This window comes from Bos taurus, chromosome 17 (genome assembly GCF_002263795.3).
Source record: "Bos taurus isolate L1 Dominette 01449 registration number 42190680 breed Hereford chromosome 17, ARS-UCD2.0, whole genome shotgun sequence".
Taxonomy (NCBI): domain Eukaryota; kingdom Metazoa; phylum Chordata; class Mammalia; order Artiodactyla; family Bovidae; genus Bos; species Bos taurus.
Genome location: NC_037344.1, coordinates 3,525,695 through 3,994,917, shown reverse-complemented (window position 1 = coordinate 3,994,917; position 469,223 = coordinate 3,525,695). Strand labels below are relative to the sequence as shown.

General features: G+C 42.4%; 3 protein-coding genes and 2 long non-coding RNA genes across 17 annotated transcripts; 2 read left to right on the top strand and 3 right to left on the bottom strand.

The window, feature by feature from the left end:
* Window positions 1-15,434: 15,434 nt before the first annotated feature.
* On the top strand, window positions 15,435-55,140 carry TLR2 (toll like receptor 2). 6 transcript variants are annotated; one of them, XM_059875871.1, is made up of 2 exons: window positions 15,435-15,457; window positions 37,567-55,140. In XM_059875871.1, exon 2 carries the CDS (start codon window positions 37,583-37,585, stop codon window positions 39,935-39,937), a length of 2,355 nt encoding a protein of 784 aa, XP_059731854.1. In that variant the 5' UTR covers window positions 15,435-15,457; window positions 37,567-37,582; the 3' UTR covers window positions 39,938-55,140.
* RNF175 (ring finger protein 175) lies at window positions 42,069-109,714 on the bottom strand. 6 transcript variants are annotated; one of them, XR_009490954.1, is made up of 10 exons: window positions 109,470-109,552; window positions 99,790-99,827; window positions 96,407-96,548; window positions 71,578-71,732; window positions 58,345-58,452; window positions 55,018-55,138; window positions 50,345-50,537; window positions 46,786-46,887; window positions 44,743-46,705; window positions 44,070-44,397 (listed from the first exon to the last, which is right to left on the bottom strand). XR_009490954.1 is itself a non-coding variant. In NM_001193184.2 (9 exons), the coding sequence occupies exons 1-9, from the start codon at window positions 109,518-109,520 to the stop codon at window positions 44,468-44,470; spliced, it is 972 nt and encodes a 323-aa protein (NP_001180113.1). In that variant the 5' UTR covers window positions 109,521-109,714; the 3' UTR covers window positions 44,070-44,467. The 6 variants fall into 6 exon arrangements, 4 of the variants coding, with proteins under 4 accessions (XP_024833252.1, NP_001180113.1, XP_005217527.2 ...); XR_009490955.1 differs by having other exon boundaries at window positions 50,345-50,478; NM_001193184.2 differs by lacking the exon at window positions 44,743-46,705 and having other exon boundaries at window positions 44,070-44,588; window positions 50,345-50,478; window positions 109,470-109,714.
* A 42,160-nt stretch (window positions 109,715-151,874) lies between these two features.
* Window positions 151,875-160,448, bottom strand: SFRP2 (secreted frizzled related protein 2). Its single transcript, NM_001034393.1, is given in 3 exon segments — window positions 151,875-153,055; window positions 157,253-157,333; window positions 159,711-160,448. Coding segments are annotated over 3 exon segments (885 nt in total). The 5' UTR covers window positions 160,210-160,448; the 3' UTR covers window positions 151,875-152,750.
* A 110-nt stretch (window positions 160,449-160,558) lies between these two features.
* On the top strand, window positions 160,559-400,419 carry LOC107133269 (uncharacterized). Of its 3 annotated transcripts, XR_009490982.1 has the most exons (6): window positions 297,174-299,289; window positions 300,023-300,158; window positions 349,717-349,918; window positions 350,179-350,275; window positions 379,272-379,416; window positions 396,308-400,419. It is a non-coding gene; the product is annotated as an uncharacterized lncRNA (long non-coding RNA). The 3 variants fall into 3 exon arrangements; XR_009490983.1 differs by lacking the exons at window positions 297,174-299,289; window positions 300,023-300,158 and adding an exon at window positions 160,559-161,635; XR_001502145.3 differs by lacking the exons at window positions 297,174-299,289; window positions 300,023-300,158 and adding an exon at window positions 267,758-268,486.
* Window positions 400,420-412,311: 11,892 nt separating this feature from the next.
* Window positions 412,312-463,754, bottom strand: LOC132342572 (uncharacterized). The gene is made up of 4 exons (XR_009490981.1): window positions 463,667-463,754; window positions 417,793-417,913; window positions 414,166-414,304; window positions 412,312-413,727 (listed from the first exon to the last, which is right to left on the bottom strand). It is a non-coding gene; the product is annotated as an uncharacterized lncRNA (long non-coding RNA).
* Between the last annotated feature and the right edge of the window lie 5,469 nt (window positions 463,755-469,223).

Here is a 469,223-nt window from a genome sequence, read left to right as displayed (position 1 = left end):
AAGTCGCTCAGTCGTGTCCAACTCTTAGCGACCCCATGGACTGCAGCCCACCAGGCTCCTCCATCCATGGGATTTTCCAGGCAAGAGTACTGGAGGGTAAGTGGGCTGTAATCTGGGACTGCCCTCCTGCAGGGAGCACCAGCTGGCATGCATGGCTGCTGGAACGCTCAGGCTACTGACCCCGTCCTTAGAACTGAATAGTACTGAAAAGTCGTTTGGGTTCTAGGTGTGCACCCAAAGGAACAGAAACAAACCCTGTGCACCGTGTTCACTGAAGCACTGTTCACAGTAGCCGAAAGGCGGAAACAACCCCAGTGTCCACCGACGGGAGACAGTAAGCAGACTGCGGTGAGTGCACAGCGGGCACTGGTCAGCCTCGGGAGGGAAGAGAGTTCTGACGCTTGCTGCAGCGCGGGTGAACTCGGAAAAGAAGCCGAGTGTAGTAGCCAGTTACTAAGGGCCAGGAGTACGTGATTCCACTGTGATGAAGAGTTTAGTGTGGTCGGGGTTAGTCAAGAAATAGAGGTTACCAGGGGCTTGTGGGAGTGGGGAGTGGGGCTGGATGGGGACCAGCCCCCATGTAGGGGACAGGTACATGCTGGCTTGGGGGAGGCTGGCACCTCGTATGCAGACAGCGCGGGGACTGTGGCCTCAAGAAATCTGAAGGTTGTGGGAGTTTAGGGCTGGAGGTAGTGGGGGTGTCCATCCTTGGCCTCTGTGGACGGTTCTAGAGGGGCCTCTTTGGGAGATGGGGCCAGAGCTCTGAGCCAAGGCCCCTGTTTCGAAGAGGAGGCAGTGGCTGAGAAGACGGGAGAAATTGCTGGGGAGGCAGTGGCCACGATGGCGTGAAGGCAGGAAGGTGGTCAGACGAGCCCCGAGGGCTGGTCAGGCTGTGACCTGCCCGGTGCCCTCAGCCAGGCCAGCCACAGCCAGCTGACATGGGAGACGAGGTGGCCATAGAGAAGATGTGGGGGGAGCTGAGCCTATGTGTGTGGGGTGCCAGGGGCAGGGACCACTGGGCAGAAAGGGAGCAGGCAGGCCTGGGGGTCACCTGCAGGCACCTGAGCCTTGGCACACAGGGCAGTGCATCTCCCCGGGCGGGTGGGCAGCGGAGACCTGAGCGGGGTGAGTCTGTTAGAGAAGGGACAGGATGCCCACTGTTGGTGGCATGTCATGGCCTGTGGACTGTTGTGTGGATCAGGTCATCCTGGAACACAGCGACTGCTGACTCCACCCAGCAGTGCACAGCCTGAGATGCTCATCCAGTCCCTCGCAGAGAATGTCTGTGGCCTTTGCTCCGGTAACAGGACAGCAGGGGCCAGGCCTCGCGGCGGCAGCACACGCATCTGCTTGTTCGGCTACTGCTGTGTGGGGTTTGTGTGGCAGCCTCAGAGCTGACACGGTCCTCCCCTCGTGTCCTGTTCATTGTCTGGCGTAGTGTGTGAATCACGGGAGTGTGTGGGAAGGAGTGAGTGGAGGGACATGTGTGAGCACCAGTATCTCGTAGCTGAAGAGGTGAGTCTTCATGATTAGAGAATAATTCCATTATTCTGTGGCTGACCACAAGCAAAGGCAAAAGAATCACCACAGTTCTTTATGTACTAAACATACTTCCTTGCTTTTACAGGCTAAGCTCCATGTACAGAGCTCTTCAGGACAGTCGTCATGATGTTGAATAATACTACCACCTGGGAAACTTGTGGACGCCTAGAGTAAGCGAAGCAGCAGAGGAGGCCAACCCTGCCTTCCAGGAGCTTTGATTTTAGTGGAAGACTTACCAATTAACATCCCCTTTGGGACCAGACTTTGTGGGGTCTTAACTCCAGCTTTATCATATATTTAACTTTCTCATTGTTAAGTTTGAGCAAGCTCCGGGCGTTGGTGATGCACAGGGAGGCCTGGCGTGCTGCAGTCCATGGGGTCACAAAGAGTCCGACATGACTGAGCAGCTGAACTGAACTGAACTAACTTTCCTGTGCCTCGGTTTCCTCTTTCTGTAATATAGGGATAACAATGGTAACATACTTCATAGAGTTGTGAGGATTAAGTGAAAGTCGCTCAGTTGTGTTCCACTCTTTGCAACCTCATGGACTGTACATGGAATTCTCCAGGCCAGAATACTAGAGAAGGTAGCCTTTCCCTTCTCCAGGGGATCTCCCCAACCCAGGGATTGAACTCAGGTCTCCTGCATTGCAGGCGGATTCTTTACCAGCTGAGCCACAAGGGAAGCCCAAGAATACTGGAGTGGGTAGCCTGTCCCTTCAGGGAAGGATCTTCCCGACCCAGGAATCAAACTGGGGTTTCCTGCATTGCAGGTGAATTCTTTACCAACTGAGCTCTCAGGGAAGCCTGAGGATTAAATGAGTGTTCAGATAGTGCTTGGCACATAGTAAACGCTTGGCTACCATTAGTATCCGATGTAATTACTAACATCAGTTTAAATGAACACAAAACAACAGGATACATAGGACGTTAAATCTCAGGTTGAGTAGTGGCCAGGCGAAGCAGGCCGTTATACGTTGCTGATGAGATGGCAGCATGTTTGGCAATGTGTATTAGGTACCTTGAAAACTTCCAGGAATTGACTCTTAAGGAAAACAGTAAAAAAAAAAAAAAAAATTCATGCACAAAAATCAGGTATCAGTTTTCTGTTGTTGCTTTAAAAAGTTCCCACAAACTTAGTGGCTTAAAAGAATACGAATGTATCATCTGACAACTTTGTAGGTCAGAAATCCAACACAAGTTCTGCTGGGCCAAAATCAAGGTGTTGGCAAGGCGGAATTCCTTTAGGAATTACCACCTAGAGCAAGGTGATGCTCTGGGGAAGAATCTGCTCCTTTCTCGACTTCCCCAGCTTTTAAAAGCAGCTTACATTTCTTGGCTCGCGGCCCCCGTCTGCCGTCTTCAAATCCAGCAACGTGGCCTCCCTCTGACTCTGATACCGTTGTCACATCTTTTTTTTTTCTGACCACAGTTGGGAAAGGTTCTCTTCTTTCAAAGACCCGTGTGATTAGATTGGGCCCACCCAGAGAATCTCCCCATCTCAAGGTTCCTAACTGAATCATGCCTTCAGAGTCACACGTTTTCACCATGCAGTCACACGTTCAGAGCCTCCAGAGTTAGGACGCGGGCATCTCTGGGACAGGGGCATTGTTCTGCCTCTGATGTGTTAGTATATTCGTCCCAGTGTTCAGAACAGTGCTGAGCTACAAACGCTCTACAACAGGAATATGTTTAAATTACAGTACATACAGATGTTGGAGTATGAGGAAGCTTCTAAAAATCATTGGAAGAGGATGACACGGGCAGTGAAAGGCAGGATGCAGTTTCTGAGCAGCAGGAGCCCATCTGGACTTGGGGGAGGAGGGGGCGCACCATCTGGTGGGCGGCATTGTGAGTGGTTTTCATTTTCTTTTCTTTTTTTGGTATTTCCTATTATAAGTATGTATAACTATTATTCCCCCTTCTCTAAAAACTTTTAATTAAATCTTAAGGGAATGTATGTTTTATTTAACAATGGTGAAAGTAAGTATGCTAAAAACAAACACTAAAGTCAATAAAATTTACATTATGCTGTAAAAGAACATAATTTAAAGGCAAAGGCAAAGTGAAACTTTCACTAAGCATTCCCTAATAAAAACCCTATAAAATGAGGCATGTAGTAATTACTTGGGCTAGGATTAGAGGCACATAAGAATGTCTTTAAACATTCTATAGCCAACATACAAAATGTAATGCAGTCTAATTATAATTAGTTAAAATACAACTTAAAATATATATGTTTATGCAAACTCAACATTTCAAAATAATTATTTCTGTGTGACCCATACATTTGCATAATTTAATACACTGGAGTGCAGAGAAGATGTCAGTAAAACAATGTATTTATTATTTGTGTATGCATAATATTGGAGAAGGAATGGCAACTCACTGCAGTACTCTTGCTTGGAAAGTCCCATGGACAGAGAAGCCTGGTGGGCTGCAGTCCATGGGGTCTCGAAGAGTCGGACACGACTGAGCGACTTCCCTTTCACTTTTCACTTTCATGCATTGGAGAAGGAAATGGCAACCCACTCCAGTGTTCTTGCCTGGAGAATCCCAGGGACGGGGGAGCCTGGTGGGCTGCCATCTCTGGGGTCGCACAGAGTTGGACACGACTGAAGCGACTTAGCAGCAGCATGCATAATATATGTAGTAATTCAAAGGAAAACTCTTAATTTAGAAGCTGAAAACAAAACTTCACCCAGTGTCATCTCATCTGATGAATGTGTATTTCTGTGACCTCAGGACTGTGTGGACAGCGACACTGACAGGAAACGCGGCCGCTTGGCCTGCTTCACTCTGCAAAGCAAGTCCTGCCTCAGAAGCAGCAAGCAGTCTGGGTGAGGCCGTGTCCCCCAGTCCATCGCGTGTTCCAGAACCGCGGTGCTGCTGAAAAGAAACCAACCACACATTTGCCTGCCTTTAATTAAAAAGGTCATTAAATCAGAATAATGTGTCAGAATCGAGAACTGGTTGTGTATTAGTTGGGATAGGCTAGGTTTCAGTGCAGAACAAACAGATCCCCAAACAGGGCTCGGTGACACTTCAGGGCAAGGGCCCCCTGCGGGACTCGGCGTCCAGACTGTCCAGACCGCTGAGCTCGGGCGCTTGGCGTCTCCGCGCGGTCTCGCTGTTGACACCCACAGGAGCGGCAGCAGGGCGCAGCGGGTTTGCCTGGCTCGGGCTGGGGGAGACTCACTGTGCTCTGTCACTTCTGCCCACAGCTGGTTGGTTGACTGGAACCAGTCACATGGTCCCAGTCGAGAGGAAATAGAGGCTTCCATGCGTCAAAGCTGAGGCAAGTGGATGCTGCTGAGCATTCCTAAAACTGAACGGCACTGCACAGTCTTGGAGAAGTGTCTGTCTTTGCCTGCTAGCTGGAGAGATTCATGGTGTCTAAGCCCCAGGCGGCCAGCACAGCCCAGGCCACCTTGTGGGGAAGAGGTTCCGCAGAGCCAGCAGACACTGCCTTTGAGCCCCGCCATCCCAAGAGCGCCCCAAAGTCACTCACCCAAGGCAGCAGCGCCTGCGCCAACGGGCTCCCACATCCTGGGGGAGCGAGATGCAGCTCATACCCCCGTGGAGATCTGACTCCTCCAACACAGTGAGTGTTCCCTGTGTGGCTGCTGCTTCAGAAAAATAAGGCCTAAGATCACGGTCACATGTGTCAGCTGCTGAATAGCTATTCACAAACAGCCTGCCAGAGTAACAAGTAAGCCTGAAATACTATGAAGGGAGCCATGAAGGGAGTCACTGCTGGAGGAATTCTGAGGCAGAACTTGGAGAAACAGGTAGTGGCTATACTGGAAATAACACGGTTTCCTGTGTTTCACTTCTCGATGGGAAGTGAAAGTCTGGTCAAGTTCATTCGGGGATGAGATGAAGGCTGAAGCAGTTTTAAGCTCATGATTTCATGCCCAGCCTGTATTAAGAAGGATGACCAAAACAATTCTGGGATGTTAGTCTAGCTGTCCAATGCAAGACAGCCTCTGGGGCTGGGCAAATGCTAGATAAGGCAATAGACATGCGAGTGTGCATAAAAGAATGGTTAGGCTGGTGTGGTGGCCAGAAATGAAAAGCGGGCCTGAGACACGTTTCAGAGATGGGGACTGTAGGGCCAGGCAGAGGGAACGTGGCCACAGAGGAGGGGTCATCGCTGCCGATAGTCAACACCAAATGCTTTCTCACTAGCCCAACCAGAAATCTTGCTTTACAAACGCCTAGGGTTTTGCCCACAGCAACCAAATCCTTTCCCCTCCCTCTCATATGGTTACTCTTCCACCTGGGTATTGACTTAAAACCGCTGTGGGCTCTTAAATCACTTTTTAAGAATAAGTGGAAATAGATTTATTGTTTCTTCTGTTTGTTGTAGAAAATATGGATAAGCAAAAAAAAATAAATAAAATGAAAACCAGTGTAATCCTACCACCCACCAAGCAACACTTGACATTTTGGTACATTTCCTTCCAGACGTGTGTATATGTGTGTTTTTACAAAAATAGGATATACACATATTCTGTGAAATACTTTTCTCATTTAATATTCTGTAAAAAGCTAGATTTCTTTCTGAATGCCTATCAGAAGTTTGACTGATATTTCTCATTCAGTGTGTCAACACCAAACACCACTTCTTATCTATCCCTTATTAAATCTATGCCTGAGTTTGTTCAGTTACTAACATATTCCTTGTTGCATCTTCTGAGCCCACAATAGGGGCCCGGACACTGGATAGTTACAGATAAGTCTGCCCAGACACTCTCTCTTCCCAACCGTTTTCATGTTTAATTGGTCACTGAGTCATTCATTCAACACGTATTTATTCCATCTGTCCTGACACACCTTGTGAGCGGTCTGTGTCCTTACGATGTGCTCATTCAATAACTGAGCAACTGTTGTGCACCAGACTTTGTTCTGTGCTCTGGATGAACCAGATAGGCATACTCCCTTCTTCAGGGCGCCAGGAATCTACGGGGGGAAATGAAGAGTGCAACGCTGCACTAGTCCTTGATTACTGCAGAGCAAATGACCCCTGAGCTTAGTGACTTAAAATAACAAGTCTTACGTCACAGTTTCTGCGGGTCAGGAATCGTGGCTCCGCTCGGCGCCTTCTGCCTCAGAGTTTCACCCACAACTGCAGCCGGGGTGTGAGTCAGGGCTGCAGTTGCCTTCGAGTTAAGCAAGCAGCAGGGCGGCGGGGGGAGGTGAAGTTCATTTCCACGCTCATTCACATAGTCGTCGGCAGGATTCAGCATCTTGCAGATTGTTGATGGCAGACGGCTCTCTCCAGTAGGATAGCTGGCTTCAACAGAACAAGCAAGCGGAGGGTGGAGGCGGGAGAGACAGAGGGAAGGGAAGAGAAAGGGGAGGAAGAAGCTGCATCTGTGGGACTCAATTTCAGAAGCATGCCATCACGTTGCCACATGCTCTTTGTGAGAAGTATGTCCCTAGGTCCTGCGCCCACTTACGGGGTGGAGACAAGCAGTAGTGGGGGTCCCGGGGAGCCATGTTCAAAGGTTGCCTGCCCCTATCACAAGTGGACAAGACAGCTCCGGCTCCAGCTCAGCACTAAGAAGGGGACGAAATGGGAGAAGACGAAGCGTGCCTGGGAGACGCCTCAGTGAGCCGGCAGGAGAGACCTCAGGCGAGAACAGCTGCGGGGCCCGACGGCAAGCAGGGGCCTGTGTGCGAACACCCAGGCTCTCCCTGACGGAGGAGCAGGAAGCGTGAGCTCTGCATGCTTGGAAAAGAGCACAGCGGCCAGTGACACGGAAGAACACAAGTGATGGGGACACTGTGCCCGGTTAGGGAAGAACTTAGACCTTCTAACAGATCGCACGAGGCAAACGTTACCCCTGCTTTGAGATAGCAAGTGACTTCCCTAAGATCATAGCTCGGAGGTGACGCAGCACATGCAGGATTTGAACTTGGGTCTACCTGACGTTGGGATGCATGTGTCTGCGGTTCACTGCAGGATGAACTGCCCAGGACGGAGCAATTTCCCGGGAATTGAGACTTCCGTGGCTGAGACCAGGACAGTCCAGAGGCAGCAGGGTAGTGACCCTGGCTGGCCCCCTTGAGTGAGAGCACGGCGCTGGGGCTCTTTGATGTGGTGTTAAGCCCAGGCCAAGCCAGCAGCCGCGAGCCAGCCCGAGAGGTTCAGCTGTGTGTTCTGTTGCCAACAGAATAAACCGGCACAGCCCTGCCTTGCTGTTAAAATATGATGTTTACTCCAGTTTTGTTGCCTTTTGTTTTTCTCAGGTCATTCATGGGAGAAAAGCTGACCCAGCTCTCAGGCATGGCCAGGGGACCTGAGGGCTGGGAGAGACCGAGGCAGGTGCCCTGTCCTCAGCCACCTAGCAGGTCACAGGAGCAGAGCTGGGCCCCCTGGGCCTCGGACAGCTTCCCACTGGGCACCCTGCTCTCAGCACACATGCTGGCATGGGTACCTCACACCCCTGCCTGAATCCTGCCTTCCCCTTCCTCCTCCATGCAGCACTGGGCCTGCTACCTGGCAGTCCAGTGACAGTGACCTGTGCACAGCAAAGTGTGATGGGACCGGACAGGCCACACCAGGGAGAGCTGCAGGCTGAGCTACAGGCATGGCTTGGCTTTGCTCACTTTTCCATATCCTGGTGACTTGAGGCAGGAGGTCAGTGGCTCAAAGACTGTCCCAGTGGGATTGGTCACCCCTCATCTAGGCAACCGATCCTTCATTCCCCTGCAGACCCCCTCTCTTTGGTGAACCTCTCTCGCAAACTTTGTGACCTGGAGGTTCTCCTCTGCTCCCTATATCCTTTCCTCTCCTAATTCCTTTCCTGGCCTCACTCTGCCTTGGAGAGTGAGTGATGCCGAGACTGGGCTCTCAGCCTCCTTGTCCCCCTCCCCAGAGAGCCCCACACTGGGTTGGAACCTGCACTTCTAAGCTGGAGACCTCCTGCAGGGATCTCAGACCAGACTGACTTGATTCAGAGACTATGGTAGATCATGCGTGCTCACTCTGAGTAGCACCCTCTGTGGATGGAACACACTCCATGCACTGTTGTCAGGCTTGGCCTGATGTCTTGCTTTGGCCTGGAATGTGGGTGGAAGTGACACTGTGCTAATTTCCAAGAGAAGCTTGAACACATGCTGCGTGGCCCTTTATCTCGTTCTCTTTCCTTCTGCCACGGAAGGGCACGCTCAGAAAGAGGCTTCTTTTTCAGCCTGGGATTCAGAAGGAGAAAACCAAATGCCTCTGGTTTTCTCTCTGTTTTCTCTAGAATACCCAAAGCTGATGGTAGCATAAAAAGCACATCATTGAAAAGTGACTATTTGCAAATGGGATCAGATCTCTGAGAGTGACTGAATAGGCAGCTTCTTCCCAGTAATTATTCACGGTGAAATGGAGAATTGATACATTCTGAAAGAGCATATAAAATAATGCCAAGAATTGTAAAAAAAAAAAAAAAAAAAAAAGGAGAGACATCACTTTGCTAACAAAGGTCATCTTGTCAAAGCTGTAGTTTTTCCAGTAGCCATATATGGATGTGAGAGTTGGACCATAAAGAAGGCTGAGTGCCGGGGTCCAGCCCTGGTGGATCCAGGGAAATTCGAAGGGGAGACAGCTTTGGCGATCAGGATACGATAGCTTTAATTAAATATTAATTAGAGATATAAAGAGTAATAGAATGAGGATAGCTCAGCAGGAAAATTCAGTGGAGAAAAGAGGCTGAATAACTTGGTTTACGTGGAAAGCCAATAAAATTCCAAGGCAAGGAATTTATGTCACTTACGTAGGCTGCAGGCATCCTCCCGTTCTCCCGAAGGAGAGGAGACACTAAGGCCTCCCCGGTCAGATCTTAGAAGCCCAGGCCTAATTAGTAGGCTTGACGAGCCTCCACGTTCCAGATAGGGATTCAGCCAGAAGGTGAGAGAAAGAACAACATGGGGAGACCAGTCTTTCGAGGAACTGATCCCATTTTTTATTTTTCCAGGGTCTGTTTTTATACACTGAGATGTGATACAAAAGTCACGTGGGGTCAGCAGTCCTGACTTTTATTAAAGTCAGGTGCTTCATACAAATGTATACAGAGGTCTTAGGGGTGTTACATCATCTTCTGGCCAGGGGGCCTGCTGACAATTTATGACCCTCTCCTTGTGACAGTGGTCAGTCAACCAGAACACTTATTTCTCCAGGGATGATGATTATTAAAAGAGACGCCACCTTCTGAAGGTACCAGATAAAGTTACATTAATATAGGGTGAGGGTCTAGTGGGTTTTAATTAAGGAAAGAATTTGCTTAGCCTAAGGTCTAATGTGATTAATATCAAAGGTTAATACTTATTGCTTCTATATATTCATTAATGTGTGTAAGGGCAGGGGATGTGGAGACTTAGCAGTAAACATTGGCTCAACAAATGAAAAACCCTTCACCAATACAATTTCTAATCAGCCCACTATACTATACTAATAGTTTTCTAACTTCTCTAAAGAACCTGTTTTTAGAAGTTTTAAAGCATCTCATGCCTCTCACGGTTGGGAGGCTGTGAGCAATCACATGTGGCCGGACAAGCCTGTCAGGCAGGCTAGAGAACCTTCAGAGGAGTTTCTAAGTTTGGAACACTCCTGTCACGCCCAGGAATTATTATTAACTGGAGCTCTAAGTTAACTCCTTCTCCGAAAGAGGTGGTGGGGCCAGCCACCCGTAAAGTCAGAGGTGTAGGTGAGAGCACAAAGTGGTAAAGTAGGCAGGCTCTGGTTATGGGGGTAGATGCTCGAGAATTTCCAGGGGGACTCCTGAGGCTTGATCCCGCCTTTGCGTATGTCGAGCCTCCTTCCTCATGACCTTTGCCAAAGGCGGAGCTCCTCACGCTGGCTCCCGGCAGCTGAGCACCGAAGAATAGATACTTTTGAACTGTGGTGCTGGAAAAGACTCTTGAGAGTCCCTTGGACAGCAAGGAGATCTAAAGGAAATCAACTCTGAATATTCATTGGAAGGAATGATGCTAAAGCTGAAGCTCCAGTACTTTGGCCACCTGATGCGAAGAGCCAAGTCATTGGAACAGACCCTGATGCTGGGAAAATTTGAGGGCAGGAGGAGAAGGGGACGACAGAGGATGAGATGGTTGGATGGTGTCATCTACTCAATGAACATGAGTTTGAGGAAACTCTGGGAGTTAGTGAAGGCCAAGGAAGCCTGGCAAGCTGCAGTCCATGGGGTCACAAAGAGTTGGACACACTGAGTGACTGAACAACCACCACCAATATTCAGAGACCAATTAAAAGTTACCTATGAGAGAGCCAGGCTTTAGGAGGGCTCTGCCTGCCCCACCCCTCAGCAAAGCTTGGATTATGGAATACAGGGGCTTTTGGTTTGAAAGAGTGGGTACTGAGATGGTCTGTTCTTAGAGAGCAACTGAAAAGGGTCCTTTCAGCATACTGGCCCGAGTCACACTTCCACTCTGTACCCACTTGGGGCTTCCCATGCTGCCCAAGAGCTGTGACACCACAGATCCTGCAGGACCTGTCTGCACCTCCTCATCTCCTACCCTGGCTATTCTCACCACCCAGGGCACTCACTCCCTCGATGGCCCCATGGTACTCCCTCTCTCTGTCGAGGTTTTTATCCAAATATCACCTGATCGCTTTCATGGAGATTGTACTTCCTTGCCCATCATTACTGCTTCTGTTAAAATCAAACACAGATAGAGACCAGACTTGAACATTTCCCAAGGGATCACACAAACAAAGCTTAGTTTAACTTATTTTACACAGCAAATGAGGTTACTAATTTCTATTTAAGTGTTGCATCGGTTTTACTTCCGTATTTTCTGAACTTTGGAAGCGTCAGACAATGACTTTGAGCATGGATCGTGTCACTCCCGGGTTGAAGCACTTCAGAGTCAGTGAATAACGTTGATGTCTGCCCTCTTCTGCAGTCACAGGGCAGAGCACATGTTCCAGATGATTTGACCACAGGGTGGTGCAACCGACATCAGCTCAGTTGCTGAGTCACTACCTGGACCGAGGTTTCCCTGGAGACTTGTCTGGACCCACGGGGGACTCTACACTTGTTACAGCAGCATAACCTAAGCTTTCCTGATTGATGCCCGTTCTCACATGCCCTCAGTCCCTCTCCCCATACACTACTCTATTTTTTCCATAGTATTTATCATCACTCGACACATTGTATATTTACATGTTTGCTTATGTAGGTCATTGTTTGTTGCTATTGTTGTTTACTCGCTCAGTTGTGTCCAGCTCTTTTGTGACCCCAGGGACTGTAGCCCACCAGGCTCCTCTGTCCATGGGATTTCCCAGGCAAAAATACTGGAGCGGGTTGCCATTTCCTTCTTCAAGGGGTCTTCCTGATCCTGTTCAAATTCGAGTCTCCTGCACTGCAGGCAGATTCTTTACTGTTGAGCCACCGGGGAAGCGTAGGTCATTAATGCTGCTCACCAAATATTTCCATCTTTCCGTTTTCTGGGCATGTAGGCTGGTTATGAGGGGCCATGTTCCAGAGTCCCGTTGTCACAGTCCCACGGGTACTGACAGAACACAGGAGACCAGCTTCTCTCTCTCGGCCAGGGTAGCAGCTAGCGCAGCAGCACTGTGGGTAGTTCACTGAGCCCAGCTTTCCACAGGGCAGGGTGAGGAGGCCGCACACACAGTGGGGTGTGTAATGGAGGAGCCTGAACTTGGGGAACGCACCGCTTTCCAACTGGGCAGTCAGTGTGCCTGCTCTTTGCTTCCAAGGCAGTACTATCTCTTGCAAAGCTGAAAAGTAGTAGCGAGAATATTAAGCATGGAAACAGTGGTTTTAACTTACAAACTACTTTTCACCTCTACTATCTAAGTTTATCTTAACAACCCTGCAAAAATGCAACTTTCTCAAGAAACCGAGGTCCAGAAACACTGATGTGCATAAAACCACCAACCCCATAAGAGAGGGGCCACTGTTTCCTGTCACTTTCCATTCTGCTGCCCTTGGCAAATCCATCTACTGTTTGTGCAGCTCTTCACCCGTGTAAACAGGTATTCAAGTGCTCACCCTGGTGACATGCGTGTGGTAGAGACCAAGCCAGCTAACAGAAAGAATTAGGTGTCTGAGAGTCAGATCCTGACTGTGTTTCTAAACTGTGTTACTAGATCCTCTGACTTCTATGAGCCTCCATTGGCCCATCTGCAAAATGGGGTTCACGATTCTCTCACGGGGATGCGGAGAGACTGCCGCCTACTTGTAATGTTTGTGTTGTTCCTCTTGGAATTACTTGCGTGTGTAAGACTGAATTTCTGTTCTCGATTGAAGTATATTTGACTCACAGTATTAAATTAGTTTCAGGTGTTGACCGTAGTGATCTGACACTTTTATAGAGCACACTCCACGTAAAGTTGTTACAGAACATTGCCGTAACGCCTGTGCTGTGCGTTACATCCTCGTACCTTCATGTTACCCCAGGGGTGTGTGCCCCTGAATCCCCCTCTCATTTTGCCCCCCACCTCTCCCCTTTGGCCACCGTGAGACTGGTCTCTGTATCTGTGAGTCTGTTTTCTTGTATTTGTTCTTTTTTTAAACTGTGAACTTCTCAAGGGCAGGGGCCATGACTTTGTGCTGTTCACCCCGGGCCACAAACTCCCTGCCTGATAGAAGGACACGCTGAATAATTACGGCTGACAGGAAGCAAAGGCCTGATGCCTGCAGGGGCCTGATGCCCCGCTGTCTTGCCAGCCTCCCTTTTCAGGTCCCCACTTTCTGGGCTGGCTTCCTGCACGATGACTTGTGCCAGCCTGGGGCGGTTTCAACACCGTAGGAAGTTCAGGTTCTCCGGAGCAGTCCCTTTCATTTCCTAAAACTGAAATTTCTGGAAACATGTGAGGCAAGAGTGGAATTTCAGCACAGTCACTCCCTGGGTGGCCCGCAGCAGGACAGAGCTTCCTGGCAGAGATGGGGCAGGCTCAGTTGCCCAACCTTCTGTGATTTCAGGCATAGTAGCTCTTCCCCTGCGTCTCGATGCCAGGGGAAGTGAGTGTCCTTGGCAGAGCTGGCCACAGCCTTGAGAATAAGAGTCCCTCCCCTCCCAGAGCCCGGGACTTCTCCCCTCCAACAGGAACAACAAGTTATTGTTGGGCCTGCGGGTTTGGCCTGGAACCCTCCTTTGACAAAGATACACACACTTCCTCAAATGAGGTTTTCCTGGCCTGGGTTCCCCCCACACCTTTCTCGGCCCCTTCCCTTTTCCTGGACTCTGTTCTCTGCTGCTGCAGGGGTCCCCCTGCTCCCCAGCACTTGGCCTTCATCGTCCCAACTGAACTGCCTGAGGCCACACCCTCTGCTCACAAATCGCACCTCCACCTGTGTCCCCAACACCCTCATTTCCTGAGAGAAACTGAGCTCATAAAGTTGGCAAGAAGGAAACAGTATTCATCCTAAAGTTGAAAGCCCATAATATTTTTATTCCTTAGTGTATTTACTTTTATCCAAGGGCCTTATTCATCCAAGTGAATACTTTCTATGGCACCACTTTCATGGAGACTTTCTGCCCAGTTAGTCCTTCCCAGGTCCCTCAAGGAATAATTCTTTCTTGACAACCTTCTGCCTTTCAGAGTGAGACAAGAGGAGGGTCAGTGACTTGGTATTTGGTCGACTTTGGATAAGGCTTTTCTTTGCCTATTGGGTCTTCTGCCCTCACTGGACCAGAAAGATAGGTTTGGGATCCGATTATTTGAGTGGCAGCTGTTATGTGGTTATTTTCCTGGCAATCAGCTTAAGAACAGAAACAGATGCTTTTTTGGAATGAGTGGGGGGGAAATCTACCCAGATGTCCACAGCCATTCACATCATCTGAATTTTTATCCAACGCAGTTTGCACTCTGCAATTTCATGTGTCTAACTAAGAGTTCTTTAGTCAATTGACCTACAATCCAATTTCTCTTCTCATTCACCCTATCATTGCATATTTTTGAGGTTATTATTATTACTCACATGCTGAATGTGTGTGTACATATACAGACAGGCAGCTTCATTTCTCCAGTTGATTTTCCACAAAATAAATACATTTATTCATTTGGCTTTACTGACAAACAGCTCCTTGGAAGGAAAGTTATGACCAACCTAGATAGCATATTCAAAAGCAGAGACATTACTTTCCCAACAAAAGTCCGTCTAGTCAAGGCTATGGTTTTTCCAGTGGTCATGTATGGATGTGAGAGTTGGACTGTGAAGAAAGCTGAGCACCAAATAATTGATGCTTTTGAACTGTGGTGTTGGAGAAGACTCTTGAGAGTCCCTTGGACTGCAAGGAGATCCAACCAGTCCATTCTGAAGGAGATCAGCCCTGGGATTCCTTTGGATGGAATGATGCTAAAGCTGAAACTCCAGTACTTTGGCCACCTCATGCAAAGAGTTGACTCATTGGAAAAGACTCTGATGCTGGGAGGGATTGGGGGCAGGAGGAGAAAGGGACGACAGAGGATGAGATGGCTGGATGGCATCACTGACTCGATGGACGTGAGTCTGAGTGAACTCCGGGAGTTGGTGATGGACAGGGAGGCCTGGCGTGCTGCGATTCATGGGGTCGCAAAGAGTCGGACACGACTGAGTGACTGAACTGACTGACTGACAAACAGCTCATAGCAAACAGCTCATAGCACTCTCAAAGGTCAGGCACTGCTTGTGCTTTGCAGAAGGCCCGATGCCTAATCTTCATAACAATCCTATGAAGTTCCTTTTACAGAGATGATAACTGGTGAGGATCACACACCCTCTCTACTGCACTTTCACAGCAGACATGTTTTTAAATCACTTTTAAATATTGTTTCTCATAACAAACAAGAGTCATGGCATCCTAACTTTCTAAAAGTCAATCTGGATTGTCCAACAGGTACACAGTTAAGGGAGGACCAGACCCCACTGGACACAGAGCAGGTTCATGATTGGTGAGTGATATTCCTGCTGTTCCCTAGTGCCCTGTTCTCCCAGATTCGGGGTGGGGTGGGGGGGAGGCGGAGGATTACAGGTAGTGGCCCCTTGAATCGGAAATAGAAAGGTGGCTGTGGGCAGACCAAGTGACTATGTGAGATTCCTTTCCCTCAGGACAAATGTTCTCATTATTTATTTCCGGATCCATCAATAACTTGATTAGACTGACTGACCTACAGCAAACTAGAGCAGGAACTAAATCCCCACAGTTTAAATGCTGCTGGTGGTGATGGTTTAGTCTTGCAAGCCCATGGACTGTATCCCTCCAGGCTCCTCTGTTCATGGGATTTCCCAGGCAAGAATCCTGGAGTGCACTGACATTTCCTTCTTCAGGAGATCTTCTGGACCCAGAGATCAAATCTGGGTTTCCTACGCTGCAGGCAGACCATCAATGGAGCCACCAGGGAAGCCCCTCTAATACTGGGGCCTTTATTGAAAACAGCAGCTAACACTGAGCTCTTAACCAGGTTCGGGGCATTGTAACAGACATAAAACCTGAGTCTCGTGGAAGAGGCAAGATTTTAGCCCACGTCTCTCAGGCAAAGCTGCTGCCCTCACAAGCCGTGCTGCCCTATCCCTGCAAGGCTGCAGAGGAGGCATGTGACCGGTTGTGCTGAGTCCTGGAAACCAGTCCATTGGGCTTTGGATCTGTGTTTGTGCTGTGCGTGGGTCATGGTTGATGTCCGCCCTAAGTCCGTCCAGAAGCTGACTTATGGCAGTGATTCATGTAAGTCCTCTAGAGCCAGAGTAGCATTTTTTATGAACCTGTATTTTAGTATGTATGCAGAAAATAAGTGAAACACTGTTGTAAGCCAGGAATGAATATTGATTCATAAAAATCACTTAAAAAGGTTTGTTTTGCTTAAGAGTCTCATATGAGGCAGTCACACTTGAACTGTGCAGTTCATATGGACAATATTTGTATGAAGAAGTCTTGCAACAAAATAGGGGCATATACACACCCACATGCTATAAAAACTCTAGCCTTTTCTATGATTTGAGTGCTTATTCACATTCTCATTGAATAATATTATCCTTACTAAGACAAGCAAGATTATGAAGCATAGGAAGCTGTCTATGGAGATCTAGTGACAGGCGTGGCATAGGGACTTTGAAATCACACAGACTGAGGTTCCAATCCTAACTGTCACTTGGCAAGTCCTAAACCCTTCTGAGCTGCTTTATATTTAAAATGCAGGTCATGTTTGCCTCATAGACTTGTTAAAGCATTAAACAAATACACATTAAACTACAAGCAGAGATATTAACACAAAATGAGGTCTCAACAGAAGGAACTATCTCCCACTCCTCCATTTTTCTTTTGGAATCTACCTGCCAAGTTTGATAGTGTTTCCTGACTTCTCCTCGGTTCTTCAAGCTTCTTTCTGCACTCCATTTTGTAGTTCTTTATCTCCTGAGTATCTTGATTTATTCAAAAGTTTTGATTGAACACATACCATATACAAGTTACTGGGTAAGCATTAAGAATACAATAGTGAGCTAAATAATTCTTTTTATGGCTTCATGAGAGAGACGGGCATTAATCACACACATGGGAGCATCTAGTTGCAATCTAGCTGCAATCTAAGCTAAATTCTATGAAGGAAGGGAACACATATCTAGGTTGAAGAGTAAGGGAAGTGAAGGTGAGTGGAGACCTGAAGGAGAAGTGGGAGTCTCTATGGCAGGTGGAGATGGTGCTGGTGACGCCGTGACGATGGAGACGGTGGGGATGGTGCTGGGGACGCCGTGATGATGGAGACGGTGGGGATGGTGCTGGGGGCACCGTGACGATGGAGATGGTGGAGATGGTGCTGGGGATGCCGTGACGATGGAGACGGTGGGGATGGTGCTGGCAGAGGTGGTGGTCACAGTGCTTCCAGCTGTTCATATGGAGGGGCAGGGAAAATGTTAGTCACTCAGTTTTGTCCAACTCTTTGTGACCCCATGGACCATAGACTGCCAGGCTCCTCTATGAGATTCTCCAGGCAAGAATACTGGAGTGGGGTGCCATTCCCTTCTCCAGGGGATCTTCCTGACCCAGGGATCGAACCTGGTGGTGGTGATGGTGCTTCCAATTGTTCATATGGAAGGACAGGGAAGATTCTGGTGACTGGGGGGAAGGAAAACCCTCTCCTTCAACCCTGTGTTTGGTGGCACGATTGACAAAAGAGCCTGCCTGTGTGGGAGGTAAGGGTGATTCAGAGATTCTGAAGTCAGAAGAGCTGCATCATCCCAACTTCCCCCAGGCTTCCTGCTGGCTACTCTGGTGCCCCTGTGCAGCACACATGCATATTCAGACCATCTGGAGGCCACACTCAGGCTGGTATTTTCCCCTCAAAAAGGGGGAAAAACCTAGTGAACCAGAAATTTGGGGTCAAGTATGACTCTCCATAGAATGCTTAGAGAATAGGAACCCCAGGGTCTGCTAGCCCTTCCACTGTGAGCTCCAGCTTGTGCCAAGTGCTGGCCTGAATCTAAAGAAGGAAGAAAGAGAAGGTAAGAAATGACCAGTGAGTTGGAGGAAGAGGCAGGACAAGTGGACCCTGAGAAAGATGCAGGAGGCCAAGTGAGTCATTTTGAACTTGGACAACAGTTGGTAATGTCCAGGTTCAGGGGGTGACCGAGGTAGTGCTGGGGAGGAGGTCTGGAGGAGCTGGCGTAGGAACCGAGAGGTGATGAGGAGGTCACCTCTATGACCAGGGAATCTGGGCTCCTGGTAGATCTTAAGAGGTCTAAGTGCCAAAGTCTTTGACAAGTGAAAGCAAAGGCATAGGAGGTGCGCAGGTGGTGAGACGAAAGAGGCTGTGAGGGCAAATGGTGTGTGTGAGCCTGGAACTTCAGAGGAACTGGTTTTCTTACAAGTAGCTGGGGAGGTAAGAGTCAGTGGCTCTCACATCTCAGGAAGTGGAGTTCCTGGGTCTGATGATGCCTTTTGGGGGACACTGCGGATTTAACCCTATAGATTTAATCCCATTGTATAAACCAAGATTTAGTTCAAATCATCTCTTAGAAATCTAAGAGGCCTGGCACTGTTAATAGTGCGTGGTAAATAATGGATACGCAGTTGAATCTGTCCCAGTGACTGACAGTTCAGGGAAGCCACAGCTGAGGGGAGGCTGGAAGGACACCAGCAGGACACGCAGGAGCAGACCAGAAGACGAGGTCTGAGGTCAGGAAGCTGACTCAGCTCCGAGGAAGCCGCGGGGACAGGCGGCAGGAAAGGAAGGAAGACACGACAAACTTTAGTTAGTGACTCAAATTTAATTTTGTCAGCGTTGGCTTTTTTAAAAAAGTCTTCAGAATTTCTTTGTCTGCAGAAGTGAGAATTTGGAAATTTGCTTTGGCTGTATGATTTTAATACCTAAATAACTAACTTTGCCAACTTTAATATCTAAATGACTAACTTTGCTGTATGATTTTAATATCTAAATGACTAACTTTGCCAAGTTAAAAACTTTGTCCTTCCTTAAGTGTTCAGGTTCCACTATTCATAAATCTACCAAATTTAAACATCACTTTAAAAGGGACTTTGGCTTTTGTTTAATCCTGTTTACAAATTTTGCTAATTAAGCCTAAATAATTTTAGCAGCATTTATAAGTGTAATGTATTTGATATTCTCTGTATTAGTTTGACTTAGTAAAACTTTACTGAGTTCTTAAACAATGCTTATATAACTAATACACTTATAAGAATGATAAACTGTAAACTCTGTTAAATGTTTCAATGTATGACAAGTACTTGGATACATGTTTATACAATGAAAAATTTCAGCTTAAAATCACAATAAATGAAGTAAGCATTTTAAGTTGGAATTACAAGCCTGACCTTGACTCTAATAGGCCAAATTAAAAAAAAAAATGTGACAAGTCTTTAAAAAACAAATACGGATTCCTTAACATAAAATATTAATGTAAATACTAATTAAAGTCTTCCAGAGTTTGCATCCAGAAACTTTCTGGGTCAAGCATAACCATCTATACAGTGTCCAAGAAGACAGCAACCTCCAGGCTTTGAAAGGTAACACAAATAAGAAATCATTACATCATCATACATAATTTGTGAATTCCTTCATAGAGAGGTGGCCAATGATATGGATTATGAAGCTGGCAACATTCTTGTCTGTGACCGTGGTTGGTACACACTGAGCCCTGTTTGTGCTTTTTAATAGGACTGAAGCTAGAGAAGGCAGTGGTCACACAGCAATGTCCCTGGGTTTGAGTCATTATCATGAGCTCATTTTTTCCATCCACACGGAAGGCAGCAACTTCTATGCAGGTTGCCACATCACATGGTTGGATTTAGCAGCTATCTGATTCTTAAAATATTTCAACATATTTCCCCAGGCGCTCCAAAGAACTGGGAAATTGATAAAATTCTGCCTTCTTTCCCTATTCTTCCTGATGGATGAGGCCATGCAGAATTAAAATGATACCAGCTGCTCACTAGTGGCTTCGTCTGACTCTGTGGTTGGAAAGAATACACCAACATTTCTTCATTCTTGTTTTTAAACAAGGTCAGCTATCGTGTGGCAAGGATAGGAAGTTGGGGCAAGAAGTCACTGGTCACACTTCTGTCCCTTGAAGTCTCACTGTGTCTGTAATGTCCACACTCCATTCCTCTAGACCCAACTAACCCTCCAAAAAGACTCATCAACCCATTACTCAACAAGTAATAGTTGATTAGCGCCTCCTGCAATCTCAGGGCTGCTGAGGCGTCCCTGTACAGAGGAGCACAAAGGCCACGCCCTCATGAGATATACTCCAGCCACAACCAGCTGCTGTATGCGAATTTGAAATCTCCTTGTCTGTCGTCTAGTACATGTCTTGCAACAGGTGAAGATTATTGCCTTGTCTGGATTCTTGTATATTTGAATCTAACTCATAACAACTGACCTCATATGTCATCTTCGTGGTTTGGCCCTTTGCATCTGGGATAGTGCATCAAAGAACTTGAAGAAAAGTCTCTTTCCCTCTTTTTTCATCTCTCCAAGTTGTAGATTCCTGAAATACTTACAAATTCTTTAAACTAAAAAAGAATCACAAATTTTTATGGGCTTTATGTTCTGAATTAACTTAAGACTGATGCTTCTGATCCTTAGAAATATGTACCAACAAGTTTGAAATCAATGTAGACCAGTCACTTGGACTAACAGATGAAATAGTCAATTTTACTCTGAGAACTTTTGTCTTTTTTTCTTTTCTTTCTCCCCTCCTTTCTTTTTTCTTTCTTTCTTTTTTAAAAGAATGAACATTTAGGCCATCAGGAATGGTCTAGGAATACATTAATTCCTGGAATCATTGTAGCCCAATGAGTCTAGTCCTGGAATGGATTTTGTAAAATTTGGGTGATGAATTGCTCTGACTATGCATGGAGTAGTATTGGCAAGACAGAAAGCTGAAAATGAGCATTCCAGAAGGGATAAAGCCATCTGAATATGATATTAGAAGATTTTATGATTTATACTTCTGTGTAGTTTAGACTTCCTGAGCTACTTAAGAAATAATTTTCTTTCCATCAAGAAATACCCTAGTTAGATCTCTTGCAAGTGAGAAATTAATGTAAACTTATTAAGGTAAAAGTAGATGTTTTATAAGCAAGGCAGAATGACCTGTTGGAGAAATTAGATGTTTTCTCCTTCGTTCTATAAAAAACAGACAAATGGTCCTCTGTTTTGGAGGCCTGATATACCCATTCTTTGCTCTTGGAGAGGATTATTTAAACTCAGTTTTATTGAGATAATTTGTATAGAATAAAATTTATCAATCTAAGAAGTACCGTTTGATGAGCTTGACAAAGACATATAGTCGTGTAACCATTATCACAATCATGATGCAGAACATTTCCATTATGTCCCAAAGCCCCTTTTTGGCCCCGATAGTCAGCCCTCTTCCCAAGCTGGTTTTCTGATATCTCTGCTCTCTGTCATGATTTGTGTAGAATTTCATATAAGTGGATTCTGTACTATGTATTTGCCCGTGTCTGATTTCTTTCACTTAGTATCATTCTTTTCAGATCATCCAGTTCTTGTATATTTCAGTACCTCTGTCTTCTTATTGTTGAGTAGGAGAAGGCAATGGCACCCCACTCCAGTACTCTTGCCTGGAAAATCCCATGGATGGAGGAGCCTGGTGGGCTGCAGTCCATGGGGTCGCTAGGAGTCGGGCACGACTGATCGACTTCACTTTCACTTTTCACTTTCATGCATTGGAGAAGGAAATGGCAACCCACTCCAGTGTTCTTGCCTGGAGAATCTCAGGGACAGGGGAGCCTAGTGGGCTGCCATCTATGGGGTCGCACAGAGTCGGACACGACTGAAGTGACTTAGCAGCAGCAGCAGCAGTAGTCTATGGTATAGATATACAACAATTTATCTATTCATGAGTTGATAGATACTTGGGTTGTTTCTAGCCCTGAATGAAGAATATGCTTTTTTGTGGATTTATTTTTCATTTCTAGTCGGTAAATACCCAGGATTGAGACTACCGAGTCATTGATAAGGTGTTAATATAATTTTACAAGAAACTTTCAAACTTTCTGGGAGTGTCATTTTGCACTGCCAGCAGCAGTGTATGAAAACGTTTGTTCTGTATCCTAATCAGCACTTGGTATTGTCAGTCTTTATTTCTTTAGCCATTCTAGTGAGCACGTGGGCTTCCCTGGTGGCTCAGTGGTAAAGAATCTGCCTGTCAATGCAGGAGATGCAGGTTTGATATCTGGGTGGGGAAGATCTCTTGGAGAAGGAAATGGCACCACACTCTAGTACTCTTGCCTGGAGAATCCCATGGACAGAGGAACCTGGTGGGCTAGGTCCACGGGGTCACAAAGTGTTGGACACAACCGACAACAACACAGTGAACAGGCCATGGTATCTCGATGTGTCCCACCTCCCAGTTTTATTGAGACATGATTGACATGTAATACTGTATTAGTTTAATAATACAACAATAATAATTTTGATATTATTATTATTAATAATTTGATATATGTATGTGTTGTGAAATAATTATTACAACCTTTTTACATAATATCCAGCATGTTAATAACATCCATCACTTCAGTTACCATTTTTTCTTGTGTTGAGAACTTTTAAGACTTATTCTCTTAGCAACTTTCAAAGTTATAATAACAGTATTATTAATTATCGTCACCTTGCTGAAGATTACTTTCCCAGAATTTATGCATCTGATAACTGAGAATTTGTACCTTTTGACCACATATGAAGAGGTCAATTTTATTCTGAAGGTTTTGGTAAATTTTCCAAGTTTCCAAAATGTTTAAAAGTGAAAAATATTGCTCTTCATATGAGATCATAGGCAACAGAAGACAATCTCACATTCGGGCCCATGAAAAAACTAATAGTTAAAGAAGTTGTAGCTATTAAACAAGATGATTTGAAAATCTGTTTAGAGGATGTAGAACTGGAAGACTGTACTTCAGGAAAATGGAAAATGGATAGCAAGATATCTGAAATTCCATGATCAGACCAGGCTGAATAGAAACTGTAATAACGAGAGCTTAGCTATGAGAATTTTCCACCATGACAGAACTTTAAAGACATGCTTTTTTATACTAACTAAAGACATTCACGGTTGAAAGTGCCAAAGTCTGCTCAATGTCATATCTTCCTTCACAATATTTAAAATCCACAGGATACTTGGATCTCAGTGAAAATTTGATGATTGGAGAATAATTGAAAACAGTTCAGAGGATGCCTTGTGCTACCTACATACTTTTCATTTAAGACAAAATAATATATAAACTTTGGAGAATGTTACTTTCTTTAGAAAAACCTAACATTGAATTTGGTCAGTGTCAACTTGGTTCTTCACTTAAATCTTACCAGTGGCCAGAAAATTTATCCAATGCAAATATTAAGTAGAATTGCATATTTGATGTTAGCAATATTGTTGTTTTCCAGTTGCCAAGTTATGTCCGACTCTTTGCGACCCCATGGATTGCAGCATGTCAGGCCTCCGTATCCCTCATCATCTCCTGGAGTTTACCCAAGTTCATGTCCATTGAATCAGTGATGTCGTCCAACCATCTATACTCTGCTGCCCTCTTCTCCTTTTGCCTTCAATCTTTCCCAGCTTCAGGATCTTTTCCAATGAGTTTGCTCTTCATATCAGGTGGCCAAAGTATTGAAGCTTCCACTTCAGCATTGGTCCTTCCAATGGGTATTCAAGGTTGATTTCCTTCAGAATGGACTGGTTGGATCTCCTTGCAGTCCAAGGGACTCTTGAGAGTCTTCTTCAGCACCACAGTTTGAAAGCATCAATTCTTTGGCACTCTGCCTTCTTTATGGTCCAACTCTCACATCCATACATGACTACTAGAAAGACCATAGCTTTGACTATGACCTTTGTCAGCAAAGTGATGTCTTTGCTTTTTAATACACTGTCTAGGTTTGTCATAGCTTTCCTGCCAAGAAGCAATTGTCTTCTAACTTCATGGCTGCACTCACCATCCCCAGTGATTTCAGAGCCCAAGAAGGGAAGTCTGTCACTGCTTCCACATTTTCCCCTCCTATTTGCCATGAAGTGATGGGACTGGATGCCATGATCTTAGTTTTTTGAATGTTGAGTTTTAAGTCAGTTTTTTCACGCTCCTCTTTCACTTTCATCAAGAGGCTCTTAGTTCCTCTTCACTTTCTCCCATAAGGGTGGTGTCATCTGCATATCTGAGGGTATTGTTATTTTTCCCAGGAATCTTCATTCCAGCTTGTGCCTCATCCAGCCCAGCGTTTCTCATGATGTACTCTGCATATAAGTTAAATAAGCAAGGTGACAATATACAGCCTTGACGTACCCTTTCCCTGTTATGAAACCGGTCCGTTGTTCCGTGTCTGGTTCTACCTGCTGCTTCTTGACCTGCATACGGGTTTCTCAAGAGACAGGTAAGGTACTCTGGTATTCCCATCTCTTTCAGAATTTTCCACAGTTTGTTGTGATCCACACAGTCAAGACCTTAGTGTAGTTAATGATGCAGAAGTAGATGTTTTTTCTGGAATTCTCTTGCTTTTTCTATGATACAATGGATGTTGGCAATTAGATCACTGGTTCCTTGGCCTTTTCTAAATCCAGCCTGAACATCTAGAAGTTCTTGGTTCATGTACTGTTGAAGCCTGGCATGGAGAATTTTGAGCATTACTTTACTAACATGTGAGATGAGTGCAAATGTGCGGTACTTTGAGCATTCTTTGGCATTGCCTTTCTTTGGGATTGGAATGAAAACTGACCTTTTCCAGTCCTCAGCCACTGCTGAGTTTTCCAAATTTGCTGGCATATTGAGTGCAGCACTTTCACAGCATCATCTTTCAGGATTTGAAATAGCTCAACTGGAATTCTATCACCTCCACTAGCTTTGTTCATAGTGATGCTTCCTAAGGCCCACTTGACTTCACATTCCAGGATATCTGGCTGTAGTTGAGTGATCACACCACATGGTTATCTGGGTCATTAATATCTTTTTTATATAGATCTTTTGTGTATTCTTGCCACCTCTTCTTAATATCTTCTGCTTCTATTAGGCCCATACTGTTTCTGTCCTTTATTGAGCCCATCTTTGCATGAAATGTTCCCTTGGTATCTCTAATTTTCTTAAAGAGATCTCTTTCCCAGCTTCAGGATCTTTTCCAATGAGTTTGCTCTTCATATCAGGTGGCCAAAGTATTGAAGCTTCCACTTCAGCATCGATCCTTCCAATGAGTATTCAAGGTTGATTTCCTTTAGAATGGATTGGTTGGATCTCCTTGCAGTCCAAGGGACTCTCAAGAGTCTTCTTCAACACCAGTCTTTCCCATTCTATTGTTTTCCTCTATTTCTTTACATTGTTCACTTAGGAAGGCTTTCTTATCTCTCTTTGCTGTTCTTTGGAACTCTGCATTCAGTTGGGTATAACTTTCCTTTTTTCCCCTTGCCTTTCCCTTCTCTTCTTTTCTCAGCTATTTGTAAGGCCTTGTCAGACAATCATTTTGCCTTTTTGCATTTCTTTTTCTTGGGGATGGTTTTAATCACCACCTCCTGTACAATGTCAGGAACCTCAATCCATAGCTCTTCAGGCACTCTGTTTATCAGATCTAATCCCTTGAATGTATTTGTCACTTCCACTGTATACTCATAAGGGATTTTTAAGTCATTCCCTGGTAGCTCAGTGGGTAAAGAATCTGCCTGTAGTCAGGAGAAGCAGGTTCGATCCCTGGGTGAAGACCTCCTGGAGGCGGAATGACTACCCACTCCAGTGTTCTTGCCTGGAGAATCCCATGGACAGAGGAGCCTGCGGGCCGCCGCCTGTCGGGTTGCAAGAGTCGGGCATGACTGAACCACCAGCACACATACCCGAATTGCCTAGTGGTTTTCCCTACCTTCAATTTAAGTCTGAATCCACACTCAGCTCCTGGTCTTGTTTTTGCTGACTGTATAGAGCTTCTCCATCTTTAGCTGCAAAGAATATAATCAATCTGATTATATTCATTTTACATAGGGACTATTAAATTCTATTCTTCAAAAATTACAGATGTTATTGACATTGTTCAAAGTAGAAACATTTTGAAGAACGATTATTTGTGTACAAAGATCTGTATATTAATTAGTGCAAGGATTACAGCAGATTTTCATTAAGTGATTTTTGATGGATGTTATTTTTTATTATTTTCTTTAACTAGTACAAAATATTTTATGTGAATAAGACACAGACTTTTTTTGATAACTTCATTTTAGAATTTCAGTCAGATTCTCAAAAATATGGATACCATTAAAGTTATATTTAAGTGAATACATTTTCATATTGTGTTCATTTTTTTAAAAAAAAATAAGTTTTGTGGTTAAATAAGTTTTGAGTTAGAGAAGGTCTGATATCCTACCAAAAAGAAGCTAAGGTATTTTGGACTCTGACCTGGGTTTTGCCACTTGGCTGTGAGCCATATGGCTTGAGTCAAATTCTTTAATCACTTGAACTGAAAGGTGTTATAATATCAAAACTATTTATTTCACCTGCTATTGGGAGACTCAAGTGAAAAGATTCATATGAAAATGCTTTGAAAATGTGAAGAACTGAACACGTACAAAGATGTGCCAGAGGAGAACATGCGGAGTTTTGAGGAGAGTGTAGGAGAAATCTTCATTGCGAGGAGATGATACTGGTAATACGTTGTGGGTAAATACATGATTTTTACCTTATTTTGTCAGAATATTCTAATCGACTTTGGGATTACAAAGCAATAACATCAGTCTATCTAGGCAGCTCTACTAGAAAAGATTCACAGAGAAAGAACAGAGGTTTTAGTTTCAGGGCAAAAAAATTGGAAAGAAGTTTTCCCAAGGATCCACTTGAGAAATCATGAGGAAGGGTGGGGGGGATTTTGAAGTAATAAGAAGGAAGTCTTTCCGACAACTGGAGAGCCAGGATGGTCAGGAATGAGGAGAAAAGTCCACAGGTAATCAGTAAACTGTACAGAAAACCAGATTCCACCCTCTCAAGTTCACGTTCATGCCTGTAGATTAAGTTTGCCTGAGACTGGGGCCTTTAATGAGACCTGCTGCTGCTGCTGCTAAGTCACTTCAGTCGTGTCTGACTCTGTGCAACCCCAGAGACAGCAGCCCACCAGGCTCCCCTGTCCCTGGGATTCTCCAGGCAAGAACACTGGAGTGGGTTGCCATTTCCTTCTCCAGTGCATGAAAGTGAAAAGTGAAAGTGAAGTCACTCAGTCATGTCTGACTCCTAGCCACCCCAGCCTACCAGGCTCCTCCGTCATGGGATTTGCTAGGCAAGAGTACTGGAGTGGGGTGCCTTTGCAATGAGGACTAGGCATGTAGAATAGAAAGAAAGAAACCTTAGTTTCGGGTAAAATTCTGGTTTCAAGTCTCATTTCTGCCACTTAGAATTTGCATGGCATTTCCTCCTGTGTCAAAGAGGAACAAGAATGCTTCTTCAGTCTCTGATCTCAATTTAGGAAGGGCAAATGTAATTATGAAAATAAAATGTAGTTTATGACTATCAAGGTAGTTCGTTTCCCTTACAGACACGCTTCACTAGTTTCTGTGGCAAAGAAGAAAGCCAAACTAGGCTGTTTGTTTTGGGAATTACCCACTTTGAGAAACAAGGATGGAAATGCTTAGGCTCAAATCGTAGACGCAAGTGGAGTCCACATCTTTTCATCATAAGAGCAGGGATGGCAGGTGGCAGGCAGCTACGGACGGACAGTCAGCGCACCACAAAGGGACCACCACAGGACTGAAATGTTTAAACTCCGTCTCATCCTCATCTGCTCTTCAGGCAAAATTCTGCTGCGTTGGTTTGGATAGTGATTGATGAGTTATTCTAATGCAGGAGACTGTAAACTTGAGAGTGGAGGTGGGCCGTGTAGATATGCTGACGGGGAAATAGTGTTGAAGAGGGCGTAGGGGCAGGGGTGAGCCTGAATTTGGGCATCCACGGGTGCAAGAAGAATGGAGAGGTGGAGTTTAAAGACCGAGTGTTTCAGGGTAATAGGCTTTGGGTGCTCGAGGCTTCAGGAAAATACTGGTTGGGTAATAAGCCTTCTCGTTGGTTTCGAAATCTAACTGTGTGGTGGGGGAATCCCACACGGAGGCGTGAAGCATCTCCCCGCAACCCGGGCCCCAGCGCCCTCCTCCGACCCGGGCAGCACCCGGGTCACGGTCCCCGCCGGAGACCGTGGGGAAGCGCGGCGGCGCGCTGGGCCGCAGGGGTTACGCGCACTCCGCGGAACCGGCGGTCCCGCACCCGCGAGGAGGGGGTGCGCACGTTCCCGCGCTTTTCCCGGGCCGCTCCCGGCCGGAGGCTGTGGAAGGCGCTGCAAGGCCGCGCAAGTCCCAGGTACGTCGGTCAGGAATTAGGATCCGCTGGCATCCCCGCTCCGCAGTCGTCTCCGGACCCGGCGGGTGGCCAAGCAGGCAGGGCCCCAGGGTGGCCGAGCGCGGACGCGGGCGCTGGGCATCCCCGCTTCCCGGTCGGCGGCACCCGGGACCCCCGTCGTACCGCGCGGGTCCCTGGGAGAGTGGGGCACTGGGCCCCGAGGCCGCGACGCTCCCGCCGCCCCGCCCGCGCAGTCCCGGGGAGGAGCGGGGGCCGCCCGGAAAGGGACGGGGGCGCGGCCGGGGTTCGCCCAGCCCTCGGCGTCCGGGTGTCCGCGGGCGGCGGCGGAGCGCAGAGTCCTGGAGCCTCCTAGCGGGGCTCCGCGCTGCGGGCGGCCGCGTTCCCGGAGGCGAGGGGCGGGTGGCCAAGGTTCCCCGAAGGGCCGCCCTCTCGCCGGCCGCTGTGCCTGACCCGGCCGCTCCCGCCTCTTTCACTCGAAGCGGCTGTGACGGGGCCCAGGTGGAAGCTTTCCGGGGTGCACAGGTGCGTCTGCGCTCACTGCTTACCGCAGAGACCCGGCTTCCAGGGCTGGGATTTCCCACCAGGCCTCAGAAGTGGGACAGGGTCAGGACTCGGATCTGCCCAGGACTCTCGCTCCCCGCACCCCGAGCCTGGCCTCTGTCCCCGGGGTGGGCTTCACGCCCTTTGAACCTCTATAAATGAGAACTTGTGTTTAGAACTTCTATCCCAGGCAGGAAAATACTTTTTCCTGTTTGGGGAGAAAAAAAAATCTGGGAGAATAGAAATTGTTCTGGGTGTGAGCAGTTCAGGTGGGTGAGATGCTTGTACTCTTGTAAAAGGTCTCCTCTGCACTGCCTGCAATGTTGCTAACTCAGATCTTGGCAAAAAGCAACTGGGAAGTAGGATGACCTGACTTGAAAGTAGAGACACAAAAAAGGCAGATATCCTTATTCACCAGTATTTTGTTTCTTCCTGTTCTGAGCAGAAAACATTTGTATCTTTAAACTTTTTGTAGTGAACGCATTTTACAAACATTGCCTGAAGTTGACAACTTGTTTTGGAAGTTTCTAAGCCGTCAGTTAATTTTTTTTTCATTGTGTTACTTAAGAATTTGATTTGATTGGTTAAATATCTTGTTTTGATTTTGCTGATTGAGCATAATTAATTATATGTGGCATCTTGGTGTAACCTCTTCATAAATATCTTTAAGTAAATTGCTTGTCAAAAATTTTTTTTATCTCCACAATATCATTTAAAATTTACATCACTGTGCCCTCATACAGAAGAGGCATGTCTGAGTTTCTGAGTGCTGTCTTCTTCCTTATCTATCGTTATGTTTAAAAAAATCCGGTTGTTGCTTCTTGCTATCTATTCTTACTAGGTTTATTTTCCATGTTGCTAAAGAACATATGTATTTGGGTACTTCTTTTAACAACTGTCTATGCATAAAATTCTTCTTTAGGTCTTTAATGTCTGGAAATGTCTTAGCTTTACTCTTGGATGATTATTTAAATGGATGTAAATGTCTAGACTAACAGGTATGTTTTCTCAGCCCTTTGGGGCTATTATTCCATTGTTTTGAGGTTAGATGAGAAATTTCTATTCTTTTTTTTTGCTTGGGATTTAATATACATTTATAATTCATGAACTTACATTTTTCTTAAGTTCTGAAAAATTCTTAGTTATTTGAAAAGACCCTGATGCTGGGAAAGATTGAAGGCAGGAGGAAAAGGGGACGACAGAGGATGAGATGGTTGGATGGCATCACCAACACAATGGACATGAATTTGAGTAAACTCTGGGAGTTGGCGATGGACAGGGAGGCCTAGTGTGCTGCAGTCCATGGGGTCGCAAAGCGTCAGACACGACTGAGTGACTGAACTAAACTGATATCTTTTAATATTTGGATCCATACCAGCATTTGTGGCAGACCTTATGGGAGATTTCTAGGATGCTAGCTTCTAGCCAGGTGGAGACCGAGGGTCAGAAGGCAGAGATTTGTGAGGGCCCTGTTCACAGAAGGTGTAGCCTCTTCTCTGCGCCTGGCTTTATGGAGAGCCCACTTGCACTTCTCTGCCAGGCATCTGGCCACCAGCCTGTCCCTCTCCAGTCCGGCTTCACCTCGGCATCCCAGCCCTTGCCCTGGAGAGAGGTCTGCTCCTGCTTTCACTCTGAGCCACAGGGCTTCAGCTTCCTCTCAGCTAGATCGCCTCTAATGCCAGGCTTACTCCTCAGACTCCTGTCCTATCCTAAGTCTGGGACCAATAATTCCTCACCACTCTGGCAATTTTCTGAATTCTTTAGGCACATGATTTTTATACTTTGTGCAGGTCCACATCCTTCATTAGATGTGACTCCACTCCATCTAACTTGAGCATCCCTTCCCTTTCCTGGTGTCTTACACTGAAGAGTTCTCTGCCCCCTGCTATAATGTCTTGAGGAAATGTGAGGAGAGACAAGTAATTCTAACCTTAAGTATCAAGTTGTTAACCATAGTTTTAGCATTATCAATAATTATTATTTGTTGAAAACTGGTCATGCAATAGGTGTCATATAACATTTATATGAAATAGCCCAAGACCTCTGCTCATATACACTTCACCTTTTAAAGAGAAAAAGAAGCGAGGACAAATTTTAAAATGGGCATCAGTTCAGTTCAGTTGCTCAGTTGTGTCTGACTCTTTGCAACCCCATGAATCACAGCACGCCAGGCCTCCCTGTCCATCACAAACTCCCAGAGTTCACTCAGACTCACATCCATCAAGTCAGTAATGCCATCAAGCCATCTCATCCTCTGTTGTCCCCTTCTCCTCCTGCCCCCAGTCCCTCCCAGCATCAGAGTCTTTTCCAATGACTCAACTCTTCGCATGAGGTGGCCAAAGTACTGGAGTTTCAGCTTTAGCATCATTCCATCCAAAGGAATCCCAGGGCTGATCTCCTTCAGAATGGACTGGTTGGATCTCCTTGCAGTCCAAGGGACTCTCAAGAGTCTTCTCCAACACCACAGTTCAAAAGCATCAATTCTTCGGCACTCAGCTTTCTTCACAGTCCAACTCTCACATCCATACATGACCACTGGAAAAACCATAGCCTTGACTAGACGGACCTTTGTTGGGAAAGTAATGTCTCTGCTTTTGAATATGCTATCTAGGTTGGTCATAACTTTCCTTCCAAGGAGTAAGCGTCTTTTAATTTCATGGCTGCAGTCACCATCTGCAGTGATTTTGGAGCCCCCCAAAATAAAGTGTGACACTGTTTCCACTGTTTCCCCATCTATTTCCCATGAAGTGATGGGATCGGATGCCATGATCTTAGTTTTCTGAATGTTGAGCTTTAAGCCAACTTTTTCACTCTCCACTTTCACTTTCATCAAGAGGCTTTTTAGTTTCTCTTCACTTTCTGCTATAAGGGTGGTGTCATCTGCATATCTGAGGTTATTGATATTTCTCCCGGCAGTCTTGATTCCAGCTTGTGTTTCTTCCAGCCCAGCGTTTCTCATGATGTACTCTGCATATAAGTTAAATAAGCAGGGTGACAATATACAGCCTTGACGTACTCCTTTTCCTATTTGGAACCAGTCTGTTGTTCCATGTCCAGTTCTAACTGTTGCTTCCTGACCTGCATACAGGTTTCTCAAGAGGCAGGTCAGGTGGTCTGGTATTCCCATCTCTTTCAGGATTTCCCACAGTTTATTGTGATCCACACAGTCAAAGGCTTTGGCATAGTCATATTTGACTTTAAATCTTAGTATAATAAAAAAAAATTGGTATAGATTCCTTAAGATTTGTGTACTATCTTACAAAGTGGACAAAAATCAAGTAAATTTTGGTTGTTCAGTAAAATTATACTAAGAGGATTTTTCCTCCAACAATGATTAAGCAGGAAGACAGTGGCATAGACATAGGCGCAAACAGTAATAGTCATTTCATCTTAACTCTGTTACTTTTAGAGGTGGGGACAATGCTGGATCTGTGGCCTCTGTGGGTTCGTGTCTATTGTCTGCTGTTTCTGCTCTTCTTGTGCTTATTACCTTGCTTCCGTTAGTGCCTGGTTGTTTTTGTTTTATACTGGACATTGTATCTGAAAACTTGTTTCAGATTTTCAAATGACATCTGAGGCCTAGGATGATGCTGTCTTCTTCTGAAGCAAATTTTCCTTTGCTGCCTAGTGCTAGGTACCCGTGAGCACTAGCTTTCCAGAAATGATCTTGGTCCTTATTCAGAGATTGAGGCCGCCTGAGCCATCTGGATAAATCAGAGCTGTGATGGAACCTCTGTAAGGACTTATCTTCCTCTAATTTGGCCTTTCCTATCCAATCCATGACTGCCCCAGACCTTAACACTTAACTCCCTGTCTTCTGAGGCTGTCAAAAATGCTCTGCAGCTTGTCAGACTGTGATACTGTGTTCAAAGTGATAAAAATCAAGGCTGAAAATTTTGGCAGAGAATTTGAAACTATTTTGCCTGGAGAATCCCATGGATGGAGGAGCCTGGTAGGCTGCAGTCCATGGGGTTGCTGAGTCGGACACAACTGAGTGACTTCACTTTCACTTTTCACTTTCATGCATTGGAGAAGGAAATGGCAACCCACTCCAGTGTTCTTGCTTGGAGAATCCCAGGGATGGGGAGCCTGGTGGGCTGCCGTCTATGGGGTCGCACAGAGTTGGACACGACTGAAGCGACTTAGCAGCAGCAGCAGCAGCAGCAGCGATGACATGGCAGATGTGTAAAGGAACCAAATAGAAATTACATAGCTTAAAACTGTAATAATAAAAAATTTAAAATCAGTGGGTAGATTTAACAGTAAATTAAACATAGTTGAAGAAAAAAAAACTAGAAAATAGATCAGAAGAAAATGTTTAGACTGAAACTTGAAGAGACCAAAGTATGGAAAGAGCAGAGTGGAGAGAGACATGGAGACATAGCTAAACTAGTGCCCAGAGGAAAATCCATGACCTGAAGCAGGTATGTCAGCAGTGAGGAACGGCTGAAAGTGAATGAGGAAACATCTGTCCAAGGAAGCGCAAATGAGAACGTTAAAATAAATCCAGAGAAAGCAGAAGGAAGAAAATAGTAATATAAGAATACAAATTAATGAAGTAGAGAATCGAGGCTCTGTTGACTGAAAAGTTGGTTTTTTGAAAATGCTAATAAAGATGATAAACCTCTGACAAGACAATCGAAAAAGAAAGCAGGCATGAATAACTCATCTAAGGAGTAGAATAGAGGTCCTGTAGACATTAAAATAATAAGAGGATGTAAGTAACTATGTCAGTAAGTTTGACAAATTAGGAGAAAATTTGATAAATTCCTTGAAAAACATAACTGACAAAAGAATAAAAAGAAAATCTGAATCATTCTGTAACTGTTAATGTATTTAATGTATTTAACAACAACAACAGCATTAGGAGGAAGGAAATTCAAAAGGCAATTTTATTTATGAATATAGATTCAGAAATTCTAAACAAAATACTATAAACAAAATCCAGAAATATATAAAAAGGATAATCAGTTCAGTTCAGTTGCTCAGTCACGTCCGACTCTGCGACCCCATGAATCGCAGCATGCCAGGCCTCCCTGTCCATCACCAACTCCCAGAGTTCACTCAAATTCATGTCCATCGAGTCAGTGATGCCATCCAGCCATCTCATCCTATCGTCCCCTTTACCTCCTGTCCCCAATCCCTCCCAGCATCAGAGTCTTTTCCAATGAGTCAACTCTTCACATGAGGTGGCCAGGGTACTGGAGTTTCAGCCTTAGCATCATTCCTTCCAAAGAAATCCCAGGGCTGATCTCTTTCAGAATGGACTGGTTGGATCTCCTTGCAGTCCAAGGGACTCTCAAGAGTCTTCTCCAACACCACAGTTCAAAAGCATCAATTCTTCGGCGCTCAGCTTTCTTCACAGTCCAACTCTCACATCCATACATGACCACTGGAAAAACCATAGCCTTGACTAGACGAACCTTTGTTGGGAAAGTAATGTCTCTGCTTTTGAATATGCTATCTAGGTTGGTCATAACTTTCCTTCCAAGGAGTAAGCGTCTTTTAATTTCATGGCTGCAGTCACCATCTGCAGTGATTTTGGAGCCCCCAAAAATAAAGTGTGACACTGTTTCCACTGTTTCCCCATCTATTTCCCATGAAGTGATGGGATCAGATGCCATGATCTTAGTTTTCTGAATGTTGAGCTTTAAGCCAACTTTTTCACTCTCCACTTTCACTTTCATCAAGAGGCTTTTGAGTTCCTCTTCACTTTCTGCTATAAGGGTGGTGTCATCTGCATATCTGAGGTTATTGATATTTCTCCCAGCAATCTTGATTCCAGCTTGTGTTTCTTCCAGCCCAGCGTTTCTCATGATGTACTCTGCATATAAGTTAAATAAACAGGGTGACAATATACAGCCTTGACGAACTCCTTTTCCTATTTGGAACCAGTCTGTTGTTCCATGTCCAGTTCTAACTGTTGCTTCCTGACCTGCATACAGGTTTCTCAAGAGGCAGGTCAGGTGGTCTGGTATTCCCATCTCTTTCAGAACTTTCCACAGTTTATTGTGATCCACACAGTCAAAGGCTTTGGCATAGTCAATAAAGCAGAAATAGATGTTTTTCTGGAACTCTCTTACTTTTTCGATGATCCAGTGGATGTTGGCAATTTGATCTCTGGTTCCTCTGCCTTTTCTAAAACCAGCTTGAACATCTGGAAGTTCACGGTTCATGTATTGCTAAAGCCTGGCTTGGAGAATTTTGAGCATTACTTTACTAGCATGTGAGATGAGTGCAATTGTGTGGTAGTTTGAGCATTCTTAAGGATAACACATCCAGACAAATGGGTTTATTTTAAAAATGCGAGGTTGCGTTAACACTAAAGTTTATCTGTGTAGTCACCAATGTTTATTAACAAAGTAAAGAAGGAAATGTTATTATCTCAATAGTTACAGGAAGAAAAAAAGAATTTGATAAAATTCAGCATTTATGAATAAACAGAATAAAGTATAAGGAAAAAGGAAATCAAATGAAAAAAGGAAATAAAACGATCATTATGCCTGGATGATATGATTATGTATGTAGCAAAAAACCAGGAATTTATAAACTGTGAAAATTGCTGAATTAGTTTTGCAAGGTTGCTCAATGTATGGTAAATATGTAAAATTTAATTGAATTTCTCTCTCTGTATATATAGGTACATGCCATATATAAGTAATACTATTTTTAAAACTTCAAAAGTGTCAAATACCTAGGAATAAATATCACAAAAATATGCCAAGACCTCTGTATGGAAAAATCATAAGGTATTATTGCAATAAAGAAGACCAAAATAAATAGAAATATATCATGCTCATGAATTGAGAACTTCAATATTATAATGATGTCAATAATTCCCAAATTATCTATAGATTGATGGTATTGCCAATTAAAAATCAATGGATTTTGTTTTTGAAACTGTTAAGCTAATTCTGTAGTTCATAAGAATATACAGAGGGCCAAGACTAACCAAGGCTCACTTAAAGAAGAACAAGGAGGAAGGCCTTGCTCTTCTGGATATGAAGATGAGTCATATATGTAATGTTGCCAGTACAAAGACAGATGCGTAGACATCGGGTTGGAATAGAGAGCCTTGAGGAGGCACACTCACCCTTAGATGGACGTGTGAGTATTGGCAAAGGTAGTATTGTTGTTTCCCCAAAATGATCTTTTGAAAAAGGTACTGAGTCAAACAGCTTCCTCAGTGATTCAGCAGGTAAAGAATCCTCCTGCAGTGCGGAGACATAGGAGACATGGGTTTGATCCCTGGGTCAGAAAGATTCCCTGGAGGAGGAAATGCCAACCCACTCCAGTGTTCTTGCCTGGAGAATTTCGTGGACAGAGGAGCCTGGTGAACTACAGTCCATGGAGTTGCAAAGAGTCAGACATGACTGAGCCACTGAGCACGGGCGCGAGCACACACACACACACACACACACACACACCGAGTCAAACACTGCTTTCTGCACTTAGTTTCTCAGGAAGAGAAAGTTCTGATGGTCTGATTGTCCCTCAACCCAACAAACCCCCTTGCTCTGCCTGGGATTCTCAGCATCCCTCCTGTATGCTAGTCGTTAAGTGCAAAACAGGTTGAAGAGCATGGAACCTTTTTCTTTTGGTTAAAGAGCACACTCTTCCTGGAGCTGCTTCTAGTGAAAGGTGGTCAGAGAGAGCTGTTGTTTGGCTTTGTGAGACCTCTAACTCTTGGGGGCATCAGGTCAGACAAGAGGTGTGTTCTAGTGGAAGATCTGAAGGGTACAGGTAGGAGGTGGTAAATCCACTTGGTTAAGCCTAGCCCTTTTCTTAAACTGCTTGCTTTTTCATCCTCTATAATTCATTTACTCATTTTTCAATCCATGATTGGTCCTGCTCCATATTCCTACGTGGTACTGTGCTTTTTATGTCATTGTTCAGTGGTGGTCTACCTGTGTTAGTGTTGTTGGAGGTGTTAGGGAGTTCATTTTTTATCCTATTCATATATTCCATTTCCCTCTTGGTTATTTCTTGGTGTATATGTGTGTGTGTGTGAAGAATTGATGCTTTTGAACTGTAGTGTTGGAGAAGACTCTTGAAAGTCCCTTGGACAGCAAGGAGATCCAACCAGTCCATCCTAAAGTAAATCAGTCCTGAATATTCATTGGAGGACTGATGCTGAAGCTGAAACTCCAATACTTTGGCCACCTGATGTGAAGAACTGACTCACTTGAAAAGAACCTGATGCTGGGAAAGATTGACAGCAGGAAGAGAAGGGGACGACAGAGGATGAGATGGTTGGGTGGCATCACTGACTCAGTGGACATGAGTTTGAGTAAACTCTGGGAGTTGGTGATGGACAGGGAGGCCTGGCGTGTTCCAGTCCTTGGGGTCACAAAGAGTCGGACACGACTGAGTGACTGAACTGAGCTGATGTGTGTTATATCTCATTCATTTATGGCTGGCTCGGTCTGTGTTGCTGCGTGTGGGCTTCTCATTGAGGTGGCTTCTCTTGTTGTGGAGCATGGATTCTAGGTGCATGGGCTTCAGTACTTGCAGCACATGGGCTCAGTAGCTGTGGTGCAGCTGAGTCTCCTGCATTGGCAGGTGGCTTCTTAACCACTGGACCCCAGGGAAGTCCCATGTTTTATATCTTACAGAACATTTCTCAAGAACTGGAATTAAGCCATGATGTCAAACACAGTCATTCATTTGAACCTCTTTTCTTTGTAGGTCAAATCACTGGACAATGCCACGTGCTTTGTGGACAGCATGGGTCTGGGCTGTCATCATCCTGTCCACGGAAGGAGCCTCTGACCAGGCTTCTTCTCTGTCTTGTGACCCAACTGGTGTCTGCGATGGCCATTCCAGATCTTTAAACTCCATCCCCTCTGGTCTCACGGCAGGTGTGAAAAGCCTTGACCTGTCCAACAATGAGATCACCTATGTCGGCAACAGAGACCTGCAGAGGTGTGTGAACCTGAAGACTCTGAGGCTGGGGGCCAATGAAATTCACACAGTGGAGGAAGATTCTTTTTTTCACCTGAGGAATCTTGAATATTTGGACTTATCCTATAATCGCTTATCTAACTTATCATCCTCCTGGTTCAGGTCCCTTTATGTCTTGAAATTCTTAAACTTACTGGGAAATTTATACAAAACACTTGGGGAAACATCTCTTTTTTCTCATCTCCCAAATCTGCGGACCCTAAAAGTAGGAAATAGTAACAGCTTCACTGAGATTCATGAAAAGGATTTCACTGGACTGACTTTTCTTGAGGAGCTTGAGATCAGTGCTCAAAATCTGCAGATATATGTGCCAAAGAGTTTAAAGTCAATCCAGAACATTAGCCATCTGATTCTACATCTGAAGCAGCCTATTTTACTCGTGGACATTCTTGTAGATATTGTAAGTTCCTTAGATTGTTTTGAACTGAGAGATACTAATTTGCACACTTTCCATTTTTCAGAAGCATCCATCAGTGAAATGAGTACATCGGTTAAAAAGCTTATATTTAGAAATGTGCAATTCACCGATGAAAGTTTTGTTGAAGTTGTCAAACTGTTTAACTATGTTTCTGGGATCTTAGAAGTAGAGTTTGATGACTGTACCCATGATGGAATTGGCGATTTTAGAGCACTGAGTTTGGACAGAATTAGACACCTAGGTAATGTGGAGACGTTAACAATACGGAAGTTGCATATTCCACAGTTTTTCTTATTTCATGATCTGAGTAGTATATATCCACTCACAGGCAGAGTTAAAAGAGTCACAATAGAAAACAGTAAGGTTTTTCTGGTTCCTTGTTTACTTTCACAACATTTAAAATCATTAGAATATTTGGATCTCAGTGAAAACTTAATGTCTGAAGAAACCTTGAAAAACTCAGCCTGTAAGGATGCCTGGCCCTTCCTTCAAACCTTGGTTTTAAGGCAGAATCGTTTGAAATCACTAGAAAAAACGGGAGAACTTTTGCTTACTCTGGAAAATCTGAATAACCTTGATATCAGTAAGAATAATTTTCTTTCAATGCCTGAAACTTGTCAGTGGCCAGGAAAAATGAAACAGCTGAACTTATCCAGCACAAGGATACACAGTTTAACCCAGTGCCTTCCCCAGACCCTGGAAATTTTAGATGTTAGCAATAACAATCTCGATTCATTTTCTTTGATTTTGCCACAACTCAAAGAACTTTATATTTCCAGAAATAAGTTGAAGACTCTACCAGATGCCTCCTTCTTACCCGTGTTATCAGTTATGAGAATTAGCAGAAATATAATAAATACTTTCTCAAAGGAACAACTTGATTCTTTTCAGCAACTGAAGACGTTGGAGGCCGGTGGCAACAACTTCATTTGCTCCTGTGACTTCCTGTCCTTCACACAGGGACAGCAGGCACTGGGCCGTGTCCTGGTCGACTGGCCCGATGACTACCGCTGTGACTCTCCCTCCCATGTGCGGGGCCAGCGGGTGCAGGACGCCCGGCTCTCCCTTTCTGAATGCCACAGGGCGGCCGTGGTGTCCGCAGCGTGCTGTGCCCTCTTCCTGTTGCTCCTGCTCACGGGGGTGCTGTGTCACCGTTTCCACGGACTGTGGTACATGAAGATGATGTGGGCGTGGCTGCAGGCCAAGAGGAAGCCCAGGAAGGCTCCCCGCAGGGACATCTGCTACGACGCCTTCGTGTCCTACAGCGAGCGGGATTCCTACTGGGTGGAGAACCTCATGGTCCAGGAGCTGGAGCACTTCAACCCTCCCTTTAAGCTGTGTCTTCATAAGCGAGACTTCATTCCTGGCAAGTGGATTATCGACAACATCATTGACTCCATTGAAAAGAGCCACAAAACCATCTTTGTGCTTTCGGAGAACTTTGTGAAGAGCGAGTGGTGCAAGTATGAGCTGGACTTCTCCCATTTCCGTCTCTTTGATGAGAACAATGATGCTGCCATTCTGATTCTGCTGGAGCCCATTGACAAGAAGGCCATTCCCCAGCGCTTCTGTAAGCTGCGGAAGATCATGAACACCAAGACCTACCTGGAGTGGCCCGTGGATGAGACTCAGCAGGAAGGGTTTTGGTTAAATTTGAGAGCTGCAATAAGGTCCTAGGATCCTTCATTAAGGGTCAGTCTTGGTCTGGTGGTGGTCCTTCTATCACTAGTTATAACTGAGTCCATTCTGACTTAATTATATGTAAACCATCCAGTGAATATTCATTGGAAGAACTGATGCTGAAGCTCCAATACTTTGGCCACCTGATGTGAAGAGCTGACTCACTGGAAAAGACCCTGATGCTGGGAAAGATTGAGGGAAGGAGGAGGAGAAGGGGATGACAGAGGATGAGATGGTTGGATGGCATCACTGACTCAGTGGACATGAATTTGAGCAAACTCCAGGAGATAGTGAAGGACAGGAAAGCCTGGTGTGCTGCAGTCCATGAGGTTGCAAAGAGTTGGAATTTAGCGACCGAACAACAACCATATATAAACTATTGAATGAGGACCTGCTTACTAAAATGACTAAAACTGTTCAAATTTTGTCTAGAGTGCTGTTTTATCAAAACTGTGACCAAATTGGAAAAACATGGTTCTAGGCTTTTATTTATCCTATGAGACAGTCATGATCTCAGTCCATTATTGATATGTGAATTATCTGTAGCAATTGGCTTAGTTCATTAGGAAACAGCAGAAATGAATAGAGTTTAAGTGACTTTCCATCAGCTTTCTGCCAGGGGACTCATCCATGTCTGGAGAGGGTGTTCTTTGTCCCCCAGCTGTCCCTTCTGTGTGTGACTGCTCTCAGGAGCAACAAGACAAAATGTTAAAGTCCTTCAGCCAAATGTATTGTTCTCAGGAAAAAAAAGTGCTGTTTTGTGTCCCCATTAAGCTTTACAGGATACTAAAATACCTAGAGGGTATATTTTAAAATGAACTGTGTGCGTCTTCCTCAGAATTTGTTAAGTTTCTCCAGCCACAGTTACTTGAGAGAGTGTATATAACCCAAGGTGCAGTAAATTATGTATTTCTATGGAAATGAAACTGATGAAATAAATACTCAGTTTTGAAGAATTTAAAGCAGTCTTCTATATCCCTGATGCTGATCTTCAGCCTTTAGTTATGTGTGAGGTTCTCATTACTGTCTGGTTACTCTGCTCCCTGAATCATATTGCTTTTTCCTTCTTTTAAAAAGTCTTGTTTCTAATTCTAAAAAGGGCTCTCTTTTTCTCTTTCTGAAATGTTATAGAAGTATGTGTGAGCTAAATAAATTTTTAAGCAAGCATCGACCTAGAGGTTCCTCACAATGACTCAAAAATATTTGATACACAGTGATTTAAAAGAAAGATACTACTTCCATATGTTAATTTTTAGAATCTAGATAATAAGGCATTAAATGAATGCATTAAATTTAAAAGCAAGGAGCTGATCCTGGATTTTGTGCAACTCTCTTGGTAAGCTGGGAACCATGTGTGAAGGAAGTGACCTTGCTTCATCTTCAGCCAGAACTGGGTCTGTGTGGTTTACTGGGGTCTGAAGTCAGAAAGCCCTGGGTTAGGACAGTGCATCTCTGGGTAAGTCGGTCTGACCGAAGATATTTCCCTGTCACAAAGACAGGGCAGTAATGAATTCATCAGAGGGTCCTGTGTTGAGACCGATATGCAGCAGAGTCAGTGAAGCACTGGGCGTGTGACCCGGGGTGCTGTTCAGGCTGAGGAGGCAAGAAGAACGCCCGCAGGAATGGAGACCCGGGTGCCCACACAGGCCGACAGGCGCCTGTGGCGGATGTTAGCGATTATTATTTCCACGGAGTGGTTCATCTCATTAGATATTATGGTTTGTAAATGAACATTTTTGTGTTATGGGTCCTAGTGGGGATCTCGGGTATATTTTCTGCTGTTTGCAGAAAGTTATACCAAAGAAATAAGTCCATTAAATGCATAATAGGTTTTAGTCCTTGGGAAACCCAAGGGTGGGTTCTTCTCTCTTACAAACTCCTGGGAGCATGCAATGGAGGAGACAGTAGCCAGTCTAATAAAAAACAGGCAAGTTCAGGAAGAGGAAACGAGAGATGCCACAGAAACCAAAGACAAAATGGACTTTTTGCTTCACTTCTCTATTTCCTACGTAAGTATAACATTGTCATGAGAACCAGACAAATTTAACATGGACGTGATCTGTAGATTTCATTTCAATAATTTAAACAGCAACAGGAACAGCTTCATAGTTAATTGATAGATCTAAAATAATTTTTTGAAAAGAATCTTTATTTTTTTTCATTACAAATGTTAAACTGTAGAAATTTTGGAGAAGAAACTACAGCATATAAAAGAAAGAGTCAGCTCTTATCCCTTCACCTTGAGCTAACCTCTGGTAACTGGAGATAGGTTAGTGCTCTCCATAATTTTTTCAATGTGTATATATATATTACTTCATAAAACTGAGATTAGATTTTACATGCTTAAACTGTATAAAGAAAATAGCATCTCTTTTTTTGCCCCTGATATTGTTTGGTAATTATCTAACATTTCTAAGTTCTGAAGTTCAGTCACAATTCCATGCAGACATCTATTGGTTTACTTGCTCAGAGTTCTAAAGGGCCATCATGCAGCTCTCCATAAAAAATAAGTGGCAAATACCCCAGAGGTCGAACACATCAGAGGTCACATACAACAGAGGTCATTTAAGGACTCTTGTACAGAAGAGAAACTAAGTGTTAGTTGGTGTTTATCCAACTGCAAGGTGCTTTGTCAATACCCAGTTCAAGAATCTCGTTTTCTCTCTTTAACCTTGCACATGGCTGCTATGTAATATATATGGAATTGTTGAAATGTCTGCTGAGTAGGGAAATAAACTAGAGTTAAATCTTCTAATAATCTGGATGATGAGCCAGTTGTAATACTGAAGCATTGAGTAGTTTCAAGAAGGAAAATTACCAAAAGGTAGAAATCTTAATGTGAGGGACTTCCTTGGTGTTCCTGTGGTTTAGAATCCACCTTCCAACGCAAGGGATGTAGGTTTGATTCCTGGTGGGGGAACTAAAATCCCATATACCTCGGGGCAACTAAGCTTCTGCCCTGCAACTACAGAAAGCCTATGCATTCCAATGAAGACCTGGCACAGCCAAAAAAAATCTTAATGTGAGATCTCATCATAACTATGATGGAATTTTGTATAAAGGACATTGCCAACATTTTTTTCAATTTATTAAGTACAATTGATTTATAGTGTTGAGTTAATTTCTGCTGCACAGCAAAGTGATGCATTTATACATATGTGTCCATTCTTTTTCATATTCTTTTCCATTATGATTTATCACAGAATACTGAATATAGTTCCCTGTGCTACACAGTAGGAGGTTGTTGTTTATCCTTTCTATATATAATAGTCTGCATCTGCTAATCCCAAACTCCCAATCCAACAGTTACCTGGCCCCCCTCCGCACTGGCAACTCCAAGTCTGTTCTGTCTGGGAGTCTTTCTGTTTCATAGATCAGTTCATTTGTGGCATATTTTAGATTCCACGTATAAGTGATATCAGGATATTTGTCTTTCTGATTTACTTCACTCAGTAGGATAATCTAGGTCACCTATGTTGCTGCAACGTGTTGCCCGTGTTTTGGTAATAGACGTGTTTCCTTTTTACTTCATTCAAGTGTAATGTCGTCAAGTGTTGCAGATGTCTGGTGTGATGTATAGTGGTGACTATTTAGTAAATGACCAGTAATTTAAAATGAATTAATTTAAGGGAGTTAAACGTGGTAATACCATTCTTAGGTTAATTTGTTCTGACTTGTCTTCTCAGTTCTGTTCATTTTTTCTCTCTTGTTGGATTGGTTCATTTGTTCAGCAGATATTTATTAGTGCCTCTTATGTGTCAGATGGTGCCCAAGTGCTGCAAAGATAGTAGGGAACAAAACATAAAATCCTCTGTCTTCATGGAGAGGAAGACAGACAGTAGACAAATGAGTCTATGATGTGATTTCAGGTGTTGAAAAGGGCTGGGATGGAAGTGAAAACAGTATGGCCATGGAAAGAGAGTGTGTGTGTTTACGTGTAAACAGGTGGCCCCGAAGAAGAGAGGGGTGCGCTCCCTCAGTCACCCGTGCGTGGGCTGAGTGTGCAGCAGCCCAGCGGACCCCGCGCGGCTCTGGCCATTGTATGGACGGCAGCACCCGGTGCTAACGGAAGGGCTCAGTGGTACCAAAGCTGCCGCGGGGTAACAAGAGCAGAGACCAGAAAAGACCGTGTCCTTAAACCATAGATTTAATGACTCTACTTCTTTGAAGATGTTCAACCGATAAGACGGCATTTGTTATAACTCAATAAAATTGTATGTGAGAAGCACTTTGCAGACCTCTGAAACCCATCCCAGGTGAGATCACTGTAAGCCAAGCTCGGGATGGGATGTCCACGGTGGGTGGTACCAGAAGTGCCACAAGCCCGGATGAGACAGTGGTTGTAACCGGAAAGATGCAAGGCCTCTGTGTTTATTCCACTGCTCAGCTTCTGCTTAAATTCTTTCCACACAGACCCAGTGCCAGCTTTTATTCAGTTCTCTGAATTCTTGGGATCTCTAAAAATTAAAAGAGTGTTAGAAAATATTTCCACATGCAGTACATCGCTTCTGGGGTAAGCGTGCCATGCTATTCCAGCCCTAGTGAATAGTTAATGCCTTGGACGATCCCGATGACCACGGGTTGCCAGGCCACCAGGTAACGAAGCCAGTCCAGGATCTGTCCGTATAGAAAGTGTGTGCGCTCCCAGCTGAATCTCAGTTAAGGAGGTTGCGCTACATCTAGCCACGTAGCAGAAATAGTCACTGTTATTTATACTACATCTGATTTCTAAAAGTAAAACGGTCTACAATAAAATCCCCAAATACAATCCCAAAGAAGAATAAAAGGTAAGGGTCACATACTGAAATAAAGAGGAAGCGGGGGATGATGAACGTGGAAAACGAAGGACGATGAAAACTACCGTTGAGCGAGCAAAAACAGCTCTGGGCTATTCTGCCCTCGTTCATCAGAGGGAACTCACTGCATGTTAAAAAGGAAGGCATTAGTTCACTGATAATACATATCCTATCCTGGTCCCTCGGCTAGACTGTGCTGAGGGAACTTCATACGTAGTATCTCTATTAGCCGTGTTATACACGGAAAGGCAGACTTTTCATATGTATCGTTTATCTTACACTGAATCTCAATGAGGAGTGCATGTGTTTCTTTAGCTGCCTTGGAAGAATGATGCTTGTTGTTAGATGCTCCATTCAGAAACACAGTTCTGTATTTCACAGAAAAAAAAAGTATATGTAATATTCAAAAGTTTATTCTCTCAAGACCGTTTCGTTCTCTCAAAGAAATCAATTGTCTTTTATTATTTAAATGATCGTTAAGGTGACATTTATGACCACATTATCACCCATTTTATGACAAAGACGCATATACTGAGGTTTCACAAGTGAGTTACTAGTCGAAAGCTGTTCTGGCTCAGCCTAGTGAGGAGAGAAGGTGCATGACGGCCTTCTGCCGGGGCTGTTCTTGGCCGGGTTCTGAGACAAAAGCCAGCTGGGAGGGAGCTGAGTGGGTTCTCTGTGCCGGGGTGTGGCTCTGAGACCCAGGGCCCACCTGCGCTGCCGCCCCTGCGGCTCTACTGACAAGTCCTTCCTTACCTGCAGCTCTCAGCCACGGCGGCGCTTCTGCAGATAGCCACTGGTGAACCTGCACAGTGAGGGTTGGTGAAGAGTCAAGGGGGCAGGGATGGGGGATCTCCTTTAGCACTGTGAAAGTCGGGTGACTGGAACTTAGAAGGAATACGGTAAGTCCCCTGCGTATGAGTGAGTTCCTTTCAGAGAGTGCTTTCATAAGTCCAACAAAGTTATCTAGGTACCCAACTAACATCATCATCTACATACTGTACTTTTCACACAAATAACACATAAAAATCAAGCAAACAAAAAATGACACATTTTTAATCTTATGAAAAGTACAGTAGTACAGTACAGTGGCTGAACAGACACACGAGCTAACTTACATGATTGGACATGCAAAGGCACGCTCCCATCCCTGAAAGTTCACGGCTTGGAGGTGCATACGTAGGGGACTGACTGGCGAAGGCTGCTGCTGAGGAGCTAAGAGGGAGTTCCTGGCAGGCTGTGGCCATCCCCTCAGGGCTCTTCCACTTAAGGGGGATGCGTTTTAGATCTATTTACCCCCCTGGAAGAGACACTGCGGTCTTGGGTGGGTGGGGTGGAGGGCCAAGGCTTGCAGTCAGCGCTGGAGGGGGACACTCCCTTCCTGTGACCTTAATGAGATGTGAGTTTATTTGGTCTGGGGTCCCTGCTGTCTATAAAAATCCTGTTGTTGCCATTCACTGACCAAATCTGTAGTAGGTCTTCAGTCCTTTCAATATTATTATTACTTAGGTTAGCCTAAGAAAAGATGAGATATAGCAAGGAATTAAAGAAGCCAAAATTCAGGGGGGAAAACCCTACTAATTCTGGAAATACTACAATTTTGTACACCTTAAAAATACTTTTCTATATTCTAGTTCACAGTTGGGGCTTTTAAATTTTCTGTTCTATTTTCCTCCCCATCTACTCATCTTATCCACCTGTTATTTACCATCTGTCTCTCTGCCTATCTATCATCCATTTATCTGCCTACCTACTTATCTTATCCTTCCATATATTCATATTATCCATATTTGCAATGTCCCATCACATTTTCACTAAAGCCCTTATAGTGGAATAAGTGGAATACAAAGAGTAGAATGTATCTTTTTTGGCATTTAACTTAGCTAGAGTAGTAACGCAGACATGGGCAAGAAAAGGGACAAGTCACTTTGAAATAGGTAGTTAGGGAAAACAGTGTTTTCTGCCGTACCTGTAGTGATGATAAGGAAAGTTTAAATTAGAGGATGTGTTGCCAGAAAATAATATTTCATAACTTCATAAAAAGGATACGGGTTATTGATCATCCTCTTCAAATCGACCTTCTCTTTGCAGTAAGGGCACGTCTGCTTTTTACCAACAATACACCAACCTCGGATGCAGAATTCATGAAAGCTTAGGGATCTTGTTAGGGAAGATACTGAAAGGCAAGGTCTACTTCATGACGATGTGATGGAAGTGATCCCGCCTGTTGGGTGGAGTGGTGGAGGCAGAAATGGCTCTCGGTCATGACTTGGTTGTGTCTATTGCTTTCCTAGAGCCTCTGCAGGACAGTGGAGCCACCAAGGACAGTGAGCTTGAAGTCAAAGCCTATGACCCTGAGGAGTTTACTCATCTTCTTAGCCTTACATGTTCTGACCTCAGATTCTGTGATTAAATTAGACAAAGAATGTGGATGTGCTTTTTTACAGGATGTCTTATGCAAACATATCCTCACTTTTTGTGCATATCTCTGCATTTATCATAGCATCTCCCCATTTAGCTTTTTGGGCACCTACCCACTACCATCTATGTAATGAGATTCAGTTCAGTTCAGTTCAGTTCAGTCGCTCAGTCATGTCTGACTCTTTGTGACCCCATGAATTGCAGCAAGTTCAAATTATTTGTGGTCAAATATTGTACAGATATTTCTATTAGCTTCATAAGTTTTTTCTCAAGTTTTTATTACTGATAAGGAGCCAGTTATTTTGAAATAGAATATATAGAATCTAGGCACTTACAGATTCATTTGTATACAATCCCTTTCGATGCTTTGTCCCCAAAGTTGACAATGAACCATATGTTTTCCCTCAGCACCAGGGACTGAGTCTTACAGAGCCTGAGTCAAGTCACTCTGGGTCATGACTTTTTGTGTACTTATATATCTCTCCTGGGCAATGTGCTACCTGTGGGACAGTGACTCATTCATCTCTGTGCTCAGCACCTTAAGCAGTGCCTTAGTGCCTGTTTGGGGGCTTCCCAGGTGGCACTAGTGGCAAATAATCCACCTGCCAATGCAGGAGATGCAAAACTCAAGTTGGATCCCTGGGACAGGAGGATCCCCTGGACGGGGTAATGTCAGCCCACTCCAGTGTTCTTGCCTGGAGAACTCCATGGACAGAGGAGCCTGGTGTGCTATATTCCATGGGGCCTCAGACAGTTGGACATGGACATGACTGAGCGACTAAGCACACACACACACACACACACACACACGCCTATTTATTGAATGAATATTTGAATGAATCATTCAAAACCAATTACTATTGCAAACTTATTTTCCTCGGGTTCCACAGCTTATAGATTTGAGTAAGATCATTAACTGGGGCTTTTCTGGTGGCTCTGTGGTGAAGAATCTGCCTGCCAATGTAGGAGATGCAGGTTAAATCCCCGGGTTGGGACGATCCTCTGGAGAAGGAAATGGCAACCCACTCCAGTATTCTTGCCTGGGAAATCCCATGGACAGAGGAGCCTGGTGGGCTACAGTCCATGGGGTCACAAAAAGAGTTGGCTATGACTTAATGACTAAACAACAAACACAATGATTAACTATGAGATTCATCGTGTTGATTTCCTTCTATAGTCACTGATCCCAGGGTGGCTTTCCCTGACCTGCTACAGCACCCATGTAGACGTTCCCTCACTAACGGAGGGCGTGGAGGTGGAGACAAGGCCACGCAGATGATTCCTCGGTATTAGATTGGTGTGCGACCAAGAGTCCCCATTCTTTTATGTTCTTGGAACTGGGGTCACTTTTGCATGTTTGGGTTAGCATAAAGTGTATTATAACAAAGATACTAAGTCAAAACCTGTACAGTTCTTCATTCAAAAGAGCTCCAGATAGGTATGGCATTCAGGGCTCATTGAGCAAGCATTGAGATGTTCATCTCCTCTTTAATATCCCCTTTTCTCTTCAAAATCTCATATGCAAAGCCTTCACCCCAGCAGAATTTCTGCAGAGCAAGACTCAGATTCCCACCCCTTGTTAATATGATTCATGTTTGCCCACTCCTTGCTAATATGACTCATGCTAAAATGGGCCATTAATAATACTCCCTGCAAAGCAAATTTAAAGGTGACTACATTTTCGATTACATATGCACACATGTACAACAATCCCTAAGGGCTTTTAAAGATGGAGAGAGAAAATATTTCCACTTGCAAATGGCAGAAGGGGCTCTGTTCCAACATTTGAAAACTAAATCATATTTAAAACTAGGACCAGACTTGGAAAATTTCTACTAAGAATGATAGGTTTTTGGGAAATGTATCACACTGAAAAACCACATAGAATCCCACATGGGATATCTTTGTGTTTCTTACCTTAAAATGTTAAGACTTAAATGTTGGAGTAAAGGCTCCTATTACAGTTCAGATGCATTTGGTCCAGTTTTTTACTCTCAGGATTGAATAAATGGAATCTGTCCAGATTAAACAGAATCAAATCATGAGTGCTGCATGTCTATGGTGTTACTGACTGAGTTCGGTGGGCTTCAGAAGCAAGAGGCAGATGGTTTGATCACCTTATAATGCCAGAGCTTTGAACTGACTGAGTGCACAGCAATATTATAAAATTGATATTGTACTATCAAATAAAGATAAATGATGCCTTCTTTTCCCTGTATGAAGAGAAGAATTAAAATACTGATTGTTGGTCAACGCAAACACCACTGTGGCATCCAGAGTTACGTGCTCAGGCAGTGCAGCCTCGGCCCAGGGCTCTTGATGCCAGCATCTCTCAGCACATGGAGCCCTTCCTCACTGTTGCTGGAGTCCCAGAGGGTGCTGGTTTCCAGGGCCAGGCTGGTCTGGCCCCCAAAGATCCCTTCTCCAGTGGATAGTGATTTGGGGCACAACCCATAGGCCAGGGAATCAAATGGTCCAAGTGTAATTTAAGGTGTCCTCTTTTCAAGACCAAAGCTGATACTTGGCTTTCCCCATCACCACTGTGGACACAAGCAGGTTCCTGAGAATTATTTCCAGGTAAAACACGCCACCATTAATACCGTAGATGTGTGGCACTCATGATTTGATTCTGTTTAATCTGGACAGATTCCATTTATTCAATCCTTAGAGTAAAAAAACTGGACATTGTCATTCTTGTTCTTGTGAGATTCAGACAAGGGCTCCGCCAGGCAAGTCCTGAGCTCTGCCCTGCAGCTGAAACTGCACTCTGTTCTTCACTCCCCAGCCTCTCTCCCCTGGTCCTCACTGGCTACCTGTGTGCTTAAGGCTTCACCGGTTCTCCCAGCCAGCCTCTGCTCAGATGCTGCGGCCCTCCTGTTCGTGTGGCCTGAAGACTCCTTTTAAAAAAGAAATTACTGGGGGAGGAGGAGGGTGGAGAGGAGAAGGGAAAGAGGTTTACCACCTGCTAACTAAGAGCAGTTCATTATTCATCAGGGATCAGAGAGAGTCTCAATAAGAAAATGGACAGGAGCATAAAGGCTTGGGGTTTGGTGAAGGGAGCTAAGCAAGGCAGAAGGAAGTGGGGAGAAGGAGGAGACAAAGGAGGAGGGGGGTGACGGGACAGTCTTCCCTGATATTCCATCTCCCGGCTTGAGGAAGGCCATATGGCCTCCCGTGAAAAGGATACACATGCTTGCATGAAAGCTGGTAGGTGTTTTCAATGAGCCCTTCCTCATCAAGTTCCACAATGATCTTCTGCCCACACACGGCGCAGATGTCGTCCGACAGACTCCTGGTGGGCATCCCACTGCCGCTGTAGAACTGTGGGGGACAGGCCCAGAGCACACATCATTCTGTGAGCACAGGGAAGCCACTGGCAGCTGGAAGACAGAGAGGCTTCACCGTTTCTCTGCTGCTTTAGAACTTGAAACGTGTTTCCCATAGAACAACGCTACTGTGGGGTGAAGGTTTCCCAGGCAAAACCCCACTGAGCCCCAAAGCACATCGCTAATTGTAACCACCTAACTTCTCCACTGAGGAATCCTTTAAGAGGAACACTTTTATCGAGGGCTGTAGTTCAGAATGACATGGGAAGCTTTTTAAATTCACCCAGAACCTGACCCTTCTCCTTATTCTCCTGAGACTCTGATTCCCAGATCTCAAGTAATCCCAGACATCTATGTATCTTTTAATTAACTTTAATATAATTAAAATTTTAATCAATTTAAATAAAATCCCATCTGACTATAGGGAGTATGAAGACTAATCCCATTAGAAAGCAGCGCATTTAGAATTCTAACTTGGGACATTGCATCTCCCCAGGGCTGTGGATGAGGAGCGATTCCTAACATTGGCAGCACATTAGAATGTCTAAGAAGCTTTTTTAAAAATAAAAGATTTATTTTATAATTGTTTTAGATACAAAAGATACAAAGATAGAATAGAGTTTCCACACCAAGTTTCCCCTGTGATTAACATTTTACATTTAGGGTGGTACATTTGTTACAATTAATGAACCAACACTGATGCATTATTATGAAATCAAGTCTATACTTTGTTCAGATTGCTTGGTTTTTCTCAAATGTCCTTATTTTGTTCTAGAATCCCATCCAGGATACCATTAATTGTCTTATCTCTTTAGGCTTCTCTCTTTTTTTAATTTTTTAGGCTTCTCTTGGCTTTGGCAGTTTCTCAGACTTTTTTTCCCTATGATTGACAGTTTGGGGGTGGGGGCGGTGCTTATAGAATGTCCTTCACTTGGAGTTTAGCTAATGTGTTTTTCTCTTGATTATGCTGAGCTTATGAGTTTTAGGGAAAAAGAGAACAGAGGTGAAATGCCACGCTTACCACATTGTGGCAAGGGTGCGTGCAGTCCACATGATCCATCGTTGCTGATGTTGACCTTGATTACTGAGTTTGAGGTAGTGTTTGTCAAGTTTCTCCACTCTACAACTACCTTTTACTTCTTTTACTTCTTTCTACACTGTACTCTTTGGAAGGAAATCACCATCACCACGAGCACTTCACACTTAGGGAGTGGGGAGTTAGGAGTTATGGTCCACATCTGTATCAGTCAGAGTTCTCCAGGGAAATGGAACAGAGGATATGCATGCATGTGGGTCGGGGGAGAGTGGGCAGAGAGGGAGAAAGGGGGAAGGGAGAGAGAGACTCATTTTAAAGACCTGAGGCTGGCAAGTCTGGAACCTGGAGGGCAGGCTAACAGGCCGAACTCTGGAAAGAGTTTTCAGACTTGAGGCAGAACTCCTTCTCTGAGAAACTTCAGTTTTTACCCTTAACGTCTTTGACTTATTAGCTTAAAGACCCATCTATATTTTCAAGGGTATTTGCTTTCCCTTAAAGTTAATTACAGCTACAAAATACATTCAAAGCAACATGTAGACTCATCTTTGGTCAAACAACTGGATACGAGAGCCTAATCAAGTTGACACATAAAAGTTAACCATGCAACCTCTTAAAGGTGGAATATCTCCATAAATTATGTGGAATTTGTCTGAATAGATTTGTCTGTTCTCATTTATTTATATCTATCTATTCAATCATTCACTTATTTCACTGTGGACTCATGGATATTTATTCTAAACTTCGAGTTATAACCCAATACTATTTACTACGAATACTACTGCTGCTGTGTTGCTCAAATTGTTTCAGCCTTGGCTTCTGTGTCTCTTTGACATAGCCTCATCATTGTGGGTTTTTTCTTGTGTGGGCTTTTTTTGAGAGCCTCCTTACTTTCTGGCCCTACAAAATACTCTAGGTTCATATTGTATGTTCCCTGCCAAGACCCAGAATCAGCTGTTCTCCCAAGGAACACTGTTTCCTTTTATTATAGACTGGTATTAGAAAACAAGATCGGAGCACTTTGTGTGCTCACTGCTACTAAGCTGTCATTGCTTCCAGGGCTTCTTAGTTGACAAAGCAAGGAAATATATCTGTATACTCTAACCCATGTGTATACACATATCTATAAAATATTTCTCTATATATCATCTACATTAAGATACATATAATCTATGTTATATGTATCTTCCCTGGTGGCTCAGACGGTAAAGCATCTGCCTGCAATGCGGGAGACCTGGGTACGATTCCTGGGTCGGGAAGATCCCCTGGAGAAGGAAATGGCAATCCACTCCAGCACTCTTGCCTGGAAAATCCCATGGACGGAGGAGCCTGACAGTCCATGGGGTCGCAAAGAGTCGGACATGACCGAGCAACTTCACTTTTAAACTTTCACTTTCAATCTATGTTAAGCTAAACACCAGTTCAGACTGATGTCTCTGATCTATTCACAGATCATTCTAGCCTTCTCTCCTTGCGTGTATATAGCCTTCTGAGAGCAAGAAACATAGCTTCCATGACCAGTCTTCCATTCACTTGGAGTCCAGTTCCAGAATACATGCGCAGTGGTATCAGGGTATCCCCATAGCCCTGAGGGGAACTTACTTAATGGAGTGCAGTGCTTACATACAGTTCCTTTTGCTTTTAATCTTACATCTCCACTCATTTCAAAGAGACTTAGGTCAGCACTTCCCCCGTCCCCCCCACTTCAGAGAGGTTATTTTACACATTTGTAATACAGTTGAATTCTCTTGTCACAGTCCGCATTCTATCCTGGCATTTCCTGACATCCTATATGACTTGTTTTAGATTTGCACACTTAAGGTTTAACCTTTCTGCTATAAAGTACTGTTGATTTTGACAGATGCATAGTGTCATGCATTCACCATTAGAGTATCATACAGAATAATTTCACCACTCTAACAAATTCCCTGTGCTTCACACATTCAACCCTGCTCCCTCCCTAAGCCTCTTGGCAACCACTGGTCTCTTTAGCATCTCCACAGTTGTACCTTTTCCAAATTGTCATATAAGTGGAATCATAGAGTACAGACTGGCTTCTTTCACTTAGCACTATATATTTACGACTCATCCAACTTTCTGCATGGCTTAATAGCTTATTCCTTTTCCTAGGGAGCTTTTAAAACAAAGCAGATGCATTGGCTCCACTCCCAGAGTCTGACTTAATTAGTGTGGGGCTCAGGCACTGGTGTGGTGCTTCCTCTTTACCTCTGTCACAAGCACATGAATAAGTGCATATACACACGTGCACACACACACACCATCAGTTGAAGTCACTGGTGGTTGTGCCAATGGCTTGAGACAGTACTTGGTGGTTGGAACGAGGATGGCAGGAGATGACAAGATGTCATAGACTGGTGGGATGGAATCAGGTGAGGAATCTCTGTAAAGCTGGGGTTTAAAGACTTTGTTCTTTTGCTAGGTTAAATCTTTTCTTCCTGGTCCACTGGAGAACAGAGGAAATTCAACTCTTCCTCTCCTGTCCACAAGCAGGCACAAGAGGCTTTGGAAATTTGTAGAAGGGGGATGGCTCTGGTTTCTGTTGGAGGCACTGGGAGTGAAAATGCTCCCTTCTGTGCTTGCCTTAGACCTCACTAGAAAGGCAGCTGTCTTAGAGATGACACAAGGCTGGCCATTCCAGCATTCCACCACAGAAGTTGGACTCCAGGCTCTAGAGAAAGAGTAAGATGGAGTCTACAGAGATGGGGGAGGTGGGGGATGAAACAAAGGCCTTGTCGACTAGGTCCTGACCGGTAAGTGGAGGGGAGAACACAGTCCAGAAGGCCAGTCTTTCCTCACTGCTCACAGCGGTTTCTCCATTTCATACCTGGATGTGTGCCAAGAGACTGGTAGAGGACAGAGATGTGGAATTTCTGAAACCACTGGTCACACCCGGAACCTTTGGGATGTAAGTTTTTAAGAGATGTGCGTGTGTTAGACCACAGATGGTTACTCCTAATATCTGCATCTGGAATCCATCTTTCCAGAAACTGTGTCCATTCTGAATTTTAATTTTAAGAGCGTTAAAAAAACTATTAGTGATTTTTTTAATTCCAGGGGACAATACACAGTCAGAACACATTTAGCACACATTTTATCTCTTCTATTTCTTCAAATGCTGTATAATAACTGATCTTTATGATGATTATTACCCTGAGGTACTGATTGATTCTAAAGTGCTTTATGTGCATCAAATATGACTTTTATTTGCATCGGCAGATAAAGGGTTTTTGTTATTGCTGAATTTTTACTAATTCTTTATTTTTATTTTTTAGATTAATTTTTACTAAACCTTTAAATGTTGGCAATTGGAGTATGCTAGATATGGTTACTTCCAGATAATTTCACACCCGGAGAATCCAAGGAGCAGTTGGGCTGATAGAACCAAATAACACCTATTTCTGAAAATGGTCACAAATGTGTAAGATGAGACCATTTTTCTACATACCAAAAACGATTTCAAAGAATGAAAGCAACGCTTACCCCTAGAGTAGAAGCCATGTAGTCCGAACAGATCTCTGCGAAGTCTCTCCCCATTACTCCATAGTAGAGGCCATAGAACAAGGACACGATGCCAAAATCCATGGAATCTCTAGCTTTGATTCTATTGAAAACAACAGCCAAGGGAAGTAAGAATGGGCATCTTGTGGTGGTGGGGGGCGGGGGTTGGTCTCGGGAAAGACTGCAGCTTGGAAAGTATTTCTTGCCATGGTATCTAAGAGAACCTTGAGTGTATTTTCCTTCATTTATTTGTTTAGTGTTTCTTTTTTTTAAGTGAATTTAAAATTCTCTCCATTCCTTTACGTTTTACCACTCAAGGCTAAGTGGACGAAATAATTCTTGAAAGAGTGTTTAACGTCTTCTTTGGACTGCAGTGCTGAGACAAGCCAACTCTAACCAGAGGTTCTCAAGCTTGGCTGTCGGTGGGAAAACCTGGGCAGCTTGTAAAAAACCTCCATCTGCAGGCTGCACCCTGGGCCAATTACATTAGCTCTCTGGAGGTGGAGCCCATGCAGCAATATTTTTGGAGGCTCTCCAGAGAAGGATGATTGCAGTGGGGAGCTAACATGAAGAACCTCTTTAATAGTCCAATGGTTCTCAGCCCTAACTGTATGTTAGGATTACCTGGGGGAGATTTTAAGGATATACTAATACACTATCTTCTAGGGCTCTAATTTAAGTGGCTTGGGGTGGGGTCTGGACAGTAGCTAGGGCCGAGAAGTTTGATTCCTGTGATCAAACTTAGATTTTATAGAATGCTTTCAAATACTTAATCTTACCTAAAAATATTGGAGATAGACATCATTAGCCATACTTTGGTTTGAAAAATGGGGACTTAGGAAAAATGATTGCTTAACCTGACAATTGGTACAGGGATTAAGCTCACATTTTGATGTCATTTGTTACTATGCCATAGTGCCATGTATTAATAAAAAAAATTTATTTTGCAAGTTGGATATTTCAAATACGCTAGGATTCTCTACAACAACTATTTCTTTTTTTTTAATTTATTTTTAATTGGAGGATAATTGCTTTACAATGTTGTGTTGGTTTCTGTCATATAACAAACGTGAATCAGCCCCTTCCCCACCCCCGCCCACCGCCTTCTTTTTCTAAAGGTAAAGATTTCTTTAAAAAGTGAATGATTAGCTCCTGATGTAATATCTGGATCTTAATGATCACACTTTCGATTTGCTCCCTCTGCAAGAGTCACTAATACTAGCAATGGAAGTTGGGGATCTGCCTGAGGCAGGAAGGAAGTGGAGAGAGGAGAGGAGGTGGGGGTCTGTCTCTCTCTGGAACCCTCTACTGGTGGTTTCTGTGCTCTGTTAACTTGAGGAGGGAATGGTACAGCTGTGCAGACCTGGAGGGCAGAGGTCTTTTGGTGTTGTGAACTGGGCATTCCAACACAGTGGGCAGCTTCATCCTTCCAAACTGGGGCAGTGACGAAGAATGAAGATGACCTTTCCTCTATGCCCAGGGGAGCATGGATTTATAGTCTAATTGATAAAAAGTGTAGCAACAAACTTGTAGTTCCAGAGAAAAGAATCTCAATACAATTGTGTTCAACGACAATTAGTAGTGAAAAAAATAGTTCCTTCCCATCTGAGGGCTTCTCTGGTGGTTCAGCTGGTAAAGAAATCACCTGCAATGTGGGAGACCTGGGTTCCCTAACCCCTGGGTTGGGAAGGTCCCTTGGAGAAGCTACCCACTCCAGTATTCTGGCTTGGAGAATTCCATGGATAGAGGAGCCTGGCAGCCTACATACAGTCCATGGGTTTGCAAAGTCAGACACAACTGAACGATTCTCACTTCATTTCCCATTTGAAGGGTTAGGTTCTTCATACACCTCATTATAGGAGAATTCCTGGATAAGGATCTTAAAATCATACAGATAATATTTTGGGGATAACTACAGTCCCAAGTGACTTCATAAAAGTAAAAAAATATTTTACACACATTAAAATAATATAGACAGTATGCTGCAAGAATAATTCAATGTCTTTCTATAGCTTAAACAAACAATAATAGATCTGTACAGCTGTATTCTATCCCTTTCTTCCTAGGGAATGGTAGGAGTTCCCTCTCTGAAAATTGCATGAAATATTTGTGAAATCAGATTGTTGTGTTGCCACAGGAAGAGCCCTTCCCCCCAGGGCTGGGTCTCCATCAAGTTTCCTTCCTTGTTTTATGACTTATGGGTAGCTAACTTCTGCCTTTCAAATTTCTAAGGTTCCAGAGATTTAGAGTAATTTTTTTTTGGTCACGTGGCCTGTGGGATCTTAGTTCACTGACCAGAGATCGAACCTGCACCCCCAGTTGGAGTCCCAACCATAGGACCACCAAGGAGGTCCCAGAGTTAGAGGAATTTTGACGTGAGACATATTCCAGGGATTTTCATTTGAGTGGTTTTCCACAGCTGGTATGTCCACCATCCACAGTGGTATGTCTCACACTTCCTTTCCAACACACAGGTTGATTACAGCTCTGCCCCTGAGAACCTCACTCACAGCACATCTCAGCAGCCATCTTCCCAGTGGAAACATGATTCTGAGTCATGGATATTATTATCCCAACTTCCTTTATTTCTCCCTAGACTTTGTTGCCCCATTACCTCTTCACTTCTCTTTCACTGTCTAAGTACTCAGTTTCCTCTTTTACTAAATGCCTCCAGCAGAAGAGATTTAGAGCAGAAACAAAATTCTAGAGCAGTGCTGTCCAATGGAAATACAGATTGGACATAATTAAAAATTTTCTTATAGCCACAAATAAAAGGTAAAAAGAAACAGATCAAATAATTTCACTAAAACATCCAGAGTACTGTCATCTCATGTAATCACAAAATGATTTTCTTATACGATCTTTGAAACTCAATGTGTATTTTAGACTTACAGCACCTCTTATTTCATATTTTACATGCTCAGTATTTACATGGGTTGGCAGCTACTGTGTTGGATAGCATAGCTTTAGGGGTTTAAAGAAGAAAGATATATAGAGGGATATGAGACTTAAGAATTTTGTAGAAGGGAACTTTTTAGCTCAATAAAAACTGCTCTAACAAATATAGGCCAACTTTTAATGACGATGTCTTTAAAGCTTATAATTTTTTAAAAACTTTGAAATCTGAGTGTTATTTTCCTTTTATTAGTGTCCCCCAGTGGCATCTATGATACCAATGATAGCCCTATAAACAGTGCGTCCCTGGAAAACTGCAGGGCCAAATGTGGCTTCCAGACACTGAGAACTTGACCAGGTTAATGCTACAAGTAAGTGCTTAGAGACATCAATATCTTAATTGGAGATACTTACCTGAAAAATAAATGGAATCCACACATTGTAAATATGATAGCCAAATAACCCACAACACCAAATGCATAGCTGAGTTTGTAGATTAGAAGAAACCATTTGTAAACCAATCTGTGGAGTGAAAAATGGGGAGACGCACCAAACATGATATATTAGAAAATATTTTCTCTTTTTCAAACATTGTTATAAGTCAGTTTTTAGTTTCTAAAATTCTGTTCATTTTACAATACACAGAGCATGAATATATCATATCAGCTAAACTCCATGATAATCTAGAGTTTTAATATACTACCAACAAGCAATATATAGACAGTACTATCATGCAGGTGTGTTTCTATGTATATATCCGTATATAAATTCATTGTGACTTACGCCCTCATGTAAAGGTGACCTTCGGGACTGGTTATTCTACATGGGGCCTTGTCGACCTCCCTCTCTTCTTTTCTCATTTGACCCTATATTGGCTTACAGTGGCTTTGGCAGGAGTCTTTGGAGGCAAGCGAGTGATGCGAGATGTCCTCCCCGGAGCCTCTCGCTTCCCGCCCGCGCTGCCCCTGCCCTCGCGCGGCCTCACTCACGCGGCCCCCGCGCAGCCCTGGAGCAGGAGCCCTGCGCATTGTTTTCTGTGCTACGTGGACGGGCCCTGTGTCCGTCCCACACTCACCATGGTGGCTTTCAGAGCTTTCCCCCTTCCCACAGGGTCCTCATGGAGAAGTGAGAGGGTGGGGATGCAGGGCAAGGATGGAGCGGATGTGGAAGGAGCCGTGGACCTGGCTGCTTCCCCTGCTGCCCGCAGTAAAAGCTCTTAGGAAAACCGCCCGAAGGGCCGCATGGCTGCTTCCTGCCTGAGAGAGCCTGGGCTGGGGCTGGGGCGCGGCTCCATTCCTGGTTCGGTACAAGGGCCCTGCCTGTCAGAACACACAGGGGCTGGAAGGAGGGGGGCTGGGGGCCCGGAGCAGCAAAGGGGGTGCTGGCACACTGCACAGGAGCATAAGGCTCCCCGTTTGCCCTCAGCCCTTTCCCGCCTCCTTCTCTGGAACCCCTCTCCTGCATTTCTCCCCAAACTTCATTCAGAATCTCCCTCTGGAGACAGGGCCCCACGCTTTCGCCTCTGACCCCTGGCACCCTGTCCCCAGATCTCACCTTCCCTGGCTTCCTCCCTGTTGGAGCCATTGCCGCAAATGCTTATGTTCTATATTATTACTGATGCAATGTTTCAGCGTTCTTTTATTTACTTATTAAAATTTTTATTGAAGTATAGTTGACTTATGACTTTATATTACTTTCAGGTGTACAGCATAGTGATTTGGTATTTCTATGTATTACGAAATCACCTCCACTAGGAATCTAGTTACCACCTATTACCATACAGTTATTATGATTGTACCAACTATACAGGCAGACCTAGCTTTATTACACTTTGCAAACACTGCATTGTTGTTATTGAACAGAAGGTCTGTGTTAACCCTTTGTTGAGCAGGTCTGTAGGCACCACTTTTCCAACAGCATGTACTCACTTTGTGTCTCTGTGCCCCATTTTGGTAATTCTTACAAGATTTCAAACTTTTACATTATTATCATATTTGTTTTGGTGATCTGTGATCAGTGATCTTTGGTGTTACTGTTATAATTGTTTTGGGGCACCACAAACCACACACATGTAACATGGCAAACTCAACTGATAAAAGTAGTGTGTTTTGACTTGACTGCTTGGTCTTCCCCCCACCTTTCTCCTTCTTCTCAGGCCTCCCTATTCCCTGGGACACAACGAGATTGAAATCAGGCCGATTAATAATCCTACAATGACCCCATTGCTCAAGTGAAAGGAAGAGTTGCATATCTGTCACTTTAAATCAAAAGCTAGAAGTGATTAAGCTTAGTGAGGAAGGCATGTCAAAAGCAGAAATTGGCTGAAAGCTTAGGCCTCTTGCATCAGTGAGCCAAGTTACGGATGCAAAGGAGAAGTGCTTGAAGGAAGTGCAAAGTGCTGCTCCAGGGAATGTACAAATGAAAGTGAGACAGCTTTACTGCTGATATGGAGAAAGTTGTAGTGGTCTGGATAGATCAAACCAGCCACAACATTCATTCTCTTAAGCCAAAGCCTAATCCAGAGCAAGGCCCTGCTGCTGCTGCTGCTGATGCACTGCTTCAGTCGTGTCCGACTCTGTGCGACCCCACAGACGGCAGCCCACCAGGCTCCCCTGTCCCTGGGATTCCTAACTCTCTTCAATTCCCTGAAGGCTGAGAGGTGAGGAAGCTGCAGAAGAAAAGTCTGAAGCTAACAGAGGTTGGGTCATGAGATATGTCAGGAAAGACCCTGTCTCCGTAACAAGAGTGCAAGGTGAAGCAGCCAGTGCCGATGTAGAAGCAGCAGAAAGTTACCCAGAAGATCTAGCTAAGACAATTAACGATGGTGGCAACAGTAAATAGAGGCTTCTCTAGTGGCTCTGTGGCAAAGAATCCACCTGCCAAGCAGGAGACATGGGTTGGGTCCCTGGGTTAGGAACATCCCCTGGAGAAGGAAATGGGAATCCCCTCCAGTATTCTTGTCTGGGAAATCCCATGGACAGAGGAGCCTGGTGGGCTATAGTCCATGGGGTCGCAAAAAGTCAGAAATGACTTAGTGACTAAACAACAGATTTTCAACATAGACAAAACAGCCTTCTATTGGAAGATGCCATCTAGGACTTTCATACTTAGGAGAAGACAATGCCTGGCTTCAAAGCTTCAAATGACAGGCTGACTCTCTTGTTAGGGTCTTATGTAGCTGGTGACTTTCAGTAGAAGCCTAAGATTTGAAAATCTTAGGGTCCTGAAGAATTATGCTCAGTCTACTCTGCTTTTGCTGTATAAATGCAATAGCAAAGCCTCGATAGCAGCACATCTGTTTGCAACATGTTTACTGAATACTTACTAACCCCCAGGGAAAAGATTCATACTATTGCTGCTCACTGACAATGCACCTGGTCATTCAAGAACTCTGGTGGAGATGTACAGTGAGATTAGTGCTTTTATGCCCGTAACACAACATCCATTCTTCAGCCCATGAATCAAGGACTGATTTTGAATTTCAATTCTTATTAGTTAAGAAGTACATTTCATAAGGCTACAGCTGTCATAAATAGTGATTCCTCTGACGGATCTGGTCAAAGTAAATAAAAAGCCTTCGGGGAAGGATTCACCATTCTAGATGCCATTAAGAACACTTGTGGTTCATGGGAAGAGGTCAGAATATCAACATTGACAGGAGTTTGGAAGAAGTTGATTCTATCCCTTGTGAATGACTTGGAGGAATTTAAGCCTTCAGTGGAGGAAGGAGTTGCAGATGTGGTGGTTAGCAAGGCAGCTAGAATTCAAAGTGGAGCCTGAAGAACTGCTGCAGTCTCATGAGGAAACAAACGAGGAGTTGCTTCTTATGGATAAGTAAAGGAAGTAGTTTCTTGGGATGGGATCTACTCCTGGTGAAGATGCTGTGAAGCCTGCTGAAATAACAAAGGGTTTAGAGTATTACATAAACTTAGTTGCTAAATAAACAGCAGGGTGTGAGAAGACCGACTCCAATTTTGAAAGGAGTTCTATGTGGGTAAAATGCTATCAAACAGCACCACACTGTACAGAGAAATCGTCATGAAAGAGTCAATCAATGCAGCAGACTTCACTGTCTTATTAGAAGAAATTGCCACAGCCAACCCGACCTTCAGCGATCACCAATCTGGTCAGCAGCCACCAACTTGGAGGCGAGACCTTCCACCAGGAATAAGATTACAACTCCTTGAAGGCTCAGGTGATGGTAGGCATTTTTTAACAATAGAGATTTAAAAATAAAGAAATGCACATCATTTTTTGGATATAATTCTGTCACACACTTAATAGTGTAGTATAAACATACGTAGTGTAAACTTTTATATGTACTGGGAAGCCAAAAAACTTGTGACTTGCTCTGCTGTGATAGTCACTTTATTGCAGTGCTCTGGAATCTGACCCAAAAGGTATGCCTACATATTACGTCCCTGAAACTTCCTTGTTTTGTAACTTGATGTTTGTGCTTCTTAATCCCTTTCACCTATTTCATTCCCCTACTCCCTTCCCCTGTGGCAACATCTATTTTATTCTCTGTATCTATGACTCTGTTTCTGTTTTGTTATGTTTGTTCATTTGTTTTTATTTTTTTTATATTCCACATGTAAGTGGTATATGATATTTGTCTTTGTCTGCCTTCTAAACTTAGCATAACCTTCTAGGTCCATCCATGTTCTCAAAATATGCAAACTTTGGTCCTTTCAATGGCTAAGTAATATTCCATTTTACATGTTTACTCCCTCTTCTTTATCCATTAATCTGTTAAGGAACATGCTGCCATATTTTGGCTATTGTAAATAATGCTGCAATGAACAGGGGGGTGCATACATGTTTTTAAGTTGGTGTTTTTACCCAAGCCATACCCCAGAGAAGAACTGCTGATGGTAAGGTAATCATATTTAAACATTGTTTTTTGTTGTTGTTGTTATTGCTGTTTTTTAGGAATCTCCACACTGTTTTCCATAGTGACTCCAACAATTTACCGTCCCATCCACAGGGCACAAGGGCTCCCTTTTCTTCACATTCTTGCCAACACTAATTATTTCTTGTCTTTTTGATAATCATGATTCTGACAGATGTGACATAATATTTTTTTGTGGTTTTGATTTCCATGTGATTTGATTTCCCCAGATGACTGATGAGCATCTTTTCATGAGCCTGTTGGCCATTTGTATGCCTTCTTTGGGAAAATGTCTATTCAGGTCCTTGGCCCATTTTTAAAATGAATTGTTTGGTTTTCTAATATAGAGTTGTATGAGTTCTTCATATATTTGGAGATAGACCCCTTATTGAACATATCATTTTCAAATATCTTCTCCCATTCAGTTGGTTACATTTTCATTTTTGTTGATGGTTTCTGCTGCCGTGTAAAAACTCTTTAGCTTGATGTGGTCCCATTTGTTTACTTTTGCTTTGGTTGCCCTTGCCTGAGAAGACAGATCAAAAAATATTGCAAAGACTGATGCCAAAGTGTGTCCTGACTATGTTATCTTCTAGGATTTTTATGGTTTCAGGTCTTACACTTAAGCCTTCAATCCATTTTGAGTTTATTTTTTGTATATAGTATAAGAAAATGGGGTCGTTTCATTCTTCTACACGTAGCTGTCTGGTTTTCCCAACACCATTTACTAAAGAGACTGTCTTTTCTTCATTGTATTTTCTTGCCTCCTTTATTGTAGATTAATTGATCACATTAGTGTGGGTTTATTTCTGCACTCTCTACTCTATTTCATCGATCTAAATGGCTGTTTCTGCCAGTACCATACTGTTTTGATTACTATAGCTTTGTAGTTTGGTTTAAAATCAGACAGTGTGATACCTCCAGCTCTGTTCTTTCTCAAGATTGTTTTAGCTATCTGGAGTCTTTGGTGGTTCCATACAAATTTTAGGATTATTTGTGAAGAATGCCATTGGTATTTTAATAAGGATTGTATTGAACCTGTGGATTGCCTTGGGTAGTATGGATTTTTAACAATATAAATTCTTCCAGTTCATAAGACCGGTATATCTTTCTATTTATTTGTGTCATCTTCAATTTATTTTATCATTGTCTTAGAATTTTCCAAGTACAGGTCTTTTACTTCCTTAGGTAGGTTATTCCTAAATATTTTATTCTTTTTGATGCTGTGATAAATGGGACTGTTTCCTTAATTTCTCTGTTTCATAGTTCATTGTTAGTATATGGAAATGCAACATGTTTCTTTGTATTCATTTTATACCCTGCAACTTCACCAAATTCATTAATGAGTTCTAGTAGTTTTCCAGTGGCATCTTTAGGATTTTCTGTGTACAGTACTATGTCATCTGCACACAGTGGTACTTTTACTTCTTCCTCTCCAACTTAGATTTATTTCTTTTTCTTCTCTGATTGCTGTGGCTAGGACTTCCAAAACCAAATTGAATAAAAGTGATGAGAGTGTATATCCTTGCTTTGTTCCTGATCTTAGAAGATAACGGTTCAGTTTTTCACTGTTTGAATATGAGGTTAACTGTGGGTTTGTCAGTGTTTATTATGTTGACGCATGTTCCCCCTATACCCACTTTGTTGAGAATTTTTATCATAAATGGATGTTAACTTTTCTCAAGTGCTTTTTCTGAACCCATTGAGATGATCATGTGATTTTTATCATTTGTTTAGTTAATGTTCTTTATCATGTTGATTGATTTGTGGATGTTGAACAGTCCTTGCATCCCTGGAGTAAATCCCACTTGATCATGTTGTATGATTTTCTTCAATGTATTGTTGAATTTGAATTCCTAATATTTTTTGAGGATATTTGCATCTATGATCATCAGGGATACTGACCTGTAATTTTTCTTTTTTGGTAGTGTTTTTGTTTGGTTTTGGTATCAGGGTAATACTAGCCTTATAGATTGAGTTTGAGAGTGCTCCCTTCTCTCTCTCTCTTTTTTTTTGAATAATTAGAAAAGTTTAAATGTTTGGTAGAATTCCCCATGAAGCCATCTTGTCCTGGATTTTTGTTTGTTGGAAGTTTTTTGATTATTGGAGAAGGAAATGGCAACCCACTCCAGTATTCTTGCCTGGAGAATCCCAGGGACAGAGGAGCCTAGTGGGCTGCTGTCTATGGGGTCACACAGAGTCGGACCCCATAGACGGGGTTTGTTGAAATTTTTTGATTACTGATTCAATTTAATTACTAGTAATTGGTCTATTCAGATTCTCTATTTTATGTTGATTCAGTCTTGGAAGACCATATATTTCTAACTATTTATCCATTTCTTCCAGGTTGTCTAATTTGTTGGCATATAATTGTAGTAGTCTCTTATGATTGTATGTTTATGGTTGTAATTTCTCCTGTTTCATTTCTGATTTTATCTGGGCCTTCTCTTTTTCTTGATGAGACTGGCTAAAGATTCATTAATTTTGTCTCAAAGAAACAGCTCTTGGTTTTGTTGATCTCTTCTATCTTTAAAAGTCTCTATTGCATTCATTTTCTTTGCTTTTTTATTATTTCCACTCTTCTACTAACTTTGGGCTTTGCCTGTTCTTTTTTCTGGTTCCTTTATATTTAAATTTAAGTTGTTTATTTGAGATTTTCCTTGTTTCTTGAGGTATACCTGTATTGCTATAAACTTTCCTCTTAAAACTGATTGCTGCATCCCATAAGTTTTGGACCTTGTGATTCCACTTCCATTTGTCCTGAGGTGTCTTTTGATCTCCTTTTTTTTATTGCTTTATTTACCCATTGGTTGTTTAGTAGCACATTGTTTAGTATCTATATGTTTTTATTTTTTCCAGATTTCTTCCTGTAGTTGATTTCTATTGTCATACTATTATGATTAGAAAAGATACTTGATATGATGTTGATCTTCTTAATTTATTGACACTTGTTTGACATATGGCCTAGCATGTTATCTATCCTGGAGAATGTTCCATGTGCACTTGAAAAGAATTTGTATTCTGCAGTTTTTGGATGCAATTTGTATACACATCTATTAAGTTCATCTGATCTAATCACTTAAGGCCCATATTTCCTGACTGATTTTCTACCTGGGTGATCTATCTATTGAGATAAATGAAATATTAAAGTCCCCTGCTAATTCAGTATTGCTGTCAATCTCTCCCTTTATGTCTGTTAATATGTGCTATATGTATGTAGGTGCTGCTATCTTAGGTGCATAAATATCCCCAAATGTTATATTCTTTTCTTGGACTGACTCCTTTATCATTTTGTAGTCTTTGTCTTTTGTTTTAGTCTTTGTTTTAAAGTCTATCATTTCTGATGTAAATATTGGTATCCTAGCTTTCTTTCACTTTCCATTTAGAAGGAATGTATTTTCCATCTTTTCACTTTCAGTCCCTGTGTGTTTTTAGATCTGATGTGTATCTCTTGAAACTAGCATATAGATGGGTTTGAGTTTTTAATCTATTCAGTCACCGTATGTCCTCTGATTGAGTATTTAGTCTGTTTACATTTAAAGTTCTCATATATATATTTACTGCCATTTTGTGAATTGTTTTTTGGTCATTTTTATGGTTCCTTTCTCCTTCTTTTATTCTCTTCCCTTACAGTTTAGTGATTTTCTTTAGTGTTTGCTTAGAGTTCTTTTCACTTTATTTTTTTGGTATATCTATTGTGGGTTTTTGGTTTGTGGTTCATGAGCTTCATATATATGTTGCTGCTAAGTTGCTTCAGTCGTGTCCAACTCTGTGCGACCCCACTGATGGCAGCCCACCAGGCTCCCCTGACTCTGGGATTCTCCAGGCAAGAACACTGGAGTGGGCTGCCATTTCCTTCTCCAATGCATGAAAGTGAAAAGTGAAAGTGAAGACGCTCAGTCGTGTCCGACTCTTCGCAACCCCATGGACTGCAGCCCACCAGGCTCCTCCATCCATGGGATTTTCCAGGCAAGAGTACTGGAGTGGGGTGCCATTGCCTTCTCCGTCATATATATGGACCTGTGTATAAATGTATATATATATATATATATATATGGATTTGTTTTGAACTGATGCTCACTTATTTGAATGCATTCTAAAAGTAGTACATTTCTACTCCTCTCCAGCCCATGTTTTATGGGTTTGACATCATATTTTATACCTTTTTGCTTTGTGTATCCCTTAACTATTTATTGTAGTTATAATTTATTTTACAGACTTTGTCCTTTCATATTCATACTAGTGCTTGACCCACTGCCTTCACCAGTGGATTTACCTTTACCAGTGAGTGTTTTCCTTGATATATTTTCTTATTTCTAGTTATGGCTAGTTGTTCTCCACTTAAAGAAAACCCTTCAACATTTCTTGTGAAGCTGGTTTAATGGTGATGAACTCTTAGTTTTAGCTTATCTGGGAACCTCTTTACTTCTCCTTTGATTCTGAAGGAGAAATTACCTTGTTGGGAAGAGTATTCTTGTTTGCAACTAAAAAAAAAAATCCTTGTAGCACTTTAAATATATCCCGACACTCTCTTTTGGCTTGTAAAGTTTCTGCTGAAAAATCAATTTATAGCTTTAGGGGGGCTCCCTGGTATGTCACTCATTTTTCCTTGCTGTCTTCCAAATTTGCTCATTATCTTTAACTTTTGCCATTTTAATCATGGTTTGTGTTGACATGGATCACTTTGGGTTCATCATGCTTTGGATTCTCTGTGCTTCCTGGACCTATATATGTTTCCTTCCCCGGCTTAGGGAGTTTTTCTTCAAAGAAGTTTTCCGTCATTTTCTTTTTTTCTTTTCCTTTTCAGACTCCCATCATGTGAATGTTAGTATACTTGAGGTTGTCCCAGAGGTCCCTTAATGTATCCTCATTGAAAAAAGTTCTTTTTGTTGTTGTTCTGATTCATTGACTTTTACTGTCTTCCAGTTGCTGCAGGAAGGCGGACCCCTTCCAGGGCCCGAAACTGGGCTCTTGTCTAACACTTGGAAATGAATTGTCTGAGGAGACACATGTGCTGACAAAGCAAGAGATTTTACTGGGAAAGGGCACCCAGGGGGAGAGCAGGAGGGTAAGGGAACCCAGGAGAACTGCTCTGCCGCGTGTTGGTGGTGGCTTATTAGTTCCGTATTCCTTACCAGGATCTCCTGTCATAAAACAACTCATGCAAATGGTTACTATGGTACCTGGCCAGGGTGGGTGGTTTCAATCAGTGTGCTTCCCCTAACACAGTCACTGATCCATTCTTCTGTATCATCTAATCTGCTATTGATTCCCTCTAGTGTATTTTTTTGTTTCAGTTATTATATCCTTCAGCTCTGATTGGTTCTTTTATATTTGCTAACTTATTTGTTGAAGTTCTCCCTCTGTTAATCCATTCTTCTGAGATTTCTGAGCATTTGTATGACCATCACTGAACTCTTTATCAGACAAATTGCTTATCTCTGCTTCATTATTTTTTTTTCCTGGAGTTTTATCTTGTTCTGTTCTTTTGAAAAAAAAAATTACTTTGTCTCCTCCTATTTGACTTTCTGTGTTTGTTTCTATGAATTAGGAGGCGTGGCTTTGGCACCAGCGTTGCTTTGTGAACTATGTTTCCGGGCAGCTTGGCAAGCTGGTTTGCACTGGAGTGGGCGTGGGCTGGGGATTTCCCAGGGTGTGCCTGGAGCCAGTGTTCTTTAAAAAAATGCTGTGCTTCACCGAGTCCCAGTTAAAAGGGATCTTATGAAACATGATTTAAACGAGGATTTGTGACCTTGTCTGAGAAATGACTTGTCATTTACATTATTTCTATGGTGAAATGCTTTCTCTGCTTCAAGCAATTGACGTACCACCATTATCTAGACAGCATTTTCCTATAGGTGTAATCCTGTCCCATCAGGGAATTACCTGGAGCAGGAAACTCCCAGGGGCTGCAGAAGGTGTCTCCAAGGACTGTGAGGTTGTGTCACCTGTAACAGGGGCCAGAGAGGACTTGGGGGGTCTTCCTGCCACAGCGACTCCTTGGGCTGCTGGTCCTATGACTTGGTGCTGAGCACTGTGGATCACTGTTCAGTGCACGAGATAAAGGCAGAAGTTAATGCTGCCACAAATGGTGACGTGGGAAAAGTGGCTGCTCTAAGAGGATCTTCCCTCCACCCTCACAGCACCAGTTAGCGCCAGAGTGGGCTTCCTTCAACTCCACACATATTCTCTACCTCAAGGGTCCCTGCTCAAGGCTGTGCCAGCATTAGAGCTGTGTCTGCTTACTAACTGTTTGAACTGCAGGGTTTCTCTATGCAAAGCAGCCGGTTACCATAATTAAGCCGCAACATGCTCTTGGGGCAGGGGCTTTGCACTCCAGTAGTCTGTGGCTTGATTCTGGGCTCCCTGACTTACTGCCTGCGGGACTGTGGCCCCCTGCTTAGCTTTTCTTCCTACAATTTCTTCATTTATGAAGTGGGGGAGGGGGACAGGTAACACCAGCTCCTAAATCTGTCCTAAAGATTATGTGAAAAAATGTAGTCATATTTAAAAGAACTGACATGTTAAATGTTCAATATGTCATATCATTGTAATAGATGTGTTATGTTTTCCAAACCTACCCTTCCCTGTCCCCACTCAAATCTTCCTGTTTATTGGCAGTATGAGTTTGTAGAGCCCAGAACTCCCTTGCTATTCAAATTACACTGAAATAGATATGCCAGATTAGACACTGTGTTCGTGTCAGAGCAGCCTCCACAAAGGGAAGCTTGGCTTTGGGCTGGAATTGATGTGATCGGTCCCAGCTCTTTGTGGCTGACCTGTGGCCTGTGTTTGAGCCTGAATATTGCTTGACAGAAACCTGACTGTATTAGAGAGGAAACCCACTTCCCTTTCTCTGTTCTCTCTCCCACAGCAGGGCCTTGGTGTACTCTGGAGAGGAATAACCAGTTTTTAAACTGCATTGGTACTAGAGATGCCTCTTGGGTTTGCCCTCTGCACCATGCAAATCTGCTCTGACCAGCTTTCCTCACTTGTCATGAAGTCCTCCACTTCCAAATGGGACACAGTGAGACTCACCTATAATGTGATGAGTAAGCAAGCATCCATAAAGACCCTTAGGGCATACTATTTCTCAGGACCTGGAGCTCTTTTATCCAGACTACTTTTCTGGAAGGAATGGAGCCTTAATATGATACTCCCATTGTCTCTTAAAATGTTAGTGGAGCATCTTGGCTCTCAGACTGTGCCAAGGCTAGGAGCTGAGGGGCAGGAAGAAGCTGGAGGAGGAGCAGCGGAGGGCAGGGGGCTCTGGTCATCTGAGATATAGGAGCAATGAAGCGTCAGGAGGTGTTGTAGGTGTTTTAGGCATAGGAGTTCCTCTTCACGGGCAGAGAAATAGCTCAGTGTTTAGCTCAGGGAATTCATTAAACAGTAGAAAAATGACGCTTTCTCACTGAAACAAAATGTGAATTGCATTCAGGAGATGAAAACAAGTACATTTCAATTCATCCAAAACATAGATCTCTTTCACAAGTCTTAAACAATTTATAAAGTATATAGCGTTTTGTAAGAAGGAGAAAGGGTACGGTATGCTCATTTGCTGATGGGTAAGCCAGGCCCGACAAAGGCTGTGTAAAGCCCTAAACTGGCCAGCTTAGAAGGTTTCTTAATATCACCCTAAAGCTGTTCCCTAAGTGGGATTAAACTAAAATACGCATAAACCTGAAATTCATTTACTTGAACGTCAGCTTTCATCATTACATTTATTTATCTGGTTTCTCTCACTGAATATATTTTCCTTCTCCAAAGCAGAAGTAAAAGTTGATATCTGCCTTTCCCACTTCTCTAGAGGATTACAAATAAGCATGCGAATGGCTAAATAATCATAAAAATATTTCATGGATACTTCTGACTTATTCTCCAACACAGATCAAAATCTGACATTGTCTTATTGCCATTGAACACTACACATTTTCTCTTTATCTCAGCAGTTTTATCTGAATTGGATTCAGATCTTGTCTACAGAACACAGAGAGCAAGAACTTGTGGACACATTATGAGACTATAAACCCTTTGGAAAGATTAGTGAATGATCCGATGGAATTATATACATTTCCAGAGGTTGGCAGTGGTAACTAAAGTGAGTGCTGGAATATTAAAGCCTCATTTGTTATGTGAGTAATAGCTTGTCTGTTGCTTATGATTTATCAGATGTGAAATACATACATAGCTGTTGGAAGTACAAACTTCTAACTCTTACTTTATGATAAAATGTCTGTGACCTGACTTAGCATAGAACCCTATAAAACGCTGAACTAAAAATCAACATGCAAATAGTGCTCTAGAAAATTTAAACAACGGTTTCACTTCTCTTCCTCCTGGCTTTTACTAGCTATTGTCTAAAACAATAAAATTTACAGGCATGTCTGAATCCCCATTAAATATGAATGTGAACACACAACAGTAGAGCAAGTCTCCAAACAGTTTTGCAACAAAGGGTCAAAGAGATATAATACCCTACTCCCCATCAGATCAGATCAGTTGCTCACTTGTGTCCGACTCTTTGCGACCCCATGAATCGCAGCACGCCAGGCCTCCCTGTCCATCACCATCTCCCGGAGTTTACTCAGACTCACGTGCATCAAGTCCGTGATGCCATCCAGCCACCTCATCCTCTGTCATCCCCTTTTCCTCCTGCCCCCAATCCCTCCCAGCATCGGAAAAAGGAAATTAAATATACTTTCTAATGGTTGAAATGAAGGGTGTGCTGAGGAAGGAATGAATGAAATACATACCGTGGTGTTCTCCCTGAGAGGGGTTTTCGGGTAGCTCTGAAGAGGATGTAGCTGGTAATAACTGAGAACATCCCCCACATAGACAGAAATCGCCACCAGTAAAGTTTTATCGTGAAATACAAAGGGACAACCCACATCTGCAACAGGGTCACCAGCTGTCAGAAAGATGAACAGAAAGTCTCCTTCAATGACTGAGGGCCAGACAGCATGTCTACTATTGACTCTGGGTTAGGGGTTGGGGGAGCCACCTTCACCACCCTGTCTGGGACATGGCACCTGGTTCACCACCCCACATGCAGAGCTCTGAAGGGCACAGTTATTTGAACATTCAGATGGGAAATAATCCAAAATATCCATCTTCCGTCACCTCCTGCAGATATTTCAGATGGAAGGAACTTTAGGCTGAAACAGCTCTGTGCTGTTGGACAATGCACTTTAGTCGTAAAGTTGGGGACCACAATGCCTGCCTTCCTGTGCTGATTCAAAGTGAAAGTGTTAGTTGCTTCGTTGTGTCTGACTCTGTGACTCCATGGACTGTAGTCCAGCAGGCTCCTGTGTCCATGGGGTTTTCCAAGCAAAAATACCCAAGTGGGCTGCCATTCCCTTCTCCAGGGGATCTTCCTGACCCAGGGATCGAACCTGGGGCTCCTGCACTGCAGGAAGATTCTCTACTTTCTGAGCCACCAGGGTGGGACACAAATGGCATCACAGCTGTAAGGGCTCTGGAAACATCCTGGGCTGCAGGGAGCAGGGGCTACAGTTACTCTCACGGCACATATGCACATGCACAGCGATGGCAAAGGAGGAGGTGGTGTCAGGGCATGTCGCGTCAGGGACCCGCCTGCCTTCCGTCCCAGCGCACTGTGTGGGGAAAACCCTTGCATCCTGACTGCGGGGTGATCTTGTCCCTGATCACTGGATCTGTAGACCACCATTTGCTTCTCGTCTTTTCTCTTCAGTTACTGGTGCCCTTTCCAGGCTGTTCCAGATGGGAATCAAACTCCTTCCTGTCCCTTCTATGTGTCACCGCTTTGTGGCCTGTGCCGCTGACCTGAGTCCCAGTAGCCTTCAGAAGGTCCCTTAAGTTGGCTGGCCTCAGTTCTGCATGGCAGGAAGCAGGACAGACTGAACTGATGGGCTGTGGGTCAATGACGTGATACAGTTACCACAGTGATATTTTTACTCTACAGATCAGGCCTAATGCCAGCTACTCACCTCCTGGTAAAAAGCAGATTGGTTGGAGAAGGGAAAGGCTACCCACTTCAGTATTCTGGCCTGGAGAATTCCATGGATGAAGTCCATGGGATGGCAAAGAGTCAGACGCGACTGAGCGACTTTCATTTTCACTGGAACAGTAGCAATAACCCTTGGTCTTTTATGTTTTAGAACATTCCACTAACTGCCTGTATTTGCTCAGCACTAATATATGAGGTGGACGGCAAAGATGGTTGTCTCACGTGTGGAGTTAAATTGGTAATACTCTGTTCAGGAAGATTCTGAGCCTGAGTCCTGTCTGAGCAGTGAAGATCAATTAATTATAATAATGGTCAATTAATTATGTCTGCCAGGGATGTGGCAAGACTTGTCAGAGCATGCGTGTCACGTGTCTGTCATCTGAGTATAAAAAGACTAATGTTGTTTGCTTAATTTCTTCATCTTTGTGATTAAAAATAGGCGGCTTAGAAAAAAGTTTATGAGTATACTTTTGGGTCCTTTAATAAGAATTTTGTTACAATAGTCTCAAGGTCAATAATCAGAATTATTGATAGAACTTCAAGATGTAAATGAAATGCAGCCTTTCTTCTTTCCATGTCAAATAAGAAGACATTTTCCAGGCCTTTTATTCTTTTTAATTCTTCTTGAATGGGCTGGATCTGAAGTCTTCTTAGAGTTGCTCTAAATTTTCTTTCAAATTACATACAAGATGGTGGAGTAGAAGGACATGTGCTCATCTTCTCCTGTGAGAACTCGAAAACTGCAACTTGCTGCTAAACAACCATTGACAGGAAAATTTTGGATTCTTTTTTTGGATCCCACCAAAAAAAGATACACCATATCCAAGGGTAAAGGAGAAACCCCAGCAGGATGGTAGGATTGGCAAAATCGCATTTAGAATCAAAACTCCAGCCTGCCACACATGCTCAGAGGGCCCAAACAAAACCTTGTGCACGCCAGGACCCAGAGACCCCACAGAGACTGACCTGCTCAGCCTCTGGCTGAGCAGGCCTTACCAATAGCTGAGAAAATAAGAGAAGCAAAAGGCAAAGGAGAAAAGGAAAGATATATCCATCTGAATTCAGAGTTCCAAAGAATAGCAAGAAGAGATAAGAAACCTTTCCTAAGTAATCAATGCTAAGAAAGAGAGGAAAACCATGGGATGGGAAAGACTAGGGATCTCTTCAAGAAAATTAGAGATGCCAAGGGAACATTTCATGCAAAGATGGGCTCAATAAAGGACAGAAATGGTATGGACCTAACAGAAGCAGAAGATATTAATTAAGAAGAGGTGGCAAGAATACACAGATCTTCATGACCCAGATACCCATGATGGTGTGATCACCCACCTAGAGCCAGACATCCTGGAGTGCAAAGTCTGGTGGGCCTTAGGAAGCATCACTACAAACAAAGCTAGTGGAGGTGATGGAATTCCAGCTGAACTATTTCAAATCCTAAAAGATGATGCTGTTAAAGTGCTGCACTCAATATGCCAGCAAATTTGGAAAACTCAGTAGTGGCCACAGGACTGGAAAATGTCAGTTTTCATTCCAATCTCAAAGAAAAGCAATACCGAAGAATGCTCAAACTACCGCACAATTGCACTCACCTCACATGCTAGCAAGCTAATTCTCAAAATTCTCCAAGCTAGGCTTCAACAGTACATGAACCAAAAACTTCCAGATGTTCAAGCTGGATTTAGAAAAGGCAGAGGAAGCAGAGATCAAATTGCCAACATCTGTTGGCAATAGAAAAACCAAGAGAATTTCAGAAAAACATCTACTTCTGCTTTATTGACTATGCCAAAGCCTTTGACTGTGTGGATCACAACAAAATGTGGAAAATTCTTCAAGAGATGGGAATACCAGACTGCCTTACCTGCCTCCTGAGAAATGTGTATGCAGGTCAAGAAGCAACAGTTACAACCAGACACGGAACAACAGACCGGTTCCAAATTGGGAAAGGAGTACAACAGGAATGTATATTGTCACCCTGCTTATTTAACTTATACACAGAGTACATCATGAGAAACGCTGCGCTGGATGAAGCACAAGCTGGAATCAAGATTCCTGGGAGAAATACCAATGACCTCAGATATGCAGATGACACCACCCCTATGGCAGAAAGTGAAGAGGAACTAAAGAGCCTCTTGATGACAGTGTAAGAGGAAAGTGAAAAAGTTGGCTTAAAACTCAACATTCAGAAAACTAAGATCATGGCATCCAGTCCCATCACTTCATGGCAAATAGATGGGGAAACAATGGAGACAGTGACAGACTTTATTTTCTTGGGTTCCAAACTCACTGCAGATGGTGACTGCAGCCATGAAATTAAAAGACACTTGCTCCTTGGAAGACAAGCTATGACAGCGTTTTAAAAAGCAGAGACATTACTTTGCCAACAAAAGTCTGTCTAGTTAAAGCTATGTTTTTTCCAGTAGTCATGTATGGATGTGAGAGTTGGACCATAAAGAAAGCTTCAGTTCTGCTCAGTCGCTCAGTCGTGTCTGATCCTTTGTGACGCCATGAACTGCAGCATGCCAGGCCTCCCTGTCCATCACCAACTCCCGGAGTTCACCCAAACCCATGTCCATTGAGTCAGTGATGCCATCCAACCATGTCATCCTCTGTCATCCCCTTCTCCTCCTGCCCTCAATCTTTCCCAGCATCAGGGTCTTTTCCAGTGAGTCAGCTCTTTGCATCAGGTGGCCAAAGTATTGGAGTTTCAGCTTCAGCATCAGTCCTTCCAATGAACACCCAGGACTGATCTCCTTTAGGATGGACTGGTTAGTGCTGAAGAATTGATGCTTTTGAACTGTGATGTTGGAGAAAACTCTTGAGAGTCCCTTGGACTGCAAGGAGATCCAACCAGTCAATCCTAAAGGAAATCAGTCCTTTAGGAATATTCATTGGAAGCATTGATGCTGAAGCCGAAACTCCAATACTTTGGCCACTTGATGTGAAGACTCACCCTGATGCTGGGAAAGATTGAAGGTAGGAGGAGAAGGGGACAACAGAGGATGAGATGGTTGGATGGCATCACAAACTCGATGAGTTTGAGCAAGCTCTGGGAGTTAGTGATGGACAGGGAAGCCTGGTGTGCTGCAGTCCATGGAGTTGCAAAGAGTCAGACATGACTGAGCGACTGAACTGAACTGAAATCTTCTTTCAAAGAACACTACAATTGTTATTATATATGTGAATTTGAGAGGAAGGAATGGCAACCCACTCCAGTATTCTTGCACGGAGAATCCCCATGGACAGCGGGAGCTCAGTAGGCTACAGTCCATGGGGTTGCAGGGTCAGACGCAACTGAGTGAGTAAGCACAGCATGACATAGCATATGCATTTGAACAAAAATATACACAGTGAAGGGCTTTCCTGGTGGCTCAGATTGTAAAGAATCTGCCTGTAATGCAGAAGACCCGGGTTTGATCCCTGGGTTGGGAAGACCCCCTGGAGAAGGAAGTGGCAACCCACTCCAGAACTCTTGTCTGAAAATCCTATGGATGGAGGAGCCTGGTAGGCTACAATCCATGGGGTCCCAAAAAGTTGGACACGACTGAGTGACTTCACTTTATCTTGCTTTTTTTATACTTGGAGAAAATCTGAAGTAACTGTTTGGAGAGTTCAGAAAAAGATATCTTACAACATACTTTTTTTGTTTATAAATTTCAGGCAGTACTTTCAGGGAAGAGTAAATATTCATTACTTCTGCCTGAATTAATCAGATCATTGCTTTCATTTTCCATCCTATTTTGTAGGTATGGTCAAAGCTAATGGATGAGTTTGCACCTTTATTTGTGAAACTGAGATAAATATGTATATATGTATCCAAACAGGTAAAACAAGTTTTACTGAAGGAAGCAGAATAGTTTTCATGAGGGCCAGAAACCACATGCTAGGTAACCAGGACTTAAGATATGTTTCTTTTAGCACTCAGCAGCAACAACTTTTAAGATTTTTATGTGGACCATTTTAAAAGTCTTTCTTGTATTTGTTACAATATTGCTTCTGTTTTATATTTTGTTTTTTTTTTTACTGAAGCCTGTGGGATCTTAGCTTCCAACCAAGGATTGAACCCACGCCCCCTGCATTGGAAAGGGAACTCTTAGCCACTGGATTGCCAGGGAAGTCTCTGACTCTACTATTGATAATGACAGTGTGCAATCCCTCAAAAAAATCTCCTCAGTATTTAGGTCATTCATTTCTTATAACTGATCACCAAGATTGTTATCTATGGTAAATTATAGCTTTTGGCTTTTTTAAGTTCATTATTCTGGCATTAAAGAAGGAAATGGACATGAACCCCATCTTTCAAAATCTGATCATCTGTCATTTGCATTTTTCATCTTTTTGCTTTAAGTTATGATTCACCTTTACATTTACCCTGTAAAATGATGAATTAAAAAAATGAATAAGATTCAGTTCATTTTAATTTAGAGAAACTATCATGCTTCTATATTTTATACTTTAGATTATAAGTCAAAATTTATAAAATTAATCTATTTCCTCTAATCAGTGGTACTATGCTCTAACTATAGTTTGAAGCAATGACTGGATTATATTTTTATAAAGCTAATTCTTTCCCTGTAGAGCTATAAGTCTGACCCATTTCTAGAAGATGCCAAATTTCTCTTACTTGATGCCTGGATTTAATTAACAATAAATAACAATGTTCAATTTATAGACATGCTACTTTTTAAAAATAGGCCTTGGAGATGAGAAATAAAAGGAAAGTAAAAAATCATTATGATGTATTATGTATGCAAATATTAACTTCTTGACTATCTTTAAAGTGGAATACTCAGAGCCATGTTTTCTCAACATGCAAGGGGAAAGGTCAGAAGTTTGCATTATGAATTCAATAACTGCATGAGAAGTCATTTTGAAATGATGGCCACATTTCAAAGCAATTTAAAAGATTCTTTATCAATTTCCAGAAGAGTTAGACCTGCTCATTTTTAATAGTAACTGCCACATGTGAAATGTAGGAATGTCGTGGCTCATAAGTAAGCACACGAAATATGTGACACTGAGGCGCGTACACGCAGAGGAGGAAGCCTGGCAGCTGGGACACATTAATAATGCCAGAGGGGTCAGCATCCGGGCACGCGTGGATGAAACACATCTGCATTCCTGGCGAAGGGCAGCCCATGCATCTGGATCGCATCACCCTGCCCTCCCCACCCACACATCACGGCAGGAGCAACTTCCCGACTAAGATGCTGCTGAAAGGCACCGTGTTTGTTGTTGTAGCCCTGCACATAATGCAAATGAAAAGAGCTGCTAATTATGTCAAAACAAAGGAATCTTTTCATTTGTCTAGTTGTACAGAATGTTGAATGACTCACACAGTGTGAAAGGAGAGAAAAAAAGGGAAAAGAAAGTCATGTGATGCTGTTTGCACTGCAAATCCCAAACTATCTGCAACCATTTGTGCGTGTGTCTGTATGTGTTTGTATGGGTGGGGCTGGATGCAGAGCAGAGGTGTGCCCAGAGGGGAGCTGAAAAGTATCATGAGAATACCTGATGCCAGGAAATACTGCTGCTACCAGTTCAAACAAGTAAAAGTATGGAATCCTGGCATATGAAGGGCTCTCAGAAATTCACTGGGTCCATATTTCTATCTTCAAGTCAATTGACTTGATTTTGCCATTTAAATTCTTAAAGGCGATTCTGCATATATATATATAGCGCACAATATATATGCTATATGTATATATATATATGTATATCACACACACACACACACACACACACACACACACACATATATAGTGGTAAAGAACATGGCTGCCAATGCAGGAGACAGAAGACACAGGTTCAGTACCTGGGTCGGGAAGATCCCCTGGAGGAGGGCACAGCAACCCACTTCAGTATTCTTGCCCGGAGAATCCTATGGACAGAGGAGCCTGGCGGGCTACAGTCCACAGGGTCTCAAAGAGTCAGACACGCCTGAAGTGAGTTAGCACACCTGCAAATGCAACTATGGATATATTAGTGTCTTGTCTCATTTTTAAAAGATTCGAACAGATAGTACTTTACTGGTACAATAATATGTTCTAGTGTTTCACAGCTAGTATTAATAGGAGTAAGTTTGATTTAAATAGAGCAAATTTTCAGTCTGTGGCAAAGTATTTGCCTGTGTATTGAGGCAAGTTAACAGTAGGATGAGATGGCTGGATGGCATCACCGACTTGATGGACATGAGTTTAGGTAAACTTCAGGAGTCGGTGATGGACAGGGAGGCCTGGCGTGCTGGGATTCATGGGATCGCAAAGAGTCGGACACAACTGAGCAACTGAAGTGAACTGAACTGAACAGTATGTTCGAAGACAAAATTCTGTGTATTTCGTCATCAAGCTTTCTACTGATTTGAAGAGCAGTAGAAAAATTCTATTTTGGTGCCCCACCCCCATTTCTTACAGCTATGAAAAATAGGATACATAAAAGAAGGTGGAGAGGGTGCTGTTGAATGAAACTTTATTTTTAATTAAATGCTGTTAAAAGCATTTGGAAGTAATGTAACTTTGAGGCTTTGCCTCTGTTTCTACCATATCAACACTAGCAGCTGCAGAGAGAAAAATTCAAATATCCAGATGCTCAGTTGATACTGTGCTAAAAATATGTTTGGAAGAAGGAAATGGCAACCTGCTCCAGTATCCTTGCCTGGAAAATCCCATGGACAGAGGAGTCTGGTGGGCTACAGTTCATGGGGTCGTAAAGAATTGGACACAACTGAGTATCTGAGCATGTTAGGCGGGGACCCCTAAACTTCCCTCTCTCATTACTGGGTGGGTGTTCACCTGTTTCTGCACATTTCAGCATGAACCTGGCACAAGAGAGATTGCTTTAGACTGAGAGTGCCCAACTGCTCCCCCGCAGGTGTGTGGGAGCCTGGGGCTTCTTGCGGGGGAAGTGATGCTCTTGGTTATGGGGGTTGGACTCCTTCGGTGCTGCCTTGAACCAAGGATGGTTAGGGAGGGGAAGTGCAGCATCAAATTAAGGCTGCAGTGGCTGGCTAATAGCTTTCTTATAGATAAGTAATCAATTAGAATTAAAAACCGAGAAATGAAAAGAAGAAAAAATAATAATAACATTAAAAACCCAGTACCATTTACATTAGCACCAAGAAAGAAGAAGAAAGGAAACAAAATATTTAGGTATAAATCTAACAAAATATGTACAAGATCTCTGTGAGGGAAAACTACAAAGTTCTAGGTCTATACGTACAATGGAACATTATTTAGCCTTTAAAAAAAATTCTGAAACGTGCCACAATGTAAGTGATTCTTGAAGAAACTAAGCTACATGAAATAATCCAGGGGCAAAGGACAAATTCTGTAGGATTCCATGTATATGAGATACCAAGAGTAGTCAGATTCACAGAGACAGAGGTAGAATGGTTATTGCCAAGGATGGGAAGGAGGGAATGGAAAGTTACTGTCTAATGGGTTGCGAGTTCCAGTTGGAGAAGTTGAAATTCTGGACATGAATGGTGGTGTTGGTACAACAACATGCATGTCTGTAATGCTACTGAACTGTATATTTTAAAACATTAAATTTCATCTTATATATGTTTTCTCACAATTAAAAAAAAGGACCAAAAAATAAATAAATAAAGAAAAATGTGTCTGAAACTTTCAGATATTAAGCAGTATCTCAAACAAAATATCAGACCTTTCCTATTTTCTACTCACATGTTTTGGCATCACCTAGGAGCAGTTAACGGTATATTTTCTTTTTAAAAAATTTATTTGTTTTAGTTGGAGGACAACTACTTTACAGTATTATGGTGGTTTCTGCCACACATCAGTATGGATTGGCTGTAGGCATTCCTGTGTCCCCCCATCCCGAGCATCCCCACCTCCCTCCCCGCCCAGACCCTCCAGGTAGTCACAGAGCACCGGCTCTGGGTGCCCTGAGTCACACACCAAACTCACACTGCTTACTGTTTTATACATGGGAATGCATATGTTTCAATGCTATTCTTTCAAATCAACCGGCTCTCTCCCTCTCCCACTGAGTCCAAAAGAATGTTCTTTACATCTGTGTCTCCTTTGGCTGCCTTGCACGTAGGATCGTTGGTACCATCTTTCTAGATTCTGTACATATGCATTAATATATGGTATTTGTCCTTCTCTTTCTGTGGATAGACATAGCCTATTCACTCTGTGTAATAGGCTCAAGGTTCATCCACCTCATTAGAACTGACCCAAATGTGTTCCTTTTATGGCTGAGTAATATTCCATCGTGTATATGTACCACAACTTCCTTATCCATTCAATCTGTCAAGGTTGCTTCCATGTCCTGGCTATTGTAAATAGTGTTGCAATGAATATTGGGGTACATGTATCTTTTTCAATTCTGGATTCCCCAGGGTATGCCCAGTAGTGGGATTGCTGGGTCATATGGTAGTTTTATTCCTAATTTTTAAAGGAATCTCCACACTGTTCTCCATAGTGGCGGTATCAGTTTGAATTCCCACTAACAGTGTAAGAGGGTTCCACACTCTCACCAGCATTTATTGTTTGTAGACTTTTTGATGACGGTCAACGATGTGTAAAAGAATGAAAGTAGAACACTTTCTAACACCATACACAAAAATAAACTCAAATGGACTAAAGACTTAGATCTCAGACCAGAAACTATAAAACTCTTAGAGGAAAACATCAGCAGGACACTCTCTGACATAAATCACAGCAAGATCCTCTGTGACCTACCTCCTAGAGTATGGAAATAAAAACAAAAATAAACAAATGGGACCTAATTAAACTTAAAAGTTTTTGCACAATGAAGGAAACTATAAGCAAGGTGAAAATACAACCCTCAGAATGGGAGAAAATAATAGCAAACAAACAACTGATGAAGAATTACTCTCTAAAATATACAAGCAGCTCATACAACTCAATACCAGAAAAATGAACAATCCAATCAAAAAGTGGGCAGAAGACCTGAACAGACATTTCTGCAAAGAAGACATACAGATGGCTAATCAACTTTATTTTCTTAATAACCTATTTCCTTTGCTTTAGGTATTTATGATAAGCTGCTCTGATGTACACAGCTCCTACAGAAATACAACTGAACCTGTCTAGAAGAATTAAATGAGCACTTCAGAAGACAGACACATTTGTTAAAAACTGTATCTGAAAAAGTTCTGAGCTTTTGGATTTGTCTCTTGCTGCTGAAGAACACGGTTCAAATTATGCAGGAAATAATGTGAAAGTAATAATACTTTATGCATAATAAATAATACCTTCAGGGCATAAGTTTATGTAAAATAATAATACCTTCTGGGCACAAAGGTGTTCACACATATTATTGTGTGTACTTCCTACTTCTTTCCTAACTTCCTCCGCTTTTAAAAAAAATCTGTAAACTCCCACTCCTGCCATTTTTCACTGATTTACAGAGTTGTCCATCCCAGTACACATAAATAGGACCATCAAAATTTTTTAACCCATAGCCCATGGGAAACAACCTTGTCAACAAGTGATCACGTGCAGCTCCTATTGCCTTCATCTTATGGACTCCTCTAGTTTCCAAAGGTAGGGTGATCTCAATTTGTTTCCAAGACAAACCATTCAACATCACAGTGGTCCAAGTCTATGCCCCAACCACTGATGCCAAAGAAGCTGAAGTAGAACAATTCTGTGAAGACCTACAAGACCTTCTAGAACTAACACACACACACACACACACACACACACACACACAAGATGCCCTTTCATCACAGGTTAGTGGAATACAAAAGTGGGAAGTCAAGAGATACCTGGAGTAACAGGCAAAGGCTAACAAACACCCTCTTCCAACAACACAACACAAGAGAAGCCTCTACACATGGACATCACCAGATGGTCAATACTGAATTCAGATTGATTATATTCTTGTCTTGCAAAGACAAGACCTGGAGCTGACTATGGCTCACATCATCAGATCCTTATTGCAAAATTCAAACATAAATTTTGGTATGACCAAAATCAAATCACTTATGATTACACATTGCAGGTAACAAGTAACAAGTCAATTCAAGGCATTAAATCTGGTAGACAGAATGCCTGAAGAACTATGGATGGAGGTTTGTCACACTGTACAGGAGGTGGTGACCAAACCCATTCCCAAGAAGAAGAAATGCAAGAAGGCAAAGTGATTGTCCAAGGAGGCCTAACAAATAACTGAGAAAAGAAGAGAAGCACGAGGCAAAGGAGAATGGAGAGTTCAAGAGAACAGCAAGAAGATACTAGAAAGCCTTCTTAAGTGAACAATGCAAGAAATAGAGGAAAACAATAGAATGGGAAAGACTAGAGATCTCTTCAAGAAAATTAGAGATACAAGGGAACACTTCATGCAAAGACGGGACAATAAAGGACAGAAATGGTACAGACCTAACAGAAGCAGAAGATATCAAGAAGAGGTAGTAAGAATACACAGAAGAACTATATAAAAAAGATCTCCATGACCCAGATAACCATGATGGTATGGTCAACTCACCTAGGGACAGACATCCTGGAGTGTGAAGTCAAGTGGGCCTTGGGAGGCATTACTAAGAACAAAGCTAGTGGAGGTGATGGAATTTCAGCTGAGCTATTTCAAATCCTAAAAGACGATGCTGTTGAAGTGCAGCACTTAATATGCCAGCAAATTTGGAAAACTCTGCAGTGGCTACAGGAATGGAAAAGGTGTTTTCATTCTAATCTCAAAGAAAGGCAATACCAAAGAATGTTCAAACTACTGAACAATCGCACTCATTTCACATGCTAGCAAACTAATGCTCAAAATTCTCCAAGCCAGGCTTCAACAGTATGTGAACTGAGAACTTCCAGATGTGTACAACATCGTATCTTGTAAGCTGACTTTAGAAAAGGCAGATAAACCAGAGATCAAATTGCCAGCATCTGATGGATCATAGAAAAGGCAAGGGGATTCCAGAAAAATATCTACTTTGGCTTCATTGACTATGCTAAAGCCTTTGATTGTGTGGATCACTATGAACTATGAAAAATTCTTCAAGAGATGGGAATACCAGACCACCTTACTTGCCTCCTGAGAAATCTGTATGCAGGTCAAGAATAAACAGTTAGAACTGGAACAATGGACTGGTTAAAAAGTGGGAAATGAGTACATCAAAGCTGTATACTGTCACCCTGTTCACTTAACTTATATGCAGAGAACATCATGTGAAATGCTGGGCTGGATGCATCACAAGCTGGAATCAAGATTGCCAGGAGAAATATCATCAAACTCTGATATGCAGATGATACAACTCTAATGGCAGAAAGTGAAGAGGAACTAAAAAGCCTCTTGATGAGGGTGTAAGAGGACAGTGAAAAAGCTGGCTTAAAACTTAACATTCAAAAAACTAAGATCATGGCATCCAGTCCCATCACTTCATGGCTAATACATGGGTAAAAAGTAGAAACAGTGACAGATTTTGTCTTTGGTGGCTCCAAAATCTCTGTGGACAGTGATTGCAGGAATGAAATTAAGATGCTTGTTCCTTGGAAGGAAAGCTATGACAAGACTAGACAGTATATTAAAAAGCAGAGACATTACTTTACCGACAAAGTTCAGTATAGTCAAAGCTATGGTTTTTTCAGTAGTCATGTATGGATGTGAGAGCTGGACCAAATGTGAGAGCTGGACCATAAAGAAGGCTGAGCACTGAAGAATTTGATGCTTTTGAAATTTGGTGCTGGAGAAGGCTCTTGAGAGTCTCTTGGACAGCAAGGAGATCAAACCTGTCAATCCTAAAGGAAATCAACCCTGAATATTCATTGGAAGAACTGATGCTAAAGCTGAAGCTCTAATACTTTGGCCACCTGATGGGAAGAGCCGACTCATTGGAAAAGACTCTGATGCAAGAGAAGGGGGTGACAGAGGATGGGATGGTTGGATGGCATCACCGACTCAATGGACATGAGTTTGAGCTAATTCCGGGAGATAGTGAAGGACAGGGAAGCCTGGCATGCTTCCATGGGGTCACAAAGAATCTGACATGACTTAGTGACTGAACAAACAAGCAAAGGTTTCCAAAGGTACCCAGAACAGCACATTTCCCCCTAATTTCCTTCAATGAGGTTGTTTCATAAACTTGTGATGCACTTTCTCTTCACCATCTGCATTTCTCCCTGGGATTCCCCAACCTCCAAAATGATTTTTTAAAATTTGCATACTTTAGGTCTGCTTTTTGTGCTACACAGTTCAGTCAGATCAGATCAGATCAGATCAGATCAGTCGCTCAGTTGTGTCTGACTCTTTGCGACCCCGTGAATCACAGCACGCCAGGCCTCCCTGTCCATCACCAACTCCCGGAGTTCACTCAGACTCACGTCCATCGAGTCAGTGATGCCATCCAGCCATCTCATCCTCTGTCGTCCCCTTCTCCTCCTGCCCCCAATCCCTCCCAGCATCAGTCTTTTCCAATGAGTCAACTCTTCGCATGAGGTGGCCAAAGGACTGGAGTTTCAGCTTTAGCATCATTCCTTCCAAAGGAATCCCAGGGCTGATCTCCTTCAGAATGGACTGGTTGGATCTCCTTGCACTCCAAGGGACTCTCAAGAGTCTTCTCCAACACCACAGTTCAAAAGCATCAATTCTTCGGTGCTCAGCCTTCTTCACAGTCCAAATCTCACATCCATACATGACCACAGGAAAAACCATAGCCTTGACTAGACGGACCTTTGTTGGGAAAGTAATGTCTCTGCTTTTGAATATGCCATCTAGGTTGGTCATAATTTTCCTTCCAAGGAGTAAGCGTCTTTTAATTTCATGGCTGCAGTCACCATCTGCAGTGATTTTGGAGCCCAGAAAAATAAAGTCTGACACTGTTTCCACTGTTTCCCCATCTATTTCCCATGAAGTGATGGGACCAGATGCCATGATCTTCGTTTTCTGAATGTTGAGCTTTAAGCCAACTTTTTCACTCTCCACTTTCACTTTCATAAAGAGGCTTTTGAGTTCCTCTTCACTTTCTGCCATAAGGGTGGTGTCATCTGCATATCTCAGGTTATTGATATTTCTCCCGGGAATCTTGATTCCAGCTTGTGTTTCTTCCAGTCCAGTGTTTCGCATAATATACTCTACATATAAGTTAAATAAGCGGGGTGACAATATACAGCCTTGACGTACTCCTTTTCCTATTTGGAATCAGTCTGTTGTTCCATGTCCAGTTCTAACTGTTGCTTCCTGACCTGCATACAAATTTCTCAAGAGGCAGATCAGGTGGTCTGGTATTCCCATCTCTTTCAGAATTTTCCACAGTTTCTTGTGATCCACACAGTCAAAGGCTTTGGCATAGTCAATAAAGCAGAAATAGATGTTTTTCTGGAACTCTCTTGCTTTTTCCATGATCTAGTGGGTGTTGGCAATTTGATCTCTGGTTCCTCTGCCTTTTCTAAAACCAGCTTGAACATCAGGAAGTTCACGGTTCACATATTGCTGAAGCCTGGCTTGGAGAATTTTGAGCATTACTTTACTAGCGTGTGAGATGAGTGCAATTGTGCGGTAGTTTGAGCATTCTTTGGCATTGCCTTTCTTTGGGATTGGAATGAAAACTGACCTTTTCCAGTCCTGTGGCCACTGCTGAGTTTTCCAAATTTGCTGGCATATTGAGTGCAGCACTTTCACAGCATCATCTTTCAGGATTTGGAATAGCTCAACTGGAATTCCATCACCTCCACTAGCTTTGTTCGTAGTGATGCTTTCTAAGGCCCATTTGACTTCACATTCCAGGATGTCTGGCTCTAGGTCAGTGATCACACCATCGTGATTATCTGGGTTGTGAAGCTCTTTTTTGTACAGTTTTTCTGTGTATTCTTGCCATCTCTTCTTAATATCTTCTGCTTCTGTTAAGTCCATACCATTTCTATCCTTTATCGAGCCCATCTTTGCATGAAATGTTCCTTTGGTATCTCTGATTTTCTTGAAGAGATCTCTAGTCTTTCCCATTCTGTTGTTTTCCTCTATTTCTTTGCATTGATCACTAAAGAAGGCTTTCTTATCTCTTCTTGCTATTCTTTGGAACTCTGCATTCAGATGCTTATATATCTTTCTTTTCTCCTTTGCTTTTCGCTTCTCTTCTTTTCACAGCTATTTGTAAGGCCTCCCCAGACAGCCATTTTGCTTTTTTGCATTTCTTTTCCATGGGGATGGTCTTGATCCCTGTCTCCTGTACCATGTCACGAACGTCATTCCATAGTTCATCAGGCACTCTCTCTATCAGATCTAGGCCCTTAAATCTATTTCTCAGTTCCACTGTATAATCATAAGGGGTTTGACAAATGCATAATGTCTTGAATCCAAAATTACAGTACCACACAGATCAATTCTATGGCCTTAAAATACCCATTTCACTTGCTTAGACTTATCCTTGGGCAGAGGAGTCTGGTAGGCTGCAGTCCATGGGGTCACTTAGAGTCGGACACTACTGAGCGACTTCACTTTCACTCTTCACTTTCATGCATTGGAGAAGGAAATGGCAACCCACTCCAGTGTTCTTGCCTGGAGAATCCCAGGGACAGGGGAGCCTGGTGGGCTGTTGTCTATGGGGTCGCAAAGAGTCGAACACAACTGAAGCGAATTGGCAGCAGCAGCAGCAGACTTATCCTTTTCCTTCCCTGAGCAGCTTCTTTTGTTTGCTTTTGCATTTGGATGTCATGTAACTGGAATCAGTATGTAGCCTTTTCATATTGGCTTGTTCCTCCGTGTCTTTTTGGGACTCGATAGCTTAAATCTTTTTCTGCTGACCAACATTCCATTGTACGGAGGTGCCACAGTTTGCTCATTTAGCCACATTTTAAAGCAGCAGAACCCAGGATTTTTGGTACCAGGGACTGGTTTTATGTAGGACAGTTTTTCCATGGACAGAAGGTGGGAGGGGGTGGGGGTGATCTCAGGACGACTCCAGCGCGTTACATTTATTGTGCGCTTCATTTCTTTATTATTACATCAGTTCCAGCTCAGACACTAGATCGTGGGAGCTGAGGATCCCTGTTTTAAAGGACATCTGGATTGTTTCCAGTTTGGGGTGATTATGAATAAAGGTGCTGTAAATATTTTCATGCAGCTTTTTGTGTGAGGGTAGGTCTTCAATTCAATCGGGTAAATCCCTAGTGAATAATATACTATGACCTTGTGTCCTGCAACCTTGCTATAATAATTATTATTATTATAGTATATAATAATAATATACTATATAAATAATGTTATTTATAAATAATATATTTATAAATATATACATATATTTATATGCATATAAATAATATGCATTTAGCTTTGTGGAAGACTGCCCAACTGCTTTCCACAGTGGTTTTATCATTTTGCATTCCCACTCAGTGGGAGTTGCAAAGAGTTCCTGCTGCTTCACATCCTTGTCAGCATTTGGTATTGTTAGATTTGAGCCATTATAATACCCTTATATTAGTAACTAATTGCAAGTTATTGTTTTAACTTGTAATTCCCTAATGACAAATGATGATGGGCTTCTTTTCATATGCTTATTTGCCATCTGTATATCTTGATGAGCTATCTTTTTAGATATTTTGCCATTTAACTGAGTTGCTTTCTTATGATTGAGCTCTAAGTATATTTTGAATATATATTTGAATTTTTTTTGAATATTTTGAATAGCAGTCCTTTATTAAGCATGTATTTTATAATTACTTTCTCCCAGTTTGTAGCTTGTCTTTTCATTCTCTTAACTGAATCTTTCACAGAGCACTTTTTACTTTAAATAAAATCCAACTTACCAATATTTTCTTTCCTGGATCTTGCTTTTGGTGTTATATCTAAAAACTCATCAATTTTTCCATTTTATCTTCTGAAAGTTCTACAGTTTCACATTTAGGTCCATGATCCACTTTGGGTTTATTTTTGTGAAATATGTAAGTTCTATGTCTGCTGCTAAGTCGCTTCAGTCGTGTCCAACTCTGTGTGACCCCAGAGATGACAGCCCACCAGGCTCCCCCGTCCCTGGGATTCTCCAGGCAAGAACACTGGAGTGGGTTGCCATTTCCTTCTCCAATGCATGAAAGTGAAAAGTGAAAGTGAAGTCGCTCAGTCGTGCCCGACTCTTAGCGACCCCATGGACTGCAGCCTACCAGGCTCCTCCGTCCATGGGATTTTCCAGGCAAGAGTACTGGAGTGGGGTGCCATTGCCTCTCCAAGTTCTATGTCTAGATTATTATTATTTTTTGCATATGAATGATCAATTTTTTCAGTACCATTTAAAGTAAAAGTATCCTTGTACCAAGTAAAAATATCCTTGCTCCACTGAATTGCCTTCACTCCTTTATCGTGGATCAGTTGACTATATCTATGGGGGTCTATTTATGGGCTCTCTCCTTTTTTCCATTGATCTATGTGTTCTTCCTTTCACCAAAACCGCACTGTATTCATTACTACAGTTTTATGGTAAGTCTTGAAGTAGGGTAGTGTCAGTCCTCCAACACCGTTCTTCACTGTTGTGCTGTCTATTCTAGGTCATTTGCCTTTCCACATGAAGTGTAGAATCAGTTGGTCAATGTTCACAAAACAGTTTGCTGGGATTTTGAATGGGATTACAGAACCTATAGATCAAGTTGGAAGGAATCAACAGCTTGAAAGTATTGAACTTTCCGATCCAGGAACACTGATTATATTTACATTGACTTGAGACCTTCTCAGTTTTTGCATATAGCTCTTGTGAATATTTTGCTGGATTTATAAATAAGTATTTCCTTCTTTGGGTGCTATTGTAAATGATATTGTGTTTTAATTTCAAATTCCAATTATTCATTGCTAGCATATAAGAAAGTAATTGACTTTTTCATATTGACCTTGTATCCTGCAACCTTGCTATGATCACTTATTAATTCCAGGAAATGTCTGTTGATTTTTTGGGAGTTTTCCATATAGACAGTCATGTCATCCACAAACAGAGATGGTTTTATTTCTTCCTTCCCAATCTATATACCTTTTATTTCCTCTTTTTTTGTCTTATTGCACTAAAGCTAGGACTTCCAGTACAATGTCGAACTGGAGTGGTGAGAGGAGACATTCTCGCCTTCTTCCGTATCTTAAGAGGAAATTATCCAGTTTCTCACCATTAAGTATGTTAGGTTAGGACAGGATTTTGTAGATATTCTTATCAAGTTGAGAAAGTTTCCCTCTATTCCTAGTTTGCTGAGAGTTTTTATATGAATGAGTGTTGGACCCTGTCAGATTCTTCTTCTACATCTATTGGTATAATCATGTAAATTTTCTTCCTTATCCTCTTGATGTGGTTGCTTACATAAATTAATTTTTAATTGTTGAACCAGCCTTACCTACCTGGGACAAATTCCACTTGGTCATGGTGTATAATTCTTTTCATGCATGGTTTAATTCAATTTGCTAATATTTTGTTTAGGATTTTTATATTTATGTTCATGAGAGATGCTGGTCTAGAGTTTCTTTTTCTCATAATATCTTTATCTGGTTGAAGTATTAGGTTGAAGTGCTGGCCTCAAAGAATGAATTCTGATGTATTACCTCTGCTTCTAATCCCTGGAGAGATTGTAGAGAATTGGTATCATTTCTTCCTTACATAGTTGGTAGAATTCATCAGTGAAATCATCTGGACTTGGTGCTTTTTGTTTTGGAAGGTTATTAATTGCTGATTCACTTTTTAAAAACAGACATTAATCAGATGATTTATTTCTCCTTGTGTGAGTTGTGGTATAGTTTGAGTTTTTCAAGGAATTAGTCTATATGTGGGCATAGGGTTGTTCATAATATTAATTTATTTTCTTTTATGTCCATGAGATCAGTAATAATGATCCTTTCTTCTGTTCTGATATTAGTAATATATATTCTCTCTCTTACTTTTCTTGGTTAACTGGCTAGAGGTTTATTAAATTTATTGATCTCCTCAAAGAACTAGCTTTTGAACCAGTCTTGAACTCCTCCTCTCAGCATGACTTGTAATTTTTCGTTGAGAAGTTCTTATTCAGGCTCTTATTTGGGTATTAAGAACCTTTAGTGTGGGGTTCTGTGTTAATCTGGCTGGACTAGCCCATAGGAGTGGGACTATGTTTGATATTTGCTCTGTGTCAGACTCTTCAATTTCCATTAGTACACTTGTTTGTGTCTCTCTTTTCGTCTTTGGTTTCCCTAAAAACTCATTGTAGTTTGTGTGGCTTGCAGCCCTTTTAGCCATAATGCACTGTTATACTGGACACCAGATGATGGGGTCCACCAGGAGGCAGTGGAAGCATTCTATCATTCTGTGTTTATCTTTCAGTGAGCTCCATCCCTGGAATATGACCTTCACAGGTGTTTCTGAACTTTTTGTTTTCCCATTAGGTGAGACAGGAAGGCTAGAAGGGCCTGGGGTTGGGTCATTTCCCTTTTTCTCCTAAGGCTAAGGCTCTTATCTTATCGGCTTTCTCTTATCGGCTAAGGCTCTGATAAATTCTTAGGCCTTTGTGGTGGCGAACACTTATTCAAAATGATTAATTTTCCCCTGCAAGCCTGTTGGAAACACAAAAATTTTCCTTGGCTTTTTACCATGAGAAGACCTGTTGGGGTTCCAGGAGGTAAAATCTACAAAAATATGAGGGGTCCCTAAGACTGTGGCCCCTGGAGGTTCCCGCTCTCACACTGGCCAGAACTCTGCTCCCAGCAATTCTTCCAAGTTACCCATTGAGCATTTCTTCCAGTCTATGGCTCTGGCAGCTTCTGTTCCCAATAAGCAGATCTTGGTTATGATTCCCTACATGCATCTGTTTTTCCAGATTTAGGGGTGATGGCTTTTCCTGGGAAACAATTCAAACAGGGACAGATTTTATTTTGGGAGGCTCCAAAATCACTGCAGATGGTGACTGCATCCATGAAATTAAAAGATGCTTGCCCCTTGGAAGAAAAGTTATGACAAGCCTAGACAGCATATTAAAAAGAAGAGACATTACTTTGCCAACAAAGGTCTGTATAATCGTAGTCAAAGTTATGATTTTTTTCAGTAGTCATGTATAGATGTGAGTTGATATCAGACTGAGCACCGAAGAACTGATGCTTTTGAACTGTGGTGCTGGAGAAGATCTTGGGAGTTCCTTGGACTGCAAGGAGATCAAACCAGTCAATTCTAAAGGAAATCAACCCTGAATATTCATTGGAAGGACTGATGCTGAAGCTGAAGCTCCAATAATTTGGCCACCTGATGTGAAGAACTGACTCATTGGAAAAGACCCTGATGCTAGGAAGGATTGAGGGCAGGAGGAGAAGGGGACAACAGAAGAAGAAATAGTTGGATGGCATCATGGACTCAATGGACATGAGTCTGAGCATGTTTCGAGAGATGGAGAAGGACAGGGAAGCTTGGCGTGCTGCAGTCCATGGGGTCACAAAGCGTCGTACACAAGTGAGCGACTGAACAACAACAATTTTTCCTATGACCTCAGTTCTCTGATAAGTCCAGGAGAAGTCACTGATACTCAGCTTGTTCAGCTTTTTCCCTTGTAGCAAGTGATGATTTCAAGCTTTTTATGTATCAGAGCTGAAACCAGGAGGCCTTCCTATTTTTAAAAATGCCATCTTTTTAAAGATCAGAAAACTGAGGCTCACTGTGGTAAGCTGAGCAACTAGAGTTGTCTGACTTCTAAGCCAGGGCTCTTCTCTTCACAGCCTGCCCCTCATTCCTGGAAATACATCTCATAGAACCAGTCCAGGGAACACTCCCAGACAAAGCAGATGGCAGAGTAGGGGGGTATGGCAAGGCAGGATACACAGATGTGATATCTGAAAAAAACATTACATTCAAGTCTCCTAATGGAGAATGTAGATTAATGGGGGAGGGGTGGTATTCACTTTAGCTTTACAAAAGCATTCAGAAAAGCATTCTTTTATTAGTACACTGCTTTTACAGTGTATGGTTAAATTTACACAAATGTTATTTACAAGTCATAGCCCTTGAATGCATTCAGAGTCAACTGATGGTACTGAACATTCACTGTGCATCTAGAAATTCTCACAGGGAGATGTTCTCAGTCCCGAGTCTGGAAGGTGGGCTCTTATGTGCATGACGTGCTAAGTTGCTTCCGTCGTGTCTGACTCTTTGAAACCCCAGGGACCGTAGCCTGCCAGGCTTCTCTGTCCATGGGATTTTCGAAACAAGAATACTGGAGTGGGTTGCTGTGCCCTCCTCCAGGGAATCTTCCTGACCCAGGGATCCAATCTGAGTCTCTTATGTCTCCTGCATTGGCAGACGTGTTCTTTACCACTAGCGCCACCTGGGAAGCTCCTCGTATTTGCAGTGTTTACATTTTGCAGATAAGGAAAGTGTGATTCAGAGATATTGAAGGAATATCAATAGCCTTGATGTAAGAGAAAATAACTAATGAGGTTGGATTTTTGTTTCCTCTCTGCAACTAATTAGTTATGTGACCTTGACCAAGTTATTTAATTTCTCTGAACTATATTTCACAAAGGGAGTAAAAATTATCACCTCCCAGGGTAAGTTAGATAATGTACAAAAAGCACTTAATCACAACTGTAATAATATGTAACAGTTACATATAAATTTATATATGGTATTTCATATATATTTTATAGTAATAATTATTATGGAGTAACTATTATAGTATATTATTATATTATACTATATTATAGTAATTATAGTTAATATGTTATATATAATGATATATTATTAATGTATTGGTGAAGGTTACAGCATCAATTCATGAAACTTCATCAAAAACTTCACTATATGGTCCCTTGTAAAAAGAGCCAGGAGCTTCCTGAACCTTATAAACATGTTAAAAGCTCTAGTTCTGGTAGGTCCTACATAATCTTAAATGCCAAAAGAAACAAGTTAAAAATGCTTGCTGTGCTTAGTCACTCAGCTATGTCTGACTCATCATGACCCCATGGACTGCAGACCACCAGGCTCCTCTGTCCATGGGGATTCTCCAGGCAAGAATACTGGAGTGGGTTGCCATGCCCTCCTCCAGGGGATCTTCCCAACTCAGGGATCGAACCCAGGTCTCCTGCATTGCAGGTAGATTCTTTACCATTTGCGCCACCAGGGAAGCCCAAGTTAAAAGTTAGGTTATATGTTAAAAACAAGTTGGGTTATTTTTGGATGACAAGGCTGTTTAGGTCAGCTTTTATGGAAACATGTCCATCAAATTTCATACCAAAGATGTTAACCTGAATAGGCCGTTAGATCCAGGTTTTTGGATACAGTTCATGCAAACCACAGTAAGAGAGCTGGAAACCAGTGCTGGAGTCAGCTACAGGCGCTCTGGGAACTATTACCAGTCCCAGTGTTTGCAGATGTCACCAAGGGCTCCTGAGATGGCCGAGTTCTGATGACGGCTCTGGCAGTGAACCTCCAAGAAGATACACAGAGCAAGGGGTGAAGCCAAAGCATTGGCAGGGGAATGGTCAGCCTCACACGCTGGCTCTTACCTTGAGCCTAGACTGTCATCAGAGACACACAGGGTCTCTCCACCTGTTCCTGTGGGGCCATGCAATAACAGTAGATGGACTATGAGGGGCAAAGAAGTAGAGAACATTCTAGAGGCCAGCTGTATCTTTGTGCTAACCCAGAACGGTTCCTTTGGCACCACCACAAGACCCAAATCTGTGCTTGACCACTGAAGGCATCCTTAGGCTCCTGGCTTTGTCAGAATGGGTCACCCTAAGAGATGCAACAATCACAGTCACCTGGTTACCTCCAAGGTATCCTCAGGACCACAGAGCACATCTGAGGAGACATAAAATAGTGCAGCTGTGTGGCAGGACACAGTAACAGCGCCTCAGGGAGAAGGGGAGTGACTGCGGGAGCCCAGTTCTGGGGGGCGGAGCACAGGCAAAAGCAAGGTCCCTGGAGAGGCGTTCTGGGCAGTACAGCTTGTGCAGTGGGCATCGGGAAGCACCTGGGGAGGCCACTCCCGCCGGCCGACAGCTGTAGCCAGCCACCGAGGCTCAGAACCGCCAGCAGCAGCAAGTCCTCCAAGGGGCCCCTGACTGCTCATGGGCGGCTGCGTCGCTGGTGCAGCCAGCGTGTGAAGCTCCACAGTGGTGGAGGCAGCGGCAGCTTCAGCTTCGATATGAGCAACCTCATCAGACACGAGGACAGATCCTTTCTAGCATGAGGTACCTCAAAAATCACCAAATAAAAATGGCAGAGGAGTGGTGGGATACAGTTCAAGTCAGTTGGCTCATGTGGTGTTTCCTTTCAAAGGGGATTTCTTTCTAAGTAAATCCACATCTGTGTCTTCGTGGAAACTGAACTCAAACCAACTCAGAGGTAATTATCAGTTATAAAGGAAGGATGGAACAGGGCTACAAACCCTTTCCTTAAGAATCCAGGTTTCTTTTTAAGGACTCTGGAAATTCTATGCTAGGTATTTCCATTTTGAAGATAAGGAAACCATATATTTAAGGGGCTTTTTCTTTGATATGAGAGAGAATAACTAATGAGGTTTGATCCTACTCTCCTTCATTGAAGAAAATTCATTCAAGTGGAATATAGAGGGTGTTCATTTTAATCTACAGGACAGTGGTGACATGACAGCACACGGATGCATTTGTTTAAAAAACAAACGGAAATCTCCTGAGATTCCCCTTTCTAAATAAAATGGTCAAAATTAACTTAGATTTACATATTAGAGGAAACTTAGAAGAATTCTTTTCAGTCCCATGCTACGTAGGAAACAATTTTTATGATAGGCGGAAAGAAAATAAAATACTTGTCTAAGCCAGCACTTCATTTGTCACAGGCAAGTTTTCTGACACAGTGACCAGTCTGAGACCCAGGGCCATGGACAGCGTGAACTGCGGGCCCTTCTCCAGCGTCTCCCCACCCAGCCCATTCTCAGGCCTGCATCGCTGGTTCTCAGAGTGCCATCCCTGGACCAGTAACGTCTGTACCACTTGGGAACTCGTTCAACGTGCAAGTTATTTGGCCTACATTGAGTGAAAAAACTCTGGGGGTGGGACCTGGGCATCTCATTTGACGAGTCCCCCAGCTGATTCTGCTGCACCCGGGGCAGTGAGCAGCTCTGCTCTCAGCATGGCAGCGCCTGTCTCAGGTCCAACAAGCCCAGGCCACGACTGAGGCTATGAGATGGGGAGGTTCCAGTGGGCGTGCCGGGTGGGAGGGGTCTGTGACAACAGGGTCCTGCTTTTCCACGCCCCCCTGGGGACAGAAACCATCCACGCCAAGACAGTTTAATGCTGATGAAGCCAAGTTAGACAGCCTCAGCCTTTTGTTTCTGCCATTCCTAATCCTCCTGTCCTGGGCCGTTGGCAGAAACAGTTCAGCCCAAAAGGAAAGTAGGCTTACTTAAGCCTGGGTTTCTCAGCCGTGGCACCACTGGTGTTTCTGTCATGAGGAGCTGTTCTTGCGTGTGGAGCGGCATCCCTGGCCTCTACTGCTACATGCCAGTAGCCGCTCCCTTCCCTGCTTCCCTCCTGCTAAGGCGTGACAATCACAAATGTTTCCAGATGTTGCTCAGAGTCTCCCGGGGGCAAAACTGCATGGGGCTGAGAGCCACTGACTTAAACCAAACCATTTCCTTCAAAGTGGTAACAAAGGAGGGATGTGTTGGGAAGAGGAGCAGGCTTCCAGCGGCCCCGGGGTGACTCACGTTGTAGGAGCGGCCGTGCCTCTGTCTCCACTGCACCAGCACTATCTGGGCAACGACCAGGGCGCAGAGGAAGATCAGGACCATCTCCACGTGCATGGACTCGTGTCCCCGGTGCATCTTGTACATCCTCTCCTGCTGCAGGCTGCAACCAGCAAAGGCGGTCAGCTGAACAAGCCCTCAACTCTCGGACAGTTAGCAAAACAAGAAAAATAGGCAGGACTCATGAGAAGCAATTGGGAATTTCAAACTGGGGGTTTCTGAAGCTTTGATTACAAAGTTCTCCTAAGTTCTCAGTTCCCCCCTTTCCCCCAGGCTTGGGGGAAGGGACAGCAGAGAAGAGGAGCCTGAGTCTGTCAGTGAAACCAATTCCTCTCTGCCTTTAGCTTGCCCATGTGCTTTTGGCCTCAGCCTTGTCCTTTCAAGGTGAGCAGTGGGGACGGAAGCTCACTGGTGGGCTCTGAAGACCTGGGTTCCAACCTCCCATCTGCCACATCATCCCCTTGGGAAAGTCAGTTATTTTCTCTGCACCTCAGTTTCCTCATTTTCAAATCTAAAATAATGATCTCTCTGTACCTCACAAGATAGGTGCTCTATAACTGTAGAGCACATATATATGATATTTTATTTGTATCTGTATGAACAATAGTCTTCCCTGGTGGCTCAGATGGTAAAGAATCTGCCTTCAATGTGGGAGACCCAGGTTTGATACCTGGGTCAGGAAGATCCTCTGGAGAAAGAAACAGTAACCCACTCCAGTATTCTTGTCTGGAAAATCCCATGGACAGAGGAGTCTGGCGGGCTACAGTCCATGCGGTCGCAAAGAGTCAGACACAACTGAGAAACTAACACTTTCACTTTCATATGAAGAATAACACTTACTATTATGTTGTATCATATGAAATTGCCATTTTTGAAAGTAAAAAAGCCCTCCAATCAAATATTGGCAATTTCAAGTAATTTCTAACATTCTTACGTAAAAGGAGATGGTGCCTATGGAGAGAATACTATTTGTGGGGCTACGGAAACCTCGGAGTTGTAGAAATTATTTTCATCATAAGGAGAAAGAAGAGGCCTAAGTATTATCTTAGGCACAAACATTCAGAGGATGACTAAATGCTTCCGTGTTTAGTTGGGCTTTTAATTTTATACAGTGGTAGATAAAACCACTGAAGTAGCAAGTCACCTGGTTTAACCTCCTACAGAGCAGAGCTGCTTGACCGGGACTGTGATCTGGAAATCACTGAGGAGCTTTTAAAAATCACAGTGTCCAGGCTGGAACCCCACAGCAATGGAGTGACCATTGCTTGGTGTTCTAGGCTGAACTGGGTTCCCTCAAAATTCATAAGCTGAAGTGCTAACCCCCAGGACCTCAGAATGTGACTGTGTTTGGAGAAAGGGTCTTTAAAGAGGTAATTAAGGTAAATGGGGTCATTAAGACGGGTCCTAACCAACATGACTGGTGTCCTTATGAGAAGGGGAGGTGAGGACACGGGGAAGACCGTCTGGATACACAGGCAGAAGCCAAGGAGAGAGGCTTCAAAAAGAACCAAAGCCTGCGGCCCCTGGGTCTTGGACTTGAAGCCTCTAGATCTGTGAGAAAATAGGTTTTTGTTGTTTTAGCACCCAGTCTGCATGATCTGCTACGGCAGCCTGAGCAAATGCATAGAGATTTCCAGGATGCGATTGAGGCATCAGTAATTTTCACAGTTCCTCTTATGATTCTAAAGTGCAGCCTAAATTAGGATCTACTAACCCAGAGGAAGAGAGAGTGGTTCAGGAATTAGGTAAAATGGAATAGTATTTAATATGAACCTTGACAATTACTTCATAACTATTGGTTAGCATCATCTTCTACCCCAAGTGAGGCACTATCAGTCACAGAATCTCTTAGTTTGCATTTAGTTAGGGCACTGATCAGACAGCACTTCAGGGTAATATCCTGTGACCTTTTAAAGCCACTTATTGGGTACCTGGTTTGGGTCTCTCTCCACCAGCATTTCTACAGAGCTACCTCAGCAAGGGCTCCATCCAAATCCCAGGGGTGCCCCCTGCTGGAAAACGCACAGAAATGAGCCCACAGAGCCTCCTAAATATTTCTGCTTGCTGCTGCTGCTGCTAAGTCGCTTTAGTCGTGTCCGACTCTGTGCGACCCCACAGACAGCAGCCCACCAGGCTCCTCTGTCCCTGGGATTCTCCAGGCAAGAACACTGGAGTGGGTTGCCATTTCCTTCTCCAATGCATGCATGCACGCTAAGTCGCTTCAGTCATGTCCAACTCTGTGTGACCCTATGGATTGCAGCCCACCAGGCTCCTCTGTCCCTGGGATTCCCCAGGCAAGAGTACTGGAGTGGGTTGCCGTTTCCTTCTCCGTTAACTTACTAACTTGTGCTGTTAAAGCGCTGCACTGTTTGAACCTCCTGTGTTCCCAGCATTTCCATGAATAATTAATAATTTCTCAACTATTCTCAAACTGCTCAGAAATCTATCTTCTCAGATAAAATCTGAGACTGTTAGTGCTGGGAGGTACCATAGATGTGCTGAGACCCCTTCATTGATCAAATGGAGAAGCTGAAGTCCGTATTAGGTAAACAACCTGAATAAGATTATGTGACTATTGGTCTCTGTATTGGAAGCTGAGCTTAGGAGCTGAGAATGATTTCTAGAAGCTCTTTAAAAAATATATTCATTCTTCTGAAGAAATGGGAAGTGAAAAAAATAAACGGGTACAAGCACTTAGTTACAGTTTTTACATTCCAGGTCCAAAATAACTATTTAACACTCTGTGTAATACACAGATAGAAGAGTGGGTTTGTCATCAGTCGAATAGGACTTGCATAGATATCAAACAAAATATACTTTATAACATTAACGATTTTGTGAATATATGGTGAAAATGCATCTTAGATGGTTAACCTACGTGGAAGTACTTTGGAAAGTATAAACTAGTGTAGAATGTAACATATCATCTGTTTTGATTAGGAATACATTCATAATTGGTGACCATAATGCAAAAAAAAGGAAGAACTGTTTTATTTCATTCGGTGCCCACAGGAGTCCAATGGCCCCAGAGTAGGTACCATAACACAGAAGAAATAGCCTAAAAGGAAAACAAGATGTATCTTGTGCCTAAAAGGACAAGGACATATAAGGACATATATTGAAGGACATATACATTTGTGGAACAGCATGTAGCCCATTGCAGAAGGCAGATGAAACCCCTGCAGTTTGGGTCTATACAATCATTGCGCATACATGGCTTTGCTAACCCACCTTCTATCCTGGGGAATTATAGTAAAATGATGGCTGCATTTAATTTCTCAAACTATTACAATGGAAATCTAATTTTTAGTATATCAGCTATTAAAAAAATACAAATCACTTACTTCCACTCATCATCCGCAGAAAGCTTTGTGTGAGAGATCTGAAAAACATAAGAGATCCCTTCTCAAAATTTTCTTGTTTCCTTAGCTTCCATTTTACAGCATTACATGAGAAACGCAAACCATGAAAAATACTGATGTTTCCTAGTACTGTAATAGTTTAGAATGAAAGCTGTAACAAAATATTTAATTACGGAACTAAAAACACACACACATACACCCACACAAAACAGGAATCAGGTCACTATTAATAAATACTTGATTCTGCTCTCCAAGGTCAGGAAACCAAATGAGGCTCCATGCCTGTGGTTTTCTTTGGCAATTCAGTCAAAGTTGTAGGAAGTGGTCTCCCAACAGGCAGTGCCCCCCTGGCTTCTGGTGTAATCTATGAATTGGAGAGCTTGTGAAAAACATTTGTTTTGCTGATGCCTTAAATGATGCCAGTGAGAACTTGGAGATGACATTCTCCAGGTTCAAGGATGTAGAGTCAGAGCTGACCAGCTTCTCGTTTGGAGCACTGTTGTGTCCTCCTGTTCCTTGAAACCCTTAAACCCTGATCACAGGGAAGGGGGCAATCTGGCCCAGCCCGTGGGCTGGGTGGGAGAGCATACAGATCATTCCCAGGAAAGTGCTTGAGACTGACCTACAGGGTGCACCCACGTGCTGCTGATCCACTGTGTGGATCACAATAAACTGTGGAAAGTTCTGAAAGAGATGGGAATACCAGACCACCTGACCTGCCTCTTGAGAAACCTATATGCAGGTCAGGAAACAACAGTTAGAACTGGACATGGAACAAAAGACTGGTTCCAAATAGGAAAAGGAGTACGTCAAGGCTGTATATTGTCACCCTGCTTATTTAACTTCTATGCAGAGTACATCATGAGAAACGCTGGACTGGAAGAAACACAAGCTGGAATCAAGATTGCCGGGAGAAATATCAATAACCTGAGATATGCAGATGACACCACCCTTATGGCAGAAAGTGAAGAGGAACTCAAAAGCCTCTTGATGAAAGTGAAAGTGGAGAGTGAAAAAGTTGGCTTAAAGCTCAACATTCAGAAAATAAAGATCATGGCCTCTGGTCCCATCACTTCATGGGAAATAGATGGGGAAACAGTGTCAGACTTTATTTTTTGGGCTCCAAAATCACTGCAGATGGTGACTGTAGCCATGAAATTAAAAGACGCTTACTCCTTGGAAGGAAAGATATTACTAACCTAGATGGCATATTCAAAAGCAGAGACATTACTTTCTCAACAAAGGTCTGTCTAGTCAAGGCTATGATTTTTCCTGTGGTCATGTATGGATGTGAGAGTTGGACTGTGAAGAAGGCTGAGTGCGGAAGAATTGATGTTTCTGAACTGTGGTGTTGGAGAAGACTCTTGAGAGTCCCTTGGACTGCAAGGAGATCCAACCAGTCCATTCTGAAGGAGATCAGCCCTGGGATTTCTTTGGAAGGAATGATGTTAAAGCTGAAACTCCAGTACTTTGGCCACCTCGTGCGAAGAGTTGACTCATTGGAAAAGACTCTGATGCTGGGAGGGATTGGGGGCAGGAGGAGAAGGGGACGACAAAGGATGAGATGGCTGGATGGCATCACTGACTTGATGGACGTGAGTCTGAGTGAACTCCGGGAGTTTGTGATGGACAGGGAGGCCTGGTGTGCTGTGATTCATGGGGTCGCAAAGAGTCAGACACGACTGAGCGACTGAACTGAACTTAACTGAAGGCTAATCTTTGGAAAGACATCATTGTATAACTTTCATGGAGAATACAGACAGCTTAACCTCTAGTCCAGTAGCATCAAAAGCTAAAATCCCCAATGATGGCAAAGAAGAAAAGGCCTTGTGTAATAAAGCTTTTATTACACAAATCAGACATTAAATAGGTTTTCTTTTTTCCCTTCTTTGTTTTCTTGAAATCAGCTCAGTTCAGTTCAGTTGCTCAGTTCAGTTCAGTTGCTCAGTCATGTCTGACTCTTTGCGACCCCACGAACCACAGCACGCCAGGCCTCCCTGTCCATCACCAACTCCCAGAGTCCACCCAAACTCATGTCCATTGAGTCGGTGATGCCATCCAACCATCTCATCCTCTGTTGTCCCCTTCTCCTCCTGCCCTCGATCTTTCCCAGCATCAGGGTCTTTTCCAATGAGTTAGCTCTTCGTATCAAATGGCCAAAGTATTGGAGTCTCAGCTTCAACATCAGTCCTTCCAATGAATACCCAGGTCTGATCTCCTTCAGAATGGACTGGTTGGATCTCCTTGCAGTCCAAGGGACTCTCAAGAGTCTTCTCCAACACCACAGTTCAAAATCATCAATTCTTCTGTGCTCAGCTTTCTTTATAGTCCAACTCTCACATCCATACATGACTACTGGAAAAACCATAGTTGCTCCATTGTGTGCAACTCTTTGCGACCCCATGGTCTGCAGCACGTCAGGCTTCCCTGTCCATCACCAACTCCCGGAGCTTACTCAAATTCATGTGCATAGTGTCTTGAGATGGCAGAAGCAATTCCTCTGTGTGTGTGTGTGTGTGTGTGTGAAGCAATTCTGACAGATGGAAAGAAACAACACTATCCATAGTTCAGGCTAGGAGTCCTCTGACTCAGTTTCCATAAGACATGTGTGCCTTGGTCAGAGACTGGAGCGGTTCCTTATAAGGGGGATGAAAGCTCCGGGAGACACAGCTTAGCTGAGGTTTAGGCAGGTTTAGGACTTGCTGGGTGATGGTGGAGAGGAGGTGGTTGGGGCAGCAACTGCTGCCTGCAGCTTCCCTGGGGCTCTCTGCCACTGACTGATCCTACCAGGCAGTCCCTGATATCCAAATTAAGGTTGTGGCACTTGGGCTCAAGGCAGCCTTCCAGTGGCAGCCCTCAGGGAAAAGCAGGGCCAAGTCCCCTCCTTAGTGGGATGTGGCCAACTTAACTGGCTTCTGCTTTGGGAATGAGCCTTGTAGCCACACAGACCCATCCAGTACCAAACACTGAGCTGACTGGAGCTCTGGGTAACCCAGGCGCATCACCAACCTGTGCTTGTCTCCATTTCCTTCTCAGAGGCTGGAGACTGACGTAAAAACTGCTCTTATCTACTTCACTGCAATACTGTGAATATAAATAAGACATTAGATGAGAGTTTTCTAAGAAGGTGCTTCATCCAAGGGCCAGTCATCTTAGTAAAAGTTGCAACCAAGACTTCATGGGTCCCCTTTTTGCTGTTCAAGATCTTTGGCTTCACAGTGCTTTTTGTTCAAATTAGCTTAAAACAGGGAATTGGGTTTTTAGTTGAGAAGATACACTTCCTTTGACTTTTACAAGTAATGTAGCTTTGGGTATAAATGTGTAACTACCCACCAGATTCCAAGTCTTGTTTTTTTTTTTTTTTAATTGAAGTATAGTTGATTTACCATATTATATTAGTTTCAGGTATACAGCATAATGATTCAGTATTTTACAGATGATCCTCCATAAAAGTTATTACAAGATAATAGCTGTAATTCCCTGTGCTATTCAACATGTCCTTGATGCTTATCTATTTTATACATGGCAGTTTCTCTCTCTTAATCCACACCCCTAATTTGCCCCTCCCTACAACCACCAGTATGTTTCCTGTATCTGTGAGTCTGTTTCTGAAGTCATTTTAAATGAAGTATGATAAATTGTTCTACTGAAAACGAGGAAAGCTTAGGGAGTGGAAATTGCAGCTGAAACGATTTCTGCTAAATACAATTAAGAACTTCCTTAGATCAAGTGATATTGAAACAATATTCTTTTTCTTAGAGAAAAAGCAAACTACGATGGTGGTACAATTAGAGACATCTCTTTTCTAGTAATGGTTTCCTATAGTACAATTTTTTTTTCCCTAGGTGGAATCTGTTTTTTGAAAGATTTTTTTTTGTGGTATGTTATTATGTAAGCTCATCCAGGGGCTTAACAGGACTTATTTTGGAAACTGAAATGACACTAAAATTCATCTGAAGGATAAGCATAAGGCTATCCAGGAAAATTCAGAAGACTAGGGGTGCGGTCTGTCAGCCACTGAAACCCACAGTACAGCCACAGAAATTACCTGACAGCCTACGGGCCCAGGAACAGGAAGACAGTGAGTGAGCAGAAGAACCCAGGAGCAGACCTAGCTACAGATGATGAGCGAGCTACTTCAGAGCAGTGAGAAAGAAACAGATTGTTCAATAAATGGTGCTGAGACATGGAACTCTACTCAGGGTTATGTGCCAGCCTGGATGGGAGGGGTTTGGGGGGAGAGTGATATACATATGTATGGCTGAACTCCTTTGCTGTTCACCTAAAATTATCACGCCATTGTTAATTGGCTATACCCCAATACAAAATAAATGAAAAAAAAATGGTGCTGAGACCATTAGCTAGTCATTTGAGAAAACTGTAAAGCTAGATCCATACCCGGCTTCGAAATAGATTCCAAAAGGATCAAATATTTAAATGTGAAAAGGAAAACCTGAAAAGTGCTAGAAGAAATACAGTTAAGCATTTTAATAATACCTCAGTGAAGAAGGCATTTCTAAGTATGACAGGGAACTCAGATGCTGTAAAGTAAAAAAATCGATGAATTTTGAGGACGAAAAATAGATTAAAATCACCTGTATTTGAAAGATAAACTAACATATGTGAAGGCAAGAAGTGACTAAACTGAATAGAAAAAGAGCTTTTACAGTTTAATCCAAAAGAGATAAAGCATTTGTAAAGGGCAAAGCACATGAACAAGAAATTCATAAAAGAGGAAATACAAATGGCTCATTTATGCAAAGATGGTGTAACTCACTAGTGATAACTCTGGAAAAGCCCTCCTGAAAGCAGACGTTCTATGCTGAAGACCCTCGGGAGGGCTGACGGGTGGAGGAAGCCTAGCACGTCTAGAAATGTGGCTGCAGCCGTGTTGAAAATAGAAGGCTCAGTCAGTGTGAGACTGTGTCATTCTCCACCCCACCCCAGCCTGGGGGGATTCAATGGGGCTCAGAGACCCAGGCTCTGGCAGGGAAGGGGGAAGCATTTAAAGTCCTCGTCTGGAGGGGAGATTCCAGCCTGGTCTTCCATCAGGCCCCACGGGCACTTCCCTGCTCTAGAAGCCTCCCCCCTACCCCCATGCATCTCAAATTTGGAAACATAGAGGCTTTTTTTTCCCTCTTTTCTAACTCAAGAAAATATTTTGAGGGAATTCCCTGGTGGCCCAGTGGTTAGGACGCTGTGCTTTCAGTTTGGAGGGTGCCGGTTCAATCCCTGGTTGGGGAACTAAGATCCGGAAAAAAAAGAGGGCCAAAAAAAGCAGAAATATTTTGAAAGCTTGAGTAAAAATTGACTGAAGATGGCTGGTATAGGGCTGATGCTCTCAGGTGGACTGGGGAAGAAGGGGAGAAATAAACAATAGCCTGAGCCCTGGAAAATCCAAGATAGAGTTTTTAATTTGCACCCCCAGCTCCACCCCAGGCCATCCAAAGCTGATGTCTCAGTGGACCAGGCCCCCGTCATAACCACACTGCCTCTCTCCCTCCATCCAGTGGGTAGTTTGGAAGCAGCTATGAACTGCCTGGAAATCCTTAGCGTGAGAAGTGAGGAGGTGAGCTGTGCAGTGGGTTGCTTCCTATCAAAAGTCCTTGAGGCATCTGATGGGACCAGTCCTGGCATTGGTTTCTGTTCTGCAGGGGGATGAACCTGTCCCTCCCTACCCAACCCACAAAGATATGGCCTATTTCTGACCTCTGGTTCCTACGACTGTGATCTCATTTGGAAAAAGAAAGAATCTTTACAGATGTGAATAAATTAAGGATTTGGGGATAGGATCATCCAGGATTTAGGATGGGCCCTGAACCCTGGAGTCGATATAAGAGAAAGTCGAAGGGAGATCTGACACCTGGAGAGACACAGGCATGGAGAAGGAAGCCATGTTGAGACAGAGGCAGTGACTGGAGAGAAGCAGCTACAAGCCCAAGACACCTGGATTCCCTTGAAGTTGCGAGAGGCAAGGAAGGTTCACCCTAGAGTCTCTGAAGGAACCATCACCCTGCCTACACACAGGTTTTAGACTTCCGGCCCCCAGAACTGTGGAAGAGTAAGGTTCTATTTTTCTTTTTTTTTGGTAAAGACTGATTGCTTTATTTTTGGCTGTGCTTGGTGTTTACTGCTGAGCGTGCACCTTCCCTGGTCGTGGTGAGCTGGGGCTGCTCTTCGCTGCTGTGCACGGGTGTCTCATCACACTGGCTTCTCGAAGTACGGGCTCTAGGCATCCTGGTTTCAGCAGTTGTGGCGAGAAGGCTGAGTTGTTCCTTGGCATGCAGGATCTTCCCAGACCAGGGATGGAACCTGTGTCCCCTGCAATGGCAGGTAGATTCTTATCCACTAGACTGCCAGGGAAGGCCTATTTTTTTTTCTATTTCTATTTTTTCCCTTTCTATCAATATTTTAAAAATTTTTCTCTATTTAAAAAAATTACTTTTTATTGGACTATAGTTGATTTACAATGTTGTGCTTCAGGTGTACATATTCTTTTTTAGATTCTTTTTTTAAGATTCATTCTTTTTTAGATTCCTTTATCATATAGGTTATCCCAGAATGTGGGCTTTCCTGGTGGCTCAGATGGTAAAGAATCTGCCTGCAATGCAGGAGACCTGGGTTCAATCCCTAGGCTGGGAAGATCTCTTGGAGAAGAGAACAGCAACCCACTCCAGTATTCTTGCCTGGAGAATCTCATGGAAAGAGGAGCCTAGAGGGCTAAAATCCATGGGGTTGCAAAGAGTCAGACACGACTGAGTGACTAACATTTCATTTTCATTGTTTTTTTTTCAGAATGTGGAGTTCCCTATGCTATACAGTAGGTCCTTATTAGTTATTGATTTTGTATATAGCACTGTGTATATGTCAATCCCAATCTCCCAATTTATCCCTTCAGTAAACTCCTCTTGTTACAGCAGCTCCAGGAAATGGATACCTGCACATCCAGCCCCGGCAGGTAGCCACTACACTCAGGTGAGCAAACCGCCAGGCGGGTGGGGATGGCGTGCCTCCTGTAAGCTCTGGGTCAGGGAGGCGGCACAGGTCCTGGTGGGCCTGCAGGCAGGCCTGTGAGAGCAGCTTGGCTTATAATCTTTAGACACATGGCATGTGGGCCTTTATCTGTACTCTTGCTCTAGGCCTGCCACCTGGCTGGGGATGCTGGCTGCCAGGCAGCATGTGGAAGAGGACGTCTCTGCGATACCGTCCAGGCCAAGAGAAAAGACTTACAGATGTGGACTGGCATCATCCTTCCTATGAAAAGGCCTGGCTAGGTCCTCCTCCAGTGCAGCCTACCCTTCCATAAGCTCTCCCTGCTTAAAGAGCTTCCAAACAGTGTTTTGCCATCTCCCCTTTAACACAGGCAGACAGCCAAAGATGATCAAGCCCTGGAGACAGGAGAGGGCTCTGCACCCATGAGGACAAGGAGCCCAGGCTTTAGAAATGGAAACAGACAAAGATCTTAGAAATGAAAAATTTGAGAACTGAAAATAAAAAATCTAATAGAAATGTTGAAGATAAATAATGAAACTCCCTCAGAAAGAATAAAAAAAAAAAAAAAAAAACAAAACCCCAAAGGAGGTGGAAAAGAAGAAAGAAAATATAAGAAAATTAGAGAATCTGTTCAGGAAATCTCATATGCAAAAAGAGGATTTCCAGAATAAGAGAGCAGAGATGGCTAAAGTCAAAAAATGTAAAGTAAATTATACAGGAAAATTTCCATGGCTTGAAAGACACCTGTTTCGAAGGAAAGGACTCACCAGGTGCCCAGTAGAGCTGTGAAAAAAGAGCCACATCAAATTACATCAGTAGGAAGTCTGAACATTGTGGTTCAAAAGGAAGAGCCTATACAGAGAGAAGACATGGGGCGGTGGGGTGGACAGGTGGTGGGAGAGAGTGTAGTTCTTTCTTATCCTCCGTAGCAGGGAATCGATCCAATAGCACTAGTGACTAAAAATCAAGAAGTGTTGTATGACTGCATGGTTGAAAATATGGAGCACAGACCAGAAAAAATGACTGAAAAAGTTGAAAATCATTGCCTCTGGGGAGTGGAAATCAGACGTGGGGAAGGGTGAGTGGAGTGGAGCTGCTGTTTTTGTGTTTTAAGTCTACAGGATGGTACAGAATTATTTGACTCTTTAAATTTTGGATGTTCAAAACATTGATAATAATAATAATAATAAAGCCTACCGACCATATTATCCTCCCCCGGCCACCATTGTTAATGTCCCTCCTGAAGTCCCATGTCCCTTTTCAGCCTCACCTCCCTCCATTGACTCAGCACACTCTCTGCTCCAACCAAGCAGAACTTTCTGTCCCTCAGTGCTTTTCCTGCACCCCCAGCCTCCCTTCTGGGCTGCTGGGGGCCCACCTCCTCCAGGCAGCCCTGCAGGATAGGCCCCTCCATTGGCAGAAGTGGAGACACTGGACATCTTGAGGGACATGCAGTTTCCTTAGAGCCTCTTCATTTTGGAAATGAACTCCCAAATGCATACCTAGCTCTTTCCCCCTTCTTTAAGACAAGCCTTCTGAATTTCTACCAAGGTCACAGTGAGCGTTGCTCCCTCCCCCCTTTCCCATGCTCACCACTCCCCAACAATTTTCTTCACCTCCAACAAGTTGGTACTGCTGTTCCCTCCATCCAGAATTCCTAGCCTCCCCAGTCATCACAAGGTCAGCTCTCACCCACTCTCCAAGGCCAAGCTTAATGCCATGCCCCTCACTAGCCTTGCCCATCCCCGCTGCCAATTGCAATCCCTTGCTTCTTAGAAATCTTACAAAGCTTCACTTGAACCTGTTTTGGGGACAGTAATTTCTCCCTACTCTCAATGAGTTCTTTTTGTCCTCCTTTTTCTGCTCTTCCAGAATGTGAACTCCCAGAGGAAAGGCCCGCCTCTAATTGCATGGTTACTCCCTCCCCTACCCCAGTCCCCAGTACTTGGTCATGGCCTAAGAACTGTCAGATGAATGAAAAATAAATAAATGGATAGGGTTTTAAACCACCACGAGGAGCAGGAAGAACGTGACAGTCCAGTGATTCTCAGAGCTCAAGCAGCAGCACCCCCTGGGAACTGGTTAGATTGCAAATGATCAGGGTCTACCCCAGAAGTGAGTCTTGGAGACCCTGGGGATAGAAATCTACATCTGTGGGTAGAGCCCTCCAGGTGGCTCTGCCCCAGCCTCCTGAGTGAGAACCACGGAGTCAGCTTGATGTACTCCCAGCATCCCTCAGCCGTCTGCCTCAAGGCCCCGGCCTTCACCGGGCCCTGGGGGTTTCTGCCAGGGAGCGGGGAGCGGGTGGGCAGCTAGTGTGCAGGGCGGGGAGAGGACAGGGCCAAGCAGGGTAAGGTTCATCCCGGAAAAGACAGAGTGGGTGGGGGGAGGGAAAGGAAGGAACCGGGGAGGACGAGAGAGGGGGAAAGGAGGGGAAAGAGAAGGGGAAGGGGAGAGGAAGAGGAGAGACAGAGGGAGATGGAGAGGAACTCTGCCTCCCAGAGTGGGGAGGAGTGAGGACAAGCCACAGCGTCTTCCAGAAGGTCATTCGCCCCTCCACCGGGTGCGCGCGCGGGAGGGGGCCTTGGAGACCGACCTGTGCAACCGGCAGCCCCTGCGCTGGCCTTGGGACCCGCGACCCGGTGACCCCGCCCCGCCCGCGCCCGTACCTGCTCGTGCTGGGGGGCCCCCTCCAGGCCCGGGGCCGCCCTCGCGGCCATGCCTCCGGCGCTCAGGGCCCGCTGCCCGGGTGTCCGCGTCCGCGGGTCCCCGCCGCCCCGCCGCCCCGCCCCGGGCAGTGCGGGCCAGATACCCGCGCGGGACCCTCCTGCGGAGCAGGGATGCTCATGCGGGCCACCGTCGCCGCTGAGGAGGCCCTCTGGGCCTCGGGGCCCTCTGCAGGGAAGCCATTCCGTCGGCCACTATCGCCGGGAAACCCGTTGCGCTTCCCCCCACCCCGCAGCCCGCACCCCGCACCCCATCAGCCATGCGCGGGGCTGGACCCAGCGGCTTCGTTACCCGGAGACCAGGCGGGAGGAGATGGGAGTGTGAGAGTGAGAAACGGAGGTGAGAGAGGGGCGAGGAGGAGAGGCGCCCTTGTTTTCTCTTCACTTCTCTCCCTCAGTGGAAGACAAGAGGTCAGGTGCCGGTCCCCATGTGGGGAGACCAGCATGGTCTCTGACCTCTGCGGCCGCCCAGTCCTGAGCCTTTCCCCCGCCTGGCCGCTTCTTGCTCAGTTCTCTGCAGCCTCAGTCATGGGGACAGATCCTGGGCAGAGTCCCATCGGTCCTTCCACAGTCTCTCCAGAGGAGAAGACTTCCCTGTGGGAGAACGTATACCCGCTTAGCTCCCGTGCTGCTGCAGGCCCCGGGCCTTCCCCTGAGGGACCACCCTCCGCTTGTCTTGTGCCCTTCGCCTTCTAAGAGACCCTCCTTTCCCCTCAGCGTGAGACCTCGCAGCCTGGACTTACACAGGGACAGCTGGAATACTTCCACAAGCCTTTAGGAACACTTGTGTCAATTCTGGGCACTCGACAAAGAGAGAGGACGCCTGAGGGGACAGTGTGGCTTACAAAATGTGGCTTACTCGATTCCAGCTTGTGATGGCTCCCGTTTTTTGTGATGGCATGTACAAGGAGATACCAGGGACACTGACCACAAGATGTGGACCCATCCTGGCCACTGTGGACCTACAGCCGGCAGGGGGAGGAGACAAAGATGCAGTACAATTCACCACGAGAAGTGCGTCAGCGCTCCAGCCTTGGTGCCTCAGAGCCCTGGAGGGGTTGTTAAAACTCTGTGGCAGGGCTGGACCCCCGTTTCTGGTGGGTCTGGGCTGGGGCCCAAGAATCTTCCTTCTTCACAAGTTTCTTGTGGTGGCTGCCCACACCCGCAGGCTGCTTTGTATTGTGATCAGGGTGATGCAAAGGCCTGGAGGCTGGAGAAAACTTTGTGAACTGGAGAATCTGAAATAAAAGTAACAGCTGACACAGATGTAAGGCTGACTAGGTACCAGGCCCTCTTCCGAGGACTTTACTGTGTTCAATCCTCATAACAACCCCCTGAGCAAGGCGATATTATCTGCAAATGGATAAAACCACCTCTAAAATGATAGGTGATAACACTAACACACAGAGAGGGGCAGGTGTTTGCTCAGCTTTCAAGGTGGTAGGCAGTGCGGTGGGGATTTGAACACAGAGAAGACTGACTCCATGGCTTGGGCCCATAACCACTCAAGGAAGGTCCTGGCGGACCAGATCAAAGTCTATGTAATTCATATTAAACAGTTTGAACTGCAGCCTAAGGCATGGGAAACCATTTCAGAGTAGTAAGAACATCACATTTCTAGATCAGCCTTTTGGCTTCAAGGGTGCGGAAGGGAGCTTAACTAGGACCCATTGCAGGAAAAGCCAGGAGCCTGTTGCTAGCTAAAGGTGGCAGGGGAGTCTTTGGTGGTATATGGTAGTCTGTGCAGAACCTGGGTGAAGGGAGATAGAGGCCTGTGGATAGAGCTGAATGACTTAGGCGATCAGTTCTCTAGGGCTTAAGTTATCTTCAAGGACGGTGCCCAGGCAAGCAGTTTGAGCAGCAGGACACTTGGGGAGACAGGGCTGCCATCTCTGACAATGAAAACGTGGAGAGTGCAGCAGATTTGGGGGAACAAAGATAATGAGCTCATTTGCACATGTTATCTCTCTACCTGGCTCCTGGCCTCTCTTCAAGTGGCAAAGGCCACTTTTTCTCTCTAGCCCAGCAGGTCCTCAAATTCTAGATTCTTCTAAGTCTGCTCCCCTCCCACCTCCAAAAAAGACCAGAATTTCCTGTCCCTATGAATTCTGGCTCGTTATCATAAGTCCTGGCTCTCTGCTGTGAGACTCTCTTCCTTGGTTGATTGACACCCGAAATATCCACCTATTTCACTGGTGACAGAGGTAAATACAAAGGCAGTCATCTTTCTGGCTTCAGCTCCACCATCAAAAAGTCTTGTTTCTCGCCTTCTGGTAGGTAGTGGTAGATTGGCTGTGATCTATTTTCCTGTCATTGGGGCCTCCCTGGTGGCTCAGAGAGTAAAGAATCTGCCTGCAATGCAGGAGGCCTGGGTTTGATTCCTGGATGGGGAAGATGCCCGGGAGAAGGAACAGCTACCCACTCCAGTATTCTTGCCTGGAGAATCCCATCGACAGAGGAGCCTGGCGGGCTACAGTCCACGGGGTTGCAAAGAGTTGGACACGACTGAGTGACTAACACCTTGACCCGTCTTCATTCTCCTGTCGTACTGGGTTCCCTCTGTGGCCAAATTCCTGGCGGCCAGGAATTTGTTTCTCAGTCAGTTAACCACTCTGGAGTAGTTCACCTCATCAAATTATGTAATCTGCAACTTTGTTTCCCGGATCAAATGGTTGGCAGCTGACTCTGTCATCATTGAGGAAAAGAGGAATCTGTTGTTTAGCTGTAATCTCTCCAGCATGTTAGCCCTACTCTGCCCTCTCCTGTCATCTTCTGGTCTAGAATGTGGAGGTGAGTGTAATGATGTAGTGGAAATGAGCTAATATCATAAAGGTGATTGAAAAACAAAGTGGAGTCAAGACTAGCTATACAAATATGGTATGTGGTGTAGAAAGAGACAGACCCATGGAACAGAGCAGGAAAACTCCAAGTGGACACACGCGCTGGGATGGTTAATCAGCAGGGAAAGGATAGACTAGTTGGTAATTAGCTTATCCATCGGAGAAAAGTGACCACATATCAGGACAAAGCAGATAGTTTAAAAAGCAAAACTTTAAGATGATTTCAAAAATTATCTTTGTCATCTCAGTGTAGTAAAGATATATTAAAATAAGACTCAAAAAGAACAAACCATAAAGGAAAAGATTCACAAAGTAGCCTATGCTAAAATGTAAAATTTCCATATGTGCATTTATCTAGCTGCTAAAGATTAGTGCACAGAATAAACAGCACTGTTAGAAATAAATTTTTAAAAATATCTTAATCCATAGAAAATGCTCAAAGGATATAAACCAATTGGAAGAGATAAAGTTATGAGATGTTTCTGTAATTTAAAGAAAATTCTCGCTTTACTTATGTATATGAGTTAAACTAGAGGATGGTTCACAGGAATGCCTTGTATAGGTTAAATTACCAAATGCAATGTGGGTCCCTCCAGCTTTTTACCCACTCTGTGTGTGTGTGGTCAGTCCTGTCTGACTCTTTGTGAACCCATAGACTGTATCTCCCCAGGCTGCTCTTCCATGGAATTTTCCAGGCACGAATACTGGAGTGGGTTGTCATTTCCTCCTCCAGGGGGTCTTCCCCACCCAGGGGTGGAAACTGCATCTCTTGGGTCTCCTGCATTGGCAGGTGGATTCTTTACCATTGAGCCAGGGAAGTCCTCCACCCACTCTGCGTGCAGGCGTGCTCAGTCGTGTCTAACTCTTTTCGACCCCGTAGACTGTAGCCCCTCAGGCTCCTCTGTCCATAGGATTTTTCACTGACCACCTGTTCATTTTCCCCCTTTCTCAGCTGAGACCAACCAAACTGCCTTAGGCTGATGGTGCCACCTAGTGGTACGATCTTTAAAAAGACCTCTGCTGCTGCCGCTAAGGTGCTTCAGTGGTGTCCGGACTCTGTGTGACCCCATAGACAGCAGCCCACCAGGCTCCACCATCCCTGGGATTCTCCAAGCAAGAACACTGGAGTGGGTTGCCATCTCCTTCTCCAGTGCATGAAAGTGAAAAGTGAAAGTGAAGTTGCTCAGCCGTGTCTGACTCTTAGCGACCCCACGGACTGCAGCCAACCAGGCCCCTCCGTCCATGGGATTCTCCAGGCAAGAGTACTGGAGTGGGGTGCCATTGCCTTCTCCTTAAAAAGACCTCTAGGTTGCTTTATAAATGACCTTTTCCAAGTAAGTTTCTTTTCCCCCTGTGCTCCTTTCCTCTTTCTCATATTGTTGCCACAAAATTGTAGCCACAAATTCTGGGAAACAAACTCACTCAGAAGGACAATGCAGATAGTGGAGTGCAGTTGATTACACTGGCGGGCCCAAGGCAGAGTCTCCTCTTAAAGATTCTGACCAGTTTTTCTGAAAACCCTAACTGTACGTGCCAAACTCACCTCCCCAGATTCCCTGAAATTAGTCTGAACAAAGGAAAAGAAAGATACAATCAAAGTTAACCTGTGATTCATATGCCTTAAGCCTAGGTAGTAACAGAGGACAATTATCAATAGGCCTGTGGTCGTACCGCAATAAGCATAATAGAATTTATGATTCTATACAGTTACACAGATAATAAGGGTAATCTTTTAGGCAACAGAAAGTCTATGTACGAGCCCTGGGGCTCTCCATCCAGGGGGCCTGGTTTTCCAGTTGGTATGTCATTTCCATAGATACTGGGTTATACCATTATAACCCAGATCAAGTCCACAGTCCGGCCCAAGATGGAGTCCTGCTCTCAAGATGGAGCCTGTTCTGTCTGTTTCCTCCTTCATTCCCGCCTCTTGATGCTCTTAACTCATAGAATGAGCATCATTCATAGGGATATATTGCACCCTGACTTTCTGACCTCTAATTTGGAAGAACGACATCAACCTTTGGGTTACAAAGTTCATAATACGTTGTGAAGTAAAGGGTCCACAAACAGAACTATCAAGGCAACTATAACAATGGTAAATACAGTTTTCCACCCATCACCCTTCATCCAAGAAAGGACCGAAATCCAAAAAGGAAGATTATCATCAGATATAACTTTTACCTGACCTTCATGTCATCTAGGGTGGCTGATATATAGCCAGATAAATCAGGAATATATACACAACTTTCAACTTTGATTATAGCACAGGTCCCTCTTTGTACTGAAACTATGGTTAGTCTGAAGATGATACCGGCATGTCCTTGTAGCAGCAGTTGATTGTAGAGCTTCATCTCTGTTTCTTCTTTAAGATGACCTTGGTTTCACGGGGATCAGTGGGGTCCTGTTGTGTAGTCTGCTCGGCGTCCTCCAGGTCTGCGTGGTATGCTCTCTTCACCCTCATGTGGGGGACCCAGGGAGTGACACCTGCATCTTTAACTGCAGTGGGGCTGGTTAGAGGAACAGTATATGGACCCTTCTAATGTGGGGCCAAGGAGTCGTGTTTCCAGTCTTTGACCACACCTGATCCCTGGGCACAAATTCGTGAATCTGTTCCCTAAGGGGGAATGGCACCCTTTCTTATACAAACTTAGTTACCTGATTTATTACCTTACCCAGTTGTTCCATCTGCTGTGAAATCTCATCTCCCCTTACCTGAGGCAAATTTGTTGACACCTGTTTTATTATGGGAGGGGGCCTCCCATACACCATTTTGTACGGAGAAGAGCCATGGGACTGTGGGGTCATCCTGAGTCTGAGCAGAGCCATCGGAAACAAGTCCACCCAGGAACAGTCAGTCTCTAAGATCCACTTGGAGACTGTCTCTTTAAGTGTCCGGTTAGTTCCTTCCACCATCTCAGAACTCTGGCGCCTGTATGTTGTATGTAATTTCCACTTGATGTTTAAAGTTTTGCTTACTTGTTATACTAAATCAGCTATGAAAGCCGGGCCATTGTCTGATACAATGCTTGTAGGAAATCCAAATCTGGGGACTGTCTCCCTAAGCAGGCACCAGGCTACTTCTGATGCTCTTTCAGTCCGGGTAGGAAAAGCTTCTACCCATCTGGAGAATGTACATACGAAGACCAGCAGGTAATGGTAGCGTCGGTGAGGTTTCATTTCAGTCAAGTCCACTTCCAGGTGTTCAAAGGGCAGCGTGCCTTTCACCTGAATCCCTGGAGGTTTCTGTCTGTGCCGAGAGGCAACACTGACCTGTGAGCAGGCAGTGAAGTTCTGAGATTTTGTCTTGCATAGGGAAGAGAGATAGGGAACCAAGAAATATTTTCAAATTAGCTCTTCCAGTTTATCATGGCCTAGATGGGTTGCTTGGTGTGTTTGGCTTACCAGAGTGGGTGCCAGCTCGTCCGGTACCAATAATTTGCCACTTGGCAATTCCCACCATCTCTTTTCAGTCTTGATGGCCCCTTCTGCTTTGGCTAGTTGGTTTTGGGCTTCGGTGTATTTTGGAGAGTCTAGCCTTAGCTCAGGCAGCTCTGCCAATATGAGAGCTTTAATAGGGGCTTTACTTGTCACCCCCAAGCCCTCGGCTGCTTTTTATCGGTCTTATCTGTCAGTCTGTTCCCTGAGCCTGGGGGTATCCTCTTTTTGACGTCCTCAGCAGTGTATGACTGCAACCCTTTCTGGTTCCCAGGCAGCATCTAATAGGGTCTTAATTTCTTCCTTATTTTTAATATCTTTTTTACTGGCTGTCAAAGGCTTTCTCCTTATACAGAGCCTCGTAGTGTAGCAAAAGCATACCTGGAGTCTGTGTAAATGTTTGTCTTCTTACCTTTTGAGAGCTGGAGGGCCTGGATTAGAGCATATAGTTCGGCCTATTGAGCGGACCAGTGTGATGGCAGACAGCCAGCCTCGACGATGGGTTTTTCCATGACTACTGCATATCTCGACAGTCATTGTCCTTGTTTCACCGGGCTGGTGCCATCGGTGGACAGGACCAAATCTGGGTCCAGGATTGGCTGATCTCTCAAGTCAGGTCTGCTCGTGTATTTCCTTGCAGTCATGTGAGGGCCCACCTTCCCCCACAGGAAGGACAGTGGCCAGATTCAGGGCCTGACAAGGCTCAGTAGTAACATGGGGGGGGGGGCGGGTCTCACATAACAGTCCCTTGGTATTGGGTAATCTGGGATGTTGACAGCCATTTATGGGATCCCCTCGTAGAAAAGTGTTGACCTCATGTGGGACTTGTATGAACAAATCTTGGCCCAAAGTCAGCTTGGTTGCCTCCCGGACCAGTAAGGGAACTGCAGCAACTGCCCATAAGCATCCCAGCCACCCAGTGGCGACACTGTCCAGCTGATTAGAGGTAAGTCACTGGTCTGCCCATATCCCTGTAATCTGGGACAACATCCCATGGCCACCTTGTCCTTTTCAATCACGTAAAGAGTAAATGGTAAGCAAGATCTGGCAGGCCCAAGGTGGGTGCTGATGTCATTGTACTGGGTTTGAGTTCTATTACCAGTGGGACTTGTTTTTCAAGGCTGGGGTGGGTTGTCTTCCGCCCAGACCTGAGGGAATTATTGAGTTAACTTTCTCTCTCGACTGTTTAGCCTGATGGTTTCCCTTCCGGGAGATCCTGCAACCTCCCTTCATCTTGAGGGGTTACGGAGAGTAAGAGTAAATAGGTGGTTAAGCCCATCCAAACAGTGGGTCTTTAGTTGGGGGAAAGGTCACTTGTGTCCCCAGTTTAGACAGCAAGTCTCTTCCTAACAAAGGTACCGGGCATTCAGAGATGTATAAAAATTCATGAGTCACTTGGTGTCCCCCCATCTGACATTTTCATGGTAGGCTAGAGGCACAAAGGCTGCATTTATCACCATCTGAGACCCAGCAGCCTCTGGCTGGGTCTATTGGCGTCTAAAGTCTGTAGGCCTCCTACAGTCTTTTGCAGAACTCAGAGGGTGATTCGCTTTCCCTTTGAATCACTTCGGAGAGTTTTGCAATACTCATAGCTTTTCGGGCCCCCGTCTTGGGACCTTGTAAAATAGTCACCCGATATCTCTCCAGGTGTCCCCTCCCTTTCTCTGTGTTACAGTCCCAATTGGGGCTTTCATCAGGGGTGGCTGGTTCTGCCCACCACTGCGGGTTTGCAGTACCCTCAGGTGCCATTTCTCTTAACCATTTTCTGGCCTCAGTTAGGATCCTGTGTCTCTCTTCAGTGCTGAAAAGGGAGCCTAGTGGTTGGATTATGTCATCCTATGTAGGGCGGTGGGTTCGAAAAATAGTCTCCATTAGCCTAATGATGGCTTGTGGCTCCCCCGAGTAGGGTGGAGCGTGTCTCTGCCAGTTTAATATATCTGTGGAGGAAAATGGCTGGTAATAACAGGCTACAGGGGGCTGATGGTAGTGCCCATGCGTCCTGAACTGGAGGCTGTTGTAACTCTCTGAGGGGCATCTGTAGTGGGGTTCTTTCCCCCTGTTCCTTGGCGGAGTGCAGCCTCTGTCTAATGGCTGTGTTTTCTTCCCCCTTCCCATCAGCACTCACTGGGAGAGGTGGATACAGTCTAGGAGGTCTAGCTGAGGTGGAATTCTGGGGGCATTGACCAGAGGTCTCCATTGCTGGGACTGGAGCCTGCTGAAACGGCAGCTCTACGAACTCCGGGAGAGCTGGTGGAAGAGCAGTGGCTGCTGCAGGAACTTCATCTGGCCCTGGATTGGGCAGTAAGGCGGCCTCCGGTCCTGGTGGAGCACTGGGAGGCAGACGTGTCATTATCCAGTATGGAGGAGGGGTCAGGTTATCCTCGTCCAAATCTGTAGAATTTCCTTTTTTATCATTAGTCAACTTTTGTGCCGTTAATATTTTTCCCTTTCCCTCTGGATACAGAACCTTGTCCAAGTAGGGGGATCTTGAGCTAACCCTAGCCGTGAGTAAATATATGGATATTGATCCAGGTGTCCCGGCTCTCCTGTGACTACTGTATAGACTGCTTCCACTATTTGTAAGTTCATGGTGTTCTCTGGTGGCCACCCTACTCCCACAGGGGCCATTCGACCTCACAGAGTATGTGGAGGCGGTTAGGCTTCATCTTCACCCCACAGTCTCCCCCAAATCCCTTCTTTAAATTTTTAATCATGTACTCTAATACAGTTGCCTTAGATTCACTTCCCCCCATTTTGCTTACCTTCTCGGACCTTCTTCTACTTTTCCTTTTCCTTCTGTCTACAAAGTTCTCAGTACCTTATGGACTTCTGATATTTCCACTCAATGACACTTAAATTGCCATTCTGCCTCCTTCTTAATTGGGGTGAGAAGAGTCTTACCTGCCATATCCCAGAGGGAAAAGGGGGATCAGCCTGTCTTCACCTGGTGGTCAGCACAGCCAAACCGGAACACCATGTGATCCAAGACTGTTTCTCCCTTAACTTTTAAAGTCCATTCTGTCTTGGTGGGCTTGATCAGGTGTGGATGAAAATACACATGGGTTAAATATCCCATGTCCCAGGCTGTCTCCAGAAAAGCCAATTCATACTCACTTATGTAACCCCCTTTCTCTAGCCTGACAATTCCGAGGGGGTCAAGAATTTCACAGCAGTTGGGACACCTCCTTTGGGAGGGCAGAATACGAGCACACAGAAACCAAGTTTCTTCTCCTAAAAATCCCCTGGCAATTACTTGGTAATAATTTTCCCCAAGACGGCGTGGACACCACCTCCTAAATGACCTTCACAAATTTCCTTAAGTCCTAACATGCTCGTCAACCTGTGTACCAAGCAATCGTTGCTACCTGCCTATTCCAGGCTCCTGTGGGTCTGCCCCCTTCTAATCCCTCCAGGGCAGTGATCAGACCCCTCTTCCACCCTACCATGTGAGTTCCTCCTCACCTGAGCGCTCAGTTCCCCTGCTGCCGTCCACTACCTGCTAACATGAAAGGTCCGGGCATTGAGAAGCAGAATCCTTCCAGAAGGGTGAGGCGCCTTCCCCCTTCTAAAAGATTCGAGCTGCAAGGCCTCGGAGTAGTCCCAAATGGGACTTGTCTCCTCAACGTGAGGAGTTTCCCGGCCAATGCACCAAATGTAGCCACGCCTTCTGGGAAACAAACTCACTCAGAAGGACAATGCAGATGGCGGAGTGCAGTTTATTACACCGGAGGGCCCAAGGCAGAGTCTCCTCTTAGCCAAGGACCCTGACCAGTTTTCTGAAAACCTTATATACCCTAAGTGTATGTGCCAAACCCACCTCCCCAAATTCCCTGAAACTAGTCTGAACAAAGGAAAAGAAAGATACAATCAAAGTTAACCTGTGATTCATATGCCGTAAGCCTAGGTAGTTAACAGTAGACAATTATCAATAGGCCTGTGGTCATACCCCAATAAGCATAATAGAATTCATGATTCTATTCGGTTACACAGATAATTAAGGTATTTTCTTTAGGCAACAGAAAGTCTATGTACGAGTCCTGGGGCTTTTCCATCCAGGGGGCCTGGTTTTCCAGTTGGTATGTCGTTTCCATAGATACTGGGCATATAGCTCAAAGTCCACAGTCTGGCCCAAGATGCAGTCGGGCTTTCAAGATGGAGCCTGTTCTGTCCGTTTCCTCCTTCAATATCCTTTTCATATTGATAGATAACATCTGTATCTCACCGTTATTATTACAGTTAAAATGGATCATTCAGGATGTCTTTAACCATATGCAGTGTGGCCATGTGGAGGAGGGAAATGGAGGGACAGAGTCTAGGCACCTGGTTGGGGCTGTCCTCTGTGCTAGGCTGGTAATAGCAGATTCCGTCTAAATGGGGGGAAGGGAGGCAGGTTCAAAACCATCCGGGCATTGTGAGTAATCAGCAGCTTACCTGGTCTCAAAAATCAGTATTAAAAGGGTCACCAAAAGTTCTGCCTTTCAGCGATTCTTGGGGTCAGAGGTAGCCTGAGGCATTGATGGCGGCGATCATTCCTTAAAGGGCAGGGACCCCAAAGCGAGGTTCTACCTTGGAAGATGGAGTGGCTCAGTTCAGTTCAGTTCAGTTCAGTCGCTCAGTCGTATCCGACTCTTTGCGACCCCGTGAACTGCAGCACACCAGGCCTCTCTGTCCATCACCAACTCCCAGAGTACACCCAAACTCATGTCCATTGAGTTGGTGATGCCATCCAGCCATCTCATCCTCTGTCATCTCCCTCTCCTCCTGCCCCCAATCCCTCCCAGCATGAGTCTTTTCCAATGAATCAACTTTTTGCATGAGGTGGCCAAAGTATTGGAGTTTCAGCTTTAGCATCAGTCCTTCCAAGGAACACCCAGGACTGATCTCCTTTAGAATGGACTGGTTGGATCTCCTTGCAGTCCAAGGGACTCTCAAGAGTCTTCTCCAACACCACAGTTCAAAAGCATCAATTCTTTGGCGCTCAGCTTTCTTCACAGTCCAACTCTCACATCCATACATGACCACTGGAAAAACCATAGCCTTAACTAGATGGACCTTTGTTGATGGAGTGGCTACCTAGAGATAATTAAGCTAACCTTCCAACCCAGCACTTCAACCTGCGTTCCCCCAGCTCCCTCTGGATGATAGGTTAGTCTTTAGGTGTTGACACTGGCCCCTTAGAATTGGCAGAAATCATGCAATTTCATCTGATTGCCGGCTGCCTATGTTCCTAACTCTAGTCAGTGTTTCCTAGTCCCTCACAGGGTAACCTTTACATTCTCCTGGAATTAAATCTGCTTTTGCTTAATCATTGTCCTCAAGACAAGTGAAAGAGACTCAACTTTATTCTTTAGCTCATTCTTTATTAGTATTGTACATTATTGACTTTTTTTTTTTTGGCTAAAATGTGGAGTAGTTAGCTATATTATGGTTAAATGGAGTTTTGTGAGCTGGCCTATGGCCCCAATCACCATTTATAACATCTTTTCTTTGGGAAAGTGTATTCTGCCTTTCAAACCATAGCCTTCCAAATGCACATTTGGAACACAATCCATTTGTGAGTTGGGAACTCTGTATTGATGTCTCTTGGCCCAGGGCAGCCCCACCACCAAACGACATGTGGTTTAAAGTTCATGTAACAGCTGGTTCATTTAAATAATGTTAGCTGGAGCTCAGCTTTCAGGTTCTCAGGTTTCTGGTTAATTTAAAATCGAGGAGGCAGCAGAGTGGCAGCGCTCAGAGACAGCATGTATGGGGCTCCCGCTCCCCATAGAGAGATGGCACATCCCCCCTTTTCATGGTTTTCCCTGCAGGCTTTAGGACTCAGCCTCTTCCGAGGGCAAGCTTTTCAGTTCTGCTGAACAATTGATCCTGAAATAGAAGAACTCCTTTTAAAAACCAACTATACTTCCAAGGCTGGGAGTTCAGCTAGGGTCATTCTGGTTTATTGAGTGCAGGGGCCCTCTCAGCAGGAGGAAAAACCACATTTAAATCCTTGATGGGGATCCTCCCCCTCCCCTCCTTGTTTTCCTTTCGAGGTGCCTCTGCTAAGAAGTCTCATCTTTACTCATCTTTACTTGCTGTCCCAGGCAAGCCAGCCTCCTCACTGTCCTAAAAGACTTAATATTTATCACACACCTCCAGTGTGCCAGGCACAGGGCTAAGCAGGCCACTTGCCTAATATCATTTAATCCCCAAAATGACCTCCAAAGGAGGGCATCATATCTCTATTTTGTCAATGAACCCATTTATAGTAGAAAAAGGTAATTGTTTTATCTAAGAATGCAGAGCTGTTGACATTGCCCACCAGTGCTCTCATCCCTGGGTGGGGCTGGAGGCCCTGCACTTCATGGGGGTACCTCCAGGAAACCCCATCCTGGGGTGGAAATGGTCATTTCTAGTTAAAATCCAGGTATTGCCATCATAATTCCTCTGGGTATGTGTGTTAGTCACTCTGTCATGTCCAGCTGTTTGCAACCCCATGGACTGTAGCCCACCCACCAGGCTCCTCTGTCCATGGAACTCTCCAGGTAATAATACTGGAGTGGGTAGCCATTCCCTTCTTCAGGGGATCTTTCCGACCCAGGGATCGAACGTGGGTCCTTTGCATTGTAGGCAGATTCTTTGCCATCTGAGCCATCAGGGAAGCCTCATAATTCCTCTACTTCAGGTTAATTGCCAAGATCGTGTTGCACCTTTGTTCCATAAAAGTCACATTCCTGTGAAAGAAAGCAGTAACATTCCTACTTTCTCTTGACTTCAGGTATCTGTCCTATTTGGAAGTTTGGAGCAATATCAGTTATAGAAGCAATGCCAAGTGAACATAGTCATTGTTTTCTGGAAAACAGACTTCCAGTGTGCCTTTCTGGCCTTATGTACTTTGATCTCTACCTGCCATAATAGCTAAGACTTATTCTAGTGCCTACCAGTGCAAGGAACTTTAATGTATTTAATCCTCAAAATCACCCTGTGAGATAGGTGTCCTATTCTTTACTGTCACTTGCAATTAAGGACAAATAAGGGCTTTGGGGAAGATCCCCTGGAGAAGGAAAGGCTACCCACTCCAGTACTCTGGTCTGGAGAATTCCATGGACTACAGTCCATGGGGTCGCAAAGAGTTGGACACAACTGAGCGACTTTCAGTTTTCAAGGGCTTCTGGGTCATCCCTTATGTTTACAATGCCTGTACCTTTCCTCATTTGAATCTGCCCAAGTCCTACCCCTCAGCCAAGGGCCTGGACAACATTATTCTCTCACCAGGCTTGCCCAGATCCTGAGGGTGGGGTGGGGTGGGGGGAGCACAGCTTTCTCAACCCTGTGCTCTCAGGGCGATTTTTCATCTGCCTCTATTCCAGACAGCTTTGTTTTCAAGGTGCTGGCTTGAATGTCTCAGTCAGCTACCGACTGCAAAGGCTTGAAGAGTAGAGACCCAGTCTCACCATCTTTATTCCACCTTTGTATCTAGCACCATGCCTGCCCTGGAGCCTCATGGAATTAGTGCTTTGGTCATGTTTCCAGGACAGATGCTTTCCCTTAGCCCGTGGCCTACAGAGGTTCCTTCAGGAAGGGGAGGGAGATATTGACATTGTGGCCATAGACTTTGGCCATCCCCCCATTATAGGACATTGACATGGATATAAAATAAAAGGCCTAAATTGTGTCCTTTTCATAGCTCCATGCAGTTCAGAAGGTGTGTCTACTATTTCTTGTTTAATGATGAGGCATTTTTCACCAGATGGGGACACACTTCTGCCATCACTTAAGAGATGAGATTGGGAGAAGGAAAGTTGTGTCAAGGTTAAGGCTTGAGTCTGTTTCATCCTGCCTGTTATTGTATTTTATGCTTGTCTTGAAGGAATGTAAGTTTTGGTGTTTAGCCACATAACTGCTGAAAATATGTGGCATGTGAGTGTTGGTGATATAGTTGCTTTTCTAATTTATTCCATAAATGCAGTAATCCTAGCACATCATATAATAGCTGGAATAGTGCATCGATGAAAATAAAACACATATTTACAATATTTTAAAGTATCAGAGAAATGGAATATCAGTAGTTTTTGTTGGTTGTTGTTGATTTCACCTTTCTTTTGGTTGGAGGAGGAAGGATTTCAATTACACCAAGTAACTAGATGGTTATAAACGAACATTAAGGGCTGGGCGTATTGTCCAATTATGGCTATTTTAAGATTTTAATATCTTGGCATGAAATTACTTATGTATGTTTAATTTTTATGGCAAACACATTTTTCTGGGTTCTCAAAAAAAGGAAAATTTTAGAAGCTGCCCTAGATACAATAGTTAGTGGGTTCCTTTGAGTAGAGTTAAACTTTCCCAGTTTAGGATTTTCCTGAAGATATTGACCAGAATGGCTGTTGTCATGGGCTGTAGTCTTCAAAGGCAGTTTCGCGTGGAGAAGGCATGTGTGAGCTCAGTGCACACCAAGACTTGAGTCCAGGTCCAGCTGCCACTACTGGCACTCGAGAAATGTTTGGAGACAGGGTCTTTCTCATTGCCCCTTAGCTGCTGTTGTGTCCTTATCCGAAGTAAATATTCAAGGCATTATTAGTGTGAAATGAGGATGAAAAATCTCTTGGGAAGATGTCATCTGAGGGAAGAGTCAGCAAAGAGAATGGTCAGAACTGGTAACCCGATCCTGAAAAACTTGATCATGTACTGGGTTTGGGGGAGGTTAATTATCCCTGTTTTCCAAATAGCCTGAGGAATGGAAAGGACAGCAGCCAATGGGGAACAACTCCCAGGGAGAGCTGTTCATAAAAGGAAGATAGTTGTGGAAGGTGAAGTTCAATTGGTTTAACACATGTTGATTCTGAGGCCTCGCTAAACCATGCAGGCAGGATTGTCCACAGTGAGAGACAGGCTGACTCAGGAGGAGTGTTAGGGTTAGAGACGGAGGCCAAGGTCACTCTGTAGAGTAAATGGCATTGTCTAGAAAGTCTGTAATGTGAACAAAGAAGGTGGCCTGGGAGTTTAGTTGATAGTTAAGACAATGGGATTTAGAATAAAAAATGCTTCAAGTGTTGTTTATAACATACTTGCTGTATTGCCTTAAGTCTTGAGATATCTGACTTTTTTAAAAAAATAATAGATTTCAGGTGTAATTCACATACTATACAATTTACCCTTTTATTATCTTTGTCTGGTTTTGGTATCAGGGTGATGGTGGCCTTGTAGAATGAATTTGTGAGTGTTCCTTCCTCTGCAATTTTTTGAAAGAGTTTTAGAAGGATAGACATTAGCTCTTCTCTAAATGTTTGATAAAATTCTCCTGTGAAGCCATCTGGTCCTGGGCTTTTGTTTTTTGGGAGATTTTTGATCACAGCTTCAATTTCAGTGCTTGTAATTGGGTTGTTCATAATTTCTATTTCTTCCTTGTTCAGTCATGGAAGATTGAACTATTCTAAGAATCAGTCCATTTATTCCAGGTTATCCATTTTATTGCCATATACTTGTTCATGATAGTCTCTTATAATCCTTTGTATTTCTGCATTGTCTGTTGTAACCTCCCCTTTTTCATTTCTAATTTTGTTGATCTGATTCTCTCTCTTTTTTTCTTGATGAGCCTGGCTAAAGGTTTGTCAATTTTGTTTATATTCTCAAAGAACCAGCCTTTAGTTTTATTAATCTTTCCTATTGTTTCTTTCATTTCTTTTTCATTTATTTCTGCTCTGATCTTTATGATTTTTTTCCCCTTCTACTAATTTTTTTTTTTCTTCTTTTTCCAGTTGTTTTGGGTGTAAAGTTAGGTTGTCTATTTGATGTTTTTCTTGTTTCTTGAGGTAGGGTTGTATTGCTATAAATTTCCCTCTTAGAACTGCTTTTGCTGCATCCCAAAGGTTTTGAGCTGTTTTCATTGTCATTTGTTTCTAGAAATTTTTATATTTCCCTTTTTGCCGGGAGCCAGCACAGGAGTTCCCACCCATGACAAGGTCATGTGGGAGAGCCCTGACGGACAAGGCGAGTCAGGGCTCAAGGGCCCACCCTGAATCTGCCTGAGCGTCTACCCCAAAACCAGAATCTGTCTGTTTTACTATTTTATGACTTTCACCAACTCCTCTGACATTAATGGGGAGCTATCCCTGATCACCTTTCTCTGAAGGAAATCAACTTCGAGCCCTAGTTAATTAGCCTCCTGGGCATAATAGGAGTGTTTCAATCCAGACCCCTCAGATGGCTCTCTAACTTGCCTGACAGGTTTATCCGGACTCCTACAGCTATGCATATGATTGTTTACAGTCTCCCAACCGCGAGAGGTACGGGAAGCTTAAGATATTAAAATAGTATAGAGCCTCTTGGAGACTTAGAAAATTGTTAGAATAGAACTAGTAGAAGATTTCATTTTTGAGCCAATGCTTGTTGCCAAGTTTCCACATCCCCTGTATTGTGTCCTTGGGAGTATATTAATTAATATAGTTGGTATATAGAAAAAATAAGTAGTGGCCTTGGTGCTAACAACTTTAGACCCTTAAGGTAATAAATTATTTCCTTGTTGTAAACCCACTGCACGTCTGCCCTATAGGAATGCAACTTTGTCTAACACCTTCGGAGGATGGCACCAAACTTTAAAATAATTACTCTTAGAGAAAATAAGTCTTATGGTTGACAAATCTTTATCAGAGTCATAAAATGTTAACAGGCCTTCTGGCCAAAAGATGATGTAAATCACCTAAACCATTTGTATACGATAAGTTTGCAGAAAAGAAAGCCTGGTCTCGATAAGGATCAAAGACTTTGCATGATTTTACACCCCTTATTATCCTCTATGCACAACTTAAGGTATATAAGCTCCCTTTGAAAATAAAGCTACAGGCCTTGCTCAAAGCTTGGTCTCCTCGTGTCGTTCTTTCTTGCTTCCCTTTCTCTCCTTTTCTTCTCTGTTCTTCCTTCAGGGTGACTGACTTGGAGCGTAGGGGCTCTCTGAGACCACTTACTTGCCTGGGCTTCTAAGACCCACTCAAGAAGATGCCTAAGGTGGGGCACCTTCTGCTATTCGAGAGGGCACCTGTGGCCTCCGTGGTCAGTGCAAACCTGGTGTCACAGGTTTTACTAGTTTCCACGTAAACCAGTTAGTTCACCTCTGTCTCTTTTTCCTTTTATCTATCCTTTTTCGCCAACGCCGTTCTCCCGAGGGAATCCCTGGATCCAACCGGGGCTGGACCCGGTAAGTGGCGCCTGAACCAGGCTCCCAGTAAGGTAAGCCCCCAATTGTGCAGTTTTCAGATGGCTAGGACCCCTCTGTCTCTTTTTCCTTTTATCTATCCTTAATCGCCAATGCCATCCTCCTGAGGGAATCCCTGGATCCAACTGGGGCTAGACCCCGATACCTTTTGATTTCTTCAGTAACCTATTGGTTATTTAGTAATGTATTGTTTAATCGCCATGTGTTTGTGTTTTTTACAGTTTTTTTTCTTGTAATTGATATCTAGTCTCATAGTGTTGTGGTTGGAGAAGATGCTTGATATGATTTCAATTTTCTTAAATTTACTGATGTTTGGTTTGTGACCCAAGATGTGGTCTATCCTGGAGAATGTTCCCTGTGCGCTTGAGAAGAAGGTGTATTCTGCATTTGGATGCAGTGTCTTGAAGATATCAATGAGATCCATCTCATCTAATGTATCATTTAAGACTTGTGTTTCCTTATTGATTTTCTGCTTTAATGATCTGTCCATTGGTGTGATTGGGGTGTTAAAGTCTCCTACTATTATTGTGTTACTGTCAATTTATCCTTTTATATCTGTTAGTGTTTGTCTTGTGTATTGAGGTGCTCCTATGTTAGGTGCATAGATATTTATGTATGTCTTCCTCTTGGATTGATCCCTTGATCAATTATGTAGCATCCTTCCTTATCTCTTGTAATGTTCTTTATTTAAGGTTTATTTTGTCTATATGAGGATTGCTACTCCAGCTTTCTTTTCTTCCCATTTGTATGGAATATATTTTTCCATCCTCTCACTTTCAGTCTGTATGTATCTTGAGGTCGGTCTGAAGTGGGTTTCTTGTAGACAGCATATATATGGGTCTTATTTTTGTATCCATTCAGCCAGTCTGTGTCTTTTGGTTGGAGCATTTAATCCATTTACATTTAAAATAATTATTGATATATATGTTCCTATTGCCATTTTCTTAATTGTTTGGGGTTGATTTTGTAAATGTTCTTCTTCTCTTGTATTTCTTGACTATATAAGTCCCTTTAACACTTATTGTAAACCTGGTTTGGTACTACTGAATTCTCTTGATTTTTGCTTGTCTGAAAAGCGTTTTATTTCTCCATCAATTTTGAATGAGAGTCTTGTTGGGTACAGTAATCTTTGTTGTAGATTTTTCCCTTTCAGTGCTTTAAACATATCCTGCTATTCCCTTCTGGCCTGCAGAGTTTCTGCTGAAAGACCAGCTGTTAAACGTATAGGGTTTCCCTTGTATGTTATGTGTTGCTTTTCCCTTGCTTCTTTTAATAGTCTTTCTTTGTGTTTAGTCTTTGTTAGTTTGATTAGTATGTGTCTTGGAATGTTTCTCCTTGGGTTTATCCTGTATGGGACTCTTTGAGCCTCTTGGACTTGATTGACTATTTCCTTTTCCATACTGGGGAAATTTTCAGCTATAATCTCTTCAAAAATTTTCTCATACCCTTTCTTTTTTTCTTCTTCTTCTGGGACCCCTATAGTTTGAATGTTGGTGTGTTTGATATGTTTCCAGAGGTCTCTGAGGCTATCCTCAGTTCTTTTCATTCTTTTTATTGTAGCCTGTACTTCAGAAGTTATTTCCACCATTTAATCTTCCAGCTAACTGATTATTCTTCTGCTTCAGATATTCTGTTATTAATTTCTTCTAGAGTATTTTTATTTTCAGTAATTGTGTTGTTTGTCTCTGTATGTTTATTCTTTAATTCTTCTAGGTCTTTGTTAATTGAGTCTTGCATGGTCTCCATTCTGTTTCCAAGGTTTTTGATCATCTTTACTATTCTTTTTCAGGTAGTTTGCCTATTTCCTCTTCATTTATTTGGACTTCTGTGTTTCTAGTTTGTTCCTTCATTTGTGCAGTATTTTTCTGCCTTTTCTTTTTTTTTTTTTAAAGTTATTGTGTTTGAGGTGTCCATTTCTCAGGCTTCAAGGAAAGTTGAATTCTTTCCTTGAAGAAGGTTGAATTCTTTCTTCTTTTAGGTTTCTGCCCTCCTAAGTTTGGTCCAGTGGTTTGTGTGAGCTTCACATAGGGTGAGATTTGTGCTGAGTTTTTGTTTGTTTGTTTGTTTTTCCTCTGATGGGCAAGGCTGAGTTAGGTGGTAATCCTGTCTGCTGATGATTGGGTTTGTATTTTTGTTTTGTTTGTTGCTTAGATGAGGCATCCTGCACAGGGTGCTACCGGTGGTTGGGTGATGCTGGGTCTTATATTCTAGTTGTTTCCTTTGTGTGAGTTCTCAATATTTGATATTCCCTAGGGTTAGTTCTCTGGTAGCCTAGGGTCTTGGAGTCAGTGCTCCCACTCCAAAGGCTCAGGGCTTGATCTCTGGTCAGGAATGAAGATTCCACAAGTAGATTGTTATGGCATTTAGTGAGATTAAAACAAATACCCAAAAACAAGAAACCAAAGATGAACCCCAGACAAATGGCAGTTACAAAATCAGGCACATAATAATTAAAATAATGGAATATACACATATACATATACACATGTAAGCAAAATCAAAACAGTTCAACAAAATAAAGTACAATAGATTGACCTGGCAAACAAAGGAAACCAAAAATTATACCTACCAGTTAAGAACAAAACTAAAGCACAAACTGGAAAACAAAACTAAAGCAAGGTGCCAAGTGGGGAGTAAAGCAATGAAAATAAAACTAGCAAATATGTTGAGAGGAAAGGAAAGAAAGGAAATAAAGAAAAGAAAGAAAGAATAGATATGCAAAATTAAATGGAGGTAGATGAAGAAGATTTATATACATTAAGATTAACTTCAAGGGGAAAAGAGCAGTAGGAAAAGCAAACAAATGAATAAATGTAGAAAAAATAATAATATGTTTAAAAAATTAAAAATTAAAATTAAAAAGAGAAAAGAAAAAAATAAAGGAAGAAGAAAGAAAGAAAAAAGGAAAACTCCACAGAACTGCAAAAGCCCTATGTAGAGGCAGAGGTTTATAACAACAACAAAAAATGTGACTGAGGAAAAAAAAAAAGCAAGCTCAAAACTTAATTAGATTTCATAGTGCCAATAAAATTGACAACTACAACAGAGTGGGGGAATAAAGGGGGAAAAAAAGAAAAAAACAAACAAAAGAATCAACAGAACAAGTCAAAACATAAGAATAATATATGTTTTTCTTTAGTCACTGCTGTCAGAGTCCTTTCCCTCGCTGGGAGTCATAGTCCATCTCACCTCCCTAGGATGCCTCCAACACTGTGCTGATCTCTGGACCTTCTGTAGGGGCAGCTCAGATTCTAATCTGGTCTTACCCCTATGTGTTTTTGCCTCCAATGTCCACAGCTATCAGAACTAGTCTGTTTTCTTTTGTGGGAGCTCGCAATGATCTTTTACGTATTCCATAGACACAAAGTCTGCCTAGTTGATTGTGTGGATTTAATCTGCAGCTTGTACAGCTGTTGGGAAGGTTTTGGGTCTTCTACCTTAGCCACACTGCCCTTGTGTTTCAATTGTGATTTGCTTCCACCACTACATGTGGGTTGTCCAATGGGGTTGGCTCCTGAGGCTGCCCTGGAGGACTTGGGTTTGCCCCTGTGAGGGCCAGAGGTGATGCAGCTGCTTGGGGTTCTGGCAGCACCAGGTACTCAGGGGGGTTGGTGGCTAGGGCAGCAGGAAATATAGTGCTCTAGAAGGGTATGGCAGCCAGTATTGGCCAATACGCTCCAGTATTCTTGCCTGGAGAACACCCCTGACGGAGAAGCCTGGCAGGCCACAGACCACAGCATCGCAAAGAGTTGGACACGGCCAAAGCGATCCTGTGTGCATACATGCAAACTTTTTTTGCCTGTGGCAGCTCTGCCCCAGTGAGGGTTGAGCGTGAAGGAGGCACAGCTGCTTGGCTTGTGGGGACCCTGGTGGTACCAAGTGTGCAGGGACATGGAGTGACACCACTGTAGGAGTTATGGTCCTATCAGAGTCTTTTTTTTGAACCTCTTGTAGCTGGTGATCAGATGACGTCTTTGATCAGTCTTTCTCCATAGCTCCACCTGTTCAGGCACTTAGAGGGCTCCCTTGCTAGGGGTCCTTCTCTGTTGATCCGTGTGTCAGGCATATAGAGGGACCCCCCCCCCTTGACTGCAGTCCTACTCTGTAGACTGGCATGTCAGGCACTTAAAGGGGCACCCTGGGTGGGGTCCTACTCTGTAGTTCACTGCATCAGGCGTTTGATGGGCCAGCCTCTCTGTTGTTCAGATGCCCATGCTGGGGTGTGGGGAGAGAAAGGCTATGGTGATGGCTCCACCCCCTATGCATGACTCAGCAGTATTGCCTTGCTTCCATGGCTGCCTGGCTTTCCTCCCCAGGCATTTCCCACCACAATCTCCTCCCTCACATCCCCTCCATCCGTCTCTCCACAATCAACAGGAGACCTCACCCTGGGATTGCTCCACAATCCCTAAACTCCAGCTCTGCTGCTGGGCGTTCTAGGGGACCTACATCCCTGTTCAGGGTATGTATGGCTGTGGCAAGGACTGTCTGACTCTCATTCCATTTAGGCTGTCACAGATCAGCTGTTTCACTCTCAGCCTTAAATGTTTCTCCTCTGACTTAGACAATTCCCCTGATGTGGGGATCGGACCCCTGCTTCAGTTTCCCCAACTGCCGAGAGCAGGTCCAGTCCTGCTAACACGCCTGTTTTTTCCCCTAGTTCCTTCATCCTACCGAGTTTTGTGTGGTTCTATATATTCTTTTCCGCTGGTCAGGTACTCGTGTCTGCTCTCAGCTGGTGTTCTGCATGCACTTCTGTGTTTTGAAGGTGTGTTCCTGATGTATCCAGTGGAGAGAGATGTACTCCATGTCCACCTACTGCTCCGCCATCTTGTTCCTCTCTCTGTATTAAGTTTTGAGATTGAGTCCTCCAACTTTGTATTTCTTTTCCAAGATTCTGTCAGCTATTCTTGGTCCCTTGAATTTTCATGAGAATTTTAGAATCAGCTTGTCATTTTCCACAAAATAGTGGCTGGAATATTGATAGAGGTTTTACTGAGTCTGTAGACCAATTTGGGGAAGTATTGCCGTCCAAGCAATATTATGTCTCCCTATTCATGAACATGGATGTCTTTTCATGTATTTAGTTCTTTCATTTCTTTCAATGATTTTGAAAATCATTTTCAGTGTAGAAATCTTGCCCTTCATTTATTAAATTTATTCCTAAATATTTTATTTTAAAAATTCTTTGGTAAATGGAATTGTTTTCTCAATTTCATTTTTGGATTGTTTAATGCTAGAGTATATAATTACAGCAATGAAATTAAAAGATTCTTGCTCCTTGGAAGAAAAGCTATGACCAACCTAGAAGGCATATTAAAAAGCAAAGACATTACTTTGCCAACAAAGGTCTGTCTAGTCAAGGCTGTGGTTTTTCCAGTAGTCATGTATAGATGTGAGAGTTGGACTATAAAGAAAGCTAAGTGCCAAAGAACTGATGCTTTTGAACTGTGGTGTTGGAGAAGACTCTTGAGAGTCCCTTGGACTGCAAGGAGATCCAACCAGTCCATCCTAAAGAACATCAGTCTTAAGTGTTTATTGGAAGGACTGATGTTGAAGCTGAAACTCCAATACTCTGGCTACCTGATGAAAAGAGCTGACTTATTGGAAAAGACCCTGATACTGGGAAAGATTGAGGGCAGGAGGAGAAGGGGATGACAGAGGATGAGATGGTTGGATGGCATCACCGACTCAGTGGAGATGAGTTTGGGTGAATTCCGGGAGTTGGCGATGGACAGAGAGGCCTGGCATGCTACGGTCCATGGGGTAGCAGAGTTGGACAGGACTGAGTGACTGAACTAAACTATAGAATTACAATAGACTTTTGAATGTTGATCTTGTACTTTGCAGTCTTATTGCACTCACTTGTTCCAATAGTTTTTAGTGGATTTCTTAGGACTTTCTATATACAGGGTCATGTAATCTGCTAATAGAGGTAGTTGTTTTACTTCTTCCCTTCTGACCTGGATTGTTATGCTCTTGCACTCTCTTCTTTTCCCCTCCCTCCACTCCACCTTTTTCCCTTCCTGCCCCACTTCTTTCCCCCCCCCCCCGCCTTTTTACCTTGTTATGCTACCTAGAATTTTCAGTAATATGTTGAATGAGAGTGCTTAGGGAGTATATTATTTTTTTTTCCTGATCCTAAAGAGAAACCTTCATTTTTTCCCCCTATTAAGTATGAGGTTAACTGTGGTGTATGTAGGTGATTTTACAAGGTTGAGGAAACTCCCTTCTGCACCTAGTTTATTGAGTGCTTTTATAAAAAATGTGCTGAATTTTGCCAAGTGCCTGCCTGCATTTATTGATAATATCATGTTGTTTTTGTCCTTCAGTCTATTAATAGAGTGTATTACATTAATTGATCTTTGTATGTTAAACTAAGCTAGCATTCCTGGGATGAGTCCTGCTTGATCACAGTGTATAATCCTTTCAGTATGCTGCTAGATTTTTGAGACTTTTTGCATCTATATTCATACAGTACATTGTTTGGTAACATTTTTTACTGATATTTCTTTGGTTGTGGTATCAGGGTAATACTGGTCTCATAGTATGAGTTGAGAAGTATTCCCCTCCTTTTCTATTCTTTTGGATGAATTTGTAAATGACCGACATTAGTTTTCCTTTAACAGTGTTAGCATTATCTAATTTATTGGCATAAAATTGTTCATAATTTCTCACATAATCACTTTTACTTTTGAAAGGTTGGTGGTAATAGGTATTTCATGCCTGGTTTTAGTAATGTGGGTCTCTCTCTTTTTGTTGGCTTTCCTGGTGGCTCAGATGGTAAAGAATCTGTCAGCAATGCAGGAGGTCTGGGTTCGATCCCTGGGTTGGGAATATACCCTGGAGAAAGGAATGGCTACCTATTCCGGTATTCTTGTCTGAGAATTCCATGGACAGGGGAGCCTGGCAGGCTACAGTCCATGGGCTCGCAAAGAGTTGGACATGACTGAGCGACTAACACACACACACACACACACACACACACACACAGCTAAAGTTTTGTCAATTTTGTTGATTTCTTTGAACAATCAACTTTATTTTCATTTATTTTCTGTTCTCTATATTATTGATTTCTCCTCTTGTCTATTTCCTGCTGAATATTTATTTAACTGCATCTTATATATTTTGGTATGCTGAGCTTTCATTTTCATTCACCTAAATTTCAAACACACTTAGAAATGTGGTGTTTAGTTTTCAACATATTTGTGGAATTCCCAAATTTCCTTCTGCTATTTATTTCTAATTTCATTCCTTTGTGTTTGGAGAACATACTTGGCATGATTTTGGCCCTTTCAAATGTACCAAGGCTTGTTATATGGCCTAACATATGGTCTATTCTGGAGAACATCCCGTGTGCATTTGTATTTTGAGTATGAGGATTTGGGGGCTGATCAAGGAAAGATGAAACATGAGATGACCTTGGTGTACAGTGAGCTTTTTGGGCAGTATTTGGACATGTTTCCATGAGAGGGGAAGAGCCTCACAGCAGAAGGCCTTCCAGAGACAAGGCCCGCCATCCAAAAGGGGAAGAGAGGAAGTGAATTCCCAGGGAAGAGAGAAATGGAGAGAGGGCTTATGTGTCAAGATGATGTCCCTCAGCAGCAATGGCGGGTCTCAGATTCAGAGAGCTCTGAGGGGCAGCAGTAGTTTGGAATCTTTTACACTCAGTGTTTGTCTTCTCTATGGCTTGCAGATATTGGGTGCAATTTTGCAGGGTATGCAAAGCAGACAGGCCCTAAATGGCTAAATACACACTTACTTTAGATATATTTAAAGTAATTGGATATGTAAGAATTTGAGTTTGGCATTGAGTTGATGGTGCCAACCTCTTGTGAAAAAGTAAATAATGTAAGGGCCAATATACACTAGCCATCTTTGGGCCACTTACAGAATAATTTGAGAAAAATATGTATTCTGCTATTGCTTGATGGAAAGTCCTATAGATGTTTGTTTGTCTAGTTGGCTTATAGTGTATTGGAATCTTCTATTTGCTTTCAATCTTCTAGCTCTTTGTTCACCCCCTTGCTGAAAGTGGGTTTTGCAGCTTTTAATATTTTTGAGTTGTCCATCCACTTATCCCCTCCCCCTTTCCCCATTGCTTAGATAATTCCTTCCTATACCATAGACAGTTGTTCAGGATTCACGTCGATGGTCTGATCTGCTAAGCAGGGGTCTCTTTACTGGTTTCGGTTGGTAATTTTAGTTCAAATTTTACTTTCTAGTCTCTCATCATAGACCAGTGCACACATTTTAATCCTCTGAAGGACAAGAATTTAAAGGAATGAGGCCAGGAAATATGAAGGGAGCATGCTCCACTCAGAACCTGTCCACTTTCTATATTAGTGGTTGTTCAGATTGTTAGAAGTCCAACACACTAAGAATATTGTTAATGGTTTCCCCACATCACCCCTGCCCCCCAGTTCTTATTCTGAAAACAAGCAATCACTATTTATTTTATTGAAGTATAGTTGCTTTACAATGTTGTGTTAGTTTATGCTGTATAGCAAAGTGAATAAGCTATATGTATAGGTATGTGCCTTCTTTTTTGGATTTCCTTCCCATTTACACCATAGAGCACTGATTAGAGTTCCCTGTGCTGTACAGTAGGTTCTCATCTGTTATCTGTTTTTTTTTTTTTTTGGAAAGTTTTGCATATTTATTTTTAAGTTCTTTCTACATAAAGTCATATTTTTCCCATCAGTACATTCTTCTTTTTTTTTTTTTTACATTTTTATTTATTTTTTTCTTTTTTAAATTTTATTTTATTTTTAAACTTTACAATATTGTATTAGTTTTGCCAAACATCAAAATGAATCCACCACAGGTATACCCGTGCTCCCCATCCTGAACCCTTCTCCCTCCTCCCTCCCCATACCCTTGTTATCTGTTTTATACACAGTAAGACACTAACATATTTTAAAAGGCATAAGTAAGCACACAGTGGTTTGGTTTTCTTCTCTGGTGACTATTTTAATGCTTTATTGAAAAATAAAAACCAAAATCAAAAGCTTTCCCTTGCATTGTCCTGTTTTTGGAACACTTGCTTGTTTGGTACCCTAAACACAATGTGTTGCCCGTCATAGAATTAAGCACTAACAGTGTCCTTTGCCCCTAGGACCTGAGTGGCAAGTGTCTGAGGCATGGCTACTGCTCTGTCCTCCCACACCCAGAGCAGATACTGTCAAAACACGTGTATATCCTCTTCTGCCAAATGACTGTTAATGTCTTTTGCCCATTTTCTAAATTTCTTGTTTGATTCTTTTTTTTTTACTGTTGAGTTTTGAGAGGTTTTTTTTTTTTTTTTTTTTTGGTGGGGGGAGGGCAGGCCACGAGGCATGCAGAATCTTCTCCAACCAGGCATGCATTGGGAATGTGGTCTTAATCACTGGTCAGATATGTGGTTTGCAATGATTTAATCTGGAATTTATCTTTTCATTCTCTTAACAGGGTCTCCCATCACCCCTATGTTGTGGTATGATTGACAATATAATTGTATAATATTGAAACTGTACAATGTGATGATTTGATATACATTTAACAGGGTCTTTTTTTTTTCAGGAAGATAATTTTATTTATTTTTTAATATAAATTTATTTTAATTGGAGGCTAATTACTTTACAATATTGTATTGGTTTTGCCATACATCAACATGAATCTGTCACGGGTGTACACGTGTTCCCCACCCTGAACCCTCCTCCCATCTCCCTCCCCATCCCATCCCTTTGGGTCATCCCAGTGCACCAGCCCAGAGCATCCTGTATCATGCATCGAACCTGGACTGATGATTCATTTCACATATGATATACATGTTTAAATGCCATTCTCCCAAATCATCCAACCCTCACCCTCTCCCACAGAGTCCAAAAGACTATTCTATACATCTGTGTCTCTTTTGTTGTCTCACATACGGGGTTATCATTATCGTATTTCTAAATTCCATATATATGCGTTAGTATACTGTATTGGCGGAGAAGGCAATGGCACCCCGCTCCAGTACTCTTGCCTGGAAAATCCCATGGATGGAGAAGCCTGGTGGCCTGCAGTCCATGGGGTCGCTAAGAGTCGGGCACGACTGAGCGACTTCACTTTCACTTTTCACTTTCATGCATTGGAGAAGGAAATGGCAACCCACTCCAGTGTTCTTGCCTGGAGAATCCCAGGGATGGGGGAGCCTGGTGGGCTGCCATCTATGGGATCGCATGGAGTCGGACACGACTGAAGCAACTTAGCAGCATCAGCAGCAGCATACTGTATTGGTGTTTTTCTTTCTGGCTTACTTCACTTTGTATAATAGGCTCCAGTTTCATCCACCTCATTAGAACTGATTCAAATGTATTCTTTTTAATGGTTGAATAATACTCCATTGTGTATATGTACCACTATCCATTCATCTGCTGATGGACATCTAGGTTGCTTCCATGTCCTGGCTATTGTAAACAGTGCTGTGATGAGCACTGGGGTACACGTGTCTCTTTCAATTCTGGTTTCCTCGGTGTGTATGCCCAGCAGTGGGATTGCTGGGTCATATGGCAGTTCTATTTCCAGTTTTTAAAGGAATCTCCACACTGTTCTCCATAGTGGCTGTACTAGTTTGCATTCCCACCAACAGTGTAAGAGGGTTCCCTTTTCTCCATACCTTCTCCAGCATTTATTGCGTGTAGACTTTTGGATAGCAGCCATTCTGACTGGCGTGAAATGGTACCTCATTGTGGTTTTGATTTGCATTTCTCTGATAATGAGTGATATTGAGCATCTTTTTATGTGTTTGTTAGCCATCTGTATGTCTTCTTTGGAGAAATGTCTATTTAGTTCTTTGGCTCATTTTTTGATTGGGTCATTTATTTTTCTGGAGTTGAGCTGCAGGAGTTGCTTGTATATTTTTGAGATTAATTATTTGTCCATTGCTTCATTTGCTATTATTTTCTCCCATTCTGAAGGCTGTCTTTTCACCTTGCTTATAGTTTTCTTTGTTGTGCAGAAGCTTTTAAGTTTAATTAGGTCCCATTTGTGTATTTTTGCTTCTATTTCCAATATTCTGGGAGGTGGGTCATAGAGGATCCTGCTGTGATGTATGTCAGAGAGTGTTTTGCCTATGTTCTCCTCTAGGAGTTTTATAGTTTCCAGTCTTACGTTTAGATCTTTAATCCATTTTGAGTTTATTTTAGTGTATGGTGTTAGAAAGTGCTCTAGTTTCATTCTTTTACAAGTGGTTGACCAGTTTTCCCAGCACCACTTGTTAAAGAGATTGTCTTTAATCCATTGTATATTCTTGCCTCCTTTGTCAAAGATAAGGTGTCCATATGTGCGTGGATTTATCTCTGGGCTTTCTATTTTGTTCCATTGATCTATATTTCTGTCTTTGTGCCAGTACCATACTGTCTTGATGACTGTGGCTTTGTAGTAGAGCCTGAAGTCAGGCAGGTTGATTCCTCCAGTTCCATTCTTCTTTCTCAAGATTGCTTTGGCTATTCGAGGTTTTTTGTATTTCCATACAAATTGTGAAATTATTTGTACTAGCTCTGTGAAAAATACCGTTGGTAGCTTGATAGGGATTGCATTGAATCTATAGATTGCTTTGGGTAATATACTCATTTTCACTATATTGATTCTTCCAATCCATGAACACGGTATATTTCTCCATCTATTAGTGTCCTCTTTGATTTCTTTCACCAGTGTTTTAAAGTTTTCTATATATAGGTCTTCAGTTTCTTTAGGTAGATATATTCCTAAGTATTTTATTCTTTTCGTTGCAATGGTGAATGGAATTGTTTCTTTCTATTTTCCCATTATTAGTGTATAGGAATGCAAGGGATTTCTGTGTGTTGATTTTATATCCTGCAACTTTACTATATTCATTGATTAGCTCTAGTAATTTTCTGGTGGAGTCTTTAGGGTTTTCTATGTAGAGGATCAAGCCTTTGACTGTGTGGATCACAATAAACTGTGGAAAATTCTGAAAGAGATGGGAACACCAGACCACCTGACCTGCCTCTTGAGAAACCTATATGTAGGTCAGGAAGCAACAGTTAGAACTGGACATGGAACAACAGACTGGTTCCAAATGGGAAAAGGAATACGTCAAGGCTGTGTATTGTCACCCTGTTTATTTAACTTATATGCAGAATACATCATTAAAAACGCTGGGCTGGAAGAAGCACAAGCTGGAATCAAGATTGCTGGGAGAAATTTCAATAACCTCAGATATGCAGATGACACCACCCTTATGGCAGAAAGTGAAGAACTAAAAAGGCTCTTGATGAAAGTGAAAGAGGAGAGTGAAAAAGTTGGCTTTTAAGCCAACATTCAGAAAACGAAGATCATGGCCTCTGGTCCTATCACTTCATGGGAAATAGATGGGGAAACAGTGGAAACAGTGTCAGACTTTATTTTTCTGGGCTCCAAAATCACTACAGATGGTGACTGCAGCCATGAAATTAAAAGACGCTTACTCCTTGGAAGGAAAGTTATGACCAACCTAGATAGCATATTGAAAAGCAGAGACATAACTTTGCCAACAAAGGTCCATCTAGTCAAGGCTATGGTTTTTCCAGTAGTCATGTATGGATGTGAGAGTTGGACTGTGAAGAAAGCTGAGCGCCGAAGAATTGATGCTTTTGAACTGTGGTGTTGGAGAAGACTCTTGAGAGTCCCTCGATTGCAAGGAGATCCAACCAGTCCATTCTAAAGATCAGTCCTGGGTGTTCTTTGGAAGGAATTATGCTAAAGCTGAAACTCCAGTACTTCAGCCACCTAATGCGAAGAGTTGACACATTGGAAAAGACTCTGATGTTGGAAGGGATTGGGGGCAGGGGGAAAAGGGGACGACAGAAGATGAGATGGCTGGATGGCATCACTGACTCGATGGACGTGAGTTTGAGTGAACTCTGGGAGTTGGTGATGGACAGGGAAGCCTGGCGTGCTGCAGTTCATGGGCGTCGCAAAGAGTCGGACATGACTGAGCGACTGAACTGACTGAACTGATTGATGTAGAGGATCATGTCATCTGCAAACAGTAAGAGTTTTTCTTCTTCTTTTCCAATTTGAATTCCTTTTATTTCTTTTTCTGCTCTGATTGCTGTGGCCAAAACTTCCAAAACTATGTTGAATAGTAGTGGTGAAAGTGGGCACCCTTGTCTTGTTTCTGACTTTAGGGGAAATGCTTTTAATTTTTCACCATTGAGGATAATGTTTGCTGTGGGTTTGTCATATATAGCTTTTATTATATTGAGGTATGTTCCTTCTATTCCTGCTTTCTGGAGAGTTTTTATCATAAATGGATGTTGAATTTTGTCAAAGGCTTTCTCTGCATCTATTGAGATAATCATATGGCTTTTATTTTTCAATTTGTTAATATGGTGTATTACATTGATTGATTTGTGGATATTGAAGAATCCTTGCATCCCTGGGTTAAAGCCCACTTGATCATGGTGTATGATCTTTTTAATGTGTTGTTGGATTCTGATTACTAGAATTTTTTAAAGGATTTTTGCATCTATGTTCATCAGTGATATTGGCCTGTAGTTTTCTTTTTTTGTGGCATCTTTGTCAGGTTTTGGTATTAGGATGATGGTGACCTCATAGAATGAGTTTGGAAGTTTACCTTCCTCTGAAATTTTCTGGAAGAGTTTGAGTAGGATAGGTGTTAGCTCTTCTCTAACACCTAAATTCTCTAACTGAATTTTTGGTAGAATTCAGCTGTGAAGCTGTCTGGACCTGGGCTTTTGTTTGCTGGAAGATTTCTCATTACAGTTTCAATTTCTGTGCTTGTGATGGGTCTGTTAAGATTTTCTATTTCTTCCTGGTTCAGTTTTGGAACGTTGTACTTTTCTAAGAATTTGTCCATTTCTTCCAAGTTGTCCATTTTATTGGCATATAATTGCTGATAGTAGTCTCTTATGATCCTATGTATTTCTGTGCTGTCTGTTGTGATCTCTTCATTTTCATTTCTAATTTTATTGATTTGATTTTTCTCCCTTTTTTTCTTGATGAATCTGGCTAATGGTTTGTCAACTTTATTTATCCTCTCAAAGAAGAACCAGCTTTTGGCTTTGTTGATTTTTGCTATGGTCTCTTTTGTTTCTCTTTCATTTATTTCTGCCCTAATTTTTAAGACTTCTTTCCTTATACTAACCCTGGGGTTCTTCATTTTTTTCTTTTCTAGTTGCTTTAGGTGTAGAGTTAGGTTATTTATTTGACTTTTTTCTTGTTTCTTGAGGTATGCCTGTATTGCTATGAACCTTCCCCTTAGCACTGCTTTTACAGTGTCCCACAGGTTTTGGGTTGTTGTGTTTTCATTTTCATTCATTTCTATGCATAGTTTGATTTCTTTTTTGATTTCTCCTGTGATTTGTTGGTTATTCAGCATCATGTTGTTCAGCCTCCATATGTTGGAATTTTTAATAATTTTTCTCCTATAATTGAGATCTAATCTTGCCGCACTGTGGCCAGAAAAGATGTTTGGAATGATTTCAATTTTTTTGAATTTACCAAGGCTAGATTTATGGCCTAGGATGCAATCTATCCTGGAGAAGTTCCATGTGAGCTTGAGAAAAAGGTGAAATTCATTGTTTTGGGGTGAAATGGCCTATAGATATCAATTAGGTCTAATTAGTCTATTGTATCAGATAAAGTTTGTGTTTCCTTGTTAATTTTCTGTTTAGTTGATCTATCCATAGGTGTGAGTGGGGTATTAAAGTATCCCACTATTATTGTGTTATTGTTAATCTCCCCTTTCATACTTGTTAGCATTTGTCTTACATATTGCGGTGCTCCTATGTTGGGTGCATATATATTTATAATTGTTATATCTTCTTCTTGGATTGATTCTTTGATCATTATGTAGTGTCCTTCTTTGTCTCTTTTCACAGCCTTTGTTTTAAAGTCTGCTTTAAATGAGTATTGCTACTCCTATTTTCTTTTGGTCTTTATTTGTGTGGAATATCTTTTTCCAGCCCTTCACTTTCAGTCTGTATGTGTCCCCTGTTTTGAGGTGGGTCTCTTGTAGACAACATATATAGGGGTCTTGTTTTTGTATCCATTCAGCCAGTCTTTGTCTTTTGGTTGGGGCATTCAACCCATTTACATTTAAGGTAATTATTGATAAGTATGATCCCGTTGCCATTTACTTCATAATTTTGGGTTTGAGTTTATACACCCTTTTTGTGTCTCCTGTCTAGAGAAGATCCTTTAGCATTTGTTGGAGAGCTGGTTTGGTGGTGCTGAATTCTCTCAGCTTTTGCTTGTCTGTAAAGCTTTTGATTTCTCCTTCATATTTGAATGAGATCCTTGCTGGGTACAGTAATCTGGGCTGTAGGTTATTTTCTTTCATCACTTTAAGTATGTCCTGCCATTCCCTCCTGGCCTCAAGAGTTTCTGTTGAAAGATCAGCTGCTATCCTTATGGGAATCCCCTTGTGTGTTATTTGTTGTTTTTCCCTTTCTGCTTTTAATATTTATTCTTTATGTTTGATCTTTGTTAATTTGATTAATATGTGTCTTGGGGTGTTTTGCCTTGGGTTTATCCTGTTTGGGACTCTCTGGATTTATTGGACTTGGGTGATTATTTCCTTCCCCATTTTAGGGAAGTTTTCAACTATTATCTCCTCAAGTATTTTCTCATGGTCTTTCTTTTTGTCTTCTTCTGGGACTCCTATGATTCGAATGTTGGAATGTTTAACATTGTCCCAGAGGTCTCTGACATTGTCCTCATTTCTTTTAATTCGTTTTTCTTTTTTCCTCTCTGATTCATTTATTTCTACCATTCTATCTTCTGCCTCACTAATCCTATCTTTTGCCTCCATTATTCTACTATTTGTTGCCTCCAGAGTGTTTTTAATTTCATTTATTGCATTATTCATTATATATTGACTCTTTTTTATTTCTTCTAGGTCCTTGTTAAGCCTTTCTTGCATCTTCTCAATCCTTGCCTCTAGGCTATTTATCTGTGAGTCCATTTTGTTTTCAAGATTTTGGATCATTTTCACTATCATTGTTCAGAATTCTTTATCAGGTAGATTCCCTATATCTTCCTCTTTTGTTTGGTTTGGTGGGCATTTATCCTGTTCTTTTACCTGCTGGGTATTCCTCTGTCTCTTCATCTTGTTTATATTGCTGTGTTTGGGGTGGCCTTTCTGTATTCTGGCAGTTTGTGGAGTTCTCTTTATTGTGGAGTTTCCTCACTGTGGGTCGGGTTGGATGGGTGGCTTGTCAAGGTTTCTTGGTTAGGGAAGCTTGTGTCGGTGTTCTGGTGGGTGGAGCTGGATTTCTTCTCTCTGGAGTGCAATGAAGTGTCCAGTAATGAGTTATGAGATGTCAGTGGGTTTGGAGTGACTTTGGGCAGCCTGTATATTGAAGCTCAGGGCTGTGTTCCTGTGTTGCTGGAGAATTTGCGTGGTATGTCTTGCTCTGGAACTTGTTGTCCCTTGGGTGGTGTTTGGTTTCAGTGTAGGTATGGAGACGTTTGATGAGCTCCTGTCGATTAATGTTCCCTGGAGTCAGGAGTTCTCTGGTGTTCTCAGGATTTGGACTTAAGCCTCCTGCTTCTGGTTTTCAGTCTTATTTTTACAGTAGCCTCAAGACTTCTCCATCTATACAGCAATATTGATAAAACATCTAGGTTAAAGATGAAAAGTTTCTCCACAGTGAGGGACACCCAGAGAGGTTGACAGAGTTACATGGAGAAGAGAAGAGGGGAGTTAGAGGTGACCCGAATGAGATGAGGTGGAATCAAAAGAGGAGAGAGCAAGCTAGCCTGTAATCACTTCCTTATGTGTGCTCCACAGTCTGGACCGCTCAGAGATGTTCATGGAGTTATACAGAGAAGAGAAGAGGGAGGAAGGAGACAGAGGTGGCCAGGAGGATAAAGGGGGGGAATCAAAAGGAGAGAGACAGATCCAGCCAGTAATCAGTTCCCTAATTGTTCTCCACCTTCTGGAACACACAAAGAGATTCACAGAGTTGGGTAGAGAAGAGAAGAGGGAGGGAGGAGATTGAGGCGACCTGGTGGAGACAAAGGAGAGTCCAAAGGGGGAGAGAGCAGTCAAGCCAGTAATCTTGTTCCCAAGTAAAAATGGGTACTAAAGATTGGGTTCTTAAAGGTACAAAATTGATAACAAATACCAAAAAGCAAAGATTAAAAATCTAGAGTAGAGGTTGGATTTTCAAAAATACAATATTAAAGAAAAAAGAAAAAACAAAGTCACAAAAATTATAAAATATATTTATATGAAGTTTGCCTTAAAAAATAGGGTCTCTCTCTCTCTTTTTTTTGTGCAAAGTAATAGTATGTTATAAAAATGAAAATTAAAGGAGTAATAGAGGACTTAAAAATTAAAAAAAATAAAGAATGATAGTAAAAATATATCTAGGACTTTCTCTGGTATTGTTGTGGGCAGTGTGGGGTCAGTTCATTTTTGGAGAGTTCCTTGATCCAGCTTATATTTCTCAAGATCTATAGGCCCCTGCTTATGTAGTCGGTACTAACTACAGGGTTTTAATCTATTGCACCTGTCACTTCCAAGAAGGTTCCCTCTGTTTTAGCTTCTTCTGTTTGCTGGTCTCTTCAGTGTCTGATTTCCGCCCTGACACAAGGGGGCGGTGGTGGACATTTTTTTAGGCTAACTTGGAGAAGGAAATGGCATGCCACACCAGTACTCTTGCCTGGAAAAGCCCATGGATGGAGGAGCCTGGTGGGCTGCAGTCCATGGGGTCGCTAAGAGTCGGACACGACTGAGCGACTTCACTTTCACTTTTCACTTTTATGCAATGGAGAAGGAAATGGCAACCCACTCCAGTGTTCTTGCCTGGAGAATCCCAGGGACAGGGGAGCCTGGTGGGCTGCCATCTATGGGGTCATGCAGAGTTGGACAGGACTGAAGTGACTTAGCAGCAGCAGCAGTTCAGTCGTGCTGTGGGGAGGGAGGGTCACTGCAAACAACACTGGTGTGCGCTTGCAGTGTCTCGGCCACACTGGGTTTGCCCTTGCTCACGGCGTGTGTGCTTTCCCTGTTTTACACTGCTTAGGTTCCAGGTTGCTCTGCCGGGAACTGTCTGAGGCCGTCCCTGGGTTGTGTGCACTTCCCAGGTCTAAGCCGCTCAGGTTCAGGTACTCGGGTAGTCCTCAGAGGCTCAGACTCGGTTGGGCCTGTGTTTTGTGCCCTTCCCAGGTCCGAGCAGCTCAGGTGATCAGGTGTTTGGTGAGTGCAGTTGCTGTGACTTATCGCCTCCCCGTCCCTGCCACTCAGTTTTCTGGGTGTACAACTGGCGCACCTTCTCAGGCGGATGTTGACCGTCCAGAATCCCAAGAAGTCTTGGTTAGCAATGAAGCCTGCTTGCAGTTTGATAGATAATGCCTCTCTGGGGCCGCAATTGCCCCCTTTTGGCTCTGGCTGCCCTTGCCTGCCTGTCACCGGAGGGGGATAGGCCGGCCTGCAGCCGGCTAGCTCTGCTCAGTCCTTTGTTCTGTGAGCGGGCCTGACGGTATCTTAGGTTAGGGCTTTTCGTGTGGTAGCTTTCCCACGGCTGGTTTGCTAGCTCAAGTTACTTCCCTCAAATTGCCCTCGGGGCATTCATGCCCAGTCCTTACTGTAATCAATGCAGCCCGCGCCTCCCTGCCCAGCCTCCGCTTGCTAGTGGCGGATGCAGGCGTCTGAGCTGCTTCTCCACTGGGGGAGTTACTATTGGGCACATAATCTGTGGGTTTTCATTATTTATTTATTTTTCCTCCCGGTTATGTTGCCCTCTGTGGTTCCAAGCCTCGCCACAGACTCAGCAGTGAGAGTGTTTCCTGGTATTTGTAAACTTCTCTCTTTTTAAAGACTCCCTTCCTGGGATGGAGCTCAGTCCCTACCTCTTTTGTCTTTTATATTTTTTCCTATCTCCTTTCGAAGACAATGGGCTGCTTTTCTGGGTGCCTGATGTCCTCTGCCGGCATTCAGAAGTTGTTTTGTGGAATTTACTCAGCGTTCAAATGTTCTTTTGGTGAATTTGTGGGGGACAAAGTGATCTGGATCCCCGTCCTATTCCTTCACCATCTTAGGACTGCCTCTCTAACAGGGTCTTTTGAACAGCAAAAGTTTTACATTTTGAAGAGGTTCCATTTATGTTTTTCCTTTTATGGACTGTGCATTGGGTATCAAATTTAAGAACTCTTTGCCAAATCCTAGGTCTTTACATAATAAATGTTCTATTTATTCAAAAACTTCAATGGTTTTACACTTAAGTTCATGATCCACTTTGAGTTAGTTTTTGTATTCCATGGGAGGTTTAGATTCTTTCTGTTTTGCCTATGGAATATTCTGTTTCTCCAGCAGCATTTACTGAAAAGGCCATTCCTACTCCATTGAGCTGGTTTTACATCTTTGTAAAAAAAACTAGCTGGGTTCATTTATGGGTTCTGTGTTCCATTCTATCAATCTATATGTTGGTCCCCCCGACCAGTACCATACTGTGTTGATTACTGAAGCTCTATAGTAAGTCTTGGGGCTTCCCTGGTAGCTCAGCTGGTAAAGAATCTGCCTGCAATGCAGGAGACCCTGGTTCAATTCCTGGGTTGGGAAGAGCCCCTGTAGAAGGGATAGGCTACGCACTCCAGTATTCTTGGGATTCCCTGGTGTCTCAGGTGATAAAGAATCTGCCTGCAATGCAGGCGACCTGGGTTCCATCCCTGGGTTGGGAAGATGCCCTGGAGGAGGGCATGGCAGCCCACTCTAGTATTTTTGCCTGGAGAATCCCCACGGACAGAGGAGCCTGGCAGGCCACAGTCCATGGGATTGCAAATTGTCAGACACAACTGACCAACTAAGCACAGCACAGCATAGTAAGCCTTAATGATAGGAATAATGATTTTTCTTGCTTTATTCTTTTTCATAATCATTCTGGATACTCTACAGTCTTTGCCTTTCCATACCAATTTTAGAATAATGTCCAAAAATCTTGCTGAGAACTTGATAGAAATTGTATTAAATTAAACATATAGATCAGTTTGAAGAGAGCTGACATCTTCACCATGATGAATCATTCAACTAATGAACATGGTATGTCTCTCCAATTATTTAGGTCTTTTTTGATGTCATTCATCAGCATTTTGTAATTTTCAGCATACAGAATATTTATACCTAAATATTTTATTTTCTTTGGAGCAGTTGTAAATGGTATTGTGATTTTGTTTTGATTTCTGCTTGTTTGCTCTTAGTATATATAATACGGTTGATTTTGTATGTCAGTCTTATATTCCAGGGCTTCCCAGGTAGTACAGTGGTAAAGAATCTGCCTGTTAATGCCGGAGATGCAAGAGACACAGGTTCAATCCCCTGGAGAAGGAAATGGCAACCCACTCCAATATTCTTGCCTGGAAGATTCCATGGACAGAGGAGCCTTGTGGGCTACAGTCCAGGGGGTCACAAAGAGTCGGACATGACTGATCATGGGTGCATGCATGTGAGCGCATGCACACACACACACACACACACATGTATCCTAGCTCCTATCCATTCTTAGTTTGCCAGTAGATTTTACCATGAATAGGTGTTGAGTTTTGTCAAATGCTTTTTTTTTGGCATCAGGTGACATGACTATATGATTTTTTCTTCCACCTGTTAATACGGTAGATTACATTGATTGATTTTTGAATATTGAAACAGTCTTGCATAACTTAGATAAACCAGTGTGGTTGTAACATGTTATTCTTTTCACACATTGCTGGATTTGATTTGCTAATATTTTGTAGAGGATTTTTGTGTCTAAATTCATGGGAGATATTGGTCGATAGTTTCCTTTGTCCTTTATTTGGTTTTGGTATTTAGGGCAATATTAGCCTCATAAAATGAGTTGAGAAACACCCTCTCCTCTTCTATTTCCTGGAAGAGATTGTGCAAAACTGGTGTCAGTTATTCTTTAAATGTTTGGTAAAATTCTCTAGTGACACTTCCTGGCTCTAGAGATTTTGATTCTTAGTGTTATTTCAATGTGAATTTATCTGTGCCCATAAGAACAAGTGAAAGGTCTGGAGAGTTTGGGGTCTCAGTTCACATTACATTCACATGTGGTTGTGTCACACTGGACTGTGATCACATGAGAGAAACCATTGTGTGCTGGTCATTGTTGGGACCTCCGCACTGACGACAGCACCTGGTACACAGTAGGTGTTCAAGTGAGCTTGCGGAATAACTGAGTCGACTCGGTACTCTGTTGCAGACTGGAAGCCTGATGCTGTTAGAGGGCGGCATGGAGGCACCTGAATTCTTTGTGCGAGGTGGAAAAATCTTTTGGGAAGAGTGGAAGAGTACCTAGTACTTATGGTTCCACTTATCCCTCTTTGCTTAAACTACTTGTGATCAGGCAGTGGTTGGCTCTACCACCTGGAGCAACCCAGTGTGCTCCAGAATTTGAGGAAGCTGGTGAGGGGAGCTGGTGAGACAGAGGGGTGTGTTGGGGTAAGAGTAGTTGCTGCAGGCTGCTGCAGACTGATGCTCCTTCCTAATCAGGGTGCCTCTCACACAGAAACAAGCTCTGAGAATCACACTTTAAAACAGAGGATACACAGGAAATGAGAATGGATTGAGCTTAAACATAATTTATAGAGTAATAATTCTTGATTGCCCATAAGTAGTGTCAGGCTTGCAGAAACTACTGACTTTTTAGGTGTCTCTGAATTTCAAAAGCTACACCAAGGTACTTGCCACTAGGACTGTAGTTTCTAGTCCGGCTAAGTGCTTTGTTTTAGACTAGAAGATTTTCTGTCAGAGCTACATTTCTGTGTGGTGCACAAGAAAGCACGTGCACGCATGAGAGGGTGCACCAGTTTTTAGGTGAATTTCTACTGGGGAGCCAGTTAGTGGTGCTAAGTTCTCATGCCTTGCTCATTTCATAGCATAACAGACTATCTGGGTTGTTAAATTAGTGACGATTATAACTACATTCTGGGACATCTTGTGACAGCTAAACTCTTTGATTTGTTCTTCTAACACTATATTAATTGCTATCTGTATCAATAAGAGCTTTTTTTTTTTTAGCAGCTTTTTATCTGCATTATTTTCTGGACAATTGTGAACAGCTTCAAAAATATTTTATTATGTTGAAGGCTATTTATTTCTGAGCCAAATGTGAATTCATTTGTTTGTAATTTGAGACTATGGGGCATTTATTGATTATAAAGGCAATGGGCCTTATGCTAGGCTTATTTGTAGTGTCTGGAAATCACCATCAGCATGGTAATTGTGCCGTGTTGATTGGCCAACATGTCAAACTGATGATAAACACTTTCTCCTTTATGCCATCCCTGGGCTTGTCTATACTCTCTTTTAACACAGCATGTTGGGATGATTTGTCTGCTTGTCTCTCTCTCTCACTGGATTCAGAGTTCCTTTGGAGAATGAACCATCTCTCTTTCTAGAGCGCCGAGCACAATTCCTGACTCTAGACTAGAAGCTGAAGGAGGACAGATCGCTGTGTGTCCACCACCTGGGACAGCACCTGGGCGTGCAGGTGAGCACTCAACACTTGTCGAATGAATGCATCAACGCTGATAGCTGGTGCGCTAGAAAAGTCTTTGCTGAGTTAATAAATTACTTTGTATTTGTACAGTGAGTTTCAGGGGCAGAAATCACATTGTTTCATAACCCAGAGGCAGTGATTGCACCCTAAAATACATACGCCTTGACTTGCTTTCCAAGGTGACCCCTCCCCCATCAAGAATATTGAAAACCAAGTAGTAAGCAAGATTTGAAAGGCAAAAAATCAAACTATCATTTGATAAGAGAATAGGGAATGAAGACTGGAGGGTACTGTTAGATAAAATGGACCTCTTTATCCTTTTTAACCCTATGAATTTCACTGCACATAGATAGGACCTTCGAGCACGTAGGAAATGTTGCCCCACAACTCTTATAAATGTGTTCCTGTAGAACAACTCATTTCTCAAATTATGTAGGAAAGGGAGGAGGAATCACACGTGTGGTAGATATGCAGCTTTTATATCTTTAAACTTTTCTGATCTCCTATGTGGGATATCTTGGCAGTTTATTAACAGGTCATGAATCATCTTAGGAAACACAAAAATCCAATGTCTTCTGATTCCTTGCTTTTTTCCAGAATAATGGATGAACATTCATGTTTTCACCTGTCTACAAAAGAAATCTGATAGTTGGAAAACTAAGGAAGAATACAACAGTCATGATTATTTCAAAAAGAAATGAGCCATACCTATATTTGAATCATCATGCAAAAGAAAACAATGAAACAAAATGAAAGATGAACCAAAAATCTATGTGCTCTTCCAAGCATGTCTTGTTGGCTCAGTCTTGACAAAGATGGGAACAAAGGGTGTGGGGGATTGGAAAATTCACAGAAGGGTGTGTAAGGCAGCAGGCAGGCATCGGAGTGCCTACTACCTCCTCACATCATGACCGAAGGAGGCAATGTCTGGCAACAACTAGGTCTACGGAGCCCCAGGGTCCGCATCCTTTAACGTGGGCAGGCAACATCTGTTTTGATTGGACAGGGAACATTCAGATAGGTCAGCATCTTCCAATTGTTTCTTTCCACTATTTTTGGATGTGTTATACTTATTTCCGCTTTCTAATTCCTAAAGCGTCTGTCTACTGTTCTTTTGTCTTTTATCTTCTCTCTCTGTCTTGCCTTTTCCAGAATCCCAAGTTTCCGGTTTCAAATGTTTACAATGAGTCGTGGCCTTAATCATGAGTGTCCCTCATTTAGTCCATGGGTGCCTTGTAGGAAGAGGATTGTGTTAGGAGTCTGTGGACTCAGATGAGAAGCCGAGTCAATTGGTAACCCAGAAGAGGAAAGAGATTGTCCAAATTGTGCAGCTCAGCTAGGCAGTGGGGCTCTGTTGCCTTTTGGAGCCACCAGAGCTTGAAGTGCTATAGAGAGGTCATGGCTGTATGTGCAGCAAACTTTTTAACTAAATCAACAAAATGCTGTCACGTAAAGGCTTCGCAGGAACACCACTCAAAATTTCGGATTTGTTGAGGACACTGTTGATCTTGTGTATTACCTGTCCTTATATTTCATATAACTTACGTTATAAATGTCATTGTACTTGTGATTATTTCTCTTCTTTTACTCTGTCATGTCAGCTCCATAAGGACAAGGAGCTGATATATGGTTCCCCAGCACTTAGAATGGGGCCAGACATGTAGCAGATGTACAGTGCACATTTGTTGAATAGAGATGTGCCACCCTGCTCCTATAATCCACCCTGGATTGAACAGAAGACAGAATTTGTCATCTGAAAGACCTGAATTTCAGCTCTGAATCAGCCTCATGTTAGCCTTGGTGCCTAATCCCTTTGAGCCTTAGTTTCTTCACGTGTTTACTAGAACTTCTCTGGAGCCTCCTAAAATAAAACAATGAAGCATTTGGATGGATGTATGGATGGAAGCCCTTCTCATTTTCCTGTTCTCTTTTCACCACCCCCTCCCTACCTACTGCCTTTCAATGGGTGCTCTTCAAACCATGGCTCTGTTAGAATTTAAGTGGGGAAAGAATGAACACTGTTGCAATAGTGATTCTTTTTCATTATAAAAATCTGCAGAAATGAAAAGCACAACGGCCAAGCTCGTGAACCTCAGGTTCAGGCTTGTGTTGCCACCAGGCTGCCACTGGATGGCTGAAACCAGACCAAAGCAGGCAAACCTCTGCCTCCCTGCAGGGTCTGCAGTAGTAGAATCTGTGTGGGGTGTGAGACACAAGCAGGGGCCAGGGGATGGGTGGTGGAGAGGTGAGGTGCTTTCTGAGTCACACAGGAAATAGACACTTCAAACCGCAGGAGGGCTGGGCCTCGGGAGGAAGGAGGTGATCACTCTCATTCAGCTCCCTTTCCAGTTCCTCCCACTGAGAAGACAAGACAGAAGACAGGGAGTTGGTAAAACAGGATGTAAAGTTTATATACAAGAATATAGTGTTTATCTGAAATATTTACAGTGTTGGTTAAAGCAATATTTTTACAACTTTTTGGGGTCAACTACTATGTATATTACAGGTAAGCTACAATGGTTTAATCTGCAAAATTAAGTAAAAAAGTGTTTTAAACAAAGTTTAAAGTACTCGGGTCAATCATAAAATTGGTCTGTTTTGTCTTTTATTTGAAGAACTCATGCTACGGTGGTTAATGTGGTTTTTATAAATGGAAGTATTCTACCTGGAAATGCAAAACGCAATACATGCTAGTTGTTAAGTTCCCAGCAGGGATGTTAAATGACAAATGACTTGTTACACAATTCAGGTGCTGAGTATCAGGCTGCAGCCAAGAGAGGTGCTGAGATAACAGCCAGCTTTATCTCAACCGGGTTTTGGACCCACAACAGAAAAGGGAAAGTTCGGGCCATACAGAAAAGTGAAGCTGTTTGCACGTTAAGGCAACCTCAGTGGAAACGGACCCAAACCAAACCACCAAAAAAATCAAGCCAGAGTCACAGTTGCACCTACGTGAAATAGTTCTTAACTGACCTTTTTAAAAACTTCATAAAAATCCTTGTGATTTTATTAGTTGGAATATTTCTACAAGATTTCGGTGGATTTTTCCTTTATGTGAAGACACCTATCTGTTCCTGAGGCCTCCTGGGGCCTTATAACTCAGGAAATGCTGGGGGTGCAAACGTGCAAAAGGCAGGGGAAGCCGCTCCAGGCCGGAGCCGGAGCCGAGGGACTGTGCTTGGGAAACCACGCTGAGGTCCCAGAGCAGCGGGGGCGGGTCGGCGGGGCCCTGGGAGGGGTCCGCAGCGAGGCTGGCCTGGGACTAGCACTGCAGCTTGCGGAAGCTGCGGGAGATGCGCTTGAACTCTCGCTGCCCCTTCTGCCACCGCTTCACCGAGGTGATGACCAGCTCCCCACCCAGCTTCTGCCCCATGACCAGGTAGGGCGCGTTGATGTCGTTCATCTCCTCACACGTGCACTGCAGGCTGTCTTTGAGCCACAGCACCGACTTCTTCAGGTCCTTCTCGGACACTCCGTTCAGCTTGTAAATGGTCTTGCTCTTGGTCTCCAGGATGATTTTCGTGTCTCTATTGATGTAGGTGATCTCCTTCACTTTTATCTTCAGTGCTGCGAACACAAAAGGGGGCAGGATCACTCCAGTGATAAGGAGGGCATAAATCCCCCCCGCGTGTCCTAGACTCGCCTGGGAGAGGGAAGAGGAGCCCCTTGAGGTTGACGGGGCCGCAGGCAGGGGGTTGGGAGCTGAGGGCAGCAGGTGGCTCCATTTCTAAAGCCTCAAAGCATTGATCGAGCACTTTGTTTCAAACCAGCCATCCTTTAAAAACTCCCCTTGTGGACTCAATTGATTTTCCCTCCTTGCCCTGTGTTCCTGTGTTTGTACCGAGGCTGCATGTGGAGTGTGCTCTCCTCGACAAATGACTTCCCCTATTGGAAAATTCACCATGAAAAGAAATGCCTGACTTAGGTGAAACACGATCCTTCTGTGGCTGTAAACTTTAAACTCAATTTATGACGTCGGAGAGGTTTTTGGACAAACCTGTAAGGAAATTATATCGCACAATCATTGTTTTCTAAAGAACAGACTACAGGGAAGGAGAATTGATCTTACAGCTGCATTTGATTTGGTAAAGTAACTTGGAGAAAAAATATCCAAGACTCTTTTTAAGAGCACAACATGTTTAGCTGTAAAAGTGTTTTTCTGAAGACCTCATCCTCATATGCTATCATTTGCCTGTCCAAGGCTAAGGCATTTACAGATCATATATGCACTGCTTCCAAGATGGATATGTAGACTCATTAGAATGCTAAGACCTAAGGTAAGTGGTTTACTATAAAAGACACATTTTATAGTCATGAACAGTATGCTTTGGGAAAGAAAACCCTACAAACATACATGCTGGAATTAAATTTCAAGACTCCATGAAGTCAGGGAAGGGATAGAATTTTAAGGTTTACGGGATCATCTAGCTAAGCTCTCTTGTTGGTACACCAAGAATCTGAAATCCAGAGAAATTCAGTGATTTACAAGAGGTCACCCAATTATGCTGTGCCCTAGCTGAGCCTAATTCTCAGAACTCGAGTCCCCAAACCACTGGGATCTCAGCCACAGTATCAAATCTCTTGTCCTGGCTGGTGCATTCACATGCTCAACTATAATGTGTTAATGATTGTTCCATAGAGATTATATGCAGGTGTGACTTCCTGACTCTGATGGAGTTTAGTGCATTGTTTAAGTTAGTAATAGAGGAAGAGGTTTTTTGGTGAGAAATCGCTGCTCTGGAGATTTCTTTCTTTCTCTGTCAGAGGAATTAGACTAAGTTGGCTTTTCCAGCCGAGCAGGAAACGACTGAAGCTCAGCCAGGTAAATCAAGCATGCTGGGACTTGGCCAACCACTGTTTGTCTGAGATGCATCTGGGTCATAATATTGGGTGCTCAGGGTTTTTTGTGAGATGAATCACATGGCAATGTCACATGGTCCTATGGCCTCGGCCTAAGGGCTGGGAGTGGGGAAGGTATATGGTGGGAGAAGTGATTATCATGCTACCTGGGACCCTCATCAATAGCACAGACAGAGCATGTGTGAGAATTTGCCTGGTCAGACTAAACATTCTTGAGCCCAAAACATCAGAAAAATCATCACTTTTAATCAGAGGGAAGACTTATGACTCATCTTTCTCTAGCTATGAAATAACTAACTTTTTAAGAGCTTACCATGGGAAAACTTCAGATGTTTCCTTCCTGGGTTTTCTGCTGGGACCAAATATAGGGAATCAAAGCTCTTAAGTAACTTTTCCTGCCCTGGATGGAAGGTATGAGGGGGTGATGCAGGGTGTGTTGGAGACAGAGGTGATGATATTGGGTTGGCTAAAAAGTTGTTTCCATAATACGTTATAGACAAATCTGAACGAAGTTTTTAGCCAACCCAATACTGTCTGGACCAACAAAAGGTTGCATACAGAGGAAAGCAGTTCTGATCTATTCTTTCTTCACCAGTACTTTCCCTACTGAAATCAGGAGGTCTTCTCCATCTTTCTTGTCCTTCAGAAGTGCAGTGGGGAGATTGTCATGCTTTCATGGATGATTCAAGTTAAATACATCAGATTTCTACCTTGTTCCTTCTACCCTTTCATTACTCCCCCATACTACATAGGTGATGTGGAAAACCACTTATAAACCAGTATAGGACTCACCCCATACAATTTAAGTTTATTATCCCCCTTGGGACAAAATGAACACGAAGAAATAGAAAACAAACTTGTGAGGTATCTGCATGTGTGCTACCATAAGTGTAATGACTTCCAAGTTGTTCCAAGGTAAGAGAAAGAGAACATTGGGACAGACAGACAGACACACACACACACACTTTTTTTCACAGGTCTTGATGCAGCATCTTTAGGAAAGAGATCTTATGTAAGGTAAACCACTAAGCAAGCAGGTAATGCGTGTGTGTGTGTGTGTGTGTGTGTGTGTGTGTGTGCGCGTGCGCACGCGCGCATGCGCACGCATGTGCCTGAGCCCTAATTGCAATTTTTTTGGAGCTTCACTATATCATAGAAGTCAGGAGAGAGATCTGTACTAAAGCTAGTGCAAAGGCTGTAAGCTGCCAGAATAAAATGCCATATATTTTTATATGAACTTTATTTAAATTATATTTTAAAAATTTGCCCTTAAATCCTGAGGATGGAAGCTAAGAACCGTGTTTTGGGTAAGGCTCTGGAGCTTTGGGATTGCTGCTGCCAACATGCCTGGCCATCTCCTACTCTGAGAGTTTTTTGTCTTTGAGTATAGACATCCACCCCCATCCAACCCTATCATCCACTTGTGGCTTTTGCTGAGTGGGAGAAGTAGCTCAAACTGAGTTGCCTCCTTCCTTCCCCTTCCTCAGCTGTGTGAAGCTTCTCCTATAGCTATGGATGTCCTAGGAGTAGCTAAGGTTAAGCACAGGACCCTTCCTGGAAGTGACCTGGGGTTGTAAGGGGCAGTGATTGGTGGTTTCCAGAGTTTCAGGGACCTGGCCAGGTCTGAGACTTCTGGCTGGTAAGTTGTAAGGCGAGGGTGGGATGTTATTCCTCCACACTATGCACTGGAGTGGTTTCTGTCTCCAGGGTTTAGCTGAGTATGTAGAAGTGTTCCTAGAGGTCTGTTAGAGTCTGTTATTATTTGCTAGGACAGAGACCACATCTGTTTACCAGTAAGTTCAACCTTCTGCTTGAATAAATACTTTTAAAGGGCATCAACCCTCAAACGCACCAAGAAATGCCTGCTCTTGGAAGAGGAGGAAAGCATGAATGTCTCAGGAATCTGGGTGAAGTTCTCTGCCACCCCAGCTCTGAATTTAGTGCTGATCTTATGTCTAGCTGGCTCCTTCGATCCCCACAGAGGCTGAAGGACTCAGAGGAGGTGCTGCTGAAGCTCTGAGTGGACAGTCTCCTCTTTCCTCTTAGAGTTCTCCCTTAAGGGAAGTGATTTACACACCATGGAACTTGGGAGTCCCTGAGCACTGTGTCATCACAGCACCTTACATGTATCTTGCCAAAGTAAATTCCTAGCTTTTTTCTTTTCCAATTCAAGGAAACTCTTTCCACCAAATTATTAACTAGTACCTTGGATATACCCACGGACAGTGGAATACGAGAAGCAGAGCATCATGTTTGGCACTGGACTAAATTTCTATTTGGGGCCAACTTAATGTCTTGAATCTGTTTTACTGAGGCTAATATTTACATGTTTCCATCCCTGGGACACGTGTTTAAGTGACTAAAAGAGAACATGGGCCAGGATTATGCTTGCTGGCAAGAAAAAGCCAAAGTGAAGTGAAAAATGTGCCATTTGAAATTCATGATATGAACAATTCTCATTTATTTGATTGTTGCTTAACAGAGCAATGACTCTCACCTAAGAAAAGATATAATTCAATACAAGATAGTTAATGTAGAGAGGAAACTAAGATAACCTGTTAGATGATTAGCTCAAGGAAAGATGAGCTGTGATGCTATTTTACCCAAACTTTATCTAGTAAAGGGCTTCCCTTGTGGCTCAGCTGGTAAAAAATCCTCCTGCAATGCAGGATATCTGGTTTCTATCCCTGGGTTGGGAAGATCCCCTGGAGAAGCGAAAGGCTACCCACTCCAGTATTCTGGCCTAGAGAATTACAGGGACTGTATAGTCCATTGGGTTGCAAAGAGTCAGACACGACTGAGTGACTTTCACTTTTACTTTATCTAGTAATAGTAACATCTTAATGAATTGTTATCTTTAAGCTGTTCTGGAAAATAAAACTTTTGCTGGTGGTGTTTACTTACCAAAATCATTTTTACAAAGTGTTTCCATTATGTCGTTGTCATCTTCGTTTTTAGTTTTGCAGGCTTCACATACCTTTGGAGCTAGAAACGTGAAAAATTAGTAACTTTGCTTGAAAGGAAACAGCAGATGGCATTTGTAAACAACTCACTGGTAGGGGCTTCTTCAGGCAAGAGGAACAATTGTCCTGTAAGACCCCTAACTCTGTCTCATTTATAAAGAGGGACCACTCATGCCTAAGAAAGTGTCCCATGCCTCCCTTTTTTTTTGACAGGCAAAAATGCCTACATACTGTGTACAGTATTCCCAGTGGTGGGGTGTGGGGGCGCGGCTGCAGGTAACTGAGACAGGCTGTAGCTTTTCGCTCTTCCTCCCACTCCTGGGACAAACAGTCTCTGAAAAAGTTAGCCCCAAGGCCTCTCTGAGGAGAAAGCACTAAAAGACCCTTGAAGGATTTTGGAAAACTAGCAACCACCAAGGATGGCCAAAAGATCATCTTTCTCAGCTGCAGGCCACCAGTGCAGCCTGGCCTCTGCTGGCTCTTCAGCCAAGCTGCTTCTGGGAGGGGGCGGGGGGATGGAGTCATCTTGAGGGAGTTTCAAGTCTGGGCTGGGCGAGGTGGCTAGTGTGGTAAGGCTGCATCTGAGCTTCCCCTTCGGAAGCACACCTCACTAGCAGCTCCAGCCTGCTCTACCTGGGCCTGCGTCACCTCGTGCTTTCTGCCAAGCCTGTGCTTGAGTTAGGCAGCATTTACTTCACTGTTACCTTCCTCCCTGGTGCAGGTTCTTCTTTCCTCTCTTTGCCTGTTTCAGATGCTTGAAAACAAGCAGACAAAACAACAACAAAGCCCAAACAAACAAAAACCCAAAGCTTTTCCAGAAGCCAAAGTAAGTTGAAGCAAACTGTCTCAGGGGTCTGACCAAACCCAGGAACGTGCACTAGCTCAATTATAAGATAGCCAGCTAACGGCTCTTCTAGAAGAGTCTGATTCCTTGGGAAAAGGGAAAGAAGAAAACATTCATTTTCTCTCACATATAAATGTACTAATACTGTCTTTAAAATTTAGGTGAAAGTTCATTAATATGAAATTGCGTTTTCACAGGAAAGAAAACCTGTATGACTCATTTTGGAAGTTATTTATCAATTTGGAGAAAGTGCAGAGCAGATTTTGAAAAATGCAAACTTTTACTGTGAAAGGGGAAATTTTTTTTTTGAGAAATGTAGTATATAAAGTTGGTGCAGATTGTGAAAAATAAAAACAAAAGCAACATACATAAAACTGCCCTTAACTTCTCTCTCTCAAACAAAATGAAACTTTTCCAATTAGGAGCTCTAAGAATGTATATAAAATGTTACTAACCTGTATTGGTTGGTCTCTGGTATATGTTGGACAAATGTTTGAAATATGCCAAACATTTGCAATAAATTATAAATCTAACCAATAAGATGATTGCAGACTCATGGTGCCTGCCAGGAAAGATTGCTAAGCAACTTTGCATTTTCTTTAACTAACGATGGCTGTAGGAAAACAATTAGAGATTGAAAGGGAGATGCTGCTGGAGCCCTGAAAGGGATTAGGAAGCCCCCTTTCTGTCCCGGGGGACCTAAATCAGCTCAGACACATTGTATATGTTTTCCTTTCAGGAAGAATATCAAGAGCCCATGAGGTTTTCATTGCTTTGATGGTTTCTGCGCAGGAACTCCCCCTCTGTTTTCTAAAAAAACTTGGGAAATTCTCTTTTGCACGATTTTCTCCAGTTAATTAAAACCACTCCTAAGATAAAAGCTGATTAGTGATAGAAAAATGAGTTCTGGAGATTCCCTTTGTGCTTCTTTCTTGGACACCTGGGCACTTACAACCAAAGCTGAATTTTCAGCACACATGAGCCAGTCCTACTTTTTATTTTCAAAGCCTGAATGGCAAACAGAGAGTGCCTTAAAAGACTATCTGTTTGCACATTTTGGCGATCGTGGCTGTAGGGAATGTCCCTGCGTCTAGAATCCTGCCCAGTGGTAAAAACGTGCTGCGTGAGATTCAGGCCAGGGTGCTCTGCCCAGCGTGCTCACCCGCCAACTCCTCCGCGGAGGGCCACTTCCAACTATCTCAATTGCGGCCCCCGTGCTAGCATCTTTTGAAAGAATGGTGCATGTGTCTACAAAGAAAAGACCTCTTTCAGTTCTACATTTTCTCCGCACCCCCACCCCGCCCGGCGCCTCCCTTTTCAACTGTTCCTATGAAAGAGCAATTGGTATAACAGGGGAAGGGAATGAGAGACTTGGGTGTGTGTATATATATTTTTTTTGGTGTGTGTGTAGGGGTGATTATCTCAGTTTTGTCACGCTGACAAATCAGGGCAAGGAGAGCGTCTGCCCCGCCTGGGACTGGCCCCCTGTCAACGCAACGGGATGCGGGGTCTTCGTGGAGCTGGTGGTGGGGGTGTAATAAGGAGGAGGGCCTACCTTCCTCGGTAGCCGGCAGGAGGTGGTCGCTGCTAGCGAGGGGGATGCAAAGGTCGTTGTCCTGGGGGAAGCGGTCGCAGTCGAGCATGTCGGGCCACGGGAAGCCGAAGGCGGACATGACTGGAGCGCAGCGGTCCTTCACCTGCACGCAGAGCGAGTGGCACGGCTGGATGGTTTCGTCCAGGTCGTCGAGGCAGACGGGCGCGAAGAGCGAGCACAGGAACTTCTTGGTGTCCGGGTGGCACTGCTTCATGACCAGCGGGATCCAGGCGCCCGCCTGCTCTAGCACCTCCTTCATGGTCTCGTGGCCCAGCAGGTTGGGCAGCCGCATGTTCTGATATTCTATGCCGTGGCACAGCTGCAGGTTGGCCGGGATGGGCTTGCAGTTGCTGCGTTTGTAGGGGAAGTCGGACTGGCCGAAGAAGAGCCCGCGCGCCGAGCCCAAGCAGCAGTGCGAGGCGAGGACGATCAGCAGCAGGGAGCCGGGGCCCTGCAGCATCGTGGGTGCGCGACCCCCCGGGGGCGGAGGGAGCCAAGCCGGTGAAGCGGAGGCGGCGGGGGCCGGAGCTCTTCCCGGGTCCGCTCGCAGCGCTTGGCGCGGCTCCGGGGCCTGGAAATCAGCGCCGAGACGCGGGGCGCGCGAGGGACTGCGCGGGCGAGGTTCTGCGCTGGGCTCCGCGCTACAAGCCTGCGCGCAGCTCCAGGTGGGCTCCGACCGGGGGGAGCAGAGTGAGCCGCAGCTGGGGCCCGGCCAGAGTTTTCTTGGCCTTTTTTATGCAAATCTGGAGGTGGGGGGCGGGTGGGGGGAGCAAGGGAGGAGCCAGTGGAGAGTAATCCGAGGAGGGTTGGTCACTACTCTCTGCGTCTGGTTTTCCGTTGAGAATGCCCCTCACGCGCTCCCTGGAAGGAAATTCTGGCGGCGCCCACCGACCCCTGTTCCCCCCCGCCCCGCAGGACGCTGCCAAGCGCGCGCTCTAGGACTGCTGTGAACAACAAACAAACAACAAATAGAAGAGCCTGGCAGTTGCGCCCCAACAGTGAGCGTGCAGGGAGCGGGCTGCGGGAGATGGAGGGACGCGAACGGCGGCCTTGTGGCCAAGTCCCGAGGGAACGCGCACTGCACCCGCGAGGCCCGGGACGGGGGTTGTCTGACCCCAGCCTGAAGTTTCTGCTGGGCGCGGGGCTGCGGGGCGGAACTGCATTCCCGGCGGCCGCGAGCCAGCTGCCGGCCCTCTCTTTGTGCCGGCAGTCCACGCCAGGGTCCGGCCTGCCCGAGGCCGCTCGGCGAGGCTGCTTTCCTCTCGGATCCCCAGCCGCGGTTCCCAGTCTGGCCCACCCGTGCAGAGTTCTCCCGCCTGCCCTTTCAAAAGGCAGAGAATTTATACAAGTAGAGTCGTCGGAGCAAAACTTTTGCATGAAAAAGGGAATGTCAATAAAACGCTGGGGGTGTTGTTGTGTTGGGGGTAAGTCTGGAAACGTTTGTCACTGTGGAAGCGCCTCTACAGATTCTCGTCAGAATCACACATGACTGCCCACCATTTCCCGGTTTGGGAAGAAGAGACCTGCCTCCCCTTCCGAAATGAACCGGAAGACTCAAGACCCCAAAAGCACCGCCGAGCTCTAACCCGCTCTGTACCTGGCGGCGGGCACTCAGGGGTATATGCCTTCAGGGCACAGTTTGGGAAGGCTGGTGCTGGGCACAGAGGGCTGGCAGAAAGTGCGCCAGGTGGGCAGGCAGGGAAGGGGTAGGGGGCAGGGAAAGAAGCTCTGCCTTGACACCCACGAAGCCTTGGCAGAGGTCGCTCCTTCGTCCTACACAATGCCCGCGGGCACCGTGCAGGGCGCCAGGTGTACGGAGGCGAACCAAGAGGTCGGTCTGGGCGCCCGCGGAGCTGGGGACTCCAGCTCGAGGAGGACTCCAAAGAGTAAGTTCACAGCTGTAACCCGGGCTAGGGGGCCTCAGGAGGAAGGCGTGTGTGTGTGTGTTTGGGGGGGCTCCTTTCTCCTAATCGCCCCAAGTTTCCCCTTGGGGCTGGTTGATCGTCTCCGCCCCCTAAGCCCCCCTGGCAGTTTGGCGGTGCAGGTCCAAAGAGAGAATTCCCGGAGAGCGGGCCGCCACGGGTCTTTCATATGGAAGGTGGGCGCATTGTTATTCCTTCCCAGCCATCCAGAGCCATCAGTAGGCTCCTTCCTCAGCCTCTCTATTTCCCTCCTTCCGGAAGATGCTTTGGCGGCCTTCCAGGCCCAAGTCGCCCGCCACTGCTTAGAGGAGGGGGTTAATGTGTGGGTGGCGAAAACCCACTTAGTGTTTTCTCCTGGCCGTGAATACAGCAGGAACATCGCCACCTGTAAGGAGAATATCTTTTGATTCTGACCCAAACATCTGGGTCCCTAAAGACCAGTTTGCATCTTTTCTCCTTCGCGCCGGTGCTCTGCAGGGGAAGGGCCAGCCGCGGCAGCGGAAGGCCGCGCTCCTCCGCGGAAAGGGTCCTGGGTCTTTTCGGGTCAAGCTAATAAGCCCCGCTCCCCAGTACAAAGGACTTTGAAAAATAAACCTCAATAAAACAGAAGCACACTGAACCTAGCAGCTGATCGATGCCTCAGTTCTAAGAGATGTTAAGACTTGGGCCCGGGGCTGGGATGATGGCCCTCCCACCTCCACCGCCCCAAGCCCCAACGCCCTCCCCGGGGTCGCCTCCGCTTCTCAGAGGCCCTCGGCGATCAAAAGCCTGGGGAACAAGGAGCTGGAAGCCAGTGGGGGTGGTTCGAGGCGGTGAGCGGCCGAATGCCCGGGAGAGGCTGGGGACCCAGGCGCTTCTCGGCCCGTGCGGCCGGAGGCATTGTTTCGAGAGCCCGCGAGGCCCCACTGGCCGCCAGGGGGCGCCGGGAGCCGCAGGAGGGTCCGCATCGCCGCGGCGCCTACCGTCGCTCTCCCGCCTGCCGGATTCGGGGTCGCTGCCCCTCCGCGCATCCCGCCACCCGCCCCAGACCTCACCCTCGCGGCCTGCGTCTTCCTTTCCCTTCGGCAACTAGTTCGCGCCCGGCCTAGCGCGTGTGCGCGTTGACAGTGGAGCTCGCCGGACAAGCAGATTGCCGGCGAACAGGGGAATAACCTCTTACAAGGCCTGGACGCGGGCGCTGCCCTTCGTCTGTGCGAAAAACGCACGAACACGGACGCTTGGTGACCTTGGCAGCGCGCTTCCCCAGCCCGGGCCTCTGTGCCGCCGCAGAGAGATGGGCGCACGCGGGGCAGCCCGGCGACGCCTTCGGTGACTCGAACTCCTCTGTGCTCCGTGCTCTCCCTTGGGCCTACGGGTCTCCTATCCATGCAATTTATCAAAACACGTCAGAGGCTTTTCTTTTCCACACGGAGAGTCGATGTTACCTTCCTCACCAATCCACAACCCACTCCTCTGGGGTCCAATAAGTGGTTGTCGGTTTTAGGAACGGAAACTATTCGCCCAAACTCAGGGTAAGTAGAGGTGGGTGTCCACTCCTCAGAGGGCCTCCCACCCTCGCCACACACACACACACACACACACACACACAGACTCACACACACAAACTCAGGGTAAGTAGTGGTGGGTGTCCACTCCTCAGAGGGCCTCCCCACCCTCGTCCTCCCCCCGCCGCCCAGAACCACATCCCACCCTAATGCTGTAGGCCTGAGAGCCTGGACTTGGCCCTCTTTTTCTGTTAGTTTTCTGTTGTCGAGGCACTGAAGAATGTTGAGGCACAAAAAAAGTTCCTGTCAGTCTTTCCAGAGCAATTCAGCGGCTTGGTTCAACCTGTAATGGCTGGAAGAGTTTCTGGGCAGGCAGGACCCTCACTCTGATGCTCAGAGCTTCTGCCCTGAGTCGAGGGCGGCGGAGGCGTTCTCCCAGCCCGGAGCCGCCGGACCCCTGCGTCTGCTCTCCCTCGGCGGGGAACCCGGGAAAATGCGTCCCCGCCACGCCAGCCCCTCGAGAATAGATAGGAGAGTAAAGAGAGTTCGGACGAGAGGTGGTGCAGGCAAGAAGCGGGAGAACTAATACTTGTAATAAGCCGACGTCTTAGTTTCTCCTGATCTAGCACCGGTGGAGGGGAACCTCGAATCGAAAACAAGCTTCTTAGCCTCCACTGTCCATACCACTGACCCGCTCTTCCTCTACACTGGGGAGCTTGGCTTTCGACTCTCCTTGTTAAAATGCACGGCCTCTTGGGACTTTAGCCTTTTACACCAACTCAAGAGTGGGGAAGAACGCCCCGCGCCGAAGCCCTAACAGGCCGGCTGAGTGCCTTCCCTGTACCCGGAAATCTCCCTGCCACTCGGCAGGTGGGTGTGATTAGTATCATTTTGAAAAGGAGTAGTCACTGAGGCACGGAGGGGTGAAGTAACCGGAACCGGGTCACACAGCTCGTGGCCCGGCTGCTGGAGCTGCAGGGGCCTCGGCGGCTGTGGGGATGCGCGCGGACTGATCAGGCGTCCGGGGCAGCGCGAAGGTTTGGCTTTGGCCGCGCGCCTGCGGGCTGTGTGGGTGACGTCACATTCTCCTGGGACTAAGTCCCCGGGTGGGTGGGGTTCGCGGCGTCCACGTGGGGGCGCCATTTCCAAAACAGATGGTTTCCCCATGAGGGTTGCGAATCGGCTTCCTTTACTCAGATGGCTCAGTTGAGAGCTATTTTATCTTTTTACACGTTGGGCGTGATGTTTTCTTTTTTAAAAAAATGTGCAGCAGGAACCGGAATTATTTGGTTCTTTCGCTTTTGGGGCTCCCTTGCACCCACCGTTGGGACGCCGACGGCAGCTGGACTGGAAAGTGCAGGGCGCAAACGCGCGCGGGGCGAGTACCCGCGGGTCGGCTCCCGCCCTCGGAGCCCAGCGGGTCACTTGCGGATTTCCGATACCGAGGCCCGGGTCTGCGACAGCAAAGCCTTTGCCTCTCGCCTTTTAAGAAAAGTCAAGGCTGAGAGCGAACAGTTTACCAACTGCTAACCCGAGCTCTCTCGTGTATCTCTTTCTTTAAGATCTAAGGGGTCAGCGGGCCCGAGATCGGAGCTGCAAGAGCGAGCTAAAGGCCCAGGTAGTCTCTGACTCGGCGAGCTGGCAGAGGAAGGCACCTGGAGGGGCGGCGGAGACCAGGACTGCGGTCGGCGCTCTGCCGGAGCGCTGGCGCAGGGCTCGGGGTGACGGTTCTTTGGGGGTGAAACAGGAGTTGTCCCCCGGCCCTACCAGGCCGCGAAGCGAGACATGTAATTGCTGGGATCTGCGTGAACTCTGGGAGAAGGCAGTGGCACCCCACTCCCGTACTCTTGCCTGGAAAATCCCATGAATGGAGGAGCCTGGTAGGCTGCAGTCCATGGGGTCGCTAAGAGTCGGACACGACTGAGCGACTTCACTTTCACTTTTCACTTTCATGCATTGGAGAAGGAAATGGCAACCCACTCCAGTATTCTTGCCTGGAGAATCCCAGGGACGGGGGAGCCTGGTGGGCTGCTGTCTCTGGGGTCGCACAGAGTCGGACACGACTGAAGCGACTTAGCAGCAGCAGCATAGCGAATTCGTTGAGAAAGATCTGAAGGCAATGTGAATGGGTGCTTTTGGAGCTCCATAGAAAACGATTGAAAAACATTTGCTCCAAAATGGTAAAAAACAAAAAACAATTACACTTACGGTGATCATCTGCTAATGCAACAGATCCTTTTCTTGCTCTTCCCCAGTCCTGGAGGGGAAAGCCGACTTGGGATGAACTGAGAAAGCTGTTTGACGATAAGCTTTTCCCAGGAACAGCTAGAGGCTCATTACTGAGACTGTCTGCTCTGGGAGACACCAGTTTTCATTTTCCTTCTCTTCTTACCTTAATGGGAAAATGACCCTAGACATTTGGGGTATTCTAAAAATGGAACTAGCACATGGTCTGTCCACTTGCATCCCTGGTCTGCGTCAAAACACAACAAAGCAAAATCAAAACAAAGAAATCTAACCAATGAAACCAAAGGCACCCGGGGTGGTTCAGTGGCTGGACCTCTGGGAAGGAGATTGTATTTCTGTTCAGTGCAGGTGTCCTCCCCAGAAACTTTTTGTTTACAGTAGGAAGTCTCGAGTCTTTTGGACCAGTAGTGATTACTTGGTCTTGGGGCTTCAGAAACTTGGAATTTGTGTCCCCCCACCTAGTCCGCTGGGCATTCTTACTTAAAGAGATACTGAGCCGGGCTTCTCTGCAAGGAACCTTGTGGGTACTTTCCCTTTCTTCTCCCTTGTCTCTTTCTTCCCAATTTCCCCCTCTCTTCCTGGGGTCCCAGTAGTTTATTGTTCACTGATGTGTTGCAACTGCTGATGAGACTCTTGCAATGAAGCATCTCTTAATTGCTCACATTAGGGAATCCTGAATGGAAAGTACAAAATCCCAAGGTCACTCATAGAGGGCGGTCCAGAAGGCACAGGGCATTTCTGGTAAGAAAGGCATGCTCCATAGTCTGATTTGAACAGCAGGGATCACTGGCTAAGCTGGTGTTTCACTCTGGTGGGAATTTACTGCCATCAGATAAGAGCACAAAGTCAATACAATAAAGTCTGTTGAGGCTAAAGCAACAGATGGGATCTGAGTTCCTGCACGCATGCACAATCTTTCCAGGGACAAATCCCCAAATCAAAGGCCCTTTGTCATTCTTACTGAATTTACTTTTAGGGATACCTTTTCATACTCTGTGTGTGTTTGTCTGTTAAGGTCTTTCTCTATGAGGTAGATTTTTATGTTTCCCCAAATAAGACATTTGTCAGACTCATTAGAGTGATTCATTCCTTTGTGACATACTCAGTAAGTCACAGGTATTCACAGTGACAAATCTGTAAATTAGAGAAAAAACATTTGTTTTTAGTTGATTTAGGGCTGATAGTGTAACCTGTAACTTCAGACTACAATATCCAGCATACACAGACTCAGCACTGACTGAATTTGTTAGCACCAAATGTTAACAAAATTTCATTAGCAAGCCTAGTATTTCTTAATAGCTTGTAAATCTCCAGTGATCAGGGGCTTCCCTGGTGGCTCAGATGGTAAAGCGTCTGCCTGCAATGTGGGAGACTCTGGTTTGATCCCTGGGTCGGGAAGACCCCCTAGAGAAGGGAAATGGCACCCCACTCCAGGATTCTTGCCTGGAAAATCCCATGAATGGAGGAGCCTGGTGGGCTACAGTCCATGGGGTTGCAAAGAGTCGGACACGACTGAGCTACTTCACTTTCCTTTCCTGTAAATCTCCAGTGGTACAATGGGGAGTGAAATATTACATAAAAATAACATTTCCAAATGTTAAATTGGGTTTTTGAGAGATGGCCAGTCTGTGGAGTGTCTAGTGATCATCTTAGCCGTGTTGTCCAGAGCTTTGCGGTTTTCCCTTAGTTTCCTTGAAATCTTAATTAATTAAAGTAATTCATGACAAGTTTTGCCCTGGAAGAAAATAAAGAAAAAAGAGTGCCTTTATGAGGACAGCTTATTGTTATTTGTACTAGTTCAGAACCCTTTCTATGTCCAAGTTTGTCTGTACTAGAGCTTTAAAATGAGCAAGATTATCTGATGTTTTACCAGTTCTTTCCTGGAATAAATACTGCAAACGTGTCTTTATGCTATTTGGTATTATTGAGACTTCTACTTCTCATGCTAGTTACTGCTGCTGCTGCTGCTAAGTCGCTTCAGTCATGTCCGACTCTGTGCGACCCCAGAGATGGCAGCCCACCAAGCTCCCCCATCCCTGGGATTCTCCAGGCAAGAACACTGGAGTGGGTTGCCATCTTCTTCTCCAAGGCATGAAAGTGAAAAGTGAAAGGGAAGTCGCTCAGTTGTGTCCGACTCTTAGTGACCCCATGGACTGCAGCCTACCAGGTTCCTCTGCCCATGGGATTTTCTAGGCAAGAGTACTGGAGTGAGGTGCCATCGCCTTCTCCATGCTATTTACTATTCCATTCAAAACAGTTGGGTGTGGTGGAAGAGTGGAATGGTGGGGAAGGTTATCAATCATGCTTATACCCTGCTTCAAAACAGATTCCTTTTACTTTTGGTGAGAGAATGTATTATTCCCTAGGTTATTCTCCTGGTATATGGAAGACTTGGGCAGGTAGTCACTGAATTATTTCCATGGAATGTTACCATGTTCTTCTCTTTAACCATGGATGATGTAATTAGCAGGCTAATGCCTTAAAGAAGGAATTCCTCAAGTTCTTTGGGATTTAATTCCATTCATCCAATCAAAAGATTAGTGGGCCTCTACTACGTACTGTGGGAGTAATCAAGAGGACCCCACCTTCAAAGGGTTTATGGTTTAGTATTTGTAGGTAAAATTTCCACTTCCTTGTATTTACTTTAAAGGTGAAGATGGCACCTATTTCTCAGGATAAACACTTTTCCCATTGCATTTGGATAAAGAGCTGTGAGGATGACAGAGTTTCTCACAGAGGGAAATATGTGTTGTGGGTCATGTTTGAGAACCTGAGTTCCCTTTTGTGACAGAATATAGTTATAAACCTTGTTATAAAGCCTTCTGTAAAAGATCTTGAGAGGAACAGATGTTCTTTGTTCTTACATAGGACCAACTTAAACTATTAATAATAAAAGGAGATTGCATTCTGTGTAGTTTATGAACTATCAGAAGAATATTCAATGTCTAAAAAACCCTGAAGTATAATAGGAACATGGGAAATTCTCATTAACCACCAGATAAATAATGTATCTTTCACAGTTGTATTTCCCAAACCAATAGCAGACAGCTGAATGGAGGACTGAAGGAATGAATTGAAAACTAAATCAGGTTAACATGAAACTTACTCATAAATTGCTCCCCCACCCTGACCAATGCTTGTAGTTTGTAAAGGTAATACATGTAAAAAATACAGGCAACACAGAGACTTATAAAAAGGAAAGTGGAAATCTTTTAACTTCACTGCACAGATTTACCAAAAAAAAGGAAACGTAAATTTTATTTTCCTAACTTAAGATAAAATGAATACACACAAAGCTTTATAAAGATGCAATCATACACGCATACTGTTTGTAACAACTTTCCATAGGTCAACAAATGCTGATCTATGTCAAAGTAGGTTACCTTTCAATATAATATTTGTTCAGTTTCATGAGGGAGTTCCTCTGCACGGAGGCTTCCTCTCCAGTTTCTTACCTACTCTGCTTGTCATGATAAACTTGGGTCTGGTAAGCTCCTCACTGTCAAGATTTCTTTCAACTTAGAAGTTTGATCATGTCTTCTGGCATTTGGACAGGTTGGCCACAACTCAGAAACTGTTTTTCTCATATTTCCCAATGATATTTCCCTTATCAACTTGGTTGAAAAGAGGAATTTTAGATTTGCCGTGAAAAAACAAAAGCAATTGATCTTTTCTCTTAACCTCAAGAATTGCATGGTTAGAATTTTAAAAGGCTTAGCTCTTTTTTTCTGAGCTATTTTCCACATTCACATATTCCAAATATCTCTGTGCAGAGAAATGGACTTTGGGAACCAGAACTTTTCTTGGAGAACATCCTTGGAAGGCTCAGTTCTGCCTACCACGAGGGTGATACACAGGGAAGATGAGGGGAGGGTGAGTCCTGGTTGAGAGTTGCCGTTCCATTTCATGCTTCTGGGAGAGGAACACGTTCACTCTCTTTTAAATTGAAGTGTAGTTGATTTACAATGTTGTATTAATTACTGTTGTACAGCAAAGTGATTCAGTTATACACTTATATATACACATTCAGTTATACATATATGTATAATGTGTATGTATATATACACATTCTTTTAAAAATATTCTCTCCATTATACTTTATCATAAGATATTGAATATAGTTCTCTGTGTTATACAGCAGGATCTTGTTGTTTATCCATTCTACATATAAAAGCTTACATCTGCTAACCCCAACCTCCCACTCCATTCCTTCTCCAGCCCCTGTCCCTTGGCAACCATTGGTCTGTTCTTTATGTCTGTGATTCCGTTTCAATTTCATAGGTAGGTTCATGTGTGTCATATTTTAGGTTCCACATATAAGTGATATCATAAAGTATTTGTCTTTCTCTTTCTGACTTAATCCATTTAGTATGATAATATCTAGTTGCATCCATGTTGCTGCAAATGACATTATTTCACTCTTTTATGGCTGAGTATTATTCCATTCTATCTATCTCTGATATCATATCTTCTTTATCCATTCGTCTGTTGATGGACATTTAGGCTGTTTCCATGTCTTGGCTATTGTGAATGGTGCTGCTATGAGCATAAGGGTGCATGTATCTTTTTAACTAGAATTTGTCTGGATAAATGCCCAGGAGTGGGATTACTGGACCATATGGTAATTCTATTTTTAGCTTTCTGAGGAACCTCCGTATTGTTTTCCACAGTGGCTAACTTACATTCCCACCAACAGTGGAGGAGGGCTCCCTCTTCCCCTTCTTTGGTGGGTGTGATTTTGGAAGGAAACAGTGTCAGAATAAGTCTGACACACAGATGCGTGGTGCTGTTTGTTCACATGGTGTGTGCCCGCAAGACCTCTCATAAGGCTCTCCATGTGGGCATGAAATAGCTGGACACTGGTATGTTGTGTCTATCTGTGTTCTACTTCTAGATTCAATTTAGCTAAAATAGGTTTTTGACTTATGAGATATTATGAACTGTCCTTTATGGTCAAGAATGGTCCTATTGAATATTAATCAGTAAGATGTATGTCATCACTCGCTTTTATAGAAGTCAAGGAAATGTACACTTATTTATGCAAACTATCTTTCTGTTTTCCTTGTAAACACACATTAGTACTTACTTTCCAGAATGTGGGGTTAAAATGATGTTTGGCCACTGACAAAGCAAACTGACCAGTTCACTCAGGAATTACACACATGGCCCTGGCTTCAGTATGATGCAATTCATGAATCACATACAATGCTATATTAGTCAGAATAAGCTACATTTTACTGCTGCAAAAATTGTCACCAAACAACAGAATTTGTCTTTCACTAATGCAGTTTGTTGTGGGTCCGGGGCCTTTTGGGGAAGCTGTATTCCCAGCTCAGCATTCCCAGCTGCTTTAGTTTATGGTATTTCCATATCAAGATGTGCTCTTATAATCACTTAACAGGCAAAGGGCTGGTGAATCCATTCCTGCAAGTTAAATACTTCCATTAGGAAGTGATCCATGTCGCTTTGATTCACATTACATTGGCCAAAATGAGTACAAAGATCAACCCTAACTTTAGAGGGATTGAACGTGCATTTCTGTCCTGTGGCTGGAAGTGGAAAATTGTGTGTCAGGGAATGGTAGCAACACTGATCACATGTATGTACACATTCCATGTCTAATTTCATGCTTTGTACTGTGCTTAAGCCTCTGTTGTTGACCAGCAAATGTCATGGAATGAGTACTAGTAAGGTTTATAAATTGATATCCGTAAAGTTGGGGTGCTGCAGTCCATGGGGTTGCAAAGAGTTGGACACTACTGGGCGACTGAACAACAACAAAAGTTGGGGTTAGTGAAAAAATTGACAATTGGAAAATGTTACATGAACTTTTTTCTGCGTTATGCTTTGATATGATTTAGAGCAGAATCTACATGACTGCAAGTTAGGTTATCATCTGAGTACTTTGCATTTGTAACTGTCATTGTTAACTTACATGAAGAAATAAAAATAGGCCACTATTAGGAAGGCTAGGGAAATATAAACCTGCTCCCTGGGATTGAGAGGCCTGAGTTGATGGGTGCTACATTTACTACATTTCTAACTGGCAATTTTAATGAACTCCTATGACTTCCCTCGGAGAAGGAAATGGCAACCCACTCCAGTGTTCTTGCCTGGAGAATCCCAGGGACGGGGGAGCCTAGTGGGCTGCCGTCTATGGGGTCGCACAGAGTCGGACACGACTGAAGCGACTTAGCAACAGCAGCATGCCATTTTTCTAGATTCCACATATATGTGTTAAGAAATCTGCCTTAATAATATGCTTCCATTATGTAGCTTAGAGAATGCTTTTTCTGAGAGAATGTAACCTTAAAACATTAAAACTCTTTTAAAGAAATAAAATGGCTTCCTGAATTGATTTCTTTTAATAAAACAAAATCCTTGAACAAATCGAAATGTGTCAGGACTATAGCCAGGAATACATAGGATGCATTTTGCATAGCGTGCATTACTGGTCTTCATGAAGTAGATTCTTTTGGTAACATTTTGAGGTGATCCGGCTAAAACATGTTCAATGAAATGTAAATTGCCAGGAAATTAGATAAAGATGGCAGATTGAGGGAAGACAGAGAAAGGAACCCTCCGAGCTATTTTGATGCTCTTGTTTTCCAGGGACTGAGGAATGCCAAAAAGAAGAATAGGCTTTGAGACTCCCCAGGGGAGGGGAGTAAGCGTCTTTCCTGTCACAGAGAGGGAATGAGGATTGCAGATGTTTTCTTAGAGACTCTAGCAACAGGGTTGCAACCCAAGAAAGCAAATCCTGAGGCTTAATTTGAGCTATCCGTTTGGTACTGGGAGAGAGCAACTTCTCCCAGGGTGATTCCTGGGGCAGGCTAATGGTCAAAAATGGAGACTGCATTCAAATCTAACCTCACTGTTTTCTAGCTGAGAGGTCCTGGGCAGGTTACCTGAAAGCTCCGTGCCTCAGTTTCATGGGATACTAATGCTCATTTGTATCAACGTGCACCAGTTGAATGGGATACTAACGCTCCTGGTGAAAGGAATAAAGCACTTAGCCATGCAATTAAGTACTTTACGTAAGTCCTATTTATTATTTTTGTTCTACTTGGTAGTCATTAGTGCATGATGTCAGCCAGCTCTAGCCACAGAGGCTTCCTCTGGGAACTTATCATGTGGACTAATGAAGTGTTAAGAGACTTGCCCAGGTCACAAAGAAAGCCCTGGATCATTAGGAGAGTTGGAGCGCCACTCAGCTGTGAAGGGCTAGGCCAGGGGTGACCTTCACGCTGCACCCTGGGAAGGGGCAGGCAAATCCAACTTACACTTTACACAGGTTCAAAAGGAAATCAGACTCACTAAGCTGGAAAGAGAACTAATTATTTTAAAAATGTTGTCACTGTCGTTGGAATTTGAAGTCAAAATTGTATTCCAAGCTAGATGACAAGCAGTTGAAATATTAACTGAGGGAAATGGTTTTGGCACTTCAAGAAAAACCCTTGTAATTAATCTTCACTGGTAATCTCCTCAGGGTAACCATTAAGAATTAGAAACATGCTCTGTCAGCCCGTCCAGAGTCTAGGCATGGGGATGGCAGAAGTGTATTTTTTGGGTACTGCCATAGCCCCAAGACTAAGTGGTATGCTTTGTATAGAGCAAGTGTATAATCAATGTAATTTGTAACTGCTCTTCAGTGATAGCAGGACATAAAATCCTGGACTTCAGGCAAGTACAGAAGAGAAGGGTGTCCTGGAGCACAGCAATTCCCTTTTGCAATTGCACCCCTTTGTTGAGAGATGATCTGGGGGGAAAGAGTGAGCTTGGGTCTGGCAGGGTGAGCTGCACACTGGCCCTTCACCCTGGGCCTTCCCCTGCTTCCAAAAAAAAAACCAGACACCCAGTGCTCAGAGAAAAATGATTCAGACAGCATAAGATGGTAACCCTGTAAAATCCACCAGGGTAAGGCAACTAGCGTTTTGCAAAGTTCATACTGAGTATTATTCTTAGCACAGAGACTTCAAGTTGCTATGTGTACAGATGATATAGTTCTCAGCCCTCCATTCCTGTCCCCATACCCCCATGTGAACCAACACCGTTCCACTCACCAGCCACCTGCCCTCTTAGAGGACTAACAGGCTTAGACAGAATTTATTATGTGACTCGAATCTAAACTTTACCATTTAATCCTTTTTAAAGTGCACAGTTCAGTGACATTAAGGAGATGTATTAGCTGTTTAATCAAGGTGCCGTTTCACCTTTTGGGGAGTGTACTGTTATCAACCTTTTTCCCAAAGGGAGAGTACAGCAGAGCAAGAACAACCTTATTATTTAAAGGATTCTCTCAGTAGCAACTTTGTGAAGCGATCTGTTGGTATAGGAAATACTGACCAAGATGAAAATATTGCCTCAGCAATAGCCACTGTTCTTGGAATTCTTTTCTCACAACAGAATTAGATATCCTGGCTAATAACTTAACACGGGTCACAGCCCCCTAAGGCAAGTTGACTCTTCACAATTGGCAAGAGTAGACACAGATCTGCTGACTCTTGAGCTTTGTGGAAGATTCTAGAATATGTGTAACTGCAGCTGTTCAAGGACCATCTCACCTCTGTGTGATACTGACAGTAAAGACCCAGGTTCATCCTCCTCCTTCCTCTCATCTGGGAAGACAAAGGCATCTGTTTCCTTTCACTTGGTAAGGTCCCAGCGGTCCCTCAAGCTCCATTTCAACCACTCATCTCCGAAAAGTGGGAGAAAGATGGTGGCAGCAAGTAGACACTGTGTGTTTGAGAAATTAAGGAGTCAAACGAAGGAGAGGCCACAAGGATTGAAATGTGTTTTTATTTTGTTCTAAATTTCTAGATAGGAAACCCCAAATATACGTGATGATGGAAGCGATAATTGTCTTCCATGAATAAGACGAAGCTTATAGAGAAACACAGTAGAGACGTGATGTCATGTTTCTCACACCTGGTCCATTTTCCCACCCAGTGTGATGTCCCTGATGTGGACTCACCCAGTTTCTCCTTGAACATACAGAGAGATGGGCTCTTGTTCCCTCATGAGCTTTTTCAAGGTCATCTGTCTCCCTTCACTGTCCCTTGTGTGCGTCAAGTGACCCTGGCCCAGGGAAGGATGCTGTACTGCTCCGCCAGGGCTGTCATAACAAAGTACCACAGACTGGGGGCACGTAACCCACACAAACTTATTTTCTCACAATTTTGGAGGCTGGAAGCCCCAGACCAAGGCGTTAGCAGGCTTGGTTTACAGACGCCTCTCTTCTTGTCTTGCCGATGCCACTCTCTTGCTGCCTGTTTACGTGGTTATCCCTCTGGGCATGCCCACCCCTGCTCTCTTTTCCTCTTCTTGTAACGTTAGCCGTATTGGATTAGGGCCCAACCCCAATGGCCTAATTTTATCACCTCTTGAATGACCATATTTGACTGTGAGCTCCTGAATGGCAAGAATCCTGCCTCTTCCTCTTGGGCTGCCAGATTCTAGCAGGGTACCTGGTACGTAATAAGCACTCAGTTCTCAAATGAATGCCAAGGAAGTTAACTGAGATGCATCTCTTGATTCTTTGGGCTCTTCTCTTGGAAGACAAAGCGGGATTAGATTAAAAAGATGGGAGAAATGTGAAACAACAGCCGCATGGGGGCGCCTGCGCACATCAGTACTTGTGCTGCTTTGGAAGTGAGATGCTTTTCCACGTGACTGCCCACCTGCTGCCTTCAGGCGGGTCTTAGGTGCATGGTGCCTTTTGAGATTTTATACTAATCTCATTGATCAATATATGTAATGATATATATACATATATATAACATATATAATAATATATATATCTCATTAATGCATACTTATCTCAGTAATACAGTGAGTTTTTATTACAGTTGAAGGACATTCTTATTGGAAATAGATGCTGATTATACTGTGATTTCTTATTTTTCAATGGTTGCTGCTGCTGCTGCTAAGTCACTTCAGTTGTGTCTGACTCTGTGTGACCCCATAGACGGCAGCCCACCAGGCTCCCCTGTCCCTGGCATTCTCCAGGCAAGAACACTGGAGTGGGTTGCCATTTCCTTCTCCAATGTATGAAAGTGAAAAATGAAAGTGAAGTCGCTCAGTTGTGTCCAACTCTTAGCGACCCCATGGACTACAGCCCACCAGGCCCTTCTGTCCATGGGATTTTCCAGGCAAGAGTACTGGAGTGAGGTGCCATTGCCTTCTCCGTTCTCAATGGCTAGTGGCAAATAATTGCAGATATTTGCTAAAGCCAACAGATTCCCTCTACATGCTTTAGTGAGCTGCTCTTTCTAGTCTGCATAGACAAATAATATTTATTTACAATCTTCAGGCCAGTTATTATATCCTAGATTACTTATAATCAATGACATATCCTTGTTTATTATTATTATTTCTTTGATCTTCTCATTTAAAGATATTTACAAACTCTTGGGTGTAATACGTTTTTATTTAGCAGCAGATTTGTCCTGGTTGGACTAGTGACACATTGCTCAATTTCACCCATCATTGACTGCTCAATGGCTGGAGACTGCATCTGGCTTCATATTACTTCTTAATGTCACAAATGTCTTTATGTGGCGGGCACTTATATTTTGTCTGTGCTTCTGGTTTGATGTTCCTTCCTATATTTCATGTTGCTATTAATTTGGAAGGTCAGTTGTTAAAAGTATATCTACCTCCAAAAAATAAATATTTCATCAATTGTGTTATTTTCCTGTTCAGTATCAATTTTTTCATTTGGACCTACTTAGATGAATGTGGAGGATAAAGGTTGTCTTTATTTGGTGCAAAATATAGGGGTGATTACTCTCCTTGGCCTTTGAATATCACACATCTGAGGATAAGGAATTAAACCTGTAGAATGGAGAAAAAGGCACAAATACAGTTACAAACTGTATTGCTGCTTCAAGCTATAAGAAATTATGTTAATGATCAACGGAAAGACTGACAGTCATGGGAAAATTTACCTATTATTTATGCATTACTATAGGACAGTTTCAGTATTATATCCTGTGTGGCTTGTGGTTCATAGATCACACTGCCTAATCCCTGGAGCCACAAAGGACATCTGTGAATCCACTGTTTGGCTCCTAAGCTAGAACCACAGGTAGAGATCATTTGTTGATGGACAGATCATTATGCAAATTCAGTTTAGTTGCTCAGTTGTGTCTGACTCTTTGTGACCCCATGGACTGCAGCATGTCAGGCTACCCTGTCCATCACCAACTCCCAAAGCCTATTCAACTCATGTCCATCAAGTCGGTGATGCCATCCAACCATCTCACCCTCTGTTGTCCCGTTCTTCTCCTGCCTTCAATCTTTCCCAGCATCAGGGTCTTTTCCAATGAGTCAGTTCTTTGCATCAGGTGGCCTAAGTATGGGAGCTTCAGCTTCAGCATCAGTCCTTCCAAAGAATATTCAGTACCGATTTCCTTTAGGATTGACTGGTTTGATCTCCTTACAGTCCAAGGGACTCTCAGGAATCTTCTCCAAAACCACAGTTCAAAAGTATCAATTCTTCCACACTCAGCTTTCTTTTTAGTCCAACTCTCACATCCATACATGATTACTGGAAAAACCATAGCTTCGACTAGACAGACCTTTATTGGCAAAGTAATGTCTCTGCTTTTTAAATGCTGTCTAGTTTGGTCATAGCTTTTCTTCCAAAGAGCAAGAATCTTTTAATTTCATGGCTGCAGTCACCATCTGCAGTGATGTTGGAGCTCCCCAAAATAAAGTCTTTCACTGTTTCCATTGTTTCCCCATTTATTTGCCATGAAGTGATGGGACTGGATGCCATGATCTTCTTCGTTTTTGAATGTTGGGTTTTAAGCCAGCTTTTTCACTCTCCTCTTTCACCTTCATCAAGAGGCTTTTTAATTCCTCTTCACTTTCTGCCATAAGGGTGGTATCATCTGCATATATGAGGTTATTGACATTTCTCCTAGCAATCTTGATTCCAGCTTGTGCTTTATCCAGCCTGGCATTTCACATGATGGACTCTGCATAGAAGTTAAATAAGCAGGGTGACTATATACAGCCTTGACACATTCCTTTCCCAATTTGGAACCAGTCCATTGTTTCATGTCTGGTTCTAACTGTTGCTTCTTGACCTACATACAGATTTCTCAGGAGGCAAGTAAGGTGGTCTGGTATTCCCATCTCTTGAAGAATTTTCCACAGTTTGTTGTGATCCACACAGTCAAAGGCTTTAGCGTAGTCAATGAAGTAGATGTTTCTCTAGAATTCTCTTGCTTTTCCTATGATACAATGGATGTTGGCGATTTGATCTCTGGTTCCTCTGCCTTTTCTAAATCCAGCTGTAAGACATGAAAGTTCTTGGTTCATGTACTGCTGAAGCCTTGCTTGGAGAATTTTGAGCACTACTTTGCTAGTGTGTGAGATGAGTGCAATTGTGCGGTAGTTTAAGCATTCTTTGGCATTGCCTTTCTTTGGGATTGGAACGAAAACTGACCTTTTCCAGTCCTGTGGCCACTGCTGAGTTTTCCAAGTTTGTTTTCATATTGAGTGCAGCACTTTCACAACATTATCTTTTAGGATTTGAAATAACTCAGCTGGAATTCCAACACCTTCAATAGCTTTGTTCTCAGTGATGTTTCCTAAGGCTCACTTGTGAAATTTACTCTCATGTTGAGAAAGTTTAATGTTGGGGTATCAAAAAATGACAGTAATTTCCATAAATACTTTATGAGATTAAAAAAGGAGACAAACCTCACACTGGGTATGAAAATAAAATAATTATGAAAAATAAAAGGAGTCACAAGTTGGCAAAGTTATAACAGTGAAATATTTTTGTCAAAGGCATAGGAAATGCTCAATAGAAATATTAGAAAAGTAGGTAAGCAATCTTACTTTAGAGAATAATTAATGATGACCAATGTTTTATAACATACAACTAAATAGGGTTAGAAAGATTATTTGAAACTGCTTCTCCATATGGAACCCATCAAATTTTCAGAAAATAGTCTGCACAATACCTTGCTTTTTTCTAGACTTGTGCATTTCTGACTTTTTATACCTTTATCTACCATACAAAATATGGGTGCAAAATGTGTTTATTTTTCTTAGAACTGATAACGTGATAGTTTTCATATGGGAAGGGTGGTTTTGCAAAGTTTGGAATCCTGTTGCATTTATTTAGCTGTTGGCATAGGTGAGGCATGTGGTTGATGGTGGGGACGGTGTCATTGAGAGAAAGAATAGAGACTCTCTGCCTGTAATCTCCTTGTTGAATTTTGTTTTGGTTACATAACTGAGTATTGACATTCAACCCCTGTATTCCTGAAACTGGCTGTGGATTGCCAGTCTCCTGTGAGGAGTTTTCTGTGGGGCCCAGAACTTTGCTGTGATAGTTAAATGATGGCAACAATACCATTAACCCATGAAGCCTGTAAGAAACTTGTGGCGCCCCCACGTGGACAGATACATAGGTTCTCCCACTCTGTCCCTTTAGGTGATCATGTGGGGACATTTTCAAAGGGGGATAGGCTGCCAAGATTCAGCCTTCCAGTGAATTACCTCACTCTTAAGAAATTTCAGCAAGTTATTAAGCAATTTCATTTTTTTAACAAGGGAAGTTTCAATTCTCCATTCCTGGGCTGTTACATGTTACTTGGCGACATCATTTTTTGCTTAGACTCAAGAGTGCTGTCGCTGTACTGGTGACGGGCTGAGCTGAGCGGCAGCCTGGAGTGATAGAGCACACACAGATCCAACCAATTTGGCTTCAGGGCCTACAAAATATTTCACCGACATGAGTTTTCCAAGAGAAGCCAATATTCAGATTAATCGAATACCTGAAAAGGTCTGTACATCAACTAGTGTCCTTCCGGTTGGCACTGGAGGTTGGGGAGGTGACCAGATGGCCGTATTGTGTAGAGCATTTATGTCCTTCTCCAATGACCAGCTTGCCTCTGGGCTCCTGGGAGCAGTTTCCAGTGGAATGGAGCCGAGAGAATCATAATTATGTCTCAGCCCTAGTTCATCACCCAATAGGGACCTGTATTTCTCCATGTGCCCTTATAAATCTTTTAGCTAAATCAGGGCTCAAATGTAAAACCCAGTTCCCAAGGGAACTTTTTAATATAAACTAAAGTCTGGTTTAGGCTGATTTTTTTCTTAATCTTTGTGAAAAGTATTTACTCATGATAGTTCCAGATTTAGTACAAAGTCTTACTTATTTTGCATGACACTAAAAACAAAAACTCCAAATGAACGAAAAGCAGAAACATCCCTCGAACACCGTACAACATATAGATAACATTCCATTTAAATTATGAAAATGCAACTTAGAAGCTGGTAGAATATTCAGAGGAAGCATGCTATTTCTGGACAAAGCTGCCATTGTTATTTTGCTTGGTTTTGCTTTTCAACTAAATAATGCTTTTATCTTCTTATAGTAGAGCCCCATAAAGGGATAAAGTAGTGGAAATATGACAAACTTACCCTTTCTGTTTTTTAAATCTAGTTGTTTTTACGTCCTGTGATAATCATAGAACCTCATCCTGGTTCTAGAGGGTTAAGCACAGGTTAAATCCTAAGCAAGTAGTTTTCTAGAACAATTTCCTAAGGAGTGCTATTCTGACCATCCTTGAAAGAAGAGATTCTGTCTGGTCAGCACTCCGGGAGCCAAGTGCTCTTTTAAAATCTGGATTTGTTGATGCTACATGTCAAAATCCAGACAGAGTGATAAATTACTCATAAATGAAAAGAGAGGCAATTATTGCAGTGATGGTCACTGGCTATGATCTTGGTAATTCCAGTTCTATAGCTATTCTTTTAGTTACAGATATTTTTTATCCTGAACATCTGATTCCCAGTTTGAACCTATGAATAAGTTACTGGAAGCTATTAGGAAAAAAATTATGCTGTCTGCAAATGAACCTTGGTGTCTCTAGAATCCTTCGAAGAAATAATAGAAAACCCAGGGACCGCTAAATGCCCTGTGAACTGCTGGGGAAAAAATAGCTTACATTTTCTGGAGGAAAAGTGACTCTCTGTATTTATGTAATCATTTCAATTATGATTCTGCTTATTAGCTATAAACCCCAGAAGTCACGAGGTTAATAGGAACCTTTCCAAAGACACACACATTAAACTTGGGGAGTAAGGTCACATATTTGCAGAATTCAGGGTTTATTGAGACTGGTATCTGTCTCACATTAGAGGTTTTGTAGGGAACACTGGCTCCTGGCACACGCTCTCTGGGCATCTGTATTCCTTTTGTCTGCATCAGGTTCTGCTTGTTCCTCAAACCATCAGAAACTATTTAAGCCGAAAGGGGTGGATGCCTCCTATACCTGGAATCATGTAAGCAGTAAGACACGTGTTCCACTTACCCAGTTAACAGAGGGCTTCAACAGGAAGGCTTGTAGTATCAGTGATACTCTTATATTTTAGTACATTACTTACGTTGGAGTCATTTTTGAATTTTTTGTTGACTTGCTTTGAATTTCTATCTTTTTTATTAAATTTAGTTCAAAATTTCTTTGCTGTTTTCGGTTATGTGCTGGGCACCGTGTGCAAATGCTGTAGAGGATGCTGTAAATAAGACAGAAGAAATACAGTAAAATAATTAGCATATGAATAATTTCAGTCTCATGAGTAATCAACAAATATCAAAGTAATACTTTTCACCCCATCAAATGACCCAAGATTAAGGAAAAAGAAAGTTGGTGTGATGATGACGCCAGGGCGTTTTGTTGTGCTGCACTGGTAGTGCTGTGAGAGAGATACAAACCACAAGCCCCCTGGGAAGGATCACAGTTGGAAACATCAGGGAAAGTTTCTGGAAGGATTTTGGAAGAGAAATGGAATTTAAACAGATGGAGGATGGAAATGAATGCAGGATACAGAGCTTGATGAAGGTTGGTGTTTTTCATCTCCAAAATGGAAAATTTTCTATCTTGAAACATGAGCTCTATCTCATCTATTTTAATGTTTTCATAGTATTCCAAAGGATGAATACTTAATTTATTCACCCATTCTCCTACTGATGGACAGTTAGACTGTTTCCAAATTGCTGTTGTCACAAACAAAGCTATCATGACCATCTTAGCTTCTATTCTCTCTCGAGGGCTGAACAGATTTTTTCCAGGACATGCGCTGGGGGAGAGGATTGCTGAGCCTTGAAAGGCACTAGACAGGCCAAATCGCTCTCCAAGTGTCTGTGCCAACTGGAACTCCCACCAGCGACGCTGGAGAGCTCCAGCTTTCCCTCGCCCTTGCGTTTCGTATGTTTTAAAAAATATTTATTTATTTATTTGGCTGCATTGGCTTGCGGGACCTTGGTTGCTGCTTTGGGATCTTCCTGGCGGCACGCAGGAACTTTCTTTCTTTTTAGTTGCGCCACGTGGGATCTAGTTCCCTGGCCAGAGATCAAACCTGGGCCCCCTGCACTAGAAGCATGGAATCTTAGCCACTGGACCATCAGGGAAGTCTCTATATTTAGTATTGACAGGCATATGCTTTTCCTGATTTAATGGATGTAAGTGAGGATTGTATTAATTTTTTCAATTCCCTGATTACAAGTGAGGGTCAACATTTATTTTGTATATTTATGGGCTGTTCAGATTTCTTCTTGAGCCTATTACACATTTCCCTCTCATTTTGTCTTTTCTATTTCTTTAGTTGACTTATAGATCTTCTTTATATTTTATTCTGGATATCATGTTTTTAACAAAAGCAATAAAATGAACTGCAAGGATTTTCACTTTCTCTGGGTCTTGTCTTTTAAATTTTTTTTATTGTCTCATTTCATCTAGAGTTAATTTTAATGTAGGCAAAGTTATACTTTTTTATGTTTTGTATTTTCTATGGCTTGTTTAAGAAATCCTTTCTTAACATACTTTATAAGAGTGTATCCTAACATTATGTCTAGAAATTTTGTTTTTCATAGTTTCTAAATGACCTGAAATTGATTTTTATATATAATTTGAGACAGGGTTATATTTTTTTTCAACTCTCCAAGTCCGTAAATAGTTCTTCTCATATTTTATTTTTTATGTGTTTACCACATACCAGGCAACTTTATATGGACTTGAGTGAGCAGACATTGTGAGCAAATCATCTTGGTGGCAAAATGTGCCCAGGTGTCTCTCCAGGTCACAGGGTTCCAGAAGCAGCTAAGAAGTGATTGAGTTTGAATTCAAGCTCTCTCACTTATAAACAAGGCAGGGTACAAAGAATGTCAACAAAATGAATCAGTTTGAAAAAAGTTGGTCTTGAAATAAATAGAACTGAACAGAAGTTTGGGATTGAAATCTGAGCTGTCCATATCAATTCGAAATGATTGGAAGAACTGGACTCTAAGGCTCTCACTGGACTCTAAGGATACCAGAGTGAAATGAAGAGGACCCTTCATTACACCCACCTCAAGAGCCTGGACTAAATAAATGGAACAAAACAGTATTAGTGAGGTGTGAGTTTCATGAAAACCATTTATTCTTGGGAAAAGAGCTGTCAGCATACAACCCCAGGGCTTGGTCATTCAACCCCATTCCCACCTGGCTGTCCCTTGTATCCTCTTGAAAGAGGCCAGGCTGCTCAGCACTCATTTTTCTTGAACACTCTGCCTGGCTCACTGCTGACCTGGGATGCAGGTGCCCAGCTTGCCTTCCCAGGCAAAGAGACCAAGCTGCCTGGGGAGAAGGTCGGTAGCCCTCACGCCTTGCTTCCTATAAACTGGACGTGGTGTCTGGAAGTGTGGGGGCTGCCTTGCGACCCTGAGCACAGAGACTTCTGGCACTCCGAGCTCCTCTGCCAGCCTGGTATTCCTACCCCTAGATTCTAAGCGGCCAGAGACTAAATAAACCCATATCTGTGTAAAGGCCTTGTAGTGAAATTTTTTATTTTTATTTTCTTGCCTGGAAAATCCCATGGGCGGAGGAGCCTGGTAGGCTGCAGTCCATGGAGTCACACAGAGTCCGACATGACTGAGCGTCTTCACTTTCACTTTTCACTTTCATGCATTGGAGAAGGAAATGGCAACCCACTCCAGTGTTCTTGCCTGGAGAATCCCAGGGACAGAGGAGCCTGGTGGGCTGCTGTCTCTGGGGTTGCACAGAGTCAGGCATGACTGAAGTGACTTAGCGGCGGCAGCAGCAGCATAGTTAAACATATGTCTGATACAGCTTTGATACCTCATTCATTCATTCACTCATTTTTTTTCATTCAATATTGGTTATCATTGAAAACTTTTATGGTAATGGGTGTGTGTTAATGAGGTTAGAGAGAATCCAACAGAGGAAGGGAAAAGACAAGATGTCACATGTTTCTTGTGTTGCCAGAATTTAACTCCTAATAGGAGGAATAAAATATGATGATGGACTGAAAGGCAGTTTATGATTGGTGTGTGCCCCATGTGCCAACAACTGGTCCCAAGTTTTCATCAGATGATCCTTCTACAAGCATCTGGGATTCACTGTGGTAGCTTGGGTACCACACGGACAAATTTTTGTTCTAAGAGCACATGTCATTTGCTGGTAAAGTCACATTATGAATAGTCACAGGACTGTTTTTAGTATAAGATGTCCAATCATGTATTTTCTGCTACAAAACAATCCATAAAAAGTTTCTTTTGGAGCCCTAAGACATTTGGTTCAAGGGACACAAGCATTCCAATCCACCTATTGCCGACACTGGATGGTCTCTGTTCTGTTGGCGTGGCTTTGGAAGAGACAAGCATTCTGTTGCCATTCTGGGTCACCATCCCGTGCAGCCACACAGGAGACCAGGCGGTGGAGAAAGTACTTTTACAACCAGGGGTCAGAGTTAGGATGTAAACTCCTGGCAGCTTGTTGCTTTACATCTTGGTATCCCTCATCATAAATAATTTGTTTGTATGTTTCAGGGGATCAAAGCATGTTTGCTCTTTCTGACTGCATGTAGTTTTATTTTCTGGCCATAATTGAACTTAGAGTATACAAAGTTATCATCTGACTTCTTCCATTACTGACCAGTTGCTAGGTTTCAATTTTGCAGTAAACACTTGATCCATTTTCTGGTTGCCTCACTCAGATGAATGAATTCCCAGAAAGAGAGGTCAGGCCACCTGCCTTTTCACAGACTGTCCTTTGGAAACAAGATCAAGGGCTGAAGACATGGTAGCAGGGACAGTGGCATGGATAAAGGCATGAAAGAGCCTCCAGGAGGATCTTACCATTGGGGAGCACTTAGAATCGTCGGTCCTCCTCAGATTTCATAGTGTTCTGTGAGGCTGGTATCAGGGTTTTGCGGTGATCCTGATCATGGCCTTGAATGTGTGGCTCATGACTCAGGCTGCGCTATGGTCTCTCCCTGGCACTTGATGTCTGGCCAGGTACAGGATAAGGCTGTAGAAGAAGCAATTGAAAGTATCAGGGTGCAGGGCTGAGGTTAGGGGAGGTTTGCCAACTCATTTCTACGGCAATGAAATGTCTTCCCTTGGAAAATCCTGCAACTAAGATTTCCATGCCATACTCTGCTAGGCTTCTCAGACCAAAATGATTTAACTGTGGGGATAGGATGCTATGAGGCTTGAGGCTTTGATCTCTAGCTTGTGGAAACACATTTTGGGATGATGTGGTTTTAGCTTATTCTGCTTTTCCACCTTTTTTAAAGAGAAAAAAAAAATGCCATGTTTGTAAGATTGAAAGATGGTGATAAAGATTGTTAGTCCATATAAAGTCACTTAAACTGTTTTCGTATTTTTCAGAGATGGCTGAGTCCATGTGTGAGTGCCTCAGTGCAGCTTTCCTTGCTATAAACAGAGAGGCTTTAAAATACTGGATGAATGCCAGCGTTGGTTAGCATTAGCATTGGCTCATGTTGAAGTTCACATTGACCTCAAAGCGAAAGTTTATCTTTTGAGGTCACTTTGACCTTGGGGAGGTTAGCTATTGTAAATTTCTAGGGAGAATACTGCTTGGTTGACTGCCTTTTCTTCTCCATGATGTTCGAAAGAAAATCCCCCCAACCAGAAGGCTTACTTCCTCCGCCAAAGTGGTGGTCCATCTGCAGAATTGCTGGCTCTATGATCCCAAGATCAACCCATGTAGCACCCAGTCCCAGACTGGGGATTTATTGTGTTAGCTGTTTTACAGGTGTTGTTCCTGAGGTGCCAAGAGGGCCACGCAGCTGAACTAAATCAATAAGAAATGAGGTTGATGGTGGTGTGGAGATGCAATGGATGTGAGATGGGGGCAGGTCCTAGAATTCCTGATTCTTGATTCGAATCCACAAATCCACGGAGAGCTGGCCATGACAGCCTGTCCAGGTCTCCTGGTGCTGGTCTGTGAGAATCTGAGACTGAGGACCAGTCAGGACGGTGAGGGAGACAAAGCTGGTCCTGTTCTCAAGCCACCCCTTGTCTTTCAAAATCTTATTAAAATATGAAAAAATAAGTCCCTGTATTTTTGTATTGCTCTTCATCCTGTTTGTGATGCCAATTGTCTCGCTGTTCACTGTGCGCACTGTTCGCTGAACCCAGGGTCGGCAAGGCCCAAGCTAAGAGGTTGGAAGGAGACTCGAGGAGCCGCAGGAACTGCAGACACGTGTTCTCTCCTGGCGGACACGGCAGCCGTAACACAGCGTCTCTGCTGGCTGCCGTAGCAGCCGTAGCAGCAGCCGCAACGTCACCATAATATAGTAATAACATGGCCACGATGCCACTCCAGTGTAGCCCCTACGCCACAGCAGCCAGGGCCTTGTGGTGGAGCTCTTACAGACGTGTGGAGCAAAGCGCCTCGGGACCAAGCGAGGACCTCGTGACCCGCATGCACAGTGCGATAAGTGCGCTCAGCTGCTGCTGCTGCTGCTGCTGCTGCTAAATCGCTTCAGTTGTGTCCGACTTTGTGCAACCCGATAGACGGCAGCCCACCAGGCTCTCCCGTCCCTGGGATTCTCCAGGCAAGAACACTGGAGTGGGTTGCCATTTCCTTCTCCAATGCATGAAAGTGAAAAGTAAAAGTGAAGTCGCTCATAGCGACCCCCTGGATGGCAGCCTACCAACTACAGAGGCATTCACAAAACATGGGGTGAGCTGTGGGGCGAGAGAGCCTGACCGCGCCATCTTGGCTAATTTCCTCTTTCCCTACAATTTTCCTCTAAGGCTTGGTTCAGTTATCTTCCATGGCTTCTTCACTGACCCGTTCTTTAGTAATCCTCTCTTTACAGTATTTCTAATCTCTCCTTTTCTGCTGGGTCTTCCTTTCTGTTTACAAACGGGTTCAAGTCCCTTCTATATTAAGAAAAAGACCTTTTTTCTGCATCCCCCACTGTCCTTTTATTCTTTCACAGTTTAGCTTCTTGAAAGAATTGTCTACACTTCTTTTTTTGCATTTAAAAAAATTGACATATTTAGCCTATCACATTGTATTAATTAAATGGTGTATATATTGATTTGATACATTTATATTTTGCAAAATGATTGCCATTCTGGTGTTAGCTTCTAAACTTATTTTCCACTTCCTTATCGTTTGTCATATTAAAGCCCACTCTAGTCCTTGCCTAGAGGGTTTCACCTAACTCTCTGTCAAAAGTCACCATGATATCCTAATTATCAAGTTGAATAGATTCAGTTTTGGATCTCCTTATTTGCCTTCTCTATGACATTTAACAGTTTTTTTTTTTTTTTTTGAGGGTTGTGGTTCATGCAGATAAATTATAAATTATAGCATTTTAAGGTTTGTGCTGTGTGCTAAGTTGCTTCAGTCTTGTGTGACTCTTTGTGACCCTATGGACTGGAGCCCTCCAGGCTGCTCTGTCCATGGAATTCTCCAGGCAAGAATACTGGTGTGAGTTGCCATGCCTGCTTCCAGGGGATCTTCCTGACCCAGGGATTGAACCTGTGTCTCTTAAGTCTGCTGCATTGGCAAGCGAGTTCTTTACCACTAGTGCCACCTGGAAAGCCCATGAATTAGAATATTTAAAATAATGTTTAGTATTGTTTTCTGTTTATCTTCATTCATTAGCAAGCATATTAATTGAAATTAAGTTACTAAGTCTTAGTTTTAAAAATATGATTAATAGATTTTATTTTTTAGAGCAGTTTTCAGCTTACAGAAAAATTGAGTGGGAAGTACAGAGAGGGTTCCCATATACCTCTTCTTTCTCCTCTCACAGTTTCCACATCTTGCATTAGTGTGGTGTATTTGTCACAACTGATAAGCCAATATTGATACTGAAGTGCATAGCTTACATTAGGGCTTGCTCTTTGTGTTGTAGGTTTGTATGGGTTTTTCTTTTTTTGAAAGTATACATACTTTTTAATTAAATATAAATATGGTATTATTTATCATAAAACACTGTTTAACATATATAACATTGATTTGATACATTTGTGTATGGTAATAGCACCCTATCATGTCACATAATTGTCATTTCTTTTTTGTGATGGAAATTAAGATCTAGTCTCTTACTACTTTTTATGACTATAATAAAATATTTTTGTCTATATTTACTATATTGTGCAACAGATTTCAGCACTTAATTATATATTAGTTGCAAGTTTGTGGGGCTTCCCTGGTGGCTCAGATGGTAAAGAATCTGCCTGCCAATGCAGTAAACGCAAGAGATGCAGGTTCTATCCCTGGGTTGGTAAGATCCCCCTGGAGGAGGGAATGGCTACCCATTCCAGTATTCCTGACTGGGAAGTCCCATGGACAGAGGAGCCTTGCAGGCTAAGTCCATGGAGTCTCAAAGAGTCAGACACAACTGAGCGACTAACTTAAGTATGTGTCCTTAAACAACTTAATTCCTTTTCTCTCAGTCCCTATCCCTTGGTAGCTACCATTTTTTTCTGTTTTATGAGTTTGGCTTTTTTAGATCCACGTGTAAATTATACAGTATTTGTTTTCCTCAATCTGACATCTCACTTAGCATTGATAACTGTACAGTGTTATGTACCCACTATTATGGTACCACACAGAGCAGTTTCACTGCCCAAAGATCTGCATCCCACCCGTTGATCCCTCCTGCTACCCTCAGACCCTGGCAATGATTAATCTTTTTTACTGTCCCCATAATTTTGCCTTTTTTCAGAATGTCATATACTTTGAGTCACACAGTATGAGCATTTTCTGGTTGGCTTCTTTCACTTAGCAACATGCATTCAAGTTTCTTCCAAGTCTTTCTGTGGCTAAATAAGTCTTTTCTTTGTTGTCATTCAGTAGTGTTCCACGTGAGGATGTGCTCAGTCTGTTTAACCACGCTCCTGTTGCAGGACATTGTGGTGGTCTCACATTTTGGCAGTTGTGGATACAGTTGCTAATGCCCACGGGCAGGTTTTCTGCTCAGTGCATTGGATCATGGTCCCTCGGTTTTGGAAACCTGTGCTCCCTGCCTGCCGTGGTGCCCTTCTCCTCAGCCCTCTCTCGCGCCCCTTTGCTGCTGTCACTGTTCCACGCCTGTTTCTCAGGGTTCTGTATCGGACCCTCTTCTGTTTTCAGTATTTCACACATGTTTCCTGCACGGTCTCATTCACTTGCATGACCTCAGTCATCACCTCCCTGATGTGCCCTACACTTGCATGTCCATTGTAGATCTCTCTTCTGAACCCTGGACCTGTGTGCGCACTTCCCTTCTTGAATGTCTGCTACAGGGAGCTGTGGGCAACACCCCAGAAAAGAAGGCCACCCAGTTCTGGGGACCGTTTCGCATACGGAAGGAAAAGTGTTTCTGTGCCCCTTTCACACATACGTGAGCACCAGGACTTTTCTATCATATTTCCTCTAGTGCAGGCTTTTTCAGCCTCAGCCTTGTTGACATTCTGGATTAGGTAGGTTTTCACTGTGAGAGGCCATCTGTGTTTTGCAGGCTGTTGAGCAGCATCTCTGTCCTCTACCCACTAGATGCCAGTAGTACCCCCTTTCCCCCCAAGTTGTGACAATCAAAAATGTCTCCAGAAGTTGTCACATGTCCCTGGTAGTGGGGGTGGGGGAAGTCACTGCCCCCACCAACTGCTTCTCCAGGGGATGGCGCTTTCACTGCTCTGTCTTTGCTCACATTTCTGCTGCTTTCTTCATTGCCTTTCCTCACAGTGAAGCTGCTACTTACCTTTTAAGGCTGGGCCCACCTCGTTTGGGGGCGTTCTTGATGGCTGAGATGGTAAGGAATCTGCCTGCAATGCAGCAGACCTGGGTTTGATCCCTGGATTGGGAAGATCCCCTGGAGAAGGGAATGGCACCTGACTCCAGTATTCTTGCCTGGAGAATTCCATGGACAGAGGAGCCTGGCAGGCTACAGTCCATGGGGTCACAAAGAGTCAGATACGACTGAATGACTAACTCACACACACTACCTCATTTACAAAAAGTTTTCCTCATCTCCCTTTCCCTTCCTTTCTCTGTAGAATGCCCTCTTCTGGTGCCTTGCTGGCCTCCCGTGGGCAGGCGCTTGCTTGCTTACCCACGTGAGCCCCTCCTCTGCACACGGAGCTGACTAGGGATTGACATCATGCTTGGGTCTTTGAATCCTTGGCACTTTCACAGTGTGTGGCAATTCATGTGCCCAATTAATACTGTCAAATAAATGAACCATAATGGCCCCTTCTGGTCAAAGTCCTCTAAGATAAATTCTCATAACACTATGTATATTGCCTTCAAAGCACTTATTACAGTTTCAGTTTTTTAAAAGATGTGATTATTAAATTAATGTCTTTCCCCTCACTAGGCAAAAATTTTGGGGGCAGAAGCCATGGTTATTTTGGTCATCACTGATTCATGCAGTGCTTGGCACTTCATAGGGGCTCAGAACATATTTGTAGAGTGAATATATGATCTCTGAAAAGAGTAGCCTTGGAAGATTCTATCTGGGCTTATTAACAACCACAACAACTACTACTAATGTTAGTTTAATAAGTGTTTTCATTGGTATTATTCTCACTTAACAGTCACAAAAACCCTGGTAAAAAGGTACTGTTTCTATATTACAGATGAGAAAACTGAGGAAGATCGGAAAAATTAAACAACTTAAGGTCTCATGTGTTATGATCGTTGTATTACAAGTTGTAGGCCCCATTATTTCTTGTCCATACAGCCAGATTTAGGGTGATGAGTAAATGCTTTAATGGCATATTAAGTAAAAGAGTAACTATGTGATTGCTCTGTATTTTTTGTGTACTGGTTCAGAGAACAAGTGTGTTTACATCTAGATGAGAAAACATTGCTGAAATTTATATTAACTGCTTATGGCCCCTACCAGCCCTGGAGTAACACAAACATTGTCTTTAATTTGTATTTCAGAGGTAGCCAGAGAGGGTCAATACAGGGAGTTTTATAGGTCCAGTGGTTGCAAATACCAAATGGGAGAAGCATTTTGATGTTTGAAAAATAAAATACTTTCTCTGTATTAACATTGATAAGAATAATTGACAATCTGAATGAGATAAAGGAAACTTGATGGAACCAAGATTAATACTCTTCATGCCATTTTTTCTTACCACCAGAAACATGGGGATTATAACCTTTATCCCCACTAATATAGAAATAGTGGAAATAACGGATTTACATGTGAGAGACTATTATGGGTAAATTATTAATATATTCCTGAAATCAAGAAGAGAAATGAGTACATTATGAGCTTGAATGCTATAGAACTCTTGCAAAACACTGAAATTCCAGGGCCACATCTAAATGTCACTGACTAATCATCCCAGACTTTTTACTCAAGAATGTGTGTTAAGCCTTGAAAATGTATGTACATAGAAAAGGTAAAAACAGATGACAAATCTGTACAATGCCCTTTAGAAGATGTATTAGAAATGAGAATGCATTCTTCATGGGGTGGGTAATCCTAACTACCAAATAACACTGCTTGCATCTCCATGCTGGTTCATTGGAGGCATTCACCAGTTACTGGTTAAATAAAACGGTGACTCTATCCTATCATATGCATGTCTGACTAGAGAAAAATTTCACAGGCTGTTACCTGGAGTAGCCTCTATTCCAAGTAACATTTGCTGGGGTGTGCAGGAGGTTGTCTTGATGATACGAATGCATCACCTATACTGCATCATTTTACATGTGACAGAATAAGAATGGTATCGGGGGCACGTGGGAAGACGTGGGATTCCAGCGGAACTTTCTTGACATTTGACCCATCTTTGAGACAAATGGAAAGACTGAAGGTAAATGAGAGTGAAGGGAGGTGATTCTAATGATAACAATCTGGAAACAGGAGGTATTGATCTTTGGGGTACTGATCACTGATTGAGTTTTTGGTGAAATCTTTATCAAGAAATGACTTGCAGCTGAAAGCTATATTTTTGGGAAAATATACAACCACTGATAAGAGCATGTGAGATTTGCTTTATGTGAATGCGTGTGTCTGTTAGATGGAGATATTGTCACTCTAGCAAGGCAACCATTTCTTGTTCTAGAGTCAAGAATATAGTGGAAACCCTAGGGAATCTCTCCTTAGCCAGAAGAGACTTTTATGTTGTCTGTTGTGAACTTGTTTTCACACTCTTGACCACCCACAGGCGAATCCAAGGCAACCAGAGATAAGTTTCACAGACTGGAAAGCCAGAATGAGTGTGTGTATGTTTCAATTTAAAAGATCCTTTTTAAGGGAATTAACATTGTGGTGTCAGAAGGTGTTATTTAAATCACAGAACATTTGTAAGATCTATTATGTGTGAGATAATCACATGTAAATATTTGGTAGAAGTAAAGCAAAATGGACCCAGTGGTGGGAATGAACCCAATGAGGAGAAGCCATGCTTCACTTTTCTAAGCATCATCAACAGAGCTGCTTATTCTCTGAGTTTGGAAGAGATCCAGTGGGATTTAGTTTTATGAGGTTTAATGTAAAGGTGTTGTATTTCATGAGATGAAATCATAACACAGTGTGGTTGCAAGAATTTTGAGAGATTATTTTTTCAGAGTGTTGGCAAGCACCATCCTCTAGAGAATTTTGTGTCTAAAAGAGAAATGCAGATCTTCTTTCACAGGATTGAAATGATAACTAATCTTTAATCCTTTTTGGATGGCCAGGGTTCGACTGGTTAGGCTGATTTAGAATGTATGTAGCAGGTCTGACCTCTCCAATCAACCTTTTTGAATCTGTGACTTCCAATGCATCCTAAAAGTTCAGGGTACATGGACAATGAATTTTGGGGGCCCCACTTCTAACTCATGATTAAGGCTTTTTGTATTTTTAGCGCATTCTTTACCTTTAGGCTTTGCACACAGTTTGAGTCTCTATGACTTGTGACAATCCAAATGAACATTTGGCCAACTAAAAAGAGAATGCTATTAAGCTCCCTCTCAGGTTTCTTTCCTCTCCTGCAATTATTATGTTTTCACCTGAGAAAAGTTCTCTGTCTCCATTTTAGAGAGAAAGCTGAGCCATTCCCCTGACTTAGGTTTGACCTTTTTTTACTTTGTTCTGGAACACACATAACTGTCCTTAGGCTAAACATCTCTCTTCTTTTGTGACCATTTCATCTTCAATTTCCTTGCAAGGCAACATCTTGGACCAGGTTTTTCATGAATGGCAAGAGAGAAATAAGACACCGGGGGGAGGAAATCTGGTGCCTCTTCTGATTTCCTGATTTTGGTGTGTATGGAGGGAGTTTTTGTTCTCCGTAGCTGAGAGACTTCTTGAAATGTGCTTGGTTTAGGCAAGAGTGTTTTGGAAATGCAATTAATTCAGCATGGGCATCTAGCAAAAGTTGCATATGCCCCATTCTGTGCAGCTCTTTTCCAAGGGAGATTTCTTCCTCTCTTGTTTCAGAAATAATAGATGCAATCTTAAGACTTTAAAAACGTTCTGCAGCGGCCCACATATCATCTGTAATGATACAAAGCTGTGTGCATCAGCACAGATGTTTTTGTATCAAATCGTGTGGGTGATGAACCTCCTGAGAGCCTCCAGTGACTTATCACGGCCCCATGGATGGAATTAGTGTTATGAAGGAAGGGAGGGGAGCGTTTTGAGTTATTACCATCAAGGAACAAATGTTACATTCCTTATCTTTCTCAAACGCTTTCCTGCAAATGCACGACTGCTTGGGCTGTCATGTCATCTGGAGAGAGGCCAGCTGAGGGAGGTTACCAGGGGCCATAATCAATCCGAGGGGCATCTCATCTGCAGCTGGGGGCTATCCCCCGTCACCTGTTTCCCAGGCTTGTCCGCTCACCTGGGGAGTGTTCACTGTGGCGATTCCTGCAGACTCATCAAATCGGAGTCTGCAGCCCAGGGGCCTGGGAAACGGACAGCTGATGGCTGTCATCAGGCAAGTCTGGGAATAAAGGGGTGGGTTTTGTGGCTGGATGTGTGTGGAGTTGCAGTGGGATGGTAAACAGCATCGGAGGGACCATCCTGCCTCTTGAAAAGATGCTGGAGGAACTTGTCTTCCTGTTTCTTGAAGCTCTCTGTCATGCCCCACCCTGTGTATTTCTCTCACAGTTGGTCCAAGAAGAACCTTTGTCTTTCCTAAGGGACTTTTTTTTTCTATGAGAATTTTCCTACTGACTTCTCTGTTTTCCTCCCTTCCCAAGTCTCAGTTGCAAGGAAATGTGATGCTGGTTCTGTGCTCGGTCGTGGTTACCCCATACCTTTCAATGATTGGCCTTCAGATTTCCTCTTGCTGCTGCCATGTTACCTTCTTTTTCATCCCTATTTTGAGGGATTTTAAGATATTTGTTTTGTAAGTGACCTCTAATCTTTTTTTCCCTGAAAATGAGCAGAATATGAATACACTAAATGGAACTACTAATTACACTAAATACGCTAAATGGAACATTAATCAGTTATTAATGGGGGGAAAAAGATGATTTAAATAGTTCCCAATTTAAACCACTTTCCTTTGAACTCCGATTGCAATTCTGACATTACCACACAGATAACGCATTACATCCCCATTCCTGCCAATAATAAGGTGGGTTAGTGAGAGAACCAGAGGCCAAGGCCCATTGTGGATATTCAGGAGAAGGCGTATGCTGCAGTAATTGATGGACTTTGCTTATGCAAATAAGAGCTCTCTAAAGGCCTCTTATTCATAATTCACAGATATGGGTTTGTCTAGAAATATGGTACATGGCACTTCTACTTCTTTTGTTTTCAAATTAAAATAAAAGTCCATCAAGATGATCCATGAAACAGGAAACACAAAGTAGACAGAGCAGTTCTAATGGAAGGTGAGTCCCCAGCCCACCCCTCCCAGCAGCAGTGCCTATCAGAGGCGGTCACTTTGAACTGTTTCAGTTTTCAGTTCTGTGGGTGGCCACCTTGACGATTCACCATCTGAACAGATCTTCTTGTCCTCTGTGCAGTTTTGAAATTTCACGATGCTGTCTTAGCCCACTTACGTTTTCTGTCTGTACTCCATGGGCCCTTGCAATCAAAACACACCCTTTCTTCAGTTTGGGGATATTTGATTATTATTTCTCTAATTTCCTACTCTCCAGGTTCTCCATTTAGGAAATCCTACAGGATCCCTCCTAGTGCCTTACTCATTTTTCCATTTGCTGTTTAGGGAAGAGATTGCTTTTTCCCTTGAGGATGAGCACTGGTCCCAGGTCACTGGGAGCCAAGTAGGTGGAAGTTTTCCCACTGATAGATATCCATCCAGTTCCTTGTCTCAGATCCATTTCCCAGACCCATCCTCATTCTCCCTGACACCCTCTCTAGGTTTTGGTGGGAAGATCCGCCCCCAACTGCAGCCTCATTTTGCATATCCTTGGCACTGTGACTCTTTTCTGTTTCTTTCATCAGATTGCCTCAGCCTTCTTTTTCAAAATGTGTTTATGGGTTAATTTCTATATATACTCCTTTACATTCACTGGGGTCTTGGTGTATTAGGCAGAGGAGGTTACACTGTGCTCTAATACACACAAATCCTGACATCTCTGTGGCTTAATATTAGGAAGGTGTATTTCTGCTCATCCCGGGTCTAATTGGGTGCTCCTGTTGGACATGTCTTCTGGTCAGCTGTCCTCCAAGCTGAGTCCTTCACTTCCAGCCATGCAGGCAGGAAGAGATGGATAGCTAGAGGTAGAATGTTTTATAGTGAGGCCTCGAAGTGTGGTATCATCTCTGCCAATGTGAAGTGGCTGGATGCATCAGGAAAAGCTGAGAAATGAAGTTTAGCTGTGTGAAGGAAGGCCAGGAGAACTGGGTGTGATAGCCTGGATCAGTTTCCATTACATTCTGCCAGCACAAAAGGCAGCTGTGTGTGCATGAGTGTATGTTCAATTTATTGTCTTGAACTAGGATTACTTTCTATCTTTTAATTTATTTTTGCCCCAGTGAGAATCAGAGGGCTATCATCAAGAAGTAGCCAAGGATGAACCTGGTGAGCAGACTTTTCCAGACTTTTTTTGATTTCTAGATCTATTAGGCTGAAAATAAATATAGCTTATAAATGATTTCTTTTAAATTATACTTAAAAAGTCTATAAATAGAATACCTATTCATCATGCATCAGTTCAGTTCAGTTCAGTCGCTCAGTCGAGTCCGACTCTTTGTGACCTCATGAATCGCAGCACGCCAGGTCTCCCTGTTTATCACAAACTCCTGGAGTTCACTCAAACTCACGTCCATCCAGTCGGTGATGCCATCCAGCCATCCTATTCTCTGTCATCCCCTTCTCCCCCTGCCCCCAATCCCTCCCAGCATCAGAGTCTTTTCCAATGAGCCAACTCTTCGCACGAGGTGGCCAAAGTACTGGAGTTTCAGCTTTAGCATCATTCCTTCCAAAGAAATCCCAGGGCTGATCTCCTTTAGAATGGACTGGTTGGATCTCCTTGCAGTCCAAGGGACTCTTAGGAGTCTTCTCCAACACCACAGTTCAAAAGCATCAATTCTTCAGTGCTCAGCCTTCTTCACAGTCCAACTCTCACATCCATACATGACCACAGGAAAAACCATAGCCTTGACTAGACGGACCTTTGTTGGCAAAGTAATATCTCTGCTTTTGAATGTGCTATCTAGGTTGGTCATAACTTTCCTTCCAAGGAGTAAGCGTCTTTTAATTTCCTGGCTGCAATCACCATCTGCAGTGATTTTGGAGCCCCAAAAAATAAAGTCTGACACTGTTTCCACTGTTTCCCCATCTATTTCCCATGAAGTGATGGGACCAGATGCCATGATCTTCGTTTTCTGAATGTTGAGCTTTAAGCCAACTTTTTCACTCTCCACTTTCACCTTCATCAAGAGGCTTTTGAGTTCCTCTTCACTTTCTGCCATAAGGGTGGTGTCATCTGCATATCTGAGGTTATTGATATTTCTCCCGGCAGTCTTGATTCCAGCTTGTGCTTCTTCCAGTCCAGTGTTTCTCATGATAAACTGTGCTTAGAAGTTAAATAAACAGGGTGACAATAACAAAATAAACAGCCGTGACATGTTCCTTTTCCTATTTGGAACCAGTCTGTTGTTCCATGTCCACTTCTAACATGGAAGTTGCTTCCTGACCTGCATACAGGTTTCTCAAGAGGCAGGTCAGGTGGTCTGGTATTCCCATCTCTTTCAGAATTTTCCACAGTTTATTGTGGTCCACACAGTCAAAGGCTTTGACATAGTCAATAAAGCAGAAATAGATGTTTTTCTGGAACTCTCTTGCTTTTTGCACGATCCAGCGGATGTTGGCAATTTGATCTCTGGTTCCTCTGCCTTTTCTAAAACCAGCTTGAACATCTGGAAGTTCATGGTTCACGTATTGTTGAAGCCTGGCTTGGAGAATTTTGAGCATTACTTTTACTAGTGTGTGAGATGAGTGCAATTGTGTGGTAGTTTGAGCATTCTTTGGCATTGCCTTTCTTTGGGATTGGAATGAAAACTGACCTTTTCTAGTCCTGTGGCCACTGCTGAGTTTTGCAAATTTGCTGGCATATTGAGTGCAGCACTTTCACAGCATCATCTTTCAGGATTTGAAATAGCTCAACTGGAATTCCATCACCTCCACTAGCTTTGTTCGTAGTGATGCTTTCTAAGGCCCACTTGACTTCACATTCCAGGATGTCTGGCTCAAGTGAGTGATCATGCCATCATGATTATCTTGGTCATGAAGATCTTTTTTGTACAGTTCTTCTGTGTATTCTTGCCACCTCTTCTTAATATCTTCTGCTTCTGTAAAAAGCCTCTTGATGAAAGTGAAAGTAGAGAGTGAAAAAGTTGGCTTAAAGCTCAACATTCAGAAAACGAAGATCATGGCATCCGGTCCCATTACTTCATGGGAAATAGACGGGGAAACAGTGGAAACAGTGTCAGACTTTATTTTTTTGGGCTCCAAAATCACTGCAGATGGTGATTGCAGCCATGAAATTAAAAGACGCTTACTCCTTGGAAGGAAAGTTATGACCAACCTAGATAGCATATTCAAAAGCAGAGACATTACTTTGCCAACAAAGGCCTGTCTAGTCAAGGCTATGGTTTTTCCTGTGGTCATGTATGGATGTGAGAGTTGGACTGTGAAGAAGGCTGAGCGCTGAAGAATTGATGCTTTTGAACTGTGGTGTTGGAGAAGACTCCTAAGAGTCCCTTGGACTGCAAGGAGATCCAACCAGTCCATTCTAAAGGAGATCAGCCCTGGGATTTCTTTGGAAGAAATGATGCTAAAGCTGAAACTCCAGTACTTTGGCCACCTCATGCGAAGAGTTGACTCATTGGAAAAGACTCTGATGCTGGGAGGGATTGGGGGCAAAAGGAGAAGGGGACGACAGAGAGTGGGATGGCTGGATGGCATCACTGACTCGATGGACATGAGTCTGAGTGAACTCTGGGAGTTGGTGATGGACAGGGAGGCCTGGTGTGCTGCGATTTATGGGGTCGCAAAGAGTCAGACACGACTGAGCGACTGATCTGATCTGTGTATTCTTGCCACCTCTTCTTAATATCTTCTGCTTCTGTTAGGTCCATACCATTTCTGTCCTTTATCGAACCCATCTTTGCATGAAACATTCCCTTGGTATCTCTAATTTTCTTGAAGAGATCTCTAGTCTCACCCATTCTGTTATTTTCCTCTATTTCTTTGCATTGATTGCTGATGAAGGCTTTCTTATCTCTTCTTGCTATTCTTTGGAACTATGCATTCAGATGCTTATATCTTTTTCTCCTTTGCTTTTCACTTCTCTTCTTTTCACAGCTACTTGTAAGGCCTCCCCAGACAGCTGTTTTGCTTTTTCGCATTTCTTTTCCATGGGGATGGTCTTGATCCCTGTCTCCTGTACAGTGTCACAAACCTCAGTCCATAGTTCATCAGGGTCTCTATCTATCAGATCTAGTCCCTTAAATCTATTTCTCACTTCCACTGTATAATCATAAGGGATTTGATTTAGGTCATACCTGAATGGTCTAGTGATTTTCCCTACTTTCTTCAATTTAAGTCTGAATCTGGATAGTATCAATTAAAAAGAAGCAATCACTATTAGCTTCAACTCTCAGAGAAAACAGTGCTAACATTTTAATGTATTTCCTTCCATTTCTTCTATGCATAATGCTGCTGCTGCTGCTAAGTTGCTTCAGTCGGGTCCAACTCTGTGCGACCCCATAGACGGCAGCCCACCAGGCTCCCCTGTCCCTGGGATTCTCCAGGCAAGAACACTGGAGTGGGTTGCCATTTCCTTCTCCAATGCATGAAAGTGAAAAGTGAAAGTGAAGTCACTCAGTCGTGTCCGACTCCCAGCGACCCCCTGGACTGCAGCCTACCAGGCTCCTCCGTCCATGGGATTTTCCAGGCAAGAGTACTGGAGTGGGGTGCCATTGCCTTCTCCCTCTGTGCATAATAGATGTATATATAAACTTTTCATTCTGTTTTCCCTTTCTATTAAGTGTATATATCGTATTTTTCTAAAGTGTTCTTTTTATTGGATCTTTGGATTAGTTAAACATTTTGCTCTTATAAGCATTGCTGCTATAAACTTTAAAAAATCTTATTTTTTTCTGTATTTAGAATTTTCCCTTAGAAATATAATTACTTATTAAACAGTATAACTTCTTATGGCTACTAGATATGTTTTACAAAATTGCTTTCTAAAAGAATTTCTTAATTTACTCTAGTATAATATTGAATATTATGGTTTTGTTCCTCTAATTTTGTGCACAAACAGCATTAATTTCATTGAACCATTAACTATGTAGAGAGAGATCTCTTTTGTGACCAATTACATTTCCTATTTTTATATTGTTTATTCATATAACTTTTACATTTTCCTATTGAAAATCACTGATTTTTAAAAAAATGAGCTTTCTATATATTAAACCTAGTACTCTTTCGCTAACTAATTTTAGCCTGTGCTAGAGGCTTGTTTGTAAACACACCGACTTGGTTTCAATTAACCAAGAATTGATGGGCACTTTGCTTTCTCTCCTTTGCTTTTTATTGTAATGGAGGAATAAGCTATGAACCCACTTTAGGGAACTCACAGTTTCTCTGTTCTCTTTCAAGAGGTTTCAGGCAAGAGACAGCTCAGAAAGTTTGCTTAACAGTTTTGCTTATAGCTAGAGGAGTGAGTGGAGAGTATAGTTAACGAGGGAAGATAAGGCAGTTTTAGGGTTGAGCCATAGTGTATATGTGCATGTGTTGGGGACAAGCAAAGTAGCTGGCAGAGCATAAAAGGAGAATCTTTTTAGATATTTAGAAGTGAAGTGGCTGGGGGATGGAGTAGGGGAAGGCTGTGCTGGGCCAGATCAGGAGATTGGGAAGCTGGTTTTGAAGGAATGAGAGTATATTGCAGAGAGAGGCTGGCAGAGGTCTGCCACAATCAGAGCTTCAGCTAAAACCAAACAAAAGATTTAATGACTGTTAAAATCATTAAGGAAAAGCACAACCTTGTCAGTCACTTGCACTTCAGTCTCAATGAACTAATAATGACTGGTCCTGATTACTTCCTGAGAACATACTCTGAGAGGAAGGAGGGAACCAACTCACAGCCCCTGGGCTCTGGTGACCAGGAGATGATGATGATAAGAAAAGGGCAGAAAAAGAGAGGAAGTGGGAGATTCAAAGACATCTTTTCCGAGTTTGGTTAGGGTGTGACGATTCAGGGCAGTGACTGGGGACAGGAGGCAAGGGGAGAGTGTCAAGGACGGGGTTTCTGTGGAGGCTGTAACCTGAGGAAGTGCTGAGGAACACACCCAGGCTCTGGGAGAAGCAGGGGTTTCTGGGGCAGATGGGATGCCGGTGTGTAGGAAGGCCATGCCGGGTGGGACCAGCTGCCTGAGTTGCTTTCTTTGGCCAACAGTATCTCAACAAAATCTGTGGCTGTCCTGCATCTCAGACGTGAAGACTGCAGGGAGCTGTCAACAGTGTAACTGTCAGGGATGTCTCTGCTCTGAAGCCTTTCTGTGTCAAAACTTGCCAACTCTGCCAAAAGAGCCCCAGCAAAAGATACAGCTGATTTACTGCATCTAGATTCAGAGTTCAGTTCAGTTCAGTCACTCAGTCATGTCCGACTCTTTGCGACCCCATGAATCGCAGCACACCAGGCCTCCCTGTCCATCACCAGCTCCTGGAGTTCACTCAAACTCATGTCCATCGAGTCGGTAATGCCATCCAGCCATCTTATCCTCCGTTGTCCCCTTCTCCTCCTGCCCCCAATCCCTCCCAGCATCAGAGTCTTTTCCAATGAGTCAACTCTTTGCATGAGGTGGCTAAAGTATTGGAGTTTCAGCTTCAGCATCTTTCCTTCCAAAGAACACCCAGGACTGATCTCCTTCAGAATGGACTGGTTGGATCTCCTTGCAGTCCAAGGGACTCTCAAAAGTCTTCTCCAACACCACAGTTCAAAAGCATCAATTCTTTGGCGCTCAGCTTTCCTCACAGTCCAACTCTCACATCCATACATGACTACTGGAAAAACCATAGCCCTGACTAGACAGTTCAGAGTAGACGTTCATATATTGGTCAGTGATACAGAGAGAGCCAAATATATGACAGCAGGGATTAAATGTCAAGCCAATGTGATCATTTCTGGATGATGTTAAATAGTGCACTATCTTTGGTTTGGAAGCATATTAACTTATTTGGACTTTGAAAAACTTGAGTGATAAACTCTGGTGTTGAGGATTACGTTATAAATTGAGAATTCAACTTAATAACTAGACCCCATGCAGGGTGAATCTTTTTTTTTTTTTGGCTGTGCTGGGTCTTGTTGCTGTGTGTGGACTCTCTGGTTGAGGTGCACAGGCTCTTCATCCAGGGAGGCTTCTCTTGCTGTGGAGTATGATCACCAGTGTGCATGGGCTTCAGGAGTTGTGGCCCGTGAGCTTATTTTCCCTGTGGCATGTGGGATCTTCCTGGACCAGGGATCACATTCATGTCTCCTGCATTGGCAGGCAGAATTCTTTACCACTGAGCCACCAGGGAAGCACCAGGGTCAATCTGTTTTTTAATATACAACATAATATGTGACAGCAAAGAGTAATTTTTTAGACTAATTTCCTGATTTCCAATTTCTGTAGACCTCGTATAGCAACCTGGAAGAGGCTTGATGAGTCACTGGATTTGAAAGAAGTGAAATAATCTGTATTAAATACTTCCATGTTGGATTTCTTCCTAGAATAAGGAAGCTTTATTTAAAGCTCCAGTAAATCTTTATGATTTCTTTTCTATGTGTTAAAATTGTGAGTATACTCTTGAAAGCATCTCATCATGAAGCAGATATAATACTGGCTAATTTATATTAAAAACTGTTGGGACCCATTACTTTTCAACAACTTACGTCAATAATTTGTACGCAATAACCTAAGATCAGTTCAGTCACTCAGTCACATTCCACTCTTTGCAACCCCATGGACTGCAGCATGCCGGGCTTACCTGTCCATCACCAATTCCCGGAGCCTACTCAAACCCATGTCCATTGAGTTGGTGATGCCATCCAACCATCTTATCCTCTGTCATCCCCTTTTCTTCCCACCTTCAATCTTTCCCAGCATCAGTGTCTTTTTAAATGAGTCAGTTCTTCGCATTGGGTGGCCAAAATATTGGAGTTTCAGCTTCAGCATCAGTCCTTGCAATGAATATTCAGGACTGATTTCCTTTAGGATGGACTGGTTGGATCTCTTTGCTGTCCAAGGGACTCTCAAGAGTCTTCTCCAACACCACAGTTCAAAAGCATCAATTCTCTAGCACTCAGCTTTCTTTATAGTCCAACTCTCACATTCATGCATACCCACTGGAAAAACCATAGCTTTGACTAGACAGAACTTTCTTGGCAAAGTAATGTCTCTGCTTTTTAATATGCTGTCTAGGTTGGTCATAACTTTTCTTCCAAGGAGCAAGTGTCTTTTAATTTCATGACTGCAGTCACCATCTGCAGTGATTTTGGAGCCCCTCAAAATAAAGTCTGTCAGTGTTTCCATTGTTTCTACATCTATTTGCCATGAATAGATGGGACCAGATGCCGTGATCTTAGTTTCCTGAGTGTTGAGTTTTAAGCCAGCTTTTTCACTCTCCTCTTTCGCTTTCATCAAGAGGCTCTTTAGCTCTTCTTTGCTTTCTGCCATAAGGGTGGTATCTGCATATCTGAGTTTATTGACATTTCTCCTGGCAATCTTGATTCCAGCTTGTGCTTCATCCAGTCCAGCATTTCTCATGGTGTGTTCTGCATATAAGTTGAATAAGCAGGGTGACAGTATACAGCCTTGACGTATTCCTTTCCTGATTTGGAACCAGTCTGTTGTTCCATGTCCAGTTCTAGCTGTTGCTTCTTGACCTTCGTACAGGTTTCTCAGGAGGCAGGTCAGATGGTCTGGTATTCCCATCTCTTTAAGATGCCAAAGGCAAAGGAGAAAAGGAAAGATGTACCCATTTGAATGCAGAGTTCCAAAGAATAGCAAGGAGAGATAAGAAAGCCTTCCTCAGTGATCAATGCAAAGAAATAGAGGAAAACAATATAATGGGAAAGACTAGAGATCTCTTCAAGAAAATTAGAGATACCAAGGGAACATTTCATGCAAAGGTGGGCACAATAAAGGACAGAAATGGTATGGACCTAACAGAAGCAGAAGATGTTAAGAAGAGGAAAGAATACACAGAGTTCAGTGTTCAGTTCAGTTGCTTAGTCATGTCTGACTCTGCGACCCAATGGACTGCAGCACGCCAAGCCTCCCTGTCCATTACCAACTCCCAAAGTTTACTCAAACTCATGTCCATTGAGTCGGTGATACCATCCAACCATCTCATCCTCTACTGGAGTGGGTAGCCTTTCCCTTCTCCAGGGGATCTTCCCAACCCAGGGATTGAACCCAGGTCTCCTGCATTGCAGGTGGATTCTTTACCAGTTGAGCCACAAGGGAAGCCCAAGAATATACAGAACTATACAAAAAAGATCTTCATGACCCAGATAACCATGATGGTGTGATTACTCACCTAGAGCCAGATATCCTGGAGTGCGAAGTCAAGTGGACCTTAGGAAGCATCACTACGAACAAAGTTAGTGGAGGTGATGGAGTTCCAGTTGAGCTATTTCAAATCCTAAAAGATGATGCTGTGAAAGTGCTGCACTCAATATGCCAGCAAATTTGGAAAACTCAGCAGTGGCCACAGGATTGGAAAAGGTCTGTTTTCATTCCAATCCCAAAGAAAGGCAATGCCAAAGAATGCTCAAACGACTGCACAATTGCATTCATCTCACATGCTAGCAAAGTAATGCTCAAGATACTCCAAGTCAGGCTTCAACAGTACATGAACCATGAATTTCCAGATGTTCAAGCTGGATTTAGAAGAGGTAGACGAACCAGAGATCAAATTGCCAACATCCATTGGATCATTAATAAAGCAAGAGAGTTCCAGAAAAACATCTACTTCTGCCGTATTGACTATGCCAAAGCCTTTGACTGTGTGGATCACAACAATAACCGAAATACTTAGGTAAACAAGTGATATAGTGTTCTAATTTCAGGTGTTACCCTAAAACTGAAAACAAAGGAGTATCTCCTGCTTTCCAAAGAGGGGGCCAGAAACATCTCTGCTGGACTGAGTAAGGGGCCAGCAGAGCCAGCCATGAAGCCCTGTCACCTGCTCAGCCTACCCAGGATAAGACTAGACCTATGGAAGATGGGTTGTAAAGAACGATCAAAGTAAAGTGTAAGGAGTTAAACTTAGAGTTGTGTCAGCCTAGGAGGTAGTGGCTGCTCATGGATCCTCTTAAAGAAGGAGAATCTGCCATTTCACTTCCTACCTGGATGTTTGCTGGGCCACCGAGTTCACAGCCCCCTGCATGTGCTGGCATGGACTCTGGTGAGCGTTCTCAGAAGCTGTCTGGTGAAGGGCAAAGGACAGCAGCAGGGCCTGTCCTCACTCTGGAAAAAGTGGCAAGAAGATGAATTTTCCTAGGCTCGAGTCATTTTATGGGACCTTTCTGAAAGAATGAGCTGCAGACCAGAGGCCCAGAAATGCTTTCAGAAGGTTCAAAACCTCATTCACAACTGATGTTTAGACCTCTCCTGACATAATGGACTGACTACACTATCTGAGTATCTTTCTATACTATCTGAGTAACTCTTACTGTCCCTGTAAGAGTATCCTCACTCCTACCCCTTGGAAACCTGCCGCAGGGAAGACTGGGAGCAGGGCCCCTAGAAGGAAACCACTAGGAGGAATGAGTTTGAGCAGGTAAGTCAGACCCAGCCTGAGACCTGCTGTCAGAAGGCTAAGGGACTCAGGACTGCTCGAGCCCTCCCTCCCACCCTCTCAAAAGCAGTGACAGAAGGCTGCAGTGGGAGACAAAGCCCTCCATCCCATAGCTGTGACTGTCCTTCACTCCTCTGGACAAGGAGGACATTATAAATGCTGTTCCCTGTTAGCCAGAGGAAGGGAGTATGGCCATCCTGTGGCGGAGACCATGAGGAGTGCCGAGGCTGGTCCACAGAAAGGACTGAAGCCGGGGACAGCTGTGGTTGGTTATGAGCTGCTCAGTGCAGGCTAGGGTGGGCTTGGCAACCAAACAGGAGTGATGCAGACCCCAGTGGCCCAGAACTGTGTGCTGGGGAAGCAGCTGGAGCGGGGGGCCAGGCTGAGAAGACCATGGCTGAGCCCTGAACATAGGTAATCTCAGCACCCTGACTTCCCTTTCAGGTCCTCCCAGAAAGCTCCGGGCAGGGAGCCTGGAGGGAACCAGGCTCTAGTGGATGAGGGCCACTCACAGAGCCAACAGATAGCCTGAAAGCTGGATGGGGTCCTGGGAGCCCCAGGTTATCCAACAGATACAAGTATGACCCACCGCAAGGCGTATGTTGCTTCATTGCGCTCAGGGGATGCACTTTGTAAAGTGTTTACATTAGACAGCACTTTACAACACTGGTAAGGGTTGACAAGCTTGGTGACTTTCGGCATTTACTGGACTTTGGGCATTTACTAGTTTTGGGCTTCCCAGGTGGCACTAATGGTAAAGAACCCACCTGCCATGGCAGATAGACTTAACAGATGTGGGTTCGATCCCTGGCTGGGGAAGATCCTCTGGAAGAGGGCATGGCAACCCACTCCAGTATTCTTGTCTAGGAAATCTCATGGACAGAGGAGCCTGGTGAGCCACAGTCCACAGGGTCACGAAGAGTGGGACATGACTGAAGTGACGTGGAGTGCATGCGTGCAGAGCAGTTTTGCCCAGGTTCTTATCTAAGCAGAAACCTTTTAAAATTTGTGAATTCTTTACAGAGCAAGTCTCTGGTGGAGTAGAAAATGAAAAGCGGCCCACCCTGAATGCTTCTTCTCTGGAGGGCCGCGCTCTGCCGGTGGACTGGACATGGCCCGGCAATGAGGCTCCTCCATCAGATAGATTTCCTAGCCAGTGCAGGGTCAGCACACAGGCTCCGCTGTATGCCCCCATATGGTGTAACCCAAACAGAAACATGCAATGATTTCTTTGTCCAGGGGAAGTTCAGCGGCACAAACTCCATGACCCTCTAACCTCCCAATCCCTTTCCTCTGTGTGTCCTCTTTCCTCTTGCCTTGTTTTGTTGAGGGATTTTCTTTTGTCTTTGGCTTCTGCTTCATTTAGCCGGCCCTCTGTGGGTCTCTGGCACCTGAGAAGGTCTGAATGTGGCCTTTGTGTTCGCTGGACTGTGCTGTGCCCAGCCAGGCAGAGATGATCACGGAGCTTTGCTATGGCTTCATAATTGCAAATTGCTCAGCCTTTTGTCCTTTAATCCTCATAAGCCTTTGTGCTGGAGGCAGAGCCCCATTATCATCGCCTTCATTTTCCAGTCCAGGGGGTGTGTGATATGTGACTTGTTCAAGAATGCAGGTTGAGTTGAGAATGGGCCTGCTCTGGGCCACAGGCACCTTGAAAGTGAAGGTAACAGTGGTGAAGTAAAACTGGGCAGGGGGTGAAAGCCAGGGCAGCGAAGGTGTGTAGGCTTCTGCAGAACTCCTGACACTCTAAGTGGAAGGTGGGCTCTACTCACTCTGTCAGACCTCAAGGAGGGGCTCGTGCCCTCACCTTGCTTCTGGGTGGTAGAGCCCACAGGAGACCCCTTGGAGGCAGGTGCTGGCTGGGCTCCTTGGTTCCTCCGGGTCGTCTGTCTCAGGACGGGTCCATGGTGGAGCTCTCCCTGTCCCCACTGTGCAGGCTTGTCCGCCCTCCTCTGTGCTCCCTGCTCTTACAGCTTTCAAAGGTGCCTTGCACTGGGAAAACCTTGGTCATCAGGCTTTCAAGCTCCCTAGTTCTTCTCCTTTCCATGTCTACTGAGCTGTTCTTTCATGAATCCCCTCTCCTTTCCTTCTGTTTCCAAGAAAAAGATGACTCAGCCTTCATTCCTGGGAAGGGCTGCGTTTTGACTGACCTGAGTGAGCCCTCACCCTCTCCCCAGCACCCCTTGCCCCCAAGCATCTGACCTCCCCTATTGCTCTGGAGCCCACGAGTGTCCACATTCACGGAGCTCCTTTAGCAATTTCACTGTCTCGGCACACTCTCATCTGGGTACTTCCCTCTCCCCCACCACACACTCTCTACATTAGTGGACCTGACTTCATGGCGTCATTTTCTGGCCCCTCCCCCAACTTTTAGCTCCCAGTCATCTGGCTCTTACCCCACCTGTTAGGATGCTGCCTTCATCCTAATATTTTTTTTTGGTTGCCAGTGATCTGTGAATGACTATGCCCTGTTTTTTTTCTGCCTTAATTTGTGATTTTTTCACCTGTAACATTTGCCATTGTAGATTATCCCATGCTCTTGGACTCTCTTTGTCTCACTGAGCCCTGTGACACAGCCTGGCTTTGTCCCTTCCTGTGTTTACCTGCCCATGTCTCCTTCATAAGCCCTCACAGGCATAGCCAAGGCTGTTCTCATCTTCTTCATGTCCCCCATAGACCTCACGTGCTGACGACCCACAACAGTATGACACCCACATTTCTGCTTCTAACTTGGAATTCTCCACTGTGTTCCCATTCCAAATTTCCAGCGTGTCACTGGGCTTTCCCAAGTTGATCACATGATGACAGCTGAAGCAAAATGTGTATAAAATGGAATTCATGGTCTGCTTCTTCCTCCCACCTCCCCATCTCTGTTAATCATGTCACCCGGCACTAAGCCTCCGGCCATCACCTTTTTCTCCTTGTCTCCTACCAGCCACTTACCCCCTGTCACTCCCTCGGGGGCTGTGTGCCTGGAACCTGTCTTTCATCCTCCCACTGCCATGGCCCTGGTTCGGTGCCCCTGACCTTTGCCTCCCTCATCTCCATCACCTCTTCCCTGGGTTCCCTGGGATCTCTTTCTCCCCAGACTCTTTCCTGCAGCCCATACTGCACTTTCTAGAGATGAATTTTCCTGAATTTCCAGTTGCAGAGTTATAGTTATTTGGTCCTATCATTTCCTGGCTCAGACGTTATCAGTGGAGTCTTACTGCTTCTGAAGTCAGCTTCAAACACAACTGCCATGGGTCCCTCTGCCTCAGGACCCTGGCCCACATTTCTAGCTTATTCTCACCTCTAATTTCCCAGAAGACTCTGCTTCATTCAAAATTAAAATCCCCAAAGTGTTCCTTGTTATTTTTTTCAGCCTTGGTTTTTAGCATTTCTACCTCGTCTGACACCCTTTTTCTGCTTTCCATCTCCAGTGCTTCAAAACTCCCCATTCTTCATGGCCCTGAGTCTACACTGCTGCTACTTCAAGGGGTCAATTTAGGAAGGAAGGAAAGAAAGAAGGAAGGGGATTCCTACAATGTGGCTCAGCTGTTGATCCGATACACTCAACATTCAGGCACCTTCGGGCTCCCATCACTGTGGTGCTGTGAGCTTCTCAGACTCAGCACCACACAGAATCATCTGGGAGCTTTTAAAAGCACTAATGTTGGGCTGCATCCCAGACCAATTAAATCAAAATCACTGTGGCTGTGACCCAGTTATTAGTATTTTTTAAAGCTCACCAAGTGATTCCTATATGCAGCCAAGAATTTGTGTGTGCTAATATGTGACATTTTTGTAGATTATTTTAGGGGTACTGCATTTTTTATTTTGTCAAACTATTGGTCCTTGAGGAATTCTTTGTTTTTGTAGCCTTCTTGATGTCTAGCCCTGTTTCTTATCCTCAGTGGACCTTCAGAGAAAAAAACACTTTGAATGAATTTAAGAATGGAAAACAAAAGAGTCATTTTTTTAGGGAGGAAGGCAGATTGGCTCAGTGGCTAGCCCACACTGGAAATGGTGAACTGAGAGTCTTTTGTATGTAAAACAACTCATTTCAAATATTTCATATAATCCTTTTGTATCCAGGCAGTTAATATGCCAATTAAGTATTTATTAATATTTGTCTAGTAAGGCTATACTTTGCCCATATTATAATAGCAACTAATAAAATGAGTGAGTAGCTTTCTACCCATGGATTGTTATCAAGATTAAATGAGTAGAGCTTCTGGGGGAAAAAAAAAAACTTTAAAAAGAACGGTTGAAATGTTATTTTCAATGAAGCTGCATTTCTGAAAGAATTGAACATAAAGAGCTCATATGTGATGCAGTATTCCTTTTATGAACCCCATTGCCTGGATTAAGTCAAATGGAAAACTAACGTTATCTCGGGCATTTCCACTTCTTTCCACACACTGTATTTCTAGTAACAACGTGTGGATGTTGCAGAGCTTACTTTAGTCTGTGGGGGTGAGAAGGGAATATATTTGTGCCTGGATTGTCACTATATTCAGGCTGAGGTGGTCCCTTACAGAAAAAATAAGAGAGCAAACGAGGAAAATTGATGGGGTAATCCTAAAGGAAATCAGTCCTGAATATTCATTGGAAGGACTGATGCTGAAGCTGAAACTCCAATACTTTGGCCACCTGATGTGAAGAACTGACTCATTGGAAAAGACCCTGATGCTGGGAAAGATTGAAGGTGGGAGGAGTAGGGGACGACAGAGGATGAGATGTTGGATGGCATCATTGACTCAATGGACATGAGTTTAAGTAACCTCCGGGAGCTGGTGATGGACAGGGAGGCCTGGCGTGCTGCAGTCTATGGGGTCACGAGGAGTCAGACATGACTGAACAACTTAACGGAACTGAATTCTTTTTTCTAGTGTATAAAATCATGGGTAGTTCATGGAGTGTGACTGAATGGCCTGGATTCTGGAGACAGACAGACTAGTGTTCAAATTCTGGCTTGTTTACCAGCTGGGCTGTCTTGGGACAAGGTGCTCAGCCGCTCTGAGCTTGGGGTCTTGGTTGCGAGACAGGGAGAAACACATTTCAGTGTTGTGGGGAGGGTTGATGTATATAATGTATTTAAGGCAGCTGACTCTTCGTAGGACCTCATGAAAGCTTCTCATTTCCTTAAAGCTCCATGGATATCAGGGATTTTCTTACCCCTGTGACTTGGTATGGGCTTCCCAGGTGGCACAGTGGTAAAGAACCACCTGCCAAAGCAGGAGACACAGGAGAAGTGGGTTTGCAAAGAGCTGGACACAACTGAGCGACTGAGCACACACATACCTTAGTGCGTTTCCTCTTAGTGTTTTTCAGGGCATGCAGTTTATTCGTGAGTTTGTAGACAGAAAGATGCATTTTCATTTTGGATCTGAGAATTTTTCATCCTTAAAACCATATAATGATTTCCTTTGTTTTTTCTCCCGTAAATTCATTGAGCATTTGAATTGCTTTGCAGGGTCTTTGCTGTAAATTTTACTCACCACATAAAATTTAAGTCAAGCAGGAGAAATGTAATGGTAAAACAGTTACCTTTTGGTAAGTTTATGGAGAATGTAGGGTAGTATACTAATTTTGCTTCCAAGGGACCCACATTTTCATCTGAAAAAAATTATGACACTGAGTCCCATTTGTAGAAGTTTCTGGAAACTCAAATTAAGCTGCCTCTATACTTCTGTAAGAAACAAGTCTTTGGTGGGCTTTTGTATAGTTTATTGCATTGTATGTAGATGGATTGAGCTAGTTACAATAGTCTCTTATAAATCACAGAGAGGACCATCACTCTAGTTACAAGTCCTACATATGAGTCAAATCTTATCAAAGAACATCATAGAAACCTTGAAAAAAGCCTGACATTTTGTTAAAACAACTGGCAAATAGATTTTTCCTTCCTCTCTTCTGCATTCCTTTCCTTATCCACAACAGTATGCAATTTGTATAATACTATATCCAGTCTTCCTCATTTTTCCTTACCCAAGTACCATCTATGCAACCCAAAATTAATTTTTCAGGCATGAAACTGGGCACTTTGCTGCCCAATGCAGAAAGCCTTTACAAATCCAGCTGGAATAGAGTGGAAGGGCATACCAGATTGATGTCAAGGCCTGCTCACATGGAAGTAAAATTAAACTTATGGACTGGAGAGGCAAGCTTAATTTTTATGTGCCTCCTCCCTAAAAGCCAACTAAAATCTAGGAAGATGGAAACTATCTGAGCTGGTTTGAGTGGACCAAACCCATTTCATTTTTAAGTGCTACTTTTGGTTCATTCCTTATGAAGTGAAGGCAGAGACTAGTTCCTGTGGGATTAAGAACAACCAAGAGAGCCTCTAATACTAGACTATTATTGTATTAGCATTTTTTAGTTCCTTGCCCAGATAGCCTAGCCTGTGTCTTTCTAAAAAAAATATTTTTTAAAAGAAAGAGATAAAATACATTTTCTGTTCACCCAAATTTTAATTCTCTGAATTTCATTCACTGCTAAGCACTTGCAATTCCTGGAAAACTCATTAGATTTTTTCCCCTAGCTTCCTCCACGACAAAGCTATGCTTCCCCAGTGGACCACCTCATCTTTGAGTTTCTAGTCCTTGGAATTTCACTTCTCAGTTCCAAAGCTAAGGAGCCAGCAGGCATTCCTTCCTTGTCTCAAAGTCCTTTTCCTTATTTTGAATGCCCCAACTTGTCTAAATTTACCAAGGGGGAAAAGGAATGTATCACTTTGGCCTGAAAAATTTCTTGCTGAGTCCATATTCCATGAAAATAACATAATGATAGTTGGAAGAAGTTGCCAATCCCAATTTAAAAACCAAAAACCTAAACAGACCAGATAATTTCAGAGAGAATCTTCCTGTGATTGTTCTTGCTCATACAGTGATTGAAACAATTCAGGCTTAACTATACAGTTAGTTTTACAGAAGGTAGAGCTAGTGATCATGTTGAACTGAATTTTTCCCATCCTAATCTATTTCAGATAATAGAGTCTGTGTAGAGGATGAGTTCTTAGACAGTGTTTTTCAACTGCTAGCCAAGGTGTGTTTTTTTATCTGAATACCTGAGAAATCACAGTTTCCTCTTTAATCCATATAGGTTTGGCCACAGTTTTTATGTATATTCTGTGATTGGAGTCTATGCCATAGTCATTGAATTTTGGAATTAGGAGCAACCTTAGAGATATCTAGTTAAGTGCCCTCCTCCACATTCTACAAGTGAGACAATGCAGTTTGTATGAGATCTCACAGCTGAATACATTTGAGATATTTTTAGTTTAACTTCCCTCCCAAGGAATCAGTGTTTAATTCTTTTTATATCCAAATAATATTTCATTGAATGGATATGCCATACTTTGTTTATTCATTTGATTTATTTCCACCTGTTGGCTATTATATATAATGCTGCTATGAACATTTGTGTATAAGTTTTTGTGTGTGTGTGTGTGTGTGTATATGTATATTACTTCTCTTGGAGTGGAGTTGGTAGGTCAAATAGTAAGCCTATGTTTAACTTTTTAAGGAGCTGCTTTATTGTTTCCATAGTGGCTATACCATTTTACATTCCTACCAGTGCTGTATGAAGGTCTCAATTTCTCCACATCCTCAATAAAGCTTATATCTCAACAATAATCTCATTGTGGTTTTGATTTCCATTTCTCTGATTATCAATGATGTTGGGGACTTTTTCATGCGTTTATTGTCCATTTGCATTTCTCTGATGAAGTCTGTTTCAGATCATAATAATATTTTTGGGGAGAAAAATGTGTACATTGGTAAATCAGATAGAAAAAGGTTTGGAAAAAGAAAAAAATTCATTCCTATGTGTTACTACGACTATTGTGACTGAAAAAAAGACACCAAAAGAAACGGGAATGTGTATATATAATCATATACACATTTATACATATACATATTTATACACACATATATATACGGGTCAGGAAGCAACAGTTAGAACTGGACATGGAACAACAGACTGGTTCCAAATCGGGAAAGGAGTACGTCAAGGCTGTAGACTGTCACCCTGCTTATTTAACTTATATGCAGAGTACATCATGAGAAATGCTGGGCTGGATGAAGCACAACCTGGAATCAAGATTGCTGGGAGAAATATCAATAACCTCAGATATGCAGATGACACCAATCTTAATGGTAGAAAGCGAAGAAGAGCTAAAGAGCAGCTTGATGAAGGAGAAAGAGGAGAGTGAAAAAGCTGGCTTAAAACTCAACCTTCAGAAAACTAAGATCATGGCATCCGGTCTTGTCTCTTCATGGCAAATAGATGGGGAAACAGTGGAAACAGTGAGAGACTTTATTTTAAGGGACTCCAAAATCACTGCAGATGGTGAGTGCAGCCATGAAATTAAAAGATGCTTGCTCCTTGAAAGAAAGGCTATGACCAACCTAGACAGTGTATTGAAAAGAAGAGACATTACTTTTGCAACAAAGGTCCATCTAGTCAAAGCTATGGTTTTTCCAGTAGTCATGTATGGATGTGAGAGTTGGACCATAAAGAAAGCTGAGCGTTGAAGAATTGGTGCTTTTGAACTGTGACATCAGAGAAGACTTTTGAGAGTCCCTTGGACTGCAAGGAGATCCAACCAGTCCATTCTGAAGGAAATCAGTCCTGAATATTCATCAGAAGGACTGATGTTGAAGCTGAAACTCCAATACTTTGGCCACCTGATGCAAAGAACTGACTCACTAGAAAAGAGCCTGATCCTAGGAAAGATTGAAGGCAGGAGGAGAAGGGGCCGACAGAGGATGAGATGGTTGGATGGCATCACTGACTCAATGGACATGAATTTGAGCAAGCTCCAGGAGTTGGTGAAGGACAGGGAAGTCTGGTGTGCTGCAGTCCATGGGGTAGCAAAGAGTTGGACGTGACTGAATGACTCAACTGATTGAACTGCCCTGTTCGGTTGGCACCTGTTGTATCCAAGACATCATGATCAGTTAAAAGGACATATTGAAAGAATAAAACAGGTTAAATAACTTTTAGGCAAGTAATCAAAGCTCCTATAGCATACATGTCATCTTAGAGTTTGTATACAGTCTTTTACATGTATACTATGCAATCGTGTAGTAGATGGATTTATTTTGACTTATCCATGTACTCAGCCCACATAATGAATGGGTCTATCAGAAAGTCCTGTTGATATTTTTTTCAAAATACGATGTCATTTCTACCACTTCAACCCTAGATAAGATATTTGTTAACTTCATGCTTGTATTATTGCTTTAATTAGCCTCAAAACTCTAGTCTCTGTACTTCATTTTGTTCCAAAGTCATGACAAAATGAATTTTATAAAACAAAACAGCAAACCCCTCAGATTTTATCATTGTATCCTTTTGCTCAAAACCTTCAATGATTCCTCTTTTCTTATTTAATTGAGTTCTTTGCCAAGTTAAATTTAGTCTTAGAAGGGAGGAGGAAAGGCTGGAAGGATGGGATGTAATTTTACAGGGTTGGTGATGGGAAACAGAGGCAGTTGCTGTCCTTTTTGACAGCTCTTATTTTCCCTGTAAAGCAGGAATTGAGGGGCTCAGCTTTGGGTGGGAGGTGGTGGTTAGAAGTGGGAGGTCTGAGGAGAATGAAGATTTGGAATGGCTTCTATCTTAGGAGGGATACAGTACTATAAGGCAGTGTAGGGCCAGTGGAGTTGGAAAACAGGACTGTCCCCTGTGGTGATAAGGAGCATGGACTCTGAGATAAGACATGCTTGGATTCAAGCCTCAGTGAGTCCCTATTCTGACACACTGTGTGTGACTTTTTGGGCAGTTGTATAATGTCTCTGATGGGGTTTCCTGGGTAAGCTGGTTAAGAATCTGCCTGTGCTGCTAGAGATGCCGGTTCAATTTCTGGGTCAGGACATTCACTTGGAGAAGGGATAGGCTGCCCACTCCAGTATTCCTGGGCTTCCCTGGTGGCTCAGATGGTAAAGAATCCACTTGCAATGCGGGAGACCTGGGTTTGATCCCTGGGTTGGGAAGATCCCCTGGAGCAGGGCATGGCAACCTTCTGCAATATTCTTCCCTGGAGAATCCCCATGGACAGAGGAGCCTGGTGGGCAGGGGTCCACAGGGTCACAAAGAGTCAGACATGACTGAGTAAGCGTGCGCACATACACACACAACACACACACACACACACAATTTCTCTGATAGTTTGTTCATGGTGTAGAGGTCATATTAGTTCACTAGGTTGCTGATCGGCTTGTTGGGAGGATTCAATGAGACAGTCCAAGTGTCTGGCAGGTAGTTAGCACTTAATAAATGTTTTATTGCATTTTTAAAATTGAAGTATAGCTGATGTTCAATATTATACAAGTTATAATATATGCATAATATATAAGAATATATATCATGTATCATATATATTACATATATAATGTATATATTTATAAAATTATATATACATATATATTATATATATCATATATATAAAATATATACATATATACACACATATGTCATATGTATATATGATTATATATTATATATAATATATGGTATATATTATAATTAATATAGATAATATAATTATTTTAATTATAATATATCACATATAAAATATGGACAGAGAAGCCTGGTAGGCTGCAGTCCATGGGGTCGCACAGAGTCAGACACGACTGAAGCGACTTGGCAGCATATAATCATATATTTAATAATATATAATTATTATATATAATTGTTTTTATAATTATTTTATATTATATTACTATATATATGATATATACTTAATATAGATAATTATATTATGATTACCTGTATTATAACAATATGTATCATATTAATATATATAATATATAAACATATATAATATATGACATTATAATAAAATATATTAATATATATAATGTATAATTAAATATAATACATATCACATATTAATATAACATAATATATTTAATTATATAATATATAATGTATGTATATAATATATAATATATCATAGTTAATATATTAACAATATCTTAATCCTTATATATTAAGGATTTTATATATAATATAATATATATTATATTATATATTATACATTATGTATTATATATAATATAGTCTTATAATATATAATATGCATATTATATATAATATATATCATATGAGCTGAACAATATAATGATTCGCAATTTTTAGAGGTTATACCCATTTATAGTTATTATAAAATAGTGACTATATTCTCCACATTGTGCAATATATCCTTATAGCTTATTTATATGTAGTAGTTTGTACCTCTTAATCCCCAACCCCTATATTTCCCTTACCCACTTCCCTCTCTCCACTGGCAACCATTAGTTTGTTCTCTGTATCTGTTGAATTTTTTAGATTCTGCATATAAACGGTATCATACCAAAGTTGCCTTTGACATTTCTTTTTTTTAAACTTTTAAAGAATTAATTTTATTAAAACTGTTTTTTTGGCTGTTTCAGGTCTTCACTGTGGTGCTCAGGCCCTTCTTTGCAGTGTGTGGGCTCTCTCTAGTTGTGGCACATTGGTTTCCCTACTTGTGATGCATGGGTTCTAGTCATGATGCATTGGTTTCTCTAGTTGTGATGCCTGGGTTCTCTGGTTCCAGTGCTCAGACTCAGTTGCCCCACAGAATGTTGGGATCTTAATCCCTGACCAGGGATTGAACCTGCATCCCCTGCATTGGAAGGTGGATTCTTAACCACTGGACCACCAGGGAAGTCCCTGTCTGACTTACTTCACTTAGCATAATGCCCAACAAATCTGTCCACGTTGCTACAAATGGTAAAATTTCATTCTTTTTAATGGCTGAGTAGTATTCCATTATATATATATATCTCTCTCACATCTTCTTTATTCATCTGTTCATGGACACTTAAGTTGCTTCCATATCTTGGCTATTGTAAATAATATGGCTGTGAACATTGGGGTTCATGTGTCTTTTTGAATTAGTGTTTTTTTTTTTCAGATATATACTCAAGAGTAGCATTGTTGCATCATAGTATAATTCTATTTATAGGTTTTTGAGAAATTTTTGTACTATTTTCCACAGTAACTGCACCAGTTATAATCCCACCAGCAATGTAGGAGGGTTCCCTTTTCTATGTAGCCTCACCAACACTTATTATTTGTATCTTTTTTTGACGATAGTCATTCTGACAGGTGTGAGGTAGTATCTCATTGTGGTTTTGATTTGCATTTCTGGTTGGTGATGGACAGGGAGGCCTGCTGTGCTGCAATTCATGGGGTCGCAAAGAGTCGGAAACGATTGAGCGACTGAACTGAACTGAGCTGAATGATTAGTGATATTGAGCATCTTTTCATGTGCCTGTTAAATACCTGCATTTCCTATTTGGAAAATGTCTATTCAGTTCTTTTGCCCATTTAAAAAATTGGGTTATTTGTTTCTTTGATGTCAAGCTATATGAGCTGCTTATATATGTTAGATATTAATTGCTTATTGGTTGTATTTTTTGCAAGTATTTTCTCCCATTCAGTAGGTTGCCTTTTCTTTTTGTCAGTGGTTTCTTTTGCTGTGCAAAAGCTTTTAAGTTTAATTAGGTCCATTTGTTTATTTTTGCTTTTATTTCCTTTGCTTTAGGAGGTGGATCCAAGAAAGTATTGCTATGATGTATGCCAAAGAGTGTTCTGCCTATGTTTTTCTCTAGCTTTATGGTATCTGATCTTACAGTTAGAACTTTAAGCCATTTTGCCCATTGAGTTTATTTTTGTATATGGTGTTAGAGAATATTCTAATTTCACTCTTGTATACATAGCTGTCCAGTTTTCACAGCATGACTTGTTGAAGAGACTGCCTTTTCTCCATGGCATAGTCTTGCCTCCTGTGTCATAGTTTAGTTGACATGAGTGTAGTATTTACTTCTCGGCTGTCTGTTCTGTCCCTGTGACTTATGTGTCTGCTTTTGTGCCAGTACCATACTGTCTTGATTACTGTGGCTTTATAGTGTAGTCTGAAGTCAGGGAGTATGATTCCTCCAGCTCTGTTCTTCTTTCTCAAGATTGTTTTGGCTACTTAGAGACTTTTGTTTGACATAGAAAATTTAAAATTATTTTTTCTAGGTCTGTGAAAAATTCCATTGGCATTTTGATAGGGATTGCACTGAATTTGTAGAAAGAAATTCAAGAAGAAAAGGGAGAGGGCTTGAATTAACAAAATCAGGAGTGAAAAGGAGAAATTACAACTTATACCATAGAAATACAGAGGATCGTAAGAGACTACTAGAAACAATAAAATGGATAATCTAGAAAATTACAATCTTGACTAAACCAGGAAGAAATAGAAAATATGAACAGACCAATTATCAGTAACAAAATTGAGTCAGTAATTTAAAAGCTTCAAACAACACAGGTGAATTATACAAAACATTTAGAGAACAGTTAAAACCTATCCTCAAACTATTCTAAAAAATTGCAGAGGGAGGAACACATCTGAATTCATTATGGGAGACAAGTATCATCCTGATGTCAAAACCAGACAAAGAGATCACAAAGAAACAAAATCACAGGCCAATATCACTGATGAATATAGATGTAAAAATCCACAACAAAATATTAACAAACTGAATCCGACAATACATTTAAAGGATCATGCACCATGCTCAAGGGGGATTTATCCCAGGGCTGCAAGGATTTTTCAGTATCAGCAAATCAGTCAGTGTGATACACCACATTAACAAACTGAAGAATAAAACCATATGATCATCTCAATTGATGCAGAAAAAGCTCTTAACAAAAGTTAATATCCATTTATGACAAAAAATCTCCAGAAGCTGGGCATAGAGGGAGCATATCTCTTCATAAGAAAGGTCACGTATGACAAGCCCATAGCTAACATACTCAGTGGTGAAAAGCTGAAAGCATTTCCTAAGATCAGGAACCAGACGAGGGTGTCTACTCTTGTCACTTTTATTCAGCATAGTTTTAGAAGTCCTACCATGGAAATCGGAGAAGAAAAGGAAATAACAGAAATCTAAATTGGAAAGGAAGAAGTAAAACTGTCTGTCACTGTTTGCAGATGACATGATACTACACACAGAAAATCTTAAACACACCACTAGGAAAACTACTAGAGCTCATCAACGAATTCAGTAAAGTTGTAGGATACAAAATTAATGTACAGAAATCTGTTGCATTCCTATACACTAACAATGAAACTCTCAGAAATGGGAATTAAGAAAACAATCCCATCCACCATTCATCAAAAAGAATAAAATACCTAGAAATAAACTTACCTAAGGAGGTAAAATACTTGGAAAATTATGAGACTGATGAAAGAAATTGAAGATGACCTAAACAAATGGAAAGATATACCCGGTGTTCTTGGACTGAAAAAATTAATATTGTTAAATATTTTCTATTATTGATGTTGTTATTATTATTCTAATAGTAATTTACCAGCCTGGTCCTTAACTAGTGCTAACAGTATATATGTATGCCATGGAGAAGGTGGAAAGCTGAATGTGCATAGATCTAGGGAGACATGATGGGAGGCCAGTTAGGCAGATGACTTGATGAGAGTGGTCAGATGATAGAATTGAAGCTGGCTGTGTGTAGCCACAGTTGGATGGGGCTGCTAGATATGGGGAATAACTCAGTGAGAGAACTAGGGCAGGAGAGTGTAATGAGAGAGCAGGAAGTCTGGGCTTAATATTTCAAAGGTGGCTATGGTCACTGCTGCTGCTGCTAAGTCACTTCAGTTGTGTCCGACTCTGTGCGACCCCATAGACGGCAGCCCACCAGGCTCCCCCATCCCTGAGATTCTCCAGGCAAGAATACTGGAGTGGGTTACCATTTCCTTCTCCAATCCATGAAAAGTGAAAAGTGAAGGTGAAGTCACTCAGTCGTGTCCAACTCCTAGCCACCCCATGGACTGCAGCCTACCAGGCTCCTCCATCCATGGGATTTTCCAGGCAAGAGTACTGGAGTGGAGTGCCATTGCCTTCTCTGGCCATGGTCACAGATGAAAATAATTAATCTATGTTAGTATGTCTGCCTACTCAAGATGATCAGATATGGTAATTTGTATAGTAAAATGTCTTGTTACTTCTTAATACCCACAGACAGATCAAGGAACTGAGAAACTTGGAGATGAGTATTTGTACATTGGGATGAAGTCAGTGAACAGGTACTAAAGTGTTACAAGAATGAGAGGGGTGACTCAAAGTATGATGGATAAAGATGACAATGTTGACGAGGAGTGTAGTTTTCTAGAAAACTAGAAGAATGATCTGGAAGGCATATTGGAGAAATAAGATTGACTCATGCTGTCTCCCAGTCTTGACCCTGAAGGCTCAGAAAGAATGTTGGCCTCTACAGAGGAGAGGGGAGCTGAGGAAGCCATGTCTTCCAGGATAGTCAGACTTCTGTCAAGACAAGGAGGACGAGGAGCCACTCAGGTGGTTGAGGATGAGGGGCCGTTGTGGTCCCGAGCTGGTTAGTGAAGAGGCAATGGGATGAAGTACCGGGGAAGGGAGAAGCTGGGTGCACCTGCAAATGGATTTCACTTCCTTCTTTGGGATTTTTCTATGTGAAATGAGTGGCATATCCATAAAGCCAAAGAGCTATGCTTTGGTATTGTGGTTGACAGTAACAAAGCTTTTCAAAAGGTAAAAAGTACTTGCCCTTGATTACTAGATCATTAAAGTCATATTTGGATTTGAATTTTCTTTATTTTTAAAAAATTACTGCTGTACCTTTTCAACTTACTAATAATCAATGAAGTTTTAGCTAGATCCACCAGAAGAGAGAAGTTACTGTCAGCCATCCTGGTGTCTTGACTTAGAAATGGGCATGATAATTTAGCATTGCATCAATTAGCACCCCAGAGATTTCCATAATTCATAAAACTAATTATGTAAGTTTCAGCAGTTAGCAAATATGCTTTTCTGTCAGATGAGAAATAGTAAAAAGAGCAGGTTAACTTACTTGATATCTTAATTTTTGAGAGATCTCTCTTAATTTTTGAGAGCAGCCTTCCCCAGTACTTAATACTATTGCTTCTTTACTAACCAGCTTCCCACGCTACCTTCAAAACCTCTTTTTTATATACTCTATCTTCATGAGAGAAATATTAATAATTAATTTATTTCTTCTGTTTACAAATATGGTACATGCTCACTGTAGAAAAATTTAAAAATCTGATAGGTAAAAGAAGAAAGCAAATATTCCCTTAAACTCTGCCATGGAGAGGAAGAGAGTGGTGGCAGGGTGAGACCACTGAACATTTTAATGAACAGCCTAAAAAATGTTGGTGTAGAACTCAAAAAAGGTTATGATATTTAAGGTTTCTCTGAGGGTGAGTAGTATTGTTTCATTTTTGTCCTCAAAACTTAGACTTTTTACCCAGAAGTGCAGTGGCAGCCACCCAGCTTTCGGAGACCAGTCAGCTTGTCAGGTAGCCTCTGGCCATTTGCTGCCAGTTCCACTGTGGAGGGCAGCTGTTTAGCGCTGGACAACCTTATAGTCAGGAAAGTCTTTTTTTTTTTTTAAAGTGTTAGTTGCTCAGTCATGTCCAACTCTGTGTGACCCCATGGACCATAGCCCACCAGGCTCCTCTGTCCACAGGATTCTCTAGGCGAGAATACTGGAGTGGGTTGCCATGCCCTCCTCCAGGGGATCTTCCCAACCCAGGGATCGAACCAGCATCTCTTGCGTTGTAGGCAGACTCTTTACCATCTGAGCAACCAGGAAAGTTTTTCTAAAGAAAGAACTTATTTTATGATTTTTCCAGCTGCGGCACGCAGGGTCTTTGCTGCACCATGTGGGAGCTTTCACTGCAGCACATGGACTTTCTGCTTGTGGCATGTGGGCTTGGTTGCTCTAAGGCATCTTAGATCTTAGTTCTCTGACTAGGGATCAAACCCACATTCCCTACATTGCAAGGCAGATTCTTAACCACTGGACCACCAGGAAGTCCCAGGAAAGGCTTATTTATACGCTTTGTGCTTGTTAGAAAACATTTACTTGTGGTCAGATTTATGACTTTTTAAAAAGCCTGATAAATGCCAGAGGCTCCGGATCCAGTGTTTCCCGGTTTAGGGACTATATATGAGGTACCTCTGTGGGACATTGCAGACTCAGAACATGATTTAATAATAAATTGTTGCCTCAATGCACTAAACGTCATCTAGATTGCACAGATTGGTTTTCTTTCTTTGAATAATGCTTGGAGTTTTTTTTCAAGGATGTTTAAAAAAAGCCAGGCACTGCCTGCCAGTGCTGTTGGAGTAAGGTATGAGAATTCTACAGAAGTCCCTATCCAGTTCAAGAGACTTTCTCTGTGCCTGTGAGGAGAAAGCTCTGAGAAATACATTCCCCAGTAGAATTTCTTATAGTGGAGATGTGCTACCTTATTTTGAACTGTGATCTTTTGAAACACTTCCATTTTCTATGTGGGAACTGATCAGAAAAGATCAGAGTGTGGATACAGTGTGGTGACACCTATGGCCAGTTACTACAAAGCAGGGGGGAGGTGGGCAGGATTGGTTCACCTAAACTTATTTATCTCATGGGTCTGCACGGGTACCCACTTTTTACGGTTTAAAAATCGCTTGGTTAACAATCATCCACTTGGCTGGAGCCCCAGAATTGTATGAAGGAAGGAGCTCGGGGTTTTAGGTCAAGCAAGTGTCATCCTAATCCCGATTTTATCAATTATTCAATCTTAGAGGCAGGAAAAGATGCACTAGTTAGTACTCCCTTTTTCTTCATTCACTGAAAAGATGCAGCTGTTGGTATATGTTTGTTTCTGTAAAACATACCAACAGCCGCCTTACTGAAGCTTTTGTCTGTGTTCCTAGCCTACAAAGGCACTGCATTTGTAGCTCAGACTCTAAGTTCCATGAGACTAGGGCCATTTCTGTTGAGTACGCAGAGGGAGCTCCAGGGCCTGGTGCAGTGAGTGTACCATAAATATCAGTGAGATAAAGACAGCAAGGAGATCCAACCAGTCCATCCTAAAGGAAATCACTCCTGAATATTCATTGGAAGGACTGATGCTGAAGCTCAGTCCTTTGGCCACCTGATGCAAAGAACTGACTCATTGGAAAAGGTCCTGATTCTGGCAAAGATTGAAAGCAGGAGGAGAAGGGGATTACAGAGGATGAGATGGTTGGATGGCATCACTGACTTGATGGACATGAGTTTGAGCAAGCTCTGGGAGTTGGTGGTGGACGGGGAAGCCTGGCGTGTTGCAAAGAGTCGGACACGACTGAGCAACTGAACTGAGCTGAAAGACTAGGAAGATGGATGCAGCTCTTTGGAATGACATTGCCTGGCTCTGTTTTCTGAGGTGAGGTGGTGAGATAATTTATTTGCAGCTTATGTAAACAACCCAAAATATCTTATCCACAGCTATGGCATATATTTCCATAAGATTGTATATTTTCTTTTTTTTTTCATGAAACATTTAATTTTTTTCATCCCTTGAAAATTTATTTTATTTTATATCATAGCATAATTGATTTATAGGATTGTGTTAATTTCAGGTATACAGCAAGGTGATTTAGTTATACATATACTTATATCTACTCCTTTTCAGATTCTTTTCCCACTTAGGTCATTACAGAATGTTGAGCAAAGTTCCCTGTGATATAGAATAGGTCCTTGTTGGTTACCTGTTTTAAATATTGTAGTGTGTATATGTCAATCCCAAGCTCTAATTTATACCTCCTCCTGCCCACACCAGGATTCTGTATTTCTTACATGCGCGGCCTCATTCGAGCCACACTTCCTCCTGAAAGGTAGACAAGTCAGGGTAGGTATTAATTGGTTCCCGTGCATAGGATCTGTTTAAATAGCAAGTTTAAAGCATTCCTTGGCATGCACACAGTATATTTCCCTCACTTTCAACAATTCCCACAGTTTTACAAAATGAATTTTGCCAGAATAGGTGACAGGAGGACTTGCAGATGAAGGGAACGTTTCATGATGTTCTGGGGTAAATTTTTCAAGTGGCTGTAAAGAGAATGCTTGATAGCTCAGCACTGCAAGTGAATGTCTGAGGCTCACCAGGCAGAGCATCTTTTTTTATATTTTGCTTAAGGACTCACCATTGCCTGAAGATGCTTCTGTTCTTCCCTCTGGCCTCTGGTTCCCCACATAGCAAGGCAGGGCTATGTGATGCCATCTGGCCAATGGGCCCTTGCAGGAGAGATGCAGGCCATTCCTGACGGAAGAGTCTGTGTGAACACGTACCCCAATGTTCACTGCAGCACTATTTACAATATCTAGGACATGGATGTAACCTAGATGTCCAGTGAAAGATGAATGGATAAAGAAACTGCTGTATATACATACAGTGAAATATTACTCAGCCTTAAAAAGGAGCACATTTGAATCAGTGATGATGAGGTGGATGAACCTAGAGCCTATTATAAGGAATGATGTAAGTCAGAAGGAGAAAAACATATATCATATATTAATGCATATATATGGAATCTAAAAAGATGGTACTGATGAATCTATTTGCAGGGCAACAGTGGAGATGCAGACATAGAGAACAGATTTATCACTGGAGTGGGTGGGAAGGAGAGGATGGGATGAAAGGAGAGAGTAGCATAGGAACATATACACTAACACACATAAAATGTATAGTGGGAATTTGCGGTATAACTCAGGGAACTCACACTGGGGCTCTGTGACAACCTAGAGGAGTGGGATGGGGTAGGGGTGAGAGAGGGCTCAAGAAGGAGGAAAAACATATATACCCATGGCTGAGTCATGTTGATGTACGGCAGAAACCATAACAATGTTGTAATTATCCTTCATTTAAAATAAATTAAGAAAAAAAAAAGGTCTGTGTGAAGCCCACCAGTTATCTCCAGCTTTGCTGAGTGTCCTGGAAGATGTGGAGCTGCCAGCGTCAGTCAGTCTGGGTTCCTGGGTCGCTGTGTGAGCAGATCCTTCCACCCTTCCACAACCCCCCTCCCATCCTGCAAACAAGAGAGAAAATAAACCTTGAGCATGTTTAACTTCTGAAGGGTCAATTTGTTAACATCTGTCTTGATTGAAACACCATTAGACTGTGTCCTCCTTGAGTGTGTGTGTGTGCTTTAAAGATCTTTACATCGTGGGGACCTCATGTGTGAATGATGCTTGGCAAGTGCTTATTCAGGAAATGAATTCACAGAAAAGATATCGGAATGATCCTGTATTTGGCCAAGTTAGGCATCCACACTGAGCACAGCATGAGCTGTCCCTTCTACTTCTGGGATGTCGGTTGTCCCCCAAGTCCCTTGGTGCCCCTGGTCTATGTATCCCCTCTCTGGACATGTTGTTATCCGGGAGTGTCCAGTGCTGACTGGCCCACTAGGCATTCCAGCAAAGAAAAGGGTGGAAAACCCTTGGCATGTAATGTAGTCAGTGCCCCTTCTAGCCCGTTCTGTTTCACCCTCTAATGTCTTCATTTTCATCCTCTGCCCCCGACTGTGGCAGGAGACAAAACTCCAGCTTTGACTTGGCGTTTTCCTCCACCTGAAAAGTTGAAAACAAATCATAATTCTGACAACTGACCTCTTATCCTTTGCCATGCATTGTGGTAAGCACCTTACCTGAATTCTACCAGTTAATTTTTTTAATTAAACTTTTTATTTTATATTGTTCAGTTCAGTTGCTCAGTCATGTCTGACTCTTTGCAACCCTATGGACTGCAGCACGCCAGGCTTCCCTGTCCATCACTAACTCCCAGAGCTTACTCAAACTCATGTCTATCGAGTCAGTGATGCCACCCAACCATCTCATCCTCTGTTGGCCCCTTCTCCTCCTGCCTTCAATCTTTCCCAACATCAGGGTCTTTTCCAGTAAGTCGGCTCTTGATATCAGATGGCCAAAGTATTGGAGTTTAAGCTTCAGCATCAGTCCTTCCAATGAATATTCAGGACTGATCTCCTTTAGGATGGACTGGTTGGATCTCCTTGGAGTCCAAGGGACTCTCAAAAGTCTTCTCCAGTGTCACAGTTCAAAAGCACCAATTCTTCAACGCTCAGCTTTCTTTATGGTCCAAGTCTCACATCCATACATGACTACTGGAAAAACCATAGCTTCGACTAAATGGACCTTTGTTGGCAAAGTAATGTCTCTTCTTTTCAATACACTGTCTAGGTTGGTCATAGCTTTTCTTCCAAGGAGCAAGTGTCTTTTAATTTCATGGCTGCAGTCACCATCTGCAGTGATGTTGGAGCTCGAAAAGATAAACTCTCTCACTGTTTCCATTGTTTCCCCATCTATTTGCCATGAAGTGGGACTGGATGCCATGATCTTAGTTTTCTGAATGTTGAACTTTAAGCCAACTTTTTCACTCTCCTCTTTCACTTTCATCAAGGGGCTCTTTAGTTCCTCTTCATTTCCTGCGATAAGGGTGGTGTCATCTGCATATCTGAGGTTACTGATATTTCTACCTGCAATCTTGATTCCAGCTTGTGCTTCATCCAGCCCAGAATTCCACTTGATGTACTCTGCACATAGGTTAAATAAGCAGGGTGACAATGTACAGCCTTGATGTACTCCTTTCCCAACTTGGAACCAGCTGGAAATATACTGAAGTGTAGTCGTTTACAATGTATGTCAGTTTCAAGTGTACGGCAAAGTGGTTCAGTTATACATATACACGTATCTATTCTTTTACAGATTCTTTTCCAGTATAGTTTACTACAGAGTATTTAGTAGCGTTTCCTGTGCTATATGGTAGGTCCTTCTTAGTTATCTATTTTATATCTATTTTATATATAGTTTGTGTATATGTTAATCCCAAACTGCTAATCTGTCCCTCCCACCTACATTTCCCTTTTGGTAATTATAAGTTTGTTTTTGAAGTCTGTGAGTGTGTTTCTGTTTTGTAAATAAGTTCATTTGTATCATTTTTTAAGTTAATTCTCACAACAGTTTATAAAATAATTACCACTAATAGGTCTGTTTTATGGGAAAGGAAATTGAGGCACCATGAACTTCTCTTGCTTCGGGTCTCACAGCAAGTGTGAGGCGTGGGGTGGAGCTGGAGCCCTGTCTAGGGTGTTTGCGATCAGAGCTGACCTCACCCCGTGTCCCTCTCTGAAACCTGTCTTGGAGCTTCCCCACTGCAGGACCCAGTGTTTGGACTTCCAGTTGCCTGTCCCCTGGGGTTCCCTGGTGGCTCAGTGGTAAAGAATCTTCCTTCAGTGCAGGAGACCCAGGTTCCATCCCTGGGTTGGGAAGATCCCCTGGAGGAGGGCATGGCAACCCACTCCAGTATTCTTGCCTGGAGAATCCCACAGACAGAGGAGCCTCGAGGGCTACAGTCCGCGGGGCTGCAAAGAGTCAGACGTGACTGAAGTGACTAAGTGGCATCAGCAGCCTGTCCCCTGTTAACCCCACTGGCCGTGGCTCATAGTCCCATATCTCCAGGCTCCTTTGCTAGAGGGATACTTCCATACAGTTCCTTCTGGGCGCTGTGCTGACTGTCCCTTCAGCCGCTCAGCCCTCAGGATTCGTGAGGCTGGGTCATTCCACTACCCAGTCTTCTGTGAGACTTCCCTCCCCGCTACCTGCTTTCTCCTGGATGTCTCAGCTGCTTTCAGGCCTTAGCCACCCAGGAGGATGCTCTGAGGCAGGTTCCCGACTTCCTTCTCACCTGCCTGCACTGAGCATCTTGGTCCATCTGAAGGGCAGCTCAAGTCCAAATTGCTTGGCTTGCATCTAAGCGGACGCTGTGCTCACAGACTAGAGGGCTTCACAGGCACGCTCCACCCCCTCTATGACAGGCATGCCTGCACAGGGTGCTGCCTCTAAGGTGTTCAAGTCCAGAGAAACCCTAGGCAACCAGTCTTCCATCTGTTATTTTCTGAACACAAATTTCTTCATTATTCTTAAACAAAAAAAAATCTTTTTAATGCTGAGACCAAACTTGGCATCATCGACACAATGGACATGAGTTTGACCAAACTCTGGGAGATGGTGAAGGACCAGAAAGCCTGGCATGCTGCAGTCCATGGGGTCGCAAAGAGTCGGACATGACTGAGCGACTGAACAACAACAAACTTGCAAATGGGAATGTACACATCTCAGGTAGTTTTCAGTAGGCCCTGGTTGGGGAAGTTGAGTTTCTAGAAATGAATTCCTTAAAATTTCCTCGAGTCTACGAGTGGCATGGTAGGTCTTCACACACCTCCAGGGTTCCCATATGGCAGGGTCTCCAAAAGAAGGACCTAGCTTCCTCTTGATTTTATATGACATATATTGTTTGTTTTTTTGGTTTAATAAACATGATGCTAGTGCATTGTAGAAAATATAGAGAAGTTATGTCCCAGTCCAAGTTTGGGTTCTTTCTGAAATTTTTGATGGAGCCTCTGTATGTAAATCTCTGATCCTCGTGGAAATCAGACTGACATTTAAAGTCAGGCCACTAGACGGTAGGTTTGGGGTGGCAATCAGGGTCTCTGCTCGGGCTGAGTGTTCAGGAGCAGGTCAAAAGTGCAGCTGCAAGCTGAGAGCCAGGGGGCCCAAGGAGGCAGAGAGGCCCCCCGAAGAGTGTGACTGTGCCATCTCAGAAAGCTCTCACCCAAGCAGCAGCAGTGTGTGGGTGAAAGTGTGAGCAGTGCTCAGCTCTGAAATTCCAGAGAGCCGCACACACCAACCTAAATGTGAAGTGACACCGCTAACAGTACCTCTGTAATTACATCTTATTTTATTAGTTGCAAAGGATAATTGCATCCAGAAAAATTCCCCATGTAAATGGAAGCTACATAGATAGCGTATATGTCACTCTAAGAAACTATGTGGTAGCGAGGTTTCCATTGTGCTAAGTGACTCCAACACTCATCATTGCTCAGGAGCCACGAGAGTGGGAAGAAAGCAGGGCGAGGCAGTTGCCATTAGTTGAGACTCTCACAGCTTATAATGTCTCAGCTCTCTGCCCCTAAGTGTCTTAAGGAAGGGGAAGGCTTTGGAAAACACCAGGCAAACGGTAATGCTCTTGGGACTAGACACTCAGGCAGGGCAGCTGGCTTTGGCAGCTGAGATTTAGGCCTGCCCTGACACGTACGCTCTTAGCAAAGTGGTCATAACTATGTGCCCTTTCAGGACAGCCTGCTGAACTCAGCAAGGGCATTGCATGCCTCGGCTTTCCCCGTCTGAGGAATCTGAACACTTGAGGACTGTGTGCGTTTGTTCAGTCACTCAGTCGTGTCCGACTCTTTGTGACACCATGGACTGCAGCACACCAGGCTTCCCTGTCCTTCACTATCTCCCAGAGTTTGCTCAAACTCATGTCCATTGAGTCAGTGATGCCATCCAACCATCTCATCCTCTGTCATCCCCCTTTCCTCCTGCCTTTAATCTTTCCCAGCATCAGGGTCTTTTTCAATGAGTCAGGTCATCGCATCAGGTAGCCGAAGTATTGGAACTTCAGCTTCAGTCCTTCCATTGAGTATCCAAGAACTAAGAGTAGTGATTAATATACTCTTTTTAAGTCCTGGCATTTAGGAGCTGAGAGATACTGAAGATCAAGCTCTATATCATCAAATACTATAGTTATATTAGGGTTAACAGAATTATGTTTATTACTAAGGTAGGTATCAAATAGAAAATGGGACATTGTGCTTTACATAGAGATGCTCAGAAAATGTTAATGATGAAATTATCTAGAAACTTAAAATACTCGAGTCTCTAGTAGAAAAATCCTTAAAAAAAGATACAAATGAGCTTATTTCAAAACAGAAAGAGACTCACAAACATAGAAAACAAATTTATGGTTACCAAAGGGAAAAGAGGATGGGGGAAGGATAAAATAGGAGCTTGGGATTAACATATACACACTGCTATGTATAAAATAGATAATCAACGAGAAACATACAGCACAGGGAACTCTACTCAATAATCTGTAGTGACCTATATGGGGAAAGAATCTGAAAAAGAATACATATAGCTGAATCAATTTGCTGTATAACTGAAACTAACACAAGATTGTAAATAAACTATACTCCAACATAAAATACAAATTAAAAAAATAAGAAAACTGGAGGTATAGTACTTTACATAGGGAGGCTCAGAAAAAGTTGTCAATGATGAAATTATCTAGAAGCTTAAAATACTTGTATCTCTAGTAGAAAAATTCTTCGTAGCTTTCAAATAGTTTTTACATAAAACAGCAGTCTCAGTTATCATAGTTTCCATTTTTATTTACTTTTTGGCTTAGGGTTCATCACCTTGAAAAAGCTGTTGTTAATTTGAGGAATGATGGGCTATTCTCAGAGCCAATAGTAATTTGAAATACTCAAAATTGTGTTTTTTAATATATCTGATAACAATTGCCTGGAAATTGCATGATGTGTATATCAGTTGATCAGTGAGATAGCTTTTAGTTTTAGTTTCCACCAGTCTGTTTTAGAGGGTTGCTGTGGATGGATGAGGCAAGGCACTTGAGCTGGGAGAAAGGCATGCATGGAATTAGTGTTTTTCCTTTCAGCTTTGTTCTGAGGAGAATCTAAAGACTGCTGCTCCTTCTTTTACTATGTTTGGTCAACTGGCAGTGCCAGAAAGAAAGAGCGTGGAGGGAGGTGTAAGTAAGGCCCCTCTGCACCAAGGGAGCTGGAATATGGGGTCTCCATGCCCCCAGGTGCTGCTCTTCATATACTGCAAAGTGGCTTAGTGAGGGCCCAGAGAGACTCCAGAGCCTAAGGGGAGTGTATTCAGCCAATTTTGATGTCTCTAAATACACAAGGAGGGATGTAGACGTGACCCTGATGGGGGGTTCTAGTTGCTTAATGCTTGGACATTTTGGGGTGGGCATCTAGTCCCAGCACCAAGGCCCTTCAGCCATTGCTAGAGGTTGAAATTCTACCACGTTGACCCGGATGTCAGGAGCTACATAAGGAAGTGGGTGATGGCAGTGCAGGAAATTTCCAGACACCGTTCTTTGAGTCAGAGTTGAGAGTATGTGTGTGCGTGTGTGTGAAGTTGCCTCTGTCATGTCCGACTGTGCCTGCCGGGCTTCTCTGTCCATATGATTCTCCAGGCAGGAAGACTGGAGTGGGTTGCCATGCCCTCCTCCAGGGGATCTTTCTGACCCAGGGATCAAAAACACGTCTCCTGCAGCTCCTGCATTGCGGGCAGATTCTTTACCACTGAGCCACTGGGGAAGCCCCATGTATGTGCGCATCTGTATCCATATCTATGTCCAATATCTGTCTATCATCTGGCTATCTATCTGTCATAAACATGGGCTAAAAAAAGTCTGCCGCACTGTGTGAAGGGCCACGTGGGAGGGCAGCTTGTCCAGGGTGAGATGGCCACAATAAACCGACTTCTTTTTCTGCTCCCATAGACTGACCTCCCAGCACCACCGTCCCTCCTTCTTGCCGACACAGGTAGACTGTCTGTGCTGAGACCTCAAACCTCATGCCTTATTGTCCACCCCACCTCTCTGCCAGCCAGAGTGGAGCTGGGGACCGCAGAACTCAGGAAGGAAGGAGCAATGAGGGGAGTAACTCTCTAGCCTTGTTACTACATGCAGCTGCTTCTGTGTGATGATGTCAACAAGTGATTTACTAAAGGACTTTGAGGCATGTTTATTTCATTCTTATCTTGTTATCCCTTTATATAATTTCGATTACTCCAAATCTCTAGATGTCATGGTTCGGGTGGTCTTCCTCTCTCTTTCAACACAGGGTCTTTGTGAGTAGGCTTCTATCATTGTGCACTGGGAGGTGTAAAACACTTGGGAGTGGTACCTTCTTAAGATCCCTGGTAGATACTGAAGGACATTACTGTGCCAAACTCTTAAATATTCAGCAGCGAAGGGAGATAAGCATATACTTTTTTTTTCCCCTACACTTGATTTAATTTGCTTTAGGTGGGGTGGCCTCCCAGATAAAGCCAAGTTTGGGAACAAAATGTTTCTCTTAGAGGAATTTCAGACCTTCCTACTCCTAACAAACTGAAAAGCTATTTTAATTCTTGGTTCGTTCAATCATTCATCCGTTCATTTCTTTATTAATAGGTGTTTGTTAACTACTTCCTTCTGCTCAGTCATGTCCGACTCTTTGCGACCCCATGGACTGTAGCCCACCAGGCTCCTCTGTCCATAGGATTCTCCAGGCAAGAATACTGGAGTGGGTTGCCATTTCCTTCTCCAGAAACCACTTCCTGTATCCAGTCACTGTACATACAAAGGTGAATGAGGCAGAGCCTTTAACTGGCCATGGGGAAGACAGATTCATAAGCAAGAGTTGTGGTACAATGTCTCGAGTTGGGTGACGAGATGAAACAGGGTGTCAGAAGAGACTGGCTCAGAGAGGTGCTCAGACCAGTTGAGGCCCCTGGGGAAGCTCCAAGGAGGCTGAGCTGATGCTTGAAGACCGAGGAAGATTCAGAAAGGACTTTAAGGAAGGCTGGAGGCAGGATGCAGAGTGAGACGACTTTGCTGGATTTGGCAGCTGGGACGCCATGAGTGACATCAGCCAGACACATTACAGTCAGTGGTGGGGTGGGCGATGGATTGCAGCAGACTGGGGACTAACCAGGGAGTGAGGAATCAGGCGGGAAAGAGAAAGGGTGGGTTTGGAATAGGCCAGATGGTGCCTTCAAGTTAGTCTTGGGCTCAAGAAGGTGTTTTATGTTTTAATTTCAGGGCTTTTTGAAAAATCTGTGCCATGTTCCAATAGTAAAAGAAAGGGGAGAGGGCCAGGAGGGGTGAGAGGGAGGCACTCAGGTGGGGCAGAGGAGGTGATGAGAGCCGAGGGTCCAGGTGAGCGGGCCGGCCTTCCACAAACGATGGATGTGAAGTGCAAATCCCTCAGCCGTGTCTGCCTACTTGTGACCAATTGGCCTATAGCCCACCAGGCTCCTGTGTCCCTGGAATTCTCCAGGCAAGAATACTGGAGTGGGTTGCCATTTCCTTCTCCAGTAGATCTTCCCGACCACAAATGGTGGATGTCACTCCAAAAAAGCAATTTCAGTGGACCTGGTCTATAAAGTGAAACTTTTTTTTGGGTTTAAAGGGACAGAGGATACCATGCTCCCAATCTAGAAATAGTTCGAGTAGGATATAAGGTAGAAATCAGAAAGGTTGGTGTGAGTGAAGTGAGGTAGGTAGGTGGGGACTCTGGACAGCCTGTCTGCCCTTCCAGGATAGCAGCTGCTGCAGGGCTCCGACTGCTATGCTAGGAGTGGAGGAATGGAGGTCCAGTGGGCCTAAATCAAGAGAGACTGAAATTCTGCGTTTTTATGTAAAATCTCTCAATCTTAAAAGATTGGGAGGAGCTTCCCTGATGGCATACTGATACAGAATTTGCCTGCCAATGCAGTAGACACGGGTTCGATCCCTGATCTGGGAAGATTCCACATGACATGGAGCAGCTAAGCAACAGTTGTATGCCACAACTGTTAAACTTGTGCTCTAGAGCCCAGGAACTATAGCTAATGAAGCCACGGTGCCCTTGAGCCCACGCTCTGAAGGCGCCAGTGAGCAGCCCAAGCACGGCAACTAGAGTCAAAAGTCTTGGTTGCTCTTTGCGACCCCATGGACTGCAGCCTGCCAGGCTCCTCTGTGTATGGGATTCTCCAGGCAAGAATGCTGGAGTGGGTTGCCATGCCCTCCTCCAGGGGATCTTCCCCACCCAGGGGTCGACCCCAGGTCTCCCTCATTGCAGGCAGATTCTTTACCGCCTGAGCCGCCAGGGAAGCAACTAGAGAATAGCCCATGCTCGTTGCAACCAGAGAAAACCCCGCACAGCAAGGAAAACCCAGCACCGCCAAAAATAAAGTCAATAAATAAGTGAAATGAAACAGGTTGGCAAGTTTTATGCAAACAAAACAGCATATGGGTAAAATATGGCATGTCTGTCGGCTTAACCTGGCCCCTGGGCAAGTGTGCAACCTGTGTTTTAGAAAACTTCTTTTGGGGTTAACTTAATTCTCTCATTTTCATGTGTCAAATCTATCCTTTCCTGTGTAACTATGGAGGAAAACAGTAATATGGAAAAAAACATGAATAGTTGGAGAAAAGCACAGTAATGCATTTGATTCTTCTCAGTCTGGTTATATGCTGTGACCTCTCCAGGACTCTAATTTTAGGAAGTTGATTTGCTTATGTCTGTGCCTATTAACTGAATTTTCTTTGTTTATTTTAAAGGTTTCTGAAAAGTTGGATTGCTCCGGGAACCAGGAAAAGCTTCATTACTTAGTATATTACTAAAACTAAAATGGAAAATAGTACTTTTTTTTTCCTTTTTAAAATTGGGCCCTTACACTACAGGGCAAATCTAAAAAAATTATAGATACAAACAGGCAAGATATTTGAGTGCGACAGAAGAAACAGAGAACTTTTTTTTTTTTTTGAAACAGAGAACTTTTATAATTTGTGCTCTGCTAGTAATCAATCATTTGTACCAGGAAAATGACTGATGACAGGATGAGAGCTAGAGAAGGTGCATCAGGGAACAGTAAGTAGAGACACTCCAGTTCAGAAATCTGATGAATTAAGCTAGAACACTGGGTCACAAACTGTACATTGGAATCACCTGGAGGGCTCATTCAAACACGGGTTGCTGGGTCCCATCTCCAGAGGTTCATATTTAGTGGGTCTGGGATTGGGGGCAAGACTTCACATTTCTGATAAATTCCCAGGTGAAGCTGATGTTGCTGCTCCAGGGACCAACCTTTGAGAAGCACTGTGTTAGAATATTGGAAAAGGCAATGGAACCCACTCCAGTACTCTTGCCTGGAAAATCCCATGGATGGAGGAGCCTGGTAGGCTGCAGTCCATGGGGTCGCTAAGAGTTGGACACGACTGAGGGGCTTCACTTTCACTTTCCACTTTCATGCATTGGAGAAGGAAATGGCAACCCACTCCAGTGTTCTTGCCTGGAGAATCCCAGGGACAGGGGAGCCTGGTGGGCTGCCGTCTATGGGGTCGCACAGAGTTGGACACGACTGAAGTGACTTAGCAGCAGCAGCAGCAGCAGTGTTAGAATATCTGTAGGCTTTACTGTTTATAGATGTTACATCTGGACCATATTGTGTTTAAATCTACTTAAATTCACCCAGTCTTTTGGTTTATAAATGGCTGAAGTTGATATATGCTTTTGGACTACTGAACTGAAGGTCCTGGTGTGAGTTTGTACAAACAGGAGATGTGCTGGTCCAAGCCAGAGAGGTTCTTTATTACATCTAGCCCAGGTTGTCTGTTTCCCTTTGGATGCTGCTGTTTCATCTGGTGCTGTGTCTACTTGGTAACGTCAGTATCTGGATTACCAAGCTATTGACAGTCAGCTTCAAAGCTCACCTCCCTCCCTGTGCTGTGCTCCAGGGCATAGAGGCTGGGATTTAGCGGGGTGCCAGCCGGCTCGCCGCTAGGCTCTGCTGATAGGGGGCACTAGAGAGAGAGTGCAAGGATGGAGGAGTAAGAAGGATTTGCTCCTTTTGGTTAACTTCCTGTCCTGACAGTGTTGCCCCAGAAGTTGTTCATCTGGCAATGGCCGCTGGGGCTAGTCCTTCCCCACTCTCAGAATCAGACTCACTGCACTCCCCCAGGGATACAGCTCCAGACAGCTAATGTCCTTTCCTTCAGAGACCTGATTCTAACTCCATGGGGTCCTTCCTCCAAGCTCCAAAACGCCAGTGTCTGTCAAGTAGCCTATTTCCTTGGAGGTCAGGGTCCTCACTCTGCAGGGTTGTTATTCCAGGCTCCCAATCTCTAATATTTCCAGTTGCTTCCTTTTGTTCCTCCAGACTGCAGGAGGAAGGCTGCTACCTCCAGTAATTATATCTGGGTTACCTAAGGGCTCCCTTTGCTTTTTCAGTCCTTTAAACAATTCCCTGCATTAAATTCTCTGTGCTGAAAGAGCAACTGGTGGATGTTTGCTTTTCTGAGTGAACCCTGATACCAACCGTGTCTATCTTTCTGTGACATTTGTAGTATTAGTGGTGTTAGCCATGTTAGTGATATTAACACTCCATACTACTGCCTTCAAATTCCAGAATGTGGGTAATATCATGCGCTCCAAAAGCTTACCCAGGAAACATATAAATTGCTTTCTTTCTCTGGCTGTGGTTCCATAGAACACTTTAATCAGAATCACCTGGGTTGCTTGTTAAAAATACACATCCCTGAGCCCCACCTCCAGATAAACTTGCATTTTAGACAAACTTTTCAGGGTGAGTATGATAATTAATTTTATGTGTCAGCTTGGCAAGGTTATAGTGGTCAGTTGTTTGGTCAACTGAAATGTTGGATATGAAAGTGTTTTTAAGATGTGATTCACGTTCAAATCAATAGACTTTGAGTAAAGGAGATAACCCTCCATAATGTGGATGCAGTTTAATGTATATCGCTCAGTCGTGTGTGACTCTCTGCGGCCCTATGGCCTGTAGCCTACCAGGCTCCTCCGTCCATGGGATTTTCCAGGCAGGAGTACTGGAGTGGGTTGCCATTGCCTTTTCCAGGGGATCTTCCCAACCCAGGGATTGAACCCTGGTCTCCCGCATCACAGGCAGACGCTTTAACCTCTGAGCTACCAGGGAAGCCATAATGTGGATGAATCTCATCCAATAAGTTGAAGGTCATAAGGACAAAGACTGAGGTTTCTGAAAGAGAGAGAATTTGGCCTCATGACTGCAACAGAGAAACCCTGCCTGAGTTTCCAATCTACTGACCTGCTCTGTGAATTTAACTCTTACTTGAATTTCCTGTCTTCTGGGTTTGCCATATGGTTTCTGGACTTGCAAGCCACAGTAACCATGCCAGCCAACTCCTTTAAATAAGTAGCTTTCTCTCCCCACCCCCTCTCTCTGTATGTATACATATATATGGGCTTCCCAGGTGGTGCTAGTGGTAAAGAACCTGCCTGCCAGTGCAGGTTAATGCTAGAGACAATGGTTTGATCCCAGAGTTGGGAAGATTCCCCAGAGGAGGGCATGGCAACCCACTTCAGTATTCTTGCCTGGAGAATCGCATGGACAGAGGAGCCTGGCGGGCTACAGTCCATAGGATCGAAAAGAGTTGGACATGACTGAAGTGACTTCTCTCTCTCTCTTACACACATACACACACAAACATATTTAATTGGTTCTATTTTTTTGGAGAACCCTGAGGTGGGGTTAGGAATCTGCATTTTGACCAGCAGGTGATTATATGATTATGAGGGGTTGGACTTTGCAGCTTTCTGGTGAGAGTTTTAGAGAACACTGTAGAAATGGTAACTGAGTGTGTTGTGACAATTATTTTATTTGTGCATTCATTTGATTACTATTTATCTTGGATGTACCATGGGCCTAGGAAACATTCCAGTATGCACTGGGCATATTGTAGTGTATCAGACAAATCTTAGCAACTCTCCAGGATGCTAAGGACCCTTAAGGTGGGTCTTCTTGGGCAATTAAAAAAAAAGGGTTATATACATTTTAGGAGAAGGCAATGGCAACCCACTCCAGTACTCTTGCCTGGAAAATCCCATGGATGGAGGAGCCTGGTAGGCTGCAGTCCATGGGGTTGTGAAGAGTCGGACACGACTGAGGGGCTTCACTTTCACTTTCCACTTTCATGCATTGGAGAAGGAAATGGCAACCCACTCCAGTGTTCTTGCCTGGAGGATTCCCAGGGATGGTACAGCCTGGTGGGCTGCCATCTATGGGATCGCACAGAGTCAGACACGACCGAAGCGACTTAGCATAGCATAGCATATACATTTTAAAGGCCTATATCTATCCTCTCCCTACTTTACACTCAGATTTTGACTTGAACCATAATAAATATGCTTTATTGTGGATTCATGACTTAATATATTTTTTAACCTTAGAGTTAGGTCTTTTGGCATTTTCTTTTATTTTTGTAAAAGTATTTTAAATTCAAGAAGTAGTTACTATGTGCCAGGCATTATAGTAAATATTGGGTTGATCAAAAACTTGGTTGGAATTTTTCCATGCAATATAATGGGAAACCTGAACAAACTTTTGGCCAAGCCTATACTTTCCCCTTCAGAGGTTCCCAGTTTAAGTAGGAAAAGACTGATACTAAACTAGCCATTAAAATACAGCAGAATTGTTCTCAAGGCAGGTATGCAGTATCTTGGGAGGACAAGAAGGGCTCCATCCCAGAGCTGGCTCTTGGAGTCACCTCTTCTCTATCTAATGGGCGTGACCTAAGTAAGGCAAGACTTCCCTTGAACTGATAGAGTTCTGTTTTGTGTTAAGAATTGCAGACTCAGTCAGCACCATAGGTTCTGAACTTAGTTTCTATTGGCTTCTATCTATTTGGTGCCAGATGTGTGGTTGGGGGCTGTGTGTGTGTGGAGAGGAGGAAGAGGTATTGAAAATGAGTTGTTTGAGGAAGATAATGTTTAGTCTTGATCTCACATTTTTTTTGATCTTCCATTATTTCCTGGGTTTCTTTTGGCTCTTTCTTTGCAATACTCTAGACATTTGAAAATGTATTTTAATCACCATATGAAATAGAATTAAAGTAATAATGATTCTTATTGATAATAAGGCTTTTTTCTTTGAATGTTATATATATATATATTTTTTTCCAAAGGTCAATAATGACTTTAATGAGTAATTCTGGTAAAAGCATTTCCACACAGATATGCAGGTATAAAAACAGATATAAAAAGTGAACAAAAAGATTCCTTCACTCCTTAAGGACATCTTAGAACACCCATGACTAAATTTAACTTGATATATATTTCAGAGCTGAAAACTCAAGAGACTGTAACAACTTTCTGCACAGTTTAACTTGAGGCACATGTACTTATTATTCTAACACTGGAAATACTTTCTTGACATTTGATTTGGTACTCTTATTGGTAAGCTTTGCCTTTTAAAAGTTTTACTAGGACAAAGTACAAGAAAAAAGTGTATATCCAGATTGCCCATCACTTTCTGAACATTATCTAGGAATAATGTGATCTTAAAATAGCTCAATTTTGAAAATCACTGACAAAAGTGCTGGAGTGTTATTTTGGGGATCTCTTTTTGAAAAAGAAATGAGTATAAAAAAGTAGTTTTGTTCTGACACTGGTAAGAGGACATGTGTTTGTACTGTTCACAAATTCAGCACACAAGAGTTGTTTGCTTTAAAAGAGAACACTGATAGAAGCAGAGAGGCCAACTCTAGGAGACGCACTCATTCCAGGGTACTTAGTTAATCCCTCCTGGGTTTTACCAGCACATCTTTGAGAAGAGGTGCACATCCTACTCTCTCAGATATTTAATAATGATCCCTTTCTTTACACATAAAAATACGCTTACCTCCTTGACAGCTCCCGTCTTAACTGGAAAGAATAGGTTATTATGAGAACCCAGTTCTAGGTGCTCTAACTACATTTTATCAACACAAATAGCTCTCAATGTTTCTTAAGAGGAGGGTTATTGGCACTGAATGTAAGATAATTCTGAACTGTGGGAGACCATTCCAGACACTTAGCATTCCTGGCCCACTCACTAAAAACTAGCTCACCATGGATTTGAAGAAATCAGCTTATCTTTCTTGAGCAATATTTCAATACAAGGTTTTTTTTTTTTTTAAAAAAACCAAGTGTTTCTCTTCAGTCATTGTTACTGAAGGTAATGCAGCAGTTTCTTTCTGTGGAAGTCACGAAGTTAATAGATATTAATCTTGGATCATCTAACTCAGTGGTTCTCATCAAGGGGCAGTCCCTGGCAGTCCAAGGGCCAGCCATCCATCCAGCTGGAAATGGATGGGTATATTTTGTCACAGTGACCTTGAAAACTTGCAATGTTATATTTGGCAAATGCTAAGCTCCAAGTTTCTCATAAGGAACAGATTTTCCAAGAGATCCCAAAGGATTATGCTGCATATTTCATGTGCAGATAAGGAAGAGCTGGAGTAGATTAGTATCTAAGAAATACATGTATCCTGAAATACAGATTCATCCACATATTCAAACAGTGTTAAGTTACTCCATCTGATTTCAAAATATGCTCTTGAAGATAATTTTTGAAATTACATGGTCAACATTCAAATTAATTAAGGTGAAAGGAAAGATAACGTTTGATTTATTCACCAATGCAAACAGGAGAATTTATGCCTCATAGGTCTTTTATGCCACAATGTTTGAGCTACTTACGTTTTATGAAATGATGCCATTTTATATCCAAAGTTTTGATCCTTAAATCATTTCATTTTACTAAAGAAAGAATCCCAAGTCTTTATTCTTTTGTTTTCTTTAACTCTTTATTGAAGTTGTATATATATGCATAGATACAATGTGCAAATAAAGATTACATGTACACACACACACACACACAGGAATCACATATCATAAATGAACAGCTTAATGAATTTTCACTAGCTGAGCTCATCTGTGTAGCCAGCACCTGGAAACATAGAATTTTACTAATATTACCCTAGAAGGCCCTTCACACCTCTTTCAAGTCATACCCCTCCCCCAAGTGTAAGCCCTGTTTTTGTACTTTGTATAAATAGAATAATATGTTGTGCTCTATTTTTCTTATATGTTATTTGATTACTTTGATTTGGATGTATACATTGACTTGTGTTGACCGACATTTGAAGAAAATAACATGGAGGCCTTTTCAAACATTGCAAAGCATGTTTTTTTTCAGAAGCATCTAGTAAACATATGCTAATCTCTGTTTCTCAAAAACTCTGAATTCTTTTTGGGTTTTTCTGTAAACTCTAGTGGGTCATAGCCAGTAAGAGTTGAGAGGTATGAGAAACAGGATATATATAAAATGTCCATCATAAGTTCATGTAAACATGATAATATTTTGGATACATTAGGTTAAATAAAATCTATTATTAAAATAGTTGTGTCTATATCTTTTTAAAAGGTGGACTATGAGACGTGTGTTGCATTTCTGTGGGTAGCACTGATGTGACGTGTTAGCCCAGTGGGCTGCGCAGTAAAGATTCTGGGTAACATCCTCTCAATGACGTCGTAAGACGTTTCCGTTTTCTCATCAGAATCTCCGAGATGAAAGGCCAGTGCATCTATAGTTCCAAGATTTGAGGGAGATGTAGACTCCCTCACCTTACTCTACTTCTGCCTAGTCTTCTGAACAAAGTCACTTCATAAACGCATCAGTTTAACCAGCAGTTTCTGCATTTTTATCTTGCATCACGTCTGAGTTCAAATCGTTCCACTCACTGGAAGGGCCTCCTTTCTCCTCTTGGAAGAATACGCTGACATCTGTCTCTCACGTTCTTCTCTGTGCGGTCACATTTGCAAGTTTGTTGCATGTCAGTATTCGGTTTACATTGTACGTGTCAAGGCGGGAGAGTGGCTGAGGGCCTCGGTCACCTGGTGGGAGCTGTGTGACTCATAATGTACCTGAAGCGTAGTATTGACTTCTCTGTTTCCTATATGCTAATAGAGATGGCAGGGGATGCAGTAGCCTCAAAGTATGTGCCAGGAAGCACAGGCCCTGTCATAGAGTTGGTGTGGTGAAGTGCTCACTGATGATTATTGATAATCTATATAATAAAAGACACTTTAATCATCTCCCTAATCAAATTAGGTGAAATAGAGAGCTTATGCTCTGTTTTAGAATCGATGAACATGTTAGCTTAGTAATTGGCAAGAGCCATCTTGTAGTTTACAGGCAAGTGTCAATTTGTAGTTGACAAGCCCTGAGACCAAAGGGCTTCATAGTGGATGTGGTGACTGAGCTGGGTCTTGGAGGAGGACGAGATTTAGAAGATGGGTGTGGAGGCTGGCATTTCAGGCAGGCCTGGGAGGGGCTGATGTGGGCAATGGCAAAGGTCTAAACTGTAGTCAGGTCAGAAGTGCAGGGTCCGGGACCTCTGTGATTCCAGGCCTGCCCTTCCAGATGCTCTTTCTTTTCTATTTCCCTCTTGACAATACAAGAAATGGGATTTGGGGAAAATGCTCTCCTTGGGGCTAAAGAGCTTTCTTAAGCTTTGTCCTGAGCAAGGAAGGATGTTTTTAGCCTCAAACATTCGAAGGCCTTTTTTTGGGTGCTGCTTTGGTAATGCAGATATCTTAAACACGGCATAAACTTCTGTTTACTTCTAGTCAGTTCTGTGAGCCAGTAGCCATGCCTAAGTTCTTTGTAAGGCACAGTTTTCAAAGGTACGTGATGGCTTTGCTTCTCATTTGTATCTCACCTCTTTCAGCCTAAGGGGGCACCTCCAGGCCAACTGGGAAGCAGATGGAAGGTCATGTCCTTAATGCGCTGAACTTTACCCTGAGTTTGTTTCTTTTTTTTCTTTCTTTTTCTACTGGAAGATTTTATAAAGTTCCACAGGAAAAGGGAACCCTCTTACACTGTTGGTGGGAATGGAAATTGATACAGCCACTATGGAGAACAGTGTGGAGATTTCTTAAAAACTAGGAATAAAACCACAATGTGACCCGGGAAACCCAGTTTAGGGATATACCCTGAAAAGGCCATAATTGAAAGAGTGACATGTATCCCAGTGTTCATTGCAGCACTATTTACAATAGCCAGGACAGGGAAGCAACCTAGATGTCCATCAACAGATAGATGGATGAGGTCATGGTACATATGTACAATGGAATATTACTCAGCCATGAAAAGGAATGAAATTGAGTCGGTCATAGTGATGTGGATGAACCTACAGGTTGTCATACAGAGTGAAGTAAGTCAGAAAGAGAAAAACAAGCATTGTATGTTAACACATATGTATGAGTCTCAAAAAATGGTACTCATGAACCTATTTGCAGGGAAGAATAGAGACAGATAGATAGTTAGCAGGAAGCTGCTGGATGACACAGGGAGCTCAGCTTGGTGCTCTGTGCTGATCTAGGTTAGGATGGGGGAATGGGTGGGAGGGAGGCTCAAGAGGGAGATAATATATATATAAGCAACTTAGCACACACACACACAGACACACACACACACACACACGTAAAGAACATGCCTGTCAATGTGGGAGACATCAGACTAGGACTCGATCCCTGGGTTGGGAAGATTCCCTGGAGGAGGGCATGGCAACCCAGTTTGGTATTCTTGTCTGGAGAATCCTCATGGACAGAGGAGCCTGGCAGGCTACAGTCTGTCTGTCGGATTGCAGAGAGTCAGACATGACTGAGGTGACTTAGCATGCAGGCACGCGCGCGCACACACACACACATACATATATGTATGTATGTATATACTGATTCACACTGGTGTACAGCAGAAACTATCACAATAATTATACTCCAGTTAAAAAAGAAAAAAATAAAGCACTACACTCTTAGGTTGATCTTTGTTCTGTATCACTTAGGGTCCTTATTCCTCAAAAGCCTTCTCCATCTCTTTAAGATCTGGCATCAGGCAAACTGTAGGTCTTTCCAACTTTGTAACACTGCCTGAATTTCTGGAGCATATATTTGTAAACTAGGCCACCTCTTTATTTTTAGTTCCTTGCCAAACAGTTAATAATAGCCAACAGGCATTACTACGGTTCTGTTTCCCAGCCCTTCCCTTAGAGCTACAAGTTCATGAGGTACGTGGGGTCTATGTCCCAGGTCACTGCAAGCAGCAGTTAACCAAATATAATAAACATCACCATCTTTTCAGCCTCTCTAACAATTTTCTCAGTGCCTGCTCCCTGACCATCAGTGTCATGTATTTGTTTATTTGTTTTAAGCACCAGTGCCCCATATTGTGTCAATCTACGTGTTTAGTCAGGAGAGACAAAATCATGATTTATTTACAAACCTCAATGGCTTAGCACACTGAATACTGTCAGGTCGCTCTCCAGAAGAGCTGTTTGCACTGAGGGTTCATGAAAGGGTGCTTTGTTCATCCTCATATTCTCTACAGTCCCCTGTTATCCAGCTTTCAAATGTTGTCAGTCTAATGAGCGTGAAGTGAATGCTCAGTGCTGTTTTAATTTGCATTTCCCTAATGACTGAGTTTGCACATGTCTTTAAAAGCCTGTAGTTTGTTGTCTTTGTTCTTATAGAAATTGTTTATTCATAGCCTTTTCCATGTTTTCCTATTCGTGTTCTTCCTTGGTTTGTTACTGTTGGTCTTTAGGGGTTTCCAGTATATTCTAGAGGGGCCTGGTGGGCTACAGTTCATGGGGTTGCAAAGAGTCTAACATGACTTAGCAACTAAGCAATGACAACAGCAACAACAGCAACAGTGTATTCTAACGATTAGCTCCTAACTGGTTTTAGACGCACATGTTTTCCCTCTAATTCATCATCTGTTAACTTTATCAGTGGTATACTTTAAAATTTTTGATGTAAGTGAATTGTTAATATTACTACTATTATTACTGCTTTGGTTTGTGCTTTAGGATTTTCTTTAATACTTCTTCCTCACTTTTAGTTTACAAAGATATTTTATTTTTTCTTCTATCAAGTTTCTGGAACTTTCCGTTCAGTCTTTGTCCATCTTGAGGATATCTTTGTTGTAATATTGATAGGAATTTAATTTTATTTTAATCTACAAGGTGAGCCAGTTTTTTCAAAAGCAAGGTCTTATCTTACACGTTTGTGTATATACTTTCCATGATTATGAAAAGGATATACTTTTCATAATCATGGATCATTGAATTAAAAAATATTATTCTCCCAAATTACTGTCTCTGTTGAGACTTTATGGGCATTATTTATCTAAAATTTCCCACTCTAAGGCGGGTTGACCCCAAGAAAGTAGAGTGCCTTCAAAATTGACGAGACGGCCTTGATGACTGAAGTTTAACTTTTCAAGCTTTAGAGCTTAAATGGAAGGCTTCTTGTTTCCTGTTAAAATGTACCTACACCTGGGGGAGAAGAAAGATGTTGAGAGGAGTTGGGGAGTGCAAAAATGTTGGAATATGGCCATCTTTGATGTTGGCATCCATTGAGCCTTATCAGCTCGAATGGTGGACTGGCAAAAATCCCAATATTTTGGCTTTTATTAAATACTTGAATCCACATACAGGAATGCACATATCTTCTCTCATGTATCTGTAATCAACTGTCAGTTAAGTTCCCACATTTCTAAACGTTCCAACTCCACTCAAACCCTTCCGGCCTCAACACTGACTGATGGCAGATGACTTTACCCCCTGTTTCACCGAAGATGCTGAGGTCATCTGATAGGATGCCCCTCTGTTTTACCCCAATGCTCCTGTGCAATGCTCCCTCTCTGTTATTCTGGAGATGCAAGTGCCCTTCCTTCTTTATAAGGGTTAACCTTCAACCTATGGGGGGCTTTCACCTCTTTCTTTCCTTTTTATGATTTTTCTGGGTCAGTTATCCTCTCCTTTGTGTTTCCCTTTTGTTTTCCTCTGAACATATTCACACGACCCCTAAAGTGAGCAAACTGTACTCTGAAACCACTTCCCTGGGTGGTGGCTAACAGAACTGGCTGTCTTACCATTTACTGTAGCCTCTGCCTGAGGTCCTCACTGTTCTGTAGAGTTTGGGAGACTGAAAGCTACATTTGTCTGAATATCTTGAAGCCAGGTTTTTTTTTGGATGTAATTTAGGTTCAGTCAATTAGAGGTGCTGATTTGGAAAATGAAAATAAAATGAAACATGAGGAGAGACTCACATTTCTGTTTCTTTCCCGGGAAGCCACAGTCCCGGAGGTGTTCGCTTCTGTGGCAGCTGGTGCAGAGGCCTGCATGTCTTGCATCCAGCCTTCTGGCTGTGGAAGGGTGAGGACAGGAGGCCCGTTTTGCTGGAGTGCACTGTGGTGGACGTGGCATGCTCCTGCACCCTGCCGCTGCAGCAGCGGCTTCTGCTTTCATCAGGGGCTTCCTGGCTATGCTGCATCTTGGTCATGGCAGGCTCAGCAGCTTCCTAAGTGGCCTGGTTTTGGGTCATGGCTTTGGGAGCCATTTCTGGAAACGTAGACTTGAATCAGTCTTTTCAGACTTCCCATTTTCCTGGCAAGTCATTTCATAGCTTATCATAAAAATGCTGGCACCGCCTGAGTGGGCATGGTTGCAGTGCTATAGCCCGCCTCCTGGGGGCCCTGTGAGGACCATGCCAAAGGGAGGGCCTCCTGAAGGACCGACCCCTGACTGCTGGTCGAGGTTGCACATCTGACCTGGAAGAAGAGATGCCCTGACTCATAGGCCTAATGGCTCAGCTATCCTAGATTCTCAAGCATTTGAAAGGAGCATGATGGGTTAACGATGACAAGGAAATCTGAGGAAGAGGTGGATGACTAGACCTTTCCAAATAGGCAGAGCATACGTACATTTGTGTCCTACTTGAATGTTTACCAGAGAGCTGCCTCGGTAAGGATGAGCTAAATAATCTGGTGGGTGAGGTGATTGGTTCTGTAGAATCCAGCCCATTTCTTTCCCCAGGGACCTCTGTCCTTGGTCAGTGAGCCCGTGGATAAGGCGGCTGAAGCACTGGGGCTGGAGGTTATGCTTGGTCTTAGCAAGTGGATCCAATGCAACAAGGGGATGGGGCCAGAGCACAGCTGATTCCCCAGCCTGCCAGGAGCAAAGACAAACACCCAGCCTTGAATGTGGCATCCTCCCCACCCGGGCTCACCAGCCACTGTGGGCAGACTGATTACACCAGGCCACTTCTGTTAGAGAAGGGGCGGCATTTGTTCTTATGAAAGTATGCACTTACTCTAGGATACAAATTTGCCTTTCCTGCTTTTGTCAAAATCATGATCTCTGAACTTTAAGACCTTATTCATTGTCACAGCAGTCCACACAGCATGACTTCTGACCAAATCACTCATCTGATAGCAATGAAGCCTGGGAATAGGGTTCTTCACACAGATTACTGGTCTTCCCAATATCCTCAACACTTCGAAGCAGCTGGCCTTTTGAAGGTTCATTTGTGGTGCCAGTTGGGTGGAAGCATCCTGCATGGTCTAGGGAATGTCCTCAAAGTGATGTATATGCTCTGATTCAGCAACTAATATATGGTGTGTTCTCTCCCATAAACAGGACCAGGAAATCAAGGAGAAGAAATGGGAGGGGCTCCTTCCACTACTATCCCTGAAAGTTTGCTGCCAAAATTTTTGCTTCCTATCTCTGTGACGTTGGGTTCTATTAATGTAAGAAGACTCAGTTCCCAAAGGAGGAAGGTTTCCACTGGGGGCTGCAGTAAGGGTCCTATTAACCTGGCAGATGCACTTGCCACCTTGTCCCTGGGGCTTTTCATGGCAGTGAAGCAGTAAGCACTGCTGTAAGGGTTACTGTACTGAGGGGGCAGGGGATTGGTGCTGATCGCTGAGGGTTGCTACGAAACAGTGGGGGCAAGGAAGACACCTGGAATTCAGGTGATCCCCTGGGGAGCCTCCTTGTACTCTAACGTTCTATGATAAAAGCCAGTGCACAAGAGGACAGCTCAGTTAAGACAAAATAGGCCAGACCCTGCAGGAACGAAGCTTTGGGTCACCTCACCAGGCAAAGAGCTAGGACAGATAAGGGGCCTGCTCAGGGCAAAGGGAATGTGGAAGGGCTGATAGAAGAAGTTATAAATAGCAGCTAAGACCACAAGACTAGTTCAGTAAAAAGGCTTATGAGTCTTTTCCCTTATTTTGCTGCATATAAATTTATGTATAAACATATATATGTATAGAAATTCTTTGCCCCCTTCCAATTTCCTACTGTGTAACCTTATATCTCAGTAAAGTAATGGATGGACATCAAAGGGGAAGAGTGACTCAGCTAGAAGTATGAGTGTCATCAAAAGATGGACAAAAGGGCTTTGTGTCTTTTGGGGAGAGAGGGTTAGTGTTTTACATTGGACAAGGGTGGCATAATGTTAGGTGTTAGGTAGAGGCATGCTTTTGAAATTATTTGTATTTGCAAGTTGTGTGCACGCATTCTTAGTTGCTCAGTCATGTCCAATTCTTTGCGACCCTATGAACTGTAGCCCTCCAGGTTCCTCTATTCTTGGGATTTTCAGGGCAGAATTACTGGAGTGGGTTGTCATTTCCTCCTCCAGGGGATCTTCCCAACCCAGGGGTCAAACCACTGTCTCCTGCATTGGCAAGCAGATTCTTTTGCTGCGGAACCACCTGGGAAGCCATTTGCATGTTGCTGCTGCTGCTGCTAAGTCACTTCAGTTGTGTCCGACTCTGTGCGACCCCATAGACGGCAGCCCACCAGGCTCCCCCGTCCCTGGGATTCTCCAGGCAAGAACACTGGAGTGGGTTGCCATTTCCTTCTCCAATGCATGTAGGTGAAAAGTGAAAGTGAAGTCGCTCAGTCCTGTCCGACTCTGAGCGACCCCATGGACTGCAGCCTACCGGGCTCCTCTGTCCATGGGATTTTCCAGGCAAGAGTACTGGAGTGGGGTGCCATCGCCTTCTCCAATTTGCATGTTAGGGATAGTTAAACATGTTTGTGGGCAAGGGGAAGACTGTGGTGGCTTTGTCCTGTGTCAAAATGTCCTGTGTCCACATCTGAGATGCAGAGTCACTTTGGTCTGTTCTCAACTGCAGGTTGTAATACCAATGGTCATACCAATTTACTAATTTTCCCAGAATTCATTTCCTCTGTGATTTGGTGTTAGGATGAGGCTACAGTTGACCGTAGAAGAAATATGCATGAGATTTGGAAGGCAAAAGTGAAGCACCGTGAGATTGTGGGGACGCAAGCAGTACCTGCTGCTCCCACGCAGGGAGGCTGATCGCTGGCTCACCTTGGACCCACATTCCCCAGCTCCTAGCGGGTCCTCCTTCAGTCTCTGGGACTGTAGGTCGGCTGTTTGCACAGCCTCATGGTGAAGGGCACCAACTCCTTCTTTAAAACAGCAATGTTACAGAGGTTGGAGTTGGTGAGAGACAAGTCCATATTCCCGTTTGTCTTTGCTGCTACACCACAGCCAGTCAATTCTAAGGGAAATCAACCCTGAATATTCATTGGAAGGACTGATGCTGAAGCTCCAATACTTTGGCCACCTGATGTGAAGAGTCCACTCATTGGAAAAGACCTTGATGCTGGAAAGATTGAAGGCAGGAGTAGAAAGAGATGACATGGTTGGATGTCATCAAGGACTCACTGGAGATGAGATGGTTGGATGGCAACACCGATTCAATAGACATGAGTTTGAGCAAGCTCCAGGAAGTGTAAATGACAGGGAAGCCTGGCATGTTGCAGTCCATGGGGTCACAAACAGCCTGAACATGACTGAGCGACTGAAAAGCAACCACATCAGCCATCTTTTCTTTGCCTGCGAGTCTTCAGACCTGTGGCAGCTTTGGGCCTGCAGCAGGTATAGGGAAGCAGTAGCCTCTCAGTGGATCTTTTATGACTTCCACAGTTGCACAAAGTCTATTCCTTACATTCCTATCCCTTTCTCCACATCACTCATAGTGGTCTTGCTTCTCTGTTAAACCATGGTTAATACAAACAGATTCTATCTTTCATCAAACCAAACCCTGACCAATAAAAACTGCATGATAATGGTTCATCTTTCTACTCATTTAACGGACAGGTGTTAAATGGATTAATTCACTTAAGAGTTTATTCTGTGCTTTGTCTTTATCACCAAACACTTGTTTCCTAATCCCTTGTCGTGAATTCATATCTACTGCATCCAACCAGGGTTTGTCAGACCTTGTATGAATGCAGGAACGGATGAGGTTGGTCCCTGCCCTCAGGAGCTTGTGGAAAAAAACCCAGACATGTAAGTTGTAAATCTGACTTTTATTGCCACAGCTCCACTAAACTGCTCTTTAAAAGTCATTGAAGATTGACAGCTGAAGACTCTTAATTGCCAATGCATGGCTTGCTTATCCACATCCCACTTATCTTCAGAAGAAATGGGCATCAGGCACTGCTAATGGTTCTCTAGAAACAGGTCTATAGAAGTAGGACTCTTGTTTGCTTGTTTTGTGCCAAGTCCTCAACACACAGCATAGTGTCTGGCATGAGGAGGTTATTGATAAATACTTGTTGAAAAATGATTGAATATATTTGCTTCTTACAATCTGCCCTATCACCAGCTCCTGAGATGTTGTAGTCTCCTTGTCAGTCAGTTCAGTCACTCAGTCGTATCTGACTCTTTGCAACCCCATGGACTGCAGCATGCCAGGCTTCCCTGTCCATCACCAACTCCCAGAGCTTGCTCAAACTCATGTACATCAAGTTGGTGATGCCATCCAACCATCTCATCCTCTGTCGGCCCCTTCTCCTCTGTCGGCATCAGGGTCTTTTCTAGTGAGTCAGTTCTTCGCATCAGGTGGCCAAAGTATTGGAGTTTCAGCTTCAGCATCAGTCCTTCCAATGAATATACAGGACTGAGTTCCTTTAGGATAGACTGGTTGGCTCTCCTTACAGTCCAAGGGAATCTTAAGAGTCTTCTCCAACACCACAGTACAAAAGCATCAATTCTTCCGTGCTCAGCTTTCTTTATAGTCCAACTCTCACATCCATACATGACTACTGGAAAAACCATAGCTTTGACTAGACGGACCTTTGTTGGCAAAGAAATGTCTCTGCTTTTTAATATACTGTCTAGGTTGATCATAGCTTTCCCTCCAAGGAGCAAGTGTCTTTTAATTTCATGGCTGCGGTTACCATCTGCAGTGATTTTGGAGCCCTCCGAAATAAAGTCTCTCACTGTTTCCATTGTTTCTCCATCTATTTGCCATGAAGTGATGGGACTGGATGCCATGATCTTAGTTTTCTGAATGTTGAGTTTTAAGCCAAACTTTTCACTCTCCGCTTTCACTTTCAATAGGCTCTTTAGTTCTCCTTTGCTTTCTGCCTTAAGGATGATGTCATCTGCATATCTGAGGTTATTGATATTTCTCCTGGCAATCTTGATTCCAGCTTGTGCTTCATCCAGCCTGACATTTCACATGATGTACACTGCATATAAGTTAAATAATCAGGGTGACAATATACAGCCTTGATGTACTCCTTTCTCAATTTGGAACCAGTCTATTGTTCCATGTCCAGTTCTAACTGTTGCTTCTTGACCAGCATACAGATTTCTCAGGAAGCAGGTCAGGTGGTCTGGTATTCCCATCTCTTTCAGAATTTTCCACAGTTTGTTGTGATCCACACAGTCAAAGCCTTTGGCACTGTTGAAGCCTGGCTTGGAGAATTTTGAGTGTTACTTTCCTAGCATGTGAGATAAGTGCAATTGTGAGGTAGTTTGAACATTCTTTGGCATTGCCTTTCTTTGGGATTGGAATGAAAACTGACATTTTTCAGTCCTGTGGCCATTGCTGAGTTTTCCAAATGTGAAGTCAAGTGGGTCTTAGGAAACATCACTATGAATAAAGCTAGTGGAGTGATGGAATTTCAGTTGAGCTATTTCAAATCCTAAAAGAGGTCTCCTTGTATTTCTTACTAATTTCCCTACCTTTTTTACTGGTATCTCCTCTGTAAATATAGGCCTTTCTCCATATTCATTTCCTGCTTAATTCTCTCTAGATTATAATTATTTATTAAATATTTAATGGGTACTTAGTATGCACTGGAAGTTACGCTAGTTACTTGTAATCCAACAACAGTGGACAAGTCAAGGCTGCTTTTGCTCTGATTTCATCCAACAAACTTCAAATGCCATCTCCATGAAGATGAATTCCAACATGTTGGTTGCTTTTTGGGCCGTTCTTAATGGATGCCCTCAGCTCAAGTTCAATATATGCACAATAGATTTTGCCATCACTCACCAAAATATTCTTACTGATCGGTGAACCCAAATCTCACCTCTATACCTTGACACTGAGTTAAATTGCAGAGACAGAGCTTTGGGTGAAGTAGAAAAGAATAGCTTTATTGATTTGCCAGACAAAGAGTACCACAGTGGGCTAATGCTCTCGAAGCTGTGTGTCCAGACCTGGAGCGTATAGTGAGGACTTTTATAGTAGTGGTTCAAAGAGGAAGGTGTGATCAGCTTGTGGACTTGCTTCTGATTGGTTGATGATGAGGTAAGTGTGAGTCAGCATTATCAACCTTCTGGTTCCAACTCATCTGGAGTCTACGTACTTGTGGGCAGCTTCCTTCTCTCACCTGATGGGAATTTGAGTATCTACAAAACAGCTCAGAGATATTGTTATGTGTATCCCTTGAGTGGAAACCAGGACCTGTCCCCAGGCTGCACTATTGATTCTTGACTGCTTCTCCTTTGTCTCTGCATCGTTTCCCTTTCCTAATTAGCAACTGTTTGAACCTGCCTGTTGGAACTCAGGGAAAGGCATGGAGGCTGAATGAAGCCTAATTCCTGTAATCAAAGAAATGGGGGACACAGAAAGACTTTGTGCCCAGGAGCCCCACAGGATTCTGCTCAGTTTCATAGGCACTCTTTATCTGGCCACACTTTATCTTTCACAGCTCGCCAATCATTTGGTCATATTGCTGCTTTGTCATTTCTATCCCATTCACTGCTCCTGACCTAGTTTAGCCCTCATCAGCTCTCACCCCCTGAGTACTGTCAGCCGTCCAATTCTATTCCCTGAGAGGCCTCTTCATGCCCTCTTTCCCATCGTTGCAGGAGAATCTGTCTCAAAAGCATTCAGTGGCCCTGTATCTCTTGAGCACAGCACCTGAGGCTCTCCATCTTCTTTCCCTAAATCTCCCGATGGATGTTTATCCATGAATTTAACTGTTTACCACCCTTCCTGTACTTGTGGCCGTTTCCTGGCACTTAGTGTGCTGAGGGCTGATGCTTGTTCCTCAGTCTGGAATGTTCTTCATTACTTCTCCAATTGAAATCCTCTTGATCAGTCGCGTTTTGGCTAATCACCACCCAAGGAATGCCTGAATTAACCCAGTTAGGAATAAGTATTTTTGTTATTCTTTGCTGGCACTTTTTCTGCTTTGCACTATGATAATTCTTTCCTTGTTTACTGCTCCTAGTAGACTGTCAGCTCCTTCAAATGCTTTATTTATTTTTAGGTCTCTGACAGCAGCATCTAATGCAGAAATATTAGAAACATTACTGATGACAGTAGGTGTTCTACAGATATTTATTTAAGCGTATTCAGAGGTGAGAAGCAAAGCACTTTCTCTAGGAAGAAGAATGAGTATAAAGTAAGCTAAGACATACCAGCAAGTGAGGCCAATCCTGGTACCTAGAGACTGGAAGTGTCAGAGGCTAATTTGTATAAGGTTCAGTCAGGCAAGGTCAGGGGTGATGGGGAGTTTGTATGAGAAAGGGAATGGAGTTCAGCTACAGAAGGTTTGAAATACTTTTGAGCCAGAAGTCGTTCTCATATTGGAGCTCATGGAAACTATCACATTTTAAGAGATTCTAGTCTTAACTGTGGAGAAGGCAATGGCACCCCACTCCGGTACTCTTGCCTGGAAAATCCCATGGACGGAGGAGCCTGGTAGGCTGCAGTCCATGGGATCGAGAAGAGTCAGACACGACTGAGCGACTTCACTTTTACTTTTCACTTTCATGCATTGGAGAAGGAAATGGCAACCAGCTCCAGTGTTCTTGCCTGGAGAACCCAGGGACGGGGGAGCCTGGCGGGCTGCCGTCTATGTGGTCACACAGAGTCGGACATGACTGAAGCAACTTAGCAGCTGCAGCAGCAGCAGTCTTAACTAGTCCTAGCATCAGCCAGTTCAACATCTATCTTTATTTCTTCTTGATGCTAGAGGCTTTCAAGCGTTGATGAACAAGGTCACTGACTTGAGAAGAGATGACAAAAGTTGGAAGGACTTATTATTAATACTTGATGCCTAACTTTCCCTTTCTCTATAGACTTTGTCTCTGCATCTTCTCCATCAACAAAGGTGTGCAGCAGAGTGATTTGGTTATACAAATACATATATTCATTCTTTTCTAGATTCTTTCCCCATATAGGTTATTACAGAATATTGAGTAGAGTTCCTTGTGCTACATAGTAGATCCTCTTTGGTTATCTGTCTTACATATAATAGTTTCTGTATGTTAATCCCAAAATCCTGATTTATCCCTTCCCTCACATTTCCTCTTTGGTACTTACAAGTTTGCTTTCAAAATCTGTGAATCTGTTCTGTTTTGTGTATTAGTCCACTTACATCATTTAAAAAAGTTAGATTCCACATATGAGTGATATCATATATTTGTCTTTCACTGTATGACTCACTTTACTTAGTAGGATCATCTCTAGGTCCATTCTGTTGCTGCAAATGGCATTGTTTCGTTCTTTTTTTATGGCTGAGTAATGTTCCATTGTATATATGTACCACATCTTCTTCATCCATTCCTCCATCAGTGGATATTTAGGTTGCTTCCATGTCTTGGCTATTGTAAATAGAGCTTCAGTGAACATCGGGGGACATGTGGCTTTCTGAATTATGTTTTTCTCCAGTTACATGCCCAGGAGTGGGATTGCTGGATCATATGGTAGATCTATTTTTAGCTTGGTAAGGAACATCCACACTATTCTCCATAGTGGTCATACCAATTTACATTCCCACCAATAAAGTAGGTGGGTTCCAGAAGTCAAGAATCTTAAGTGTTATTATCTTCTAAAGGTCATGCATTTAGCGGAATATAGTCTCCTTTTCTGTCTGCACACATACATGCATACACACACACAGAAGACTTGAGCCGATGAGCATGGGTCTAAATTGTGTTGTGCAGCATCTGTGGGAAAGTACACTTGCCAAAGTGTTCATTCAGGACCCAGTGACTCAGCGAGGAGTGACTTTCCCGGGCTTGTATACATGTTCAGGCCTCTTTGATCTGGTGACTCTGTCATTCTGAAAAACTTAAGTTTTTTCCAAAACAGAAGAAAAATGCAGTTTACTTTTTAGAGCAGAGATAGTGGTGAAGCAAGTTACTTATGAGTTGTTGCAAAATACCACAAGGAATAGCAGCCCAGGAAGGACAGGGCGACTATGGGCAACCTGTTGACAATTTCTGAACAAATTGGAAAAGTGTGTTCCAGCGAGACTTGGGACTGACAAAGGGCAAAACCACATCCTTCACAGAAAATATTAAACTTGGGTACCGAAGAGATTTCATTTCCTCATCGAGTCATCAGGATTTCAGAGCTTGCAACCCAAATGATTGTGGTGAAATGTTTGGTGCTGGAAGACATATTATTTGTATTCCAGTCTGCTCATCATGGGGTGGGGGTGGGGGTGGGGCTACTGCACTTTAATTTAATTTAATTATTAGCACTAGTTGATCTTTGCAAAGGAAGGCAATTTTTACTATACCTATTGTAAAGGGCATTCTGTGGTCCTTTTTTTTTTTTTTTTTTTTAATAACAAGTGATTCTGAACAAAGTTTACCTACAGCAGGACAGGTAATATGCCCCCACCACCGTTTCAGAGATCTCTGCACTTGGTGATAAAGGTTTGGATATCCAGTAGGGATGGGGGCTTCTCAGGCTCAGTGGTAAAAATCTGCCTGCCAATTCAGGAGAGGTGGGTTCAATCCTTGGGTGAGGAAGATCCCCTGAAGTAGGAAATGGCAACATACTCCAGTATTCTTGCCTGGAAAATCCCATGGACAGAGGCAATTGGCAGGGCTACAGTCCATGGTGTCACAAAGAGTTGGACATGACTGAGCATTCACACATCCAGTTGGGATATTCCATTTTTTGTCCAGAGTCTGTGGTAGCATCTACTTGTGTTTTGTTTTGGGGTCTGCTGCAGCTAGCTACTTGGATTTGAGGTCTGAGGTTGCACATATGCACACACGCACACACACACACAACATGTGCTGAGATGCAGAGTCACTTTGATCTGGTCTCAACTGCAGGTTGTAATCCTCTGCAGCAGGACTCAGCCCTGAGTGAAATCTAGTCTGGTTCCCTGAAGCCTATGTCCTTCCCTAGAGACATTGGTAAGAACACTTCATATATTTTCACCCATAATCTAGAATGATTATTCACTTGAATCACGTTTTGGGTCCCCATGCCGCTCTTGGCAAAGAATCTGCCTACCAACACAGGAGACATGAGATCCAGATTCAATCGTGGGTCGGGAAGATCCCCTGGAGGAGGAAATGGCAACCCACTCTAGTATTCTTGCCTGGGAAATCCCGTGGACAGAGGAACCAGGTGGGCTACTGTCCACGGGGTCGCAAAGCGTTGGACGCGACTGAAGAGAATTAGCACTCATATGTCTAGAAGAAATGGACTGTTCTTCAAAGATAACTAAGAAGAAAGAATTAACTCATATTGGTATGTTTGTCTATTTGACAACCTAAGGACTCTGATTCATGTTTCAGTATTAACTCCACTCTGACAAACAGCCAACGGTCAACATTGTCTTCATTTCAGTGAGGAGACTAGATGCTCAGAAACGTAAACACCTTCCTCCATTGTCAGACCTGGCCCTTCAGCCTGTGGAAGGGGTTGGCCTATGGGTCTTACTTCTTTAAGCATGAACTGTGTACCCTCTCTGTCTCCTTCAGTCCACTCTCCACAAGCTGCGCTGTGCTTAGTCGCTCAGTGGTGTCCGACTCTCTGCTACCCCGTGGACTGTAGCCCGCCAGGCTCCTCTGTCCATGGGGTTTCTCAGGCAAGAATATTAGAGTGTGTGGCCTATACCTTCTCCAGGGGAACTTCCTGACCCAGGAATCAAACAGAGGTCTCCTGAATTGCAGGTGGATTCCACCCGCTTTAGCTGGGTTACAAGCAGAAAACTGGAGTTTGAGAAATACCCCCCAACTCCCAATCAGAACCTTGTGCTTTTTGGCACATCTGATTCTCACAGAGGGAAAATAGCATTCCAGTAGCATCTCCAGGTCAAAATGAACTGTTAATTAGAACAAGAGAGTATTTCTATTTACTTTTTTTGGTGCCTGTAATGTCAAACTTGAGAATTTTATATAAAAGCTTTGAAAAAGAAAGAACCAGTATACTAAATGTGCTGAACATTGGCTAGTAATGTCACCAATGAATCCCTCTGTTGAAAAGGAGAATGAAGAAGGCACTGGGCTGATTGTGTGAATCACTGAGCCATGAGAGAAAGAGAAGAGAGAAATAAGGTAAAAACTCATTTTTATGTGTTTTGTTTTTTTCCCCAATCTTGGCAAAAGCCATGGTTAGCTGTGCCCTGGGCCTGTCTTAAATCGTAGGAAGAAGGCTTTATGGGGATCACTTCCTGATTGTCGAGAGTGAACATCTGTCCCTTGAGATGTCGTGTGAAATCAGGGGGTCTCCTTTCTTTGGCTCTAGTCTCTCACATCTCCCTGCTCACTCGGGGCAACTTGTGGGCAACCTCTGTCCCAAGAGCTAACAGACTCTGGGGTAACGGGGAGGCAGATTTCATACTTCTTCCTGGGGTTTGTGAACAACCAATTTGATTTCTGATTTGTAAGTGTCTTCACTCAGTTCATGAATAAAGCCAGTTTTTTCTTATTTTAAAGATGTTTCATTCATTTTGATAACAGTAGAAAATCGTTTGCCATGTGGCACTGAACTTACCTTTTCTGGGTTTTAGTTTCTCAACCGTAAAAGAAGGATTTCACTTTTTTTTTCCTCCACCTTGCTAGAATACATGAATGTCCTTTTACTATATTGCTAATCCAAACAATCCACTCAATATGCCAGCAAATTTGGAAAACTCAGCAGTGGCCACAGGACTGGAAAAGGTCAGTTTTCATTCCAATCCCAAAGAAAGGCAATGCCAAAGAGTGCTCAAACTACCGCACAATTGCACTCATCTCAATGCTAGTAAAATAATGCTCAAAATTCTCCAAGCCAGGCTTCAGCAATACGTGAACCATGAACTTCCTGATGTTCAAGCTGGTTTTCGAAAAGGCAGAGGAACCAGAGATCAAATTGCCAACATCCACTGGATCATGGAAAAAGCAAGAGAGTTCCAGAAAAACATCTATTTCTGCTTTATTGACTATGCCAAAGCCTTTGACTGTGTGGATCACAATAAACTGTGGAAAATTCTGAAAGAGATGGGAATACCAGACCACCTGATCTGTCTCTTGAGAAATCTGTATGCAGGTCAGGAAGCAACAGTTAGAACTGGACATAGAACAACAGACTGGTTCCAAATAGGAAAAGGAGTATGTCAAGGCTGTATATTGTCACCCTGCTTATTTAACTTCTATGCAGAGCACATCATGAGAAATGCTGGACTGGAAGAAGCACAAGCTGGAATCAAGATTGCCGGGAGAAATATCAATAACCTTGGATATGCAGATGACACCACCCTTATGGCAGAAAGTGAAGAGGAACTGAAAAGCCTCTTGATGAAAGTGAAAGAGGAGAGTGAAAAAGTGGGCTTAAAGCTCAACATTCAGAAAACGAAGATCATGGCATCTGGTTCTATCACTTCATGGGAAATAGATGGGGAAACAGTGTCAGACTTTATTTTGGGGGGCTCCAAAATCACTGCAGATGGTGACTACAGCCGTGAAATTAAAAGACACTTACTCCTTGGAAGGAAAGTTATGACCAACCTAGGTAGCATACCCAAAAGCAGAGACATTACTTTGCCAACAAAGGTTCGTCTAGTCAAGGCTATGGTTTTTCCTGTGGTCATGTATGGATGTGAGAGTTGGACTCTGAAGAAAACTGAGCACCGAAGAATTGATGCTTTTGAACTGTGGTGTTGGAGAAGACTCTTGAGAGTCCCTTGGACTGCAAGGAGATCCAACCAGTCCATTCTGAAGGAGATCAGCCCTGGGATTTCTTTGGAAGGAATGATGCTAAAGCTGAAACTCCAGTACTTTGGCCACCTCATGTGAAGAGTTGACTCATTGGAAAAGGCTCTGATGCTGGGAGGGATTGGGGGCAGGAGGAGAAGGGGACGACAGAGGATGAGATGGCTGGATGGCATCACTGACTCGATGGACGTGAGTCTCAGTGAACTCCGGGAGTTGGTGATGGACAGGGAGGCCTGGTGTGCTGCAATTCATGGGGTTGCAAAGAGTCAGACATGACTGAGCGACTGAACTGAACTGAACTGAATCCAAACAAATGAGCATATTTTCTCTTGTAAACAGGCAGGGTGATTCTGCTGCTTCTTTGTTCCAATCTCAAGCCCTGGGCTGTTGGTTTGGAGCTTACTTCTAACTCACTCACTGTCTTTAAGTGAGTTTTAATGGTATGTCTGTATGTATGAGTGTATATATTTTTCTCGTTATTCATCCCTTTATGAACAATACTTAATAGTTTCTAAGAAGTGTTGGAGGGAGTCTTGAGATGCTCCTAAAATTCTGCATGATTTTCAGACCAAAGGCAGTAAAGTTTGGTTATTTTTAGCAGCCTGCAAATCAGGACCATTCTCTTGATGGCAACTGCTTTTGGAGGGGGAACAACAGAATGAGCTATTTCTCAGTGTTTTTTTCCCCCCCCCAGCTTGAGAGCTCTAAAGGAGTGTTATGTTTGGTCCTTGAAGAATACCAGTGAGCTCTCCCTGGTGAGTGACAGGGCCCTAGTGAGCCTGGGCTGTGCTGCGGGTCTGCTGTCTGTCCACACTGCCTTCCTCCTTCCCTACAGACGTTAGGGCCTGAGCTTTTCCTCTTGCTCTGGACTGGATTGCGGTGTCCTCAGATTTCTTTGGCTGCCTCTTGCTTGTTATTTGAAAGAGGCCAATGACAAGATTTGCCTCTGCTTAGATGTCATCTGCTCAAGGAGGGTTTCAGTGGCCACTGGTTTCAGCCCCGGCCACGGGCAGGCTTTGTCTGCCCGCATAAACTGATCTCACTCATTTACTTGATTGGCTGTTCATTGTCTACCTCTCCCTGGTAGGATGTTATTTCCTTGAGAGCACAAAATTTATTTTGGTTGCTACTGTATTCAACAGACATTTACTTAGGGACAGATGAGTGAATACTCTGTGCCATTGCTGTCCAATTCAACTTTCTGCAAGGGAGAAAATGTTCCATAATTTGCACTACCCAGTATGGCAGCCACAAATTCACATGTGCCTGTTACCCACCTGAAATGTGGCTTCTGAGAAACTGAATTTTAAGTTTTGCTTAATTTTAATTTAAATTTTAGCTCATCATATGTGGCTAGTGGTTACCATATTGGACAGTGCAGTTTTATTCCTTCTTTGGTACTTGAGTGGTCAAATAAATAGCAAGATGTCAATAGTGATGTGAACAGCAAGAGCACTAGCAATGTTTGGAGTGTTTTTCTTTATGATGTTTTCTCTTTTTAATCCTTTAATGGGATCAGTGGAGTAGAATGATATCATGCAGGAAACCCACACAAACCTGTATTTTGAAATTCAGTTTTTAGCATCTGTCAGTGGGAGCTGCAGAGAAAGTTCTATTGGCTGCCCTATGTTTTTCTGGATGGGTCTCTTTATTATGTGTTTTCCTTCTGTTAATAACCTATTAGTAAGTTGTGTGGAGCTATGTATCTGACAGCTTCTTAAAAGATAGGATATCAAGTGACTTTAAATTGAAAATGCCCAAATGCATGAGTGAGCTTAAAAAACTGCATCTTTTCAGAGAGAGACATTCACTGTTACGTGGAACTCTTCAAGGTGCAATTTATTCAGGGAAAGCGAGGAGAACCCACACCCCATTTATAGTTAAGTCAGAACAAAGCTCTTTTGTAAGGAAATTGTTTATGTACTCTCAACACTTTCAAGGCATCATTTGGGGTATATTACCTCACAGGTGATTTACATTTTCTGTTTAGTATCACTTCTTTTCCTCAGTCTGTGAAAGGAGGTTGAATGGAGAATTTTTTCCAGGTTTGCAGCTTTCCACTGTTTAAGTCTGGAGAAATACTCCATGTATTTGGAAGTGTGCTGCTAGGGGAATAACAGTTTTAAGACTGCAGACTTGTCCATCGTTTATCATCATTATATGGTGTCTGTCAACAGAAAACCATTTCCCAGAATTCCATAAGGAGTTGCTCCATGTAGAAGCATGGAGTCTTGTGACAAGGAAAAGCATTGCAGTGAAGAGTAATAGGAAAAGGGGTGGGGGATAAACAGAAGCTTTTAGAGCTAATTCATGGCTGGCGTCATCTCCATTAGCATTGGGACTGTTTGACGTTGAGTTCAGAGAACATGACCAGGGCTGGTTTCCATCTGTCATGGTGATTAATGGGAGTATTGTTAGGTAATAATAGTTTAATAACATGGCTGGAGCCAAAGAGGCACACAAAATGTGTACATGTAATTCTAAAACCAAGAGCACTGTGGATAAAACCACAAGAGCCAGCAGATTGAGGTCCTGGTCTCAGCTCTACCACTAAGCAAGGGCAGCTGGGAGAAACTCTTCTTAAAGTTGAGGAGGGTTAAAATAGTCTGCTGTTGGGGTGAAGAGACCAGCCTTAGTTCTGAGGCAGGAGAGCGTCTTGGTGAGTTTCATGTACCTGTATCTCAAGGACTAAAAATTTTGTTACAACATAATTCTTCTGATAAATAAGAGTTGGTTGGGATAACACAGCCAATGCATTAAAGAGGGAAAGAGACATTTCCTTATGTTGATAGACTGGATTTGTCTCTTCCAAAAATTACCTAGATTACTTTATATGATATGATCCCATACCCAACTCAGTGACTATCTACCATTGATATGAAACCTAAACAGTCAAAATTGTCTGAGTCTGCAAGAGGGAAAATCTGGTTAACTTGTAACAACACATTTCAATGAAGTTGTCTTTTCTCTTAGATGGCAGCTAGAGACCCAACAAGATCCCCATACACTCAGAGCCTAGACTATAAGGGCTTTTACTAAAGACTGTTGCAACTTTTCAAGGTAGAAATAATTTTCCATACAGAAAATTGGCAACAAGAGACTATTTACATGTTGGTTTTCCTTCCTGACAAGAAAAGAGACATCTGACCTAACGAGGTTCTGTCCAAGTTTTACTTAAAAACTTTCCACCAAATGGATCTCAGCATGAATAGAAAAAGCTTTCAGAAAGTAGGAGGGGTCTTATGGGTGATGGGAGGCCAGGAGCTGGCCATAAGCCCTTCTGGACGGTGACACACTTTGACCCTGTGGGTTATTGCTCAGTGTTCAGTTCATCATGGTGTTAAGACAACTTGAACCCCACTGGGAGAGAGGCAGGCTAAGATGCTCTGAAGCTAACAAAAGATGCTTGAATGTGAGTAAAGGATTGCAGTCCAGGAGAAGTAATGAGAGCTTTGGGAACTTATTTTTGTCCTCAGTGGTTTAGACTGTATTTCTTTCCCAGCTTCAAATGGATATCCTGCAACTCAAGGAACTAGAGCAAAGTTTGAATGTTCCAGGCTAGGTATAGGTTTATTACATGTTTGGAGAGATGATGGATGCTCTTTGTCATCTCCGTCTGAGCCCAAGCAAGTGGCTATTTGAGAATGGTAGAGGGATCATTTCTGCTGACCGAATCTGGGGATGGGTGATGCTGGGTGTCTGCTGTGAAGGCTTCTATTTAGGGCTGGTCTCAGCTGGCCTGTGTCTACACTGCCTTGAGGGTGGGAGTTTGGTGGGAGTACATTTTCTTCTTCTGCACCTAACCAAGGGGAGGAGTTCTGATCAAAATACATCAAGGTCAAGGCTATTTCTTGGTCCACAGGACATGGCTGTGGAGATTTAGTGTAATTAGATGAGTTCAAGGTCTGGACTTGTGCAGTGGCTCATTTTGGACTTTCCCTTCCTGGGAAGCTTAGCGTGCCCTAGAGAGGCTCGAGGTGGGGAATCAGACCAACCTAGGTCCAGTAGGGAAACTCTTGTTTTCCCTTCATTTCCCTTGGACATTTTCTTCAACTAAGCTTTGCTTGTCATCAGAGATAAGATGAAGAAAAGCCTTCAATGTGGGCTGGGGATCAGCTTTGACATGAACAGAAGAACTATCCTGGGGTATGGAGCAGAGGCCTCTGGGTAATGAGTACCTTGACCTGGTATTCCCCTCTGAACATGCATTGCTCTTGGAAACAAGGAATGAGGTGGCTGGGTTGAAGGACTATGACTCCCCAGCTATCCCCCAATTTTAATTTAACAAGACATGATTTATAAAGTAAACACTTCCAGTGTCTATTTTGAGATTGCTCATATTGCACCAGCCAACTGCATCATATCCTTTACTCCAAGACGCAGGGACACAGATGGATCTGTCTGGGATCTTAGACCCCTAAACTGTGAGAGGCTAAGATGACATTCTTAGGGTAGTCAAGTCAGAAGGATGGGTACTTTCTCTCTCTCCTGTTAACTCTCTTTTGTCAGATGATTAGGCCATGAATTGCCTTACACTGCCTGGAGTAGTGCAATGAGCACTAGCCTGGATCTCAGATGCTGTCTCACCTCCAGGTCCTCTCTGATCAAAGTGCACAGCCATCCAGGGCTTTTCATTCCAAACTGACGGGCTTGGAGAGGAACACCTCCACCCTCCCTGCCCCCAATAATGTGCTGAGATAACCACGTGGAGAATGGAGGGAATTCCAACAGAAGGTGTGACCAAAGACTCTTCTGCTTGAAATAACAAACATTAGAGTGCTCACACACTCACCTCTCTAATAGTTTAGTTGAAAAAGTTAAGGTTTAGACTCCTTATTAATTAAGTCATTGCAAGTTTCCTATCTGCTGTTAGTTGAGGGAAAGGCAACTAATATATTTTTCTAATATATTTATTTCATTGTCATGTTTTTGTCCAAAGGCAAACTTTGGTACGTTCTTATTTTATATTGTTTATTTATTTTTGCTGAAGTATAGTTGATTTACAATATTATATGTTTCAGTTATACAACATAGTTATACGGTTTTAGTTATATGTTTCAGTTATATGTTTCAGTTATACAGTTTCAGGTATACAACAATAAGCAAGATTAAAAGACACCCTCAGAATGGGAGAACATAATTGTTAGTCTTCATATTAAGTGTCTGTTCACTGGTATTCATCCCCCCCTTCCCTGTGTCCCCGACACCTGTTCTCATTACTGTGGTCTTACATTCGGCTCTCAGAGAGCTGGTGAGAGTGTGTGCTGAAGGACTCTGGGTCTGATCTCTGTACATCCCTGTTCTCTGGCCAGAGTGTATGCCCTTTCTCCACCAGGGGTCACAAGTGAGTCCAGGGGAATGTGGCTGGCTCTACACGAATCCACGGCCGCTGTTGGAAACGACAGTTTGAAGTGGGCTTCCTCCTTCTTACAATGGATCAGCAATAATGAAATCCCTGTTGTCAGACTAAGAAAATAGCGTTTGCCAGCAGAAGTCATCTTGGCAGTCCCCAGTGGGAGTCTCATGCAGGGAGTCAGCGGGGGGAGCAGAGTGAGGCAGTGTCTCTTTGTTCCATTGCCTGATTCCCTGCAGACCCACCCTGATTTTTATCCCGGGTGCTGCAAAGAGACAACGTTTCATGGCTAGTTTACTGAGCTGATGGTTTCTGAACCCCAGATACTCTTACGGAGGAATCTGCTAGCTAGGCAGTGTAGCAGCGCCAGAAAAAAGAGGTCCAGGTGAGGCCTCTGTTTACACTTACGATGTATGCTTTTACTTTGCACCACTGCAATTTCTTGACTGAAGAAATTCTCTCTTATTTGTATGTGATACCATGAAACTGAGTTTTCAGGTTTCCAGGGCTTTCTTTTTCTCTGGGCAGGAGTTTCCTCAGACTTTGCATCTAGGATTTTCTTCAGTGGGAAATTGGTAGAAGAGCCTGTCAGGGGGCGCGGGTTCTGGTACTCTACCATTAAAATCTTTCCCAGAGAGAGAGAAGTAACAAGCCCAAATTAGAGAATATGGTGAGGTATTTTTAAAGCTGTGAAAGTCTAGAGGTATGTGATTAGAAAAAACTTTCCCTCCTTTATATATATGTATGTATATATATATATTTTAGTTTTAGCCCAGCCACTATTAAATTTTCCTTAGGTCAAATTGCCCTCCCTTAAAGCAATTTTAACTGAAGCAGAGAACTGAGGTAACCATTTTGTCCTTAACAGAAACTTTTTTTTTTTTTTGAGTCTTAGAATTTTACCCTCCTATAACCCAGTGACTTCGTGTGCAGAGTCCACGGAAATTAGTGTGAATACTTTGCTAGGAAGTTTTCAAACCCCACTTTTGTTCATTTTTGTGTTGATCATATACTCCAGTTGCTGTTATGCAAAACAGAGACACACCATAAAACATACAGTGTAGATAACCTGGCTGAGTGCACGTGCTTTTAAAACTTTAATAAGCAGAGAGTTTTATGTTTTGTTTGTCTTTGCATTCTCTGTGGAAAAAACCCCCAAACTTCAAACCTTGGCCTGGTCACCATCGCCCTCAGTCAGATCTGCTGAGAATCTGGGCTGCACCTTTTTCACTGCTGAAGCTTTTTATAACCTGGCTAGGCATTAGGCAGCTTTTAAATTTGGCAGGTCTCTGGGTTCCATTAAGAACTCATTTAAATCGTTTCTCACTTGAGCCTGAATTTTAACTAAGCCCTGGTGGATTTCAATTAGGATTGTTACAAAATGAGATGAGGATGGAAATTAGATTAATGTGAAGAAACAATGGAAGAGATAGCGTATCAGATAATTTACGACTCACATGTTAAGATTTTATTGTAGTCATAGAATTGCTACTAATATAGAAATGGATTGTTAACCTGATAAATTATGTCACAGATGATGAAATTAGGGCAGACTTTGGAAAACTCTAGTAACAATAAAAACACACATAGTTTTGTGGCTCTGAAACAAATTGCCTGCATGCCCTGAAGCCAGGTCTAGTTGAAATAACTAAGCTAATTAGATAAGAAATAATGAGTGAAAATAAATACAAAGATCTAGGTCAGGTGAAGAAAAGCCATACATAACAACTGGTATGTGATATTTGTATGAAATTCCCCTTTTAAGGTATGTGGGAAAGGAAATTGCAAATTAAATCTGGCGCTACATACACCAAGGCCAAAGTTTGCAAAGTGTACAGTATTGTTGCCACAAAACATTCTCTTTCCTCAGTCGCCTCCCCTCACTCCCAAACACAAAGCCAGTGCTGTTCATCATCTTGGAGCAGGGCTCCTGTCAAAAGTAGGGCATGAATTAGATCCTGCTTGACAGCTGTTTTCAGAAAAATAATGACTGATTATTAATGTATACTTTTCTAGTGGAACACTTACAATTAAAAAAAAGACCATCATATAGGAAAGTTGCTTCTGGTGTTCTGTTCTATGAATGTGCCACATTCAGAGGTTTGTGTTGCCATCGCTACCATCAGGTTACAGAACAACTTCCTCACAGACAAAACTCCCTGTGCTCTCCCTCTGGGGTCACATCCTTCCTCCATACAGTAGGAGATCTGTAAAGCTTTTGCTCAGAGAGTTGTGTGTCATGGAACCTGTCCCTAAGTCATCACTTGTGGGTCAGTGGGGAAGTGTGTTCTCTCTTTTTCTCTCATCTTGGCAGTTTGCTCATATGATCAGTGCCTCTTCCTGAGTGTGTTATACAGGTGACAAATGTCTCCAAAACTCAGTGGCCTTGGATTGAGTATGACTCTAACCCAAAGGTCAGGTGTGCCAAAATTTTGTTGGAATAGCACTTCAGATCTAGCCAGTTGGAGGTGGCAGTAGGGTATAGTAGTAGGCTTCTCTAGGGAGGAGCCTGACGTCTGGGATAGATGGGATTTCAACCAGGGAATGGAAGTGGGAAAAGGACGCCCCAGGCTGAGGAAGTGCATGAGCAAAGCATGAAGGTGGAAAAGTTCAAGACACTGGGGAAAGCCATGGCCTTCCACAGGGCTGGCGTGGAAGCTACAGTGGAGCGTGAGACCCACTGGGATTTTATTTTTTATTAAATGATGGTGGGAGGACTCATTGACTCATTTCGGAGCTGGTGCACATCTGAAATGTACTTCCAGAAGAATCATTGTGCAGAACAAGCCAGATTTCCGGGATAAGAATGGTTGGGACATCCAGAAAAGGACCCCAATGACACTACAGCTTCTCCTTCAGATGTTCTGTAGTGAGGAGGAGCCGGATGCTGGTATCTATCATAACGATATCACTTACATATGGAATCTAATAAAAATGATACAAATGGACTTATTTACAAAACAGAAACACACTCTCATCTCGAAATCAAACTCATGGACACCAAAGGGGAAATATGGGGGGAAGTAATAAATTGGGAGATTGGGATTAACATAGTTTTGTATTCTAGTTTAGTTACAGATGAATAATTAGAAAACCAGATCTAGATAGTTTTGAGAAAGCTAAAAAAAAAGAAAAACTTTTTCTAAAACTTGGTTTAAAATGCATTCAGTTTTAGGGCCAGGAAATTACAATGGTTTCTTCTAGTTTTAGATTCATGATATTATTTGAGTTTTTACTTGGATTGGAGAGAAAATAGATGTGATGGATGTTTGCTGTTACGACTAAGTAATGTGTTGCCCGAGGAGCTGGACAAGTGTAAAAGTAAAATTAAATTTCTAGTGATTGACTGTGACACTGTGGGATAGAAATGTTTTACAAGCGGACAGTCCCACAGACAAGCTCAGGAGGGCAGGGAAGATGCTAACACATGTGGTCTGATACTACAGACAACTATTCTCCTTTGGGACAAAGAAGACAGTTAACCGTTGTCCCACACGGGGAATTCAAGAAATCTGTGCAGCATATATTTTTCTAATTCCTCTGAGGACTACTAGGAAGAGAGGGGCCTTGTTTAAGAAAACACCCAGGCCTGGATGCTTGGGTCAGAGATACCATTCTTCCATGTGACCTTCTCAAAACTGTTGAATGAGACTACTTGAACTTATCTTGATCCCAGACACACCTCTCTCCCCTTAGCATGACTGAGCAGGCTTCTTTTCCCTTTCTGACCAAAGTGACTGTTTTGAGGGTCTCCTGATGGTTGTAGGGGAGCATCATCACTTTAGGTCTTCTTTGGATGAGGTGAGCCTTTTCCAGAATATTCTACAAATGTGGGGCTGGGAGGAGAGCAGTGCTGTTTGCGGTTGGATTTCTCCATATTCCCTGCACACAGAGAACATCACCACTCACTGGACACACGCAGCCACTCAAGTGCCGTCGCTTTTTCTGCTGGCATCTGTCCAACATGCACAGTGATGGTACAGGGCTGGCCAAAGTCGGGCGCTCCCCAGAGGGCGGTGGGGGCGGGGCTAGGAAAGAGGCGTGTCGTACACAGAAGTAGCTACGGTCCCTGTGCAGTTACAGCTCCGCACACAGAGGACCTGGTAAAAGGCGGGTGTGTTTGGAGACCTCGGAGGGAGGGCAATGCCTTGGCGAGTCGGGCCCTATTTGCCAGAGGCCACATCTGTGCCCCTCGTCCGCCATCACCCAGCCCAGCTCTCACTTCCTTCCAGGCTCTGAGCAAACGCTGGATTCCTGCTCTCATTCTATTCCAGCCTGGCTCTCCCGTTTCTACATCTATTTTCCCTCGTGTCTCCACAGCACTTGGAGCTGTCTCAGGGCTATGCTCCTGGCTCCTTTCCTGACAACCTCAGCTTTTTAAGGGCTTTGTGCGGATGCTGCCTCTCTGTTCTTGAAGGTGCTAAGAGTTTGGAAAATGAAAGCTTGGAGCTGGGTGAAGAGAGTCCAGTGTTCTGGGTGGAGGTGGGCTGCAGTATTAAACAGGACGGTCAGATGGGCCTCCTCGGGGCTAGTATTTGAGCACAGGTTGGAAGGGTGTGGGGAGAGAGCACATTAGCCAAGATGGCCTGTTCAGGCTTTCTCGCTCCACATTTTGTAAATAATGATTACGTAACAGCTGAGGTTCGTTTGTAGCACTGCGCCTGTGCCTTCATGAGGCTTATGTAACAGCTGAGATCACTTGTAGCACTGCGCATGTGTGTCACGAGGCACTTGCTTGGCCGTGGACTGCGTTGTGTGGTAAGCCTGTATGAGCTCCACCTAAAAAGAGTGGTGAGATGACTGCTGCCCATGGGTGCGTCTGTTGGGTCCCCCGTGAGAGGAGAGAATGTGGCATGTCTGTTGCTAAGGCTCCTGTGCCAGCCGGGAGAGAGGTTGGCTGGTGGGGGGCACGCGGGGCCCCAGCAGGTGGGAGGCAGGGCAGCAGGGGCGCCTGGGCAGCTGCCCTTTCTTGGCCCTGGTCCAGGCTGCACTGGGGGCTAGCTCGCCACAGCCCTGGGTGCACTGTCTGTGGTTTTCATATGCATGACGTGAGGACAGCATCAGTGCAGGTCTTTTATCTAAGTTTGTAATTCTAAATGTATTTTTATCTTGTATATTTAGTTTAAGGGACTACAAACATCAATTTAAAAATGTTGAAATGCTTTGAACACCCCCTTTTTTGGGAAAAGCAACCGAAAGCCTCCTGCCTTTTGTCAGCTGGCTGAATTCTCCAGTGGTCCAGTGGTTAGGTCTCCGAGCTTTCACTACGGAGGGTTCAGGTTCAATCTGTGGTCGTGGAATTAAGATCCCCTGAACAGCAGTGGGGCTTTTCTTTTTTATATCGCTGATTTGTTCCCCTCCTCCAGCCCCTTACTGATTTGTCTCTCTGATGTCTGTCATTGCGTATGGGTCTCTGGAGACCCTCCTGAGGTGGATGCTGGGCTGATGGCCTAGCTGCCTGTTAGTGAGTGGTTTTGCCCATTTTTTGAGTTTATTGTGATGAGTTTTGGCCACAACACATGGCTTGTGGGATTTTAGTTCCCCAACCAAGGACTGAACCTGTGCCCTGCTGCAGTAGAAGCACAGAGGCTTAACCTCTGGACTGCCAGAGAAATATCCACCCCTGCTCCCCGACTTTTTGGTGAAGAAACTGGAGCAGGAGAGCAGCGTTGCCTTTCATCAGCTTCTGACAGTTTCCATGGTGCGCTTGCCTCTGGCCATGCAGACTTCTGAGCGCCAGGACATTTAGGGAGGAAGAGACGATAGGAGCTAAGTACACTAACTGAGAGGCCGTGGATCCTGGCTGCTTCCAGCCGAAGCTGTGGGACCATTGGGTGTGTCGTGAATATGTTCTGAAGGGGGTGAGGACTGGGCACCTTACCCTCAGCTCTCCTCCTGTCCAGTGACTGTCTCGTCACAGCTGCTGCTGCCAGGACCCAGTCTGTTGCCTAAAGTCAAAAGATAAGCACGCACATAACTGTTTGAGCAGCCCCAGAGAAGGAAGTCGGGTCCTCCTAATGTGGACTATGCAAGTACACCACCCAGCCCCATGGATTTCCCAAGATTAAAAACATCTCCAGCCACAGAAAGAGATGTGGGATGGCGAACACAGACTGACTTTATTATGTGGGTTTTTAAATTAATCCAATTGTTTGGAGCAGAGGCGCTGACGTTCTGCTGATTAAAAGGGTGAATTAAATGTATTCATTCAATAAACATTTATTGACCATTCAGTAGATGCCAGGCACTGGGCCAGGCGCCAAAGACAGACTGAGTCCTGCAGCCACAGGGCTTTCATGGCGCTTCTAGAGGAGACGATCAAGTGGAGGGAAAGCAATGAGGTTACATTTCTGTATTTCATGTGCCGGGGAAAGTACAGTTGTTTCTCACTGAAACACCAATTTTATTCATTTTATGTCTTGAGATGCTTCCGTATAGAAGAGACTCTCCACCACCCCCCACCCCCCACAGAAGTCCAGAGTGCTCCTGCATTTACAAGTGTATTACACACACTGCAATACATTGTTATGCTTTGAATCCTCCAAGAGAAACAGCTTTCAACATACTGAGATGTTTAGAGTTGGAGCAGTACTTATGAAAACCATGGAAAAACACATGTATTATCATATGTGGAGAAAGAAAAAAATTACATCTTCAGAGAGATGGCCAGTTTGGTTGTATCTCGTCCCACAGGGTGAGGAACCTGAGGAACTCAAATGGTGTGGTCCAGATGCTCACCTCTAGACCACATCCTGAGTACCCAGCATCTCAGAATTCCCCACCTCAGTGGCTCTGAACCACTGCCAGCACCTGCAAGGGCTTTTCCGTCATTGAGAAAGGCGATTGGGCTGTCACTGTATGCTGGTGAATACACCAGTGCGTATAAAAAGCGCTCCAAGTATGGGATGGCAGTGGAGGAAGAGAAGGTGGCTGGACCCCTCAGATGTTAGATCTGAGCCTGCAGATAGCATGGTGATTTTTTCACTTGGTTGAAGAAAATGATAAGGCAAGATGATTTGTGTGTGTGTGCACAAATCCTTTGTATGTGCATGCTTAATCCTCTCAACTTTTTCCATTACTATTAATACCTGAGGTTACCCTCTGTTAATTTGGAAGAGAGATACCATTTGTTGAAGAAAAATTCTGTTTATTGATGTATCCTCTACAGTTAAAGAAGAGGAAAAATAAATCAGAGCATGTATTTTGTGTATTATTGTATTCTTTGAAATAGTGGATTACATCTTAATCCTACACACATTATGAAAATGAGGACTCCATCTGGAAAGCTAACCTTCCATGGAAATGTCTGGGTCACACATGTCCATCTATTCCTTCGCCAAGTGCATAATGGAGCATTCGATTGCTGGTAAGATACGCTGGGGTCCCTTGGAGAGACCTGAAAGACAGAGTGGGATGCTCAGGGTAGCCTGGTATGCACGGCATCTTCGTCCAGCCTGGATCATTGAAGTCATTTGCTTTAAATAATTGCAGTTAGGCACTCTTCTCTTTTTTCTTTTCTGCTTTTAATGCCATTTTAAGTTTAACATAATTGAGAGTATTTTGCTTTGTTTTACAGTTTTCCTTTGGGTTTATTACTGTCATAAAAGTTAAAATTAGACAAGAGTTGCAGAATCTTTAAGTCAATAATCTAATGAGTCTGTCCTCAGGTTGCTCTGGGGAATATAGGAAAGGCACTGCAGTAAATCCTTCTTCCCAAGCCTTATGCCGTCCTAGAGTCACAGTGGATGGCAGTGTCTCTTGCTTTGGGACTGGCTACAGCATCATGAACTGTCAGAACTGATAGGGATCTGAGGTGTCATTGCCTGGTTTCATGGGCGAGGCATGAAAATTCAGAGAGAGCACACCCTTGTCTGTGATCACAGAGTAAATACGTGGCAGGATGGGACCCTGGACTCCATGATGTGCTTTACTTCTTCAGTTCACATGACAGCAATCACTGGTCAGGTGATTCAAAGAGTAAATCTCCCCTCAACCCTGCCCCATCCTCAGAAGCCCAAATAAAAACTCAAAAACAATACCTTACTCTGAACCTTAGGTGAGTGTATAATGAGCTGTTTTAAATAAATTAGGAGCTTCGTTTAGCACTGATGTGGCTCTTGGCTCATTCTAGACTTCTGCAAATATGGTTAATCCTTGTTACTTGCAGTAATTATATCCTATACAGTCACTGTGAACACTGGATTAATGAATAGCAAACCACTGCTGGTGGCGCAGTGGTAAAGAATTTGCCTGCCAATCAAAGATGCGGGTTTAGCTCCTGGGTCAAAAAGGTCCCTTGGAGGAGGAAATGGCAACCTGCTTCAGTATTCTTGCCTGGAAAATTCAGTGGAGAGAGGAGCCTGGTGGGCTACAGCCTGTGGGACCACAGAGAGTTGGACATGACTGAGTAACTGAGCATACATAATCCTAGGGAAAATACAGGGTTGGGTTCCTGCAAGCCTCTGGTCACACTTTCATAGTTTGGTCAATACATGACCTTGTTTTGTGTATATTTCTATTTAAAGACAATTTATTTAATATACATTATTGATTCATTAACATTGGACTCATAGCCAACAGCACTATATAGCTCATACCTGAACGAAGCTTATCTAACACCTATATTTTCTTCATAAGGCACATTATAGCCTTGTGTTTAGAATAGTAGACCACACTTCACCACTATGCTGGGAGCATTTTTAAACAGCTAAATTACCAGCCAGAAGTGCAAAAGTGTAAAATATATGATACCAACTGCCTTGAAAAGGACACTTATTTACAGCATGAGACTAGAAACAAGAAGGGAGACTATCAGCTGTTCAACCTCAGTTGGCATTGTGTACGTCAGGGACTCGAGTTTTTGACACTTCAGGCATGTCCACAAATGACCGCAAAAACATTGTGAGTGTTGACTTTGAGGTTATAAATTTGAGTAAGTGAATTTGCAAATAAAGAATCTGGAGTGATGAGGACTGACTGTATACAAAAACTCGCATATGTCACTACATACTATAATTCAGGTTTCACATGGAGCAGTTTTGACTCTACACTGGTGGTGCAGTTATGATGGTGGCCATTACACAGGAAGCCTTTACGTTAGAAGCCTTTCTTTGAGCGCACCTGCTTCCTAAGAGCCATGTTGCCGAAGAGCTCCTTAAGGCAGATCCAGGCTCCTGCCCTCCTAGCCAGAGAGCTCTGTCAAGAGTGGGGAGCCCCCTTAGGCATGTACCCTCCAATTAGGCTTCCTTCTTATGGGTGAAGAGGGGTCTCCATGCACGCTTGCTCTAAAGAGGCTGTGTCATATCTTTTTACCTTAGCCTTGCTATTTCCATGGCTAACCACAGGCCTATAACTCCCAAATCTTTATCTCCTGTAAGGTATTTCTTCTGAGCTCCATTTATGTCTTTCTAGTTTCCTCCTTAGCATATCTACTAGAATGATTCCCTGGGATGTCAGCAAATCCAAAAGAGTTCTCACTGACATCTGCCTGAAAGCCAGTTCTTCTTCATCTCTACTGGGTACTTGGCTACTTGGGTCACTGTCCACCTGGTCACCTAAGCTTGAAATCTAAGAGTGATCCTTAATTTCTTCTTCCCCTTTACTCCTCTCATCAGGTATCCAGTGAAGTCCCACAAAATCGACCTTTGTTCTGTCTCTACCATCTGCCTATGCCTCTTCAATGGCATCGCCATAGCTCTATCCCAGTACTCACTGGCGTTGGCTGTCAGTCTCGCATGTCTCCATCCACTGTCCACACTGTTCCTAGAGGGATCTCTGGAAAATGCAAATATGACTATATCACTCCCTTTGAATATTTCAGTATTTCCCTAATGACTGCTGGATACATGTAACTTTAATAAGGTCCTTTTATATTTGGACACCTGTTTCCTCCACTGTTTCATCTCCCATCACCCCTTTTATACCAATGTGATCTTGTGATATAATAAGAAATATGTATTTTAGTCTTTGTTCCTGGTTCTTGAGGCAGGACCATCTCTTAACCTTGAAATTTCCTGAGTGAAAGGGAAAGTGATGGGGGTGGGAGGAGTGTTCTTTGTTTTCACAATAAACCCCTTTCAACCACACCTAGTTTATGCTAATTAGATGCCCCTTATTGTTGTTGTTCAGTAGCTAAGTTGTGTCTCACTCTTTGCAACTTCACGGATTGCAGCATGCCAGGCTTCCCTGTCCTTCATTATCTCGGGGTTTGCTCAGATTCACGTTCATTGAGTCGGTGATGCCATGTATCTCCTCCTCTGCTGCCTGCTTCTCCTTTTGCCTTCAATCTTCCCCAGCTGCTGAGTCTTTTCCAATGAGTCAGCTTTTTACATCATGTGGCCAAAGTATTGGAGCTTCAGCATCAGTCTTTCCAATGAATATTTAGTGTTGATTTCTTTTAGAATTAACTGGTTTGATCTCCTTGCTGTCCAAGAGACTCTCAAGCGCCTTCTCCAGCACCGCTATTTGAAAGCATCAGTTCTTCAACACAGTATTCCTTATGGAGCAACTCTGGCATCCATTCATGACTACTGGAAAAAGCAGAGCTTTGACTGTAGGGACATTTGTTGGCAAAGTGATGTCTCTGCTTTTTAATATGCTGTCAATATTTGTCATAGCTTTCCTTCCAAGGAGCAATTGTCTTTTTATTTCATGGCTGCAGTCACTGTCCGAAGTGATTTCAGAGCCCAGGAAAATAAAATCTGTCACTGCTTCCACCTCTTCCTCATCTATTTGTCATAAAATAATGAGACTGGGTGTCATAATCCTAATTTTTTTGAGTGTTGAGTTTTAAGCCAGATTTTTCTCTCCTCTTTCACCTTCATCAAGAGGCTCTTTAGTTCCTTTTTGTTTTTGGCCAATAGAGTGGTATCATCTGTATATCTGAGGTTGTTGAAATTTTTCCTGGCAATCTTGATCCCAGCTTGCGATTCATCCAGCCCGGTGTTTCACATGATGTACTCTGCATATAAGTTAAAATAATAGGGTGACAGTATACAGCCTTGTCATACTCCTTTCCTAATTTTGAACCAGCCAGTTGTTCCATGTAAGGCTCTAACTCTTGCTTCTTGACCTACATACAGATTTCTCAGGAGACTGGTAAGGTGGTCTGGTATTCCCATCTCTTTTAAGAATTTTCCACAGTTTGCTGGGATCTACACAGTCAAAGGCTTTTGCATAGTCAATTAAACAGAAGTAGATATTTTTCTGGAATTCCCTTGCTTTCTCTATTATCCAACGAATGTTGGCAAAAACTGAATCTCTGGTTCCTCTGCCTTTTTTAAAGCCAGTTTGTACATTTGGAAGTTCTCATTTCACATACTGTTGAAGTCTAGCTTGAAGGATTTTGAGCATAAACTCACTAGCATGTGAATTGAGCACAATTGTCTGGTAATTTGTACTTTCTTTGGCATCACCCTTCTTTGGGATTGGAATTAAAACTGACCTTTTTGAGTCCTGTGAGTTTTCCAAATTTGCTGACATATTGAGTGCAGCACTTTAATAATAGTGTCATCTTTTAGGATTCTAAATAGCTCTGCCGGAATTCCATCACCTCCTGGTTTGCAGTAATGCTTCCCAAGGCCCACTTGACTTCAGATTCCGGGTTGTCAGAGTGACATAGGTGAGTGGCCACACCATTGTGGTTATCCGGGTCATTAAGACCTTTTTTTGTATAGTTCTTCTGTGTATTCTTGCCATCTCTTTTTAATCTTTTCTGCTTCTGTTAGATCCTTACCATTTCTGTCCTTTATTGTGCTCATCCTTGGATGAAATGTTCCCTTGATACCCTCAATTTTCTTGAAGAGATCTCTAGTCTTTCCTATTCTATTGTTTTCCTATACTTCTTTGCACTGTTCATTTAAGAAGGCCTTCTTATCTCTCCATGATATTTTTCAGAACTCTTCCGTTGGATTCAGTTCAGTTCAGTTCAGTTCATTTGCTCAGCTGTGTCTGACTGTTTGCTACCCCATGGACTGCAGCATGGCAGGCTTCCCTGTCCATCACCAACTCCGGGAGCTTGCTCAAACTCATGTCCATCAAGTCAGTGATGCCATCCAACCATCTCATGCTCTGTTGTCCCCTTCTCCTCCCACCTTTGCTGTCAAAGTAAATCAAAAGAGTCTTTTCCATCACCACAGTTCAAAAGCATCAGTTCTTTGGTGCTCACCCTTTATGGTCCAGCTCTCACATCCATACGTGACTACTGGAAAAACTGATATCCAAAAAGAATAAAATAAATCTTTTCAAGACTCTTTTTTCATTCTATGCATTTAGTCAGCACCTGCCTTTCTAAAATACTGTTTAATCTAGAATGGGCTCTTACCTTCAACTCCATGTCTTTTCCTATTTTAGGCAATATTTTTTAAAAAAGCCTATGATCAATCATTTTTTGATTCCCTTAATTCTATTTACTCAGCAAAATTTCATCATAAAGTGAGATTAAGTAAAATTTACAGGCACTGCCAAATTCTAAACCTACTGACATGGCCAAATTGACTTATAAACTATAAATTATAGTTAAACTATATATAGTCATATAATTATATATATAACTATTATATTATATAATTAATGTATATTATATTAATTATATATAATATATATTATATTTATTATATATAATAGTATAATTGTTATATTATTTATTATAATATAATATATAATTTAGTTATTATATAATACGTAATATATATTATAACTATAATATATATAATATATAATGTATATGTTATATATTATATATATTATATATAACTATAATATATATTATAAAACTATAATATATATTATAATCAAATATAATATATATAATATATAAAATTATAATTACAAATTATAAACATATTAATATATAATATTTATAATATGTAGAATATATTACATATTATTATATACTATATTATTATATTATATAATTATATATTATATATAACATATTATAATTATATATTATATATAATTAATTATAGTACTCTTGCCTGGAAAATCCCATGGACAGCAGAGCCTGGTAGGCTGCTAAGAGTCGGACAGGACTAAACGACTTCACTTTCACTTTTCACTTTCATGCATTGGAGAAGGAAATGGCAACCCACTCCAGTGTTTTTGCCTGGAGAATCCCAGGGACGGGGGAGCCTGGTGGGCTGCCGTCAATGGGGTCGCACAGAGTCGGACACGTCTGAAGCAACTTAGCAGCAGCAATAATATATATATATATAATATTATGTTAATAATGTATTATAATATATACTATAATCATATATAAATATATATAATATATAATATAATTATATATTATATATCTGGTAAGGAGGAAGTGAGACATATATGAAAATATAGCTAGCTAACACAGCATGCTCAAAACTACCGCACAATTGCACTCATCTCACACGCTAGTAAAGTAATGCACAAAATTCTCCAAGCCAGGCTTCAGCAATATGTGAACTGTGAACTTCAAGATGTACAAGCTGGTTTTAGAAAAGGCAGAGGAACTAGAGATCAAATTGCTAACATCCACTGGATCATCGAAAAAGCAAGAGTTCCAGAAAAACATCTATTTCTGCTTTATTGAATATGCCAAAGCCTTTGACTGTGTGGGTCACAATAAACTGTAGAAAATTCTGAAAGAGATGGGAATACCAGACCACTTGACCTCCCTCTTGAGAAACCTAATGCAGGTCAGGAAGCAACAGTTAGAACTAGACATGGAACTGGTTCCAAATAGGAAAAGGTGTACGTCAAGGCTGTATATTGTCACCCTGCTTATTTAACTTGTATGCAGAGTACATCATGAGAAACGCTGGGCTGGAGGAAGCACAAGCTGGAATCAAGATTTCTGGGAGAAATATCAATAACCTCATATATGCAGATGACATCACCCTTATGGCAGAAAGCAAAGAAAAACTAAAGAGCCTGTTGATGAAAGTGAAAGAGGAGAGTGAAAAAGTTGGCTTAAAGCTCAACATTCAGAAAACGAAGATCATGGCATCTGATCCCATCACTTCATGGGAAATAGATGGGGAAACAGTGGAAACAGTGTCAGACTTTATTTTTTTGGGCTCCAAAATCACTGAAGATGGTGACTGCAGCCATGAAATTAAAAGACGTTTACTCCTTGAAAGAAAAGTTATGTCCAACCTAGATAGCATATTTAAAAGCAGAGACATTACTTTGCCAACAAAGGTCCGTCTAATCAAGGCTATAGGTTTTCCAGTATTCATGTATGGATGTGAGAGTTGGACTATAAAGAAAGCTGAGCGCTAAAGAATTGATACTTTTGAACTGGGGTGTTGGAGAAGACTCTTGAGAGTCCCTTGGACTACAAGGAGATCCAACCAGTCCGTCCTAAAGGAGATCAGTCCCAGGTGTTCATTGGAAGGACTGATGTTGAAGCTAAAACTCCAATACTGTGGCCACCTGATGGAAAGAGCTGACTCATTGGAAAAGACCTTGATGCTGAGAAAGATTGAGGGCAGGAGGAGAAAGGGACGACAGAGGACGAGATGGTTGGATGGCATCACCGATTCAATGGACATGGGTCTGGGTGGACTCTGGGAGTTGGTGATGGACAGAGAGGCCTGGCGTGCTGTGGTTCATGGGGTCACAAAGAGTCAGACACGACTGATCAACTGAACTGAACTGAACACAGCATTTGATCAGGGCTGAATCAGTCTTGATCTGCTATCAGTTTACATTGAAATGAGACAGTCTTAACTATGAGTTTGGTTTTGAAATAACCAATTTGAAATAAATAGGACATTTTAGTAGAATTTCAAACTGTTAAAAAAACTTGGCTGAAACTTCTAGAAAGTTGGTTATATTCTCTTTCAAATGTTATTGTTAAAATTACAGTACATTGTACCTTGTTAGTATCAGGAGAAAGTTTGAGCATAATAATAGCAAATCACTTTTTGGGTTTAATGTCCTCATATTTGAAATGAGATGAGCAACTAGATGATTTATAAGGTTCCTTTCAGCTATCTGAGTTTAAAATGGAGCTGTACTTGAGAAAAGAAAGCCAAACTAGGAGAATCTCCAAAGGAATAGAGGATTTAAAAGACCATTTGCTCCAAGTAGAAAAAAAAAAAAGAAACATTGAGCTATGAGCAGATTAAAGGAATTAAAGATATAGATCATTGTTAACAAAATAAGCTACATAGGATTCTATGTGTGCCAATATTCCATCATATGAATTAAATATGACTAAAAGACAGGCTGGATTTTGTTGTCTCTATGGCCCCAAACACAAGGGATTGGAGAATTCCATGGTTGCTGCCTTTTTAAGGCCAATCTTGATATTATAGTTAATTGCAGTGACAACATCCTTTGCTCAAATATACTGCAGTTCATAGAGACATAGCCTTTGTCAACCAATAAGTTTAAAATGTAATGCCAAGAGAGAGACATTATTTGTTAGGTCTTCAGGATAAATTACTGAAGTAATGGTGCTCCATTAAAGAGATAACAGTAGTTCAGAAATCCTGAAATAATGGAAGCAATGGCCCAAAGGGTTTTCTTCACACTCCCTCTCCCCAGCCTCATTAATCAGAAAAAGAGGAACCAAGCCTCAAACCTCGGTCTACGGTTTATATTAAAAGGAAGAATCCTAGTTTTTCCATCTCTAATTTCTATGATTGTGCAAATCTAAATTAAAAACACTGAGAACATTCAAAATGTTCGTCATGTATTTTTACGCCACAATAACAGCTCAATATAGTACATTATGTACAGAAGAAAGAAAGAGAATAGCTTAACACCAGCTTTATGAAATTAAGTGGCTCCAAATAGGGAACTGGCCACTAGGTCAGGTTTCAACTTTTTGTCTTAGGTATCGAGTCCTTTAAAAAAAGAAAACTTTTTTTTTTTTTTTAAAGTCTAAAGAAACCAAGGATTCTGCAAGCATATGCAGATTTTACAAAGACAACCCATTCCTTACAATATGAAAATTTTACTTACATCTACTTAATCAAGTGTTTGTTGGAAGCAATCTTATTTCTTTCTTAGTGTCCTGTTATGTCCAATCTATTCTCACACATCTCTTTCTCATTTTTTTTTCCTCTCTCTCTCCGTCTCTCTTTTTAGCAATAAGCTATTTCCTGGTTTTACTGTCTGGACCAGTATTAAACCCAAATTTGATTTTACATTCAGGAATTCCAAAGTACCTATTTTTTAAATGAGAAATATTCATTTTTAAAATCACAAAATGTGATGATAATGTCTTGAGATGTTTAAAAGCAGCAAACATCCAGAAATTCAACAGCTAAATGAAGGGCGCTTCCATCAAAGTAGTTACCTTCAGAGACTAGGTATTTGGAATATGCTATAAACAATTTTTGAACTTCTGTTTTGGAAAGTACTTCAGAGCCAATGAATGAGCGATTCCAAAAACTACTCTCATGATTATATAGTCTATCTTTTGTGCTAAAAGACACACCACCTAGCTTGATCACCTACTTTGTTCGGAAGACTTGACTCCTTTATTAATTAGTATTTGGGCAAGAAACATATTACCAACTCACACTGTGTGTGTGTGGTTGAGGAGTCTTTAATAAATGGTCTATTTACAAAATATGTGAGAAGGATAATGGGAAATCAACAAGGGATGGGGAGCCCTTACACTCTCTGGAGCTGGGGACTTTGGAGGAGGAAGACAACCACATCTCTGAGCTCGTTCTCTTTGCCTTCCAATTTGCTAAAATTTAATATGTTTTGACTGTGCTGTGCAGTATGTGGGATCTTAGTTCCCCAACCAAGAATTGAACCTTCTCCCCCCTGCACTGGAAGCTGAGAGTTTTGACCACTGGGAAGTCCCAGCCGTCCAGTTTCTGACAGTACTTCCCTTTGGCCAAATCTGAGAGAAAACTAGACAACCGGGAAGCCTTAATACAGCCCATACAGACCAGTCTTTCAGGACACAGGCTAAGTGGGGAGGTACAGAGAGTAGTTCTGGAGGGGCAAATGGAGATTATCCAACACAGTCAGTAATGGCTCTCATCTGTTACTGTGTTAGTCTCTCAGTCGTGTCCAACTCTTTTCAACCCCATGAACTTTAGCCCTCTAGGCTCCTCTGTCCATGGAATTCTCCAGGCAAGAATACTGGAGTGGATTGCCATTCCCTTCTCCAGAGGATCTTCCCAATCCAGGGATTGAACCCTGGTCTCCTGCATCACAGGCAGATTCTTTACCATTTGAGCTACAAGTGCTGCCTCTCATCTGTTAACTGTGACCCAAATCACTCCACTGGGAGAATGGGTGTAGCTTCCAAAGGCGTCTAAGAGTAGGGTTCCTTACTTAGAATAAGACTGTATACTCACTGGAAGTAGGACACAGCGAACAGAAGAAATGAAAATAGTTCATTTATTATAATTCAATCTTATTTCTTTATAACCATGTTTCATCCTTTGGTAGGAACACCTTTGAGTGGCTTTTGATGCATTCAATCTAATGCATTTTATAGTCCTTTAGGTAGACCAAGGCTATGGTATTTCCAGTAGTCATGTACAGATATGAGAGCTGAAGCATGAAGAAGGCAGAACACCAAAGAACTGATGCTTGGAGAAACTCTTGAGAGTCCCTTGAACAGCAAGGAGATAAAACCAGTCAATCTTAAAGGAAATCAACCCTGAATATTCACTGGAAGGACTGATGCTGAAGCTGAAACTCCAACACTTTGGCTACCTGATATGAAGAACTGACTCATTGGGAAAGACCCTGATGCTGGGAAAGACTTGAGGCAGAAGGAGAAGAAGGTGGCAGAGGACGAGATGGTCAGATGGTATCACTGATTCAGTGGACAAGAATTTGTGCAAACTCTTGGAGATGGTGAGAGACACGGAAGCCTGGCGTGCTACAGTCCGTGGGGTCATGAAGAATCGGAAACAACTTGGAGACTGAATCACAGGTAGACCAAATGTTCTGTTTGTTGAGACTTATAATTGAGGATGGAAAAATGTACAAAATGATACATTGAAAGTATACATAATCTCTTTTTTATGGAGTCATCTGCATTCATTGGCTATGTGCACAAGTGAAATAGAGTCCTGAAAATCTGACTTGCATTTGGGAATAGGGGGTTAAAACCAGAAATTATATGTATCTATAATACAAATCTGCCTGCTCTTGGCAGTTTTTACTTCACTGAACTGATTTCAGTGCACTGACTGACTCGGTGATGTTTTATTTTTTGCTAGAAATTAGGAACATGGGCAGTAATCAGAGTGCCAGGGACAAAAAAGACAAATTATACTGTGTGTACTTTGAAAAACATTGAGAGTGTTGGTCACCCAGGCCTTGACTTGCTGGATTTGAGTTTGGATTACCTAACTGGGCTTTTAATTCTCTGGTCTAATCAGGTCATCTTTCATCCAAAATAGAAAATGGAGCATTTTTTTTCCTGTGAACATCATATCTATTTTTGATCCCAGTAATTCACAAGTTATTCCTGGTCACCATCACTGATGATTGAATAACAGTGGCTCAAAAGTTTTAAATGAAATGCCAAGAGAAGATGTTTATTATTCATTCTCTCAGGTGAGTTGGGTAAGAGTAAAATGTGTTCCCAAAACTGGTCTTTGACTCTAAGAAAACTCCAGGCCCAGATGGTTTCAGTGCTGAATTTTAGTACATATTTAAGAAAGACCAATCTTATACAAACTTTCTCAGAGAATAAAGGAGATGGGAATATATCCAAACCTGTTTTATGAGGCCAGCCTGCCCCTGATGCTAAAACCTGTCAAAAATACTACAAAACAGGGAAGAAAATTGCAAACCAATATTTCTCATGCATACAGGTTCCAAATTCTTCATAAGACATCAGCATATTAAATCCAATAACATGTAAAAACATATTAGATAGTAATAAAGTAGGAGTTATCCCAGAAATGCAAGTTTACTTTAATTCTTGAGAGCCAATAATTTACCATTTTACCAAGTATAAAAAAGAAAAATTACTTAAATACATGCAAAATTTATCTTTTGCTTTCCTTCACATTCTTCTGAACTTATGTTCCTTTATTTTAAAAAAAGGACAGAAAATGAAGAGCAGCTCCATACTTCAGTTTAAAACTCTAAGATTATCTGCACGTGAATAATTGACTTAATTTTTAAATAGCAGATAGAGTAAGATTTATAAAATCCTGATAACTCACATTTTAGAGGTAAAGTGGACTTCAACTTAGATCAGAAATCAATGTCACAGCTCCATGGAGCAACCTGCACAGTTGTGTTTTCCATCTTAGGCCTGCAGGAGGTGGCCTTCACAGCATCCTTCTAAACCAAGATACTGGATTCTCAGGGGCTTTGGATGTGGCTGGTATCAACCTAAAAGGGACAGGAGAGGCATCCAAGCCAAGGGTGTAGTTCCATGGTTAGCAACTTTATTCATCCATCCATCCATCCATCCATCCATCCATCCATCCATGAGGACCTACTTCATGCAAGGCACAAAATCAGTGAAAGTCAGTGCCCTCATGGAATATATACCTAGAGGAATTACATATAGTAATGATAAGATTATAGTTCTCTTATGTATCAGAAACATAAGGACGAGCTGTGGAGGTGATTCTTGGTCAGCTACAGGACTGACGGCTTATGAGTGAGCCAAAAAACATAACTCCTACCCTTGCTCATTTCACTTCTGGCCAAAGACAATCTACTTTATCATTTTCTCCTTTCTGTATAGGGCTTTGCATGTTTCAGAAGCTGGCCCTACCCTTCCTCTTGGCTTGTTTGATCACAAAGCAACCTTGATAGAACATCTGTTTCTCCATCACAAGGCAATTGATTCCAGATGGTAAAGTCCGATCATTTAAGAACGATTGATGGAGATATTTTTGTGAGTAGTTTTGATTTTTTTTTTTTCCACTGCCTTCTCAGAGTTTTAAGCAAAACTTTTAGGGCTATTTTTCCTTAAATCTTTACACAGTCAGTAGATCTTCTGATTAATCTCAGTGTCATGAAAGAACCTGGGTTTTTTTCTAAATTGAGGATTATTGCTTTACAATCTTGGAGTGGACTCTGTTGAACAACACAAATCAGTCATAATTTTATATATATATCCTCTCTCTCTTAAACCTCCCTCCCTGCTCAATCCCACCCCTCTAGCTCACCACAGAGCACCAGGCTGGGCTCCCTGTGTTACACGGCAGCTTGCCGCTAACTGTCTATTTCACACCTGATGCTGTATGTATGCCAGTGCTACTTTTCTCAATTTGACCGACCCTTTCCTTCCCCCGCTGTATCCACTAGACCCTTCTCAATGTCTGCGTCTCTGTTTCTTCTCTGTAAATAGGTTCATCAGCAGTATTTTTCTAGATTCCATATCTATGTGTTCATATATGATGTTTGTTTTTCTCTTTCTAACTTACTTTACTCTGTATAACAGGCTCTACGTTCATCCACGTCTCTCCAACTGACTCAAATTCAAGAACATGGAATTCCTTTGTTATTCTCTCAGAAAAGTTACAAAAAAAGATTTGAGGCCCTATTAAGGTAGCATGACTATTAAAGCAAGAATAGTAAAAGAAATTAAGCTAAATTTCCTAGTAATTTCTGAGGGCATGCTATTAGTTTGGACCTCAGGGGTGTGAGTGATGTGACGTGATGTATAGGATGTGATAAGTACACGACTTGCTGGAGTGGGTGCTCAGGGGAAAGGTTTCATCTGATTTCTCCTAAGGGTAATGGCAGTTTTTTCTTCTTTTGTTCTAGTTGGTAATTCCAGGGTTCTTCTGTAATTTCCTGAAGCTTTATAAGGTTGAAATCTGAAGCACTGTCATTTCTAAGTTTTTTGAGTTTCAGCTAAATATATGTAGCGCTTGATACCTACTTATTCCTGCATACACATTCATAATGATTATTAGGCTTCATCTTATCTCAAGGTTTTTTACTGAATGGAAATTTGTCTTTATAACACAATACCACATTAGTTATTTAACCAGCTGCCATCTATCAACATTGCCTGCTGTGCTGAATACTGACTTTATATTAATCACTCCCACCTAACATTCATTTTTGGATCATATTTTGGATTAGAGTCTCCTCTGTATTCAAGAAAGTGATTAGATACATAGGGATGGAACATTTTGTTGGGTGGGTACTCTCTTAGGTTCAGTCAGTTCAGTTCAGTTGCTCAGTCGTATCCGACTCTGTGCAACCCCATGGACTGCAGCGTGAAAGGCCTCCCTGTCCATCACCAACTCCTGGAGCTTACTCAAACTCATGTCCATCGAGTCGGTGATGCCATCCAACCATCTCATCTTCTGTCATACCCCTTTCCTCTTGCCTTCAATCTTTCCCAGCATTAAGGTCTTTTCAAATGAATCAGTTCTTTGCAGCAGGTGGCCAAAGTATTGGAGTTTCAGCTTCAGCATCAGTCTTTCCAATGAATATTCCGGACTGATTTCCTTTAGGATGGACTGGTTGGATCTCCTTGATGTCCAAGCAATTCTTAAGAGTCTCCTCCAACGCCATAGTTCAAAAGCATTAATTCTTCGGCGTTCAGCTTTCTTCTTAGTCCAACTCTCACATCCATACATGACTACTGAAAAACCATAGCTTTGACTAGGCGGACCTTTGCTGGCAAAATAATGTCTCTGCTTTTTAATATGCTGTCTAGGTTGGTCATTGCTTTTCTTCCAAGGAGAAAAGAAAAGAAGAAAAGAGGAAAGAAGAGAAGCAAAAGGCAAAGGAGAAAAGGAAAGATATAGCCATTTGAATGCAGAGTTCCAAAGAACAGCAAGGAGAAATAAGAAAGCCTTTCTCAGTGATCAATGCAAAGAAATAGAGGAAAACAATAGAATGGGAAATACTAGAGATCTCTTCAAGAAAATTAGAGATACCAAGGGAATATTTTATGCAAAGATGGGTACAATAAAAGACAGAAATTGTATGGACCTAACATAATCAGAAGATATCAAGAAGAGGTGGCAAGAATACACAGAGGAACTATACAAAATAGATCTTCATGACCCAGATAACCATGATGGTGTGATCACTTACCTAGAGCCAGACATCCTGGAGTGTGAAGTCAAATGGGCCTTAGGAAGCATCACTATGAACAAAGCTAGTGGAGGTGATGGAATTCCAGCTGAGCTATTTCAAATCCTAAAAGATGATGCTGTGAAAGTGGTGCACTCAATATGCTAGCAAATTTTGAAAACTCAGCAGTGGCCACAGGACTGGAAAATGTCAGTTTTCATTTCAGTCCCAAAGAGAGGCAATGCCAAAGAATGCTCAAACTACCACACAATTGCAATCATCTCACATGCTAGCAAAGTAATGCTCAAAATTCTCCATGCCAGGCTTCAACAGTATGTGAACTGTGAACTTCTAGATATTCAAGCTGGATTTAGAGAAGGTAGAGGAACCAGAGATCAAATTGCCAACATCTGTTGGATCATAGAAAAAGCAAGAAAGTTCCAGAAAAACATCTACTTCTGCTTTATTGACTACGCCAAAGCCTTTGCCTATTTGGATCTCAACAAACTGGAAAATTCTTCAAGAGATGGGAATACCAGACCACCTGACCTGCTTCCTGAGAAATCTGTATTCAGGTCAAGAAGCAAAAGTTAGAACTGGACATGGAACAACATACTGGTTCAAAACTGAGAAAGGAGTACATCAAGGCTGTATATTGTCACCCTGCTTATTTAACTTATATGCAGAGTACATCATGAGAAATGCTGGGCTGGAGGAAGCACAAGCTGGAATCAAGATTTCTGGGAGAAATATCAATAACCTCAGATGTGCCGATGACACCACCTTTATGGAAGAAAGTGAAGAACTAAAGAGCCTCTTGATGAAAGTGAAAGAGGAGAGTGAAAAAGTTGGCTTAAAGCTCAACATTCAGAAAACAATGATCATGGCATCCAGTCCCATCATTTCATGGCAAATAGATGGGGAAAAAATTGAAACAGTGAGAGACTTTGAGGGGCTCCAAAATCACTGCAGATGGTGACTGCAGCCATGAAATTAAAAGATGCTTGCTCCTTGGAAGAAAAGCTGTGACTCTCTTATGTAGTCAATGCAATTTAATCCTCAGTTACATGTTTATGTCTCATCCGTAAAATATGAAAATCAACTATCCTCTGATAATATTCAAGTTTTAGTCTGAAAATACTTAATATAGTGGTCCCTTAGGATTTTTCTGGAGGCCTACTCTTCCCTGTATGGCTGGCTGGCCAAGCTGCAACTCACCCAGGTTTTAATAACAGGCAGTATGATAAAATAGCTGAGGACTGAGGGAGTCCAAAGAGGTTGTGCAAACTCATCAGCTCTGTCATGTATTTTTGTCTACTTATTATTAATTTATTGAAGTATAGTTGATTTATAACATTATTTTCAAGTGTACAGCATAGTGATTCAATGTTTTTGTAGTTTAAATTCCATTAAAAGTTATTACACGATAATAACTATACTTCCCTGTGTTATATAATGTATCCTTCTTGCTTATCTATTTTCTACATAGTCAGATCGGATCAGATCAGTCGCTCAGTCGTGTCCGACTCTTTGCGACCCCATGAATCGCAGCACGCCGGGCCTCCCTGTCCATCACCAACTCCCGGAGTTCACCCAGACTCATGTCCATTGAGTCAGTGATGCCATCCAGCCATCTCATCCTCTGTCTTCTCCTTCTCCTCCTGCCCCCAATCCCTCCCAGCATCAGAGTCTTTTCCAGTGAGTTAACTCTTCACATGAGGTGGCCAAAGTACTGGAGTTTCAGCTTTAGCATCATTCCTTCCAAAGAAATCCCAGGGCTGATCTTCAGAATGGACTGGTTGGATCTCCTTGCAGTCCAAGGGACTCTCAAGAGTCTTCTCCAATACCACACTTCAAAAGCATCAATTCTTTGGCGCTTAGCCTTCTTCACAATCCAACTCTCACATCCATACATGACCACAGGAAAAACCATAGCCTTGACTAGATGAACCTTTGTTGGCAAAGTAATGTCTCTGCTTTTGAATATGCTATCTAGGTTGGTCATAGCTTTACATAGTAGTTTGTATCTTTTATTCCCATACCCTAAATTTGCCCCTCCCTTCTTTTCTGTCCCTTTTGTTAACCACTAGTTTGTTTTCTGTATCTGTGATTCTGTTCTGTTTTGCTATATGCCTTCACTTGTACTAATTTTTAGGTTCCACATATAAGTGATTTAATACAATATTGGTATTTCTTTGGCTAATTTATTTCACTAAGAATGATATTCTCTAGGTCCATCTACATTTCTGCAATGGCAGAATTTCTTTTTAATGGCTGAGTAATATTCTGTTGTACATATTTAGCACATCTTCTTTCGGAGAAGGCAATGGCACCCCACTCCGGTACTCTTGCCTGGAAAATCCCATGGGCGGAGGAGCCTGATAGGCTGCAGTCCATGGGGTCGCGAAGAGTCAGACACGACTGAGAGACTTCACTTTCACTTTTCACTTTCATGCATTGGAGAAGGAAATGGCAACCCACTCCAGTGTTCTTGCCTGGAGAATCTCAGGGACAGGGGAGCCTGGTGGGCTGCTGTCTATGGGATCGCACAGAGTCGGACATGACTGAAGCAACTTAGCAGCAGCAGCAACAGCACATCTTCTTTATCCATTTCTTTATAGATGGACACTTGAGTTGTATCCTGCTGCTACTGTTTAACCACTAAGTCATGTCTGACTCTTTGCGACTCCACGGACTATAGCCTTCCAGGTTCCTCCATCCATGGGATTTTGCAGGCAAGAATACTGGAGTGGGCTGCCATTCTCTTCTCCAGGGGATCTTCCTGACCAGGGATCAAAACTGTGTCTCCTGCTTGGCAGGTGAATTCTTTCACACTGAGCTACCTGAGAAGCCCTGGGTTGTGTCCATATCTTGGCTAATTGCAAATAGTGCTGCTATGAACTTTGACATGCATCTACCTTCTCGAATTAGGTTTTCATTTTTTCTGGATATATATACAGAAGTGGACTTGCTGGGTTTGACTATTCTTTAGATGAAAAATAGTTTGTGATTCACAGATGAACCAAGCCAATGTAACACAAGATTATTGATTGAAAGCTGATAGGCAGGTAAGCAACCAGCATTCACTGAGATTACCCTATCACTGAATCTTCCAACAACCTTTAGGAATGACACTCCTGGCTCTACTTAGGGGATTTCTTTCTACTTTGAAGATTACCAGAAACAAGGGAAAGAGAAAACGACTTGGTAATCATGATTTGAAAAAAAAACTTAATAGAATTTATCAGTTCTGGAAAAAATTACAACAAAGGAGTCATTTTACTAGAGAGGAAGAGCTGAGAATCAAAATTCTCCCCAAGGCCTCTTGTTTCACCTTTGGAAGAGGATTAAAGCTGGTACATGGCAAATAAAACTTCCAGTCTGAAGTTTGCCAAGAAGTCAAAGAAAATTGGATTGTCTTTTTATTCTTGTCAGTGCAATCTTTCTAGCTTGAGGAAAAAGACCACTGAACCATATGTGGTTCAACATAATTCCTGATGTCACTTGCATGAACTAACAGCATTTCCTGGCGTAGATATTTCACTCTGAAAGCAAACTGTGCATTCAGGCCAGACAAGTGAGCACTTCTCATATAATGCACTTTCCACAAAGCTGGGCTCTGCCCCCTCCTCTCTCCTTTGATAGAACAATGCTCTCAATCTGGAGACAGTGGTGCTGCTTCTTTCCCTCTCCTTCTCTTTTTGAATATTGTAAACATTTATTTCCAACACTTTTCCAAATGGACTCATTCTTCCTAATTCTTGAGATGCAAGTTCTCTCCTTGTTTGGTGGTTTGTTCCTCTTGTGATGGGTCATGGTGAGCTGTTGGCTCATCTGCTGCAGAGCTTGCCTTAGGGGTGCCGTGTCCCCTGGGCTACTGTATCCCCACTGAGCCATTTGGGGTTGCTGTGAGTCAGGACCCTACGGATCTCAGTGTCTCAGACCACTGTCTAGGTTAGTGTGCCACTCTTGGATTTCTGGGCCCTTGAGAGGAGAATTAAGACTCCACACTTCAGCGTGGGCTAGGATGAAGGCTTCGATGGCTCACAAACACTCTTCTTTTGTCCATTGCCTCAGAAAGGAGGTATGATACTATTTTTTAAAGAAATTGTTCATTTATTTAAATTGGAGGATCATTACAGCACTGTGATGGGTCTTGCCATACATCAGCATGAATAGGCACACGTGTGTTCTCATCGCGCCCCACTGCCTTCCTCCAGATTGTCACACAGCACTCGCTTTGGGTCCCCTGTGTCATACACCAATCTCCCACTGGTCATCTATTCTACATATGGTAAAGAATATGCTTCAGTGCAATCTCTCTTAAATCACCCCACTGTCTCCTTTGTAGGCATCTTAACGTGGGCCCAGGCTAGTGGGCGGAGGCATTTTTTATTCCTTATCTTGCATATTGTTGGGGCAGCCCTTTATGCTCTCAGCTTTATTCAGAAGACCCAGTTCAATCCTCTCATTTTTCTTGGGCCTGAATTTTTCTGTTTTGCCTCCCTGAGTACGTTAAACCCAGACTTGTTGGGTCCCTATCTGAGTCTTTCCTTGTGTAGTTATTTGCTTTCAGCTCATCTTTCTGGTTTTGAGTTATCTTTTTTTTTAGGTATATAGAAGTTTCTCTCTCTTGTTTTTACTCAGTTTCATTTTCTTTTGTTATGGTTAATATTTATTTTTATTAGCATTTCTATTTGTTTGTGGTGGAGTGGAGGCTTCCTCTGGGTCACCTCAGTCTACCATATTCATTGGAAGTTTCCCATGACTGAATATGTAATATCTTTATTCTGTTTTAAATAGTCTAGTTACCTGTTGACTTTCCTGGACATATGTTATGCTAACCTCTCAATTATACTTACGAGATGACTGTATAAATACTGATAGCAAAGTATGTGTGCAATGTGCTGGCTCATTAAGAAATAACTTATTTAATCACTATTGTAATTAAACAGATATTAATTCAGAAATAATTTTAGCCTAAAAAATGATGGGAAATATATTTAAGCTCCAAATTTACAAGAAGGCTTTTGGAAAGGTTGAAATCACAGTTTGTAGAGTGCCTAAGGCTTTAAAGTTACGTCTACTCTTTTGAGTAATGAAACTTTGGCAAATAATGTGTTTTAAATGAGTCTTTTTTACGCTAGCAAAGTGAAGACTGGAGTTCTACTTGCTATATATAAACCCCCTATAACCTGTTAACAGGTGTTCCAAGAATTTAAAGACACTACTGTTCTGCCCTCCTTTGAGACTTCTTACATGTCATACTGGTTCAGATCCAACCACAAGGGCAGGGTAGGAAATTGCACAATTAAATTGGTCCCTTTCTTCAATTTCTAAGTCAGGAAAGAAAGTGTATTCCCATTTTGGATCTGGAAGCCAATGGCTTTGAAAATATTTTTTATTATTTAGTCATTGTCCCTTTCTTCTTACATGGGTCTTGGGAGGAAGATTCTAGAATTTCTTATACATGACTCAGGTCATCTCCTTAAATTTAGCTGTTTAAGGTTGTGCCCAGTGAAAAGCTTCTGTGGTGAATTTTCTAGAAATACAATGCTGACAATTAAGGAGGATCAGAAAGCTGAAGTTCTTTGGAGCAAATTATTCCATCACAGAACTGAAACCACGTGCCTGTTTCAAGGATATTTGAAAAGATTGCATGGAACACATCACATTTTGACTCATCTTGGGTTTAATGTCAGTGGGATGGAGAAGAAAGGCTAAAATAACTGTTTAAACCTGATTATGATTCTTGACCAGTTAAGAAGTTTTCTTATGATGCAGGAAATGAGATTATCATCTTTTCAGAGGGGTCAACATGGGGCAAAGGGTTAGAAGAGTGTGTGGTAATCAAAATAAAAATGAAACACATTCCCTCTTCTGTTCTAACACCTCAGTAAAGTAAAACCCCAATCTAAATAACGAAAACCTAAGAGCTCTAAACAGATCTGAGTACAACGAAAGAGCCCAAAGAGATACGTAGTATTATATAAAATAATTATCAAGATTCTTTGAAAGCTGTGGAGCCTCTAGCCAGGTGAGGATAGGATATGAAAAGGTAGAAAGAATAAGATTCTGTTGTAATCATAAGGCGTTTCCCAAAACCTCTGGGAAAAAACCTTCAGGGCAGGATCTGTGAATTCACATAATAAGGTATCTTTGCCAGTTTCAGTTCCTTTACTTTCAGGGCTCATCAGTGATCCTGCTCTATAGTAAGGCCTTATTTTAAAGCATATATGAAATCCTTAAAGAGCTGGAAAAAATATTTAAATTTTTTTCTGATTCAGTATATATATATTTACTGAAATAAATATATATATTTATTTGTATATATATTCAGTAAATATATATATTTACTTTGCTATACACCTGAAATTAACACAGCATTGTAAATCAACTATACTTCAAAAAAAATGATTAAAGTTCTCCACTATATATATGATAAAGAATATAGCAGAAAAAGTAGCCATAAACCTCACCACGTAAGAGTTTCCAATGTTACCATTGTTAATAACAATTTAAAAAACCTGAATAAAATGCTATGCTCTTTGGGGAAAAGACATATATGGAAATCTTTGTACAGGGAAATAAAAACTAAGTTTGGATGATGTCATGTGGTGAAGACCACAGTTTTCACCTTTTAAGCTTGGGAAGCATTTTCATTTTTAGCAGAGGTTTTTCTCCAATCAGCTGGTCTGTTTCCAAGGAGAAGAAATCTGAGTAATAAACTCTTTTACATGCACAAAATCATTTTATTGTAAAGAAAGACAATTACTGATGTTTTGGCCAAAATGATGACCAAAGTGACTTTATGGGTTTGTGTTTGGATATAACTGTAGTCCAAGAAATTATAACAGTAGTAGAACGGTCTGCGAAAGCTGACCACCTTGAGAAGTGGTTTGCGCAGTCTTCTGGTTTTTCCGGTTTGGGAAGTTTCCTCTTTTCAGAGTCAGAATTTTCTATGCACCAACTATTATGGAAATTTGGATGATCAGGTATATATTCTTGTCTTTCTCTCCTTCAAAAATTCAGTTGATTATTAAACTCTTCTACATGTAACAACAACAGGAAAAACCAGAAATGGAGTTCCTTGGGGAAATGGAAGGTATTTAGCAAAACTGAACTAACTCTATCTCATATCTGCTTTCTGCAATACCCCAGGCCAGAGGTTTGGGATTTCCCTTTAGCTTGACTAAATCCTCTTTTTTTCCCATAGAGTAACAAACTCATAGCCTTGTCAAAATGGGAGACAAGACATTCCCCTGTACTGTGATAGGAGGCACATACTATATGACCCAAGACTTCCAGAGAGAGAGGTTTTAGTTCTGTCTGAAGCAGAATATAATGCCTTTACAAAGTCTAGGCAAATCTGAATCTGAATATGAAAGTACCAAAGTGGGACACACAGTTTCAAGAATTCTTTTCATTCTCAATATTTTTTTATTTGGTTTCTTGAATTAAAAAAGTAAAATGTGTGTACTGTCAGCATGGGAAGGGGCTGTAGAGATAAAGTAACCAAGCTCTAAGGATTAACAATGAGAAATTGAGGTAAAGATAAATTGAGTCTAGAACCAAGAAGTCTAATGGCTTCTGTTACAAATTCTCCTTGTTTCTATATCTGATTAGTTTTTTTGATTTGTTTTATTTTGTGTTTTCTTTGTGAATGAATCCAAAGAATTATTACTACAAGGCAGAAAGGGATTAAGTGTCAGTCATCCATAATTTTTGTGAATCCCAATACCACACAGAGCTCTAAGATCTTCATTTCAAAAACTGAAAGTATAAAATGATTATCTACTTAATGACTTTGGCTGTTCTTTGGAAAAAGTTGTACATCTTTATTTCTTTAGCAACTACTCTATAGATAAAAGTAGACTTACTAAGATTCATCTTTATAACCCTTGCCTCATAACTCTTGTCCCACAGTTCAAATTCTGTGTGTAGAATTTGGGTTCTTTTGAACCCATCCAGTGTTAAGGCAGGGTATTACAGGGTTCTCGGGGCTGGTGCACTGGGATGACCCTGAGGGATGGGATGGGGAGGGAGGTGGGAGGGGAGTTCAGGATGGGGAACACATGTACACCCGTGGCTGATTCATGTCAATGTATGGCAAACCCAATACAATATTGTAAAGTAATTAGCCTCCAATTAAAATAAAAAAGAAAAACAAACAAAAACTTAACAAAATGACTGGGTTTTGGTAAGAAATGGTCTGCATGAATCTCTTGGTGGCACTAGGAATGGGAAATTTCCCAGGACTTTTGCTTTGACTAAACACAGAGAGACTTTTTCCAATATGGGAAATATTGAGAAATTTGGATTTTCACAGTTTAGGAAAAGCTCTTTTTCTTTGTTAAAAAAGAATTTTTTTTTTCAAAATACTCTGATGAAACAAGAATATCAAGTGATCATCTATGAGTTTGTTTTTATATTCTACTGGTTCATAGCCTGAAGCAAGTTTAGATGTCTGACACATTTTTGTTGTCATGATTGGGGGGAATTAAGAAGGTCTTTGTGAATGATGTCATATTTGAGTCAAAGCTCGACAAATACAGAGATTTCAGTGGTCTGTGTGTCTGCATGAGTCAGGGCAGAGTGGTTGAAATCCATTGGATGTGTTTGGAGATTGACAAGCAGTTTAAATTGCTTGGTGTCAGAAGAGCTGAGATGTACATGCACAAAACCCAGGATGAAATCGAGAATATTGGAGGGATTTTGAACAAGCAGGTGACATGGTCAGATCATGATCACATGAAGGATATTCTGGTAAAAGCACGTAAGATGGACCAAAATAGTGAGCCAAAGGGGCAGGAAAAGTTGAAAGGTGTCCTTATGGTGGACACAAGAGTGGCTGAAGGGAATGAAAAAGAGGGCACACTGATTGCAGAACATTGCAGAAATTAGACTCAACTGCATGCGAGTTGATCATTTACTGACTGTGGGGGTCAATTAAATGAGGAGGAGATGAAGAGGACATCAAGGTTTTTAACCTGAGGGCACAGAGGGCAAAGAGTTATTCAAGATACAGGAACATTAAAGGGAGAAGCTGACGTCAATGGAAAGATGATTTTTCTTTGAGCATGCTGAATTATTGATGCTTGAGGACGTCCAAATGAAGTCATCTAGCAGCCAGTTGGAGCTGTGGGATCAGAGATGGGGGCAGTAGATGGAGTAAGGAGGCAGAAATGTGGCTGTCTTTGTCATACAGGAGTGATTGATATGGATACAGTGTGATAGTAAACTTTGGCTAGAAAAAAAACAAGTGGATAGAAACTAAGAATGCTGCTAAACATCTTACTGTACACAGGGATAGCTTTGCCCCTTTTCACAGCAAAACACTTAATCTGGCTTAAATGTCAATGTTTATGAGGTTGAGAAATTTGTATTAATGCTTTGTTCTTTCTTAGTGATTTACCTGTCTGGGTGATTTGTGATGCCTGAGTGAAGAGTGAAGTCACTCAGTCATGTCCAACTCTTTGTGACCCCATGGACTGTAGCCTACCAGGCTCCTCCATCCATGGAATTTGCCAGGCAAGAGTACTGGAGCGGGTTGCCATTTCCTTCTCCAGGTGCCTGTGATGCCTGGCTAGCCCTAGTTTATACACCCTGACATGGTTAAAGCCCAGCACGTGCTATGCTCATCTCTTTGGTGTGTGCCAAAGTATGACTTTATAGATCAGAGTGGATAGAAACTAGGCCAGCACTCTGTCTCTGCCTGTGAGGTCAGTTCTCTAGCAGTATGTTACAAACGTTGAAATTGTGCTTGGTGTGCAAACAGCAGAAACAGGACGTAAGAATTACTTAAGAAGCAAAATCGAATGGCTGAACTTTTACCCCTTCTCTCACCCCCCATAAACATACTAGAGTCCGCCTGCACTGTCACTAACCTTTTGATCATTAAAAACAATTAAACAAGAATGAGCAGGAAACAGACCCCATTCTCCTTCCTGCCTTAAGCCTATAAAACTATAGTGCATTTGGGATCAAGTATATTGCATTTTATGACTACTTTAGTTTTCTGTAGAATAGAAACATCAAGCACCTTTATATAATTTAATGTTATGCATTGTCCACCCACTCCAGTACTCTTGCCTGGAAAATTCCATGGACGGAGGAGCCTGGTTGGCTGCAGTCCATGGGGTCTCTAAGAGTTGGACACGACTGAGCGACTTCACTTTCACTTTTCACTTTCATGCATTGGAGAAGGAAATGGCAACCCACTCCAGTGTTCTTGCCTGGAGAATCCCAGGGACGGGGGAGCCTGGTGGGCTGCCGTCTATGGGGTCGCACAGAGTCAGACACGACTGAAACGACTTAGCAGTTAGCAGCAGCAGGCTACATTTCTCAATCTTGGAGAAGTTACCTTATGTAGGAGATGTCCTGTGAGCCCTGGTAACATGCTTTCCCTGGCTACCAGAGCTATGAGCTCTACATGTGCACCTGTGTGGATGGTGTGGGCTCTTCTGTTGTGTGTGTTAGGTCACTTCAGTCGTGCCTGACTCTTTGGGGCCCCATGGACTGTATCCTGCAAGGCTCCTCTGTCCATGGGGTTCTCCAGGCAAGAATACTGGAAAGGGTAGCTATTTCCTCCTCCAGGGGATCTTTCTGACCCAGGGATCCAACCTGGGTTTCCTGCACTGGTGGGTGGAGCCAAGTCCTAAGGCTACTGCTGGCCTGCTGGTGGGAAGGGGCTGCGTCCTGGGGTGGTCTAGCTGGGGGACTTGAGGCTGGTGCCAGCCTGCTGGTGAGCCAGTAAACTCTTGTCCTTAATAAGCTAGAAGGAAGACTCCAAAATGGCACCTGCCATCCCCAGTGTGCTTGTGGTAAATAAGTTCCCCCAAATGGTTTTCTCTAGCATCTGTGTCTCCAGGGAATATTCCAGTTGCCTTTTGCCTCTCTAGGAGATTCTCCAAGGTCAACAAGTGGGTTTGACCCAGCCTCGTTTTAAATCACTACCTTTGTGCTGGGACCTGAAGCCTGGGTAATTCCGCGCATGCTCTTTAAGAGTGGAGGCTGTGTTTTCTACAGCCTTCTGGCTCTCCCATACTCAAGCCCTGCTGGCCTTCAAAGCCAGACATTCTAGGGGCTCATCTTCCCAGTGCAGGACCTCCTGACTGGCGAGCCCAATGTGAGGCTAACACCCCTTGCTACTTGGGGAGAGTCCCTGCAATTATGATCATCCTCCTGTTTGTGGGTCACCAACACAGGGGTATGTGTCTTGACTAAACCGCGCCTCCACCTCTCCTACCTGACTCACAGTATATCTCTGCTGCTGCTGCTAAGTCACTTCAGTCGTGTCCGACTCTGTGCGACCGCAGAGACGGCAGCCCACCAGGCTCCCCCATCCCTGGGATTCTCCAGGCAAGAACACTGGAGTGGGTTGCCATTTCCTTCTCTAGTGCATGAAAGTGGAAAGTGAAAGTGAAGTCGCTCAGTCCTGTCAGACTCTTCGAGACCCCATGGACTGCAGCCTACCAGGCTCCTCTGTCCATGGATTTTCCAGGCAAGAGTACTGGAGTGGGTAGCCATTTCCTTCTCCACAGTGCATCTCTAGTTATGGAAAAATTTTTTCTACTAGTCTTCATGTTGTTTTCAAAATCAGTTGCTCTGTAGATACTTGTAATTCTGGTGAGCCTGTGGGAAGAGGGGAGCTCAGGGTCTTCCTACTCTGCCATATTGGCCACACCTCTTCTTACTAACTTTTGAGTTGTTCAGGCAAGGGACTGAGCCAGCTGAGATCACTTCCCTTGTCTCTATAGTAGATCTGTCAGGAAGATTAGATGCACATGGAAGGCTCTTCATCACGGCGTTATTCCTGGAGGAGCTGTTTGCTTTTTCTAAGCTGTCCAATTTTAATAGTTCTTTGTATATTTTGGATAGCAATCTGTTACTACATGTGTTTTTGTAAATATTTTCTCTGAGTCTGTGGCTTGTATTCTCTTTTCATTCTCTTGACACTGTCTTTTGCAGAGTAGAATTTTTAATTTTAATGAAGTCCAGCTTATCAATTTTTTTCATGAATTTTATCTTTAGCATTGTGTTTTAAAAATTATATGCATAGCCAGACCCGTCTAGGTTTTTCTCATAGGTTATCTTCTAGGACTCAAAGACAGTCCACTTTGAGTTAATTTTTGTGAAGGGTGTAAGGCCTATGTCTAGATTCTCTCCCTCTCTTTCTGCATATAGATGTTCAACTGTTTCAGCACCATTGGTTAAAAATAATAGTGCATTGCCTTCATTCTTTTGTTGTAGATCAGTTGACTATATTTATAAGGGTCTGTTTCTTGGCTCTCTATTCTGTTCCATTGACCTATTTGTCTCCTCCATTGCCAGTACCCTACTGTCTTGATTAATAGTAAGTCTTAAAGTCTGGTAATATAAGTCCTCCAACTTTGTTCTCCTTGAATATTGCATTCACTATTCTGAATCTCTTGACCTTTCATATAAACTTTAGAATCAGCTTGTTGACATCACAAAATGACTTGATATTTTGACTGGAATTGCATTGTCTCTACAGTTCAATTTGGGAAGAATTGACATCTTGATAATATGATTTTCTTATCTACAAACGTGGACTATCTCTCTATTTATTTCTTGATAATTTTGTTCATCAGAGGTTTGTAATTTTCCTCATATAAATTGTATATATATTTTGTTAGACTTATACCTAAGTATTTCATTTTGTGGGTGTTTATGTAAATGATCCAGCAATCCCACTGCTGGGCATACACACTGAGGAAACCAGAAGGGAAAGAGACACGTGTACCCCAATGTTCATCGCAGCACTGTTTATAATAGCCAGGACATGGAAGCAACCTAGATGTCCATCAGCAGATGAATGGATAAGAAAGCTGTGGTACATATACACAATGGAGTATTACTCAGCCATTAAATGATATTGCATTTCAAATGTTAAATTCCACTTGTTTATTGCTGATACACTTTTGTCTATTAACTTTGTATCCTATATCTTGTTACAATTGCTTACTAGTTCCAGGAGTTTTTTGTTGATTTATTTTCAGATGCTTTACACAACTCATGTTATTCCCAATTTGTACACAATTCATTTCTTTTTCTTGTCTTACTGAATCAGCTAGAACTTCCAAGTATGATGTTGAAAAGGGGTGATGAGAAGGGTCATCCTTGCCTTGTACCTAATCTTGGTGAGAAAGTTTTAAGTTTCTCACTCTTAGGCATGATGCTGGCTGTAGGTCTTTTTTAGAAAATCTTTATCAAGCTGAGGAAGTTTCCCTATATTCCTAGTTTATTGAGAGTTTTTATCATGGATAAGTGTTCAATTTTTGTCAGTTGCTCTTTATGCATCTATTGATATAATCATGTGGTTTCTTTTCTTTTTAACCAATGGATATAATGGGTTATGCTAATTGACTTTTTGTAAAGCTTTATTGTGTTTTTTACAGTATTGTTTCTGTTTCATGTTTTGGCTTTTTGGCTGTGAGTCCTGTGGGATCTTAGCTCTCAATCAGGGATTGAGCCCATATATCCTGCCCTGGAAGGCATTCTCAACCACCGGACTACCAGGGAATCCCTCCTGCGCTAATTAATTTATCCAGCCCTGCCTATCTTGGGTAAATATCACTTGGTAATGGTGTATAATTATCTTTATACATTGTTGGATTTTTTGCTAATATTTTGGTAAAGATTTTTACTTCTGTGTTCATGAGAGATATTGGTATTCAACACCTGATCTGTAGTTTTCTTGTAATGTTTTTTCTGTTTTTGGTAAAAGGGTAATCCTGACTGTATAGAATAAGTCAGAAAGTGTTCCCTCTGCTTCTATATTCTGAAAGAGATTGTAGAGAATTGATATAATTTCTTCCTTTAAATGTTTTGTAGAATTCACCAGGGAACTCTGAACCCAGTGCTTTTGTTTTGGAAGATTATTAATTACTGATTCACTTTCTTAGCAGACATAAGCCTATTCAGAGCATTTATTTCTTTGTTATGAGTTTTGGTAAATTGTGTCTTTCAAGGAATTGATCCATTTTATCTATGTTATCAAATTTGTGGGCATAGGGTTGCTCATACATTTACTCATTATTTTTTCAACATCCATAGGATCTGTAGTTATATCTTTTTATTTCTGATATTAGTAATTTATGTCTTCTCTGTTTCTTAATTAGTCTGGCTTGTGCATTACCAATTGATCTTTTCAAAGAACTAAATTGATTTATTGATTTTATCTATTGATCTCCTATTTTCAATTTTGTTGACTTCTGCTCTAATTCTTATTATTTCTTTTATTTTGCTCACTTTGGATTTAATTTACTTTTCTTTTTCTATTTTCCATGGACGGAGAAGCCTTGTAGGCTACAGTCCACGGGGGTCACAAAGAGTCGGACACGACTGAGCAACTTCACTCACTCACTAAAAATTCATATGGTGAAATCCTCACCACAGTTTCTCAGGATGTGACCTTAATTGGATCATTGCAGAGGTAATCCAGTTAAAGTGATGTCATTATTATGGGCCCTAATTCAGTATGACAGATGTCCTTATAAAAAGGGACAATCTGGATATAGACACCCACAGGGGGAATGCTGCACAGACCTGAAGCTGGCCATCTACATGCTAAGGAGAGAGACTTGGGACAGATCCCTTCCTCACACCCGTGAGAAAGTCACCGTGGTTTCAGACTGCTGGCCTCTGTGTAACACTATTTCTGTTGTTGAAGCCACCCAGTTTCTGGTATTTTGTTATGGGAGCTCCAAGAAACTAATATACCTTCCTACCAGCAGAGATGCCACTGTCATCATTGTTACCCCACAAATCCTTACCCTAGTCTACCTCTGTCATAGTCGTCTTGTTAGCACCTAACCCTAAGCCTTTCCCTACCACCCTAGTTAAATCTTGTTAGCACCTAACCCTAAGCCTTTCCCTACCACCCTAGTTAAATCTTGTTAGCACCTAACCCTAAGCCTTTCCCTACCACCCTAGTTAAATCTAATCATTGTTGTTTAGTCGTTAAGTCATGTCTGACTCTTCTGCACCCCCCATAGACTGTGGTCCACCTGGCTCCTCTGTTCATGGAATTTTCCAGGCAAGAATACTGGAGTGTGTTGCCATTTCCTTCTGCAGGGGGTCTTCCCAATCCAGGGATCAACTCTGCATTGGCAGGCAGATTCCTTACCACTGAACCACTTGGGAAGTCAAAATCTATTGGGTTGGCAAAAACGTTAGTTTGGATTTTTGTTTGTTTGTTTGTTTTCCATTTGGAAAGACCCAAGCAAACGTTTTGGCCAACCCCATATCTGTCTACTCCAGGCCTGATCTTATGGCAAAACAGCACGGGAGCAAAACACCGTGCCTACGGGTCTCACTTGTAATCCAGGTTAGCTCACCCCAAGTGGACCCTCGGTGATGTCCAGCTTCCACACTACATCTCCCAGGTGTCCACTGTCTCTTCCACCACCCCAAATGACCACTACAGACCTTGTGTTCTCTTTTCCATCTTCCAACACCTTCTCAACCACATGCCCTGATGATGACCTTGCTGCCTAGCTCACTGAGTAAATGAAAGCAGTGTAAAGAACTGCTGTATGCTCACCACCACATGCACCCACTCAACTGTATATGTATCAAGACACTCTGCTTTCTCTCTTGTTATTGTAGATGGATCATCCATGTTCTGTCTTCAGCCTGCTCTTCCCTTTAGGCACCATATTCGACCCCTTCTTGCCTGTTTCAGAACATCATTTCAGTGATTATCCCTGGCATCTTTCTCATCAGCCTTGTTATGGGCTGAGTTGTGTACTCCCTAAACTCATATGTGAAGTTCTAACCCCCAGTGCCTTAGAGTGTGACTGAAGATAAGATCACTAAAGAGGTAACTGCGTCAAAATGAGGTCATTATGTTGTACCCTAATCCAATGTGACTGGTGTCCTTTTAAGAAGAAGAGGTGAAGACACAGACATGCACAGAGGAAAGACAGTGTGATGACACAAGGAGAAAACGACCACCTTCACACCGAGTAGAGATGCCTTTGAGGAGACCCGCGCTGCTGACACTGTACAGCCCTGGCCCCCAGAGCTGTGAGAAAATACATTTCTGCCATTTGAGCCTCTCAGCCTGTGGTACTTTGTTATGGCAGCCCTAGAAAAAGAACACCTGCTTACAAACATGCTGTAATTGCTCTCACCTTAAATAACCCAACCCTTTCTTGATTCCTCATGTCCTTCCAGCTACTTCCTCAGTTTTTTAGCAGAAAAACTTGGAGCTTTCCTTATCGGCTCTCTACTCTTCTCCGTTTCTCTCCATTGGCTCTCCACTCTTCTCCATTTCTTTTCTACCCTATTTTTTTTCCAATCACTGGAGTGTCCCAGGGCTTAGTCCTTGAACTGCTGTTATTTTCTCTTCATACTTATCCCTTATGTGAATCAATAATAGTCTCATGACTCTTAAATACCATCCATAGTTATCAACAGCTCAGTTCATCTCTCCAAGTACATCCAGAATCTGACTACCACCACTCTGGTCCAATCTTTCTTCTTCTGTCACCAGAATTATTGCAGTTGCTGCCTAACCTTCAGGCTTCCCACTCTTGCCTATGCCATGGCCTATCACTTTCATTTTAACATCAATACAGAGAAAATGTTAATCCCTTAAAACTATGTGAAATCATATAACTGCTTGCCTTAAGATTTCTCCAATGGCTTCTTATATTACTCAAAGTAAAAGTCAGCCTTTAGCTTCTAGAATCTTCTCCCTCCATCGCTGAATCCATTACTTTCCTGAGCAAACCATTTTCCTTACTTCATCCTCACTCACTCAGCTCCAGCCATACTATTCTCCTTACAGCTTAAAGATACTGGGAACTCTTACCTTGGGCTCTTTGCACCTGCTAATCTCTCTGATTGGAATGCTCTTCCCATGAGAGAGAGCCCTTATATTGCATGCACAATGGATCTAATCTATTCCAATAGACTTGTAGACATGAAAATGCTTTGCAGATATGAACACATTTCATCCACATGTTCTTCTTTCAGATCTCTGTTCAATCTTCTTCTTGCCAGAAAGGTCCTTTTGGACTCCTTATACTGTACAAAAAAGTAACCCCTACCAATCTGCCTCCTGTATCCTGCTAACTATACCTCTACCCTTAGTTTTATCATTAGTCATGAGATATATTTACTTGTTGTTTTTTTTTTTAGTATGTTTTCCTTCATTGGAATATTTGTAAATGTTACGAGGCCAGGAATTTTACTAGTTTACTGCTTGTTGAGTCAATGATTGATTAATTGAATTTTATACTTGGTGCTACCTACAAATTAACCTGTAATCTATAACTAGGTCTCCTTGTTCTCTCCTGTGGCCCAACCATCCATGTGCCTGCCAGGTCGTATGGTGTGAAGAGGGACTGGGAGGGGTTTTGAAAAATGTTTAAGTCTCTCTTCTCAAAGAACTTTTTATTAGGCTACTAGAAGTTTTCTCGGATAAGGCAGTGGCACCCCACTCCAGTACTCTTGCCTGGAAAATCCCATGGACGGAGGAGCCTTGTGGGCTGCAGTCCATGGGGTCGCTGACGGTCAGACACGACTGAGCGACTTCACTTTCACTTTTCACTTTCATGCATTGGAGAGGGAAATGGCAACCCACTCCAGTATTCTTGCCTGGAGAATCCCAGGGACGGGGGAGCCTGGTGGGCTGCCGTCTATGGGGTCGCACAGAGTTAGACACGACTGAAGTGACTTAGCAGCAGTAGCAGTGTGAGCAGTGACACAGAGGTGGGAAAAAGGCCAAGGTTTCAAGACCATATCTGTTTAAAACTTTGGGTGTAATCATGTATATATTTTACTACTATTTGGTCCGACCTGAAGGATAAAGAATACACACATATACATATTTACAAAATAACATACAAGTTTATTCCATGTTTTATAACTTTTAATAGCTAACAACAGATTAGCACCACCTTTTTGAAACAAATCACATCCAATTTTATTGAATTTGTTTCCTGAACTGTAAAATAGGCATAATAATGCCAACTTCATCAAGTTATTACAACTTCATGGGTTCAATTCTGGCTTTACTGCTTTCTAGCTATGTGACCTTGGATGAGAAGCTAAGTGTCTCTGTGCCTTGGTTTCCTCATATGTGAGATGCAGGGAATAGTAATATGTATCTCATAGAGCTGTTTTATGAAGTCAGTGAATAAATAGATGTAAGGAGTTAGGTCAGAGGCTCTGTACAAAGTCAGGCTCTGTAAAAGCTGCCTATCACTATTACTGTTGTGTGAGGATGAGTTATGACAGTACCTGTGAAAATAATTTGTCATATTGCACAAATGTAGGAGAAGCTTCAATTCTGTATATGTGGGTGTATGCAATTTCGGTCCTTGACACAGTACTGAGTAGGGGCTTCCCTGGTGGCTCAGATGGTAAAGACTCTGCCTGCAATGCAGGAGACCCTGGTTTGATCCCTGGGTTGAGAAGATCCCCTGGAGAAGGGCATGGCAACCCACTCCAGTGTTCTTCCTTGGAGAAGCCCATGGACCAAGGGGCCTGGCAGGCTACAGTACACAGGGCCCACAGAATCCAGGATAGTACAAGTTAGCAGAGTAGAAGGACATGCACTCATCTTCTCCTCAAGAACACCAAAATTGCAACTAGCTCTTGAACAGCCACCAGCAGGAGGATGTTGGAATCCACCAAAAAATGATGCCCCACATCCAAGGATAAAGGAGAAGCTGCAACAAGACGGTAGTGGGGGTGCATCATTTTAAAATCAGATCCCATACCTGCCGGGTAGGCCACCCACAAACTGGAGAACAATAATATCAAAGAAGTTCTTGCACTGTTGCGAAGGTTCTAGGCCCCATATCAGATTTCCCAACCTGGGGATTCAGCAAAGGGAATCCCCAGCGAGTCTGACTTTGAAGGACAGTGGGATTTGATTACAGAAATTCCAGAGGACTGGGGGAAATAGAGACTTTTGGAGGGCATGAAAAAATCTTGTGTGCAGCAGGACCCAGGGATGGAGCGGTGACCCCACAAGAGACTGACACAGATCTGCCTGTAAGTGTTTGAGGGTCTCCTGCAGAGGCATGAATGGGAAGGGGCCGCCCCAGGGACAGGGGAACTGGCAGCAGCAGTCCTGGGAGACATGTGCTGGCATAAGTCTTTTTTGAAGATCACCAGTAGCCCTACCATAGAGCCTCTAGACTCTAGGACTGGGTCTCCTCAGGTCAAACAACTAACAGGGAGGGGGCACAGCCCCACCCATCAGCAGAAAATTGGATTAAAGATTTACTAAGCATGGCCTTGCCCACTAGAGAGAGACCTAGTTTTCCCCACAGCCAATCTCCCCCCATCAGGAAGCTTGCACAAGCTTTTTATCCTCATCCATCAGAGGGCAGACAGAAGAAGTAAGAGCTATAATCCCACAGTCTCCAGAACAAAAACCACAATCACAAAAAGCTAACCAAAATGATCTCATGGATCACAGTCTTGTGTAACTCAGTGAAGCAATGAGCCATGCCATGCAGGGCCACCAAGACAGAAGGGTCATTGTAGAGAGTTCTGACAAAACGTGGTCCACTGAAGAAGGGAATGGCAGACCACTCCAGTATTCTCCCCTTGAGAATCTCATGAACAGTATGAAAAGGCAAAAAGATATGACACAAGAAGATAAGCTCCCTAGGTTGGAAGGTGTCCAATAGACTTCTGGGGAAGAGTGGAGAAATAGCTCCAGAAAGAATGAAGAGGCTGGGCCAAAGCAGAAACAGTGCTTATCTGTGGATGTGTCTGGTGAGGAAAGTAAAATCTGATGCTGTAAAGAACAATATTGCATAAGAACCTGGAATGTCAGGTCCATGAATCAGGAAAAATTGGATGTTGTCAAGCAGGAGATGGCAAGAGTGAACATTGAGATCTTAGAAATCAGTGAACTCAAATGGACGGGAACAGGCAAATTTAATTCAGATGACCAAAGAAGAAATGGAGTAGCCTTCATAGTCAACAAGAGAGTCCAAAATACAGTACTTGGGCACAATCTCAAAAAGGACAGAATGATCTCAGTTCATTTCCAAGCAAACCATTCAATATCACTGTAATCCAAGTCTATGCCCCAAACACTAATGCCAAAGCTGAAGCTGAGTGGTTCTATGAAGACCTACAAGACCTTCTAGAACTAACACCAAAAACAACCAAAAAGTCCTTTTCATCATAGGGGATTGGAATGCAAAAGTAGGGAATCAAGAGATCCCTGGAGTAATAGGTAAATTTGGCCTTGGAGTACAAAATGAAGCAGGGAAAAGGCTAACAGAGTTTTGCCAAGAGAACACACGGGTCAAAGTAAACACCCTCTTCCAACAACACAAAAGACGACTCTACATATGGACATCACCAGATGGTCAATATTGAAATCAGATTGATTATATTCTTGGCAGCCAAAGATGGAGAAGCTCTATAGAGTCAGCAAAAATAAGACTTGGAGCTGACTGTGGCTCTGATCATGAGCACCTTATTGCAAAATTCAGGCTTAAATTTAAGAAAGTAGGGAAAATCAATAGACCATTCAGGTAGGACCTAAACCAAATCCCATATGATTATACACAGGTGTGATGAATAGATTCAAGGGTTTCGATCTGGCAGACAGAGTGCCTGAAGAATTATGGACAGGGTTTCATGACATTGTACAGGAAGTAGTTACCAAAACCATCCCCCCCAAAAAGAAATGCAAGAAAGCAAAGTGCTTGTCTGAGAAAGCCTTACAAATAGCTAAGAAAAGAAAAGAAAAAGGCAAAGAGAAAGGGAAAGATATACCCAACTGAGAGATAAGAAGGCCTTCTTAAGTGAACAATGCAAAGAAATAGAGGAAAACAATAGAAAGGGAAAGACTAGAGACCTCTTAAAGAAAACTGGAAATACCAAGGGAATATTTCATGCAAAGATGAGCACAATAAAGGACAGAAACAGCAAGGACCTAACAGAAGCAGAAGCTATTAAGAGGAGATGGCAAGAATACACAGAAGAACTATACAATAAAGGTCTTACTGACCCAGATAACCACGATGGCATGGTCAACTCACCTAGAGCCAGACGTCCTGGAGTGTGAAGTCAAGTGGGCCTTAGGAAGCATTACTACAAACAAAGCTAGTGGAGGTGATGGAATTCCAACTTAGCTATTTCAAGTCCTGAAAGATGATGCTGTTTAAGTGCTGCACCCAATATGCCAGCAAACTCAGTAGTGGTCACAGGGCTGGAAAAGGTCTGTTTTCATTCTCATCCCAAAGAAAGGCCATGCTGAAGAGTGTTCCAACTGCTGTACAGTTGTGCTTATTTTACATGCTAGCAAGGTAAAGCTCAAAATCCTTTAAGCTAGACTTCAACAGTACAGGGCTTCCTGACAGTTCAGTTGGTAAAGAATCCACCTGCAATGTAGGAGACCCCGTTTTGCTTCCTGGGTCAGGAAGATGTGCTGCAGAAGGGGTAGACTACCCATTCCAGTATTCTTGGGTTTCCCTTGTGGCCCAGCTGATAAAGAATCTGCCTGCAATTTAGGAGACCTGGGTTCGATCCCTGGGTTGGGAAGGTCCCTTGGAGAAGGGAAAGGTTACCCATTCCAGTATTCTGGCTAGAGACTTCCATGGACTCTATAGTCCATGGGGTTGCAAAGAGTCAGACACGACTGAACGACTTACTTTCACTTTCAACAGTACATTGAGAACTTTCACTTTCAACAGTACACTGAGAACTTCCAGATGTATAAGCTGGATTTAGAAAAGGCAGAGGAGCCAGAGATCAAATTGTCAACATCTGTTGGATTGTAGAAAAAGCAAGGAAATTCCAAAAACATCTATCTGCTTCACTGATTACGCTAAATCCTTTGACTTCTGGATCACAACAAATGTGGAAAATTCTTAAAGACATGGGAATACCAAGCCACCTTACCTGTCTCCTGAGAAACCTGTATGTAGGTCAAGAAACAAGTTAGAACTGGACATGGAAATACAGACTAGTTCAAAATTGGAAAAGGAATATGTCAAGGCTGTATACTGTCACTCTGTTTACTTAACTTATAATATGCAGACTGCGTTATGTTAATGCCGGGCTGGATGAAGCACAAAATGGATCAAAATTTCCGGGAGAAATATCCGCAGCCTCTGATACGGAGATGATACCACTCTAATGGCAGAAAGAGAAGAGAAACTAAAGAGCCTCTTGATGAGGGCGGAAGAGGGGAGTGAAAAAACTGGCTTAAAGCTCAGCATTCAAAAAACTAAGATCATGACATCTGGTCACATCATTTCATGGCAAATGGATGGGGAAAAAGGAGAAACAGTGACAGATTTCATTTTCTTGGGCTCCAAAATCACTGTGGATGATGACTGCAGTCGTGAAATTAAAAGATGCTTGCTCCTTGGAAAAAAAGCTATGATAAACCGAGACATTGTATTAAAAAGCAGAGACATCATTTTGCTGACCAAGTCCATATTGTCAAAGCTACTGTTTTTCTAGTAGTCAAGTACAGATAGGAGAATTTGGCATTCAATAAAGAAGATTGAATGCCAAAGAATTGATGCTTTCAAGCTGTGATGCTGGAGAAAACTCTTAAAAGTCCCTTCGACAGCAAGAAGATCAAACCAGTCAATCTTAACAGAAATCAACCCTGAATATTCATTGCAAGGACTGATGCTGAAGCTGAAGCTCCAATACTTTGGCCATCTGATATGTGGAGCTGATTAATTAGAAAAGACCCTGTTTCTGGGAAAGATAGAGGACAAAGGCGAAGAGGGCAACAGAAGATAAGGTGGTTTGATTGCATCACTAACTCAATGGACATGAGTTTGAGCAAACTCCAGGAGATAGGGAAAGCCACAGAAGCCTGGCATGCTGCTGTTCTTGGGGTTGTAAAGAGTTGGACACAACTTAGTGACTGAACAGCGATAGCAACAGTACTGAACAGTGTTAAAGGGTTGAGCTCTCTAGCTTATATTGTTTCGAAACAAGTTTTTTATCCACGTGCACCAACTTTGTGAGCATTGGCAGATTACTCAACATTTCTGTTCCTAAGTATCCTCACTCATTTTTAGAGAGAATAATAGTACCTCTTTAATATGTAGTTTTGTGGCATAGATGCAATAATACACACAAAGTGCTTTTTCAATTGACTTGCATAGTAAGCACTTAATGAATGTTAGCTCTTATTGTTAGCAAAACGTATGGTGAGAGCCTGAATAATAAGTCACAGTCTTGGATTTAGCTCATTCTGCTCATAAGATGCAACTGCTTAATACAAATCTGGACTTTTCCCACCCTGGCTAATCATTACTTCTCAAAAATGCTGACCAAATCTGAAAATAATCTTCAGATCTGTCATTAATTTAAGAAGTAAAGCTTTCCAGTGTGGCTAGCTTTCTCAAGCCACTCTCCCATTGAATTACATTCATTACTGTGGTGGGTATTCATTTTCCCTTTTAAGAGTGAGTAATGACCATAAGAGTTGGAATATTTTTCTTCTCTGAGTGGGGGATGCAGTCTAGAAATTCAGCATGGCCTGACCAGACAGCAGAGTCTGTGGGACTGCTCGTGGGTGTGATGAGGGTTGTCACCACTGTTATCTTTAAAGCGTTAGTTGCGTTACTTGATGTGACCTCCTGATGAGTCACTGATTACACAGAATCTCCAAGTGCTTCACTGAAATTGATGATAAACTGGCTGCTAACTGGGTCTTACTTTGTCTTAAACTGAGATTGGTTAAAGGCTAACATGTAGTGTGTGTGTGTGTGTGTGTGTGTGTGTGTGTGTGTGTGCACAACTGAGGACAAATTCACTCACTTCAAAAAAGTCATTTACAGTTTCCAGCTTTATTTCTAGAACTGTACATTAATCAGATCAGATCAGATCAGTCACTCAGTCGTGTCCGACTCTTTGCGACCCCATGAATCGCAGCACGTCAGGCCTCCCTGTCCATCACCAACTCCCGGAGTTCACTCAGACTCACGTCCATCGAGTCAGTGATGCCATCCAGCCATCTCATCCTCTGTCGTCCCCTTCTCCTCTTGCCCCCAATCCCTCCCAGCATCACAGTCCTTTCCAATGAGTCAACTCTTCGCATGAGGTGGCCAAAGTACTGGAGTTTCAGCTTTAGCATCATTCCTTCCAAAGAAATCCCAGGGCTGGTCTCCTTCAGAATGGACTGGCTGGATCTCCTTGCAGTCCAAGGGACTCTCAAGAGTCTTCTCCAACACCACAGTTCAAAAGCATCAATTCTTCGGCGCTCAGCCTTCTTCACAGTCCAACTCTCACATCCAAACATGACCACAGGAAAAACCATAGCCTTGACTAGACGAACCTTTGTTGGCAAAGTAATGTCTCTGCTTTTCAATATGCTATCTAGGTTGGTCATAATCTATTTTCCTTAGAGATGCTTCTCTAACAGTTGTCCTTACTTTTATATGCAGGGTATTTGATTAAAATAGTAATTTTTGTTTCATTTCTGTTAATATAATGTTTTTATTTTGTCCCCATAATGTAGCCAGGCATGTATGTTCTTTTGGTTTTCAGGGGCTTTGGAGTTACAGATAAAAAGGAGACGTCACCAGAGAACTGCCTGTCTCATCTTTGGCTTCTGGAAGTCTGGCTCATTGAAAGGAATGATATTGGGCTTTCCTTGAGGGGGAGGATGGAGGAGAGTATTTGCAGAGGTGGAAGCCATCACAGGGGAGAAGAGAGAGAACAGGATTGGGCTGAGGGGGTCTGTGATCAGGAGGCCAGTAGAGGCCATGGTGTGCTCTGCAACCTTGAAAGCAGTGGTGAGGCTCTCCAAGGACCAGCGCCCACTGAGAGGGCAGCTCTGCATTTCCTGAGATCCAAGAGGCATTGACTAGGAGAAAGGACAACAAGAATGACGGCAGGGCTTCCGTGGTGGCTCAGAGGTAAAGTTTCTGCCTGCCAATGCAGGAGACACAGGTTTGATCCCTGATCTGGGAAGACTCCACATGTCTCAGAGCAACTAAGCCCACGTGCTACAACTGTAGAGCTTGTGCTGTGGAGCCCAGGAACCACAGCTGCGACTGCGGAGCCCATGTGCCACAACCGCTGCAGCCTGTGTGCCCTGGAGGCGCATGCTCGGCAGCAGGAGAAGCCACTGCAGTGAGGGGCCGGAGTGCAGCAGCTAGAGAGGAGCCCCACTCGCCGCAACTAGAGAAAAGCCCAGGCAGCAACAAGGACCCCACACAGCCAAAAATAAATAAACAAAATTATTAAAAAAAAAAAAAATGATGGCAGTGCCAGAAATGACACTTCACTCTTTTTTTTCTGGCAGCAGGAGGACCCCACATTGGAGCAGGACTCCTTTGAGGGTAGGGAGGGATTCTCAATACAGACCAGAGTTTGCCATGGATTTCACTGAGTGAGCACTCACATCAGATGTAATGATTTAGAGAAATAAATGAATCGAAGATTTCCTGTATCCAAGTGTTGTGAAAGGAAATCCGTACCGTCCACGTTTGCTGCTGCTGCTAAGTCGCTTCAGTCGTGTCCGACTCTGTGCGACCCCATAGACGGCAGCCCACCAGGCTCCCCCATCCCTGGGATTCTCCAGGCAAGACCACTGGAGTGGGTTGCCATTTCCTTCTCCAATGCATGAAAGTGAAAAGTGAAAGTGAAGTCGCTCAGTTGTGTCTGACTCTAGCGACCCCATGGACTGCAGCCTACCGGGCTCCTCCGTCCATGGGATTTTCTAGGCAAAAGTACTGGAGTGGGGTGCCATAGCCTTCTCCGCCGCCCACGTTTATAAGCCTGTAAAATACAGATGCTGATGGTGGCTGTGACCCAGCACGTCCCAGGATGTGTCGTGGGTCGGTGTTCACTGTGGAGCCTGTCCTGGTGCACAGAGAGCAAGGTAGTCCCCTTGGAGAGTGTGGACCTAGTGAAGAAAAAAGGCTCTGAAGTGACCTCAGGCCAGGCGAGCACATGCCGTCCGAGTTCTGTCTGCTAAAGAGAACCGGGAGATAAGTGGACAAAGAGGCCTTGTTTAAAGTGACTGTGCAGGCTAGGGCAGGGTTCCTCAGGTGAATCTTGAAGCATTTGCTTTAAGAAAGCTATTTCTCACTCCAAACTCAGGAAACACCAGCCTACTTTTGTCTGTAGTTCACCAGAAAAAGACGGAACTTGAGTAGAAAATGCAACATTCATTGGACAATACAGAATACCACTTAAAGGAAAAGAGATTAAGTGAAAGCAATGGTTCATGCTCAACCATATGAGCATCCATTTTAACCACGAGTAAACTTTATCTAAAACCTTTACTGCCAGGGATCCTTGCTTTTTAGCAAAAAGAATCACAGACCCTTTTGGCGGTCTGGTGAAGCCTATAGATTCTTTATCAGAATGACATTTTAAAATGCTATATTTGGAATTCAGCCCAGTTCTATATTGAGATCTGGTTTCCCCTATTCCAATAGTTCCTGAATAAAATCTGCTTTTACTGCTTTAAAAAAAACATAAATTAAAAACAAATATATTAAAACAGAATAAAGTATTAAGAAAAGCAATACTAGGCTATGTTAACATTTTTGCTTCTTAAGATATCAGATACTAACATGCAGCAATGGGTCTAACAATCACCATAATTTTGAAGTATGATGCAGATGACACCACCCTTATGGCAGAAAGTGAAGAGGAACTAAAAAGCCTCTTGATGAAGGTGAAAGAAGAGAGTGAAAAAGTTGGCTTAAAACTCAACATTCAGAAAACAAAGATCATGGCATCTGGTCCCATCAGTTCATGGCAAATAGATGGGGAAACAGTGGAAACAGTGTCAGACTTTATTTTTTGGGGCTCCAAAATCACTGCAGATGGTGACTGCAGCCACGAAATTAAAAGGTGCTTACTCCTTGGAAGGAAAATTATGACCAACCTAGATAGCATATTGAAAAGCAGAGACTTTACTTTGCCAACAAAGGTCTGTCTAGTCAAGGGTATGGTTTTTCTAGTGGTCATGTATGGATGTGAGAGTTGGACTGTGAAGAAAGCTGAGCACTGAAGAATTGATGCTTTTGAACTGTGGTGTTGGAGAAGACTCTTGAGAGTCCCTTGGACTGCAAGGAGATCCAAGCAGTCCATTCTAAAACAGATCAGCCCTGGGATTTCTTTGGAAGGAATGATGCTAAAGCTGAAAGTCCAGTACTTTGGCCACCTCATGTGAAGAGTTGACTCACTGGAAAAGACTCTGATGCTGGGAGGGATTGGGGGCAGGAGGAGAAGGGGATGACAGAGGATGAGATGGCTGGATGGTATCACCGACTCGATGGACGTGAGTCTGAGTGAACTCCTGGAGTAGGTGATGAACAGGAAGGCCTGGCATGCTGCGATTCATGGGGTAGCAAAGAGTTGGACACGGCTGAGTGACTGAACTGAACTGATGAGCAAAAAAGTAAATTTTCAGAAATGAAAATAACTGAGCTTATTTTGATGACCAAGTCAAGGAACTCTACTAATAATGAAAGGAAATAATGAATTTTTATTAGAAATTAGTGAAAATAAGGATTAATTTTTCCCTTTCAAACTTACAGATCTCCCAAATTTTATCAGATTAAGAAGCTTTTGGTTGCATTTTGATGGAAGCAGATAAATCCATTATGATGCATGTGTGTGTGTGTGTGTGGTATGGGAGATTTGATCCAGTGTAGACAAAATTTAGGTTTTCTTCCATGGTTGGACTGTTTATTTGCCTCCTCTCATGAGCTGTTTTTTGGTATTCTTAGATTTTCTGCGTTGTTTCAAAACAAAACTACAGGCTATAAATACTTCAGTGAGAAAAGATTCTGGAGACGTGTTGTGTTGCAGAAAGAAGCTTCTCTTGGTCTAGAGATTTGGATTGGGCAACAAGCTCAGCCACTCTGGAGGCAGAAGGAATGGAAGCAGTGATCCAGGACAAAAGTGAAAAGAAATTTTAAAAAGCCTCTGACTGGGAGAAGGGACAGGGTCAAGGGTCAGGCTTCCAAAGAGAAAAGACCCAAGCCTTCTGATTTATTCCCTTTTAGAGAGGGTTGGATCTCTTCTGATGGCAGCTTCTTAATCAGAGCAAGCAGCAGCATAGGCAAGCTAAAATATTGCTTTCATAATATTTGTCTCTCAAAAGGAGAATTAAATATCTCTTAAAGTTCTCTTTGAAGTTCCTCTGAGTAGTGGCCCTGCTTATTATTTTGCATGAAGACCAAGCACCACAGACTTAGCTATTTTTCCATGATAGGAATAGAATTCCACTGGACATGCAGCACAGTATCACAGACTGTTGTCTAGGCTTTCCAGTCAGGCTGCCTCAGTACAAGCACTCTGCTTAGATACTTGTGTGAAATGTGTTTCTGTCTTCCACATCCACCAACCACTTACACAAAAACACACAAACATGGTTTTTTGTCTGGTTAGCGTACGTTCTGTTATTTCTGTCTATGACACTTGAAGGGCTTCACTGGTAGCTCAGACACTTAAGAATCTGCCTGCAATGCAGGAGACCCAGGTTTGATCCCTGAGTTGGGAAGATCCCCTGGAGTAGGAAATGGCAACCCACTCCAGTGTTCTTCTGTGGAGAATCCCATGGACAGGGAAGCCTCGTGGGCTACAGTCCATGGGGGTAGCAAAGAGTCAGGCACAATTGAGCAACTAACATTTTCATGACACTTGAATTTCATATTTTTAGGTTGAGGAAATATTTTTGGAAAAAGCAAATGTCAGATATTTTTAAATGATCAGTGCTGTTTTATAGCAAAGCATAAGTATGATTCTGAGGTGACCAATGTGGTATGATTCCAAAGGGGCCATTTTTAAAGCATAAAATGACAATAAATGCAAGCAGGCACAAACATGAAAACCTTACAGTATGCAGCATTAGGGAAACAAACTTTTAAATGTCTGAGTAGTTTAAGTTGGTACCAAGAAATAAAGTAGAAGGTTTATTTTAGCTTTGATTCTAAGTAACACCTTGTTCCCAAATACTCTGGACAGTTCTCTATTGAAACATTTAAATTATTGATTCCAAGCAGTCTGATTTCAAGCATAAACAACATCATTCGATGTATCCAACAAACTTGTGGCCAGAACTTCCTTCCTATAAAGACCCTGGACATGAGTATACAACAAGGTCATGGGCACCTCATCTTAGAGACACTTAGCAGTGGGTTTAGGGTCACAGAAGGTCTTTGAGGGTTCTCTCCTGGAAAGATGTGTGATATCAAGTCTCAGGTCTATAATTCTCTCTTCTTCTCTAGAAAATTCCTTTCAGATGAAAGGTCATCTCTAAAATTCTATTATGGACCAGTCACTCAATACATTATTATTTTGCTGAGAATAAATTGCTGGCCAGCAAAGCTAACTTCATTCACTTGATCCTTCAAGTTCTGCATTCCAGATATTTTCCTTGTATTTTATGAAGTCTAGAAATTCCAGTTTTCTCCTACTAATTGGGATTGTGAAAAACAGAAGCCTCCTTCTTCTTTAATTGACCTTTATTCCTTTTGAATATCTGGATATTTTATTTTTTAATGACTCCTTGCTGTAACCACAGGATAAAATGCTTGAAAATGTCTTTAATTTGGAGACAGTCTAGTGGGAATCTGAACTCAGATCATCAAGGTGGCTGCTTTTTTCCCATATGGAAAAGCGGAAATAAAGCTAGCTTGCATTTCCTTCCTAGGTAGACTCCAGACAACTTTGAATCAGGGTGTACACATATCCTCACCTCAGACAGTTAGGGGTTAGATTTTGCTGGAAAATGAGATAATAGTAAACTAGAGCAGGAGTTTCCCCTTTTAAGCTTATTGTACAAAGTGCAGCAGGAGGAAAAGAGAACTTTCTGATTCACAAAAAGGTGCACACTCTTTACACCTTGTGACTAGCATTTTTCCAGACACAATCTCAACAATATTCATTCTTCTGGGTCAAAACAAGTAGAATTCTGAGGACTATTCACCCTACTTTTGGAACAGGAACGCTGGGACTGAACTACAGAGGGCAGAGGTGCTCAGTGGTGCTCAGAATGGAACACTGATTTCCGCATCCTGGGTTTGAAATCGTGCACAAGTCCCTTTGTATTTTGAGGTAAAAGGCTGACTCAAGAGTTAATAATTGGGAGATATGAAGTGTAGAAACAAAGAATAGCTCTTGGGCTGGAGAACTGGTAACAATTTAGACTATAAATCTGTGATGTAGCAGAATCACCAAACTCCCAGTTCCCTGAAAGATACAGATAAAGGCCCAACACACATTCCAAGTTGTTTTTATAGGAAGCAGACCCCCACCAGATGAAAACTGCTGAGGGCGAGAACATGACCCTAGACTAGTCAAAACCAGAAGGTTGATGATGCTTGAAACTTTATGTTGATGCCAACCAGTTCAAGAATTGTGCATGAGCTGATCACACACCCTATAGAATCCTCCCTCACAGTGACTTTAAAAACCCTTCCCTGAAAACCATCAAGGAATTTGGGTCTTTTGAGCACGAGCTTCCCATTCTGCTTGTTTGGCATCCTGCAGTAAATGCTGTGCTTTCCTTCACCACACCCTGGCTTTACTGTGTGTGGGCAAGCCAACCCAAGTTTGGACTGGTAACAGGCTCATACAGGGAGATGCTGCATGTCTAGTACACTGTAAGATGTCCTTTCACTTGATAAAAAAAAAAAGCAGAACACAGTCTTCTACATTTGGCAGGTCATGTGACCACTTCTGAGCAATATGTGTAGAGTCCTTTGCAATGAAGGCGAATTTTATTTTTTATTAAGCCACTTGGTGGTCTTGGAAAAAACACATAATTCTGAGTGTGTGATGGTGGTTATTTCAGACAGTGAAGCACCAGGAATAAAAGACTAATTCTGCTGCAGGATGAAGCTGGTTGTGGTCCACTTAACAACTCGTATGTACTGACACAGCCCGCTGGACCCAGATATGCCTCTGGGCGGCTTCAGTGCTCTTCTCCTCATGTTAAACCATTCATCTCTTTCCTGTTTATTGTGCATCACATTTTTCACTTTCTGATCCAAATTACATTTTACTCAAGTTACATTTTAGGGGGCAGTGAAGTTGGATGGCCACAGGCAGGGCTTCTTCAGATTGTATATTATTGTCTTTAAAAACAAATAAGATTTTATTATTATTGTCACAAAAGTGGCATATAATTATTGTAGAGGATTTGGGATATTCAGAGTTAACATTTAGAACATATATATATGTCTTTCTATTTTGTATTTTAAAATAAATTTGGACCATACTACGTATAATATTTTGGATACTTTTTCATAGAACAAGTTTTTATACTATGAACATTTTCCCATTATCTTTAAATAGCCCTCTACAGAGTGATTTTTTAAAAAGAATCATTGATAAAATAGTGCATAGTATTTTATTGTCATTTCTATAATTTAGACAATACTCACTTTTTTAGCATTTATGTAGATTCTAATTTTCAGCTGTCATAAGCAGTGCTCCTATGAATACACCTGTAGACAAATCTTTGAGAGCATCCATAGTGGTTTTTTAGAATAAGTTCCTAGAAGTACTGGACCAGGGAATGTGAACATGGTTAAGGCTTCTCATGTGTATCCTCAAATTGCCTTCTAGAAAAAATTGCACCCAGTTTCAGGCTACCAGCCGCATGATGCTGGTTTTTCCTTTATTTTTACCTCCCCCTGGTTTACTGCTTCTCCCTTTTGACTTGATGCTTCTTCACAAAATTGCAAACTTAGCTTTTAAGTGAAGTGATATGTTTTCCTCTATTTTCCATGGTTTTCCTTGAATGCAGATATGTCCTCAGAATCCTCCTTAACACAGAGGTTTAGGCATAAAAAGCTAAATGGTTAGAATTATCCCACAAGAGGAAACCTACTTGCCATCACTGCTTTATGGCTCAAATAAGACAGCAGATAGTAATAGAGACCAGTCAACCAATAATATCACATGTTACTCTCCACCATCTAGACTTGGCCATACAAAGGGTGGGACAGGACTTGAGCAGGAGGCCAGCATTAGTGGTTTTGTGTGCATACCAAGGGATCAGACCTGCCAATAAGTAGGAGGTCTCAGAGCACTGATCATGGTCTTCCTTTCAGATTCAAGGTTTGGCTACAGCATGAGGATCTGTGGGAGGCAGAAGAAAAGCTAGAAAGATTCTTCAAGGATTAGGCAGCCAAGGAGGGCTCAGTTAAGGAAGCCTCCCACTCTGTTAGCTAATAGAACACTTACCCAGTTCTAAGATGGCAGTGATGTTTAAAATCCAGGTTAAGCTGCTGTATCTCTTCCCATGTCTGAATTTGCTGTTACAACTTGCCCAGAGGGATTATTTAGGAGCTGCTGGGGGTACCGCTAACTGCTTGTGGTGGTGAGTGGTCAGCACTGGGCCAGCGGCAGAGGTTTTCAGTTCAGACGTCAGCTTTGTTGGTGCCGTCTGAATGAGGATCTCTCGGTGGTGCCTGTCATCTCTCTTGGCTGCTGACCTGTCGCCTGGAGAACCAGACCTTTTAACCTCTGCGCCCGGCTCTCTGTGTCACTGCTGAGCATGACCCTGCAGAACAGCTTCTCAGGCCAGGATTGCACACTTGAAAGCGGGAAAGGGTGGGGTTGTGAGGGTCTGCTTGTGATTTAGAACAAAAGCAAACCACTTTGAGAATCAATTGTTAACTGCCTTAGCTCTTACTTTGTAAAGTATTTCTCAACAGAGTTTTCTTTATTGTGACAGTGACATGTTTCTTCTGCCAGCATTAAAGAATCCTGTTAAGTTTAGTGGTTTGCTTTATTTTTCTAAAACAACATTATGTGCACACAATAATTCAGGAAAAAAAGCCAAACGGAACCTTGATGCTTTGGACCTTCTTCAGCTAGATTGCTGGCAGACTTCTAAAAGCCTTCTTTGTAACTGTAAAATGCGCCAGGAAGCACAGAATGTTTTCATTCCCAATTCAAATATTCTTCTCGAGAGAAAACATGGTTTCCCAGATAACCTCTTACATCTACCTGTTCGTTGACATTGACCCTCTGGCGAAAGTCTAGCCTGTGCTCAGGGTGGTTCCTCTGCCCGCTCTCGCCTGCCCCTGGTCTTTCCCTTCTCTTCTTCCTCTTGCTCTCCTGCATCCCCACCCTTGCTCCTCAGTTCTTGAAAGTTCTGCTGTTTTCATTGTGACATAACACGGCACGATAATATTACTGCTTAATCACTGAAAACAAAGATATAGTTTGCGTTCCATGTATGTGTACGTATGTATGTGTGTGTGTGTATTTGTGCGGTGTGTAAGGTTTATATGTGTGTGTATGTATAAATGGGCTTCCCTGTGTCAATAACATCATAGTCTCATAAGTGTGTTCCCTTCCTCACTTGCCCATTTATGTGAACTGAAAAGTGAAATATGGGAAGAAGTGAATTTCATGTCCCCATAAGTGGGTCCATTACCTAAGACTGGAATCCTATCTGTGTCTTCAGAATGAAGTGAGGCAGCCTTTAAGAGAATGTTTTGATATAACGTACACCTTCTATTACACCCCCTGGACTTAGTTGTTTTACAGTCGGAAGATTGGACCTTTTACTACCTTCACCCATTTCACGCACCCGCCTGCCCACCACTTCCATACACCCACTTCTGACAAACAGCAATCTGTTCTTTACATGTTTGAGTTCATTTTTTTTCTTCCAGATTCCACTTTGAAGTAAGAGCATACAATATTTGTATTTCTCTATCTGACTTATTTTGCTCAACACAATACCCTCAAGGTCCCTTCATGCTGTCACAGATGGCAGAATTTCCTTCTTTTGTATGGCTGCATAGTATTTCATTGTGTTGATCCCACACTTTTTTTTACCCATTCATCTTTTGGGTACTATTGATAACACATTTTTGTGCATTTCATTTTTACTCTGTTTTTGTCTTCTGTCTACACACACACACCTCCCCCCCAGCCAATTTTATAGCAGTAAATAGCATCCTTGTTTGTGTGTATGAATTTAGGTCATTGTCACGCTGTGTCCTCTTTCTTTGGTTCCCATTCTTGACTCTGAATTCAAGTGTATGGGCATCTGGGGAGGGAGAGTAGAAGCTGTGACTGACAATGTCTATTTGCCCTATCTAGGATTTCTGTTTTTCTAATACCTAGTAAATGAGCTGGGCTTATTTGAATGAGGCCAGTTATTAATGGAGTTGAAAGCAAGACAGGCTACCATGTTAATGTGGATGGGCATCATTTGCCCTGTGGTGTTAGTCTCATGAAAGCCAACGTGTGTGCCAACTGTTGTCTTTTCTACTATGTGAGCAGGAAGAAGAGAAATCTCCAAGGATGTAAACTACAGTGAATTTTTATTAATTAAGAAAAGGGTAATTGGATACTGGTATTATTCAATTAAATTGAGTTAAAGTTTTTATTTGTACTATCTGTGGAAGATTGTTGAACAAGAAAATAGTGTACACAAGATAAAACATCCGTTTTCCTTGAAACCATATTATAAGCAGTCTTTTTTTTTTCTTACAAATAATTGTTGGAACTACAACTTTTATATAATCATGATCTTACAAAAATCTTGAAGAAAAGTCAAATTTCTTTAAATGTATGAGTAATAACAATAGTAGGCCTTCCATCTGTGTACGATAGGGTTAATAAATACTCATCTCAACATTCTTATTTGATTATCATAATAATCTAATGTAGCATGGTAGAAGTTGTTATCTCCCTGTGTTAGTGAGGTTAATTAACGTTAGTTGCCATAGCGGGTAAACCCTGAAATCTCAGTGATTTAACCCAATAAAGATTTCTTTCTTACTCAGGAAAACTCTTATGGCAACTGGGTACCCCTCGCAATCTTGCAGCTGCACCAAATAGGACATGTAGAACATATGGCCTCTAGAGCTGCTTCTGCTGAGAAAGAGGGAGCTGGAGGTGGTACACTGGCTTATACCTGCTTTGATCTAGAGTGACCCAGGTCTCGAGTTCTCATGCTTCATTGGCCCCAGTCTCACTACAGGGAGGTTGGGAAGGGTGCCTCTACCTTCTGCCACACACATTTCACAAATAAGGAAACTCAATAGTAAGTAACTTGCTTAAATTCACACAGATATTAAATGTAGAAGCTGCACCTTTACTCAGGTCATTTGACCCCAATTCCAGTGAATTTATACAATGGTATTCTCTACATAGATAGTTTAATTTTAAAAGATATTATCAGTCCTTAAGGCACTGAGACAGTTATATTTGTCCACATTTGGGGGGAAATATAAGGAAGGACCCTGGTTATTCCTGTTATAAATATTATATGGAATCCTTTTTAATGATGATATTAGTACATGGATCACTTTGCAGACTCATTACGTTTCCTTGATCCTCTAAACACCCAGATCTCTGACGAGTGGTGGTAGAGTGGAAAGACTACATCTGTGGGGTCAGATAGATCTCCATTCCTATTCCCGTATCACCACTTATAAGCTGTGTAATATTTTGAGCAAGTTGCTTAACTTCTATTACTTTCATTCTCTTCATCCATATGATAGAAATAATAACATCCACCATGTAGACTCCTTTTTGTTTTTGAAATTAAGACAACATTCATGTAGACTTTTGAAAGGTATAAATACAATCATATTTATTAAATTCCTGGAAATAGTAAATACTTAAATGATATTTTCTTTTTGTATCCTTTAAAAATCAGCAAGTTCAAGAGTAAAATATCTTAGATTTACAGGGTGAAATGCAAATAAACCTTAATGCAAAGAAATTTCAACAAATCTTTAAAAATGTATAAATACTTAAACAGTGGAGAAAACTGCCCAAGTCAGCAATAAAAAGCAACGTGAAAAAATCCAGCGTTAGAGCCTGTGGTTGGATTTGTGAGGTTAGACTGCTGAAATGAGGGCTGATCTGTACTTCTTGAAGTTGATAAGTGTAGGGTTGATGGCCCATCTGGTTCTGTTTGTCTCTGCAGGATCCCATGCTTCATTTTACACAGGAAGAAACAAAGAGATGATACAATCTAATTGCAACAGCGATAAGCTGCTGTCAGTTGAACTAACCAGAGGGCTTCCTGGGAAATGTTAGAGATGAGTTGGGGAAGGGTGGAAATGGAACTTTGTGTGTGTTTGACTTGCAGGTCATAACCAGCTCTCCCCACGTCCCAAAGTCTTTATCACTCGAGGGCAAACAGCTCCTGGTTTTCTAGGACAATGAAAACAGTGCTAGATTTTAAGCATACCATGGCAGAATATCTTCATAGCCATATGATGAATGTGTATTTGACTTTGAATCCAGTGGAGAGATACATACACTTTCAGATTTCCCTGATTTGAACAATTGTCAGAGTCCAAGTCTTGAGAGTAATACACATTCTCACTGTAGAGGGTTTTAACTTTATCTTTTCCTTTTTGGAGGAGTGAGGTCACCTTGGTTAGTTTCGTTATAGAGTGAACTGTGAAAACAGAATTGCGTGGAAGTTGAAATTCAGCATCTCCCAGAACGACTCTTCATAGAGATCACCAACAACAGATCTCAAATGCCCTGGGTGATTTGTTCTGAGGTCTTATAACACTTCTGATTGGAGAAGTCTGGGATGTAATAGTCAAAGGGCCTTTCTCAGTGAAGGGTGGTTTGGACTGGATATAAACTAGTGACTATAAAACCCAGAGCAGGAAAAGTGCTAGAGACATAAATTGTTGCTATCTGTTCTCAGAACTTCCTCTTACAGGTTTTAAAAGCAATTTTTGAAGGTTCTGATTTTTGCCCAAGACTTGCCCCGAGCGTTCTGGATATATGGGAAAATAGTATTTTGTGAGCTGAAGCGGATTTGTTGTTGTTCTTTAACGTTTCCCTCTAAAATGTTGAGTGACGGTAACATTTCCTGTTTGTTTTTTAGTTTACTGAGCCCCAACTCTTTCGAGGCACTGTTTTAGGTTTTGGAGACACAGAGGTAAAAAAGACAGGGGAGGGCTCTGCTCTCATGGAGCTCACAACAGGTCCTCAAACTAGACTGTGAGACCCGTGTCACATGCACCTTTCACTGGGTCCCTGGCCTCTCTTATGTCATGGCCACTTCTACATGACTTATGATTTTTCCTACATTCATTCATTTTTTTGACGTTTCCATTCATTTTACAGAAGGTCTAGAACTCACCCAGGACTCCTGAGCAAATATCTTCTATAATCACTAAAGAAAGAGGTCACAGTAGCTTTCTCAAGGTTTCTGTGTTCCATGGAATACACTTTGTAATCAATCTGTGGTTCTAATTTAGGGATGTTGGAACCTGGAGATGATGAAGGTTCACTAACAATAACAAAGTCCAAATTCATTGTTCTGTGGATCATGCTATTATGAGGAGTTTAAAAATTGGAAAATGGCTTTATGGAAAATAAAAATAACACCAAAATGGATACAAGTTATTGAAAATGACTTAACCAGAATATATTCATGTTATTAAACTTGGAGATGGGAACTTGAGAGACCTCCTGCCCTTCCAACATTCCAATGTCCTGCTCTTCCAACATGTTCCAAAGCACAATAAAGAGAAAAACCCCACTGGTTAAGAAAAATATTGCCTAGCAGTGCTGTAATTCAAAGCAGATTTCTAAATCTTCCTCCTGAAAATTTCTTGAGTCTCAGAACTAAAGGCAAAACCACAGGCTGTGAGCATGAATGATCCTGCCAGCACAAAGACTGGGAATCCAGCACCTCTGAACAAATACTGTCAAGTCAAATACAACAGAAATCAGACCAACTTCCTGTAGCTTCCTCCTCTCTTAGCCTGCCCATGAACTTGTGCCCATGTGTTCCATGAGCTTAAGAACTCTTTGCGGAGTAGATGTATAGACAGAAAGTGGACAAAGAGGTTAAGTAGGGAGAATACAAGCTGACCTTCTTCCATCCTCCACACCCACTTAAAAATTTATTTATCTATTTTTCCACACCCACTTCTGCTTTTCTGATTTTGCTAAAGGCACGTTTCATTTTTCGGTCATGTGGCCAGGAGTCATTTATTGAATCCCCTCTTTCTTTGCTCCTAATATCCATTGATTTTTTTTTTTTATTCTGTTGCCAAAATAATCTTTTCTCCTGCTCTATTTACTAACTTTATTTCTACTTCCTAAAGTCCTAGTATTTCAGTCTACTGAGATGGCTTTTGCCAAATGACCAATGATCCCCAAGTTGCTAAAGTCATCGTTCAGTTTCATCCTTAGCCCTGCTTTCAGCCTGCTCAATACTGCAGCTGAGGGCACCCCCTCCCTTTGGAACACCCTCACCCTCGGTGTGGAACACACTCAGCTGCTGCGTGCCACTATCTCCTGGCTCTTTCCCTTTGGTTATGGGTCGTGGGTCAGTCTGGGTCTCCATTGCTGATGCTTCCAACTCCTCCTGACCTCTAATGGGCCCCCTTCTTACAGTTTCCTGGTGACCTAATCTGTTCTCAAGTAGATATTCGTTTATTATTAAGGTTATTCGCTTGATTGACTGAACTTTTTTTTGAAGTATACTTGATTTACAATGTTGTGTTAATTTCAGGTATATAAGAAAGTGCTTCAGTTTTACATACTGAATTCTTTTTCATATTCTTTTCCACTATGGTTTGTTATAAGATATTGAGTATAGTTCCCTGTGCTATACAGTACAACCTTGCTTATTTTATGTATAATAGTTTGTGTCTGCTAATCCCAAACTCTCAATTTACCCCTCCCATCCCCCTCCCCCTTCCTCTTGTTTTTGAAGTCTGAGAGTCTGTTTCTGTTTTATAAATAAGCTCATTTGCATAATGTTTTAGATTCCACATATAAGTGATATCTAAAGTAATTGTCTTTATTTTTCTGACTTGTTTCATTTAGTGTAATAATCTCTAGGTCCACCCATTGATGGACCTCCTATATCCTATATAATGCAAATGATATGATGCAAATGGCATTATATCATCCTTTTTATGGTTGAGCAATGTTCCATTGTGTGTGTGTGTGTTTATATGTATGTATATATATGTGTGTATATATGTATTTATATATATATATATATACACACACACATACACCACATCTTCCTTATCTATTCATCTGTTGATAGACATTGAGGTGGCTTCCATGTCTTGGCTACAGTAAATGAATATTGGGGTGCCTGCATATTTTCAAATTAGAGTTTTCTCCAGATATATGCTCAAGAGTGGGATTAAAAAAAACTTATCAAAGTGGGTGTAGAGGAAATGTATGTCAACATATTAAAAGCTATTTATGACAAATTGACAGATAACATATTACTCAGAGATGAAATGTTGAAAGCCTTCTTGCTAAAATCTGGGACAAGACAGGGATGACCACTTTCACCACTTCTACTCAATGTAGTATTGGAAAGCCTAGTCATAGCAATCATACAAAAAATAAATAAATAGAATATCCAAATTGGCAGGGAAGCAGTAACTTTTTATATGCAGATGATATGATACTATATACAGAAAATTCTAAAGACCCCCACACAAAAACTACTAGAACTGATAAAGAAATTCAGCAAAGTAGCAGCATACAAGATAAACATACAGAAATCTGTGCATTTCTTTATACTAAAAATGAGATAGAAAAGGAAAGCAAAAAAAAAGAAACTTTAAAAAAATTTCATCAAAAAGTTACTTAAGGATACACTTAACCAAGGAAGTGAAAGACTTATACAGTAAGCCCGACACATACGACCTTCATGTTGCAAACTTTCAAAGGTGTGAACAGGCGTTCACATATCCAATCACATGAGTTCGTTCGTGTGTTTGGCCTACGTGGTCACCTGCCTGCATTCTCTACACGCCCTTGTGCTTTTGTGTACTTTACTGTACACTACTGCGTAGAGCACGATAGTAGTGTCTTTATTTCAAGCCCAGGATGTCTAGAGGCAAATGTAAAAGCAGCGGGGATGTACCTGGTAGTTGCTAACAAGCGCCAGGAAGTGGAGTACCAGATAAAGGACAAAGAGAGACAAAAGGAGGAAGTACCTGAAGAACCAAGGAGGTTCATGATGTGGGAAATGGCAGGGAATTTTCTTTATTTGAGGAAGCACTTGTTAGATTTTGAGACCTAGGACCCGAATGTAGAATGGTACACAAGTATTGAAACAACGGTTCAGAATGCAATCCAGTGCTACCATCTCATCTGTGAAGAGAAAAAACAAGCTACTATCCAGACATTGTTGGATCATTTTTTCAACAGGGTAGATAGAATTGAACCCAGAACCTGTGCCATCGACATTAGGCATGCGTGAAATTGCAGCTTGCCGTCTGTCTCCTGTTGTGGATGATTCTTCAGCTCTACCACCTTCCGCCTCCTTTCTCTCCTCCAGTCAGTAACTCTTCTTGCTTGTTCATTCAGTGCTAGCCCTATATGCCAGCCATTGTGATGTATGACTGTAATTTTCAAGGACATATATCATATGACTAAAAATATTTTATTTAATTTTTGTTTGTTTTCTGTGTATTATTGTGTGAAAAGTATTGTGAGCCTATTGTACAGTACTATATAGCCAATTGTATTAGTTGGGTACCGAGGCTAACTTTGTTAGCCCTACAAAAAATTGGACTTACAAACGAGTTGGACTTAAGAACTTGCTTTCAGAATGGGATTCATTCATGTGTAGGGGACCTGCTGTATGCTGAGAACTGTAAAGCACTGATACAGGAAATTGAAGATGACTCAAAGAAATGGAACGATAGCTCATACTCTTGGATTGGAAAATTAATATAGTTAAAATGACCATACTACCCCAAAGCAATCTAAAGACGTAGTGCAGTTCTCATAAAATTATCCATAACATTTTCCACAGAACTAGAACAAATAATCCTAAAATTTTATCAAACCAGAATTGCCAAAGCAATCCTGAGGATAAAGAACAAAGCTGGAACCGTCCCAGACTTTAGACAATACTACAAAGTGGCAGTAATCAAAAAAGTGTGGTATTAGCCCAAAAATGGACATATGGACCAATGAAACAGAACAGAGAGTGCAGAAATAAACCCACACGTCTATGGTCAGTTAACTTCGACAAAGGAGGCAAGCATATACAATGGAGTAAAGATAGTCTCTTCCACAAGTGGTGTTGGGAAAGCTGGACAGCTTCATTTAAATCGAAATTAGAATGCACTCTCACACCATACACAAAAATAAACTTGGCTGATCACTTAAAAACATAGATATATGAAAAGTGAATGTGACTGTTTACCTTCACTCCCACATGCTCAGTAGTTCCTCAGGCTCAATTACTTTGAATCATTTGTATTTGAACTCTTGGGTTATTCCTGATGGTCTAAAAAATATATTTATAACTCTATTAATTGATTTGTTAACTTTCAGTCAGTTCAGTTCAGTCGCTCAGTCATGTCCAACTCTTTGCGACCCCATGAATTGCAGCACGCCAGGCCTCCCTGTCCATCACCAACTCCCAGAGTTCACCCAAACTCATGTGCATCGAGTCAGTGATGCCATCCAGCCATCTCATCATCTGTTGTCCCCTTCTCCTCCTGCCCCCAACCCCTCCCAGCATCAGGGTCTTTTCTAATGAGTCAAGTCTTCGGATGAGGTGGCCAAAGTATTGGAGTTTCAGCCTCAGCATCAGTCCTTCCAATGAACACCCAGGACTGATCTCCTTTAGGATGGACTGGTTGGATCTCCTTGCAGTCCAAGGGACTCTCAAGAGTCTTCTCCAGCACCACAGTTCAGAAGCATCCGGCGCTCAGCCTTCTTCACAGTCCAACTCTCACATCCATACATGACCACTGGAAAAACCATACCCTTGACTAGACGGACCTTTGTTGGCAAAGTAATAGCTCTGCTTTTTAATACGCTATCTAGGTTGGTCATAACTTTCCTTCCAAGGAGTAAGTGTCTTTCATTTCATGGCTGCAATCACCATCTGCAGTGATTTTGGAGCCCCCCAAAATAAAGTCTGACACTGTTTCCACTGTTTCCCCATCTATTTCCCATGAATTGATGGGACCAGATGCCATGATCTTAGTTTTCTGAATGTTGAACTTTAAGCCAACTTTTTCACTCTCCTCTTTCACTTTCATCAAGAGGCTTTTTAGTTTCTCTTCATATTCTGTCATGAGGGTGGTATCATCTGCATATCTGAGGTTATTGATATTTCTCCTGGAAATCTTGATTCCAGCTTGTGCTTCTTCCAGCCCTGCGTTTCTCATGATGTACTCTGCATAGAAGTTAAATGAACAGGGTGACAATATACAGGCTTGATGTACTCCTTTTCCTATTTGGAACCAGTCTGTTGTTCTATGTCCAGTTCTAACTGTTGCTTCCTGACCTGCATATAGGTTTCTCAAGAGGCAGGTCAGGTGGTCTGGTATTCCCATCTCTTTCAGCATTTTCCACAGTTTATTGTGATCCACACAGTCAAAGGCTTTGGCATAGTCAATAAAGCAGAAATAGATGTTTTTCTGGAACTCTCTTGCTCTTTTGATGATCCAGTGGATGTTGACTTCACATTCCAGGATGTCTGGCTCTAAGTCAGTGATCACACCATCATGATTATCTGGGTTGTGAAGATCTTTTTTGTACAGTTTTTCCTCTGTATTCTTGCCACCTCTTCTTAATATCTTCTGCTTCTGTTAGGGCCATACCATTTCTATTCTTTACTGTGCCCATCTTTGCATGAAATGTTTCCTTGGTATCTCTAATTTTCTTGAAGAGATCTCTAGTCTTTCCCATTCTGTTGTTTTCCTCTTTCTTTGCATTGATTGCTGAGGAAGGCTTTCTTATCTCTCCTTGCTATTCTTTGGAACTCTGCATTCAAATGGGTATATCTTTCCTTTTTCCTTTGCTTTTTGCTTCTTTTCTTGTCACAGTTATTTGTAAGGCCTCCCCAGACAGCCATTTTGCTTTTTTGCATTTCTTTTCCATGGGGATGGTCTTGATCCCTGTCTCCTATAAAATGTCATGAACCTCCATCCATAATTCATCAGGCACTCTATCAGATCTAGTCCCTTAAATCTATTTCTCACTTCCACTGTATAATCATAAGGGATTTGATTTAGATCATACCTGAATGGTCTAGTGGTTCTCCCTACTTTCTTCAATTTCAGTCTAAATTTGGCATTAAGGAGTTCATGATCTGAGCCACAGTCAGCTCCTGGTCTTGTTTTTCCTGACTGTATAGAGCTTCTCCATCTTTGGCTGCAAAGAATATAATCAATCTGATTTCAGTGTTGACCATCACTCACCTAGAGCCAGACATCCTGGAATGTGAAGTCAAGTGGGCCTTAGGAAGCATCACTATGAACAAAGCTAGTGGAAGTGATGGAATTCCAGTTGAGCTATTTCAAATTCTGAAAGATGATGCTGTGAAAGTGCTGCATTCAATATGCCAGCAAATTTGGAAAACTCAGCAGTGGCTACAGGACTGGAAAAGGTCAGTTTTCATTCCAATCCCAAAGAAAGGCAATGCCAAAGAATGCTCAAACTACTGCAGGATTATTATTTTATTTATTTTATTATTATTTTTTACTTTACAATATTGTATTGGTTTTGCCATACATCAACATGCATCTGCCATGGGTGTACACGTGTTCCCCATCCTGAACCCCCCTCCCACCTCTCTCCCCATACCATCCCTCTGGGTCATCCCAGTGCACCAGCCCCAAGCTTCCTGTATTATTAGATAGCACCTATTAACTCCTCACTATGAAAGCAGAGGAATTAGCTTACTTACACTTTCCTCCAAACTTTTTGTTGTATTTTATCTGTCATTGTTTTACTCCTTACCTTTATAAAATAACTGCATCACCATAGATGTTACCAACTGTAGATGGTAAGGCTTGTCTTCCTACTGTGACAGACAGAAAGTGACCATGTGTATGGTTTCCCCCTGTATCTTTGTCCCACCCCCATCTGCTCCTCTGAGCTGGGCATTGCTTTCTTTTCTTTCTTTTTTATGGAAGTATAGTTGCTTCACAGTGCTGTGTTAGTTTCTGCTGTAAAAAATGTGAATCAGTTATATGATTACATATATCCCCTCTTCCTTAGATTTCCATTCCATTTAGAGGGCTTTTCTGTTGACTCAGTGGTAAAGAATCCACCCGCCAATGCAGTAGATGTGGGTTTAACCTTTCTTCTAGGTCAGGAAGATCCCCTGGAGAAGGAAATGGCAACCAGCTTCAGTATTTTTGCCTGGGAAATGCCACGGACAGAGGAGCCTGGAGGGCTACAGTCATGGGGTCACAAAAGAACCAGACACTACTTAGTGATAAAACAGCAACCCCTTTAGAACACCACAGGGCACTGAGTAGAGTTTCCTGAGCTATAAATCAGTTCTCATTAGTTATTTATTTAATACATGGTATTAGTAGTGTATGTATGTCAGTTCCAATCTCTCAGTCATCTCCTCTTCAGCCCTTGGTATCCATACATTTGTTCTCTATATCTGTGTCTCTACTTCTGCTTTGCAAGTAAGTTCATCTACACCACTTTTCTAGATTCCATATATGTACATTAATATATGATACTTGTTTTTCTTGTTCTGACTTACTTTACTATGTATGGCAGTCTCTAGGTTCATCCACATCTCTGAAAGTCACAATTTTGTTCCTTTTTTATGGCTGAGTAATATTCCATTGTATATATGTACCATTTATTAATTTTTCTGTTAATAGACGTTTAGGTTGCTTCTGTGTCCTAGCTAGTGTAACTAGTGCTTCAGGGAACACTGGAGTGCATTTATATTTTTGAATTATGGTTTTCTCTGGGTATATGCCCAAGAATTCAATTGTTAGGTCATATTGTAGTTCTATTTTCAGTTTTTTAAGGAACTTCTATTCTGTTCTCCAAGTGGCTGTACCAATTTACATTTCCACCCACAATGTAGGAGAGTTCCCTTTTCTTCATATCCTCATATCCAGCATTTACTGTTTGTAGAATTTTTAATGATGGCCATTCTGTCTGGTGTTAGGTGATATGTCATCATAGTTTTGACTTTCATTTTTCTGATATTCAGTGATGTTGAGCATATTTTCATGTATTTGTTGGCCATGTGTATGTCTTCTTTGGAGAAGTGTCTATTTAGGTCTTCCATCCATTTTTGATTAGGTTGTTTGTTTTTTGGATATTGAGTTACATGAGCTGTTTGTTATTTTGGAGAATAATGCCTTGTCAGTTGGTTCATTTGCAAATATTTTCTCTCATTTTGAAAGTTTTCTTTTTGTCTGATTTATGGTTTTCTTTGCTGTGTAAAAGCTTTTAAGTTTCATTAGGTCCCATTTGCTTATTTTTGTTTACATTATTATAGCTCTAGGAAGTGGGTCAAAAAAGATCTTTCTGTGTCAAAGAGTGTTCTGCCTAATGTTTTCCTCTAAGAGTTTTACAGTGTCTGGCCTTACATTTAGCTCTTTAATCCATTTTGAGTTTATTTTTGTGCATGGTGTTAGGGAGTGTTCTAATTTCATTCTTCTACATATAGCTGTCCAGTTTTCCTTGCACCCCTCATTGAAGAGAGGGTGTCTTTTCTCCATTGCATATTCTTGCCTCCTTTGTCATAGATTAGCTGACCATGGGTGCATGTGTTTATCTCTGGGCTTTCTACCCTATTCCGTTGACCTATATTTCTGTTTATGTGCCAGTACTGTGCTGTCTTGCTTACTGTAGCTTTGTAGTATAGTCTGAAGCCAAGGAGCCTGATTCCTTCAGCTCCATTTCTCAATATTGCTTTGTGTTTTGGTTTCCATACAAATTGTAAATTATTTTGTTTTAATTCTGTGGAAAATGTCATTGGTAATTTAGTAAGGATTGCATTGAATCTGCAGCTTTAGTCATTTTCACAACATTGATTCTTCCAAATTCAAGAACATGGGATGTCTCCACATCAGTTTGTGTCATCTTTGATTTCTTTCATCAAAGAAACTTGGCTTCTTTTTTCCATTGGGACATGCAGACTCTTCACTGCAGTGTGCATTCTTTCTCTGGTTGCAGTGCACAGGCTTAGTTATGCCACAGCATGTGGGATCTCAGTTCCCTGAACAGCAATTAAACCTATGTCCCCTGCATTGAAAGGTGGATTCCTTACCACTGGACCACCAAGGGAATCTATTAGTATCTTATGGTTTTCTGAGGACAGGTATTTTGCCTTCTTAGGTAGGTATATTCCTAAGTATTTTAATCTTTTTGTTGTGTTGATAAACAGGATTGTTTCCTTAATTTCTTTTTCTGATTTTTTGTTTTTAGTATATAGGAATGCGAGGGATTACTGTGTATTAATTTTGTAACCTGTAAATTTACCAAATTCATTGACGGGCTCTAGTAGTTTTCTGGTAGTATCTTTAGGATTTTCTATGTATAGTGTCATGCCATCTGCAAACAGTGACAGTTTTACTCTTTTCCAATTTGGATTCCTTTTATTTCTTTATTTTCTCTGATTATCATGGCTAGGATTTCCAAAACAGTGTTGAATTATAGTGGTGGGAGTGGACATCCTTGTCTTGTTCCTGATCTTAGAGGAAATGCTTTCAGTTTCCACCATTGAGAATGATATTTGCTGTCAGTTTGTCATTTATCACCTTTGTTATGCTGAGGTATGTTCTGTCTATACCTGCTTTCTGGAGAGGCTTTTTAAAAAATTGCAAATGGGTCTTGAATTTTAGGGTTGTCATTAAAAATTACCACATAGGTGGATTCAGTTCAATTCAGTTCAGTTCAGTTGCTTAGTCATGTCCGACTCTTTGTGACGCCATGAACTGCAGCACACCAGACCTCCCTGTTCATCACCAACTCCTAGAGTTCACTCAAACTCATGTCCATCGAGTTGGTGAGGCCATCCAGCCATCTCATCCTCTGTCGTCCCCTTCTCCTCCTGCCCCCAATCCCTTCCAGCATCAGGTTCTTTTTCAATGAGTCAACTCTTTGCACCAGGTGGCCAAAGTATTGGAGTTTCAGCCTCAGCATCAGTCCTTCCAAAGAACACCGAGGACTGATCTCCTTTAGAATGGACTGGTTGGATCTCCTTGCAGTCCAAGGGACTCTTAAGAGTTCTCCAAGACCACAGTTCAAAAGCATCAATTCTTCAGTGCTCAGCTTTCTTCACAGTCCAACTCTCACATCCATACATGACCACTGGAAAAACCATAGCCTTGACTAGATGGACCTTTGTTGGCAAAGTAATGTCTCTGCTTTTGAATATGCTATCTAAGTTGGTCATAACTTTCCTTCCAAGGAGTAAGCATCTTTTAATTTCATGGCTGCAGTCACCATCTGCAGTGATTTTGGAGCCCCACAAATAAAGTCTGACACTGTTTCCACTGTTTCCCCATCTATTTGCCATGAAGTGATGGGACCAGATACCATGATCTTAGTCTTCTGAATGTCGCGCTTTAAGCCAGCTTTTTCACTCTCCACTTTCACTTTCATCAAGAGGCTTTTTTGTTCCTCTTCACTTTCTGCCATAGGTGGGTTATTGCTGCTAAATCGCTTCAGTTGTGTCCAACTCTGTGCGACCCCATAGATGGCAGCCCACCAGGCTCCCCCGTCCCTGGGATCCTCCAGGCAAGAACACTGGAGTGGGTTGCCATTTCCTTCTCCAATGCATGAAAGTGAAAAGTGAAAGTGAAGTCGCTCAGTCGTGTCCAACTCTTAGCGACCTCATGTACAGCAGCCTACCAGGATCCTCCGCCCATGGGATTTTCCAGGCAAGAGTACTGGAGTGGGGTGCCATTGCCCTCCGATAGGTGGATTAGAGCACATCAAATTTATTCTTTCACAGTTCTGGAGGCCAGAAATGGAAAGTTGAGGTGTCAGCAGGGTCATGGGACCTCTGAAGTCTCCAGGGAGGAATCCTATGTCTCTTCTAGCTTCTGCAGGCTTCAGTAGTTCTCAGCAGTCTTTGACTTGCTGCTGCATCACTCCAACCTCCGCCTCTGTCGCCGTGTGGTCTGCTCCCACGTATCTCTCTGTCTCCATGTGTCTTCCCTTTTCTTATAAGGACACCAGTAATCTTGGATTCAGGGACCACCCTGCTCCAGTAGGACCTTATCTCAACTAATTATATCCGTGAAGACCCTGTTTCCAAATAAGTCTACATTCTGAGGTTCCAGGTGGACATACATTTTTAAGGGACAGTGTTCAACCTAGTACAACCTTGAACTCCAATTTTGTCCCTCTAGCCTTGTGAGAGTTCTAAAAGTGTGGCTCAAGTTCTCATTTTTTTGGCCATCACTTCAGAATGAGCAAGTGCCTTGAGGACAAATGTGGCACCAGAAGTCTGCTTTATCTTCTGTGTTTCCTTTCTTATGGTTTTTGTTTTCTGTAGTTGTTTTAGTTATGTATTTTTGATAAGGGAAAGTTGATCTGATACAGGTTTGTTTATCGTGGCCCAAAATGAATGTATGTTCTAATATTTTGATATAAATGTTTTCCCATGATTTCCATTGCTCTTTATGCCATTTAAAGCATTTGATTTGTTTGGTATTTTCCCACTTATCTTGAAGAACTTTCTTTAGGATTCCTTGCAGTATGAGTTTTCTAGTGATAAATCTCTTAGTTTTTTCTTAAATTGAAAATATCATCATTTTTATTTGTTATTGAAGGATATTTTTGCTGGCTATAGAATTCTGGATTGATTTTTTTTTTCTGTCATCACTTTAAAAATGTTATTTTACGCTCTTTTGACTTTCATAGTTTCTAATGAGAAGTCAGTCAACAACTGCATTGTTGTTCTCCTGTATAAAATATATCATTTTCTTTTTCTGCTTTCTAAATTGCTCGTTATACTTGGCTTCTGATTCTGACTCTGGCTCCTGACTTCTGAGTCTGACTCTAATGTTTGGCTATCCTTCTTGATGTTCATAGAGTAGGCTGAATCTGTAAATTTATGTACTTCATCATATTTGGAAAATGTTTGGTTATCACTTCTTCAAATAGTTCCTGCCTATTTTTTTTCTCTCCTCTTTCTGGGACTCTGATTACAATCATATTCTACCACTTGGCATTCTCTAACAGATCTCTGAGACTCTATTCCTTTTTCTTCATTTTCCCCCTTCATCTCTGTGTCTGAACTAGGTTAGGAATTCAAGAAATACTTGAGAAATGATTTTCACTGCAAATGGGAAATAGAATGTGCACCAGTGAAATGAATAGATACATATGTGTAGTAGCAAGGAAAAAGATACATAGCCATATGTGGAGCAGGTGGGTCTTCCCAATGTACCTACTGAATGAATGTCCTGATGTCCCAGAGAGAATATTTATTGTAGTTGACAAAAACAAAAAACATGAAACTAATAGCATGTTAAGCAGTTTCATAAAATATAGTGTGTGAGCCATAGTTCAGTGTTGTGTGAGGGTGTAAATGAAGACTTTTTCCATCATCACAGAAATGAAGGGGAAAATTCTGATTTCCATCTTGTGGAGACACCTAGTGGAACAGCATCTGTTTGTGAGTTCTTTCCACCACCTCCCCTATCTATGTAAATTATGTACTTTTCCATGGGGGAAGATTTCAGATAGTACTTTGTTTATTTGGTGAAAACTACAATGAGGAGTGAGAGACAGGGAGAAATCTGGAGATAATGCATTTTTACAGAGCTCACAGAAAAACCAAAGGGAAGTAAATTAGGAGGTTCCTGTCTTGCTACTCAGAACAGAAAGGTGAAAATAATTTTGAAAGATGACAACATTTCAGTGGAAGTCAATGATTTTGTTATCTCAGGATTTTATATATGTGTAATTGCATAATTAGAAAATATGCAATTGGCATTTCTCTATTTTATGTTTTAAAAGTAATCCTTGTAGCTTTTCTGTTAAAATTTTTTAAATAAATCATGCTTTATTATTATGACTCTGTTAATATGTATTTGGTTAAAGGAAGGAAATCAATGCTTTAAAATATTTGAAGGCAATGCTTAAATAACTGTGATAATATTAACATACATTTACCCACACAAGATTAGCAAGATGCACTTGAATATACAAGAAGATTGACCTGAAGGGGAAAATATTGTTAAAAATGTTTGAACCTTTTTTGGGTAAAAATATTAATTTTGAATTTAGTAGAGTGGCTTTGTTATAGAATATAAACAAAATAAATCTATTCTCTACCTCCAATCCATTAATGCTCAATTTAAATTTAAGAATTTCAAGATAATTGAAATTCAGGAACATTTTTTCTCAAATCAAGCCAACCATCAAACTCCTTTGAAAAATACATTTTCCTCTTTGTTTTGAGAATAATCATTGATCTTTTGTTGGTTGTTTTACTTGTGGGCAAAGGAAAGCATGTAAGGGGCAGGGAATCCCATAGAATAATGAATTTCACTGACTTTAAAACCTTCAAGTGGGGTCTTAGAGCTCTGGAGATGGTGCTCAGCTATGAAGAGTGGCTCTTATTCCCCTTCCTTGGAGTACTGACTGCTCAAGGGGAACGTGACCGGAAGTGGAGCCAAAAGGAGAGGAATGGCGGGCCTTTGAGATCTTACGGAGAGTATCTCTGACAAATTTAGTTCTTCCTGCTTCTTGTCATTGGCCTGAAGTAGGGAGAAGTGTGGGGGTGGGCAGTACTAGGGCTGGGGATTTGATGCAGACACAGAGGATGAAGCTCTTGCTTCATGGTAGTTCCTGCTTCTTGGTGGTTCTTGTCCAGTCCCCTGGGTGTGTTGCTAAAACTTCAGGGAAGGAAGGAAGTGTTCAGATGTCAAGGTCTCTTAGCAGTGTAAATCCTTGGCTGACTCGGGGGCAAGCAGCCCTCTTCTCTGTGTTCCAGTTCTCTTGCTTTTATCTGTTTCAACCTCCTTTTAACATTTCATTTCTTAACTCCCAGTCCTTAGGTCCTTTCTTTCTTGCTCAATCTCTGGAATTTCAGGAAAGAATTGAACATGATGAATTTGCAGTTCTTGATTAGGGGGAGTTGGTAGATCTATTTTAAGACTTACCTCACCGTGGAGTGAAAGTCCTTGTTTGTCAATCCAGGTAGAAAGAATTTGGGATGGGGAAGAAAGGCTCATTTCTTTAAAGGAAGGTTGACCTTAGACCAAGGATGTAGTCTAAAGAGTTTATGTGGGAGTTGTAAATCCCTAAAAAGGAATCTTCTTAGGTGCTGAAATTCCAGCTGAAGTGCTGGATGAGCTGAGTTGGTGATTAACTAGAATCTTCCTGTGCAGAACAGAAAACCTCAGCATAGTATTTCCTGATTACCAGTTTCTCTGGCATACTCTTCTAATACATTAGACACTTCTTGCTCAGAAGCTGTATCAACATTTTGCTTAGGAAATGCAATCTCTTTATGCCATTTCCAAGGAATGCTCTTTGATTGAGGCTGACTCACCATCCCCAAAAGTTCTAACTGGATAATGGGCTATCAATTCTAATTTGATCAATCTTGGAAATGTTCTTTCGGATCTTTGTACTAGTTTGTTAGTCCTCCTCCAACTGTCTGCTGGAATGGATATCTCAGTTTACTCTCAGATATGGACATTCATTCATTCATGCATGCATTCAATATTTGTTGAGTGCTAACTTGTCACTGTGCTAAAGTCTGAAGGTCTTAAGTAAAACCCAAGAATTTCACATTGCTGATCTTAGGTATCATCTAGACGAAAGCAAAAAAATCATGATATAATACTCCATAATGCATGAAAACGGAGAAGGCAATGGCACCCTACTCCAGTACTCTTGCCTGGAAAATCCCATGGACGGAGGAGCCTGGTGGGCTGCAGTCCATGGGGTCCCTAAGAGTTGGACACAACTGAGCGACTTCATTTTCACTTTTCACTTTCATGCATTGGAGAAGGAAATGGCAACCCACTCCAGTGTTCTTGCCTGGAGAATCCCAGGGACAGAGGAGCCTAGTGGGCTGCCATCTATGGGGTCGCACTGAGTCGGACACGACTGAAGCGACTTAGCAGCAGCAGCAGAATGCATGAAAAATGGCTTCCCTGCTCAAGAGAAGTAAGAAGCCAAGAAAGACTGCATGCCAGTTTCACAAGACTCAGAGGCTTTATAGCCTCCAAGCGCTGTGGAGATTCTGTTATTGTTTAATGCTTACCACTGTTTGTGTTACAGTTAACAAGGTCAGCCTTGCTGGGAAATAAACAAGCAGCCCAGGTGATCTCAGGAGCCAAGTAAAGTGTGTTTTCCTGCCTCTCTCCGCTGACCTCACCCTTGCTTACTAATGGCTAGGATTCTGCTAACAGAAACTGAGATCATTACATGTTTAGGGATGTTTAAAAATTCAAATTACTCCATTCTTTTTATAGCTAAAAAGAATGTTAATAATCAATAGGTTTCCCTTTTTGGAGAAGAGAGAAAAGATGGGTTAGAGTGCACTGGTAATTTGAGTGAAGGGTTTCTACTTAGAAAAAAAAATTGATGCAGCCATCGTTTTGTTCAAGAGCTATCAGTCTGTTAAGAAGAACTGAAGTAAAACTTAGTACAGCTAAATGCAGATTTTTTACACACTTAAAATCCCCAGAGAGTTGTTCATTAGTGTTGTGAGTTAATCTTTACACTGAACAGCAAGGGAAAGCTTCAGAAAATATAAACAACCTGCTTAACACACATACAGTTTTGTATATTGAAAATATGCATCTGCAGTGGAAGTTTTTATTGTGTTTTAATGCTAAGAGTTTGGAGAAGGAAATGGCAACCCACTCCAGTGTTCTTGCCAGGAGAATCCCAGGGACGGGGGAGCCTGGTGGACTGCCGTCTATGGGGTCGCACAGAGTCGGACACGACTGAAGGACTTAGCGGCAGCAGCAGCAGCAGCAGAGTCGGGCACGACTGAGCGACTTCACTTTCACTTTTCACTTTCATGCATTGGAGAAGGAAATGGCAACCCACTCCAGTGTTCTTGCCTGGAGAATCCCAGGGACGGCAGAGCCTGGTAGGCTGCCATCTATGGGGTCGGACAGAGTCGGACACGACTGAAGTGACTTAGCAGCAATGCTCTTCTATATTACCTTTTTAAGAACAAGTGGAAGATAGTTTTATTTTTCCTCATTGTTTGTGAAACACAAGCTTTCTCCCTATAGCTCACCTATTTCCAAAAACTGTGTGCATACTTTCACGTGCATGCACACACCCCCCCACCACACACACACACAGAGTGAAAAGCAGTAATTAAGGATTTCTGAACATCTTTCTTTAGACTGTTTTCTTTCAAAATAATGAAATGTATTACATGTCCTTTTTAATGAAGAGAAACATTCTAAAAGAGATAATGTCTGTTGGAAATATAATCTAAATAGAAAACTTGTGCAGACATAAGAAGCAAGGGAGAAAATATAGGGACAGGAAGTATTGCAAGATGTTAATGCTAAAAGCAGTTTTAAAAGCATCATGCATGATAGAAAGTGCATAGATGAAATCTTTGGGGAGGAAATAAATAAACCCCCAACTTTAATCTTTTATGAAGACTGACAAGCAGTGTTGATTTGCTCTAGGCATAATTAATCTTGTAATATATTCTCACTGAGTTTTTACGTCTTCAAAGAAGAAAAAGGCCATATGCTCTCACTATCTTACTTTCTTTCAGGAACAGTAATTCTTACTTAAAGAACTAAAATCATTACTCCCATACAAAGGAGTAAGAGCCACTTCTTATTTCTCTTTCACATTAATACCTAAAGGAAGCTTTGTGTTTTTAGCTGATGAAATGTAGTTTTCCAAGTAATCGATTTCAGCCAGTCCTTTTGGTAAGAGAACTTTGGTTTGGTATAGGGAAGAGAAAACCAATTTGTGGATAGGATTGTTTACCTAGCAAGGTAGAGGTTTTGTGAAGATCAATTTATTGAAAAATTATAAGGCACAGAAAGTGCAAGGTGAAGCGACGCTGTCTAAGTCAGCTGTCACAGCTACAGGGAAATCTAGTACTGCACACTCTCGCGAGCTGTGGGGCTAGTGCCGTGCCTGGGTGTCTGAGTTCTGGCTGATGTAACAAGATGTCATAGACTGGGTGGCTTAAGCAATAGGCATTTATTTCTCTCAGTTTTGAAGCTTGGAAGTCTGAGATCAGGGTGCCAGCATGTTTGGGTTCTGGTGAGTGCCCTTTTCCTGGCTATGTTCTCACATGGCCTTCTCTCTCCCACTCTCTGGGTCTCTCTGAGTGTAAGGAGATCTCATGTCTCTTCCTCTTCTTCTAAGAGCAGAGATACCATCATGATGGGCCCACCCACATGACCTCATCTAACCCTAGTGAAAGTGTTGGTCATTCAGTCCTGTCTGACTCTTTGTGACCCCATGGACTGTATCCCACCAGGCTCCTCTGTCCACGGACCTCTCCAGGCAGGAATACTGGAGTGGATTGCCATTCCCTTCTCCAGGGGATCTTCCTGACCCAGGGATCGAACCCTGGTCTCCTACACTGCAGGTGGATTCTTTACCATCTGAGCCACTGGGGAAGCCCCATCTAATCCTAATTACCTCCCAAAAGCCTCACCTCCAAATACCACCACACTGTGGGGCAGAGCTTCAGCATATGGATTTCCTGGAGATAGTCCATAGTAGTGAGTAGTCCCCAGTAATGAGTAAATCAGGCAACCACTGGTGTAGTGTAATTTCAGAAGGGCCACAAATTCTGCCCCCTTCCTCAACAACAGAACCACTGCTTTTGACTGAGATACTGGCCCCAGAAAGCTTCTGCTGAAAAGCCTTCCCTACCAAGTTGAGGTAACAGTTTATCAGGTTAACCAACTGTCACCTACAAGAAAGTGAAGCTGCGAGGGAAGAAAACCCAGGACAGACTGGTTGTGAAGACGTGAGGGAGGATGGAAAGTTCTCGACTGGGGTCACTGCGGGCAGGGACACAGTGGAAGGCCCGGTAGTCGGGGAACGGCCCCAGGCACTGTGTTGCTGGTGGAGAGCGGAAGGCAGGGCGAGGGCGTAGGGAAAGCCAGGGGCACGCTAGCCGCACATGGCCAGTGACATGGTGCGGCTGCAGCTTCCCCTATGGCCTGACCTCAGCTCACTTATCTCCAAGCGAATCCGTTCTCCTCACAATTGCACCTTTGTTTCCTGCCCAGCACACAAACGTCACGACCCGTGTCTGAGAATGTTGGGAATTTTATTAGGTCCATAAAGTTTTAGCTGTGGTCTAGTCCACCAAGGCCAAAATAAATAAATAGATAGAGTGTAAGGGTAACAGTTTTTTTTTTTTTTTTTTAAACCTGGCTTAAAGAAAGAAAAACTACTGAAGCTCTAAAATAACTTTGCCACAGTGGCTTTAGAGGAAATTTTTTTCTTACCAGCCAAGGATTCTGTAAAGCACAGGCTGCAGGAAAAATGCAGCCAACAAATGCTTTGCAGATTTCTTTGAAAATATTTGGTTCTGTGGTGTTAGGTTAAGAGTCTAAAATGATTGACAACTGATTGGCCCCATGCGTGAAACTAACTGGGTGAAAAAAGCCAAATGTCTAGGCTTTTAAGAGTTGGGCTTTGTGGGCAATATTAATGATAGAATTAATTACTATTTATAATAGGAAAAACTTCCTAGTGATCTCTTCTCTTCTCTGTTTTCCTCAGGTTCAAGATCTATGTCATTCAAATTCTCCAGCTAGTATCTTTAGTGTGTCATGAAAATAATATTTGTTATTATTACTGTTAGATATAATGTTTTGAGTGCTTCCTATGTATAGGCATAGTTCTCAGAATTTGAAATACATCAACTAATTTAACTCTCACTATATGAAGTAGCTAGTGGATACTGAACTACCTTCTAAAGACAAGAAAACTGAGACATAGAAGGGAAGTAATTCGTCTTAAATTGCATATCTTGTAAGCTGAGAACACGGGATGTATAAAGTATATACCTAGCTCTCAGCTCTCAAGGTCATGGAAAACTTACTGAATTCCTAGCTACTCTCTTGCTCAGTGTGTCTTTCACCATCTTCATTGCTGTCAAGAACATTGGGAGGTACAATAGTGTACTAAGGAAGCAATTAATTAATAGTGGAAAAACCATAATGTTGTATGGAAACATCAAGAGTCAGGACAACAGAATATGATGTTCACATTTGAAATTCATATATATATACTACTGTATAACACTTTTGCAATATATGCGTGTTCGTAAGGGACGTGTCCGCCTCATAAGAGTGCAGCTTTCTGGCTCTCGGGAGGGGGATGGGAGGGGTGAGTCTGGAAGCAGGAATGGGGACCATTGTTGAATCTGAGTGATATGACTGTTATTCTCTGTATTTTCGCATTTACTACCTTCCTACAAATATTAATTTTAAATATTTATAGAAGATACTGATTCCTGAGCGCATGAGGTCTACATTTTAGCTGGGAGTCAGGACATGCAGATGAAGTGAAAGTTGCTCAGTGGTGTCTGACTCTTTGTGATCCCATGGATTATAGAGTCCATGGAATTCTCCGGGCCAGAATACTGGAGTGGGTAGTCTTTCCCTTCATCAGATAAAGAGGAGACTAAAAAGATAAGGTCTGTGTTTCCATGCTACTCTCCCGATTTGTTCCATCCTCTCCTTCCTGTTCTCTGACAACCTAGAGGGGTGGGATGAGGTGGGAGATGGGAGGGAGGCTTAAGAGAGAGGGGATATATATATACACACCTGTGACTGATTCGTGTTGTTGTAGGGCAGAAACTGACACGATGCTGTAAAGCAACTGTCTACAATAAGAAATTAAAAAAAAAAAGGTATAAATTAGGTAAGCAAGACTGGTGGGGCTTCAGAGGAAAGTTTACTCAAGGTCAAGAGAATTAAGAAAAGCTTCATGGAGGAGGGGATAGGTGAGCTGGACCTTGGAGGGTTAACCTAGTAAGTGCAGGGAAGGGAATTCCAGGCAGGGAGGGAGCTGGGCAGAACCCATGGCTGGGTAGACACCTAAGGGTTACATTTGCAGGACAACAGAAGGGAGAAATGAGACCATGTCAGCAAAGCATGCGGTCTGATCTGGTGCATTAAAGAAACACTTATTTAAGGCAACACCATACCACAAAAGAGGTATTCCTCAGCATTTATGTCTGTGACTATTTAGTTTTCATGACTCCAGTCAGGGCATTTCCTACCTTTACTGGGAATCTTGGAGGATCCATAGGAATTCAAGGAGTCATTTTCTTTATGAAGACAAACTCTCAATTTAATCCACTGCAAAAAGGGCCACTGGATCTTTCTAGAACAGTCTATGTGTTTTCTCCCCAGAGCTAGCCCAGAAGTGGTATGAGAAAGAAAACTTAATGACCATTTATTTATATATTTCACTCATTCATTGAACTCCAAATACATGCTTTCAAAAACTGCCAGGGGAGTGAAGAATTACATCACACCTGGGGCTTGTCACAATGTTGGGGCAGAAGTCTGAGTCGGGAGAGAGTGGGAAAGAGGGACGATTCTAGCTTTGCTGAGAGATCTCGGGAAATGGGAATTCCCAATGGTTCCTTGGATTTTAGGTCAGATTAGTTGCCTGTTTTCTCTGAGTTAACTGAGGAGTTCATTGGAACATGGACTAAAACATTCACCTTGGCCTGTTCACATCATATGATTCCCTGGGGTACTTGCCAGAGCCCCAGAAGAAGTAGGCTTGTTCATGGGTGTCTGCCAGGCACCCTCGCTGGAGATGGAGGGAGCGACATGGAGCCCAGCTCCTCCCCGCCCGCCCGGCCCTGCAGCATGCACCCGAGGCTCCCCCTAGTCCCAGTGCTGTGTCCTCCCTGTCGGGGTGTGTCCTTTAAGGGTGAATGTGGAGATGATAGACCGCGAGATGAACGACTCCTGTTGGACCAGCACTGGGTGCTGTCTGTTCCACTGAGAGGAGGGGAAAATGGACGTAGGGTGGATCTCAGGACCTCCCCCAGACACTGCATGGTGAGCGGGCAGCGGTGTCCTCAGGGTCACCCCCAGGGCCTCTGTGGGAAACGCTCCTCTGATGCCCTCCACCCCATCCTGCTCCGTAGGGCTCCGCTTTCCCTGTTTCTTTCCCCTCAAGGCTGTCACTTCAGAAGTAGCATCCCTTCTCTCACTGGTTGGTCACAGGTGGGCACCCGTGGCAACAGATTACTGTCTCAACTACCTTTGTTATTCAGAAGAGCAAACTGAACACTAATGAATGAAAAAAAATTTTTAATGGTCAGTTTTCTCTGTGCATGTGTGCATATGTGCTAAGTTGCTACATTCATGTCTGACTCTGTGATCCCATGGACTGTAGCCCTCCAGGCTCCTCTGTCCACAGGATTCTCCAGACAAGAATACTGGAGTGGGTTGGCATGCTCTCCTGCAGGGAATCTTCCTCACCTAGGGACTGAACCTGAGTCTTTTATATCTCCTGCATTGTCAGGCAGGTCATTTACCACTAGCACCACCTGGGAAGCCCCCTTGTCCATGGTGTTCCCCAATTGTGCATATATATAGTTAGTATTTTGTTGCTCAAGGAGATGTTTGTCTAGGGGCAAGCACTGCAGCAAAGGAGCCCAGGTCCCAGCCTGTCTCACCTCTTTCTTGCAGAGAGAGCTTGGTGATGCATCTCTGAGTCTATCAATATGTGGGTAATAATGCTATCCACCTCATGGGCCTGTTATGAGGATTAAGGGAGCTAAACTAGAGAGTCTTAGAAGAGTGTTTGCTGCTGTTACTATGCTGTGTGTTTGTGTGCTTGCTTTGATTCCAGGATGAGAATCTCGGAGAATGGTTTCTAGAATGTAATGAACTACACTGAGTGCTTCCAGATCTCATTTACCTTCTGTCATTGCAACCCCCCTTGCTTGGGGTTCCTGGGTTATTTTATGTGTCACTTTATTAGGTAATTCCAAGGCTCTTGACATTGTCTTCTTCTGGACATTGCGGGTGTTACAAAGCCTTTGAATTGCCCTGGGCAGACAGTATTTAAAACTTGGCCTGTTTTTCCTATTAGGTTATAAAAATATAAACAGCACAAGAGCCAAGCAGAGCTAAGGGAGGATGTGACTCAGGTTGGGCCCCCAAGGGAAGGTTGACTAAATGTGAAAGGAAGTATGCAAACCACTGAACAAGACTCTGGAAGGCCAGGGCTCTGCAAGGTGTCCTTGGTCCAACGGTGTGGGGCTTGGGGAGAGCAGAAGGCCTGGCTTCTCTTTCTACACTGGCTGGCTTCTAAAGCCCAGTCCCCGATGGGTTTGCCTCAAATGCTATAAATTCCGGGAGCAAACACTTTTGCCCTTTGATATAGTCTTGGCTTAATTTCCAGATTGAATTGGGTTATCAAAGAGGTCACTCTAAGAACACAGGAGAAAATTTTTGTCTCCTGGGAAATAGTATCAATATCAGGAAGGACCCAAAGTCTTCATCTCTGAGGAGCTCTCTAAAGAAAAGAGGCAGCAGGAACTCAGAAAAATATGCACAAAAGTATACATAAAAATATGACTTACCATGAACTCCTAGGGTTCTGTGTTATTGCTGAGTGAGTTACTGACGGTGTCACTGGGAGTAGGACAAGGAGAGATGAGTCTGGGAAGAAAAGAGGACAGTAAATAAATTGAAGGCATCTTCAAAGGAGGGAAGGAGCTCATGATTGTTAGAAGAATCCCGAATGTGAGTGTTCTTTGCATGCAGAAGTCAGACCTTTCGCTTCGGTATTCCTAGGACTTTGCATAGCATCTGGCACACAGTAAGCACTGAAAAACGTTGCGTGAACTGAGGACAATTAGTCAGCCTGCTGTGCAGGAGGAGAGTTGGAGTGGACAGGGACGAAGGCAGAGAAAGAAGGTATGGCCAAGACCAAGAGACAAGAACTGGTGGTGGGCATGGAGGGGACAGGACCCTGGGGAGGGGAACCTGGGGGCGGGCAAAGCAAGTCTGAGACCTGGTGAGACCTGAGGCCTGAGAGATCTCTGTCTCTCAGGCAGGGTCTATAGACATGGTGTCAGAGCCAGGAAGTCCTTTCTAAGAATTTGAAAATGCTGCCTTTCCTTGTTTATCATCCGGATGGCCACGCGGTGACCGAACCCTGCCATGCGATTGTAGGTGCTGTGCTTTCCTTGTATTTGTCGTTAAGTGTTGACATTATATAATTACCAAAATGATAGCACTGAACTTTTAAATATGCTGCTAATTATGTTGGCTGTGCTTAGGTCAGCTGCTTCTAATGTCAAAATCACAATAACCTTTCCTCAGCCACTACTGTTGAGTAGAGGGTTGTTTATCCAGGAGTTTAAACACTGGATGTGTCCAAAGAACAAAACTGTTCTAAACGATTTTAAAATAATTGTAAAAAAAATTGCTTCATAATAATAAAGATTGATTAGCTCTAGGGTATTTGCTCCAAATGAATGGCCTGGGAATTCAGAGGACCAGGTGGCTGGGGCAGCAAAGAGATGTGACTGACCATAAATGGTCTCTCTGTCTCACACTCCCCTCTCTCTCTTTTTCTCTTTTTCCTTTGCTAGTAAAATGGATTTGTGTTGGTTCTGGATTGTGCATGTTTTGGAAGGTAAGCCAAAGTGTTAAATTTAAAGTATTACATTGAAATTTGACAGATATATTTTATGTATTCCATTTTTTAATCTAAATACTGGAAAGAAAAAAAACCAGAGGTTGCATTCATGAAATACTAGGATAGAGCAAGTATTTTTCCAAACTAGTGAACTTTGAAATGTTGGAAATTCTGAAGCCATGAAAAACCCAGACTGAACATTAATTTATTTTAATCAGTTCCAAAGGAAAAAATCGCTTGTCCGTAGTGAAGTTTTCACTTGAAAGGAGCTTTTGTAGACCAAGCTTTTGGTTTCTTAAATGGTGTCATATAGTGACATGTTGATTTGGTATGCAAGAAAATGGAACGGTGTGGCAGAGTCATATACTGTGTAATGGCGGAGGACTAAGAAGAAAAGAAAAAAGTGAGTTTCATGTGTAAATGCTGTGACTGTGCCATATGATGTCCCAGTTCACTCTATTTAGGAGATGATTGCAGCTGCTGAAACAGAGAAATGAGGTTGTATACTGACTGTGTGGATCACAATAAACTGTGGAAAACTCTGAAAGAGATGGGAATATCAGACCACCTGACCTGCCTCTTGAGAAACCTATATGCAAGTCAGGAAGCAACAGTTAGAACTGGACATGGAACAACAGACTGGTTCCAAATAGGAAAAGGAGTACGTCAAAGCTGTATATTGTCACCCTGCTTATTTAACTTATATGCAGAGTATGTCATGAAAAACACTGGGCTGGAGGAAGCAGAAGCTGGAATCAAGACTGCCGGGAGAAATATCAATAACCTCAGATATGCAGATGATACCACCCTTATGGCAGAAAGTGAAGAAAAACTAAAGAGCCTCTTTGTAAAAGTGAAAGAGGAGAGTGAAAAAGTTGGCTTAAAGCTCAACATTCAGAAAACTAAGGTCATGGCATCCGGTCCCACCACTTCATGGCAAATAGATGAGGAAACAGTGGAAACAGTGGCTGACTATTTTTCTGAGCTTCAAAATCACTGCAGATGGTGACTGCAGCCATGAAATTAAAAGACACTTACTCCTTGGAAGGAAAGTTATGACCAATCTAGATAGCATATTAAAAAGCAGAGACATTACTTTGTCAACAAAGGTCTGTCTAGTCAAGGCTATGGTTTTTCCAGTGGTCATGTATGGATGTGAGAGTTGGACTATAAAGAAATCTGAGTGCCGAAGAATTGATGCTTCTGAACTGTGGTGTTGGAGAAGACTCTTGAGAGTCCCTTGGACTACAAGGAGATCCAACCAGTCTATCCTAAAGGAGATCAGTCCTGGGTGTTCATTGGAAGGACTGATGTTGAGGCTAAAAGTCCAATACTTTGGTCACCTGATGTGAAGAGCTGACTCATTTGAAAAGACCCTGATGCTGGGAAAGATTGAGGGCAGGAGAAGAAGAGGACAACAGAGGATGAGATGGTTGGATGGCATCACCGACTCAATGGATATAGGTTTGGGTGGACTCCGGAAGTTGGTGATGGACAGGGAGGCATGGCGTGCTGTGGTTCATGGGGTCACAAAGAGTCAGACACGACTGAGCGACTGAACTGAACTGAACTGGAGTCAAATGATGCTCCCCAGGGGCCAGGTAGTCCCATAGAGTCACCTGGTGAATCAAGTTTGGGTGTGGCATGTTAATACTTGTTAATACTATATAGTTGCTGATATACTGTTAGGTAATCCTCTGGCGCAGGTATTTTTGGTTTATTGTTCTGTTTTCAGAACCTCTGACAATGCCTCGCACACAGTTGTTGTTCGGTCACCATGTCGTGTCCAGCTCTGTGTGATCCTAAGGACTGCAGCATGCCAGGCTTCCCCGTCCTTCACTATTTCCTGGAGTTTGCTAAAAGTCAAGTCCATTAAGTCAGTGATATTATCTAATCAACCCATCCTCTGTCATCCCCTTTTCCTCTTGGCTTCAATCTTTCCTATCACCAGGGTCTTTTCCAATGGGCCAACTGTTTGCCTCAGGTGGCCAAACTGTTGGAACTTCAGCTTCAGCATCAGTCCTTCCAATGAATATTCAGGTTTGATTTCCTTTAGGATTGACTGGTTTAATCTCCTTGCAGTCCAAGGGACTCTCAGGAGTCTTATCCAGCACCACAGTTTGAAAGCACTAGTTCTCTGGTGCTCAGCCTTCCTTATGGTCCAACTCTCACATACATATATGACTACTGGAAAAACCATAGCTTTGACTAGACGGGCCTTTGCTGGCAAAGTAACATCTCAGCTTTTTAATACATTGTCTAGTTTTGTCATAGCTTTTTTTCCAAGGAGCAAGTGTCTTTTAATTTCGTGGTTGCAGTCACCATCTGCAGTGATTTTGGAGCCCCCCCAAAATAAAGTCTGTCACTGTTTCCATTGTTTCCCCATATATTTGCCATGAAGTGATTGGACCAAATGCCATGATCTTAGTTTTTTGAATGTTGAGTTTTAAGCCAGGTTTTCCACTCTCTCTTTCACCTTCATCAACAGGCTCATTAGTTCCTCTTCACTTTCTGCCATAACAGTGGTGTCACCTGCATATCTGAGGTTATTGATAGTTCTCCCAACAATCTTGATTCCAGTTTGTCCTTCATCCAGCAGGGCATTTTGCATGATATATTCTGCATATAAATTAAATAAGCAGGATGGGTGACAGCATACAGTCTTGACATACTAGTTTCTCAATTTGTACCAGTCTGTTGTTCCATGTCCAGTTCTGTTGCTTCTTGACCTGCATTCAGATTTCTTAGGAGGCAGGTCATGTGGTCTGGTATCCCATCTGTTTAAGAATTTTGACTGTGATCCACATAGTCAAAGGCTTTAGTATACTCAGTGAAGCAGATGAAGATATACTTCTGGAACTCTCTTGCTTTTTCTATGATTCAGCAGTTGTTGGCAATCTGATCTCTGGTTCTTCTGCCTTTTCTAAAACCAGCTTGAACATCTGGAAGTTCACGGTTCACATACTGCTGAAGCCTGGCTTGGAGAATTTTGAGCATTACTTTACTAGCATGTGAGATGAGTGCAGTTGTGCGGTAGTTTGAACATTCTTTGGCATTGCCTTTCTCTGGGATTGGAATGAAAACTGACCTTTTCCAGTCCTGTGGCTCCTCTTGAGATTTCCAAATTTGGTATATTGAGTGCAACACTTTAACAGTATCATCTTTTAAGATTTGAAATAGCTCAACTAAAATCCCATCACCTCCACTGGCTTTGTTCATAGTGATACTTCCTAAGACCCACTTGACTTCACACTCCAGGATGTCTGGCTCTAGGTGAGTGATCACACTATCATGGTTATCTGGGTCATAAAGATCTTTTTTGTACAGTTCTGTATATTCTTGCCACCTCTTTTTAGTATCCGCTGCTTCTGTTAGGTCCATACCGTTTCTGTCCTTTATTGTGCCCATCTTTGTATATATTTAAATTAGATGAAAAAGAGTTACAGTCTACAATGATGGTTTGGCTGAGCCACGTGGCTTGTGGGAATCTGTGTTCCCCGACCAGGGATTGCACTTGGGCCCTGCAGAGACCTAACCACTAAGCCACCAAGAAACTGCCAGTAGAGTGTCTTTAATTTTTATAGGTTTCTATACTTTGCTGCAGCCTTTCCAGCACTATAGTGGAGTAGGAATAATTGAATTGAGTTACATGTTTGTGTTATGTGTGTGCTATACAGGAGGAGGGAAGCAGAGAGTGAAGCAGAGATAAGAAAAATACAAGAAAAGTTAGAGATGAAACCACGATTATGAACCTTGGGGATTTCCAGGAGAGTGACTCTGGCACTGCTTCCTGGGTGAAGAGTGGTCACCTGAACACGTGTGCAACCAGAACCTGTGACCGTGACTTTGGGAATAAGGGTCTTTGCCAGTATCATCAAGGTAAGGGTCTCAAGGTGAGGTCGTCCCAGGTTGGAGTGGGCCCTGATGGTGTCCTTATAAGAGTCGGAAAAGGAGAAGTCATGTGGGGGCGGGGGCATGAGAGGAAGGAGGCAGAGGCTGGCATGATGCCTTCACAACCCGAGTGATGCCAGGAATTGTGGGCTGCCATGTGAAGCTGGGAGGGAGGCATGGAGCCGTTGCCCTCAGAGTCGCCAGGAGCAACCCTGCTGACTCCTTAATTTCTGACTTCTGGCCTCTAGAACTGGGAGAGACTAATACCTGCTGTGTGAAGCCGCCCAGTTTGTGGTGATTTGTTGCAGCAGCCCTAGGCAGCTAATACCACAATGGGATATCAAGGTAAATAAAGCTCATCTTTAGAACTGAGGAAATACCTAAAAATCTTTTAAACATTCTCTTTTCTTACCTTTTTTTTTTTTTTTTAAATAGTCCTTCTAATTGTGTTTCTTCTAAATGGATTTACAATTGAGAAAATAAGAAGGTCAACAGAAAGAATTTGAAACCCTGGCAGTGTGACCCTCAGTCTCTTACAGTAAAGGCCCCCTTTCTTTGGCCAGTGCCTGGGTCACTGCCGCAGGCCTTGCCTCTCTCAGAGCCAGCTCATCTATGCAGTGTGCCCACTCCCATCAAGGCCCAGCTTCCACTGCTCCTCTCCACCCAAGAGAGAAAGAGCAAAAACAAGGGGTCTGGTTTGCTGGGGAAGGTCTTCCAAGTGATTGTTGCTGACATCGAAAGCTGAAGCCAAATACAGTACCACGTGTGTCTCCCTGATCAGGGAGAAGCTGTCCTTGGGCTTCGTAACCATCACGTTTCAACGTGTGTGCCTGTAATGGTTCATCTTCTCCATAGAAGGAAGGCTTTTCAACAGAGATGTCCAGAAGTTAAAAGAGGAATACACTACTTTTTCTCTTTATAGGTAGTTAAAACCCCAATTTAAAGCCATTTCCAAATATGCACTGAATATATAAAATATCAAATAATCACAGACTAAGTGCCACAGTCTTGAGGTTTTATTCCTGGCAGGAAGATACATAAATTAGATCAGTGTGGGCCTTGGAGTCTTCTCTTGAGAAACCTGTGCATTCCGTTCCTGTCACAATGGCTAGAAAAGGCATTTTATATTCTCCATCCCACACAAAGCCTTGGGCTTAGAAATGCTAGAGTTTTCATCTACTTCAACCAGTGTGGACTCTGAAGGGCAGGGAGGGGATATTATTTTTCATTTCAACCATTCAAAAGAATGAGCTTTCCAGAAGAACTTTTGTTCCTATAATAAACCTAACTAGACCTATTTATTCACTTAAAAAAAAAAAAAAGGGGAGATGGAGAGAACTCGGAAAAGCCAAGAATCTGTCAGCTCCATAATAGTGGTTGACCAAGCTCTGGCTTGAACACTTGTAAGACTGCAGCAGGGCTGGAGGCCTTGGAGAGTGGAGACCGGTCTTAGAAGGAATCAGCTCCAAGGCCGAGAGATCTGCTTGTGTGCTCTGTAGTCAGGGGTGAGCTAGGCCTGAATTGATTTCATCGGTTAGGATATTTTACAAAAAAAGGCTCTCCCCGCAGCATGGGGAAGATGCAGTGATCTCACAAGGAGAATGCCCTTAAGGGAGGGAGTGGGTTGATCAATGTTACAGGCCATGTTCCTGAAATCTGAGTGTGAGTTAACTTTGAAAGTGAGCTAGGTTCCCCCTCTCAAGATTTATTGACAAGTAATTGACATAGAATATTGTGTATGTTAAGGTGTACAATATGATGATCTGGCATATATATGTATATATTATGGAATGATTGCCACAATGAAGTCAGTTAACACATCCGTCACCTCATATAGTAGTTAGGGATCTTGTGTGTGTGTGTGTGTATGGGCATGGTGAGAATATTTAAGATTTATTGTCTTAACACTTTCAGATCTCAAGTGTGCATGCTCAGTCACTTCAGCCATGTCCAACTCTTTGCGACCCTATGGACTGTAGCCCACCAGGATCCTCTGTCCGTGGGATTCTCCAGGCAGGAATACTGGAGTGGGTTGCCATGCTTTCCTCCAGGGGATCTTCCCCACCCAGGGAACAAACACACATCTCTTACATCTCCTGCACTGATAGGCGGGTTCTTCACCACTGAGCCACCAGGGAAACCCTTCAGATCTAAACTATAGTATTATTAGCTATAGTCCAAGTGCTGTGCATTACATCCTGAGAACTTATTCATCTTCTAACTGGAAGCTGGTACTCTTTGATCAACCTGTCCCCAGTCCCCGGAAACCACTATTCTGTTTCTATGAATTCAGCCTTTTTTAGATTCCACATATAAGTAAGAACATACAGTTTTCTTTCTCTTATATCACTCAGTGTAATGTCCTTAAGTGGAGAAGGAAATGGCAACTCACTCCAGTATTGTTGCCTGGGAGATCCCATGGACGAGGAGCTTGGTGGGCTATAGTCCTTGGAGTCGCAGGAGTCAGACACAACCTAGCAACTAAACTACCAGCACCACCAATGCCCTTAAGGACCATCCATGTTGTCACAAATGGTAGGGTATCCTTTTTTTAATGCTGAATACTATTCTATTGGAAAATTGAACTAGGTTTAAAATGAATTTGGCTTCCCTTGTGGCTCAGCTGGTAAAGAATTTGCCTGCAATGTGGGAGACCTGGGTTCGATCCTTGGATTGGGAAGAGCCCCTGGAAGAGGGAAAGGCTACCCACTCCAGTAGTCTGGCCTGGAGAATTCCATAGACTGTACTGAGCGACTTTCACTTTCACTTTAAAATGGATTGGCGAACTTGACTTTTTTAAATGTTATTTATTTATGTATTTGGCTGTGCTGGGTCTTAGTTGTGGCTTGTGGGACCTTTGATCTTCATTGCCAAGTGCAGGACTGTTAGTTGCAGCGTGTGAACGAACTTCTAGTTGCGGCATGTGGGAACACTGGCCCTTGGTTAAATATCGTGAAGTTTCTGGTACTCACCAAGGGAAAGACAGCTCAGGAATGCACATTGAGATGCTAATCGTTCTACAAAGGATTGCAGACCTTCATTCAAACATGCAGATGAACACCCTCTTTCCTCTGGCCCAGACTGGCATCTGACTTGTCCTGAGGAAAGGATTGCCCTGGCCTGTAACGAGTCTCATAAATTCTCAAGGCTCGTTGCTTTCAATTATAAGAAACATCTTTCTCATTCTGACCCTTCTGTATAAATAGACACTTTCTTCCAAAGCCAAACGGTGGAATGTTAGAGCCTGAGATGCCTGTCATTGCTCTTCACTTCCTGCTTGATTCTACAGAGGAGAGAGTGGAGGCTCAGAGGGGAAGAGCCTGACTTAGGTGGCAAAGCCAGCAGCAGTATCAGGAGGAGCCAGGCCAGTCTCTGGAAAGATCACCAATCACTCTTAACTAAAACAGAGGGGCAGTGTTCCCCCTTGTGAATCTATTTGCATGTGACTTACATTATTTGTAGGTTCCACTGAATCAGTAAATCCAAGAGACAGCTAACCAGGAATTAGAGCTAGTAGGAACTGACGGGTCGACAGTGCAGTCCCAGGACAGACCAGCTACTCTTGGCTGACACTCCAGACCTAGCTACATAACTGACGTGGCACTTTGGCTTGTCACCACCGTGAGGAAGTCTTTCCACAGAGTGGCTGGCCGGGAATTGTCACTCTTGTCATCAAAACAGAGCGTAGAGATTTTTGTTAGGTAAACTCAGCCTGTTTATAGTACCCTCCAGCATATATAAAAGTCAGTAGTTGGTTACGAGCTTGTGACAAATACTTAAAGTCAGGAGTAGGCTCTTTATACAGTTGGCATTGAATGCAGATTGCATTTTCACATGTAATGTTCTCTCAAAGCTAAGAACATTTTGATTACTGCATAGTTGATAGGATGACAACCTTTAATTTTTTAAATTATTCCTATCATAAGCTTTTTGTCTCTTGACTGTGATATAGGCTGAGAATTTGTTACATGTTGATACGCTAAAGGAAATATAGCTGAGGTACAAGGGAAGAAAGGTGTAAGTCAAGAAAACAATTGTGATCTGAATTTTATCTTGTTCAGAGCTTGAGCAAACATTCATAAGGAGGGTAGAGGCTTTTAGATGATAGATGTTATTGAAGGTGGCTTTTAAAAGTTTGACCTTGATTCTTAAATGCTTCTCACCTCTGTTTCCTTAATGTCTCCTTAAATTTCTATACATCCACGAGCATCCTCTGACTTCTCCCCTCCTTTCTTCCTTTCTTTAGTCCTCCAAAATGTCCTTTCACAGTCTCTAGGTTGGACTTCGGGGCAGGGCCACAGGCTTCCATGGCTCCCAGGCTTGAGGTACTGTAGCATCCCTCCTGCTGCCTGCACGAGCTTTCCCCTTTCCCACGTGGCCCAGGAGACAGAGGGCACATGGTGAAACTGTGGGGACGGGTCCTGAATCCTATCCTGGGCCTACGGGGGGTTCAATAGACCACCGGGAGGGGCCCTGGCGGGCACCAGTGGGCTGAACGAGCTCGGGGTGGACCGTTATTCTGTGTGCTTCTGGGAAGGTCACTCAGATTCTCTGGCCATGTTTTTCTTCATCTGTAAGTGACATGCTTGGACTATGTAACCTTTAATTCCTTTCTGGTTCCAGTGTTCATGATTATTCAGGAGACTCAGTTTGATTCAAGGCATATCCAATTCCATTTAATAAGACTCATGTTATGATGAGATTCCTCTCTACATCCTCAAAAGAATATAAAAAGAGATATTTGTTTTGGATGACAATAATTGAATGTGACTGCCTTTGGTGTAACTCCAGCATCAGGGGGCTTATTAAGCGTTTTGGAGGAGCAGAATGAGCTGAGATCTCAATCTGACTTTTCCTTTTAAATTGGACCTGATTTGTTCTTCTTTCGCTTATATACCCTGAAAGTATCAGATGGCAATGGAGGACAGTCAAAATTCCATGCAAATCAGTTTCTCCATGGCAGGTGGAGTGGCAGGATTCTCCAGTCAGGAGTCTGTCACTATGGTAACTGGCGGAGGCCCCTGCCCCAAATGTCCCCCTGTTCATCCATTGTGAGGAGCTGTAATCAGCCCTGCTCTCTACGGTCTAGTGAGCACATTCACATAGATAAAACTTGTTGCACAGAACAGCCAAATCTATGGTTAAATGCTAGTGACTGGAGAGAAAAGACAAAATGTAAATGAGAGCCCTCATTTATGAAATGTTGAAATTTAAAAGAAATCAATGCCCTCCAGTTATCTGATTTGTATAAACATTCAAACCAGAGCCTGGTGTGGGGACCCACTGGTGAGATGTATCAAACATAATCTGTGAGGATGTATTAAGTATAATGGTTTAAAGTAATCCATTTGCAAAATTTCATATGAGAAAATAAAACAGATTCAAGATTATCCCTTTAATGCTTATTTCTCTGTCACTGATGCTGGTGTTTTCAAAAGTCAAGGAACAAAAGGGTTACATGATGACTAGGATGCAGGGAACCATGTGGGAATGGCCACTCTGGGAATGGCCATGAGACTGGGGCTTGCATATGAACTTAACTGACCCGGCAGGAAAAGGAGTTGAAAATCTGTTGAACTAAAAGACTATAGACTGAGCAATCTGCAGAGACTTGCCAAGGACTAAAATTTATAAATACATAATTATTTTCTCACTGGGATCATTACACACACACACACACACACACACACACACACATTTGTTTCTTATGTAATGGAAATTGAACTTTCATTGCAAAGAAAGTGAGCATGTTCAGATAAATATAAAAGTAAGCCATATTCCCAAGTGCAATAACAGTAATCCACCTCAAAGAGTTCTTGTGATGATCAAGTAAGTAAATATAGAAATAAATCAGTTACAACAGTGCCTGGCCCAGAGCAAGCAAGCACTTACATAAGTGTTAGCTAGCATCATGACCATATACCTTGATATGTAGTCATCTGATTTCCCCTCCCAACTATTCCTCCCTAGTTCTTCCTAGCTCCATAAGTGACATTATCATTTTTTAAAAAAGTTATTCAGACCCAAAATTTCACTTTTCTGTTTACCTCATGCTGTGAATTCTGGATCAACCCTGGAAATTCTATCTTCAATATGGATCCAGAATTTAACTACTTCTCACCAACTCCATTAGTACCACACTCATTCAAGCCATGAGCCTCTCCTGCAATGGCCTTTGAACTGGTCTTTCTGCCTCCACTTCTGTGCCCCTGTAGACTGTTACACAGTAGCCAGAGTCCTGCCCCAGCCCAAACCCTCCATTGATTTCCAAAAGACCCTGGCCTTGCTAGCCCACCGACCTTACCTCCCAGTTGTTCCCAGTCCCGGCTCCTTCTTGCTGAGCCTTGAACGTTCCCACCATTCTTTTCCGCCAGCATCTGAACTTGGTGTCACCTGGAGAGAGTCTTGCAGTCTGTCCCTCTTCCTGTAGATTTCTGTCCAAATGTCATCTCCTCAGAGAACCCTACCATAATGAGGCTATTTAAAATGGTCCCCTCCACCACACTCTAATTATTTACCCTAATTTTAATTTTTGTTCACAGCAATTATCCATCTCTGACATTATATTTAATATTTGTTTCTTTCTCTGTGCCTTTTTACATTGTAAACTGTATAAGAGTGGGAACTTGGCAAGTTTTGTTCATGGCTATCTACTCAGTGCCTGGAACGGTGTCAGGAATGGTAAGAATGCAGAAGTGCTTCCTACATATTTGATGAATAGATGAGTGAATGAACAGTCTCTTTATCCATATGTATGTTATAAACTTTATTACACTGTGTATTGTGTCGTGGCCCACTTTAATATCCTGGACTGCATCCTGTGCATTTTCTCTGCCAGTAAATAGACCTTGACTACTCCATTCTTATTGGTAGCACAGTAGATCTTTGTGTGGGGTATGAATGTACAATAATTAATTGAAACAACGTAGTATTAGTGGACCTTCAGCCTGATTTCAAAATTTTCCTATTATAAAGACCTCTGACATGAACATCTTTCAGATCAGATCAGATCAGTCGCTCAGTCGTGTCCGACTCTTTGTGACCTCATGAATCACAGCACACCAGGCCTCCCTGTCCATCACCAACTCCCAGAGTTCACTCAGACTCACGTCCATCGAGTCAGTGATGCCATCCAGCCATCTCATCCTCTCTTGTCCCCTTCTCTTGCCCCCAATCCCTCCCAGCATCAGAGTCTTTTCCAATGAGTCAACTCTTTGCATGAGGTGGCCAAAGTACTGGAGTTTCAGCTTTAGCATCATTCCTTCCAAAGAAATCCCAGGGCTGATCTCCTTCAGAATGGACTGGTTGGATCTCCTTGCAATCCAAGGGACTCTCAAGAGTCTTCTCCAACACCACAGTTCAAAAGCATCAATTCTTTAGGAACAGTCTTAACGATAACCACAGGATAAGCTGTTGGAAATGACTATGATGTAAGGTGTGCTCATTTGTACTATGTATTACAGTACATGGCTTTCCTGATAGCTCAGTTGGTAAATAATCTGTCTGCAATGCAGGAGACCCCAGTTCAATTTCTGGGTTGGGAAGATCTGCTGGAGAAAGGATAGGCTACCCACTCCAGTAGTCTTGGGCTTCCCTTGTGGCTCAGTTGGTGAAGAATCTGCCTGCAATGTGGGAGACCTGGGTTTGATCCCTGGGTTGGGACAATCCCCTGGAAAAGGGAAAGGCTACCCACTCCAGTATTCTGACCTGGAGAATTCCATGGACTCTATAGTCCATGGGGTCGCAAAGAGTAGGGCACGACTGAGCGACTTTCACTTTCACTTTAAAATGGATTGGTGAACTTGACTTTCTTTTTAAATTTTTATTTATTTATTTATTTGGCCGTGCTGAGTCTTAGTTGTGGCTTGTGGGATCTTTGATCTTCATTGCCAAGTGCAGGACCGTTAGTTGCAGCGCGTGAACGAACTTCTAGTTGCGGCATGTGGGAACACTGGAACTTGGATATGACTGAGTGACTTTCACTTTCATTATAGTACATAGCACCAGACCATCTTTCAGAGTAATTGTGCTGATTTTGATTCCACCATCAGCACTGGGGCAATCTTTATCATAAGCCTTGTGTTTGATATAGAAGGATTCTAGAGATAGAGGAGCCAGGGTTGTAGTTACTGAACTTGAAAAAAAAGTAATCTGGACTCACAGCATTTGAAATGCTTTGGTAGAGTTAAGTATGAGGAATGTGATGGAGACTGTTTTGAGTTGAAGCATAAATACACTTTGGGCTTGTTGAATTGCAGAGCAGGGACAGACCTTTAAGCCAAGTAGCACGATAACAATGGTTCTCCCAGCCATCAGGCAAAACACCGTCCAACAAATCAAGTCGTAAAACCTGCATTTCTGCCCTCTCATAGGATGCTTACATCAATGTGCATTTAGGTAAGGAGGGACGAGCGCTCTCCTAGGAGATATTACAGGTTTTCAGGGGTCTCAGGGGCAAAGATGGTTGGACCACATTCTTGAAGACAAGGATAGGTAGTTGGGTCCTGCCTACGTGCTTTTGCATATGATGTTCTGGCCCCACTATGCAACAGTTACCGTTCTGCTGTTAAAACGAGAGATGCCTACTAATAGGTTTCTGCGGTGCTCGTTTCCACGTCCTGGGCTGTCAAACTCCAGGACGTCCAGCTTCACTGCTGGCGAATTCTGTCATTCCGTGCCTTCCAAAGGCTGCTGCCCTGGGTGGGGTGCGAAGCAGGAGACATGCATTAGCTCTGGACCCCCTGCCTCCTGGACTTGCAGCGTGGAAACCCCACTCTGCGTGACTCAGTGTGAGGGGCTGAGCTGGGGGCATTGCCATTCCCCCTTGGGTCATCTGATTTTTATCTCCCTGATTTCACAGTTTGTTAATGACATTTTCAAAAGTTCTGTGGGTTCCAAAATTGTTTCCACAATTTCATTTTTTTTTTTCATGAGAGGTTTAAATTTGCTATTTTTTGAGACCAAATGGTTATTGTCCTATAATTTAAAGTGTTTGACATTTCAGTGTGAAAGCCTGGCCCCTCAGTCTGTAAGCTGACTCTTTGGGCCACTTTGGTTGGCTCTCTCTTGTTTTGTTGGAGGGCCCACCTGAAGAAGCTGTATCTGCATGATTCTTCACAGGTCAAGTGCATGGCAGGTAGAGGGAGGAGGGATTTGGTGGCTTGTTCTGCTGAAAATTCTCTTGGGCTGATAAACCAGATGAGAACTCTTTAGGGCTTTGCCTGCTTCTTTGAGCAAGTCCTGTGTGCCAGGCATAGGGTGCTTGGTCCTGGGGCTCCCAGCAGGATTAAAACACAATCTCCGTGTGCTCCAGTGGTGCAGAGTAGGCTGTTGTATTGGAGGCTAGCACCATATTGTAGCTCTGCCACTTACTATTTGTAGGACTTGCTTAAGCCCCTTGATCTGCCAAGCCTCAGTTTTCCTATCTGTAAAATGGCTTCAAGTGTATCACAAGTTGGAAAATCCATCCACAGACTGCCTGGGGCTTATGCTAAAACATATGAACAATATCTGTAGTTAAATGCTTCATCCTTTAGGGACTTGTCTCTCACCTAGAAAATCACTACCTTTATTCCTAAAAGTTGTGGTGAGGACCAGTTGCAATGATCTCTGAAAATTGTCCACCAAGGGAAGGAAGAAAGGAACTCTTTATTCCCTTCCTTTCAAAGCCTTTCTATTACTCAGAGGCTTGATCTGGCCCAGAGAGGTCAAGGAGATATTTTGTTGGAATCTGATGCCCACCCCTCCTCCCATTTTATGTTTTAACTTTATATTAATTCTTGACACATTAAATCTGGGGGTTTCCATTAGAATTTTGATTTGCTGTTTCTTTCTTTAAATATATTTGCCAAAAGTAATATACATATATTACTTTTATTACCATAATTTAAAAAAAAATAGTAATACAAGACTTAAATAAAGTAGCAGTCCCCTGCCTGGTCATTCCGTCATGCTCCCCAGAGGCATCTGCTTTCATTTCTTGGCATTTTGCTCCATCTTTCTAAATAAACAATACTGCTACTTCACATTATAATGATTGACTTTTCTTATGAAAAATGGAAGTTGAACTCTCTTACACACACGTACTCTAAGATTCATACTCTCAGTGCAGTTAAGCCATAATTACTTGTTAAATTAGTACCCAGTGTAAATGCATTTTTAGGATAGTATAAATACTGCTCATAGCTATGATTACATGTTCTTTTTGTACAGCTTTTTGTTTTTCCTGGAGTTCAAATTGTCTTAAAAAAATCTGGTTGGTGTTACGTTCTTACACTAATTAGTTTGCGTATTTCTTCAGAAGAACATGTCTTTAGGAATTGGCACTTTTTTTTTTTTTAATCTCTTGGAGACATTGTTTCTGGATTAATTAATTTCCTCCTCCAACCCAAAGTTGAGGACTTTCAAAGCCTCCTATATACACTGACTTAGGTATTTCCATTGTTATTCAAAGAATTCTTTTCGTGTCTCTTCCTGAGATTATACTCCTCATTTCCTGGGCATCTTGCATTCTTTTTTATCTCTGTTTACTTTCTTGCTTTTATGGAACACATCTTCCAGTTACTTTCTACATAAGGTACATAGGAAGTAAATTTTTTGAAGCCTTGAGTATCAGAAAACTTTTATTGTACAATTACATAAATTATAGTTCAGTGGCCTATAAAATCCTAGATTGAAGATATTTTTAGATTTTGAAATATTGATAATATTACTCCAGAATCTTCTAAATTTCAAGGTGTTTTTAGGAAATCTAATGCTTTGCTGATTCTTGGCCTTTGGTATATGACCTATTTTTTCTCTCTGGGATTTATTAAGCTATTTTTCTTTATTTCCAATATTCAGACATTTCACAGTGGTTTGCCTTGGTATGGTCTGTTTTTTATTTATTGTCCTGAGCACTCAGTGGACCCTTTCAGTTCTGAAATTCATGGCCTTTAGTTCTGGGAAAGTTTCCAATACTATCTGATTTTTTTAACTTCTGTTTACTTGGTGTTCTTTCTGGAACTTCTATTAGTCAGAGATCAGACTTTCTGAATTGATCTTCTATTCTAAAAATTCTTTTTTCTTCTGTTTCCCCATTTGTTATCATTTTTTGTTCTACTTCTATGAAGACTTCCTCAAATTTACCTTCTTTTTAAAATTTATCTTGCATGTATTCATGAGAGCGCTTTCCTGTTCTCTGAAAGTTTCTCTTTTTTTTAAATAACATCCTATTATTGTTACTGCTATTCAAGTAGGCAATGTTTTCTTTTATCTCTGAAGATTTTACATTAAAGTTTAAGTTTCCTTCTGCCCCAGTCTGGTCTTTGTTTCATCTTTTTCGTTTATTAATTTTGGTCTCTGTATTTAATGCACCTGATGGTCACTGACTAACTATGCTGACATAGAGGGAAGTAAGTTTCAAACTGAGGTGTGACTAGCATATTTGACATCTGAATCAGGTCAATTCATTTTGGGATGGAGCAGAGATAGATGCATTTTTCCATCTAATTTATTTAATGGAAATTCTCCTTAGTTAAACAACTTTGCTTATTATTTTAATGTAAATGTAGATTTGGCATTTTAGAGAACAGAATGTAAAATTTAAATTAATTTTTTGATACGAACAAAATTTCAAAAACATCTTAAAATTCAAACTGTGACACTCCTTACCCTGCCTCTGTATCCCAAAGGGAATATATTTGCTCTACTGTTAGGGGTACATTAATAGATGAGTTTGAGAAGCTGTCATGAGGCAAGGCAATTTGGATAAATGCCTTGGGAATTGGTTCCTCAGTAGAGAAGGAATCCATGATATCCTCCAGCAGGTCAGAAAAAATCCATCTTCTTGTTTACCAACCAGAAACAGTCATGCTTTGCAAAACACATGTTTTCCACCAAGCATCACATGAAACCTGGGGTCACAATATGAAATGATCAGAGCAATAAAAGGATGGAAATGGCCTTCCCGCTAAATTCCTATGATCACTGGTTTAAATGAATCCCAAACCCAGTTTGTAGCTACACAGTTAAGAGCTTGCTCAACTGTGGGCACTCTGTAAAAATTTATTTGCCTTTTTTGTCCTATAAGTCTGGACCCTAAGGAAACATTTTTGTTTCATTTTGTTTGCTTCTTTTAATTGATAATAACCAGTGTTGTCAAGGACCCAGGGACACTGGAACTCAAACAACTACTGTTGGAATCTTTATTGGATGTAATTCTTGATTGCAAACAACATAATTCACTCTGACTACTTCACATAAAAAAAAGAAAAGAAAAAAAGAGGAATTTACTACAAGATATTAAGTATCTCACAAATTCCCTCTCTAGGACAATGTGAAATGCTTATGAAATGCAAAGGGGAAGAAACAAGGAAACATTTATCAATCTGCTCCTATTCTCCATAGTCAAGGTTTATCCATAGGGCATTAACTACCTCGCACTGGGAGACTGCACATGAATGAAGAAAGAGTGGACTCCTGTGGGTTCCAAGAAAATCTCTGGGTAGGGGATATCAAGAAGAAAGAATAGGTCTGTGCCAACTTAATTTTAGAGGAAGATTTGGGGACTGGAAGTCGAAACTAAAGTATGTAGGGAGAAGCTTTGAAGAAGTTGGGAATTTGACTAATATTGAGAAGAAAAATAATAGAGACTTTTAAGAAACACTGTTGTAATAAATTGGTTCTCTTTGACATCTTTTAAGATATTCACAAAAAGATGGGAATTGCTTTTAATTACTTGTATTTGTTGGGCTGTGTTTACCTGAATGCTGTAACTTGCAAAGACTGAACGACCTGAGGCCCTAGTCTATGAAACAGTTGGTAAAGTACAAAGTTGTCTTCAGTTCATGAGAAACGGGTTCTTCAGTCAGAATACCATGGCCGTGTTCAACTTCAGTGGATTTCTACTGTGAACTTTCTAATGGCTCTCAATCAACTGAATTGCATTACAAGCAGGATAGCTTAAAAAGGTCTCTGGAGATTTGACTACATCATTTGGGTATGAGCTAAAAGCCAATTTAATGAGCCTTTAAACAACTGGATGCTTGTTCTAGTTTTTCTTTCACTTTCTGACAACTCAGGAAACATCCATGGGACTTTTGAACTCTTTGAGAAAAAATCACATACACACTTACATGAACATTTAGCAGAAAAATTTGGAGAATTTAAAACTCACCTAGTGGTGTTTGGAAGCCTCGAGCTAAAGAGCTAAATTTTCTCTTTACCACCAAGAGTATCATTTCACAGAACTTTCTGGGAAGAAACACGTGGACTCAGTGATTCAAGGGGCTGGAATCTCCCTTTCTCTTGAGGGGGCTCAAGTGTATGTTCACACATAACAACAAGGGGATCTCCAGGGACTCAGGCTAGTTTGTGGTATCAGGAAGATATACAAGTTCAGAGCAGAAAGTCTGGAATGATCATGAAGAAATCGAAGGTCATACAGGTAATAAGCTAAGCCAAGAAGCATCAGACCAAAGAGGAATGATTGGACAGATCTGAAAGGTCAAAACAGAGAATATCTGAACCTTGATAGTTTGTATGTTTTGAGGATGTAGTATTGATCAGGAGATATGATTCTAAGTTAGAAATTTTGGATTAACACGTTATTTGCCACTTATTAACTATACGACCTTGGACAAATCACTTACCTCTCTATGAGCCTCACACTTTCATTGCATATGAGAACAGCAAGGTTTATTTTTATTGTAAGGATTAATATATGGGAAATGCCTGGTATAGTTCTGAAAAGGTGCTCAAAAATTAAACGATTATTCCCAGGTGGTGCTAGTAGTAAAGAGCCCACCTGCCAATGCAGAAGGCATAAGAGATGCAGGTTTGGTCCCTGGGTTGAGAAGATACCCTGGAGGAGAGCAGGCAACACACTCTAGTACGTTGGAGAATCCCATGGACAGAAGAGCCTAGTGGGCTAATGTCCAGAGGCTCACAAAGAATCAGACATGACTGAAGCAACTTAACACATTTCTAAGACTGAAGTTCTTCCACAGTGAGAAACCTAGTTCCTGCCTCTACTACTCCTACCCTAACTCAATTCTGCTTCAGCGATAGATTAAAGATACTGTCCCTTCCCCTGACCTCCTACCTCCACAGTCTTCACATACCTCAGATCCTACTCTGCTAAACTCCAATAAAACATTTAGAGGTCAGTAAAAAAAAAAAAAACCTCAACATTCAGAAAACTAAGATCATGGCATCTGGTCCCATCACTTCATGGCAAATAGATGGGGAAACAGTGGAAACAGTGTCAGGCTTTATTTTTTTGGGCTCCAAAATCACTGCAGATGGTGACTGCAGCCATGAAATTAAAAGACGCTTGCTCCTTGGAAGGAAAGTTATGACCAACCTAGATAGCATATTCAAAAGCAGAGACATTACTTTGTCAACAAAGGTCCGTCTGGTCAAGGCTATGGTTTTTCCAGTGGTCATGTATGGATGTGAGAGTTGAACTGTGAAGAAAGCTGAGCGCCGAAGAATTTATGCTTTTGAACTGTGGTGCTGGAGAAGACTCTTGAGAGTCCCTTGGACTGCAAGGAGATCCAACCAGTCCATCCTAAAGGAGATCAGTCCTGGGTGTTCATTGGAAGGACTGATGCTGAGGCTGAAACTCCAATACTTTGGCCACCTCATGCGAAGAGTTGACTCATTGGAAAAGACTCTGATGCTGGGAGGGATTGGGGGCAGGAGGAGAAGGGGACGACAGAGGATGAGATGGCTGGATGGCATCACTGACTCGATGGAGATGAGTTTGGGTAAACTCTGGGAGTTGGTGATGGACAGGGACGCCTGGTGTGCTGTGATTCATGGGGTCATAAAGAGTAGGACACGACTGAGCGACTGAACTAAACTGAACTGAAAGATATCAGTATAGATATAGCTGAGCTTTAATGTCCTTACTGACCTTGAGACTATGAGAGTGACCAGGACAGGGAATAACCTGTTACACCTTATGAGGCACAATTGAAAGGACCATAGGAATTTATCTTGGGGAAGAAATAATAAAATCAAGGAAAGTTTGATAAACTATGAATTATTTGGTTCAATTTGGATCTATTCTAGGGAAATAGTGGTGTCTCCTTGGTGGCCACTTGTGAAGGATCTGAAGGGGAATCTTCAAGCTGAGACAGGGTAAAGAACTTTCATGGCCTCCTGACTCTGAGGGTCAGTGGCTTTAGGATGCACAAACTGCCCTTGTGGTGTGCATGGCATCGGCGAAGAGGCCACATTGTGATGGAGTGGTTCCTGCACTTTCCAGCCTGCAGGTCTGGGCCATGCCATAGATTTGGCTCTTGGCATGTAGGGTTAGCACCTCAGAATCCTTGTTGTGATCATTCTGTCAGAGCTCTCTCCATCCATTTCCTTTCTATTCTTCTCTTTCACCAGCTGGCAATTACACGCCACAGAAAGTGTACACAGAAGGGGCTTGTTTTGGTTACCATGTGGCTGGGTGGGAGGGAGCTCTGGCTGGTGGCTGATTCTCTGGGGTGACTGGGCATGGGTTATGGGAATGGAGGGTGAAGTCCTTCATCAGTTCCCAGAGTGCTGCCTCATTCGCACCCTGGAGCCTGTGAATAGTGTTTAAATCAACGGTCAAAGTGGAGAGAGCAGCTTAGTCCTCATTACTCCCCAGGACTAACTGACCTCTTCTCAAAAGGTGCATTCTTGATTTGGTGAGACTCTTCCTCATCCGGAAAGGCCAGTGAAGCAAAAAGATCTAATGTGAAAGGGTGGGGGTGAGGGGTCAAGGGTGACATTGACGGGAGAGAAAGGTGCAGACCATTCACTAAATCATTTCCACCAGAATAGATGAGAACAAAGGCATCACCGTCCTGAGAGCATTTGTTAAGGACTCAAACAGATCAAGCGCTGTACAGAGTCTGGTGACCTTTTCCTGCCCTGGAGCTGCTCAGTTTTGTCATTTTGATGAATCTCTAAGTTGTGTTCACTGAGTATCTCTGATAGCAAGTAAGTGATTTAACATAAAGGGTCCTTTGAGAGAAATGCATAGAAGTGGAGTCAAGCTCAATGCCACCCCCAAGCATGCCATCTATTTTTAATTGTTCCCCTCATCCAGCTTAGTTATTAAGAAATAATATGAAAGAAAGAAAGAGAAAGAGAAGTAAAGATAGAAAATGAAATTAAACAGCGAGAAACAAACAACAAAAATGAAGTTTGATTCCTTTTTGAATCTTCTATTGGTGATATAAAGTTCAGGCATTCACGCTACAAGAGCCAAAACATGTATTCAGTGTGTGGGAATCGAACTTTAAAGAAGCCACTTTGAATAGTCAATTTGATGCTTCCCATAGAGAATATAAATATAAAAGTACAGAGCACCAGAAGAACATCTGTTTCCAAAAAAACAATAATATTGCCATCCATTGTCAGCTTGGTACTTTTGCCAGTATGATGGTAATAATACCAAAGTGAATCAGAATAGAATTCACTTAAGAAGCATTGAGTTGGTGATGGACAGGGAGGCCTGGCGTGCTGCAGTCCAAGGGGTTGCAAAGAGTTGGACATGTCTGAGCGACTGAACTGAACTGAAGAAGCATTGAGATTCCATTAGTTTGCAGTCTGATGGAAATTTTACCTACAGGTTGTACAGTAAAGCTTGTATCTCTGAACTTACAACTTTGTTCCCAAGTTTTTTTCTTTTGGTCTTTCCTTAGTGAAAACTTCTGTTCTTAAAACTTTTCAAGAGGCAAAATTAGCATTCTATTGTTGTACTGTCCAATTTGGTAGTCACTAGCCACATGTGGTTTTAAATCTAAACTTTAAAAATTGAAATAAAATTAACATTTACTTTCTTAGTCACTCCAGTTTCATTTTCAAAAGCTTGGTAGCCACAAAGGACTAATGCCTACCCTAACAATATCACAAATATGGACCTTTTTCATCATAAGAGAAAATCTTGTTGGAAGCACTAATCTATATTTTTCTCCATAGAAATGTGAATCATCAAAGTGTACTTCCTTAGCATGGAGAAAGCATGCTCTCATCTAAATACCCAGACAAAGTGAAAATTTAGTGGTCATCCCGGCACTTTAATTTCAGCTTCTGAGAGTGGTAACTATTGAATCAATATTGTTTCTCCCATGCTCCTTAGATATGATGACGAAGGAACCTAAACAAAAAACACTGGTCAGTCACCGACAGATCTGTTTCTGCCATTGTATAAATGGCATAGTCTTTTTGTCACTCAGAAGAAAAGATCCCCATAACTGTGAGATTTTGTTTTCTTAATTTCTAATGGTTATGCTGAAAATCAACATCCATTTCCCTTCAAATGCAGATTTCTACTGAAGAGACATGACAGTTCTTTCAACTCTAGAACCACAACTAAAAGCCAGATGGAGAAAGAGCAAACAGCTCTTTCCCAGATGTCTGATCACACTGACTCTCCTGGTTTATTGTGAAACTAGCATCACTCTAATGACAAAAACCGGAGAATGACATTACGAGAAAAGTACAGACCAATATCACCCACAAACATAAAAATGGAAATCCTTTAAAAATAATAAATTGAATATAATATATAGAAATGACAATACATCATGACCAAATGGAGTTTCTCTCAGGAATGAAGGTTGGTTTGATGTTTGAAAAGTAATGTAATTCAACAGCCTAGAAAGGAAAAACCATGTGATCATTTTGATTAGATACAGGAAAATTATGTAACAGAATTCAACATTTATTCAGAATAAAAATTCTCAGCAAGCAGGAAATAGAACTTCCTTAACCTGGTAAAGAGTACCTGTGAAAAATCTAAAGATATACATAATATATTATGTGAACATCATATGAATATTTCTCCCTAAGATTGTCAAGGCAAGCATGTCTGCTCTTATTATACCAATTAATCAATGCGCTGTAGGTTCTAGTCAGTTCAATAATGTAAGAAAAGGAAATACAAGGAACTTGTATTGTAAAGGAAGCAATGAACTGCCTATTCTCAGATGACATGGTTGTTTACATATAAAATCTCAACCTAGAAAAATGTTATTAAATCCAATAAATGAATTTCATTAAGTTGCAGGATACAATCCATTACACTAAAATCAATTGCACCTTTACACATTAGTAATAAATAATTAAGTGTTGGAATAACAAACAGCAATTCTTTATTTCAATTTATAATAGTACCCAAACAACAATAACAATAGCAACTTAAATCATAAAATAATACTTTTAGGAATTAATCTAGCAAAATATGTAAAGAAGATCTAAATAAATGGAGACATATACATGGATTAATAGATTGGATGATTCAGTAGTGTTAAGCTGTCAGTTCTTTACACAAAGAAGTTTGTAGCTACAACATCATCCTAATCAAATCAAAATCTTAGCTAGGTTTTTTCTCTTTTTTTGTAGAAATCAAGAAGTTTGTTCTAAAGTGTACATTGAAAACAAAAAGGATCTGAAGCCAAGATGAATTGGAGGATTCAGAATGCTTGAATTACTATAAAGATACAGTAATCAAAACTGTGGTGTTGGCAAAAATTTGGACATACAGTTTAACAGAACACAACAGAGTCTAGAAATACATTGCAAATATGATCAATTGATTTTTAATAAAAAGACAAAGACAATTCAATGACGAAAAGATAGTCTCTAGCAAATGATACTAGGAAAACTGGGTGAACATGCAAAAACAAACAAACAAACAAACAAAAACACACAAAACCTAACATTGATCTATATCTTAGATTTTATAAATATTAACTTCAAATGATTCATAGAACTAATATAAAACACAAAACTATAAAACCTCTAAACAAATGTGTAGAAGAAAATCTTTGTGACTTTGAATTAGGCAAAGGTGTTTTTAGATAGAATACGAAAACAGAAACCATAAAAGGCAATTTTGATACATTGGACTTTATAAAAATTTAAAATTTCTGATCATTAAAAGTCACCAGTATGAAAATGGAAAGAAAAGACTTGTAAACCATGTACCTGAAAGAAGACTGATAACAAGAATCTATGAAAAAAAATTCTCAAATCTCAGAAAGAAAACAATCTAATTTTTAAAAATGGGCCAAAGATTTATTTATTTATTTATTTTAAAATGGGCAAAAGATTTAAACAGACATTTTAATTAAGAAGTGATCTGAAAGGCAAATATGCATATGAAAAGATGCTACATATTACTGTTACATATTACAGTCATGAGTAAAACACAAACTAAAAAACATCATCCCTATCAAAATACTAAAGACATTTTTCACAGAAGCAGAACAAACAATTAAAAATTTTTTTGTATGGAAACACAAATAGCCAAAACAATCTTGAGAAAGAACAACAGAGCTGGAGGAATCATAGTCTTTGACTTCAGATTTTATTGCAAAGCTACAGTAACTAAAACAGTATGGTACTAACACAAAAACAGACAGAGAAATTAATGGAACAGAAATGAGGGCCTAGAAGTAAATCCACATACTTATGGCTAATTAATGTATGACAAAGGAGATAAGAATATATAATGGAGAAAAAGTCTATTTAATGAGTGGTGCTGGGAAAACTGGACAGCTACATGTAAAAAATGAAATTAGAATGTTTTCTCATACCATATGCAAACATTAATTCCAAATGAATTAAAGACCTAAATGTAGGACGAGAAACCATGAAATTCCTAGAATAAAACCTAGGCAGGACATTGTTGGACATAAATCATAGCAATATTTTTTGGATCTGTCTCCTAAAGCAAAGGAAATAAAAGCAAAAATGAACAAATGGGATCTAATAGACTTAAAACTTTTTGCACTGCAAAGGAAACCATTGAAAAAATTAAAAGACAACCTATTGAATGGGAGGAAATATTTGCTCATGATATGACTCATAAGAAGTTAATATCTGAAATATATAAACAGCTCATACAACTCAAAATCAAAACACAAAGCAAAACAAACAGCCAGATTAAAAATGGGCAGAACACCCGAGTAGACATTTTTCCACAGAAGACATACAGAAGGAAAACAGACACATGAAAACATATAATATAGGCCCAATAATCAGAGAAAAGCAAATTAAAAGCAAAAAGAGATGTGACATCCCGCCTTTCAGAATGGCTATCACTAAAAAGACCATCAATAACAAATGTTAGCAAGGATGTAGAGAAAAGGGAACCTTCATACAGTATTGGTGGGAATATAAATTGGTGCAGTCTCTGTTGAAAGCAGTATGGTGGTTTCTCAAAAGATTAAAAATGAAATTATCATATGATTCAGTAATTCCATTCCTGGGAATATATCTGAAAAAAAAAACACTAATTTGAAAAAATTTATACACCCCAATTTTCATAGCAACATTATTTACAATTGCTGAGATATGGAAGCAACTTAAGTATCTATCAAAAGATGAATGAATAAAAAAGAAGTATATACAGATACAATAGAATACTATTCAGCCATGAAAAAGAATAAAAATATGCCATTTCCAACAACATGGATGGACTTGGAGGGTGTTATGTTAAGTAAAATAAGTTAAACTGAGAAAGATAAGTGTGACTTTCATGTGTAATTTAAAAAAAAACACGAACTAGGGATATAACAAAAAGGAAACAGACTCACAAATAGAATAAACTACTGGTCAGCAGTGAGGAGAAAGAAGGGGAGAGGGGCGAGAAGGAGGTAGCTAGGGGGTTAAAAGGTGTAAACTAGTACATACAAAATAAATCTAAGTTACATGGACAAATTGTACAACACAGGGAATATAGCCAATAGTTTATAATAACTATAAATGGAGCATAATCATTAAAAATTGTGACTCACTATGTTGTACACCTGCAACTTATAAAATAACATCAATCGTATTTCAATTAAAAAAAGAAAAAAATATTGGTGTATTATTACACACCTATTGGAATGGCTAAAAAAAAAAAACAACACCCAAAACAGGAAACAAAAAATAATATTAAGGGCTGACAAGGCAGCAGAGTATGAATATACATGAATGCAAAATGTTATCGTTACTTTGAATAAAGGTTGTTAAATTTCTTATGAAGTTAGGCATTCAATTTTACCCAGAAATAAAAATCCTAGGTATTTTCTCAAGAAAAATGAAAGCATAGGTCTTCACATAAACTTGTATGTGAAATGTTTTTATCAGTTTATTCAGTATTGCCAAATCTGGAAGCAACCCGTGTAGAATGTAGAGTATGTGGAATCTAGAAAAACGGGACAGATGAACCTATTTGCCTTTTCAGTACTGTTCATGGAGCTCTCAAGGCAAGAATACTGAAGTGGTTTGCCATTCCTTTCTCCAGTGGGCCACATTTTGTCAGAACTTTCCACCATGATCTGTCCGTCTTGGGTGGCCCTACATGGCATACCTCATAGTTTCATTGAGTTAGACAAGGCTGTGGACCTTCTGATTGGATTGGTTAGTTTTCTGTGACTGTGGTTTTCAGTCTGTCTGCCCTCTGATGGAGAAGGATAAGAGGCTTATGGAAGCTTCTTGATGGGAGAGACTGACTGAGGGGGAAACTGGGTCTTGTTCTGATGGGCAGGGCCATGCTCAGTAAATCTTTAATCCAATTTTTTGTCAATGGGTGTGGCTGTGCTCCCTCCCTGTTATTTGACCTGAGGCCAAACTATGGTGGAGGTAAATGAAGATAATGGAAAACTCCTTCAAAAGGTCCCATCTCACAGGCTAGCAAAGTAATGCTCAAAATTCTCCAAGCCAGGCTTCAACAGTACATGCACTGTGAACTTCCAGATGTTCAAGCTGGATTTAGAAAAGGCAGAGGAACCAGAGATCAAATTGCCAACATCTGTTGGATCATCGAAAAAAGCAAGAGAGTTCCAGAAACACATCTACTTCTGTTTTATGGACTACACCAAAACCTTTGACTGTGTGGATCATAACAAACTGTGGAAAATTCTTAAAGAGATTGGGAATACCAGACCACCTGACTTGCATCCTGAGACATCTGTATGCAGATCAAGAAGCAGCAGTTAGAACTGGACATGGAACAACAGACTGATTCCAAATTGGGAAAGGAGTATGTCAAGGCTGTATATTGTCACCCTGCTTATTATATGCATCATGAGAAATGCTGGGCTGGATGAAACACAAGCTGGAATCAAGATTGCCCAGAGAAATATCAATAATCTCAGATATGCAGATGACACCACCCTTATGGCAGGAAAAGAAGAACTAAAAAGCCTTTTGATGAAAGTGAAAGAGGAGAGTGAAAAAGTTGGCTTAAAGCTCAACATTCAGAAAACTAAGATCATGGCATCCAGTCCCAACACTTCATGGCAAATAGATAGGGAAACAATGGAAACAGTGACAGACTTTATTTATTATTATTATTATTTTTTTGGCTTCAAAATCACTGCAGATGGTGATTGCAGTCGTGAAATTAAAAGATGCTCCTTGGAAGAAAAGTTATGACCAACCTAGATAGCGTATTAAAAATCAGAGACATTACTTCACCAACAAAGGTACATCTAGTCAAAGCTGTGTTCTTTTCCAGTAGTCATGTATGGATGTGAGAGTTGGACTATAAAGAAAGCTGAGCGCCAAAGAATTGATGCTTTTGTGTGGTGTAGTCTTGGAGAAGACTCTTGAGAGTCCCTTGGACTGCAAAGAGATCCAACCAGTCCATTCTAAAGGAAATCAGTCCTGAATATCCACTGGAAGGACTGATGCTGAAGCTGAAACTCCAATACTTTGGCCACCTGATGCGATGAACTGACTCACTTGAAAAGATCCTGATGTTGGGAAAGATTGAAGGTGGGAGTTGGTGATGACAGGGAGGCCTGGCATGCTGCGATTCATGGGGTTGCAAACAGTTGGACACGACTGAGCGACTGAACCGCACTGACTGATGTATAAAACAGTTGACTAAGGAGAACCTGCTGTACAGCACAGGGAGCCCTACTCAGTGCTCTGTGGTGACCTAAATGGGAAGGAAATTCAAAAAGAGGGGATATATGTGTACATATAGCTGATTCACTTTGCAGTACAGTAGAAACTAACAACATTACAGAGCAACTACACTCCAATAAAATTTTTTAAAAATGCAATGTTTTTTGAATCTCAAAAGTATGGTTAAGTGTAAGGAGAAAGACACAAATAGCTACATACTGTATAATTCCATTTCTATGATTTCTGAGAAAGGACAAATGATAGGATTAGAAATTATCAGTGATTGTTAGGACTGAAGGCTCAAGGGTAATGAAATATTTGATATCTTGATTGTACTGGTGGTTACATGACTGTGTACATTAGTCAAAATTCAGAACTGTGCGCCTAAAAGAAATGAAATTTACAGTATATAAGTAGTACTTTACTGTGCAAACAGAGAGAGAAAACTTTGACCTTGTTCTAGATTTTCTCTCACATTTTAAAATGAATGACACCCCAGTCTCTGAAGGTTTGATCTTGCTTTGTCACCAAGAAAAAGTGGATCTGTGACCAAGGAGAATCTGTGGTTGCTAATACATGGCATGGCTTTGCCAGTCTGGATGGCAAGGCTTTGCCTCTGCCTTGGAATCTTGCTGTGGGTGGGATCTGATTTACTGAAATCACCAGATCTCTTGGCAAGTTTGGGATCCTGTGCACCCATCTGAGAGGGGCCTGGTCTCCACCGGAGGAGGTAACCCTCAGGAGGAGCATCCATGGAAATGCTTAATAAGTGCTATGTCCTGGGCCTTATCTTAATTCTTCCAAGAACACACTGAGACAGCTCCTATGATTTATTTCTGTTTTACATATGAAGAAAGTGAGGTTCAGAGAGGTTGAATAACTTTACCATACAGTTATTAAGTGAGCTGGTGACCTAAACATGGCTTTGTTTGGCTTTAGTTAGGAGGCAACAGGGGCTTCTCAGGTAGTACTAGTGGGAAAGAACCTACTTGCCAATGCAGGAGACATAAGAGATGCAGGTTTGATCCCTGGGTCTGGAAGATCCCCTGGAGGAGGGCATGGCAACCCACTGCAGGATTCTTGCCTGGGGAATCCCTTGGACAGAGGGGCCTGGAGGGCTATAATGCCCAGGGTCACATGGAGCCGGACATGACTCAGCGCACAGGCACCAGGCATCAGGGGTGCTGCCCTTCCCCCACTTCATACCAAGGTAGCACTTTTTACCACGTGCTGCACCCTTCCCCGTTTTTCTTCTTGAAGTTATTTGTTGACTTGATTTTGCTTGAATCAAGTTGCCGGAAATAGGGGTCAGCAATTCTCTGTTGTATTTTCCTCGAGGAGGGGACTAGGGCTTGGGCACAAGTCCCTGCTGGCTGTTACCTGTGAGTGTGTGTGAGAGTGTGGTTTGCTGTGGCCTTCACCTCCATCTCTGACCCAGGAATGGCCCAGTTCCCATGGACTCCAGAAGTGAGTCTGGACCAGATGTCTGTCCTTGAACAAGTGACCTCCAGTGTCCCCTGCCGGAGATGGCAGTAGTTTCACTAGGACAGCTCAGACGGCTGAGCGGTCTCTGCCTTTCTTTTTCTCTAGGGCTTGGGACCAAGGCCAAAATTGTGCATATTGTTGCAGCACACGGATTCCAGACTTGCTCAAACATGTAATATAGGTCCTGGTGAATCCTGCCAGTTAAGGACAGCTAAGAAATACTACCTTAATTATTACGTCACTGTTCACCCTTTCTTTCTTGGAAATGAATCTTGGTGTCATCTTGGAATTCATACTTTTTTCTTGACCTCCTCATGTGAAGAAAATCTTCTGTATATAACCAGACAGCCCTCCATATCCATGGATTATCCATCCATGGATTCAACCAATCTGGGATTGAAACTATTTGGAGAAAAAATTCTAGAAAGTTCCAAAAGGTAAAACTTGAATTTGGGCATCTATTTACATAGAATTTAAATAGTATTATAAGTAATAACACTAATAATAGGCATTATAAGTAATCTAGAGATGATTTAAAGTATAAGGGAGGATGCACCCAGGTTATATGCAAGCACTAGCCCGTTTTATATATGAGACCTGAGCATCTGTGGATTTTGGTATCTGAGAAGTTCCTGGAACCAATCCTCCATGGATACCATGAGATGAAAATAATCCACTCTGTCAACATGACTTACTTTTCAACATGTATCCCCAACAGAAGAAAGCAGAGTATTTCCAGGGTGGCCAAACCTACTCTTTTTTTTTTTTGCTCTAGTTGCCTCTTTGCAGGGCCCAACCCTGTGGCTCTCAAGTGCATAGAGCAGGCTGCCCCTGCTCTTAGGTCCCCCTGCCCCAGCCCCTCTTCAGACTTCCCAACCCAGTCTTCCTCACTAACTCACTCACACTAGTGTCCCATTCAGCTCAGAAGAAACGAGTTGCCAGTCCAGGTTCCATGCATGATACTGGATGCTTGGGGCTAGTGCACTGGGACGACCCAGAGGGATGGTATGGGGAGGGAGGAGGGAGGAGGGTTCAGGATGGGGAACACATGTATACCTGTGGCGGATTCATTTTGATATTTGGCAAAACTAATACAATTATGTAAAGTGTAAAAATAAAATAAAATAAAAAAAAAAAAAAAAGAAGTTCTCCAATCTAAATCAGCCTTGCCCAGTGTCTCATTCTGGCAAAGTGACAATAAGTTGTTGTTTAGTCACTCAGTCATGTCCAACTCTTTGCGACCCCATGGACTGCAGCACACCAGGCTTCCCTGTCCTTCACTATCTCCCGGAGTTTGCTCAAACTCGTGTCCATTAAGTCAGCGATGCCATTCAAACATCTCATTCTCTGTTGTCCCCTTCTCCTCCTGTCTTCAATCTTTCCCCGCATCAGCGTCATTTCCAATGAGTCAGTTCTTCGCATCAGGTGGCCAAAGTATTGGAGCTTCAGCTTCAGCATCAGTCCTGCCAATGAATATTCAGGATTGATTTCCTTTAGAATTGACTGGTTTGATTTCCTTGAGTCCAAGGGACTCTCAAGAGTCTTATCCAACACCACAGTTCAAAAGCATCTATTCGGTGGTGCTCAGTTTTCTTTATGGTCCAACTCTCACATCCATACATGCCTCCTGAAAAAACCATAGCTTTGATTATATGGACCTTTGTCTGCAAAGTAATGTTGGAAAAATAAGTAGCACTGAGATAAAATAAAATCATCCTGCTAATGATGCATTTGGATAATGGCTCCCCCTTCATTGTTTATACAGTTCTTCAATAGAATGTATAATACACACTGTATGCTGCCTTCCAGAGCAGAATAATGATGTCATTAAGGTCCTTCCTAACAAACAGAAATGGCCTTGGTTAAGGAAAAACCAGGGTTTGGGAGGGCCTCCCATTTTGGGCAGCTGGTGGGCAGCAACCGTTCTGGAAAGCTTACTCAGAAAAAAACCCAGTTTTGCCAAGTTTTGATGCAAGTGTGTCTAGAGATGTAAACACCGCAATGAAACAATGCAGGAATTAAATACAGCACTTAGGTAAGACATTTGACTTTCTGTTCAGTTCCCAGAACCAAACAGCTGCTCTGCTCTTTGCTCTGTTTTCATGCCTTCCTGCAGTGCGGATGCTTCCACTCAGAACCGTGACCTTACATCCCTCTCCACTGAGCCACGAGCGCTGTCCTCCCATGCTGTACACGAGCAGGACTGCTTCCTCCTTCCACCTGGTAGTACTTTCCTTCAAAGGCAGAGCCGATCTCATTCATTATTGAAATAAGTTGATGGGATGCAGTGGTTTCAGTCCTAGATTCTGGTGCCAGAGTGCCAGGTTCTATCTCGTTCCCCACCTCCTAGCTGTATCACCCACCCTCCTGCATAAAATGAGGATTGTGACATGGCCTACCACCCGCGAGGAGTGTAGAATATTTCATGAGTTATTTCAGGAAAAGGGCTCAGAGATGTTTCTGGAGAGGGTGTGATGCACCACATGTTGGCTTTATGATCACTGCCAGCACACAGCAGGGGTGGGTACTGTGCATCCAGAGATGAGCTCCTCCTAGTGCATCTGCTAGAGCACAACTCAAAGCTACCCTGAAGATGCCTTCTTTCTTCTCTGCACTGCTATAAACCCTGCTATACTTGGGAAAATGTATCAATCTTCAAAGCCTTCTGTATAGATATGAAGATGTTTCATAATAAGACAAATGCAGCTTTTTATGAACAATAAAATATGGGAAATACCCAGCTTAATTTAAATCAAAGTGAAATCTCCCTCATCTTCTCACATTCTAATGTAGGGGGTCAGATTTCTGTGAGCCATGTTTGGGGGAGGCCAGCCCAGCCCATACATGGCTCTCAGAGAGGCTGCCCAGATCTTTACCCCTGCCTGGGCAGGATGGGTGTGGAGAAGTCTCAGCATGAGTCGTAAATGATCTGGTGTGTGTGTCTGAGGTGTGGAGAGCAGAAAGGTGAGGGCTCTTTTGGCCAAGTTGCTCTGGATTCTGTCAACATGACTTTCATCCTCATCGTGGTCTCTTCCAACACTGCTCAAGATATGAGAGCAAAATGCAATCGAATCCAGGTCCCCTGCAGCCCTTCCCATAGATGGTTTTGTTTTTCAACTTAACAAGCTAAGAATTCCCCAGCCCATCCAGAACTGAAATCTCTAGTACTTGAGATTAAAAAGCTTGCTCTAAAATAAACAAATTTTAATTTATCTTTTACTCTTCTTTCTGACCCATCTCCTCCTCTTCTCTTCCTGTCCCCACCACTTTTCATTTTCAGGGAAAAAAAGAAAAGAGATTTTTTGATCTTGTTTACAATTTTTAAGCTTGTTTAATCAAAGGATAAGATAGCTTTGAAAGTCCTGCTTTGGTGCTTTCATTTTGAGAAGTGAAGTTTGGCACCATTTCATCCTCATTCAATGTACTTTTAAGGTCCAGATATCCACCACCAAAGGCTTCCCTGATGGCTCAGCAGTAAAGACTCTGCCTGCAATGTAAGTGATGCAGGAGATGCAGGCTTGATCCCTGGGTGGGGAAGATTCCCTGAAGGGGGAACTGGCAATGCACTCCAGTATTCTTGTCTGGAAAAATCCCACAGACAGAGGAGTGCAGAGGACTACAGTCCAAAGTGTCACAGAGTCAGACACAACTGAACAACTGAGCATGCATGCATCCACCACCAAAGGGCATCACATGTATGCACAAACAGACCCATCAGTGCTGCAAAATAGCAGGTACCATGGACAATGGGGCACTGAACCATTTCCCCAAATGGAAAGAAAAAAAGCGAAAGTGTTAGTCATTCAGTCATGGCTGACTCTCTGGGACCCCATGGGCTGTAGCCCACCAGGCTTCTTTGTCTATGGAATTCTCCAGGCAAGAATACTGGATTGGGTAGCCATTCCTTTCTCCAGGGGATCTTTCTGACCCGGGCATTGAAACCAATCTCCTGAATTGCAGATCTGAGCCACCCGGGAAGCTCATATGGAAAGAAAGAGAAAAACCCAAGCAAAGAACCCCAAATAGCTCCACTTTCCTTTCGAGCAGTCTTGCGCAGGGCCACTTAGCCAGGGCAGGACTAATGGGTGCCAGGTGCCTTGTAGACATGCCAGGCTGACAGGTGTCCCTCTCTCTCTGTGGGAGGACGAGTTCATAACACATCCTTGCCTGGTGCATATTTGAATCTCATTTCTGGAGCTGTACCTAAAGACGGCAGCCTTTGTCTGTGGGGGAAAAACAAAATCACACTGGAAAGTGGGAAAAGAGCCTGGGTGATCAGTGCCTTACTCAACTGAAAAATACTAAGAAGTCACCTGGATTTGGAGCTGATACTAAATACAGGAAGTAGTAAGTATCACTAAGTACATGATAGCTATCTTTTGGTGGTTTTCAAACTGGTCATTGTAAGACTCTATTTTCCAGATTTACTCTACTTTGACCCTTCCTATATGAAAGAGCGGTTGGTCTGGTTACACTGGGAGTGGGGGGTCCAGAGTGCTGTGGGTGTGGCATCTTCCTTGGCTGCTCCCACATAGCACTCCTTCTTCCTGCATCTTTGAGCCACAAGCTCCTCAAAATGCAGAACATCCTGAGAAACAATGAACACATACTGCCTCTGATTTTACAAGAGGACACTTAAGCTTGAGGATGAACCAAGGTGCCAGGGTCGTGGTGCTGGCGCTGCTGAGACCATCAGCAACCAGCCACCGTATGGACAGCACATGCTCATTCTCCTCGACAGAAAGTAAACATTTAAACTACTTTGACCAAGAATGTAAAGCCATGGATTGAGAGAACCCACTTAGCGCCAGCAGAGCCCTTCAGGGCTTTCTCTTTTTCCTGTAGATTCAGTATTTTGGATTCTGCAAACAAAAATATTCTGGAACAGGAGATTTGGTTTGATTGACATGCCTGTACTGGTAACAGGAGAACTTGGAGAGCTGAGTTCCTTCCCATGCTCCCCTCCATGCATCTCTTCCAGGCCTTCAACTAGCTTCTGAGAGAGAGCTGTGGGTCAGCGGTAGGAGGAACAGGACCGGCTCCAGTCACACAGAGAGCCCTGGAGCCTGCCTCCCACAGCCGGGGAGAGACAGCCAAGCCGGCAGAGCCTGTGTGTGCATGTATGTGTAAGTAGCATGATTTTTCCTTCTACTAAAAAATAATACAGTTCATAAGGAACACTCATAAAATGCAATAAGCATAAAAAAAGAAAGGTCACCACAGAGAAACTTGAAGGATCTGCCCTCCATTTCACCAAAATAGGATCACACAGCTTATAACCCCCTTTTATTTTTTGTGATAAATATCTATACATATTATATAATTTCTAATGGTTTTGAAATATCCCCTTATGTTGTAAGTCATTCAGCTAAATTTCCACTTTCAAACTTTTTTGCTTTTATAAAGAAAACTTCTATTACTATTTTTATTCATAAATCTTTACATATTTCCCTGGAATGAATTCCTAGAGGTGGAATTGATGGTTATATAAGGTGAACACTTTAAACAGTATTATCAAACTGCTTTTCAAAAGTTCTCAAATTTTCCCTGAGAACTGCACAGTTCCCTACACCTTTCATCACGTTGGCTGATCCAGGTCAGAAAAGGTGTTAAGGATCCGCGGACCAAGCAGAAATACGGGAAGGACTGAGCTAAGGACCGTGTCTTCAGGGAATGGCATGTTGCATTCAAACTGTACTTTTGTTTTACTAAGAGAATTTCTACAGATGTGCTGGGTGTCAGTTTTCAAAAATTAACATAGGAAAGCAAAAAAAGCAAAGAACAAAAAACGAAGAGTGCTTGTTGGCTTCCTTGTATCTCCAGAAGGAACATCAGGCGGAGGATCGACAGGGCTGCAACCTGATTTGACCCTGTGTCACTGAATCATCACGTCACCGCACCTCTGCGTGGGGCGTGTTGATGTCGCAGCGCCTCCTGGAGCTCCGTGCTCACCACCTCAGTGCAGGAGGTGCAGGAGGGGGCAGGGGCACAGACCGCCTCTTCACTTCTTCCCAGCAGGAGGGATGGCGCAGAGAAGTGGGGGGCAGCCAAGGCTGGCCTGTCTGCCCCCTCGCTGGCCTCCAGTAGTCTCTTTTTTGTGGTCTGAGCCCTGGTTGATTGGCAGCAAGGTGAGGGTGGCAGATTTCCTGTGTCTCTGACTCTCCCTCCACAGTGGTCACCCATCAAGGAAGTGAACCAAAAAAAAAGAATAAAAAAGCTGCGTGGCACCATCTTTTCTGGCCCTGCCTTCCATGGCGCTTTTGTTCCCTCTCTCCTGGTCTTCTCTCCACCTCTCCCTTCAGCCCCTGTGAGGATGAGGTAAGGCAAGGAATCTGTGGGTGGTAGAGGATGCACTGAATGGGGTGTGTAACCGATGTCCCCTGTGTCTGCTCTAGACTCAACGGAGAGCTGACCCACGAGCTCAACAGACTGCCCTGGACTCTGTTCAGGGAAGATGCACTTGGGGTTGGGGCTTCCAGAATGTCCCTCAGTCTCTTTACACCTGGATTTTCTCTCTGCCCTTCAGCTGCCCTCAGCCTTCCCTTCCCTCCTCTGCAGACAGGATATTACCCATGAAGTCCACCCTTCTCTTGCCAGGACCCTAGCTCCTTTGCCTCACTGTGCTCAGGCTCTCCAGCCAGGACTTGCTCACACCTGTTCTTTCCATGCTTATAACTGGACTGCTGACAGCTGGAGAAAGCCACGCGGCCCTGTAGATAGATGGGCACCACTCCATACAAGTCACCTTGAACCGCAGCTGGGCACTTAGTGCCTCCAGAGGCCTTCTGTTTGCTATTGTTTTCCACTCTCTACAGAAGGATTCCCAAAACTTCTCCCTGTCCTCCAACAGTTGCTACTTACTGAAACACCCAACTGGCCCAAGGCACACATGCTTGTTTATCAAGTGGCAACTGATCCTCCTTCCATTTCTGAAAGAATTAAGAACAATTATCGAATAGGAAATCCATTATTTTGAAGAGCTGACCCAAAATGGGGTGAGAGAAGGAATGTGACAAAGAGGAGGATGTAGGAAGGAGCCTTCCTCTGGGGGAGGAAGACAAGTGTCAACCCCCTAAACTTGGCAGGCTTCCTTTTATTTTTTTTTCGGGCTTCCTTTTGAAGCCTTCGTCCATCAGGTCTCACCCATCGTGGTCAGGGCTCCCGAGGAGACGGTGCAGATGGCGTCCTTGCCCACGGCCAGGCAGTGACAAGATTCTGGAGAGCAAACCCACAGGGTGTGTCTCTGTTATTCCTCAGGTGCTCCTTTAGATTCAAGATGACTGTGGTCAGACAGCTTTCCACTGAGATTTGATTAATAATTTTTTTCCTGGGCTGTGTTCCCTGGGACACATTGAGGTTCACGCTCAGTGGCTAACTTTTTTCAGGTTTTTCATTTCTATCCACTTCTCTCAACTTTGGACGTAGCACACAGCCACAGAAATGTGCACAGAGAATCCAACGCACAAGAAATTTGCATTTGACTCCTTGAACAGAAAGTCTGTGTATATCCAGGGACTTGGGAAGCAGAGGCCTCTTTCCACTCCTCAGCAGATGACCAGTCGCATGAGTTGGGCTCTGTCGTGTGTGGGTGGAAGGCCACCTTAACTTTCCAGAAAGGGGCAGCAGAGCAGGCTAGCGGGCATGCACTGCGAGGTTGAGAGGACCACATGCATTCACTTAGAGCAAGGCAGGGCCCTGCCAATCTGCTCAGACATGCTGCCAGCTGGCAGCAGGACTGAGTCCTCCCCCAGGAGAGCCGAGAGCGCAGAAGGCCGGCCTGAGGCCTGGCCTGGTGAGTGAGCGGTAGCTTTCAATGTATGGAGTGTCTAGTGAACACTGGCCAGGACACCCCGGCTCCTCACAATTCCCTTCCCAGTTTTCTGCCAGGGACTTTAATTTTTTCTAAGGGAAAACTTTGCATTTGTTTTTGGTATCTTTAGTGTGTGTGTGTGTTTGCTCTTGGTGCTAAGCCTCTGTGATTATCTATAGGAACTGGCAGAAGCACTCTCGCCTTTTCTCACTTTGAGTGTCTGACCTTGTGACCTTGTGTTCTTGTGAAACCTCTGCTATGTAATCTCATCAGTCTCCTTCCTGTACATTTTCCCTGATTTCCCTTGGACTCTCCCATGGGCATTTTTATGTCAGTGGACTGGAATGTTTCTTTCGGCCCTGGGAAAAGCTCCTCTGGTCTTAGTGAATTCAGAAGTGGAGGAATTCATAAGATTTAGGGAGTGTGCCTCAAATTGCCTCCTAGTATAACTTCCCACAAGGACTGGAGAAAGGTTAGAACATTCCCCTGCAGTGACTGGGGATGGAAAGGGGCAGGTTCCCCTTTCCTGCTGAAGTCACGAGGAGCCAGCCGGGACCACAAGCACACAGGCTACAGCCAAGGGCCCAAGCAGAAGCTGCAATACTAAGGGCTACACACTGGCGCCTTCGAGCAAGATCTGACAGAAGGAAACTGAGCCTGGGGAAGGCAGCCATTTTCTTAAGACTGCACATTGTAGTAGACGGCAGAGAGGGGGTAACAGTCTCTACACACGGCGGAGAGAGAGTAACAGTCTCTACACACAGCAGAGAGGGGGTAACAGTCTCTACACACGGCAGAGAGGCGGGTAACAGTCTCTACAAACGGCGGAGAGGGGGTAACAGTCTCTACACACGGCAGAGAAAGAGTAACAGTCTCTACACACGGCAGAGAGGGGGTAACAGTTAGTCTTGTTTTATTTTGAGCTGAGTGGTACTGTAAGGTTCTATCAGGTTACAAGGAAGGTAAATGCCTCTTGGGAACCTTGCAACATCCAGGCCTAGCCAGTCTTTAAGGCTGATTTTATCCAAAGCAGACGAATTCTTGATCTGATTTGAGGTGGTGTCAGGAAGCTCCAGTATTACACGCGTGAAGTTCAGTCATTATAGCCATTGTTTCATTTGATGGGTTGTCCCCAGTTACAGTTAAAATATCTTTGTGTGTATAATTCTTTGAGCATTTATTTACTCCTAAGTGTAAATTAATTTATTGAATATTATTAAACATAGAAGCTAATTGAGGGCTGATTCCTTCCCTTTATGTATTTATTCTATCAACATGCATTTAATCTTGTCTGAGGACAAGATACTGTGTGAGTTAAAAGAGGAGGAAGACCTGTCTTCTGCCCTAAGTGAGCTTAAAACGCTACCATAAGATACCAAATAGTAAGCCATAAGAATAACACAAATAGAAAAAAAAAATCGATTGAGAGTAGGAACTAAGGACAAACAGCTGGGGAATTCAGAGTGCATGCTGAGAGGCAATAGGAAGGTTAAGCATTTGTGAAAGATGGTGAAGATCTCAAGTGGAGCTGATGACGATGCCGGGGGTGCCAAGTGAAGAGACAAGCGAGGAAGGCATTCCTGGGGAGGGAAAGCTATAAGCAAAGGTGCTGGGGGTGGGAAATTGCCACATTTGTTTAGAGATTTCAAGTCATTCAGTTTGACTTAAAGGAAAGGTGCATGTGAAAGGATAATAGGAGATAAAGATTAAAAAAAGGCATTTTGAGGCCTAGGTTCAGAGGACCTTGAGTGCCAGGCCAAGGAGCAAGGTGTCTCATCTGATAGACAATGAAGAAGACCTTGTGAAAGTTTGTGGACAGGAGTGCCAGGATTCAAACTGTGCATAAGACTGATCTAGGGGGTCAGGGGGGTGGTAATTATGGATGGGAGCTTCCTGGGGGATATTTCTTGAGGTCATGAAGGCTTGAACTAGGATGATAGTGGTAGGAGCTGGAAGACCATCTTACCCATGAGATGGTCTCTTGGCTATAGAGGAGCTGTGGTCCACCAGGGGGCAGAGGTGTCGAGCATGGGTACGCGGGAGAATGTGGAAGAGAAAGAGCCAGCCCAGGAGACAGAGCCGGCTGAGGTGGAAATCTAAGGTGTGCCCACTAGACACTGGCACTGGGGGCAGCACTGGCCTCCAGGCCCAGCGGGTTCTCATGGGTGGGGAGAGCAGTGAGTGAGCATGACAGGGTGGCAGGATCAGGGGAGGAGCGTGGCCAGCATTTGACTTCATTCACGAACGTTTTTACTCTGATGGGCCCTGTTCTGGGTGCTAGGATTCAGGATGACCAGGGACAAGTCACTGCTTTCCTGGAGCTTTTCTTTTGTAACAGGACATCTAATTAGGTCACATTCTTAGGCAGAGCGCTAAATCACAGCTTTCCTTCACTAGTTATCATTCTCGGTGTGGGACAATTTAGCATCTGTTGCACCTCAAACTAAAGACAGGACTTCCAGCTCCTCAAGGAGTTCTGAACTCTTCCCAGTCAATACCCCTGGCACCTGCCTACAGCTTCCTGTAAGGCCACCCACCTACAGCTACCTGCCCCCATCAGAAGTCACTACTTTTCTGACTTCCATCATCACACATTTATTCTGCTTTGTTCTTGAACTATAAAAGGTAATTGCACATTTTAGGGGGCTTCTTTTGCTCAATATTGTGTTGTTGAATAGAATAATAACTTTGTTTTCTTATTCTTTTTTAAAATTTTGGGGTATTCCATTGCACAAATATCCCACATTCTATTTATCCATTCTACTACTGACAGACATGGGTTGTTTTCAGATCTTGGCTGTTAAGAACAGATCTGCCAAGAGCCTTTGCACCCATGATATTTGATGAACAAATGCACTCACTTCTCTCTGATGTGTTACCTAGGAGTGAAGTTGCTGGATATTCATTAACTGTGTATTAAGTACCTATTTTATATCCGGCTCTGTGCTGGGTGTTTGATAATTATTAAATGTGAGCAGAAACATGGTCCCTGTTCTCATTAATAGTCATAGCAAACGTGTGACTCTGAAAAAAAGGAAGATGTAACATACACTGTCACCTTTTTTCAGCATGTAGAGGGCTGCCCACTTCCTGGAGACAAGTGATTAATGCCCCACTGCTGGGGCTGGACTAGAGGTGGGTTTCCAGTGGGGCTTGGGTGGAGGGAAGTGAGTTCAGCTTGGCTGCCTGAGGGCCCTGTCCGCCCAGTCCCCAGGTACATTCCTTGGCCTGGGGGGCATTTCTGGCCTTGATCTCTGGCTCTGGAGGTGGCTGGGATAATTGAGAGCTTATGCCCCACTCTCCAAAGACTGGTTTTAGCACATATCTAACCTGCATTTTAATATTATTCCTTCTGACTGGAAGCATTTGGAAATGGTCCTTGCCCTGCTTTTAAAAGGTGGTGTTATTTTATGAACATTTAGACATTGATTAATAAAATTCCGAACCCATTAACTAATGGGGGAAATGCCAAACTTTTTTTGTGTATATCCAAGAAAGTAAATGTAATAAAAACTATCCCAAAAGGTAAGTTAAATTATATATAGCCTTTAGGTTTTTTTTTTTTTTCCTCCTGATGGCCTCACCAGATGTTTTAAAATACAGGACACAGGCCTTTCCCCCCTTGTTTTCTCCAGGGAAAGAGGAAAGAAAACTTGGCTCAGCTCTACTTAACTTGGGGGAGGAAAAAAAAAAGCTGTAACAGGGATGCTGGAAATCCCCAAGCTGAAGGCAAATATGAAGGCAAGGGAACAAAACTGTTGATTTTTTACCTAGTTTTTCTTACTCGCCTCCACCCAGCCTTCTCAGATCACAGTTAGGAATTCTGCTTTGATTCCTGGAGCAAGAAGCTGGGTTTGTCAGGCCCCCTGGCGATGGGGAGGCAGGTTAGGAGTGGGGGTAGAGGCGGGGCGCGCTGAATGGCGTCCATCTTGGCTGATGCACCTCTCATCTCCCATCTCACGGGGCGAGGCCGCGGCTTGAGGAGCAGGGATGGCGGGTGCACAGTGAAGTGTCGTGCCAGCAGCTCTCCACAAACTGCCTTCTGAGGCTCTGGGATTCTGTTGTAAACCCAGATTTTGATTTTTGCACCTTCCCTTAACCCCCATCGAAGTTCCCTGAATCTGAAAGGCAATAAAAACGGCTAAACAGTTGAGAGACGGGATCTGTCAAATCCTTCAGGTCACATCCTCTGTTTCTGCCATGATTAGCCATGGAAATAAACGTTTCGAACCTGGCTGCAGCTCCTCCCGCTTGGGCTCAGAGCTGGCTTCCGCAGAGCCGGGCTTCTTCTGCAGAGCTGGGCCTCTCCTCTGCTTCCAGCACTTTCCGTGGAGTCTCGAAGGCTTGTTTAGAAGGAAAAGCAGAAGTGGGGGGTCCTCTGAGGCTCTACCTAAGCCTTAAAATTCTCCTTGAGAACAGCGTTCCCGGTGTTACCTTGGCGCACTGACTGCAGCGGGACGCCAGGAAGCCCTTGGAGGTGCCTCCGGTGCCGGCCGCAGACCCGACTCCTCCCGTTGCGGCGCCTCCGCGGCCGCAGAGTGGAAGGGGAGGCTCTGCGGAGTACCACCTGGCCCAGAGTGTAGGCAGGACAGAGCCTTCACAGTCGGTGGTGTGGGAACAGTCTCTTCACAGGAAGTGCAGACAGGCCAACTTTTATTCATCATCTTTAACTTCCCTTTGGGCAGAGTTTTCTATTCTGACTGCCCAGCAGAATCACTTGGAAACTTTAAAAAATTTATAAAAACACACAAATAGCAAAAGCAAGTAATGAACCTCAAAGGCAGAGGGTAGGATGATGGAGTTTAGTTCAGTTAGCAGCGTATCTGTGACACTGCCATGTTTTAGTAGAGAAGGCCAGTGTCCTAAAATACCTTAGAAATGCAGCCCCCTGGGACTAGAACACAACCAGGGTTCTAACAGGAAGTCCTGGGGGACAGACAGGGGGAGGAGATGCAGTCAAGGGGAAGAGACTGGGGAGAGACAGGGCAGTGAAGAAGGAAGAAAAAAAATATAGACAGTAGTTGACCCTCTGCCAACTCTGTGACCTTGGGAGAACCCTCTAACCTCAGAGGGCTTGGGAAGAGTGAAGAGACAGTCATAGCATATGGCTTAAGAAGGTGAGCTCTGAAGCCTCACTCTGGATTCATCTCAACTCTACTGTTTATCAGCTGTATGACCTTGGGCAAGTGATGTAATCTTTATGAACTTCAGCTTCCTCATCCATAAAATCAGGATTATGGAGTAGTCCTGAGCTTTAGACAGAATAATGTATGTAAACTTCTTGGAAAAGTACTTGACACACATTAAGTGTTCAATGTATTTGCTATTGTTATTGTCTGTCTCCAGGGTCAGTTAATGGAAGCCACGCAGGCAGCATTTTTATCTTGTGCATCATCAATTTATTTACTATAGATAATGACTCTTCATAGGGCTACTCATCTGCTACCTTACTTATTTTAAGGCTATTATGGGTATATGTGTTAGGAGGAAAGGAAATGGATCAGATAGTGACAATCATTGTTTCCTTCACAAATAATGTACTGTGGAGGTTAGAGTTTAATGCTTAGTATATATTTTGAAGATTGTTATTCTAGAACTTCCAGATGTACAAGCTGGGTTTAGAAAAGGCAGAGGAACCAGAGCTCAAATTGCCAACATCCATTGGATCATAGAAAAAAGCAAGACAGTCCCAGGAAAACATCTACTTCTCCTTCACTGACTATGCTAAAGCCTTTGTGTGGATCACAACAAACTGTGGGAAATTCTTCAAGAGATGGGAATACCAGACCACCTTACCTGCTTCCTGCAAAACCTGTATGCAGGTCAAGAAGCAACAGTTAGAACTGCTCATGGAACAAAGAACTGGTTCAAAATTGGGAAAGGAGTACGTCAAGGCTGTGTATTGTCACACTGCTAATTTAACTTATATGAAGAGCACATCATGCAAAATGCTTGGCTGGATGAAGCTCAAGCTTGGATTAAGATTGCCAGAAGAAATATCAATAACCTCAGATATGCAGATGACACCACCCTAATGGCAGAAAATGAAGCGGAACTAAAGAGCTTCTTGATGAAGGTGAAAGAGAGAGTGAAAAAGCTGGCTTAAAGCTCAACATTCAAAAAACTAAGAACATGACATCTGGCCCCATCACTTCATGGCAAATAAGTGGGGAAAAAAATGGAAACAGTGACAGATTTTATTTTCCTTGGTTCCAAAATTGCTGTGGATGGTGACTGCAGCCATGAAATTAAAAGATGCTTGCTCCTTGGCAGAAAAACTATGACAAACCTACTGCTGCTGCTGCGGCTGCTGCTGCTGCTGCTCAGTCGCTTCAGTCATGTCCGACTCTGTCCGACCCCATAGAGGGCAGCCTGCCAAGCTTCCCGGTCCCTGGGATTCTCCAGGCAAGAACACGGGAGTGGGTTGCCATTTCCTTCTCCAGTGCATGAAAGTGAAAAGTGAAAGTGAAGTCGCTCAGTCGTGTCCGACTCTTCGCGACCCCATGGACTGCAGCCCACCAGGCTCCTGCGTCCATGGGATTTTCCAGGCAAGAGTACTAGACAGTGCATTAAAAAGCAAAGATGTCACTTTGCTGACAAAGGTAGTCTTGTCAAAGCTATACTTTTTCCAATAGTCATGTACAGTGTGAGAGTTGGACCATAAAGAAGTCTGAGCACCAAACAATTGATGCTTTTAAACTGTGGCTCTGACAAAGACTCTTGAGAATCACCTGGACAACAAGGAGAACAAACCAGTCAATCCTAAAGGAAATCAGTCCTGAATATTTATTGAAAGGACTGATGCTGAAGCTGAAGCTCCAGTGGTCTGGCCACCTGAGGTGAAGAATTGACTCATTGGAAAAGACCCTGATGCTGTTAAAGATTGAGTATGGAAGGAGAAGGAGGTAACAGAGGATGAGATGGTTGGATACATCATCGACTTAATGAATATGAATATGAATGACTAAATAACAACAAAATTCTCCTCTCCATCTTCTAGTTTTTATTCTAAACTTTTGTCTTAGGACAAAGTAGGTTTTGCTGCATTCACTTCAGTTCAGTTCAGTCGCTCAGTCATGTCTGACTCTTTGCAACCCCGTGAATCGCAGCACACCAGGCCTCCCTGTCCATCGCTAACTCCCAGAGTTCACACAAACTCATGTCCATAGAGTCGATGATATCATCCATACATCTCATCCTCTGTCATCCCCTTCTCCTCCTGCCCCCAATCCCTCCCAGCATCAGAGTCTTTTCCAATGAGTCAACTCTTTGCGTGAGGTGGCCAAAGTATTGGAGTTTCAGCCTCAGCATCAGTCCTTCCAATGAACACCCAGGACTGGTCTCTTTTAGGATGGACTGGTTGGATCTCCTTGCAGTCCAAGGGACTCTCAAGAGTCTTCTCCAACACCACAGTTCAGAAGCATCAATTCTTCAGCATTCAGTTTTCTTCACAGTCCAACTCTCACATCCATACATGACCACAGGAAAAACAATAGCCTTGACTAGATGGACCTTTGTTGGCAAAGTAATATCTCTGCTTTTGAATATGCTATTTAGGTTGGTCATAACTTTCCTTCCAAGGAGCAAGTGTCTTTTAATTTCATGGCTGTAGTCACCATCTGCAGTGATTTTGGAGCCCCCAAAAATAAAGTCTGACACTGTTTCCACTGTTTCCCCATCTATTTCCCATGAAGTGACGGGACTGGATGCCATGATCTTATTTTTCTGAATGTTGATCTTTAAGCCAACTTTTTCACTCTCCTCTTTCACTTTCATCAAGAGGCTTTTTAGTTCCTCTTCACTTTCTGCCATGAGGGTGGTGTCATCTGCATATCTGAGGTTATTGATATTTCTCCTGGCAATCTTGATTCCAGCTTGTGCTTCTTCCAGCCCAGCGTTTCTCATGATGTACTCTGCATATAAGTTAAATAAGCAGGGTGACAATATACAGCCTTGACGTCCTCCTTTTCCTATTTGGAACCAGTGTGTTGTTCCATGTCCAGTTCTAACTGTTGCTTCCTGACCTGCATACAGGTTTCTCAAGAGGCATTAAAGACCCAGAAATCTCATTGGCTTTACCCAACCCAAGTTCCTTTTTCACACACATGCTATGTCCTCTGTGTGTTGGCAGAGGGTGTGCCGCATCTGTCCATCTCTAGAAACCCAGGACAGAAGCTCCATCTTGCTGTGCTTTCCAGGTCTTTGAAGAGAAGCTTCTACAGAAGTAACACAGAAGTAACACTAGGGCATTTCTCTGAAGCTGAGTTGCTTTATTAAGTTCTGAGTCTTCCCTTTCCAGATATGATTTTCCTTATAATTTTATAGTCACACTTTTCTTGATTCTGCTTTTGGAGAAAGCATTATAAAAATAATAAGCTAATGGTGATTTTTATCACTATCAAACCAGACCTCCTTCTTACTCTCACAAGAGATGTTTGCCCCAGTGAGAAGAGAATGTGTTTTAAAAAATATATTTTAATGTTTCTCCCTTTTCATTTATTTTCTGCTTATTGTTTCCCCAAATTCCTGGTTTTCCAAAATCCTCAAGAGAAGAAAAATGTCTGAAAAAGTCATACTCCTTTACCAGCACCTGCTACAAGAACTTGAGTACAGTTGGCATCTGCTCATCTCATATGCTCAACCCAGATGTCTGATGTGTGGTAGTCAAGGCAAGTGAGATGCTTCCAGGGGCCTCACCCTCTCCTTTGTCCATAGTCAGAATGTCTGTGGAATTGATCTCTGCAACTGAAGAAATAGATGTCAGTAAAGTAGATGGGCCATTCATTGAACAAACACTTACTGAGCACCTAGCCTATGCTGGACACTGGGCTAGCTCTTCTCAGTCAGCACAGTGATTCAGCTGGATTCAGATCTTGGCAAGGGAAGAAAGCAAGTATGGGTTTCCCCAGAGAGCACATTGATGCAGTGTGACCCTGTGACCTTTCCTCTTGTTTCCTATTGCAGACTTCTCTCCTAGTGGGATAGGAAAGTCCCACCATGCTCACTGTTGTTGTCCTTTCCTCCGTTACTGCCTTTCCTCCACCAAGGCTGAGGTGCCAATTCAAATCCTACCATCCTTGGAAACCAGCTGAAGACTTACATCTTTCCTCAGCTCTGAAGGCTTTCAGTGCTCACCCCTTCTCCTTATCTACAAAAGCCCATTGAACATGCCTCTCTGCTACCTGTTAGGGCAACCACCTATGACTTAACCATTTTGACTTAACCATTTTGGGGAGGCAGTCTATTCTCTTTATTTCAAGTGTCTTTAAGAAAATGGTCTTGTTTCCTCTCAAGTTAATGGATTCAAAGTAGCTAACCCATGGAGGTACTTGTGGTTAGGTCCTACACAACATCTTTCAGTAAGAGATGCATGATAAGTAAATACTGAATAGAAGTAAACGTGAGCTTGCTCTCTCCGCCCTCCCCCCCCAGGAAGATGGAAAGAGAAGTTGTGACTACCATTTTTCCTATGGCTTTGCCTTCTAGCCTTCTAGCCTTGGGCACATGATAATTTTTTTGTGTGTGTGTGTGGCTTAAAACAATAGAAATTTATTCTCTACACTTCCTGAGGCCAGAAGTCCCAAATCAAGATCTCAGCAAAGTTGGTTCCTTTTGGATGCTCTAAGGGAGAGTCTGTTCCATGCCTCTCTCCTAGCTTCTGCTGGCAAGACCTGATGTTGCTTGGGTTATGGGTGCGTCACTTCATCTTTACCTTCATCTTCACATGGTGATTTCCCTTCCACTTGTTTCTATGTGTCCGCTTCTCTTCTTGTAAGAGCACCATTCTTCAGATTCAGGGCCCACCTTAATCTAGTATGACCTCATCTTAACATAACTAATCACATCTGCAAAGACTGTGTTTCCAAATAAAGTCACGTTCTGGGATTCTGGGTGAACATAAGTTTTGGAGACACACTATTCAACTCACTGCACTAACTAAAGGCCACAAATATTTTCTTCTGTTTTCTTCTACAAGTTTAATAACTTTTGGTGTCACATTTAGTTCTGTGATGCATATTGGTTTAATTTTTGTATTTGATGATAGTTATAGGAAATGTTTATTTTTGGTCTTATGGAGTCCAATTACTCAAAAACTATTTGTTGAAAAGATTGTCTTCTACACTGAATTGTCTTTGCATCTTTGTTGAAAATTGATTGATCATATATGTATGAGTCTATTGCCAGATTCTGTTGACTTTTTGGTCAATATCACACTGTCTTGATTCCTATAGTTTTATAGTAAGTCTTCACATCAGGTATAGTGAATACTCTAGCAAAATTCTTCAGAATTATTTTAGACATTGTAGTTAAATTGCTTTTCTACGTACTTTTGATAATCATATTTATTGGGTCGTCATATTTATTGAAATAGGTTGAAGACAGAGTGGTCTCAGTATAAGTTGAGATAATCTGCTGTGAAGAACAACACACAAAGGTGCCAGTAGCTTCAGAAGGATGTGACATAAGAGTGTATATTTCTTTTTTTTTCGTCTTTTAAAAAATAAATTTATTTATTTTAATTGGAGGCTAATTACTTTACAATATTGTAGTGGTTTTGCCATACATTGCCATGAATCAGCCACGGGTGTACATGTGTCCCCCATCCTGAACCCCAATCCCACCTCCATCCCCATCCCTTAGGGTCATCCCAGTGCATTGGCCCTGAGCACCCTGTCTCATGCATCGAACCTGGACTGGTGATCTATTTCACATATGGTAATCTACATATTTCAATGCTATTCTCTCAAATCATTCCACCCTCGCCTTCTCCCACCAAGTCCAAAAATCTGTTCTTTACATCTGTGTCTCTTTTGCTGTCTTGCATATAGGGTCACCATTACCTTCTTTTTAAATTCCATATATATGCGTTAATATACTGTATTGGTTTTTTTCTTTCTGACTTACTTTGCTCTGTATAATAGGCTCCAGTTTCATCCACCTCATTAGAACTGATTCAAATGCATTCTTTTTAATAGGTGAGTAATATTCCATTGTGTATATGTACCACTGCTTTCTTATCCATTCGTCTGCTGATGGACATGTAGGTTGCTTCCATGTCCTGGCTATTGTAAACAGTGCTGTGATGAACATTGGGGTACACCTGTCTCTTTCAATTCTGGTTTCCTCGGTGTGTATGCCCAGCAGTGGGATTGCTGGGTCATATGGCAGTTCTATTTCCAGTTTTTTAAGGAATCTCCACACTGTTCTCCATAGTGGCTGTACTAGTTTGCATTCCCACCAACAGTGTAAGAGGGTTCCCTTTTCTCCACACCCTCTCCAGCATTTATTGCTTGTAGACTTTTGGAGAGCAGCCATTCTGATTGGCGTGAGGTGGTACCTCTTTGTGGTTTTGATTTGCATTTCTCTGATAATGAGTGATGTTGAGCATCTTTTCATGTGTTTGTTAGCCATCTGTATGTCTTCTTTGGAGAAATGTCTGTTTAAGTTCTTTGGCCCATTTTTTGATTGGGTTGTTTATTTTTCTGGAATTGAGTTGCAAGAGCTGCTTGTATATTTTTGAGATTAATTCTTTGTCAGTTGCTTCATTTGCTATTATTTTCTCCCATTCTGAAGGCTGTCTTTTCACCTTGCTTATAGTTTCCTTCATTGTGCAAAAGCTTTTAAGTTTAATCATGTCCTGTTTGTTTATTTTTGCTTTTATTTCCATTACTCTGGGAGGTGGGTCATAGAGAATTGGATCCTGCTATGATTTATGTCTGGAGAAATATCAATAACCTCAGATATGCAGATGACACCACCCTTATGGCAGAAAGTGAAGAGAAACTAAAAAGCCTCTTGATGAAAGTGAGAGGAGAGTGAAAAAGTTGGCTTAAAGCTCAACATTCAGAAAACTAAGATCATGGCATCTGGTCCCATCACTTCATGGCAAATAGATGGGGAAACAGTGGAAACAGTGTCAGACTTTATTTTTGGGGGCTCCAAAGTCACTGCAGATGGTGACTGCAGCCATGAAATTAAAAGATGCTTACTCCTTGGAAGGAAAGTTATGACCAACCTAGATAGCATATTCCAAAGCAGAGACATTACTTTGCCAACAAAGGTCCGTCTAGTAAAGGCTATGGCTTTTCCAGTGGTCATGTATGGATGTGAGAGTTGGATTGTGAAGAAAGCTGAGCACTGAAGAATTGATGCTTTTGAACTGTGGTGTTGGAGAAGACTCTTGAGAGTCCCTTGGACTGCAAGGAGATCCAACCAGTCGATTCTGAAGGAGATCAGCCCTGGGATTTCTTTGGAAGAAATGATGCAAAAGCTGAAAGTCCAGTACTTTGGCCACCTCATGCGAAGAGTTGAGTCATTGGAAAAGACTCTGATGCTGGGAGGGATTGGGGGCAGGAGGAGAAGGGGAAGACAGAGGATGAGATGGCTGGATGGCATCACTGACTGGATGGACGTGAGTCTGAGTGAACTCCGGGAGTTGGTGATGGACAGGGAGGCCTGGCATGCTGCGATTCATGGGGTCGCAAAGAGTCGGACATGACTGAGCGATTGAACTGAACTGAACTGAACCATTCAGTGGTATGTTTTGAGCCTTTTGACCAAATAGAATAAATTAGTGTCTTATTTTATTAATGGTATAAGTTGAGAAGGGTAAGCTTATGTAAAGTAAGAGATAAGCAGCACAGGGAAAAGACTGAATGCAAATGACACTTGCCAAAAGAAGTTGCTGAATTTTCTGCCACTGTTCCCCTTGGCCAAGTTTCCCCCATACCGGGATCTACCTGCAGGCAGGTTTCAATATCCTCCACAAGAAAACCTATCATGTTTTCAGTCCTCCCCCTTTCTGTAGTTCTTAGGGGCAGTGGACAAAATGGCTGTTCCTCATTCATTACTTGAAGTGTTGCAAGCTCTTACCTCCTGCTCAGCCCTTTCTTTAAATTTCCTGCCAAAGTTATTTTAAGCACCCCACCCTTAGTTTATTCTATTCTGGGGAACCTTCAGTGACTCTGCAAGGAAGCCTGAAGGTTTTACCTCCTATTCCAAAGGCCACCACTGTGCTCGTCTTCCCACTCATCCCCCTGTGCTCCCAGTCAGAGTTTTTTCCAGCCACACCTCATCTCATGGCCTTCCACCCACTCTTTCCCTATTCCCACACTTCCAGAAACCTCCAGTTTCTTTCTGAGGCCTTTCCCAAATGCTTGGGTCTCTCTCCAGGAAAGCCATCCTCACAGTGGCTCGTTTTGCCACTCATTAATCTTTACCTAATAAGAATGATAATAATAATAGTAACAATAATAGCAATAGCTAACATGCCTAACACTTTTTAGGTGCCTGTCACAGTCCAAACCATTTTACATAAACCAACTGATTTAATTCTGGCCAAAATCCTTTGGGGGCTTCCCTGGTGGCTTAGATGGTAAAGAATCTGCCTGCAATGTGGGGGACCTGGGTTTGATCCCTGATCCCCTGGAGGAGAGCATGGCAACACACTCCAGTATTCTGGCCTGGAGAATCCCCATGGACAGAGGAGCCTGGTGGGCTGCAGTCCATGGGGTTGCAAAGAGTCAGACATGACTGAGTGACTGAGCACACAAAACCCTATGAAGTGGTGTGTAGTTAATTTTATGTGTTGATTTAGCCAGTCAGGGTGTCCAGGTATGTGGTCAGACATCATTTCGAAGGTTTTTGTGGGGGTATTTTTGGATGAGATTAACATTTAAATTGGTAAACTTTGAGTAAAACAGACTGCCTTCTGTAGTGTGGATGGGCCTCATCTAATCAGTTGAAGGCCTGACTAGTACAAAAGTCTGACCTCCCTCAAGCAAGAGGAAACTCTGCCTTCAGATGATCTTCAGCTGTCTCCTGCAATGTCTCCTCTCCATTGAGTCCCCAGCCTGCTGGCCACCTTTCAGACTGTGGACTTGCCAGTCTCCCTAATTGTATGAGCCAACTCTTCAATACCTCTTTCTAAATAGAAATAGGATATGTATACATCTTATTAGTTCTACTAAACCCTGACTAATTCCAGTAAGTATTTTTATGATTTTCCTGTTCTGCAGATGTGATAACTGGGACACAGAATTTAGGTAACTTGCTGAAGGTTATCAGTACAGTAAGTGGTGCAGTTGAGAGTCTGTCCAACCCCCGGGTCTTTTTTTTGCCATGAGATTAAATATATGTCATCTGTGCTGCATTTTGAACTGTTTGTTCATCAATAAGTCTTGTGTATCTTTTATTTGTTTTTTCAGTTATCAGCTTTGAGAAGACAGACTCTAGTGAATGTACTTTGAGGAGTCCTAGGCTAGACCTGTGAAAGGAAGGCGTTTGGGGAAGTTTCTGAAACATGGATGGAGCTCGTTGTAAAGGCAGTCAATGATCTGCATTGTCTACTCCTTGACCATCTTCCTTTCTACTGAGGTTCATCTTAAGACAGCTGAGTATGGTCTGTCGTATAACATGTTAGGCTGTATTTTATGAATTACACTTTGTGTTCATAAAAAATTACACTTTGAGTTCAGAATAAAAGATATGCCACATTTTAGAAGAGTTGGATCTTTAAAAGTTTCAATGTATATGCTCACCTTCTGTATACCGCAGAGCACAGCACAAATAAAAGTTCAGATCCCCCTTGCTATTCTGAGGCAAACAGATGCATCCCAGGCAGAGAGATGTGCCCCTGAGTCTGAGGAGGCCCAGGGCCGTGCAAGCAGCATCTCTCTCTATGCCCTGCCTGCAGCTTCATCTCCTTGGGGTGGAAGTGTGGGGGCTGCTGTCCTAACCTGACATTCGTGCTTGCTTTCCCTCAGGCATTGTCTTAATGGAACTGTGTTTAAGGCCCTGATGTAAGCATCTTGTTGCTGAAAAATCAGTGAAAGTTCCACAGCTCCACTGGCATCTTTGTTCTTGGAGCCGTTTTCATTTTCCATTGGCATCATGTGGTTATTTCCCCAGGCATTTTGTTTTATTTTCTGAAGTACTAAGCCAGACCAGCAGGGTAGACCAGCAGTAGAACTCTGTCTATCTGTCTGTCTCCCATTCACACACATACACACACACACAACACCACACACACAACACACACAACACACAACACACACATGGGCATGCACAGTCTTCTTTAGGCAGGTCACCACAGCACCAGGCACTATTTTCAACCTTTCAGGCACCAGAGTGTTTAAAGTTTTAATAGGCTTGGAGGTGACCCTGAAGCCCACCACCATTTATATTCATCTGTAATTTATGGCTGCCTCTTATTTAGTTGGTTGAGCAAATTGTACCTAAGAGTATTCTTTGAGACTTGGCAGCCTGGTGTACAGTTTCACGATTCAGCAGTGTTTTTGCCAAATATTTGGCTTTTTCCCCTCTTTCTTTTGGAGGACATTCTCAAATACTTCATTTGGAGCTTTGGTCTGGAACACACTTTATCAGACACCTTTTGTGTGCCAAGAGACCCCTTATCCATTCTGTTGAAGCTGACTTTCCACATGCTAACACGTTGATTTCTAAATTGCTTTTAAAGTCACATTAAAGCCACATTTCCAAATAACATACGGTGACGTGTGGTGCCTTTGGGCCCCTTGGTGCCTGCGGCCTGTTGCTTCCCCCCACGCCCTCCGCCCTTCTCTGGATTTCAGTTGGGGGGAAATTCTTCTCTAAGTGGAGAGGTGAGGGTGATGGTGCCTAACCAAACCATAAAATTAATGTTTATTGCAGAAATAAAAGGGCTTACTTTGTTATGAGGTATGTGAGGACATGTTTTGGCCTCATTTCACGTGTTCGGTCTAACCATGCCCAAAAGATTAAATCAAGGCTATTATGGGTATAATTTATTTCTCTTTCTAGGCTGTCATCATGTGTGTCCATGTGGGATATTGCGTTTTCCCACTTTGGGAGTAAGGTCCGCATCTGGCAAACACAGATGGAAGGCCATCTATGAAAAGTCCCTGCAGCAATTTGTTTCCAGTTTCACCGAATTTGATTTTCTAGCCGAGTCCAGGACTACTTACTCCCTTTTCTATTCACTAAGCATATGGAGACCTTCACCCTGCAGAACTCAGCTCCCAGTTGTGCTCCCTCCAAACAAGTATTATGATTAATACTCGGTAATCATGTAACCTGCTAGAAAAATGTGATCTGAAGACAAAATGTGCAATAGAATTAGTCCTCTACTCACCCCATTAATCTTCCTTTAAGATCTGAAGAGGGATTAGCAGTTAAATCTTTTAACATTCTTTTTTATAAGTGGAGAATAATTTAACCATCTTAACCCTTTGTGATAAGGGAATGGGAATTTAGGTTTAAACATGAAATATAACCTTCCCATCACATTTCCTTCAGGATTCTTGTCTTCCCCATCATGTTACACGTGTGGGCCCACTGAGAAATGTCTGTGGTCACACTGCAGTCCACTCTGAACCCTCTCCTGCCCATCCCCCCATGTTCTGTGTTGCTGCCTCTTGCTCTTGTCTCCTGGTTCAGAGATGCCTAATATAAATACAGTTTGTGCATACTGGTGGCTGAGGCATGGGACCTGTGTATAAGATCCTTGATTCTTTTTGAATCTGAGTACTTTCTCTCTTCAGCATCGCTCTTCCAAACTAAGAGCAGATAAAGTGTCATAAGACTATGCCAAATGACATTCAAAGACACTTGAATAAGAAGTAAATGGAAATAAGCACATTTTCCCTCTACTCAGAGGCCTCAGTGCCTACACGCACAGAAAGACTTCTGCCAAATGCTTCTCCATGGCCTTATAGGACACAGGGTTTCAGAACCAGTTTCCTTCCATGAACCTCAGGACAAGGGTGTGCAAAGGGGAGGCTGACTCTGTGATATTTATTTATTTATTTTTGTGTGGCGAGAACTAATGCAAACAGGTTATTGTTTTGCTAAAAGTGCTCATAGGCCTCTTATTTTGCTAGAAAGTAAGGTAGTGCTCAAAGATTAATGGAGACATATCAAAACCACAGAGGAGCCAGCTTGAAAGGGCTCCTACTGATCGATCTGGGTTAATTTAAGCATAATAATGAATATGATAGTAATGGATTATAACACATTGAATAAAAATCTACGAGTTCATACTGACACAAGTAGAAAAATAAATAGGAGGAATACATGCTAACTAACAATCATGGAATCAAAAATAATAAAAAAGAATAAAATAGAATGCCATGTAATAAGTATAGAAGGAATGATGAACTTAGAAAATCAACCACTGATGCTAAAGATAGTGGGTGAAAGTTTGATAAGGAACAGGATGCCTTCATAATCTAAGAGTCTGTGGTGCTGTGCTTAGTTGCTCAATCAAGTCTGACTGTTTGTGACCCCATGGACTGTAGCTGGCCAGGCTCCTCTGGCCCTGGAATTTCTTGGCCAAGAATACTGGAGTGGTTTGCCATTTCTTCCTCCAGGGGATCTTCCCAACCCAGGGATAGAATCTGCATCTCTTACATCTCCTGCTTTGGCAGGAGCCATCAGGGAAGCCCAGGAATACTGGAGTGGGTAGCCTATCCCTTCTCCAGGGGAACTTCCCAACCTAGGAATCAAACCAGGGTCTCCTGCATTGCAGGTGGATTCTTTACCAGCTGAGTTCCCTGGGAATCTTAGAAAGCCTCCCCACAAATTACTTGTTAATTACATAGAAAAAAAAGTTACTTCACAGTGGAGAAATCCTGTGAACACCACCTTATCTAAGTGGTAGAGGTCAACACCAGCACCAACGAAATTCACTGAGAGCAGAGCCTCCTCTTCTGAGCCCTGAGGGGGGCGCAGCCTGGCCCTTTGACGTTTCTACCAAAAATGCATGATCTGAATCTGATTGTGAGGAAAATAAATGGTCTGTGATCTTCAAAGTGAATAGGCCAACAAAAACAAAGCCTGAGTAAGTGTTCTCCTCTGAAGAAGACTGAGAAATGTGACCCCCAAATGCAGAGTGTGTGCCTGGCGTGAATCTTGTGAAGTTCATTTGGGGACCTTTGACAAATGCTGAAAATGGCCTGTGTAGATAAGAGAATTGCACCAAAATTAACTGCACTGTGGTTTTGTAAGAGACTGTCCTTGTTTGTAAGAAATATACTCTGACGCATTCAGGGGTAAAGACATATAATGTCTTCATGTTACTCCCAAATGTTTCAAAAAATAATACGCATGTGTATGTATACATACATATACATATGTGTGTGCACATAGAAAAAATACACACACGTGCACACATATATTCACATGTTTATCTTTATCAATTATCTATTTCTTACCTCTGAATATATTTGTCTTCTATCTATCTATCATCTACTGGTCTATCTGGAGAAAGAGCAAGATAAATGGAATAAAATAAACAATTGATGATTCAGGGTAAAGGGTATATGGGGTGTACCTTGTACTGTTTTTATAACCTAAATTTTAAATTATTTTAAAATGAAAAGCTAAAATACTTATAAAAACAAATGTGATTAAATTTGATGTCAACAAACAGCATGGGAAATCCACTACGACACTACACTTGCTTTCTATCCGACCCTGCTGGCTACTCTCTTAACTTTGGGAATCATAGCCGAGGCAAGGAATCTCTTCTCCTATCTGTGGTTGTTACACTGAGATCACAAACTCACCTTTCACAAAAGATGCAGAGTGATTTACAATGAGAGAATGTTAGGAATCTTTGCAGTTAATAATGATGGTAGTGGTTTCTCTTCAGTGGGCCTTAGGCGCTCAGCAGGAACTATATCATCCTGTCTAATCCTTGCTGCCACTCAATTTGATGAGGATTCAAATCCTCTTTGTTGTTGCTGCTGCTAAGTCACTTCAGTCATGTCCAACTCTGTGTGACCCCATAGACGGCAGCCCACCAGGCTCTTCTGTCCCTGGGATTCTCCAGGCAAGAACACTGGAGTGGGTTGTCATTTCCTTGTCCAATGCATGAAAGTGAAAAGTGAAAGTAAAGTCGCCTAGTCGTGCCCGACTCTTAGCGACCGCATGGACTGCAGCCTACCAGGCTCCTCCATCCATGAGATTTTCCAGGCAAGAGTACTGGAGTGGGTTGCCATTGCCTTCTCCACTTTGTCTGTTCCTCCGCACTTATTGATATAAATGGACATGGCAGCCCACTAGAAACAATTCATGGAGAAGCCCATTGGTGAGCCCCTGCACAGTGAATTGTGTCCATTAAGTGGTGGGTAAGCTTATTCTCCACAGGTTTTCTGCAGCAGTATTAGTTCCAATTTAACCATCATACCATGGGTGAACATTTATTTTATTTTGGCAATAGTTTAATGTATTTAAACACACAAACAAGCATTTTCTTTCTTTCTGTCTTATATGCAAACATTCCACTGCAAAGTCTTCAACAAAACTTGATAACATTCCCAGAAATATATTCTAAAATAAAAATGTAATCTTCAAATCAATACACAAGCACTATGAATGAAAGAAAGTGAAAGTGTTAGTTGCTCAGTCATGTCTGACTCTGCGACTTCATGGACTGCAGCCGCCAGGCTCCTCTGTCCATGGAATTGTCCATGCAAGAATACTGGAGTGGGTTCCATGCCCTTCTTCTGGGGATCTTCCTGACCCAGGGATTGAACCCAGGTCTCCTGCATTGCAGGCAGATTCTTTACTATCTGAGCCACCAGGGAAGCCCTGCACAAGCACTCTGTGTGTGTGTGCTTAGTCGCTCCGTCATGTCTGACTCTTTGCAACAGCATGGACTGCAGCCCAGCAGGCTCCTCTGTCCATGGGATCCTCCAGGCAAGAATACTGGAGTGGGTTGCCATGCCCTCCTCCAGGGGACCTTCCTGACCCAGGGGTCGAACCAGGGTTTCCTGCATTGCAGGGGGATTCTTTACCAGCTGAGCTACCAGGAAAGCCTGTACAGGCACTACAGACATTAAAAATAGAAAACTCAGAGATTAAGTAACTGAAATGGAAGAAAAAAGGGAAATCCACATGTATTGATTTCCTTCAACAACCTGGGTGGCTTATAACACCAGAAATGTATTCTCTCATAGTTCTGGAGGCTAGAAGTCCAAAACCAAGATGTCATCACAGTCATACTTTCTTAGAAAGCTCTAGGTTCCATTCTTGCCTCTTTTAGCTTCCAATGGTTGCTGGCATTCCTTGGATCATAGATGCATTACTCCAATGTCTACTTCCATTTTTACATGGGCTCCTCTCCTGTGAGTCCGTGTGTCTGAATTTCTCTCTCCTTATTATAAAACCAGTAATTGAATTAGGGCTCACCTTTATCCCATATGTCCTTGTCTTAATGATATTGCATCTGCAAAGATCCTATTTCAAATGGGGTTCTACTCACAGATACCAAGGGTTAAGACTTCAACATACCTTTGGGGAATACAATTCAACCTATGACCCAATCCAATATTTTAATAGAGGAAAAATATGACCCAAGTTACATTAAGAGGAAATGGGATCTAAGTCCCTGAGAGCAATGGCTGTGTCTGCTACTTGCTCTATTCACACTTGGGCATCTGTTGTTCAGTCCTTTCTTTGCTTGCTTTAAACTGCAGTTGAGGTGAGGATAGAGATTCTATTGACCTGAGGCCAGAAGTCTGCACTGGCTCAATTAGATACATAAATGGTTTTCTGAAACAGGAGGCAAACTTATAGGTGACAAATTATGCAGCTTCTACCAGGCAACCACGCATGGCAGCACCACATTCCTGGGGTGAAGTCTGCAGAGAACATTCAAGAAGATACATTTACACAACTAATCTAACCATCTAAATAATTATCTGTCAAATCCTGGAGTTGATAGGAAAAAGAAAATCCACCTGGGTGCTCAGCCCTGATAGGAGTCTCTGCTGTGTTTACATTATTATAATGATTGTTGGGTCATCTTAAATCTATACTAAAATGATACATCCTTTGGCTCAGCCTAATAGTATTAGGGATTGATCATTTTCAAATTCATGACTGAACCCATGACTGCATCTTTGAATTGTTGATGCAAGCTTTTTTTCTGATAATTGAATCAAATATGTTATTCAGTTTGCTGCTTGGCATTCCACTTAGGGGATGGTCCCAACTCCTTATTTAGTTCTCTCTATTCACAATCTATTACTATCTTCTTGGGGGAATTCTCTACAGTAGCTGATGGAGGAATAAAGATGCTTTTAAGAATAAACATGCAGTGCTCCACACAAATAAATCTGGGTCACACTGTTTATCCAGAGGAAATATTTCAGACACGTGATTGACATAAAGCTGACAAATATAGTGTCAATATTTCACTGCAGAGTCTTAATATATTGAAAACATTTAAACCCACATATCAAGAAAACAGTTTGACTCACAAGCCAAGGCTTATATTTTAATATTGTTAGTGATGAAGGTTGGTAAATAACTTCCAATATGCAACTCTGGTTCACCAAATGAACACTCTCATGCCTGTAACCGTGGCTTGGCCCTGTAGGGAAAGCGTCCCTAAATGTGGTGCTGGAGCAAACAGTAATTTATCTTTCGGAAGTCCAACAAGTCCCTGCTGTTATTAGAGGAGCTAGCTCTAATGATTTGTAGATGGTAGGACATGTCCAAAACACTGGAATTCTGGGCTGTTTTAGATGAGGGGCTTCCTTTCATTGTATTCTTAGAGAGCCTGTTGGAGAACACCTAATTTTTCATTGCCTCTCATGTCAGGACAAGTAGAAAACCTGTCAGAGATGAAGCCAGTCTGTTTCACCTGGAAGAAGAGTTCTTCTGGAATGTTTAATTTTCACGGTGTGAAAGAGGAAAGGGATTAGTGTGTTCTCAGGCAGCTCCAGAGTACACCTGGGAGCCCCAGAAGAGTCTATAGAGGTTGTTGTCAAGAGTATCAGCTGAAAGAGAGACAGAGAGAGACAGAAAGGGAGTAGAGAGTGAGCTGGAAACCAAAGAGGAGGGCAGGGGAATGTGCAAAACCCTACCCCAGGGAGCCAAGTGCTTGTGGCTTGAGGTATTCTCATCTTTTCTGTGATTTTTCCAGAAAAAGCTGGAATAGAACTGCAAACAATGTAGCTTGCCTTTGCCAAGATACAAATACAGAAGAAATATGCTAAAGGATTGTGTATGGTATCAGATTATCTGCACAGATGAGGACCAAAATGACACATTCTCCATCCTCTGCCTGGTGACTCACCAAAGTGGAAAATGAAGCTGTGGAAGCAGTTAGAGATGGAAGTTACCCTCCAGGAGAGGGGGAGAGGAGTGACCTCAGGAATAGCCGATCTGATTTGCCAAGTCTGGAATGTGGCCAGAACTCTGGTGATAGGAGGTGGCCACTGAACGTTTTGTCCCAGTCTCCATAGTCTTTGAGAGGAAAGGTTTGATTCTGGCTCTGCAAACATCATCATTGCACAGATGTTGTGAGCAGCACCCAGCATGGGCCAGCTATCACTGAGGGCCCACAGAGGATGGGATGGTACATGAGACCCTCCCCAGCAACACAGAGTGGAGACATGGTCCTGACACTCTACTGACAAAGACCCTTCTCCATAGTCTTTACTTTTTTGGTGACAGTCTTATGGAGATATAATTCAAAGATCATATAACCCACCCATTAGTATTTTGTCTTGTCTCTTTACTTGTTCAAAATCTGTCCCAGTTGGTAGGCAACAAGCTCTGTGAGGATCATGGCCATGCACATTTTTATCCACCAGTGCATGCCTAGACCATACTGCAGTGTGAAATATTATATATATATATACATATATAACCATTCAATAATGATATATTTTAATAAATATATAATTAATAAGGAAAAAGAAAAGTTAGCTTTCTAGAGCTCATCGATTGTCTTTGATAGTCAATCCTCCTCCATTCTTTTATTTTTCTCCAAAATCACAGGCAATTAAAAAAATTTGAAAGTAACAAGGAGAGAGCAAAGGCTTCTCTTTGCTCTTTGACCCCAAATATGTGCAGAGAGGGACTTTGGTGGGGGTTTTTCACCTTATATGCTTAAGAAAGAGGAAGGGTTCTGATCTTTTATTTTGAAATTTATTTTTAATTAGAGGATAATTGCTTTACAATATTTTATTGGTTTCTGCCATACATCAACATGAATCAGCCACAGGTATACATATGTCCCCTTCCTTCTGAACCTCCTTCCTGCCTCCCACCCCATCCCACTCCTGAGCCTGTCACAGAGCACTGTTTGAGCTCCCTGCATCATAGAGCCAATTTCCACTGGTTATATATTCTACATACAGTAATGTTCATGTTTCAATGCTACTCTTTCAATTCATCCCACCCTCTCCTTCCCCCACTGGGTCCACAAGTCTGTTCGCTAGGTCTGTGTCTCTACTGCTGACCTGGAAGTAGGTTCATCAGTCCCATCTTTCTAGATTCCATATGCTTTAATATACATTTGTTTTCTCCTTTCTGACTTATTTCACTCTGTATAATAGGCTCTAGGTTCATTCACCTCATTAGCACTGACTCAAATGCATTTCTTTTTATGGCTGAATAGGATCCCATTGTATATATGTACCAACACTTCTTTATTCACTCGCCTGCTGATGGACATCTAGGTTGCTTCCATGTCCTGGCTATTGTAAACAGTGCTGCAATGAACATTGCGGTACACGTGTCTTTTTCAATTATGGTTTCCTCAGGGTATATGCCCAGTAGTGGAACTGTTGGATCATATGATAGTTTTATCCCTCAGCTTTTAAGGATCTTTATCTACAAAATAAGTGCTTTTGTGCCCTCTTACCCTTTACTGATCAGACTAAATCAATTCACCTCGCCAAGTGAGGCTCAGGCTGAGGCCACCAGGGAAACAAAAGATACGACATGCCTGGCCCTCTTCTACTTTGTCATCTGAATGGGATAGCAAAAAAAAATTGTACTTGATCTGGAGGGAAAGAAAAGGTAGGTTTAACCCTATAAGGGGTTAAACCTTATAAGGGAAAGAAAAGTGTGAGATTTAACATCAAGTTCTCAAGTCAGTCTTCTGGCCTGGAAACATTTTGGAAAAGGAAGAATTGAGGCTGCAGTGGCTGGTGGGGATGCACTGTGGGGTAGGTGGGGTTTGAGCAGCTTCCTTCCGAAGTGAGAGGGCATACACTGCTATGTTGAGGGTAGAGGGGGCGCTCTGAGAACTGGCCTCCTGGGCAAAGAGGTGGGGCGAGGGGTGGTGGGAGCAGTGTTCCCATGGGGCCTTGGGGTCCTGGTTCTGCACACTCGTGCTTTGGTGAGAGGAGGACAGAGACCCACAGGCTTCCTGGGTTCAGTCAATATGGGACACCGAAGTGCTCTACCCTGCCAGCGATGCTCCCTGCCAGTTCGCTTTATTGATTTAGTTCTTGGTTTAGTTTTTATTTTGTTCTTTCTATAGCTTGCAAGAGGGGAAAAACCTCACCCACACAGAGAGGGATTTCTTCAGAGTAAGATTTGCAAATCTTCAATCAGTCACATTCCAGAAAAGATCAATGGTAGATCCTGTGTCCTCCCATATAAGGAGGAACTGTCCTAGAAACTCTCCATTATGGGCATGACACAAAACAAGCTTATTCAGTTTATTATTTGTGTTAAACATCTGATGTTGTCACTAAGCTGTGGGCACTTGGCTCTAGGAAACAGTGTAACTTTTAAGCATAGAGCTTTTGCTCTTTTGGCTAAGGCAAATCAGCAAATACACACAATAATCCCAGAAACACTGAAGAAGCTGAAGTTGGATGGTTCTATGAAGACCTACAAGACCTTCTAGAACTAACACCCGAAAAAGATGTCCTTTTCATTATAGGGGACTGGAATACAAAAGTAGGAAGTCAAGAAACATCTGGAGTAACAGGCAAATTTGGCCTTGGAGTACAGAATGAAGCAGGGCAAAGGCTAATAGAGTTTTGCCAAGAGAACGCACTGGTCATAGTAAACACCCTCTTCCAACAACACAAGAGAAGACTCTACACATGGACATCACCAGATGATAGACACCAAAATCAGATTGATTATATTCTTTGCAGCCAAAGATGGAGAAGCTCTATACAGTCAGCAAAAAAAGACTGGGAGCTGACTGTGTCTCAGATCATGAACTCCTTATTGCCAAATTCAGACTGAAATTGAAGAAAGTGGAGAAAACCACTAGACCATTCAGGTGTGACCTAAATCAAATCCCTTATGACTATACAGTGGAAGTAAGAAATAGATTTAAGGGACTAGATCTGACAGACAGAGTGCCTGATGAACTATGGATGGAGGTTCGTGACATTGTACAGGAGACAGGAATCAAGACCTGAAAACCAAGAAAAATAAATGCAAAAAATCGAAATGGCTGTCTGAGGAGGCCTTACAAATAGCTGTGAAAAGAAGGGAAGTGAAAAGCAAAGGAGAAAAGGAAAGATATATCCATTTGAATGCAGAGTTCCAAAGAATAGGAAGGAGATATAAGAAAGCCTTCCTCACTATCAATGCAAAGAAATAGAGGAAAGCAATAGAATGGGGAAGACTAGAGATCTCTTCAAGAAAATTAGAGATACCAAGGGAATATTTCATGCAAAGATGGGCTCAGTAAAGGACAGAAATGGTAGGGATGTAACAGAAGCAGAAGATATTAAGAAGAGGTGGCAAGAATACACAGAAGAACTGTACAAAAAAGATCTTCACGACCCAGATAATCACGATGGTGTGATCACTCACCTAGAGCCAGACATCCTGGAATGTGAAGTCAAGTGGGCCTTAGGAAGCATCACTATGAACAAAGCTAGTGGAGGTGATGGATTTCCAGTTGAGCTATTTCAAATCCTGAAAGATGATGCTGTGAAAGTGCTGCACTCAATATGCCAGCAAATTTGGAAAACTCAGCAGTGGCCACAGGACTGGAAAAGGTCAGTTTTCATTCCAATCCCATCCAAAGAAAGACCATGCCAAAGAATGCTCAAACTACCACACAATTGCACTCATCTCACATGCTAGTAAAGTAATGCTCAAAATTCTCCAAGCCAGGCTTCAGCAATACGTGAACCTTGAACTTCCTGATGTTCAAGCTGGTTTTAGAAAAGACAGAGGAACCAGAGATCAAATTGCCAACATCTGCTAGATCATCAAAAAAGCAAGAGCGTTCCAGAAAAACATCTATTTCTGCTTTATTGACTATGCCAAAGCCTTTGACTGTGTGGATCACAATCAACTGTGGAAAATTCTGAAAGAGATGGGAATATCAGACCACCTGACCTACCTCTTGAGAAACCTGTATGCAGGTCAGGAAGCAATAGTTAGAACTGGACATGGAACAATAGACTGGTTCCAAATAGGAAAAGGAGTACATCAAGGCTGTATATTGTTACCCTGTTTATTTAACTTATATGCATCATGAGAAACGCTGGGCTGGAGGAAGCAGAATCTGGAATCAAGATTTCCAGGAGAAATATCAATAACCTCAGATATGCAGATGACACCACCCTTATGGCAGAAAGTGAAGAAGAACTAAAGAGCCTCTTGGTGAAAGTGAAAGAGGAGAGTGAAAAAATTGGCTTAAAGCTCAACATTCAGAAAACTAAGATCATGGTATCCAGTCCCATCACTTCATGGCAAATAGATGGGGAAACAGTGGAAATAGTGGCTGACTTTATTTTCTGGGCTCCAAAATCACTGCTGATGGTGATTGCAGCCAGGAAATTAAAAGACGCTTACTCCTTGGAAGGAAAGTTATGACCAACCTAGACAGCATATTAAAAAGCAGAGACATTACTTTGTCAACAAAGGTCCATCTAGTCAAGGCTATGGTTTTTCCAGTAGTCATGTATGCATGTGAAAGTTGGACTATAAAGAAAGCTGAGTGACAAAGAATTGATGCTTTTGAACTGTGGTGTTGGAGAAGACTCTTGAGAGTCCCTTGGACTGCAAGCAGATCCAACCAGTCCATCGTAAAGGAGACCAGTCCTGAGTGTTCATTGGAAGGAATGATGCTAAAGCTGAAACTCCAATACTTTGTCCATCTCATGTGAAGAGATGACTCATTGGAAAAGACCTTGATGCTGGGAGGGATTGGGGGCAGGAGGAGAAGGGGACGACAGAGGATGAGATGGTTGGATAGCATCACCGACTCAATGGACGTAGGTTTGGGTGGACTTCAGGAGTTGGTGATGGACAGGGAGGCCTGGTGTGCTGCGGTTCATGGGGTCGCAAAAGAGTCGGACACGACTGAGCAACTGAACTGAAAAGAATTATCACGATCATTAATAAGGGGTATTAGTTGTCACTATTTTAAAGAGACTGTGGTACATTTTATGACAGAGAGCAGACAGTCTGTGGAAGGATTCAAACCTCGAGGAAGGATGGACTCTCAGCTTGTTAATTTCGCACAATCTCATCTTGCCTGTTTTGGTGGGAAGAGGTATTCTTTAGTTCAGTTCAGTTCATTTCAGTCACTCAGTCGTGTCTGACTCTTTGCGACCGCATGAATTGCAGCACGCCAGGCCTCCCTGTCCATCACCATCTCCCAGAGTTCACTCAAACTCATATCCATCGAGTCGGTGATGCCATCTAGCCATCTCATCCTCTGTCATCCCCTTTTCCTCCTGCCCCCAACCTCTCCCAGCATCAGAGTCTTTTCCAATGAGTCAACTCTTCTTAGGGACAACGTATTAAAAATAGAGTCAGTTTTTCTTTGCGCAGAAGCGAGTTGTCACAATATTTCAATCACTTAACATTTTAGATTTGGAAAATGAGGCTCTCTAGACTGTAATACATGTTACCTCCTTCTAGTCACTTTTTCTCCCTCTTCTCTATAGAAATCTTATATTTCTCGATTTCCGCCCAGACTTTTAAAAGTGTGGATAAAAATCCAACAGGGAGAATAAGTTAAGAGAAGTAAAAATCTTGCAAATGGTAAGTATAGAAGCTTCCTGAATAAAAGCTGGACATAGTTAGCGTCAGATTTTATTTCTAAGATGTTTTAAGAATCTGTTCTGAGCCCTTACAGTGTCATGAAATTAATAAGGCCATTTATGAGGCAGTTATAAGAACTTTCATTGATAGTTTGACTCAGAAGCTAATCTTTAGGGCTGTTAACTTTGACCAAAGAGTCATCTTTTTTTCCTATGCAGTTTAAAACAAGCTCTTTCTTGGCCAAATCTCTTTCTTTTTCTTTCTGCTGTTTGTTCCCCCCACTTATTGTGAAATTCTTATTTGGTTCATCTGTATCTTCTGATTTTAACCTTTTATTTCACTTCAGCCATCAGTCATGCCTTGAAAGCCTTCTCAAAGCATGCTAAACTATCAACACATCCTCTACAGTAAGCCCCCTACATATGAACCAGTTCTATTCCAAGAATGTGTTCATAAATCCAATTTGTTTCATAAGTCCAACAAAGTTAGCCAAAGTACCCAACTAACACAATCAGCTATATAGTATTTTATTGTAATAAGTTTATGGTACTTTTCACACAAATATCACATAAAAACAAACAGAAAATAAACATGTGTAATCTTACAATCTAATACCTTGAAAAGGGCTTCTCAGTGGCTCAGAGAGTAAAGAATCTGCCTGCATTGTGGGAGACCTGGGTTTGATCTCTGAGTCAGGAAGATCCCCTGGAGAAGGGAATGGCAACACATTCTAGCATTCTTGCCTGGAGAATCCCATGGACAGAGGAGCTGGTGGGATGCAGTCCATGGGGCTGGAAAGAGTCAGACATGACTGAGTGAGTAACACTTTAACTTTTCACCTTGAAAAGTACAGTAGCGCAATACAACAGCTGGCAAGCAGGGATTGGCACTGAGTGAACAGACAAGAAGAGTTACTGACTGGAGGAGGGCGGGGAGGTGAGAGATGGCACAGCTGAAAAGTTGTCAGCAGTAGGTGATAGATGGCAGGCTGCAACTTCACTCACACCTGACACTGATGGAACCCACATTCGTATCTTTGAAGGACGGCAACCTGAAAGTTTGTATGTAGATGACTTATTTATTCTTCTATCACTTTCCGCTCACTGTATTCTTTCCTCCTCCTTGGCCCTGTTTGTCTTTGCAGGATCCTACCAGTGAGGGGCTCTGTACACCCCTCCCTTCTGTTCAAGGCAGGGAATCAGCCGAGAACCATCTTTTCCTTCCATATGCGATTCCCTTCTCTGGAGCCCTTCTTTCTCCACAACTTCTACTATTGAGATGCTCTTCCTATGTCTTCTTATCCTTCTTCTCTTCCTCCTCTTTCAGTAGCAGAAGGGCAGTCCCTTGCTGTTTGCCTCTCCTGTGCCCTCCTTATGCCAAGCAGGCCTTCTTGATGGGGATTCCTATCTTTCCAGAGGACCTGCTATAAATGAGGGTATCACATTTCTTACCAAACAGAGCTACTCTTTGCTTTTAAAACCAAACCAGTGATCAGCGACTACAAAGCTGTGAGTTTTACTTATGTGGCAAAGTGTTAGTTGCTCAGTCATGTCTGACTGTTTGTCAGTCCTATGGACTGTAGCCCACCAGGCTCCTCTGTCCATGGAATTCTCCAGGCAAAAATATGGGAGTGGGTAGCCATTCCCTTCTCCAGGGGATCTTTCCAACCCAGGGATTAAACCTGTGTCTCCTGCATTGCAGGCAGATTCTTTACCATTTGAGCCAGCAGAGAAGCCCCCAAGTGGTAAAATTATAAGATTAACTCTACCATGGGAATTTGGAACCCCAAAGGACCTCAGCCATCATTCATTTAGTCCAAGAGTTTTCAGACATTTTTACTTTTTTTTATATCAGAACTCTGTTTTGATCAAAGAAAATTTTAGACTGAACCAGTATGAACGCAGATGAAACTGGAACTGCTGCTGTTAGCTCTTCCATGCCTCTCCCACACCTCTACCCCCATTTCCTGATGGGAATTTAGCCCAACCTGGCAATTTACAGGTGAGAGAAGCTAGTCTCAAAGGCAAGGTTAGCTGAGAAAGCCTGGGGGCTCCATGGTCTTCATTTCTGAACGAGCAAAAGGGTAGACCCACCCTAATTTTGGCCAGAAGTTTGCAAAGTTTGCTTAGCAACATAGAAAGTCAGTGAACTAACGTTCAGTATATCTAAAATGTAACCTATTTCAAAAGGAATATGCTAGCGACATGAAGCATTCAATTAATAAAAATGTATTTGCTTTCTTAGTATTTGGGAAGAATCTAGGGTTAATCTAAAAGTTAATCTAACTTTTTAGATTCATGTGTATTTGAAAAACATTCAGAGAAATTTGGACAGATGGTTCTTTTCCTTTTCAATAAATTCTCCCTAACAAGCAAAGGCTGCAAAGCAATTCAGTCCACCATCTTTTAAGGAAGCAATGATAGCATCTACATATTTAAAGCTGTCATTAAGAAAAATTGTTGTGGGTGTTTGGAGAAGAGAAACCTCTTGAATCTGCCCTTCTCTCCTTCTGCTTTTCTTCCTCCCAAGAGTGAGAGCAGCTGTGTAGAGAAATTAGTATCTGGGGAAGGGAGGAGAAGGGCAGGGCCACAGCATCTGCCTGATGACAGGGTGGATGGAGCCTCGCTAGGGGCTGAGTGCTTTAAGCACCATCAGCTGAGAAAGTCTCTGTCACCATGCCTGCATTGTTTAAGATTTATTCATTCATTCAAGAAGTATTTATTGAATACCTGTTGTACAAGCATTGTGCAAAGCTAGAAATAAAATACTACAACAAGGCTTGATTTGCATCCTGCCCTGTGAGAGTGAAGAGGTAAATTTTCTGGGAAGTAACACAGTTCATTAAAGATAGTTAGTGGGAGTAATACACTGTTCTGGACTGCACATTTGTGTGCCCCCGCAAATTAATATGTGGAAACCCTAACCCCCACTGGGATGATGCATTAGGGAGCGGGGCCTTTGTGATATAATTACATCTTGGGGGTGGAGCCCTGATAAGGATTGGTGTGTTTATAAGAGAATGAGGGGACCAGAGCTCTCACTAAATGCAGACACAGTGAGAAGGTGCCATCTACAAGCTAGGAAACAGGCCCTCCCCATCCACGAGATCTGCTGGTGCCCTGACCTCAGACATCTCACCCTCCAGGACTGTGAGAAATAAATATCTGGTTGTTTGTGGTATTCTGTGACAGCAGACTGAGCTGACTGAGACACACAGAGTGCCGGATCCTGGGCCCGTGGAACTGTGCTGGACTCTCTGTTACTTTGTCAAGAAGCAAAGGAAACTCTCTCTTTTCACAGGATTCATCTGGCCAAGGCAACAGATGGTCCTCAGAGGTAGAAGTGTAGCTTCTCATGCAGGTTTTGAAACTTCCCAATGAACCAGATCCTGGACTACTGATCTGGGAATTTGGTAGGGATGACACAATGTTATTTTAGGGGTCACTATACTCCTAACAGGGCTTCCCTGGTTGCTCAGACAATAAATAATCTGCCTACAATGCAGGCCACCCAGGTTCGATCCCTGGGTCAGGAAGATCCTCTGGAGAAGGAAATGGCAACCCACTCCAGCATTTTTGCCTGGGAAATTCCATGGACAGAGGAGCCTGGTGGGCTACAGTCCGTGGAGTCACAAAGACTCAGAAATGACTAAGTGACCAACACTGATGATCATACTCCCAGCATGCTGGCTACGATTTGATGGCCTTAGATCAGATGTGGGTTTTCCCAGATGGTACTAGTGGTAAAGAATTCACTTACCAGTGTAGGAGACATTAGCGACACGGGTTCCCTCCCTGGGTCGGGAAGATCACCTGGATGAAGGCATGGCAACCCACTCCAGTATTCTCACCTGAAGAATTTGGACAGAGGAACCTGGTGGGCTACAGTCCATGGGTAGCAAAGAGTCAGACAAGACTGAAGCAACTTAGCATGCACCCATGCATGCACAGATAAGGTGTAGGGTGGGGAGGAAGAGGAAAAGGGAAGTTCTTTTTAACTCCTTTCATAAAAATTGAATGGGTTTTTGGCTGGAAGTGTCTTTAGGGGAGTCCACATGCTTAGCGACAGCCTGTGTAAAATATGTAACTGTTTTTACATAGCTCTTAATGAAGCCTTGGAAACTGAAAAGTCATTTAATATGCTCTCTGGGAGAGGGATTCTGTGGTGCTAAGAGTAGGATATTATAGTTTCCTCCACAAAAAAGAAAAAAATGTGCACATACACCTGTGAGACAGAGTGGAAATCACTTACTGCGGCCATAAAACTACTTTAAAGTCAAACTGTTTACCATCAGGTGACTGTCTGCTGATGCGCCTCTGGAGCCGATCCTCCTCCGCGGGCTGAAGCTGTGACTTGGGTCCCGCCTTCCAGCCCCAGTCTGTCAATGAGCAGCATTTCTTCTTGTCAGCAGCAGGCTTGTGTTCTCGCTGGGAGCCCGAGGGAGACGAGAACTCAGTTACTCACAGAGAGCCAAGAAGGAGGGGTAAGGGGGACCCCAGTGTTTATAGAACCATTTGTACTCAACTTCAGATTAGTCCTACATATTTTTAGTTGTTGGGGAGAGCTCTGCTGATAAGCTCCCAGATAAGCATATGTTGTAAACACACAATAAATGGGTTCCTGGAAAAATAAAAACCTTCACTTAAAATGAAACAAGATGAAGTGTGTATGGTGGAGGTCAGGGGTGGGTTTGGAGTTTGAATTGTATGTTTAAGGCCACTAAGGAAACTTGCTCTGCAGGGGAATTGCTTGAATCTTTTAGAGTAGATATATTAATATTCATAAATTAATACTCATCTTTTAATGTATCTTTTGTATAAATCCTGATCATCACAGGTTGTATCAGGTACACTTTAAGTGAGGCAAAATATATAACAATTTCATATTTGTTAACAGGCTCTGGTGGATTGAAAACATTTATTTTGAGATTCTTGAAACAGACTCAGATTTGCTTTTAAGTGGAGTGCTGGGAGGGCTGGAGGTGGCAGTGGGATGCGGCCTGGGCTTTCTCTTTGCCGGGCTCTGCTGGGGCCTTGAGAAGCACCTGAATTCTAGGAAAGAAGTTATAAAGCAGTCAATCAACTTGTCATTCAGATGACACAGGACACAGGGAGGGACAACCATTCTAAAAAACCCAACCCTACCACATTGCAGGGCTGCTTCTGGTTTCCAGGAAGCTTACTCTCATCTTTTTCCAGGAGTGTACTTTCACTCTGCTTAATAAAAATCTTGCTGCCTGAAACTTCTCTATGCTTCTTGACTGAATTCTTTCCTTCTGGAGGACAAGAACCGAAGAAATCACCATCCTGCCGGTGACCATGCCAGGGAAGTGGGGCTTTTACCTCAGTTGTCTTAGAGGTGGGACAGGACATCTGTACAGCAACCTTAGAAGGGAGAGCCAGAAGTAATGGTAGGACTAGTTTGATTTTCAAATTTATATCAGTAAGTCCACCAGTCTCGATATGTTACTATAAGGGTAAGACCCTAAAGCTTTTAGTGATAGACCAGGCTCTCAGGGAACATAAATTTAGCATAAATGCTCTCTTTATAGTAATCTCCAAGTGAACAGTGAGTCAGAGCCCTGTAATTTGTGCTATCAGTGTTCCACTGCAGATCTCAGCACGAACACCAAGGTTGGCGCAGAGAGGTGAGAGGCGTTCAGTCTAGAGTCCTGAGCAGCCTCTACAGCACAAGCAGAAGTGTTATCATATTTGGAATGTAAACAGCTGAGACTGGAGCTATCAAATGTCTGAGTTCTCTGGCCAAATAGTTGGCATAGGATGGCTTTGATTTGGAAGGCTCTCTTGCTGATTTTAATTAGGTAGAAACACAGTATGACTTTTTCACTCCTTGTGAATCAAGGAAGATGGCCTGTAGTGTCACTCAGTCCTGAAGAATTTCTCAAGTGCTCTTTTCTGGCTGTGAAAACAGTCTTTCACATCCAGGAAAAATATGGAAGGCTTATTGAGGGAAAACTATGCCTAGAAACTGTCAACTTTAGATTACTTTTTATACTGCAAGGATGTGAAAACAAATAGTCTTACTATGATTCTATGCGTTTTCTCTTTGGTATGTGCATGTATAGATCTGTGTGTCATCAGGGGACCCCTGCCCCAAACCAGCCCTTCATTACACTGTCAAGAAGGAGAAAGCCTGTAGGGTAGGGGAGGTGGGAGAGAAGTTGTGCCTCAAGGAATACTACCTTTTGGCTGTTCTTTCTCACTCCTGTCCAGGGGCCCACAACTTTTCCAGGAGCATGGGCCTTTCTAGTTTCCCCAACAACAAACGATCTGTGTTCATGGGATTTCCTAGACAAGAATACTGGAGTGGATTGCCATTTCTTTCTCCAGGGGACCTTCCTGACCCAGAGATCAAACTTTTGTCTCCTGCCTTGCAGGCAGATTCTTTACCCCAAACCACCAGGGAAGCCTATGTTAGGTTTTGACAATCCCAAATCAGTGCACTTATTTATGCATTCATTTATTGAAGAAATATTTGCTGTGATATTATAATTTATAAAAAACAATATATATATATATATATATATAAATATAAAATTTGGTCTTTGTTCCAGTTTCTGAAAGAGTTCCTAAAACCATTTCCTAAGTGTTAAGAACAGTTAAGATGTCTTTTGTTATGTTATGTAATGTGTTAAGATGTGTTTTGTCAGGTAATGAAGCAGCTTTTCCAAAGTGCTCTGGTAACCTAACGATGGAGGCTGGGTGCCAGGGCACCCAACAGGGTAACTAGACGGTCAGAACTTTCAGTCTCACTCTGACCTCTGGTGGCGGGGGGAGAGGACTGGAGTTGAATCAATTGCCAATGGCCAATAATTTAATCGATCATGGTTATAGAATGTTGCCTCCATAAGAACCCCTAAACGTGGGTTCTGCGAGCTTTCTGATTCATGACCACGGGCAGTGTGGGGAGGGTGGTGCACTCAGATGGCAGGGACGCTCCACGCCCTTCCCCCACATGTTGTGCTGTGCACCTCTCCATAGGCTGTTCCTGAGTTATATCCTTTCATAATAAACTGGTGATATGGTAGATAAGATATGTCTCTGGATTATGTGAGTGCTTTTGGAACTCTAATCAAACCCAAGGAAGAGGTCCTTATGAGGCAGGTAATAGATGGGCCTCAGGCTGAGCAGCTGGAATCTGTTTCCTGTGGACAGATACTCCAAGATAAAGCTAAAGGCAGGAGCCCAGAGGAGCTGCATCCTGCTTGGGTAAAAGATAAACCACATATTCTCACTCTTGAGGTCAAGGAGACCTCCCCAACTACACATGCACAGAATGGGTCCTTGTGGGTCAAAAATGGAGAGGGCACCATCCCATAATGGATGGCATCCCCCTCCCCACAGTTCTCTGTGCTGAAATCTGTATCTTGGCAGAAAGATGGGCATGCATGTCCAGGGGGGACATGGGGCAGGTCAGGTGTGGAAAAGAAATTAGATAATTGGCCAAAGGTAAGCAAAGACCTGGAAGAATGGACCTATACAGGTTACCTGAAACAATTCTCTGGTGTGTGTCTCCTCATTAGAGGGGTACTCTCACACCTTATTTCTCCCGGTGTGTATTTCTGCTTTGATTCTGTCTTAAATAAATTATTTCTCTGTGTGCTCTCCCACATATAGTGCTGTGCCTTTAATAATAAACTTTGTACAAAATAAGCTTTTGCCTCTTTGAGAAATTCATTTTTCAGATGGGGCAAGAACCAGGGCAACTTTGCCTCTGGCCCCTAGTGGACGACTCGGTAGGATTCCCGGTTTTCATCCAGGCTACCCAAGTTCAATTCCTGGGCAAGGAACTAGATTCAGCTTCAAGCCACTGCTCATTTCTCTCTCCCTGAGATCATCTGGAACCTCAGATCTGCAGATGGATGGTCAGAAGGACAGGGGCAACCTGGACTTACGCTCGGCATCTGATGTGTGTGCTGGAGGGAAGACCGGGAGGACATGAGATCTCACGCGCTTCAGGTAGATAACCTTGGAGTTGAATTGTGGGACACCCAGCTGGAGTACAAGAATTTCTTGCTGTTGTGAGCAAAAACATCCTAATTAGAACACTTATTTATTCAATAATCAGTATGGATCAGACACTCAGAATGAATTAGACACAGTGTGGATTAAGCAGTAAGGTTCAACAATGAACAAGGCAGGAGGCCCTGCATTCTGACAAAGCCTGGAGGGAGACAGACAAGTAAACAGGCAATTCTAACACACAGGGAGTGCACCCAACCAGCTCGAGTGTTAGTGAACGCTTTCAGGGCGAGACTACGTTAACTAGCACAACATTGTAAAGCAATTATACTTCAGTAAAATAAATCTCATGGATGAAAGATTTACCAGGTAAGTTCATCTTCCAGCTAGATCTTCTATCAGTAAATCCTAATGTATTTCTTGTGGAGCCTTACACATTACACCTTTTTTCCTAGTATATAACATTTGGGGACTATTCACACCAGCGTAATTCATTTTTTTTTTGTTCCTTTTTCATCTATAATAATATTGTCACATTCTTTTTTCATAACATATGCACTTTACTGAAGTACAGTTTACTGACAGTGTTCCAGATGCACACTAAGGTGACTTAGTTACCCATATACATATATATTATTTTTCAGATTATTTCCTATTATAGGTTAATATAAGATATTGACTACAGTTCCTTGTGCTATACAGTAAATCCTTGTTGTTTATTGCATATCTATTTTTAAAATTAGGAATATAGCATTCTATTCATACTAAGACAAATAAGTGGAGTCAAAATGTCATAAATTTTTTAGTTAAGCAAAAATTCATAAGTTTTCTAAGATATATACATATATTATACATGCTATATATATGTGTGTGTGTAAAAAAGCTTTTCTGGTATACTTGAAAAAGGCTTGAGAAAGAACATCCAAAAAAAAAAAAGAAAGAAAGAGAGAGATAGAGAAGCTTGTGTAAGCTTCCTGATGGGAGGGACTTGCAGTGGGAAAAACTGGGTCTTATTCTTTTACTGGGGCCTTGCTCAGTAAAACTTTTTTTTTTTTTTTAAATTTTATTTTATTTTCAAACTTTACAATATTGTATTAGTTTTGCCAAATGTTGAAGTGAATCTGCCACAGGTATACATGTGTTCCCCATCCTGAACCCTCCTCCCTCCTCCCTCCCCATACCATCCCTCTGGGTCATCCCAGTGCACCAGCCCCAAGCATCCAGTATCGTGCATTGAACCTGGACTGGCGACTGGTTTCATATATGATATTGTACATGTTTCAATGCCATTCTCCCAAATCTCCCCACCCTCTCCCTCTCCCACAGAGTCCATAAGACTGATCTATACATCAGTGTCTCTTTTGCTGTCTCGTACACAGGGTTATTATTACCATCTTTCTAAATTCCATATATATGCGTTAGTATACTGTATTGGTGTTTTTCTTTCTGGCTTACTTCACTCTGTATAATAGGCTCCAGTTTCGTCCACCTCATTAGAACTGATTCAAATGTATTCTTTTTAATAGCTGAGTAATATTCTATTGTGTATATGTACCACAGCTTTCTTATCCATTCATCTGCTGATGGACATCTAGGTTGCTTCCATGTCCTGGCTATTATAAACAGTGCTGTGATGAACATTGGGGTACACCTGTCTCTTTCCCTTCTGGTTTCCTCAGTGTGTATGCCCAGCAGTGGGATTGCTGGATCATAAGGCAGTTCTATTTCCAGTTTTTTAAGGAATCTCCACACTGTTCTCCATAGTGGCTGTACTAGTTTGCATTCCCACCAACAGTTTAAGAGGGTTCCCTTTTCTCCACACCCTCTCCAGCATTTATTATTTGTAGACTTTTGGATCACAGCCATTCTGACTGGCGTGAAATGGTACCTCATAGTGGTTTTGATTTGCATTTCTCTGATAACGAGTGATGTTGAGCATCTTTTCATGTGTTTGTTAGCCATCTGTATGTCTTCTTTGGAGAAACGTCTGTTTAGTTCTTTGGCCCATTTTTTGATTGGGTCATTTATTTTTCTGGAGTTGAGCTGTAGGAGTTGCTTGTATATTTTTGAGACTAGTTGTTTGTCAGTTGCTTCATTTGCTATTATTTTCTCCCATTCTGAAGGCTGCCTTTTCACCTTGCTAATAGTTTCCTTTGTTGTGCAGAAGCTTTTAAGTTTAATTAGGTCCCATTTGTTTATTTTTTCTTTTATTTCCAATATTCTGGGAGGTGGGTCATAGAGGATCCTGCTGTGATGTATGTCAGAGAGTGTTTTGCCTATGTTCTCCTCTAGGAGTTTTATAGTTTCTGGTCTTATGTTTAGATCTTTAATCCATTTTGAGTTTATTTTTGTGTATGGTGTTAGAAAGTGGTCTAGTTTCATTCTTTTACAAGTGGTTGACCAGATTTCCCAGCACCACTTGTTAAAGAGATTGTCTTTAATCCATTGTATATTCTTGCCTCGTTTGTCAAAGATAAGGTGTCCATATGTGTGTGGATTTATCTCTGGGCTTTCTATTTTGTTCCATTGATCTATATTTCTGTCTTTGTGCCAGTACCATACTGTCTTGATAACTGTGGCTTTGTAGTAGAGCCTGAAGTCAGGTAGGTTGATTCCTCCAGTTCCATTCTTCTTTCTCAAGATCGCTTTGGCTATTCGAGGTTTTTTGTATTTCCATACAAATTGTGAAATTATTTGTTCTAGCTCTGTGAAGAATACTGTTGGTAGCTTGATAGGGATTGCATTGAATCTATGAATTGCTTTGGGTAGTATACTCATTTCCACTATATTGATTCTTCCAATCCATGAACATGGTATATTTCTCCATCTATTAGTGTCCTCTTTGATTTCTTTCACCAGTGTTTTATAGTTTTCTGTATATAGTTCTTTAGTTTCTTTAGGTAGATATATTCCTAAGTATTTTATTCTTTCCATTGAAATGGTGAATGGAATTGTTTCCTTAATTTCTCTTTCTGTTTTCTCATTATTAGTGTATAGGAATGCAAGGGATTTCTGTGTGTTGATTTTATATCCTGCAACTTTACTATAGTCATTGATTAGTTCTAGTAATTTTCTGGTGGAGTCTTTAGGGTTTTCTATGTAGAGGATCATGTCATCTGCAAATAGTGAGAGTTTTACTTCTTCTTTTCCAATTTGGATTCCTTTTATTTCTTTTTCTGCTCTGATTGCTGTGGCCAAAACTTCCAAAACTATGTTGAATAGTAATGGTGAAAGTGGGCACCCTTGTCTTGTTCCTGACTTTAGAGGAAATGCTTTCAATTTTTCACCATTGAGGATAATGTTTGCTGTGGGTTTGTCATATATAGCTTTTATTATGTTGAGGTATGTTCCTTCTATTCCTGCTTTCTGGAGAGTTTTTATCATAAATGGATACTGAGTTTTGTCAAAGGCTTTCTCTGCATCTATTGAGATAATCATATGGTTTTTATTTTTTAATTTGTTAATGTGGTGTATTACATTGATTGATTTGCGGATATTGAAGAATCCTTGCATCCCTGGGATAAAGCCCACTTGGTCACGGCGTATGATCTTTTTAATGTGTTGTTGGATTCTGATTGCTAGAATTTTGTTAAGGATTTTTGCATCTATGTTCATCAGTGATATTGGCCTGTAGTTTTCGTTTTTTGTGGGTTCTTTGTCAGGTTTTGGTATTAGGGTGATGGTGGCCTCATAGAATGAGTTTGGAAGTTTACCTTCCTCTGCAATTTTCTGGAAGAGTTTGAGCAGGATAGGTGTTAGCTCCTCTCTAAATTTTTGGTAGAATTCAGCTGTGAAGCTGTCTGGACCTGGGCTTTTGTTTGCTGGAAGATTTCTGATTACAGTTTCAATTTCCGTGCTTGTGATGGTTCTGTTAAGATTTTCTATTTCTTTCTGGTCCAGTTTTGGAAAGTTGTACTTTTCTAAGAATTTGTCCATTTCTTCCACGTTGTCCATTTTATTGGCATATAATTGTTGATAGTAGTCTCTTATGATCCTTTGTATTTCTGTGTTGTCTTTGTGATCTCTCCATTTTCATTTCTAATTTTATTGATTTGATTTTCTCCCTTTGTTTCTTGATGAGTCTGGCTAATGGTTTGTCAATTTTATTTATCCTTTCAAGGAACCAGCTTTTGGTTTTGTTGATTTTTGCTATGGTCTCTTTTGTTGCTTTTGCATTTATTTCTGCCCTAATTTTTAAGATTTCTTTCCTTCTACTAACCCTGGGGTTCTTCATTTCTTCCTTTTCTAGTTGCTTTAGGTGTAGAGTTAGGTTATTTATTTGACAGTTTTCTTGTTTCTTGAGGTATGCCTGTATTGCTATGAACTTTCCCCTTAGGACCGCTTTTACAGTGTCCCACAGGTTTTGGGTTGTTGTGTTTTCATTTTCATTCATTTCTATGCAAATTTTGATTTCTTTTTTGATTTCTTCTGTGATTTGTTGGTTATTCAGCAGCGTGTTGTTCAGCCTCCATATGTTGGAATTTTTAATAGTTTTTCTCCTGTAATTGAGATCTAATCTTACTGCATTGTGGTCAGAAAAGATGCTTGGAATGATTTCAATTTTTTTGAATTTACCAAGGCTAGATTTATGGCCCAGGATGTGATTTATCCTGGAGAAGGTTCCATGTGCACTTGAGAAGAGTAGAGAGGGGTTAGGGAGGAGACACAGGCGACCTGGTGGAGAAAAAGGAGAGTCCAAAGGAAAAGAGAACAGTCAAGCCAGTAATCTCGCTCCCTAGTGAAAAATGGGTACTGAAGATTGGGTTCTTAAAGGTATAAAATTGGTAACAAATACTTAAAAGCAAAAATTAAAAATCTAGAGTAGAGTTTGGAATTTCAAAAATACAATGCTAAAAAAAGGAAGAAGAAAAAGAAAGAGAGAAAAAACAAACAAACAAAAACAAACGAAGTTGCAAAAATTATAAAGAAAATACAGGTACAAAATTGATAACAAATACCAAAAAGCATAAATTAAAAATCTAGAGTAGAGTTTGGAATTTCAGATATACAATGTTATATAAAAGAAAAGAGAAAGAAACAGAAAAAAAAAAAGTCACAGTAATTATAAAAAAAAAACTATAGGTACAAAATTGATAACAAATACCAAAAAGCTAAAATTAAAAATCTAGAGTAGAGTTTGGAATTTCAAACATACAATGTTAAAGAAAAGAAGAAGAAGAAGAAAAAAACAAGGTCAAAAAAATTATAAAAAATATATATATATGAAGTTTACTTTAAAAAATAGGGTCTTTTTTTTGCAAAGTAATAAGTTATAAAAGTGAAAATTAAAGGGATAATAGAGGACTTAAATTTTTTTTTTAAAAATTAAAAAAAAAAAGAAAGAAAAAATGATCGTAAACATAGTAAAAATATATCTAGGACTTTCTCTGGTTTTGTTGTGAGTATTGTGGGTTCAGTTCATTTTTGGCTAGTTCCTTGGTCCGACTTATATTTCTCTAGATCTATAGGCCCCTTCCTATGTAGTCGGTACTAACCACAGGGTTTTAGTCTTATTGCCTGTAGCTTCCAAGGTGGTTCCCTCTGTTATAGCTTCTTCTGTTTGCTGGTCTCTTCAGTGTCTGGTTTCCACCCTAACACAAAGGGGACGGTGGAGGACACTTTTTTTTTTTTTTTTTTTTAGGCTCACTTGTTCAGTCGCGCTGTGGGGAGGGAGGGAGGGATGCTACAAACAAATAACACTGGCGTGTGCTCGCAGTGCCTCAGCCACACTGGGCCTGCCCCCGCTTACTGCGCGTGGAGCCTCCCTGCCCACACTGCTCAGGCTCTAGGTTGCTTTGACGGGAACCATCCGTGGCCGGCCCTGGGCTGCCTGCACCTCCTAGGTCCAAGCCACTCAGATTCAGCCACTTGGGTAGTCCTCAGAGGCCCAGACTCAATTGGGCCTGCATTTCGTGCCCTTCCCAGGTCCGAGCAGCTCAGGTGATGAGGTGTTTGGCGAGCGCGATTGCTGTGACTTATCGCCTCCCTGCCGCTCGGTTATCTAGGTGTACAACCGGCGCACCTTCTCAGGCAGATGTTGACCGTCCAGACTCCCAAGAAGTTTTAGTTAGCAAAGAAGCCTGCTTACAGTTTTACAGATAATGTCTCTCTGGGGCTGCGATTGCCCCCTTCCGGCTCTGGCTGCCTGTCACTAGAGGGGGATGGTCTGCAGCCGGCTATCTCTGTTCAGTCCTTTGTTCCATGCGCGGGCCTGGCGGTGTCTTAGGTTAGGGCTGGCTTTTCGCATGGTAGATATCCCACAGTCTGGTTTGCTAGCCCAAATTATTTCTCTCAGATAGTGCTCCAGGTATTCAGGCCAGATCCTTACTCTAAGCGCTGCAGCCGGCGCCGCGCCTCCCTGCCCAGCCCCCACTTGCTAGTGGCGTGTGCAGGCATCTGCGCTGCTTCTCCGCTGGGGGAGTTACCATAGGACTTGCAATCTGTGGGTTTTAATTGTTTATTTATTTTTCCTCCCTGTTATGTTGCCCTCTGTGCTTCCAAGACTCGACACAGATTCGGCAGTGAGAAGGTTTCCTGGTGTTTGGAAACCTATCTCTTTTAAGACTCCCTTCCCAGGACGGAACTCCGTCCCTCCCTCTTTTGTCTCTTTTTTTGTCTTTTATATTTTTTCCTACCTCCTTTCGAAGACTTGGGTTGCTTTTCTGGGTGCCTGATGTCCTCTGCCGGCATTCAGAAGTTGTTTTGTGGAATTTACTCAGCGTTTAAATGTTCTTTTGATGAATTCGTGGGGGAGAAAGTGTTCTCCCCATCCTACTCCTCCGCCATCTTAGCTCCTCCCCAATACTCAGTAAAACTTTAATCCATTTCTCTGTTGTTGGGTTGTGCTCCCTCCTTGGTAGTTGTTGGACCTGAGGTGACCCAGTCCTGGGGTCTATGAGTTCTATGGTAGGGTTAATGGTGACCTCCAAGAGGGTTTTATGCCAAGGGGGGCCTTCCAGGACTGCTGCTACCAGTGGTGAGCACCTGAACCCCTGTGGTGAGCCCCTGCTGACCCACGCCTCCACAGCAGGCCCTTCAACAATAGCAGGTTGTTTTGGTTCGGTCTCCTGTGGGGTCACTGCTCCTTTCTTCTGAGTCTTGGTGCAAGCAAGATTTTGTTTCTGCCCTCCAAGACTGGAGTCTCTGTTTTCCCCGGTCCTATGGAAGTCCTATAATCAAATCCTGCTAGTCTTCAAGGTCAGATTCCCTGGGGATCCCCAGTCCCTTTGTTGGATCCCCAGGCTGGGAAGCCTGATATGGTGTTCAGAACCTTCACAAAGGTGGGAGAACTTCTTTGGTATTATGTTCTCAAGTCTGTGGGTCACTCACCTGGTGGGTATGGGATTTGATTTTATCATGACTGTATCCTTCCTACCATCTTGCTGTAGCTTCTTTGTCTTTGGACATAGGGTATCTTTTTTTGTTGAGGTCCGGCATCCTCCTGTTGATGGTTGTTCAACAGCTATTTGCAGTTTTGGTGTTCTCGAAGGAGGAGATGAGCACACATCTTTCTACCCCACCATTTTGAACCAGAAACCCATCACATTCTTTCTAAAAAGAAAACGTCTAATAAAAATCCAAGTGTATTTATTTTTGAAATTTGGGAAGAATTTGGGGAGCAATGAACCAGTGAACACAGAGAAGTTTCCTTTCACTTTATAACTTATGATAATTATCCTTCATTAAATAACATCTGAGGACCACATGCTGCAGGGGAGATAGAGGAAACTCTGCACCACAGATGGGAGTGAAGCTCAGGATAGCCCTTCTGAAGAGCAATCTGGCATGCCCAGTCAGATTAAGACATTCCACTCCTGCATGCGACCCAGATATTTCCTCACAGGTGTCCACAAAGAGATGCTCATTGAGGTGATTATTGTGGTCAAAGCCAGGTGGAGGTATACATGTGGATTATGTCATGAGTTGCTGTGCAGCTGGTAGTAACAACAGGTGACATGAGAGGCTGAGTAGTAGCTTCTACTATGAGATCTACAATATAGTACCACTTAGATCATTTAAAAGACATGTATAGACATGCATTTTACAAGTGCACATACAAACAGGAGGATCCATATAAAACATCAGAATGGTTTCATGGTTTGAGTAGGGAAACAGCAGAAGAGAACAGGGGAAAGGGATAACTAATTAAACACTAGAGACCAGCCTTCCACAAGTTGTGGATAGTGTGACATGAACTAGAAAGTGTGATTAATATTTCTGAGGTCCTCTAAGAAAGGAAAGAAGAAAAGAAGGAAGAAGAAAGGGATAGAGGGAGAGGGAGAAAAAGAATGAATGAAAGAAAGAAGGAAGGAAGGAAGGGAAGAAAGAAGAGGTAGGATGTGGTAGGAAGGGTGGCAAACAAGGAAGGGATGCAGAACCATTCTATAACCTTCCCTCTTTCCCATCTGAGGAGGGAAGCTCCCTGCCCCATTCCCACCTGGGCTTCAGAGAGTGCAGGAGACAGGAAAAGCTCACCAACCACGGCTGAAGAGGCCCTTGAGGTTCACAAGGCAGAACATGAAGCTTTGAGTTCAGTAACACCTAAAGTAACATCTAACAAAGGAAAGAAGAAACTCTAGGGAAAATGAGAAGTTAGGGGTATTGATGATGGGAGCAAGGAGGAATGTGGTGCAGGCAATAGCATGAGGAAGGGAAAAGGGATCTGGAGGAGCTGACCCGCCTCACCTCCCTGGAGGAGAGCCTGGCTCGATGGGAACTCTCTGGGTGGGAAGGGTGGTCCCTGACCATCAGTTGGAGGGACCAGGACCAAGTACATCTCTCCTGGTCCTCACACTCCTTGAGCATTAACTCAGCAGAGACAGGCTACCCCAGCTCCTGAGGAATCTTTCTAGGCAGCTTGAGGGGCATCTCAAGGGGCATCTCGAGGAAGGAGTTTCCCTCAAGCCCAGGGTCATATAGAACTGACCTTGGACCTTGAGGAGGGAAGGAGCAGACAGCTTCTTACACAGCAGTATCTGTCTCATCAGGATAAGTCCTACCTTGAGGTCATAATGGTGCTTTCCAGGTGGTAAAGAATCTGTCTGTCAATGCAAGAGACGAAGGAAATGCATGCTCGATCCTTGGGTTGGGAGGATCCTCTGAAGGAGGAAATGACAAACCGATTCCAATATTCCTACCTGAAAAACTCTATGGACAGAAGAGCCTGGAGGGCTGCAATCCATAGGATTGCAAAGAGTTGGACATGACCTAGTGACTGAGCATACATACACACACGAGGTCATATTATTTGACGTTGTTATAGGAAATCACAGAATCACTAATATTGATTAAGGTTCTTAGTGGCCACTTCTGAAACTTTTCAGCTGAGAAAGCTGAGGATCAAATAGATTGAAAAGCCCCAGGTTCTGCTGCCCATAACACTTCCTAGATTGGAAAGTGGAATATTTTTGCTATGAAAGTCAATATAGTGGGGGAAAGGGGTTTCTATTTGAAGAGAGTGAACAATAAGAAAAAGAAAATGCCTGTGCTTCCAAGATTCTGTTTTTAGATAATTATTTTTATTACTTTAAACAAGGGCAGAGACTAAAAATACTTGACATATCAGCATGCTCAATCTTAAATTGATTATTTTTTGAGGTTTTCCATCCTACACCAAAAATGAATTAAATTTCCAGCCCTAAGAACATCTGACAGAAGAAATTCATACGTTACATATCATATAGTGAAAAGGAAGACAAGTATGACGCTTGCTCATTTTCCTGTAGGAAAACAAAAAGCTTTCCTGAAAAATATTCCTTGAGAGCTCTACATTCAAACATTGAATGCTGCTGCTGCTGCGTCACTTCAGTCGTGTCCGACTCTGTGTGACCCCAGAGATGGCAGCCCACCAGGCTCCCCCGTCCCTGGGATTCTCCAGGCAAGAACATTGGAGTGGGCTGCCGTTTCCTTCTCCAAAACATTGAACGAGCAGCCTCTTTTCATAATTGAGAAAGCTGTATTTGGTCTTTGCCTTTTGCTCCTTCTCCTTTCTCTTCCATGGGACTAGTTAGCTCCCTAAATAGTTAGGAACATACTTTTTAATCCTACCTATTTTATTTTCCTATTCATGGATTCATTTCTTCCTCTCACAGTGAGCTCAGTAAAACATTTGTTTTTAATAAGAAAAATAGTTGTTTAAATAAGTTTTTTTTTCCCCCCTCAAACCTACAAGGTTATTTCTGGCATTTACTTCATCGACTCCACTTATTTAATATTGCCCCTGATTAATAGCCTTTTAATTAGCTGTTATTAATATAAAGTGCCATATTTATTCTCTCATCCAAGAAAAGAGAAAGAAAAACTCATATATTTTAATTTGTATTTTTTGGCCTACTGCCATTTAGTAGCTAAGAAAGAAAGAAATATATATGTTATGGTAAATACACATTTGTTACATTATATTCTGAAATATACCATCTGTATTTGTCTGTGTAGTCAAGAAAATTATCTATTGTTCACCTGGGTTGCAATTTGTGTCCTGGCAAATCTTTATTTGCTCGGAGGGGAACCTATTTAATATAATTACATTTAATTGATATTTGTGGTTGTGGATTAAGGAAAAAGGAACCGTCACTTAATATGCTTCAGGATTTTATGGGTCTTGTATTTCTTGGCTTGGTTTTCAAAATACATGTAACCACATTTTTTAAAACTAGGTACTTAGGTAAATTCAGTCATTTATTAAAATAGTGCTCCAGGGGGTAGAGTTTAAAACTCTCTAGCATCTTTCTGCTGAAACAATGAAGAAGGAATTAAATCTTTCTCCTCCAAATTACTTTTTTGAAATTGTGTTGTGTAAAGGTTTTTGGGGGGCTTCCCTGGTGGCTCAGGCGGTAAAGTTTCTGCCTGCAATGCGGGAGACGTGGGTTCAATCTCTGGATTGGGAAGATCCCCTCGAGAAGGAAATGGCAACTCACTCCAGTATTCTTGCCTGGAAAATTCCATGGACGGAGGAGCCTGGTAGGCTACAGTCCGTGGGATCACAAAGAGTCGCATATAACTGAGCAACTTCACTTGCATAAAGGTTTATATGATTAAAATATTGTCTATGGTTTAGTTGCTGATTTGGCTCATGCCCAATTCCATAGAAAAAGAATGGGTAGCTATTGGAGCCTTGCCTCACTGAAGTTTGTACCTTTCTCACATGCTAAACTGTGAATTTGGTTTTCTTTTTAGGCCAAATGAAATAGAACTTTCCTTTCTTTTTTGCCTGTCAGTGTGCAAGAGTTGATTTATTTAGCTAATGGCTCCCAATATTGAGAGCTGTTATATATGTCAAACCTAATAAAATGGTAATTTGTGTTTGTATTCCTGTTTTGTTCATGAAGTTATCTGTTGATTTTTAACTTTTTTATATATGTGTTCCCAGTGAGCAATGCAGCCGTCAGTTAAATAAACAAATAATTTAACTGTTTTGTAAAAATGTGATCAAGGCCAGTTAGTGTTGAAATAGATGGTTGTCACAAACTTTAAGTTGACACACTCAGAGCTGAAGACAGAATCAGGTTAGGTTAGCAGCTGAACAGAGCAGCATATTTGTGTCTGAGCATATTAATTTTACTTGTAATGGGAAAATAATTACTAAATAAGACTCCAGGAGACACAAACTTTTTTTCTGATTTCAAGGAATAACTGTCCTACATAAATGGCATGTTCCTTGGTCAAGGCAGAACGCATCACATGAGGACAACCAGTAACTTCCCTAGGCTTGTTTTACTCCAGGAGCCCCAGCTCAGTGTCAGGGCCATGTCCCCCAAAGAAATGTCTGTTCAGCTGATCTTTTTTTTTCTCCCTCTGTACTCACAAAAATGCATATGTGAGAGGGTCCTCTCTAACATCGCAAAAGCAATGATGGGAATCCTTTTATCATTCCGTTACTGAGAGTCTGATTGCCAAATAGTGAATGGCGCCATAGTTCACAAGCTGAGTCATTCTAACCAGGTGGTGGCCTCCTGTGTGTGGGAAGAGCTCAGGTGTTTCTGACTCTTTGCCTGTCTGGACTTCAGGTTTCATCCTGGAAGAAGGAAGGGATCAACAGTGGATCTCCATGAGATTTCAGCTCTAAGTTTACTTGGAATTGTATCAATTTCTTAACTTCTGTAGTTGCCATGTACTCATACCCCTAGTTCTAATAGAGTTTCTCCATATAAACTAATACTCATCCTTCTTCTGAAGGAAGACTTTTAGAAGAGTTCCTCTTTGGTTCTTTCTCAGGGGGCAGCCAAAATTTCCCAAATTGAGGTCCATAAAACATGCACATCATTAAATACTAAATTATCCAATTCTTCCTCACCACCCACCACCTGTTTTCCCTGATGGAGAAACTGAGACCCAGAGAGGTCAAACAACTTCCTCAAAGTCACACAGCATCGGGAACTAGACCTGGTCGCCCAGGCAAGAGGCTCTCCTCCAACCAGCTGTGCTGTAATTACTAAATTACTCAATAATGAACAATTTTGTGGCTCAGCTGGTAAAGAATCTGCCCACAATGCGGGAGACCTGGGTTTGATCCCTGGGTTGGGAAGATACCCTGGAGAAGGGAACAGCCACCCACTCCAGTATTCTGGCCTGGAGAATTCCATGGACTGTATAGTCCATGGGGTCACAAAGAGTTGGACATGACTTAAGAGATTTTCACTTCACTTCACTCACTTGGCAAACAAGTAATCCTAAAAGTACAATAATAAATTGACTCCCTGCGTTGTTTTGGAGTTGTTGGATGTTTCTAGCTCTTTTGAGCATTTTTGTGGGTTGAGAGAGAGAGCAAGTAGAGAGGGGAAAAGAGAGACAGACAGACAGAAATTTGTTTCCATTGGAGAAGATTCCCCCTCCTCTGGTAAAAAGAACCTTGTGTTTAGGGCCATGAGAAGGTATTTTCTGCTGCCCACCCCTCCCAATCCCTGTTCTTCCCAGAAATGTTATCTTCACTAAGAAATCAATGATCAAATTAGGGTGATGCCAAACTGTTGCTTAAAATTCCCAGGTGGGATGACTTGTTCCCTTAACTCCAGTGTGAGGTAGTTCCAGCATGAGATTCCTGGGCTGCTCAGTCATTTTGCGTTAAACCATCAGTTTGTTGGCCCAAGATGACAGCACATGACACATCCAAATAATTTTTCTGTCAAGTCCACTGAGAGAAAGTGCACGGATGAAGTATGGGAAAGCAAGTTTGAGGAAGATGGAGTTCTTTCTGACAGGATAGAACATTTTCCCCATGTTTTTAATTTATGGCTCTGAAACTGGCTCTTCACTTTGGGAACTGATGTGTTTCCTGGCCTGAAATGATCCTGTTTAACATAAAGAAGGGTGACAGGGTGACAAGAGTGTCCTCCATGAGAGGTCTCAAACACCAGAGAGCTCATTGACAAGAAAGAAAATGCCTAGAGAGGATCTGACAAAATGCAGTTTTGGATAAAGGCTGTCCTTTCTATGATAGGAACATGGACTAGCTTCTTCTCACACTCCCAATCATCTGCCCAGCAAGTTGCGATCGGTTGACTCGAAAGGATACAGGCAGAGACAGAAATGATGCTAGTATAATCTGATCATCATGGAAACTTCTTTACCTAATTGAGAAAATTGGACACAGCCTGACAGTTTACCCACCAAAAGTAGAAATCACAATGTCAGGCTGACCAGGGAGGGCTGAAGGTGGTTAGATGAAAAATGTAGGATTTGAAGTTGTTCTCCTGCCTTTTCTGGGTCACATGATCCTGGAGGGGTGACTTATTCTTTTTACCCTCAGGTTTCTCATCTAGAGAATTAGAAATAAAAAATATACTGCCTCATAGATTTGTTGAGAAGATGATAATAATTCTTGGGTGTTTTCCATGTGTCAGGCACTGAACTAAGCTGTTTATGTATATTATCTAATTTAATCCTCAAATTAGCTCCAAGAAGTAGGTATTATTAACTTTGTATCAGAGATGTGTAAATGGATGCTCAGAGAAGTTGCCCAAAATCACTGGGCTATGAAGCGACAGATTAGGACTTGAACCCAAGCTCTTCTGATGTCACGATTGAGCTCTTAACCATTACTCCCTATGCAAAGAAGTTCTTTGTAAGTTGCTGACCATTGTACAACTGCTAGTAATTCTTGTAAAGTAAGCACTTGATGGCCATCTTATAAGGCAATTAGTTACATGTTGTCCATTTATTTGGCAGCTGAAAATTTTCAACAATAATGACCACAATTCATCGAGTGCCAATGCTGTTCTAGGCCCTGTAGGAAGCACTTGAGATGTTCTGACTTACTGAATCCCCACAAGGGCTTTGTGAAATAGATGCTATTATTATTCCCATTTCACAAATGTGGAAAGGAGGACACGGATATCTTTAGTAATAAGCTCAAAGTCCCTCTGCTAGCAGGATGCAGAGCTGGAGTTTAGATCCAGGCAGACAAACTGTATGACTTTTCTTCCTGTGAGTTGCTGTTGTTATTCAGTCGTGTCTGACTCTTTGCAACCCCATAGACTGCAGCATGCCAGACTTCCCTGTCCTTCACTGTGTCCCAGAGTTTGCTCAAATTCATGTCCATTGAGTCAGTGATGCCATCTAACCATCTCATCCTCTGCCACCCTCTTCTCCTTCAGTCTTCAATCTTTCTCAGCATCAGGGTGTTTTTTTTTCCAATGAGTCAGCTCATTGGAAAAGTCCAAAGTATTGGAACTCCAGGTTCAGCATCAGTTTTCCAATGAATATCCAGGGTTGATTTCCTTTAGGATTGACTGGTTTGATCTCCTCGCAGTCTTAGGGACTCTCAAGAATTTTCTCTAGCACCACAATTTAAAAGCATCAATTCTTCAGTGCTCAGCCTTCTTTATGGTCCAACTCTCACATCCATACATGACCACTGGAAAAACCATAACTTTGGCAATATGGACCTTTGTTGGCAAAGTGATGTCTTTGCTTTTTAATACACTGTCTAGGTTTGTCACAGCTTTCCTTCCAAGGAGCAAGCATCTTTTAATTTTGTGGCTGCAGTCACTGCAGTGATTTTGGAGCCCCAGAAAACCTGCCACTGTTTCCACTTTTCCCCCCATCTATTTGCCACAAAATGATAGGACTGGATGCCATGATCTTAGTTTTTTGAATGTTCAGTTTTAAGCCAGCTTTTTCTCTCCTCTTTCACCCTTATCAAGAGGGTCTTGAGTTCCTCTTCACTTTCTGCCATTACAGTGGAATTATCTGCATATCTGAGATTGTTGATATTTCTCCCAGCAGTCTTGATTTCAGCTTGTGATTTATCCAGCCTGGTATTTTGCATGATGTACTCTTGATTCATGGCCTAGGTCTCAACACTGGCCCAGTGAATTCACTTAGTGAGTTCTTGCTTGCATGTCTGGGAAACCAGAGCCATTGCTGATGTCCCAGGATTGGTACATGGAAGTCTGTGGAGATTTGTCTGGGCCATCTGGCTACAAGAACAATGGTTTTCCCTGTGACAGTCTCCTGAGTGTTCCCCAATCCTTATCAATGAGAGAATCCCTACAAAAAAGCCCTGAGTTACAGTTTTCCCCAAGCAACCCTGACTGATAACCCTCCTGATTGCTCGGAACTCCATTCCCAGTCTGATTTTTGTCTTTCAAAGCTGGATAACTGGAAATAAGAGAGGAGGCTCTGAGGAAGTAAACAAATTAATATGACTTATGGTTAGTTTCTACCAAGCAGCTTTCTGGAAAATCTCTGCTGTTATCTCCATTATGTGCTTAGAACTTTCCTGTGTGATGCACAAGGTGGGATCCTTAAACTCTAGAAAGGAACAGAAGTGTATTTAATAACAGCTTTCTTAGTTATAAACATGAGAATTTACCTATTTTAAACTATCTTAAGGCAAAATACATTTATTAGAGGGCTAATGGGTAGGTCACAAAATAGTAGGGAGGTCAGAGAAACTGACTCAGAAGTGGAAGAAGAAGCAGGAAAGGATGCACAGAGCTGTCAAGCACTGTATCCCACTCTGGAACTGGGATTGGACCCTGGAGGCCCCTGGGCCACCAAGGAATCTTCTGCAATTGCTTTTGTTTTTTGTAATACTTGCTTCAGATTCAAAGCCTTAGGCTGTGATGACCAACTGGGCCATTTTCAAATCCTCTGCCTGCAAAGGAGTTGCCAGCAGTTAGGAAAAGCTAAGACTGAACTTTTCAGCTTTTGATTCGGAGGTTTGGCAGTATGTGACAATCATCCCCCTATAGTTACTGGTCTCTTTGTTAGGAACCTAATTACCCTGAGTAAACTCTGTTGGGTGAAATATCTCTGCTTTTCAACTGTGGAAACTGGAGTTAGAGAGGGTTAACAGCTTAACCAATGCCCACCACTCCCTAACACAGAGTCACCTTTACCAAGTTGCTTTTCAACTTGAGAAGTGCTGGCTTAGGCCAAAGGACTTGTGCTTATATTCAGAATGCTTGGATAGAACCTCACCTTTTCTCTTGGTAGAGCCAAGGAAAAAAATGCCCCCTGTAAAGTGCTCTAGCATCTTCCATATTCTGGCAGGGGCAGGGTCCAAGGTGTCTGAAGGGGAAGGCAGTTAATATGAAGTGTAGTCTATAAAACGCACAATTTATTTCGATATATTCATTTGCATCTGGTATGCACACAGCTGTTAAATATATTCCCAAAGAACAGAAACATTATCCATTTCCATAATTTTTGAATTATAGAAATATTTAGTAAAACTGAAAATACAGCAAGCTTTTATAGGCTGTTAGAGTGATTGAAAGGCCCTGACAACTTCTCATAGTTCACAGTCATGGGAAACATATGTGCAGATCTCCTTATGGGAGCAAAGATGTGAGAACTTCGTGGGGATCAGAGGAAGAGTCTATGAGATTTTGGAAGACTTGAGACCCAGAAAGGACCACAGAGACCGAGTGGGTAGACTCTCAGCTTAAGCCGAATCACCACTAGGCCACTGCATGGGGTAGGCAGTACTGACAAGACATTCTAGGTAAACTACAACAAATGGGCCATTCTAACAGGCAAACAAAATGTCTTCCCTGCTCAGGACTGGAGTGGGCAGTCTTCCGGGATTCACATTCAGGAATATACTTGTTTTTTTCAGCAGCTTTCTGAATTGTGTCAAATTTATGAAAAGAAACACTGCTCCATCCCATGTGTTTTTCTTGTGAAATGGAAAGGTAGAATGACAAAGAGACAGACCACGTGGCAGAGTCAGGAGCCGGAAGATGTGTTTGAGAATGAGGCCTGCCACTGACTGGCTGTGTTGATCTTGGGCACGTTGTCCCCTAGTTCTTCTGAGTCTTGGATCCTCGAGCACCTCACAGAATTAGTTAGACAAATTTAAAAAATGCCCCATGTAATGTAAAGCGATAGTCAATTATGAGGTGTTATTCATAAATGCGAACTGGGACGTGACATGGAGCATAATTTCTACTAGAATTCGCGTTAAGAAAATAAGCGTGCATAGAACATACAGTAGATCAATATATTGATCCAAAATCCCAAAGTAGGAAATATGGGGCATTTCTAATGAAGATGGTGGGCTGGGTGTACATTTAGCCTTATTACCTCGTAAAACTAATAAAAATAACGTTAAAAGGATTTGTTATGGGTGTAAACACCAAAGGAAGGATGAGCAAAGAGGAGACAAGAGCAATCAAACTTAGGATGCTGGAAAGCAATCAAACGAGTGGTAAAGATATAAAGAAAAGTGAAAGACAATATATTAAATGGAAATGTCTACTGCAGAGTTTTCCAGAATCCTAGGAGGCAATGGCACCTGGTCCTCCTGGAACTGAGGGTGTAATGCACCTAAAATTAGGAGGACTGCTTGGAAGGGTGTTTAAAGAGCAGTTGACTCATGAGTCCTTTCTCCCAGTCCACTCAACCTGGAGAACTCTCTTCCTCTGCCCAACCATTAACTGGTTTCCTGGATCAAGTAAATTGGAGAGTGTCTGGCACAAGTTGAGGATTAAATGAATGAATGTATAATAGATAGCAAGGGCCCAGAAACCTTCCTCCAGTGGGCTCCCAAAACTTATTTCAGTTCACTTCAGTTCAGTCGCTCAGTCGTGTCCGACTCTTTTCGACCCCATGAATCGCAGTACACCAGGCCTCCCTGTCTATCATCAACCCCTGGAGTTCACTCAAACTACTGTCCGTCAAGTCGGTGATGCCATCCAGCCATCTCATCTTCTGTCGTCCCCTTCTCCTCCTGCCCCTAGTCCCTCTCAGCATCAAAGTCTTTTCCAATGAGTCAACTCTTTGCATGAGGCAGCCCAAGTATTGGAGTTTCAGCTTTATTTTTTTAATATAAATTTATTTATTTTAATTGGAGGCAAATTACTTTACAATATTGTAGTGGTTTTGCCATACATCAACATAAATCCACCATGGGTGTACACGTGTTCCCCATCTTGAAGCCCCTCCCACCTCCCTCCCCATACCATCCCTCTGGGTCATCCCAGTGCACCAGCCCTGAGCATCCTGTATCATGCATGGAACCTGGACTGGCGATTCATTTCACATATGATATTATACATGTTTCAATGCCATTTCCCCAAATCATCCCACCCTCGCCCTCTCCCACAGAGTCCAAAAGACTGTTCTATACATCTGCGTCTCTTTTGCTGTCTCTCATACAGGGTTATTGTTACCATCTTTCTAAAGTCCATATATATGCGTTAGTATACTGTATTGGTGTTTTTCTTTCTGGCTGACTTCACTCTGTATAATAGGCTCCAGTTTTGTCCACCTCACTAGAACTGATTCAAATGTATTCTTTTTAATAGCTGAGTAATACTCCATTGTGTATATGTACCACAGCTTTCTTATCCATTTGTCTGCTGATGGACATCTAGGTTGCTTCCATGTCCTGGCTATTATAAACAGTGCTGCAATGAACAGTGGGGTACACCTGTCTCTTTCAATTCTGGTTTCCTCAGTGTGTATGCCCAGCAGTGGGATTGCTGGGTCATATGGCAGTTCTATTTCCAGTTTTTTAAGGAATCTCCACACTGTTCTCCATAGTGGCTGTACTAGTTTGCATTCCCACCAACAGTTTAAGAGGGTTCCCTTTTCTCTGCACCCTCTCCAGCATTTATTGCTTGTAGACTTTTGGATCACAACCATTCTGACCGGCATGAAATGGTACCTCATAGTGGTTTTGATTTGCATTTCTCTGATAATGAGTGATGTTGAGCATCTTTTCATGTGTTTGTTAGCCATCTGTATGTCTTCTTTGGAGAAATGTTTGTTTAGGTCTTTGGCCCCTTTTTTGACTGGGTCGTTTATTTTTCTGGAATTGAGCTGCAGGAGTTGCTTGTATATTTTTGAGATTAATTCTTTGTCAGTTGCTTCATTTGCTGTTATTTTCTCCCATTCTGAAGGCTGTATTTTCACCTTGCTTATAGTTTCCTTTGTTGTGCAGAAGCTTTTAATTTTAATTAGGTCCCATTTGTTCATTTTTGCTTTTATTTCCAATATTCTGGGAGGTGGGTTATAAAGGATCCTGCTGTGATTTATGTCGGAGAGTGTTTTGCCTATATTCTGTTCTCCTCTAGTTTCTGGTCTTATGTTTAGATCTTTAATCCATTTTGAGTTTATTTTTGTGTATGGTGTTAGAAAGTGCTCTAGTTTCATTCTTTTACAAGTGGTTGACCAGTTTTCCCAGCACCACTTGTTAAAGAGATTGTCTTTTCTCCATTGTATATTCTTGCCTCCTTTGTCAAAGATAAGGTGTCCATATGTGCGTGGATTTATCTCTGGGCTTTCTATTTTGTCCCATTGATCTATATTTCTGTCTTTGTGCCAGTACCATACTGTCTTGATAACTGTGGCTTTGTAATAGAGCCTGAAGTCAGGTAGGTTGATTCCTCCAGTTCCATTCTTCTTTCTCAAGATCGCTTTGGCTATTCGAGGTTTTTTGTATTTCCATACAAATTGTGAAATTATTTGTCCTAGCTCTGTGAAAAATACCGTTGGTAGCTTGATAGGGATTGCATTGAATCTATAGATTGCTTTGGGTAGTATACTAATTTTCACTATATTGATTCTTTCAAGCCATGAACACGGTATATTTCTCTATCTATTAGTGTCCTTTTTGATTTCTTTCACCAGTGTTTTATAGTTTTCTATATATAGGTCTTTTGTTTCTTTAGGTAGATATATTCCTAAGTCTTTTATTCTTTTCGTTGCAATGGTGAATGAAATTGTTTCTTTAATTTCTCTATTTTCCATTATTAGTGTATAGGAATGCAAGGGATTTCTGTGTGTTGATTTTATATCCTGCCACTTTACTATATTCATTGATTAGCTCTAGTAATTTTCTGGTGGATTCTTTAGGGTTTTCTACGTAGAAGATCATGTCATCTGCAAACAGTGAGAGTTTTACTTCTTCTTTTCCAATTTGGATTCCTTTTATTACTTTTTCTGCTCTGATTGCTGTGGCCAAAACTTCCAAAGCTATGTTGAATAGTAGTGGTGACAGTGGGCACCCTTGTCTTGTTCCTGACTTTAGGGGAAATGCTTTCAATTTTTCACCATTGAGGATAATGTTTGCTGTGGGTTTGTCATAGATAGCTTTTATTATGTAGTGGTATGTTCCTTCTATTCCTTCTTTCTGGAGAGTTTTTATCATACATGGATGTTGAATTTTGTCAAAGGCTTTCTCTGCATCTATTGAGATAATCATATGGCTTTTGTTTTTCAATTTGTTAATGTGGTGTATTACATTGATTGATTTGTGGATATTGAAGAATGCTTGCATCCTTGGGATAAAGCCCACTTGGTCATGATGTATGATCTTTTTAATGTGTTGTTGGATTCTGACTGCTAGAATTTTGTTAAGGATTTTTGCATCTATGTTCATCAGTGATATTGGCCTGTAGTTTTCTTTTTTGGTGCCATCTTTGGTGGCGTTTTTGGTATTAGGGTGATGGTGGCCTCATAGAATGTGTTTGGAAGTTCACCTTCCTCTGCAATTTTCTGGAAGAGTTTGAGTAGGATAGGTGTTGCTGCTGCTGCTACTGCTGCTAAGTCTCTTCAATAGTGTCCAGCTCTGTGCGACCCCATAGACGGCAGCCTACCAGGCTCCCCTGTCCCTGGGATTCTCCAGGCAAGAACACTGGAGTGGGTTGCCATTTCCTTCTTGAATGCGTGAAAGTTAAAAGTGAAAGTGAAGTTGCTCAGTCGTATCTGACTCATAGCGACCCCATGAACTGCAGCCTACCAGGCTCCTCCATCCATGGGATTTTCCAGGCAAGAGTACTGGAGTGGGTTGCCATTGCCTTCTCCGAGGATAGGTGTTAGCTCTTCTCTAAGTTTTTGGTAGAATTCAGCTGTGAAGCTGTCTGGACCTGGGCTTTTGTTTGCTGGAAGATTTCTGATTACAGTTTCAATTTCCGTGCTTGTGATGGGTCTGTTAAGATTTTCTATTTCTTCCTGGTTCAGTTTGGAAAGTTGTACTTTTCTAAGAATTTGTCCATTTCTTCCACGTTGTCCATTTTATTGGCATATAATTGCTAATAGTTGTCTCTTGTGATCCCTTGTATTTCTGTGTTGTCTGTTGTGATCTCTCCATTTTCATTTCTAATTTTATTGATTTGATTTTCTCCCTTTGTTTCTTGATGAGTCTGGCTAATGGTTGGTCAATTTTATTATTCCTCTGAAAGAACCAGCTTTTGGCTTTGTTGATTTTTGCTATGGTCTCTTTTGTTGCTTTTTCATTTATTTCTGCCCTAATTTTAAAGACTTCTTTCCTTCTACTAACCCTGGGGTTCTTCATTTCTTCCTTTTCTAGTTGCTTTAGGTGTAGAGTTGGGTTATTTATTTGACTTTTTTCTTGTTTCTTGAGGTATGCCTGTATTGCTATGAACCTTCCCCTTAGTACTGCTTTTACAGTGTCCCTCAGGTTTTGGGTTGTTGTGTTTTCATTTTCATTTGTTTCAATGCATACTTTGATTTCTTTTTTGATTTCTTCTGTGATTTGTTGGTTATTCAGCAGCGTGTTGTTCAGCTGCCATATGTTGGAATTTTAAATAGTTTTTCTCCTGTAATTGAGATCTAATCTTACTGCATTGTGGTCAGAAAAGATCCTTGGAGTGATTTCAATTTTTTTTTCAATTTATGAGGGCTAGATTTATGGCCCAGGATGTGATCTATCCTGGAGAAGGTTCCGTGTGTGCTTGAGAAAAAGGTGAAATTCATTGTTTTGGGGTGAAATGTCCTATAGATAGCAATTAAGTCTAACTGGTCTATTGTATCAGATAAAGTTTGTGTTTCCTTGTTAATTTTCTGTTTAGTTGATCTATCCATAGGTGTGAGTGGGGCATTAAAGTCTCCCACTATTATTGTGTGATTGTTAATTTCCCGTTTCATACTCGTCAGCATTTGTGGTGTATTTACATATTGCAGTGCTCCTATGTTGGGTGCATATATATTCATAATTTTTATATCTCCTTCTTGGATTGATCCTTTGATCATTATGTAGTATCCTTCTTTGTCTCTTTTCACAGCCTTTGTTTTAAAGTCTATTTTATCTGATATGAGTATTGCTACTCCTGCTTTCTTTTGGTCCCTATTTGCATGGAATATCTTTTTCCAGACCCTCACTTTCAGTCTGTATGTGTTCCTTGTTTTGAGGTGGGTCTCTTGTAGACAACATATATAGGGGTCTTGTTTTTGTATCCATTCAGCCAATCTTTGTCTTTTGGTTGGCTCATTCAACCCATTTACATTTAATATAATTATTGATAAGCATGATCCTGCTTCCATTTACTTTATTGTTTTGGGTTCAAGTTTATACCCCCTTTCTGTGTTTCCTGTCTAGAGAATATCCTTTAGTATTTGTTGGAGAGCTGGTTTGGTGGTGCTGAATTCTCTCAGCTTTTGCTTGTCTGTAAAGCTTTTGATTTCTCCTTCATATTTGAATGAGATCCTTGCTGGGTACAGTAATCTGGGCTGTAGGTTATTTTCTTTCATCACTTTAAGTATGTCCTGCCATTCCCTCCTGGCCTGAAGAGTTTCTATTGAAAGATCAGCTGTTATCCTTATGGGAATTCCCTTGTGTGTTATTTGTTGTTTTTTTTTTTCTTGCTGCTTTAAATATTTGTTCTTTGTGTTTGATCTTTGTCTATTTGATTAATATGTGTCTTGGTGTGTTTCACCTTGGGTTTACCCTGTTTGGGACTCTCTGGGTTTCTTGGACTTGGGTGATTATTTCCTTCCCCATTTTAGGGAAGTTTTCAACTATTATCCCTCAAGTATTTTCTCATGGTCTTTCTTTTTGTCTTCTTCTTCTGGGACCCCTATGATTCTAATGTTGGGGTGTTTAACATTGTCCCAGAGGTCTCTGAGATTGTCCTCATTTCTTTTAATTCATTTTTCTTTTTTCCTCTCTGATTAATTTAGTTCTACCATTCTTTCTTCTACCTCACTAATCCTTTCTTCTGAAGAAATTCTACTATTTCTTCCCTCCAGAGTGTTTTTTATCTCATTTATTGCATTATTCATTATATATTGACTCTTTTTTATTTCTTCTAGGTCCTTGTTAAACCTTTCTCTCACCTTCTCAACCCTTGTCTCCAGGCTATATATCTGTGATTCCATTTTGATTTCAAGATTTTGGATCATTTTCACTATCATTATTCGGAATTCTTTATCAGGTAGATTCCCTATCTCTTCCTCTTTTGTTTGATTTGGTGGGCATTTATCCTGTTCCTTTACCTGCTGGATATTCCTCTGTCTATTCATCTTGTTTATATTGCTGTGTTTTGGGTGTCCTTTCTGTATTCTGGCAGTTTGTGGAGTTCTCTTTATTGTGGGGTTTCCTCGCTTTGGGTGGAGTTGTACGGGTGGCTTGTCAAGGTTTCCTGGTTAGAGAAGCTTGTGTTGGTGTTCTAGTGGGTGGAGCTGGATTTCTTCTCTCTGGAGTGCAATGAAGTGTCCAGTAATGTGTTAGGAGATGTCAATGGGTTTGGAGTGACTTTGGGCAGCCTGTATATCATGTTGATGTATGGCAAAACCAATACAATATTGTAAAGTAATTAACCTCCAATGAAAATAAATAAATTTATATTAAAAAAAAATGAAGCTCAGGGCTGTGTTCCTGTGTTGCTGGAGAATTTGCGTGGTATGTCTTGCTCTGGAGCTTGTTGGCCCTTGGGTGGTGCTTGGTTTCAGTATAGGTATGGAGGTGTTTGATGAGCTCCTGTCGATTAATGTTCCCTGGAGTCAGGAGTTCTATCGTGTTCTCAGGATTTGGACTTGAGCCCCCTGCTTCTGGTTTTCAGTCTTATTTTTACAGTAGCCTCAAGACTTCCCCATCTATACAGCAACATTGATAAAACATCTAGGTTAAAGATGAAAAGTTTCTCCACAGTGAGGGACACCCAGAGAGGTTCACAGAGTTACATGGAGAAGAGAAGAGGGAGGAGGGAGATAGAGGTGACCAGGATGGGATGAGGTGGAATCAAAAGGGGAGAGAGCAAGCTAGCCAGTAATCACTTCGTTATGTGTGCTTCACAGTCTGGACCACTCAGAGATGTTCACTGAGTTATACAGAGAAGAGAAGAGGAAGGAAGGAGACAGAGGTGGCCAGGAGGATAAAGGGGGGAATCAAAAGGAGAGAGACAGATCTAGCCAGTAGTCAGTTCCCTAAGTGTTCTCCACCATCTGGAACACACAAAGAGATTCAGAGTTGGGTAGAGAAGAGAAGGGGAGGGAGGAGATAGAGGTGACCTGGTGGAGAAAAAGGAGAGTCCAAAGGGGGAGAGAGCAGTCAAGCCAGTAATCTTGCTCCCAAGTAAAAATGGGTACTGAAGATTGGGTTCTTAAAGGTACAAAATTAATAACAAATACCAAAAAGCAAAGATTAAAAGTCTAGAGTAGAAGCTGGATTTTCAAAAATACAATAGTAATGGGAAAAAAAACAAAAACAAAACAAAGTCACAAAAATTATAATATATATATATATATGAAGTTTGCTTTAAAAAAATAGGGTCTCTCCTTTTTTTGCAAAGTAATAGTAGGTTATAAAAATGAAAATTAAAGGAGTAATAGAGGACTTAAAAAAATTAAAGAATGATAGTAAAAATAGTAAAAATATATCTAGGAATTTCTCTGGTGTTGTTGTGGGCACTGTGGGGGTCAGTTCATTTTTGGATAGTTCCTTGAACCGGCTTATATTTCTCAAGGTCTATAGGCCCCTTCCTATGTAGTTGGTACTAACTACAGGGTTTTAATCTATTGCGCTTGTAACTTCCAAGGAGGTTCCCTCTGTTTTAGCTTCTTCTGTTTGCTGGTCACTTCAGTTGTCTAATTTCTGCCCTGACACAGGGGTGGTGGTGCACACTTTTTTAGGCTCACTTCTTCAGTCACCCTGTGGGGAGGGAGGGATGCTGCAAACAAATAACACTGGCATGTGCTCTCAGTGCCTCAGCCACACTGGGCCTGCCCCCGCTCACGGGGCATGTGCCCTCCCTGTCCACACTGCTCAGGCTCTTGGTTGCTCTGCCGGGAACCGTCCGAGGCCGGCCCTGGGTTGTATGCACTTCCCAGGTCTAAGCCGCTCAGGTTCAGGCACTTGGGTAGTCCTCAGAGGCACAGACTCGGTTGGGCCTGCGTTTTGTGCCCTTCCCAGATCCAAGCAGCTCAGGTGACTAGGTGTTTGGCGAGAGCAGATGCTGCGACTTATCGCCTCCCCCGTCCCTGCTGCTCAGTTTTCTGGGTGTACAACCGGCGCACCTTCTCAGGCGGATGTTGACCGTCCAGAATCCCAAGAAGTCTTGGTTAGCAACGAAGCCTGCTTGCAGTTTGATAGATAATGCCTCTCTGGGGCAGCGATTGCCCCCTTCTGGCTCTGGCTGCCCTTGCCTGCCTGTCACCAGAGGGGGACAGGCTGGTCTGGAGCCGGTTAGCTCTGCTCAGTCCTTTGTTCTGTGAGCGGGCCTGACAGTGTTTTCAGTTCAGTTCAGTTTAGTCGCTCAGTCGTGTCCAACTCTTCGCTACCCCATGAATCACAGCACGCCAGGCCTCCCTGTCCATCACCAACTCCCGGAGTTCACTCAAACTCAGGTCCATCGAGTTAGTGATGCCATCCAGCCATCTCATCCTCTGCCGTCCCCTTCTCCTCCTGCCCCCAATCCCTCCCAGCATCAGAGTCTTTTCCAATGAGTCAACACTTCGCATGAGGTGGCCAAAGTACTGAAGTTTCAGCTTTTGCATCATTCCTTCCAAGGAACACCCAGGGCTGATCTGTTTTAGAATGGACTGCTTGGATCTCCTTGCAGTCCAAGGGACTCTCAAGAGTCTTCTCCAACACCACAGTTCAAAAGTATCAATTCTTCGGTGCTCAACTTTCTTCACAGTCCAACTCTCACACCCATACATGACCACTGGAAAAACCATAGCCTTGACTAGATGGACCTTTGTTGGCAAAGTAATGTCTCTGCTTTTTAATATGTTATCTAGGTTGATCATAACTCTTCTTCCAAGGAGTAAGCGTCTTTTAATTTCCTGACTGCAGTCACCATATGCAGTGATTTTGGAGCCCCCAAAAATAAAGTCTGACACTGTTTCCACTGTTTCCCCATCTATTTGCCATGAAGTGATGGGACCAGATGCCATGATCTTAGTTTTCTGAATGTTGAGCTTTAAGCCAACTTTTTCACTCTCCTCCTTCACTTTCATCAAGAGGCTTTTGAGTTCCTCTTCACTTTCTGCCATAAGGGTGGTGTCATCTGCATATCTGGGGTTATTGATATTTCTCCGAGCAATCTTGATTCCAGCTTGTGCTTCTTCCAGCCCAGCGTTTCTCATGATGTACTCTGCATATAAGTTAAATAAGCAGGGTGACAATATACAGCCTTGACGTCCTCCTTTTCCTATTTGGAACCAGTGTGTTGTTCCATGTCCAGTTCTAACTGTTGCTTCCTGACCTGCATACAGGTTTCTCAAGAGGCAGGTCAGGTGGTCTGGTATTCCCATCTCTCTCAGAATTTTCCACAGTTTATTGTGATCCACACAGTCAAAGGCTTTGCATTGTCAATAAAGCAGAAGTAGATGTTTTTCTGGAACTCTCTTGCTTTTTCGATGATCCAGCGGGTGTTGGCAATTTGATCTCTGGTTTCTCTGCCCTTTCTAAAACCAGCTTGAATATCTGGAAGTTCATGGTTCACGTATTGCTGAAGCCTGGTTTGGAGAATTTTGAACATGACTTTACTCGTGTGTGAGATGAGTTTAGTTGTGCAGTAGTTTGAGCATTCTTTGGCATTGCCTTTCTTTGGGATTGGAATGAAAACGGACCTTTTCCAGTCCTGTGGCCACTGCTGAGTTTTCCAAATTTGCTGGCATATTGAGTGCAGCACTTTCACAGCATCATCTTTCAGGATTTGAAATAGCTCAACTGGAATTCTATCACCTCAACTAGCTTTGTTCATAGTGATGCTGTCTAAGGCCCACTTGACTTCACATTCCAGGATGTCTGGCTCTAGGTGAGTGACCAACTTACTTAGCATGCTGCAAAAATTAGGAAATGTGTTTTATTAAGAGCCTAACTAGCCCCATGTAAAACTTAAAGATATTGATGTGGGAGATTCTCTAATAAATGACCCAGGCCAATTTATTTAACTAATATTTTTGAAGGCCTATTATGTGCCAGGTACTTTTCTAAGTCCAAAAGATTCAGCAGAAAAAGAAAGAATCCTTGCCCTCACGGAGCCCACATTTGAAAGTGGTAAAAGAGATAACTAGGGGAAGCCATCCCAATATTGTAATTATTTTCCCATTAAAAGGAAAAAAATTTTTTTAAATCAGAAAAAAAAGTTAATGAATAAAATACACTGTGGGTTAGAGAAACAGCAGGGATGCTCTGGTGTCTGACATGACACCAGGAGAGCCAGAGGCCAGGGTGGCAGGGAAGGAGTGAGTGCAAGGTTAGGGATATCAAAATATGGTCAAAGTGGCTCAGGAGAGTGGTCGGCTGAATAATGCAACCCCAAAGATGTTCTCATCCCCAGAGTCTCTATGTTACCTTACATGGAAAAGGGCCTTTGCAGATGTGATCAATCTAAAGATCTTGAGATGGGGAGATTATTCCGGATTATCCAGATGAACCCATGAATTCACAAGGGTCCTTATAAGTGAAACACAGAGACAGAGAGAGTCAGAGGAAGAGATGTGAAGATGGAAGCAGCGATGACAAGAGGAATGATGTAAGGAAGGGGCCAAGAGCCAAGAAATACTGGCAGCTTCCATAGTTGAACAAGCAAGGAGACAGTTTCTCTCTGAGAGCTTCCAGAAAGAGCATAGCCCTGCTGACACCTTGATTTTATGAATTCTGACCCCCAGAGCTGTAAGTCAGTAAATTTGTGCTTTTTAAGCCACCAACTTTATGATAATTTGTTACAAAAGTCATAGGGAAACTAATGCAGGAGGTAAGGAAGCAGAACTAGAGAAGTCTTTTATTTCATAAAACAAGAACATTAAGAAAGAAATTGGCATTATGTTTAATATAAGTAGGAAAAAAAGGTCATTATCAAACTTTTCTGAAGTGTTATTTATGGTCTTGGATATGATAACTTTAAAATATTATTTAGCATAAAGCAATTTAAAGCTCTGGAATGATGCTTTAAACTATTTTTCCCTTTAACCCATAAAATCTGTTCTCCCCATAAGCATTATCCAGATATGACAGGATAACTTAAATCAATGTTAATCTGTGTTTATCCTTCCACTGTTACTCCCTTGCCCCTTATTTCTTAGAGTGGATCAGGATGGTATATGCTCCTGCCCTAAGGGATTTTTATAATACCAAGCAGAGGTCACTAAAGCCCAGGGTTCTAGGTACTTAGTGAAGAGTTTTACAGATGGAGTTTAAGCTAAGAGGTAGGTGGAGGGGAGGGGAGGCTCGAAGTTTTCTGGGGATGCCAATGTAGACAGAGATGCCCTATGGAGTGCCCTTCTCCTTATAAGTGCCCCAAGACATAGAAAACACTGATTTATAAGAAATAAAAGGCTGGTTTATTTTTTATTTTTACAACTAGACCAATACCGCTGGCTTTACTTTATACAGCTTCCAGGAAACAAGCAGATAACTTTTGCATTGTTTTGTCTCTTCATGGAGAAGAAGGCAGTTTATCTCAGCCCTCGTAGGAGATGAAGCCCAGGGCTGAGAGCTGAAGGAAGTGGCCCATCCAGAGGCAGAGAGAGGAATGTCTTCCTAGGAGCTGGGTAGGGGATGGGCATGAGGTTCTGTGATTGTGAGCCATGCCATGGAGCCAAGGATACTGGTTGAGAAGGACACCAAAAGCCTTTAGAGGATGCTGAAGTCTCTGGGTCTCTTGATCCATGGAGCAGACTTTTGGGAGGAGAGTCTCAGAAGACACCTGGAGTAGCTGAGCCTCACGACAGAAGACGACTAGCCCTCGCCAGCAGCCAACTCTCGGGACAGTGATAGGCTGAGATCCATGCCTCTTGCCCCTGTTTCAGGTTCCATATAGGCCCCTGGGAATGTCACTGTGTTTTAGGGGAAAGAGGTTTTAATACCTGCTACAACTCTGTCTCTTTCTGCAGAAGCCTTGTGGACCAGACTTTGTTTGTGTGGTTTAAAGAGAGTAGTCCCATCCATGGGTCAGCCTGAAATCATTGGGTGACACTGGTTAGATCCTCAACCTATGTGGACCTCATTTTCTCCTTGCTTTTAGTATAGAGACTGAAACACAAGCTTTCACAGCTCAAACTTTTGAGCTGAGTGGAAAACTCCTGTTACAGCAATTCCCTCTCAACCAAACCCAGCCTAAAGCAAAATCAAATCAAACTACCAAAGAGCAACAATACCACAAATGAACAAGAGGTAAGATCAAGTATTTTAAAAGTTCTGTGGCATCCTGAGGTACCACAAAACATAGTAGAAAAAAATATCAAGACAGTTTAGAAAAAAAAAGAATTCAACAAACAACATCACCACGTCTCATAAAATTCAGTGAATTTTATTACTTCCAATGCTCCATAAGTGTTCAAAATGGCTGTAAAGACTGAGTGAACTGTTTTAAAGTGGTGAGAGGGGTGTGGAAAAAAATCTTTCAAGTGGCAAAATTCAAAATCTAAATTTCAGAGCTTGGGAGAACAACTGGCCTTGAGTAGAAAATGTGATCCTCTTTGTAGAACCTCAACTTTTGGCTTCTAGAATTATTGCTGTCAGTCCTGTCAGTCATTGCTCCAAACTGCCTGGAGACAGTGGTTTCACACAGCAAACTGGAATTTCCAGCACATAGAAGCCTGGTGCTTTGGGTGTTAGCAAAAGCTGTGGTATTCCAGTGTTGCTGCCAAGAGATTTGAAGGTTATGTGAAGAGTTCCAGAAATCAAGAGCCACGTAGATATTATGTGAAGCACAGTGAAGAAAATGCCTTTTAATATATTTTCACCAAAGGTTGATGCAAAAACCATGCATATGATGGGATCTTAATTGCTTTTTTTCTAAGCTGATTGCTTTCAGGCTCTCAGTTCAGTTCAGTTACTCAGTTGTGTGTTACTCTTTGCGACCCCATGGACTGCAGCACACCAGGTCTCCATGTCTATCACCAACTCCTGCAGCTTTCTCAAACTCATGTCCATCAAGTCATCCAACCATCTCATCCTCTGTCATCCTCTACTCCTCCTGCCTTCAATCTTTCCCAGCATCAGGGTCTTTAGCAATGAGTCAGTTCTTCACATCAGGTGGCCAAAGTATTGGAGTTTCAGCTTCAGCATCAGTCCTTGCAATGAATATCCAGGACTGATATTGACTGGTTTGATCTTACAGTCCAAGGGACTCTCAAGAGTCTTCTCCAACATAAGGGATTAACCAGGGCTGCCATCACCTGAGTGGCCATGAGTTGCTTCTGCCTCTTACTGCAGGACCTACTACCTGGTCCATTTCCCTGGACCCTATTCTAGACTTCCTTTCTAGTCTTGATGCCCCCAGGTGATTGCTTCCTGGTCACCTTGGTGGGAGCTCCAGGATGCAGCACCCACTCTGTTATATGTCCCAGGCAGACCTCTCACCACATTCAGTGAAAACCTCATCAGGACTCAAGTCTTTTGCATTTTAGTGGTGCCATTTGTTAAATCTATTGGCTGTTTTGGATTTGTTTTCTTGGACGTGGATTTTGAGAAGCTGGCACAGTCTACAAATGAGAAAAGCCTCATTTTCCTGGGATCTTGGAAGAGGGCAATTACTTGACTGTGGAGCAGTTCATTCTCCATGATGACTCATTCAGATAAGAAATCCAGAGTCCAATCTTGGCTTCAGTTATAGACTTCTTGGTTATTCTAACCATATTTTATTTATTCATTTATTCTATTTATTCATTTAATTAGCCAAGAACTTTGGTCATCTGGATAAATGTTTTAGTGCAGCATTTAAAAAATTAATGCCAGCAATCCATGATAAACAAAATATCAAAGTTTTCCATGAGAATGGGAGCAGTATGACTACCCTTCCTCTTGCCTCTGTCTCCATTATAGTCTGGCTCAGTAGTGCAGCTGATCCTATCTTTGCAGTGTTTTCTTACATCACTCATGACACTAAACGTGTGTGTTTTCCCCCAACACTGTGTACTTGTCATTTTTTCCACACCAGCTCTCCAGCTCTCCATCACCAATTGGGTGTCCAACAATTCAATTTAATTCAATTCTGACAGTTAAGCAGACCATGGGTTATAAGCTCCAGACCAATAAGACTTTCCCACTTGAGATGCCAGCTGCAAGTGGGGTGCCCAAGGTACCCACACTTGTTCCTGCTGACTACCAGAGTCACCTCCTTAGGATAAACTCAGGTGTGATTGAAAAGGCATGTTATGAATAACAAAATGTGCTCTTGTCACTTAGGAAATTCCAAGGGCTTTAGGAGTTCTTTGCCAGGAATCCAAGACCAATATGTATTTTCTGTTATACCGCACTATCTGTGCTTAAAATTTTGATATTTTTTCATTAAGGATTTTCCTGTTGATTTTGATTTTTAAAAATCAAAATTTGTCTTGACTACTGAGCTTTTTGACACTCCCTTAAATTTGGTGCCTAGATAAGTGCCTTATTCATCTCCCCTGAGGGCCCTGCTTCTTATCCTCCCATTATGGGACCCTGACAAAGGTAGAAGTGGTAAGGCCTTCAATATAAGATGTACATGTATCAAATAATTTAATGACCACTATTTATTATTGTTGTTGTTCAGTTACTAACTGGTATCTGACTCTTTGTGACCCCATGGACAGCAGCATGCCAGCCTTCCCTTTCTTTAACTATCTCCCAGAATTTGCTCAAACTCATGTCCATTGAGTGGGTGATGGACATCCAACCATCTCATCCTCTGTCACCCCCTTCTCCTCCTGCCCTTAATCTTTTCCAGCATCAGGGTCTTTCCCAATGAGTCAGCTCTTCACATCAGGTGGCCAAAGTATTGGAGCTTCAGCTTTGATATCAGTCTTTCCAGTGAACATTCAGGGTTGATTTCCTTTAGGATGGACTGGTTGGATCTCCTTGCAGTCCAAGGGACTCTCAACAGTCTTCTCCAGTGCCACAATTCAAAAGCACCAAATTCTTTGGTGCTCAGCCTTCTTTATGGTCCAACTCTCACATCCTGGTATGTGACCAGTATCTACTGGTATGTGACCAGTATATCTTTATAGAGACCAGTTAACTTGACCTGTACAGATCTATGCAGATCAGTGGAATCACTGAGCAGGGCAGGCATTGAACAGACGGGGGTATTGACTTAGGGTCAAATTGCTACCTCATCTGCGCTCACAGGCTGGAGAGCTCTGGGGTACCAGTTACATGAGAAAGTGGGTTACAGCCTCAAATCAACTTAGAGTCTTTGGTTGAAACGGTCTCTCTGGGCCTCAATTTTCTTTCATATATAAGAAAACTTGCAGTTAACCTTTTCTAATATTATTTTTTGTTAGCTCTAAATATTTACAACTCAATTTTGTTTTTCTCAAAGTAGGTCTTCAAAGTGATTTTTCTAAAAATTAGCCTTTAAAAATGTATATCTTCATTTTACATGATGGCGAATTTTGCGAATTAGAAAAGTACAGAGGAGAAAATAAAAATTGTTTATTATTCTACTTTCCAGGGATAACTGCTATTGATATTCTAGTATATCTAGTCCACACACACACACACACACACACACACACATACACACACTGTCTATTAAATGCACACTGATTTTGGAAATCTTTATAGGTTTAGGAGAGGAATGGTTGACTGGAAAGATAGTATGAGGAAATTTTCACTCATCCAGGGCCTACTTTGGGCAAGCTCTGTGTCAAAGTTTAATTTTCACAACCATTTTATATCCATTTTACATATGAGAAAACTGAGGTTTAGAAAGCTTGAATGACTTTCCCTAGTCATGTGCTAAGTGAATCAATAACCCAGGCCTGTCAGAGGCTGGGTCCATATGTAGGAAAAGCCTTGATTATTATTAACTATTAAAATATAAAATAAATAGAGTATTAAATACATACTATTTCCATCACTCTCATGGCAAAAAGGAGTATGGAGATAAAAGCTTCCCTCCATGTATGAGTATGTGTATTTTTACTAAAGTTGAATATAGTGTGGCACTCTGAGAGTTCAAATTTAGATAAAGTCTATGGTGATGGAATTCCAGTTGAGTTATTTCAAATCCTGAAAGACGATGCTGCGAAAGTCCTGCACTCAATATGCCAGCAAATTTGGAAAACTCAGCAGCGGCCATAGGACTGGAAAAGGTCCATTTTCATTCCAACCTCAAAGAAAGGCAATGCCAAAGAATGCTCAAACTACTGCACAATTGCACTCATCTCACACGCTAGTAAAGTAATGCTCAAAATTCTGCAAGCCAGGACTCAGCAATACATGAACCGTGAACTTCCAGATGTTCAAGCTGGTTTTAGAAGAGGCAGAGGAACCAGAGATCAAATTGCCAACATCTGCTGCATCATGGAAAAAGCAAGAGAGTTCCAGAAAAACATCTATTTCTGCTTTATTGACTATCCCAAAGCCTTTGACTGTGTGGATCACAATAAACTGTGGAAAATTCTGAGAGAGATGGAAATACCAGAACACCTGACCTGCCTCTTGAGAAACCTATATGCAGGTCAGGAAGCAACAGTTAGAACTGGACATGGAACAACACACTGGTTCCAAATAGGAAAAGAAGGATGTCAAGGCTGTATATTGTCACCCTGCTTATTTAACTTATATGCAGAGTACATCATGAGAAACGCTGGGCTGGAGGAAGCACAAGCTGGAATCAAGATTGCTGGGAGAAATATCAATAACCTCAGATATGCAGATGACACCACCCTTATGGCAGAAAGTGAAGAGGAACTCAAAAGCCTCTTGATGAAAGTGAAGGAGGAGAGTGAAAAAGTTGGCTTAAAGCTCAACATTCAGAAAACTAAGATCATGGCATCTGGTCCCATCACTTCATGGGAAAGAGATGGAGAAACAGTGGAAACAGTGTCAGACTTTATTTTTGGGGGCTCCCAAATCACTGCAGATGGTGACTGCAGCCAGGACATTAAAAGACGCTTACTCCTTGGAAGGAAAGTTATGACCAACCTAGACAGCATATTGAAAAATGAGACATTACTTTGCCAACAAAGGTCCGTCTAGTCAAGGCTATGGTTTTTCCAGTGGTCATGTATGGGTGTGAGAGTTGGACTGTGAAGAAAGTTGAGCGCTGAAGAATTGATGCTTTAGAACTGTGGTGTTGGAGAAGACTCTTGAGAGTCCCTTGGACTGCAAGGAGATCCAAGCAGTCCATTCTGAAGGAGATTAGCCCTGGGATTTCTTTGGAAGGAATGATGCTAAAGCTGAAACTCCAGTACTTTGGCCACCTCATGCGAAGTGTTGATTCATTGGAAAAGACTCTGATGCTGGGAGGGATTGGGGGCAGGAGGAGAAGGGGATGACAGAGGATGAGATGGCTGGATGGCATCACTGACTCGATGGACGTGAGTCTGAGTGAACTCCGGGAGTTGGTGATGGACAGGGAGGCCTAGTGTGCTGTAATTCATGGGGTCACAAAGAGTCAGACACGACTGAGTGACTGAAGTGAACTGATATGACATTCAAAAGAGTTGTTTTTCTCTGCTTCTAGAGAGTGTGTTTTCTTGGGCAGATTTTATTCAGGTTTTGGCAAAAATGGCTTCATGGAATTTTTTTCTGAGTAGAAGAAAGGCAACTTTTTATTGAGTTAGGAAAACACATACCTAACATCAGTACTGATTGGCAGAGATGAAGCAGAGCTTTCTTTTCTACTTTAAAGTTATAATTCAAAATATGGTGTTAAAAGGAGAGTCAAAACTGGTAATTGATACATCTCTAGTGTTCAGGTGCTTCTTGGGTTGGGGGTTTGAGTCCTATGTTATAAGGTAACATCTCACAGCTGCCTTCTAGGAGTTGATGGGCAGAACTTTACCCATCTGCTGGCAGAAACCCATGGGAACTAACCTGCAATATGCTTGCTTGCTTGGGTTAGCTTTATCACTTAGAGAGAATCTAGATTGAGGCAAGGACAATACTCCATAGACCAAATTGAAGTGTTTGAGCTAACAATGGACCTTTTGTAAAACGTTTTTACCATTCCCCAACTTTCCAAACAGACGGAAGACTGACTAACAATGCCAGGAAGAGCAGGCTGGGTGCTGACTCTTGGTCCTTGCTGTTTGGGGCTTGGAATTAGCCTCTTCTTGTCTCTTGTTTCCTATCAATGAAACCCAAGATGGAAAACTTCCTGTCACCTCAACTCTCACCCTTGCTGCTATGTTTTGAGAAGATAATATCTGCCTGTAGATCTATACAGTGAATTTCTAGAGAGAGTACAGCATAACATCTCTGGCATGGTGCTCTGCCCCCATGGCTAGGACAAGGCAACCCACGTGGGGACCTTGGAGAGAGGACTTTTCCTCCCTCCCCCACTTCAGAGTCTGATTTAATGGCAACTTACTCCACAGATGGAGAGTCAGGCTAGTTATAACTTAATCTACTTAGCTGTAAATAATCTTGCCCATGTCCCAATTTCTTCATCTGCAAATTGGAACTAATATTTACGTTGTAGCTCAAAGGGGATTTAGTCAGGCCTAATGAGATCAGCTGTGTCGTGGGTTTGGCTCTGGTTGGATGGAAGGCATTATATAAATATGCCGTCATTTTCATTAAGATTATTTTCATCATAATTTTATGCTAAACACAGCTGTGGCAACATGTGTTTTAAAGATTTAAATAAACATTCCAAAATTTGTGAAACCTGATTCACTTTTGCCCAATTTGGCTAAATTTGCCATCATTTTGAAAATTCTGAAGGCAAGGCTTTCAATTCACAAAGCCTCTCCCCATGGCAGAGTTTATACACTGACAAGCATAATTTTCTTTTGGGAGCTCTTTGAAAACATGGCAAAATTGTCCAACATGTTAGTCTGGCAGTTTGGAGTGGGGTTCCCTTAAAGGAACTGTGAGGGGAGAGTCACTCAAAAACAGAAAATGTGGGGCCACCTCAAAATCTGCCTACCGCTAACACAAAAGCTTGATTTCTAGAAAAGCAGAACAAATAGAAGAGGCTTAAGCAGTTTCTTGGTTTGTGTGTTTAACATGGGGATCAAATCACGGCCATGTCAAATATTGGCCATGGGCCACTGACATCTTGAGCTGTATTAATAACTGTTTGCTTCACCTTTCCCCAGGATTAAGTGTGTGATGACCCAGCTGCACAATTTAAATGACCCAAAATATTGAATCAATGGTGCCCTGGGTATGTTTCCTGGAATGAGCCTTAAGCAGGATTATACTAGCAAAAAGCATTCAAATCTTTGGCCCACTCCCCAAAGACTGTTGGTCTTCAAGGGTTTTGAGTGGTAGGACCACAATTCCCAAGTTTCCTTTGCTGTGATGCAGATGAGTAATCAGCTAAATAGGAGTCAGTTCACAGACTGCATATTTTGGCCTTTTCTAACATGCCCACAGCTGAATATAATCAGTGTTGAGCAGTGATTAGTCAAGTTCACAACCTTTTGTTGACTTTTTAATGTATCTTTAGACAACTGTATCCTTATTCTTAAATAGATTACATACCCAGTGATTGCCTGCCTTGGTTTTATAACATTTCAAGTTGCCTTAGAGTTATACATTTTAGAAATATTTTTCTTTGACTTACTTAAAGAATAAACACATACACAAGAGTGCTTTGAGGAAGCAAATATTTAAGCCAAATATTGTTTCCCAGATGGCGCTAGTGGTAAAGAATCCACCTGCCAATGCAGGAGGTGCAAGAGAGGAGGGTTTGATCCCTGGATTGGGAAGATGCCCTGGAGGAGGAAATGATGACTCACTTCAGTATCCTTGCCTGGAAGAAGCCTGGCAGTCCATGGGGTCACAAAGAGTTGGACACAGACACACAAATAATTGTTTGGGAGAATCTGGCATACACTGATAATGGTAGTGATGACCAGATTTAGAGTTTTTTGTTGACTGAAGCTTTAGGGATGCTCTAGGGAAATGGAAATACCTTAAAAAAAAATGCTAAGGAAGGTGAAACATTGTTTCCAGGAGACAAAAGAAAGGAGATGTTTTGCTTTTCTGTACAATTCTAATATTGTTTGTTAAGCCAAAGAATCTCAAAACTTATGAAAACACTACCTTGGGAAAAAGCATATTCCTAAGCAGAGTTTTAAAGCAAATTGTACACACACATTGTCTCATTCTGTAGGTTGAATGTTCAGCCAAGATAGTACAATTTATCACATTTGCTAGATGAATCTGCTGTTCGTTGTCTCTAGGACTGCAACTTGAGGAAAACACTTCAGGTGACTTCCTTTCTAAGCCAGTTCATGAGAGTAGTAGGAAATAAGTGTTTTCCAAGAAGACACAGACACACTGTTCTTAGAGAGGCACCCTCTGCACTCCCCATCCACGAAGTCCTGGAGGCGAGAATATGAAATGTATCCCTAGAGGTTCCAATAAATATCTGAGAGACTTCTTAGGGTAAGGGCAGAGATGGGAGGCAACTCTTCAGGTGTCCAGGAAGTGGAAGAATGGACAGCCACTGTGATTCTGGCATCTGTGTAGTGTGAACCCGTTGGTGGTATGGAAGGAAGAATAATGTAAGCCCCAAAGGTGTCTGCATCCTAATATCTGGAACCTGTGACTATGTTACCTTAAATAAAAGGGGTTTTGAAGATGTGATTAAGTTAAAGACCTTGAGTTAGGGAAATTTCCCTGGATTATCTTGGTGTTTCCAATATAGTTCTAAAAGAGCGAGAGGTCCTATAAGAAGGAGGTAGGAGGGTCAGAGGAAGCATATGAGGCAGTGTGATGATGAAGCAGAGATAGACTGGAAGAGACTACACTGTTGGTATCGGAGGTAGAGATGAGTCCATGAGTTGGAGATGCAGACAGCCTTTAGGAGATGAGAGGCAAGGAAATAGATTCTTCTCCAAGTCTTCAAAAGGAAGGCAGCCCTGTTGACCCATTCCAGATTCAACAAGGAAATAAAATTAGAGCTGGATAAATGATGAGGATCTAATGTAGTCATGACTCTTCATTACAGAACCCCACCACAGAGAATGACTTCAAGAAAAAACATTGAAAACCTCTAATGGAAAAGGATATGAAAAAGAAATATACATACATGTGTGTGTGTGTGTGTGTGTGTGTGTGTTTCTGTGTGTGTGTATGGCTTCTCTGATGGCTCAGATGGTACAGAATCCACCTGCAATGGCAGGAGGCCTGGGTTCTATCCCTGAGTTGTGAAGATACCTTGGAGGAAGGCATGGCTACCTAACTGCAGTGTTCTTGCTTGGAGAATTCCATGTACGAAGGAGCCTAGTGGGCTACAGTCCACGGGGTCGCAAAGAGGTGGACACGACTGAGTAACTAACACTAACTAATATATATATATATATACACACACTGAATACATAATAATAATTATATAATTTTATTTTAATTATTTTTGGCCACATCATGCAGCATGTAGGATCTTAGTTCCCAGATCAGGGATTGAACCCATGCACTCTGCAGTGGAAGCATGAATTCTTTTTTTTTTTTTTAATTAATTGATTTATTTTAATTGGAAGCTAATTACTTTACAATATTGTAGTGGTTTTGCCATACATTGACATGAATCAGCCATGGGTGTGCGTGTGTCCCCCATCCTGAACCCCCCTCCCGCCTCCCTCCCCATTCCATCCCTCAGGGTCATCCCAGTGCACCAGCCCTGAGCACCCTGTCTCATGCATCGAACCTGGACTGGCGATCTGTTTCACATATGGTAATATACATGTTTCAATGCTATTGTCCCAAATCATCCCACCCTCGCCTTCTCCCATCGAGTCCAAAAGTATGTTCTTGACATCTATGTCTCTTTTGCTGTCTCACATATAGGGTTGTTGTTACTATCTTTCTAAATCCCATATATATGTGTTCAGTTCAGTTCAGTTCAGTTCAGTCACTCAGTCGTGTCTGACTCTTTGCGACCCCATGAACCACAGCACACCAGGCCTCCCTGTCCATCACCAACTCCCAGAGTCCACCCAAACTCATGTCCATTGTGTCGGTGATGCCATCCAACCATCTCATCCTCTGTCGTCCCCTTGTCCTACTCCCCTCAATCTTTCCCAGCATCAGGGTCTCTTCAAATGAGTCAGCTCTTCGCATCAGGTGGCCAAAATATTGGAGTTTCAGCTTCAACATCAGTCCTTCCAATGAACACCCAGGTGTGATGTCCTTTAGGATGGACTGGTTGGATCTGCTTGCAGTCCAAGGGACTCTCAAGTGTCTTCTCCAACACCACAATTCAAAAGCATCAATTCTTCTGTGCTCAGCTTTCTTTATAGTCCAACTCTCACATCCATACACGACTACTGGAAAAACCATAGCTTTGACTAGATGGACCTTTGTTGACAAAGTAATGTCTCTGCTTTTTAATATGTTATCTAGGTTGGTCATAACTTTCCTTCCAAGGAGTAAGCGTCTTTTAATTTCCTGGCTGCAATCACCAGCTGCAGTGATTTTGGAGCCCCCCAAAATAAAGTCAGCCACTGTTTCCACTGTTTCCCTATCTATTTGCCATAAAGTGATGGGACTGAATGCCACGATCCTAGTTTTCTGAATGCTGAGCTTTAAGCCAAATTTTTCACTCTCCTCTTTCACTTTTATCAAGAGGCTTTTAGTTCTTCTTCACTTTCTGCCATAAGGGTGGTGTCATCTGCATATCTGAGGTTATTGATATTTCTCCCAGCAATCTTGACTCCAGCTTGTGCTTCTTCCAGCACAGCGTTTCTCATGAGGTACTCTGCATATAAATTAAATAGCAGGGTTACAATATACAGCCTTGATGTACTCCTTTTCCTATTTGGAACCAGTCTGTTGTTCCATGTCCAGTTCTAACTGTTGCTTCCTGACCTGCATATAGGTTTCTCAAGAGGCAGGTCAGGTGGTCTGGTATTCCCATCTCTCTCAGAATTTTCCACAGTTTATTGTGATCCACACAGTCAAAGGCTTTGGCATAGTCAATAAAGCAGAAATAGATGTTTTTCTGGAACTCTCTTGCTTTTTCGATGATCCAGTGAATGTTGGCAATTTGATCTCTGGTTCTTCTGCCTTTTCTAAAACCAGCTTGAAAATCTGGAAGTTCACAGTTCACGTATGTGTTAATATACTGTATTGATGTTTTTCTTTCTGACTTACTTCACTCTGTATAATAGGCTCCAGTTCCATCCACCTCATGAGAACTGATTCAAATGCATTCTTTTTAATAGTTGAGTAATATTCCATTGTGTATAGGTACCGGAGCTTTCTTATCCATTTGTCTGCCAATGGACATCCTTCCATGTCCTAGCTATTGTAAACAATGCTGTGATGAACATTGGGGTACACGTGTCTCTTTATGGTTTCCTCAGTGTGTATGCCCAGCTGGGTCGTATGGCAGTTCTGTTTCCAGTTTTTTAAGGAATCTCCACACTGTTTTCCATAGTGGCTGTACTAGTTTGCATTCCCACCAACAGTGTAAGAGGGTTCCTTTTTCTCCACACCCTCTCCAGCACTTATTGTTTGTACACTTTTTAATAGCAGCCATTCTGACTGGTGTGAGGTGGTATCTCATTGTGGTTTTGATTTGCATTTCTCTGATAATGAATGATGTTGAGCATCTTTTTGTGTGTTTGTTAGCCATCTGTATGTATTCTTTGGAGAAATATCTGTTTAAGTTCTTTGGCCTATTATTTGACTGGGTCATTTATTTTTCTGGAATTGAGCTGCAGGAGCTGCTTGTATATTTTTGAGATTAATTCTTTGTCAGTTGCTTTGCTGTTATTTTCTCCCATTCTGAAGGCTGTCTTTTCACCTTGCTTATAGTTTCCTTTGTTGTGCAGAAGCTTTTAAGTTTAATTAGGTCCCATTTGTTTATTTTTGCTTTTATTTCCATTACCCTGGGAGGTGGGTCATAGAGGATCCTGCTGTGATTTATGTTGGAGAGTGTTTTGCTTATGTTTTCCTCTAGGAGTTTTATAGTTTCTGGTCTTATATTTAGATCTTTAACCCATTTTGAGTTTATTTTTGTGTATGGTGTTAGAAAGTGCTCTAGTTTCATTCTTTTACAAGTGGTTGACCAGTTTTCCCAGCACCACTTGTTAAAGAGATTGTCTTTAATCCATTGTATATTCTTGCCTCCTTTGTCAAAGATAAGGTGTCCATATGTGTGTGGATTTATCTCTGGCTTTCTATTTTGTTCCATTGATCTATATTTCTGTCTTTGTGCCAGTATCATACTGTCTTGATGACTGTAGCTTTGTAGTATAGTCTGAAGTCAGGCAGCTTGATTCCTCCAGTTCCATTCTTCTTTCTCAAGATTGCTTTGGCTATTCGAGGTTTTTTGTATTTCCATACAAATTGTGAAATTATTGGTTCTAGTTCTCTGAAAAATACCATTGGTAGCTTGATAGGGGTTGCATTGAATCTGTAGATTTCTTTGGGTAGTATACTCATTTTCACTATATTGATTCTTCTGATCCATGAACATGGTATAAATCTCCATCTATTTGTGGCATCTTTGATTTCTTTCATCAGTGTTTTATAGTTTTCTATATATAGGTCTTTAGTTTCTTCAGGTAGATATATTCCTAAGTATTTTATTCTTTTCATTGCAATGGAGAATAGAATTGTTTCCTTAATTTCTCTTTCTGTTTTCTCATTGTTAGTGTATAGGAATGCAAGGGATTGCTGTATGTTAATTTTATATCCAGAAATTTTACTATATCCATTGATTAGCTCCAGTAATTTTCTGGTGGTGTCTTTAGGGTTTTCTATATAGAAGATCATGTCATCTGCAAACAGTGAGTTTTACTTCTTTTCCAGTCTGGATTCCTTTTATTTCTTTTTCTTCTCTGATTGCTGCACCCAAAAGTTCCAAAATTATGTTGAATAGTAGTGGTAAGAGTGGGCACCCTTGTCTTGTTCCTGACTTTAGGGGAAATGGTTTCAATTTTTCACCATTGAGGATAATGTTTGCTGTGAGTTTATCATATATGCTTTTATTATGTAGAGGTATGTTCCTTCTATGCCTGCTTTCTGGAGGGTTTTTTTTTTTTTTAAATCATAAATGGATGTTGAATTTTGTCAAAGTCTTTCTCTTCATCTATTGAGATAATTATATGGTTTTTATCTTTCAATCTTTTAATGTGGTGTATCACATTGATTGATTTGTGAATATGAAAGAACCCATGTATCCCTGGGATAAAGCTCACTTGGTCATGATGTGTGATTTTTTAAATATGTTGTTGGATTTTGTTTGCTAAAATTTTGTTGAGAATTTTTACATCTGTGTTCATCAGTAATATTGGCTTGTAGTTTTCTTTTTTGTGGCATCTTTGGTTTTGGTATTAGGGTGATGGTGGCCTCATAGAATGATTTTGGAAGTTTACTTTCCTCTGCAATTTTCTGGAAGAGTTTGAGTAGGATAGGTGTTAGCTTTTCTCTAAATTTTTGGTAGAATTCACCTGTGAAACCATCTGGTCCTGGGCTTTTGTTTGTTTGAAGATTTCTGATTACAGTTTCAATTTCTGTGCTTGTGATGGGTCTATTAAGATTTTCTATTTCTTCCTGGTTCAGTTTTCGAAGGTTATACTTTTCTAAAAATTTGTCCATTTCTTCCAAGTTGTCCATTTTATTGGCATATAGTTTCTCATAGGAGTCTCTTATGATCCTTTGTATTTCTCTGTGGTCTGCTGTGATTTCTCCATTTTCATTTCTAATTTTGTTGATTTTATTCTTCTCCCTTTTTTTCTTGATGAGTCTGGCTAATGGTTTGTCTATTTTATTTATCTTCTCAAAGTACCAGCTTTTAGTTTTGTTGGTTTTTGTTATGGTCTCCTTTGTTTCTGCCCTAATTTTTATGATTTCTTTCCTTCTACTAACCCTGGGCTTCCTCATTTCTTCTTTTTCTAGTTGCTGTAGGTGTAAAGTTAGGCTAATTATTTGACTTTTCTCTTGTTTCTTGAGGTAAACTTGTATTGCTATGAACCTTCCCCTTAGCACTGCTTTTACTGAATCCCATAGGTTTGGGGTTGTTGTGTTTTCATTTTCATTCGTTTCAATGCATAATTTGATTTCTTTTTTGATTTCTTCTGTGATTTATTGGTTATTCAGAAGTGTGTTATTTAGCCTCCATATGTTATACATACAACTCAATCAATATATATTATATATAAAACTCAATAATATATATATTATATATACAACTCAATCAATTATATATTATATATATAACTCAATAGTATACCTGAAACTAACACAATACTGTAAATTCACTATAACTCAATAAGAAATTATTAAAAAGCAAACAAACTTGACTAGTTTCTTATCTGAGTCTTGAGAGAGAAACCAGCTAGGATCCTTTCCTTAATAAGTACAGAAATATTTGAAGACTGTGGTCAAATCTCTCCTTAACCTCCTTTTCTCAAGGCCACAGAACCTTGGGTATATTCACACATTTCTTTCTAAAACTTTTAATCATTTGGGGGCTTCTTTATTCAGTTTTCTTCAGCTCTCACACATTCTTTGGATATCATTTCAAAGTAAATGAAACTCTTGCGGGCTTAAGCAATGTACTCATAGGAATAAATTTGCTTTCCTATTATTTCAGAAACTTTATTCAGAAACTGAATGCCTGGCAACTCAAACAAGGCCCTGGTTAATATCCAAAAACTGAAGAAGGAATTTAGTAAAGGGAAAAAACCCCAAACCAAACAGCAGCCCTAGAACCCACATTAGAAGTTTTAAAAGGATCAACCCCCTTGAGTGTTTTTTGGTTAACTCAGTAACTGACCTGAAGGAAACATCTCTATATGGATGTTTATATATATAAGTGAAACAACAGTATCAAATAGCATTTACTTAGTGTTTAATATGTACTAGATACCTGTTTCCAGGTATTAATTCATTCAAACTTCATAACTATTGTAGGAAGTCAATGCTATTTTCATCACCCTCATTTTACATATTGGGAAACTAGAGCACAAGTAAAGTGAAATAACCTGCCCAAGATTGCATGGGAAGGAAAGCTGAAGGACTCAGAGAAGCATGGGGAGACAAGAGAAAAAAGAGAGGAGTAGAAGGAAGGGCATGAAGGTCGGATGTCTGAAGCCCTGGCATCATGAGTAATGGTGGCAAAGACCTAGAGCTCATCTGCAGAGCAGAGCTTTTTCATATTGGAGAAAATGAATATTCATGGATATGTGGGGTGGCAGGTTGGAGAAGTCTGCATCTTAAGAAGCAATGTGCCACGAGCATCCTGAGCCAAATGTATCGATGCCTGATGCCCCGGGCATCAAGAGGTTGGCTCTCTGAAGACGGAGTTATATACAAGATCGGCAAAGGAGCCCACCTCTGATTCTCTGCACTCAGCTAAAGCTCTTCAGCTCTGGGCTACAGCACACCTGCCCTGTTCTCTTAGACATCCTTAGTCTTCTGGAGGTCTGCTGTTCAAATATCTGTTGAGATGTTCATGGTAGTAATGCCTACCTCACAAGGTTGAGGGTCTGGAAAAATATTGTGCCCAGAAACACTTTTTAAACTACAAATAATTATCATTATGATGATCCCAGATCATCAATTCAGAGCGACGAGCAAGTAATCAGGAAACCCATTTTGATGGAATTCTGCATGGGTCAAAGCTCAACATAATTAAATACAAAATGGATAATAAAGCATGTTTAAGAAACAGTGTGATTTTGATTACTGTGCCTTTCATTGTTCCTACACTGGTCATAACCAAATGTACTTGCCATCAGATACTTTGCTGTGGGATACTGAGCTTTCCAGCTACCTTTCCATGGATTTCTACATTGCTTAGGCCTCCAACTTGCTCAACTTCCTGCCCTGGACATTCAAGCTGCGGGGGAGGGATCAATAGGATGGAAACATCGAAATGTTAAAAATGGGCTTGGGAAAGTCACAGAAAAAAAAAATCTCTCAAAATGGACAAAATCCTGTAGTGCATAAATCCCAAACGCAAGCCACCCCTGGTGTTAACAAACCAAAACTAAAACATCACTAACTCCATTGTGATATGACAAATAAAATGACTGCTGGGTTAGTATATTTCTAAGAAATAGCAGAAAATCAATCATAATGACCACGTTTTTCTCTCTCTTCCTATATGTAAGATATTTACAGACTCAGTTAAATATGTATTCTTTTGTTCAGTCAGCACCAAGATGATATTCTACTTGTCTGGGCATTTAATTAATGGCATGTTTCAAGTGTCAGTACTGTTTGTCTGTTAATGGAGAAGAGCTCAGAATTTCAGTTCTAGAGGCACTTACGTGGCTTTTTGGCAAGCTTCTGTATGATGTCCAGTCTTCACAGCTGCCAAGGAGAAGCTGAGAGCCACGTCTCTGAGGGTGGCTTGGAAGTTAGTGATGTCAGAGGAGTACGCAGAAATGTCACAATCAAACAAACAGATGGATGTGGCAAACCTCTGGATTGTGCTGTAGTTCTCATGTCAGCCCCCTCCAGGAAGATGGTCCTCATGCACTGCTGTTCGATGGTGACTATGGAACTGAAAGCAAGTCTTGCAGCTTCTCATTGAAATAGCAGGAGAGAAAAAAAAAAAAAAAAAGCACTTGCTCCAGTTTGAGCCTTGGTGTAAAACCTAAAAACATGTGAACTTTAAACATGTTTGAAATATTTCAAATCTATTAAAGTCAAAACTGCAGAAGATTCTAAAGTAACATACAGATGTTTATTTGAAATATTCTGTCCAAAGCTGGCTAACCACCTGCCAATCCCATCATGGATTTCATCCCAGTCCCACACCATGTTCCAGACAGCAGCCTAGCAAATGGGCTCAGAGAACGGTTCCTTCAAGATCAGCCAAGCAGAGTTTTTGTGAAATGTACTTCTCATGAAATTACACAAGGGCATTTTGGTGGAATTCTGCACGTGTCAAAGCTCAGTGTAACTAAATATAAAATGGATAATATAGCATGTTTAGGAAACAGTATAATTTTGATTACTATGACTTTTATTGTTCCCATGCTGGTCATAACCAAATGTACTTGACATGAACCATTTTACAGATGAGTTGCTTGGGAGATAGAAGCAATGTAGTAGGAATAGTGTTAATTGCTCAGTCATGTCTGAATCTTTGCAATCCTATGGACAGTAGCCCGCCAGGCTCCTCTGTCCATGAAATTCTCCAGGCAAGAATACTGGAGTGGGTAGCCATTTCCTTCTCCAGGGATCAGACTTCGGTCTCCTGCATTGCAGGCAGATTTTTTATCCTCTGAGCCACCAGGGATTTGCCATGAATTCAAAAAGCACTTGTATAGGTCCCTCACAACCCTATCTCATTTGTCTCATCTCGTCTTCTCATCTTTTTGGATTTCTTTCTATTAATTTATCTTGCACTGTTAAATTAGTGATTATTTTTGCTCTGGGCTTCTGTGGCCTGTCTTCTTTGGATTTTTCTGTATTCTTTGGTTTCAATTGGCCCTCTCATTGTTGTCCATCATTTTAGACACAAAATCCTCTCTCTGAACTTGTATAGATAAATGTGAGAGCATAGCTTTTTATTTTCTTAAATGAGAATATGACTTTAAATCCACTTGTATAAGCATTTATAAATGCAGTATTTTGTACACTTTATTTGATGAGGGTGTCTATGAATATCAGGAAGGGGAAGAGTCTTCTGATGGAGAAAAAAGACAGTAGAGAATAAAGGCTTGAGTTAGGGCCATAGGGAGAGATTGGAGGGGAGCAGCAGATGAGACAGAGGGAACTGAGGAGCAAGGAAGCATCCATACGGAGACCCTGCGGCCAATGTGTTTCAGGCCAGCCCCTCTTCCCCGACATAATTCTTTCTGACTCTTTCTTTGCTCCTCTGGGCTTAAGGTGGTCCTGTCTTCCCTGTATTGCTGATTCTTGGGTTTTCTCAATCCTTTTCAGTTCTCCTGACACTATCAACATCTTTGTGAAATGTCTCTTCAGTAAACGCTCCACCCATCTGAAATATCCTCTGGCTCCTGCCCAGGTTTAGGCCTCATCTCCCCAAGGTGGGTTAAGTTTCTAGAGGGCAGAGATCAAGTTGTGCTCACCTTTGACTCTTCATGGCCTTGGACATAAAGCCTTGTGGGAAATTCTCCATGAATGGTGAGGGCAGCAAAGAAAAGAAGGGGAGGATGGGTGAAGTGAGAAGAGTCAGAAGGGGGAAAGGAAGAAAGAGCTGCTCTGTGGGAGGGTAGAAGGTGAGCGGGTGGTGGTTTACCATAGCAATGGGGACCAACTCGGCTCCCTAGGGCTCTGCTCTCCAACCATCAGGGTAAAGCCCAAGCAGTCGGAAGGACTGAGGCCCATGCAGCCATCTTGTTAGGCCCCCCCCGACGAGTCTTTCTTTTTGAACACCCACCTGACTCCTCGTTCTGCAACATGCCTTTACTGCTACCTGTGGTGACTGTGCAATGCTAGGGGAGCAGCTTGGGCTTCTCCCTGTAAGTTAGAGGCCTTGGGAACCTCGCCTGGTGGGAGACTACCCAATGGTCCCAAACCCAGCCAGCTGTGGGACAGTGGCCACAGGTCCTCTCACTGCACTCACTGGGCTCCTGTTGTATACGGAATACTAAGTGACTTCAGGATAGGAAGACATAGGGTCTCTACCCTCAACAGCTGGGGAGGTACCATGCAGAGCCCATGGGACAGGCAGGAGGGGCCTTTACAGAGCATCACGTCAACCCAAAGGGTGAATTAGAAAGTCTGATTGAAATGACATCAGCTGAGCAGAAAGCACAGTGCAGATGAGGATAGTCAGGCGGGATGACTCAGAAGGACTGGCTAGAATTTGAGCCAGATTTGCGGTGAACACATTCGACCAGGTAGCTTGGAAAATGTATTAGAAAACAATCAATCAATGTCAGGCATGGTCCTTAGGAATGTAGGTCTCTGGGTCCTCTGAGGATGTTTTATTGCTGGCAGAATAAAAACTATGTATTATATAAGGGTGTGTTCAACTGCTTTGTACTTTATTTTTTCTCAGTTTGGCAACCTCCACCAATAATGGTGTGCAGTAGAATTACAGGGATTGGAAATTTTGTTTCTGAAATTCAGATCATATGTACTGATTGAGTATTTGCAACAGATTTCTATTTAATCATCCCCCTCTTGGCTGGTAAGGCCATGATGTGTCCAGCATGTTGGAGAGATCTTTGAGCCCATCTCAAATAAAATAGACTAATGCACATTTATTTTTGCCATTTTCATTATCACTAAATGAAATGCCAGTGAACATTTCAATATAACCTCTAGAGAAAATAAACCACTTTCCTAACAGACATCAGTTCTGTCTCAATGTAAAGTTGAACCACAAATTTGGAAAGCTCCATTCCTACTAGGCCAAAGGCACATCTCTTTGTCTCACACTGTTTCAAAGCTTTGTTACATGGAGCTCCCATCCTCAGTCTCCTCTGGAAGAAGTTGATCTCCAGAGACCAATACATGATAAGAAAAATGGAGCATAGCATGCCTATTGAGAAGAGTCTTACATTTTTTCCCCCTTGGTATATTCATGTTTGTGTTTTTTTTTTAATTGAAATAAACAACAAAAGATAAGATTGTTCCCTCTTGTCTCTATATTAACCATAAAACTGAAATGATGGTTTCAATGATGGAAGAGAAACATGTTTAACAAATCATTGTTGTTGTTGTTTTTCAGTTGCTAAGTTGTGTCTGATTCTTTGCAACCCCCTGGACTGCAGCACGCCAGGCTCCCCTTTCCTTCACTATCTCCCTGAGTTTGCTTAAATTCATGTCCATTGAATTGGTGATGTTATCTAACTATCTCATCTTTTGCTGCCCCCTTCTCATTTTACTTTCAATCTTTCCCAGCATCAGAGTCTTTTCCAATGAGTCAGCTCTTCACATCAGGTGGCCGATGTATTGGAGCTTCAGCTTCAGTATCAGTCCTTCCAGTGAATATTTAGGGTTGATTTCCTTGCTCTCTAAGGGACTCTCGAGAGTCTTCTCCAACACCACAGCTTGAAAGCATCAATTCTTCGGTGCTCAGCCTTGTTTATAGTCCAACTATTACATTCATACATAACTACTGGAAAAGCTATAGCTTAGACTATACAGACCTTTGTCGGCAAAGTGATATCTCTTCTTTTTAATATACTGTCTAGGTTTGTCATAGTTTTCCTTGTGAGAAGCAAGCATATTTTAATTTCATGTCTGCAGTCACTCTCCACAGTGATTTTTGAGGCTAAGAAAAGAAATCTGTCACTGCTTCCACTTTCCCCCTTCTATTTGCCATGAAGTGATGGGACTGGATGCCGTGATCTTAGTCTTGAGTTTTAAGACAGATTTTTCACTCTCCTCTTTCACACTCATCACGCAGCTCTTTAGTTCCTCTTCACTTTCTGCCACTAGAGTGGTATCATCTGCAAATGTGAGGTTCTTGATATTTCTCCTGGCAATCTTGATTCCAGCTTGTGATTCATCCAGCCTGGCATTACACAGGATGTACTCTGCATAGAAGTTAAATAAGCAAGGTGACAATAATACATCCTTGACATATTCCTTTCCCAATGTGTTGTTCATTAAGGTTTTAACTGTTGCTTCTTGACCCATCTACAGGTTTCTCAAGAAACAGGTATGGTGGTCTGGTATTCCCATCTCTTTAAGAATTTTCCAGTTTGTTGTGATCCACACAGTCAAAGGCTTTAATGTAGTCAATGAAACAGAAGTAGATTTTTTTTTTTTTTTGGAATTCCCTTGCTTTTCTATGATCCAGTGAATGCTGGCAATTTGATCTCTGGTTCCTCTGCCTTTTCTAAACCCATCTTATGCATCTGGAACTTCTCAATTCACATATTGCTGGAGTCTAGCTTGAAGGATTTTAACAAATCATAATAAAGGCAAAACAGGGCTAGAAACTAGACAAAGTTGGCCATTGGGTAGTTTAGGAAATATTATGGGGGCAACGCATTAAAGAACTAAGAAAACTGCTACCTAGAGATGATAGAGTCTCCAGTATTTCAAACATTTACTCATTCAAACTATTTCCTGAGGACCACCTCCAGGAACTGGGCAGAGTGGTTAACAACACATGAAAATCACTAGTGCTTGAGACAGACAATAAGCCACACAGATAAATAAGGTGAGAACCCCTCTTTGTCTTTCTACCCCTAAAGTCTCATAGCAATCTGCATATAATAGAAGCCCAGTGGAAACAGTTAGAGGGCCTATGGCTGCTGTCTTAGGTCAGCCCAGGAATTCAGATTGTGCAGCACTGAATAGGCTCTGCCCTCTAGAGCTTCCCAGGGCCTCTAATTTAGAGGGAGATTCCCAAGCCAGTCCCCTACAGTTGAATGGCAGTCATCATTGGCAGGCTCTAGTCTAATACTAGGAAATGAATTGTCCGAGGAGACACATGTGCTGACAAAGCAAGAGATTTTATTGGGAAAGTGCACCTGGGTGGAGAGCAGTAGGGTAAGGGAACCCAGGAGAACTACTTTGCTGCGTGCTTGCAGTCTCAGGTTTTATGGTGATGGGATTAGTTTTCCGGTGGTCTTTGGCCAATCATTCTAATTCAGAGTCTTTCTTGAATCCACATCGCTCAGCCAAGATGGATGCTAGGGAGAGGGATTCTGGGAAGTGGACAGACACGTGGTGTATCCTTTCCACCTTTCCCGAACTCTTCCAGTTGGTGGTGGCTTATTAGTTCTGTATTCCTTATCGGGATCTCCTGTCATAAAACAACTCACTCAAATGGTTACTATGGTGCCTGACCTGGTTGGGCGGTTTCAATCAGTGTGCTTCCCCTAATAAAATGACACCCCTGCCAGCAGCCGGGACCAGACGGTAAGAGCCATAAAAGGATAAAAAGGG

Coding starts and splice junctions, on each gene's coding strand:
- RNF175 (NM_001193184.2), bottom strand. CDS start 109,520: ATGGCCGCGAGGGCGGCCCCGGGCCTGGAGGGGGCCCCCCAGCACGAG. Junction 99,828..109,469: donor GGGCCCCCCAGCACGAGCAG/GTACGGGCGCGG, acceptor TATGTTTTTCAG/ATCTCTCACACAAAGCTTTC. Junction 71,733..96,406: donor GGCACGGCCGCTCCTACAAC/GTGAGTCACCCC, acceptor TCTTTCTGACAG/CTGGTGACCCTGTTGCAGAT.